The sequence below is a fragment of the Pleurodeles waltl genome, chromosome 4_2, assembly GCF_031143425.1.
Source record: "Pleurodeles waltl isolate 20211129_DDA chromosome 4_2, aPleWal1.hap1.20221129, whole genome shotgun sequence".
Lineage (NCBI taxonomy): Eukaryota > Metazoa > Chordata > Amphibia > Caudata > Salamandridae > Pleurodeles > Pleurodeles waltl.
Window position 1 is genome coordinate 346,833,645 of NC_090443.1, and position 481,894 is coordinate 347,315,538.

Sequence of the window (481,894 nt, forward strand, 5' to 3'; positions counted from 1 at the left end):
CTGAAAGCCCTGCAGAGAAGACGGAGACACCAACTGCTTTGGCCCCAGCTCTACCGGCCTGTCTCCCCACTTCAAGAAAAACTGCAACAGCGACGCGTTCCACAGGGTCCAGCAACCTCTGAAGCCTCAGAGGACTACCCTGCATCTAAAAGGACCAAGAACTCCTGAGGACAGCGGCTCTGCTCCAAAGAAGAAACATCTTTGCAACAAAGAAGCAACTTTTAAAGAACACACGTTTCCCGCCAGAAGCGTGAGAATTTTCACTCTGTACCCGACGCCCCCGGTTCGACTTGCAGAGAACCAACACTACAGGGAGGACTCCCCGGCAACTACGACCCTGTGAGTAGCCAGAGTTGACCCCCTTGTGCCCCCCCAGCGACGCCTGCAAAGGGAATCCAGAGGCTCCCCCTGACCGCGACTGCCTGCTTCAAAGAACCCGATGCCTGGTAAAGACACTGCACCCGCAGCCCCTAGGACCTGAAGAATCCGACCTCCAGTGCAGAAGCGACCCCAAGGTGGCCCTCTCCCTTGCCCAGGTGGTGGCTTCCCGGAGGAGCCCCCCTTGCCTGTCTGCTTCGCTGAAAAGACCCCTGGGTCTCCCATTGAATCCTATTACAAACCCGATGCCTGTTTGCACTCTGCACCCGGCCGCCCCCGTGCCGCTGAGGGTGTACTTTTTGGGCTGACTTGTGTCCCCCATGGTGCCCTACAAAACCCCCCGGTCTTCCCTCCGAAGACTGGGGTACTTACCTGCTGGCAGACAGGAACCGGAGCACCCCCTTCTCCATTGAAGCCTATGTGTTTTGGGCACCACTTTGACCTCTGCACCTGACCGGCCCTGAGCTGCTGGTGTGGTAACTTTGGGGTTGCTCTGAACCCCCAACGGTGGGCTACCTTGGACCCAACTTTGAACCCTGTAGGTGGTTTACTTACCTGCAAAACTAACAAACACTTACCTCCCCCAGGAACTGTTGAAAATTGCAGTGTGTCCAGTTTTAAAATAGCTTATTGCCATTTGTGTAAAAACTCTATATGCTATTTTGCTAATTCAAAGTTCCTAAAGTTCCTAAGTGAAATACCTTTCATTTAAAGTATTGTTTGTAAATCGTGATCCTGTGGTTCTTAAAATAAACTAAGAAAATATATTTTTCTATATAAAAACCTATTGGCCTGGAATTGTCTTTGAGTGTGTGTTCCCCATTTATTGCCTGTGTGTGTACAACAAATGCTTAACACTACCCTCTGATAAGCCTACTGCTCGACCACACTACCACAAAATAGAGCATTAGAATGATCTCTTGTTGCCACTATCTTACCTCTAAGGGGAACCCTTGGACTCTGTGCATGCTATTTCTTACTTTGAAATAGTACATACAGAGCCAACTTCCTACATTCATGAATTCAAAAATATAAATATGTATAGATACATAGAGGACCTTTTTGGTCAGGTCTTTTCTGCCATTGGTCTGTCTAAGTGGAATTTACACTCTGCTTTCATCCATGACAGCTTACTGCATGGGATAATGTTTCAGTCCTCATCAGTGTATGTCTCGCTTCCCCTTTTAACGATGGCATTTTCTGACATGTGCACATCTGCCTGAAAATGAGTGTGCTTCAAGTTTAGTTGGCTAGCATTTTAGTTTTTAATTTTCTCCTTTTAAAGTTCTCCTTTTATTTCTTTGCTTCTCATCTATTTCTTTTAATTTTTCTTTTAAATATACTACAACTCTTATTGCAGTGTTAACAGGCTGCATGTTTGCCACTCATTTAATCTGCAGTGTATAGCATCCCACATGACAACTTCCTCTAGACCAGGAGATCATTATGGAATGCTCTTGTCCAAAATGTAGCATTGGTTTAATATTACAAAATGATGATAGACTATATACAATACCTCTGCAAAATCAACATCCACTTCAATGTTTAATTTTGGTACTGAAAGCATATGCCTGCCATGTTTTTTTCCAACTGTAATCTTTTAATTTATGTTGTACATGTTGTTGAGGTTTTATGGTGAATTACGGTTATGTCAAAGGGTGCATGAAAGAATGAGTGAGTGGATGAATGAACGAATGCATAACTGCAAACATTAGTGAGAGAATTTATTTATGATGACTTATTGAGTGCCTAAACTCCTTGAGTGTCAATGATTGCTCTATAAGTGGATGGTCACTTGGGCTACTATAAGTACTTTTGTTTCGGATTGCAAATAGCATCCCTTACAGAGGATGCCCTTAGATCACAATGTTTTAATCCTTTCGAAGTTGGTGAGTTACCACTATTAATATGATCTTATGGAACGGCCAATTTTTTTGATTAAATCTTCTGGCGTATCAGTCACCTAGGAAGGAAGGCACCTTGGCAACAGAACATGGAACACCCTTATGACAACAATCGCCATCTCCTCAGTAACGCCCCAGCATTCTTTCCATTTCTGTTCCTGAGTTAAATTTCATGGGATACCGTGATTCTCTCTATAGTAAGGATCAGAAGGAGAGGTTTTGATCGGCTCCAGTTTACATTGTTCGGCTGCGACTAAAAGATTTAGATGGCTTGGTTTGAAATCAAAGCTTCACGGGTTTGAAAGCCAGCGTGATCGTCGGAACCGAAACCGCTCCTTCCTAGCGCTCAGGTAAAGAAAAAACAAACTGGGCGGAAAGCTTCGTTTCTCGAGGATGTATATTACACTCATGGACCTCATTTAGGGGTCCCCATCGGTAGCAGCTGCGACCCCTGACTTGCCCCTGGCGACCTCTGGCACTGCCTGTGCGACTCCTCTCCTCAGAGGTGGCATATTCAGTGCCAGACACACCAATCTCATCCTTATGGACGTTGGTTGGGGTACCACTTTCCTTGTTTTCTGTCAATTTTTATTACACTAATATTGAATTAGATTCTATTATTTACTATTAGTGTAATAAAGAATGGATTACAACTTGCTGAAATATGACTTCCCTGGCAGCAGAGATAAGTAAAAAAATATTTGTTTTGTGCATGCTTGCGGGTGAGAATGTGTTTATGTTACAGTATCTATAGTTTTGAATGTGTGTGTATGTGTAACCATGCACCTGTGAGTGGAAGTAAAGGTAAAACGATGTGTGATGTCACTTCCGCTATCCGTGTCATTTTGGTGAATTGACCTTCTTGATTACATCACGCATGTAACTCTCCTTGGCTGTTAATAGGTTAGAAATTAGAAACTGGTAGCAAAACTGACAAACATCACAAAATCCATCAATACGCATGTTTGAAATTGTGTTGGCTTTTAAATGCCATAAAAAACAAACAGGTCATGTGCTGTTTTCAGGCAGCTCCATGCTTACTGGAAAGGTATTCATTGGAAGGATAATTTACAACATGGGGTCATTCAGTGACCCACTCCGGCCTTGGTGGCTGAGAAACGATATTTGCGCCCGTTTTACCACTAACGCCCATTACAAGCTGAGTGTCTACAGCCATCCCTCTCCTTCTTGTACATGGTCTTACCACCAACAAAATGTAAAAGAAATAGTGTCAATATGCACCCAATGGGCACACAAATCGCTTCCAAGTGTTACTTGACCTTTGTGTTATAATCAACGTGTTACGTTCATGCCAAAACACACTGGGGACCACATTATGGATACGGCAGGTTTAGGTGTCTGCCAGGATCTTGACCATAAAAATTCTTTAGTAATACATTGTAAGGAAATGCCTCCTAGGCATGGTTACCGCCTGACTTTTTGCCTTTGCTGATGCCAAGTTATGATTTGAAAGTGTGCTGAGGCCTGCTAACCAGGCCCCAGCACCAGTGTTCTTTCCCTAACCTGTACCTTTGTTTCCACAATTGGCACACCCTGGCATCCAGGTAAGTCCCTTGTAACTGGTACCCCTGGTACCAAGGGCCCTGATGCCAGGGAAGGTCTCTAAGGGCTGCAGCATGTTTATGCCACACTGGAGACCCCTCACTCAGCACAGACACACTGCTTGCCAGCTTGTGTGTGCTGGTGGGGAGAAAATGACTAAGTCGACATGGCACTCCCCTCAGAGTGCCATGCCAACCTCACACCCTATGGCATAGATAAATTACCCCTCTAGCAGGCCTTACAGCCCCAAGGCAGGGTGCACTATACCATAGGTGAGGGCATAGGTGCATGAGTACTATGCCCCTACAGTGTCTAAGCAAAACCTTAGACATTGTAAGTGCAGGGTAGCCATAAGAGTATATGGTCTGGGAGTCTGTCATGCACGAACTCCAAAGCACCATAACGGCTACACTGAAAACTGGGAAGTTTGGTATCAAACTTCTCAGCACAATAAATGCACACTGATGCCAGTGTACATTTTATTGTGATATACACCCCAGAGGGCATCTTAGAGATGCCCCCTGAAACCATACCCCACTTCCAGTGTGGGCTGACTAGTTTTAGCAGCCTGCCACACACCAGACATGTTGCTGGGCACAAGGGGAGAGTGCCTTTGTCACTCTGTGGCTAGTAACAAAGCCTGTACTGGGTGGAGGTGCTTCTCACCTCCCCCTGCAGGAACTGTAACACCTGGCGGTGAGCCTCAAAGGCTCACCCCCTTTGTTACAGCACCCCAAGGCACTCCAGCTAGTGGAGTTGCCCGCCCCCTCTGGCCACGGCCCCACTTTTGGCGGCAAGGCCGGAGGAGATAATGAGAAAAACAAGGAGGAGTCACTGGCCAGTCAGGACAGCCCCTAAGGTGTCCTGAGCTGAGGTGACTCAGACTTTTAGAAATCCTCCATCTTGCAGATGGAGGATTCCCCCAATAGGATTAGGGATGTGCCCCCCTCCCCACAGGGAGGAAGCACAAAGAGGGTGTAGCCACCCTCAGGGCTAGTAGCCATTGGCTACTAACCCCCAGACCTAAACACACCCCTAAATCGAGTATTTAGGGGCTCCCAGAACCTAGGTAACTAGATTCCTGCAACCTAAGACGAAGAAGGACTGCTGACCTGAAAGCCCTGCAGAGAAGACGGAGACACCAACTGCTTTGGCCCCAGCTCTACCGGCCTGTCTCCCCACTTCAAGAAAAACTGCAACAGCGACGCGTTCCACAGGGTCCAGCAACTTCTGAAGACTACCCTGCATCTAAAAGGACCAAGAACTCCAGAGGACAGCGGCTCTGCTCCAAAGAAGAAACATCTTTGCAACAAAGAAGCAACTTTTAAAGAACACACGTTTCCCGCCAGAAGCGTGAGAATTTTCACTCTGCACCCGACGCCCCCGGTTCGACTTGCAGAGAACCAACACTACAGGGAGGACTCCCCGGCAACTACGACCCTGTGAGTAGCCAGAGTTGACCCCCTTGTGCCCCCCCAGCGACGCCTGCAGAGGGAAACCAAAAACTCCCCCTGACCGCGATTGCCTGCTTCAAAGAACCCGACGCCTGGTAAAGACACTGCACCCGCAGCCCCTAGGACCTGAAGAATCCGACCTCCAGTGCAGAAGCGACCCCCAGGTGGCCCTCTCCCTTGCCCAGATGGTGGCTTCACGGAGGAGCCCCCCCTTGCCTGTCTGCTTCGCTGAAAAGACCCCTGGGTCTCCCATTGAATCCTATTACAAACCCGATGCCTGTTTGCACTCTGCACCCGGCCGCCCCCGTGCCGCTGAGGGTGTACTTTTTGGGCTGACTTGTGTCCCCCACGGTGCCCTACAAAACCCCCCGGTCTGCCTTCCGAAGACGGGGGTACTTACCTGCTGGCAGACAGGAACCGGGGCACCCCTTCTCCATTGAAGCCTATGTGTTTTGGGCACCACTTTGACCTCTGCACCTGACCGGCCCTGAGCTGCTGGTGTGGTAACTTTGGGGTTGCTCTGAATCCCCAACGGTGGGCTACCTTGGACCTAACTTTGAACCCTGTAGGTGGTTTACTTACCTGCAAAACTAACAAACACTTACCTCCCCCAGGAACTGTTGAAAATTGCACTGTGTCCAGTTTTAAAATAGCTTATTGCCATTTGTGTGAAAACTGTATATGCTATTTTGCTAATTCAAAGTTCCTAAAGTTCCTAAGTGAAATGCCTTTCATTTAAAGTATTGTTTGTAAATCTTGAACCTGTGGTTCTTAAAATAAACTAAGAAAAGTTATTTTTCTATATAAAAACATATTGGCCTGGAATTGTCTTTGAGTGTGTGTTCCTCATTTATTGCCTGTGTGTGTACAACAAATGCTTAACACTACCCTCTGATAAGCCTACTGCTCGACCACACTACCACAAAATAGAGCATTATAATTATCTATTTTTGCCACTATCTTACCTCTAAGGGGAACCCTTGGACTGCTGTGCATGCTATTTCTTACTTTGAAATAGTACATACAGAGCCAACTTCCTACATTGGCGGATCAGTGGTGGGGTACAAGACTTTGCATTTGCTGGACTACTCAGCCAATACCTGATCACACGACTAAATTTCAAAAATTGTCATTAGAAACTGATTTTAGAAATTTGAGCTATTTTTCTAAATTTTTAAAAGTCCTGCTACGGCCTTGTGTTAGTCCCTGTTAGCATTTCTTTTAGAGTTTAAAAGTTTTGTAAAAGTTTGAATTAAGTTCTAGAGATAGTTTTAGATTCTTAAAAAGTATTCCAACTTTTAGAAACATAGGGGGTCATTCCAACCTCGGCGGTAAAAGGCGCTTACCGCAGTGCAGAAGACCGCCACAACACCACCGCGGCCGCGGTAAACCACCACAGTCATTCTGACCCACAACAGGCTAACCTCCAAAATACCGACATCCACAAAAGTCCGCCACACCAAAGGTCAGCGAGAAACTGGCGATGACCAAACCTCCACCGTCACGCCAACAGAAAAACGCCCATGCCATTATGACCCACGAATCCACGCGGCGGTCTTTCAACCGCGGTATTCCATTGGCGGTACACACCGCTGCGCTCAAAATACACACACACTTACAAAACACAACCACATTGGACAATTCAAAATACACACACCTGACACACATACACACACCACTCCCACACACTCAATACAACATAAAACACACACCCACATCACCCACAAACCTCCACTCCTAGAGATTCGTGAACACCCACCGAGAAAAGACATCTGAGCACCCAGACGCCCAATTCACAGTCACCCAGAAATATTTTCACGCACTTCACACAACACAACAATACACATCACCACACTTAGCACCACACAATCCACCCTACACATCACCCACACCACCCCATGGCACCGCAAAGACACCCCAGGTTCTCTGATGATGAACTCAGGGTCATGGTGGAGGAAATTGTACGAGTAGAGCCACAGCTGTTCGGGACACAGGTGCAGCACACCACCATTGCCAGGAAGATGGAGCTATGGAGCAGAATAGTCGACACGGTCAACGCTGTGGGACAGCACCCAAGAAATAGGGACGACATCAGGAAGAGGTGGAACGACCTACGGGGGAAGTCCATGGTATCCAGGCACAACATCGCGGTGCAGAAAACTGGCGGCGGACCCCCTCCTCCTCCCCCAGAATTTACAACATGGGAGGAGCAGGTCTTGAACATCCTGCATCCTGAGGGCCTCGCAGGAGTAGGCGGAGGAATGGACTCTGGTAAGTCAAATCTTCACTACTTCTTCCCCCACCCCACCTGCATGCCAACTCATACCCCCACCCTCACCCCCACCTCCATCACACCTACTCCTTGCAAATGTCTCACCATCACAACCCACCCATCCCAACACCTAGCCCTGCATGCGTCCACAAAGCATGGACACCCATCACCAAAGCATGCCCACTGCACATACACATACAACCCCCCCCCCAAACCACCATCACAACAGCCCACACACAGGAATGCCAGCACTGGGGTACACGGGCACCCACCCATTGCATGCTATGGCACACACAGAACCAATAACCATACTTTTATACCCCTGCAGGACCCGAACGCCAGCTCACCGCGCAGGAGGGTCCACAAATGTCCACTCCACCCCCAGAAGAGGCCCACAGTGATGACAGCAGCTCTGTCTCCCTGGATCTAGATGACCAGCCCGGTCCATCGGGGACCTCAGGACAGTCGGTTCCCCTCAGACAGCCACAGCCCATAGCAGACCTTCCCCCCTCTGGGAACACCAGCACAGCACCCACCCAGCGGGCCCATACCTCTGTCCCCAGGACACGTCAATCAGCGGTGTGTCCACCACTACAGGGAACCCAGGCTAACCCAACACCCCAACAACAACAGGGACCTGGGGGCAGTGGCAGTGGGCACACGGTCCAGGGGACAGAGGCACAGGGAAACAGGGGAACTCGGAGGGCTGCTGTGCGACAGGAGGGGGACAGGCCCAGGGAACCCACTCTCCACGAGGCCCTCTCCTCCATCATGGGAGCCTACCACCACTCCCAGGAGACGATGGCCACGGTCCTGGCCAGGTTTTAGGAGATCCAGCTTCTGCAGGAGCAACAGTATATGGGGTTCAGGGAGGAACTAAGAAACATCAGTTCCGCCATGGGTACCATCGTAGTGGCCCTGAATCAGGTAGTCACCACATTGCGGGACACTGTGGCACCTCAAAGGGCCCCTGACACTAGCATGGACCAAGAACTGCCTACCACCTCCGCCGGCGCTAGTGGACAGGAGGCCCCGACACAACACCAACAGGCCACCAGAACCCCACCCCCTGCAGAAGGAGAACCACCCCGCAAGCGGGCCCTGAGATCCAGGAAGAAGACAGAGTAAGATGTCAAGACCCCCGCCAGCAAAGGATACCGCCCTGATTGTAATCCCACTGTCCCACAATGTCACCCTGTCCAACCTTAAACTGCCCCTGCTCCACTTTCCACAGGCATTTGGACAATGCACCTGTGATGCTGACAGTTTGGACTCTGCCATGGACAATCCTCCACCATCACCCCTCACCGATTTTCAACCACCCATCCAATTTAGAGCACTTGAATAAACACACTTATTGCACAAAACAATCTGTAGTCTGGCTGTGATTTTGAACAAATGTATTAGACATGACCGTGCCAAAATGTTATTTCACATTGTGATGCCAACAAACCGCTGTCACACAGCTGTAGTCCATGGGGAAACAATGCAGATGTCACGCAGTGGGGCCCACAGCTCTGAAAACGGAAGGGAAAGTCACAACACAGTTACCATACACTGGGGGAAAAAGTCAGACAGTAGAGCGGTAGGAGTCTTTAAGTAAATGTAATATGCCGGTGTCTACTCTTACCTTTGTGTCATTGAAAATACTGCTGTATTACTGTGTTCCTGTTCTCTATGTCGTCCTCTTCGGCTTCCTCCTCTTCACTCTCCACAGGCTCCACAGCTGCTACAACACCACCATCTGGACCATCCTCCTGCAGAAAAGGCACCTGGCGTCGCAAAGCCAGGTTGTGAAGCATACAGCAGGCCACGATGATCTGGCACACCTTCTTTGGTGAGTACATTAGGGATCCACCTGTCATATGGAGGCACCTGAACCTGGCCTTCAGGAGGCCAAAGGTTCGCTCTATCACCCTCCTAGTCCGCCCATGGGCCTCATTGTACCGTTCCTCTGCCCTTGTCCTGTGATTCCTCACTGGGGTCAGTAGCCAGGACAGGTTGGGGTAACCAGAGTCACCAATTAGCCACACCCGGTGCCTCTGGAGTAGACCCATCACGTAAGGGATGCTGCTATTCCGCATGATGTACGCGTCATGCACTGACCCAGGGAACTTGGCATTAACATGGGAGATGTACTGGTCAGCCAAACACACCATCTGTACATTCATGGAATGATAACTCTTCCTGTTCCTGTACACCTGTTCACTCCTGTTGGGGGGGACCAGAGCAACATGTGTCCCATCAATGGCACCAATGATGTTGGGAATATGTCCAAGGGCACAGAAATCAGCCTTCACTGTAGCCAAATCCCCCACCTCAGGGAAGACGATGTAGCTCCACATGTGTTTGAGCAGGGCAGACAACACTCTGGACAACACCTTGGAAAACATGGGCTGGGACATCCCTGATAACATGGCCACTGTTGTTTGAAATGACCCACTTGCAAAGAAATGGAGTACTGACAGCACCTGCACAAGAGGGGCGATCCCTGTGGGTTGGCGGATAGGTGACATCAGGTCTGGCTCCAGCTGGGCACACAGTTCCTGTATAGTGGCTCGATCAAGCCTGTATGTCAGTATGAGATGTCGTTCCTCCATTGTCGACAGGTCTACCAGCGGTCTGTACACGGGAAGATTCCTACATCTCCTCGCATGTCCCAGCGGACGGTGCCTATGAAGGACAACAGCGACCACAGAGTCAAACAACCCACAGGTACGTTCCCACAGCTTGCACATTTCAAGATTCCCAGATGCATTGAAAGGTTTGTATGAGTGTAGATGCAAGGCCTAGGTATGTGTGACGCAGTAGATTTTTAGCCATGTGGGCCCTTGAAATGGCGACTGCCTGACCTGTGAAGTGTGACAATGGGATGTGAGGTCAATGCGCTGGCGTGGCACTCCGTGGCGGTAGGCGGTCGAAGACCGCGGCGCAAAGCCGCATTGGTTAACATTGAACCCTATGGGTTTCTGGAGCCAATGACGATGTGCGCCGGCAGTCGCGGTACGCACCGCCGCGGGCGTGACCGTCATTTTCTATCAGCTTAATCACTTGATACCTGATCATCCACAGGAGAGGACCTACACTGCAAGTGCTGCTGTGACCTCGGTCTGGAAGAGAGAATGGCTCATGCGACTGGGGAAAGGGCCCCTGCCTTCACTTCCGAAGAATTGGAGAAACTCGTGGAAGGGGTCCTCCCCCAGTATGCGCTACTCTACGGTCCTCCAGACCAACAGGTAAGTACACTGGGACCATGCTTTGTGGGCAATGCCTGTGTTGAGTCGGGTGGATGAAAGATGGTGGGGAGGGGAGCGATTGAGGCATGCATCAAACGACAGATGAGAGCATGTGCCACATGGCAAGGGTGGGGATGGGGGGCCACTCACATCGAGCTTGCAGAAGGTGCTGATTTGTTTTCTCTCCCTGTACATGTCACATAGGTCAGCGCCCACCAGAAAGTCGCTATTTGGCGTGCCATCGCCAAGGACGTCCGGACCCTGGGGGTCCCCAACAGACGTGGCACCCACTGCCGGAAGAGGTCGGAGGACATCCGCCACTGGAGCAGGAAGACGGCGGAGGCTCAGCTGAGGATGGCCTCCCAACGTAGGAGGGGTGCCAGTCGTACTTTGACCCCCCTGATGTCCCGGATCCTGGCGGTGGCCTACACCGATTTGGATGGGCGCGTGAGGACATCACAGCAGACACAAGGGGGTGAGTACAAACACATTCTGCTGACTTTGCGCGCAGTGGAGGCGCCTGGGTGGGGGAGGAGGGCTGTGGGTATCCCTAGGCTAGGGCGATTTCTGTAGGCTAGGCCCCTCCGTAAGGCATGGCCCTGTGCCCCCGCCCCCCACCTCTGTAGAGTGGCAATGACAGGTATCCATGGCCCTGTGTCATCTATGTGTGCAGTTGACGTCCATAGGCTTGTAGGCCATGTCCCACTGATTGAGTAGTGGACCCCAAGTGCGCGGCGTAGTGCAGGGGGCTTCTGTGTCTGTCGTCTCCGCCAACGGTGTTGCCTATGCATGCACTCAACATGTCTTTATTTCTCCCCCCCCCTTTTTTGTGGTCTTCCTGTTCATGTGTACATTAGCATCATCAGGCGGAGGAGAAGTGGCATGGGAGCACGAGGGAGCTGCATCCCACATGGCCCTGGAGGGCCATGCAACGGACTCTGAGTACACCAGTGGGACGGAGGGCGAGGGGAGCTCAACAGCGGGGACTCGTGCTGATGTCAGTGACAGCGACTCGTCCTCTGAAGGGAGCTCCCTTGTGGTGGCGGCAACATCCATGCCCCCCGCAACTACAGGTACAGCCGCCACCCAGCGCACCAGCACCGCCCTCCCAGCAGCCCCTCAGCCTTTGCCCCGTGCCCGCTCACCCAGGAAGGTGGGCATCTCCTTCGCCCCAGGCACCTCAGGCCCTGCCCCTGTCACCCCTGCTGCCCTCAGTGAGGAGGTCATTGACCTCCTGAGGACCATCATTGTTGGGCAGTCTACCCTTTTGAATGCCATCCAGGGTGTAGAAAGGGAGGTGCACCTGAGTAATGCATACCTGGAGGGCATTCATTCGGGTCAGGCTGCCCATCAGCGATCGTTCAACGCTCTGGCCTCAGCACTGACGGCAGCCATTGTCCCTGTCTCTAGCCTCCCCCCTCCAACTTCCTCCACCCAGACCCAATCCCCTGTACCCCTGCCTATCCCAGACACACCATCAGACCAGCCTGCACACACCTCAACACCCAAGGGAAGCTCATCCAGACATAAGCACCACACATCACACAAGCATTCACACAAGCAACACCCACATGCAGACATACCAACAGCCACTGCCTCCTCTGTGTCCCCCTCCTCCTCGTCTCCCTCCTCCCTCCCTGTGACGTCTCCACTCACACTTGCATGCACAACATATTCAGCCACTACGTCCATCACCAGCACATCCACCAGAACACTCCGCACACGTGCAGTCACCACCCCCACTACCATTTACACGTCCCCTGTGTCCTCTCCCAGTGTGTCTGTCACCCCCTCTTCCAAACCACACAAACGCAGGCAGTCACCCACCCAACAGCCATCCACCTCACGACAGCCTCCAGCCCAAGCACCTGCACCCAAAGACACCAGACTTAAGACTCCTACAACCACCTCCTCTTCCTCCACTCCCATACCCTCTACACCTACCCGTCACTCTCTTTCCAAATTGCTTTTCCTTGCCAACCTTAACCTCTTTCCAACAACTCCCCCACCCCATCCATCTCATAAGACTCCAATCAGCACCTCAGCCACCACCAAACCAGGACCAATCAAGAGTATTGTCCAAGGACTGTGGAGTCCCCCACCCTCAAGGGCAGCTAGTTCTACTAGGAGCCAAGGCACGGCCAGCCCACCCCCTGAAAAGCAACCAAAGATTGCCAGTGCCCGGCGTGAAAGGCCAAAGACACCAGGGACCAAATTCCCTACCCTGGCTCCGGCTGGAAGTGGGGTGCCACCTGGCACACCGCCAAAGGTGGGAAAGGGCCACAGACGACCAGGGAAGGGTGGGAAGGGCAGCACGGCCGACAAGTCCGGCAGCAGTCCAGCTGGCCAGAAGGGCCCCACCAGCCCCATCCCAGGTGTGCAGGAGGACACCCAGAGGCCCGGTACTGCAGCCCAGGAGGGCCCCGCAAGCCACCAGTCAGATGGGCAGGAAGGCCCCGCCAGCCACATGTCAGGTGGCGAGTGACATCCATGCCATGGCCGGATCCGCTGACCTGGACACTCATCTCAAGCACCGCTGAACTGGGCCCTTTCTCTCAAGCACCGCTGAACAGGGCACCGCCGTCTCAAGCACCGCTGAACAGGGCACCGCCGTCTCAAGCACCGCTGAACAGGGCACCGCCGTCTCAAGCACCGCTGAACTGGGCCCTTCATCTCAAGCACCGCTGAACAGGGCCCTTCATCTCAAGCACCGCTGAACAGGGCACCGCCGTCTCAAGCACCGCTGAACAGGGCCCTTCATCTCAAGCACCGCTGAACAGGGCACCGCCGTCTCAAGCACCGCTGAACTGGGCCCTTCATCTCAAGCACCGCTGAACTGGGCCCTTCATCTCAAGCACCGCTGAACAGGGCACCGCCGTCTCATGCACCGCTGAACTGGGCCCTTCATCTCAAGCACCGCTGAACAGGGCCCTTCATCTCAAGCACCGCTGAACAGGGCACCGCCGTCTCAAGCACTGCTGAACTGGGCCCTTCATCTCAAGCACCGCTGAACAGGGCACCACCGTCTCAAGCACCGCTGAACAGGGCACTGCCGTCTCAAGCACCGCTGAACTGGGCCCTTCATCTCAAGCACCGCTGAACAGGGCACCACCGCCGTCTCAAACACTGCTGAACTGGGCACCGCCGTCTCAAGCACCGCTGAACAGGGCACCGCCGTCTCAAGCACCGCTGAACAGGGCACCGCGTCTCAAGCACCGCTGAACTGGGCCCTTCATCTCAAGCACTGCTGAACAGGGCACCGCCGTCTCAAGCACCGCTGAACTGGGCCCTTCATCTCAAGCACCGCTGAACTGGGCCCTTCATCTCAAGCACCACTGAACTGGGCCCTTCATCCCAAGCACTGCTGAACAGGGCACCGCCGTCTCAAGCACCGCTGAACTGGGCACCGCCGTCTCAAGCACCGCTGAACAGGGCCCTTCATCTCAAGCACTGCTGAACAGGGCACCGCTGTCTCAAGCACCGCTGAACTGGGCCCTTCATCTCAAGCACCGCTGAACTGGGCCCTTCATCTCAAGCACCGCTGAACAGGGCCCTTCATCTCAAGCACCGCTGAACAGGGCACCGCCGTCTCAAGCACTGCTGAACTGGGCCCTTCATCTCAAGCACCGCTGAACAGGGTACCGCCGTCTCAAGCACCGCTGAACAGGGCACCGCCGTCTCAAGCACCGCTGAACTGGGCCCTTCATCTCAAGCACCGCTGAACAGGGCACCACCGCCGTCTCAAACACTGCTGAACTGGGCACCGCCGTCTCAAGCACCGCTGAACAGGGCACCGCCGTCTCAAGCACCGCTGAACAGGGCACCGCCGTCTCAAGCACCGCTGAACTGGGCCCTTCATCTCAAGCACCGCTGAACAGGGCACCGCCGTCTCAAGCACCGCTGAACTGGGCCCTTCATCTCAAGCACCGCTGAACTGGGCCCTTCATCTCAAGCACCACTGAACTGGGCCCTTCATCTCAAGCACTGCTGAACAGGGCACCGCCGTCTCAAGCACCGCTGAACTGGGCACCGCCGTCTCAAGCACCGCTGAACAGGGCCCTTCATCTCAAGCACCGCTGAACAGGGCACCGCTGTCTCAAGCACCGCTGAACTGGGCCCTTCATCTCAAGCACCGCTGAACTGGGCCCTTCATCTCAAGCACCGCTGAACAGGGCACCGCCGTCTCAAGCACCGCTGGCCCATTGGCAGAAGGGGCAGGCCCTCATCTATGTCGGGCAGGGCTGCACGAAGCACTCTGGGCACCAGTATCCCTCCACGACCAGTGGAGACATGCATCGACTTGAGAGACTGTGGCTTTGCACTCCCCAGTGGGCAAACCACCCACTGTATGGACTTGAGAGACTGTGGCTTTGCACTCCCCAGGATGGCACAGTGGGCAAACCACCCACTGTATGGACTTGAGAGACTGTGGCTTTGCACTCCCCAGGATGGCACAGTGGCCGTGGAGGCCCCTCGTGGATCTGGCGTCGTGTACTCATGTGGCTGAGGTGCCCCCCCTTCTCTTCCCCCTGAGGTGCCTGTAGTTTTGCTATCTGATGCCCCTGCAGTGTTCTTTCCGTTGGTGTCAGGTATCCTGTGTGGGCTTTGCCCATGTAATTTGGGCCCAGTGGTCCACGGACAATGCCTCAGACTTTTCAATTTTTTGTATATAATAGTTTTAAATGTGTGATATTTTTATAATCTAATAATACAATATATTCGACTGTTTATGATCATTTCCTTTTGTCTTTGCATTCTTCCGGGGGATTTGGGGGTTGTAACTGTGATGTATTGCTATGCATTGATGTGTGTGTTGTAGTGGGTGAGGGTGGGGGTGGGTGTGTCACGTATGTGTGTGCCCGTAATATTTTCTCCTCCCCCTCCCCTGTGTCGTAGGTGCAGTACTCACCGTTGTCTTCTGCGCCGGCGTTCGTGCTCCTGGTAGAGGAGCAGGAATACAATAGCTGGGAGGATGTGTAGTTCGGGTTCCATGCTGTCCAGATTCCTCGTGGGGTGTATGGAGGTGAGTGTTTTCCGTTCGAAATGTCTGTTTCCGCCGTGTTTTTATCGGCGAGGCTACCGCCCCGGAAAAGGTGGCGGATTGGTGGGTTGTGATAGGGTGGGCGGTACATTGTCTCCCGTCTGTCTGTTGGCGGTGACCGCCGCGCTGTTTGTTTGTCCCGCCGTGGCGGTCGGAGTGTTAAAGTGACGGTCTCTGTTGGCAGTTTCCGCCAGGGTCAGAATTCCATTTTTTTAACCGCCAGCCTGTTGGCGGGTTAGCCGCCGCTTTAACACCGACCGCCGAGGTTGGAATGACCACCATAATGTCTAATGCAGAAGAGATAGTGATGGAACTCAACCTCACCCCTTATCTGCATCTTAGGATGTCAGAGTTAAGGTCTCTCTGCAAAATCAAAAAGATTAAAACTGGTTCAAACCCTACCAAAGTACAGCTCCAGGAGCTTTTGGCAGAGTTTGCTAAAAACAACCCCTCTGATGATACCTTCCCAGAGGGGGAAAGCTAGTGATGTGGAGTAATTCCTACCCCCACTCCTAGTTAGGGAGAGCAGGGTTTCTCCAACCCTGTCTCCACAAGTGATAGTCAGAGATGCTGCTTCTCTCACAGGAGAGTCCAGCAACTCTGGAAGCATTGAGGGCAGCCTCAATGAAGAGGACCTCCTGCTAGCCAGGATGGCCAAAAGATTGGCTTTGGAGATACAGCTCCTAGCCATAGAAAGGGAAAGACAAGAGATGGGTTTTGGTCCCATCAATGGTGGCAGCAACATAAATAGGGTCAGAGATTCTCCTGACATGTTGAAAATCCCAAAAGGGGTTGTAACTAAATATGAAGATGGTGATGACATCACCAAATGGTTCACAGCTTTTGAGAGGGCTTGTGCAACCAGAAAAGTAAACAGATCTCACTGGGGTGCTCTCCTTTGGGAAATGTTCACTGGAAAGTGTAGGGATCGACTCCTCACACTCTCTGGAAAAGATGCAGAATCCTATGACCTCATGAAGGCTACCCTGATTGAGGGCTTTGGATTCTCAACTGAGGAGTATAGAATTAGGTTCAGGGGGGCTCAAAAATCCTCGAGCCAGACCTGGGTTGATTTTGTAGACTACTCAGTAAAAACACTGGATGGTTGGATTCAAGGCAGTGGTGTAAATGATTATGATGGGCTGTACAATTTATTTGTGAAAGAAAACCTGTTAAGTAATTGTTTCAATGATAAACTGCATCAGCATCTGGTAGACCTAGGACCAAGTTCTCCCCAAGAATTGGGAAAGAAGGCGAACCATTGGGTCAAGACTAGGGTGACCAAGACTTCCACAGGGGGTGACCAAAAGAAAGGGGTCACAAAGACTCCCCAGGGGAAGAGTGTTGAGACATCCAAGGGAAAAAGTAAAGAGTCTTCTATAGGGCTCCAAAAACCTGCTCAGGAGGGAGGGTCCAGAGCCTCTTCACAATCCAATTTTGGGTACAAGGGTAAAAACCTTGATCCCAAAAAGGCCTGGTGTCGTAGCTGTAATCAGCAAGGACACCAAACTGGAGACAAGGCCTGTCCCAAGAAAGGTTCCACTTCTAACTCCACTCCAGCTAACACTGGAATGGCCAGTCTCCAAGTGGGATCAACAGTGTGCCCAGAGCAAATCAGGGTTCAGACTGAAGCTACATTAGTCTCTGAGGGTGGGGTGGATTTAGCCACACTGGCTGCCTGGCCCCCTAATATGCAAAAATACAGGCAGCAACTCTTAATTAATGGGACAAGTGTAGAAGGCCTGAGGGATACAGGAGCCAGTGTTACCATGGTGACAGAGAAACTGGTTTCCCTTGGTCAATACCTGGCTGGACAAATTTATCCAGTCACCAACGCTGACAATCAGACTAAAGTACATCCCATGGCTATGGTAACTTTAGAGTGGGGAGGGGTCAATGGCCTGAAACAGGTGGTGGTCTCCTCAAATATCCCTGTAGACTGTTTGCTTGGAAATGACCTGGAGTCCTCAGCATGGGCTGAGGTAGAACTCAAAACCCATGCAGCCATGCTGGGTATCCCTCAACTGGTGTGTGTCAAGACAAGGGCACAGTGCAAGGCTCAGGGTGAAAAAGTGGTGTTGGAGCCTGGAAAAAGGGCCCAACCCTCCAAGAGAAAAGGAAAGAAGACTGGGGAACCAGCTTCAACACAACAAGAGAAAGAGAACCTCTCTTCCCAGGAAGAAGTTCTGCCCTCTGAGGGAACTGAGCCCATGGAGTTAGAACCTTATCAGGTTGAGCTCCTAGGCCCAGGGGGACCCTCAAGGGAACAGTTGTGTAAGGGGCAAGAAACATGTCCCTCTCTTGAAGGCCTTAGGCAGCAAGCTGCTGAAGAGTCCAAAGGAAACATAACAGGAACACATAGAGTCTATTGGGAAGATGGACTCCTTTACACTGAGGCAAGAGATCCCACACCTGATGTCACTAGGAGAGTGGTAGTGCCTCAGGAGTTTAGGGAGTTCATTCTGTCCTTACCTCATGATATTCCTCTTGCTGGGCATTTGGGACATACCAAGACTTGGGAGAGATTAGTCAACCATTTCTATTGGCCCAACATGTCCCAGAAGGTAAAGGAGTTTTGTGTCTCCTGTGCCACCTGTCAAGCCAGTGGTAAGACAGGTGGACACCCAAAGCCCCCCCTCATTCCACTTCCAGTGGTGGGGGTCCCCTTTGAAAGAGTGGGTGTGGACATAGTGGTCCACTTGAGCCTACCACAGCCTCAGGGAACCAATACATACTAGTAGTAGTGGATCATGCTACTAGATACGCTGAAGCAATTCCCCTTAGGTCGACTACTGGCCCTGCAGTAGCCAAAGCACTCATTGGTATTTTTACCAGAGTAGGATTTCCTAAGGAGGTGGTGTCTGACAGAGGTACCAACTTCATGTCAGCATACCTGAAGCATATGTGGAATGAGTGTGGGGTGACTTACAAATTCACCACACCATACCATCCACAAACCAATGGTCTTGTAGAAAGATTTAACAAGACATTGAAAGGCATGATCATGGGGCTCCCTGAAAAACTCAAAAGGAGATGGGATGTCCTCTTGCCATGTCTGCTTTTTGCCTACAGAGAGGTGCCTCAGAAGGGAGTAGGGTTTTCCCCCTTCGAACTTCTGTTTGGCCATCCTGTAAGGGGGACCACTAGCTCTTGTAAAAGAAGGCTGGGAGAGACCTCTTCATGAGCCTAAGCAGGATATAGTGGACAATGTACTAGGCCTACGTTCAAGGATGGCAGAGTACATGGAAAAGGCACGTAAAAACCTTGAGGCCAGCCAACAACTCCAGAAGATGTGATATGACCAAAAGGCTGCTATGGTTGAGTTTTAGCCAGGGCAGAAAGTCTGGGTTCTGGAGCCTGTGGCTCCCAGGGCACTTCAGGACAGATGGAGTGGCCCTTACCCAGTGCTAGAGAGGAAGAGTCAGGTCACCTACCTGGTAGACCTAGGCACTAGCAGGACCCCCAAAAGGGTGATCCATGTGAACCGCCTCAAACTCTTCCATGACAGGGCAGATGTGAATCTGTTGATGGTAACAGATGAGGACCAGGAAGCTGAGAGTGAACCTCTCCCTGATCTCCTCTCCACAGACCCAAAAGATGGCTCAGTTGATGGAGTGATCTATTCAGACGCCCTCTGTGGCCAAAAGCAATCTGACTGTAGGAAGGTCCTGCAACAGTTTGCTGAGCTCTTTTCCCTAACCCCTGGTCAGACACACCTGTGTACCCATGATGTGGACACAGGAGACAGCATGCCTGTCAAAAACGAAATTTTCAGACAGTCTGACCAAGTTAAGGAAAGCATCAAGGTGGAAGTCCACAAGATGCTAGAATTGGGAGTCATTGAGCACTCTGACAGCCCCTGGGCTAGCCCAGTGGTCTTAGTCCCCAAACCTCACACCAAAGATGGAAAGAGAGAGATGAGGTTCTGTGTGGACTACAGAGGACTCATTTCTGTCACCAAGACAGATGCTCATCCCATTCCAAGGGCAGATGAATTGATTGATAAACTAGGTGCTGCCAAATACTTAAGTACCTTTGACTTGACAGCAGGGTACTGGCAAATCAAAATGGCACCAGGAGCAAAAGAAAAGACAGCATTCTCCACACCTGATGGGCAATATCAGTTCACTGTGATGCCCTTTGGTTTAAAGAATGCCCCTGCCACCTTCCAAAGGTTGGTGAATCAAGTCCTTGCTGGCTTGGAGTCCTTTAGTGCAGCTTATCTTGACGATATTGCTGTCTTTAGCTCCAACTGGCAGGATCACCTGGTCCATCTGAAGAAGGTTTTGAAGGCCCTGCAAGCGGCAGGCCTCTCTATCAAGGCATCCAAATGCCAGATAGGGCAGGGAACTGTGGTTTACTTGGGACACCTTGTAGGTGGAGGCCAAGTTCAGCCACTCCAGACCAAGATCTAGACTATTCTGGACTGGGCAGCTCCAAAAACCCAGACTCAAGTCAGGGCATTCCTTGGCTTGACTGGGTACTACAGGAGGTTTGTGAAGGGATATGGATCCATAGTGACACCCCTCACAGAACTTACCTCCAAGAAAATGTCCAAGAAGGTAAACTGGACTGTAGAATGCCAACAGGCCTTTGACACCCTGAAACAAGCAATGTGCACAGCACCAGTTCTCAAAGCTCCAGATTACTCCAAGCAGTTCATTGTGCAGACTGATGCCTCTGAACATGGGATAGGGGCAGTTTTGTCCCAAACAAATGATGATGGCCTTGACCAGCCTGGTGCTTTCATTAGCAGGAAGTTACTCCCCAGGGAGCAGCGTTGGAGTGCCATTGAGAGGGAGGCCTTTGCTGTGGTTTAGTCCCTGAAGAAGCTGAGACCATATCTCTTTGGTACTCACTTTGTAGTTCAGACTAACTACAGACCTCTCATATGGCTAATGCAAATGAAAGGTGAAAATCCAAAACTGTTGAGGTGGTCCATCTCCCTCCAGGGAATGGACTTTATAGTGGAACACAGACCTGGGACTGCCCATGCCAATGCAGATGGCCTTTCCAGGTTCTTCCACTTAGAAAATGAAGACTCTCTTGGGAAAGGTTAGTCTCATCCTCTTTCGTTTGGGGGGGGTGGGGGGTTGTGTAAGGAAATGCCTCCTTGGCATGGTTACCCCCTGAATCTTTGCCTTTGCTGATGCCAAGTTATGATTTGAAAGTGTGCTGAGGCCTGCTAACCAGGCCCCAGCACCAGTGTTCTTTCCCTAACCTGTACCTTTGTTTCCACAATTGGCACACCCTGGCATCCAGGTAAGTCCCTTGTAACTGGTACCCCTGGTACCAAGGGCCCTGATGCCAGGGAAGGTCTCTAAGGGCTGCAGCATGTCTTATGCCACCCTGGAGACCCCTCACTCAGCACAGACACACTGCTTGCCAGCTTGTGTGTGCTGGTGGGGAGAAAATGACTAAGTCGACATGGCACACCCCTCAGAGTGCCATGATAACCTCACACTGCCTATGGCATAGATAAGTCACCCCTCTAGCAGGCCTTACAGCCCCAAGGCAGGGTGCACTATACCATAGGTGAGGGCATAGGTGCATGAGCACTATGCCCCTACAGTGTCTAAGCAAAACCTTACCCATTGTAAGTGCAGGGTAGCCATAAGAGTATATGGTCTGGGAGTCTGTCATGCACGAAATCCACAGCAGCATAATGGCTACACTGAAAACTGGGAAGTTTGGTATCAAACTTCTCAGCACAATAAATGCACACTGATGCCAGTGTACATTTTATTTATGAAATACACCCCAAAGGGCATCTTAGAGATGCCCCCTGAAACCAAACCCGACTTCCAGTGTGGGCTGACTAGTTTTAGCAGCCTGCCACACACCAGACATGGTGCTGGCCACATGGGGAGAGTGCCTTTGTCACTCTGTGGCTAGTAACAAAGCCTGTACTGGGTGGAGGTGCTTCTCACCTCCCCCTGCAGGAACTGTAACACCTGGCGGTGAGCCTCAAAGGCTCACTCCCTTTGTTACAGCACCCCAGGGCACTCCAGCTAGTGGAGTTACCCACCCCCTCCGGCCACGGCCCCACTTTTGGCGGCAAGGCCGGAGGAGATAATGAGAAAAACAAGGAGGAGTCACTGGCCAGTCAGGACTTCCCCTAAGGTGTCCTGAGCTGAGGTGACTCTGACTTTTAGAAATCCTCCATCTTGCAGATGGAGGATTCCCCCAATAGGACTAGGGATGTGCCCCCTTCCCCTCAGGGAGGAGGCACAAAGAGGGTGTAGACACACTCAGGGCTAGTAGCCATTGGCTATTAACCACCCAGACCTAAACACACCCCTACACCGAATATTTGGGGGTCCCAGAACCTAAGTAACTAGATTCCTGCAACCTAAGACGAAGAAGGACTGCTAACCTGAAAGCCCTGCAGAGAAGACGGAGACACCAACTGCTTTGGCCCCAGCTCTACCGGCCTGTCTCCCCACTTCAAGAAAAACTGCAACAGCGACGCGTTCCACAGGGTCCAGCAACCTCTGAAGCCTCAGAGGACTACCCTGCATCTAAAAGGACCAAGAACTCCTGAGGACAGCGGCTCTGCTCCAAAGAAGAAACATCTTTGCAACAAAGAAGCAACTTTTAAAGAACACACGTTTCCCGCCAGAAGCGTGAGAATTTTCACTCTGCACCCGACGCCCCCGGTTCGACTTGCAGAGAACCAACACTACAGGGAGGACTCCCCGGCAACTACGACCCTGTGAGTAGCCAGAGTTGACCCCCTTGTGCCCCCCCAGCGACGCCTGCAGAGGGAATCCAGAGGCTCCCCCTGACCGCGATTGCCTGCTTCAAAGAACCCGATGCCTGGTAAAGACACTGCACCCGCAGCCCCTAGGACCTGAAGAATCCGACCTCCAGTGCAGAAGCGACCCCCAGGTGGCCCTCTCCCTTGCCCAGGTGGTGGCTTCCCGGAGGAGCCCCCCCTTGCCTGTCTGCTTCGCTGAAAAGACCCCTGGGTCTCCCATTGAATCCTATTACAAACCCGACGCCTGTTTGCACTCTGCACCCGGCCGCCCCCGTGCCGCTGAGGGTGTACTTTTTGGGCTGACTTGTGTCCCCCACGGTGCCCTACAAAACCCCCCGGTCTTCCCTCCGAAGACTGGGGTACTTACCTGCTGGCAGACAGGAACCGGAGCACCCCCTTCTCCATTGAAGCCTATGTGTTTTGGGCACCACTTTGACCTCTGCACCTGACCGGCCCTGAGCTGCTGGTGTGGTAACTTTGGGGTTGCTCTGAACCCCCAACGGTGGGCTACCTTGGACCCAACTTTGAACCCTGTAGGTGGTTTACTTACCTGCAAAACTAACAAACACTTACCTCCCCCAGGAACTGTTGAAAATTGCAGTGTGTCCAGTTTTAAAATAGCTTATTGCCATTTGTGTAAAAACTCTATATGCTATTTTGCTAATTCAAAGTTCCTAAAGTTCCTAAGTGAAATACCTTTCATTTAAAGTATTGTTTGTAAATCGTGATCCTGTGGTTCTTAAAATAAACTAAGAAAATATATTTTTCTATATAAAAACCTATTGGCCTGGAATTGTCTTTGAGTGTGTGTTCCCCATTTATTGCCTGTGTGTGTACAACAAATGCTTAACACTACCCTCTGATAAGCCTACTGCTCGACCACACTACCACAAAATAGAGCATTAGAATGATCTCTTGTTGCCACTATCTTACCTCTAAGGGGAACCCTTGGACTCTGTGCATGCTATTTCTTACTTTGAAATAGTACATACAGAGCCAACTTCCTACATTCATGAATTCAAAAATATAAATATGTATAGATACATAGAGGACCTTTTTGGTCAGGTCTTTTCTGCCATTGGTCTGTCTAAGTGGAATTTACACTCTGCTTTCATCCATGACAGCTTACTGCATGGGATAATGTTTCAGTCCTCATCAGTGTATGTCTCGCTTCCCCTTTTAACGATGGCATTTTCTGACATGTGCACATCTGCCTGAAAATGAGTGTGCTTCAAGTTTAGTTGGCTAGCATTTTAGTTTTTAATTTTCTCCTTTTAAAGTTCTCCTTTTATTTCTTTGCTTCTCATCTATTTCTTTTAATTTTTCTTTTAAATATACTACAACTCTTATTGCAGTGTTAACAGGCTGCATGTTTGCCACTCATTTAATCTGCAGTGTATAGCATCCCACATGACAACTTCCTCTAGACCAGGAGATCATTATGGAATGCTCTTGTCCAAAATGTAGCATTGGTTTAATATTACAAAATGATGATAGACTATATACAATACCTCTGCAAAATCAACATCCACTTCAATGTTTAATTTTGGTACTGAAAGCATATGCCTGCCATGTTTTTTTCCAACTGTAATCTTTTAATTTATGTTGTACATGTTGTTGAGTTTTTATGTTTTATTACGATTATGTCAAAGGGTGCATGAAAGAATGAGTGAGTGGATGAATGAACGAATGCATAACCTCAAACATTAGTGAGAGAATTTATTTATGATGACTTATTGAGTGCCTAAACTCATTGAGTGTCAATGATTGCTCTATAAGTGGATGGTCACTTGGGCTACTATAAGTACTTTTGTTTCGGATTGCAAATAGCATCCCTTACAGAGGATGCCCTTAGATCACAATGTTTTAATCCTTTCGAAGTTGTTGAGTTACCACTATTAATATGATCTTATGGAACGGCCAATTTTTTTGATTAAATCTTCTGGCGTATCAGTCACCTAGGAAGGAAGGCACCTTGGCAACAGAACATGGAACACCCTTATGACAACAATCGCCATCTCCTCAGTAACGCCCCAGCATTCTTTCCATTTCTGTTCCTGAGTTAAATTTCATGGGATACCGTGATTCTCTCTATAGTAAGGATCAGAAGGAGAGGTTTTGATCGGCTCCAGTTTACATTGTTCGGCTGTGACTAAAAGATTTAGATGGCTTGGTTTGAAATCAAAGCTTCACGGGTTTGAAAGCCAGCGTGATCGTCGGAACCGAAACCGCTCCTTCCTAGCGCTCAGGTAAAGAAAAAACAAACTGGGCGGAAAGCTTCGTTTCTCGAGGATGTATATTACACTCATGGACCTCATTTAGGGGTCCCCATGGGTAGCAGCTGCGACCCCTGACTTGCCCCTGGCGACCTCTGGCACTGCCTGTGCGACTCCTCTCCTCAGAGGTGGCATATTCAGTGCCAGACACACCAATCTCATCCTTATGGACGTTGGTTGGGGTACCACTTTCCTTGTTTTTTGTCAATTTTTATTACACTAATATTGAATAATAATCTATTATTTACTATTAGTGTAATAAAGAATGGATTACAACTAACTGGAATATGACTTTCCTGGCAGCAGAGATAAGTAAAAAAATATTTTAAGTATATGTTGTGTGCGTGCTTGCGGGTGAGAATGTGTTTATGTTACAGTATCTATAGTTTTGAATGTGTGTGTATGTGTAACCATGCACCTGTGAGTGGAAGTAAAGGTAAAATGATGTGCTATGTAACTTCCGCTACCCGTGTCATTTTGGTGAATTGACCTTCTTGATTACATCACGCATGTAGCTCTCTTTGGCTGTTAATAGGTTAGAAATTAGAAACTGGTACCAAATCTGACAAACATCACAAAATCCATCAATACGCATGTTTGAAATTGCGTTGGCGTTTAAATGCCATAAAAAACAAACAGGTAATGTGCTGTTTTCAGGCAGCTCCGTGCTTACTGGAAATGCATTCCTTGGAAGGATAATTTACAACATGGGGTCATTCAGTGCCCTGTCCCACTCTGGCGTTAGTGGCTGAGAAACGATATTTGCGCCCGTTTTACCACTAACCAGTGGCGGCCCGTCCTTTAGGGCGGAGGGGCCACGCCCCCCCACCCCATGAAGAGTGTCTGTCAGGCTGAACAAAGGTCAGCCTGACAGACACACTTCATGTTCAGGTCAGGCAGCCAGGACTGAGCCATGCACGATTTGCGCAGACTCCTGGCTTCCTGAGCTGAACTTTGCTGGGCTGAGGAGATCACAACCCCTATGGGCGTGACCTCCTAGGCCCAGCAAAGGTGCCTCAAGGCCCTCCCCTGGGTGACGAGGAAAGCGTCACCCATTGACACTCTCCCTGGGCGCTTCAGGTTTAAGCCCAAAAGTACCCAGGGCGAGTGTCAATCAGTGACACTTCGTCACAGAGTGGGGTGGGGTCAGCAGTCTCACTGACCCCATCCCACTCTGTGAGGAGGCTGGGACTGCTGCCTTCCCTCATGAGGGAAGGCAGCAGTCTCAACCCTCCTGGGACCTGGAGGCTAAAGGTAAGTGTGTGTGTGTATGTATGTGTGTTATGTTTTACATTGAATGTTTGGTGCGCACGTGCATGTTTGAGTGTTATGAGTGTTGTTAATGGATGTGCGTGCGTGTGTGTGTGTGAAAGAATGAATGTGTGTGATCTTGTAAAATGAATGTTTGGTGCGTGCGTGCATGTTTGAATGGAGTGAGTGTTGTTAATGGATGTGAGTGCGTGCGTGCGTGTGTGTGTGAAAGAATGAATGTGTGTGAATTTGTAAAATGAATGTTTGGTGCGTGCGTGCATGTTTGAATGGAATGAGTGTTGTTAATGGATGAGCGTGCGTGCGTGCGTCTCTGTGTGTGAAAGAATGAGTCTGTGTGTGTGTGTGTGTTTGTGTGTGTGCCCTTCCCGCCCCCCTCCCAAAGCTGCCGGCCGCCACTGCCACTAACGCCCATTACAAGCTGAGTGTGTATAGCCATCCCCCTCCTTCTTGTACATGATCTTACCACCAACAAAATGTAAAAGAAATAGTGTCAATATGCACCCAATGGGCACACAAATCGCTTCCAAGTGTTACTTGACCTTTGCGTTACGTTCATGCCAAAACACACTGGGAACAACATTATGGATATGGCAGGTTTAGGTGTCTGCCAGGATCTTGTACATAATAATTCTTTAGTAATACATGCATTCAAAAATATAAATATACTTCCCTATAGATACATAGAGGACCTTTTTGGTCAGGTCTTTTCTGCCATTGGTCTGTCTAAGTGGAATTTACACTCTGCTTTCATCCATGACAGCTTACTGCATGGGATAATGTTTCAGTCCTCATCAGTGTATGCCTCGCTTCCCCTTTTAACGATGGCATTTTCTGACATGTGCACATCTGCCTGAAAATGAGTGTGCTTCAGTTTCAGGTTTAGTTGGCTAGCCTTTTAGTTTTGAATTTTCTCCTTTTAAAGTTCTCCTTTTATTTCTTTGCTTCTTATCTCTTTATTTTAAATGTTCTTTTAAATATACTACAACTCTAATCGCAGTGTTAACAGGCTGCATGTTTGCCACTCATTTAATCTGCAATGTATAGCATCCCACATGACAACTTCCTCTAGACCAGGAGATCATTATGGAATGCTCTTGTCCAAAATGTAGCATTAGTTTAATATTACAAAATGATGATAGACTATATACAATACCTCTGCAAAATCAACATCCACTTCAATGTTTAATTTTGGTACTGAAAGCATATGTCTGCCATGTTTTTTTCCAACTGTAATCTTTTAATTTATGTTGTACATGTTATTGAGTTTTTATGTTTTATTAGGGTTATGTCAAAGGGTGCATGAAAGAATGAGTGAGTGGATGAATGAACGAATGCATAACCTCAAACATTAGTGAGAGAATTTATTTATGATGACTTATTGAGTACCTAAACTCATTGAGTGTCAATGATTGCTCTATAAGTGCATGGTCACTTGGGCTACTATAAGTACTTTAGTTTCGGTTTGCAAATAACAACCCGTACAGAGGATGCACTTAGATCACAATGTTTTAATCCTTTTGAAGTTGGTGAGTTACCACTATTAATATGATCTTATGGAACGGCCAATTTTTTTGATTAAATCTTCTGGCGTATCAGTCACCTAGGAAGGAAGGCACCTTGGCAACAGAACATGGAACACCCTTATGACAACAATCACCATCTCTTCAGTAACGCCCCAGCATTCTTTCCATTTCTGTTCCTGAGTTATATTTCATGGGATACCGTGATTCTCTCTATAGTAAGGATCAGAAGGAGAGGTTTTGATCGGCTCCAATTGACATTGTTCGGCTGCGACTAAAAGATTTAGATGGCTTGATTTGAAATCAAAGCTTCACGGGTTTGAAAGCCAGCGTGATTGTCGGAACCGAAACCGCTCCTTCCTAGCGCTCAGGTAAAGAAAAAACAAACTGGGCGGAAAGCTTCGTTTCTCGAGGATGTATATTACACTCATGGACCTCATTTAGGGGTCCCCATCGGTAGCAGCTGCGACCCCTGACTTGACCCTGGCGACCTCTGGCACTGCCTGTGCGACTCCTCTCCTCAGAGGTGGCATATTCAGTGCCAGACACACCAATCTCATCCTTATGGACGTTGGTTGGGGTACCACTTTCCTTGTTTTCTGTCAATTTTTATTACACTAATATTGAATTAAATTCTATTATTTACTATTAGTGTAATAAAGAATGGATTACAACTAGCTGGAATATGACTTCCCTGGCAGCAGAGATAAGTAAACAAATATTTTGAATATATGTTGTGTGCGTGCTTGCGGGTGAGAATGTGTTTATGTTACAGTATCTATAGTTTTGAATGTGTGTGTATGTGTAACCATGCACCTGTGAGTGGAAGTAAAGGTAAAATGATGTGTGATGTCACTTCCACTACCCGTGTCATTTTGGTGAATTGACCTTCTTGATTACATCACGCATGTAGCTCTCCTTGGCTGTTAATAGGTTAGAAATTAGAAACTGGTACCAGAACTGACAAACATCACAAAATCCATCAATACGCATGTTTGAAATTGTGTTGGCCTTTAAATGCATTAGAAAACAAACAGTGTTTTCAGGCAGCTCAGTGCTTACTGGAAAGGCATTCATTGGAAGGATAATTTACAACATGGGGTCATTCAGTGCCCTGTCCCACTCCGGCGTTATTGGCTGAAAAACGATATTTGCGCCCGTTTTACCACTAACTCCCATTACAAGCTGAGTGTGTATAGCATAGGTACTCGCAAACATTTTCCCGGGGGCCACAGAACACTGTCTGTGGCATGCCCGAGGGCCGAACTGGTGCCAGTAGGCCGAGAGTAGGAGGGTGATGGAAGGTGGGCACAAGGGGAGAGGGCGCAAAATAAGGTAAAACGCTCATGCATTTAAACACTCTTTTGAAGTTTTCTAACAGTTTGTCATGTTCTTACATGTCTAGTGAAAGCGGTAGCAGCTGCGACCCCTGACTTGCCCTGGCGACCTCTGGCACTGCCTGTGCGACTCCTCTCCTCAGAGGTGGCATATTCAGTGCCAGACACACCAATCTCATCCTTATGGACGTTGGTTGGGGTACCACTTTCCTTGTTTTCTGTCAATTTTTATTGCAATAATATTGAATAATATTCTATTATTTACTATTAGTGTAATAAAGAATGGATTACAACTAACTGGAATATGACTTCCCTGGCAGCAGAAATAAGTAAAAAAATATTTTAAATATATGTTGTGTGCGTGCTTGCGGGTGAGAATGTGTTTATGTTACAGTATCTATAGTTTTGAATGTGTGTGTATGTGTAACCATGCACCTGTGAGTGGAAGTAAAGGTAAAATGATGTGTGATGTCACTTCCGCTACCCGTGTCATTTTGGTGAATTGACCTTCTTGATTACATCACGCATGTAGCTCTCCTTGGCTGTTAATAGGTTAGAAATTAGAAACTGGTACCAAAACTGACAAACATCACAAAATCCATCAATACGCATGTTTGAAATTGTGCTGGCCTTTAAATGCCATAGAAAACAAACAGGTCATGTGCTGTTTTCAGGCATCTCAGTGCTTACTGGAAAGGCATTCATTGGAAGGATAATTTACAACATGGGGTCATTCAGTGCCCTGTCCCACTCCGGCGTTAGTGGCTGAGAAACGATATTTGCGCCCGTTTTACCACTAACGCCCATTACAAGCTGAGTGTGTATAGCATGGGTACTCGCAAACATTTCCCCGGGGGCCACAGAACACTGTCTGTGGCATGCCCGAGGGTCGCACTGGTGCCAGTAGGCCGAGAGTAGGAGGTTGATGGAAGGTGGGCACAAGGGGAGAGGGCGCAAAGTAAGGTAAAACGCTCATGCATTTAAACACTCTTTTGAAGTTTGCTAACAGTTTGTCATGTTCTTACATGTCTAGTGAAAGATATCTTTAAAACTAAATTTGTTCCTAAAGATTAGTTGTCTAGGCCTCTTAGATAAAGTATAAATAAAGTATGCCCATTTCACAGCTTTCTGATTTTTTCTGCATTGTCAAGTGAACAGCAGCCCAGTGCTGTTGTTCACGAGGGGGCCGCAATTAAAGGTCAGGAGGGCCGCATGCGGCCCCCGGGCCGTACTTTGAGTATCCCTGATGTATAGCCATCCCTCTCCTTCTTGTACATGATCTTACCACCAACAAAATGTAAAAGAAATAGTGTCAATATGCACCCAATGGGCACACAAATCGCTTCCAAGTGTTACTTGACCTTTACGTTATAATCAACGTGTTACGTTCATGCCAAAACACACTGGGGACCACTTTATGGATACGGCCGACAGTTCCATTCTCTGCAGTGGTGCACATTGAAGCCTGTGGGCAGGGCCGGTGCTGGGCAAGGGCAGGTGGCACCTGCTCTCAGCATTGGGGGCTCGCACCAGTGCACCACGGTCTGAAAGACAAGGTCCAAGGGGGGCCTTCAAGTTTATGAATTCTTTTTATCAGATTCCCCTGCTAGCCTCTCTCAATGGGCCTAATGGCTGCATCTGCATGGTAACAACGATTAATCAAGTACTTAAAGTGCCTTTAGGTGTGAAATGAGGCCTGACCCTATGTGACTGAAACATAGAGTGTACTACAGAGCTCACAAAAAAGAATCTGTAGTACATGGTTGGAGTGTTGAGGGTGGAATTGAAATTCAGAGGAATTCTATGGGTGGCAGTTGGTCAAGGGTGGCTTGTGAGACAGCGATGAACTGGAGCCACTCGTTTCCTGACATGTAGTTATCCTCCATATAAACACAATTTGTAGAAGTCTTAACAGTACCAGCACTTAATTTATGTCTTGCTTAACAATGGCAACGAGGATGTGATGGAGCGGTGTCCAACACCTCTTGGAGGAGGTACCAGTTCAGCTTCAGAGGTTCGTAGTGGTTACTGTTGCGGTGCCTGTCGGTATCGACTAGTGTCCGGCTCCACCTCAATTTTGAGTTGGTGCAGTGTTTCCACATGCTAGTGTGCATGTCCATGCACCACCAGGGTTATCGGCAGCCCGCAGGCCTTCACTATGCATCAGGCAGTGAAGTGTGATACCTTACTATAGTGTATATCTCAAATGTTCAAAGTCATGTGTGTCATATTCTATGTGTTGTAAAATTCTATATTACATCTGTACCATTCCATCTTGTAACCATGGTACTTAGAATTCCAGGTTCTCTTTGCCTGGAGTCCTGTGAGCCACCTGGCATCGTTCTGCTCGTGGGCTCATTTGTGTCTGTATATTTAAATATGGTAATAAAAACCATATTCCTTTACTTTTGATCTTCATGGCATTTTCCTGTTTCTGGAGACACACCACAACGTGGGACTCACTTAGGGGCTGATTATGAGTCTGCCAGACTTGCAGTGGCGGTCGGTCCGCCGCGGCTATGGCGGTCCAACCGTCACATTATGAGGTTGACAGACAGACCCACCAACCTTCTGCCGTCCCCACCAGGATCTAAAATCCTCGTGTGCTGACAGTGGTCCTGGTTGTAATCAGCCAGGGTGGCGCTGAACTCAGTGCCACCCTGCTGATTACAACCTTGTTCTCCGCCACCTTTCATGGCGGTTCACCACCATGAAAAGGCTGACAGAGAACAAGTGTAGGGGGCCACATTGGGGCTATGGCATGGGCAGTGAAGGCCCCCCCCCCCTTCCCCAGCACCCTCAAAAAATGCACTGTCTGCTCTACTTTGCGTGCTGCAGCATTGCCGCCAGCTCAATTATGAGCTGGGAACAATGCTGTCACATCTTTCCCACTAGGCTGACCGGCAGAAACCTGGTTTCTGCTGGTAAGCCCAGTGGAAAAGTTGTAATGTGGCCGATGGGGAAACTGCCAGCACCACGGTGGTCTCCTCGATGGTAGTTTGGCGGATGGATGTTTCCTTCTGCCAAACTCCTAATGACCACCTAAGTCAGGAACCCTTTAATTGATGCCAGCCCCATGCTAACTGTTGACATAAGACCGTACATCTATGAGGAAATGATTTTGGTGAGGTCGTACAACACTGTGTTAGTCTGATAACAGCCTTCTAGGGAGTCCCCTTCTATTTGGAGTGGGGTAAAAAGGTCAACACCTTTCCCAATTGGTTGTTAACTGGAAGTAATAGAAAGGATTTGCTATTTGCAATAAGCTTCCCTTGTTCTTGTGGTATGAAAATATGTACACAAACAAAGTTATCTGTTGAACTATTTGTTGCATCTGAATTGTCTAACTATTTATTCACACAAGTGCACCCTTTTTGTATACATGGGTCTACATAACACATGGTTACCAGAAAACCACTTTTGTCCAGCCTCATACTGTTCTGTTTGTCCAAAAATGTTTTGTTTGCATATTCAATTAGCTTTTGAAAATTGTTGATATATATGTTGAATTCGTGTTTGAATATCTAACCATCTACTTGGATTATCATCAAATATTAGTGGATTGTTTTGAGAATCCTCTTGACTTTTGTCGGAGGGTTCTAGACAAAGTGATTCCCAAGTACCTTTGTACATATGAGATATATCATTATCCATGTAGTGTGGGCATATCGGGTTGTCTTTGTGATTGTTTAGTGTGTACCTTACTCCAGCAGCCACACTCCTTCAGGATTGCTGGTGCATCCTGCAGTTTTCCCGATGTAGTCATATAACGTGTGATGCATCACGTTGTGAGCAGCCATTTGCCTTGAACTGTAACAGTGTTGGGGTGGATATTTTGGTTTGGGAAGTTATTCCAGTGCTGTCACCGCAAGAGTCGGAATTTCTAGGAATTTATGGCAATGTAATTCTGTGATTGGCACACCATGACTATTGTTCTGCTGGTCATTGGTTCTTCGGTGATGGACACATCTTAACAGAAACGTTTTGCTAGTCAGTGGATCTCTGGTGGCGGTCCCACATTAAGGAAAATTGTCAAGTGAATGGCAGTTGCTAATTGGGGTTCCAATTTCCATTAATGCACACACTACTACTTTCAATACATCATTTAATTTAGTACTATTAAACAAATGCACAAGAGGTGCAGAAGGAAAATCAATGTGGTTATGGAAAGGTTTAAGTTGTATTCCAGAGAACAGAAAGAGGGGGAAACAATTGACCAATTTGTGGCAGCTTTAAGATGATTAGCCGTGACTTGTCGTATGATCAAGTTGTAAGAGCTCAGATACTAATGAAATCTAAATCTAAAAAAATCCAGGAGAAATTATGGTCATGGGGTGAAATGATATTAAAAGTGGCGGTCGATGTTTCATAAAGTATTGAGGTTTCCGAAAAATGCATACAAGTTGCAAGGAAAGAGAATGAGACCTCAGGGGCCATTAATGTAGTGGTGGCCAGTGCAAAGGATGGGAAGGACAAAGCGTTTTGAATTAAGGAAAACTAGTGTCAATATCAAAGGGTTGTTATGTCATATATGTGGATCAAATGTCCTTTTAGCCCATTCTAAACAGTGTCAAGCTTTAAGCAAAATATGTAGTACCTGCAAGAAGATGGGACATTTCTGCAGAGTATGCAAGAGTACAGCAAGGAAGGTTATTTATATTGCTGAGAATGTAGTGGAAGAGGAGTTGAGAATACATGGGATGGTTTTACATGTGCGGGATGAATTTGCATGCAGTAACAAAGCACCAGTGAGTTTGCCTAGCTGTAATTTATGCATTGATGGCATTCAAGTGGAAGCCATGGTGAATACATGTGCTTTGTACACCATAATGAGCAACAATAAATTTGACAGGTTGTGACCGGCGAGGGAGTTACATAAATCTGATGTGAGTCTGGGCAGTTATACCAGTCATAGAATTCCTATGGTGGGGTTTGTTTGAACGGACCTGCAATTTAAGTCTAGGAAACGTTATGGCACAGTGTATGTTGCTGACAAAGGTGCAGTAATTTTGGGTTGGCCACATATTATGGAACTGGGTATTAAATTAGATCCACGGTTAAATCCACCAGTGTATATGGTGCATGAAACAATGCATTCTGGACAAGCAGCAAATTCGACAGATTTGGAGTATGAAGAATTAAAAAAATACTTTTCTGATGTATTTTGTGGAACCTTGGGTAATCGTAAGAGTTTAAGCATAAAATCATTCTTCATGAAAATGTAATTTCAGTAAGACAAAAATTGAGGAATGCACCATTGAATTATAGACAGAAATTAATGGAAATGCTTTCTGATTTGTGTGATAAAGACATAATAGAACCCTTTGAAAGCTCGGATTGTATTTCTCCAGTCGTGATTTCACTTAAGCTTAATGAGGATCTGAAACTATGGTGGTCATTACGAGTTTGGCGGTCCTAGGACCGCCATGTTTGCAGCAACGGCGGTAGCACTGCAACGGCCTGGCAGTGAAGATCGCCAAAGTACGACCATGGCGGTGTTCCAAACAGAACACAGCCAAACTACCGTCAGTACCGCCAGTGTGGTCAGGCCGTAGCGGACGGCGGTAGGCACCTTCAGACTGGTGGGGACCATGTTTCCGCCAGACACATTACGAGGCTGCACACAGCCAAGGTTTCCACCGCCGCCGCACCGCCACCAAAACCCTGGCAGAAACGAACTCAACAAAAGGAGACACTTGCCTTCAGGAGCACTGACATATTCGGAGCCACCATGGAATCAGAACTCGAAGTCCTCCCACTGCTCCTACTCGCACTACGACTCCGGAACCAGCAATGACAAAGACAAAAACCGTAAGTACACCCACCTAGCACACACTGGAGGGAAAACCATTAGAACACACGCACACACAACACACACAGCAGGGACGGTCAGCAACGGCCACACACAGACGCAACCACACACCCATACCAACACACACAGCTACATTCACACATGCACACACAAACCACACACACGCACACCAAAAATACACACAACGTGATCAATACACATGTGCCAATCACCCCACACACACACATCACTGCCACTGGCTAACACACACAAACACAACACCACTGAGTCACACAACGACATCACAACCGCAACTACACAAATGCTTTGGCAAGCCATTGCAGTGCACACCTACACATGACAACACATAATGACAACAACATGGAATGACAACTCACAACCAATCAATACCATCACACACCCATACAACGTACCAAAAGTCACACCACGCCCACACAACATATTTGAAATATCCATCACCACACACACAACAACCACACAATGGCACACAACACCACCCCAACACATTGCACCACGAACAATACACAATAGAGCTACACACATGCATGTAACTACACAATCATATCCCACACACAATACACACCCATCACAACGGGACTGATGGCAGGGCCTCACACACACATGCAAGCCATGCACAACAGCACGCACAACCAACACACACACATGTCACACACATACAAACTAAGGACCACAAACACAAATCCTACATGGAGAAAGAAAGGTAGGACAAGTAGTGTTCGATCAATGCCAACATCTTGCTGGCACAGATGTATTAAGTTGTGAAAATAAATAAATAAATAATAACCCTGTACATTAAAAGGCCATAGGCCAGTCCAATGGCAGAGGTGCCAAAGGCACATTAGGCACCTCACTGGGCCCCAACTTGACTCCTTGCTGCTAAATGACCTCCACAGGATAGGGATATCCAGGGGGCAGGCAGGCACCTCAGTGGTGAGGGAGGGGGGTTGGGCTTGGGAGGGAGGTCCTTGGGTTTGTGTTTGGACTTGGGAGGGAGGTCCTTGGGTTTGGGCAGAAGTCCTTGGGTCTGAGCTCGGGAGGGGGGTCCTTGGCTTTAGGGGGGGTCGACTTTTTGGCAGGGAGAGGGGCATGGGCACCTTCAAGGGAGGCGGGGGAGGACTTGGAGGTGGAAGGGCTGGACTTGGGGAGGGATACAGAGTGCTTCAGGGTCTCACGGGGTGGGAGAGGGGTAGGGAACAGGGAAAAGCCATAGGGGAAATGTTTCTTTGGCACACAGGGGTGGTCATGGCAAAAAGATTTGGGAGAGGAGGGACAGCGAGTGATGGTACAATGTGTCTTTGTGGGTATCTTGGGTGCAGGTACATGCGTAGAATGCTTGTGTGTGCTGGGTATCTGTTGGGTGGGTGAGTGCGGGCGTTTAGGTATCTTGGGAGGAGGGGGGAAAAGGTGCTGGGAGATGCCATGCAGGATGGGTGACTGTCTGCAGGTATGGTACTTGTGCTGCATGTGGGGGTGTTGGTGTTTGTGGTGATTGCGAATGTGGTGACTGGGGTGGATATCTGATGGTCTGATCTTGTGGTGGCTGTGGGTAAGATGTGACTGGTGGCTGGATCTGCAAATAATGATGTGCTGCCTGCATGACTGTCTGGTGTACTGTCTGTGAAGGAGGGGTGGTGGGGGAGTCTGTGCAGGGAGTGGATGTTGTTGGTCTGAAGGTTGGGTGTTATCTGTGTGCATGCCGGTGGTGGGTCTTGTTGTGATTGTGTTTGTCAGTGCCAACTGTGTCTGATGAGGTGGAAGCATGCCTGTGTGAATGTGTGCTCTGGATGGGTGTGGGGAGAGGGGTCTGAGAGGTAGGTGGAGGGGAGTCCGTAGACAAAGGGACACTGGCTGCCCTCAGTAAGGAGGCTAGAGCCTAAAAGGTTCTCTGGAGGCCATCCAGGGCACAGTGAATGCCTTTCAAGAATGCATTGCTCTGCTTGACCTGAGCTGCCAGTTCCTGGATGGCATTCACAATGGTGGACTGACAAACAGAGATGGACCTCAGGAGGTCAATAGCCTCCTTACTGAGGGCAGCAGGGCTGACTGGGGCAGAGGAGCCTGTGGTGAAGGAGATGCCCACCCTCCTGGGTGAGCAGGCACGGGCAACTGGGTGGGGAGCTACAGGGAGGACGGTGCTAGAAAGGGGGGTGGCGGACAATGATGGTGCTGGGGTGGTCCCAGATGGGTTCGGTACCACCAGAGAGTGTCCACCGAAGGAGGATTCCGAAGATGAGCTGGTAGATCCGGTCTCCTCCGTGGCACTCCCCTTGCCCTCCATCTCACTGGGCCCCTCGGCCTCACTGCTACCAGCTTCCTAGGTCCCATGTGCTGATGCTTTCCCACTTGCCTGTGCCCCTTCTCCTTCACCTGATGATGCTGATGCATACAAAGAGAGAGAAAGAGAGGGAGGGAGAGAGAGAAAGGTAGGGTGGAAAAGGGTCAAAACACATCTCCCAGAGACACATATGAACATTTGCATCTCTTACATGACATATCATGGCTAGTCAATTGCATATGGCAATACACATAACCAACATCATGTCATTACATGACACTACTACCCAAACCTGTATGCTAACACCTACAACAATACCTAAGTAAGAATGTACTACTAGAGTCATCCCCATGATGCCAACCAAATGCATTTTAGCTGGCACATCATGCTCTAGATGCTTTATCTATAGTATGGCTGAAAACAAATCTCTCCTCTCCATTCACCTTTCACCCAATGGATGGACAACTGACAGAACACAACACTTTTGGCCTCTACAGTTACAACACCTGATTACTCCATGTCCACTGTAACATGTCAATTACACTGTAGAAAACTCCACTCACAGACTACGCAGCATCTAGCTGTCATATTACCCGCCTGCCCTCTCAGTAGAGGGATGGCAAAACGGATTACTACTTGGATCCTGCCAATACAAGTCACACACTCAAGCAATTCAAATCTGAGGTGTACCATGTGAAACTGTGGCACACCCATTTGATCAGTCAGACCTTATGACATAGTCAGAGCAGCTGACCCCCAAAACATACATCAGTACTCAGCATACTGCTCACTGCATCAACCATGGGTCATGTACCACATATCACACATCCACTGAGTGGAGTATGACAACATATGTACCCCTGGATCACAGATACCACATCATGGACCAATTCAAATGCCACCACACATGCACGAACAGTAGTTGGACAATGCACCATGACAACTACAGCCACACACAAACACCAATCGACAAATGGCAAACCCTGTAACAGAGCCCAGACAAAAGACATCTTAGAGGGGAATAATGTGCTTTCATGTGGCACACATGGACAAATAACACGGCTTGTACTACAACTACACATCCCACTACCACATAAGCCTGCCGGAGGAGCCTGAATTGGAAATGATCATCACATGAACACGCAATGAGTCATGCCATACCAATACCACTCCAATTGTGACACTATCTATTGCCCAAGCCAAGCTGTAATAGTCCTAGGACATCGGATGTGCACCCAATTTAACATATTGACATAGGCAGTGACTCTGCATTGCAGCATAGGAATTGCTAGGACTTTGTCATACATGAGAAGAACACACAATGTTGAAAAATCAGGGACCCCCAGGGCACTTACCACATCTACTACCATCCCATTGTTGAAAGACCAAATCCCCACAATAACAGCTCCAAGGACTGCATTATCTGTGCAATCTGCCCTCATAAAATATCATTTATCAGTATCCCATGGTTGTTTCCCTACACATACCCTACACTCTGTAGATTACCTATATATGCATAGCTAGCTATCAGGGCAATACTCCTGTTCCATTGAGGCCTTTCATGTGGTGGAACTGTAATGGCAGCCCCACAATCAGTCTATGCCAGCTACGGTACAAGATGTACATTGTCTCAGCAATTATAGGAGAGTAACACAGTAGCACATACAGGATGGCCACACAGATGGGATCGGACTTACACCTCAGATACACTAATGCAGATGGATGGAGCTGGTCGTACACAATGCTTAGGGTGATCCAAACACTCACAACCATTGTATGGCCAGGATGGAGTCACACATGTGGCCATGTCGTTGGTGCATCTAAAAATTACAGACATGGAGAGGAAAGGAAATGGGAAATGTACATCCACTGACAGCATAGTATGGTCACACATCTACAAAAGATACTCTGCCAGGGTGACTGATACCCATTTCCCATTGTCGATGATACTCTGCCAGGGTGACTGATACCAATTTCCTATTGTCGATGTGTATTGTAGTTTTGACCGCAATCACATTTTCCCAGCAGTAAGCCACCCAATCCCATTTCAGGCCTGTCAAGTCTGAGGATACTGTCAGTACTCACTCCTGTGGCTGCTGTGATGCCCTCAAATACCCATCGACCTCAGTGTAGGCCACCGCCAAAATGCAGGCCATTAGGGCGGTCAGGGTCCGACGGGCCCCCCTCCCTCGTTGGGAGGACATCCCTAGCTGGGCCTCTGCAGTCTTCTGGGCCCAGCGTCTCAGGTCCTCCCACCACTTTCTGCAATGGGTGCTCTGCCGGCTATGGACCCCCAGGGTCTGAACTTGCTTGTGGATCCCCTTCTTCTAATGGGCACTGACCTGGATGGGTGATAGAGACAGAAGGAGAAAGTAATGAAGACTGGCAACACATCAATAGCAGTGAACTACACACATCAGACAAACCCACTGCCCATACAAATCCATCATAACGGTTCACACGCCTTATCTCCATGCCCCCTGCATGCATGTACTCCCTGGACGGTATGCCTACGCCTTTCACCCTGACACACACCCCTATCACACAGGATAATGGCATTGGGCTCACCTGCTCCTCTGGTGCCCCAGACAGCTGTCCATACAGGAGTAGGATTCCTTCCACCTGCTTCTCAAGCTCTTCTTCGGTAAAGGCTGGGGCCCTATCACCTGCAGGATGTGGCATGATGGCTCCCAGTGACAGTACGCATCAGCTCACGTCATGGAGGTCTTGTTTGCAGCAGTGTCAGGAGTCAAGTGAGCTAGGTGGCAGAAAATGGCGGTCACGGCCACCACGTTCATGACTGTCACCGCTGGTGGTGATTATCATTGGCCCCAGTTCCCCATTGGCAGCAATGTAGACGAATGAGAATTTGCACAGCAGTTGTGACCGCCTACCGCCATGATGGCATACGCCGGCTTACTTAGGTCACTTCCATCTGTCCAGAGCAAGCAGGCCAGGAAGCTTCAATTTTATGAACAGTTAATGGCTTGTTGCAGAAAATTAAGTGTGTCATGGTAGTTATATACCCAGAATGCTGAGCAGGCCTATGTTCTGCCATCATAGTTAGGCTCATACATGTGACATTCATGATACAGGGCTATTATATGGGCGGATGTCACATAAAGGGCATGCCCAGCTACTCTGTGCCTCATGGGCAGTGTAACCATATAGGTCATTGGCATTAGTACATACATGGTCCGTGCAGGTCCCATCTGTGCGCACAACATGGAACATTACACGTGTATTGTGTGCCACTAACTATTGTACAGGGCCAACAATGGGCAGCATCGATGGTTAAAATAGGGCTTCTGCATGCCCAATATAGTATGTGTCAATTGTTCAGGCATGTCTACAGTGTTAGGTGTGTGCCACAAGAAAATGTTCAGATTACATGTGTGGAGTGTTTATCACATTGTACATTTTCTCCTCTCTATCCTAGATACCCTGACATGGGGAGATGGAGAAATGCACCAGTGTACCGTCCACTAGTCAACCTTGCTACCCTGGAAGAGAGGCACATCATTAAGGCCTATCGTCTGAATCATCTGACCATCATGGATCTATGTATCCAGTTGGAGCCAGATCTATTGCCTGCCATCCCTATGCCATCCCTCCCACAGTACAAGTCCTGTCAGTGCTACACTTTCTTGCCACATGGTCCTTTCAGGTTACAGTGGGCTTGGCAGCAGTGATGTCACAGACCATGCTGAGTCTTGTGTTGAAGGATGTACTGTGTGCTTTTCGGAAGCACCTATATAGCTATATCAGGTTCCCTAAACTGCGGATTTGTCCACTGTGAAGGCAGACTTCTATGAAATTGGACACATCCCTCATGTGATAGGGGCTATTGATGGCACCCACATTGCTTTGGTCGCTCCCAGTCCAAATGAACAAGTGTATAGGAACAGGAAAAACTAACACTCCATCAATGTTCAGGTGGTGTGTCTGGCGGACCAGTACATTTCCAAAGTGACAGCCAAGTTTCCAGGATTGGTCCATGACTCCTACATTCTGAGGAACAGCAATGTCCCACACATGATGGCAAACTACATACATTGGTATGTGTGCATTTGGATGTGTGTCTTTGTTGTGGCACCTGTCATCACAATCTTCCCTGTGGTTGCACTGGCACTCTAACAGGTCCAACCTTTATTCACACAGGTGACCCAGGCTATCCTAACCTTACCTGGCTGTTAACACCAGTGAGGTACCCTGCCACGGATGGGGAACTCTGTTTCAATGTGCCCACGGCAGGAGGAGGTGTGTAATAGAAAGGACATTTGGTCTACTGAAGGCAAGATTCATGTGTCTGCACGTCTCTGGAGGTGCCCTCCTCTACACTCCACAAAAGGTATGCCAGATCATAGTTGCCTGCTGCATGCTCCACATTCTAGCCCTGAAATGTCAGATCCCATTACTGGCTGATTATGAGGAGGCAGCTGGACCAGTGGCTGGTGATGATGACATGCAAAGTGATGAGGAGGCAGATGACGATGGTGCAGCTGACTCTAGGACTTAGCTGATCAATCAGTACTTCCAGTGACATACAGGTATGTTGTGTGTGCTGCAGCAGGTGTTATGTTTGCACTTTGATTGATGACAATGTGCCTCCTGACCAGGTACATCAGCAGAGATGCTCAGTGTGTACCTAGCCCTATGTGTGGGTTGTGGTAGGAGACAGATTGCATTTCAGGAGCAGTGTTACTGGTCTCAACTCTGACATGTATTCTCAATGCAGATTGCTAGGTTAACATCTCCTATGGACAGGCCTGTAGTGTGCTATGTGTCCTGCAATCTCCTACACAGATGTAATTCCAGCAATTAACTTTAGACAGTGAATCTTTCCCTCTCCTACCTGTTGCGTGAGCCATTTATGTACATTAGCCTTTGCTAACAGTTAAAAGTGTATAGTTTAACCAATTACAGCTGTCAGCCATAGAGTATTAGTCATTTATTTCCTGAGATTGTTGATGTAGAAGTGTCATCTGTTGTGTTTTGTTTCCTTGCCAATACACACTGGGCATGACAACAATGAACTGCATATGTGCTTTGTGTGCCACCATGCCTAACATCCTGATGTGTGTCCCTTTCTTGGTCTTTTTGCAGGCTGGATAAATGGATCTACTCTGGTGTGTGGCTGGACTAGTGACTCCCTTACAACTGAATTTTGGGACTTGTCTGATGTACTGTGTCCCCTGGAGAGGATACCTCCCTCTACTGTCCATTTCACTGGCTGTTGGTTAAGGGGATGTCTGGATGGAAGACCACGTTTGCAGTGGGGTTCCTCAGCTACAGACAGATAGGTACCAGAGGCCTGTGGTTCCCCTGGCAGTGCTTCCATTCCACTGGCTGCCGCAGATGTGGATGTTTCAGTAGGCATGTGGCTAGTGGAAGGGGCTTGCTGGTGGGTGGAGGAAGCACGCAGGATGGTGGTGAGGTCCCTGAGCACCCCGGAAATGGAGGCCATGGTGGCATTGTGGGCCTGTCACTACTTCATAACCTCCCGGTGGTATTCCGTCTGCAGCCTTTGGTTTTCCCCCAAGATGGTGAGAATTTGGCCCATCTTGTCCTGAGATTGCTGGTATGCTCCCAGGACGTGGGAGGTGGCCTCCTGGTCGGTTGACTCCCTTGGCTGCCCCGTCCTCTGGCCCACAGGTGCCCTCCCATGCCCCCCTGCTACCCTCTGCCTGTGCCCCTGGCACGGTGTGCCAACTCACTGTGTCACCAGGACCTTTATAGTCATGGGTGTGAGGGGTCAACTCTAGTCCCTGTACTGTGGGGCACACTATTGATTGTATAGTCCTTGGGACACAGGTTTTGGGACGAGATGTAGGCTGTGCTGTTGATGTCACAGGGTGAGGCTGGGAGTGGTGGGCTGACCAGGTATCCCTGATGTGTCAGGTAAGTCATCAATGTCCAGACATCCAGAAGTGTTGTCCTCAATGGGGACTTCATCCTGGGGAGGACTTGCTGTCTCTGGCATCCTCTCCATGTTGCAGTGGCAGGGGCACCTGTGGATGGAGTGGAAGAGGGTTACGTGGTGAAGGTGTGATTGATTGTCTCTTTGTCTGATGCATAGAGTGGCTTGACTTCATTCCCAGTTATGGCAATGACAGATGCAGCCCTTCAGACATTGTTTGTGGGTATGGATTGTGACATAGGTACCATATTCCTTCGAGGGCTGAGGAATGTGGATTCCATTGCTGTCATTGTAATGTAGTGGTCCTCAGTCGAAGCATCCAGTTGGTGTAGAAGGTACAATAGTTATACATGCAGGAGTTGCACTGTGAAGTGGCCATAGCAGGTTTTGACGTGGATGGGCTGGTGCATTGTGGGTGTTGTAGTGATTGTTATTGGCAGTGCTATCCGTGCACTTGGCAGGGACTGTGTGGGCATTGTGGCTGGGTGGTGGTGTGGTATGCAGGGGAGGGACATTAGGTGATTGAGTGGGAGGTGGAGTGGAAGAGAGGGTGACTTGGGGAGTGAGAGGGTGGTGGGGAAGCATGCTGGACAGGAGTACTTAGTGTTAGGAGAGTAATAGTTACTTGCCAGAGTTCAGTCCTCTGGGTAATCCAGTCAGGCCCTAAGGATGCATGGTGTCAAAGACCTTCTCCTCCCACATTACGAACTCTGGGGGAGGAGGTGGGTGCTCACCACCAGTCTTCACCATGGCAATTTGCTGCTTGGATGCCATGGAATAGACCTTCTCCGGTAGGTCGTTCCACCTCTTCCGGATGTCCTTCCTTGTGCGTGGATGTTGCCCACTGAGTTGACCCTGTCGACAATATCCTGCTACAGCTAAATTTTCTGGCTATGGAGGTTTGTTAGAACTGTGCTCCAAACAGATGTATCTCTACCCTGACGATTTCATCGACCATGACCCTCAACTCATCGTCTGTGAAGGGTGGGTGCTTTTGACGGGACATGGTGGTTGTGTTGTGGGTGGTGGTGTGTGTTGTGTGCAAGGGTGCAATGTAGGGTGCTTGGTGGGGTGGGGGTACTTGGTTGTGTGCGCTGGTTGGATGTGGTGTTTGCGTGCAGTAACGATGTGTGTATTGTGTTGTTGGTGCAATTGTGTGGTGTGTGCTGAGTTTTGACTGTGATAGTGCCTAAGGTGTACAAGTGCAGAGCCTTCAGTTTGTGTGCTCCTCGCTGTCTGATTGTGGGTTGTCTGGTTGTGTGTTATATAGTGCAGTGAGCAGGTGTGTGTGGTGTGTGTATGTGTCTCAGGTGTGGGTATTCGTACTGGCCAATGTGGTGGTGTGTTCTGGCTGAGGTGGGTTTCTGTCTGTGGCGGTTCGCACCGCTCATGGTTTTCCCTCGTGCAAGAACCACTGTGCTGATTTGTGGGTCGTAATCTGGAGGGTGCAACACCAATGCAGGGCTTAACATAATCGTGTGTCCCGAAATTTCAACTATGATTTTATCCACTGAATTCCAATACCTACTAATCGCTGGGCAAGAGACAAACATGTTCATCATTGGCCTGCAACAGACTGCATCGTTTACACTGTGGGGTTGGTGACTGTGCAATTTTTGTGATCCTCTGAGGAGTCCAGTACAATCTAATAATGGTGAAGAAATGATTGCCCCTTAGATTAGCCGGTTTAACCGTGGAGTACAGCAGTTGTAGAGATGTTCATCTTAGCTGTGGGAGCTCTGATTCCTGCACCATTCCTTCCCATACCAAACCTGGTACAGCTAAGGTTTTGTCCTCTGTATCCAAGAATTTCCAGTTCATAATGATACCGCCTTGCTTAAAGTGCATGGTTCCTGCATAAGCAATTCCACTTCCCAGTCTCTCCCGAAACCTTGCCTGGCGCTTCCAAACCAAGACGAGAGCTGCAAATATTTGAATCTAGATAGAAGCATCTCAATTTTTCCCTCCAGTTCTTACCATGTTAGTAAGCCTTGCTCTGCAGTTAGGACCCCCCAACTTGTGAACCTGGCCCTCCTCAAAGGAAGACTCAACCAGTCCAGTAGGCACTCCGGGGTACCCGGAGAATCACTTACAGGTGAAAAACTTACTTGAATAACCAATGCCTAGGGACTTCCTGACTTTATACCACAGACTCAGGGCTGCTTTTAGGGCTTTCTGATGGATATTTTTAAAGAACTTTGGTGCCCCAAATTTATACAGAAAGCCTGAGGCTCCGACCCCTGAGGTAATTTCAGAGAGGATCTCCCCCCTACACTGAACCACCAGGAACCCCCAGCATCACAGATGTACAGATTATCAGATCGTTGGCATAAAGCGCGACCTTCAACTTTAGTTGATTTATGGTGAAGGGGATTACGTGCTGGTCTTTTCTAAGGAGCTGGTCAAATGGTTCGATATAGACATCGAACAAAAGAGGGATTAGGGGGCACCCCTGCCTCGTGCCACAGGAGATCCTAAAGCTCTGCTTTAACAAACTATTAAACGAAATTCTGGCTGTGTAATTAACATACAACTTTTGTAAGTTTGAAATAAAACATGAGTTAAAACCTAATACCGCCAACACCTCCCACAGACAAACCCCACAAACCCTGCCAAAAGCCTTGACAGCATCTATTGTGGTGACTGCCAGAGGGGTCGATCGATTAGTAGCGATATCAATACAGCCAATTAGCTGCTGCATGTCATTCAGGAACAAACCCCTTCTGGTCCTGGCCGATTAACTGGGGTACAATTTTAGCCACTCTACTAGCCGAGATGCTGGTAAAAAACGTATAATTGGCATTTAAAAGGGATATTGGCCGGTAGGAATCCACCTTCTTAGGGTCTGTAGCCGGTTTCAGTAACAGTACTAACGTGGCTTCCTTCCACGACTGCAAGGTCTGGCCATTCTTGAGATACATTTTATTAAACAATTTGTATAATTTCGGCACTATCACTTCCGGAAGCTTCTTATACAATTCTGAGGGAATAGGATCTGGCCCTGCAGCCTTACCATTCTTGGCACCACTCAGGTGCTCCCAGATTTTGGTGTCAATGATCCATGCGGCAATTGCCTCTCTCCCCATCTCTGTGAGGCCCGGGAGATCCCTGTCGCTCAACCACTTACTGAGATTTCCTCATTCAGACAGACCTTCTCTGTATATAATGCTGAAAACATGGCGACCAGATGCTCCTGTATCTCTTCCGCCTTCCTAGTATTAATAATTAACTCCTTGATGTTGTTACTGGATCTCTCTGATCTTGCTTTCTAGGTCAGAAGTGTCCCAGATCTATCCCCATACCCAAAAGATTTATACTCTTGGCTAACCATTTCTCCCGGCACTTTCTTTCCAGAAATAAGTTTAAAATTCAACTGAGCCTCATCTAGTTTCTTCTGATCCATTGCCCTATTCTGGGGAAGGCTTTGCCTTTGCAACGTTGCTTCCAATGTCCTGATTTCTTGTTCCATGGCTATCCAGTCCACCTTTTCTAGTATATTCTTTAAACAGACCAGGCTACGCACCACCCCGCATATGAAGGCTTTAAAAGTATTCCAAACTATAGCGGGGAGGTGGACCCTGAATTACTCTTAAAAAAGTCCCTGCTCACCTTTTCCAGGTTCTTAACATTTTCTTCACCTAGCAGGATGGAACAATTAACTATCCATATTACATTCTGCCTGCATCCAGGGCATTGGAAGGTCATACTCAAAGCCAAATGATCACATATAATTCTGGGGAGATCCCTTGGATCCTGTCTGTTATATTATTGTCCACAGAGAAATTATCCAACCAATAAAAATAGCCATATTTCTTACAGTGGAACATATAACCCCTGCTGCTGCCTTCTTATAATGCCATATGTCCACCATTCCCAAATCCTGTAGCATACTCTTTAATGCTTGCCTGGTCCTAGACATGTTAACACAATCTCTCCTGGTAGAAATATCCAGGATGGGTTCTATCAGAGTGTTAACATCACCCCCCAGAATCACTGATATGGGGGATTCTATCAGATACCATTCCAGGGTAGAGAGATAAGAGGAGTAATCTCCATTTGGGCCATAAACCCCTGTGCAAATGAATTCATAGTCTTGGCATCTCAAATCTCCAACCACCCATCTACTAATACTATCAGTTTTTGAGGATAGAATCTCCACCCCCCACTCCTTTCCTCACCAGGATAGCGACCCCCTTGCATAATTCCACCTGATCCAAGACTGCCTAGCTCTCGATCCACCTACATTTAGGGCATATAATTCTACTGTCCATCGCTTTTAGGTGATCTCCTGCAAGATCATTACCTGAGCCCGACTCTCCTCAAGATACCACAGTACCAACCTTTGCCTCCTCTTTAAATTAAGACCATTGCCGTTCCACGTTAGGAAACGTATCTTTTACCTAACGCTGTTTAATACTAAAGTGTTTTGGCCCTTCTCCCTATTTTGTGAGTGTGTATATGTGAGAAACAAAAGACGCTAAGCAACAGCAATAACAGCTTGAAGATCCTGAGAACTATTTTTTTGTTTTTTTTCCCCTTTGCTCCCCAACCAGTAATCCTTTCCTGTCCCCCATTAAGGAACACTCCCACTGCTAATTGGCATTGCTAATGCCAGTAGGCCACTCCATAGGAGAGACTTATGTGCACAAACTCAACTCTACAACCCGCTGTGTATAGTGCCCCTCCCAACTGCCGCACTACCCCTGCACTTCTCACCCAAGAAGAGTGCTCCTGAGCACCCTAAAAAAAGGAATTAGAGAAAAGAGCCTCAAGGATTAGTGTGCTTCTTAATTGAGCCTATTAATTCATTCACTACCTCCGGAGCCCGATAGTTGTACACCTTATTGTTCCACATAATTGCCAACATCACTGGCCATTTTTATTGCGCCTTTGGCCCTAGTTTCTGTAGCTCATCCATCCACCTGCCCAGCTCCCACTACCAATGGACAGTAGCCTTAGAAACATCTGACCTCATGGAGAATGAGTACCCTTTGACCGTAAAGGGGCGGTTCTTCAGAGCAACACCAAGGATAGCTTCTTTTACAGCATAAGAAAGGAAATTTAATAAGATCTTCTTGGGTTTTAGGTGATTTGTGTTCCTTTTAAAGGGGTCCTGGTGCACTCTATGGATCGCATGTTATAAATTAATATCTGACCTCTCCTTAAGGACTGTGTCCCGAAGTAACGATACGATGAAAGCCTTAATATCGGCTCCTTCCTCCATCTCTGTGATGTTCAAAATCCTAAGGTTATTCCTCCTGGCATGGTTCTTGGCCCTTTCCAGACCCTCTTTCAGATCTTGATTCTGTCTGGGCAGCTGGGTAATTCCACTTCAATTCCTCCAGTAAGAGGCCTGGTTTCCAGACTGATTAGCCTCTGAGATCTCAAGCCTCGATTTAATCTCAGCCCTCAAAGTTCTGTAATATGGCGAAAGTGAGCCTTCAGAGGTCACTGCCCCCTATGGTCTACTGGTCTCTTCCCCCGGAGTCCAGGGTGACGGTGTTCCAATGCTGAGGGGCCGGGATCTGATTGTTCCACTTGTTCTGAACCTTCTGTGAGAGCCAGTACCTCAAACCTGTTCATAGTGGGTACCTATGGAGCATGCTAGATAGTGGGGGAGTAGGAACATGGTGGCCGCGCACTAGACAGTCACGGGCTGTGGGTCCCTGGAGGAGGGACAGTTTAAAGCATTGTGGGGATCATCCCTCCTGCCACTGCACTGTACCTCTGCGAGTACCTGGGGTAATATGCCTCTCAGGTAAATTGGGTTTGTGGCCTCTTATCCGCTGTTGCTGTTGATGTTGGGCACCCTGTGCCCTTTTTCCGCTGGCAACTGCTGTCATAGCGACCCAGTGGAAATATGCGGCCCAGGAAATGCAGAGCAGCATATTTCCACTGATCCTCTCCTGAGTTCCTAAGGGAAGGGTTAGCACAAGTTTATCAAGGCAAGCTGGGCACTGGAGCAGAGGAGCAGTGATGAGGACGAGGGAACCCGCATTTGCTTGGAACGTCGTTCAGGGTGCAGGCATGAGCAGTTCCAGTGGTGTACACTGGTCTACGGGGGTGTCGAGGAGAGGAGAAGAGTTATTGGACAGAGCGGCGAGGAATCTGTTTCAACAAGCATTGCTGGACAGGAGGTTTGCCCCCAGCACGTCTCAATATCTATGGAAGAGTCAAAATAAGCCAGGAGGTAAATCAAGGTACGCACTCAAGTACATGCTTGAAACAAGTCGGTGGTAAGTCCAGATTTAGATTTGGCCCACGTAGCTTTGGGGAGTGCAGGAAATTGTGGAGGTTCCTTTACAGAGAGTAGCTTTCGGATGAGCAGAAAGTGAAGCCTGTGAACCCCCTTACGCAGGCCAATAAACTATTGAGCGGTAGGGGTCGGAAGAGCACCACAGCCCAGTGTAAAGTTCAGAGTAAGGTAACCCCCTCTCTGAATTAATGTTTTATAGTGATTGCTGCAGCAGCATCTAACGCACGATCAGAGGGGGGCCCTGAGGAGGTTTTGGAAGGTCGAACAGAAGAGGGCCTGACCCACCCCCACCTACAAGAGGGCGTTCCTTTACATAATAAAGAGCCATCTGTGGGGCAGAGGTTCTGGAAATGGCCACAAATATAATTTTGGGAAGCATCAAGTTGAATACCTGGTTTAAAATTGGCACTGATCACAAACCATTAGTAAACATTTTAAAACCAGGTGGTGGGGAAAGTCTGATGCCAAGAATGGTGCGGTTGGCATCTAAGTGGCAAATGTATCATTATGAAATTGCGTATTTTCCAGGAAGGGAAAACAATGCAGCTGATGGGTTGTCACACCTACAGTTGGATGTTAAGAATTAATCTGAATGTGGTGAGTATGAATGTGAAGTGGTTTTCACATATGATGATGTATTTTTAGGTAAGAGTATGGGATGTGATCTGGGTATGGGGATGAACTGTCTGAAAATGTTATGGATGCAGGAAAGAGAGAAGGATATGGAATTGCAAGGGAAGAGTAGTGCATTTTGGAAGGTGAAGGATGACGGTGTGCCTGATGGTGAAGTGAATGTATCGTCTGAGAAGGCCATAGAAGGACAGAATTTCCAATTACCCCAAAGTGCAAGAGAGAAGAAATTGCTAGTTCATCTTGATGATTTTATGGTTGGATGAATTCTTGCGGCAGAAGAGTAAATGCTTATCACTATAATGTTATCACTGTTAATATTGAATTTTGTAGTATGTAATTCATTTCTTCTTTTATATAGGGTGGATTGCATGGCCATCATTTGTTGCATTCTAGTTATTGTTTTTGTTATTGTTGTGGGGGGATTTTGTGTGTGGTGCAGGTTGGAATGTGGAGTCGGCATGCAGTGGAATCCTATGGGTGGCAGTTGGTCAAGGGCAGCTTTTTAGATGACTGTGAGCTGGTGCTGCTCCTTTCCTGTAATGTACTTATTCTTCAAATAAATACAATTTGTGGACGACTTACCAGTACCAGCACTTCATTTATGATTCGCTTAACAGAATAATATTGCATCACAATGCCCACTGCTCACCGAAGATGAAGGGAATGGGAGAAAAGCAGAGAATGGCAGGGAAAGGTGAATTAAAAGGAAAAGACTAACAGCGGAAGACGATACGAGAGGAGAGAGCGAATAGGTGAGAGTACAGCAGTGAGAGAAGGGGTCTCGCAGAGGATCAGAATCAGTAGCAAAGAGTAAGTTGCTGGAGGAAAGGGAGGCGGTGAAGGAGGAAAGGTGGATGTATGGGCAAAATCAGTAGGAAGAGGCTGGGAGATAAATGAGGTGAAGAGCATTGCATGCAAAAGAAAGAGATGTAGGAGCGGCATAATCCATGCAAAAAGGTACGGGGATTAGGGAGATTGGTGGTGTTGAAGGGGGGAGGTGTATGCAAAGGAGGAGAAGAAGAGAATGTTGTGAAGATCTGCGCATGGGGGGGGGCGAGGTGGATGTTATTATGACAGAACCTGTGAGAAGAAATTAAAAGTAGAGAAGAGATAAAAACATGAAGAGTAAAACATGGAGGGAAGAGGTAGATGTAAAGGATGCAGAGCCAGAAAAGAAATGTTGAGGCTAGTTGGAAAGATAAAAGGTAAAATGTAGTGCATGGATGGTAGAGGTAGAGATAAGATAAGAGAGGCAGAATCATCAGGAGAACTTAAGTTGCGGGAAAAAGGAGAGGTGAGAGGTGGATGTAAGAGGACAGGACCATGGACAGAAGGTAAGAGGCTGGGGGAGAGAGTCAGGGAGAAAGTAGTTGTTAGAGGAGCAGAACGAGTGAGAGAACATTAGAGGATGGGAAGAGATGAGCGGTGAAGAGTGCAGCTGAGATATGTTAGAGGAGCAGAATCACTGAGGAAAGTGAGAGCAGGGGTAGGAATTAATTGAAATATAGAACATGCAAGGGGGAAGTGGATGCAATAGAAGAGAAACAGCGAAAAGATAGGAGGTTAGGGTTGAAAGGGAAAAGGTGGATAAGTGGATGTAGAGGAAACAGATCCGAAAAATAAATTACAAGGAGGAGGAGGAGGGGATGAAAGGAAAAAGGTAGCACATGGATGGGAGATGGTAAGAGAAGCAAAATCAGCAGGGTAGTTTAAATGGAGGGAAGAGAGATGGAATAGTGAGAGGTGGACGTAAAAAGGGCAGAATCATTGAGAACTGTAAGAATCAGGCACAGCAATAAACTGTAGTGTACAGCATGGAGTAGAAACGTAGATAAAAGAGGGTCAGAACCAGTAAGAGAAGGCACGAACCTGGAGGTGAGGGGAGAGATAGATGTAAGAGGGACAGAATACACGAGATAAAGTCAGAATGTGGGGGGAAGATGAGAGCAAAAAAATATAAGATGTTTCTGGAGGATGAAAAAGGAGAGGTGAATGTAAATTGAGTAAAATCAAGAAAGATTTATGAGTCTGGGGGAGAGATGAAAGGGTAGAGGGTAGCATATGAATAAGAGACATCGATGTAAGAGAGGCAGAACCAGCAATAGAGCATATGCAGAGTGCGAAGAGAAGCAATGGTGAGAGGTGGATGGAAAAGCGCAGAAACACCAAAAGATGATTAGAGACTGGGGGAGTGAGAAGGGGGAGGGGAGAGGTGAAGAGGTGAAAATTACATGGGTAGAACTAGCAAGAGAAAGTTAAAGGCTTAGTGAGAGATGAGTAGATCAGAGAGGTAGAACAGGTTGATGTAAGAGGAGCAAGACCAGCAATAAAAGGTGAGAGGCTGGGTGGGCAGAGCAGAAGAGAAGAGTGGAACATGGGAAAGAAGAATGCAGGGAGGCATAACCAAATAGAGAAAGCAAGAGGCTGCAATTTTACAAAACATCCTGGAGCCCAAATATCCTGTAAACATATTTAGGCCTAGTAGAATGATGGCAATGCACCTGCCCCAGTGTGCCTAGCAGTGCATCATTGTCACTAATTGTCCAATCAACTAGAACTATACAGGCCACGCTCCAAGTGACACTGTCTCAAATCATGAACTGTTCTGGAAACAAGTGGTGAACATCGAAATAATTAGATGAGTTTTGGAGAGACGAATGCCTACCTTTCTTACCTATTTTTGATTAATTTGGTGCATTTCCACCGAATAGAGATTTAAATTCATTTACTTATTTTAGTAAGGTAATTAATTATATGTATAACCATGTCACTAATATCCACACTCTGTAAGTGGCTTCTTGCAAGATGGCTTCTGCACTGCAACACCAAATATGGTCAATTGATGTCCCTGCCTGTGATGTCAGTTTCTGTGGAGTTACATTGTATGCAAATTATTGGGGCTTTGCATGTTCCCATTCTGATCATTGGCCCCACAAATCCTAGAGCTGGCCCAGCCTGTGTGCATGGCTCAGATTGGGAAAATGTGTCGTATCACTGCAAATGCCCTGTTCCTAGTGCAGGTGCAAACTCACGTTTGAACTAGAATAGAGCATGATTGCGAGTCAGTACAACTTTTTTGAAGCCACCAGTCTGTATTTCAGTTTGTAGGTGGCAACTGTCCTAACTTTAAAAGAAGACAGAGATCCCCCCTGCATGTACACATAATGCACCTCCTGACATCCTCTTTATATCTGCCTTAGCATCTGTTATATGGCGCAAAGGCAAACGATGTCCTTATTTACATGGGACCATTTTACTTGAAAATAAAGGAAGGCCTCCCTGAGAATGCACTGGTGCACATGTTGTGCTGGGGTGTATTTTATTACATAAAGGTACTCTCAAGCATTAGCGACCCCTCATGTAACACCTTAGTGCCCTTGTGGCATAAAAGCGAACAAATTCAACTGTTGCTCCCCTGAGGCACATTGTGTAATATGGCTCCTGATGTTCAAATTAGTAAAGGACCTTTATCTTAAAGTATGTAAACGTATGCTAGCCTTTACCTAGGATAGCACTCCTCAATGTTACCTCAGGATTTTGTTCCTCACTCTGAATGGCACCTAAATGTTAGTAATTTAGGGCCCAATTTAGAGTTTGGAGGACTGGTTATTCTGTCACAACAGCTACTGAGCACTCTCTCTGCCAAACTGAAGGTCTGTCCACCTCATTTAGAATAAGGCCACCTTCAGTATATCGACGTGTAGTCTTTGCCACCTACATACACCTCCAACGGCCCACCATGGTAAGAGACAATGAAGGTTTTGCCATCTGCTTGCCCACCTCATTTAGAGTGGGCAGATAAATGGTAAGTTTTCACTGTCCCTCACCGCCAGGTAAAACCCGGCAGTAAGGGGCTGTGAAAACTGCAGAATGACCTAACACCATGAGAGAAAACTCCCATGGTAACAGGGTAATTGCGTTTTTATCGTCAAAACAAAATCACACTTCAGAATTTTGTTTTAGGACATTAAAAAAAGTATTGAAAGTTTACCATACAGCACGGTCATGTTGATGGAGCTGTCCATCAAATTTTCAATGGATTGACAGGAACTGCAGTGACAGCAGTTCCTGGGAATGCAAGAGATGTCCATTGGCTCTGCGGGTATGTCTAACTTTGGCAGATGGAGTACCCTAGCCTCATGTTGAAGGTGCAAACTTTGTCTACCAAACTCTAATTCAGGCCCTTAATCATCTGAAAATGCAAAAGTGGATAAACAGAAATATAGCTTATTTTCAAGTATCTTATGATTATATGCTTTGAAAAATGTTGTGATCACCTTTCAGCAACATAAAATGTTTATAGTTGCATTTTTATCTACCATTATGTGGGCCTGGCTTCACTGATGACACCTGTTTAAAAAGGGGCCTCTAGTGTTCAGTGGTTTGCACCCTGTCCAAGTAGGGACCCTTTCTGTAGTCAAGGTAAGGGAGTCACACAGCTAAGATAACCCCTGCTCACCCCCTTGGTAGCTTGGCTCTAGCAGTCAGGCTTATCTCAGTGGCAATGTAAAAGTATTTGTATACACACACACACACAGTAAGTAACACTGTGAAAACACCACAAAAGTAGTCCAACCAGTTCAGAAAAATGGTCAATATTTTTTTGAGTAAAACAAGACCAAAGCAACAAACATCCAGCATACACAAGTAAAGACACACATTTTTAAAGATTAAATCTCAGTAAGGTGCTAAGTAGCGCAATAGCTCCAACTGGGGCTATCATGGCGTCTTGACGGAGTCGCTCCCAACAATTCGACTTTACTGAATCCCATGGACTACAAGTACAGTACCTTGGAAAACGACGAGGAAACAAAGACCTTGCATGTAGTTGGGCAGTGAGGCATCGCTGGAGCAGGTGCGGCGTCAGTTCCTTACTGCTACCAGGGAGGTGAGGCGTTGGTTCTTTACTACTAGGCAGGGGAGGTGAGGCATTGATTCCTCACGGTTGCAGGGGAGATGATGCAGAGTCGGTTGCAAGGCGTTGGTTCCTTACGACAAGGAGGGGACGATGAATCCAGCAGGCCGAGACGCAAAGCGTCGACTTTGCGGTGTCCCGATCACACCACAGGGCCACAGGTGCTGCAGCGGAGTTAGGTGTCACTGACGTCAGTGGCATGTCACTCAGGGCTCACACTGTGGTGGGACTTCAGAGGCACTGCAGCGGCGTTGGGTCTGTGTGGCAGGACAATGCACTTAGCGGGGTCCATGGCTCCGGTGCAGGGGTCCATGGCTCCAGTGCGGAGTTGGAGAGCGACGCTTGTTCTGAAGTTGCACTGGAGTCGAAGTGCTTAGTTTCTTTTTGGTTGTACCAGAGCTCACTTCCAAGGGCCCAGGAACTGGATTTGGCACCACTTGGCAAGTCACGACTCTCAGCAAGAGATCCCAGGTGCTTGCTGGCAGGTAAAGTCTTTGATGTCCCAGAGACTTCTTAACAGGAGGCAAGCTCAGCCCAACCCCTTGGAGAACCTTTCGAAGCAGGGTGTAGAAAGCAAAGTCCACTCCTTTCACTCACAGGACAGGAGCAGCAAGCTGCAGGCCAGCACAGTAAAGCAACAGGCACAGTTGCAGTCCCTCCTACACCATCCAACTCTTCTTCCTGGCAGAATGTCCTCAGTCCAGAAGGATTCTAACTATGTGGTGTCAGAAGTCCAGTACATATGCCCATTTTTGTCTCGGAAGTAGGCAAAGTTCAAAGAGAAGTCTTTGTAGTACACAAGACCCTGCCATTCCCTGCCCTGGCCCCAGACACACTCCAAGGGGTTGGAGACTGCTTTGTGTGAGGACAGACACAGCCCTATTCAGGTGCAAGTGTCAGCTCCTCCCACCACTGTAGCTCAGGAAAACCCATCAGTCTGGTGATGGCCCATGAGGATATGCAGGGCACACCTCAGCTCCCTCTGTGTGACTGTTGACAGTGAATGCATAAACAGCCCAATTGTCAACCTGACCCAGATGTGTATACAGCAGTGAGTCAGAGGCACATAATGGTTAAGCATGAAAATGCCCACTTTCTAAAAATTGCATTTTCAAGCTTATAATTCAAAAACCAACTTCACAAAAAGATGTAGTTTTAAATTTAGAGTTCAGAGACCCCAAACTAATCCCAATCTGCTCCCAATAGGAAATTACATTTAAAAGATATTTCCAGGCAATCCTCATGTTACACTATAGGAGAGATAGGCCTTAAAATAGTGAAAAACAAACTTAGCAGTATTTAACTATCAGGCATGTGAAACACACCAGTACATGTCCCAACTTTTAAATACACTGCACTCTGCCCATAGGACTACCTTGGCCCCACTTTAGGAGTGACTTACATGCAGTAAAAGGAGATGTTTGGGTTTGGCATATGGGTGCGGTGCACTTACCACATCGAACTGGCAGTTCAAAACTGCACCCACAGACACTGCAGTGGCAGGTCTGAGATATTTACAGGGCTACTCATGGGGGCACAACTAGTGCTGCAGGCCCACTGGTAGCATTTGGTTTGCAGGCCCTGGGCATACATCATGCACTTTACTAGGGACTTACTAGGAAATCAAATATGTCAATCATGGAGAAACCAATCACCCGTACAATTTACACAGAGAGCACTTGCACTTTAGGACTGGTCAGCAGTGGTAAAGTGCCCGAGTCCTAAAGCCAGCAAAAACGAAGTTCAGCACAGGATCAAAAACAGGAGGTCAGAAGATAAAAAATTCATGATAACCCTGCAAAAAGGGCCATTTACAACAACACCACAATCATGTTCCATGCAGTCTGTCACACACACAGTCTCAGTCAGAAAGAGTGTGAGAGGACGGTTCTGAATATCTGGAACACCCTGATTTTTTGCTTTTTGACCACCTGTTTTTTTACCTTTTACTGTGAGGTAGCCTCCAAGTCAGGGACTTCCCCATAGTAAACTCATGGTAAAATGGACTGCGTGTTTGACCGCCAGTGCCGCCTTGCTAAGGAAAGGCTGCTCTGGCACAGCAAGAGTATGAGGCCTGAGGCTGATTACACAGGATCATGTGTGCACACACTTGTGCACCCATGTAAGGGCTGCACGGGGAGGGTTCCTGGCATGCGCAGCCCGAGAAATACGCTTAGGGAGCCTGGTGCAGAAGGAACTATGCAGAGTAGGTGGTGACTTGGAGTAGGCCTCATGAGATGGGTGTGCACAGAGGAAGGATAGTCAGTGTGCTTACTGTATTTTTAGTGTAGGGACACTCCAGTACATGTCAACATCAGTGTGTTTACTGTCTTTTCACTCTAGAGACACTACATTCCATGTCAATGGGAAAGAGTGGCATAGGGCATCACTCAGGTCCCCTAGGGCCTACAGAGACCAGAGTCACACCAATGTACACTGTAACCTGTATGAAAAGAATGATGCAGTAGGTTACAAAAGAATAGTTGTACAACTTATGGGTCATCCAGGAATGTCATCTTTCTCTGACCAGCTCAGGATAGCGTCAATTCCTGTTCTATCCAGCTGCCTGAGCAGGGCCTTGCATCAATTAGCCAGCTGTCAGCCCCTGCCAGGAAATGGGCGGAGGAGCCGGGAAAGGAATGTTAGGAAGGAAGAGCTGAGTTTCAGACCACATGTCGCCCTAGCTCCTGGAAGGTGCCATTTTGAGCTATCCCAGAAGACTGTGCAGGAAGGAGGGGATAGGGGCAAGGAAATGATGTGGAACGTCTGAATTGATCAGAGATGCAGGCCTGCTGGACACTTCCACCCCCACTTAAAAGGTCCTGCACAGGGGAGAGCTCTCTCTCTCTTGGCTGTGCTTCACTGCTGGACACTGAGACTGCACACAGGCATAATGGACAACTGGAAAGAAGAACCCCCTGACTGCCCCTGGGTCAGGGACTCTGTCCCTGAAGGACTTAAGGCCCAGTGAGGCGCAGGCCAGGGCCAGGTAAGCTTGCCCCCTTACTACCCCTGAGAACTAGTTGGGGGAAAGGCTGGGCTAGAGCAAGGGGAGCGTGCTGTCCAGAAGAAAAGAGGACCCCCCCCAGAAGGAAGGCTGGTGCAGGGAGTCAGTGGGACTGGCTCCCTATAATCTGGGAGCCTTCTAAGGAGAGTGCTCCTGGTGACAAGGGCTCGTCACCAGGAGTGAAACGACATGAGAATCATCACAATTGGCCCTCGGGCCTGAGATATCTCCAGGAGAAGGTCTGTGACCTTTGACTTATGCCTGAGCAAGCGGCGAGGCGTGTGGGGCTCTGCTGTTGCTCCAGCCCATGCCCCTGGGGTAGCCCAGGACACGGGGGCTGCCCCCAAAACAGTAAAGCCTGGGGCTGCCGTCACAACCCCTGTGAAGAGTAACTAGGAGGGCCCCGCCCCCCATCCCGGGGCCCACAGCGAAGAAAGGTGGGGAGCGCTGTTGCACCCCAGTGAAGATGGCGGAAGGGGGCCCCGGACCACATCCCAGGAGCCCCGCCAAGAAGACTAGTTGGGGTACGGGGTTGTATCCCCTGTGAAGATGGCTGCTGGCTGAGGGAGTGCTGGTGGCCGAAGATCAAGCCAGGGAGCGCCGTCGCACCACCCTGTGAAAAATTGAGCCAGGGCCCCATGAGGAAGCTGAAGGAAGGGAGCGCCATCTCACTCGCCGGAATGACAAGGAGTAGCCCCAGACCCCATCCCGGGGCCCCAATGTGGCAAAGGAGGTGGGGGAAGTGCCATTGCACTTCCCCAGGTGGGCCTGACGGCCGCTGCAGTAGCACATGTCTGCCCGCAGGAGCGGGCACACACCAAAGGAAAGGCCGGCTCCCTCTGCAGCACCTTGAGGTGCTGACCATGCGTGGGAGCCGGCGGGAGCGGCCGAGGGTGGGCTTCCCGAGCTGCTCCCTAAAAGCACTCACCTGACGGGGGTGTCCGGGTGGGACTGTACATCCCCCCCAACCATGAGGGCAGTCGGGGTGGGCGCCCCGCGCTGGCCTCCACCAAGGAGGCAGCATGACAGGTGTATCCGGATGGCACTGGACACCACCCGAACCACAAGGGCAGCCGGAGATAGCCTCCCCGCGCTGCCCTCCAACGATACCAGCATTCGGGGGTGCCCAGATGGTACCGGACACCCCCCAAACCAAGCGGAACGCAGCGGCATGAGGGCGCATGAAAGGTAGCAGAGCGTCTCTCCCTGGCACAGCAGGACAGACACTCATAGATATGCATGTGTCCCACAAGGCCCTGCAAGGCCCAAAGTCATTCTGAGCTGAGTGCTCAGCTATTAGTGGCCCCAGGAGAATTGGGTCACCACCAATCAAGAGCCCATGGCCAGGGGGAGCTGCAGGAAAAGCGCAGCGTCCCCCCACCGCAACGTTTGTGTCCCCACCCTAGGTTGGGTGGGACAAAGGACTCATAACCCCTCAGGGATGCCAACATACTGCCAAGCACAAGCCTCTTAGAACTTTTTTCTTAGTTGGTTGGCCTGCACTCTTTAGGGGTGTAGGACGGTATTACACCAGGTTGATCAAGGGTATGATGTTGCACCAGGTTCATCCAGGGTAATCAAGAAGTAATCTAACAATAATCTAAAAGTAATACAAAAGTAGTCTTCACTTTTTAAAATATTTAAACCTGTCCCTATATGTTTCTGGTGATGCTGATTTGCGCAATGAGACGGATAACCACTCTCTTGCACAGTAGATGTGCTTATCTGCCAGATTTTGGTGTTCTCACTCTACATTACAGGCAAATGTTGCATTAGGATACCAGGGATTGTGTTGCCTTGTGGGTTGTTGGATTATTTTTATCCTAGGGGGAGACATGAGAGATTACACAATGTCATCCAATGGTAATTCCATCAATTTGTGTAGATTTGTAAATTGCTGCATAGTACTGAGTAGTGTGTGTGTGTGTAATAAATGTACCTTTACTTTATCAAAATAAAAAGCACAGACTGGACAATCATTTATTGAGTATCATGCTTGTGTGCTCGTGAACGGGGATTACTATCCCACCCCACCTCCTTTCAGTAAGCCTTGGACTGCTCTGCAACGCTATCATATGTGGGTCAAGCGCTACAATGGGGTGTTTGGTTCCCAGTGGTGGTCGTGTGTGGACTCATTACTTGTGCAGGCCACACAACTAATGACCCATCTTCCAACACAGAGGGTCTCAAACACCCAAAGTCACATATGCAATTTGATACAAGCTGAGATTCTTAGACAGGCAAAGAATCTCACAAATACAGAAAGTCTGACACAGATAGAAAAGCTTTGCTTACAACTTCTTGCATATATGCAGTGCTAAACATTTGCTTGATTACAATACATGTCTGTTTGATGAGGACCTATAATTTTCAAACCTAGGTTCTTTTACTACACTATTGCATTTTCGGAGTTATAGTGCTCGTTTAGTTCAATAGATCCCATAGAGTTATTGCACATGTTCAAAAGGCTTCTGTCTCTTATGTTCTCAGATGTAAAACTCCATGTTATGAATATATTACTTTCAACATGAGGAAGGAATCCAGGATCTCATGTGGACTTTAACTTTGAGGGCCTCAAGAATATCCTATTCTAAAACTCTCTGATGAACCCATTTATGGTCCACCTTAAAAAAAAAAGAGTGCCATAATTCTCATTCAGTCCCTAAAATCTCGGAAGGGACTCACTAGCAAAGTCCTTCCCTGGTTCTCCCCCTATCCACCTATCCACCCATCCAACCTAAGCCAGTTCATTCACATGGATACCTTACCTACAGGTCCCAAAAATTCCCTATTACTGGTGGTCTCTCACAGGGAGTCATCTTGTTCCCCTTCATCTTCAACCTTTACATTCACCCCCGATGGGTTCTATTTACTAACAACAGCATTAAAATTCACCATTATGCAAATGACAGACAACTTTAATTGAAAGCCTCTTCTGCTTCAGGTACCTAATGCCTCAAACACAGCCTGCACCTCATTTAGATTTTGATGTCTGCAAAGAAATGCCTCTTTTTGCATGTTCACCCCATATGTTTGACTGGTGCTGCTGGTTTTACGACTCCGAGAGTGCACTCAGGCCTGCTAACCAGACCTCAGTGCCAGTGGTTTACAAAATATGTCGAACTGGCTATCCTCAATTGACAAGTAGTGACTAACTTATAAGTCTGTATTATATGGTACCCAGGGTACCAAGGGCATGTAAGACAGAATATGCAGCAGAGTTGCAACACTGATTGTGCAACCCTGTGTGTGACAATGTACAAAATGGCTTCAGCCTGCCACTGCAGACTGGAAGAGCAGTATTCACACTGCTAGTTCGAATTTGCCTTTCAAACTAATTGCAAAGCTACCACTTCCCTTAACCATATATGTAAATGTCCCCTAAAGAAGGCCTGCGGAGGCCTAATGCAGGGAGCAATATATTGTTAAGTAGGACATGTATTTTTAGATATATGCCTTAGCAGCAACACTTCTAAATTGCCATTTTGGCTGTGGAAAAGTTAGCAGCTCCAATGGCTAATGCAGGGTTGCCGGCTGGCAACACAGCCAGGCTAACTTCTGATTGGGACTACCTAAATGGGTACTGTAAAGTATCAAATGAATTGTGGCATCAAACTCGACCCAATGCCCAAGTCAAATTTAATGTAAATATTAAAGTAATGCAACTTTTAGAAAGTTGCCACTCTGTGACCCAGCTGGTCCAGTAGCCTCACAGGGGCACTGGCCCTCAGACTGCTTTCTGCCCACCTGACAAGTCATGTGAATGACTCTCAGGCTTAGGAACAATAACAGCCTGCTTCAGGGCGGGGTGTTACCTCCCCTTCTTAGGAAGCCACTTAGAGTGTTAGCCTAAAAGGCGAGCTTCAAAGGGGATGCTGCCTTTGGTGTGGCAAATGCCAATCCCACTCCTGAGAGGCTTCCCTTTGTTCAGGTAGATGGGCTTGTGATAGCGACAGAGAGGGGAAACCAGTGCCCAAACAGGTTTTCCCATAGTCATGTAGCCCACATGTAGCCACACCTCTAGTTTGGGCTACCAAGCTCCTAACAGTCGAGGAAGAGTGCCAGCATCTTGGGAGTGGGCAGAATAGTGCACTCTGCAATTGTTAGATGTCCCACATTGCTGGAAAGTCATCAACAAGAGGGAGGGGATCTGGCAGCCCATTGGCACCTCAGGGCACTTTTCTGGGATAAATATTGCACCCCTGGCACCCTGGACTACAAATCACATTGGAACTGGAACAAGCAGTAACGAAGGAATGCTCCACTGACCGCTGAACCACTCAAAGAGAGGATGCACCGTGTGCTGGACTGCACCTTGGGCTACCGAAGTTAAGACTGTGCCTGCGGCTCCTGCCTCAGGGAAAAGTCATGCCCCAGATGAAAGCTTTGACTCCAAAGGTCAGTTGGCTGACCCCCTGCAATCAACTCCTGGGACAAAAGAGATGAAATAGCTCGAACTGGCGAGTAAGTAGCCATCTCAGAAGAATCATCACTGACCCCTCCTCAGTGCCCCAAGAGAACGATCTACAATGGTCAAAAGGTACACCTAATTCAGTTGGACCCAGGAGTGTCATCAGAGTCCAGATTGGTTACCAAAGAGGGACACAAGCCTCAAAAAAAGGATTTTGCTGTGAACGCTGTGTTCGGAGACCGATAGCCCAGCTGCAGCTGACTTTGACCTGTTTCGAAGAGGATTTTGTGGGATGCCAAACTCTGTGGCCAAAGTTGCCCCACATCACTCTGAGGACTGAGAAATCACCACAAAGGCACCCCCACTGACCACACAGCAACCAGAGCATCTTGGAGAATCTTTTCATCCTAAATTTCAGCATCAGGACCACTCAATTAAAGTTTGCGGTGGTTTTGATGTCAAGTTTAGAACTGGACTGGAAAACGCTCTGGTGGTGAGGTAACTGTCCAAATCTACACCACTGGCCCCTCATACCTCCATCCTGCCAGATTTGGTCACCCAAGCTGGGCCAGAGTATCCAAACTAATTATCTACAAACTTATCAAAAGTTTACAAACTTTAAATTGACCACTGTTTGTTTGCGGTTGAATAAAAAAATTATAAATCTTTAAAAATCTATATCTCTGGAACCCTTCAGTGCATTTTGCTCATCCTGAACTCTGAAAATTCATAAATATATAATCTATTTTATAAACTGGTGTTGTGTTTCTTTCGTGTTGTGCTGGTTTCTTATTTCATTGTTTGGTACTGTTAAATGCTTCTTCTAAGTTCCTTCGTGCAAGCTTTGCTGCTCGAGAGCCATAGCTACCCGGGGTTGAGCTTAAGGTTGTTCAAATGAGACTGACTAGACCCAAGACAGTTTTTGTGAGTTTATTCCAATGTAAACTGCACAGCCATACTATATATTGCACCCAAATCCTCACAAAGTCCAATACTTCCTTCAGGCTCATTCGAGCAAAACATAATTCCTGCTATATTTCAAGAACCACAAGTAGAAATCATTACGAACTTGGCTCAACGAAATTAACCTACACATATACAAACCCCAACTTTCATGCTAAGTCAAGTCATTTGGATTCATCCGGGACACTGCCTTTCCCTCATGGAACACATCATGAAGAAAACCAAGACATCTGGTAGCAGCTCTCTCTACTGAACAAAGTGAAACTGTTCATCCCAGAAAGAAGCTACAGTACTGGTACTCAAGCCTCATTCTCTTGCATATGGATAGATACAATGTCCTGTTCCATATCCTCCCAAACTCCACATTGGCCTCTCTTAAGGACACGTCACATGCTGAAGTATGCCTCACCAAGGACTTGAAGAAATTTGACCATATCACTTCCACATCAACAGAAACCCATTGGCTTACTTTCTGCCTTCACCATCTTAAAAAACAGCTGTGTCATTTTCAAAGCCATTATGACCAGCTCCGGTGCCTACTTGGTTGACAAAGTCAGCATCTCTGGTGGCTATACGAACTCCTGCAGTCAGGACACCATCAGACTGTAGGTGAAGAATTACAAAAAAGCTCAGACAAGGCAGAGGCCCCTCTCCATCTATGCACCCAGGATCTGAAACAACATCCCTGTATCTATTAGTACCACCCCAAACCTACTACTATGCATGAAAGAGCTCAAGACATACATCTTTGAAGAATGGTACATGACAACAGTCCATTTCCAATCTCAGAAACCAGCCACTCCCATTCACTTGTAAAATACATCTTTGCATTTCAGCTTGTACTCTAATCCTTTGCCTTTCAGTTAGGTTTGTGTTATACAAATACCACATACATGCATACATACATACATACAAAATGAGCCCTCTGTCAACTCTGTGATGAGTCATCTTGGAATTAATTTGTGATTATGATTAAGGGCATCATTATTAGTTTGGTGGGCCTGCTGCAATATATATGAATTCTCTGCTGGTTCAGCTCTTCATCAAAACTGCTTCCAGACACGAGGCAGGAACAGCTACAAGCAAGGAAAACAATACTGGCTAGCTCTCTATGCCTTGGCTGCTGCACTGTGGGCCAGTTGGTATTTTGTTTTGTGTTAAAGACAACCTTCCAAAGTGAGTGTTTGTATTTGAAAAAGAAATACGCAATGTCCTTGGCGCACTTGGGGTTTACGTCAAGGCCATGAGGAAGATTGTTTGTTTTTGTTTTCTTGGGAGCCTGGACAGGAAAAACAATGTTAGGTATGACATCAGAAGGGCTGCCCTAAATCCTTCTAATGCCATTCTTACCAGCAGTACTTCTGCAGCCTGTGAGTGAAGGCCCATTCATTTGCGAGGCCCATTAATGCCATCCTCTGCACGAGGCCCAAAGTACAAATTAGCTTTAAAACAACTGTAGGTTTCAAAAGGCTCATTTTTAGGGTCAATCTGTTGTAAACTCTCTATGGGCTTGTAACCACGTCAATGTCACGCCCATCACTTTGGTTGGTTCGTGGGCTTGCCTTTTACAATTTGCTTCATTCCATTTGTGAAAGGCATGCATAAGTCATACCTTTTCCAGTGTTTAGCCTGCCTCAAGTGCACCGGCCAACTACTGAAAACATACGAGGCTCTATGTTTTCCGTATGGTTTCTGGACTACTTTTTCTCTTTGTTTCGTAGGTAGTGCGATCTGGCTGGGCAGAAGTCTAACGCTTTGCATGACATCAATCCTGTTACATGGATAATTGCACTTTTGCAGATAAGTTTCACTGCAAGCAAACTTCTGTTTCCTTTTGTGTGTTTGCTTCGCGGCTGTCGGCTCGCTTATGTGAAACTGTTTATTGTTTCATTTTCAGTTTGTGGCAAGAAAAGTCAGGTTAGGAGTTTACAACGCTAATAGCTCTAACTCGAGCAACCGGGAGACCCATTGCAAAGCAAATGCTTGTTATTCCTCCGGTCTTGACTTTGAATCATGTAGGTATTTTAATTTTTAGTGTGCCACAAGCATACAGTACAAGCCCTTCTCCAAAATGCTCATTGAGTCATCAAAGTGATTAGTAAATATACTGAAAATACATGGTCTATTTAGAGAGCTGTAGAAAGAATAACTATTAGAAATCTTCAGCAAGCATGTGCTTTCAGACTGGTGCCAGTAACAGGGTATTTTAGGTATGTGCGGGACAGAGGTGAGAACCCGTTTACAAATCTGGGCAAACGCCGACTGTCCACTCTCCTACTTTTCAGTAATTATCTTGGACTGTGGAAGTGCCACTTGCTGTTGCATTTTGCTATAACTGTGATATATGCAATAGAAAAATGTATTAACTCTGTTTATTCTGATTTCCACCTCCTGGCCCTTCCCTCTACGCTCTGCATATGTCTTTTGCTCCCTCTAAGCTTTGACCTCTATTGGTTGGGCCGACTGTTGACTCCTTGGACCTCTCTCCAAACCTCCCTTATTACACAGAGTACTTCTTTCACTATGATCTGGCACCATCTCCAACCTGCCCCGCTCTCTGACCCATACGACCCACCTTCTACTTCTCAACCTCTTCCCCACGGCCCAGGTATCAAGGTAAAAGACAGTGGCCCAGATTTAAGAGGGCATAGTGCCTCCTTGCACCACGTGAGCGTACTTTTTTGTGACACTCATGTGGTCCAATGAGACCAAATCCACCACGTCATATTTACAAAGTGGCGCATTGCATACATTCTGCTCCTTTGTAACCCCTTGCGCCACGTTATGCCTGCACCAGGCACAATGAATGCAAGGGTGGCATTCCCCCATTAGGGGGACCGCAAAAATGGCACAGTGTAATCTCAGGGATTTCACTGCACCATTTTTAGCAGATATTATTAACGCCTGCACAGAGCAGGCGTTAAAAAGGGGCATACCATTGTTTTCCATGGGCCCATATGTACTCTGCAGGATTAGCGCCAAATTTTTGGCACTAAACTTGCACAGTACATCAATAGTGTCAAAAATGGTGACGCTATTGCCCCTACTCTGTGCCATGGTACACTGTATATTAAAAATGGCGCACACATAATGGCACATAGGGGGCGATATGGGGTGCAAGAAAAGTGGTGCTGCATTGGATGCAGTGCCACTTTTCTTAAATTCAGGCCAATGATTTTAAGGAACTCTTACAATGGTGTATTCACTGTTAGGCAGATCTGCTCCCCTCTCCCATTTTCCACTATCCCTCCTCATTACCTAAATGCTTCTTTTTTCCTACCTTTACAAGGGCTCAATCACTTCTTTTTGGGTGAAGATGTCTTTTTTTGTTTAATACTTTGATTAAGCTTTTGAAACAAATTAACACAACTTTTGCACCTTCGTAGACCCATAATAAACATCATTGGCCCACCTGTGGGTCGCACCTCTGCCTTTGGTGGACCCTTAGACTCTCATTCTGAGTAATGCAGTTTTCCAGTTAATGCATATTATCCTCAAATCATCAAGGTAAAATCAACCAATCTGATTTAGAGTGAGCAGATCAATATAGTCCTTACAATTTTACTGCATGCAATTTTGCCACATTTAGGGCCTCATGTACAAAGATACCATATAGGAAATTGGAAATTGAACTACTAGAGAATTGCAATTGGCTATTCAGAATGTAATACATTGGATTCAGTAAAATTGGTTGCAATTTGTGCACTGACTTTTACCAAACGTATTGGTACTTTAAAAAACTGAACTATTTAGAAATAGGTGGATTGTCAAAATATTGAAGTGTAGTGGATCTCAAGTCAATCTTCCGCAATCATCAATAATTCTTTAACTACAGAAATCTTTCCCGAAGACTTTAAAAGACATACATACACCCATTATTAAAGGAAAATAAGCATAGACCCACATGACCCAAACAACTACAGACTGATTATAAATGGCCCTTTACTGGGCAAACCAATAGAAAGAGCAGCATTCACCAAGATGCCAAATTCATTGAAGATAACTCTATACTTTCCAACTTCAAAACACGATTCCATCCAAGAAGAAGCAAGCAATCTGCCCTCATTGCTTTCTGGGATGACCTTAAAAACATAGTAGAGCAGAACAGGGTCACTGCACTGCTTTTCTTGGACCTTGCAGCTGCCTTGAACACAGTTGATCATGGTACTCTAATCCAAAGACTCTAAAGAGTCAGCATAAAGGGGTCTGCTCTTGAATACATTAAATCCTACCTTCTAAACAGAACAAAGTTAATCCATACTTCCCTTCTTTCCCATCCAAACCGTTCTTCACAATATCAGTGGTCCCTCAAGTCTCTTTCATCTCACCCATACTTTTCAACCTCTACATGAAGTCATTACAGGAGATGATCAATGAATTTCAACTCACATATATAACTACGCAGATGACACACAAATACTTCTTATACTGGAAAGCCCCAAAGATATTGGAAACTCAAAAACCTTCAGTTGTCTCAGAGCTGTTAATCAGTGGCTTGCATGGTGCCATCTCAAACGGAATGCGTCCAAAATGAAATACTCGTATGTGGCAATTGGAAAAATTATGACTCTGTGCTTGGCCTGACAACCTGAGAGCACCTCTTAAAGTATCCAAGGAAGTAAGAAACCTTGGAATTACCATGGACTCTAAGCTGTCAATGAATTCCAAAGTGGATAAGTTAGCAAGATCAAGCTTCATTACTATGAACACTCTGCAACACATCTTCCCCAACCTAGGATTCCCAAACAAGGTCCAAGCTACTATCTCTCTTGTACTGTCTAAACTAGATTTCGCCAATGGCCTCTGCCATGGATCATCTTTATCAACTATGGAAAAAACTACAACAAATTCAGAAATCTGCTGCCAGACTACTCCTACATGTAAAGCCATAATCCCACATCTCCCCTGCCTTTAGGGCCCTCCCTTGGTTACCGGTTGCCAGAAGATCCACCTGCAAGCTGCTTTGTATCACAATGCATGGAACAGGACCACTTTTCATCAGGGATACAATCATTAAATCAATACAACAAAGGAACCTCTGCTCCAGATTTGGACCGTGCCTCAAAACCCCAGCACACAAGAAGAAATAATGGGTGGTACATCTTTCTCAGTTCAAGCAGCCAAACTATAGAATTCACTACCCCAAACATAAGATCCACAGATAACTATGTTATCTTTGTTATCTTCAGAAGACTACTCAAGAGTGGGCATCAGAGCTGCCGTCCATGAGGGATGCAAGGGCCTGCTCCAGGGAAGCATTGTGCAGCGGTGGTTCCGAAGGTGATGTGTCAAACCCAAGATGCTGGATGCAGCAGCAATGCAAGTCTTCTCGCTGGGTCCATTCCATGCAGCAGCGGCAATGTGTCAGTTTTGCTGGAGGGTGAGCCATTCAGCCAAGGAGATGCATCGGACCTGCTCTGGGATGCTCCACTCAGCATACCTGTTAACAAGGTAGGCACACAGATGGCAGAGTCCAGGTTGGTTGGAAGTCTTTTGTGTCCCCGAGACTTTAGATCAGGAGGCCAGCCAACTAGCCCTTGGAGTCACTCTGGGTTCTGGGTTGAAAAGATGCAGGTCCAGTCTTTCTTACTCCCAGGCAAGAGAGGCGCAGGCAACAGGTCAGTGCAGCAAAGCAATGTCATACAAATAGGCAGCACTGAAGTTCTCTAATCCAGCTAGGACCTCGTTGACCAATGTCTGGAAGGTGGCAGGCATTCTTCACCCCAAAGAGCATTACCCAGAACTGGAGGTGTCCTTCTGGGGTAGAGAATGCAGACCTGTCTTTGGCCCCCTCTGTCAAGGCAATCTGCCAGTACCCAGACGTTCAATCAAACGTGCTGAGGAACTTGGCAGCTCCTAGGCAATCTATGAGCTCATCAGCTCTGGGGATGGGATGTGCATCAGTCTTGGTGACTGCACTGCATGGTAGTTCACACAGAACCTACGTTCTGGAGTGACTCCTAAAGGAGCAGCCTTGGGGACAACACCACTGCTGAACCAAGGGCTCTTTGAGGGCTCAATAACCCCTAGTTCCAGCATCTTGGAGGCCTCCTCTTTAATGCTGGCTCTCATGTTATCAGACAACCTGTACATTTTACTCTTCACAGGCATGCTGTCCCTAGTATCAAATCATGGGTATACCATGTAGTGAGTCCTGAGGTAGGGGAGAATAAAGAGACAAACTTCCGAACAACTAGCAGCAGTCTCTCTGTTGGGGCCAGTGTAGGGGGGAGGCTGACACTCTCCACTGACCCATACTGTTCCTTGGAAGAAAGGAGGTCGGGAGCGGTTACCTCTCCTCTTCTACCCCATCATCCGTTACTAGGAGCACGTTCTACTGACACCTCTTAAAGTGGAGTTTGAGGTGATTAACATGTGAGACCCTCAAAGGGTTCCTAGGGGTTTTGAGGTCCACTAGGTAGGTTACATCACTCTTTCATTCCTTCACTTAATAAGGCCTAGACCAGCGATCTTGCAGGGCTCTGGGTTACACAGGCTCCATCATCCACACTTTTTGACCAGGCTGAAACTCGACCAGAGAGGCATTCTGGTCATACCTTCGCTTCATGTCCTCCTGGCTGGCTTCTAGATTCTCTTGCGCTAGCTTCCAGAAGCACCCTGTCTGGCTACGGAGTGCCAGCATGTAGCTGACCACATCCTCGGGGGCACTCTAGAGTGAGAGGTCCTCTCACAAGGTACCTGGAAAAAAGTTCAAAGGGGCTGAAGCCAAACACCTTCTGTGGTACTTCCCTGTAGGCAAATAAAATGCATGGCAGGAGGACATCCCACTTCTTCCTCGTGGGATCTGACAGACCAATTATCATGCCTTTTAGGGTCCTGTTGAACCTTTCAACAAGCTCATTGGTTTGAGGGTTTTAAGGAGTATCAAGTTTGTAGGTTGACCCACACTCCTTCTGAATGGCCTTCATGTATCCTGACATGAAGTTGGTACCCTGGCCTGCAATCACCCCTTTGGGTAATTCCACATGAGTAAAGACCCCCATCAGTGCCTGGCAATTGTGGGAGCAGTGACTGTCCTCATGGGGATAGCCTCCAAGTACCGAGTGGCACAGCCCACCATGACCAGGTAAACCTGTTGCCCATGGCTGTCTTGGGGTCCAGATGCCCAATAATGGCAATGCCCACCTTTTCAAAGGGGCAGCCAATGACAGAAAAAGGTTGCAGGGAGCCTTGTGTTTACCTCCTGACTTTCTTCAGGCCTGCCAGGTGGGATGGGCCCTGCATGTGTTGGGACCACCAACACACGGGTTGTACCAGACTTAGAAACCTTAAGCTCGCTATACAGGAGATCATTCTCTCAGTAAGTCAGTTGATCACCTGAGGTGTCACCAGCTGCCTGGGCCTTGGTCTGCTGCTGTAGGCCCACAAGAGTAGGTCATTCCCTCTGTGCCTTGCAGAACTCCTCCATGGTGGGACCCCCTCCTTCTGCCAGTTGGTCAGCTCTGGTAGGTTCCCCAGGTCAGCAACATACTCCCCTGTAGGCTCCAGTAAGTCCCCTTCAAGGTCAGGTTCAAAAGTGGTTTTCCTGTGCCCCTTGTCATTCCTCTTCTTGGAAGGTACCTGGGTCATTATTCCAGGCTCCAGATCCTTCTGACTACCCTCTCGGGCTGCCATGGACTGTGTGGTCAGGCACACCCACTCAGGAAACACTAACATGTCCAGGTGGGACCTGAACTCCCCCTCCTTTCAGATGGTGTGCTCCAGGTTGTTTGCCAAGCAGACAATCCACAAACATGGACAGACTCACAGCTACCCTCAAGAAACCTGAGACCCCTTCCATTCAAAGGGAACCAGAGCCACTGGATAGTGACTCCCATGGCTGTCTGCTGCAACAGCTTGGTGGAATACATTAGGGACTATCTGCTGTGAGGTCCCCAGATTACATTTTACGTTTGTCATGCTGGCTCCAGTGCCTCTTAGTGCCTCTACCCTCTGCCCATTGATGGTGACAAATTGCCTGTATTTCCTAGTGTTACTAGGCATATGAGTTATCTGCACCACCTCTCTGTCACCCAGGGATACTAGGGTAACCTCTACTGTGTCCCCAATACTATATGTAACAATCTCCTCCCCAAGAGCTACACTAGCTAGCCCCAGTGACTGCCCACCAGTGGGGGACTGTGCCCACTTGGGGCACTTAGCATCCCCCTTGAAGTGCCCTTCCTATTGACACTCATAGCACTTGGGAGTGCCTTCCCTGAAGACTTACTGTCATTTTCCTCTTTTCAGTTGTGGAAAGGGAGTTCTGATACTTAGAACTTGTTTAAGGCTCTTTAGAGAACACCTTGTTTTCATGTTTGTTCCACCTCTCCTTCTTCTGATGGGGACCGTGCCCATCCTTGTGGTGATCCCCCCAAATACCTTCTTATAGACCCTGGTGCTCACCCAGCGGTCTGCCTCCTTAGTAAGCTTCCTGGGGTCAGAGAGCTTACTGTTAATCAGGTGTTGGCGCAGATCTACAAAACAAAGACTGAGCATGTTCTCTTTTGCAATCAATTTGTACAGCCCCTGATAATCCTTAACTTCACTGTCCTTCACCCAGCCATCCAATGCATTGCAAAAGGAATCCACACAATCCACCCAGGTATGTTGGGTCAGCTTCTGACTGTCCCTAAACTTCTGTCTGTACTTTTCCGGGGTTATACCATGCTTCCTGACAAGGACTTCCTTCTTGGGGGATACCTCATTGTGTCCTCCTTCTCTAGGGCCAGTAGGGTGTCCTTCCCCTTGCTAGGGATATGCCTCCACAGACTAGCCCCCCAAGGTCCCTCAGGGACCTTGTGAATCTGTAGTGCAATCTCTTAGCCTCAAACTAATTGTCAATGTTGTCTCCTGCAACAAAGTCTGGCACCAGACATTTAGGGATATGGACCCTCTTGTCTCCAGAGGGCACTGTAGAAATGCTGCTGACCATCACTGCTGGACTCTGCCTGTCTAACCTTGATGTCCAGTTCCTTGAGGTTCCTCTCATGAGCCAAACAATCCAAGGTTCTTTTTGCCTCCATAACCAGTTTCTTTTTCTTCGTGGCCAGCCTCCTTTCCTCCATTTTGAGCTTAGCCGTCTCCAACATGTAATCCTTCTCCACATTCCTCTCCGCCAGCTCCTCGGAGGACAGGATGCAGGAGGACACATTGGTCCCTGTACATGAAGGGATCCTCAGTCCTGGGAGCATGTTACCCCTCCTCAGTAGGTTGCAGTCCAAGGCTCTCCTGTGGGTCCTGCTCTGATACCCCCTCACCCTCCTCATACTTCCAGTCATCTGTTGTGAATAGCAGTTGATGGGCCTCTGTCCATGCTCTCAAAGCTTTCTGGAGCTCCACCTTCTTGGTGCTCCTTTTGGCGAGCAGTCTCTTCTCCTTGCAAAACTCCTTGAGCTGAGACACAGTGCAGCTCTCAGGGGGACAAGCTCAAATTCCATCTTTGAAGGTGAGGTCACAGACACAAACAATCCGGTAGAGGAAAAATGACTTGAATTGGCCTAAGATCTGGGATGGTAGTGTACACCAAATCAGTGAATGGCACTGCACAAACACAAGCCATATTCCACCGCTGCCACCAATGCCAATAATGTGAGAAACTAGGTTGTTGGCTGACTGGGGTGTGAGCCCTGGTCAAGCAGCAAACATATTTTTTGTCAGGGTAAGGCACAAGCAAACCCCAAATTAACCTGTGTTCACTATCTGGTAGCTTGACACAGAGCAGTCAGACTTAACTTGAAGGCAGTGTGTAAAGTTTTTGTGCAACACTTCAAACAGTAAAACAGAGAAAACACCAAATGAAAAGGATCCCACACTGGGTAAGAAAAATAGAGCTGAAATTAACAAATTAACAACAAGACCAAAATGACAAACATTCAATCAGTAGAACTTGAGTCATGAATTGTTAAAGAATAAAATGTAGTGTAGCGCTTTTTAAAAAAAAGGCAAATCGGGTATGTCTGGTTGTGCCAGACTGGGGCAAAGTCAAACGTTTAGGCCAACCGTGTTGTAGCGTGGACCGGCCAGAGGGACCCAGTTAGGCCCACTTAACAAAGTACCTTAATCCTGGCTGCGGAGCATTTCATTGGTCCTAGTCACAGATGTGGTGTGCATCCGATGTGATGCATTGCTTACGATTTGCAGCAGGGCTGCAGTGTAAGGTCATGTTGCAGCAATGTCAAGGATCCCATTGACTCGCTTGCGATGCGAAGACCGCTGTCGGGATGTGTTGCGCAGCTGAAGCAATGCGTCAGTTCGATGAGCGGTGAAGCTGCGATGCGGAGCTTTGGCATCGTCGTCAAGGCTGCCGTTAACGAGGAATGCAAGGACCTGCTCGGGGGAAATGATCATGCAGCAGCAGTTCCGAAAGCAATACATTGCACCCAAGATGAGGGATGCGATGGCGATGTGAGTCTTCCGAGCCAGGACCAATCCACGCAGCAGCATCAGTGAGTCAGTTCTGCTTGAGGGTGCGCCGTTCAGCAGAGGAGATGCATTGGTTCTGCTCAGGGATGTGCTGTTCACCAGGATGCATTGGTTCCAGAGGCAAGCACCTTAGGCCCACTTTCAAGGGTAAAGGACTGAGGTGGCACCTGTTGAAAGGATAGACTCACAGATGGAAGAGTAAAGGTGCAGAAGCAGGGTGGTTGGAAGTTTTTTGTGTCCCTAAGACTTCAGACCAGGAGGCCAGCCGGGTGAAAGAGATACAGATCCAGGTGAGAGGGCAGCAGGCAACAGGTTGGCACAGCAAAGCATGCATCCAGCGGAGTGCAGTCCAGCAGAGTGGCAGTCCTTCAGGAGCACAGCAGTACCTCTTCCCGGCAGAGTATCCACAGGTCCCAAAGTGTACTGAAGTAGTGGTGTCTGAGGTCCAGTTTCTATACCCAGTGGTGCCTTTGATGTGAGAGAGATTTCAAAGACATGCCATTGAAGTGCACAGACATTCTCCCCTCCCTGCCCTGGATCCAGACTAACTACAGGGGGTATGCGGCCCTTTTTTATTTAGACAGGACACAGCCTATTGATGTGTAAGTGAGGATGTGTCCAGCTCCTTCCTCCCATTCTATCCAGGATGGCCCATCAACCCACACTTAAGCTTCCATTGTATGCAGCTGTCTTGGAGGAATACACAAAGCCCAACTGCCAACTACTCCCAGTCTTGTGACCAGAGACAGGTTGTAGGCACCGAATGGCTAAGGCAAGAAAATGACAACTTTCTGAAAGTGACATTTTCAGAACTGAAATTTAAAATCCGAATGTAAAGAGGTTGTCTCTTCCCGTTTGGAAATTAACCTTATAAAGTGTAATAAGGTAATTCCAGTGTTAACCCTCTGAAAGAGATAGGCCTTCCAATGGTGAAAAACGAATTTAAGAGTTTTTCACCACCAGGACATGTAAAACCCAAAAGTGCATGTCCTACATTTTTTTAATATATTGCACCCTGCCCTCGGGCTGTACAGGGTCTACCTTTGGCTGACTTATAGGTTTTAAGATGAATGTTTGGGCCTGACAGAAGGTTTATTTTGCCAGGGTGAAATAGCAGCTTCAAACTGCACTCACACGCTCTGAAATTACAGGCCTGAGACATGTCTAAAGGGGTACTTAAGTGGGTGGCACAATCAGTGCTGAAGGCCCGCTAGTAACATTTAATGTACATATGGGCACATGTAGTGAACTTTACTGGGGATTTATCAGAAAATTAAATATGCCAAATGGGTATATGCCAATGTTGCCATGTTTTAGGGAAAAAGCACAAGCAACTTAGCAGTGGTTAGCAACGGTAAAGTGTACAGATTCCTAAGGCCAGCAAAACAAAGTCAGCAACAACAGGAGGTCTGAAGGCAAAACGTTGGGGGGAACCACACCAATGATGCCAGGTCTAATAACAAATCTACAACATATGCCTGTGTTTGTAACTATGTATAATTTGATTATATATATATTTATTTAAATATGTGGTTTTCTTTTGACAAATCTATGTACTACTTATGGTTTAAAAATATATAGCTATTCTTGTAGCTCTGCCTAACAAATGTATATACAGTACCTATGATTAAGCTATGTATATTTTATTTTATACTTAACATGTACATATAGGTCACTGCATAGTTTGAATGTAAGTATTTGTTTTAAATGCGTTTGGATCTCTGCTTTATTTCATTTTATCTATCACAATAAATGATACATTATATAACTTATTTGATTATATACTTATAATTACTATATACTTAAGGGTCTCTGATTTGTTTTTTATTTTATCCATCACAATGTGCAAATATGATCATGACAATTGTATCTATAAGTGCTTCACTAATGAAATATTGAGAAAATATGAAATCAATATAAATAGATATATATATAAACAAATTAAAAAATAAAGCAATAACAAAAAATTACAAAACATATACATACATAAACTAGCTTTACTTACAGCAGCACTTGAAAGTCCGAGTTTCTAACTATTTATCCATTCATGTGCATATAGGTCTTTATAATTTTATACTTTGAATTTATTTCTTATTTTCCATATACATGTATACCTTTCTTTGTAGTTATTTATCCATATATTTATCAGTTTACTCCTACTGTACAATATATATAACATGTATAGTAAATATAATAAATAACAAATTTCAACTCTCTCCAATTCACTACTCTGTGTCTTATCCCATACCTCTTTTAATATATCCTCTACCTCAGCTCTGACTTTTCTCAAACCTCATTGTACTACTATGATCTTTGTAATATCCCTTTCTAGACTCTCCCCCATCTATTACTTCTTTGACGCATCCCAAACATGATTTTACTACTATGATCTCCCGAATAACATTTTCCAGACACTTTACTGCTCTGTCCCTCATTTGACTCATCGTAATCCTCACTTTGCTACTATGATCTCCCACATAACGCTTTCTAGACTCTTCCTTCCTCTGTTCCTCCTTTATCCTATTCAATCCAACTAGCAGGCTCACATGTCCACTGCTCGAAACAACAACTTAGATTTCCCTATACTAATCCACCACTAATTCACTTTAGATTCTCATTGAAAATCGCTTTAATACCTTGTGGAGGGGTAAGTGCTTTAGAAAAACAATTAAAGTTACAATAACAATTACAATAATATGGATGAAGTAGGTCGAAAATTGTAGCCTACTATGACTAACCCAACTCAGAGAGATGGTGGCCTGCTGTGGTCAGCAAAGTACCATGTCCGTGATTGCCTTAGAATACAGCAATTTTTAAAAAAAGTATCCCATGCAAAAGATTTTCAGGAATAGACAGTGTTACCATTTGTGAATAGCTTGCCAACTCCTTTGAGTTGGTGGTAAAATATGAATATTTGCAACTAAGTTTCAGTCGCAAAACATTAATGCATAAGGAATCAGTATTTCAAAGTGACACCCTTAACACACCCCCTTCTGCATACCGATCCGGTATGGTTTCCTAAACTCATTAAATGACTTGGAAACCCTTTTCCAAATCGAAAAGTAGGTTTAGTACATTTAGAAAAGTGTTTTAGTGGTTGCAAGCCCTCACGTTTGCTGTACCTAAGGGTTTGCAACCATTAAAACACTTTGTGCATGTGGCCATTGGTTTTAACATATGCATTTTTACCATGTGCTAAATACTCAAGCAATAAAACCAAGCAATTAGATCAAAATCCCGAAAAGCCTCCTCTGCCCAAAGTCAATGGGTAAGTGAAGGGAATTAACTAATCTACAGCCAAATCACAATCGTAAAGGTATAAACTCCATTACCTGCAAATGACATCATAAATAAATGGCCTGGAACTGGAAAAAATAAATAAAAACATGTATCTTTTTAATACACCATCAAGCAACAACAATGTCACAAAGGCCACAATAATGAACAGTGGGGCACCACAATGGACGGGTGGGATCACCTAACCACAGAGGTCTATAGATGAAGCCCTTGTAAACACTCAAAATCCTTGCAAATACGAACATGGGCACAGAGGTTAATGGGTAATTCCATGTGATTTAATACATTTCAATCCAATGGCATTCTGCTGGAGGAAAAGAACCTGGCTACCCAGTACCATGGGAAACTACAAGTCTCTAGACAGCGAGAAGAGCTAGAATTTCCAGGACCAGATGCTGGGCCAAATGTGTAATCTGGCGAACGGCCTGTTTCTCCACCAGGACAAAGGAAAAAATTACTCCATCGCCTAGGTGGAGGTATCGTCCGCCAGAATTAGAAATGATCGCCAAGTAGGCAGTCATTTCTTAAAACATTTTCAGAAAAGTTAGCACTCTGCTGGGAGCCGGATCACCACCTGGACAGTTCCTGGAAGTAATTCATGGATGGGTGATAGTTGTAGCACATAAACAGCTACATTTGATATTCACACATGAGGAATGGAGTAACTGGGGCTTGCATGCCTTCCATCGGTCTGTTGGAAGACAAAGTGATTTAGGCATGCCAAATGATTCATACCACTGTCCAATCTTGGAGGAATGTGGGAATGTCCCCAGGCTGCAGCTGTGTGAAGATCTCACTCTCAGGACGCTTTGGCTACAACAGGAGAGGTGGTGGATGTGGTGATGGTGGGTGTGGAAAAGTCTATTAAGTCAGTCAGAACATCCAGTTGGCTGTGCACTTGAGGGTCGCTCTTCCCCATCAATTTGATTTGCTGCAGATTGCTCGTTTTACCTACAGAGGGATGTGGTGATTAATGTGTGGTTTATGGAAGCACATTCCCCTCATTTTAACAACAACCTAACAATATGCATCTAAAATGCTCAACAAAAATAGTGTTCCAGTAAACCCCGGGTGTTTCTACTAGTCTATTCTAAATTGCTCAGTCAGAAGGAGGACTACCGAGGGGTCAAACTGTATGGTTCTATACCGCTTCACCATTAAAAATCTTCCAGATAATAGCTGGAGGTATTCTTCTGGTGCAACACTTCTACTGTGGATCAATTTCCACTGGACTGAACTGAACTGGATGTAAAATCATGCAAAAAGATTAATCAAGGAATATTTTTCCATTACGAAGCCACCTGGAATCAGCCAGTTAGTTGTATGTCACATGTACAGGACGAGCCACTAATATTTCGGGAAAGTACAGATACCATGATGCTGCTCGGAGGTGCCTCTATCCTGAACACCTCCAGGACCCTGACCACATCCAAGAGGTCCAAAATCAACATATCGCTCTCCTGCCAGGGTAAGAGTGTGAGTTGTGGTTGGGAGCCAACACCTACTGCCACGAGGTCCCAGTGGTACTTCCTGATGATCCCACATACATATCTGCTCGAGCCACCCAAACTCTTTCTTTTTATCCATTTCAACAAAGTGTTTACTTTGTCCATAATGGACCACTATAGCTTGGTCCTGGCCTTTCGTGTTGTCTTGGCCATGAGGAGGCCAAACATCATTTCCCCTCCCCCACACAACCTTATGTCTTTCTCTGTAGGTCTTTAGGGCAGAATCCAATCAGTGGGAGTGTCTTACAGTGTCACTGATTGTAAGTCTGTGCTTTGATAGATTTCCAAGTGTCAAAGCACAGTTGCTCACAGTGTGTGTGTGTGTGTGTGTGTGTGTAGCGAACATGTCTTACTTTCCACACCACCACCTCTCCTAGGTCGTTCAATAGGCTCATATTGCTCTTGTTCATACTCGGACACTGTGCCTCCCAGTAGGTTGCTCCCCTGCTGCTCCAGAGGATACCTTGTACAGGACTGGTCAATTTCTGTATAACACATAAGTCTGGGCATTCGGACCAGACCTCAAATCAACACCCTACCAAGCAAGCACACAAATTAGGATAGCTTTCTTACCCATCTACATGAAGATCAAAATTATGGTGGTATACACATACATGACCCTCTCATTTCATGCTAAAGAGCGGACATTAGATTGCCCCTCTTAATGCTCAATGCAGAGCCTACTCTAAAAAATCAGCAATGCGCTACACATGGAGTAGCCACTTACTTGAAATTTGTAGGTAAAATCAAAATTGATACTAGCTCGCTTACGCCTCTCTGCTTCACTACATGCCTTAGCACACAAGTTTGGCACCATACATTTGGGGCACCAATCCAGAGCTTGTGCATGGCATCCAAATGCTTCCCACGTACTAAGAAAATTACACTCTATCTATCTTTCTATCACCTATGCACAACAAATAGCATAGTCCATTACCCAATCACCTGAAAGCACTTCAGGACATGATCAGAGGCATGCAGCACTATACAATGCAATGCAATGCAGCCTAGTAAACAAAAGTACTCGACAGGAAATGTGTTATTGTGACATTTATATTGTGCATCCTAAGAACTTTTCAACTCCCTGGCAAACCAGTTTGAGGAAAGTGTGCAGTATTGGTGTCTTTCCTAGGCTTCATCTTCGCCTTGTGTTCTTGTCCTCCCATCATAACTGAAAAAATGTGGCTCCACCTTATGTTTCTTCTCAAAACTTTCACTGAATAAATTTAATGCCTTTTCTAGGGTCGTCCCTGATGTAAGTATCTTCTCCGGGGTCCATGTTCACCTGAAGTCTTCAAAGATGTAGTTCTCTCCACCTCTACAGCCATGATAGTAGCTATCATCAAGAACTCATTCATAATATTAATTCATAATAATCATTCATAACTCATTCATAATAAGTATTTTCTCTCAGGCCCTCAAAGGCGTACATATCAAATCACAGACATTTCACATGTGAAAGGATCTTGGCTAAAATGACGCAAAAAGCCCATGTCAAGCACTCAAGTCATCTACCCCCCACAAAACACAGTATTCTGTCATTGCAGCCTTGGACGACCGCAAAATAGCTATAGCTGAAGAGAATTCTAATGTCTTCAAGTTTGAACTCTGCAGATTTCAAAAGTGGGCATCAGCCAACGCTTCTGGATCAAATGGGTATGCAATTGAAGATCATGGAAAGATTACCCTACTTTCTCTTGGGCAGAGTACAGATAATCTTCCAGATGCCATACTGGTCCATCCCTAATCACATTTACTGATGTGTACTTCAGAACTTAGTAATTACTTCTCCTCCACTAACCACTTAACTCAACTTTAATCCTACCCAGTATTATGTGTTATAGCTACATGAACAACCCACAAATTAGTGAGCATACAATTCTGTATGCTTTGGACTTAATTGTAAAATGAACGAGTATCAACCAACTCTAACTAAATGCTGCCAAAACAGAAATCCTAACCGCTAGATATTTATCATTGGCCCAGCCCACACTACAGTGGCCCATAAAATTCAGAATGCCTCATAATTCTGAACAAGTGTCTGGAATCTGAATATTAACCGGGACGGGATGCTTACGTTTTGCTGAACCCCTTGTCAGCTCAGTACTCAAATCCCAATTTTACATACTCATTCTTTTCAGATTTATCATCAATTTTATGGGATTCCCACAACTACTACAAGTTGTCTTTGCACTTGTACTAACACGAATTAACTATGAAATATGTCTCTACATAGCAGTTCTAGCTTTCCTCCTCCACAGATGTGAACAAATTCTGAGCTCTGCTGCAAGGTTCTTTTTTCATCTGTAGCCTTGGTACCATTTAAAAGCCCTTCACTGGCTCCTAGTAGCCAGCCCTGTCTCCTTTACCACACTCTAAATTGCTCACAGGATCTTCATAGTTAGCAGATCGCTCCTCCTCTGGCAGAAAAACATTGTACAGACCAATGAGATGCCTCAACTCGATCTTTTAAATGGATTTCCTTGCAAATCCAAATAACACATGGTCTGTGCCTGCTTCTTGAGTCAAAATCAGCACTGCTTAACATTGTGCAATTTTGCTAACGAAACCTTCAAGAGATGAATCCCAACTCAAGCCCACAAACCCTTTTTGAACTTTCAGAAGCAAGAGCTGGACATCAGTGACCTTGAAATGACAGGACTCAGGGAGATCGTGGCCCAGAACTATGAGGAACGGAATTCTGGGCACATCTGAGTCATTCAGCCTGGACTGCATAAAGCTGCATGAGTGCTTCCTTAACTGTTTCCCCCATCGGCGTTATCCTTGCTTTATGTGCCTGTTGAATTAAGTTATCTCATTTGGCCATTATATCATCTTCAGAATTAGGTCTCCTGCATGCAAATGCCTATGAAGGTATGTATAAAGGCGCAAAATATATCTCTTTCATTCTTCCTCATAACTTGAGGACACTCGGACCTCGCATGCTTGCAATGCCCAGCTTCCAAAATTATCACAAATGCCCAGAGTGATGCAAGGCCACACGAGTGGCAGATATGCACTATGTGCATCTAAAGTTGGAAAAACGCCCACAGAGTGAACACTGTAAATGCACATGTGCAGCAAACACTCACACAAAGGCAATGTGAACAATAAATTACAGATGGTCACTTTTGTCGCATACAATGTCATGTCTCAATCAGGTGTCCACCGCTCCAGGATAACCGTAATAGCACCCTAAATCATAAATGGTATATCACATACTATAAGCATCTATAACACGTGTACCATTATACTATAGTCAAAATATATACTATACAGTCTTGGGTCAAGGGCCTGGTCCTCAAGTCTTCCAACCAATTAAGTCCATGAACTCCGCTGAGATATTTCTAAAATGATTCTTTATTGACATTTTCAGAATCAGTATGTCCAAAACATAATCAACGCCTTCGTTCCGCAGGGTGGGACTTCTTCAGGGCTTGCTTATTTCAACGCTTATATCTGATTCTTGGTGTTTAGCACTCATAGGGGGTCATTCTGACCCTGGCGGCCGGTGGCCGCCAGGGCCACCGACCACGGGAGCACCGCCAACAGGCTGGCGGTGCTCCCACGAGCATTCTGACCGCGGCGGTTCAGCCGCGGTCAGAAGCGGCAAGTCGGCGGGCTCCCGCCGACTTTCCGCTGCTCGGGGAATCCTTCATGGCGGCGGAGCGCGCTCCGCCGCCATGAGGATTCTGACAGCCCCTACCGCCATCCTGTTCATGGCGGGAAACCCGCCATGAACAGGATGGCGGTAGGGGGTGCCGCGGGGCCCCTGGGGGCCCCTGCCGTGCCCATGCCAATGGCATGGGCACGGCAGGGGCCCCCGTAAGAGGGCCCCTACAAGTATTTCACTGTCTGCTTGGCAGACAGTGAAATACACGACGGGTGCAAATGCACCCGTCGCACCTTCCCACTCCGCCGGCTCGATTACGAGCCGGCATCCTCGTGGGAAGGTCGTTTTCCCCTGGGCTGGCGGGCGGCCTTTTGGCGGCCGCCCGCCAGCCCAGGGGAAAACTTGAAATACCCGCCGCGGTCTTTTGACCGCGGCGCGGTATTTTGGGGGCGGAATTCTGGCGGGCGGCCTCCGCCGCCCGCCAGAATCAGAATCACCCCCATAATGTCCTTCAATTACCTGTCTGTATGTAAAATAATTCCGATAATGTCCATATACTGCCTTTAATCACATTCATAAGTATCCTTTTTTATCAAACGGAAGAGTTGTTGTGGGCACATTGATACCAAATTCTGCAACACTGTGTGATATTGGTTTGCATAGTGTACTAAGCTGGATGGGGAAATGTCACCAATTTCAGGACGTCCTTTAAGTCACTCCTTTTCACCATGACATTTGGAAACATAACTTGTGCCAGCAGGAGTGATTGGCTAATTTACATTAGTCTCATTATACAGACGTCTAAGGCTGGTCTACTTCTTTCCACCTGAGCCATGGACCTCTTCATATCAAAGGCTTTGATATCTGCCTTAGCACTTTAGTGGACTGTTAAACTGCAGTGTAGATTGGATTCTCCCAATTCTATACATTTCTTCCAACCTACCAACTAGTGCTCTAACTGGGGTGGATGCTAGAACTTAAGAAAAGCCCTAGTAAATAAATATCGGCAGCATCGTGTCATACCGGATAGTACGTTGTTGTATGGAGCAGTAATGTGGACTCTGGAGGTCACTTCTTCCAATTCTCTGTAAAACCGCCTGTCAGGCTACCTTTAAAAAAGATCTCAAGATCCTTCTTTTTGAAAGATACATTTGATAAGACTATGATCTCCAACACTGCCGAAAGACTCCTAGGTTGATTTTTCTTTCTTTCTTTTATTTCACATTTTTTATGTCAATGGTGGCTGATTGCCTGGATCTTGTCTCTTCTACAGCGCTGTCATGTCTTCAAGCTACATTTGTGCTGTACAAAATTCGCAAAAATAAATTTAAAAATCTGCCACGCGGAGCATCTTTATGTCATGCTGGGCAGTACGGTGTCATAATGGGCAACAGTATTTCATAAAGGGAAAAACTATAGCATTTTGGGTGATACTGCCATATTACATTTTTCTCATCTCTGTTTGAAACCTCCTTACTAAATTACACTGAAGTTGTGTTTTTAGTCATTTATAGCATCCTAAAACATTCCCTTACCGACATTGGACTGGCCTTTTGGGCACTCAGGCACTGCCAGACGTTCTGGCTTGAAAGGGCCAGTGTGTGGGTCACTTTATTTTGGCCCAGTCAGTACCCATTGGGCAGCGGACCAGACATATGGCCCAGACACCAGCCCTTTCAAGCCAGCCCATCTGGCAGTTCTAGTGTTGTAGAGTGCCCGACAGGTCAGACCAGAGCTGTCCTTACCACAACTAATATTCTAAGGCCCATATATATAGATTTTGCCGCAAAACTGCGCTAACGCAGTTTTGCAGCAAAATCCATAGTCTCTGCTAGCACCATTCCATTGCGCCAGCCAGGCATCATATTTATGGAATGGTGCACGGTGGCGCAAAGGACAGGCTAGCGTCTAAAGAAAAGACGCTAGCCGGGGGGATGGCCGGAGTGGAAAAGGCATTAGTGGGTCAGAAATGACACTAGTCCAGTTAGCGGCAATAGATATGCCGATAACCAGCCTAGCGTCATTTTCTGACGCACTACCACCCACAAATGACTCCTGTCTTAATAAAGACAGGAGTCATGCCCACCACCCCAATGGCCAGTCCAGGGGACCAGTGTTCCCTGGGCAAAGCCATAATACCCAGTGCCAGGCAGCGGGCCCCATGTAAGAGGCCCCAATGGCACAGAAAAATATACTTACCTATACTTAGCCAATATGTTGTCCCCATCCTATGGCGTCCCTGTGGTATGGGTAGGGGTGTTCCTGGGGCTTGGGGTGGGCATCTGTGGGCCCATTCCATGGTATTTAGCCATGGAAATGGGTCCACAGGTCCCCTACTGCCTGGTCAGACCAAGGCGTTAAATAATGGCACTAAGCAGGCTTAGCACCATTATTTGGGTCCGCCTACTCCGTGCTCGTCATTTTTGCATCAGAGTATAAATAAGGCGGTAAGGGGTTAGCATGATATTGTGGATGGAAAATCCTACCTTGCATCTAATTAGCACAAGATAGTTTGCCGCATCCATAATATGACGCTAACTCCTATATTTTGATGCTAAATGAGTCTAGTGTCAAAATATAAATATGGAGTTAAGTTGGCCATGTTTTAGCGTCAAAATAAATGACGCCAAAACGGCACAAACCAAGTACAAATATGCTCCTAATTGTCCATCGTGCTTTTTTCCTTCCTGTTCTGTTTCTCCTTTCTGTCCTTTGTTCCATTTTGATGTTAAAATCTGAAAACAGGAGCATTCTGGAAAACAAATAAGGACATTCTAATTAAATTAGGAAGTGTGTGAAGTACTGGACTCAATGTGATTTAAAATTAACTCGTTTCTACTTTGCATCTGAAAAGGCCCTGTAGGAGCAATTTGTAATTTCATCCTTCTTTCTGCCCACGCGTCCACGCATCCACGCAGTCAAACCCAAACTCACCAGCCAGGCACCCTCTAACTGAGCCATACAACCGCCATCAAACACAAGTAGCAGTAATCAAACACTTCCACCTATTGAAAAACCTGGTCTAGTACTGCCTTTGTCAGAATAGCTCTGTCTAGTGTGTCTGTGCTCTTAAAAGGCTGAGGCAACGCAAACAAATACCATGGCTATAAGGGCCCGTGTACAAATGCTGATCTTATTAGAGAAAATTATTCACTTAACCAATTTTACTTCCGCTTGGCTTTTTGCACCCTGAACACACGCAGGGGACCGATAACACATGTACCGAGCAGACACTTGAATAAATGTGAATACTGCACAACAGACAGACAATCCTTCCTGTTGACAAGGGCTGAGCCCAGGAGCTGGTGCACTATTTTTGCTGTTGCATATTTTACAGGCAGAGCTTCTTGGATTCGTAACTCCTATCAGGTTCTACAAAACAAAGTCACAATATTGTTTGGTTCTGTTCCTCTGCAAAAATAAATAAAAATGGTTGCCACCTTGGGAGATACTGATGCTTTGGAGAGACACAGGGCCCAATTTAGAGTTGAGTCGTGATAGAAAATTGTTCAGTTTCTGGAGGAAATGTTAAGATCTGAGGAGAACCCACCAGAGTAGTTTCATCTACCATAGATATTAAAGAGGGAAGGATTGTGAGGAGTCTCGCCTTTATTTATTTACACCAAATATTAAAGGTTTTTCCTTTACTACCCAACTCCAAGAAAGCCCCTAAAGGACAATCTATAGTGGGTGCAAGAGCCTCCTGCGAAGGGTTGAGCACTTAGTGATGCTGGTGACCTTAATGGGTAATGACTGCAGTAATGAAGCAGAGTTGTAGAGGAAATCCGGAAATGACTTAGTAGGGATTACCGCTTAGGATAAGCAATTTCTTCATTATTGCTCTTCGCTTTTGTTTAGGCATAGCTTTCTGGATTTCTCGACATGCAGCTTTGGAATAAATCTACTCAGGTTTGAGAGGAGGGTGAGGTGGAGCATGGCATGGCCTCTGTGAGGGTTGAGAGGTTACATTTGATGACTGTCTATATATCAATATCGGGTGCTGCAGATTGGCACTGCCACAACGATCGGCGGCTCCTCCGCTATGGCGGAGGAGCGTCGTCACCCCCCTTCGCCCCCCCCCCATGCCAGCAGCTGCACATTGAAAAATAAAACGATAATAAACAATGTTTCCTATCGTTTTATTGTTCAAAGGGTGGGGCCGTGGTGGATAACAGGGTGGGGAAGTGGTGGGCACTCCACTCAGTGCACATGTATGTTTGACCATCTGTCTCAGGACGGCCAAACACACATGTGCACTAAGCTCTCTCCAACCCGAGCTGTGCTGCTGGGTTGGAGACAGCAGGCACCGGCTCCCAGTCTGCAAAGCCAGGGTGCTCAGACCAATCCAAATGCTGCTCTCAAGTTACCAGCAGCATGAGAGCAGCATTAGGATTGGCCGCAGGGCAGGCTGGGAGCCTGTGCATGCAGTGAGTGGAGCCAGAAGAATGGCACAGTGGCGGCGATGTGGCAGTTCAGGTAAAGTTTTTTTTTTAATTTCTAATTTTGTTGTCTTTGTTTTGTGCCCCTCCCCCCGCCACTTTGCCCCGACAGGATCCGCACCTGTCCACAACAGCAGGCACTGCTTTGCTAACAGTTACGTTTGTAGTCTACTTTACCAACCCATCTTCTTTAAGCTGGCAAACCTGTACTGACCAGCACCAAAAGAATTTGAGAAGAGGCCCCTGATTAATGGAATGATACATCAGACAAGCTAATTACATTTTAGGTGCAAACTCCTATTTACAACTTAAGTGGGATTCCAAGTCGGGCATTATTTGCGCACGCACAAATTGCACATGTGCTTTTTATGCATGTAAAATGATGTACTTGTGCCTTTTTTGTGCAAGGTAATGGCAGGCAAAGACTGGCGAAAATACTGTTGGCAAATAGTGTGAGATTCAAATTTGCGCACCCGGGACTATTTGCCAGAGTGCACAAATCCGAATTCCACAAAAAATGGAAATTTCATGCAAATTGTCAAAAAGATTATTAGCTGGTTTTATATCTTGCACGTTTGTGACCAAATAGCATGTACTACATAATGGGCATGGAGTACACGAGGGCATAGAGTACAGGAGCAGTTACCATATGGCAAATGGGGGCTGATTTGGAGTCCTGTTTAAGGCACAAAATCAATACCAATGAAGGTCTATATTGGTATAACTACCTGTCCTCCTCCCTAAGTGGACAGAGTCTACAACATTAACAGTCCCATGCTACAGGCAAGTGTGATATTAAATTACATGATCTGTAACTACAATGTTCATATCTCATTTCTATTATTCCAAACATGTGCTCTATGGCAGGCTGGGAGACATGCTTTATTTTGTCACACTTGTGGTAGCACGATAAGTGCTGCAGTCCATGAGGGACACTTCAACTTAGAGGCCCAGGGTACCCCTGGGACAACCAACTGGGTGTAGGCCAATTAAACAAACATTTTGGGTCAGAACACATGCACTGAGTCCTGGTCAACAGGGCCCACTACATCACCGAGTCAATACACCAGTATCTAATGTCAAAAAATTGGGAAAATTGAGGAGATGAACCTGCAAAAAGCCATTCCTGCTGCATGGGGTGATCAAAAAGCACCCAGCGCACCAATAGTGTGATTGTGTAATCCAGTCAGTAGGTTCACATGGAACACCCTCCTGGGTGCATTTCTGGCACCTGTGTCCACCAAATACAACTTCGGAAAATACCTAGTCGGGTTCTACACCACTTATGCTCCAAAGTCCTATGACAAATAGACTTCAAGAGTCAACACTCCCTCACCTTCCTTGTATTCAGTTAGTGTTGCTTTCTAGTCATGCCATTACGTCTTCAGCTTTTGGCTAGTCTACTTTGTCTGAATTATATATTGCAACATTGACTTAATGAGGCTAATCACGTAGGGCGGGATTTAGGTCTTAGCGGTGGGAATACTCTATCACAATTGTGACAGATACACCTTCCGCCTTATTTCGATCTCCATAGGATATCATGGGATCGTAATAAGGTGGACAGAATATCTGTCACATTTGTGATGGAGTATTCCCCTCCTCCAAGACCTAAATCAGGCCCATAGTCTACTACATCCTTTATAGGTGACACTGTAGCTTCTTCCCAACCTTCTTTAATCAAAGAAAGTGGTACTGATATTGGCTGTCAAAACAGAAGCTCAAAGGGAATGAACGCTACTCCCATGTGTGGAATTTCCCGGTCAGCAAATGAGGCATGGCAGGAAAAGATCGCACTTTCTCCTGAGGTCCTCTGATATAGTTTCCATTACGATCTTAGGAGTTGTGTTAAACCTCTCAACTAACTCACTGGTTTGTGGATGGTATGCCATGGAAAAATATTGTACATAACACAAACTTTCTCCCACATATCCCTCATTTAGGAGGATATAAAGTGGGTCCCACGGTCGCAAATTAATGTCTTTGGGAATTTAACTCTATAAAACATCCCTTTGAGAGTCCTGGCTACCACCATTGCATTTTTACTCCTCAGGGGTACCGGCTCAGGGTACCTGGTAGTCAGATCCACCACAACCTAGATAGACTTGTTTCCTGATGCTAAGGGTGGGTCAAATGGACCAACAATGTATATTCCCACCCACTCAAATATAACACCCACAACCGGTTGACTTACCTCCTGATTACCACTAATCCGGCAAATAGAACAGGTCCTACAGAATCTCTCTATCTCTCTCTATGTCTGTCTCTGTGCATCCCGGGCCAGAAGAACATAGGATCTTGCTAATGCTCAAGTTTCCTGCCAAAGGCACTTTGTGAGACAGCAACAACAGGACATTCCTGTGGACCAGCCGAACCACCAGCCTATTGCTCCTTGCCCAGGGTTTACTTGTTCACTTTACAATAGTCCATCCTCCCAGCCTACACTGTGTCTTCCATCCACTCACTTGCTCACTTGCTTTAGAACTTCTTTCTGAAGTCCCACAAGCATAGGGAACTCAACTTATGGCTTGCAGAATTTCTCCTGGGCACCCCCAGCTGCTAACAACTACAACTCTGCCAGTGACCCCGACTTCAGCACATGGTCCGTTTAGAGTATCTCCACTTCCTAACTCTCCAGAGCAGGGACAGTTGATGCTATGTCCATTATCTTCTTTGAGCCTGTCCTGATTGGCTACCTATATTATCCTATTCTCTGCAAATCAAAAATGAACCCAGAGTCTGAGACTGACATGCTCCATGTTCTCTGGTCAACACAGCTCATTTTGGAGAAGCCATTTAGACCTCTGCTCATGGTACTAAACAAGGGGCAATCAAATGATTGCCTAAGAGATATACAGGTTCTTGATTCTCTCTCACCTATACATCAACCATAACCAACTTGCCATTGATTTCCACTTTGTCCGGGACAATCGGATACTCCATGTCCTCTCCACTGGCTACTAAACCTATTCCATTGGCACCAGGAAGACTTCTCCCAGGGTAGCGGCACATCCTTTCAACAACAGTTCTATGAGCTCCTGTATTCATCATGAGAGGAACCTCCCTCCCATTGATACTAGCCTCTAGCATAAAACCCACTGTGTTCGGGTGAATGTGCTTCAGAACATTTGAGCCCCTCTTCCAAATGTCCATAGCAACTAGGAATGTGTATTTGGGCCCTACTGGGCACCTTTCGAAATGAGTCGAAACACTAGTTATAATGGGTGCATCTGGTAAAGGGTATTTCATCGGAAAGTCTCTCATAATGCCCCTTCTTGTGACACTTAAAACAAGTTATCACTTTGGGTTTGGAAAAACCTTCCTGTTCCCCATTTTCTCTCCTGTTCCTAACTGGGAACCCAATTCCCCTTCGGTTTCTGTCCTCCTTTGGAACCTTTAGTATTGCCCTGTCCCTTAACCTCCATTCTGCAGAGTCTCTCTCTCCCTCTAGCTTAGAACCATGCTGCTCCACCCTTGGTTCACCATCTTTGTGAACTACTTATTAGCCAACACTGCAAGCTTCTCTGGATCTCTTTCAGATCTGACAGATACTTCCCAAGTGACACAGATCACTCCTGCATGAGTAACCCTCTAAACATAACTGGTCCTGGGCATGACAATTCTTGGCCTCCATCTCTCTCACCCACTCATTTCAATCATGCATTACTCTGTGAACCTATGCCTCAAACTGCTATCTTTGAACCTTTGAATGTACTGAACTAACTCCAGCTCACACATTCTAATCAGAGCTTATTCTACTCTCCTATGCACAATTTATTCAGCAACAGACATCCTTCCAATGACTGAAGTCCTTTCACAAAGCCAATGGCTTATGACAGTTGCTGCCTACAACATATCTTTCAAAGCCTGTTTCCTACAAGCACGAACAATTCCAAAACATCTTGTCCTTCCACATGCATGTGCATAAGATCTTCTGAAACCTTTGCAAGAACTCCTGAAGTGGAATTGCTTTTCCCAGATGTAGCTGCCTCTGCTGACTGAGGTTGCCTTTACCTAACATTAAACTCACTCTCCATTTCTCTCTCCTTTTTCTTTTAGTTCCTTTCTGTGGTGTCTTGGGTTATTAACCCATACTGATGTAATCCCATGTTCCTCAATATAATGTATGAGTGTTTTCCTCTGAATGGAATGCGGGAACAGTTGGAGGTTTCCTCTGGGTGCTTTTACATGTATCCAGTTATATGCTCCAATCAATAAATCTTCAAAGAAAAAGACTATGGTTCAAGAACTCTCCTTTACACTTTCACTTTTCCTTTCTTTTTCACTGTTCCTTAAGCTTCCCCTTTCTCTTCTCATGGTCCCATTCTCTCTCTCTCTCTCTCTCCTCTTTCCCTCTTGTTCCTGGCAAGTTAATCTCCACTTCTCCCTCTCAGATTCACTGACCTTCTTCTCTTCCTCAGCCTTAGCTTTCTCGAGAGTCACTTGCAAGTTCAGAGCCTCTGCTAGACTTACCCCTCCCAAAGGAGTAACTCATGGAGTTGGTGACAATGGTACCCTAGACATCTGTGGCAGTGACTGTCACAAGGAATTACTGGAAAGCACATTTTGGGACACAGCCTTGTATACCTAGAGGACAATTGAGCTAAGGGATAATAGGGCATAGTTCTAAAGCACTACCTCCCTGGGTTCCATGGTACCCTCCATGGAATGCATCTCAGTTTATTCCCTCAACTCCAGGCTATTTAATTGCCTTCTCACTTAACTTACAAGGACCTCCTTCACATTTATTCTGGAACCCCTCCAACCTCGATCTATGCACAGATCTTTCAACTGATCTAAGGGCATGGTGTCATGACTTGCTCCCTTCAATCTTGTATCTGACGTGCAGGTCTCAAAGCATAAAGGCTGGACCTATGGCTCTGTTGTTGCAAGTTGGAACTGAACTTTGCAGGATCTCACACCACGTGTCACCAATTGTGAGACAGTTTGGTGAGCCATGGGGCAGGCAGAGGCTTCTGGGCCACAGCCATAGTAATGTGTTCATTTGCCTCTACTGTCTTGGGGTCCATCCAACTATGGTTCTGTAAAACTGGGCCCAGTACAACCCCTTAAGCAATTGCCTCCCAGATGTAACAATGGTGATCAGTCACATGTTTCTCAGAAGTATGTTTGTGGATACAACAAGCTCAAAATACAACAAACACGCAGCTGTGCAACACCATGATTACCCAGCCCACTGCTTCTCTTTAGAAAAGAAAGGCACTTTATTGCATTGAAACACAATGCTATATGGAGTAAAAGAGTATTAGAGACCTGCTAGATGTGTCTAAAGCTAATAGGCTTAGGAAACCTGGCCCCTAACTTTACCCACCTTCTACTTCTTCTCATATGCTGGGAGCCCAGGGGCATAGAAAGTAGTCTAGTTGCAGCACTAGCCCTACTGCATCTATGAGTCTCTGGTTAGGCTATGTTAGCAGTTCAGTTCAGTCTCTCACCTGTCTCTCGGTGGCAATAGGACTCGGGCTGGTCTCCCACTCACGGTCTGTGCTCACTGGAAGTATGCTGGCTGCTACTGAGACATGAGGCTGCCCCATTTGGATCAGGTGGGTGCAAGCCACACTGAGATGTAATGGAGGTACTAGCAGCTGTCTTTAGATGGGACCGTCTTCCAGACTTGACAGCCTCACCAACAGGTTGTCCTCAGAGTTGCAACGACATACTTCTTCCAAATTGGTGAGTCTTAATGCCTGTCCCAGGGACCTCCCTGTGAAATGGTAAAGAGGCAGTCCTCTTCACAGACTTAGGACCCCGGGGGGGGGGGTTACATGGAAGCATCAAGGTGAGGTGGGCAATGATGGCCAATATCATGGTTACGCCAACAACAGCCAATTGCGGCACATGAACAGGTGCCACAGGACAGAATCAATTCCTTCTTCAGAAAAGCAGGCTTTTTAGACAAGCTTCATGGCCATGACAGTGGGGATGATCTCAGGATCCTCTCAGACATGCTTCTGCAGTACTGCAGTTGTCCCTCAGAATTGATACCCAGCTCCAAGTTGGGAGAATGTCAGTCATGCTCTTTTGTGAGTCTCTGGTGGATGGAAACCAGCACTAGGGCCAAATGGTTCTGTCCACATCAGCAGTCAGCCCCTCCTGAAGGGTTAGCTCACCCCCCCTTCTCTAGCAGTACTCTCCAGGAGTTTCAGAACCAGACAGGCTGTTCCTGCAGGCCAGACTCCAAGTGATATCCCCTCACCTTTGGGACTGGCTGTCAGGCAGAAATCAGCTTTTGTTGAACAGTCGTCCTCTGGGTACTCTGTAGAGCATCCACTCTGTGGTCAGACAGAACTTCAAATTAGACCGACAAATGGTTCTGCAGCCCCCACACTTCTACTGATAAAGCAAACAGTAGATATTTATTCTCAGTCTCCACCTTGAGACCGATTTGGGCTTGTTTTTCTTTCATATGTTCTTCTCAGGCTGGCTTTCAGAATCAGCCTTTGCCTTGAGTGATGCTGTTCACAGCATTGTCATCTCATGTCAACCTACCCACAACAGAGGCTCAAAGATGTGTGAGTAGTTTGTACCTGGCTATCACAACCACATGTGACAGTGATCAGGAAGAGACCCAAAAGGTAGACCCTCCTTAAAAGACCCTTAACACCCTGAAAACAGGAGCTACAGAGTCACCCTCTGTCCCAACACATTATTTCACACATTTCAATATAACATTCCTAAAACATTTTAAAATCATTGGATGCTTATTTGTCTTTTCCTTCAGCCCTAAGGACTCTTTCACTCCCTAGTGCTTTGAATCAGCCTTGGGATAATGTAGATAGTTAATAAGCAAGTAATGATATCATGTGCAACACTTAGGACCTGATTTAGAACTCAGCAGATGTGTTATTCCTTCACAACGGTGACCAATATCCCGTCCGCCGAAATCTAAATTCCATTCCATCCTATGGTATTTAGATTTCGGCAGAAGGGATATCCATCACCGTTGTGATGGAGTAACCCATCCGTCGATTTCTGAATCAGTGGGAAACACCCGGAACAACGACTCCGAAACCACGAAGTCGTGAAAAACGAAAGCGAAACAACAGTTTCGTTTTCTACGACTTCCTGGTTTTGGTACCTTAACCACGCATGTCGGAACAACTTACATGCATGTTTAAGGTACAGAAGAAGGGAGTTGGAGTCGAGGTGAAGGAGGAGGTAAGTTGGGCTGGGACTGGGGCTGTTTTTGGGGGAGGTGGGTGGGGGTGGTGAGGGGCTTGGGGTGTTTAGGTTTTAGGGGTTGGGGTGGGGACTCGGGGTATTTTTAGTTTTTGGGGTGGGGTGAGGGGCTGGGGTGATTAGGGTTTAGGGGGGGCACGGTTTAGGTTTAAGGAGTGGGTTGAGGATTGGGGTTTTAGGTTTTAGGGGTGGGTGGGGACTAGGGGTATTTTTAGTTTTTGGGGTGGGGTGGGGGGCTGGGGGTGATTAGGGTTGGGGGGAGGAGGGAAGCATGCTGGAACTGTGCATGCTTATCGCTAATGCCTTTACCAGGAACGCGTTTACAATGGTAAAATCGTTGTAAACGCATTCGTGGTAAAGGCATTAGTGGTTAGAACGAGGTCGTTGTTCCGACCTCGTTGTTGAGCCACGGGTGCATGAAGCACCCGTGGTTCCGACATATCACCGAATCAGCCCCTAAGACTAGTACACTGTCAAAGCACGATTCACATTGACACTAGGAAACTGACAAAGAGACTTAAAATATGCCCTAAGGCACCAACACTTTCACTGGGACACTGAAATACCAATATTCATATAGCGCGACACTTGCTAATGGGCACTGTCATTAGGACACAGGCACAGGGAAAGCAACACTGACACAAGGACACTGGCATAGAGGACAAAGAAATAGGAGCACCAATCTTGACATGGAAATAGGGCTATGAGAATGCTGAGATAGGTCACAAACAACATGACTAGAACACTGGTATTGGGCAGTTTCCCTGGAACACTTACACAGGAACGCTAGGACGAAAGGCTTTTGATTGTTAGGCCTACAAAATAGGCAGAATGGTGCGAGGTATTTAGCCGACGTGGTAAATACTATTACTCTGGGTTAAGGTATTAACCATGTGTGATAAATACTTATATTACAGGTTTTTAACTTGCAAATAAGGCACATGTAGAATCAGAATTCGGCAGGCTTCAACTTTCCAGAATCTTTCAGGGGAAAACTGTGTGGGAGTTATCACACTTTTAAATTCGATCCCTGAGCAGATAAGCGTTTACACAGGGATCAGAGTTTACCTGCATTTGTAATGACGCCTAAAACTGACAATTGGGCACAAAATCAGAACAGTGACATACATGTATATACTGACACTGGGACACTGACTGGGGGACAGAACATTAGTGTACTGACATGGGATATTGATAGAGGGCACTGACACAAGAACACAAACACTAAAACGCTTGCATAAAGGGAACCAACAATGTCATGGGGGTAGTGGCACTGGAACGATGATATGGGCCACGAGCATTGACACTAAGACACTGATACAGGATCGCCAATTTCTCCCTACACTGACACAGCAGAACCAGCAATCACACAGCAACACTCATATATGAGCACTGCCATTGGGACACTTCCACTGAGACACCAATACGTGGAATCTTACAAATGGACACCAACACTGACATGGGTACACCAACTTGGGGACAATGATACTGGCATGCTGAAAGAGGGTGCACCTATTGATGCTAAGACAACGGTATGGGGAACCCAGATGGGCAAATTGACACAGAGACACTAAGATACTGATGGTTGGACACAACACTAGGACATTGACACACACAGGCACAGAAACACAAGGGCACAACTCTGGGGTATTGACAGGTGGGTATTGACAGGGGTCACTGACACTGGGATACTGGCACAAGGCACTGACATTATGACACACACATATGGAAAGGACATAAAGGGCTACCAGCATAGAAACTTTCACTGGGACGCTAACATGGGCATTGGGCATGCAACACAGCCAAGGGTTAATTCCAGAGAAAGTGCCTGAGTACACACACTGGGACAAGATTACAGTGGCACAAAGACACTGAAAATAAAATGGGGGCATTTACTTTTGTATGATTAGATTGCAAATGAACAATCACACAGACAAACTGACATGACATAGGGACATTAACACTGGGACATGGGTAGATAGGCAGCTAGGGACAGTGACATGGAGAGTGGACCTCTGGTGTGGGAACCACAAAGAGGGACACTGACACATATGCACTGACACTGGTCTGGTCTCAGTGTCTCAGGAACACTGACATGTCAACACAACTAATATAGAGACACTAACACAAGGGCACTAGCATGAGGACACTGACACAAGAGCATCATCAAGGAGGCTCTGACACTGGGTTGCTGGCACTAGGACATTAACACTGACACAAGAAAATTTCTGGGGAGAGGGAAGAGACTCTCAACACTTGCACATGAACATTTATAGAGGGGACAGTGAAACAGGGAGAGTGAAATTAGGAAACTGACAAAACATCACTGATACACTGACAAAGGAACACAAGGATATCTATACCGACACTGGAAGTAGACTAGAAGGACTGACAAAAGGAAATCCATTGCTGCCACTAGGACACAGCCACAGATACCATGAGACAAATACACTGGGACATTTAAGCTAACATGGGAACACTGATATTGGAATAGTGAAAGAAAATAGGGTATTAATTGGGGAGAATTTGAATCCTTCTCAAGTAATAAGTCCAAGATCTTGTCAGGTCTAGCACAAAATCAGTAAATAAACCTGGGCTCAACCCCAAGGTAGTTATGGGCCATGACACAGAACAGAAAGGATTACCTTAAGAAAAAGCGTGTAAAGTATTTAGCAGCCCCAAAATGGTGATAAAGTAAAAACATAACATAGTAAAACATTCCACAACCAATTTTCAAAATTAAAGAAAGTTATAACTAGAAAAATGACACAAAAATGTATCAAATCCAACAGAGGGAATCAGAAATATGAATTTCTAATGTTTTAGGGCAAAACGTGCCAAGAAAATGAAAGCATTGGTCGCAGTTGACCACATCCTAGGTGTGATTTCAGTCTGACCGCAATGGAGCAGAGGGCAGATACACAAAGAGAGTCGTCCCAGTCAAAGATTTTACCTTCTGACGTAGGGCTGGATTTAGAGTTTGGTAGATCGAGTTCACTCCATTGTGACAACAGACGATAAAAGCTCTGCTATCCCAAGGGACTTCCTTTTGCCAAATTTAGAGCTGTTTGCTGGCCCTGTGGAAAACTCTGTACATTGACAAAGCTGCCTTCATGACGGTTCCTGTCAATGCATAAAAAGTTTGACAGATGGTCCCATCAGCCATGATGGCAGCTTTCAAACTTTTCAAAAGTGTTTTGCTTTTTCAAAAACAGACTCCCAAAGTGGAAGTTTCTTTTCGTAAAATACAAAAAATGAATGATGCTCATACCTTGGGACTATTCTCCCGGGAAGAAGGGGGTGTTATTGTGTTTTTTCCTGTCCCTTTTCACCAGGATTTTCCTGGTGGGGCAGGACAGGACAGGAAAAACACCTTTATACCATACACTCTGAATGGGGAGGACTGTTTAAAGTCCTCACTCTGACAGCCCTTAATCCATCGGGCCAGCAGAGGAAATATTCTATTGACTGAGCTGATGTGAACTTGGTCAACAGAATACTTATGGTGTGCCTGACTCTAAATGAGGTGGCAGGACCATCAGTTTAGCAGATAGGTTATTCCATTGCTTCTATGACAGAGGACTGCAAATTGTAAATCAGGTTCTTAGTCTCTGACATGGAAGTCAAAGTCCTCAAATGGAGCAAGATCGACTTGAAGTGGAAGACCCATTGGCCGAGGTCTGGTGAAGCTAGTGGTTTATGTGAGCAAAGCTCCAAGAGAGAAAATTCTAATTTGACGCCCACCAAAGTCAGTCAGATACTTTTAATGTGTTTGCTTAGTCATGATTTCTACCTTTAGACTTACTCTTTTTTTTAGGAGCTAAAAATCCTCCAGCAGAGCATGTCTGAAGCCTTATCCACCAAGGTCCTCTTGAAATTGAATACCTTTGCCACTGAAGCTCCGGAGGTCTTGGAAATCCCAGTATTGTCAAAGCCCCAACTTTTTAGACTTCTGGAGCAGTTCCTCTTGACCACTTCTAAGGCTTCCAAGTCTTCAGAGACAGTATGTAGGGGCCAGGACCTACTTCAGCAGATGGCACAAGGAGGGCCCAGGAAAGGTTCACTTGTCCCATACCTTCAGGAAAAAGCCCCTGGTAGCTAGGTGAGTCCCTGTTGTCCCTGTAGCCACTCAGGAGGTCAGGCAACTGATCCTTGGAGTCCACTTCTCAGCCCTGGTACAAGAGGGATCAGGTCCAGCCTTTCAGGTCTCCATGCAAGTTACAGACAGTAAATTCACCCTGGTCTGTTCTTCCGCGGGTTCAGATGTTTTTTGATGTGTTGGGTGTGAGGTTCCACCAATGAAGGATTCACTAGCCAGTGAGTTGGGGGTCATTCCTCAATATTCCTTAACCGATGGGCACAAGGTTCTCATAGGCCACCTCTCCTTCATTCGAAGCGCAGCCTATTTAACTCACTGCAAACTATCCAATCGTGCACTATCCATATGGAAATCTAACATGACAGAACCCTTTGCCCCCGGAGGAGGCTAGTGACCCAATCACAGGTGTGTTTAGGGAACTATGCAGTGCGTCCTGCTCCTCATCCAAACCAAACAGGTTCTTGGACCAGCTTCCCATCACACTAGCATGGTATCAGGATAGCTATGCTCATCCCTGGAGTCAAAAGCTCTCTGCTCTTCCTGAAAGATGATGAGCCACATTCTTCACCCCAGACCTTCCTGCCAAAAAGGCCTAAGCCATTGTTTCTTCTCTTGAGGCATTTTCCCACCTCATTAAGGGGAAAACACTGACAACAGACAGTTGTGGGCAGGTTAATGCTAACTTTCTGAAGGGTCCTGCAGGCAAAGACTAAGGGGGTCATTCTAAGTTTGGCGGGCGGCGGTCGCCGCCCGCCAAACTTACGCCGCCAAATGACGGCTCCGCGGTCTAAAGACCGCGGGGGCTATTCAGACTTTCCTGCTGGGCCGGCGGGCGCCCGCCAAGAGAGCGCCCGCCGGCCCAGCGGGAAAGGCCCTGCAACACGGAAGCCGTCTCCGAATGGAGCCAGCGGTGTTGCAGGGGTGCGACGGGTGCAGTTGCACCCGTCGCGATTTTCACTGTCTGTTATGCAGACAGTGAAAATCATGCTGGGGCCCTGTTAGGGGGCCCCTGCACTGCCCATGCAGTGGCATGGGCAGTGCAGGGTCCCCCAGGGGCCCCAGGACACCCGTTCCCGCCATCCTGTTTCTGGCGGTGAAAACCGCCAGAAACAGGCTGGCGGGAAGGGGGTCGGAATCCCCATGGCGGCGCTGCTTGCAGCGCCGCCATGGAGGATTCTCCCAGCCGGGGCTAATCCGTCGGGAAACCGCCGGCCCGGCTGGGCGACCGCGGCTACCACATGAAGCACCGCCAGCCTGTTGGCGGTGCTTCCGTGGACAGCCACCCTGGCGGTCTATGACCGCCAGGGTTGGAATGAGGGCCTAAGTCCCTGATTTAGATTTCGGCAGATGAAATACTCCGTCACAAATGTGACAGATGTCCCATCCACCGTATTACCATCTCCATAGGCTATAATGGGATTGTAATACATCAGACGGGATATCTGCCTTGTTTATGACTGAGTATTCCTCTACGCCAAGATCTAGATCAGCCTCTAACTTTTAATAGTTACCTTTCCTGTATATTTATTTAAAATCCTATTTCTCCATTGAATAGGATTTTAAATCATATTTGAATCAGAAGTTTAATAATTTCTGTAGGTTATCCCAAACTAAGGTTAGCAAAATAGTTTTTTAATTACACTTTTGTTTTCCTCATAGGATCAGCCGCAGCGCAGCCCTTTACAGTGAAAATAGTTTTTGAGGGCTAATCACTTAGGAACATGCCAGCATGAAAATCTTACATGTACCACTTTTAAATATTAGGTACACTACCTTCTTGCCTAAAAGGCATTCTTAGGGGTGACATATTTAATATTTATAAGTAGGCTTTCTTTCTGTCAAAATGTTTTATTTGATTGGTTTGCCTGATGGTTTAAAAGCTGCAATAGTCAGGCTACACATATAGGCCTGCAGCTAGGTTTTAGCTTGGCAGCCTACTGGATGGCTAACTGAGTGCTCCATGGATATATAGGCCCTCATTACAACCCTGGCAGTTGGTGCAAAAGTGGTGGTAATCCCGCCAACATGCTGGTGGTAATTACCTCCAAATTATGACCATGGCAGAAAGATCTCAGATAGAAAGCCACTTTACCACACCGACCGCCAGGGCAAAAACAACAGGCACCACAGTGGTAGCCACCTACAGCCAGGCAGAAGTCAATGTTCCACCCACCGTATTATGATATGCCAATCCACCACGTTTTCTGGGGCGGTACCAACAACATCAATAGCCTGGCGGAAGCAGAACTCAGAAGTGAAAGGACTCACCATTGGAGACACTGGGAACAACCACGCCGCCATGGAGCCTGAGCTGCATGTCTTCCCCATGCTCCTCTATGTGCTGCCCCACCACGAACACCAACGACGGCGAAGACGACGACTGTGAGTACAGCTACCTAGCACACAAGGGAGGGAGGTGAAAAAAGAGAGTGACACACACGCACAATACACACACACCCCCAACACCATACACACAACCAGATGGACAAGAAAACAAGTTATTCCCCCTAAATCGGCTGAATAATACAAGGACAAAATGAATGTACTAACGTGAGCGTAATAATATCAACACAGTATACAAATAACTTAGCCAATGTTACAGATATTTACAATTGTACAGTTTAAGGGACACTGCCCCGACCTCAGTTTGCATGGCCCACATGGCCACAGGCCAAAGTCCAAGGCCCCACTTGTCACCTGCATCAACACGGAGAGAACACTGCAGGGGCAACAGCTGGAAAATAGGCAAGCACCTCAGGGGGATGGGGGATGGGGAGGCACCTCAGCCGGGAGATGGAACAACACCACAGGTTCTGGAGGGGGCAACATGCCCTGTGCTTGATCCTGGGGAGTGCAAGGCCGCAGTCTCTCAAGTGCATGATTTTCCCACATGCTCTGGAGGAGGCAACATGCCCTGTGCTTGATCCTGGGGAGTGCAAGGCCGCAGTCTCTCAAGTGGGTGATTTGCCCACATGCTCTGGAGGGGGCAACATGCCCTGTGCTTAATCCTGGGGAGTGCAAGGCCACAGTCTCCCAAGTGGGTGTCTTACCCACTGGTTCTGGAGGGGGCATTGTGCCCTGTGCTCTTGATCCTGGGGAGGCTGGGGTTGGTGGGTGTCTTACCCACTGGTTCTGGAAGGGGCATCGTGCCATGTGCTCTTGATCCTATTGAGGATGGGGTTGGTGGGTGTCTTACCCACTGGTTCTGGAGGGGGGTTGTGCCCTGTGTTCTTGATCCTGGGGAGGCTGGGGTTGGTGGGTGTCTTACCCACTGGTTCTGGAGGGGGCATCGTGCCCTGTGCTCTTGATCCTGGTGAGGCTTGGATTGATGGGTGTCTCACCCACTGGTTCTGGTGGGGGCATCGTGCCCTGTGCTCTTGATCCTGAGAAGTGCAAGGTCGCAGTCTCTCAGGATGGGTGTCATACCCACAGGACTTGCAGGGGGCAGGCCACACAGCAACCCATGGAGGCAGGACTATGTACCATCCACCAACAGTGACGGCTGCTCAGTGGTGGAAGTGCTACTGCTGCAACCGCTGGTGGGGAGAAGCTCCAGCCGATCCCCTGCAGCCTCGGATGGCTGCCCACTGGTGGTGGTTGTGCTGCTGCTGCTGGTGGGGGCAAGCTCCAGACCATCCCCTGCAGCCTTGGATGGCTGCCCACTGGTGGTGGTGGTGCTGGTGCTGCTGATGCTGGTGGGTGGAAGCTCCAGCCCACAGCCTTGGATGGCTGCACAACCATGGTTGGCCCCAGGCCCCTTTCCCTTCCTGCCTGCTGGTGCTGGTTCCTTGCTCTTCCTGGCAGCAGCTGGGGCTGGCTCCTTGCTCTTCCTGGCAGCAGCTGGGGCAGGCTCCTTGCTCTTCCTGGTATCAGCTGGGGCTGGCTCCTTCATCTTCCAGACAGCGGCTGGGGCAGGCTCCTTACCCTTGAGGCTGCATGGTGCAGGCTCCTTCACCCTCAGGACATGTGCCCTGGATCCTTTCCCACCACGAGTGGATGTGGTGACTGCTGGGCCCGTGGACTGCGTGACTGAGGTGCTTGGCTGGGTTTTTTCCACCCTGGTCAGACATGCAGGATGGGGGGAGGGGTTGGGAAGAGGTCAATGGTGGATAGGAAAAGCTTTTTGGGGACTTTGGGGTGGGCAGAGGGAGACGGTTTTGGAGTGGAGGAACAGCGGGTGGTTTTAGGAGGTTTCTGTCTGCTGATTTTGGGTGCAGGTGCATGGGCTGGATGCTGTTGTGAGGTGGATGGCAGTTGGGTGTCTGAGTGCTGGCGTTTGTGTACCTTAGGAGGGAGGGACAGACACAGTGGGGGAGGACACAGGGGACGTATGCATGGCTTTTGTGGAGGTGTCTGCCAGCCAGTGAGGTGTGTGTTCTGCTAGGTGTGGTGGTGATGCTGGTAGTGGATGAGGATGTAGTGCATGCAGGTGTGAGTGTAGACGGAGCTGGGAAGGAGGTGGAGGAGGAGGAGGAGGGGAAGACAGTGGAATTGGGTATGTTGGTATGTCTGCATCTGGATTGTGTTTGTGTGAGTGCCTGTGGGATGATGTGTGGTGCTTGTGTTTGCCTGTGCAACTCTTGTGTGTTACAAGAGATAGATAGGGCTCCAAAATACCTGGGGGTTGAAAAGAAAGTATGTAACTCACCATGGATTTACTACATCCTTTTGTCATTCTCATATTCTCACACAATTTTAAAAACAAATCATTTATTAAAACTTTAGGCGAGGTATTTATCTAATCGGGATTGCGATTCAGGCACGCCCAGCTGGGAACAGACCCTTTTGACTTATGAAAACCCTTGGGATCTACAATGCGTTATCCAAAGACGTTATCTAAAGAGAAGCAATGCTGAATTACTCACATTGTGAAACTGCCCTCAGACTTGATCCAAAGTGAGAAACCCATAAAAGAATTTGGTATAATCTTGTATATAAGTAGTTCCCAATTCAGTATGACAAATTTCTGTAGGGGTGCTATGTGAAACGCCCAATAATCTTTGTAAGAAAATATTCTCAGCCTTTTGCAAATTAGTTATATCTGAGTATCCCTAGAGACCTGCATCATGCGTTACCATAGGTATGCAATTACTCTTATATAGTGAGAGAATTTCCCTCATAGGACTTACACCAAGTTTAGCTATTAACAGAAGAAGGGCCTCTATTGCTCTGTTAAATTATTGCCATCTAACATTGCAAAAATGTCCAAAGATATCCCTAAATATGCGAAAGTTTGGACACTCCCTACCGCTGTGCCACTAATGTTATGGTGATGACATTTTGCAGTTTTAGGCCCACACACAATGGTAAAGGATTTGGCAAGATTGTTTTTTAAATCCAACTTAGCCAAGAAAGGGTTGAAAGCATCTAATAATTTCTGCAGCCCATCAGCTGTCCTAGCAATCAGCACTGCATCATCTGCATACAGCAGGACTGGTAAAGGGCATGGCCCAAGCTGCGTCATATCTTGTCGTCCTTCCATCAGAAAACCCTCCAGCTCATTTATACCAACGGTAAATAAAAACCAAGACAATCCTTCACAAATTCCACTGTTAAATCTTAGATGATCTGCTGCATTATTCATTGGGTCCATGTTGCACCTTAGTTGTTTCATCCAGGTGCATCTGTCGCTGCAAATTGACAATGGGCTCCCCCAGCCTTATTGATGACACAATGGACCAGAGTTTTGATCTCCTGAGGTAAGCAAAAGTGGAACATAGGTCCATAAATGCGAGTTAGGTCAATCTATTCTTTGTTATTGTATATTTGCTAATCCATAATAATTTGGGACGGTAAGCCAGTATACTATTGTAACCCACACTACCACTGAGCACTTTTTGTTCACAGAGTGCCACCTTTTATTTGTGTGTGCATAGAATAACATGACTTGCATTGGATTTGAGATGTTTGGCGTTTTTATTATCTCTCTACAGGGCGACCTTTTGCACTAGACTAGCCTGAAGTGCAGTTTATTTGAGTAAGTGAGCGGAGACTAGTAGACTGACAATTCAAGACGTATTGAGGTCTGTGTATGTAGCAAAGGAGAAGTGTCGAGTGTTTTGGTCCTGATGAAGCAGCGTTGGATCCATATGGACCCTTGAGATGTGAAACATGTTGACCCATCCAAACGGGGTGTAAGGTAGTTTCCTCCCCCCTTCTTTACCTTGATTGAGAGACTGAATGAGCATTATCTCTACTTTCACTCTCCTTTTGTTTTTAAATTTGGCCAAGACCCTTCCTTGATCAAATACATTTATGGTGATTTGCTAGGTTTTGAGCCAATTATATCCCTCTTTTTTTGCTCTCCTATCTTTATTGTGCCTGTAGGTTGGCATCGTCCTTTATACCTCTTACCACAGCACAGAGAAATTGGGAAAAGATCTCCGGCAAAGAGCCCCCTTTACGGGGTGCCCGTCAGCCATTGCAATGCCGGTCTGACGAGGAGCATGCCCGATGATGAAGCATGACATCCAATTAGATGTGCGAGGGTATTTGCTTCTAGCAAGAGGGTTGCCCTGTGATGTTCTTCATTTCCTTTTTCTTTTTGGAACAGTGAATCTTTTTTTTGTGAGAGCTATCAAACCAGACCATAAAAAGGATGTTCACATCCCCACCATTTTGCTGTGCTAGGAGGAGTCATTTTTACCTTTTCAGGTCGACCAGTCAATCACAGTACCCTACTGTGTAGATCCTGGGATGAATTACACACCTTTTTTCACAGCTATACAATGATGATTCCTGGCTGGGTGAAGTTAGAAAGCAAATGCAAATTAGCCTCAAGGAGTTTCAGGCAGAGAAAAGATAATACAGTATTAGAACTTGGGGTCATATGTGGATACCATGGAATTTGTAATTCCATGTGAATCGCAATTAGGAAATCGTAATTTCAAATGTATGAAACTCCATTGAGTTTCTTTTGTGATTCCCAATGGGTTGTAAATAGACCTACCTCATGAATATTAATGAGGTAGGTCGCAATTTGCGACCCATTTGGAATTGCAAAAATCACAGGGATGGTGACCTGCTGTGGTCAGCAGACCACCATGTCTGTGATTGCTTTTAAATAAAGCAATCTTCTTTTTTTAACGCAGCTCGTTTTCCTTAATCCCCTGGGTGCCGTGGACGAGCTGGTCTTGCCCTCCGCCACGGTCGCCGTGTGCCGAGGATGAGACTAGCTAATCCTGCAACAGGCCCACACCCCCCCCAGTGAGGGATGAAAGGGGAATCGCTTCCCCTTCCACCCCCGTCACCCTCCCAGTGACTTCTGATGACGTCAGCGCGCAATCGCGCGCTGACCTCATCAGAGGTCAACTCCCATCATGCTGGAAGCTCATCTTCCAGCGGGATCGGAAGAGAAATATAAAGCATTTCTCTTCTGACCGGGAGGTGGGGGCAGGCAGAGGCATGAAAGAAAAGGAAAGGCCTTTCCTTTCATGTCTCTGTAAGCATTTCTGCAGCCTGATCGTGAAGAGATCGTGCTGCAGAAATGCCCACTACGCACCAGGGATTTAGTTTTTTTAATATTTATGAATAAGGGGAGAGGCCCCTTGGGCAAGGGTCACTCTCTAGGGGGGCAATTTTTTAAAGGCCTTTTCTGCCCCCCTAGGGGCAGATCGGCCACTGTAATTAGGCCGATCTGCCCCAGGGGGGAGCAGAAACCATCAAGCCAGGGATTGTTTACTTTTCTTTTTTTACAGGAAGGGCATGACCCATTAGGCAAGGGTCGCTCCCCTGTGGAGCACATTATTTTTAGGCCATTTCTGTCCCCCTTGGGGGCAGATCGGCCTATTTTAATTAGGCCAATCTGCCCCAAGGGAGGCGGAAACCACTAGACACCAGGGATTTTGTTTTTTTACTATTTCACTAAAGAGGAGCGACCCCTTAGGCAAGGGTCACTCCCCTGGGGGGGCAATTATTTTTTAGGCCATTTCTGCCAAATGAATGGGGACAAAGTTGCAATTACCCCTGATTCGATCCCCGGAGGGGCAGAAAAACAAGTAGATGCCAGGGAATTAAAAAAAGAAATAGTGGTGTGGTAGTTACCAACCAGTATGGGCATGGTTATGCCCCCACCCCAACTGAAGGGGGTAGCAGTCACTCAGCTCTCCTGCGCAGACTAAAACATCTTATCCCACTACAAGCAAGACGACATTTGATTATTTTTGGTTTTGGTTTTACATTTGGGCCACGAGAGCTTGTCTAACTCTCAAAATCGTCCCACTTGGAATGGTGAGGGCTGCACCTTTTGGACTTTGGGACGCTGCCATGTAGAAAAATCTACGAGACCTAGACACTTCTGAAAGCTAAACATCTGGGTGAGTCCAGGGTGGTGTGCTTCACATGCATCCTGCACTATTTTTTTACCCACAATGCCCTGCAAAGCTCCAACTTTGCTGGAAATCACACATTTTTCCCACATTTTTGTGATGGAATCTTCTGGAATCTGCAGGAATACACAAACTTCCTACCACCCAGCACTGACGAATCTATACCGATAAACATTCTGCCCCACTTGTCAGCCTAAAAATGTTTTTTTCCAAATTGCCCTTTTGGACCAGCTTTGGTTCCCCCTCATTTTCAACATGTTTTTTGGCTCTTCCCTGTCACAGGCACTTGGCCCACCCACACAAGTGAGATATCAATTTTACTGGGAGACTGAGTGGAACGTTGGGTGGTAGGACATTTGCTCCGGTGTGGTGATCCCACACAGAAATGTGGGAAATATGTGATTTTTTAGCTACATTTGAAGTTTGCTAAGGATTCTAGGTAAAAAAAAAACTGGGGGATCCACGCAAGTCACATCTCCCTGGACTCCCTCAGGTGTCTAGTTTTCAGAAATGTTTGGGTTTGGTAGGTTTCCCTCTATGACTGCTGAGCCCAGGACCAAAAATGCAGGTGCCCCCGCAAAAACAGGTAGTTCTGAATAATTGATCATTTTGATGTGTTCACATAGTGTTTTGGGGCATTTCCTGTCACGGCCACTAGGCCTACCCACACAAGTGAGGTACTATTTTTTTGGGGAGACTTGGAGGTGGAAGGAAATGTGTGGCTCCACTCAGATTCCAGAACTTTCTGTCACCGAAATGTGTGGAAAAAGTGTTTTTTTGCCACATTTTGAGGTTTGCAAAGGATTACAGAACCTGGTGAGAGCCCCACAAGTCACCCCATCTTGGATTCCCCTAGGTGTCCACGTTTCACAAATGCACAGGTTTGGTAGGTTTCCCTAGGTGCCGGCTGAGCTAGAAATCAAAATCGACAGCTAGACACTTTCCAAAAAAACACGTCAGTTTTCAATGTAAAAATGTGATGTGTCCATGTTGCATGTCGCAGGCATTTGGCCTACCCACGCAAGTGAGGTACCATTTGTATCGGGAGACTTGGGGGAACACAGAGTAGCAGATCGAGTGTTATTGCCCCTTGTCCTTCTCACATTTTTTGCTTCCAAATGTAAGACAGTGTGTAAAAAAGACGTCTATTTGAGAAATGCCCTGTAATTCACATGCTACTATGGGCACCCCGGAATTCAGAGATGTGCAAGTAACCACTGCTTCTCAACACCTTGTCTTGTGCCCATTTTGGAAATACAAAGGTTTCCTTGATACCTATTTTTCACTCTTTGTATTTTACCACATGAATTGCTGTATACCAGGTATACAATGAAAACCCATTGCAAGGTGCAGCTCCTTTATTGGCTTTGGGTACCTAGGGTTCTTGATGACCCTAGAAGACCAATATATCCCTGCAACCAGAAGAGTCCAGCAGATGTAACAGTATATTACTTTTGAAAATCTGACATCACAGGAAATAGTTACAGAGTAAGACGTGGAGAAAAATGTTTTTATTTTCACCTCAAGTTCAATATTTTTTTTAATTTAGCTGTTATTTTCTGTAGGAAAACCTTGTAGGATCTACAAAAATTACCCCTTGCTGAATTCAGAATTTTGTCAGAAATGTTTAGCTTTCCAGGATCCAGCACTGGTTTCATACCCATTTCTGTCACTAACTGGAAGGAGGCTAATAGCACAAAAAATAGTAAAAATGGGGTATGTCCCAGTAAAATGCCAAAATTGTGTTAAAAAATGTGATTTTCTGATTCAAGTCTGCCTGTTCCTAAAAGCTGGGAAGATGGTGATTTTAGCACCACAAATCCTTTGTTGATGCCATTTTCAAGGGAAAAAACCACAAGCCGCCTTCTGCGGCCCTTTTTCCCCATTGTTTTTTTTTTTTAAATGAATGTTTGCTGTCCTTGGCTAATTTCTTGGTCTCCTCCAGTGGAACCCACAAACTCTGGGTACCTCTAGAATCCCTAGGATGTTGGAAAAAAGGATGCAAATTTGGCGTGGGTAGCTTATGTGGACAAAAAGTTATGAGGGCCTAAGCGCGAACTGCCCCAAATAGCCAAAAAAAGGCCTGGTACCTGAGGGGGAAAAGGCCTGGCAGCGAAGGGGTTAAAGGAAAACCGGCGGGGTTTAATAAGAAAATAAGAAAAAAATGAAACATTTAAGTATCATTTTTTAAGAGTAGGCAATGGTCCACTAGACCACTGCCAGCTTTAAAAAAAATATTTTCCTAACCATTCTCAAAGGGGAAGGGGTCTCTTGGGGACCTCTTCCTATTTGAAAATGGGTTGCCACCAACTTTTCATTGGCAGTAAATTGCAAATGTTTTGTTACTGCATTTTTGTCGCAAAGCATTCATACATCCCTTTCCAATTCAGTATTAAGAAGGGACGCCCTCAACATGCCCCTTCCTAATACCGAATCGCAAAGCCAAATTTAGATTCGGTAACAATTACTGAATCACAATTTGGTCTTTGTACATCCTAAGTTGCATTTTTCCAGTCGCAAACGGACAATTCTGAGAATGGGCCCGTTTGCAACTGGAAAAGAGCTTCTCACAGGGGCAACTAATGTGTACACCAGTTTTCTATTTAAGACAGCTAGGTCTGCCAGAGTGAAAAATCAGTTTTGAGTGCTAGTCAGTGTAAGGACATGCTAACATTAAATTTCTTCAAGTCCTATTTTTAAATGCCATCCACCCTGACTTGTGGGCTACAAGAGCTACATGGTGGTTTGTTGTTGATATTCAAAAGGGAGGTTTGACCTATCCAAAGAGTTTATTTAGATAAGTTGAATTACAGTTTTTATACTGCTACAGTCAGGCTACAATGGTAAGCCTGGCCCCATATTTGCACTGCCACTGCACTAGATGGCACTATAGGTGCTGTAATCCACCAGTGACATTCAACTTACAGGTCCTGGATATACGTTGTACCATATACTAGGGAGTTATGTGCAGGTTCAATATACCAATTAGGAGTATGGTAATTCAACCATGTTAAAAAAGGGAGCACAAGCACTTTAATACTGGTTAACAGGGCTACAGTGCACAGAGTTCTAAAGCCAACAAAAATATAGGGTCCAGCTAAAGGTAAAAAATCCAGAGCGACCATGCAGAAAAGGCAGATTTTCTACACACGTTATTTACTTATCTGCATATAACCACACAACTAATAAAGATTTTATGTACCAAATGACATTATGTAGTTCATCTTCTAAAGAGCTAAAATTCTCCATCACACACAAACAGAAATACTATGACACTAACAGCTCTTCTTTACAAGAACCATGGGCCAGATGTATCAAACAGTTTTGCCCATTCTGTGTCTATGGGAAAACTTGTTCATACATATGGCCCCACATCTTTATTGGCTCTCACCATGGCAGATGACTTAAACCCCTAATTTTAAAACCCATACTACATTTGTTTGAAATGTATAGTTGTTCCATCAAATATCATATTAGGAAGCTTCCCCTTTTTGTTATTTCACATTAATTCAGAGACCCTAGTTAGCCTTGAGAGACCCTTAGCTTGCCTTCATCGATCCAACAGCCATCTTTTGCTTGCCCTCAGAAGAAACCAATTTACCCACAGTAATTTGCGAATTGGCTTCAGACACCTTCACCTAACGCTCAGATCCATTCTGCATGCTCTCAAGGTCACTGAAACCTCTATCCTGACCCTTTCAATTACCCTCTGTATGGATTTGGTTGTACTATATGATAAGACTGTGAGGCCTTATCGTACAGTACACTCGCAAATACAGTCTTGGTTCCAGTCAGGCATGTTTACTTAACCTCAAGCTCAACCCTGAGGAGCTGTGGCTGCAAGCTGTAAGGCTTAGCAAAGGAACAATGAGTAAAGCATTTAACTGCACCAAACAACAAAATAAGAAAATCACACAACACGAAAGAGATAAGACACCAATTTATAAAAATAGATTATATTGCTATGAATTTTTAGAAACCTTAAGCATCAAAATCCACTGGAAACAGACTTTAGAAGCAATAAATAACTTTTGTATCAACTGTAAACAAGCATTGGCCAACAAAAAGTTTGGAAACGTTTGAAAAGTTTGAAATAGTAGTGGGGCAGAGCTTGCCTTTCCTGAAGATGGCCACCTTCTAGACGAGCTCCTTCGGCCACATCCACAATCCTAAATGATCCTCTGCCCAACTACACTAATGGAGTGGCTGATGACATTGCCCTGCCTGTTGTGAACCTGGTGTGATTCATCCATCTAAATATTTTGCTCAGCGGCTGCACCTGTAGCTCCTTCGGCTGTATCCACATTCCTAAATGATCATCTGGCCAACTACACTAATGGAGCTGCTGATGACGTTGCCCTGCCTGTTGTGAACCTGGTGGGATCCATCCAGCGGAACATTTTGCTCTGCGGCGGCACCTGTGGCTGTGAAGCCCCCCAGGCAGCCAGCCTCATGGATGAGTCAGGGCACGGGTCGTGAGGCCTAGTGCTGGGTTTTCTGTCCTGTGTGGGCCATACCTGAATACCTTCATTGTCATCCGTGCCTGGGAGGAAGGTATTGTATCCCTGGACGCCCGTGCTAGCCCCCGAGTGGGAGATGTCTGGCTTGACCACTGGAATTCGCCTGAGAAAAGCATCGGCAGAGACCTGGACTTGCACAGCTGGTCAGAGGCCTTGCGAGGGACTAAAGTACATGCCAGCAGCATGAACCAGCTTGGCTGCTGTGGCGCGCCCCCTGCCACTGGAGAGTAGTTCGGTGAGAAGCATCTGTGGAGGACCCCAGGGCGCGAAATTAGCGAAACTGTATAAGCCTCAACTGGACTGCCGCAATTTTTGCTGTGGCCTTGTGGTGTCAAGACTGGCCTGGCTGGTAAGAGCACTGACTGCCTTGGAGAGCAACATAGAGTGTGAGAAGGCTGCAAGGGGCTTGAGCATCTGGTTGTTGCACCCCCCTGCCCAGCCTCTGTTTACCGTGACTGCTGGCTGTGGTCCCCGATCAGGCCTTGCCCTCCACTACATGGTGCACTGGGGCACGTAGCCTTGCTGAGATCCCTGAGACTACTTCTGCCCAACCAGGACTAACTGCAGACTGGACACTCTTTCACTGGTATGTGACCTGGCCATATCCTGTGCCCCTAGGACCTGTGCATAAACGCAGTGCACACTCTGGCTTCTAACATTTGACTGGGCTGTCCACTCCTCTATGCACCCTGCCGCTCCCAGTGGGACAAGTGCCTGGGGCACCCTGGACACTGTGACATCACTGGGCCTCGGGCTCCTACACTGGACACTGTGACATCACTATGCCCCGGGGCATGCTCAGGCCTCTAGTTTGTGGACTGAGGACATGGTTGCTGGATTTACCAATTAGTGGTAATTGCTGGCCTCTCTGTGGTGAGAGCTTGCGGCGACAGAAGGCGGGCGGCATAGAGAATTTGGTTATAACGACATCCTGCGCAGCTACCCGGCTGCATGTATGTTCGGCATATGACCTAAACTGGCCTCATTGCTACGCTGGGTGGTGCGTTGTAGTGTCCATCCTTAGGGGGCACTCTGGGACCATAGCTGCGACCATCTGCTGCCCTACCACCTGGCCCTGTGTCCTGGGATATACCTTCTGGCCTCACCCTTTGCTTTGTGGACCTGGATTTGGGAGCAGACTCACTTACTTGCTCATTGTCGCTGCTCCGCTGTGCAGGTTGCCGTGCAGCGCCTCCTGTGGTACCATTACTCTGTATTGGGTTGGGTTCATCTTGTCGGCACGTACATTCTGCTTAGGCCGCACTGTATTAAACTGCGATGGGTGAGACAGTCAGATCACAGCCCAAGCTGCTTTTCGATCTGCGGAAGTCTCCCCAGCCACGGGAGGAGAACGTGGCTGTGCTCGAGATGGGCACAGAGACCTCAGAATCTGGGAAGAATGGAGAATTGCACCAAATCCTGACTGCCATGCAGCTGTTGCGAGCCACTCTCCTGGGGCGATGATAATCCCCGAATCCCAATCAGAACTGACAGGGCAGCAATAAAGGACACACTGCAACTCTAGGAGTTTCCAAGGGGAAGAGGTACTGGGATGAGAGAGAGAAAGAGACAAATACCAGTACTTCTGCGTATTCGGATTTCTCTACTCCGGGCACTGCTGGGCTCAAAGATATCTGGATTCTGGTTCTGAATTCAGGATACTGACAATCAGGATTATTCAGATACAAGGGTCTTTAAAACAGGAAAAACTAAATAGATCTTTGGCATTAACTAACGTCAAATCAACATACCAATAATTCACACTAGAAACATTCCATAGTGTGATTGAAGAATTACACAGGAATTGTCATGAACTGGAATTATCATATGCAAAGGTTTCCACTGAGAGAAAATAACTGGGTTAATCACAACAAAACTACTTAAAATTCTTCAGTAGTTCAAGAGTCTCATATGCAATGGCAAACAGATTATAGTTCTCAATTGTCCCAAAGTTTTTTAGAACACCAACACCAGATTCTGATTGAGAAACATGGATTGAAACCAAAACAACTATGAGTACAAGATCCAGGAAGGTGCAGCTATTACAAGAAACACAACTTTTCACTAATGTCTTTTACGTCACAAGATTGATCTGAATATTATTGTTGGCTTAAGATAAATTGGATTAATCAGCGCTGATCAAAATTCCAAAATAATCAGAAAAACTTGTGTTTTTTAGGATGACTCGTGTTTTTTTGCCAGCCCAAGAAAGTGTGATGCAAGAGATGAACTGCAAGCTGCCCGTCTTTTACAAGTACTATGGTATCTGTGGAGAAGATTGGGAATACTAGGTTGGAACCCAGGAAGCGTGTTACTGCGAGGAGAAGCCTGTTGTATGAAATTATGGATGCTGCTGTGAAGAGAAGACTGCCACTGTGTAGGGAAGGCTGCTGAAGACTGGAGACAGGCAAGCATTGTTTCCAAGTTAAATTAGGCTGAGCAGGATTTAGTCTGAAATGCCGGCTTTTATAGCCAGCCTGAACCAGGTGCAAGGAAACACATGGGGAATTTCTTAGTCATTATGTAATTGAACATTTTCTCAACTGTCTTTTTTCCATTAGGAGGATCAATTAAAGAACCGGTAGTTGTTGACAGTTGGCATGTGGTTCCTGGAATACTTGGGTGAGGCCCAGGTGGTTGTTGACAGTTGACATGTGCCTACTTAATTACCTGGGTGAGGTGTTCAGAAGTTATCTTGACAACTAGCATTGATCTAGATCTGCTTTAAACATTGTCATCATGTTAATAACTGAGTTGCCAAGTTGCACAAGGTTTCAAAGGCATCATACGATTCAAACTGGTACTGTGATGAAAAGGAAATAACATTTCTGATATCAATCATAAGGGGGCAGGAAGGCATGACTAAGGCATGACTACCTCTGCTCACAGCTGGGATCATTACAGGAGCTTAGCCTTACCAAAATTGATAGCAAGGTAGATGCTAGATAGATGCTCTCTCCTATCACATGGACAAGATGTAGGAGCGCATCAACAAACATGCCAAGAGCTTAGACATGGTGGAGCGACGGGTATCCGAGACGGAGGATGAGCAAGTCTCATCCTTGGAGACACAGAAACAACTAGATAAGACACTTACCACACTTCAGGCCAAAGTCAAAGACTTAGAGGCTCGCTCCCGTTGCAACAATCTGTGCACAGATTCCACCAGTGTTGGATATATGGAAACCATCAATGTTGGAAATATGTAAAACTTTGTGGAAAAACTTCTTATCGACCTGTTGGGAAGAGAGAAGTTCTCAGATATCTTCGTAGTGAAGTGGGTTCATCACTCCTTGGCGCTTCGACTGGTTCTGGGGGCCAGGTCCCACCCAAATTTTGCAAGACTACGCAACTACTGTGACTATGATGCAGCACTCCGCCGATCCCGGGAATTGCAGACACTCAGATAAGAGGGCACTTAGCTATCTATTTTCCATGATTTTACACAGGAGGTTCAAGATGCAGAGTCAGTTTCTATCAGCGAAATGTAAGCTGCAAGAATTAAAAATGGACTATGATATGCTTTACCGAGCTCACCTGTACGTCACTGTTGATGGGAAGTACAAAATTTTCAATGATCTGAGACTCCTGCAGCAACTCCTCAAAAAATGTGAAGCAGCAGGTGACCGCATGCGCTTGTCGAGGTAGGAGGAAGACAGGCCAGGTGCCTCTCAGGATATAGAGTGGGTGTGACTAATGTTAATTTAGTTTCTCATTTCACCTGCCTAAAAACCTGTACCCTATCTACTCCTCCCCAGCCTCTCATCCCTCTCCCACCCCTCTCTCACTCCTACTTTGCCTCTTCTTTGTGTAATGTTGATATAGTACGATTTGCTATAGCACAGGAATGATATAACTTGCTGTTCTGGTGCTGAGGATGGGAGGTTCTGGATGAGATGCAGCGGATGTCATAGATGCAGGTCAACTGAGGTCTAGTGTGACTGCTCCCCTGTGAACAGGGTGTGGATCCTGGGTACAGGTTACCTCTACGCTGTGGTGAGGTCTATGTTGTGCCCCCCATGAGCAGACGTGTGGGGATCTAGGCTGTCTGAGACAGATGCAAGGAGGATGGGCACCCACTTTACCTGTGATGCAGCCCCTGTGTCTTCCTGAGGCCTGGGTGCTCGGTGGGTATTTTCTGCCCCCTTGTGTGTACCACATTGTTCAACTAGGGATTTATTTTTGGGGGTTGTGGATTGGCCAAAGGTAGTTGAAGTACAACTCAGCCAATTGTTGAGAAGCAAGGCGTAGGGAGGATTGGATTATATGCAACTACTTAAAGTACTCTGGTGGGTGCTGATAGGGTTGCATGGCTTGCAGTATGTTTGGCTTCTGTATTTAGAACAGAGAGGCCATGGTGACAGTATGGCAAGTGCTGTACAGGCCTCAGGTCGCCCTCCCCAATTGAACTTCCTCACATGGAATGCACAGGGGTTAAATGACACCAGTAAAATTTATAAAGTGATACTGCACCTACCACGTCACAAAATAGATGTGGCCTTCTTGCAGGAAACACATCTGACCCCGGGTAGCAGTCTTCTCACGCAAAGGCATATGAGCGGCACCTGCTACGCTTGGGTTTCAACTCACACGCACATGGGGTTTTAATATGGGTTTGGCACAACTCTGGTATTAAGCTACAAGACATCACCATTGACCTCGGGGTCGATTTGTGGTAACGTGTGGCCACAAGGGCCACCTTGCCTTGCTTTAGGTGTGAATTTATTGTCGTAACTATGATGATCCACAGTCTTATTATGTGCTGCGCACTAGGCTCGCTCACCATGGGGATGTTCCTCAGCTGTGGGGCGGCGCCTTCAATTGTGTCTTATCTCTGGATCTGGATCACTCTCACGTACCTCCCCGCTTTCATCAACCAATGCAGACGATTAGATGTCTGCCTAGATTGCTCCCTATGGGCCAAGGGTACACTCACTATTCCACCCTTCACAATATACACAAACTCATGGATTATTGGCTCCTGGCTCGTAGCCTGATGACTCATGTCCGGCGCTGCAAACATCTACCACAAACATACTCTGATCACCCTCTAGTTTTCTTTGCGCTGGATCTAGATGGTTTGTGTCCTCCGATCTTTTCCTGGTGGTTCCCACAGTATTATCTATTGGACTCTGTATTCCGTGAAGAGCTTGCACATGTGATAGATGACTACTTTCAAGTTAATCTGTGGTCCGTGGACAAATTAGCCACCATCTTGGAGGCTTTCAAAGCATATATACACGGAGTTACCTTCTCAAAACACGCCGGGTTAATGCATTTGATTAGGGGTCGCTTGACAAAGCTGGAGACAGAAAGTGAGGGCTTAGAACTCACCCCTGGTGAGACAGTAGAGGAGAAACTGCTGGGTGAAATAAGAGCACATTTAGGGGGTCATTTTGACCTCAGCGGTCTTTTTCCAAGACCGCCGAGGGACCGCTGTGCGGAAGACCGCCAGTGCTGGCGGTTTGCCGCTCGGCCTATTATGACCGTTGGCAGCTCTCCGTCCTTTTACGGACGGAGAGCCACCAACAGCCATTCTGGCGGGCGGCGGGGAAGTGGAGGTTGCTCCAACTCCACCGCCACGCCAACTGAACCCCGCCCAGCGAATCATGTCCTGTGATTCGGCGTGGTGGTGTTCTGTTGGCGGTGTGGTGTCGGCGGAGCAGCCCCCATGGCTCCCGTCCCCTCCCGGAGGATCATCGGACCAGGTAAGTCAATTGTCCGTGAGGGGAGGGGGTGGGGGGGTGTTGTGTGTTGTGTGTGCGCATGGGGGTGTGCCTGTGTGTATGTAGAGGGGGTGTGTGAGTGCGTGTATGCTTGCGGGGTGTTGTGTGTTTGTGAATGAGTGCGTGTATGTCTGTAGGTATGTATGTATGGATGTGTGCGTGTATGTTTGTATGTGGATTTGCGTGTCTGACTGTGTGTGTGGATGTTTGCATGTATGTCGGTGTGTGTATGTGTGTTGGTGGTGCCTGCGTGCGTGTCGTGTGTGTATGAGTGATGTTATGTTGGGGGTCGGGGTGGGGAGGGGGTCCTGCCACCTTTGGGGGATGGCAGGGGTGGTGGGGGGGTAGGGGAGGGAGTCGGGTGGGGGAGACCCCTATCAGTGCCAGGGAAGGAATTCCCTGGCACTGATAGTGCTTACCGCCATGGATTTCATATCGGTTACAAACCCCATGAAATCCATGGCGGTCAGCCGGGTCCAAATACCACCGGCGGTATAATGACGCCCGCCAGGCTGGAGACCCTGGTCTCCGCGCTGGCGGGCGGAACAGAGAACCGGCGGATGACCATTGCGGTAACCGCCATCGTCATAATACAAAAAAAAAGACCGCCAGCCTGTTGGGCGTCTTACCGCCGCTTCTCCGCCTTCCGCCAGGGTCATAATGACCCCCTTAGTCTAATACACTGAATTTGATCAGAGTAAGGTTGCACACCTGGGCAAATATGTGACAGCGCAGGCTTATGGGGAAGGCGAACGGCCAAGCACTACACTCATAACCCTTACCCGCCCTAATCCCGAGGATGGCATGGTGCTGTCTATCCAAGACGAATGGGGCATGCCTCTGCACGCAGCCAACCACATGTCTGCCCGGTTCCATTGCTATTATTCTGATCTTTATGCCTCCCGGATTCCCCATGATGAGCAAGCCACAGCAGATTATATTTCCCACATTGCTAAGAAATGGCTGACGGTAGCACATAGAGAATATCTTCTAGCACCACTCTAACCTTCGGAGATCATGGTGGCACTGAAAGATAAGCCAAAGGGGAAGGCACCGGGAATGGACAGGCTGACAATGGCCTTTTACAAAGCTTGCCAGGCAAGCTTGTGCCACACTTGGTCACCGTTTTTGAGGAGATGGTACAGGATGGCTGCATGCCTCCCGTGATGCACGAGGCACTGCTAGTGACTCTATTCAGCCCAGGTAAATCTGCTAGACCATGCTCGTTTTGTAGGCCATTATCGATATTAAACAATGACATCAACATTTTTGGAAAAGTACTCGTCAATCACCTTACACCTTTGCTCCCAGCAGTGGTTGGACCGGAACAGGCTGGCTTCATACTTGGTTGATCGATTATATATAACCTCTGCACCCTCTTTGGCACAATCTCCTGTGTAGCCCCAGATATGAGCACCACGGTGATTTTTTTAGATGCAGAGAAAGCCCTATTGGTGTTGTGCCGTATGGGACAATTTTTTTTTATTGTTTCAGGTTCTGTACTCTGAGCCTAATGCATGTGTCTGCATCAAGCGTATAGTGCCGGATCCCATATCTATCACTAGAGGAATGCACGAGGGATGGCCTCTGCCCCCACTCTTGTATGCATTTGTAGTTGAGCCATTGGCTGGCACCCCTCGCGAATACCTTGCTCATCGGGCTATCCGATTCTCACATTACAATTTAATTGTGTCAGCCTATACGGACTAAATGCTTCCATATGTCTGAGATCTGGAGCTTAATCTCTCCCCTGTCCTCAGAGAGGTTGTCCTCTTCGGGGGACGCTCAAGGTTACGAATTAATTGGGATAAATCCCTCATATTCCTGTTAACTGCTGCCACGATCCCAGTGCCATTGGAGCAACAAAACAAAATTGGTGAGATATCTAGGCATGCAGGTGCACACGGAACCCTGGGTGGTGTTGCGTGAGAATTATGGAAAGGTAGTGCAATGCCTTACTGAGGCAATTGACCACTGGATTCGATTGCCTCTCTCCTTCTGCAGCAGGGTCGCTATTGTGAAGATGGTAGTGCTACCCTGCTTTCTATTCCTATTTGATTATATCCCTGTCCTGCTACCCGGTGCAATTTTCCAGACTCTGCGGACAGTGTTGGTGCGCCTGGCATGGGCTGACAAACAGCCACGGGTGTGATGGGACACACTTATGCTGTCCTATGCAGCGAGGAAATTGAATGTACCGATCAGTAATTGTACTGTTGCGCTGCACAATGCATGTTCGCCCATTTCTGGCTACATGGTCCAGCATATCTTCCTCACCTTTGGGTAGAGCGGGATGCTGTGCTCCCATTGACTTTGCTTCAATTTTTGTGCAGCTGGGCTACGTGCAATTACCACGCAATGGACCTTACTGGTACTGCCCCTGATTACCACTGGAATGGTGCACTTGGTTCCCCTTTGGGACATTAGAGGGCTGTGGTGTCGGTGCTTCGGAGGCCTGACTTGCGATGCATGGGCAAATTCTTTGTAGATGGCTCCCTCTGTTACTGGGCCCAGGTGTGCGCTCAATGTAATGCACCCACTGTCCTTGCGCAGTTCCACTAAAAATAGGGCACAACATGTGTTGTGGGCTGTCCTTGGTGAGTCGCTGGCGGAGCCCTCGGAGTCACCTACTCTAATGTACTTGCTATATGCATTATCACAGAAGGCCCATCAGTCCGGTGTCTCTAAGGCTCCTACAGATTAGCAAGAAGACTTAGATATGTCATAACTGACAAAGGAATGGTATTATTAGTGTGGCACCTCCGTCCCGAGCTGTGTGACCAAGTCCAGCAGGACAGAGATCTAAGGGGCCAGAAAGGATACTTTGGTCAGTTACCTGGCCACTAGTGCGTTTTTAAAGCAAGAGCAAAACTTTACAGGACGACCGCTATAGACATCAACGTAGTGGTCCTGATGCTGAGGGATGCAGGCAAAAAGATGCTCAAAGGCTGCTCTGGTTGTGGTGCGGTCGATGGGGGTGTCTTTGTGAGTGTTCCTTGGTCCACGGGTGAGGTGGGGTGAACTTGGCCACAGAAGTTGGAGTCCCTCAACGTCCTCTACGTTGCAGTAGCAGGCCAACTGATGCTGGGCTACTGGTCTGTCTGCGTCATGGTTGGGGCAAAATCCTTTGGTGGGGGGCTTGTGTCCCTTGGGTACGACGAATCTGGTTCTGGATAGCACTCTCAGGTTCAACAGACATGGGTGTAGTTTTGGCTATCTCAGAATGTCCTCTCGGGTTGCATGGCGACTGGTAACCGCAAAACATCTGCTGTGACTATCAACCTGCCGGTTTGGGCTCTTTCAGCTCTTGTGTCCCTGGAACTGGTTCCAGGGGATCAGCCGACTGATCCGCAGAGTCAAGCTGCTGGATGTCAGGAATCAACTATTCCCAGAGCCAAGAGCCAAAGGCACAGTACAAACTTTGCTTGCTTAAAGTGCAGCAGGTTCAGTCCTCCTGAGCATGCAGCCTCTCTGGGCAGTCCATTTTCCATCCTTTCTCCAATTCCAGTCTGATCTGTCAGCCAGGGTACCATAGGTGCCATATATATCACAGGAAAAGTGCCTTGAGGGGACCACGGTGTCACTAGCTAATGGGCTACTGGGCCCCTCCTATCTAGTGACGAAGTTCCTGTGCTTCAGCGGTTGCCAGGTGCTTGGTAGTCCACTTTAGAGGTGTGGCTACCTGAGGGATACACACCCATCATAAAACTGGTTTGGGGGTGAGTTTCTCCTCTCTGGCCCTATCTCCATGCTGTCTACAGGAACAAAAGGCTTTCTGCACAGGGTTGTTGGGCCAGACAAATCAATATGAAAACGTTGCTGTTAAGACATATAGGAAAATATGTCTTAGTTAACAAAATACAGTTCCCTACCAAAGGACTCTATAGGCCTCCTTAGGGGAGACATATATAATGTTAAGGGATAGGGTGGCTTTGGCATTGGTTTAAATGGCAAAGTTGAACTGACAGTGAAAACAGTCTCCTTCCAGTCTGCTGTGGCAGGCTGGGAGCCATTTTGTTCTTTGTCACACAAAGGGTGGCACAAACAATGCTGCAGCCCTGTATGGAAACTCTGCCTTACATGCCCTGGGTACTACATACTAGGGACTTATAAGTAATTCAGGCCTTGCCAACTGGGTTTATCAAATTCAACATGTTATTTGTATAGGGCTAAAACATCAGCACTGAGGTCTGGTTAGGAGGCCTGCTTGCACTCTCAGAGTCGAAAAACCAGCAGCAGCAGTCCAAAAATGTTGGAATGAACATGCAAAAAGAAGCATTTCCTTCTATGCCCCCCTCCAAATGAAAGGTGGTGAACAACCTAGCCTTTATCCTAATGGTTCTCATAATCTAAGTAGAAGAACCTGGAAAGGCCATCTGCATTGGTATGGTAAGTCCCAGGTCTATGTTCGACTGTAAAGTCCATGCCACATAGGAAAATGGACCACTTCAACAGTTTGAGATTCTCTCCTTTCATCTGCATCAACCACCTGAGAGGTCTGTCGTTAGTTTGAACTTTGAAATGAGTCCCAAACATGTAGTGTGTTAGCTTCTTAGGGGACCAAACCACAGCAAATGCTTCCCTCTCAATGCCACTCAATTGCTGCTCTCTGGGGAGGAGTCCCATATTAATAAAGGCAACTGGTTGATGTTGACTGTGGTCTTTCAGCTGTGACAGAACTGCCCCAATCCCATGTTCTGAAACATCAGTTTGGACAACACACTCTTTATTAAAATCAGGTGCGTTTAGGACAGGTGTTGATCACATAGCTTCCTTTAGGGTATCAAATGCCTTTTGACAGGAGTCAGTCCATATGACTTTCCTTAGCAGCTTTTTAGAGGTTAACTCTGTTAAATGTGCCACTATGGTACCATAACCTTTCACAAACCTCCTTTAGTACCCAGCAAGGCTAAAAAAGGCTCTGATTTCAGTCTAAGTGTTAGGAGTTTCCCAGGCCAGATTTGTCTGGACCTTGGACTGGAGAGGTTTACATGGCCTCCACCAACTCGGTGGCCCAGGTACCCTATAGACCCTTGCCCTATCTGACACTTAATTGCCTTGATAGTTATCCCTGCCCATAGAAGGCCTTGAATCACTTCCTTGAAGTGGACCGGGTGATCCTCCGGATGGAACTAAGGACGGCAGTATGATTTAGATATGCTGCACTGAAACTTTCCAGACCGGAGAATACTCTATTCACCAACCCTTTGGAAGATGGCAGGTGCATTTTTCAATCCATAGGGCATCACCTTGAAATGAAAGTGGCCTTTGGGTGTTGAAAAGGCAGACCTCTCCTTGGCTTCTCGTATGAGGGCTATCTGCCAATAATCTGAAATCAGGCCAGAGGTACTCAGATATTTTGCAGCCCCCAACCTGTCTATGAGCTCATCATCTCTTTGTAATGGGTGAGCATCATTCTTGGTGACTGCATTCAGTCCTCTATAGTCCACTTAAAACCCTAGCTCAGGTTTCCCTCCTTTGGGATTGGCGCTGGCCACCAGACCACTTGGCTGGCCCAAGGACTATTGGAGGGCTCAATCACCCCTAACTCTAGCATCTTTACAACCTCTGCTTTAATGCTAGCCTTGACTTGGTCTGACAATCTGTAAACTTGCTTTTGACAGGTAAACTGTCACCTGTGTCCACATCATGGGTACACATGTTGTCAAACCTGGAGTCAAGAAAAACAGCCAACAAACTGCCTAAGCAAGTTGAGACAGTCCTCCTGCTTCTGTGGATTCCTCACCTGTTGAATACTTCCATTGTGCCAGCATCCGACGGAAATCTTCTTCCTAGCTTCTGCACGTCGACGAGGACGTAACAATTGCACACGCGACGCCGTCTGACGTCATACAGGCAATAAGAGGCCCTCGCCGACGTCAGTTCCCTTTTTTCCGTGCCATTCGAACGATGGTTATCTTCGAGGGAGCTACTGTTACTACTCAACTTAGTTACAGTTATTTTTGCTGTTTTCTCTTTGAGACAGTTTACAATGTTGCAAAGAAAGTCTGGATTCAAGTCCTGCAACGAGTGCAGTGGCAAAATGTCGGTTACGGACCCACATTCTGACTGTTTGTGGTGTCTTAGTTCTGACCACGACGTTGACAAATGTGACTCTTGTCAACGGATGAATTCAAAGGCCTTAAAGGAGCGTGAGGCCAAGATCTTTTTGGCGAAGTCAAAGAAAAAGGAGAAAAGACATCACGCAAGTCGTCTTCACCGAAGTCGCATCGGCGTCATCGGGACTCCCGGCGTCGTCGAGAATCTCGACGCCGGTCGAGTAGGGAGAGATCGCGATCGAGGTCACCTTCGACTCGACGTCGGAAGACTTGGGAAGTTAGTCCCACCATCTCTCCCTAACCGCAGATGCCGTTAGCATCTCGGACATCCCCGACTTCGCCGACGTCACCTGTGAATCCTCCTTCAGTGTTCGAGGTTCCTCGGCGTCAAGAGTTTTCTCCGGCTTTGCAGACGTCGGGACAGGTGTCGATGTCGCCTTCAACCCAGGCTCCTCCGTACCCGGCTTTCCCGGCCCCTGGAGCCGATAGTTCCGCATTCTTGAATGCAATGTTCTCCATCTTTCAACAGATGGCTCCAGGTGGTGGACCGGCTGGTCCTTCGGGCCCTTTGGCCTTCAATATGGGTGCTCCGCCTCCGTTACAACCGGCACCCTTTATGCCCTTTCTTCCCTTGGGAAATGTGGGCTCGGCGCCGACGACGGCGCCTATGGTGTCAGTATCTCAGCCAGCGACGCCGAGTAGACCTGTGTTTCCGGCGCCAGAACAGTCTTCTGTCCGCCCTTCTCCTCGTTCGGCGCCGAAGAAATCCATGGCGCCGTTGGATCCGGCGTCTGATGGATCCGAGGAGCGGCGTCAAGCTTCGACTTCTGCTGAAGCCATGTCGACGCCGAGGATAGAGGAGAGATTACATTTGAGGAGGCTTGCTCTTCGCCTCCTTGAGGAACAAGAATATCAGAGACAGACATTGGAGGAAGGGGAGATTGAGGAATCTCGAGAGGATCTCCATGGCTTGGACACGGCTAGTGGTCTGGACACCTCTCCAGAATGGGACTTGTCATCACCTGGAGAGTATACGAAGGAGGCTGCAACATTTCATTCAGTCATCAGAAAGGCAACTGACTTTTTAGACCTCCCTTTGCCGGTGTCTGAGCCTAAGCCAAACATTTTAACGGAAGTGTTGCATCCTGCCTCAACAACTGCAGAGCCACTTCTGCCTTTTAATGAGGCTTTGTTGGATCCCATCATGGAAATCTGGAAGAAGCCAGTGTCATCTTCGGCGGTGAATAGATCTGTGGCTCGAAGATATTGAGTGGCTCCTGCTGACCCAGGCTTCCTCTCCAGGCACCCAACTCCTGAAAGCCTAGTGGTTCAGGCTTCATGCTCAGCCCGGTCTGCCCCAGGATCGTTTCCAGCTGTGCCCTCAGATAGAGACTCTAAGAAAATGGACATTTCATCAAAGAAGGCTTTTTTGTCATGTAGCATGGCTTTGAAATCCACTAATGCTACCTGTATTTTAGGGAGATACATTTACGCCCTGATGGACGAAATAAAGTCGACTCATGCTGAGGTGCCCCAAGAAATAATGAGCCTAGTTTCTGATGCTCAAGCAGCGGCAACCCAAGTTATTCAATCTGGGTTAGATACGACTGACTCTGTTGCCAGGGCTATGGGTACTGTTGTAGCTACAAGGAGGCAAGCCTGGCTTCGTAGCTCTGGATTCTCTTCTGATGTACAGTCGACTCTCTTGGACCTTCCTTTCGATGGCGATAGACTTTTCGGTTCCAAGGCTGACTCAGCTCTAGAGAGGTTCAAGGAGAGTAGGGCCACTGCCAAGTCTTTAGGCTTGCAAGCCTCTTCTTCTGCTTCCTCCAGACTTTTTAGGAGGTTTCGAAGATTTGGTCGTGGTTCCTCCTCCTCCTCCTTTCGAGGGAGATTCCAGCATCAACCCGCCTCTGCTCTCTCCCATAGATCTTACAGAGGGAGGGGTAGGGTCCGGACCAGAGGAGCCACCCAGCAGCACTCTGCCTCTTCCTCTTCCTCTGGAGGGGTGCAGCATGGGAAGCAGCCTTAGACTTCCACCAATTCCTTCTCACTCCACTCCTGCAGGGGGGAGGTTATTGAACTTTCTCCACAAGTGGGAGGTTATAACATCAGACTCCTGGGTCACCAGCATTGAGGGGAAAGGCTATGCCCTTCCCTTTCGGGAGTTTCCGCCCCCCCATCCCGCCCCGCCCTTCCTACTGTTCAAAAGAGCATCTCCTGTTGCTAGAACAGGAGGTTCAAGTCCTCCTTTCAAAGGGTGCGGTGGAGTTGGTTCCAGAGCAGGAGAGGGGTCAGGGTTGTTACTCAAGATACTTCCTGATCCCCAAGAAGGATGGTCAGTTGAGGCCAATCCTGGACCTGAGGATCTTGAATTGGTTCCTCAAACAGGAGAAGTTCAAGATGCTGACCCTAGCTCAGGTGCTTTTAGCGCTGAACAATGGAGATTGGATGGTGTCTGTCGACTTGCAGGATGCTTACTTTCATATCCCGACACTCAAGTCGCACAGGAAGTATCTCCGGTTTGTGGTGGGGTCGCAGCACTATCAGTTTGCAGTCCTCCCGTTTGGTCTTACTTCATCACCTTGAGTCTTCACAAAGGTGATGTCGGTGGTTGCGGCAGAGCTCAGAAGGAACGGGATAGCAGTATTTCCTTACCTGGATGACTGGTTGATCAAAGCCAAGTCTCCGGAGCTCGTGTTGCATCACCTACAGTCGACAACCCAGTTGTTGTTCGACCTGGGTTTTTCAGTGAATGTGCCCAAATCTCACCTAGAGCCCTCTCAGCGCCTTCTGTTCATAGGGGCAGTTCTGGATACAACATTGAATCGAGCCTTTCCTCCGCCTCAGCGGATCCAGGACATTCAGGCATTGGTTCCAATGTTTCGAAGTGGAGCGGTGGTTCCAGTCCTCAGGGTCCTACGTCTGCTCGGTCTGTTCGCTTCTTGCATTCTGTTGGTCACTCATGCTAGCTGGCACATGAGGGCTCTTCAGTGGTGCCTCTGGAAGCAGTGGTCTCAACACAAAGGGGATCTCGAAGGATCGGTAAAGATCTCCGGAGACGCTGCTGCGGATTTAAAATGGTGGATTGCGGACGGCAATCTTTCCCAAGGAAGGCCGTTCTCGCAACCTCCGCCGGTGACCACAGTAATAACGGATGCTTCCACTCTAGGGTGGGGAGCTCATCTGGGGGTCCTGGAGATTAAAGGTCTTTGGTCTCCAGTAGAACAGATGTTTCATATAAATCTGTTGGAGTTGCGGGCTGTACGTCTTGCACTCAAGGCCTTCCTCCCATCCCTTTGCGGTCAGTCAGTTCAGGTCCTGACGGACAATACTACCGCGATGTGGTATATAAACAAAAGGGAGGTGTGGGGTCGTATCTTCTCTGTAGAGAAGCTCTTCGGCTTTGGTCCTGGGCAAAGGACCATCAGATTTGATTGGTAGCAAATCATCTGGCCGGAGTCTTGAACGTGTGTGCGGACAGTCTCAGTCGTCATTTCTCGACCGATCACGAGTGGCGTCTCCATCCGGATCAAGTCCGTCTAATCTTCCAGATGTGGGGGTTTCCTCGGATAGATCTGTTTGCCACCCGGGAGAACTCGCACTGCCCGTTATTCTGCATCCTCCAGTATCCGGTACAAGGAGCGTTGGGGGACGCGTTTCAGATGACCTGGTGCGACCAGTTGCTTTGCGCGTTTCCCCCCATACCCTTGATTCCTCGAGTTTTGAGGAAAATTCGCCAAGACCGGGCCCAAGTCATCTTAATAGCTCCGGATTGGCCAAGGAGGGTATGGTACACAGACCTTCTCCAACTCTCGATATGCCCTCCGCTCCGTCTCCCTCTCAGGGCAGACCTCCTCTCGCAGTCGCAGGGGCAGGTTTTACACCCCTACCTTCAGAGCCTGCACCTTCATGCCTGGAGATTGAACGGGGCAACCTGAGTTCCTTTTATCTCCCGCCTGACGTAGTGGATGTTATTCTATCGGCCAGGCGACACTCCACTAAATCTATCTACGCTAATAGGTGGGCTAAATTTGTGAACTGTGTGGAGAGAGGCAAATTGATCCCTTACGTGCCCACTTATCGGATATCTTGTCTTTTGCTTTGTCTCTGGCACAGAGGGGTTGTGCAGTGGCTACAGTCAAGGGATATTTATCCAAACTGTCAGCCTTTCTATGTCTTCCAGACCAGCCTTCTCTATTCAAATCCCCTATAGTACTTAGATTTTTAAAAGGTCTCATTAACAAATTTCCTCCTACTCCTTTCATTATGCCTCAGTGGGATCTAAACCTAGTCTTGTCTGTTCTTATGGGTTCACCGTTTGACCCTATGCATTCTTGCCCTTTAAGGTTATTAGTCCTAAAGACTGTTTTCCTTGTTGCAATTACTTCCGCAAGAAGAGTGAGTGAGCTGCAGGCTCTATCTGTTGGTGTTGAGGACCAAGGCTGTTTTCCTACCGAAGGTTGTTTCACCCTTTCATATGGCCCAAACGATTACTCTTTCCTCGTTTTATCCTCCGCGTTATCCTTCGAAAGAAGAAGAAAGACTACACCGCTTAGACCCGAGGAGAGCGCTAAGCTTTTATGTGGACAGAACAAAGGATTTCAGGTTGGAGGATCAGCTGTTCATCAGGTACGTGGGAAAGTTGAGAGGAAGGGCAGTCCACAAGAGAACACTCTCCAGGTGGGTCATTCTTTGCATTAAAATGTGTTACTCTTTAGCAAAGAAGGAACCCCCTGATGGTATAAGAGCTCATTCCACCAGAGCTAAGTCGGCCTCTTCGGCCTTGGCTAGGGGTGTTCCTGTGGTCGACATCTGCAAGGCCGCAACTTGGTCATCCCTCCACACTTTTGCGAAGCATTACTGCTTGGATTCTGAGGTTAGGAGGGATGGCTATTTTGCACGGTCAGTGCTGCAGGATTTCTTGGTTTGACCATTCAGGCACCCTCCGAGTGCGGTACTGCTTTGGGACTCTATTCAATAGGGGAGGAATCCACAGGTAGTTGTATCCATCAGAAAAACGAGTTACTTACCTTCGGTAACGACTTTTCTGGTGGATAAATTAGCTACCTGTGGATTCCTCACGGTCCCACCCGCCTCCCCGTTGCCTGTCTGGTCTAACCAAGTTGTTCTTGGGTGTGCTCCTCTTGGTACTTGGGGCTTGTACATATACTGTATATATTTATTTATTTAAAAAAAAAAAAGAGGATCTTGAATTTTTGGAATGATGTGTTTATCTTCGATATTATTAAATATTGTTATTTGATTGTTTGTCTCAATGGCCTATTAGTCTCAGGCACGTAAAAAATGTTGGTACTGACGTCGGCACGTCGGCGAGGACCTCTTATTGCCTGTATGACGTCAGAAGGCGTCGCGTGGGCAATTGTGACGTCCTCGTCGACGTGCAGAAGCTAGGAAGAAGATTTCCGTCGGATGCTGGTGCAATGGGAGTATTCAATAGGTGAGGAATCCACAGGTAGCTAATGTATCCACCAGAAAAGTAGTTACCGAAGGTAAGTAACTCATTCTTCTGGTCTGCCAAAGAGAGAGATTGCTACTCCATCCAATTAACTATCTTTCACATTGGTTAGCATCAGTTCGGAAAGAAGTTTACTTTCTTTCTCTTCTCCACCATCTGTCACCATGAGCCTCTGTCATGATGCAACTTGAGACTCTTTACATGTATCAGCCTATGAGGGTCCTTGGAGTACTTAAGGCCATCATTTATGTGACAGTCCCCTTCTTTTCCAAGCTAGGTTAAGGCCCAGTCCATTTCTCTTGCAGTGCTCTGAATGATACAGGCTCTACCACCCAAACCAATTGCCCAGGTTCAGAAGTGACACCATCGGCAGCCCGAGAATATCCATTTTGCCCAATACCGAGCACTGACTTATCATGGTCCTCGACTAATTCATTTAACTCATGTCATGCCACTTCGCAAGCAATAGTGACTACTGGATTTTCACTACGCAATTTGATTTCTCGAAAAGTTGGAGCCTTGAAAAAGTCAATCTTGATGAAACACGTGTCGGCTGTTTTTTCCGAACATCAAAAATTGTACTGGCTATTTGACATCATGCCCATTTCTGCCTAACTGGAACAAGTGATGTGTCTTCCAAGATACCGTAGAGGAATAAAGTGAAATCTCTACATACTTGTGATGTGCCGTGGTTTCTTCTCTTCTTACACAATTGCCCAGGTTGTTACTCAATAATAGAAGCCTTTTGGTCATACCAGTACTTGACAAGCTCCTGGGTGGCCTCCAAGCTCTTGTTCACCTTTTTCATATACTGGAGCGAAGCCCCAGTACATAATCTAGGATGACTTGTTTGGGTTCTTTGGAAGGTTTCTCCCAACCTCTCACCAAACTTAAAGGAGCACTGGCAGGGTGTCCAACGAGCATAAGGCTGAAGTCTACACCCTGTAGGAGGCTGGCCCTCTAGGTAGTGTGCAAAGCTAGGCACACTGTGCAGGGGGTTCAGGCAACCACACGTTGGCTTACAGGGGTGAAAACTAGATCGCCTAATGCTCTAATTTTTAAGGTAGGTTGGTCAAGCAGTTAGGTCAGTCTTGGAGAAATGCAAAGCATTTGTTGTACTCACAGCATTAACCTTTCAATTCATATACTCAAAGGAATAACTTGAGAACAATTTATAAAATTACTTCAGATTGTTATGCAATTTTTAAGACCATGATTATCAACATTGGCTAAGTACTTTTTGAGATATTAATTTTTGAAGTTTAATAGAAATAGTCTTATGTGCGTAATTACGCACCATAGGAATCAATAGAACATCACCTTTAAAAATGCATATAAAATCGTACAGTTGGTTTACCAAGTTTTTCTTTTGCAAGCTAGTCGAGGTCCTCGGTGGGCACACTGTGCCAGATGGAGAAGTTTGGGCGCCTCCCCGTTCCGGCGGGAGCAGCGATAAAATGTCTCTGGAGCTGGTGCAGGGCCACTGCAGTGGGTCACTTGGAAAAGCACTCCACAGGTAAGTTTAAAGATGGTTCCTTGGGGTCCCCTTGGAGTGTTGAGGTTGCAAGGGAGGGGTCCCTTAGGGCACAGCATGTTCTTTGGTGCAGACCCAGGACGGCCGGGTACAGAGCGAATTGATGAGCCAGGAGCTGGGTGCAAGGGTACCCTCAGAAGTAGGAGGTAAGTTGGTTCAAGGGTCATTTGCAGGAGAACAGAGGCACTCTGGCGGAAGGTCCAGGGTGTTCCTGAAGTCCCTCAACTGGGGCTTCCTTCTGGTCCTTTTTCAGCCCTTGGCGGTCTGGTTCTCTTGGTGTCTGATGTTAGCTGACCAATACCCAGGGTATTGGTATGGTTTCACCACTGGAGGGTGCAGTGCCACCAAACTTGGCACACTTGCAGAGTTTGTCCTTGCAGTCGTCGGTGTGACCCTCACTGGCTTACTGGTTTCTTGCAGTTGTAAAGTGGTACCTCCACGCTGGAGGGATATCTATGGCAATTTTCGAAGCCTGGAGGTTCTCTGGAATTCTTTAGTGTTTTTATAGTTGTCCAGCAGCTCCTCAGTGGCAATTGTCAGGTGCTGGGTGAAGCAGGCAGGGTTTGGCACTTTTTCTTCATTGCAGAAGGTCCACAGTTCTTGTGCCTTGGATCGTCTTGGTTCTGGTCTAGGGATGCCCACTAAATACTGTATTTAGTGGGCGATTTAGAGGGCACCTGCTCTCTTAGGGTGGTTGCACCCACTAAAGTGACCACTTCCAGTGGGAAGGGTCACTTCCCTATCCCTGATTGGCTATTTTCCTTCCATCCAAGATGGAGGAACATGAAATGGAATGCCCACCTCACAGGCAACGACATAGGGGCGGTGCAGACCAGGTGGGGCCACTCCTCCTACCCTTTGTGGAGTTTCCCCCCTTAGCTCCCACCAAAAGTGGGGGTTTGCAAAGGGGGTGAGCATCTGCTGCTAGCAGCCGGCCTGGGAGTCGAGTTTCAAAGGCGGTAAGCCCTTTGAAGCTCGCAGCCCGGGCAGTGCACATTCCTGAGGAAGGGGTGTTAGCACCTCCACCCAGGAAGGGCTTTGTTCTACAAACCAGAGGGACGGATCACTCCTCCAAAGTGTGTAGATTGGGTGTCTGGAGGTGGCAGACTGGATAGGACCAGTCAGCAACCATGGCAATGTAGTTAGCTTTGCAGGGGGCACTTCTAAGGTGACCCCTTGGTACATATGGGGATAAATCCAATACTGGGACCAGCTTGGATTTATCATTCTGTGTTGTTCGATACCAAACAACCCAGGGTTTAGAGTGGCCAGCATGTAGCTGGGAAACTCATATTGACCAGTGTCCAGCACATGTATTAAAATGGCTGCTGTGCTCACTATGTCCCAGGTTTGGCAAGGATACAGTGAGGGCATATTGCTCATGCAGCTATACCCTCACATGTAATACGGTGCATCCTGCCTTAGAGCTGGAAGGCCTGCCAGAGGGGTGTCTTATCCATAGTGTATGCAGTGTATGGTGGACAGAGCACACAGGCAGTGTGCCATATTGAGTTTGTGTTTTAGGCTTGCACCAGGACACCCAGCCTGCAATGAGTGGCACAATCAGTGCTGCTGCCCTTAGGGGCCTACCCTTAGTACCCCTTGCCCTGGGGACCTAAGTACCTTTTACTAGGGACTTATAGTGGTAGCTAAAGGTGCATCCAATTGTGCCAATACATCACAATATCAGGGGCCCTGGGCACTACAATTTTTAGGCTACGTCATACATCAGGCAAAAAGTGGGGGCGTGCCATTTCAAAAAGAGGCCTTTTCTCACACTCCCTTCTAAGGAATCTCCCAGTGGGCAAACAACAGGCATGGGAGAGGAACATCCCATCTTCTCCTGAGTTTCTCCGGTAAACGCATGATCATGCCTTTCATGGCCTGTTAAACCTTTCAACAAGGCCATTTCCTTCTGGATGAAAATGGGTAGTGAACTTATAAGTCACCCCACACTCATCCCACATTGCTTTCAAGGCAGACATAACGTTTGTGCCCCTAGCTAAAATTACCTCCCTAGGTAAACTCACTCTAGTAAAAATACTAAGTAGGGGTCTATCTACTGTAGGGGCAGTAATTGTCTTAAGAGGGGTGGATTCTAGGTATCTAGTGACATGGTACACTACCACCAGGCTAAACATATGCCCTGAGGCTGTAGGTGGGTCTAGGAGACTAACAACGGCAATCCTCTCCCACACAAAGGGAACCCACACCACTGGTAGTGGCATAAGGGGAGCCTTTGGTTTGCTACCTGCCTTGGCACTGGCCTTTGCAGGTCACACAGGAGTGACAGAACTCCTTTACTTTTTACGACATCTGGGGCCAAAAGAAATGCTTGACTAACCTGACCCAGGTTTTGGTGTACGCCAGATGTCCAGCCAAGGGGATGTCATGGGCTAGGTTAAGGAGGAATTCTCTGTACTGTTGGGAGACCACCACTCTCCTGGTTGCCCCTGGTTTGAGGTCCCTTGCCCTACTGTACAGGATTTCCTCCCCCCAGTACAACTTATGGGTACCACTGATATATCCTTCCTCCTGTCTGACAGCTAACTGGCTCAGTCCCTCAAAAGGGGGACAAGTCTTCTGTCCCTGGCTCAAGTCCTCTCTGGAAGGACCATGTCTCTCAAGGCAGCACCCTCTTCTTCAGAGACCAGGCACTCCCCCTGAGGTTTGGGCTCCATTTGGTTCTGCTGACTTTTTGCAGAACCCTTCCCAGGCCTCCTGTCCTTCCTCTTGTTTCTTGGAGCTTGGTCCACTGTTTCAGGATCCACAGTCCCTTTACTTTCCCTTTAGACCTTCTGTGTTCTATTGGAGACACAACTCACTCGGGGAGACCCAGCATTGCTGCAGGAGTCCACCTCTCCACCTCTGCCTGGGCAGAAGTTTCAAGGTTGTTACCCAACGGACAGTCCACTTGGATGGCAGGAGGACACAGCTACTTCCTCAGGGCCAGTAACCCCTCCCCACTCAAATTCTACCACAGCTATGGGATGTGAATTTGTAACACTGTCAGAGTTGACTACTCGTCAGGTAGGATCTGGCTTGAGGAAACCAGCTTAGCCATAACCATGGTTATGCTGGCACCTGTATCCCTCAAGGTCTGAACTCCCTCCCCATTTATTTTTTGCCACTACCTTTACTTTACTATAATAGCAGGCCAGTAGGACAAAGGTTCAAGTTCTTCATCACCCAGGGAAACTGATATGACTTCAGTATACTCCTTACAATCTCCAGGGACAACTTCCTCTCCAGTCCCTGCACTGGGAATCCCTTTGGAGTGTCACCAGTTTGTGACTTTTTGGTGCATGCAGAATCACCCCTCTTGTGTCCTAGCTGTCTACTGTCAAAGCACAGCTCAGCCTTTGAAGGGTCAAAATTATTTCCCTGACACCCTTCAACTTTAATTGGTATGTGGCTCTGTGCTACACCCTTTGGTCTTCTTTTGGTGACCCTTTGGTCTTTTCTGCCTTTTTAAACTTTTCCCCATCTTTCCCCTGCTCTCTAGGGCTAGATAAATTGGAATCTATCAGATGCGGGTGCAACTTCTCTGAGGAACAGTTGGCAGAAATGTGTTCTTTAACCACTAAATTGTACAAGTCCTCATAGGTATCAACCTTGTTACCTTTAATCCAACTATCCCGTGACTTCAGAGAGGCATCTACAAGATCAACCAATGTCTGTGTTGCTCCTTTTTGTGGGCACCTAAACCTCTGTCTATACTCTTCAGTGATTAGACTAAAGAGCTCAGTGAATGTGCCTTTGATTTGAGTGTAAGATTCTGCCACCTCATCCTCTAGTGTCAGCAATCTATCTCTCCCTATAGTTGGAATAAGCTCCCACAGTAAGGACCCCAGTGTTGTGCACCCACCCTTCTCATCCTACGAGCTCTCTCATAGGATGTCAGCCATTTGTCTATGTCATCCCCCTCAGTGTATTTAGGAATAATTCCCCTGGGCAACCTGGGATCATAGGCACCCACATCAGTTACCTCTGTCCCTCTGTTGCTGCAATCATTCCCCTGGGGTTTCATCCCCAGCTTGAACCTTCTCTCTTCCAGGGCCAATCTTTTCTCTTCTAGGGTTAGTTTCCTTCCCTGTAGCCCCAGAAGGCTAAGCTGGGCCTCTAGGGCCTTAGACCTCCTCACAGATATGAAGCTCCTTTCATTCCCAGACAGGGAGTCATGTCTTGAACGAATTGTGGCAATCACACTCTTTTCTGTTCCCTCTCTGTGAATGGGTCATTTTTGTCATCCTCATTCCCACTGTCAGGGATTACCTCATCCCCCAGCAGGGCCTGTACTTTCCTTGCCTCCTCCCAGGCTTTGAGGGATTTCTCCAAGCCAGCCTTTTTGGCTGAGATTCCTGGGAGAATTTTCCTTTCTTTGCACAAAGTCCTCGGCTCATTGATTTTCAATGTAGGCAAGGTGGCTAAGTGGATTCCTTTGCCCTCCATCCTTGAAGACTTTTAGAAGCAAGAAACCTTTTTGTAACTCTTTTAACATTTCTTCGTAGAAGCAGGTGCCATTAGAAATATCAGCAAAAAGAACAGATGATTGACGGAATGCTGAACAATGCAAGCATTCACCCCAGTCACAAAGATCTGGGTCTAATCCATTGTTTCTTTTGCGCCCCACACCACACCAGTTTGGACCCAGCCATATGCAAATCAGTCTTGACTCTGCTCCCCATGGTAACAGTCCAGCCTGAACTGCAAGGCCACATCCTTCCTGGACCCGAAACAAGCATCCTGGGACCGGTTGCGAGGTATCACCCCTCATCAGCCAGGCTGGCTTGAATCTAGTGGCACAGTAAGCACGGGACCCACGAATGGGCATACCCTTCCCACTTAGGGCGACAAAAGCAAAAAGAACAGATGATGGACGGAATGCTGAAAAATGCAACATTCACCCCCAGTAACAAACACCTGGGTTTAATCCATTGTTTTTTTGCCCAACATGCCACCCCAGTTGGGGCCATATCATACGCAAATCAGTCTTGACCCTGCTCCTCATGGGAACAGTCCAGCCTGAACTGCCAGTTCAGGTCCTCCCTGGACCTGAAATAAGCATCCTGGGACCAGTTTCAGGGTATCACCCCTCATCAGCTAAGCTAGATTGAATCCAGGGGGCGCAGTGAGCACGGGACCCTCGTCTAGGCATACCCTTGCCAGTTAGGGCAACAAAAGCAAAAAAGAACAGATGATGGATGGAATGCTGAACAATGAAAACATTCACCCCCAGTCACAAAGATCTGGGTTTAATCCATCATTTTTCTGCCCACCATGCCATCCCATTCGAGACACAAACATGTGCAAATCAGTCTTGACCCTGCTCCCCATGGGAACAGTCCAGCCCGAACTGCTAGGCCAGGTCCTCCCTGGAGCCGAAACAAGCATCCTGGGACCAGTTTTGGGGTATCACCCCTCATCAGCCAGGCTAGCTTGAATCCAGTGGTGCAGTGAGCACGGGACCCACATCTGGGCATACCCTTTCCACTTAAGGAGACAAAAGCAAAAAGAACAGATGATGACCGAATGCTGACCAATGCAAACATTCACTCCAAGTCACAAAGATCTGGGTTTAAGCCATTGTTCTTTTGCCCACCACGCCACCCCAGTTTCGACCCAGTCATATGCAAATCACTCTTGACCCTGCTCCCCATGGAACCAATCCAGCCCCAAATATCAGAACTTGGCCAAACATTTACTTCTCGACTTGGCAAAAAACAACCTTTCAGTCAATTACCAACTTATTGTTTGTTTGAAACAGCTAAACACAAGTTCTGGATCCCACCGCTAGGCACCAATGTGAGGATATGGGTGTACTATATGATATGCCTGTGAGGCCTTATTGTGCAGTACACTCGCAAATATCTTGGGTCCACTATGTTTACTTAACATCAAGCTCAACCCTGGGTAGCTGTGGTTGGGAGCAGAAAGGCTTAGCAAAGAAACAATGTGTAACGCATTTACCAGCACTAAACCAAGAAATAGGACACCAATTTATCAAAATAGATTATATATTTTTTAATTTTTAGAGACCTTAAGTATCAAAGACCACCAGAGGGTTCCGGAGATACATAGGGGGTCATTCTGACCCTGGCGGTCACCGACCGCCAGGGCCAACGACCGCAGAAGCACCGCCAACACGCTGGCGGTGCTTCCTGGGCCATTCTGACCGCGGCGGTAAAGCCGCGGTCAGAAAAGTGGAACCGGCGGTTTCCCGCCGGTTTTCCCCTGGCCCAGGGAATCTGCCATGGCGGCGCTGCCCTTCCGCCATCCCGTTCCTGGCAGTTTCTACCGCCAGGAACAGGATGGCGGGAACGGGTGTTGTGGGGCCCCTGGGGGCCCCTGCACTGCATATGCCACTGGCATGGGCAGTGCAGGGGCCCCCTAACAGGGCCCCATAATGATTTTCAGTGTCTGCTTTCCAGACACTGAAAATCGCGACGGGTGCCACTGCACCCGTCGCACCCCAGCAACTCCGCCGGCTCCATTCGGAGCCGGCTTCATCGTTGCTGGGTCTTTCCCGCTGGGCCGGCGGGCGGCCTTTTGGCGGTCGCCCGCCGGCCCAGCGGGAAAGTCAGAATGACCGCCGCGTCATTTGACCGCGGTGCGGTCTTTTGGCGGGCGGCACCCGCCGCCCGCCGGGGTCGGAATGACCCCCATACTGTCTTTAAAAGCAATAAATAACCTTTATATCAAATGCATAAAAGCATTGGGCAACAAAAAGTTTGGAAACTTCTGAAAAGTTTGAAACAGTTAGTTCTGCAACTCTGGCCCGAGTTGGGCTTGCTATTTTGATCACTGCATGTGTCACGTAGTGCTGTATGGTTCTCCTAGATTATGATCATGTCAAATGTAAACCTGTTTTTTATACCAGCATGTTCTTTGCACTTCTTCAGATACTGTCAGAACATTATGTGCTGTCTAGTTGTTTCACAAAATGAAAATAACATTTTTTTTAAATGTAAACAATTAGTGTGGCAACTCTGGCCTTAGCTGGGTGACCAGGTCTGGCAGGACAGAGATCTAGGGGGCCAGAAAAGATACTTTGGACAGTTACCTGGCCACAAGAGTGCTTTTAAAGCAATTTCCAAACTTTACAGGACGACTGCTACAGACATCAACCGAGTGGTCCACAGAGCCACAAAGCCACAGCCAGAGAGGTTGAGGTCTCTTGAAGTCCTCTATGTGCAGTAGGAGGCAAGACGATGCTGGGTTATAAATCAATAAATCCATTTTTGTAAAGCACGGTTACTCACCCATGAGGTTCTCAAGATGGGGGGAGAGGCCCCTCGTCTAGAGGCTACTAGTCAGTCTGCACCGCAGTTGGGGCAAAGTCCTTTGGTGGGTGCTAGTGCCCCTTGGGTACAATGAATCTGTTCCTGGATAGCACTCCTGGGTCCGGCAGTGATGCGTGCAGGCTTTGGCTATCTCAAATTTGTCCTCTTGGGTGTCCAGTGACTGGTAGCAGCAAAACTTCTGTTGTGGTTTTCTGGATACCAACCTTTTGGTTTGGGCTCTTTCAGATCGTGTCCCTGAAGCTGGTTCCAGGAGATCAGCCGACTGATCCTTTAAGTCACTGCTATTGTTGGATGTCTGGAATCAACTTTTCCCTGAGCCAAGAGCTGTGGCACAGTCATAACCTTGGTAGCCCAAAGTGCACCAGGTACAGTCCTCCCGAGCTTGCAGCCTCTCTTTGTGCAGGTCCAAGGGCAGCTGGACAGTCTTTCTTCAGTCCTCCCTCCAATTCCAGTGTGATCTGACAGTCAGGGTGCCAGGGGTGCCATATTTATCCCACAAACGTGCCTTGAGGGGCAATGTAGTCACTAGCAAATGGACTATTTGGTCCCCTCCTACCTAGGGACGACATTCCTGTGATATGTGGCATCTGGCTATCCAAGAATGCCACATTCTTGCCCCTTCAGTGATAGCATGACCCTTCCTTGATCGTCAAGAGCGTGGTAGCCCACCGTAGAGGTGTGGCTACCTGAGAGCTAAATGCCCATGGTAAAACTGGTTTGGGGCAAGCTTCCCCTCTCTGGCCCTGACTCTATGTTGTTTACAGGAACAAAAGACATCCTGCTCAGATGTGTTGGGCCAGGGGCCAATCTAATGCGGCTTCTCCTTTGAAGCTTGTTTCTGGGCTAAATTCTTGAGTGGCAGTCCAGGTAGAGGGGGGTGACACCTCGCTGCTGTGGCACTATTTATGTTCTTAAGCCTCGGAGCCGTTCATACATCTCCCCAGGCGATCAGAAGGCTGTCTGTGTGTGTGTGGTTTTGTGAAACTACTGGACTAGCAGCGCACACAGTGGCAACTTTCTAAAAAGTAACCTACCTTTAATAGATATTAACTTCAACCTGACCATCAGGTCGCATTTAATATCACGATTAATTTGATACCTTACATGACCCAGTTAGGTAGTCACATTCAGAAAATAGCTGGGTTAGGGTGTCACCCAGCAAAACTGTGCCAAGGGGGCTACTAACTCTACCCACAGCAAAATTACAATTTGGAAGGGTTGCTGTTAACACATTAAAAAAAATATATACCTTACTTAACAAAATATAGCTGCCTGCCATAGGAATCTATAAGCCTTCCTTAGGGGTAACATATATAATGTTAAGGGATAGTGTGGCTTTGCCATTGGTTCACATGGCAATGTTGAACTGGCAGTGAAAACACTTTCCTTCCAGTCGGCAGTGGCAGGTTTGGAGCCATTTTGTCCTTTGTCACAAGAAGGGTGGTACAAACAGTGATGCAGCCGTGAGTGGACACTCTGTCTTACATGCTGGGGGTACCAAATACTAGGAACTTATAAGTAAATTAGGCCTTGCCAATTTGGTATATCCAATTTGTCATGTAATATGTATAGGGTTAAAACACTGGCACTGAGGTCTGGTTAGCAGGCCTCAGCGCACTTCCAGAGTCGAAAAACCAGCGGCATCAGTCCAAAAATGGAGGTGGGTTAGCACGTCTGACCTTATCTGGTTTCTTATCTTTAATTTATAAGGGGACGCGTTAGAGGTTCGAAGGACCTTTTGACTGCACTTGAAGTAGTTCCCACCATAAGTCTCAAATTACAGTACAAATCATCAACAATATCAATAATCTTCGGAGTCAATAATCTCATGCACCATGACCGCTTTGGCCATGAATAACCACATCTTTATGTAAAGTTAGAATGTTTATTTCCCTATTTTAAAAATGCTAATACCACTTAAATTAATCTCAACACAAACTGATAAATATACAAGAACAGCACTGGTTGACCAAACCTTCTAAAGAATCTCAATTTAATTAGAGAATTGATCATTAAACATTCTAGAGTTACAGTACAAATCTTCAGCAAGAATAACTGTGCAATAGAAATAGCATACATCTAGGTTCAGCAACTGAGCAACGTCAATTATTTATTAATAGTAACTTATTAACATTTCAGGATTTCCTTAACTAACCTTCTGATTAGAATAGCATGTTTGGGCTTCATGCAAAGCAATTTAGTCAACATAAATTTGGAAAACATCTAGCTAGGGCTCTATCAAAATAGCGGTTGGTACTTAGAAACAAAAGACAAAATTACAACAAGAACAATAGCATTTTGTTATACCTCTCCTCAGTATGGATCAGCAAGCTGCGATTATCTTCGTCAGTTGGACATCATTTCGGTCAGCATCCGCAACAGACCATGAAAGGGGATGGTTCAGAAAAGGGGACTCTAAGCTATCCGAACCATTAGAAAACAATGTCTAAGGGATCAGCATTCAGCATCAGAAGTTTAAGCAATAAAGTTAAAGACAGAACTTAAGTCATCAGGAACCGTTCAGCTCCCAAGCAGAATAGAATGAGCACGTAAATGAGAATGATCGAAAATGGTCGCTTCTACTCTGTGTAGTCAGGCTAAGTTAAAATCATCTAGAGGACTTCCCACGTTGCCATTGGTCAAAAAATCGTACGTTTACAATTAGTCCAATCAAATTAGAAATTGAAATCTAAAATATAACTAAACTGTCTTTCACATGTCGATGATTGGCTCCTCTTCGCCTGTTCCCATCACCAGGCTCGTCAGGTAACATTTTTTGTATCCATCTGTACTCCAGTCAGTGCATCCATTGTTAGCTCCTGGGAACATTGCTGTCTCACACATCAAACTATACAAAGGTTTTTCTACTAACACAAGACATTCTAGCGAGCAGGTCTCATGAGAAAGTTAAAGACATCTGCTAACGTTTGGTCAACTCAGCGAAAAACAATACACGTATTCATTTCTTCAAGCAAACATTTCTAACAGCATTATCTGAACAGTGCAGCTTAACCTGAGGCTGTGCAAACTAGCCCCAAAACCTCGCTAACTTAAGGCCTATAATTAATAAAGCAAATACATAATGCAAATTCATTAGTAAAGCACATTACTACATTTTCTTAATAAAGCATTTCAATTAACATTAATATGCATTTAATAAGGACACTTTGTGATTAATGACGGTCACTCAAGTGGGCACATTTTCCAAGTCGCACATTATTTTCTATATTAAGTCGAATTCTATGCAGATTCATAATTCAAACTACATGAACATTTATTAGTAAAAATTCAATGTTCACAATCCCTCCTCTGATGACTAAATATGTCATCACACTTGCATCTACCCACACAAAGTTTTGCTCCCCTAGAATTTTTCCTCTTTATATTTCTTCTTTCCCTTTTCAAGTTTTCCCTGAACAATTTCTCCATTTTAATTTCTTCCTCCTCTGATCATTTTTCAATTTCTTTAATTTAATCACATGATACAATTTACAAATTCCCCTTGCTCCAATCATGCACATCACAATAATCAATATCACTTGTATTATCTTCAATAATAACCCCTTTCCCTGGGTTGCCAAGCCAATTTCCAACGGAAGCAAATCCTTTGCCAACATTTTCCCAAACTCCTGGTTCTTTCAGCTCTTTCAAATCAGCACTATCATCAGTGAAATTGTTAACAAGGCTCCTAATTTCATAACTATTGTTAGGTATATATGAGCAACAATGTTGCAAATTCAGCATTTTACAAACTTCGCCCTCCTTTGCTAAAAGCATGTCTAATGCAAGGCGATTCTGAAGAGTCATAGATCTAATGCAGCCACTTCTGGATCCATCAGGATCATGGCTCCTAAGAAATTTGTCAGCATGTTATCCACAATAGTAGACAACTGAAGGAATTCTTGCTCCAAATATGTCTCCAACTATGCCAGAATATGATTCTCGCTTTTGCATAACATGATGTAATTCAGTTATTTTAGCCAATTTACTCAGGTTCTCGAGTTGATAAATCTTTGGGAAAACTATCCCTAAGTAACATGTTCCATACCATCCTCTTGGAAGACTGTAATATGCATTTGGCCCACAGATGTAATAAACTCCTGGAATTGCTGGGTCTTGTCCATTCAACATTAACATCCATTTACTCTGAAACAAAAACACATGTCTACGTTCACTCGTTCTCTCAAACAACGTACCAGTTCGAGATTTAAGCCTATATACACAAAGCTTCGCTGAGTGCTAAGCCTCTAAAGCTAACCTCCCTTGTGTCTTTATGTTGCTAAATGCATGATCGTTTCTAAAAGTCCTTTTCTCTAAGCCCTTTTCTAATTTCTCCTTTAATGCCTTTCTTCTATCATCTGTCTGATGTAAGACGCTTTTTTCTATGGGTGTAAGCAGGCATGTCAGATTATTTCTATGTGTGTAAGCTGTGCCAAAAGTCGATGTAGGTTCAAAGAACCCGCTCACAAATTCTATGGTGTTTTCCTTAGCTACTCTATTCAGGTGGTTAATTATAAGGACAAACTAAAACACCACATCATGATTCAAGTAGAAGTACTGAATGTACTCCTGGTTATAAAATCTTGTTAGTAACAGGCTACAACTTATTCCATAAGTAAGGGGCAAACTATGGTAAGTAACTCCTTCCACCACCGATAAAGGAATCTGTGTGCAGACATAACAATCTCTCGCATCCATCGCCTCAACATACTCATGCAGCATGCGATAGAAAACATTAGAAGAAAGTTCCCCTTGGGAACTATCTACGTGTAAATATTACTCGTCTATCCTAAACCTATCTGCTCCTGTGAGTGCAGTAGTTGTCTCTAAACCTGAGGTATGGTTGGCCACATTCTTATCAAGAAGAGTCATGCTCACAATTAACACAATATAATACATACAATCACCAAACCAATACCCATATATTTACAGCACCTACTTTTCCTACCCTGTTGGTTGAGGTCACTCATGATCTGTAAAGAATCAGAAAGTAGAAGAGAAAAATTATAACTATGCAGCAAAAATCAAAAACAAGACCTTCAATCTTCTTTAGCAGTTATTTATAACTTGCAGTCTTTCTTACAGGACCCTTTGTCAAAAATAGGTAGCTTGTCCAAATCGGTTTAGCAGCTTCTCAAATCAGGTTATCAAAAAGTATTTTCCTGTTACTTTCAACAGTCTCTCTCATGCACTTTTCTTAGATTTACAGTTTTGCCAAATTCAGTTCCTTTATTTTCTTCAAGTGCCAAAATATTGACCAGGAATGTCTTGATCGAAACAAAAAGACAAAAATTCACTCTGTCATTCACTTGTCGTTGTATACGCCCATTCAGGACCTACGTACTTTTGACTTGCAATTCTCTTTCTTTTCAACCTTTGATCTCCATTTAACTCTCCATCACTCAAATCTTGTCTTCTTGTTGTATCTACTTCTTCCTCAATTGTTGTCACTGTAAGTGCTTATTTTCTCTTTGCTTGTGACTTCAGCCACTTATCTCCTCTCAGCGGACCTTTAGTCAATGTTCTTTTCAGTGTCGGACTTGTAATTTCTCTTTTTTCTGCATGATTTTCTCTTGACATACTTGTGACTGGTTCAGGAGTAGTCAGATCTCTTTGGCTTTGATCCACCTCAACTCCTTCCCTTTCTGGATCTGTTGTTTGCTCTGTTTGTCTTTCAAGACCGTTTGCTTCTGGGAGAGCCCTCCTCTGTAAGACTCTCCTGCTATGTCAGTTGTGGTTGGTTCACTGTCACTCTCCTGTCAGTCTTCTCCTTCATCTCTCACAGGAGTGTTTGTACTGGCTTCAGTTTGCTCATATTCATTCTTTGTTTTTCCTCTCCCCTCTCCAATTCTGGAGTTGGTCTGGACGTTGTTGGTACTCTCAACAACTCTTCTTCATTGTCTAACGGACACAGTACTTTCCGAGTATGGTTGGCATGGGTCCAGTTCGGAACTCCAGTGCACTTCACAGCTGTAAAAGTCATTAGCACTACTTTGTAAGGACCTTACCCCGAGGCTCCAAATACATCTTCCTCACGTGCTTTCTGATCACAACCCAATTCCCGCTCTCATGTTGCGGCTTTGATCCCAAGACGGTTGTAGTTTGGTGGCTTACACCTAATGAGAGAAAGAGCAAACCACATCAGCCAGACCTTTGCAGTATTACAAACACCATATCATCTGTCATGTTCACAAGAGCATTGGCAGGAACCGCTGGAAACCTCTTTGCTCTGCCCATGAGGATCCCACACGGTGACAGTCCTGTCTTCCTGTCGGGTGTGTTTCTCATTGTCATCAGAACTAACGGCAGTACGTTGGGCCATTTCAGACTCGTGGACGCACACATTTTCGCCATTCTTGAATTCAGGGTATCAACTACAATGCAACTTCTTCTCAATGTTTAAAGCTGAACATAGTAATTTAATTACTTCATTGTTGAAGTGACTTCCTCTACCTGATTCTAAAGAGACGGGAAACCCAAAACGTGGTATCAGTTCCCTAAGCAGTAACTTTGCTACTGTGAGACTGTCATTTCTTTGTGTAGGGTATGCTTCAATCCAATCACTAAAGATACAGTCAATCACCAATACATATTTCAGTCTTCCACATACAGGCATCTCAATGAAATCCACCTGCATTCGGCTAAATGGATCTCCTGCTTTTCCAATATGGCTCAAATTGACCACTGTCCCTTCACCTACATTCATCTGTTGACAGATGGCGCAACTATGGCAAACTGCTTCGGCAACCTATCTAAACGTTGGATTGAACCAAAATTGCTTGAATGTTCGAACAATGGCATCCCTCCCAACATGTGCTTGAACATGATAATATCTAGCCAGTTGTGTCAACAGGCTATTAGGCAGGACCACGTGTCCCTCTCCGGAAACCCAGACATCATCTTCACATTGAACACATTTTAACTTTACCCAGTTCCTTTTCTCATCTTTGTCAACATTATCCTGCAAAGCTTTCAATTCTTCCAAGGTATCTATAACATGCAATGTATAATTTGGGCACATTTCATCTTCAGGTAACAATTCCCACTTATCTTTGAATGATATACAGTTCAATGCGCAAAGCCTTGAGACTTGATCCGCATATCCATTTCCCATTGACACAAAATCTTGTGATTTCAGGGGTGCACTGCATTTCACCACAGCAATCTTTTCAGGCATTTGAGTAGCTTGTAACAACTCATGGATTCTCTCACCATTTCTGACCTGTGAACCAGAAGAGGTCAGGAAACCTCTCTGTGACCACAGCTTGCCAAAATCATGGATTTCCAAATCCATACTGGCTATTTGTATAGGTGGTATCTTTAAGCTGTGCAGAAGCATGGCATGCTCTAGTGAGGACTACCAGTTCTGCCACTTGCGCAGAATACACTCCTCGAAGCCAGGATGCTTCAAGTATACCAGAAATTGAGCACACAGCATATCCTGCTCCCGACGTTCCCATGTTGTCTCTGAAACAGGAACCATCAACAAAAATAATCAGGTCATTTTCTTCCAATTGAGTATCTCTAATATCGGGTCTCAGTTTTGTGCACAAATCAGTTACTTCGAAACAGTCATGTTCAACTTCTCTCAATTTGTCAACTTCAATGTTCTCTTTTGGGAGTAAGGTTGCTGGGTTAAGCACTGAACACCTTTTGAGTGACACATTAGGGGACCCCAGGATGACTGTTTCATAACGCGTCAGCCTGTCGTTTGTTAAGTGCCGAGTCTTGGTTCTGGTGAGTAAAATTTCAGAGTGAGGGACCATGCCAGCTAAAGGATGCCCTATCACAATGCTCTCACTTTGAGTGAGGCTCAGTCCAACCGCAGACAGCCTGGTAAAGCTCCTGCAACTGGGTCCAAAGTAGCTGAAAAATATGCTACTGGGTGGTTTACGCCACCATGGACTTGAGTCAAGACAGACATAGAACATGCATCACGCTCAGGACAAAACAACATGAAGGCTTTTGTGTAGTCAAGCATTCCCAAAGCTGGGGCTTTGCATAGACTTTCTCTCAGCTCAGTAAATCCTTTCATACAGGCTTGGTCTAACCCTAAGGGATCAGTGACTTCTTTGTGAGTCAGCTAATGCAATGGCTTTGAAATGACAGAAAAGTTGGGAATCCACTGATGACAATAGCTCGCCATTCCCAAAAACATTCTGACATCTCTCTGTGTTGCTGGGGGATTCATCTGCAATATGGCTGTGACCCTTACTCTGGAGATTTTCCTAATTCTCTTCTCAATCAGGTGACCCAAATATTTCACGTCTTTCTGACAGTACTGTAATTTTGTTGGGGACACTTTGGCCCTCATCATAGGCGGTAAATCCTGCTTACCGCCACGCTGACGGCCGCCAACATACCACCGCGGTGGTGGATAACCGTTCAGCATATTACAACACACATACACCAAACCGACGGAATACAGCCACATACACAAATACGCCAGCCCAAAGGTCAGTGCTAAAGTGGCGGTCCCAACACCCATACTGTTGCGCCAACCGAACAATGCTTACCACATCGTGACCCACGAATCACCACAGCGGACATTCATTGGCGGTTAACCATTGGCGGTACACACAGCCTTACTCAGAATGGACACCCAAATGCTGAACTACACAACATTGGCCAATTCAAACAACACACACCTGACATCCATACACACACCACACACACCCACTCACACCACCATAAAACACTCACCCACATTACCCACAACCCTTTACGAATACAAATCATTGCCATCAGACAGACATCAAGACCACTGCGAAAAATACACACACACCCATACATCCCTCACGTACTCCACTACGCACACCCAATCACACCACTTAACACCCACACACTCACACACATCACACAACACCCATGGCCCCACAAAGGCACCCCCATTTCACAGATGAGGAGTTGTGGGTCATGGTGGAGGAAATAGTCCGGGTAGAGCCACAGCTGTTTGCAGCACAGGTACAGCAGATATCCATTGCAAGGAAGATGGAGCTATGGCAGAGAATCGTGGACAGGGTGAACGCCATGGGACAGCATCCAAGAACAAGGGACGACATCACGAAGAGGTGGAATGGCCTATGGGGGAAGGTACGTTCCGTGGCAGCAAGGCACCTGCTCGACATACAGAGGACTGGCGGTGGACCCCCACCTCCTCCCCCACAGCTCACAGCATGGGAGGAGCAAGTCTTGGCATTACTGCATCCTGAGGGACTTACTGGAGTAACCAGAGGACTGGACACTGGTGAGTCAACATTTAACACTTATCACCCCCATACCTGTATGCCATCTCACACGCTCACCCTCACTCCCATCACTCCACTCCATCCCACACACTGCACCTACCCAGATGACTAACCCCAATGCTAAGCCCTGCATGCCATACCAATGCATGGACAGCCCTTCCAGCCCTGCATGGACACCCGTCACCAAAGCATGCACAGCATAGGGGAACTAACAGTCCCACAACACATCACCATACACAATCAAAGGTGGCAGGGCAAAAGCAACCATAGAGGGGAAGATAGGGATGTACAACATGTCACAGGCATGAAGCATAATACATCACTTACATCCCCACAGGTGCCCCAGCCCATCTCAGTAGAAAGGAGACCAGTTCCCCAACAGAAGAAGCCCATAGTGATGACAGTAACTCTGGACTCCAGGATCTGGATCAAGAACCTGGCCCATCAGGGACCACTGGTCAGTCGGTCACCCCAACCCACACACAGTCCACCACAGAGCCTCCCCCATCAGTATCCAACACCACAGCACCCACCCAGCATCCCCACACCTCTGTCCCCAGGACACATCAATCAGCAGTGTGCCCACATGTACAGGGACCCCAGTCCACACCTCATACCCAAGACAATCAGGGACCTGGGGTCAGTGGCAGTGGGCACACCGTTCAGGGGACAGGGACACATGGCAACAGGGACACTGGGAGGACCGCCGTGTGCCAGGGGAGGACAGGCCCAGGGGACAGACTCTGCAGGAGGCACTCACCAATGTCCTGGGTGCCTACCAACAATCCCAGGACACGATGGGCCAGATCCTGAACAACATGCAGGAGAACAAGCGGCTGCAAGAGGAACACCATCAGGAGATCAGGGATGACTTGCAGCCCCTCAACACCACCATGATCTCCATAGCAGGGGTCCTGGTAGACATGGCCAACATCATGAGGGGATAGACTGCACAGCAACGGGCCCGACCACTAGCCAGTCTATTGACCAGCCCTCCATTTCCACTGCAGCTAGTGGACAGGAGGCCCCACCACAGGACCCACAGGCCACCAGCACCCCTCCCCCTGCAGAAGGTGAACCACCCTGCACACATCCCCTGTCAACCAGACAGAAGCCAGACACTTGCCAAGACCAAGACCACCGCCAGGAAATGAGACTCTCCTGATTGTCCCCCTTGTTTCCCACCCTGTCACCTTGTCCACTTTGAACTGACATTGCTCCCCTTCCTATGGCCCCTTGGACACTGGACCTGTGCTACAAACTGACTGGAACAATACCCTGGACTTTCCTCCACCATCACCCCATTCCATTGCACTTTACCCTCAATTATATAGCACTACAATAAACACCCTTGAACACAATTTAAGTAACACTGTTTATGTGTCTTAAATGTGCATTTGTGGGAACAGTCACATTGAGTGCAAATGATCTGAACACTGTGATAGCTAACAAATAATGACCTGGAACAGTCTGTAGTGATCACATCTGGACAGTGTTGTCATATCACCAATGTCTGGAAAATGAGAAGCCATAGGTGACAGTAAGTTGAGATGCAAAGGAAGTAAATGCAATCATGCCACAGGCACACAGATAAATCAATAGTCAGAGTAATGGTAAGTTCCACTGTCTCACCTGTTTGTCATTGGAAGTATTGTCAAATAACTGATGTTCTGTTGTCCTCATCCTCTGCCTCCTCACTGTCCTCAGAGTTCACTGCTGCCACAGTGTGATCTCCAGCCCCCTCCTCCTGCAGAAAAGGCACATTTCGTCTGAGGGCCAGGTTGTGCAACATGCAGCATGCCACTACTATCTGGCAGACCTTTCCGGGTGAGTAGCACAGGGATCCACCTGTCAGATGGAGGCACATAAACCTGGCCTTCAGGAGGCCGAAGGTCCACTCGATTATTCTTCTGGTTCACCCATGTGCCTCATTATAACGGTCCTCAGCCTCTGTCCTGGCATTCCTCACAGGGGACAGCAACCACGATAGGTTTGGGTAGCCAGAGTCACCTGCAAGTATTGAGGGACAACATTTAGCCTTACACAATCCTATGGGGAAAACACCTGAAGGCATACATTGACATACAGTGGGTGGGGGATCTGGCTCACCTATTAGCCACACCCTGTACCTCTGTAGTTGGGCCATCACATTTGGGGTGCTGCTATTCCTCAGGACAAAGACATCATACACCAACCCAGGATACTTGGCAGTGACGTGAGAGAAGTACTGGTCCGCCAGGCAAACCATTTGTACAGTCAGTGGAAACTCTTACAATTCCTGAACACCTGTTCATTCTGGCAGGGGGACTAACGCAATATGTGTACGTCAATCGCACAAATTATATTGGGGATATGGCCCATTACATAGAATCCTGCCTTTACAGTGGCTAAATCTTCCACGTGGGGGAAAGCAATGTAGCTGCACATGTGTTTCACCAGGGCAAACAAGACCCTTGCCAGCACAATAGAAAACATTGGCTGTGACATTCCAGCTGCCAAGCCCACTGTCACTTGGAAAGAACCAATTTCCAGGAAATTGAGCACTTATAGCACTTGCACAAGAGGGGGGATCCCAGTGGGATGACAGATAGCTGATATCAGGTCAGGCTCCAATTGGACACACAGCTCTGTGATTTTGGCCCTGTCCAGTCTATAGGTGAGTATAATGTGTCTGTCCTCCAGTGTAGCCAAGTCCACAAGGGGTCTGTACAAGGGGGTTCGTCTTCTCCTCCCGTTCATCCACAGCAGTAGGTATCTAAGGGTCACAAGAGTGAGCAGGATGTCACAATCTGAACAATGGACCCACAACATCAGTGTACATGTTGCATTTATGTGATGGGACAGTGGGAATGACAGGTATGTGCAAATTTAGGCAGTGACGCAGTAAAGGTTAATCTGATGGTTGTCCATCACCTAGACATGGCGACTGCCTGTCCTGTATGTAGGGACAGGTGAAAGTGAGGTAACTCCGCCGACATTAGGCGTCGTGGCGGAAGGCAGTCTTGCACTATCGTGGAATTCCTTATTGGATAATATGGGGCTCTATGGAGTACAGTGGCCAATGGGGATCTGCGCCGGCGGTGACAGTGTACACCACGACGGACGTGACCGCCATTTTCTATCTCAATCCTCACTTGTTTCCTGACCTTCAACAGGAGAACACCTACACTGCGTGTGCTACTGTGACCCGTGTCTGGAACCTACCATGGCCCGTGTGACTGGGGAAAGGGCCCCTGCCTTCACTGTGGAGGAGTTAGAGTGATTGGTGGATAGGGTCCTACCCCAGTACGGACTGCTGTATGGGCCTCCAGACCAACAGGTGAGTACACCTTGGGCAAGATGCATGTTGGAAGGATGCATGGAGATATGTGTGGAAGCATTGTGTCATGGGGAGTGATGTAATGTGGTGGTGTACATGGTGTGCGCCGGCTGATGTGTGTGCCAATGGTGAAGGAAACTGGATTGGTGGACCATATGTGTGACAGGCTGGATTGTATGTGTAATGGTTTCCTCCCGTCTGTATCGCATCTACAGGTCAGCGCCCAACAAAAGAAGGGATCATGGCGTGCCATCGCCAAGGACATGCGGACACTGGGGGTCTATGGAAGGCAGAGCACCCACTGTCGGAAACGGTGGGAGAACCTGAGATGCTGGGCATGGAAGACTGCGGAGGCCCAGCTGGGGATGGCCTCCCAATGAGGAAGGGGTGCCCGTCGGAACCTGACCCCCCTGATGGCCTTCCTACTGGCAGTGGCCTACCCAGAGCTGGATGGGTGCTTGTGGGCATCACAGCAGCCACAAGGGAGGGGGTGAGTACAGTCAGCATTACTACAATAATTGGTAGGTGGCATGGAATCCAGGTGGTGGGTGTCAGTTAGTGGGTGCCCCTTAATGCCCAGCCAGACATTGCAGCGTGATCAAGCTCCAGGGTAATGGTTCAAAGGGAAAAGAAGGTAACCTAGCTAGGTTGCACTCCATGTCAGACAGGGCTTAGTGGGTCCCAAAAGGCATGCAGTTGGCGGTGTTTGGCCCTCGTCTTGCTGTGGCATCTAGCCAAATCAATGGCAGTGCAATGCATAGTGCTCAATCCTGATCCCTGTGTGTGACAGTGCTGTGTATGCCAACAGTGGTGTTAGTGCAGTAATTGACCCTGTGTTCTCTTTCTCTCTCCCCCCTTTATCTTCTGTCATCCTGTCCATGTGTGCATTAGCATCATCTGGCGTAGGAGCAGGGGCACCAGCGACAGAGGGAGCTGCATCCCATAGGACCCAGGAGGCAGAGTCCACCGACGTCAAGGGAACCAGTGGGACAGAGGGTGAGGGAATCACCACGGCGGAAACAGGAGGTGACAACACAGACTCAGATACCTCCTCCGATGAAAGGTCCCTGGTGGTAGCGGACACCTTTGTGACCACCCCAGCTGCAGGTACAGCCGCCACCCTTGTGCCAGCACCGCCCTCCCAGTAGCCCCTCAGCGAGTTGCCTGTGCCCGCTCACCCAGGAGAGTGGGCATCTCCTTTGCCCCAGGCACCTCAGGCCCTGCCCCAGTGAGCACTGCTGCCCTGAGTGAGGAGGCTATTGACCTCCTGAGATCCATCTCTGTAGGGCAGTCAACCATTGTGAATGCCATCCAGGGGCTGGTATCCCAGATGCAGCAATGCAGTACATACCTGGATGGCATCCACAGTGGATTGGCGGCCCAACTGAGATCGATTCAGGCTCTGGCCTCCTCTGTAATGGTAGCCATTGTCCCTGTCCCTACTGTCCCCCTTCCAACTACCACTTCCCAGGCCCAGTCTCTTAAACCCCAACCCATCCCATGCACACATACAGACGAGCATGCACCCAAGACAACACACGAGTAGCACAGTCAAACACTGGCACCACACTTCAACATACAAGCACTCACGCCACCACCAGACAGTTGCAGACACAACCAGATCCACTGCCTCCACTGTCTCCTCCTCCACCTCCACCTCCCTCACAGTCATGTCCACACTCACACCTGCATGCACTGCTCCAACAGCCACCACCAGCATCACGACACCAAGCAGCTCTCACACGTCACTAGCAGACACCTCCACAGCATCCATGCATACGTCCCCTGTGTCCTCTCCAACCCTGTCTGTCCCCCCTTCTAAAGCTCACAAATGCAAGCACTCAGACACCCAACAGCCATCCACCTCACATCAGCACACTCCCCATGCACCTGCAGCCAAGTCCAGCAGATGTACTCTTCCAACAACCACTCTCTCAACCTCCACTCCCACCCCTCCTCCCTCTTCCCACCCCACCGTCCCTAAAAAGCTTTTCCTTGCCCAACTTGACCGCTTTCCTCTCCTTCCCTCCAAGTCCTGCCCATAAGAGCAGGGTCCCAACTACCCAGCCCAGCACCTCAGTAAAACAGTCCACGCGGACAGTGGAGGCACCTTCTAGTCGTGGAGGCAAGACAGTGATGGTTCTCACTCCACCAGCCAGGAAGGGTAAGGATCCAACAGCCACTGTCATGGAGGGGAAGATGCCCTCGACTGTTGCCATGAAGGGGAAGGAGGCTCCACCTCCTGCCATGAAGGGGAAGGAGGCCGCACCCCTCTCCATGAAGGGGAAGAAGCCCTCAACTCCTGCCATGAAGGGGAAGAAGCCCTCGACTCCTGCCATGAAGGGGAAGAAGCCCTCGACTCCGGCCATGAAGGGGAAGGAACCCGCACCTCCTGCCATGAAGGTGAAGAAGCCCTCAACGTCTGCCATGAAGGGGAAGAAGCCCTCGACTCCAGCAGAGGCTGGTAGGATGACACCACCACTAGTCACAGAGTCCTCACCTCCAGCTGAGTCAGTGCAGCCCACTCCTACTGCAGAGGCTGCACCTCCACCCAGCAGAGACTGGCAGTATGACACCACTACCACCACCACCACCACCACCAGTGGTCACGGAGCCCTCACCTCCAGCTGAGGCAGTGCAGCCCACTCCTCATGCAGAGTCTACACCTTCACCCGCTGAGACAGTGCAGCCTTCACCTCCAGCAGAGGCTGCCCAGGTGGCACCTTCACCTGTTGACATAGTGCAGCCCTCACACCCAGATGAGACAGTGCACCCCTCACCTCCAGCAGAGGGCATGTAGGCTACCCTCCTGCGACAGCTGTACAAGGAGCCCCCTCCAGAACCAGTGTGAAAGTCACCCACCTGAGAGACTGTGGTCTCGCACTCCCCAGCACAGGCTTCTTCTTGCCATGAAGGGGAAGAAGCCCTCAACTCCAGCCATGAATGGGAAAGAACCTGCACCTCCTGTCATGAAGGTGAAGAAGCCCTCAACGTCTGCCATGAAGGGGAAGAAGCCCTCGACTCCAGCAGAGGGTGGCAGGATGACACCACCACTGGTCACGGAGCCCTCACCTCCAGCTGAGGTACTGCAGCCCACTCCTACTGCAGAGGCTGCACCTCCACCCGCTGAGACAGTGCAGCCCTCACCTCCAGCAAAGACTGGCAGTATGACACCACCACCACCATTGGTCACAGAGCCCGCACTTCCCAGCACATAGAAATGGGCATGGAGCCCCCTCCAGAACCAGTGGGAAAGTCACCCACCTGAGAGACTGAGCCTCGCACTCCCCAGCACTGAGAAATGGGCATGGAGCCCCCTCTAGAAGCAGTGGGCAAGTCACCCACTCCAGACACTGTGGCCCTGCACTCCCCAGCACAGAGGAAATGGGCATGGAGCCCCCTCCAGAATCAGTGGTAAAGTTCCTGATTTTGGCTGAGGTGCCCCCCATCCCCCATTCCCCTGAGGTGCCTATCCACTAACAAAATGATGCCCCTGCAGAGTTCTGTGCAGTTGATGTCAGGAGACAAGTTGGGCATTGGACTGTGTCCTGTGGCCATGTGGGCCCTTTGTACTTTGGACTGGGCACTGGCCCTTTGTGGACAATTGTACATATCATGTTCATGTAGTGGCTTTTCCCTTGCTAAATACATTTTCAGTACTTCCGAAATCTGGTCCATGTTTTATTGTGCCATGTGTCGTGTGCGATTTGTTTACGTGTGCAGCTGGTTGTGTGTATGGTGTGTGTGTCTGGTGTATGTTGTGTGTGTGTGTGTCACTCTTGTTTTCCTCCCTCCCTCCCTTGTGTGCTAGGCGGCTGTACTCACCGTTGTTGTCTTTGTCGGCGTTGGTGTACCAGGTGGAGCATGGTGTAGAAAAGCATCGGGAAGACTTGCAGTGCCGGTTCCATAGCAGCGGCGGAGTCTTCTGTGTACTTGTTGGTGAGTCTTTCGTTTTTTGTGTTCTGTTTCACCCAGGCTTTTGATGGTGTTGGCACCGCCCCGGAAATCCTGGTGGTTTCCTGTGTCATAATATGGTGGGCGGTACTTTGTCTTCCGCCTGGCTGTTGATTGCGACCGCCGTGGTGCGTTGTGTTAACGCCCTGGCGGATGGGGTGGTACATTGGCTGTCTATGGGAGTTCTCACCGTGATGGTCATATTTGGCGGTAATTACTGCCGGGTTGTTGGCGGTATTTCCGCCACTTTATCACTCGCCGCCAATGCAATTGTCAAAGTAACATTTTTTGTATCCATATGCACTCCAGTCAGTGCATCCATTGTTAACTCCTGGGAACATTGCTGACTCACGCATCAAACTATATAAAGTTTCTTCTACTAGCACAAGACATTCTAGCAAGCAGTTCTCATGAGAAAGTTAAAGACATCTGCTAATGTTTGGTCAACTCAGTGAAAAACAATAAACGTATTAGTTTCTTCAAGCATACATTTCTCACTGCATTATCTGAACAGTGCACCTTAACGTGAGGCTGTGCAAACTAGGCCCAAAACCTTGCTAACTTAAGGTCTATAATTAATAAAGCAAATACATAATGCAAATTCATTAGTATAACACATTACTACATTTTCTTAGTGAAGCATTTCAATTAACATTAATATGCATTAAATAAGTACACTTCATGATTAATTGCGGCCACTCAAGTGGGCACATTTTCCAAGTTGTACATTATTTTCTATATTAAGTCAAATTCTATGCAGATTTAACATTCAAAATGGATGAATATTTATTAGTAAAAATTCAGCGGTTCACAGAGGTGAAGACGCAAAAAAAGACATTTCCTTGCTTTCTTGAAAAACCGTGATAGGAGACTATAGACCTTCAGAAGCCAAAGAAGTCCCTCAAATTTACTTACATTGCCTTTATGTTACCTCAGCCATGACTCACAAGGTCCCTCATAGTGCCCATGAATTCTCTCCAGCTTTCATACACCTGTAGCCAACCCTAGAGCACCATATATAAGCCATCATACACTCCCAGCCAGCCCTCAAGTAACCCTCAGCTAAACTTCTGACAACTCCGCCATACCTAGGTCAACTCTTATAAATCCTCAACTTTCCTCAAACACATAAGGTGACCTGCGAAGGCCTTCAGTCAGTGTTTAGACACTCGGCCCTAGCAAATTTCAGCTGACCACCAAAAAACCCAGGTGGCACCCCTCTGATATCTGAAAGATCCGCTTGCTGGTTGCCAGCTGTACCTTTGACATTCTTTGCTCTCTGGCAGTCCTCAGATAATCCCAACTAGTCCTCATAAACCATTAAACATTGTCACACTCTTAAATCCCCTCATGGGTGTAAAAGTACTCTAAGAGGCATTTGGCACCCTTAGGACTGCTTCAGAAGGCCTCTACTGGCACCCTCTCCTAGATCTTATACACCCTCATCTTCTGTGGGTTGAGAACTCTCAGTATCACTTTGTAAACCCCCATAAATCAATCAGACCCTTTATGGGCTTTTAGTGCACAACTGCTGTATTTTCATTTAACGTCACATATCCACATATGGTCTGTTTTTAAACGATTTTGCCTGCATTGTTCGTACGTTTCCAAAATTAACGTCCTGTTCTTTCATTAAATAAAACTGAAAATATCCTAATTCGTAAGTGGATTCAAGAACGATAGCAGAAATTTGCGTTAACATCATCTGTGCTGGAGAAGGTACTCAGGGCCCGATGTAGCAAAATTCTGGATTGTGACTTGCAAATTTTGAGTCAGAATCAGACAGACACCATCAGCGACTTGCAAGGGGGTCGCAAAGGCCCACCTCATTAATATTAATGAGGTGGGTCGCAATTTGCGACCCCCTTGCGAGTGGCGGCACTCACAGGGATGGTGGCCTGCAGGAGACAGCAGACCACCATGTCTGTGACTGCTTTTAAATAAAGCAGTTTTTTTTTTTTTTTGTAATGCAGCCTGTTTTCCTTAAAGGAAAACGAGTTGCATTACAAAACGAAAAAATGAAACGTTTTCGTTTCATTTTTTCAGAGCAGGTAGTGGTCGACCCCTTCCCTTTTGCGAATGGGTTACCACCAGTGTGACACTGGTGGTAACTGCGATTGCTTTCACAAAGCAATACAGCATCGAGCTGCGAGTTGATAACCAGGTTACTGACTCGCAAAACGGGAATTGGGCATCGCTATGTGCTTTTTGCACGTGCAAAATCTTTGGTACATTTGGCCCTAAATAACGGTTCTACAACACTAATAACTCAACCCTCCATAAACCGTTCAACAGACTGTAAGTGCTATATAAATGCTACTACAACTAATGTAAAAAATACAGGAGACTCCTCTTAATCCCAGAAAAGAAGCAGAGCTTCGCTTGACCGAGGAAACGTCTGGGTGCGGGCTGTTGTGGTGTTTCGAGATTTGTGCCCGCCCACAATTTCACAAACAGCCACCTCTCTTTGGAGCAGCCAATGAGCAGGTGCAGCGAGTAACACTGCTCACCTACTCCCCTCATCGCCCCGCCTCCCCCAGCAGCGCTCTACGGGCTGGGGCGTGGCTACAGCGCGCGCTCCCAGGGGCTGGAATTTGTGTTTTCAGTGCGTGGAGGACCACGTGGGTCGCAGGCGCGCGCTGGTTGCCTTCTGCCTGCACGTGCGCGCGGGACTCGGTGAGCGGCGGCGCGCACGGGCTGAGCGACGGGCAGAGCGTGCGGTCCGAGTGCGAGAGGCGGCGGTGTTAGACGGTCCCAACGAGCGTGTGAAGCAGGGTCCGGACGGGGCGGCACCGGGGTAGGCGAGGCATGCTGCGCGGCAGAGCCGCTTCTCCGGTAAGTGGAGGCGCCGGAGTTGTTGGATAAACACTGATTTGTCTAGAAGCGGGCGGGTGAGGCTAGTGCAGTGTCCACACGGCTTCCCCTACCGAGACCTGTTGCACGATAACGTTTCTTGAATGAATGCTCTGTGGCCTCGCTGCGGGGTGTACCTGGTGCGGGCTGTCTATGCTGGCGTAATCCGAGTTTTCCTGAGCGTTAAATTGGTACCGGGCGTTGAGGGCAGCGCAGCCTTCAACAGATTTGGTTGTGCGCCTCCAGAGGTGGGGTACAACAGCATTGCATCTGTCTGCGAGCACAGGACGGAGGAGCCACCGTTGACTGTGGATGGCAGCGGCTCGATTGTCCCTATCGGCTGGTGGTGTTCTTCCTTCAGCTGGATTCTGGTGTCCAGTGTGTGTATGTGGTGAGGCTCACCCTTTAAGTGGTGAGTTTCCTACAAGGTTGTGGCGGTGTTTCTCGAGTGATGGTGCTGTTAATGCAGAGCCCTCGCAGACTGAGGGCTGTCCCTTGCGGTGTGTGCTGGAGTGTGTTAAGGGAAGGGGTGCTGCAGTAAATGTAGGGGGTTGCTGGAGTCTCCATTGCAACGGGTGGTGATTTCTCATGGGTGCCGGGGACATCCCGAAGTGTTGTAGACTGTTTATGGCTTGTCTCGTGCGTTTTTTTTCTCACTCTGGTCGGTGGAGGGTCGGTTCATGACTTGTACCTGGTGTTTTTTGTTTTTAAAAAGTCCATGGTAATTGTGAAACGATTGAGCCGCATGGCGAAGGCTCATGGATTATTGAATTGCTTTTGTGGATGGAAGGGCACTGGTGTCGTCGTGAATTGCTGATTAATTACAGAATGGGTCTGCGCCTCTTCTCTCTGGTGGTGCTGTATGTGTCCGATTACAGCCCCTTTGCTGTCCAGAGCCACCCCCAGTCTGTCAACCGGTCGGGCCCCTTCGCAGTTATCTCCAAAACTATGACTGCATAATACTAGAGTGTCTTCGGTATGCTGGTGTCCGTAGTAAACTGAAAAGTGCCAATGTCATGAACAGGTGTGTCAGATAGTGCCTCTTAATATTTAATTTGCAGTTTTATATAGCGGGAACTGGACCGAAAGGTACTGGGGAGCTTTACACGAGTACCAGTTACCACGATCAGATTCACTTTTTTTTTTTTTTTTTTTTTTAGAAACGGGGATTTTAAGTGATTTGCCCATAATTACAGGATGTTGAGCCGACCCTCGTCGGCTCAACATCTGGTAGCCACTGGTGGCCGCACTCGCCCCTTTATCATGACGCCTTATGGACCCAGGCCCGCTGTCAGATGGGTATGGTTTGAACCCTGGGTACTGAGTGGCAAACGTAATTGCATTCCCCATAAAATCCATCTACCTCTCTTCTCGGGTGCCCGCCTCTAATCGATCACTCCCCCCCGACATTCAACTACAGTACCCTATGGGCCCCCTGCTATCGTCCCTTGATCATTTGCGTCATTTGATTGCTGTCTGTCCTTCCCCTCTTATCTGATCTCCCCCCATGCTCTTCTCCCGGGGCCATGCTGCGGATTGTATGTTAATGCCCCGCAGGACGGCTCGAGCCGCCTCTTCTCACACCCTGGCAGCTGAAAGGGCCTGAGGAATGCCAGATATTCAGAGCCAGTGGCTCCACCCCTACGCCCCCAGACTCCCCCGACTGATCCCAGCCTCCTCCCTTTCTCCCAGCCCCCAGGGGGGCAGGCTGTGCTGCTGACCTCGCGCGGCGCCTGAAATGGGTGCTATGTGCAGTGGCTGCAATACTTCACCGCAGGGAGTTGGGAAATGAGGAAATAGCTGCGTTTAGTTTGTTAAAAAAATAAATAAAAAAAAAACAGCCGGCCCTATTGTGATCCCGGGTCAACCACGCTCGCAATTTTGGTCCAGTTCCTTCTATGCATCCATCTTTTTAAAAAAAAAATTAATGCTTTTCTATTTGTTATTGTGACGTGGTGCACAGAACTCTTCACTATCAGGAGCGATTGGCTGGTGTCTTACCCATGACTACATTTTCTAAAGTGTTTTCGGAAAAGAGCTGTTAAAAACCTCCAGGAAGCGCAGTGGTGAAACCTAGCAGGTGTTTGCATCTCTGAATAAAGCTTAACACCGAGTACTTCTAGAAAGGCACTGTATACCCGTCGGCGGCACTGATGTGGAAGCTACAGTCTGGCATCTGAGGTGTGTGATTGTTGGTGATGTGGGTTTCATTCGTGTTTATCGGAGATGATGATTCTATTTGATTGAGTAAAACTCTTACATTCAACATATTGGGCGGCTGGAACTTGGGGCTGTGGCTTTGGGTTCTGAGCTGTGTGCGGAACAGAATAAGCAGAACGCGCAAGCTCCAAAAAAGGGAATCACTGCAAAGGAGCTAAAATACCAAAGCAAAATAAACATAAGGTTGTTCGCAGACCTGAATGAAACTTAGCCACAGGTAATTACAATTTCCAATGAACCGTATTTTACAATGTACTACTCCAGACAGAGGCTGGCCGTGCACAAATATACTAGTCAAAACAGCCCTGCATGAACTGCCAGACCAAGTTCCCTCCATATATGTACCAGCAACCCCAGACCGGTGAGGCATTTTGGGCCTCCTCGGTGGGGTTTAGCTTGAACCCCGTGGCACACCGAGCGCGTGCCCCGCTTCTGGTTAAACCAATCGCACTTATGGTGTTTCATATAGAACATCGAAAAAGCATTCCTCTCAGCTACTAGTAATTTACTCGTTCACATTACATTACATCGTTGTTTGTTCGCTATGCCACTCCAGACAGAGATCAGCCATCTGCAAATCAGATTTGGTCGTGCTGTAAAGGGAATAGCGAAGCTTTAAGTGCCAGGTCTCGTGTCGTCTAGACGGGGACACAAGTAGTTCCAGAAACCTGGTTATATGTTCAAGTGTTTCTATTTACTCTCCTGTGCATGTAATGTGGTTGTGAAGGTGGTGTAGCTCTAGCTTGACCTGTTGTAAGCCCCACTCTCTAGGTTCTGAGAGTCCCTCAGCCTGACCACCAGTTCTGTGCTTTAGTGGCACTGTGTGTATGTACAGCATGGGGCAATCTGTTGAGTAACTTGCTGTACTATCTCGCCAATTTGTGCTCCTTTCAGCTGCACATGACCGCTAAACCCAGTACGAAACGTTTCTTTTATTTACAGAGGAGTAATAATGTGTTGTAACTTTCTTACGACTAATATGTTTGCCCTGAAACTAAACACACGTCCCCTCGAAAGGTTACTGTCTTGCCCAGTGCTATGTCGCTTTATATATCAAAATTACACCCCAAAACAAACCATGCCTAATGTTAACATGTGCCTTTGCTTTAATAATGAAGCCGTTGTATTCTTCTCATTATAAAGGCATATGTTGGACGTGCCAACATGTGGTGTGTAGGATATCTTAAAGGACATGCAGCCCTGAAAGGTCTTTGGTGCTTTATCGAATTAGCTGTACAGCGTCTCAAGATATATTGTTGGAATGGCTTCACATATCTGCTAAATGCAGAGGTCAGTCCTCTTGTTACTAGGACTTGTATGGTCATTCAGATAGTTTTACGCATGTTACAATTAGGCTTGCTTGCCTGGATGAACATGCCTCCCTAAGTACTGGGCTCCCCTGGGGATAATCAAATCTTATACCTAAGAAAAACAGTTGTAAGGAGGCTTAGACTTGTGTTTACCTGAAAGAAACGTTTCATTTTGTGAAAGGAGCAGGCAGTCTAAACTGACTTGGGAATTTCCAGCACAAAGATGGTATGACAGAGTGTGTGAAATTATGCATTAGACTGATAAATGTCGAACTTGGAGGAGGCTACCCAACTAGTTTTCTTTTCTTTGTGTTAGAAAGATCATTATAATCTTTGCCAATTTATAGTATCGAATATCTGAATGTGTTTGGTGTCTAAGATGTAAGTTTACAACTAACGGGATAAGCAGCCTTGTAAACAGAATAACTTTATGGAACCACCTAAAGTGTGCCCTAAATTGCCTGTGATTGACCTCTTAACCATTAACATGCTGTATTAGCTGTTTTTCTCCTGGGGGTGTGGGGGGCAGGGGATCTGTCCAGGTTCCCAGAATCGAGAGTGCTGGTTTCTGAAGAGAAAACTGTTTAGATGGGCTTTTGAAAAAATGTATGCAGAAACAAATAAAAAGAAGGTATGCCAGATTTTGATGCCGCGGTCTAGAATACCCCAAAATACGCATCAATTATGACCAAGAGTATACGATTGGTCGGTATTCAGCTAATTCCGGACACCTGGAACCATATGCTCAGCTTACCCAATTGGTAATTGTAGCGCACTATGCCCATATTTCAAAACTGTAGTTTGCATCATTTTCAGGGCTACTTTATTTATGAATGTCATCAGTTTGAACGGTTTGTTTTCCTTCAACTGGACTATTAGCCGACTTTTCACTAAACCTCTGTTATGATAAAGATGGGAGTGGGCTTGCCAGGGCTGCATGTCTGGCATACCATTGACAGTTATCTTGTTTTTCCCATTGGATTTTTTTCTGTAACTTCAAAATCGTATTATATTATAGAGATTCACAAAGCTGGCGTTGTTATTCACGCAAGTGCCCTATTAACAGTGTCCTAACTTTTGCACACAAAAAAAACTTTTCTTCTTCCTCTCTTCTGTTGATGTTACTCACCCAAACAGTGTAAATGTTATTGTATACATTTTTATGTGGTGCATTTTTCCAATTATTTGAATGCCTTAGCAGCGACATTCGTCATTGTACCACCGTGTCCTGGTTTGTACAATTCTATTCCATCCATCGTGTTGCCGCGCATGGCTGTGTATGTAGATATTACTTGGGGCTATCGTTCTCTACAGTTACTTGAATTTCGGTAACGCTTTTCAGGCAGCCTTTAGTCAGTTACTTATATCTTTAACAATGTCTATTGATTGATATTAACTGCTTTATCAGAGTGGCGACTGCTGGTTGTGTGTCTTTGTATGGGCAATATTGTGTTTATTAATTCAGGCTACTTGTACTAAGCACATAACACAAATAGCTTAGTGCTCGCAGTCTAAACGACCTGGGGACACGATGCAAATAGTGCAGAATTTACAGTCAGTTTACAGTCTCTGATCACATGAAACCTCAGTGCAATGTTTACAGTCTCGGACAACCCTAAGCACAGCCGGTAAATGGTGCAATGTTTAATCTGTCTCCGAGCCCTAAAAACATGATTCGAAACGTGCAATGTTTACAATCTGGGGTAATCGCATAATACAACCAGTGCGATGCTTACTGTCCCTGACCGACAGCGATAAGCTCATGATACAAATAGTGCAGTGGTTCAGTCTGGGTTTCAGCCAGACCTAAACTCATGATACAAATAGTGCAGTGGTACAGTCTGGGTTTCAGCCAGACCTAAACACATGATACAAATAGTGTAGTGGTACAGTCTGGGTTTCAGCCAGCCCTAAGCACATGATACAGATAGTGCTGTGGTACAGTCTGGGTTTCAGCCAGCCCTAAGCACATGATACAAATAGTGCTGTGGTACAGTCTGGGTTTGTCAGCCCTAAGCACATGATACAGATAGTGCTGTGGTACAGTCTGGGTTTCAGCCAGCCCTAAGCACATGATACAAATAGTGCTGTGGTACAGTCTGGGTTTGTCAGCCCTAAGCACATGATATGGACAGTGCTATGTTTACAGTCTGGGTGTCCGTCAGCGCTAAGCACATAATACGAACAGTGCTGTTTACAGTCTAGGAGTCTGACACTCCTAAACACATGATAGAAACAGTGCTGTGTTTACAGCCCGGATGTAAGTCAGCCATTAGTAAATGACGCAAACATTGCTGTGTTTACTGTCTGGGTGTCACAGTCCTGACTGAGCACATGATACGAACAGTGCAGTGTTTACAGCCTGGGTGTCTGACAGTCCTAACCAAATGATACGAACATTGGGGTGTTTACAGCCTGGGTGTCTGACGGTCCTAACCACATGATACGAACAGTGCGGTGTTTACAGCCTGGGTGTCTGACGGTCCTAACCACATGATACGAACCGTGCGGTGTTCACACTGTGTTTGGCATCCCTAAGCACAAGTCAAACATTAGTGTAGAGTCACTGCTTCTCTTTTTAAGGAGCCTTGTTGTTGGAATGCTGCTGTGGAGGAATGCTCTCTCGCAGTAGCGCTACCACCTCTCCTGTGTCGACAGTTTGATGTTTCGTGTGCACTGAAATTCGCCTCAATTTTCGTCCATACTAAGGAACGTGTCACCGTGCTTAATAAAGTGAGCGCTCGCGCTTCTTGCATTCTGATAACCACATCCTCCTGTTACTCGGTGTTGATTCGGAAACATCATACACAGAGCATTTCCGCTCCAAAGCCCACGCGTATTCTGCAGTTGCAATACTTAGCCAGCGTTTCCATTTAAAAGAGTCAGTGTATTTTGATGAATATTGGAGTCTGTAGATGGCAGCTGCAGCCGTGCTATTACACAGACTGGCAAGTCAATAACGTCTTCTGGGAAGACATTTTACCTTTTTCCTTGATCTGCAGTGCAAGAGCAGGATGAATGGAAAAGGGAACAGAAAGTTGAGATTCAATTATGCTTTTTAAAGTGTCTTGATTAGAAAGATTGGATGCATCTGACTTTGACAGCGCGCAGTTTTTTTTTTTGTTACACTATACAGGGCTAATACAAATGGCATTGGACCTACCCCAAAATCGGCTGAGAGTTCACCCCCATACTAATAGGGATCTGTTTTCCCAGACAAGGGGGCAGTTCAGGAACACTGCAGGGGGGTAGTCGGTAATGTACCGGTATTTCATATTGGCCACAGGGCAGCAGCTGATAAACAGGACAGAGAGGAGCCCGCTGCTTTGAAAACAGACTCACTGAATCGCGTATTTATTTTTGAAAGATCTAATATATATGATGAAAATAAGTGAGATTTTAGCAAACCGTCATAAGGTAGAGTACGTTTTTTTTCTGTCCTGTGGTGCTCTTCACCCTTAATGGGACGGACAAAGTGTTTGTCAGTAACGTCTGCTGGTTGGTGGCGCTAGCTGGGTAGTTTACACACGCAGGCTGGTTTTTGCTTGGTTATTTACTGATCCACTGACAGAAGCTGAAAGTCCTAGTCATTGGGTGTAACCTATGGACTGAGGTCACTCGGACTTACGGCGTAGCCTTAAGTTGAATGACCTGGACTAGTTAATATACTGCTCGCTAGCTGGTAAATGGTAATCATTCCGTTATTAAACTAAGATTTACAGCGTTATGCCGCTCTTCGTGTGAACTTCCGCAATTATCAAAACGAGAATTTCATTTAACAGGTTCCGGAGGATTCGATATTTTCCTGATTAACTCTGTCAAATGTTCTAGAGTTAACATGCCACTAATTGGTGGTTTCTGCCAGCTTCCCGTTGAGCATGGACTTTAGAGTGCCTTTTGGCATCCCAAGGCTTGACTTGTTGACGGGCGCCCTTCCAGGCATTGCAAACCTCTGTTTGGGCGCTTGATTTCCGCCCACCGCTGCGTGTCATCTATTTGCTTTACCCATTCCAAGGCTGTTGTCTTTCTGCTCCTGCTTAGATGGGTTATGATTTCTCCGCAGTTGTGAGCACCCACCAAAGGCCATTTTAACCACAATTAGCCCTTTAAGCCAATGGTGAGGCTCGGCCTTTCACTCCACTGGGCCTCTAACCCAGCTGTTAACGGGGTCTGGACATTAGTTTTATGGTCTGGACTTAAGCAGCATCTTTTATTTTTAATACAACCGTGTATACTATACATATTTTAAAGAGTTTTACCCAACTCTCTTCATCCATTGTTATACTCCACTTTCATTCGCATGTTGCTTCTGCCGACAACACCGTGGTGCACATGGTCAACTCGCTTCAGGCATTTGCTTACTTGACTAGTGGCATTCTGTTCTTGCACAATATGCACGTCGCCACAGCAAATACTTTCCTTCCTTTCCAGGGTCTACTTGCATGCTTTTACATAAATTGTGTATGTATATATGATGAATGTGTGTTTGTCTGGATTTTTGTGCCAGGTTTTTAGTTAACCATGGGTTGGATACCTGCCACTTCTGCACATTAGGTGCTCCCAGATAAACTACTGATTATTCTTCATAACTTTGCAACGAGATTCGTTAAACGTTCCGGAGAATGGGATTCTCTACCCCCCAACCCTTGCTAGAAACTTTGTAGATTGTTGGTGGCAGGGCTTGCCTTCTGGAACAACATTTAGCTAACATGTTGTTTCTTGTGGCCCTGCAAAGAACAAGAGCTGCACGATTTTGAGGAGTTGGAGCTGGGACATGCAGAGAGTATTGGGTTTAGAGGGGAGCTGAATGCTGTTCGCAACATTCAGTAACAACGGTCTGCTTGCCGGGTGGTGTAGGATAAGGCAACAGTTTTCAGTTTAACGATGTGCTTGTTTTTGTTTTAGAACTCCGTCGTCTGCTCTGCCAATGGACCTAGGTGGCTTTGAATGGTAACCCCAAGGCCCTCCGGAGCACGGTAGCAGCTGGGATGTTGCGGCAGAACGGTGGAGGTAACAAGCGTGTTTTGGGGTTAGCCCGGTTTTCTACCTCAAATTTCTTCACCATCTCAAATTCCACAAGCTGGGGAATGGGTCGCAGCACGAAGAGCAACTCCTTGAGCAGCATCAGCTCCAGCTCTGACTGTTACGACAGCCCCGTAGTTGATCCGGAGTACATCATGCTGCTGGTCAACGACGCCAGGAAGTTATCGGATGTGCTTCTCTACCTGAAGGAGGCCTTCCTCTCTGAAGGTGAGCCTGCTACGGACGTGCATGTCATCCTTAATATTATGCCATCAGTGTCCCCATGTACGCACCAAGGGTTGGTTGTGGTCCGATTTCAAAACGTTTATGTTCTTATGTTGTCTCACATACCAGGAGTGGGCGTTACATGTCTGTAAAATAACCATGAGAATCATTGCTTTTTATTTTGTTCTAACTGTGAAGGACGTTAATAGTTTTGTTTGGCTGAGTCATTCCTCAGTCTTATTGATTATGCTGAATGTGCAGTGATCTGCTCCGTCCCGAGAATCATTTCTCTGCACTCATTCTTTGTAGAAATGTCTAAGAACATTGTTCATTGTGTGGGTACCCTTTTTAAAAAAAAAAAAAAAAAAAAAAAGAGGTCATCCTACATTGCTGTATTTATGGTGCAGGTTGAAAAATCAGCTGGTGAGTGACCTACGTGGACTAATGCATACGCTAGAGTTACCGTTTTGCAACATGAGATCCACAGGTTCAGTTCCTTGTGGGTGCACATCGGCTCTTTGTCGTCTACTGACAAGAAAATGCAGCATTGTTTTATGTGGGGACTTTAACACCGTTAATAATGATGGGTTTAGACTTGTGCGTTAAAGTGCTGTGTAGGCACCCTGTTGCTATTGCTTCACGAAACCATAATTTTCTGTCTGAGCTCTTGACTGATTGAAGTCAGGCAGTGGTCATTCCGACTATTTCCTCTTTCGTAACTCCCTTATCAGTGCTAAGCACCCCCTACTTTGTGCTCACTGCCTTGTGAAAAGCCACTCCCAGTGAGTAATAATTAGGCTGCCCTGCTGGGCAACTTTTTGTTGCAAATCTATTATGCTTAGTGAGTTGGTTATGGTAGGAGAAATTTGTTCTTACCTCTTTGAACTCTGTATTCAATGGTGCAGTGCTCAGTGATTTTTATCTGGCAATCACCTTCATGCAGTCATCACCTCGGTACCAAGCTCTTAGTCTTTTCTTGGCACTGAAGAAATGGTATACTGTCCAGTTTTGCTCATGACTTATGTTGTCTCACACTCATCCTTATCCAACTACTCACCAAAGGGAAACTGTCTAAATGAGGACAAAGGTACCACCATGATCACCATGTACACTAACTAAACTCTTCTCGCATAGGTCACATTGAAATGTAACATGTATCTTATTGTGCTTCTGCTCATCATAAGGGATATTAAGCTCTATGTACAAACAATTAGAAGACAATACAGATTCAATATTATGCCCGGGGTCTGGATCTGGCTTTTAACGCCTTTGACTGGACCTCCAATCCCTTCAACATGATGCTGCGGCTACCTCATCTGCTGACTGGTGTATCAGTGTAGGAAGGTGGCTTTATTCTAGCATGGTTACCCACATTTTTGGCCTCTTTGTTAGTGTGTTTTTACTGTCTCACTGGTATCTTGCTAGTCAGGACCCCAGTGCTCATAGTTTGTGGCCTATACGTCAGTGTGTTTTACTGAGTTGTCAGTATGCGTGACTGTGTCACTGGAGTTCTCTTAACCAGAACTCAAGTGCTTAGGCTCTCTCTGTTTTCCAAATTTGTCACTATAGTCCAGTGACTCCATATTCCAATCCAATCCAGTTCCTAGTATATGGTACCTAGGTACCCACGGCATTGGGGTTCTAGGAGATCCTTATGTGCTGCAGCATTACTTTAGTCACCCATAAGGAGCTCATACAAACACTCCTTCAGGAATGCCACCGCAGCCTGAGTGAAATAGTGTACACACTATTTCACAGTCATTTTCACTGCACCAGGTAACTTATAAGTCACCTATATGTCTAACCTTCAGTGTCTGAAGGATAGGTGCAAAGTTACTGTGTGTGAGGGCACCCTTGCACTAGCAGAGGTGCCCCCACGATGTCCAGGACCAATTTCCTGGACTTCATGAGTGCGTGGACAACATTATGAGGTGCACTACATATATGTCAACACATAGATGTAGCTTCACAATGGTAACTCCGAATATGGCCTTGTGAGGTGTCTAAAATTGAGAAATTGTACCCCCAATCTAATTCTGGTATTGGGGGGCCAATTCCACACACCATGTGGGCTCCACCATGAACCCCCATTACTGCCAAACCAGCTCTCTGAGGTTTCCACTGCAGCTCCAGCTGCTGCCACCTCACAGACAGGTATCTGCCCTCTTGGGGATTGAGCAGCTCAATCCCAGAAAGGCAGAACAATGCATTTCCTTTAGGAGAGGGGTGTTATACCCTCGCCCACTGGAAATAGGTGTTCCAGGCATGGGAGGGGTATCCTCCCAGAGCATCCGGAAATGCATTGAAGGGTACAAACAGTGCCCTCCTTGCATAATCCAGTGTACACCGGTTCAGGGACCCCCAGTCCCTGCTGTGGTGCGAACTTGGACAAAGGAAAGGGGAGCGACCACTCTCCTGTCTATCACCACCCCAAGGGTGGTGCACAGAGCTCCTCCAGAGTGTCTCTGGTGTTGGCCATCTTGGATTCCAATGTGTGGGGGCCCTCTGGGAGCATCTGAGTGGTCAGTGCCAGCAGGTGACATCAGAGACCCCTCCTGATAGGTGCGTACCTGGTTAGGTAGCCAGTCCACCTCTCAGGGCTATTTAGGGTCGCTCCTTTGGGTGTTTCCTCAGATTCTCGCAAGACTCCACCAGGACTCCTCTTCATCCTCTGCTTCAGCTTCTGACCATCACATCAATCGCAGACTCCAGGAACGCTGTAACTGCCGCTAAGTATCCAGGAAGGCTACTGTGACCCTGCAACTTCAGCTCCAGCCAGCAACTGCAACAGTTCCCAGGTTGTGCACCCTCTGAGGACTGCCTGTCTTCATTCTGCATCAGAAGGCCCGAAGGAATCTCCTGTGGAGTGAGAGTCACTTCCCTACTTCAGCAGGCACCTCTCTGCAACGACGACCGGTACTCTTGGACTCCTGTCCTGTTGACGAGCGTGATCCCTGGAACACAGGTGGTGGACCAAAGTCATCCTGACTGTCCAAATTTGGTGGAGGTTAGGGCTTGCCTCCCTGTGCCAGACAGTACCCCTGTGCACCGCATGTTCTGCAGCTCCTTGGGCTTCTGTGCACTTCTTCCAGAAATCCTTTGTGCACAGTGTAGCCCAGGTCCCCAGCACTCTATCCTGCGACGCTCAGCTCCCTGAGTTTTTGTCCGGCAGTGTGGGATCCCTTTGTGTAGTGCTGCGACGACCGCATTCTTAAACTCAATTTGTCCCCGTGTTCTGGGACTCCTGTGGGTGCTGCGTGGTCTTCTGATGGCTCTCTAAAGTGCTGAGAGCCCCCTCTGAGTTGAGGCACCCAGGTCCCTCTTGGGCCCAGGTAGTGCCTTTTCTTGCCAACCGCAACATTTGCGTGAGCCAAGGCTTGTTGGCGGAATCCAACGATGAAAACCAGCCTGCATCCAACGACTCGACGTGGAACATCTCTTGCACCAAGCAGGAACCAGCAGCTGTCTTCTTTGGTACATTTCTGCCTTTTTCTTCTAACTGAAGAATCCACTTTTGCACCTTCATCCAGGTAAGTAGGGGCTCCTGTTCTTCCTGGGCTCTTCATCGACTTTTGGACTTGGTCTCCTTTCTCCAAAGGTCTTCTGGTCTAGGCATCCATTGTTGGTGTCTTGCTTTGTTTTTGCATAATCCTTTACTACAACTCCTAGTGTGTTCTGAGGAAACTTGCTGTACTTTATTCCTGTTTTCTTGGGCTCTGGCGTGGGGTAATTTACTTACCTTTGGTGTTTTCCTACACTCCCAGCGCACCTCTAAATACTACACTTGCCTAAGGGGGAAACCTACATTCGCATTCCACTATTTTAATATATGGTTTGTGTGCCCCTAGGCCCATTGCAACCTATTGTGTTTTTCACTGTTTGCACTATTCTAAGACTGTTTGCTTACCTGATTTTGGTTACTTGTGTATATATTGTGTATAGTACTTACCTCCAGAAAGGGTATTGCTTTTAAGATATTTTTGTCCTTGTGTCACTAAAAGAAAGTACCTTTATTTTTTGTAACGCTGAGTATTGTCTTTCTTGTGTATCAGTACTGTGTGACTATAGTGGTATTGCAAGAGCTTTGCATGTCTCCTAGTTCAGCCTTGGCTGCTCTGCTACAGCTACCTCTAGACAGCCTAAGCTGCTAGACACTGCCTACATTTCACTAAGGTGGATCACTGGACCTGGTAAGGTGTAAGTACCTCTGGTACCCACTACAAACCAGGCCAGCTTCTCACAATCAGGCACTCCTTTCAGAACAGCGTTACAAGAAGGAGGTTAGAAGGGGATCTGGGAAGGTGACCAGGTTTAGGATTTCGGGGTGTGGAGGTACAAGTGAATTGGGCCGATAAGAATATTTAGCTGGAAGCGGTGAGAGCAAGAAGGCAGGTTTTTATATGCACAGCAAGAGTTGAGAGTAGTAAGCAAGAGGGGGCTGTGTATGCCTGGAATTCTTTCTGCTCCAGCACCACTCATCACAAGTGCAGAGAAAATAAAAGGCTATTTAAGGAGCATACAGAAAGTAAATTTGGATGCAGTTTTGTCCTAGCCATTCCTGCCTACGGATAAACGTTTAACACAGACAATGTGATCTCTGCCCTTCGCTTCGTTTTTGTTGTCAGCCATGATTCTGCATACTCGTAATCTAGGAGAATCTTAACCTAAGTAAGATTCTTACTGGTGCGTTGGAAACCCTCTGAGTTACTGTCATATTATTTCCAGTACTGTTGAATTTTATGTAAGCTCACATTTAATTTTCTTTTATATAAGCTCATATTTCAATCCACAGATGAAAATGTTTTGTTGACAATTTGAAATTGATTTCATATACAATCGGCGGCTTTCCATGCTTGCTTTGCACTGCTACAAGTTTGTGTTTCTTTTGGGCAAGGGACCAAATTTTATTAAACAACTACCAATGACTACACTCGATTCCCAGCTATGTAGCATACTAAAGCCAGTCAAACCAATTTCCTCATGCTAACTCTGAAGCATATCAGTTAGCACTGTACAGAAAAACTGCATGTCTCTGACAGCCCCATGGTTGTACAGGTCTGATCGTCCGTCACCCTGCGTGGAACCCAGCAAGGCAGTCCCCAAGAGGTTCAGTGCAGGACGACCCAGTGGGGACCAAAACACAGGCTACTTATTGATGAGCTGTGGTACCGATCCTAGTCCTCTCTGCTGCTGTGTTCCCTTGTCCTTGGACCTGAGGAGCCGGGGCCCACAGAATAGGCATGTCATGCTGGATTTTCCGAACTATTAAAAGAAATGTAATCCTGGACTGCCGTTATGTTTTCTCCCACTGTTGTATTGCTCCAAAACTGGCGTCAGGGAAAACTGTCCAGTCTGACACATTCTACCACAGGGCTCCTCCCTTGCCTTCACTGAAACCATTGCACAGGTTTGAACAGTGGAAGAGAGGGAAACCCTCAAACAAAAGCACATTTGTTAATCATTTTTTTTTAGACTGGGGTGGCCGTTTAACAGGCGGCCCTTGCTGGGCCCTGTGAAAAATAGCTGGGGAAATTGGGGCGAGGACGGGGGGGAGCAGTACACAAGGGTTAGAGCATGACAGCACTTGCACTCTCGTATAGTACTGAAATTAAAAGTTTCCTGAATGTCAGCAGTAGAAGAATACAAGTCATCCATTCGGAACGATGGTAAAGAAGCTTTGTTCCATGACAGGGACAAAGCTCAAGAAGAGGAAGAAAATCCATTGAATAAGACACAAGCAAATCTGATAGACAAAACGTCAACAAATGGTAAGTAATGGGCTCGCCCTAAGCCCTCTGCAAGTGTGTCAGCATTGTCCACAATAGGTCTCTGACCACTGCCAACTGAGATGTATGCAGTCGAGACCTACACGCAGTCAGCCTAGAAACCTTAGATGTCCTCTAGAAGAAAGTTATTGTATGCTATATGTATGGTGATTAAATACGATGTTGTATTGTCATGTATTTTACATACTTATCTTCAGCAATTTATCTGTATTATTCTGATACTGAGTGGCCCTGTTGCTGCAATGAATCACTCCACCTGTTTTGTGTAGCTCTGCTTGGGCTACCTTCATAGTGGCTGCGGTTACACCCGCACGAGGTGCCACCTGTGAAGTTCACCTTCTCAATGCTCGCACCCAACAGTGAATCATACCTGGAGCTCTGCCAGAAACCCTTGGCCCCGGGCGAGGAAGTGACTGTCTACAAAAGAATGGTACCACGTGGCCCCTTCGCAGCTGTGCACTTGCTACCGATGACTGTTAACCTCGAAATTCTATTTTACCATGGCTGTGGCGCCCTTTCATACTTGATATTGGTATCTGGGTCGTCTCAGTAGGATGAAAGGTTGGGCCTGTCCCGCATGAGTGTAAACCTGCGATCGGCTGTTTTTGCACAGACTTTCAAAACTAGTCCATATGTCCCAGCATACAATCTACTATACGTGCAAAAGATCGTCAAGAACATTTGGTTTGTGGTGCGAGATATGTAAATTGTGTATTGCGTGACCGCATCAATGGATATACAACGTTACTGTACCTGTCCCCTCTGTGGCTTCCTATGGAAATAAAGTAAAATCTCCTCGCTGGAAGTTTGTCGCCACAAGACGGTATTTATTGTGCATAATAATACAAGATAAAAAAATGCAAGTGGCCAGTACCTTTCAAGCAAACATTACCTTATAGCAAAGTTCTATTTAACTGCGATAGACCCTATTCAGAATATCATTTATGTCTGTGTTCAGCTTACAAAAGCATGGCTTGATTTGCCAGTGCAGGTTCCTCATCAAATTCGAGCCTGCACTCTGAATCCATTTATCCATGTGTAATACTATTCTGAGAATGTGTACTATAATATATAGATAACTCATACTCCAGGGGCAGAGTATGAGCGTTCTGCGGAGGGATACTCTGGAAATATTATGAACTCCCACCAGCACAACGCTTGTGGGTACTCTTAAAGCGTTTACTCATCACACCCTGCAAACTGACAGATATATGCTCCAGTTAGGGGCAAGGGTAAATACATTTACAAGGTAGGAATCGGAAGGGACCACCCTTGAGACTGGTGGGGGTGGAGGGGAAGGTGTTTATGTATGGAGGTGCAGATGGTGCACATTTCCCTGTAGAAGAGCAGCCACATGACTCCAGTAATTTCCCTATTCACAATTTTTTTACTGTGTGAAATTAATATTGTATTTGTGTACTATAATTGCATTTATTTATATAATGCTTATTACTCCTGATGAGGCATTGAAGCGCTTTACTGCGAGTAGCACGCTACTCCAGTACCCAAGGTTAGTGTTTAGTCAGGTGGTATTTTTGGTTATTTGTATAATAATGCTTTCCTAGACAATGATATGTCTAAATAGGCCTCAGAGTGCTTTCTATGTGGTTATGTAAGTAGCTTCTCTGTTTCTTGCGCTTGGATAGTGGTATATTGTACATAGTGGGAAGTATTTTAAGCTTTTATGTGAGGTTCGGTGCTTGCTCCAATTATCTTGTGGCGAACTTGGGGCTGTGCCGATTCAGAGAAATGTAGGAGAGGGATATATATATATATATATATATATATATATTTTTTTTTTTATTTTTTTCATTTGAAGTACATGAAAAACCCTGTGCATGGTCGCTATGTGGGATTTGCAGTAGTTTCGTAGGAGAACTCTTGGAAACCTTTTGCAAACTTCAGTTTCATAAATCAAGGACCTATATTTTGTCCTCTTTTCTTTAATTTAAAGTGCAACCTCCTTGGGCATAGGCCCGTTCCATTACACAAGGCAGGTTTTTCTCCACCGGCCTGAATGGTAACCAAGGCTTAGTGTTTGATATATTTTCTAAAGTCCTAGGGGATATCAACGGACTTAATTTGTGCGAGATTTGCTGCCGTTGGTATTTTCAAGGTCAAAGATTTTTTACTGAGTTCCTACATCCATTCTTCAAAATTCTGTTCCAAGCTTCATCTGTAAAACATTCGTCTTGTGAGAAATTAACTGAAAAGAACATTCCTATGTCATTTTTTTAAACTACAATAGAGTTATTTGAATGTTCTGATATACTTGCTCTGATTCTAATCACTAGTGACTGTTGTATGTCTCCTCCTCCTCTGTCCTCCCTAATTACTTTCAGGAAAGCTACCAGAGCAGCACTTATAAGAATGATTTTCTCCTGTCTGTGACTAATATCACAAAAGACATGAGAAGCAGTGTTTGTAATCTTACATTTTCTCATTTCCAGTTCCCACCCCAGTTCCTTCTTATCTTGCGGTCATCCGATAGCCCCCTCCACGCTTCATCAGGTGTTGGTTGTGTCTGCTCAGTGTTGTTCATGGGACTGCTTTCACTGTCACTCTAGGTGTTGGTTCATCTTCGCCTTCTGATGCTACCTTTTAGTGTCTACCAGGCAAGATGGCGCAACCCAACAAGCGCAACAGGTTGTATGTTGAAAAAAATGCAGCCTTAAGGAGATGGGTGCACATAATGTGCAACAAATCTGCCCACAGCCTTGCTGAATAAACAGCAACTTAATAAACAGAAAGCATATCTGATTAAACCACACCCAGCCTTAAACCAATCATGAAACTCTAGTTTAACCTTACCTTTCAGCGGCAGACATCACCCATATACCCCAGTCTATTCCTGTTCCACGCCCATCCCCTTATCAGCCTCCTTTATTCTAAATCTGAATACTTCCATCTGAAATTAATCACCCACCTCCATCTTGTACTCCGAGCTGGTCTGTCTGATCAGTAGTAGAGGCCAGTGCCAGAGTAGCCTAGTGCTCACCAAAGCTTCCATACAGAAAAAAACACACCCAGAGGGAGTTTTCCTGTCCCACGGCCTGTCATGCCCCCCAACTTGGCACCTTACCACTTCTTCAAATCTAATAAATCAAGTTTCACCTCCATAAATGAGAGATACACTCTATATGCCTGGAAACATTGGTTTACCTCGAAGTGGAACTCGCTATGCTCAGTCCTTGCAATGCCTTCATCCCTGCAACAATCCCCCATTTCCCTGTTTACTTCGTGGCAGGTCTCAGCAGCAGACTTCATGGCCTTATGCCCCACTCCCTTTGTAAACAGCTCGGTCAATACCACTATCATAACTGGCATTAACAATTCAAATCCCGTATGCCTGCCTCATTTTTTTTTTCAATAACCAGTGCCCCCGTAACTGAGCACGATAGTTCTTGCATAAATTAATTTAGATGTCTGCACTATTCCTACCCTTTAAACAACTCTGTCAAAGTCTGAAGTGGCTAGCTCCAGGGCATAACCCCCTCCGCACTCCCAATGAACCTGTACATTTGTTTCAGAAAACCCCAACCTTGTCCGGAGGGTGCGTTGCTCTGAATGCCTGGCTGCCCAGTTGGCAAGAGTGACTACAAATGCACACCTTAAAGTCATCTACTGTGCCAGGAAAACAATCTGAAACAAAAAAGCGATCACAAATTGTTATATAAAGTTATTTAAACTAGAACTCCCATTCCGGATGTATTGTTTGAATGTCATGTCCCAAGGCTCCCCAACTGATACCTCTCTGCCACTATAGTGGAATTCTTCCTCCAGCAGACCCACATCTGCCAGTCCGTACAAAACCCTCTAACTCTAGACACTAGAGAATAGGATTCGATTTGCAGGGACAAAACACGGAGCTTCATGCCTTGGCCACAACCAGCGCAACGAGCAGATTACACAACCTTACAAGTCTATAACTGAACCACTCTCCCTCTGGTCCATTTTAGACCTATTAAACCAGACCTAAAGAAACCTTTCTTTGTCTGCATTATTCTCTTTAAACACCCCTATCCCCCTAGAGCAGTGAATAAACCAGAACCTAGGTGGCTAGTGTTCCATTTCAGGGAAATCCAGGTCTGGCACTTCCGGCTGGACTGTTCCCATTGAAGCAAGGTCAAGACTGATTTGCATAGGACTGGGTCCAAACAAGGTGGCCCGGTGTGCAAAATAACGATGTACTGAGATGCGGCCCATCATTTATTGTGTACTTCAGTGATTAAACCAGTTACCGCAAAAAAACAAAAAAAAAAGGGCAAATTAGTTTAATTGATATTTGTATATGCAAAAGTATGTTAACCTTTCTGATAGAACGGGCAGATAATAATTAAATTCCAAACAGAATGCAGGCTTTAAGAGAAGTCCATTTACTCTAGATCACTAGTTTTCCCTTTGGGCTATTGCGCACATTACTACTGAACAGATGGGGAACTTGTATTTCTACTTTGTAGACTTAAGTGCAGCATCTGATTTCGTTGTCAATGAGACTTCGTAGCAGGAATTGAAATTAATGAGTATAGAGTGCTTTATTAAATTCAGATTGGCCACAGGTTGAAATTGATTTTCATGGTAGTCTAGCACTTGGAAATTTGGTCAGGAATTGCTTCAGTTATCTCAGTGTTTTAGCAACCAGTTTGTTGGCACTTTGTTTAGCTGATTACAGAGGAAACATTTTGAAACCAAATTATTTTCCTTGAGCATTGCTGATGTGCATGTCCCTTATTTATTGTATGAGAACGATTGTGTTCTTGTTAACACTTCAATCGGATTTGAAAATTGACTACTTTTGACAACTGTTGTACACACAATTTAACTATTAATTTTGATAAAACCAACATTTTAGTATTTAATAAAAAAAAAAGCAATTTTCCTGGTTTTTAAAATTGAAACCAGTACAACACGTGGAGCGTTACAAATATTTAGGATTGATTTTCCACAAATCTTTGAAGTGTTCCTTTCATTTTGATCAGGTATTGGAGCGAGCTCAGACCACATTATGAATTTTGCGAAATTCAGTTTATACTTTGGTCGACTAATCCATTAATTTTAGCGTTTAAGAGCAAAGGTCCACCCCAAGCTTTATATGGGGCAGAACTTTTCGCTTTGGATCATAGTCTATTGGGATTCTCTGGAGTGCCCTAAGCAACCAAGAGTACTTTATATCAGAAATTATCCCTTTTATTTTCATTCCCAACATCAAAATGAAAACAGAATTATAAGAAATACATATTATAATAAACGTAAAAAAATGCTTGCTATCCCAATTTATTAGACTGTTATTTGCTTCTGTTATCGGTTTTAAAGATTGTTGTTTTTGTTAAGTATTGTAAAATGGCTTTGGATTCTGCCTTAATTGGCTAACCATCTTCCTTTAGCACTTTTCTCTGAAGGACTGCATGGTGTATTTCAGCTGAGCTCATATTTTCAGCCAACTTCCTTATATGAGAAATCTTCCGCCCAAACAAACCTTAAAAAACCTACTGTGCCTCTTTAGCCCTCACATAATGACAGCCAATCTAAAACCACTGTCAAACTAACTGGAGTACAAGCCTTTTCCTTTTGCTCCCTGGAGGTCCCTATGTCTACTTGCTTGCGGCCGCCGAACACCCTCATTTCAAACCTTGTGTTATTAACCTGAAAAAAGCATTGCTTAATGGAATGTTGTACTCCACGCTTTGCACCCTCCTCGTTGATTCTGCAGTATTTATTATACAATCCTTTATTCAATGGCCAACATGTTCCCCTCTGTGTGAAGCTGTCTTCTCAAACTTAGGTGGGCTGGTACAACGGCAAACCACAAGCGGCATAGGCGGCAGGGAAGCAGGCATTTGGAGAGGAAGAAGCACGCGGTGGAGAGAGCTAGAAAACACATGCACTCTAATAGAGTGCTTAATGAAAAAAAAAAAATCCTTAAAAGTGAGCAGTGGAAGGATACAAGTCATCCAATCAAAAAATAAAAAGATAGCAAAGCAGCTAGGCTCCAAGGATGTGGATGGTGTCTGAACAAACACAAAAGGAGGAAGGACAACAGTCTAGAAGAAGCAAACAGAGTGCAAAGGAAGCCTACTAATGGAAGCAGTAGGCGGGCTTTATTCCCACTTAAGTTTGTGGATTACCTTAAAAAAACGGTCTTTCTCACCCAGACAGCTCAAAGCTATTTAGTAGGCAAGCAAGGTCCTTAAAAAGCCTCAATTGCAAGGAGAGACTGAAAAGAAAGCCTTACCTGCTGACGGACATACTGGCAGTCAAAGTAGAAAGGCTTTTTCAGTGCTTCCTTAAGCCCTGTGAAGTTGTTGCAACAGTTGGTAAGTGGGTTCTGTTGGAGTAGGCAGACCCTTGTACAAGCCTTTCAGAAATGTTATGACAAGTAGTTGTCCGCTATTGGTGGGGGCGAGTCCAGAAGTATACTGCATGGACTCTCTATTTGTCCTCAATGGAATATTCCCAGATGGAGCTCTTGTTTATGTCCAGTTGGAGAGAAGCCTATATTTATGTAGAATATGGAGGACTGCTGTTGCTGCTGGAAGATCTTATCTTTGCGGGTCGCCCATTGTGAAAGAATTGCATTTCAAAAAGCTTGGGCAGGTCACTGCTGACGTTAAAGGGTATTGGAGTTGATTGTGGCATTACTGTAAGTGGGCATCAGTGTACTGGGGCTGTTTTGCCCATTTAAGCATTACTTGAAGCTAATGTTTAGAGGTGTCCGCTCGGTACCTACTGCGTAATCTGAAAAAAGACTGCTGGTTGTGTAGAAAGGTGTTGAGTTACTTCCAGCATTTTGTTGACTTGTATGTGTCGTCCCTTTCTGTCAGGTGTGGAGTGAGAGCGATGTTGATTGGATAGTAATTATTTAGGTAGTTGAGTTGTTTCTTTTTTGAGCTGCCTATGCTTGCTTGCTGTCTTTTAGAAACTACTGAGAGATTCGAGGAAGCGATATGTTGCTTCACCACATTGACTGGGCTTGGTGTAGGCTGCTAATTCGGATGGAGCTTTTGTATATTTTGCTATTGGGACATTATTTACTGAGCTGCTTTTAATATTAGCTAGGTTAACAACCATGACTGGCGTGACATAGGATTCGGAGCAGTGGGTTTTGGATTTGCTATGAAGCTTTGTTTCCTGCCCTTTCAGTATTTAAGTGAAGGATACAGATCTGCTAATGTTTAAGTGTGAGCAATGTTGTAACCAAATGCCGATGTGAGGGTTTGGGAACATGAATCTGATTTACCCCTGATCTCAGAATATTGGGAAAGCACTAATTAAGAATTTAGTAATTTAACGTATTGTAATGTTCTTTTTCCTGTTTTGAATGCCACATAGCAAGTCATTCCTTAAGAGCATGTTCACCCCTTGGTGTATCTTGTTGCTGAATAACAGATGATTACTATTACCTCAGAAGTAGGTGTTTTCTTTAACTCAGGAAAATCATAGGGCTGATAAAAAAAAAAAAAGAAAAGAAAGCAAAAATAAATAAAAAAACGCAGATCCTTGGTGTAGAGGCATTCAGCTGAGCAGTCAGGCCTGGCTTTTGGTCCTTGTTAGTTCGTTCATTTTAGCTAATTTCCTTTTTAAACACTTTTGTTCTAATGTTTGATCTTCTTTCATGGAGACAATTTGTGTATTTCACTATTTGCTGTTCACAATCTGCTCACTTTTCTGTTCAGTGTTTTTATTTTCTGTGGGTAGCTACCAAATGTTTTTTAGTACTGGACTAAGCAACTTGGTGTGTGGTGCTCGCGTGAGAGTTGCTTTTTTGGCACACTGAAATGTCTTTGAGTAAGTGATGGTGCGCAGAGACGGAGTTTATTGGGGAGGAGGTAGGGTGCAGGTTTTGTTGATGAGTTTATTATTCCTGGAGACTGGATGCTGCTTCAAGTATGGACTTGCACTGTTCCGGTTGTAGTAGTGGGGCACAAGATTGAAATGAAATGTCTCAAGTGTAAAACATAGGTATGGTTAGTTTGGCAGTGTTTTGGGTGACATTACATTGTCCATGTCAAAAATTAAGTTTTATATTTGCTACTCTGTTTCTGATATATGGATTGCAATTTCCCAGTATTATGACATATTTGCTTTTTATAAGTCAGCAGTAAATTACTACAATTTTGAGTTTTAGTCGTCTCCTAATCTATCTATATCAGTCCAAGAGATTCATAAATAGAAGATGAGGCACGCCTCTTTAGACTCCACCAATCTATCACTGCTTTCCTCCCCTAATAATTGCCTGTGTGCATTAGATGTGTACTAAAAGACTAGTGCTTTAGCATTGGGAGGCGGGTTGATGTACTAGGCTGCTCTAGAATCCTTCACATTCCTGGGAATGAGGCGGATAATAAGTATTTTATTACGTTTGTCTCTTCATTTGTCTAAATAGAATTGATCCTTCGTAAAATGCAGGACGAAGGCTACACGGTGCTTGCTTAGCAGATAAAATGTAAATTACTCATTTATTCAGAACGATTATTTAAACATCTAAGATTTAATGGGGAAACGAAATCTGAGACGGCGGCTCTCCATTGTAATACGATCTAATGGAGTATATCAGTTGTGAGACCTAATTATCAGAAAGCCGTTCCTCCCATTTTTGCATCTTGAATTTTATTGTAAATAGATTTCTCTGTTGAGCATATTTGTCTGACATGGCCAGCGGACAAATTTTGAGTGCCTTATATCCACTCATTCTTTGTAAGGTTTTGTGCATCAGACAAAGAATGTTAAGTCTAATGTGGTTTTGTGTTATAAAAAACAATGTTGTGAAATATGGCGTTTTTGAGGAGGCCTGGGACCTCCTTGTCCATGCCCCACCCTGCAGTTTATGGTTAAAATGAAGTAGGATCCCTGCCTGTATTGGGGTTGGCTTGAGTTGACTAGAGCACGAACCACTATTTGCCAGTCACCTAGAGGTTAAAGTGAAAGATCTTCAGCGAAACAATAGCTGTAAGAAAACTGACCTAGCAGTCCTTTCATATTTGCTGTGTCTTTACCTTCACATTTCTCTGGGGCTGAACTAGTCGACTAAAGTAATTTTTATCAGAGGTTGTCTACCCCACCAAAAAGACACAAAAAAAAAAGCTTCGAGGCTATCGTCCATGTCCACCCATAATGGACATTGGTGTTACAGCATCTCCAAAGACAAGGTGGTTATCCTTGGAAACCCACTCGCTACAAGGCTTTCCAGCTCACTGTGAAATCTGCTCTTTTGGGTGATTGTATGAAAAGAGAAGACATTGTATGACACACTGTGGCGCTATGTGAGTTGGTATGTCTGCTCTTGTGCTCTCACAATGCAAACCTGGTCTGCTGATGCCCATGCTGTAACTAGTGTGTGTGCAGTTGAGTGCTTACTGATGCCTATGTCTTATCTGCTCTATACTATTGAAGCAATAGAAAACATTTTAACTGTACAAAAGTCTATACAATTCTGCTTATAATCTTTATTTGGCTATACCAAAAGTAAGCCACAAAAGTGCATGATAAAATACAATAGAACATGAATCAATAAGCTCATAAAAAGATTGGAAATTTAAATTTAAAATCTATAAAATAGATAAAATACAATTGGTACTTTAAACAAATTTTAGAGTGCAGTAACACTTTTCCTGACATGAATTGCTTTTAGGATATAATTTGCCACCCTGTAGCATACATTCGGAGGGGTCTAAGGCTAACGAGTTCCGGTGCTTCCTGATAAGTTCTTATATTAAGTACATTAAAAAGTTGTTTAAGATACCTGATTTTAAGATGTTCAAAGAATGTACAGAATAGGACAAAATGCAAAGTGCTTTGTTTGCACAAGGGTATCTATCTGACTCTAAGGGCATTGCCTAGTTTGAGGAAATACAACTAGGTGATGCGCAATACCCAGTCTTAGTCTGATTAACACAAACCTGTGCTGCATGTTGGGGACTATGGAAAGATAAGCAAACCTACTTGCCTCCAATGAGTAAGACAAGTAAAGACCAACAGTGGTTTTAGTAGATTGTTAGCTTCCTAGTGTCCTCCTTAAATATCATAAAAGTGTCCTTGATACATTTTTTGGATAATGACAGCACGTCCTCTGGATTATGTTGTATAGTTCTGTTAAAAACAGATTTAAAGGAGGAGTCAATGAAAGCTATCAAGGGTATACACATGGCATTGTCCAGTTTCATACTGTTTAATATAAGATCTTTAGTAAAACCAGTGGCTTCCTTAGACCATAAGCTATGCCATAAAAGCAGGGTTCTCACCTGTAGCACATTTTCAAAATATTGTATGCCCGTTTCTTGATGCTTGCTCCAATTAGAGGCTGAGGTGGGTAGACATAACATGTGTTTTAGGAAACAATTCTCTAATTGTAAGGGAGCGCTTTTGGTGTAACCCCGGTACCGTATGCAACTGTGGAAACAACTCTAGCCCTGTAAATGTCCAGCAGGGTGCCTATGGAGCGATTCCCTAGTTTACTAGCAAATCTGAATGTAGCACCTGAATTTCTTCTAAGTTTGTTCCTACCTGAACAAACCAACTGGCCCCACTTTCCATTTCTAGAAAATAATATCCCCAAATAGTTAAAGCATTTGACAGTACTAATCTCCATATTCTGAATGTAAAAACTTCTGCATTCCTTTACCTTCTTGCCACAGGCCATAGTAAATATTTTGGATTTATTGATTATCATACTCTTAGATGACATAAACTGCTCAAATCCACACATTACCTTCTGGAGCCCCATAGGGGTTCTGGAGATCAGGACAACATCGTCTGCATAAATTAGGGCAGGCACAGGATGTCCAGCCACATACGGGTGGGATCGGCCTGTAGACCCTGCAAATGTTTATCTATCGCATTAATGTATAGAGAGGACAAAAACGGGGCAAGGACGCAACCTATCTTGAGAGGTGGTGCATTCTCCAAGTTGGCCGTAACGGACTTTGCATGTCAGATTTCTATCCAGGAGAGCCAAGTAATTGATGATATACCTGGGGGTGCCTATCTCAATTAGAGTAGGCCATAGGAGAGCATGTTCTACTGGGTCAAAAGCACTACTGAGGTCTGCAAAGCATAGATATAGTTTTTTTAAGCCTTGGTATACTTTCTTCTAGGTTGACTCATTGCTCTATGGTTCCTAGACCTTTCCTAAAACCATACTGTACCAGTGATAAGATGTTATTTTCTACGACCCAGTCGTTTAATCTTTCTAATATAATTCTACTAAATGTTTTTTCACAGAAGAGTCCAGCAGAGAAATTGGTTGATAGTTTTTTTTGGTTGGCCTTATCTCCCTTCTTATATATTGGTATAATAATGGATGTGTACCATGTCAGTGGGATGTCGCCAGATAAGGCCAAATTGAATATTCTAGTCAAAATTGGTACCCCAAAAAAGATGTTCTGTTTAAAGACATCCACTGGAACACCATCCGGTCCTGGGGCCTTACCTTCAGCACCAGCTAAGATAGCAGAGTAAACCTCATCTGTAATGATCTCTAAAAAGATAGGTTGACCCAGCTCGATCTGCCCGATTATATCAACCGCCCCAGTCCCTTCCTTAAAAACCTCTGAATTATGAGCCACCCATGTTACACAGTTTACGCTTGATCCCAGATCTGATGGCTTCCATTCTGAAAGGAAGGGGGCATTAATGGTTTCTCAAAACAGGTTGCTATTATTAGTCTTTGTCGCCAGGGCTAGTTTGGATCATGCCTCTTCCCTTAGTTCCTTTTTCCTTTGTTCCTGTGTCTTATATTTTATTAGAAGGGACTTAATTACTATTGGGTCTCCAGGAGATGTTTGCATGGCTAGTTTAAGATCCCTCCTAGCTTTTTTGCAGGCCTGGTCCAAATCACCCCTTTTTATGCAGTGGTTGTCTGTTGTGGGCTGTAGGGTCAGAAGCCCCTGCATATAGATAGTGATTGTACCAGAACATAGGTACCTCAATATGCTACTGTAGGCAGTAACCAATTTCACGCAGGCAGCCACATATAACATCCTGCAGAATATCAGCAGGCTCAATGTCTTCCCATTTCCTTCTCACCCCTGTGGTTCTATGTGCCCGATTCAGGGTAGTATAAAACACATCCCTTGGCCCCCAGAAGGACGTAGAGAGGATAATCGGACCATGATCACTAAGAAGGGTCAGCTCAGTATAGGGTGTGTTGCAGCCATTTAGTGCAAAGGATGACAAAATAATGTGGTCTATAATGGAGGATGAGTGGGGCCTGTGTGGGTTGGAATTATTTAATCGGAAACTCCATACTTACGTCCCATAAGCGTTAAGTCAAAAGTGGACAGCATCAAATTAAGGGCCTCTCCGTACTCATTGTGGCAAAAATGGTCAAATCCTGTCCCATCGGGGTGGTAAGTCCACGGTACTGAGGGGAGGTGCGGGTGCAAGGCTGGATATAAAAATCCCCAGCCCAAATAATGGTGGGATTGGAGCTGATTGGGTATAGAAACCTATTTAGGCTTTGATTCAGGGGGTGGGCAACCCTACATTGGGTGGTGTTAAATATGTTATAGCAGTTAATTATGACCATATCTACCTTATTCTTGTACTTAAGCCACAGCAATTGGAAATGGGTGGCCTCCATAGAGGTCTCTTTAACCACTACTGGAAGTTTATTGGAAATAAGCACCAGGAGCCCCCCCCTTGGCCCTCCCAGATGCTGATGGTGTAGCTGGCAGCAAGTGTGAGGTAAATCCATGCACATAGGCAGGTGAGGTACACTAGGATTCTTGGATGCAAACCACATCTAGCTTACTGATTAATGAACCCCACTCTTCAGTCTCTGTTTTGCCATGGAGGCCCTGCACATTCCATGTAGCAAAATAGTGGCGCCCAATGGTGTTATCGATAGGCTCCTGGTTCAGTGATTCTTCCCTACCATAGCTTACTCAATTTAGAGCTACTTCAATTGGTTCCCCATTATGTGTTGTATTCCCAATGCCCATATCATCCTTGCCCTGCTGGATTAATAATAGCCTGTTAGGGCTTGCATCCATCTTATGTTTGGTTGTTTCCTCTGCCCACCACCCGTCCTCTCGCAGGCTACAGACCCCCTTGTAAAACACAGTCATTATGTCTGATATTTATTGCTTATTATTAACTGGGTGGTAGAGTATGCATTATTGATGGGATTTGGGCCTGGGTATGCCAATATAGACCGTGGTGGCATACAGGGCACAGATCTACGTCCTGACTGGCCCGGTTGCAAATGTCTATACAATACTGGGGAGCTTCTATCTTGGGGGCGAAAGGAGGCTCTGCACAGGATATCCCTCACCATCCAGGGGTTTCTGAAATTAATAATTATACAATTTCCCCCCCCCCCCCCCATGATCTTTCCCCACCAACCCTACTCTCCGGGTTAGAATTATCTGGTGGGCATCATTCCTTGAGAAAAGATTGTTCTGCGCAAGCCAGTTCTTCAGGTCACCCAGTTGCTCACTGTGATCCGACCGTAGAGGGGGGGGGACTTGGTCATGATAATAACATAGGGGCAAGCCTCAGGCGGTAGATTAACAATAGACAGTTCTTCTCTTATGTGTAGGCGGGCGGAGACATTTTTTTGGGGATCCGAGGAAAAGTGTCCTGGAGCTGCAGGGTTTGGTATCTGATGTGGGTCATCTGGAGCGGTGCCCGGTGGTCTCCTCTTAGAGGGTATGTGCCGCCCACTAGTATTATGAATATTTTGGGCCACCCTTGGTTGCCTAGGATGGTCTGTATTTAGGGCCTCCCTTACTTGCCCTTGTGTAGGGGCCCCAGGCTTAGTGCTCAATACAGTTCTTTGCAGATCTGAGGTATCTGTGCCCAGTGATACATGTGAATGACCTGTCACATGAGGAGTAGTATTCTCTACCTTAGGGTTAAGGGACAACATTGGCAAGGGGAGTTTCTGGCATATTTCCTGAATTTTTCCCACCTCCTCTTCCAATTTATCCAGTTTTGTATAGATAGGTTTAAGCAGATTATCGAGGAGTGTGAGATCTTTCCAGTTAGTAGATACCATATTTTCCACCCATGGTAGGGCCCAGGTTACTATCAGCCCCCCTTCTGCATTGCTTTTTCTTTTTATAAGGGGTGACTGACTTTGAGGTGTGCTTTCTTTACTTGTGGGTGTCATTGGCTCTATCTGGGAACCTCCATTCGTCAGATGCACTGTGTCAGATGAGAGGTGAATAACTGGTGTATATTCATGTGGTGCTAAAGTTCCCCCTATCCCATCTCCCAATCCAGCTGTCCCCAGGGAGAAGCGTCTTTCTGCGAGATCAATTTCCTTTGAGATGACCCCTACCGCTCTAACTAAGAAGGAGTCAGACGTTGTGCGGCCGAGTTCTGTATCTACCTTCTGTCCCCCCCCCCCATCCTCTTGCCCATAATTAGGTTATAGATTTACCGCCTCCTTTAGTACTTGTGTGCTCTCTATGCCTTGTTACCCAAAAGCCTAAATCTGTGGTATTGAATCTGTCTACTAGTTGTAGGTCTATTCTTACCCCACTATATGCTAGATAACAGAATTTTAAAAGATCAAAAAATATGTATAAATATACTACATAAGGGGGGAAAGTATGTATTAAAAAAAAGAGTGGGCCCAACCCAGCCTCTGTCAGCCGCTGACTAGCGTAGACTGTTAGCCCGAGTTCCAACTAAGGTGCCTTAGGCGCATTGTGGGAGGCCTCCTCCCTCAGATTCTGCTGGGAGATATGGTTCAGCGGGAGCACAAGTCCCAATTAAGGCGCCTTTGGTGCGTTGGAGTGTTGTGAACGTCCTTCCCCCCCTCAGGTTCTGCTGGGAGGTGTGGTTCAGCCCAACCTTTTGCCCAGTGTCCAAGTGCAGAGTGATACCATTCCAGTATTGTTTGTGTGCATGTGCAGAATAGTACCAACACCTTCATACAGCAGTCATACAGCTCGTCCACTTCTGAATAAACATTTTGTTTGCAGTGATATTTCAGTGTACCGAGCTAAATTCTTCTTCGAGCAACCCCCGGAACCAGGGGTTTAGCTTTAAGGGAGGATGTGGGGGTGTTACCCCTGCCCCAGTCCCCCCAAAAATGTATTTGTCTGGTAAATAGATGGATACACCTCCTTTCATTTGGGTATGGTGAGGTGTCTGTTGAAGTTCATCAGGAATATTTCCTTATTCACAGTCTCCTCTGTTTTGAAAGCCTCTAAAAATTGTAGTTATTTTACAAAATATTGTGTTTTCTCTCACTTACACGTATAACTCCTTACAATCCACATTTGTCTCCCTTTCCACCGCCCCTTAAGCCCCCCTCATGCCTTTCTTGCCCTATAATGTATTTTAACATTATATCCCAGCGAGACTGTTAGGCAACCTGGCCCCCCTCCCCAAAAAGAAAAACTTACTGACCCATCTCAGCTCCTGCCTCTGTTTTGTTTTTCTGCGGTCAGTGTCTGAAAACAATGAAGTTTGATTGCAGAGTGGTTTCATTCAAGGCTACGCCCGTCATCAGCATTGGGAGGTCGGCTGTTTCATTTTTATCACAGCATTCCAACACAGCTCCCTTTCCCGAGCTGGCTGACAATGAGTTATTGCTCCACAAACAACCAAGTCATTCATTTGGCATGGTTTTTTGTAGGGCTCGTTTTCGGGTCTCATCCACTGCAAAATAGTATGTTTGTAAATACTTCTGTGATAACAAAAGAAGCAAAACATAACCTTTCCTGCATGCAATTAAGTAAAGCAAGGGCTGGTCTTCGTTGCCCTTTCGTATATTTATGATCCACCTGCATCAACCTCACTGGGCTTCTTGGGGCCAAGGCAGACTGCCCTAGCTATCCGATTTGAGAAGAGGTGCTGACAATGATTAGAGGTCTCATGAGTCTGGTAGGGTGGGGGTGACTGAACAGCAGTGTGAACATTTTTTACTGAGGTATGTCTGTATACCTGCCAACTCACTGGGTGACACCGTGTCTCGCAATAGCCGATATTACATGGTAATTCGATACCCCGGGCTCATTGTTACCAGACTCGGCGATTTCCCACACAAGTGGACTGCATTCTTCTGATTTGTGTGGGGAAAAAGCACCACTGGTGGCCGCGGAGTCATTGGTTGGGTTAAAGGTAACATACACTTTCAACGCCTGCTGCCCTTCTTATCGAGGCACACAGCGCCAGAAAGAGTCTGGGTGGGCCCCTGTCTTAGTGTACGGGTGATAACTGAGTGCCACCAATGAGTGCGAATAGTGCTTAGGAATACACTTGCTAGTTCTTTTTTGCACATGTTGAAACCTCACATGTCCTGAGTCAGACCAAAAGATGTGCTTCCTCCCCATGTTCACCCGTCCCCAGCATAGTGCGCAGCCTGCCTCTAGTCAATCAGAGGCTGATCGGAAAAGCATGCACCAGTGTGTTGTGCTCTGCAGGAGGCCTCACTTATTGACAGCAGTAAGTGATTTATAAATTACTTTAACCCCTTGGCTGCCAAGCCCTTTCTCTCTCTTGTGCCAAGTCCTTTTTTGGCTATTTGGGGTAGTTTACACTTCGGCCCCCATAGCCTTTTGCCCACATAAGCTATCCTTGCCAAATGTGCATCATCCCTTTTTGCCAACATCCTGGGGATTCTTAAGGAACCAGGGTTTGTGCATTCCTCTGGAGGGAACTGAGAAGTTAGACCAAAACACAGCTAACAGTTTTTGGGGTAAATATGGGAAATAAGTGCTACAGGAAGAAAGCATCTAACCCCCCCCCCCCCCCCCCCCCTCCCCACCCCTTCCATTAATGGCATCAACAAAGGGTTTGCAGTGCTGAAATCACTACATCCCAGCTTTCAGGAACAGGCAGACTTGAATTAGAAAGCCACATTTTTCAACAGTTTTTGGCATTTTACTTGGACATAGCCAATTATTTCTATTTTTCAACCACCTTCCAGTTAGTGGTAGAAATAGGTGTGAAACTAATAGTGGATCCCAGAAAGGTCTACACTTCTGAAAAGTTGACAAATTTCTGAATTCAGCAAGGGGTTAGTTGTGTAGATCATACAAGATTTCCCTATAGAAAGTAACAGTTGAAATAAGAACATATTGACACTGAGTTGAAAAAAAACAGCTATTTGTGTCTACGTTTTCACCTGTAACGTCTTCTAAGTTTTGGCAGATTTTCAAAAGCAAAATACCATTGTGCCTGCTGGACCCTTTTGATTGCGGGGATATATAGAGCTTACAGGTTCACGAAGAACCCTATACTCCCTAAGCTGCACCTTGCAGTGGTTTTTCATTGTATACCAGACATACAGACCTAGAGCAATTAATTTACTAAAATAGTAAATGTATTTCCAAATTTGGCACAAGATATGGTGTTTAGAAACAGTGGTTATTGGCACATCTTTGAATTTGGGGGTCCCCCTACTAGCATGTGAATTACAGGGCATTTCTTAGTGACTTCTTTCTTACACAGTGTCCTACATTTGGAAGGTTCAAATGCAGACAAAGACAATTGTTCTGCTATTCTGTGTTCCCCCAAGTCTCCTGATAAAAATGGTACCACACTTGTGTGGGTAGGCCCTGTGCCCGCCATAGGAAAAGCCCCAAAACACAATGTGGACACATCACATTTTTCCACTGAAAACGGACAGTTGTTTGCAAAGTGTCTAACTGTGGATTTTGGGCCCTAGGACACCTGGCACAGAGGGAAACCTAGCAAACCTGTACATTTTGAAAACTAGAAGCTTAGGGGAATTGAGGATTGGGTGACTTGTGGGGCTCTCGCCACGTTCTGTCACCTAGAATCCTTTGCAGTCCTCAATTTGTCTAAAAACACATTTTCCTCACAATTCTGCGATAAAGTTCCGGAATCTGAGGGGAGCCGCAAACATCCTTCTACCAAGCATTCCCTCAAGTCTTCCAATAAAATTGATACCCCGCTTGTGTGGGTAGGCCTTGTGCCCGTGATAGGAAAAGGCCCAAAATGCAATGTGGACACGTCACATTTTTCCACTAAAAACAGACTTTTTTTTTTTTACAAAGTGACTAACTGGATTTTAGGCTCTATCTTAGCTGGCACCTGAGGAAACCTAGCAAATCTGTAAATTTTTTTAAAATTAGACACCCAGAGGAACCAGATTGGGGTGACCTGTTGGGCTCTCACCAGGTTCTGTCACCGGGAATCCTTTGCAAACCTCAGTTTGTCTAATTTTCCTTACATTTCTGTGATGGAAAGTTCTGGAAGTTAAAAGGAGCCACAAAATACCTTCTACCCGGCATTCCCCAAAGTCTCCCGATAAAAAATGGTACCTCACTTGTGTGGGTAGACCTACTGTCTGTGAAAAGGAAACCGCCCAAAACGCATGTATGCAGCACATTTTTCCAGTTTGGGTAACTGGACCCTACCTCAGCCAGCACCTACAGAAACCTAACCTACCTGTCCATTTTTTTTATTTTATTTCTTTTTAAACTAGACACCTCGGGGAATCCAGGAAGGTGGGATTTGCATGGATCCTATTAGGTTCTCTTATACACAGTGACCTGCAAACCTCACACTTATCCTGAAGTCACTCATTTTCTTTATATTTCTGTGATGGAAACTTCTGACTCTGCAGGTATCCACAAAATTCCTACCACCCAGCATTACCACACCTGTGCCACTAAAAACTCTGCCCCACCGGTGTGGCTGGGCCTAGTGCCGCAACAGGAAAGGATCAACCCAAGGACAATGGGAGCGCTTGCGTGGAGTCATCTATTGAACTCCGTTGAATCTCTTCCTGTCACTGGCACTAGGCCCAGCCACACAAGCGGGGCAGAGTTTTTAACGGCACAGTTGGGGCAATGCTGGGTGATAAGAATTTTGTGGATTCGTGCAGATTCCAGAAGTAAAATGACCCGAAGTCTAATCTTCACCACTGTGTAGTTAGGCCAGAGCTTCCTTAGGAAGAGCATTTTTTGTTTCGCTAATAAGTTTGGCGCCAAGTGAGGAAGTTTCAGGGTGGTCCCTTGAGAGGGCCAGGGAAAAGGGGTTACAAAACGTTTTCCAATGTTAATTCCTAAAGGGAAAATTTGGGAAGCAATAAGGAAGAAAACAGCTGAACGAAATTACATTAGATTTAGCAGAAAGTTATAACTTTACTTAAAGTGGGCTTTTCGTTATTTGGTGAAAGTCTGTTCAGCCCTTTTTAAGAAGTTCATGTTTAAAGAGGTATTTGGGTGGGCTATCAAGCAGTGTACATTTTAGTGCTATCTGGACTTTTAGTCCCATGGTACTGAAAATGTATAGTAATAAGGGCTCCTGACTGGCCAAAATAGTATTTTCTTCTGTCAATTGATCTGTTTGACGGACTTCCACTTGGAGAAAAACATGTGGCTGCTATTACAGGAGATGAGGGCTCAGACTTTGTGTCCTGATGTAGTATTTAAAAAACACATAAAAGGGGTCAGGGTAGAGACACCCTGCCCACAGCACTCCGTGAAGGATGAAGGGGGGGGGGGGGGGAATAGGCCAAAAGCAATATGTATTGCAGTACCCCAGCGAGGCCCTCCGGTGAGGTATTGTAGTACTCATGTGGGAGCTGTAATGTGGGACCTTGCATGTTTCACTCATTGAAGTTTGCACTCTCTTGCAGTACCATGAAGGTGAGGCTTGGTCATTGTACCCTGGCCCTGTACCCAACCCAATACCATGTACGGGCAAAGGCCCTGCGTGGTGAGGGTTTGGGCACACAGCCTGGTTAGAGGCCAGATCCTGTTGGCAATCCAGCACTGTGCACTCCCAAAACATGTGCTCAGCAGGGGAGTTGAGCAAATCTAAATTACGAGAAGATCATTGAACAAAAACAAAAGTTACAGATGGGTGTGGTAATATGATCTTACCTTGCATTAAAAAAACAAACCTCAAATTCAGTGGGAAAAAAAAGATAAGTGACGTTATAGTCAGGTATTGAAATAATACAAAAACTGTTTGAAAACGAAAAAAAACTGAAATTCACCAATTGTAGTTCACTGAGCTGCATAAAACATGCACCCTTGCCATGCAGTGCTTTTGATCTCACATATTACATCATACATGATGTGTTAAATGGCGTCACTGATGACATCTCAAATGAAAGAGAAGGGGCAGAAATTGACTTGACCCTAGAGCAGCTGAGCATTTATTTTTGATTCAACAAAAAGTCCTATGAACAAAGATATTTAGGTTGTTAGTCAATCAAGCCCCCTCCTATTTTTTCTTTATACCTGCAGAAAAATATTGTGTACAAAATATGTAAGTCTGGATGGTTTTGTATTCGGATCTTTTGTACAGGTGCAGTTATAAGTTAAGTTGCCTCCCTTTTTTCTCTTAGACTTAAGAAGATTTGCTTTACGTTTGTCCCCAAATCTGTTTTGGTTACCTTTTTAGGTCTCTCCTACAGACCGCTTTTAGCTGTTTTTGTTGAAAGACCTTTTGTGGCGAATAACAAAACATGCTGTAGTCTTTGGCCCAACCTGTTGCTTACCGTTGGTTGACTTTCTTATTACTTTTTTTTGCTTGCTCCTAAATCTGTCTTTCATCCCCTTCTTGTGCCTTTCCCTGTACTGGAGCATATATATATTTTTTTTTAATCATTTGTTTGATTGGATGACTCGTATCCTTCCACTGCTAGAATTCGGAACTACTTTTTTTTAAAATGTTTTTTCTTCTTTTTTTTTTAAATAAGCACTCCTTGAGATCACATTTCTCTCTCTCTCCCTCATATGCTGCTTCCACCCATTCTTTCTCTCTCTCTCGCTCGTTCAGAGTTGCTCTGCCCCTCCCCGTGCTGCTCCATTGGTCTTCCTCTCACCCCCACCATGGCTATTTTTAACGTATTCTCACTCACCTCCCTGTCTACTCACTTTTACTCCTTCTCCCATGTTAACTCCTCTAAGAAGTGCTTCTCTCTAGCTCTCTGCCCCGCCGTCATGTTCTTCTTGTTTGTTTTTTTCCGGTTTTTGGGGGGGGTAATCTGCAGCTGCCATTTGTTGGACTTGATATGTTTGGCATTCACAATCTTGGAAATGTACTTACAAAACATAAATAACACAATGGCAGCAGTGTCATGACGTGTGTTTGTCACAGTGCATCTTCACACAATGCTGCTTTCGGGTCATGGCGCATACGTGTGGATGCTTGCTGAGTTGTCATTCTTTTTTTCTTTTTTTGTTTAGTTTTTTTTGTCCTATTTTCCACCGCCTCAGCAAAAAGCATTGGCCAGGCCACTAGGCTGAAAAGACCAGTCCTATTATGTTTGCCAATGCTTGTTTCTTCATGAAGTCTGAGTGGTTGTTTGATGAGCATAATCCTCAAATTTTTCTTTCAAGTTTTTTTTATTTTAACCTTGGTCTTCATCCTTGTTATATCAGATTGATTAAATGATGGTGTCCAGTGGATGAATAACCAATTTTAACCTCTTTTTCTTTTGTGTGTATTGGTGTTGACTTTAAGCATCATAATCTGTATAGTCGAACCTACCAGTCACTATCATAAGAGTCCGGCTGAGAGCCCCCACATCGGGGTGCCCACTAGGCATTGCAGTGCCGGCTTGGTGAGGAGCATTTCCCGATGATGATGCTAGTCATCCAATGTGATGCGTGAGGGTTCTAGCTCCTGAGATCACGGGTCTCCTGGTTTGATGATAATTTTTATTGGAACAGTGTACCTTTATTTAATTACTATTGAAGGGAGATTGTACACTGGACCATCAATACTCCCCGTCCCTCCCCCCCTTGTTGATTTAGTGTTGTCAAAGTGTATCAGTTGACCACATGACCATCCTACGGTGGCTCCAACAATTGCTTTCTGAGACAGTCAGAATTTTGCTAGCTCCATATTCCCTTTGTGATTGGTAATTGATTCACTTACGATTGAAATGTTAAGGTATCCAGTTCGAGCAGGCAGTGGTCAGTGAGAGTAGTAATTCTGGTTTTAAGTCGATGGGCACCTTCAGGTTGCCAACTCCTTTGGATTGCCAGTTTCACATGTTTTGTACAATAAATGGTTTGGCACTGAACTTGCTTCACTAGCAGCGTGTTGGTATTTGCCCGAGCAGCAATGACTGCCTGCAACAACAGCACAGAATGAAAGAAATCTTAAAAATCAAGGCATTCCCCAACCTGATAGCCACAGGGACAAACCTGATAGCCACAGAGACCACCGTCCACCCATCCCAGGAACTCTGCGATACCCTTTCAGACTACTTCCACAGCAAGATTACTACCATATGCTACCATTTCGACCCCCAACCCTCCACCTCCAGCCTAGACATCTCTCAAGCAGTGGAATACCACCCACACAATAAACTCCTAGTTCCCGATCACCACACAGACCCCCGTAGCCATTGTTTAATCCTTCCACTCCAGGGCACACACTGACACCTGCCCGCGCCGGCTTTTCAATCTCTGAGCCAACACTATTTCCACAGAACTAACCTGCATCCTCAACACCTCTATCCACGGCAACCTTCCTGGGCGAATGGAAGCATGCAGAGGTCAGACCCTTCCTAAAGAAACCCTCTGCTGACTGCAGTAACTGTAGAAACTACAGACCAATCCCCCTGCTTCCCTACCAAAGTGCTCAAAAACACCATCAACCAACAGCTCATGGACTATCTTGAACAAAACCACCTTCTCGACACCTCGCAATCAGGATTCTGATACAACCACAGCACGTAGACCACACTATTCCCTGCCAAGGATGACATCAGGACCCTCCTTGACCGAGGGGAGTCAGCAGCTCTTACTCTTCCGGACCTCTCTGCAGCATTCGATACAGTCTCCCACCACACTCTCCTCCACAGACTGCACAACATAGGCATTCAACAAAATGCCCTTAAGGGGGTTGCCTCTTTCCTCTAAAGCTGCATGCAGAGCATCTGCCTTCCTCCCTTCACTTCTGCACTCAAGAACTTCACCTGTGGTGTACCCCAAGGATTCTCCCTCAGCCTCACCCTGTTCAACATCTACATGACCCCCTTGCAGATATTGTCAGATCCTACGGACTCAATATGATCTCCTACGCCGACGACACTCAACTAATCCTCTTGCTCACTGAAGACCTCCCCCCCCCCCCCCCCACAATGCCAAAGCCAACTTCCGCAACACCACGACAAATGTAGCAACATGGATGAAAAAACGCTGCTTCAAATTAAACACCGACAAAACTGAGGTCCTGATCTTCACCAAGAACACCTCCGTATGGGACCACAGCTGATGGCCAGCAGAACTTGGACCAACAGCCTCTCCATCAGACCACGCATGAAACCTCTGCATCATCCTCGACTGCCAACTATCTGTGAATTGATAAGTAAACTCAGGTGCCTCCTCTTGCTTCTACATCCTCTGTATGCTCCGCTGAATCTTCAGATGGATCCCTACTGACACTAGAAAGCCTGTCAAGCACGCCTTGGTCACATACCACCTCCACTATGACAATGCTCTCTAAGCTGGGGTCCTCCCAACTACTCAAAAGACGCCAGACTCCTCGTCAACCTCCCCAAGTGTTCAAGCATTACCTAACACCTCAGAAGCCTCCACTGACTCCCTGTCTGGAAGAGACAAAATCCTCATACTTGCATGCAAGGCTCTCCACAACCTATGGCCGTTTTTCACAACCTAGGGCTGTTCTTTAACCAATATCGACTGAGCTTCTACATCCCAGCAAGACAACTGTGCTCCTCTTCGTTCAACCTCGCACACATCCCCGCAGCCACAGCGGAGGCCACTCCTCCTACACAGTAGCCAAGTCCTAGAACAGCCCGCCTCTCCAGCTCCCTCCCTGGCAGACTTCAGAAGTAGACTAAAGATGTGGCTTTTCGATGGAGATACAGCACCCTCAGCACCCAGATACCCTTAGGGGTGATAGTGCTGCACTATACAAATGCTATGATAATTTGATTGATTGACCCCTCCAGTGTTGCTTTGTTTGAAACCTGTTTCTATCATTGTCTGGTCTTTTCAGACTAATGTTCACGTTATAATTGTAGCAGGTCAATGATTCACTCGGCATGAACTCCCTCTGGTGCTCATAGGTATTATTTTATCTTCACTTGCCACCTATATGAACTGGAACATGTTTATTAAAAAAAAATATATATATATTTATAGATGCAAACCAAACGCATTTCCTAAAGCCTTACACTTACCCAATAATGATTTCACTGTTGTTAGAACACGGACGCTATTCTGACCTTGGTCCGCATAGATATAATAAAACGTTTAAAATTGATGCTTTCCCATTGTTGAGCCTGTTTGTCTGAACATCTCCAGTTACACGTGGAACGTTTTTCTTGCATTTAGTATGATTCTTGTCTGAGCAGAGATTCGGCTGGAAGCATATGTTTGAAATGTGAATAAAAAGACGTACACAAAAAAGTTGATGCTCCTTGCACTAACTTCGACTGTGTATGGTGCCTGGTAACAGGATTCATTTAGCCATTTCCATAGAGAGTAATTCAAGAATCCTGTCTGGATTCCTAAGAATTTCTCTGGGTTAATAGAAAATAAATAATACGCCCTTTATGATTTCTCAGGCTTCTCTTCAGAAAAATGTTACCAGGATGCTTGGCTGCTCTCTCCAGCCTTCTTCAGCTGCAAGCCAACCTTAATATGAGACCCGGTTACTACACGCCTAGAACCTCTGAACCTGTTCTGCGTAGTCTACATCTTTTAACGCACCTCATTTCACCAGAAGGCCAAGAATATCAGAAGTGGTGTAGAGCAGCACACTTAGCTGCGCAATGGACTTCTATTTGGAGGAAGATGGCAAAGGGTGATAGTCTGAACGACTTGAAGCAGGCAGGCGGCAAGTGAGTAGGGAAGGGGGCAAGTGTTAGAGTAAGAAGTGGATACGGCTCACAACATGGAGTGTTCCAGCCAGAAGATGTGCTGGAAGTGATTTGTGTGCAAGTCCCACCAAATTGTATATTTCAGAACTTGTAACACTTTTTGGAAGTGTTGTAGTCTGCACCTATAGTACACTTAACTCTTTAAAAAAATTGTCTTCTCCCAGTTTTTTATTTTTTTATTTGTGAATGACCGTGACTGAATAAGTAAGTAGTGACATGCCGTACACTGTAAAAAGTAGTCCATTCGAAATATGTCAGTAGTATTTGTTAGTTTTGCGCATGTTTGTTATCGTATTGTTTCTGAATGACTGGTATTTTTGCTTGAAGGCCCATCCCTTTCACACGCATGACGCTAGTGAATGTGGTTTGGACAGATGTCAGAATTTTGATAATTGTATCATTGTTTGGGCTCAGCTCTATTTCTTCTACATACTGTGACTTCCTACCGGATTTAACAAATGTGCATGTCTTTTGGCTAAGTAGGGTCCGAACATGCATGTGGCGTGGATGTTCTCTGTGGATGTACTCTCTCTGTGTTCTTGGAGTATACATTTAATGGGACCTTGTCCTATTTGCGCATCGTTTTTAGATAACTCGGGACACTAAAGAAGTGTTTAATTCTGTGGTTTGTGTGGAACACTATGCATTTTGGTGTCTAAGTTTTGACCTCCTTGTTATTCTAGATGCCCTACCCAGATAAAAGTTGTTGGAAATGGGTTTAAAGCGGATTAAACGCTCAAATCCTTTGACAATGTTCATCAATCTTCACATTTACATTGAAACGGGCAATTTAAAAAATGTGGTGGTCATTAGTCAAAGATTTTAAAAGTTGTAGGGAAAATTGATTTGATTACAGAGTTTGAGGCATTAGAGATCATACTCTTGGCTTACTCCTGGAATTCACACAAGTCACTCTTCTATATCAAAATATTTCTGAATCGGACCAGTGACTTTTTAGTTCGACTATGGGAAAAGTGAATGTGCAGTACTTTTATCTTGGGTCGGCTGTGACAAACATGCTCGAACCACCGTATTTCGGTTTTTGTTTGGTTTAAACATGTTATTTGGTTTTTCGATTCAGTTTATGGTGATTATCTGATTGGGTGGCAGGGCTGGAGTCTTGGAAGTGTAGGTGTGGGAAGTGGTGCGCTGATAATGGCCGTGCTCGCTATAGCTAACATTTTAATGTTTGCAGGGGATGCCATGTACACAGGACTCCTCTTCAGAGAGCAAAGATGTCCAGGATGGGGCAGTTGTTAAAGTATGTAATTACAAATCAAGGGAGTTCACTGGCCTGTTCTTGGTTCAGGATTGTGGTGGTTCCCAGTCAAGCTATCATAGTAACACTTGCTTCTAGAAGAGATTCAGTTTTAGTTTTTGTGTAGTGAAGCAGTGCTGGCCGCCTGACATTTGAAGGGGTGTTCCGGGTGTACTGAATGCCTATCTCAAAATGGTATTGCTTGATCTTTCCCGTTCTTTATATTCTTGATTTCACTTTTGCCTATTGTGGCTTCGGGAGCTGTGTGGGCCTTTGTAGATACTTGGTTATTCAGCCAAGTTGGGGGGTGGGGGACACTATTCGTTTCTGCCTTATAAGTGATGTATCAGATCATGCTGTGATGTCGGCCTTTCAGTACAATCTTTGTATACCTTGTAACTCTAAGCATGATGTGGGCTTCCTTTATTTATTTTTTTGTTTTAGTTCTTTTGAGCTTGCATGATAGTCGTCAATCGAATGGAGATGTTATGTTTACAATTGTAGAGTCCACACGGTCATTAATATTAAATTATATTGTTGGTAGTGTGTGGTGCCATCTGTGCCGCTTGAGTGTTTCTGTCACAGACCAGCATTTACGTTGCTATCTTGAGAAATACGAAAATCTTACTTTGCAAGCACTTCGATCTACACTTAGTCCATCGCAAAGTTCTGAAAATTGTGTTTTTTGATGACTAATCCGTTTGAAGAAGTTTTCGCTTGGAAAATTGTTAACTTGCCGTAGGTTTACAGTTAATCAGTGGGCCCATGCCACACAACTGCACAACCTGGACGTGATTTATAATCCGATTTACACATAAGCATTGGCTGTTGTGAATTTTGCTGATGAGCTCAGCCAGGGATTTGCTCATTACCGGAGCCGGCGCTTTTACGTGTTGATGCGCTGTTGTCTGCCGACCGGTCCAGGTAATCCACTGCAAAGCTCTCCACTTGCCCTTGAATTGACCTTCACAGAGACCACTGCCAATTGGTGGAGCTCTGTTCTGAGTTGTCTGGGGTGGGTGCTAGTGCGCGGGAACTCCCCCCCCCCCCCCCCCCCCCCGGCCATTCTTTCCAGTGTTGCGAACATGCAATCTCTACTTTTCCTGAGCTTTCTTAGTTTTCCTCAGTACCATGTTAACTTCTTTAAGCATTTTTATTTACAGTATAATCATTTGTCTATAAATTTGTCCGCGATTTGTGGAGTCTAACTTCATTGGCTTTTATTGATGAACGTTTGGTCGAATTTGCAGATTTAAAAACAAAAATATCGAGCATTATCTGTGTGTTCCGCAAAAATAACAATTTTATGGAAGTGCCCAAAGGGGAAGGCAGGCCAGGCCGACTGTTACATGTTTTCTGTAGTTGTGTCAGACAGGAGCATAAGTTGTTCTTGCACCTTAGGTAGACTTAATATATGGGAACAACCAATATGTTGGTTGTTAGTTTTCAGCATTCTGTTTGTTGTTGTTATTATTATATTACATAATTAGGATAATATAGGACTAAAGATTTTCATCATACTATGGTTATCGGAATATACAAGTTTAACATTTCCATTTCGATATCGTCCCTTGCGAAAACTGTATTACATGAATAGATAAATTGAGCAGTGCTTAATTTGAAAAAATAATAATAAATGCTGGGGGCCAATTTATTTCTCTCAGGCTTGCGGCTGGCTCTGTCGAATGTAGAGGGTGCAGGACAACGAAGCTGCAAAGTTTGGATTCAAACTCCCGCCTAATTCATCCACCACCTGCCTTTATCTAACCTCTCGGATTCTTTTCGATCCTCCTTTTTTCATTGTCGGAGTTTTCCCTTATTTCTCTGACGCCTACGTTTCCCCCGTCTGTGTTTTTCTCTGCATGTCTGGGTCAAAATGTGGCGAGGAAAAAGAATTGTCAGTCTCCCAAAAACCCAAGCTGGTGGGTCCAAACTGCAACCACTGGCTCAAATTAAGCACTGTTTTGGAGATGTACTTGCCTTCTATGTTGTTTGGAATAGCGAGACCGGTTTTGAAAGTATTCCTTCCGTTCAAAATGTGGTATGTATTTCAGCTTTCTTTCCTCCGTCAGTCGACGGCGCAGTATGGCCGCGAATTGTTAGTCAGTGTGCTCCGGCGCGGGCTTTTCGAGCCGATGAACCGTGGTGTTTTGCCAGGATGGAATTCGCTTTGTCAGTTTTTTTCGTATTCGCCCAAGTTGCCCTTCACTGGGATGTGATCTTAACATTGGTATGTGGTAAGACACGCAGTCTGCGGATGTTAAAATTGTGAATTCAAATGCCAAACAATACATTTTCACCACTTTGCCAGTTATTGTCTTTTGATATTGTTGTACGAGCGCAAATCTGTTAGCTGATTGCAATGTTTCCCGGCATTGCACAATGTCCTTCCGAACTCTGCAAAAATAAAACCCGCATGGAAAGCCCGCCCCTTTCTTTGTATGCCCTCTGAGTTGACAGGAGTATGTTTTCGATTGAAATGTGCGGCTGCTGGCTTGTTTCACCTGCTCCAAGCGTGCTGTTTTGACTTAGCTGGTTCTCGTTTTAATGCGGCCAGCCTGCTGAGAAGGCACGTTGGTCCGGGCAGTGTTTGCTTCTCGTGGCTCCTTCCCTTCCCCCAGCCGCATACCCCACATTCCTGCAGAACAAAAGTTCCCTTGTTGCTATAGTGTCTAAGATCAACAGGCGCACTAGGTGTGTTCGCGCTCGTCCATGTACGTGTATGTTGGTGTTCTAAGTGTGCAAGACAAACCTTTCACAGGATTTTGCCTGCTTTGAGTTACTGTTTGGAACAAAAATTCATCATGCGGATTCGTTTTTTTTTTTTTTTTTTTTTTTTTTTAATCTATTGAGTTTCACAGAAACCGTTTGATGGTATGCATGCTGTTGTATGATAAATTCATTGAAAAAACAAAGGTCAAAGTAATGTTACTCTTCTGTGACAATTTTAGTGATAATGTAACGTTTTAAACTTAATACTAAAATTCACTAGTTATAGTTACTCAGGTTCTATAACTCATACCCTAAGGTAATTATGACTTGTGCCCCAGGCATGCACAGGTTGTCATCAGTGATGTAGCTTCAAATGTTGTAATGATGTTGTCAATGTCCTAAAACAACATGAATGATGTAATATCTGGGGTGGTTAGCAGTGCATAGCAAGGGAGTGAGTTACACTTGCCTTAGGGAACAAGTGGCAGTAATATAACTGGTGAATTTCATTTTTTTTTTTTTTTTGGGAGGGGGGTGTGAAACCTTATGTTGTCACTGAAATGTTAACCAAACTATACCATTTACTTTAATCTTTCATTTTTTTCAGTGTATATCTAGCTGTTTTTTTTAACATGAAGTAACATTTTATTATCATATGTATAGTTATTCCCCCATGCTAACAGCCTTTGGCTGTTCCTGGTGTCAAGTTGGTTGCAGTCTAAACACACGCACACTCTTTAAATAACACCAACATGTTCGAGTCTTTCTTTAAACATTTTTCAGCAACTAAATGCATTCATAATAACCACAAGAGGGCTTTGTTCCCGGACTAAAGAGCACAGTGCTCCAGCTAGGAGGGCTTTAAAAAATAAATGTAAGCTCTCCTCAGGTCATGGATATGACCCAGGAGACTTACCGTTTTTTTTTCTTTCTTTTTTTGCAATATTGTTTTTTTTTATTCAAATATTGCTGGGGCTGCTGCTCTCCCTCAGCCCCCCAAAACATAAAACATGGTTGTGCCCCTACCTATTATTAATTTTGGTCTCCTGGTGCCCATCCCGGCCACTTTTTTTTTTTTCTTCTTTTTTTCCCTCCTTTTAATAATTATGTTGTGTTGGTGTCTCAGTGACTGAGTGGGTGAATGAGAGGGTGTCACTTGCTGTATGTGAGTGGCTGTATCAATGACTTAATGGTGAGTGTGTGGGTGTGTCAGTGGCTGTCCAGGTCTGCAAGTGGGTACATGATTTGTATGAGTGGGTGCGTGAGTGGCTGTTAGGACCCATGAGTGGGTGTGTGAGTAGTTGTATAGCTATTTGAATTGGTGCGGTAATGGTCATAAGCGTTGCTTTCCAGGGGGGATGGGCGCAAGTTATAGTTGGCTCAAGTAACTATAACTGGTGAATTTCACTGGATTTGTCTGATTAAAATGTGAGCCTAACTATAACGTCCCTGTAACCTTTTGGGTTTTTCAGAGAATTACTAGGGACTTCTTTATTTGTTTTCCTAACTATAATGTCCATGCAACCTTTGTTTTCCTTTTTTTTGTTTGGTTTGGTTTTTTTTCAGTGAATTTCAAAGGTTTTTTAAAATTGTACTTCCTAAATATAATGTCCCTGTAACCTTGGTGTTTTTTTTTTCCCAATTAATTTCTTTTTTTTAATTCCATTTCCTAAATGTAACCTCTAATAATTGGCAGTGAGTGTCTGAGTGTGCATAATTATCTCATTAGGTCTGAGTCTGTGTGTGAGTGTTTGAGAGACTGTGGGTGTGAGAGAGTGTCTGTGGATGTCCAAGTAAATGTGTGAGTCACTTGGCCAGAAAGGAAAGTCACGTGCCCTTTTATCAACAAGAGTCCACAGTTTTTCAGAAAATATCAACTCAAATAGTTTTCTCTCTCCTTGGGTATATGTTCAGTACGTATTACAATACATCTGTCTAGCAGACTGAGTAAATGTCTCCACCAGCCTCTGAGATAACATGAATTCTGTATGCATAATTAAGTGAATGTAAGGTAAAGGAAGGGGCGCAGAGTCTTGAGACCCATGGATGGGTAGGAGGTGTTAAAAGCCCTATTCCTCTAGAATGGTGGGATAGATGCAGAAAATGACACCCATGTTTGGATAGTTATAAATGACACCCATGTTTGGATGGTTATTGTAGGTTTGTTGATACAATGAATGCAACCTCTTAGGGAAGGTGCTAGTGTTTCCCCTGGACAGGCTAGGCAGGTCTAGTGTTAAAAAGGGCCTAAAGAGATCATAATGGTAATGTTGCCTATTTTTATACTGTGTGTGTGTGTGTGTGTCTGTGTGGGTCTGTGGGTCTGTGAGTGTATGAGTGTCTATGTGGGTCTGTGAGTGGTTGTGAGTGTCTGGATCTGGGACTGGGTGTGAGTGTATGAGTGGGAATGAGAATTTGAGTATGTGAGTGGGTGAAAGTGATTGGGTCTGTGAGTGTGTGTGTGCGTGTGTCTGACTGTCTGACTGGATCTGTGAGTAGGTGTGTGAGTGTATGAGTGTCTGGGAGATTCAACTGGGTCTATGAGTGGGTGCATGAGTCTGTGTGAGTGGATCTGTGAATGAATGTGAGTGACTAGATCTGTGGGTGTATGAGTGTGGCTGAATGGGTGCATGAATGGCTGTGTGGGTGCATAAATGGCTGAGTAGGTGTGAGTGTCTGGATTTGAGTGGGGTGCTTGAGAGTCTGAGTGGGTGTGATGAGATTCTTAGAGGGTGAGTGTGTGCATGAGTGTGAGTGGGTGCGTGAGTGGATCTGTGAATGGGTGTGTCTCTGACTAGATGAGTGAGTGGGTGCAAGTGGGTCTGAGTGGGTGCAAGTGCCTGACTGGATCTGAGTGGGATGCTTGAGTGTATGAGTTTGTGTGGGTGTGTGAGATTCTTAGAGGGTCTATGAGTGGGTGCATGAGTGGGTCTCTGACTGTGCATGAATGTCTGAGTGGGTCTGAGTTGGTGCGTGAGCCCGAGTGGGTCTTGGAGCGGGTGCATGATTGAGTGGGTTTCTGAGTGTGTGTGTCTGAGTGGGTGTATGAGGGTGTATAGGGGTCTCAATGGGTGTGTGATCGTCCGAGTGGAAGCCTGAGTGTCTCATTGGGTCTGTGAGTGGGTACAGGAGTGTCTGAGTGGATCTGTGACTGTGTGTATGAAGGTCTGTGAATGGGTACGTGAGTGAGTGCCTCTGAGTATGTGCATGCCTGTTCGAATGGATGGGTGAGTGTGCTGTTGTGTTGTTTTTTTTCCCCTGATCTTAGCAAATTTGCTGCAACAATACATTGGCCCACGCTGGGCATTGCAGGGAAATCACAAATATCCACATCCTGGGGGTAAAAATATAATATAAACCTTCCCATTTTTAAAACGTATAACCTGCCACAATATCGGTTTCTCATTTTATTTGTGGGGTCAGAGTATCTCCACCCTGACCCGTAATCCCACCGTCCCCTTTTTTTTCCATCTCATTTCAGCTCCAGAGACCATTCCCTGTTTTAGAAAATGGCGGCTGCAACTTTCAGATCAGGTTGCGGCCAGCCAATGAGGGCATTCCTGTGGCTTGTGGGGTCGAGAATACATTGTGAATATATTTAGGAAGTATTCATGCCTCCGGATATCTATATTTTGTTTTCTTTTAATATCTGAAAAACCACTGAACGGATTTACACCAGACAATAAGGATTCTTTCTGGACCAATAGCTACCTTTCTGCCAAATTGAATGTAATTCTCACCAGCTGTTAGGGGTGTAGTCGTGTTCAAAATCCCTACTGGAATTATAATAGGAAACACAATTTTTTTTGACCCCCTTTTTCTCTGCCCTCGCTTGACTGATCACCTCGAAACTTCCAAGAACAACAAGACTTTGCTGGACACTTTAAAAAAACAAAAAAAACTTTGTATAGATTCGTCAAACAGGCCAAAGATAAAGGCAAGTCAAAAAAAGCTTTTTCTATGGACACTAGGTCCTAATTATTACTAACTGCTGGCGGATGCCACTAGGAAATAAATAGAGATGGATATCAGATTTGCAGTGTCTTGTTTGTTACAGTTGATTGTGAGGCAGGACCATAACTTTCGCGAGGCAAAACCTAATTTGCCCATCTGTTCGTTCAGCAATGGTTATAAATAGCATATTGCACCCAGTGTTCTGCGTATATAGTTGGTCATGTGTAGTTGTTTTTTTTTTTTTTTTTTTTAAACCAGGGTGGCAAAAGGATAAACGTGTAGTTGTTAAAATCACATTACATATACTCTTCAGTATATCCTGATTAATATGTCTTGTTTGCCTGTGTGAAGTAATTGCAACATGCAGTCTCTGAGGCATTAGATTGTTTCTCAGGTCAGCTTTGCAGTATTTTGCAAACTGTATGGAATTTGATCTTTGCACGCTAATAATCTGTGAATATGCAATTATTAGGATAGTGTTGTGAAAATCATTTGCTACTGTCCCAAAACTATATTGAGTTGGTGTCCACATATAGTTTTAAAGCAGTGTGTTTTTTAGCTACTATAGAACAATGCAAAGTTCAAACCCATGTTTACAGTGACGTAACCTTATGTTAAACCATCAAATATAGGAATATAGCTGCTGAGGGAATTATCGAGAGGCGTAAAGGATCACATTTATACCAGTTGTCTATAAAACATTCCGTTCGACAATCAGATGGATCAGAAAACATATTTCAAATGCCTGACACATGTATTGTAACAAAATAAATTTAAAAAAATGAACCTATATTTTACCTATTTATCTCGCGAAATGTGACACTCAGAAACTGATACTCAGTAAAAAAATTAATCGAATGAATGCAGCACGATAAATCATTGAGAAATCAACTAAATTGCTGAGACGGTAGAAAAATGAAGCCCTGTCTTTTAGGGTTAAATGTTCAACAAATGTGTCTTAAGTGTTTTACATAAGAAAGAAAGTAGGCAAGTGTGTTTTCTTTGAAATAATTGTCACTGTTCATACAGATATCTTGATTTCCAGAAACTGTGGGAGGTATCCTGGTTATGGGACCCTGCAGCTCCGTTTCTAGGTTAAAATGTATCCCGTTGTGCAATTTTGTGCCCTGCGTGTACGTATTTAAAGTTGATGACCCTCCGATTGCGGGACTATGATAGCAACGCCAATATCTTCACATAATTGGAAGTTCCCCGAGTTAGTATCAAATGTCTAATTCTGCCAATCAAGCGTTACAAAATATGCCTAAATTGGAATGTTTTGATGTGTACGGTACCTACTGCTGCCCTAGAATTTCCTGTCTAGGGATTCATTGCGGCTTCAGTCCCCTTGCACATTTTTCACTAGTATTTTTACATTTAACATCCCTTCACAGAAACCTGTAATTACTTGTAATTAACTTAACAGACTTCAGTGTTGTGCTTAGTGCAGTAGTAGTCGTTGTTTGGGTATTGAAAGAGTTGATTCATTGTCACACCAGTTTTGAAGAGGCAGCCACTTCTCCTGGTGTAACAGAAATACCTCGGCTTTTCTGGTTCTGTATTTTCTAATTATAAAGGATAATAAAAACTTGAACGTTGCATATCCTGTGACTTGACTTCTGAACTTTGTTCGGATCTCCTGTTCATTGCATGCTACTAAAGGTTGCTGAGCTCTGTGCCTGTTTATTGACGTGGCTTCCCTGAGATTATATTTCATAAGCAAATGAATTTAATGTAGGATATAAATACTGCTGAAGGTTATCTCAATACGAAGGATTCACGTCTAAAATTCCACACTTAATTCATGAGGGAGATTTGTATGGTAGCCACAGGATACTCTTCATCTTTGCATTTATTGCTCCAGGATAGCAGTTGCAGAGCAACTGGTTAGGTTTCGGTTGCATAGTCTTTTGTATTACCAAAAAAAACTTTAAAGGGGCTTAGAACCAACCCCCATCCTTAACATTCATAGGCTTCCTGGTTACTTGTGTTTTCTAGCTTCTCAGTGTAGTAAATATCTCTGTGCTGCATCTTTGCATAGAGCAACAGTGGTAGTCTTGTAAGAGAATGTTGCCTCGAGCTGGTTTGTGTTTTCCTTTCTGGTTATATTCCCCGAAATAGAGTTCTAGGTGATACTTCAAGTTCCCTAGCAGTTTCAAAATCCTTTCTGGGGCCTAGTGAGGTTCTTTGGGCTTTCAGGTCATCATAAGCCTGGATGTACCCCCTTTTTTTTTTCTTCATTTTTTTTTTTCATTATTTTTTTACGGCATGGCTGAATCTCTGCAGGCAATGAATTGTATGGCTCGTAAAAAGGAAAATATCCTCTTGCCCATATAGTTTATGTAGATTTAGAACACAAAACCAGATTAAATAACAAAGCTAATACCTCTCCGAATTATAGTGCTTTGTGTTATTGGCAGCTTACTAGTAATGTCCCAATGTTTTTGTGTCAAGTTTGACAAAAAGTAAAAAAGTTTTGCACAAAGCAGTTTAGAACAACGTATTGCACGTTCGAGTACCCCAGTTCTATACACTTTAAGCAGTTATATTTGTGAGCTGGAAACTGCAGCTCCCTCCGTACCTCGCCCTCTTCTAGGTGTTAAATACACGAATACGGGACATAGACCTTGGCACAAAGTGGCCTTTGTTGCTCCTGCCTTGAAAAACAGTCTGACCTGTTAACATTAGTTATAAACAACTTCTGGCGAGTTTCTAAGAAATGCGGTTAACGTAATGTTTCTCTTATCAAATCATGTGGAAAAGTAAAGGGCAAAAGAGGGTTTTCTGAATTCTGGAGATAGCACTGCACCGTACAGTCAGGGATATGTGCTGTATTCATTAACTTGAGGTTTTGGTTTAGGTAAGGTTTAAAAATAAACCCTTTCACCAGACTTTGCCACGTGCCCTTTGATGACGTGCTGGTAGACTGGACAGCCAATAACTAGACTAGGCCTTCTGGTATTACAGCTGAGCTCACATAGATGCTGATTTTTAATTCACTGGCTTCTGACATTGCTGGAAGTCGGTTTAGGCGTTTATGTTGATTGTAGTTGGCGCAGTGGAGATGGCCATCTAGTTTAGTTGAACTTTGGAAGTAAACCACCCTTTTATAAGATTTTTGGAGGAACCCAGTATCCCTCTACTGTGTGTCGGATAGGTTAATATTCTTGACGGTTCCAAGACTTGTGCAGTTTTGTAGCCACAGGAATGGCCTTTTACCAGCGGTTCCCCTGTTCAATAATGGACATGGGTACCAATTGGTCCTCCTTTCTAATTGCAGCAGAGAGAACCGAGGCTCTGACACAAAGATCCGTCTCTGAACTCCGGTATGAAAAGAATGGCAGGCATTGCTGCTCACCTGTGTAAATTTGCTTCAATACCCAGTTGAAAGTTGGCTGCTTTAGCAAAGGGCTTTCCTCTACTTTGGGACACGAATCGGTTTTTGATGTATTATGAGCTAGAAACCTTTTTTTTTTTTGTTTTATTAAAATCCGCTGATAATGCAGGACATGATGATGGATTATGTGGCAAATGCAGCAAATCCATAAGTATGTGAAATTTAGTGGCCGCATAGTCGTATAATTCCAGTGACCCTACCTTACACTAACAGCTGAAAGCTCCCACCAGAATTAACCTTGGTTAGTATACCTGTCCATCAAGACTTATTTCTAGTCCCAGGGGTTATGTGCTTTCAGGATTACCTTTTGCATTGTGGTGTGGAAGCTTTACTCATAAGCTATTGTGACAAGTTATGCACCATCCATATTATTCTGCCATTGAATAAAAATCATATGTTGCTATCAAGGACCGGAACAGAACGATCGGGCATAAATGCTTCACCAGAAATAGGTTGTCTTTTGAGGTTATTCCTAATGAGTTTACCTAGGCAGTCGATATATTTTCTTTCCACGATGGTCACAACTTGTATATCCTAGTCAAGGAAATCTTTACTCCAGCATTTAATTTGTAAATAAACAAGTCAATGTGCCCAAACATCTTCTGGGGAGTAGACAGACGACACTGCTGGATGCCGAGTTTGCCGAATACCAAAGCTGCCCAGTTTTGTTCCAATCTCACTTTTCTTTCTTCCACCACCCTAAGATTGCCATCTCTTAATTTAGCTCTTGCAGATTGTTTCATCGTTGCTGTCTTCCTTTGCGACTGTTTTTGTCTATCTTTATCTTCCTCCTTTTTTCTTCTGTTTATGCCTTTGTTTTGCTCTGGGTCAAAATCTCATTCCCTAAAACGAGTGATTGTGCTCACCACCACAGGCACAATTTAAACACACCATATCTCCAAAGACATAGAGAAAATTTAACTTCCGTGACCACTACGAGGCAAATGACAATATCAGTGGAATAAAAAAGATTCCCTAATTTTTGTACTTTAAAGCATAGCTGCAGTGAACTGTTACGGCTTTCTGTATGCTGGAGAAGATATTGGAACAAATATTTAAAAAAAAAAAATAATAAATCGGCAATTTCCCTCAGCTGATGCGTGAAGCTAAAGATTTCCAGTATATCTTCCTTAGATTTTTTGGTTTTTTTAGTGGTACAAGCTATATTTTTCAATATATGAAGTTACAGCTCTTACCATCAAACCAACTAAGTTTAACGATTTTAATTATATTTTTTATGCTGTTACAGTAGATAGAACAGTGCGTAAAGTTACTACCCTATTTAGGTTTTCTGTGCCCATGTGTAAATCTGGGGTTTGACAGTGCTTTGGGTCTACCCCTTTCAACTTTTGGCTTTTCTTACCAGCTTTTTTCCAACCACTGGCTTGAGACTGAGAGATTGAGTGGTTTCATTGAGTTGCACAAGGGGCTATTTTACAGCTACAGGCCTCCTCATTGGCTCCTCTTAGCTAGTTCACACACTTACCATCTTGTGGTCGCTCGTGATTGCTTTCTCCCACCCCTCCGTCTCCGCTGTGTCTTTGCTCAATTATTTCCAATGTGCACCTACAGGGGTTGGATCCTTATGAGGTGTGCAGTGTGCCACCAATGCACATACAAACAAATACAATTGCCACATCTGCTCTCTTTTGTAAACTGCTTGAGATGGTGATCTACTATGAAATAGGGAACTGCATGTGAATAATTCACAAATGCCAACACTCTTTGTCCTTGCCAGAGATCAAGCAAAATGTTATAAAATGCACATTATACTGATGTATTTATATTCACTGGATGAGCAAGGAGACGGGAAGAAGAAACCGTCCTTACCTGTTATCATTCAGTAGGAAGCATAAATTAGTGTAAAAACCAAGTCCTCATGATGTGGACAACTAGTCAAATGGCATCACATTATTGTTAACCTCATCTCAATGTTCTGTTGAGCCAGAGTCCAGAAATAAAGCATCTATTGTCCAAATAAAATCTAGAGTACAGTTTAATTGCTTGGACCCTGCATTGACATGCCGACACATTTCAAACCGACCTTTTTTGTGGTTCCATCGGGCAGGAGTTTTGATGTCATGTTTGTGTGTAAATTGATAATTCAGAAAATAAGTAAGAACCTGTTTCTATAGTGCCCAGTTCCGTAGACTTTTTCTCAGGAGCCCATTCACTTTAAATGAAATTTGGATATGCAGAAGGTCACAAGGACTACCAATTCCCATTAACACGGAGCCATTAATTTGTGACACAATTACCATTGTTCCCATATCGAAGAGCACACTTCAAATGTGAGAACCTGATTAATTATCCCCATCACGTGTACTCAAGGTCTCGCACTTGGCTGGCTATTACAGGTTTGAATTATGCTTCCTTCTGACTGTTAAATTGAAAATCAATAACACATTCTCTCACAGAATTGACCACGGGTGGCGGCTGCTCTTCCTATTTCTCGTTCAGTGAAAGTAAATGTCAGTGTAATGTGTACTTTAGAATGTATTTGTGCAGATCACTGACATTGAGAAAGACTGTTGTTGTGATTTATTCGCGTTCATGTCCCGAATTCATAGTAGGTGAATGTCTCAAACTGTTTAGAAAGTAGCACATGTGGCAAATATTCTTGTTTGTGTATTCGTTATTCATCTCTCGCCTTATTGTGTTCCTGCCTGCTCTCTCATTTTTCCTTGCGTCATTCATTTTTTCTGAACCAGCGTTTTGTTTTCTTACTTCCCACCCTCCCCATCTCTTACCCCTCCCTGTGTGTTGCTTCTTGTTCCTCCTGTGTGCATATCCCTCTTGAAGGACTTCATCGGTGCTGGCAAAACGGTAGTCCGTCTGTAATGAAGGCTCCCTTGCTTTGATTACGGCCTACTTTTTCTTTCTATGTTTAATGAAGATCGAGTGGCAAAGGAGCCTTCATTATATTCCTTTCATTTCCTTGACATAGAAGTAAACGATGGGCTATAGTGAAGGCTCTTATTATCTGGCCTTCATATAGTAACAACAACATGAATGAAATAAAGCTAGGGAGCTTTCAGTGTAGTAAGATTTTCGATTTGTTTGTGTAGCTTTAATGCGCTAACACTGTTTCCTTGCATTAGCACATTATATCCAGACCCTGCTGGTTTTTCTGTTGCTTCTTTTACATATGTTACAAGCACATATTAAGATGGTAGGCTTGACTGTGTCGTGGCAGTGTGGGGTGCCTGCTGAAATTGCCGGGGTTCTTTTCTTTTTTTCTGTCTCCGTGATGGGTGTAAAGCAGCATATGCAGACGCCCTGTTGTGGAAACTCGCAGAAAGTGGCTAGCGCCGCACTTGCTTTGTATGTGAACGACCATCTCCTCCCCCCCCCCCCCCCCCCCCTCCCCCCGAGGCAGTGCTTCTCGTCCCGGTACACCAGTGTATTTATTTGCATACAATAAATGTCATGTTTCCTCTAAGGTGTTGCTGTGACATCACATTAACTAGCCTTTTTTGTAGTCCTACAATATAATTTGCCAAAATGTAGGAATCAGATGGTGTAAACTTGGCTATGGACTCATTATACAACTATTTTGCTGGCTAATTCCCATTTACGTAGGTAGCATTATCGCGGATCGCAGGCTAGATAAACTTGCAGGCTTAGATGGGATAAAGTGGAATTGACTGAGTTACAAGACTTTTTCCTGCCACTAAATCATCCTGACAGTATGAAGGATATTATCTGCTCATGGTGCCACCATTACCACTATCACTATTAGCGTAGAATTTCTGGCCAAGGACAAATCTACGACTCGGTGAGTGGGTAGTCCAGCCTCACCCCTCGGTTTTATGTTTGTGGCTCTGAGTCTCATTGAAGAACGTAAACCGAAATATATTTTTGTTGTACTTCTGTGGTATTTAATATTTTCTGTACTTAGTTTTTGTATGTACTGTGAGAGAGTCGTTTGTCAAACCCTTGAATGAAAGTATTATTAGAGAGCCATGAAGTCAGACTTGGAATTATGCAAAAAAGTGATGGTTGGAATGTTTGAAGTAATCCTAGCCACTGGTAATTACTCTGGGCCGCATTCCAGTCCATCGTTATTTTAAACACCATGCCACCTCAGTTTGGACCCATCTGTATGCGAATCAGTCTTGTCCAGAACACTCCAGCCTGAACTGCTAAACTAGGTCCCTCTGAATCAGAACACAAGCTAGGTAAGACTGGTTTCACCCTTATTAGAGCTCGTCAGTCGGTATAGATTGGGTTTAGTGGCACACTGTTTTGTATACTTCATGAAGTGGAACTTTAGCACCAGTTGCATGGCAGGGTAGGTCAAGTACTTCTGTAATGGTCTTTCATTCCCAGAGAGCATTGTTTGGCCTACAAGACCTTGTCGGTGACAGTTGACTTTGGTCCTTTCTTGTGTGTTTAGTATTTTCCCCTTTCCCGTCTGTCTTTTTGTGGCCCTTTTCTTAGTAAAAATGTTTAGTTCTGCTTCTCTACACATAATGAGACTCCCTGCGTCCAGATTACTGTGTGGCTTTTCTTGAGTTAAAATTTATGGTTGATTTCTGCAGCAGTTCATTGAATCCTAATGGAGTGAGTACAAAGTATTTAAAAAAAAAAAAAAAGCCTTAGCAACCTGACACACCGTGACAGTGATTTTGTGTGGCAAGCGTGCTAATACGTTAGATTGAAAAACACGAAGTGTCTGTGAGCAGACTAGGTGACTGCGAGCAGAACACATGGTAATCAGTTTCTACTATCAAGGCTCTGTTTATGTGCGACTGAAGTTATTTAGTAATTTGGGAATCTTATAAGCCTGCATAAGTAACTCAATCAGTCAGGAGAACTTTTCTTTCAAAACTTAAGTTGTTTATCACTTATTTGTTTCAACATCTAGCTTTTTCCCAAAAAGCATGGTATGTCTCAGTTTTATCCAAAATCCTGCCTCCCTTATTAAATGTTCTGTCATTGGTGGCTGTAGAAGGCTGGGTGGGAAGGGGTGGACAGCGGTGCTGTACCACTTCAGTCATTACACCTCATACCCAATGATCTTCATTGTGTTGTCCATACGGAGCCTGCTTAACTTAAAAGATCCCATGAAGAAAAAAAAATAACATGGTTGAATGTAACGGGGTTTGCGCTGCAGCAGTTACCAAACCAGCATGTTCTTTTGTCCTTTCTTTAACCATGTATCCCCCCATTGTTTCTCTTTCCGGTGTGGACGTTATTGTAACGCTCCATTTTAAGTGTTTGCCTTTAAAAAGCATACAAATAAAAGACCTGCAACAATACATTCTACATATGTACGATTCTGCACAGTATTAATCAGTAAAAAATAAGTAACGCTTAATGAAGATCTCTTGATTATAATTTATATAGTCGCTGCTTCCCTCTGTAAACTTGTATCAAACTGTGATAATTCGAGAAATGTTTTCAACTGCTACTAGATAACTTTATTGCTGCAGACAGGATTTAAGCTGCTCCTTTGACGACCAGCATGTAACAACGGATATATACATTCCATCTACAGTTCGTATGTCCCCTAACACAAAAAATAGGCGTGGTATGGTTTCTATCTCAGTATTGTACAATGTACACACTACTTGTTCGACTATATACCCCTTTTATACATAAACAAGGATGTATTTCGAAGGGAAACGCGTATTTTACGTGCATCTCCTATGCTTTCAAAGATTTGCATTATTAGTATAAAAGGCATTCGTTTTCTGAAAACCCAACATACGTCTGTCTGCTAGCAGTGACTTTTTACTGGTAACCTGTTTTCCTTTTTTGGGAGGTGTGAATCTTAGAGTGATTCCTCCAAACTGTCATTTTAACCACGACTTTCTCCCTGAAATGCTTTAGTGTTTATTCTGTCCCAACTAACACTGTCATACGTGACTCTCTAGTGAAAACCAACAAAAAATCTTCCTCACATTCTTTATTTCCGGCTCTAACTTAGGGGTGGTACTTAAACCCCTTCCCTACAGGGAGCTAATATTACATTATGTACAGAGCACTTCTACTAGAATTAACTGACCTAGTGTTAAAACATTGGAGACCAATTATTTTCCAGGTTTGTCAAATCATTTTGTACATCCTAGAACCGTGCATGTTCACTAAAGATCATCACAGGGTGTACTTTTGTCGTAAAGTCTTTTCAGTCCTTAGTCAAGATGCTGATGCCATGCTTGTAGTGGAAACTTTGAGTGGCACTATATACACTGCCCATGTCAGTAGTTTTAAAGCAAAGTACGTATACAACCTGACTCTAGTTGGTTCCCGCCACAATTACTAGTAGGCGCAAGGCCTGAATTTATATGTGAGATATGTACCCATATTAACATTTAAAAAAACTAGCTCTTATAGTAAGCATGCAGTGTGTTTATGCAGCGTGAAGCCAAACTCATCTAAGACCCCATGTCATCTGTGTAATAGAGAGCACAAATCATAGCGCCTGCCAATTTTGGGAAGGTTAGTCCTTAATTTACCTAACTTCCGATGAAAATCAATAATAATAATTGCGAGCAAAATGGCTGCTCTAAGACACCCTGCCTAACTCCTGTCTCACGTGTTATCCGGGATAACTGCTGCATCGGTCTATTGACTCTCACCTGTGCCCAGGTGTCATATTACATGTCACAAAGAATATTAGGAACACCTTAATGAGTCATATTTGAGCCATCTTTTCGCAAAGCCCTGGCTGCTCAACAGTTTCAGGTGCTCTGGAGAAGTCTACAAACGCACTTTGCAGTGGCAGTGCACCAGTCATTATCACATGTTGTGCCATGGTGAGTAATGTAACTGCATTGTACATTGTAGGCATCCCATTCTAAATCCTGTCTGAGTGGGTGGCAAAATTGTACTTTTATCAACTCCTTTCATCAGGTCTTCCCAAACTTCAGCGAACATTTTTGCACAGGGAAATGGCTTGAAATAAGCCTATAATTGCCCAGTTGCTTCCTATCACACTTATTGTAGACTGGCACTAGGTAAGCACCTTTTCACAATCCTGGTATCACTCTATGTAAGATGATTGTTGGAAATACTCTGCAAAATACTGATGCCCACCAGTCAGGATGTCGAAGATTTCTAGCATTTGATAAATGCATCAATTTATAATACTATCCCAGAAGATAGTGATCCCTGTGCTTCAGCAACTCCACCTGGGCCACTGTCACTCGTTCAGATACTTTTGTCTACCCATAAATCCTTCCTTCTAAACTGGACTGATATTTAGGTCTGGCTTGATAAGACAGCTTTTTAGTAGGTACATTGTTACCACTTCATTAAAATGCACATGGAGTGGGCTTTGGCTGCATATAGATGGTGTATGAGAGTCTCGTCTCATGCTATTAGTTGTTGTATCATTCCTCCTTCCAGGAAATGCTTCCATTGAAAGGCACCAGGATTGATTTTAGATCTCAAAAATAAATATCATGTTTGTTACGTTAAGTTTTTTCCATCTCTTCCACGCATTCTGTACAGAAAGCAGTTATTTGTTGTTGCTTTTCCCTCAGGCACAGACAAAGCTAATGGGAAAAACTGTAATGTGATAAACTGCGTTTGTGTGTGTGTGTAGCTGATGCACAGGCACGTTAACGCCAGGCCTGTAGACTTTCCCAGTGCTTGTTTTGGGTCCTAGTTCCCATTGGAGGTTCTAGCGTAGCTATGTGACTAGTATGACTAATTTGAAATAGGTTGTAAATGTTAATCATCTTGTGCTGATTCAGATTCTCACGTGATAGTCTAATCATTTCTAGATATCATATATTTGGTGGTTCTAAACAGCCCTTCAAACGGACATTGAATGCGGAGTCACCTTTGCAGGAGACATGCCTCTTTACAGTAAATGTAGCGAGAGCAGTAAGGTCTCTCACGCTACTCCTGTGCACACTGGTACTTGTTCTTTGTTTTCTGCGGGCCTCACACTATGTTCCGTTTTTAGGTCTAGTTGGAGAGTGCAGCTTATGAGTGGCAGAGCCCGATCAAGAAGGATGAACGTACAGAAAGATTTCGGGAATTACATGGTGGAGCAGTGTGAAATTATGTAGTCAGAAGGGACCACTGTAGCTTATCTTGTATACATACAATAGCTCCAGTGGGAGGTGAGAGTTTGTGTGTGTGTGCCTTTCTGTACAAACTTTTTGAGAATCTAATGTCTAATGGAAGACAGGTTGTAGAGCGAGCATGCATGGCCACAGGTCTCGCCTTGAGCACCTATTGCCAATGGTTTTTAATGATGTTATATAGCATCCCTGAAGAAGAAGGGCACCTGACTAAGGAACACTAATAAAACAAGATGTGGCTGCCTGCGTTATTTTGTGGGCACACGCACTTCACATGTTCACTTACTTCACACCTGCACCCACAAAGTGATGCAGGCTCTTACTTTTGTTTACCAATTATGAGTTAGACCAGTAAATAAAAAGAAAAAAAAACTTTAAAAAAAGCACAGTGGGGTAAGCAACATCCCAGCCCGCAAGTGGGGGAAAGCAACTGAGGGCACAAGTGGGGGGCAGAAATCGCAACATGGAGCTTTGGAGAGGAAAGCACACAGGAACAAAGAGCAGTGTGAAGCTGTGGTAGGAAACCAACGGACAAGAGAAAGCAGCGTGGTGCTGGGGGGGAGCAACACGCAGATGAGCAAGCAACATAGGGGACCAACCACATGAGTGCATCATGGAGGGGATGAAGGAACAGCACATATGCAAGAATGAGTAACACTGAGTCCGGAAGGGGGAACAGAAGCACATTAGGAACACTGCTGGAAAACACATGCACTCTGTTGGAGTGCTTAAGACAAAAAGACTGGTTCCCTGAAAGTGAACAGTGTAAAGGCAAAAGTAAATTGACAACGCTCTGAGGGAAGGGCCGACACTAGATGGACAAGGAAAGCCACTGATTGAGAAGCAGGCAAATGGGAGTGACAGTAAAACCAACCAGAGTTAGCAATGGGGGGCTGCAAGCCCTTCTGTTATTAAAAAGCCCACAATGTCTTTCAGAACAAGATATCTGTGCTGTCTGGTAGCAAGCAACCAAGAACACGTGGGTTTGATTTTTATTAGCTGATCTGCTGGTGCTTTTTTTTTTTGCATTCTTAGTCTTGAATCTTCGGATTCCATTCTTCCTTCTTGATATGAATCAGCTGGTATAGGGTAGGCGGAGTGCGGAGATGGGGGTGATCACTGCAGCCCAGCACCATAGATCTTTATCCCGAAAGGCAATCAGCAGAGCCATTAGGGTAGTTCTTGCAGTTGTGAAGGTATTTTACACTGACTGCTGGCTGGAACTCTTTAGGATTAGAGCTCAGACTCCTTAGCACTTGACAACTTATTTAGACCAGGCGCCCTTTTAAGGTCTTCGGTGCCACGCCGTGGCAGGAGTCCCCTTAATTTAAAATGTGGTACTCTGTCATAGAAGGTTACCTAACGCACCGGCCTCGAGAGTCGTTGCAGACTGAGGGTGAATAAAGGGTCCGAAGGGCGGTTCCTTTTCATAACCCCAAATTTAATTTATCAGACCTTACAGACCAACACTATACTACCAGAATTTAATATAGTAACTATCTGTGCAAGTCTAAATTTCAAAGTAACTAATAGCAATTCATGGTAGTCTTTTAAAACATACGAATGGCACAAACAATTGATCACATCTAATACACTTTATTTTTTTGCATACGTGACAACCGGGTAAAAAGGGAGGGTTAAATAAACCTTTATATACAACTACATTCATGCCACATGCTGCTTTCCGAACATTTGAACCTTATTTTTTTGGGGGGGTGGAGAGGGGCTATACACTGCTACGTAATCGCTATGCAGATATTAAGTGACTGGTAATAGAACAGTTCATTAAATCCCACTATTAACGTTTTGCATTTCCAGCTGCAGCCTTAACGACTTGTACACATGACAAGTAGAGTAGCTCTTGTTTGTTTTTGAAGGTAGGTAAATATTGTTACCCTTGTCTCACACACAAGTAGTGTATTAGGTGAGGAACAGCCTGGCTTTCAGCTGTGCATTTACAGCATAGCGTAAGTACAGGTCTGTGGGTAATGTGCTTGCTGTAGCTACCCAGGGGACAAATCTGCTGCGCACACATTTGAGTCCGTAGGGACAAACTTTCACAAGGAGGTTGATTAAACGTTTACTGCCGAGTCGGGACAATGCAGCAACACTTTACAGGCCTTTACAGCTGCAAGTCTCAGTAGTAACACAAAGTAGTTACTACTCAACGTCAGGCGGTCTGCATGTGCGCCTCCTCTGCTAGTGCAGTGTCCGTTCTCACCGTCTGAAGACGCTGTCTGCACTGGCCTGCTTACCATATTAACGTGTAACCACAATGCATTGTCTCTACTTGTATTCAGATGTATACTAGATCTGATGCCAAGTTGGGCAGCCGTTCATTGGCCTACTCTTAAGTGATGCTGATCTTCTTGGGCAATCCATCCACTGTACCCTTTGCTAAAACTGTCGCACTTTAGTTGCTTGTTCTAAGGGAGATTTATTATTAACTTTCTATGTAATGTTTGTGCTCTTGCTGATAGTTTATTAACATATTCTGTCTCGCCTGCAGCACTGACTTCATTCTGTGGTCTTACAAAGGCCTACGTTTTCAGATTTAGAAACGGAAGTCCTGTAATAGTTTGTGCCAGTTTTGCTTGCCCTTTAGGTACGATTTACATGTAGAGTTTCATCTTTTACTCCTTGTCCTTTTTTCCTGCGTGGTTAGACTTGGTAGATATCTATAATAAAACAGGCATTTGCGAATTTTTATTTGACCCGTTGCTCCCAAGGATGCTGGTGTATTTTTAACTTAGTCATAAAACGATTACCCACCCCTGTAAACGAGTGTTTATGCAGCATATCAGGGCATCGAGTAGAGAGAGGATTTAAACAAGTTTATGACCTAGTTTACTTGTCATTTGGGAAATCCCAAGGTATATACATCCAAGGACATGGGGCAATAAACTCGTGTTGGAGGTTATAAACTGTGTTTGAATATGTTGTGTGTGAAACATTTGACCACTATTTATTTTAACTTTAACTCTTAAAGTAACTATTGACAGTTGATGCTTTGGTTAGATACAAAATCTGTGGTAAATCTATGAAAGGCCTGAAACGCTAAAAATAAGATTTAAATACATAATGCAAGATTTAATTTCACTTTAGTAGACTGCTTGATTTACTCTTGATGTAATACTTGATTTGCGCCTTTTATTGTTAAATATACAATTTTTAATTCATAGATACTGAATGGAGGAGTAGCATTATAAAGACTCGTCTATAAGCAGGGCCACTGAAATTATATGGCAGAGGTGACCCAAATTATGAGGCAGGATTGGACAAATTATGCGGCAAGTAAATGCTGATTGTGCATCAAAATGCAGCACATTTTTGGATTGTATTACTTCATTATTTTGTCATTTTTACACCTGGTAATAGTATTTGGAAGTAGTTTACCTCATTAGTAAAAATGTAACTCCCAAATACAGTATAAGCAACTTAAAAAAGACCAGTCAATTTTTGTAAAAAACGTTCTGATGCGCAGGAGTCCAAGTCACTATATTTTTTTGTAACTTTTGATCTGCTTGAGCAAAACAAACTTTTTTTGGCTCTAATCTGCACATTATGCAGCAGATGATGAATTGCGTGGCAAATACATAATTATGCGAAAATTGCTGCTGCTGCTGCAGAATGGCATAATTCCAGTGGCCCTGCCTGTAAGCTGCCTCCAAGTCTATTGATGAGAATTATCCAAGTCTCATTTATTTGGTTAGTACTATTGTTCAGCCTGTTTCCGAGCATGCCAGTTTTTCTGCAGATAATAAGCTAAATCAGTTGGCCTAGAATCACATAGTTAGGTCAAAGGGAGGGGCCAGTGATGAAATCTCTTGTTCAGTGGTGAATTTGTAGACTGAGAGACATCTCCTCTACAGTCAGTGACCAATCGTGTCATAGCTGCCTACTAGTACAACCAATATTTTTTGTTGAACAGAAACTGCTTTGGGCAGAAAGCCAATTGATGAAGCATGTTTACGGTAAAGCAAGCTTTTTGCTCTAATTGTTTGGGTGACTTTCACATGCCCAAGTTTTACAGTGATCCAGATTCTGTCCTGATCCAAGTTCATGCTTTTTGACTTTCTTAAAATCCAAAGATAAGCGCGTTCCACAAGGCAAGTGATCTTTTGGTGAAGTTTTGCTTGACCCGTGCTGCGATTCAGCATTTAAGGTTGTTGAGTTTCACTCTTCTCTACTGGTGGGTTGTGATTATATTTTCCCCCTCCTCCTCTGTTTACCTAGATGCTCACATATTTGGTAGATTGAAGAATTGTACATATATACTGTCATCTCTGTGCATTGCTCTTCAATGGCTGCCTACAGTGGCTCAAGATCTCCTTGCCTGCAGTCAATGAGAAGTCCAGAACATTACCGACAGGGCTGACAAAGTCTAAAAATATTCCAAGGCCATAAAAATTTCGAAAATGTACTATACAGATGCGGCAAACATACAATTTTTGACTATGTGCATCCTTGAGCCAAGAAACCAGTACTGCTGTTTTGAGACATGCTTGTCGTACCTTGTATTTGTATAATGCCCCATTCGTCTGGTTTGTAAGTTTTCTAGTAAGTCACTAGTATAAAAGTAGCGTTTCATAAAACTGGACTAATAGCCTGTTTCAATTTTGTGCTTGCAAATCTGTCCCTTTTCTTCCTAGCATTCCCATTTTGATCTTAGTGTGTTTGTCATTGTCGAAGTTCTGGGAGATGCTCGCTTGCTTAATCAATGGGTCGATTACGGTCACAAACTAAGTTCTAGAAGATGAGGAAGTCAATCTGAAAAAATGTGTTGGATATTTTCAAGCGCTCCTTCCTTTAGGATATTGGAGCACTAGGTGGTTAATAAAGTTGCTAATTAAGGTGAGTAGAAGACGATTAAGTAGACGTATTAATTTATCAATGAAAGTAGAATAGCAGCAACAGTCAGATCATTATATTATTGATTACCTTCGGTCTTTTCACAGTAGTTTTGTTTTTCAAAATCTGTCATTTACGTAGTAAACCAAGCGTTAAGCATACAATTGTGCTGTGATTCCACGTAGGGAACCTCAATGCAAAGGCATCTTTCCAGGGATCCTTGAGAGATGAATATACACACCTGAAATCAAAATTCTGGATAAACTAGAACAATTAAATGTTAAAGCGGTTAGTGTCTTCTTGGCTGATAGATGAGTCAGACTTCTCTTGTTAGGGGAATAAGGGCTGGGCATGCCGAGACAAGCGTCTCTATTTTGGGGTGGATGTTAAGCCAGAGTTCTGCAATCCTGGAGTATTGCCAATGATGTAAGAAGACGCCAATCTACAAACGTTAATAATCAGGTATCCAGTTGCGTTTCTCTTCCGCCCTGTCTCTACTCTTACTAAAAGGCGCCGTGTGAGCCCAGGCCTGTTAGTGGTCGTGGGTGATCACTGCGAATCTTCGCCCTCAGACACTGGAATTTGGAGCTCCTGATCCTACATAGTTATTTAGTGGCCGGGTGGGCTCATTGACTCCGATGACAGGCTCCGCTATCAAGGATCTAATTATCGTTTTGGTTCACTTGCAAGCGGCTTGAACACGTTATATGAAACATTTTCTTAATTTTTCATAGACCGGTATTTCTGGGGCCGTTTCTGCAGTAGTCTCACTGAAACTTGATGCTTTGGTACATGGAAGGCAATTCATTGTATGGCTGGTTGACGACTTGTGTGCTAATACGTATTGATGACATCTACAAGAACCACCGAAGCCCTATACCTCTCTTTGTGAACATTAACTAAGCACTTAATTCTGCCTTTGTGCGGGCTGTGGCTAGATGGAGTCCCCGAAGGCGAAGCCTCATCGTTCAGCTAAGGATACCTCAGATGATAAAGCTGCATATTTCTGTAATTGCCGATGGAAGTTAAAAAAGGCAAAACAATTAGCTTTTAAATAGTCCAGATTAGTAATATTTTTACAAAAATGTGAAGCCACACCGAGTTGTATTTTATACAGTACATCTGTTGTGTAGAAGCCTTGAACTGTTTTATTGTCAGCCAGTGGTTCCCATCCTTTTGACTTGTATGGACCCCCACTTTATCCTCACTGGAACCTGGGGACCCTCATTGAATCATTATTAAAATCTAGGGACCACCGATTGAGTCGTCATTGGCAGCCAGAGGCTCCGGCCTAAATACTGTTGATGATTTGGACTGCAAAACAATACACAAAAAATACAGAAACAAGCGTTCATCAAATACATGCTGAGATGATGATAATATGTTTGTTTGATTTGCAAACAAATACAAAAATTAAAATTGATTTTAATAGGAAGGTTAGAGCCTTTCTAAATTCAGTTGAAGACACACATTATCCATAATATACTCTGTTTGATGCACCTACACTGGTCCAACAAATCAATCTGAGGATACTGATTTAATCTTCAGCTTCCAATTTCAAATTCCTTGACATTTAGAGTACTTTTTAAACAGCAAAGCCATAGAGTTTGGAGTTGAGCACAGGTTTACCTAGTACAAAAGATTATTTTTGACTTGGTGTGAAAGTGGTGAACTTCTAATTGCACTCTGCAGTATCAGTCCACAGAATGTCACTTTGAGCAGCTGTGTGCATCATTTGTAATTCATTTTTTATGAAATTATGAATGGCCATGTGTGGGCAGTGTGTGGGCAGGATTACATTTTATTACTTATCTGGTTTATGTTAATTATAAAATATTGGTGTTTGAGTGCACCAGAATTGTCATTGACAAACTAAACCTGTGATGGCACTTTAAACTGTTTACATTTCATAACCTTTTCTTTAATGTAGATGGCCATTTTAATCTTTTGTTTAAATCATGCCTGAAGCTAAAATATGCCATAGAAGTGACTCCTTTGTGTGATTTTTAACTCCAAATATTTGAGTGCTGAGGCCTGTGAGGACATTGTTTATGTATTCCAAAGATTCAAATGCATGGCTGAGCACTTCTAGGTTCTATGGGAATGGAATCTCAAGGCTAATAAAATACAAAAGTTAAAGGAATGCGGCATACAGCATATTGAAATTGGGTGATGAAAAGAAGCTTTGTGGACGGTTTTTCTTCCTAGCATGCTGAGGAATTGAGCTAATCTATGAATATAGATGTAAGTTCTGCTGAAGCCGCAGGGGGATATCCATCTCCAGTCTGCCAGTGTTTGCACAATTTTGAGATTTTTTTTTAGCTTTAATAGATTTATATTAACTCATGTTCTGTAGAAAAGTTCTTGCCCTTCAACTGAGCCAACCTTTATTTTATTCATATTTTGCGTTTTTAAAGGTATTAATTGATCTGGAAAAAGTGTGACTGCGTTACTTTTTCAGAATCTGAAGGCTAAGTAAGGATCTGGTTTCCTGCCATGGTCATGGTAAGGACATCGGTAGTAGGAAGGGCCAGGATCCTGCACTCTCCTTCTCATCCATCTGTGCACCTCCTTTTTGCAAGAATATTTGAAGGTGCAATAGAAGACCTCCCCATTGATGGTGAACACTTCCTGACCCTGTTTATGGACTCGTCCGTACAGCATTGCCTGATATGTTTGATGCTGCAGAAGATTTAGGCCCTGTGCATGCTCCCTTAAAACACAAAGCGCTTCTGCCTGCTCAGATTTAGGGCGTTTATGACTAGACAGGCGTTTCAGTTAGAGTAGTCTTTTCTTCAGCCTCCACAAATAGGGATTTCGAAGACAAATAAAGCCTTGTCGAATGTGAAGAGGTTATCCTCCTGAGTACAGAATGAGGAATGTTGAAGAGAGCATCCATGTTGCTGGAGATCGTTTTAAATACTTAATTGGTGGACACTTGCTGCCAGCAACACTGGATTATGTCCCGTTTGTGCTGCCAGCATCATCAACACTGGATTATGTCCCATTTGTGCTGCCAGCATCATTAACACTGGATTATGTCCCGTTTGTGCTGCCAGCAACATTGGATTATGTCCTGTTTGTGCTGCCAGCATCATCAACACTGGATTATGTCCCGTTTGTGCTGCCAGCAACACTGGATTATGTCCCAGCATCATCAACACTGGATTATGTCCCGTTTGTGCTGCCAGCAAGGCTGGATTATGTCCTGTTTGAGCTGCCAGCATCATCAACACTGGATTATGTCCCGTTTGTGCTGCCAGCAACATTGGATTATGTCCCGTTTGTGCTGCTAGCATCATCAACACTGGATTATGTCCCGTTTGTGCTTCCAGCAACACTGGATTATGTCCCGTTTGTGCTTCCAGCATCATCACTGGATTATGTCCCGTTTGTGCTGCCAACATCATCACTGGATTATGTCCCGTTTGTGCTGCCAACATCATCACTGGATTATGTTCCGTTTGTGCTGCCAACATCATCAACACTGGATTATGTCCCGTTTGTGCTGCCAGCAACACTGGATTATGTCCGTTTGTGCCAGATGCCGTCTCCACATGTACCAAGACTGTGTATCAGAGCTTACTTTGTAGATGCCAAAACCACATAGCCACAATAGATCATACTTTCTGGCTCACTGTGCCTTTCACCTGTTATGTGTTGTTGTTAAAAGGGGTAGCTTTCTTCTTGAATAATTTCAGACAATCCCCATCCTTGCAGAGAGGTTCAAACTGCGTCCCGTGCCGCATGTTCAGAATTCTCAACATCCCGAAGACCAGCTTTGTCAAGTATTTCTTCATGATGCCAATTCGTACCCTTTTACTTTGAAGCCCACCACCACCACCATCTGATTGCAGTGAAGGAACCACTGCTCTACAAGTCATTTCTATCTGCATGAGTGAACTGGGTGGTTCCCAAAGATTGTTCATGTAGGTTTTCTTAACATACAGGAGTGCGTTTCCACCGATAGTCATGTCAGAACAACTGCCCGATATTCAATGATGGGCAGAGAGCTAAAAGTGGCCCTGGAAGACGTATTCACATCAGGCAGCTAGTGTACTGAGAGAGTTTGACCATCTCATAGAGAATTTTAAAGGGTGGTGTGCGGAAATGATATAAATTGCTGCAATAAAACTGTGCTACCAGAGCTACTGGTATGTTAGATAGATGAAAATCTTTCCATCCGCCTACATCTTAAAGCAGTCCCTGGTGCTTGGTCTGCCAGGTGTTTTTCCTCTGTGTTCTGTATGGCCAATGCATCCCTCCCTAAAGGAATGCCCTTACAGAGGAGATTGGAGTTGTATATTTCTCTTGATACTCTGATAAAGTAAGGATTCTCAGTGAAACGCTTAGTCATTTTATGCACTATCTTTAAGGAGCCAGTTCACGCGAGCAGTCTAGGTTACCATGTAGCGAACGGCCTTTTACCCTCTTAAGAGCTTTCCTTTTGTCATCAACGCAGTGTTCCACTAATTTCGACAAGGCACTGGCATCGTAGTCCTACATACTTATATGAGTTTGCGTTTCTTGCTGTGCCTCTGGCAGACACCAGCTCTGCCACTCTGATCACTGGCGTTAATGTAGTAATCACTTGTACAAAACTATCCCGATTTTTCCTGTGGCACTCCCAGCAATCCATTTGGTGGAAAGAGCATCTAAATTGATTGGTGGGGTCATTTTCAACCCCTTCCCGTTGAGATTTCGATCACCCCAGCCTTTCAGAATTCAGAAGCAAGGCTCGGTGTTGACAGGTGTCAAACTTTGTGGTTGGAAAATTAATTTTCTCAATATCTTCTGACACTATTCAAATGTACCTATATTGGGGTATATAAACACTATACACATGGCTTATTTAACTTTTTCAACATCTGATGGTAATACGTGGTCTCTGGCTTAAACGTGTATTGTATTTCTTTAGCATACTTCTATAGCATCTCACAATCCTTATGAGAACTTGAAGTGCCTACTGATGGTCAAGTAATAGGCTTCCCCATTTGTTTGCGTCCTTGGTAGAGTGTGAATTTATAAATTGGCACGTTTGGAGGGGTGCTGTAAATCTTTTTTAGGTGCATTTTTCTACACTTAAGCATCGAATGAAGCAGAAAATTGATGTGAAATGGGCAAATTTGCATATACATATCTTAATGTACGTAAGAAGCTAATCCTTATGCTTGGCAGGATACGTCTTTGCAGTAATGACGCATGAGGTTTAAGAGTGGCCAAACACCCTGATGCTCAAAGGATTCAAAGGGGCGATCAAACACCCCAGTACTCAAAGCGTTTAGGCCAGGCTTCTCTAACAAGTAGCTCGTGAGCTACTGGTAGCTCTCCATCTACCTGTAATTAGCTGTCCTATGTGCAGCTCAGCCTGCTCAATTAGCTTTTCAAATAATATATGCGTACTAAAGTTGAAAAGTGTATTTTTGGTATAAAAATGTGTTCATTTTCAGACCCCATGATTAGCAATATAGACTTAAAGCTGATATCTGCATTAAAAATCATGCAGCATTGTGAGACTTATTACTGATATTAATACCTTGGTGCCGGGGCGCATTGCACCTGTGGCTGGTATGTATTACTATTGTAGATCAATTCCAAATTGACTAAGGCTTTTTTCCATCACTGCTGTCAATCCTGCATTGAGGTGATCACAGCTGGTAATCTTGCATATGGTGGCCACCAATGTAAACTTGTCTGATGTGTACAACATTAATAATATTAGTGTCTCTAGATGATCATTGAACGCAAGTAGATGCTGAGGAGTGGGAAAGTTGGAGACCCTTGGTTTAGACACTTCAGTCTTGTTTTTCAGTCTGACTTGTAACTCTCCTCTCTGTTGGAGTTCACCTTGGAAGCAAGACCCCAGCTTCTACAATTGACTTTGAACATTAAGGTTTGTAATGTTTTCTCCTTTCCTGGAAGTCCTATTTTCCTCTTAAGAAAAGCTGACACGCAATGTGCATTTTGACAGGATGTCTGGTCCCAAGAGGGCAAGCTTTTTTTTTTCTCCTCCAGAGGCAAGCCACTACCTCGTTTCGAGGCCTTCTGAATAAAGAGACACCCTGAGATGAGGCTAAAGTTCGCTGGTAGCCGTCCCCTGCCCCCATGTACATGGCTGACTTTGGCTGTCTCTAAGCAATATCTAGTAGTTCTCCTTCAGGTCTCTATTTTATTAGGTGCAGGGAGTGGAAGAAGGTCTTCACGCCTGTGATGCAAAAAAAGGGCACCCGTGGCCAAGCCAGATCACCTGGTGAGACAGCTTGACAGGGAAAGAAGCATCTAAATCAGTGATACTCAAAGTAGCCCCATGGGCCGGCCCTGGTCAACAGCAGCAGTGGGCTGCTGTTTAGTCGCCTCAGCACTAACATTAAAAAGATGGGCAAGTAAACAGGCAAACACTTAGTTAATGATTAATTGCAGTTAAAGAAAGGAAGTAACTAGTGTGTCCTGCACCGCTTACGCTTAGGAAAATCTTCATTTTTAAGTACATCTTGCAGCAAATGTGCTAAAATATGATTGTCTTTCAAAATTCAAAAAGTGCATTTCGTTAACAGGCAGAACCGTTTCACCTTAGTAAATCAGGTTGTGTTAGTGCATTGAGAAGTATTGTTTTTTTAAAGTGATAGTTTTCAAACATTAATTTCGAAACATTCATGCTTCTCCTCCACCCTGACTACAATGGCAGTAGTGAACTAAGAGGCAAGTCAGTTATGTGCGCCCTTTGGGTGGCCGAGGTGCCCATTATACATGAACACTACAATAGTTTAATAAATCAAACACAGGAGAAGGTTTTTTACATCAGGAAGCTGTGTGTTTCAAGGCCCTCTTATATGATAATGAAGAAACAGGAGGGAAAGTGAAACAAAATTGCCTATGATCACACAATTTGGTCAGTTGTGGAAGCAAGAATGTATATGATCCCAGGTTTCCGGCCCCGCCCCACCGCCACCACCACGCAGTCCTCTGTCACACCACAGCCCAAGGTCCCTGGAAAAGTATTTGCGAGTTCCCATGATCTGTATGGTCCATCATGGCCCTTGGCTTTCAGAAATTGATATTATACTGACATTCAGGCTTTTAAGGTTTTGCGGCTGGGTGCAGTGCTCAATATGTGTACCCTTTCAAAAGCATTTCTCAAAATTGACGGCGCATTTGGAAATGCCATGTTTCCGTTTTCATTGTATTTCTGTTGTGAGAGCGAAATTGCTGTATACCTAAGAGTTTGTTTAGAGCAGTGGTTCCCAACCTTTTGATTTCTGTGGACCCCCCACTTTAACATTAATGGAACCCAGGGACCCCCACTGAATTATCATGGGAATCCGGGGACCCCCGCCTGAGTCATTACTGGAAGCTGGGGACCTAATTTGTCAATATTTGTTAATATTTTTTAATTTTCTAGGCTCTCGCGGACCTCCAGGGGTCCCCGGACCCCAGGTTGGGAACCACTGGTCTAGAGCCACCCGATCTTGCACCTTTCCTTAAAATTAAAGAATGCTTCATTCGTTGCTGTTTGGTATATATCCACAGCGCTACAAAAAGCAGCATGGGCGCTTGGATAATTGAAGGCTGTCTAGCAAGCCAAAAATGTTTTATTCCTTCATCCACATTCCCTTATTTCTAAACTGGGACCTCACAAACTGCATACATCACCGGCACCAACCACATTTCCATGCCTTTCATGTTCAGGAATGATTGACCCGCCTCAAATTACTCCTTGACAGCCATTATTTTAATTAAAACCAGGTCGAGCGACTCCCGTTGACTATTTGATCGGACGATGGTAATCTCCTCGGGTGCAGGGTAGTTTTCTGTTAGAAGCGTGCCGGTTCATTTTTGATCACCACTGGGTAAAACACATTACTTTCCCAACATGACTCGCTCTACTTTTTAACCTTCTGCACCACAGTTATTATGTGCATTTCTTTGTAACTCCCGAAACGCCTTGGTTTGTGTGCGTTTTATTTTCTCTTTTAAGAGTGAAGCGATGAAAGCTGCACGCTCAAACCTCCATGTACCTAAAACAAGAACTGCCGAGTACAGACTCCGTTCGGAAACCCACAAAGGAAAACAAAAGACGATGTCAACTCTGGTGCAAGATAGCGCGTTTTGCTGAGATGGACTGAGGCTTGGTGTTGAAATTGTATTATTTGCACACGAGAACAGGCGGGGGTCGGGTTGCAAATTAGATCTGTGGTAGTTGTTTACAAGGTTTTCTGTGCTACGCCGCATACGAAAAGGAACTTGATAGGACACTTTATTTGCTACTCCTACAGCTTCTCTTCCCAGAGGCCTCCTCAGAAGATTCGAAGCGGAAGAAGAAACTATTCTAACAGACCTTGACAGAAACCCTAAAACAGAGAAAGATACAATAAACTGTGCAAGGCTACGGAGTTCCGAATTTCATTTTTTTTTTTACTGTCATTAGGTTCCACCTCAAGCTTTTGCATACAATTTATGATGTCTCGGATTGGCTATTTTACTTGTTTTCATGTATGAAAAAGGATGATGCATTAGCATTTTTGGGGGTGAGGGAGACCGGAATGCTTGTGTTAAAACTTTCTGATGTGTTAACAGACAACTAGCCGCCTGAAACTAATTTTGCATCGAGACTTGACATTTCTATGCTGCCCTTTCTCTACTAATTACTCTCCCATTTGGTGAGTTTCCATAGAAAATGATTCCTTCATCCAGTATTACTAGGTAAATTAATTAATGTCAAACTTTGACCCTAAATCTACACATCGCTTGTTCCTCTGACAGAACTCTCCATCCACATTAAAGAGACGGTCCAGTGTAGAGGGGGAAACAGCTGAATTACCCCAGTCCTGTATCTCAAACAGTCGCCAACAGTGGGCTTTCTCAAATATTGCTTCAGTGTCCGCTATGGTTTCGAAATGTATGAGCCTTCATACACTGGATGCCCCTTCAAGTGCTTTACATCAGCTGCTAGTAGGTTGTGCAGGGTTAAGGCTAATCACTGCAGCTCCAGGCTAGATACTTCCACGGCCTCCAACTCGGGCCCAGGACAATAAGAATGTAGTTAGTGGGGCATGATGTCACCTACTGAGCAGGGGTCCCCATAACCTAAAGCTTCAGTATCCACCACTGTACTTGTTATGTGTTTGTGTAAGTGTTTAACCCTGCTGCAGCATATAATTGTGGTGTTTGAGAGAAACATGTACTACACAACCCTTGTGGTACTTGTTCTGTTTGTATCCACACAGAGAGTATCTAGCATTATTGCCCCTTTTATTTTTGTCTTATTGTGGCAAGATAAATCCTTTCTTACTGCAAGACGTTGTAATTCTTAATGATTGTTTACTTGAGTACGAATGTTGGAATTGTATTCACTTTTGCAATGAAGTTGACAGGCTACATACAAGCTTTCATTTTAGATTAATCCACATGAACAACTAGAAAGTTGTAGTTGAGATAGTGCAGCTTGGCCCTTGACTTGTCTTTGTTGTTTCAACTAACTCCAGTTTTAATGCCACATTTTGGATAAGGTATGCTGTGGGAAAAGTCAGATTTGATTTTTTTTTTTTTTTTTTTTTTTGGCTACTATATTTTTTGAAACTGAATCTTTTCAAACTGAATGGCTTTGAAATAGTTGGCTGATACCTGTTCTGTCACTGTCAGATAGTAAAGTAAACGACTTCACACGGAAATGAATTAACTCTAACCAGTATTCACACAAACTACCGTTATGTTTTGGGCTACATATAAGTCTGCTGGAGATTGGTTTCATAGGCAGATGCTTCAGAACCTATGAAATAGATCACCTAGTCTTGGATTCGGAATTGATGAGCACTTCCTTGGCCAGTTGTGTTGGAGAATAGTCTTGGTCTAAAGCCTCCTTCTCAATTGGTGCAAATTTGGATGTTAGCCTCTGTTTTGTGTATGAAGCAGAGCCATCCACTGCTGAGAGCGTGGGAGCTAATTTTGCTGTAATTGAGGCACAGTATGGCAGTAACATTTGCCGCCTAGTGGCTGAGCCACTAGAGATGGAGACTAAATGCGTGGTATGCGATGGACAGCACAAGAGGCACAGAAATTACACCATAACCACCATTTTATTTCACCATCTCTTCCTTTCACATATAAAAAGTGGGTGCATGCTTGAAAAACTTCCTAAGGGTATGTTCTTGGGGGCAGGGATATATTTTATGCACAGGTGCCAAGCTGCCCTAGGCTGTTGGTGACATCTTAAGTTGTGGCTTCTAATCAAACAGCACATTGACTTTGGGACTTCTCTGCTTTGTAGAAACCTGAAAATTGTGATATTCTTTAAATAATGGCCCCATCTATTTATGTGCAAGGCAAGTGGATTTTTCTTGCAACAAATGGTTGGAAATCTATTCTCTGCCTTAACCGACCCCTGTTGAAATTGTACACGTAACAAGTTAGGATGGTAGAAAGAAGCAAATTGGCTGGCCTTTTTTTTTTTTTTTTTTCTCCCCATTTTGTTTGACATTTTTATTGCCGTTTTCAGGCATCGAAACATAACTCCTTTACCTGATCGTCTCTATGATGACAAAAAAGACATTCATAAGATGGAAAAAAAACGCCTTCAGACAAGAAAACTGGTGTATTGCCTGGTACATAGTTATGAGAAGTTCCACAATGCTTCAGGTGCAAATTGTCTGGACTTGATTTACTTGGGGAGAAGTCTCATTTCCCAGCACATTCAAGCAATGTTTTCAGTTTGCTTGGCGAAGGGGAAGGCTACGGATAAAGTGGATTTAAGATTTTAAAAAATAAATACAAAAATTGACCTGGACTTCATGTCTTACACAGTATTTAGTGTTCTCTGACTCCCTTGCTCGGTTTTAAGTTGCGGCTACAGACATCTTTAAGTGTTCAATACCTTAATGTCATCAAGTTAAAAAAAACAAACAAACAAAAAAAAAAAAAAAACGAAGAATAAGAAAGTACAGTGGAAAAGAGGGATTTAGGCAGCCCCCTTTCAGCTTCTGGCTTTTCTGTGTTTTTCATAGTTTCACATTGTGAAAGGCTGTCCATCAAGGCTAAGGCATATTGTGAATGTGTACACTACAAACAATTTGTGTTCCTAGTAGGTGTTAATGAGGAGTCACGAAGACCTTTTATCTATTCAGTTTTCCAAAGTTTTACTGTGGAATAAATTTGATTTTGAAGCATGAATCATTTACTGGATTCACATGCTGTGCATTATTCCACCATCTAGTGGTTAGGTCCGGAATGTTCTTGTTGGTCCTTATTTATTTTTATTTAAATAAAAAAAAAAAAAAAAGATTTTGTTGGGCATCGTCTGTAGTGATTTGGTGCTTTGTCTATTCCCCCTATTATGTCAGACATACACACCAAGGCAGCCTCTGTCTAGAAGCATCGAATTGTCAAGGAAAGAGAGGAAAAATATTCACATTGAAGGACATCTGGAGAGAAATCCAAAAACACTGAATATCATGCCCTAACTCTGAAAAGTAGGTAACCACTTGGGAGGGCAACCACGTCGTTGAAGAATGCATTAACTGGGAACCAGACTCGATGAGGGAAATGGAAAACACTCTCTTTAGGTTCTGTCCCTAGTGTCACCACAAATTTGCCCAGAAGAACCACCATCAAGTCTGGCATTATGGTCCCTGGGGAAGCAGAGGTTGCAAAGGTTGCAAAGCGTGTGCAGAATTCCTCTCGAAGAGATTGAGTACTGGAGACATGCTGAGACAGGCACACTGTGCCACCATATGGGCACAGAAGAAGGTGGAACACATCTTTAAAGAATTTAAGGCATCCCCTGTGGAATTTCGAATGCCCTCAAAGCCCTCAGGAGAACAAAGTGGAGAGGAACATGAGGAGGTCTAGCTAGACCAACTGACCACACCAGAGCCACAGGAAAATAACAAAAATTTTCTTTGAGGACAAAGAGCTCAATGACAACTAGAGGCTGTTCCCAGACATTGAAAATGTTGACAAGTGGCAAGACATCAACACTGACTTGCCAGAAGAGAGGATCGACTCCTTCCCTTGGAGGCCACCCCCTCAAGATGGGGTTTCTGGTTGGTCAGGGGAGGCACCTCAGTCAGGTAGAGTAACCACCACTCTAGTCGGGGCAGAGGAGTTAAATGGCTAAGGTAACCCCTACTCACTCCCTTGGCACGAGCAGTCAGGCTTATCCCAGAGGAAATATGTAAAGCGTTTGTCCAACACTCACAACCCAGTGACACAGTTAATACACCACAACAAACTATATAAAAGTAAACTGTACTGCACATACCACATCATGGACTGTAGGCCAAAATAACATAAATCAGTAATACCTCTGCCAAGCCAGCAGTCGCCAGACCATCATTATGAACGCAAGAATCAGGAGAAACATTTCCATAATGCATATGTCATAAAACATTACACACCCGTCCCAATGCATTACAATGCAAATCCTGAAAAGGTACTTGTTTCCCTCAGAGAGTAAAAAGAGTATATAGGTAAAGTCGGGTCATGACAGGCAGCGGTTGGGGTGGGAAGAGAAAACACATGAATTACCACATCATCTCCATACATGAATAATCACCATGGCCTTCCCCTTTCACCAGTAGTACCACATAAATACTGGGCGCCTGCACCTCTACTACATGTTCGGTAGTACTGTGAGCTCCACCCATAGGCTATAGGAGCCCCTGCACACATACTCCAGTGAATATGGCATTCTGCCCCTCTACTTATACTCAGAAATTCCTTTTGTTGCGGGCTAACTTAAAAAGAGCCCTTTCAACCCAGCCCTGTCTCCAGAGATTAGTAGGTGGTAATCAGTCCATTTTGTGAGGGCAGGACCCAGCCTATTCACATGTAAGGTGTGAACGACCCTCCCTCCCCCTAGCCTAGGAAAGACTATCAGTATGCAGATACATCTTCTGTTACACCCATCCCCTCCTGTTTGATGACTGTCTGGAAGGTATGCACCGATTGGAACTGTCACTGCCTCAGACGTGGATTGGAGTCAGACTGCAAAGCACTAGAGTTATAAGCACAGATAAATGCCCACTTTCTAAAAGCAGCATTTCTAAAATGGTAATAAAAAATCCACCTAGACCAAGAAGCAGGATTTCTCATTACCATTCCAAACATACTAAGCGTCCTCGAGCTACTCCTCAGAGATCAGAAATTTCCACTTAGACATATGTCAGGGCATTTGCAACGCAATCCTATGAGAGGAGCAGCATTCACAGTAGTGAGAAACTAAATAAGGCTTTTGTCACTACTAGGACATGTAGTGCATGAAGACATACCTTAGGGGTGATTTAGGTGTAGCAAAAAGGGAGTTTAGGCTTTGGCAAGTAGTTTGACTTGCCAAGTCAGTGCGGCAGTAAATTGCACACGCAGCCCCTGCAGTGGCAGGCCTAAGACTTGTTTGAAAGGCTACTTCTGTGGGTGCTGCAATCTGCGCTGCAGGCCCACTGGTAGCATTTAATTTCCAGGCCCTGGGTATATGGTATTCCATTTCACAAGGGACTTACAGGTAAATTAAATAAGCCAAACCGGTGTAAGTCAATTATACCAAGTTTCATGGAAGAGCACACGTGCACTTTAGCACTTATTAGCAGTGATAAAGTGCCCAGAGTCCTAACGCCAACAAAAAGAGGGTCAGAAAAATAGGAGGAGAAAGGAAAAAAAGTTTGGGGATAACCCTGCGAAAAGGGCTATTTCTAACACTCACCAACACTGGGAAGAAAAGGGTGAGCTAATGAAACGCCTCCTAGAACAGTTCCAAAGGCGGGCAGCTGCACTACTCAAAGAGGGAAAGACCACCGCCAATGTATGCCTGATGTCTGCCCTCAACACCACAGACCTAGCCAGCAGGCAGATGGTCATGGGCACAACCCTGGCTACAGGTGACTGAATTTAGGAGCGAGATGCAGGCAAGCGTCATAAACACCCCTTTTTTCGAAGAGCACCTGTTCGGTATAGCAGTGGATGACACACTGCAGCTGTTAAAAAAGGATAACAGCACTGACAAGGCAATGGGAGCATTGCAGTTTTGAGGCCACCCATGGAGAGAGGAACGACCCATGAGGAGACCAGCTAAAAGGGAGAACGTCCAGAGCACAGTGTTGCAGGCACCCTCCAATCACAGAGCAACAACAGCCAGCGACTCAGCAGTGGCAGCCACAGACTGCCACGAAAAGGCTGGTGCTGTGTAGAGTGAGAAAACACTTCGCCATAGAAGCTAGCTCTGCAAACAAGTGTTTCTGCTTACCAGCTGCTCCACCACAGACCACCAGTGGGGGGGGGGGGGGGGGGGGGGGGGGAATATTGGCCTTTCTTCTAGTGTGGGGGAAGATCACAGCAGGCTAATGGATCATGAACTTTGTGCAACAAGGGTACTGCATGTACTTATAAAGACACTTTCATGGGTCAAACCAAAAAAAAGACCACACTTGAGGGAGGGAGAGGCTCTGCCTACAATGCGAGGTGTAGGGCCTCGTTTAAAAAAAAAAAAAAAAAAGTAATAGAGTGCCATAACTGAAATCAATCAAGGAAACTTCTTGCATACTTTCTCATCCCAAAATCATAAAAGTTGCTAAGACCAATTCTGAACCTTCGTTTCTTAAATAAGTTTAGTAAGACGCAAAAATTCAAAATGTGCATGTTGCAAGAGGTCCTCCCATAGCTGCAAGAAAGACTACAACGCAACCATAGACTTTTAAGGATGCCTACCTACACAACCCATGAACCACAAACGCAAGAGATACCCGTGTGTCGTCGATCATGACCAATAAAAAAATGAGTGCTCAGTTTCGGAACCAAGTCAAGGCTCAAGGTATTCACAAAATGCCTAGCTGTAGTGGCTACCTAACTACCTAAGAAGGAAGGGTATCCACAAGTTTCTATATCTGGATGACTGGCTAGTAAAATAAATTGTCTTTTCCTAATGCATGAACATCATAAGAACAGTCATGGACACGCGCCACATGCTCTGTTTCACAGTCAACCTCTGAAAATAATCCATGAGGCTGGAAATGAAGAAGACCTTCCTAGGAGCAAGGACGAACACAGTGCAGACAAAAGTATTCCCTGCCATCAAGAGAATTCAGGCAGAACAAGCTCACCGCTACTCAGTGGGCCAGTCTCGGACTGTGGGGGGGGGGGGAAGATGAGCATGATGGCCTCATGCGTTCTCCTTATACCACATGACACTTGCAAGATTGGAACCAGAAGCAATGGTCACAGGCAAAGGAGAGTTTAGGGGGTGGAGGCGGGGGGGAGGGGGGTAAAGGCGTGGTAACACAGGAAGTGCAGAAACAGATGAAATGGTGGAATGTGTCCAACATAACAGTGGGAAGACCTTTCATACCACCATTTCCAGCTGTTATGATCACCATGGACGCATTCCACATGGTCTGTAGAGCCCTTGCAGGAAATGAAAATCAGAGGGTGATGGAAACCCGACGAGCTGATCCAACACATACATATCCTGGAACTAAAAACTGTCTCTCTGGCCATAAAGGCCTTTCAGACACAGGTCTGAGGCCAGACATTGCAAATACAGACATTGTTCTACTTAAACATGAAAAGAGGGGCAAAGACTTGTGCTGGCCAAACTAGCCCAGGAAAAATGGGCATGGGCTTTTCAGAGGAAAAAAAACTTCATAACAACACAACTGCAGAGAGTGGAAAACGAAGAGCCTGATAGACTTAAGCAATCAAGCATCTGTAGGAGAACTAAACAAGCAGGTGCTCCAGGAACTCTTCATGCCTAGGGCACCCTAGAGCTGGATCTGTTCACAACAACAGAAAACACAAGATTCCAAGACTTTGCATCGCAGCACTGCTTCCAGTAGAACGCTCTGTAGATAGACTGGCCAGGGAAGTTTGAATAGGCCTTTGCACTGATTCCCCCACATCCCTTTATTTGTAAGCAAGAGCAAACAGACACAAATGACAATCCTGATTGTCCCACAGTGGGGTAGACAGATGTGGTTCTCAGGCCTGGTGGAGGTGGTACAAGAAAGTATGAGAAGGCTACCAGAAAAACACAACCTCGGCATGCAAGGGGGATGAGTCAACCATTGCAAGTAAGCACCTTTAAGCTGGTGGCCTTGCTCCTGAGGAGGTAGGCTTTGGTCACTTGAACCTCCTAAATTGATTCATGGACATCTTAAAAGAAGCTAGAATCCCAAGTACAAGAAGGTGCTACTCATCTAAAGGGCAGAGATGCATCCTGTGGTGCAGAGAAGAGGATCATGATTAGAACAGAGTATACCACAGTGGTCAAATACCTCATGCATCTGCTAGAAACCAATCTAACATATGACTCACTAAATGTACACTTGACAGCAATAATGGATTACATGAGAGGACACCTTGTAAGGACACCAGTGATTAAACGGTTACTTGAAGGAGAAAAGAAAATAGATCAACCCCAGATCAGCACCAACACCAATGTGGAACTTTAACCTGGTCCTAACATAGTTAATCGAGGAACTTTTTCAACCTCACAAGACAGAACTGCTACCCCTGACCTTAAAGACCTCCATTCTAATTGTGATTGCTTTGCTGCGCGGGGTGACCGATGGACATACACGAGGCCAAAGTAGTCATGCAGAGTAACCCACACTTCCTTCCAAGGTCATATCACAGTTCCGCATCAACCAAACAGTCCATCTCCCGGAGTTTTTCCAGCAACCAAAAACGCTAGTGGAAAGAGCCTTTCATATGCTGGATGTACTCAGAGGAGTGATGTACTACCTGCAAAAGTGATCAAAAAGGGAAACTAGTTCTTGATATCTTTTGCAGACTCCAGCAAAGGATCACCAGTGACAAAGGGCACTATTGCAAGATGGATCGCACAAACTCTCCAGTGATGCTAAAAAGAAACAGGCGCACATCTCAAAACGGGCCTATAGCGCATTCCATATGGTCTACGGCACTCTTGAGGGAACTAAAAGTCAGATGGCTATGGAAACCTGATGAGGAAAAAGTTAAAAAGGCCACCTTAGCGTTCCTTGCAAATGTGCCAGTGAGCAACATATGCAGCAGTCACATGGTCATCTGTCAACATCTTCAGTGACCAAAGATAGCGCTACAAAATCAATGCACAGTGTATGAATCTAGAAAAAAGTTAATGCTGCAAAACAAAATGAGTGCTTACCAGTAGGAGTAGTTCTGCAGCCTGAAGAATTCTGTGGATTCACATTCGACCCTCCACCTTCTCTGAAAATGAGGTAATACATGGAGGGTTACATACTGCAACACCTTAGGACATTTAGAAGCCAACAAAGACTAGAAGGGGCCACCAAAGGGGAGGGGGGGGTGTGGGGGGGGGGGTAGAATATTAAGATGGTGACCACACACAGTGGTTTCTAGGATGCACTTCTGATGTCATAAGAGGACGGACATTGCACCAAATGGCTACAGACGATACCCAACAACAACAAAAAAGAGAAAAGAGGACTAATAAGAAGATTCCCATCCTCCAAATAGGCCGAATGATGGTGGACGTAAATGCAGAAAATTTCTCAAGCTGCATAACTACTCCTACTGTTAAGTAACCATTTATTTACAGGTAATATTAAATGTAATTAGTATTTTCTGTAGGCACACAGGTAGACCTAACCAGGCCACTAAACAGAGGACTAATAGGTTGCTGTCAAAATGAGGTGGGGTTGGGCGGGGGTAAATGGTACAGGAGGGTAAATAGGCACACGAAAAGGAAAGGAAAAGAGAGGACTGGAGAGACAACAGGTTAGGGGAACAAAGAATAAGATAAATCAATTAAATCTATGTAGATGCCTCATTTGTCATTCAGTAGTGTCCATGGAGGGCAGGTAGTTAGTCAACAGCACAAAGAGAAAAACCTATTGGTACCATCAGTAAGATGCAAAAGTTAAGCGGATGGTTAATGGAGTACAAAAGAACCAGAAAAAGTCAACAAGTTGTTACTATCTCTAGAACTTGTAGCAAAAAGGCTGCAACTCTTAGTGAGTGTTTAATAGGATGGGGCATTAAGGAGGCTAGTAGATGAGGGGACAAGTGCAGCAAGTATGAAACAAAATGGCGTATCAGTTAGAGGTATGCCACTAGTTGCAGATGCATCACGGTATGGCGCCTGCAATTGACAGCCAACCCATGTTTTTCGATATATTTATTTTGCTCACTTGTCAAACTTCTAATTGATGATTTTGTTTTTGGATAGGTCTGCTGTTTGGATGCCTTAGCCTGCCATACAGAGACAGTCCTATTCCATAATCACTCATGCATGTTCTTTTGATTTCCAACATTTAATCCTATTTATATTTACATGCTTGAATCATTCTTTCCCTGTCAGGCTGGGAATCCCTGTTATATTAAAATAGCAGTGTAAAACACATATAGTATACAGTATAACATGTAAAAAGACCGTAGGCCTAAAACAACAATGTATGTTTAGTAACACATCCGCATCATTTAAAAGAACCCAAACTTCAGCCAATGAGGTGGAAGTCTAAGCATTCCTACTTCCATTACAGACCACCATATCTTCAGATTTTTACCGCACCTCGTGTGAGACAGCCTGGTGTCAGAGATCTGGTCTAACATTTCATCAAACCTTAAATTGTATCTGTTTTGATCTGTCCTGGATCTGAACCAGCCCTATTTTCATTTACTGTATTGTGAGTTGTTTTTAGGGAAGATTGTCACAATCTCTGGACAAGAAAATCCTTAGATCTGACAAGCAACTGTCACCAATCATGGCTGACAAGGAGAAGAGATCTCTTTTTAAAACCTGTTTGTCTTGTGGCAGCAAAAAGATTTACACTGATGACCCACATTTCCAGTGTTTTTATTCTAAGTAAGCAGAATGTAAGATTTGTAAGTCTTTTTCCACTAAGACTATTAAGGATAGAGAGAGGAGGTTGGCGTTATTCCTCCTAATAAAGAGAATATTCATCTTTCTAATGGAGATGCCCCCTCTTCAAAGGAGGATTCTGTGATAAGTGCCCCTCCAAGTGCTTCTACCAAAGCAGGGACAAGAAGAGACATTTGAAGTTTCCTGAGCTTGATTTAGTTTGTACAGCGCTTGCAGCCACCTCTTCTGCTGATAAATCAGTCTAAGCACTGCAGAGGCTTAGCCATACCGAAGAAGAAGAAGAAGAAGAAATGTCCAAAGGACATTTCGGCTTCGACTAGACTGCCAACCTCAAGGACTTTAACTTTGTCGTCGACGACTAAGATAACGCCCTTGACATAGATGCTGCTGTTCACGAAGACACCACATTCGACGGCGACGATTCAGTTGACGTCTAAAATCTTACCAACAGCGATGATTGTCTTGTTGACGGTGACCAAACCTGCTGTTGACATTGAACCTACCATCAACGTCAAAGATATTCAGTGATGACTATTCTGTCGACAATGACCAAACCACTGAAGACGAAACATGTGCTGTTGCATTGAAGACCATGCTGTCGACGACTGAGGTCCTAGTCGATGTCGATGACCGTACTGTCGTCTGCATCACCAATGGGACCCTCACAGTCAATGAAAGACCTCGAGAGATGTTTTTTCGCTTTTAACTGTGCTGAATGTACCTCCAGTGCCATTTTTGCAACCAGAGCAAGAAGAGGTTAGTCATTGTCTCGCTGACAGACGACAGCCCGACTCAATTGGGTGTAAGATATGTTCCTGATTTTGAATAGGATGCATAGAATATAAGTCTGGAAGTGCTCAAATGGATTTCAGACAGAAACCACCTTCTTATCGTGGAGAACCAGAGCTGGTACAAGTGCCAATGGCGTTTTTATCTCCTTTGCAACAAATGATGGCAATTTTTTAAACTAAATTATTACCACAGCCAACTAACACTCCTAACATGGTTACCTTCTACTCCCATTCTTCCCCCTTATCAACCGGCTCCTTTACCACCTTTGACACCTAGGCAGCCATCACCGCTTCCTCTTCCACTAATGCCAAGTGGGTCGATCCATGATGAAGACATGGATAATGCTTATTGTTATGATACTTACTCTGATTTGGAAGGAGAAATACCACCAGATGATGTGAGGGGTAAGAGAGTGGCAGGATTGTATTGTTCCGGGCGGGATGGAAGGTCTGGCTCCACAAGACGCTACAAATGGCATTTGTACATTCATTCCCTCATTAAAAGAGCAGCCTAGGAATCTAACTTATAATGGCTTCTGTGAATCAAACGTGTTCTCTTTATGATTTTACAGAGCAACCACGAAAATATGTAAAGTCTATACCTATTCTGGATTATTTGGTTGGAAGGACTGAAGCTTATGAAGACATCTGCTACAGCTTAAGCTGTATTACCTCGCCTGGAAAATAAATATAAAGCTTCGAATTTGGCTCCTGCATGCCTCTTACTGGTCATACCAAACCTGATTCTGTAATTGCGTCAGCGGCCCAAAGAAGAACAAACGCTCCAATAATGCAGCCATCTACTATGCCAGACAAGGACAGCAAGTGTATTGATGATCTAGGTCGAAGAATTTTGTCTGCCAGCAACATCAACAAGGACAGCTAATGTCCTGGTGTTTCTAGGCCGTTATGATTGTCAGATGTGGCATAAAATAGCAACATTATTGGACCGTATGTTTTAGGACAAGTGAGAAACCTGGAGAGCTATTCTAAAGGAAGGGGAACTGGCCTCTTCCTTCGTTATTGATGCAGTAATGGATGCTTCAAACAAATGTTTTCAACAGATGGCAGAAGGTGATGTACTAAGGAGGCAGGGCTGGTTAAAATCTACAGCTTTTCATACAGAGTTACAGTCCAAGGTCTTGGGCATGCCTTTTGACAGCCAAGCTCTTTTTGGAGGACATGCAGATGAGGCTTTACAGGGCCTTAAGCCAGATACTGATACTGCATTGGGGCTCTTGCAGTATCACAGATTTGTAGTCTGTAATCTTCATGGCTCATAGACATCAAAAGAATTCAGAGGATGATATAATCAGTAGGGAGGTCAGAGACAATCTTATTATCCTCAGTGACAGTCTAATTATGATCAAGGATACTCCTTCAAAAGAAACCAAAGACCAGTTTATGGAAGAGCTTCAGGAAGGAAGAATGGTTCATCACAAGCAAGAACCAGTGACAATCAGAAAAGAGCTTGATTCTTGGCTCTCTCCCCCTCTTCTGTCTGCAAAAGTAGTGGTGGGGGGGCTGGCAAGTTTCCTTTTTGCTCCTGCTCACCCCCACCCTTCCATCTGGTCTGCAAAAGTGTGGGGGGTGCTGGCAATTTCCCTTTTTGCTCCTGCATGGAATGACATAACTTCAGACAAATGGATGAGGCAAATTGTCCAGTCAGGTCATACTTTGGCGTTCATCTGGAGATCCCCAGTTTGTCCGCCAAGGAAGGAACATCATCTTCATCTGAAGGAGTTACAGATGGATAGTCTCCTGTTTCTCTTCAAAGGAGTAATGGAGATTGTTACCAAGCCTCAAAGGAATCAAGGCTTCTATTCTAGGTTTTTCCTTATCAGGAAGAAAACGGGCCAGTGGAGACCAATTATGGATCTGAGAGAGCTGAACAAGTTTCTAAAAAAAGTAATTTTGAATGCTCATTCTACGGGAAGTCCCATTGATGCAGGAAGGGGATTTTTTGACCTGCCTCTTTCTTCGGGATCCATACTTCCATATTCCCATTAATCAAACACAGGAAGCGTCTTCGATTCTCAGTAGCTGGTCAGCACTATCAGTTCAAGGCATTATCCTTTGGGATGAGATTTGCTCCAGGGATATTCACCAAGTGCCTTGCACCAGTTGCTGCTTTTCTCAGTGGAAAGGTCACCAGGCGCTCCCATATTTGGATCACTGGTTAATCAAGGCATCTTCCAGAGAAGCAGCCTTGGCGTCCATAAAGGGTTGTATCAATCTATTCCACAGGTTGGGTCTTACTTCAAATAGAAAAAAATCATCATTATATCCCCAAACAAGGATCCAGGGTCTGGGACAAAATAACAGGCACTGAGTTGGGGAAAGCCTTTGCATCAGCCGAAAGAGGGGCAGTGTTGCAGGTAATGTCAAGATCTATAGCTGGAAAGCAAACAATCACAGTGAAGCACTGCAAGTTTGCTAGAACCTATGGCGTCATGTTTAGGCATCATTCCGTTCTGCAGACTTTGGATGAGACCTGGATCTGCAGTGGAAGCAAGTAGAAGGCTTATGGGAAAATACGGTCCATATCATAAGGCGCTTGAAGCAAGCTTTAATGGGGGGTGGAGGATGTCTGCAAACCTAAGCACAGGTCTTTTTCTCATATCCTAAAAGAATGGTTGTTATTGATTACAGATGCATTCATGGATTGATGGGGGCTCATCTCTAAAAACTTTCAACCGGGCTTTTTGGTCAGAGGCAAAACAGATGCTACACATCAATATGTTGGAGCTTTGCAGCATAAGGCTAGGCTTACAGACGTTTCTCCCCAGGTTGGTAGATCAACTGTTTCTAATCAAACAGACAGCACAATATCTTTGTTCTGTATAGCCAAACAAGGAAGAGCACAATCCTTGATCCTTTTAGAAGAAGCACAGCTCTTGTGGAACTGGGCCCTTTCTCACAGGATAGACATTGTTCTGGCAGCCTGGCATATGTTCCACAGCAATCGGGCGGATGCACTCAGCTGGCTAATGTCCGATTGTGACAAGTGGTAAAATTGGAACAGAAGTAGGTGAATTACACCTTCAGCCAGTGGGGCCACCTACCCCCTCATTCAATCTATTTGCTAATCCGTACAACAAGAAATTCCCTTGCTTCGCAAGCAGATTCTGGCTCCCAGGGACAACGGGCAACGCTCTTTTGATAAGCTGGTCCAAGATGTTTGCCTACACCTTTCCACCTTTTCCCCTGATCCCCAGGGTGTTGAAAAAATCGAGGATGGACTATTGCAATCTGATCCTCATTTCTCTGATGTTGCCGCACCAGCACTGGTACAGTGAACCACTGCAGTTGGCAGCACATCCAGCCATTCCTTTGAAGTTGCGTCCTATGGTATTGTCCAAACATCAAGGAACAATCCTTCACCACAACCCCAAATCACTCAATTTAACCAAATGGTACCTGACCACCTGGAGTTTGATCAACTGGATTGTTCGTAAGAGTGTAAGCAAATCTTGGCACAGGATTGTGCTCCAGCAACAAATAAGGCATACAGTGCTTAGTGGAAGCGGTTCTGTGTCTGGTGCAAGAATAATAGTCCTAATTTGCTTCAAATTAACCCATCTCAGATCCTGCCGTATCTGCTAAGTTTGGCCAAGAGTGGTCTTAAATATTTTTAATTGAGGGTTCAACTGGCTGCAGTCTTTAGATTTAGGAGGACTGACCATTCGTCAACTACTCTGTTTTCCCAAAGGGTCGTTAAGCAGTTTACAAAGGGGCTCTTCAGAGCTTTTCAACCCTCTTCGACATCTTCCAGTTCCATGGGAGCTTAACACCGTCTTTAGTCAGCTAATGTTAACTCCTTTTGAGCCAATACAGAGAGCAGACTTGAAGTTTATTTCATGGGAAAACAGCTGTCCTCCTGGCTCTAACGACTGCCAGGAGAGTGTGAGAGATTCAGAAAGTCACCATCGGGGAGCCATTCCTCCACTTCACTGAGGACAAGGTTAAACTTCGAACTAACACCAAGTTTATTCCTAAAGTGCCTACTAACTTCCATTTGAATGAGCTTGCCATTCTTAGATCTTTCCTTTCTTATCCATCATCTCATGCAGAAGGATTATTGCATTTTTTAATAGTTTTGTAGATTACTCTGATTCTGTATGGACAAGACAAAGGGCATATGCACGTTGGACCAGTTGTTTTTGTCATTTGCTCAACCACAAAAAGATCAATCCCTGTCAAAGCAGGGTTTAGCCCGCTGACTCTCGGCCTGCATTACTTTCTGCCATGACAGAATTAAGCGTTCTCTCCAGGGAAGAGTGAGGGCGTATTCCACTTGGGACGTGACTTCAGCTGCAGCACTCTGTGATGGGGTTTCTTTAAGAGACATCTGCTGTGCAGCCACTTTGAGAAGCAGGCATATGTTCACAAAGCATTACTGTCTAGACATGGACGCAGAGGCCGACACAGCTGTGGGACAGGCAGTCCTGAAAAAACTTTTTTTTACTAAAGGTAAGCCTGCTTCCTGCTTTGTTTGTGTACTGCTTGGTATTCTGATTCAAGCATCTGAATATATGAGATCCAGTTCTCCAAATTGGTATCTTTCATTTATTGACATGCAACCGCCCTCCTCCCAGGATAAAGGCTTGTATTCAATTCTCACACTTGTGCTTTGAAATTTGAAGATATGTTGGCCTCTAGGGGGAGTAGTAATGTTCTGGCTTCCACCTCATTGGCTGAAGTTTGGGTTCTTTCAAATGAGGTGGCTGTGCTGCTAAACATACTGTGTTTTAGGCCTATGATCTTTTTACATTCTATACAGTATATTATATGTGTTTTACACTGTATACTCCTATTTTAATATGCTGGGGATTCCTAGCCTGATGATGGGGGAATGATTGATTCAAGCATGTGCATATTTAAAAGATACCAATGTTGGAGGATTGGAGTTTACAGGTTAGTAACTCATTTCTTGTTCTTTGCTAGCATAACGCACTGAATGTTTGGCTTTTTTTTGGGTCACAGCCATGTGCTTTCTTAAAGATGCAACTAAAATACCTCTGTCAAAAATATATACTTTGCGATGCTTTGCTGGGTGTGCCTTTTGAGGACCACTTATAGCACATAATTCATTTTTTCATAACTCTTATTTGATAGAACAATTAGTTCACATAATGCAGCCTGTTCAGCTTAGAACACTACTTCCAGCTTTCATGTTGTAGTTCAAAAGTTTTTTTTTTACTATGCAATTTCCTTTTTTATGGCAGCCTGGGATAAACACACAGATGCCCAGTTGTTACCAAACAATTCCCCCAACGAAATGCCAGATAGACCTATCACTATTGGTTTTACAAGTGCGTGTTCCATTTGGCTGTGTGGAGAGATATTCTCCATTTCTCTGTGTGCAGAGCCAGAAGAAATAACACTTGCTGGCAATATTGTCAGTGTTGTACTTGTGCTGTGTGTTCAAGTTCAAAGGGAACTGCACTTCTGTTATCAGTGCTGTCTCCTCTACTCTACCTATGTAATGTGATGGCACAGGTACTTCTACTGCTTACGCTTGGTTGGTGAAGGTGGCATTGTTGCTTACTGTATTGTGTGTAGAGGAAAGATTGTCCTTTTCCTACCTGTGCCTGTTACGTGTGCACACGATTACACTGGTGCTTGTGTATGTGCTTGTAAGGTTGCACTCCTACAGCCATAGTTGTATTTTGCTGTGTATGATTGAATGTTATGCAGGATTAAATAATTAGTGTGCTTTACAAATTTATGTTGAGAAGCCTATATGTGTAATTTTTTTCAGGGATCTAATGCCGGATATAGAGGTCAAGGTAATCTTCTTTAGCCCAGAACAGGGTGACATAATTGGAGTACTCATCCATAATTTAATTCAGGGTAAAGTAATCAGAGCACTGTGTGCTAATCTAATTCAGAATAATGCAAGCCACACAATTGCCTCCTGTACTGCGGTGCCACATAAAGTAACTTTATAAATGTTTGTAGTATTGAGTAATTTAAATGTAAAAACAACTTACAGTATTCCGACAGATGTCTTGTAATTTGATACTGAGAAAAGTAAAATAAATGTTTATAATGCAACTTAGCATTGAGGTCGTACAGGCACTAAAAGTCTCCACTCTGAAAATGGGATATCTATACTTCGTAACCTCCTTGCTATCCAAACAACCTTATTTAAAGCAATTGCAGGGCAGATTGGACACAAGTAGATTTGACTGTATCACACAATTAGTTATCGAACTTTGATGATGTCCCCTCCCCAAGACAGCCACAGCTCCTCCATTAGGGCAGAGGAAATCACAGCAAAGGTGAAAATAAAAGACTGGAAACACTGCGGACCGAAGGAGGTGAGGCAGTGGGTAAGTAAAAGTAAACATTTTATTTTTAATTATATGACCCACTGACAGGCAATGTAAGAAAATCACATTGCTGTCAACCTAAGTTCCAGACCTGTTGGGCGTTGTTCTTTATAAACACTGTTTGTAATGAGCCATGATTCAGAGCTTTGGCGTAGACTCTAAAGGCATTCCTGATTTCCCACAGTGCCTGTCAGTGGGTCAAAATAATTAATTTTCTTGCCCCTTCACTTATGGATGTCACCAGCTGCTACTGGTTTCATATCTGTGCCACTGGTTTCAGATCTGTCTGCATCATTTCCAGTGCCCTGAAATACACCTGATAAACTACAGAAAGCAAACTAATATTCTGGGGCATTCCTAAGGCACCTTGCAAAACTAACTTTGTTTTTTACCAGGAAATGAATTGCTGCAATAAAGCCTCCATTTGACCTTGTTGCTTTCTGGGATTTGCTCCGAAAAGTTGAAATGACACCCCTGTAATTATCACATATGACCCATCATTCAAATCTTTCAGAGACCAACTGGAAAGTCACCGTCCCCAGAAACTGAGAACCTCATCCTGGTGTACTCTGCACAGATGAGCACAATTACAGTAAATGTACTCTTCATTTGCTTATGCTCATCTTTAGACTAACAGTATGTGCTGTATATTAACCTGAATTGACAGTCAATAGGTCTTGCCTTTGAGACCTAATGGCTTTGCCAGTTGCTGCTGACAGTGCTGTACGAAGCTTGAATGCTGTGCAATATGTTCCAAAAACATGTATTAACAAGGTGCAGTGGCAGTTGGATTATTCCAGTGACACATCCATGCATCAGAATACAAATGCCTGTCTGTGGAATGGCACGGGTACATCTGTCTTAATTTTTTTTAGTGTGGGCAGTGCTTAATTTCAGACAGTGGTTGACCGTAGGGGTCCACCAGAACTCATTTTTGGGGGCCAGCACTCATTTTTCTTCAAACATTACACAAGAGCAAAAAGGAGAAAAGGGCACACAGCTGAAAGAAGGAGCAACAGGAACAAGCATTTGCAATGCAATGGGTCTCACATTTCCTCGAGTTGAAGCTATTAGCATTGTAAACTCCTAACCGGACTTTACTTGCCACATAAACTGAAATTGAAAAGTAAAACAGTTTCACATAAGTGAGCTGACTGCTGCCATGAGCGCAAAGCAGACACACACAAGGAAACAGAAGTTCGCTCGCAGTCTAACGTCTCAGCAAAAGTGGAATTATCCATGTAACCGGCAAAAGTGCAATTGTCCATGTAACAGAATCAATGTCATGCAAAACGCTCGACTACTTCCCAGCGAGATCGCACTGCGTAGGAAATAAATATGAAAAGTAGTCCAGAAACCATATGGAAAACATGGAGCCTCATATGTTTTCAGTAGTTGGCCGGTGCTCTCTAGGAGGGCTAATCACCCTAAAAGGCATGAGGTGTGCACGCCTTTCACTAATGAAATCAAACGAATTTTAAAAGGCAAGTCCACAAACCAATAAATGTGATGGGCATGAAATGGGTGTGTTTTAAAGCCCACAGAGAGATTACACCAGGGACAGAGCGCTTTTCTCTCGACCCTAACAAAGGAAAAACTGTCAGAAAGGGAGGAAACCGGTACCTGCCAGAGTGAGATAAAGGGGCAGGGAGTATCCGTTAGTCATTTAACACAACATGAGGTGGGCTCCAGAATATGCAGCCCTGGTATTTGGCACGTTGGTGGCGGCTGTAGGCTTCTGAACAGAGCCTATGCTTCAGGGGAGGGACAAACACAAGATTGACAAGGCAAGCCATTGAATAAGAAGGAAACGAATCACAATAAAGCCAACCAGTAGCAAGCAATGGGCTGGCTCTTAACCCACTGGATGTTTTTGCTAAGCAGACTATGTCTTTTCAACCAGGTGGCAAAGACAGTGTTGTATGGTAGACTCGACCTAAAAATCTGTTATGGATTCTCCCTTATTCTTCCATCATTACTATTTTCTACAGTTCCAAAATGGGTTATTCATGATGCCTTTTTCCTTAGTACGAGTGTAAATTTAATGTTGTGTTTTTTCTGTTATCCATTGGTTAACTAAAGCACTCTGTCTATGGATCATGTCCAGCCCATACAAGAATCTAAAAGAATCCAAAATAAATAAGAGTACTCTCCATCCTTTATGTAGCCCAGACAAACCAAGTGGACATCTACATTCTGGCACAGGTAAAGTAATAAGAGCAGCGTGCTTCTGTGATTTAATACAATACATAGTATTAGGATTATTCTGTTATCTAACACAGGGTATAATAATTTGTCTAATTTCCTTCTGCAATTTGATGGGGGACATTGGAGTCATAATTACCTACAAAGATGTAAGAGTAAAGATTTTGGGGAAAACGTCTTTAGTCAAATGTGGGGTGATATCAAAGCACTCTAGTTCTGTAATTAAACGCTAGGTAAGTTGTTCTGCAGTTTAAACTAAGCCAACCAATCACTTTTGTTATTCTAATATGATCAGTCACACTATATAATTTAATATAACATATTCAATGAAAGTAATTGCAACAAGCAGCCACATTCATGGAGAAGTAATTAAGACTACTTATTCTGTAATAGTAGAAAGTATTCAGAGTAATCTTCAGTAATCAGATGTGGGGGTAATATAATCAAGTGATCTCCTGAAATCAAATGCAGGACAAATGAATCAGAATGAAGTTTCTCTTCTATAATGCAGGATAGGTTATTTAGAGCAGCCACTTTCTGTTGCTTAAATTGGGTAAAACAATAAAAATTAGATTTAATCCAATGCAGGATAAGGTACTGTACTTCAACATGAGTAAACTCATTTTATCTCTGCATGTGGACACAATCCTAATTGTTACTTCTGTCATCTACTGCATGGCAAAGTAAATATGATCTTCTGTGATGTAATGTAAAGACAAGTAATTTGAAAGCTCTACCTGTAATCTTAATCCTTGCACAGTTGAACAATCAAAATACCCTTAAAAGATATTGATGATATAGATGTGTTAATTACCATTTTATAAATATGGTGCTGTGTCGTCTTTAGCTTAGGGCAATGCCAAAACTCGTGCTATATCACCCAGGTCTTTCTGACTTCTGAGGCATGGTATTTTTGCATCCTAACTTTTACCAGTGTAATGAGGATGTAGCATCTTGTACAGCAGTAACATGTTGGAGTATGTAGGATGATTTGGATAACATAATGATCTAATACTATTCCAGTATTGTTAGGGTAATTGGTTCTTTATGTATTTCGTTCAGTAAGATACATAGGGGGCTTTTAAGGTGAATACCTTCTGTAAATTAGATGTATTTTTAATTCTTCATAACCCTATCAAAAAGCTGATGAAACTCAAGTAAAGTGGAGATGTACGGAACACATCAGTGTGTTGGAAGCATGTAGGTTGGAGGTAGATGACTAGCATATATCGTGGTCCTTCCTTGTTTAAATGGTTTCTTGAAGGAGATTTTAAGCCATGTTAGAGGGCTGGTAGGATACCCAGTATGGCTTGATACTGCAGCAATCTTGCTTGGTACATGACCAGTTGAAATTGCTTTACCAACAATACATGAATTGGTGAGTACATTGCTAAGTCTGCTTGGAGAAATTGAGATGTGATTTAAATGATACAGGGAGTTATTATGAAACAATAAGGTGTCCATCTAGCTGATTACCCATGGGGAAGTCAGGGCTTGAATCAGTCACTAGGCTGTCCAGAATCCCCTAGATCATTGAAACTAACCTGTTATGAAGGCTACCGGTCTTGCTAATTGGGCTATGGACTAAGAACTCAAATAAGCAAAGGTTATACGAGTATTTCGAGTGTGCTTGGCTATGACACTCTGTCTATTCAAAGGGGTAATTGTGGGCCGGGGTAAGGTATTCCAGTTGAAATGTAATGAATGTTGTAACATGTTTGTGACTGAAAATACCAATAAATGTTTAAACAGTATGCCATAAATGTAGTTATAGAATTCTTCAGAAGAGACCGTAATTGGAATATGCATACATTTATATACAAAGAACATAGGAATACGCATGTTGATTGAGATATCCTTTGTAATTAAGGATAACTTCAGATACTGCAAATAGTGCGGACAAAAGCTTTGTTAAAAAATGCCAACATAAATCAGTTTGTTGGCAACATTTATTCATTTGAGGGCATGATTTGTTGTGTGTGTGTGTATGTGTGTGTATATATATATATATATATATATATATATTTAACATTGTGTTGCATTGTTGGCATAAGAATCCACGACTAGAGAACCCTTAAAGGTGAAAGTAGATAACCCTGCCTGGTGAGACCTCCTAAAGTGATGGGTAATGTTAGATCATTTATAGTTAAACTCTTACCAGTTCTAGAATATTGACACTACGTGTGAAGGATCTGAATTAGCGTACAGACTAAACAAAACCCTCAACGCCCCTTTTTAAAATTCATTGGTAATTTTACTCTACTGTTTAGCGTCTGATTGACAAATGAAACCTTCAGTCCAAGCAATGAAACCATACCTTTTATTAATTTCAATAAAATAATTCTTAGTAAAATGAATTAATCAGGAGAAGAATAGGTGATGATCTCTGAGTTAATGTTGATGTTAGTATTTTTTTTAAAGTTTCAGAAGAGCAATTGGATAAGAATGTTGTTGTAAACCCCCCCCCCCCCCCCCCCCCCCCCCCCCCCCCTCCTTCCTCCCTCCCTTACAAGAAACATTCTGAGGTTCAGCAAGTGAATTCCTTTTTGGCGGGAGCCAGATTCTTCAGCATCCCCAAATACAGCTTTTAGTAAGGAACAGATGTCAGACTGCTAACAGCTGGCTATTCGGAATGCTGGGCCGGGAGACATACCAGGCCTTAGTAAAGCAATATTTTCTACTTGTATTGTGGGAGCAGATAGATCAAATTATTCCTTTGTGTTTGGGGAAATCATGGTTCTGGTATGGAGCGTAACTTATTTCTCTCTTTTTGCACGTTGCATGTAGCTTATATTTTAGCCTAATAACATGTAAATAATGCCACATTTTCATCTGTGTGCGGTTACGAAGTGCCCCATCTTAAAGATGACGAGTGGTTTTCTCTCTTTTTGAAGCGCTGTGTAGGTAGATTGAGAATTCTCTCCATTATTAATATTCACTCTTATAGCATGAAAGTTAATACAGTTTCCTGTGACTTTTCCCATCAGAACGGTGCATGTTGTATATTCTTCAGTCACTTTAATCGACAGTTGGTCATGACAGGGTGACAATGTTGCTTTTAAAAACTAGCCGGTAGTAAGCAACTCTTTGCACACATCGCCCAATGCTCCCTGTTGACTTGTGACTTAAGCACATTATATCACCAGCTTTGTTTCCCTCAATACATTTTCCACTACCTATTGCAAAATACCATAATTTGTCAGAATTGGGAACAGTGTTTATGTAAAAAGAAAAAAAAAATATATGGTGCCCTAAGCTTTCTCACCTGCCAGGGGTTAAAGTCAAAATGTGATATAAACCGTAGAATACAATTTCCAGAAATGTGTAAAATCTATAGGTGCATGATCTATCCAAGCCAACATATCACAGATTCAAACAACGGAATATAAGTGCCCATTATTAAAAAAATTAAAAAGAATCTGCGCTGGCTGAGGTACATTAATAATCGCAATGTTTTATTGTTGTAAACTCATCGCCCCTGGCCTCCTCCTGTTCCTCTCGCTGCTACTCCTGATCTCTGCAACTCCTAGCCTAGAGGCGGGTTTCCATATGTACCGCCTCTGGCACAAAATATACTCCAACCCTGCCTAAATGATTCCTCTGCCCAGTTCAGTCAGTTCTACCACATGCTTGCATTGCTACCTGGGGTTCGTACAAGAGTGTGGTATATCACTTGACTGCCAGCCTAGCTTAGCTGCTTACTTTGCTGTAACTGTTTGTGTTGGTGAGGAAAGCGTACACTGCCCTGCCTGTGCTATAATTTGTGTCGTGCATTGCAGACACAGACGCGGTACCTGCTCTGTGTGTGCAGTGCAGGATACCTGATCCCTGTCTCGGTGAAGCTTTAAGCCTTGGCTGTACAAAACTCCTACTGTCGGTGCTTGTTTTTTTTAGAAATGTACCTACTGTAGAAATAATTGCAGTTGTAACATAGTTTTGCTATCCACTTGAAGAGTTACCGCTTACCTTGCTGCTAATTCCAGGGCCTTAAGCTGTTTTTGGCCTGACTTCCCTGATGCGTTCGTGGCATTCTGTTTTGATAGTGAGGTCACTTGGAGAGAACTATACAAGGAAAAAAATAATCTTGAACGTTACCATTTCTTAGATGCTCCCCATGTTCCCCGTACCCGCCACCACCACCCTCCTGCAGTGCTTTACTTGTACAATCCTATTGTATGAGCAAAGAAGCATTAACGTGAAGGGCTAGCATGATTCAGAGCCTCCTCTAAGGCAGGATGTTTTCACTCTTGGTACAGTTTCCGGCGTTTTTCCAGTAAGTTTTCCAGCATCTACCTGCTGTGACCACCTAATTCCGAAAGTAATGATGCGCCTCGCCAAGAGAAGTGCTGCATGTGAACTAATGCCACTAGTGGAGTAGTTTGTCCTAGTTGTGCTTTTTTGTGTAGTTTTTAAAGTACATACATATTGACCCAGAAACTGTAGTCTTCTGAAAATGACAGTTCCTATTGTGTTTTGGCGTTTGGGGCACATAGTTGCGCTTCTCACTTTCCAGGACACTCTTTATGCTTGCAAGTATGAATTGTATCATTGAGTAAGGCTTGGCAGCAAACCCTGTTGGCACTGGTCGTCGTGATTATGAAGCTTTTGTATCCTGTTTGCATGAGAAAACGCTGTGGGTGTGAAGACGCTGTTGCCAATGCATTTTTTTCCATTGATGAAGGTTATTCATTAAAAAATGGAAATTTGTCAAATTGTGTATGCCTAGGCATGAATGTCTCCCACCCCATCAAAAATCTTTAAGAAATTTTCTTTTAGTATCTCATTAAGAGGAAAGGGATGCATGTTTGTGTTACGCTTTGAATGTCTGTGAATCCGTGTGCCTTTCATCGAATCGTTTGTGCCCATACAGAGGCAACGAATTTAAGGTTGGCTGTGATTGCTTTGATCATTGTTTTTCACACCTAAAAGAAGCATACACATAGTCTTTAAGAGGTGTGTAGCTTGCAAAGTCTATTTAATTTAAATCAACTACTGCTTACGATTGTAATGGGGTACTTGTTCTCATGACATCAGAAAACCCAGTGACTTGTTCATCAAAATGTGTGTAGTTTTACAGACTCTTGACAGTTGTCAATAGCTATGCTTAAATGAGAGCTTAATCATTCACAATTTCAAAATTAAAATCTTACTTGAAAAGATTTCGGTTGCGGGTGAACCCTTCTTTGTTAGGGCCTAGCATCATCTCCTTGCGCAGTGTCCTCATCTAGGCACATGGAGAGAAGTGTAGTTGCCATTGTCCAATAGCTTCTTTTAAGGGAGTGGCTTGAGAACATATTTACTGAATTAGGATCTACAACTTTCCAGCTACATTAATACTGACTTTCAGGCTTGTATTTTTACCTAATTTTTGATAATTATTAACAGTATGTTTTCTGCTGACGTCTCTGACTGGTATGCAAAATCAGTTGTTCGGTATTAAAAAAATTGAATACGTTCAAGATCATAGCAGCTGATCTCTAAGAGTCCATGTTGGACAATTTTTGTTTCCAATATCTGCCGCCTTGGATGAAGGATTCAGCTAACCCAGTTGGGCAGTTCATTTTCTAGCTGTCCCAACCTTCAGGAGCCTATTTAGAGGTGACTGCTGCACCCATCTTAGGTTTCAGAAATTTGTATTGGATCCTGGATATACTCTTTGTTTAGGTATTTATTAGATGCTCCATTTTTAATGGACTTTGACTTTACTTTTATGTGAGGGACAAAGGTTGGCAGTTGGCCTAGGATACATTTTTCTTTCGCTGCTGTCTCTTCCTATTTCTGTCCCAGCCAGTTTGGGTGAGTATTTCAGCCTTCCTGGTAGCGCATTTTAGGTATGTGAATGTACTGCCCTTCAAACAAGCCGGATTGTGCCTACACCCCAATGCCACCAGCTGTGCTGTCTTTCTCCAGCTTCGCTAGAAAACCATTGTTACACGCAAGTAAGATAAGAAAAAAGCATGTACACCAGTTAAAATCTCTGTGCTGTACAGTGTATTACTTTTCATTGATCAGAGAGAGTTTATGCTCTATTTCTATAGTACACAATATCATAGAATGCAAAAATGTTAGTGTCACTAAAAAGATCATTTATCTTGCAATGTTCTCCTCTGCTAAATTCTTTCCCATTGGTCTTCTCTGAAAAAGTCTCACAAGTCCATATTATTTGGCCAGAGCAATGCCCTATAATCCTTAATCTGCAATGAAATATCTTCTGAAAATAGCCAGCCTCTGAGATGAAAGAGGTTGTCTCACTGTGACCTGGCTAGATGGGCATTCTAATCATGTACTAGACAGACTACTGCCTTACAATTATTCCATCATACATTTTTACTGCCTCATCAATATAGGTGGAAGAGAAGCTATCCTCTGTGAGAGACAGCATACTCTGAAGTTACTGACTGTGCAGAGTTTCTTGCCTAGTGAATCTCTTACCTTTGACTTTATAATATGCTCAACCAAAATAAATGTCTTGCTTGTCTATCGGTCTCCTCAAGCTAGAGTAAAACACACTGCCATTCTTTTAGATGACATCAGCAATGTTACTATCAACTGCAAACTTCAGTCCTTGGGCATTTTAACTTCTGGTAAGAGCAAAAAAAGTCTTAACGTCTTTAACCGTTAACTATTAAACAGAGGCCTGCCAATAAAATAGGGCATCTTTTAGATGTCCTGTTTAGGTTGCCCTCTATAAGCAGCAGAAACAAATCCGGCATTCCAGATGGTATGGGGGGTTCCTTTTTTCTTAAGTGCCAATCTCAAAGAATGAGCATTAAGACCACCATATTTGAAAGAAATTGGCAAACTTAATCCTCTCAGAAGCCAGTAATTTGGCACCCTATTGTTTTCAGCCTCAATCAATTGGAACCTGAGTGATATTGAGCAGGCTCTTCTATTTTTTTTGTCAAGATACAACACATTGCTTGATAACCTGTTGTCAGAAATCTTTAAATCTTGCCATAGCTAGGCTAGTTACCCTAAAACTAGAGCTCCTCTGGGGTGTAAGACGATGGGAAACAACGTTTATTCAGGCTGCGAGACAGATGTATGCAGCCTCTCATTCAGATTACAAAAAGCAGATTCATGTATCCAGGCGTGCTATTACATGTAAGTACTAGAAGAATCCAACAAGACAAATAAGTGTTCCCAGTGTTACTTGCGCATTTCTGCTACCCACACAAGCACATTATCACCTCTGGCTTTTTTGTTCTCAAACGTCTAAAACAATTAGACTTCATGTAAATACAAAAGTAAACAAGGTGCTTAAATCCACACAAGTCAAACTCTCCTTACTGAGGGCTGTTAGCACCTCTACTAGTTTCAGAGAAATAACTACCTGCGAGATAGAAGACATGGCTGCCAGCATCAAATGCTCAGGGCTGCCATCAGATACACAAAACTTTGTTTCTGTTTTTGTCTTTTAACCAAAGCACAGTTCCTGGCATTTCTGTGTCGAATAGCAGTTCACATGTGGCCTTCATCCATGTACGCTGAAATTAAAGGATCTGACTTTGGCAGAAATTAGACAATGAGGGGTTATAGTTTGGCTGAGAAGAGCATGAGGCTTTGGGGCACTGCAGTTTTTTCTGCTCTTTCTCGTGGTTCTAAAGGATACTTATAACTGCAGATTCCTTACCTTGTGAATTTCCCCAGGCTCCAGATTCAATACAGAAAATTTAAAAACCGAGCTTCTGCGCACTGTTGGGTATCACGGTGTTACTCCGAGTATATTCGCTGTTATCAGTTTCTTTCGAGAAGTTTTATGCTCCAAAGAGACGAAGCCCGTCTGCAAATTGAGTGAACCCGTTTGCAGATTCTTAGATATAGATCTTTTTAAATGGAAGCGGCAATGCCACAGAAGGGAGAGGTGGGAGGGTGGCGAGGAATCTGTGGTTAGAGTTTCTATCAGAAACAGTGTTAAGGAAACGTTTTCAGAGATGGATACTTCTAACTTCAGATTTTTAACCTAGTGTATAGATTACCAGAGTTTTACACTTCCACTCCCCCAAGGTGGTGTTTCTGTGGAATAGCTCAAAAGTCAGTCCTAACTACCCAAGTGGGCAAGATGCCCATCTCAACGGAACTGACTATGGAGGCAGTATTTTGTGAACATGTGCACTAATGTCTGCGTAGCTGCCTGAAAATTATCCAGGACAGACACTGTTCTGTGGATTGCAGAATCGCAAAGGAAACTGTCTAACCAGTAAATGGTACGCAACTATTTGACAATTCATTTGCTCTAACACGAGGTGTTTTGCCATCTGGAAAACGTTAATCTGGATTTTTCTTTTATCTGTGTTCCATACATGCTTTTCGTACACGTAACTTACTCAAGTGGTAGACCTTCAGTAAAGTGAGACAGTGCAGCTTTGGTTTGTTTCTCTTGAACTTTTGTCCTGGTTACAAATCTGAAGAAAAGGGCCTTACCTAATCTCTAAACCAAATGCAATCTTTCATTTTAATATCCCTAGGGATGGTGTAACCAAATATAACACAATCTATATTATATTCATCCCAACATAAAAAACATTTACTTGAAATGACAAAAGCATTTCTTACTCTTCTGTAAAATGTATAAAAGCAAATTTTACATTTTTGCTGTTTGTTTTGGTGCAATATCAACTGCGCGCTAACACTGGCCTCCGAAAATACCTTCTCCAATTAGATCTGCTCAGCTTACCTGTGTTTTGTATTTTCTTTGGCTTTAGTCAATTTACTTCCAAGTAACCTACGTCTTTGGGGTTTCTGTAAAATGTAGAACCTCGCTCCTTAGCATGTCGTGAGTGAAATTCATTGCTAGAGTCTGGCAGAGTGAGGACGTTGTGCTGAATGCGGAGCTGCCAGTAGCAGGCTCTTCTCCGTGAGCTTTGCGGGCCCATTGTCTTTTCTTTGGCAGACACTTCAAAAATACACATTCCATCATGAATAGGAGAGAATTAGTGTTCAAAGGGACCTAGCCGAGCGTTTAACAAAGGTTTGCATTAACGTTGCCAAACAGTGGCAGAGCAAATCTACTTTTAATACATACTGAGAAGGTTGTAACAAACGTTTGAACTATACAGGGAGTGCAGAATTATTAGGCAAATGAGTATTTTGACCACATCATCCTCTTTATGCATGTTGTCTTACTCCAAGCTGTATAGGCTCGAAAGCCTACTACCAATTAAGCATATTAGGTGATGTGCATCTCTGTAATGAGAAGGGGTGTGGTCTAATGACATCAACACCCTATATCAGGTGTGCATAATTATTAGGCAACTTCCTTTCCTTTGGCAAAATGGGTCAAAAGAAGGACTTGACAGGCTCAGAAAAGTCAAAAATAGTGAGATATCTTGCAGAGGGATGCAGCACTCTTAAAATTGCAAAGCTTCTGAAGCGTGATCATCGAACAATCAAGCGTTTCATTCAAAATAGTCAACAGGGTCGCAAGAAGCGTGTGGAAAAACCAAGGCGCAAAATAACTGCCCATGAACTGAGAAAAGTCAAGCGTGCAGCTGCCACGATGCCACTTGCCACCAGTTTGGCCATATTTCAGAGCTGCAACATCACTGGAGTGCCCAAAAGCACAAGGTGTGCAATACTCAGAGACATGGCCAAGGTAAGAAAGGCTGAAAGACGACCACCACTGAACAATACACACAAGCTGAAACGTCAAGACTGGGCCAAGAAATATCTCAAGACTGATTTTTCTAAGGTTTTATGGACTGATGAAATGAGAGTGAGTCTTGATGGGCCAGATGGATGGGCCCGTGGCTGGATTGGTAAAGGGCAGAGAGCTCCAGTCCGACTCAGACGCCAGCAAGGTGGAGGTGGAGTACTGGTTTGGGCTGGTATCATCAAAGATGAGCCTGTGGGGCCTTTTCGGGTTGAGGATGGAGTCAAGCTCAACTCCCAGTCCTACTGCCAGTTCCTGGAAGACACCTTCTTCAAGCAGTGGTACAGGAAGAAGTCTGCATCCTTCAAGAAAAACATGATTTTCATGCAGGACAATGCTCCATCACACGCGTCCAAGTACTCCACAGCGTGGCTGGCAAGAAAGGGTATAAAAGAAGGAAATCTAATGACATGGCCTCCTTGTTCACCTGATCTGAACCCCATTGAGAACCTGTGGTCCATCATCAAATGTGAGATTTACAAGGAGGGAAAACAGTACACCTCTCTGAACAGTGTCTGGGAGGCTGTGGTTGCTGCTGCACGCAATGTTGATGGTGAACAGATCAAAACACTGACAGAATCCATGGATGGCAGGCTTTTGAGTGTCCTTGCAAAGAAAGGTGGCTATATTGGTCACTGATTTGTTTTTGTTTTGTTTTTGAATGTCAAAAATGTATATTTGTGAATGTTGAGATGTTATATTGGTTTCACTGGTAATAATAAATAATTGAAATGGGTATATATTTGTTTTTTGTTAAGTTGCCTAATAATTATGCACAGTAATAGTCACCTGCACACACAGATATCCCCCTAACATAGCTAAAACTAAAAACAAACTAAAAACTACTTCCAAAAATATTCAGCTTTGATATTAATGAGTTTTTTGGATTCATTGAGAACATGGTTGTTGTTCAATAATAAAATTAATCCTCAAAAATACAACTTGCCTAATAATTCTGCACTCCCTGTATATTTTTTTTGTAACCTTTTGTGACGGAGCTATAAAGTGTTCTCCCCCGGTTTGGAAGCAAAATGTGATCAGTTTACATGACTGTTGAGAGGTTAACAAATGTTAGATGTATTAATGTGTAGTGCCTTTAACAACTAAATACTGCAGTTGAAATTTCTTTAAGTCATTAGTCAAAGAGAATTTAAATATTCTTGGATACACCCCAGATCCATTATTAACAAGTGCGAGTGGAGAGACTTTGTAGACCGCATCAAAACAAAGGCCAAAACTATGTGCACATGAGCCAGACCCACTCTGTGCAACCTCCTTATTTTTGTTGTTGTCTCCAAATAAGAATGCATTGAAGTGTTGCATGTTTTTTGTTCGTGCGTCTACCTAAGACCCTAAAGGAAAAGAAAGCAATTTAAGTGAATGCCCACCTATACTTCAGTCATTTGTCCTTTTCAGCTCGCAACAGTTTCTCAACTCTTTTTGGTTCCGACAGACTCTCAAAAGTATCTTATTTTCTGTAAACTTGTTTTAAGATTGGCCAGTCTCCATGAAGTCACTTCAGAGAAAGACTTTATTCGGTATGAAATAATTCAACCATTAAGACAAATAAACAACAATACATAAGCCGAAATAGCAATAAAACAATATATAAAAAATATCCATCAAATAAAAACAGATAAAACCTCATAAAAAAATTAAAATAAAAGAAATTCTTTAAAAAACTCTACATTGTTACACCAAGTAACAGCTCCCTTCAAGAACGATCCCAACCCCTTCACACCAATGCATCTGAAGCCATTTGCAGCCACATAAAAGCAGGGCGATATTGCACAAAACCCTTGGGCCTCAACAAAGGTAATAAACGAGTTCTAAAAGGTGCATAAAAAACACAAAATAATGTAAAATGGAGCAAGGTCTGCAGGTAGACCCCGTCACAGGGGCAAGGTCTAATAGATTTTTCACCATACTGGCCTAACCGGAAACATAGATTACTTCTAATAATCCCCAAACAAAATCGAGTAATGAGACCTTTCCTTCACATCATTTATTGCTAAAAGATAACGCTCAGGGCCTGCTCCCATTTTAACATAATAAAATCTCTGACCTATTTTTAACCCCCCCCCCCGCAAGACTTCCCCCTCCCTTTTGGCCCCCTGAATTCTCAAAAAATTATCCTTAACCCAATTTTTATCACGGCTAGTCAGACCCTCAGGAATATCAAACAAATCCGGCTGTCTCAAATAATGGTCCGTCTTTCTTATAGACGTCAGCCAGGGAATATTCTTTACATTATCACAGGCCAAACAATCCCTTAAAATCTCCCTATTAAAAGTGGCATGTTCATTACTCCAAATAGAGATCCATAACAAAAGGGGAGCCAGCTGAATGGTGTCTTGAACAAACTTGAGATCTAGTTCCAAATGAAGGCAAAAACCAGAAGTGTTTTGGCCAACTCCCTATAGCCTTCTACAGAAACGATTTTCTTTTACAATAGGGGCTCGGGTATCCACATACACCCAAAGTGCTGCACCATACAACAGGACAGGGAGACATTTCCGCCTGTAGATTTCAAGCAAAGGCTTAATAGGTTTACTTCCTACTCTTACAGCAAAATAAAATGTAGCACCAACTGTGGCATGGAAAAGTATGTCCCTTCTGGCAATACAGGGTTTCCAAGAACCTTTATCGTCAAAAATGAAGGTTAAATATGGGAAGTCATGAACCCTGATAATAATTTGATCTTCAGTCCTTAGCTCCCCCAACCTACTCAAGGGTCTGCCACATACCATAAAATGTGATTTATTATAATTAATCTCTAGGCTCAAGACTGACATGAAGGAGGCAAACTACTTCACGGAGACCATTCATAGTGCGGGCCATAAGGACCGCATCATCCGCACACGTCAACACAGGGACAGGAATACCATTCACCTTAGGGACATCCCTGCAGTGTTCCATCAGAAAATCCGACAATCCATTTGTATATAAAAGGAACAGAGTGGGAGCCAAAACACACCCCTGGCGAACGCCCCTTGTGAGCTTAAAAGCCTCTGAGTATTCCCCATTTATCCCCACCCTCACATTTGCAACCGTTCCTGAGTAGACATACCGGAGCAACTCTACAATATTAGGATCCATCCCTAACAGATTTAGCCTCTCCCACAGTATAGACCGATTTACCTTGTCAAAGGCACAGCTAAGGTCCATAAAGGCAAGGTAGAGGGTGCCCTTCCTAGCTTGCGTATATTTCCCAATCATCATCAATAGGTTAAGGCACTGTCTTTGTGTGCCAAGACCTTCCCTAAATCCATACTGGTCCTGGCTTAGAATTTCATTTTCTATAATCCAGGTCTCAATACGCCTTAAGATGATCCGTCCCAGAATCTTCGCAGAAGAATCAAGGAGGGAGATGGGGCGATAAGACTTAGGATCATTCCGATCACCCTTTTTGAATACTGGGATAATACAGGCCAATCTCCAGGAGGCAGGAATACCCACAGTAACTGCCGCATTAAGAACATTTAAAAGAATAGGTGTCTATAGCTGGGGACAGGATTTATACAAATCCATAGGGATCGAATCCGGACCCGGGGCTTTAATACTAGCACTACCCTGGATTGCATCAATAACCTCCTGGAGTGAAAACCTGATCGCTAGATTGGGAGCCATATCATACTCATTATCCCGGTTATTTCTTAGGGGGATTCCCTCAAAAATTCTACAGAAGTAGTTTACCCAGGCCTCTGGGGCAATGTTGCAGCCCAGGCCCTCAGATGTTTCTGTTCCAAAAGAACCTCTATTTACCACCTTCCTAAACAAACCAGGATCCTTCAGGACTGTGGCACGCTCCAGCTCTTCCCAAGCTTTTTCTTTGTTTTATCTTACTCTCCCTCAAAGCCCTTTTGTACTTAATCCTTGCTTCTTTCACAAGAACCCTATCTCTGGGATATTTCTTGAGGGCCGTATTTGTTTGCCATAGCATAGTAACAGGCCCTAGCATAGTAACAGGCCTTATCAAACCACCCTCATCTGCGCCTACTGGGACGGCTGCCTATTAAAAATAAACAATCTCTTACTGCTATATTTACTACAGTTATTGCATCCATAACTTCCTTAGGACTAGGAGTCTCTATCGGAAGTATTTCCATGAACAAATGTAGGTTGTCTCCACCACCCTTTCTACAACTTGTTAAGAATCTACCGGTTTCCAACCAAGTCACCTGCCCTGATCTCTTATCTCCACTGATGCGGGCCCACCCCGTCCTGATATACATAAAGCCCCTGGGAGTTTAAAGCAAACTGTAAGGGGATAATGATCACTAATGCACGCTCCTAACACCTCTCCTCCAATCATCAGATCTTTCAGAAGTGGAGACACAAAAATGTAATCAATTGTGGTGCCAGACCCTCTACCCACATAAGTTGGGAGTTGATAAGTATCTACTACTTCCATGTCACAGAAATTCTGAAGACCCATCTTCCTAAGTTCCTTAATCAGAACTCTGCCTCTAGAATCCTGAACACCATCCGAGTAATCCTCAGTCACACTTGAAGGGATTTACCACTGTACTAAGACGTCCGAACTTTGTATTAAAATCTCCTGACACAATGGCACAGAATTCTAGCCCCACCTCCGCCATTCTACACTTCAATACCTGAAGAACGGAGAAGAGGGCCCCAATTTGACACCCCACATCCAAACAGCATTGTAAAATTGTACCAACAGAACATTAAAATTGTTAGGAAAAATTACCCATACTGGCAGTATACCCTGGTGGTTACAGTTAATTTGGAATGCACCCACTATCCTAGAAAAGCGGATTAGGGTAACCAGGCCACCTTTCGAGCGGCCTCCAAGGGACTGCACAGCCGGGACTGCAAATCTATCATACCCATCCCACGCAGCCAACCCATCCGACCAGGTTTCCTGGAGCATAATAATATCGTAATTAGCCAGACACCTAACCCAAGCCTGGTCAGATAACTTGGCGTCATACCCCGCAATATTCCATGAAATAAGACTGCACTGTGGAATCACCCCCTCCTGCACGATCAGAGTCTTGGTGCATTGTCAGTCCACCCCTTCCAAGTCTAGATTTCTATTATCAGCTCTCCTGCTGGTTGTCCGCAGGGCATTCTGACATGGGGGGGAATTCCTGCAAAGTTCAAGAGAAAACTCAGCACCCAGTTGCATATGATTATAAAAATAACCCAGGGGGGGCCATACCGATTGTTCCTACTCTTTGAAAAGCAGGGCTGTAAGTAGAGAGAAGCCGTTGTGCCGATTCAGGATATCTAACATTTATAATAATACAATCTTCATTCCCTTTCTTTTTTTGGGCCCGACCCAATCAATTCTTCTAGCAAACAAAATGTCCTTGAAATCCTTACATGAAAAATCGCAATTTTTGCTCAGCCAATAGCCAGTCTTATTTATTTATTGGGCCGTAGACTCATTAAACCCAGGGGCCAGAGCAGGGACATTCGTCAACACCACCACATAAGGGGCACAAGCCGGGGGGAGATCCAAACAGACCAACGAAGACCTTTCTTTCGGCGGGTTCTGATTATACTTCCTATCCAACTGTTGGCAGATCTCCCCCCCAACCGCCACAGATTCATAATCAGGTTGCCTGCTACTGTTAGATCTAATTACAGCCCTCCCGCCCATTGATAGGGCAGTAGATGAATCCGGTGCAATCTCAGCACAAGCACCTTGGGCCCCAGAAAGTGCAGGATTATCTAATTGCTGTGGCATTTTCCCCAATGGCCCCAAGGTCCCAGCAGCTTCCTCCTGCAAGATCGTCTCCTCACTTGGGTGGAATCGACAGCTCGAGGCCAAACGTCCACCCATACATTGGCTCCCTTGGCTTCCTTGCTCACATAGCAGAGAAACAGCTTTTTCTATAGCAAATAATTTTGCCACAACAGGGGTCAAAATACCCTCAATCATTTCCTTAAATTTTAACAATAGATTGGTTACATCGCAACCCATAGGCTGGCAAAGTTCAGGGCCACTGTTCATCCCCTTAGGGAGTTCCAAAAGAGATGTTTTCATTTTGGGCACTGTTTTCTTTAGTACCTTTTTCTTCTTTCGGGGAGGGCTGCACTTGTTCAAGGGGCAAGCCGGGGGAGAGGACAACAAGAGCCTTTTACTTCTTCTCGAAGGCCCTGGACCACCAGAACCCTCTAATGTCTCAACATGGACGAGCTCAGCAGCAACACGTTGGTCTCCCCCAAGATAGGCCACCCCGTCATCCAAGCCCTCCGGGGGATCACTAACTACTGGGACATGACACCAGTCCTCCATCTCCATGGATAGCCTCCTCTCCGCCAGATCAATTTCCTTAGTCACAACCCTAACAGCTCTAGTGAGGGAGGAGTCCAGTGTGGTGTTTACGCTACCCTGCCTACCACCACCACTCATAGCGCCAGTTAACTGACCCCTTTTCCTGCCCATTATGCAAATAGTGACACCTCACTCATGAAGAGCAACAAAAGTCGCAGCTAAAAATATAAAAAAAACACTATTTAAAACACAGTCTCTCCCACAATGGATCTCCAGGTGCTGGCAATATTGAGTGATAACCACAGACTCACCATCCACAGAAAGATGAAAGGGGGGTGGCCCAGCTTCTGACGGGCGCAAGACGGGCCCGCCTTGGCCCGGGCTTTGCCCCGGCGCATCCCGCGCAGCGGGAGGGAGCAACGCGCTATATGCACTTGCGAGGTCTGGCTCCGCCCCCTGGTCCAGCAACCACGGCGCCCCCCCAAGGTCCAGGGCAAGTCTCCAAACGTCACATGAGGTCACTTATAATTTGGCATAGTTAAATTGTGAATTAACTTCCTTTATTAAGAGTTTCTAAACCAAGGAAGATTTCCCTGCATATTCTTTCCAAATGTCAGCGCTTTTACCCGGACATTCCCTTCCATGGCACAATCCAAACTAAAGCCAAACAGATTCTGACAAACCACTCTGTTACGACCAGTATTTACTGTGTTCGTTAAGTGGCATTTCAAAGTTGGTCATCAGTGTAACATCCTTTTTTCATTACATTGCATAATGGCGTATATCCTTTCTTTCTTCTAAGAATTATCATTATCAAAATATATGACCCCTCCCGCTCTTGCAGCTCAGTGTGAAATAAATACCTGATTATATTTTAAAGTCTGGCATTAGTGAAGATGTTTTGATTTTACAAAAATATATACACCTGTAGCTTCTGATACAAAGGAACTCACTTTATGTTCTTCTCCATCAGTGCTGCTGATTGGGCAAGGGCTAAGGCTGTGATCAGCAGGGATCTGATGTCTACTCATCCCTGGCATTAGTGAAGATGTTTTGATTTTACAAAAATATATACACCTGTAGCTTCTGATACAAAGGAACTCACTTTATGTTCTTCTCCATCAGTGCTGCTGATTGGGCAAGGTCTAAGGCTGTGATCAGCAGGGATCTGATATGTCTACTCATTGTCAAGCTCCCAGCTGTCTTTTTTTGGTACCAAAAGATCTAATTGGGCTAAAGTTGAATTTTGCCCACTTTTCTCCGGCTGCTGGGAACTTTTCCTCTGGTCATTACTGCAGCCCCTAATTCCTTAGGACAGGATTCTAGGCACCTAGTGTCTCTCCAGACATCTCTCCTGTAAGGTCCAGTCCTCCTGACAGCTGGGATGTCTTGGAGGCAGGAGTCGTCCTCTGTTTTGTGTCCCTGAAGCAGGCAAACAGTAAGCTAACCACTTGATCGTTTGTATTCTGGTGGCACCCAGGTACTGGAACTCTGTCATCTCTTTTACAGAGTGAGTTGGAGTGTTCTTCCAGGATAGCCTTTTTCAGATGGAGTTTTCCCTGGTCAAGGAACGGTCTGGGAAAGTGGTGGTTAGAGTGCAAGATTTATCCTGTGCACCAGCCAGCGAGTTTTGCCACCTAATTCAGACTATATTCTTGCAGTCCCCAACCTCTTTTTGCAGCATTTCTGAATGTACATTTTTGCTTTTCTAGATTGATTTCTATAATACTGTTGTCAAATTGTTTTTCTAAAATGTCTTTAGGTAACTCAAAGAGCAGCAACTGGGATATCTTTGCTTTGTACTTATGCTCAATGTAGATGCAGTAGGAAGTATCCTTTTAGTACAAATTTAAGCAAGTGCTTTTAACTTACAATGAATGTAACAAATCAGTTAGAGTTCCCAAAATGTGTTTTGATTGTACACCACTACAAAGTCAGTTTGTGCTACTGTTGTTGGCTGATGTTTTCCAACAGCTATGCATAGGTTTTAAAGCATAAGTGTTGAGCCTTCATCTTCAGACCAAATTGAAAGCTTGTCATTTGTTTTCCGAGCTTGTTGAATATTTGCAGCTTGCATATGAGGGAAGCCTGAGACACAGGCTGCTGTATGTGTCTCATACAGCATCCTGTATGAGACACAAATATAAACTATTACCAGTTTTAACCACACTGCCACATGACTAGGAAATGGATGCACAGGGAAGATTCTGCCAAGGATTTTTAGGTCTTGGAAGACGCTCACAAGAGTTTGCATAATTTCTTTTTTCAATGCTTTATAAAGCCCAGGCCTAGATTTAGGTTTCAGCGGAGTGCTCCAAAGTGGGAGTTGCTTCTCGTTTGAGGGGACACTAAGAAATTGATTTTGCCTAAAATAATAATTTTGATCAAGTGAAGAGGAAGGGCTAAGTAGACAGAGCCAACTTCCAATGGAAATTTGCCCAGTGGGCTTAATAAACCAAGTCATTAGAACCCTCACCCCGGACCGCAAAAGCCTAATTAAAGCATAATTCTTAGAGTGCTCTGTCCCAAAACCACAAAAGCAGGCTGGTACTCGTTTTCTTAAAACGCCACCAGTAATGACTCAGATAACATGACCAAGTATTGAGCCATCACCTACCTGCTATTATTTCCAAGCAAAATGTTAGAAAGAGAAATGGCGAAGCACTTGCATTACTGTGTAACAAAGTTTCGTTTCACATGGCCACACTTCCGGGATCGTTCCTACGAGAGGCCACACGGGTTAAAAACCGAGACGGAATATTACTTGTTTGGATGAGGACCAGCAGTGTGTTCCAATGTTCCCTGACCCAGCTGTAAACTGAAAAAAATTAATGATGGGGTGAAGGTCTCACAGAGAGAATTTCATTTTGTATCCGACCCTCCTTTCTGAGTCGTAGCCAGTGACTGAGAATTAGGTCTGAGCCTCTTTGACGAAGTTCCCTACGAAAGTTCTTGAGTAACGAAGGTTTACTTAACAATCTACACTTGTTTGGGAAAGATTCAAGAAGGCTGGGCCAGAGTTATAGAATGCCTTAGTTTGTTCACAACTGAATGCAAAAATGTTAATTTAAATGGATCTATGAGTGAAATGCTTGTTTTAGTGGAGCTGACCAGAAGTTCATCCCCTTTGAATAACCACAGAATCTGATGTCCACCTTATTTATAGCCATGAATGCAAGGCATCTGTGAGTTCTGTTAAATGCTGACCTGTTGAATCCCAAAACAAGGCTGTTGTTCGGGATGTCCCAATGCAGTTATCTCTGCTCCGATCTATCCTCATCTCCACACATCCTGCCTGCGGGGCTGATGGGATTTCTGGTGATTGCATGCTGTACTACTTCAGTTTTACATACCAGACTTACAAAATATTGAAGGAAAAGCTCTTTTGAAGAAATGCTTGGTGTCTATGTAAAGGCTTATTCTCTCCCCCCCTCCCCCCACATCCCCCCCCTCCCAACCTAGCCACCCTTCTAGTCTACATCCCAGCCATTGTCTCTGTAATAGCCACATAGCATTGTATTATTTGCATCTTATAATTCTCCATTGGAAACTTGGTTATATATGTTCAAAAGATTAAAACATAGAGACTGATCTCTAGAAGTTCAGTGGTCAGCATTTTTAAATGTTCTTGACCCAGCCTAGGTGGCAGAGCCTAATGGTTGGCACTTAAGAAAACATTTAAATTGAGTTCTTCAGACTTTCATTTGATTAAAGAGTAGACTTTGTTGTAGTGAGCACGGAAAGCTGGCAAGGTGCCCTATATCCTGTTAAGTTGGACTCCTTTCACTTGCCAGTGTCTTAACATTTACTCTGAACCAATACGTATAGCATTCTAAAGTAACTGCAGTGTGGCAGGTGATGCTTTTGGGGAAAAAAAAGAAATAAAAAATCCACATGAACTAATACATTTTTAAACCGATTCAAAGTCAGACAGTTGTTTTCTAGGCAACATTTCCTCTCAGTATCTCCTCCGTGCAAGAGGAATGATGAAGATACACATCTCCTTCAAACTAGAGGCATGAAGATGCGGATCATGTCTTGTGGTGGCTTTAAAAAAAGATGTGCATTAGACCACAGGAGGAGTCATGGATGCATAAAGTTGAGACGTTTGGCATAGACACAAAGAAAAGACCCTCCTTTCCCAGCGTCTGGCCTGTAGAAACATCAAGATGTACCTCTTTAAGAGTGAAGAATGGAAGTGTGAAGAAGACTATACATTTCCCAGCGCGGCATGAACAAGAAGTACATGCCTCAGCATGGGGTAAAGGGATTTTTCACTAGCCATGCCAACAGTTAAAGTGGTTTAACACAAACTTTCTGTGCCTGCCCTAGAACAAGTTCAGGAAGGCAATTAAAAAAGAGATCTCTATCTAGCCTTAAAATTTCTTACAAATGCCCAGGTTGCCACTTCTGATTATCACTTGTGCTTTTAGTTGTGTGAAAAGTTGTATATTAACGCTCTTTCTAAGACACCCCCGCATGGTTTCTGGGTCAGGAGGTGCGAGTGAATGTTAGCAGTACGTACATTCAGCTCCTTCTCCCAGATTTAGGAAGCCGATAGCAACCTACCCTTGGACTCCACCCTGCTTGACCCGTGGAAATAGGAAACATACACCACTTAGATGTCTTCTCACTGGCCCCTGCCCAAAAAAGTGAATAATTTGATCTGTCTCTTGCTCAGATTGTGATGTAGAATTTGGATGGTATGCTTGAAACGGTTGGTCATTTTCTTTTACCAAACCTTATCAGATAATTCTGTTAATTAATTAAATACTTAAATGTGGCTGATGTGTTTTTCTTTTCTTGCAGAGTATCAGGATAGTTTACACCAAGTGGCTCACGAACGTCTGGGAGAGCTCCTCCGTGTTTTGAAAGCTGTGATAAGCAAACACCAGACTCTCAATTCAGTTGATATTCTTGGCGCTGCGGGAACAGTTATAGCCAAGGTCAAAGGTAGGTGATTTTCTTAAAAAATAAAGATGGGTTATTGATGTGACATTAACACTCAGATTAAAGAAATTTCCCTGATCTCCAGTGCAGGGTGAAGGGAAGCATCCCGCGAGAGAGTCCTTTATATCGTCTGGCTTGACAGCTCAACTGTCATCAGACAATTGTGAGTATCGCCAGTAGAGTGGCTTTGGCTCCGCCCATATGTTAGTACCCAGGAGTATCTGTGTTGATTGGGAAGATGGTGTATGCTTCCACAAAATTGTCCTTACCTTTACACAGCTCCGATCATGTTGTTAATTTATCCAGCTGCCAGAGCGTCTAGGGTCACGCACATGTTATTACAATGCTTTTAAGAGTGTCTCAGCTAACTAGACTATGGCGTTTCCCTCGAGCAGCAGCACAGATGGTAGGAGGACAGTCACCGCACATGTTTTTTTAGGTCGGGCTTGACAGTGCCTTCATAAGCTTCACCTATTGGCAGTGCCAGCGGTGGTTGTAAGGGGAAGGCTTCCAGTTGTAGACATCCCAGACCAGTGGTCTCCAAAGTTACCAGTGAGGAAAACTTCATGGCTTGCACGATGGGCTGTGGTAATTACATTTACGGACAGAGTTAATTAAAACAGCAGATTGCTTGGTAAATTGTGGCATGGATAGTTATTTAAGGATAATTCTTGTGCAGTATTGAAAATGTAATTGCTGATGAAATATTATCGATTGCCTATTATTACACATGAACATTGTGTTTTTAAGCGCATTAGAAAATGTCACACTTAAAATTGCACCAGCATATATTTGTTGTTCAAATGCAAAAATACCACCTCCTAGGAAGGCAGAAGGTCCTTTAAATGTCCTTATCCAAGAATCCGCTTTCTTCTCAAGCTGTTAATCTTAACCAGCCGTCGGTCTTTCTCATGAGTTATTAGCAACATATAACAATATCCGTATTAAATTCCATAAATTATACTATTTTCACAAATCTATTGCATTCCCATTGTTTCACAATTCCATGTAATTTGTGATGCCCTTTTTTTGATTTGTCGTAATTGGTGGTTCCACAGGCTTCGACTCCACCCACCCTCAGTTTACCAGGATTATTAACTTTGTGAGTTAGTTAGTTTTTTTTTTTCTCTGTTTAAGTCGAGTGCACAAGCGCTTTGACCTGTTGTAAGTATTGTGGGCTTTTAAGCATGCCCACCTCACTCCCATCACTTTCAGTCGTTCCTGGGCTTCCCTTTCAAAAATCACTGGACTTCATTGGTAAATGCTTTGTTTGCCCATTCTTGAGTTTGTTTTTGTCATGCTTTACAGACTATCACTGTTACATGAATTATTGCACAATTGCCGATCTACTTCAACATGAGAAACATTTTTCTCTTTTGTCTCTTCCCTTTGTGCTGCTTGGCAGCACTGGCTCTCACAGCACAAACAGGCACAACAGTGTGAACTCGATTTGCAGTATTGGAGCGCTGGTCACATTGTTCACAATTACCTAATCAGTCATTTCTTGTGGCTCTCCCATAAAAAACACTTGAAATTGGGAAATGCTTTACATAAAACAGAAATCCTCAAAGCGAAAGCGGCTCTCCCGGGACTGAGGGAGAGCCGATACTACACTATTTATTGCACTAGAGAAATTCGTCCCATAATGCTTTGCAGGCATTCTTTTACATAACATTTTCGATGATAACTCAGCCTGTGGTGGTCCTAGGACAACAGGACTACTACTAAGACGGTCAGCATGATGCACTCTTTCTGTCTAGGTCATCTCTGGGTTCCCCACTAGGTTAGTGGGGAGGCCAATATAATAGCCCCTCCCACCAAGTGTCTTTTTTAACACTTTTGGCTGGAACTTTTGTTTTTACAACTGGGAATAGCTTGTTTTTAAGGGCCTTATTTGTAATATCATTGCTATGGACCTGCTACCCTTGAAAATGTATAATCCACTATGCTCTCTAGGGGCTAAATATATGGCTACACTGCATTATTTATTGCCATTTTCTTTTTGTGTGAGTATGCCCTCTAGGGGATAACTATATAGTTACATGGCCCTGTTTTTTATAAATGCACTTTTAATTGTGGTGTCCTCTAAGGGCTGTTCTAAGCATTACAGTCATATCAACATACGAAAATATTTGTGGCACGGAAGCTTGCTCCATAATGATTTGCAGGGCATTACTTTTACAAACAATTTTTGCTCATAACTCTGCCGTTGGTGGTCCTAGAACGATGGAACCACCCTCAAAACATTCACCACATCGTGCTCTTTCTGTCTACATTATCTCTGGTCCCCACACTCTTAGTGGGGACTCCAAAATAATAACCCCTGCACCATTCATTTTCTTTTTAAGCTCTTTCATGGCTGGAACGTTTTGTTTTACAGCTGGGAAAAGTTTGTTTTATGGGCCTTGTTTCTAATATCATTGTAAAAGGCCTGATAGCCTTGAAATACGCCCTGTAGGGGCTACATATATGGTTACACTACATTACTTCCTCTTATTCTTTTTTCATGTGGTTATGCTTTCTAAGGGCTGACTGTATGGTTACATGACCCTGTTTCTTCAAAATGCTATTTTTTATTGTGATGTCCTCTAAGGGCTGTCCTGAGCATTGCAGTCAACATACCATAATATTTGTGGCACAAAAACGTGCCCCATATGCTTTGCAGGGCCTTACATTTACAAACATTTTTGCTCATAACTCAGTCTGTGGTGGTCCTAGGGCAATCGGAATACCTTCAGAACGCTCTTTCTGTGTATATCTCTGGGTCCCACACTAGGTTAGTGGGGCCCCCAACACAATAACCCCTTCCACCATTCAGTGTCTTTTAAGCTTTCTCATGACTCTAACTTTTGTTTTATAGCTGGGAGACGTTTTTTGTTTTAAAGGCCTTGTTTGTAATTTCATTGCAGTAGACCTGCTAGCCCTAAAAGCGCCCTCGAGGGACTAAGTATATGGTTACATACTGCATTACTTTCTCCTGTTTTTTTATGGGTTTATGCCCTCTAAGGGCTAACAATATGGTTAGTTGACCATGTTTCTTACAAATTATATTTTTGTTTTGGTGCCCTCTAGGGGCTGTTTTAAGCATTAGTCTAATGCCAAATGTTTATTTCTGTTAAAGGTATATATGATAATTATGTATGTTTTAATAACCCCAGTTATGACCATGATTCAGGTAGTCTTAACATCCTTATTACACTTATGACTGTTTGAACACTCTTGATCTGTTTGGGCGACCCCTCTAGTTTATTATTCCTCTGTGGCTGTCTTGTATCTTTTTGGGGGGAATTGTGTTAGCCAGCCAGCAACTCTGATGGTGGGGTGGTGAAAGTGGTATTACTATTGGAATTAGCATGGAATATTTAAATTAGGGTGCTAAATGACTACAATTTCATTTTTTGCTGCAGATGGGGAAGAAGGTAAATGGAGGTTCTTTACAGGGGCACTGGAATTATATGGCAGGAAAAGACGAAATTATGAGGCAGGGTTGACCAATTTATGTGCAAGAAAGTCCACTTATGAATTTACAATGCCCATAGCTCTAACTCAAGCAAATGCAAGACCTAGTGCATTATAATTGCTTGTTCTATTAAGTGTTCTGTACTACTGACATAACTTTTCCCAGCTTTAAAACAAAAGTTGTAGCCATGAGAAAGCTTATAGTACACATAATATTGGGAGGGGTTATTATTTTGGGGCCCCCACTAACCTAGTGTGGGGACTCAGAAATTAGGTAGACAGTGTTTTAAAGGTGGTCTCATTGTCCTAGGACCACCACTGGCGTTATGATCAAAAATGTTTTGTAAACGAAATCCCATGCAAAGCATTATGGAACTAGGTTTCCTGCCATAAATATTATAGTAGGTTGATGGCAATGCTCAGAACAGCCTTTAGAGGTCACCACAGTAAAAATATAATTTGGAAGAAACATGGTCATGCAACCATACAGTCAGCCCTCAGAGAGCATAACCACATGAAAAAAGAATGGGAAAAAGTAATGCAGTGTAGCCATATATTTAGCCCCCAGAGGGTAGAGTGCATTACTCATTTTCAAGGCCGGCAGGACTATAGCGATATTACAAACAAAGCCCATAAAACATACCTTCTCCCAGCTATAAAAACAAAGGTTCTAGCCATGAGAACTTAAAAGGTAATGAATGGTGGTAGGGGTTATTCTATTGGAGCCCCCACTGACAGTTTGGGGACCTACAGATGATGTAGACAGAGTTTTGAAGGTGGTCCCATTGTCCTAGGACCACCACAGGCTGAGCTATGAGCAAAAATGCTTTGTAAAAGTAATGCCCCGCAAAGCATTATGGCTGAATATTTTAATAAGTTGATATGACTAGTGCTTATAACAGCCCCCAAAGGACACCACAATGAAAATAGCATTTGTAAGAAACATTGTCATGTAACTATATAGTTAGCCCCAAGAGGACATAACCACATGAAAAGAAAATGATAATAAGTATTGCAGTGTAATCGTATATTTAGCTCCTAGAGGGCATAGTGCATTACATATATTCAAGGATCGCAGGCATATAGAAATAATAGTACAAATTAGGCCCTTAAAATACAAGCTATTCCCAGCTGTTAAAAGTTCTATCCATGATAGAGCTTATTCAGACACTGAATGGTGGGAGGGGTTATTTTGGGGTCCCCACTAACCTAGTGTGGGGACCCAAAAATGATAGACAGAAAGAGAACATTGTTGTGAACCTTTTTTTGGTGGCCCCATTGTCCTAGGACCACCACAGGCTAAGTTATGGGCAAAAATGTTTTGTAAAAGTAATGCCCTGCAAAGCATTATGGGACGAGTTTCCTGAGTGCAGTGAATATTGTAGTATCGGCTCTCCCGCTGTGCTGGGAGACCTGCTTTCGCTTTGAGGATTTCTGATTTACATAAAGCAGTTACCAATTTCAAGTGTTTTAATGGAAGAGTCACAAGAAATTACTCTGATTAGTTAACTGTGAACAATGTGATCAGCGCTCCAATAGCACTGATCAAGTTTACGCTGTTGTGCCTGTTAGCACTGTGTGACATGCCCGCCATGCAGCGCAAAAGGGAGAGACAAAAAAAAAAGTTTGCCCACGCGGAAGTATATCGGCAATCATGCAATAATCAGGTAATGGGGGAAGTCTGCAAGGTGTGACAAAAACAGCCTCAAGCCACAAACTTAAAGCATTTACTAATGACATCAAGTGATTTTTAAAAGGCAAACCCACGACCGAGTGAGTGATTGTCATGACATGGGTGCGATTAAAAGCCCACAATATTTACAACCGGTCAAAGCACGTGCACGCTCGACCTAAAAAACGAGCCCTTGATGTTACCCAGTCTGAACTGTTTTGTTGCAATCCAAAGATCTGCTCTTGCCCCATCTAGTTCAGCGGGTGATTGTGTCAGTCATAGAAGATGGATTCTTGGATGCATTGCAGATTCCTGTATGCAATGCTCTAGTAAAGAGATGTTGGGCACTTCAGGTGCTTTTCAGAATTACTCCAGTTAGAGTCAGGAAATCTACATCTTTCTGCAGTTAGTGTGTTTAATATATCACTTCAACTGTTTTAAATTTGAGATTTTCTTAAACTGGTAAATGTCCATTTATTTTACATTCTTAATATGCACTTTCTTCCTCTCCCTTCTCTTCCCCCCCATCTCTTTTCCTTGTGTGCCGTACCTGGTAGGGCTTAAAATCAGATTGTCCACCCTGCCTTAATGTTTTGTTTGCATGCTTAGAAAATAGAAGGAAGGATGGTTCAGTTTGAAAATACTAACTTTGGTTTCTTTTGGCGATAGAAACTTACTCTTAAATTTTTAAGCATGATAGTTTTGTTAGACATGACATTTTATGACAGATTCTCTAAAAAATGAAGAAGGACATACTTGGAAGGCATTTAACAATATACAGAAAAGTATTTTCTTCATGTCCACTATAGTTGATTTCCATTTCTTGATTATATCAAATCTTGGTCACCTGTTCATAAGAGCTAGGTTCTGGATAAGCCTTCATGGAGTGCTATATTTCAGCCTGCTCAAGATGAATGCTTTAATTAAGGTTCCTCTGTCTTTAAGCACGAAGAAAGGTCGATTTTGTGCAGCTGAGAAGGTCCTTTGATTACCAGGTTGGTTTTAGGTGGAAATCATATAGACTCTGGAATTACTGTTAGTTTGGAGTATTTGACAACTTATGCGTGGCTTCTAACCTTAGGTTTTGAGCCACAAGAACTGGTTGTGGTTGTTGATGGGCAGCTTTCCTCAAAGGAGGTTGTAAGCTTTTCTGAGTACTAGGAACATTTCTTGCCTGCGCTGTTGACGGGACGCATAGGGATGTGATATCTTCGTGGATGGGATGACCTCCATGTGTGTTGTTGACTGAGACTGATCGAGGTTTTAACTAAGTACATTTGAAATGTGAAGTTGTTGGTGCTTTTAACGTCTGATAGGTGACTGTGTACTTTAAACAGTCGAGGGAGGCCAAGCATTTTTGTCTCTCCGAATCAAATTAGGATTTCTCTGAGCTATATTCTCCCAGTTGGATGTTTTTGCAGTCGAGGACAAAGAAGAACTTTGTTGTAAGGAAGCATTGCGGGCAGTCAGGTGCAATACAAAGATGGTAGTCGGCATATACTCAATAATACAGAGCATAGAATCAACGTCCGATGAAAACACCATCCAGGGGTGGACTCTAAATTTACAGCCACCAGCAATAAAACAAGCCTCAGTAATCCCTTTGTGAGTGTATAGGGTCATACCTTATTGCCTCAAACTGTATGCTCCAAGCCAGGTTTCAATGCACATATGAATGTAAATCATGGCAGCACAATCAAAAAACACAGAATAGTTGCACGTCCTTTGATGTCTGGGGTCGTATTACCCACCCTTATTGGGTTGTACCCAAGCTCTAAGTTCTTCCATTTGAGGATGCAGCTTTCTCCTTTTTAAAGAGAGTCCTTACTTCCAGTTGCAACAGTTTATCTTGATGGGAATTGGACAGTTCAGGTATCTAGGGCACCAAAGCCTTTCCGAAGTTCTAATAGAGCATTCTGTGACGGTCCATTTCTGTGGTTATGATGCTTCAGTTTTGATGACTACTTGAATCTCCAGATGACTTGCCTCATGAGTCACCTCCGGGGTCAGACTGGATTGGCAATTGAAACACCTCTTACGGGCTGGCAAGTGGCACCATGGCTCCATCTCAAATCTAATGCCTCCTAAGATCTAACTTGACGTCACAGATTTTTATATGGCGTCATCCAAGTTGCCTTGTGAAATTTCTCTTGCAATATTGTGTTTGCAGTGCCTTTAGAAAAAGTGTTCTTGGGTTTGTTGGGCTTTTTGTCTGGGGGAGAAGATAGTTTCTTTGGAAGTATCCAGGAGTGATCCTGATGGAGACGTAGGTTTGACTGTAATGTGGAATTAGTGTTGCCATTTTGTTAGACATTACTGTCTGCCCTGGGCTTGGAGGAACAGACACTTTGATTCTGTATTGTGAGGATTTTTAGTTGATTTTTCTCCTCACACCAGCTCCGACAGGAATGCTGCTTTGGTATTGACTCAGATTAGGAATCTGTAGACCGAAATATCCATGGAAAGAATAAGTTACTTTAGTAATAATCTTTGTGGTGTATTCTCTTGCCTACCTACAGATTACTTACTGATCCACCCTCCTTGGCATGTTCTAGTTCATTTTATGCACTGCTTTTCTGTCAATTTTGTAAGTCTTGTGTTTGATTCGATAGTTGTGGGAACGGATGTCAGAGCACCGGGGTGGCATCATATATGGTCTGTGATGTCACACTTTTGGAGGCACTGGAGTCTAGCTGGGTCTAAGGTACCACTTAGCTGTGCAGGATAGATATTTCAGTTTCTCAGTCTGGCTCTTTAGGAGATTTATGAGGTGAGGGGATCTGCAGGTAGATGTAGCATCCACCAGTAGGTAGGAAACTTATTATTTTGGTGGCTTCTGTCTTCCCTTCTGATCTTGTGACTCCAAGAGTGTATTCAGGTGCTCTCATTCTCCACTGTGTAGTCCTGTAGGGCCTTTTGGGTGGAGCTCAACATAGTCCCTCCCTACCCATTGGATAACTTTGTTTGTTCCAATAGGCTGTGAGGGGTGCACGGGGTGAGAGGAAGTTGCACAAATCTGACATGACTCAGTGCTACCTCCCAACGGATGAATCCCCTCCTAGGTGGGATTTGATGCTTTAATTAGCAAGTCTGACCACCTCAACCATTAGCATTCCATTTGATGTACGGGACGGACTGATTGTTCTTGTTAGGTATTCCGTCACAGTGCAGAATGTCTTGATCTCCCAAAGAAAGTAATGAGCTACTTTTTGTGAGCTCTCAATTTTTAGAGTCAAGCCTGCAAGTGCATGCACTATACTGCACATGCACTAGAATTAAAGTTGTGTACAATAGAGGGCTTAGAGCCCACCTGTTGCTTACCATTTGTTGGCTTGTGTGTCATTCTTCTTTATGGCTTCGTAACTTGTCACTGCAGGCCAGGCATTATTTCTGTTCCTCTGTGGAGCAGTGACCAAGCACTGACTGGTTCACCTTAATCAGTGCCTGTCCGCTGCCCATGCCGTCAGTGAGGTACTATTTTGTTCTTTTTAACTTGTAGTGCTCTGCAAAACAAAAGGCTTGTGATTGGTAAAAACGTGCCCAGCAGGACAAACAACATTGCAAAAGTTTTTTTTTTTTTTTTTTTTTTTTTTTTTTTAGCAAGTGATATTTTTTCATTTTGCATTCATGTTTACTTTTGTTTTTTCTCGTAGGCGCTGATCTCAAAAGATGACAATTATCTTGTTATAAATATTGCAAATCAACATTGTTTCTTTATTAATTGTAGTTTCTGAAATGATACTTCAACACATAATTGTGCAGTGCACCCCAATCCACCCCTCTAAAATCCGCCCCACTACGATCCAACCCACTTCACCCCTGCCCATACTACTCCAGTCTTCCCAACCCACCCTATCTAATTTGCCACACTCCAATCCAGAACAGTCTGCACCACTCCAAATCAATCTGCCCTGCTCCAGTCCAAAATGATCTGCCCTCTCCAATCTGCCCCACTCTAGTCCAGAGCAAGCTGCACAACTCCAATACAATATGTCCCACTCCAATCTGCCCCAATCCAAAATAACCTGCCCATCTGCAATCCTAAACAATCTGCCCCACTCCAACCGACTTCACTCAAATCTGCCCCCACTTTAATCCAAAAAAATCTGCCCCACTCCAATCTGCACCACTTCAGTCTACCCACTCCAATCCAGAACAATCCACCCCACTCAAATCCAATCCTCCACCCCAATCTAATGCACCCCACTCACATCCAGTCCACCCCACTCCAATCTACCACAATCCATTCCACCCTATTACAATCTGCCCCACTCAGTCCAAAACAGTCTTCCCCACTCCAGTCTGCCCCACTCAAATCCAACAAAATCTGTCACACTGCAATCCGCCCACTCCAGTCCAGAGCAACCTGCCCTTACTTCAGTCTGCCCCACACCAATCCAAAACAATCTGCCCCACTCCTTCCAAAACAATCTACCTCACTCCATTTCACCCCACTCCAATCAAATCCACCTCCCCCAATCCAATTCACCCTTATCAATCCCAATTCACCCTACTCCATTCCAATTCAGCCCACTCCAGACCACCTCACCCCAATCCAATCCACCCTACCCTTTCCAAGTCCAATCCACCTAACTCCAGACTGATTCACCCCACTTGAATCCAACCCACTGTAATCCAAATCACCCCCATTCCAATCCACCCACTCAATCCACCCCACTCCAATCAAGTCCACCCCACCTAACTCCAGTCCACCTACACCACTCCAATCCATCCCCCTACAATACAACCACTTTAGCCACCCGACTGAAGTCCAGTCCACATGAATCCACTGTATGCCAGTCCAATCCACCCCACTCCAATCAATCCTCCCCACATCAATCCAATCCTCCCCACACCAATCCACCCCACTCCAATGCAGTCCCCACTCCAGTTCAATCCACCCCACTCAATCCAATTGTCCCCACTCAATCGTCCCCACTTAATCCACTCCTCCCCACTTAATCCACTCCTCCCCACTTAATCCACTCCTCCCCACTTAATCCAGTCCACCCCACCAAATCTGATCCAACCCACCAAATCTGATCCACCCCACTCAATCTTATCCACCCCACTCAATCTTATCCACCCCACTAAAGTCCAGCCCTCCCCATGCCACGCCAATCCAATCCACCTCACGTCAGTGCAATCCATCCCATTCCAACCAACCCCAATCCACCTCACCCAATTTCAGTACTCTGCCTCACTCAAATCAACCCACTCTACCCCACCACCCCATCCCAGTTCAGTCCGCCGCACTCCAATCCAGTCCACGCCAATCCAGTACACTCCAATCCACCCCACTACAATACACCCCACCCTAATCCAATACACCTCATCCCAGTTCAGTCCACCCCACTCCAGTGCATCCACCCCACCCCAATCCACCTCAACTAAATGCAGCTCAATGCATTCCACCTCCATTCACTCCACTCCATCTCTCCCCACTCCAGTCCACTCCCAATCCTATCCACCCCTCTCCAATCCAGTCCACCCCACTGCAATCCATCCAACTGCAGCCCACCGCACCACACACCAATCCAGTCCTCCCCACCCGATTTCAGTCCAATCCACCCCACACACTCTAATCCATCCCACTCTTCCTCAGTCCGCTTGCTCTGTCCCAATCCTATCCACGCCACCTCACCCCATTCCAGTTCAGTCCACCCTATTCCAATATCCTATCCACCCCATCCCAATCCACGGGAAAACGCCTTAGTGCTGTCTGAGCCACGCATGCCGTTTCCCTGCAAGCTAAACCACGCTTGCCTGAACCACGCACTGGCGTGGTGTCTGCCTTAACCACGCATGTGCCTTAAAGCATGTGCTTGGGTAAGGCGGAGAACGTGGTCTAGCTTTTCCAGGAGCAGAAAGAGTAAGCAACTTGAGAGGTAAGTGGAGTTGGGGAGCATAGTTTTTAGGGGTGTGGGCAGTTTTAGGGCTTAGGGTGGGGGGGGAGTTTTTTTGGGGGGGTTTTTAACATAAAGGGGGAAGTTGCGTTACTTTTTTTTTTTAGGGAGGTGGCAGGTTTTTTTTGGGTTGGGACAGGGTTTGGGGGTAATTTTGAGGGGTGTGGCAGTTTTAGGGCTCAAGGCGGTGGAGGGGTAGGTCGGGGTTATTTTATTTTCTTCACAGGGAAGTGTCATGTTACTTTTTTTTAGGCAGGTGTCAGGTTTTTAGCGGCTGAGACTGGGTTTGGGGGGTACTTTTGAGGGGTGGGGCAGTTTTACAGCACAGGGCAGGGGAAGGTTGGGGTATTTTGGCAGGGTGATCTGGTTAGTTTTTTTGGTATGGGGAGGGTTTAAGGGCTCGGGGGATTGGGGTAGTTATGAGGGCTGGGGCAGGGTTTTATGGCTCAGGGTGGGGGGGGTTGGGGTAGTTGTCAGGATTGGGGTAGGGTTTTAGGGTTCAGGGCTGGGGTAGGGCGCAGTTTGCATGGCTGGGGACAGTTTGTAGGGCTTGCGGCAGGTGGGCTGGGGTCGGGGTAGTTTTAAGTAGTGGGCAAGGTTTTAGGTGTTAAGAGGGGAGTCTGAGTAGTTTCAGGGGCAGAGTGCGATCCATTTTAGGGCTCAGGGCTGGGGGAGGGAGGTGAGGGACAGTTTTAAGGGCTGGGATGGGGTGTTAGGGCCAAGGGCAGGGGTGGGGGGGGGGATTTACCTTGCATCTTCCTTTGCCATACATGCTTCTACAACAGAATTTGTTGTAAAGGCGTGCGTGGTAAAGATCTTGTTGTTCTGGCATGCGTGCTTTGGGCATGCGTGCTTCCATCATACAACCCACTCCAGTCCACTCCACACCACCCTAATCCACCACACCCATTCTAGTTGTCCACCACACTCCAGACCACCCCACTCCAAACCACCCCATTCCAATCCAGTACACTACAATCCAAACCACAGCAATCCACCCCATCCCAGTTCAGTCCACCCCACTACAATCCATCCTCCCCAATTCGCCCCAAGCTGAATACAGTCCATCACACCTCAATGCAATCCATCCCAATCCACTCCAACACACCCCACCCCACTCCACCCCAGTCTATCCCACTGCAGCCCACCACACACATCCCAATCCACCCCACCTAATTTCAGTCCACTCCAGTCCACCCCACTCACTCCAATCCACCTGGACTCTATCCCAATTCTATCCACCCCATCCTATTCCAGTTCATTCTACCCTACACCAGTCCAATCCATCCAGTCCACACCAGTCCAATTCACCCTTTCCAGTCAAGTGAATCCAGTCCACCCACCCAATCCAGTCCACCCCAGTCCAGTCCAATATAATATAATCCAATCCACCCCACCCCTGTCACTCCAATTCAAAGCACCCGGTCCAATCCAGTCTAATCCAGTCCACCCCACTCTTCTCTGATTCAATCCACCCCACTACCTCAATCCACTCCAACCCATTCCACTTTACTACACTCTCTACACTTAACTCTTCTCCCATCAACAACACTCTACTCCCCCACTCCATTCTCATTCTCCACGCTACAAACTTTTAGCCAGGCTGAACAGGAGCCAGTCTGGTATACTACATGGCAAAACACATTGCCAAAGACAATAGGTCATGTATAGGCGAGGCCTATTGGTTTTTCCAATGCTTGCTTGTTAATGCCACAGAACAATACCAAACCACCTACGTTGGTGGGCAGTAGCAACTCATCGGAAGCTCTGCAGCCAGTGCAGATACTTTGATAACGACACGTTTTATTATCTGTGTCACGGTTTCACTCTTATTGACTATGCTGTCAGTGGCTGCCTTGCTTATTCTTATCAGAGGTGACCGTTGCAGAACTTAAGTTTAGCAGTTTACTTTTGTATTTATCTTATTAAATCGGTAAGTAATACGTGTACGCCACCACAGCATGTTGGTATACTTTTAAAGCTTTAATTGAATTTGCCAATTTTGGTCTTGGCGATGTTAGTACAGTTGTGCACACTCGTCCAACACAAAAAGGTATGTAGATTTTTAGAAAATGAAGAGGGGAATGGAATGTCCGATGAGCATGGGTAGAAAAATGCGCGTATAGATAGAACATTCCATTTCCGTGTTTTGGAGATGCGGGCGCGCTGATTGTTGTGCGTTGCCATTGTGTGCACTCAGGATGTCCTGGGGAAAGAGCGTGTGTGTGTTTAAGTTCAGAACATCATCGCTCCAGGAACTGAGCTCGAGAGAGGCTACGGACTGAATGTAGCAGGATTTGCTTCTTGTTCATAATTCACTTTTGGAAATAGAAGATACTTTTTTGCCTTAATGTTTTTACGCAAATTCTGAAAGAGTCGTAGTCAAATGAGTGGACATCGTTCCTTGCGTGTAATTTTTTGAAGGGCTCGCGCATTCAACCTCTGAAAAGCGCTTTCCCGCCAGCCACAGGAAAATCCTCGTCCAGACAGCCGCTTTGTTTTAGGGCGAGGTCGCCTTTTTAGAAATCCAAGGATTCCAGTAGGACGTTGTCTGTTTTATCAGAGAATCGAAGGGTGAGTTGTTGAAACTGTGTTTTCAATCATTTTCCATCATCTGTATTTTTCTTTCATATAAACCAGTTCTACGTGGTGTATTCTTATTTCTAATCTTGTATACAACTATACCTCCGCGATTCGAGTACAGGTTGATTACTTCTTCCCCTCCCTCTCATTTGGAATACAATGTTTTATTTTGTGTGCCTTTATCAACTGCCATTGAACTTACTTCTCTATTAAAAGCCTCTTTCTTCATACTCAGTTCTTGGTTTCTTCCAAATATGTAAAGTCTTGCTTAGTGTCTTGTTTCAGGGTTTCATATGTTAGGTCAAAGGTTCGTGATTCTTGTCTACGCGTCTTTGATAGTCTTTCTTGTACATTAATATGGAGAAACTACACTGATCTGTTGAAGTTATACCTGAAAGTACATTTTATGATGTAGACACAATAGAAGACATGTTCAGCGTTTGCTTTGGGTTCCAGAAGTGAATCCGTTTTTTTTTTCTTCCAGTTACAGGGTGCTAATAGATTTGTAAACATAATGCACTTTATTCCCTTTTGCACGTTTGGAAAATTATAATGAAAGTAACAAAGAAGCTCAGAGAAGCGGATGTGGAAACCCCTGCTCCAAAAGCTCTGTTTGCCTTTATGGATTCACAGAATGAGTTTGTGGTTTTGCTCTTCAAACCTTTCCTTCGTTCCTCAGCGGAAGCTTTAAGAGGCAACAGATTAGTGCGCTACTGCTTCAGGGTTTTGTTTTGCCAATTAGTATTTTCTGCCCAGCAGGAAGTTGATGCTGACTGAGATTACAGACCTCTCAGGCCCTTTGCAAGTCTTGCATAGAAAGAGGTCCCCTGTTTCAGAATTCTTGGTTTAGCAGTGCGGTTCTGAACCTCACCTTTGAGTTTGATTGCGTCAAAATAAAATGCAGGGAGTAAAGTAAATATTGTAAGTGATGAAATGAAGCAAGAAGAGTGTACTAGTGTGTGTTAAATTTGTGTATTTGGCCAGTGTGTGTGTTAATTCTTTTTTGGTGTGGTTTAAATTTTTCTTAGTTCGTAGTCTACCAGAAAGACACCTTGGGGACATTAAAAAAACTGACATAGGAATGCAATCTGTGTCGCTTGCCATTGGCTTTGTGGTTAATAACTCACATTTTCTTGCTTTCCATTTGATGGCTTTATTTGCTTTAGGTTGTCCAGCTTGAGTTCATACATTCCCTTGCCCAAACCCTTTTAGCAGTATCCAGTGGAGAAGTGTGGCTCAGTGGTTAGAGCGGCAGACCCTGATGAAGAAATCTGGCCCAGGACCAGGGTTCAATTCCCGCCTCGGCGGGTCTTGGGCTCAATTTCCTCGGACCTGATAATTCTCGCATCAGTGCCTAATCTAATTCATGGGTCCCTCTCTGTAACTCTGGGCAATAGCTTGCTTAATCTCCACAACGGCCCCAACAGCGCTGGGATGCCTTGCTTCACCTTGGAGGCTGCCCAGGAGTGGGCACCTCACAGGGAAAAGCCAGGAGGGGTTCCACAGTGGTATGCGTACAGCGCCTTGAGACCCTAACGGGTGAGTAGTGCGCTATACAAGTACGAAGTTTATAGTATCCTTCGGAGTGCTTTCATTCTGTAGATAGGCCTGTAAATCTTCTTCTTATCACCTCACATTTGCTGTGCATTCAAAGAAGGAGGTCAAATGTCAGATGCTGTCTTCCAAGGGCACTTTTTTACTTTTCTTTCTCTCTTAAAATTGAAAGGATTTGTGACAATCTTGCTGGGTATTGGTGGTAGGAACACTTTTTTTTGTAGCACACTATAACATTTAAGTAATCTCTGTAAATATTTCAGATTACTTCAGAATTAGGCACACAAATGAAGCACATTTTTTTTATTTCTGAAGCGTGTTGGAAAAAAATGCTTTAGCATGGCCATAACAAATCATTACACTCAGTGATTCAATTTCCACACATTTTCGTCTGTGCACGTATAGTTTTATTAGTAAAACTGTAAGTCTGTGCAAATGAAATGGTCATTTCAATTGAAAATGTGATGTCTGTAATGGCAGTATGCTTTCACGCAATTAATATTCTACGCTAATATATTCTACTCTGCACCACTCCACACAACTCCACTCTGCACTTGCTACGCCACTCCAGTCTACCATGTACCATCGTATGCCACTGCACTCTAGCCCATACCAAACTACTCTGCCCAGCTCCACTCTGTGCCACTGTCCTATTTGCCACTGCAACACTGCACTATATGCCACTGCACTTAATGCCAATACACTGTATGCCAGTGCACTTTACTCTTTAACACTCCACTCTATGCCCCTGCCCTCCACGCCAATCCACTCCGCTTTACTCTGCACCACTGCACCCTGTGCCACTGCACTGTACTCCACTTTGTCATTACCCTTGTTGCCACTCTATACAACTTCACTCTACCCTCCACCACTCTACCCAGCTTAACTCTGAAACAATCTACTCTATACCACTGCACTCTACTCCACTCTTTGCTACTGCAGCCTGATTGAGACTTCTAGTGGCAGATTCCTTTCCGTAGAATTTCCCCTTTGGCACCTGTCTCCATACAGAGATTTTTCTTCAATCATTAGCCCTGCATGCCGTCATGTGGTGTTGGTCGACTCTGCATCCATTGCTGGCATCATGGTCACCGGATATGACGTCGCATATAGGTGCCACCCTGGTGCGCTGACGTGAGTTCTTTTCACGACAGCCTATGCGCAGATTCGAAGAGAGCTACCTCTTCAGTGGCTTTTTGAATGGCCTTTTGACTTATTATTGAAGCTTTTGACTTCTTGGTGCATTGAGGATATCATCATGGAAGAGCGGTTTCAAGCCCTGTGACCAGATGATGTCCATGACGGATCCGCACCTCATGTGTCTGTGGTGTTTGGAGCACGACCTGATTTCATGCTCTGAGTGCGGGCCATGAACCCGAAGGCTTTGAGGGAGTGGTCCCTAAAGCTACTCGTGGTCAGGCGCTCCGCATTGCTCCCGGTTGCAAGGAACGTCCCGAGACAGCTCGCGGAGCACTTACCATTATACATCGTCCCAGTCAAAATTTTTGGGACACTCGGGTAAGCATAAAAAGTCAAAAAGCACAAGCGTTCTTTGACTTCACCCTGTCTGTCAGATTATACAATGCAGGAGAAGGAGCATCTGCGTTCTAGACCACTGTCCTCTGAGCATACTTATGGGTCAGCTCTGCACTTCTCGGAGTTTAAGAGCCAGAGCGCCCCCCTCCCCCCCCAAATGATATTCTATGAGGCCATGTGCCTCATCTTTGGACAGTCTGCCCCTGTTGGAAGGCTTTTGGGCCCCACAGGGTCGGCAGGGGCCCCATTGGGTTCCATGCTTGCAGCTTTGGCCTCCGCTTTGGAGGGTGGCGGAGTAACCCTTTTCACCATTTTTGTTTGTGGTGTTTGGTCAGTTTGAAATTCCAGTCTTCTCTTTCTCCTAATAGGGGGAAGGGTGCTTATCTTTCCTGTCCCCTGCTGTATAAAAATACGTTTCTGCGTATGGTCTACATCGGTGGATTGCGGGTCTTCCTCAAACCTACAGACCCTATTTTCATAACTTCGCAGCTGCCACCAGATTCTGTTGTTGTAGGAGCAGCTAGGAAAAGGGCCAACTCCCACACATCTGGGGACGCACCACCCCCAGATAAGGAAAGCCGCAAGTTCGATGCAGCTGGAAAGAGAGTCGCAGCACAAGCTGCAAACCAGTGGTGCATCGCTAACTCACAGGCACTTCTTGCGCGCTATGACAGAGCCCATTGGGATGAGATGCAACACCTCATTGAACATCTACCCAAAGACCTACAAAAGAGGGCAAAGCAAGTGGTTGAAGAAGGACAGAACATTTCAAACAACCAGATACGCTCCTCCATGGACGCAGCAGACACAGCTGCAAGAACAATAAATACATCTGTGACCATCAGAAGGCATGCATGGCTACGAACGTCTGGGTTTAAACCAGAGATTCAGCAGGCAGTTCTCAATATGCCATTCAACGAAAAAGAACTGTTCGGTCCAGAAGTGGACACGGCGATTGAAAAACTTAAAAAGGACACGGACACTGCTAAAGCCATGGGCGCACTCTACTCCCCGCAGAGCAGAGGAAATTACAGCACCTTCCGCAAAACACCCTTTAGAGGGGGGTTTCGGGGTCAGGCCACACAAGCCAGCACCTCACAGGCAACACCATCCAGTTACCAGGGACAGTACAGGGGAGGCTTTCGGGGCCAATATAGAGGAGGGCAATTCCCTAGGAATAGGAAAATTTCAAAGCCCCAAAACCCCTACAACTAAGCAGTGACTCACATGTCACTCACCCCCTCCACACAACACCAGTGGGGGGAAGAATAGGTCATTATTACAAAGCATGGGAGGAAATCACTACAGACACTTGGGTTCTAGCAATTATCCAAAATGGTTATTGCATAGAATTTCTACAATTCCCTCCAAACATACCACCAAGAGCACAAAATTTATCAAAACATCATTCCGAGCTCCTGGAGATAGAAGTTCAAGCACTATTGCAAAAGAACGCAATCGAGTTAGTACCAAACACACAAATAAACACAGGAGTTTATTCACTGTACTTCTTAATACCAAAGAAGGACAAAACGCTAAGACCAATCCTAGACCTAAGAATACTAAACACATACATCAAATCAGACCACTTTCACATGGTCACACTACAAGAAGTGTTACCATTGCTGAAACTACACGACTACATGACAACATTAGACCTCAAAGACGCGTATTTCCATATACCAATACATCCATCGCACAGGAAATACCTAAGGTTTGTATTCAACGGAATACACTACCAATTCAAGGTACTGCCTTTCGGTTTAACAACCGCACCAGGAGTCTTTACCAAATGTCTAGCAGTAGTCGCTGCACACATCAGAAGGCAGCAAATACATGTATTCCCGTATCTAGACGACTGGCTAATCAAGACCCATTCGTTAATAACGTGCTCACACCACACAAATCAAATCAAATCATACAAACCCTCTACAAACTAGGGTTCACAGTCAACTTCGCAAAATCCAACATTCTGCCACGCAAGGTACAACAATACCTAGGAGCCATAATAAACACAACAATAGGAGTAGCCACTCCAAGTCCACAAAGAATTCAAAATTTCAACAACATCATACAACGCATGTATCCAACACAAAAGATACAAGCAAAGATGATATTACAACTCCTAGGCATGATGTCTTCATGCATAGCCATTGTCCCAAACGCAAGACTGCACATGAGGCCCTTACAACAGTGCCTAGCATCACAGTGGTCACAAGCACAGGGTCACCTTACAGATCTGGTGTTAATAGACCGCCAAACTTACCTCTCGCTTCTATGGTGGAACGATATAAATTTAAACAAAGGGCGGCCTTTCCCAGACCCAGTGCCACAATACGTAATAACAACAGATGCTTCCATGACAGGGTGGGGAGCACACCTCGATCAACACAGCATACAAGGACAATGGAACGTACATCAAACAAAACTGCATATAAATCACCTAGAACTACTAGCAGTTTTTCAAGCACTAAAGGCTTTTCAACCAATAATAGTTCACAAATACATTCTTGTCAAAACAGACAACATGACAACAATGTATTATCTAAACAAACAAGGGGGGACGCACTCAACGCAATTGAGCCTGCTGGCACAAAAGATATGGCGTTGGGCAATTCACAACCAAATTCGCCTAATAGCACAATTTATCCCAGGAATTCAGAATCAACTCGCAGACAATCTCTCTCGAGATCACCAACAGGTCCACGAATGGGAAATTCACCCCCAAATTCTGAACACTTACTTCACGCTCTGGGGAACACCTCAAATAGACTTGTTTGCGACAAAAGAGAACGCAAAATGCCAAAACTTCGCATCCAGATACCCACACAGGCAGTCCCACGGAAATGCCCTATGGATCAACTGGTCAGGGATATTTGCCTACGCTTTTCCTCCTCTCCCTCTCCTTCCTTATCTGGTAAACAAACTCAGTCAAAACAAACTCAAACTCATATTAATAGCACCAACTTGGGCAAGGCAACCATGGTACACAACGCTGCTAGACCTATCAGTAGTACACCACATCAAACTGCCCAACAGGCCGGATCTGTTAACACAACACAACCAAACAATCAGACACCCAGATCCAGCATCGCTGAATCTAGCAATCTGGCTCCTGAAATCCTAGAATTCGGACACTTACAACTTACCCAAGAATGTATGGCAGTCATAAAGCAAGCCAGAAGGCCATCCACCAGGCACTGATATGCCAGTAAATGGAAGAGGTTTGTTTGCTACTGCCATATTAATCAAATCCAACCAATACACCCAACCCCAAAACATGTAGTGGGTTACTTGCTTCACTTACAAAAATCTAACCTAGCTTTCTCTTCCATTAAAATACACCTTGCAGCAATATCTGCATACCTGCAGCCTACCTATTCAACTTCCCTATATAGGATACCAGTCATTAAAGCATTCATGGAGGGCCTTAAAAGAATTATTCCACCAAGAACACCACCTGTTCCTTCATGGAACCTAAATGTTGTCTTAACTAGACTTATGGGTCCACCTTTTGAACCCATGCACTCCTGCGAAATACAGTTCCTAACATGGAAGGTTGCATTTCTCATCGCCATTACCTCTCTAAGAAGAGTAAGCGAGATTCAGGCGTTTACAATACAAGAACCTTTTATACAACTACACAAAAATAAGGTCGTCCTAAGGACTAATCCTAAATTTCTACCAAAAGTAATTTCACCGTTCCATCTAAATCAAACAGTGGAACTTCCAGTGTTCTTCCCACAGCCAGATTCCGTAGCTGAGAGGGCACTACATACTTTAGATGTCAAAAGAGCATTAATGTATTACATTGACAGAACAAAGAGCATCCGGAAAACTAAACAGCTATTTATTGCATTCCAAAAACCTCATGCAGGAAACCCAATATCAAAACAAGGTATAGCCAGATGGATAGTTAAATGCATCCAAATCTGCTACCTTAAAGCTAAACGACAACTGCCCATTACACCAAGGGCACACTCAACCAGAGAGAAAGGTGCTACCATGGCCTTTCTAGGAAACATCCCAATGCAAGAAATATGTAAGGCAGCCACATGGTCTACGCCTCACACATTCACCAAGCACTACTGTGTAGACGTGTTATCCGCACAACAAGCCACAGTAGGTCAAGCCGTATTAAGAACATTGTTTCAGATTACTCCCACTCCTACAGGCTGAGCCACCGCTTTGGGGAGATAACTGCTTACTAGTCTATGCAAAACCTGCGTATCTACAGCGACAGATGCCATCGAACTGAAAATGTCACTTACCCAGTGTACATCTGTTCGTGGCATCAGTCGCTGTAGATTCGCATGTGCCCACCCGCCTCCCCGGGAGCCTGTAGCAGTTCGGAAGGTACCTTCAACTATTTGTATATATATTATTTTAACCTTAAATAGGTACATACTTAGTCACTCCATTGCATGGCCACTATTACTACAATACAACTCCTACCTCACCCTCTGCGGGGAAAAACAATTGAAGATGGAGTCGACGCCCATGCGCAATGGAGACAAAAGGAGGAATCACTCGGTCCCGTGACTCGAAAGACTTCTTCGAAGAAAAACAACTTGTAACACTCCGACCCAACACCAGATGGCGAGCTATGCAAAACATGCGAATCTACAGCGACTGATGCCACGAACAGATGTACACTGGGTAAGTGACATTTTCATTATTCAGAGTCCTAGGCATCCTCGTCCCAGTCCTGGATTCCCTCCTTCCCTCCCTGAGAGAATGAGGACAATGAAAACAAGCATTTGTAATGTAATTGATCTCGCGTTTGCTTGTACTAGCACTATTAGCATTATAAACTCCTGACCGGACTTTTCTTGCTACATAAATTGAAAATGAGAAGTAAAACAGTTGACATAAGCGAGCTCATTCAAAGCACAGTGGACTCCATGAGCATGAAGAAGAAATACAAAAGGAAAAAGAATTTCGATTGCAGTCAAATGTATGACAAAAGTGCAATTAGCCATGTAACAGTGTGGATGTCCAAGGCGGTAACCAAACGGCCCAAAGGAGAGACAAACGTAAAGCATTTATGAATGATCAAGAATTTTTGCAGGGCAAGCCCATGAACGAGTGATAGTGATGGGCGTGGTTAAAAGCCTAAATAGATAACACTTTGCAAAAGCAGCACTTGTGCGCTGCGATGCTCAACCTAAAAATATGTTTTTGCTGGTTACAACAGTAAGTGACATTATTTTAACCACAACGTTTGGTAATGACTGGTTCAATTCATGGGCAGCCATATTTTTGGGGCATAATTTGTTTATTTTAGCTTTGGGTGAAGTCTGTGTTTTTGACACAAAGTGCTCCATGGTTAGGACTTGAGACGAGGAAAACTATGACTCAAATAATGAAGATTACCGATAAGTAAATGATTATTACCACAGATGAAGCACTGGTAAGTACGTATGCACCAGCTGTACAGTTACAATACTTTTCTCTTAAATATGGCTGAGGCCTACAACCAGTGTCTACACATTAAAGTCTTTCCCACTCCACAGATTTATTGTGTTATATATATACATTTTGTAAATAATCATTACATGCCGGTTTTGTTTGTTTGCATTCGGGAATGTTGTTTGAGTTTACAGCAGGGCATGTGGATGAGATTTGTATATAAAATGGCAGTCTAAACAGACAAACTATTTATACACCAGCATGCAGTCTGTTTTGCAGTGTTTGCTGTTGATGATAATTATTGGAAAATCACAGGTTATATATTTTTATGCAAATCCGCCACTGTTTAGGCCCAATTTGTGTAAGACATCACACATGTTAATTAATTATCTTTTTGCTGTATTTAGTTGGTACTACAGTTTGTGAACGGGCTTACGTGGAGGATTTGGAAGGGTGCTTCATCAATGAAATGGGATTCCATCCTTTCGGATGAACCTTTTTCACATGATAAACCAATCTAACATGAGTAATTTGATTTGGTGCTAAGCACCTTACTACTGGCTGTTAGATCTCTGACTGGAGCGACAGGGAGAGGAGGAGACAGTGCCTTCATTAAGCAGGAGTTCTCGGTGTGGAAGGGAGATGTGCACAAACAGATTGGGTCACCGAGGAGTCTACCTTATATTTTTCCGATAATTCTAGGCGCAGCTATATCTTCACTTTTATTATATTCCGTATCGCAGGCTGTGTCACGCATCTGAATGTACTATTCCATTCTCCCTGTAGACCCTTCTTTTTTGATTCTGTCATCTTATTTAAAGGAAACTCCAGGTGAAAGCACCCAACAGGAACTGCACAAGTGAACGCCTTTTAACACACACCTAGCTCCTTCGCTAAAGGTATTTGCTTATTCTTTGCATACTTTCTTAACATTCTGCTCAAATATATGAATTTCCTGCAGAGTTGTACTCTTCATACATATTTGAGTTTACATTCTAGTGACTTCAGGGTGGCAAATCTGTAACCCTTAGAATGGAAAACTATTACTATCAGCTCACTTCTCCCGTGATCGCCCTTTCATGGGTACCAAATAAGGCGAATCCTGGTGTTGTCTGGTAATTACATTTGTCGCTTTCATACTTATGTGAACATAATTATTTAACCCATGATTACTTCGCAAGAGAGGGCAAAAACCTGGTCACTGAAGGACCTTGGCATATGACGGTACTGGGATATGACAAAAGGCGACAGAGAACTAAATGTGGTTGTCAAGGTCCTGTGTTCAGATGGGTAGACTGTAGTGAACGACCACTGTAATTGCATTCCAAGGACTTTTATTGCTGCTGACATAGTCTTGTTGTTAAGATGGGATGTTGGGAACAGATTACATTCCTCTACCAGAGTAGTAGTAACCAGTTGATTAATCTTTTTTTTAGGGTCGCTGTTGTAGTTAGAAAAGGGCTTGGAGCCCGCCCGGTGCTTACCATTTGTCGGCTTGTATGGCACTCTTCTTTACAGGCTTGTAATTGGTCGCTGCTGGCATAACATTTCAGTTCCTGTCCGTTGAGTAGGGATCAAGCATTGGTTAATGAAACTTAATCATTATTGTCCGCTGCTCCCGGTGTGATTGAGGTACTACTTTTATTTTAACTTCCAGTGCCCAGCAAACAGAAGGCATGTGACTGGCAAAACGTGCTCAGCACGACAAACAAAATGTATTTTCTGTAGTTAACCGTTTGTTTTATTTTACAAAGTCTTCTTTTCTCACTTTGCATTTGTGTTTTGTTTTGGCTTGTGTGCGCCGTTCTCAAAAGGTGACTTGTGTTCTAAATATTACAAAGCTACATTGTTTATGTGAAATTTTCGAAATTATGCTTTGACACATAATCATGCAGTGTACCACCCAGTCCAACAAACTCCAATCCAGTGCCCCCACTCCAATCCAAACCACTCTCTCCAGTCCACTCCAATTCACGCCAATTTGCCAAATCCACCCCACTCCTATCTGCCTCGCTCATTCCAAAATAGTCTACTCACTACATTCCAAAATAGCCTGACCCACTCCAATCCAAAGCAATCTTCCCCACTCCAATCCAAAGCAATCTTCCCCACTCCAATCCAAAGCAATCTTCCCCACTCCAATCCAAAGCAATCTTCCCCACTCCAATCCAATCTGCCCCACACCAATCAAAAACAATATGCCCCACTCCAATCCAAAACAATCTGCCTCACTCCAATCCAAAACAGTCTAATCACTACAATCCAAAATAATCTGCCCCACTACAATCTGTCCCAGTACCATCTAAACAATCTGCCTTGCTCCAATCTAAAACAATCTGCCCCACTTCAATCCAAAACAATCTGCCCACTCCAGTCTGTCCCACTCTAATCCAAAACAGTCAGCCCAACCTAAAAATAAAAAAGTCCCATTCCACTCTGCCTTGCTGCAAACCAAAACAATCTTTCTCACTTCAATCCAAAATAATCTGCCATACCCCAGTGTTAGACCTGGCAGCTTTTTGGCATGCCTCCCCTGCCTTTTTGCCTTCTGACCTAAAGTGTTTATGGTATGCTGGGCTCTGTGCACTTAACCTCTGCGTATTAGTGCTAAAGTGCAAGCGCTCCCTATATAAATTGTACTGTTGATTGTCACATCCATGATTGGCATATTTGATTTACTGGTAAGTTCCTAATAAAGTACACTAGAGGTGCCCAGGGCCTGTAAATCAAATGCTACCAGTGAGCCTGCAGCACATTGTGTCACCCACATAAGTAGCCAGGTCTCATACCTGCCACTGCAGTGTCTGTGTGCAGCTTTAAAACTGCCAATTCGACCTGGCAAGTGCACCCACTTGCCAGGCCTAAACCTTCCCTTTTACTACATGTAAGGCACCCTTAAGGTAGGCCCTATGCAGCTCCATGGGTAGGGTACAGTGTATGTTAAAGGTGGGACATGTACTGATGTGTGTTACATGTCCTAACAGTGAAATACTTATAAATGCAGTCTTAGCTGTTGCAAGGTCTATCTCTCTGATATGTTAACATGGTGGGCTGCCTTTAAATAACTTTAACGTTCTGATTCCCTTTGAGAGCAGATAGAAATGTCGAGTTTGGGGTCTATGAACTCACAATTTAAAAACACATCTTCTAGTGAAGTTGGTTTTTAGATTTAGTTTGAAAATGCCACTTTTAGGAAGTAGGCATTTTCTTGCTTAAATCTTGCTGTGACTCTGCCGGTTTGTGGATTCCCTGTCCGGGTCAGTTTGACAGTTGGGCTGTTTACACCTCTCCTCTAGACAGCGACACAAAGGGAGCTAGGGTGTAGACTGCATATCCTGATGAGCCACCTGTGCTAGAGTGGAGGAAGGAGTGCTCACTTATACCTGAAAGGACTGTGCCTCCCCTCACACAATGCAGTCTCCAACCCCCTGGTGTGTGTCTGGGGCCTGGCCTGGACAAGGAAGGATCTTGCAAACAACTGAGACTTTTCTTGGACGTTTTCCAACATCAAAGGCAGAAAGGGGTATTAGTATTGGACCCAAAACCCCTGGCTTTTAGAATCTTTCTGAATCAAGAAGAACCTCTGCCAAGGAGAAGAGTTGGAGGAGTACTGCCCCTTTGCTATGTGTACTCTGCTGGGTTGGCCTGCAGTTGCTGCTTCTGCCTTAAAAGTGAGCAAAGGATGAACTTTGCTGTGTATCCTGCTTGAGAAAGTTCTCCAAGGGCTTGGAGTAGAGCTTGCCTCCTGTTGGAAGTCTCGGGGATATTAAAGACTTCAGTTTCATCCTCATACAGCACTGGGAGCTATGTGCTTTGTGCTGTTCACGAAGAAAAACTACGACGCCGTCAACGACACTGCTGGCCTGCACCGTGACCTGCCGATGCCGCACTGAGTTGCACTGCCCCGCTTTTTGCACTACAACCCTGGTCTCACCGATGCTGCCATCTGACGCCGCCACTGAGCCTCTGCTTGCACTGTGAACTGTGGGCCCCGCACTCCAGCATCGCTTTGCTCACACAACGGCCTGAGCATCCCCAACGGCGACTCTCCTGCCGACATCGGCGCACTGCCTGCACTGTGGCCGGTGGACACCGCTTGTGAGGTACATGAAGCACCGTCCATCCTGCAACGCAGCCCTGGCCCACCAATGGCAGCACCATAGATTCCAGTGTCATCACCAGGCATCCCTGCCTGCACGGCAACCCGTGGACACCGCATGGAGCCGTCCCGCACAGCCAACTTGGGCATACAGAGGACAGATCTTCAGCAATTACGATACTGCCTGCACAGTGACCTGGTGACACTGCACGTCGCACCACCCCACTTCAAACCGCAGACCTCGTCTCACCGACAACAGCCGTCGTCGTCACCGAGCCAATGCCTGCACCATGATCTGTAAGCACCACACGTCACATTGTCCCGCTTCGCATCACGGCTCTGATGCCATACACGCCAGCACTCCTGACTTCATCAGCCCGGAGTTCGATCCGTAACCCATGTGACTTCAAGGGCCCGACAACCCCTACTTAGACTCTGGAACCAACACCACTATACCACTTTCCAGGTCTCATCGCAAGGATCACAACACCCTGCAATTCCAAAGGTACTGTTTGTGGGCCTTCCTGACACCGTAGCTGGCCTGTGACGCCGCAGCCAGCCTGAACTGTTGGTTTTGTTGATCACGATGCTTTGATAGTCCCAGGTGCAGCTATTGACTTCAAACCACCACAGTCCACCCCACAGTAATCCTGTCCACTCTAATACACCCCAATTGCATGCAAGATGCTGTTGTAATTAGAAAAGAGCTCACAGGCTGCGCTATGCTTACCTTTTGTTGGGTTGTGTGCCGTTTTCTTTACAGCCTCGTAATTGGTGACAGCTGGCATATAATTCCCATTCCTGTCCATGGAGCAGGGACCAAGCATTGATTCAACGTAATCAGTGTCATCCATTGCGCCCAACATGAGTGAGGTACTATTTTGTTCTTTTTAACTTCTAGTGTCCAGCAAAGAGAGAGCGCATGACTGACAGAAGCGTGATCAGCAGGATAAACAAAATTCCAAAGTTAGATTTTCAATAGTTAACTTTTTGTTTTATTTTGCCAATTCTTTTTTTTTTTTTCTCACTTAGTGCTCATGTTTTGCTTTTGCTCCTAGGCATTGTTCTCAAATGATGACTATTATCTTGTTCTAAATATTATAAAGCAACATTGTTTTTTTCTTATGTGTAATTTTTGAAACAACGCTTTAACACATAATCGTACACTCCAATCCACCCTACTCCAGTCCAAACCACCCACCCAGTGCACTCCAATTCATCACACTCCAATCCTCCAAACCCCCCCCACTCCGATCTGCCACACTCAAATCCACACCATTCCTCCCTACACCAGTCCTAAACAATTTGACCCACATCAATCCAAAGCAATCTGCCTTATTCCTATCTATAATTATCTGACCCACTATGAACTGCCCCACTCCAACCCAAAACAATCTGCCCCACTACACTCCAGTCTGCCACACTCGATCCGATCCACTCCACCTCACTCCATTCCAATCCACTTCACTCCATCCCAATCCACCTCACTCCACTCCCCTCAGCCCACCAACCTCCAATGTGCCCCACGTCAGTATTATGCCCTACTCCAATACAGCAATCTGCCCCTCCCCAATCTACAACATTCTATCCCACTCCAATCCAAAAAATCTTCCCCACTCCAAAACAATCTATCCCTCTCCTCACGTCACCTCAATCCACCCCACTCTGAACTGCCTCACTCAATCCAAAACAAACTGTCCCACTCCAGTCAAACAATCTGGCCTACTCCAATCCAAAACAGTTGGCCCTAGTACAATCCAAAACAATCTTCCCCACTCCAGTTTGTCTCGCTACAATCCAAAAAATCTGCCACAACACAATCCAAAACAAATAACTCCACTCCAATATGCCCCACTCCGGTCTAAAGCAATCAGACCCACTCCAGGCCAAAACAATCAGACCACCTTCATTGTCCAAAACAATCAGCCCACCTTCCAGTCTGCCCCACTCAGTTCCATAGTAATCTGCCCACCTTCCAGTCTGCCCCACTCAGTTCCATAGTAATCTGCCCTCCTACCAGTCTGCCCCACTCAGTTCCATAGTAATCTGCCCCATTCTAATCTGCCCCACTCAGTTCCAAAGTAATTTGCCCCACTCAGTTCCAAAGTAATTTGCCCCACTCAGTTCCAAAGTAATTTGCCCCACTCAGTTCCAAAGTAATTTGCCCCACTCAGTTCCAAAGTAATTTGCCCCACTCAGTTCCAAAGTAATTTGCCCCACTCAGTTCCAAAGTAATTTGCCCCACTCAGTTCCAAAGTAATTTGCCCCACTCAGTTCCAAAGTAATTTGCCCCACTCAGTTCCAAAGTAATTTGCCCCACTCAGTTCCAAAGTAATTTGCCCCACTCAGTTCCAAAGTAATTTGCCCCACTCAGTTCCAAAGTAATTTGCCCCACTCAGTTCCAAAGTAATTTGCCCCACTCAGTTCCAAAGTAATTTGCCCCACTCAGTTCCAAAGTAATTTGCCCCACTCAGTTCCATAGTAATTTGCCCCACTCAGTTCCATAGTAATTTGCCCCACTCAGTTCCATAGTAATTTGCCCCACTCAGTTCCATAGTAATTTGCCCCACTCAGTTCCATAGTAATTTGCCCAGTTCCAGCCTGCCCCACTCACTCAATTCCATAGTAATATGCCCCGTTCCAGCCTGCCCCACTCACTCAATTCCATAGTAATATGCCCCGTTCCAGCCTGCCCCACTCACTCAATTCCATAGTAATATGCCCCGTTCCAGCCTGCCCCACTCACTCAATTCCATAGTAATATGCCCCGTTCCAGCCTGCCCCACTCACTCAATTCCATAGTAATATGCCCCGTTCCAGCCTGCCCCACTCACTCAATTCCATAGTAATATGCCCCGTTCCAGCCTGCCCCACTCTAAGATAATGCAATCTGCCCCAAACTAAAATCCAAGACAATCTGCCCCACTCCAATCTGGCCCCCTCTAATCCAAGACAATCTGCTCTACTCCAACAAAAAATCTGCTGCATTCCAAATCAATATGCCCCACTGCAAACAAAAGAAATCTGTCCTACTCCAATATGTCCCACTTCAGTCCAAAACAATATGCCACACTTTAATCCAAAACGATTTGCCACACTTTAATCCAAAACGATTTGCCACACTTTAATCCAAAACAATTTGCCACACTCCAATCTGCCCGGCTCTAGTCCAGTGCCGTCTGCCCGGCTCTAGTCCAGTGCTGTTTGCCCGGCGGCAAGCCAGCACCGCCTGCCCCAGTTCACACCGCCACAGTGCAGTCCATCTCACCCCACTCCATCCCAGTTCACCCTATATCTCAATTCACCCCACTCCAATCCATCACAATTCAGCCCAGTCCAATCCACCGCAATCAGTCTGGTCCACCACAGTCCAACACTCCAGTCCAATTTAACACTGTGAAACCCACCCACTCCAGTCATACCGTCGCCACTCCAATTCAGTCCATCACACTCCAATCCAACTCACGCCAATCCAACCTATCCCACCCCAATTCAGTTAAATGCAGTCTGCCTCACTCCAGTACACCACCTCACTCCAGTCCAATCCACTTTAAACCACTGCAGTCACATCCAGTTCACATTAACCCACCCTAATCCAATCCTATCCACCCACACCACCTTAATCCATCCTGTCCAATCCAATTGATCCCACTCCACATAAATCCAATCCACCGCACTCCACACCAATCTAATCCTCCCCACTCCAGTCCATCCAACTCTAGTCGAGTCCACCCATTCCAATTTACCTCACTCCAATACACCCCACCTCAGTGAAAATCCACCCCACTACAATACACACCACGTCAGTGCAATCCACACCAATCCAACACACCCGATCCTCCACCCCGCTCCAGTTCACCCCACCTGAATTCAATCCAGTCAGCCCCACTCCAAACCACCCACTCCACTCTAGTCCAATCTACCCACCCAGTTCAGTCCACACCACTCCAGTCAATCCACTCCACCACATCCACTCCACTCCACCACACTCCAGTCCATCCACTCCACCCTCCCCCAGTCCAATCCACCCCACTTCAGTCCTCTATAATCCATCCACTTCAGTACATTCTAATCCACCCACTCCCAATTTGCCCGACTCAAAATCACTCCACCCCACCCCACCGTAGTCCTATCACATCAGTCTAATCCAATCACCCCACTCCAATCCATCCACCCTAATCCAATCACCCACTCCAATCCATCCACCCTAATCCAGTCGACCCACACCAGTCCACCCTAATCTAATCACCCTATTCCAATCCACCCCACTCTATTCAATCCACCCCACTCCACCCTATTCCATACCAGAACACTGCCACTAAACCATTGAACTCTTATCCACTCACCTCTGACACTCTACTCCCCCACTCCTGACATTAATTTTTAGCCAGGCTGAACACCCGCCACACTGATGCACAACATGGCAAAAACACATTGCCAAAGCCAGTAGTTCTCTTATAGGTGAGACCTTTTGATTTTGCAATGCTTGTTTCTTTGACCTTTTTTTTTATTTGTTACTATAGATTCACTTAGATTTAGATGTTGTAGAGTCCCTGAGGTAAAGGGAATGTTTTTTTTGAGCCAATGGATACTGCTTTTAGTTTGAGGATGTTGGGAAGACATCCATCCAGCCTGGAAGAGGCGCTAAAGACACGGAATGAGAGCAAATTCAGTGGTGGGCCAATTTATTTCTAAACTTCTACTGGGCACGTGTCATGTGGTGGTTTGCTTTTTACTGGAAGGATATTGATTTGGGATTTTAAGAGGGGCTGAGAGTAGAGTTGACAGTGATGTGGGCAGGTGTTTTTACTGGTAGGCTGGTAGGTAGTCTTGCAGATGGGGACAAATAGGATTTCATGGTCAAGACCTTGGTTTGTGGTAACTGTTGTTAAAGGATCTTTGAGTAGGGTCCTGGTGTGGTGTGAAGGAAGTTTAATGAACTACTTCAATGCCAAAAATTATTTTCCAGGTAAGGGAGAAGTTTTCTTCCAAACCAGGAGATTGGGATGGAGATAGATAAGGTAAATTTGGTCCAGTGAATCTGTTGGCGAGGGAATGGCCTGTAACTGTGGTTAAGGGCAGGGCTTTAGGTTACTGCAGAGTGTTCGCAACACTGACAGTGGGTGGACAGTTCTTCATCGGAGGCCATTGAGGTCCTTTTTTACGCTAGTAATGTCATCTTTAGATGATATATTTTGCTGTTATTTATATGCATTAACAATTTTATGGATGTCAGAAAAAATGCTTTGTAACTAGGAATCTGTGCAGATGATTAACAGTAATTTAATAGTTAAGAGAAAATATGGTTAACTGATGATTGAGTATTCATCAAGTTGCACTGCATAGGATGTTCCAGTGTAGAGTGGATTTTTTCCAGGACGTGATGTACACAGTAAATGTACAGGAAGACCAAGCCAACCTCTAGGCAGATCCATTTGAATTTGCTTTAAGACTGCTTGCAGAGTGAGAAAATAAATGGTGTTGGAACAGAATTTGTGAAGTTGAGCAAAGTGTGTAGAGCACCCTGACTGGAAATTAAAATCAGCCCTGGCACAAATGTTCAGTTCAAACTAAGCTCAAACGGCAGGAGGCTGCAACTAAAATTGAGTATAGCTGCCTGGTTGGGTCTTTTCAGCCCAGCCATCTATGAAAAGCAGCCCACTGACAAAACCCCAGTGTCAGAATGGCAAGGCTGACCATGAACGGGAGCCCCGAATAGACGTGCATAGTGACTGCACAGGTGTCAGTTGTGCTTGAGGAAACTTTACTTGCACTAGTAGTTGTCTCCATAGTGGACCACACCTGAAATAGACTCCCAAAACATATATCAATAAAGTACCCATAACCTGCAAGATATACTACATCTCTGCATGCTTCACTCTGGTTCTCACAAAATCCCAGAATGTTTTGAAAGCTCAAATTCCAGAGAAAACCCAGCACTAGAAGGCCATAGATATGGCAGATATTTATTTTTCAAATGCCAGTACACAGTGTTTTTAAAATATAAAGTCACTAACATTCTTTGGTTTTACCTATCCATAAATATCTAGCAGCAACTAAATAGCAAGCAATAATAACAAAACCCAGACAATTCAAATTCCCTTTGTCATTATTAAATAAAAACATCAGTCAACGTTCAGTAGTGTTGTACGATAAACATACTCTGTATGATTCAGTAATATGTGAGGCTGCCTTAAGCAGCAATAACTTGAAGTAAATGTTTCCTGTAGGAGTTGAGTCTCGCACCACAAGGAGGAATTTTGGCCACTCATTTAAAAATTGTTTACGCTCTGTGAAATTGAGGGCATTCATTAATGTCTCTTTGGGTCCCACCACAGCATTGTGATAGCATAGAGAGCTGAACTTAAACTTGGCTATTAAACTGATTTATTTTCTTCACAGACAGTCAGTCATAGATCTACTGGTTGTTTGGAGCATTGTTCTCTTGAATGGTCCACCTTTGGTTAAGCTTCATCTCTTGGACTGGCAGTCACATCTATTCATTGGTATTGTGCTCGTATAAAGACATATCAGTAGTAGACCTCATGATTTTGAGGTATTGATGTCCTGTGTCTGCAAAGCAGGCCCAAATGGTCACCTCTCCCCTATCATTCATATCTGTTTGTATGAGGTTTTTGTAGTGATATGAAATGTTTTCTCTTTGCCAAACGTTGTCCATTACAGTCCAACAACTTACTTTAGTCTTCGGTTTCAATAGGACATTGTTGCAGAAGTCCTGTGGTTCGTTCTGATGATGATTCATACACCGAAGTCATGCTGCAGTATTATTTGGGGAGAGAGTTTTTTTTTTTTTCCAGATATCCTTCTTACTTATTTGGTCTTTTCCTAATGGTAGAATTATAAACTCTTAATTATTACCCACTGTTGGATACTTCTAGCTGAAGATTCTTCACCTTGAGAATGACCTAGGTGCCAGACTTGTATCAGATATTTTTCTCAGCATTGCTCCCCCATCCCAACAGGTGGCATCGTGCTCCTCCTTGTCGACTTTGTCTCGACCCAGAAGTGACACCGGAGCCAAATATATGTGCCACCCCTGCACTCCGACTTCAGTTCCTTTTTTCTGCACCTTCAGACACTGATCCAAAACTCTCTTGCTTGACTTTTTCTTGTGTTTGACAAATCTTTCTTCAAAATTTTCCTTAAGTGCAAAGGGCCTTGTCCCCTCTGAAGACTACGGGGTTTAAACCTTGTAGGAATTCTCGCAAGCAAATGTCTGTGGCAGACCCCATTGAGGTATGTCTCTGGGGCCTATGGTCTTTTCGTGGTGCGAAATCCTGCGAGAACTCTGCCCAGAAAGAATCTCAAAGTGAATTGGATCTGCAAAGCTCGGTTTGCTAAGCACCGTCAAAAGGGCGCAGAAAGGCTGGTCCTGGTTGAAGTCAAGGAACAGACCCATTCCCTTTTTTATGCTATTCCCTAGATAGATCCTCTTTGCAGGTAAGTCCAAGTGAAAAAGAAACATAAGTCAAAGAATGACTCCATCATCCCATCACTCTAGACCAGTGAAGTCACTAGGACTTCAAGGTGCCTCCCTGTCTCCTACTGAGAAACTGATTCCAAGACTCAGCCCAATACAGCCTGAATTTCTGGGTTAATTGGTGAAGATGCAAGGAGTAGAAGTTTCCAAGGAAGCAATGTTGCGCATCCTTACAGCTCCCTCTGGTGTGCCTTTGGGCCCCATGGATCTAAGAAGGCCTCTAGCTGGATTACAGTTGGCAGATCGGTCCTTAACCACGCCTACGCCTCTTGACTCAATTGCAGGGTCTCCCCCCACCCCCAACTCCACCCCCTGACTGCAGAGCAGACATCCAACCGAACTTTAAATCAAGCACCATGATCCATTCAGGTTCCAAGCGTTTTAATGCTGATGCTGAAGGAAGAACCCTTTGTCATAACAGATTATAAGACAAACCCTACATGACCTTGACCACGATCTCACCCTCCAACCTTTGACACAGACTGCCCTATCTCATTCTAACTCTGCAAGAACATTGCCACTACCTACGACGATTCACATTCCTTTTGCCTCATAGTTTGAACACAGTCAACATGGTGAAGCTGGACATGACTGAAATGATGTGTTCCATTATTATGAGGACCGGTTTTACATGGATCTTCAGGAGGTCAGTGGGTAGACTCCCTACTTTGCCCTTACACTGAAGAATCTGCTTCTTTTGTAGTTGTGATCAGACACACAACTCCCATCTATTGAAGTTAAGACTAATGTCCTGATGACGTTTCTTCAAACTTGGCAGGCTTCCTCAGAACTGCTTATCCCTTTCAATGAAGACCTAGTAGACACACTAATGGGCAAGTGAGCCAAACTTGCTCTTGCCCACCAATAAATAGACAAGAAGCCAAAAGAGACAGACCTGCCTCTGGTAATCCTTTCCTCATGCAACTCTTTACTCCTTAAAGTTTAGTGGTCCAGGGATGCACAAATGTATTAAACCCTAACTCCTTCCAGCGCCTCCAGATAGGGAATTCAAACATATGGCAGTATTTGGGAAGAGGGTGTATTCCTCGGCCTGCCTTGTCCTTTGCTCAGTCAACGGCAGCGGCCGCCTGTGTTGATATTCGCATGCATTATGGAATATGGTCAGCAAGATCAGTCTCTGATGAATACAATGCCAACCTTGCACAGATCATTCAAGATAGTCAGGACGCAGTGAAATAAGTCATCCACTGTGGGCTGACACCGGCTGTTTGGACAGGGCAGTCTGATGCTTCTGGGCCATGTTTGGTTGAGAAACACAGGCTTCTTGAGTGACGTTCAGGATCACTCGTGGACGTGTAAATTTATGGCATGTCTCTTCAGAGATAAGTCAGGCTTAGCTGTGGGGTGCTTCAGGGAACGTTGGGCCACAGCATGCTTCCTTGACCGTTCTGTGCCTGTATGCCAGCATCCCAATAGTTTCACCCCTTTGGGGGCTTTGAAAAGGCAGTTGGTCTAAAGACAATGCCAAGGCCCACCTCTACATCTGAGGATGCTCCCCCACCACTCTTTTTGGGTCTGGTTTCGGAGATCAGACTGATAATATCCAGGCTCTCATGGGTAACCCACTGATCATTTTCATATCCCTTCTGCCAACATCAGCCAATAGCTTTAATTTCCCTTCAGTGGCATATGGCCATCTCATTGGAGGCTTGATAAGTTATTACCTCCTCTGACAGGTTGGTGCTCCCCGTAGTCAAGCAAGGATGTGCCCTTCCATTCTTCTCCGATCTGCCACATATTTCACCTACAGTAGAGCGTCTGTCAGAAGACCATTTGTCTGTTTTACAGTAGGACATTCAAGCTCTTTTGGACAAAGGAGCCACCGAGTGGGTCCCGGCATTTGAAATAGGGACTCAATGTTACTCCCATTACTTCTTAGTGCAGAAGGACAAAGAACTTTGTCCTATTTTACATTTTCTCAATCATAATTTCTTCCTGAAAAAGGACACATTTTTTATGCTCACTTTGCGCAAATCCTCTCTACTCTGGATCATTAGATGGTGGTACTGGACCTTCTGAGTGCCTATTTTCACATTGTCACCCTGAAGTCCCACATGCATTACCTGCGGTTCAAGGTGAGGAGAGAGCATTTTCTTTTTTCTGTTCCCCTTTTCAGCCTTACTGGTTTTTACAAAAATAATGGCAGTGGTGGCAGCACATTTCCGGAGGTTAAGAAAAGCTCAATGCCTGGCTATTGAAGGCACTCGCCACAGTCAGTCACAGTCCATTTCCAGATGAAAGCAAACCTCCTAACATCTTTAAGATTCTCAATCAGCATGCCAAAGTCACATCTGACTTCTGTGCACAAGCTCCTATTCATCTGAGCAGTCCTCAATATGGTGCAGTTTTGAGCTTCCTCTCCAGTTCGTTTTGTCCAGGTCATTCAAGCTCTGAGCCAGATGTTTGAGCCTCTGTCCTGGGTCTCGGTGGGAGTGGTTCTGAAACTTCTTGGTCTCCTGCATCCTGCTTGTCGACTGTGCCAGACGACAAGTGGGTGCTGTAGTGCGATTGAATGTCTTCATGGGTTCGACACCTAAGGAACTAGTAAGATTTTATCCAGGTTTTAGAGGAGACTGCAAAAGACTTTGTGGTGGCTGCACATCTACATTTGGACCAGTGGCAAACCCTTCTACCCCTCCCAGAACTGATGACAAATCAGACGATTTACTGTTAGATTGGGAAGATCATCTGAAAGAGGTGGATATCTGAGCACTCCTGTGACCAGCAGAGACAGTCCTCCACATCAGTCTGTTTTAGTTGCAGGCTATTTGCTTGGCGTTAAAGGCCTATCTACCTTTTATCAAAGGGAGGCTGGTCAAGATCATTGATGCCTAGCAGGTCACAAATGGCAGCTTACAACCTGAGTTGGAGCAGGGTGTCTTCCAGCAATGGGGAGAACCATGGTTCAATATAGTCGCTACTACTAAGCAACTCTTTTGCATGCTTGAGTTCCCAAAACCACTTTCTGAGATGTGCATTCCAACCACAATGGCACTTGGTACTTCTGTACACCTTCCGGCCTGTGCTTATCCTGCCCACAGTTTTGAAGATGAGGAACGACTGGATCCAATTCATCCTAGTACCGCCGAATTGGGCCAGGAGAATGTAGTACCTGGAATGCCTGAGCATCTGTCCTCCAATGAAGCTGCCTCTTCGGGAGGATTGTCTGCTGCAGCAGCAGAGCAGGGTCTTATACCCGGGCCTGCATAATTTACACTTTTATGCATGGAGATTGAGGTGACGTGACTGTTTTTGGCCTTCCTCCTGAAGTAGTGGAAGTCATTCTAGAAGCCAGTAGTCATTTCACATAAACGTTGTTGGATGCTGAGTTAGATTTGTTAGCTGGTATATTTCGTGCCAGACACATCCAGGCAAAGTTGCTGAATGTTTTGCTTTTTGTGTTGTCTCAAACACAGCAAGGCCTTGCAGTGGGCACTGTTAAAGGTTGTCAGGACTTTTTGCGTTTACCAGACCAATTGTCCTTATTTAAGGAAAGACCCATATCTTTTCACCCAGGCCGTGCTGCAGTGGGACATAAATTTGTCTTCACTTTTTTATGTGTACCTCATTGAGCTGATATGCAGCTGTTTGCATCTACTAACTCTCACAACAGTCTTCCTCATAGCGATAACTTTAACTCATTCCATGAGTGAGCTTCAGACTGACTGATTATCCACTGTACACCACCTTTTTCCCTGAACAAACTGGCGGCGTTGGAGTTTGTGATACCTTTTCATGTGGGACAACCTATCACCTTCTTTGCTCCAACTCACCCTTTGAAAGAGAAATTTCTTTATTTGGTCCCCAAACAAGCTTTGAGTTTTAAAAATTGATCGTGCCAAGGGCTATTGGGTGGACGATCAGCTCTATAAGGGGGTTCTATGGCACAAAGTAAGGCAAATCGATCGAAGTGGACCATATTGGTAGTCCTCTGTATTAAAATCTGCTATTCATTGGCCTAAGAAGCAGCCTCCAGAAGGTCTGAGTGCTCAGTCCACCAGAGCCAAACCTACTACCACTTGGTTGGCATGCAGAGTACCTGTCTTGGGTATCTGTCAGGCAGCTACATGGGCGTCAGTGCACAGGTTCACAATGCACTATTGCCTCTGCAATCTGCTTTGTTGGGATGAGCATTTTGCCTATTCAGTACTTCAGGACTTTTTCTACAGCCCTACCACCTTTGAAAGGTTCTGCTTTGGTATCTATTTAAAAAGTGAGTACTTTCGGATAGAAGTATCCATCAGAAGAGCAAGTTACTCATCTTCGGTAATGCTTTTTCTGGTGGAAACTGTAATCCTGGATTCTTCACCACCCTCCAATCTTCCTATTCTGTGGAATGATCTAATTTCCCATCTTAAAAAAGGTTCTAATTTACAAATCCTTCAAATTTGCTGTTGGGCTTTGCGCCTGAGGGCGTGGACTACGTTATGAAAGCAACTTGCGCAGGGCCAGCTTTAGGGGGGTGCGACCAGTGTGACCACCCTGCTTGGAGCAGGATTCTGAGGGTCAGCACTGACTTTGTTTGGGAGGGGAGGGGGCGAGGGTTTGTTTAGACATAAGTTTGATATAAAAGCACCTGCTACGGAGTTCCTTGTGTCCAGCTTTCAGGCAGCAATGAAAATGTCAACATAATTTGGGATTAATGTGCCTGCTGGAGAGGAGGAGTGGAGTTTTCTCTAGTGGCAGTATTGACCCGCCATCATTTTGGCTGCGTGGTAGTGAGGATGTCCGAGGAGGTCATGAGGGGAGCTCCAAAACAAATTGTCGCACTGGGTGCCACCAACTCTAAAAACGGCCCTGAATTCATGCAGGCAAGCGTGGGTAGTGCTTAAATGTGACTTCTCTCCTCACTGCTTTCTGATTTTATGAATCCAGTTTGGTTCCTCGAGATATTAATTTGAGAAGGCTGCAGTAAGAATATCCACCCGAAAGAGTGTTACAGAAGGCAAGTAGCTTCTTCGTCTCAACGTTTTCTTGACTCCTTATTTTCTGGATTTTCTTCTTCCTCTTGAGTTTACTTCTCCCCGGAGCATAGCTCTTACCATTCTTGTGATTGGACGACTTGTATCCTTACACTGCTTACATTCAGTGAACCGCTGTCACCCCTGTGTACGTCTCCAGGCCTAGACACCCCTCCCTCCCCCAAAATCCCAGCCCTTCACACACTCCATGTTGGTCCCCCACCTTGTCTGTTGCTAATCCCGTCTCTGCTTGCCTGGTTCATTTTTTTTATTTGATGTTTTAATTTTTATTTTGTAATACACACCTTTCTCCCACCTGGAGCCTCTCTTGCTTCACCAGTTAAATAAACTATAAGATGTTTTTCCTTTTTGACAAAGCTGTTAAACATAGGCAACACGCAATGGCAAAACAAAACGGTCACCTAACCTTGTTCAAAGGTGATGAGACCTTTTTTCTTTACCAGTACTTTTTCAGCCTGTCAGTTGCTTTGAGTTTTGGTTGGATTGTTGCCTTATTTTTTTATACCAGAAGGACACCAGGATATTTTCGGTTAGGTCTATAGACTTCGAAGATTGAACATTGTTTTAGAAACCGTTAATGACCTATGAAGATGACTGATAAAGCCTTCCTTTACCTGACAGCATTCCACTAGACTGTCCAGGCTAAAGACCGCGCAAGGTCTTTAATTCCTAAGGCAAGTGTAGTGGAGAAAAGATGACTTTATTGGGGGTTATGTAGCATCTCGTACGTCATTACATTTATAATGCATATGTTTATTATGTTACTGGTTTGGCTATCATTTCTAGTCCACTGCTGATTTGAGGCAGCAGCAAACAAATGACTTCCAAAAGTAGGATGTTAGTAATTGTCTAAGCATATTCCATAACTGGTCCTCCTTATCATGGATGATAGGATGTGAGTCCTCATATGTTTACATTTATGCGGTTTCGTTTGTCATGGTAACATAGATTTGTAGAGGCCTGTACTGCCATATCCACATGGCCTCACGGAGCTTTCTGCTACTATCTCGTGCATATCTCGAGGATTTCGTTACAAGCTGGGGTCTGTTCTCCGTTTGAGTACTATCAGTAAAGTCGGCGTGGATAATAAATTCAGTGTGTGTGTGTGTGTGTGTCTAGTGTGGTCCTGGAGGTCTTTACCAATTAAGGAGCATGCTATTCGAAGGGCATATGCATTGTCCGGCTTGAGTTATGTTTATCGAGAAACAAATTATGGTTTTGATTGTTGATTGTTTGAGTTGGGGCTGTGGTGACCTCGGTGATAGTAATAGCCATCTATATGGCTATGTATGTGCAGTGTTTTATCGATGCATAGTAGTCTGTCGTGTGCTTTGTCGAATGTTGTTCATTAGTGTGCTAAAATTGCTCTAATTGTATGTTACATTCACAAAGCTCTTCACACCCGGTGCATCTCCAGAGGTGTGTATTTTGTTTATTTTCATGTGTAACTGTTGTAAACGTGCTGATACCTAACTATTTGGACTATCGGCACTCCGTTGGCCGAGAGTGGACTAAGTACAGGAAGTGCAGAATTATTAGGCAAATGAGTATTTTGACCACATCATCCTCTTTATGCATGTTGTCTTACTCCAAGCTGTATAGGCTCGAAAGCCTACTACCAATTAAGCATATTAGGTGATGTGCATCTCTGTAATGAGAAGGGGTGTGGTCTAATGACATCAACACCCTATATCAGGTGTGCATAATTATTAGGCAACTTCCTTTCCTTTGGCAAAATGGGTCAAAAGAAGGACTTGACAGGCTCAGAAAAGTAAAAAATAGTGAGATATCTTGCAGAGGGATGCAGCACTCTTAAAATTGCAAAGCTTCTGAAGCGTGATCATCGAACAATCAAGCGTTTCATTCAAAATAGTCAACAGGGTCGCAAGAAGCGTGTGGAAAAACCAAGGCGCAAAATAACTGCCCATGAACTGAGAAAAGTCAAGCGTGCAGCTGCCACGATGCCACTTGCCACCAGTTTGGCCATATTTCAGAGCTGCAACATCACTGGAGTGCCCAAAAGCACAAGGTGTGCAATACTCAGAGACATGGCCAAGGTAAGAAAGGCTGAAAGACGACCACCACTGAACAAGACACACAAGCTGAAACGTCAAGACTGGGCCAAGAAATATCTCAAGACTGATTTTTCGAAGGTTTTATGGACTGATGAAATGAGAGTGAGTCTTGATGGGCCAGATGGATGGGCCCGTGGCTGGATTGGTAAAGGGCAGAGAGCTCCAGTCCGACTCAGACGCCAGCAAGGTGGAGGTGGAGTACTGGTTTGGGCTGGTATCATCAAAGATGAGCTTGTGGGTCCTTTTCGGGTTGAGGATGGAGTCAAGCTCAACTCCCAGTCCTACTGCCAGTTCCTGGAAGACACCTTCTTCAAGCAGTGGTACAGGAAGAAGTCTGCATCCTTCAAGAAAAACATGATTTTCATGCAGGACAATGCTCCATCACACGCGTCCAAGTACTCCACAGCGTGGCTGGCAAGAAAGGGTATAAAAGAAGGAAATCTAATGACATGGCCTCCTTGTTCACCTGATCTGAACCCCATTGAGAACCTGTGGTCCATCATCAAATGTGAGATTTACAAGGAGGGAAAACAGTACACCTCTCTGAACAGTGTCTGGGAGGCTGTGGTTGCTGCTGCACGCAATGTTGATGGTGAACAGATCAAAACACTGACAGAATCCATGGATGGCAGGCTTTTGAGTGTCCTTGCAAAGAAAGGTGGCTATATTGGTCACTGATTTGTTTTTGTTTTGTTTTTGAATGTCAGAAATGTATATTTGTGAATGTTGAGATGTTATTGGTTTCACTGGTAATAATAAATAATTGAAATGGGTATATATTTTTTTTTGTTAAGTTGCCTAATAATTATGCACAGTAATAGTCACCTGCACACACAGATATCCCCCTAACATAGCTAAAACTAAAAACAAACTAAAAACTACTTCCAAAAATATTCAGCTTTGATATTAATGAGTTTTTTGGGTTCATTGAGAACATGGTTGTTCAATAATAAAATTAATCCTCAAAAATACAACTTGCCTAATAATTCTGCACTCCCTGTATATTCTCTGGTGTGGTATAATAGCTGCTTATTGTACAAGGGAGGGGAGTGTAACCCACCTTAATGCTTCCATTCTCTGTGGTGTCTTATGTTGGTGCATGATAGGCCAGTGATGGAGGTGCACCTCCGGGGACTGACACCTTTTTCACAGGCCAGCTCCTGTGATGTGCACAGTATCACAGGTTGAGATTTGTGGTTATCCCTGTACCTCGTTGCAGTCTGAAGATTGCGAGACCCTTTCCTTTATTTTTATTCTGGGAATCCCAAGGAGAGAGCTAAACAAGTGGAGGTAGACTAAAAGCCATCACATTTGAGTATATTTCGTTACCTAAGCATTCTTTAAACCATAAAGTAAAATGCAACCTCAGACGAAGGGGCCTCATCTCATCACTGTCACACGAAACAGTTGATCATTTTTAAAGTAAATAAATGATCCAGGAGTCACTTTATTCTTTCCTTTTGGTTATTCAAGTACGCGCTTCATCTTCTCTTTTCCCTCTTGCAGCAGTGAACTTCAAAGAAATTAATGAAGAAAACAAGAGGGAGAACTTCAGCGAAGTATTTTCTTCTATCGACCTACTAGCGTTCACCTTTGGTAGCGTGTAAGTATGAGGCTAATTCTTTGGATTCCTCCCAGTGATTTAAAGGTGGTAAACCTGTAGCGAAATTTTAATTTGTAACTCATTTGATTAAAAAAAATAGTAAAAATGCGTGTATAATGTCTCTGTTGCCCTTTCTAGAGTGCAAGTGTTTTTTTTTTAAATGGTTGCTACCGGTGAAACCAGTTTGAACGAAGGTTTGAGTTTAAAGCGGAAGCCCCAGTCCCCGCTAGTTTCTAATTTTATCTTTACTCCTGTTGAGGTTACATGTGTAGAGAATGCCAGACCATACCTCACTAGCACTCAGTGTCCTGTTTGTTCTTTTACTGGCAGAGTTTCAGACTTCCTTATGGGAGATGTAGACAATGGATCCTCGCTGGGATTTCCTGTGTCTCGCAGAAGTCGGGTAGGTTTTGTTTTACTTGTCTGTTTTCTGGGTCATGAATCTGCGAAACACTTGCTTAGTCAAATGACAGGTGTGCTTTTGTTTCCTACCCCCTTGTCTTGTGAATTCTCAAAACTGTATAGTGTGTTAATTCACAAGGATGCCATGGGCTTTGTCATGCATTTTTATTTTATTTTTGTAATTGCATTTCTGTTCGGTTTAATACATAAAAACATCTCTTACTGGGCTTTAAATAATGTCGGAATACTTTGTCTCGAAATCCTTGTTTAATTGAATTGGCTGACCAATACATTAAAGTGGACCATTTAGTGCTTTTTTCGACTTCTTGTCGGCATGGGGAGGGAGCATTGGTTGTACATTTTTACCTAGTAAACTTGAATAATTTATTTCAGTGTTTAATATTTTTTGTGACTATGTTGATATTTAAAAAATATATATATATTTATTTCTGGCTTTTTTTGGCCTTTTCCTATCACGGTGTACCATCACCTAAGAGTTGTTATGGGCAGACAGAAATTAAAAGTTAAATAATTGACACTGCTCACCATTTTTGTGATTTACTAACTGTAATGTTATTTAATTTGAGCTCTCCACATCAATGGTTAACATTGACATGTGGTCCACAATTTGTACTTTGAACTGAAAAGTATGTTCCATTTAAAATAATTTAGAAACAAGACTACCAACACAGATAATTGATGGGGAAAGACATGGACTATGTGGGGAATATATATATATTTTTTAAATATAACTTGAATGATAAAATGTAAGTTTCATATTATGGTAGGTACCGAGTAATGCTAAAGAGGATGAGGCTTTGCAAAATGGACTGGTACATCTGGCTTGCTATTATAAGTGCTGAAGGGCTGAGGTCAAATGTACTAAACACGCTGGTATTTCATTGTTACCAAAGGGCCCTTTAAACTTTACCGAGTGCAGTTCTTTAGTTCTTCTTCTTCAGTGGACTTTGAGCCAATCAATCCATTACCGTTGGTTGGCTTCTTTGTTATTCTTTTGCTTGCTTCTTAGTCATAAACGTCCGTAGACTTTCCTTTCGCTTGTTTGTCCCTTCCCTGAAGCATGATTGCATTACTAGTGTCCTTCCAGTGTTCATTTCATTTTACTAGCACTTTGTTTAAGCACTCTACAAGAGAGTGTTTTTCTGCTGTCTCCCCTCTGTGTTCCTTTCTCGCCCTCTCCCTCAGTTGTCATTCGTTCTTCCTCCCTGCCGACCTTCCCTTCCTGTTTTTGCTTCCCCACCATTCCCTTGTCCATTCACTACCCCAAATCCACCCACCTTCCGTTATCAATTTACTTCCCCACTCCTCTTGCTTATCCTCCATTGCCTGTTTACCCATCATCTCCGCCCTGTCCTCCATTGTCCATGTTCTTCTGCAGCCCCTTCTGCCTACCCTCCTTGTCTGTGTGCTACTGCAGAGCTTCCCCACCCACCCTTTATTGTCCACTTGCTTCTCCAGCCCTTCCTGTCTAACCCGCTCCCCTCAGCCCCTCTGACCATACTCTGTTGTCTGCTTGCTTCCCCATCCCCTCCCACCCACTGTCCGTTTGCCGCCACCCACCCTGCATTGTCCACCTGCTTCCCCATTGTCTCATGTGTCCCCCCAGCATCCTTCTTTATGCGACCTCCTTCCCCCACAGTAGCACTGTACCCCAATCTTTTCTCCCATTTTTTTTTAATTAAAAGAAAGCATTAGCACAGTCCACATCAGCATTTTTTAAAAGAAATGTTTAGCCAGGGTGCACAGTTTCCGTGCTGTTGTACACAGCATGGCTAAAAATCGTTGCCAAATCCATTAACTCTCAAAGGTGACACCCATTGGCTTTTCTGTGTCTTGATCGAGTTGTTTGCATCCAAGATACAATGGTGCAAAGTTTCTATTTGAGTGACTTCATTTCCTTTTCATGTAGGTTGTTTGCTGTATTACTCGTGTTAAAAAAAATAAATAAAAAAATAAAAAAGACATGTAAGAATGTAAATGTTAATACACTTGAGTAGAAGGGAGAAATAGTAGAAAATATGGTATGACCAAAAGGACAGTTGGAGCCTGTTTATGAAGAAATCCACAGACCTCCCTTCCAAGCCAACCCCGTCCTCCTTAGTACAGGTTTGATGTGTATGTACTCTTCAGCAGAAGGTGTTTTCTGTTTAAAAAGTTGAATTAGTGTCCTCAAAACTTTCAAAATTATCTCAATACCTCAAATCTTTCTCAAGTGAAATGTGTTAAAAAAGGGGTCCTCTAACTTAGGTTGAGGAAGACTGTTTCCATGCCATATTTTCCAGACATCCGCCATGTAAAGTAGCCCCATTAATTTGTGCATACATTTGTTCAATGTGGCTATCATAAACATCTGACTTGGACTTGCCCCCCTAGCGCTAAGTTGCTAATTTGTTTCAGAACAAGGGTTCCTCTGATATATAAAGAGTGAACATTGATCTGTACCTATGTGAAATATTCAAAATGCCTCTAGCTGCTTTGTACTGTTAAATAAAACAATTCCAGTATTATATAACAATGTGACAGTCACCACTGTGTAGTTATAGTTAGACTTTCCATAGGAACAATGTTTTTTGTTTCGCTAATGTCTCTGGTGGTGTTTGAATTTTCAAGGATCTTTCCAAAACAAAAGTTCATCTACCTCTGTTCCTTACAGGAATGTTCCGGGGTGATATGTCAAGTGGGGGTCCTAGGAAAAAAGGGAACTCTAAAATGCTTCTTCTCATGCAGTTTCCACAGGGGATTTCAGACAATACAGACAAACTGGCTGATAGGAATTGAACCACATTTGGCTGAAAGCTATATATTTACCCGGAAAGTGCACCTTTTCTGATTTGGTGTAAATCTGTTAAGCTGTTTTTGAGAGATTAGGTTCAGATAATAGAGATATTAGGGCAGATGGGTTCCAAATGTACTTTGGCCACTTCGAAATGGGACTAGTTAATCCTGATTGGTTGGTTATAAGCCGAGCAATATGTTGTGGTAGCTATTATAGGACTCAGGAGCATGGTTCGTGCCTTGAAAATGAATACAAAAATTATGTAAGGGGCCAGAGTGAACACACATTGAGCCCAAAGGTAAAAGTAACTGGCAACTACATTGACCCCCATATTGTGGCAGCCTTCACAGGACTGTAGTGTATGGTCCCAATTTAAATGCATTGTAGTTGAAGCCTGTGTTTGAGGGTCACAAAAAGGAGTACATATAACGGGTGATAACAGATTTTATTCACAATATAAATCATTTGTTGATGGTACCATACTCGTTTTAGGAATTGTGGTGTGTTCTAATGTGATTTTACCCTGTGTAGAATGATGATCCTCTTCTGGGAGTTTCTGAACCATGTTTGAGAGAAGACTGGTTTCTCTCATGATTTTCTCATAAAAGTGATGGAAGGGGCTCCAAACACTAAAAGGAGAGCATATTTTAAGTCTGACCTAAGGAGTAAAACATGTACTTCAAACAGCAGGATCCTTTCAATTTATTTCCTTGTGTTCTACTGTAGCCCCCTCCGTGTTCTCATGTGCAAATAGAGCACTAACATTCTTATTTATGGCAAAAATGTGGCACACCTGAAGCCATCTTGATTGAATCAACGCTGGAAAGCAAAGAATTTTCTATACAGGATCTTGCAGTAATTGAAGAAATGAGGGTGCTTGATCACAAAAAAATTCTCCCAAGATGACTGCCCTAGAAAAAAAAAAGTTCAAAGTAGCCCACGTATCACCCAAATGTAGTCCAAATATAGCTCTAGGATACAAATGTGCACAATGCGAGTGACGTGCAAAAAAATAATCAAGTGTTAAATTGGCTAAAAAAAAATCATACAAATAGCAACTAGCTTAAAAGCCCTTTGTTGCTATTAGAGAACTCCGAAAATGCTGAACTTTCCAGAGCGCTAACCCTAATTTCTGACGGGGAAAAACCCTCCTTTTGTTACTTTCTAAAGAAAATGCTTTCTGTTTTCTTTTAGTTTTTTTTAAAACACATTTTATTGCATTAACGTATCTTAACAGTCATATTGCATAGTGTCACAGTTAAATAATGATGTAGTAAATTACAACCAGGATACATCGTATGTTGTACATTAACTGTCTACAGAGATTTTAAGGAAGTGTATTATGCTTGCACTCTTACCAACTTCATCCTAACTCCCCCCTCACAACTTTAAACTGCAAAGTGCTTCACCCTTAAAATAGTAATAGTAGTCGCTAGATTAACCATCCAGTCCCAAGACGTATGCAGTTAAATAGACCATGGTGTCAGTCAGCTTTCTGTGTACTATATTACATAGCCGGTTATGGAGGTGATGTAGAATTGATTTTGCCCAAGCCAGGTGTTTCACATGCATTCATTGAATGTTGGTGGAGGAGATAGTTGGGGGAGGGAGCGAGAGGTTAAGGAGTCCTGCGTGTGAGTAAAGGTAAGGGCATGCTGGAGGTCTAGTGTTCATCTACACTATGAACCATTGTTCGCCCCTTAAATCTTTTTAATAGCATATTCCAATCCAATGCAATAAGTGTTTAGCACAGCCCTCTGTCTTCTTCCTTGTGCAGGGCACCACTCTCTGCCAATCCCCATCCCGCCACCTTCTCCCTCCAGTGAATCACTTTCCATCATCTTGTTATTAAGGGCTTGGACAGCAGCGCAGTGTTGGATCAGTAAAATGTGTTGGTACCTTGGCGGCCTTCTGGGGCTGAGGGTAAAGACCTAGGATACATGAATCGGGGGTCTGCCAATATGAATTTCCCTTTAGATCTGTCAGAGACTGGCCGATCTCTGCCCAGTACTCAGCCAAGGCTGGACAGTAGACAAAGCATATGCAGCAAATATGCCTCCACCCTGACACAGCAGGGGCAATCTGCTGCAGTGCCAGGAAACATTTTACTTAGATGGTGTGGATTAAGATATGCTCTGTGAAGGATAGAGAACTGAATGAATTTGAATCTAGAGTTAGCAGACACGTTTTAGGGGACATTAATAGAAAGGTCCATTCTTTGTCAGAAATACTGCAAGATAAATCTGCCTCCCATTTGGCAAGCAGAGGCTCAAGGGAGATCCCTGTGTGTGTTCTGATTCCATGGTATAGACATCTTAAGTGACTACCATGGCCCATAGTGCGCAGCGTCTTAAGGAGTTCATATGTGTTCGGTTCTTTCCCATCGTGTGCCCAGTACTGCCGTACATAATGTAAGATGCTAGCATGTATTAGAAATGGGAATCCATGGGTATTTATAAAATCAGAGTGCGACCTTAGTGGCCCGTCTGTGAATAGTGCAGTAAGTGTCATTGTCTCAGATTGTTCCCGTGCTTCTAATCCCTGTGCTGTTAACGTGGCAGGAGCAAATGGTAGGCCCCACAGTGGTATATTCAGGGCATATAAGGTAGGACTGTGGGTATATTTTAGAGCTTGTTGCCAATATTGCAGTGCCACACGCAGGAGTAGTGCTGAGGCACAGGGGTCCGTGGCCTGAGACATAATCTGTGTAATTGTCCATTATGGACATAGGCAATTGTGATACTTTTGGTTTTAGTTTTGCTTCCATCAAGCTGCCTTTAGGTGTGGCACAACATTGGCACACTATTGTTGTAAATGCAAATTTGTTAATGCTTTAATTTATTAAGACACTGTGGGGAGAGAGGAGCAGTAGCATACACTGTGACAGAAGAGAGCTGGGGGAGCAGTTCAGGGCCAGCACCACTGACCATACAGAGCAGATGAGAAGGGGCAGTGGCTCAATAGCAGACAATGAAGGACAGGTGAGGAGGGGGGCAGGGGCAGCAAGTCAACCATGCAGGACAGGCAAAAGAGGCTGTGGCACCACAGCTAACCATGGAGGGAAGAGGATTGGCAGCACAATGGACCATGGAGGACAAGGAGGGATGGGGTCCGGTCACACTGACAGTTATGGGGCAGTGGCCGGGGCAGGAAGCTAAATATAATTGGCAGGCGTAGTGATAGTACTATAGACCACACTGGGCAGGCAGGTCGTCGGTTGTAGTTCAAGGGAGTGCAGGAGGGAAGGGGTGGGACACGCACATAACACCCGAGGGCACGGGCCACAAACCGACCACGCAGGACAGGTGGGAGGGGTAGTGGAAGCACAGCGGGCCATGAACAGCAGGAGGGTGGGGACAGGGGCATGCAAGTGGACACTTGAGGGCAGCGGGAGGGATGCAAGTGCAGCTAGCAAACAACTGAGGCAGGCTGGAGGGGCAGTGGCAATACTACAGACTTGAAGAGTAGCAGGGTGGGGGCAGGGGCCCACTAGTGGACCATTGAGGGCAGAAGCACACTAGTGGATCATTGAGGGCAGAAGGGATTGGGGCGGGGGAAGGGGAGCAGGGGCATGGGCAACAAGCTGCCCATGTTGTGGCAGAACCAGGGTTATGCAGGATAATTGGAAGGGGGAGTTTCAGCATAGTGAACCATGAAGGGCAGGAGGTTGGGGCAGTGGCAACTGGAGGAGGTGGGCGCATACTCGTACAATGATGGGCAGGGATAAGGAGACAGAGTAGCATGTTGGCCAACTGGGCAGGCCTGGGGGGCGGTGGGGTGGCAACTTAATTGTGGTGTGAGGGGCCAACAGTAAGGGGGTCCAGAGGCAGGAGCAGGAAGTTGATCATGAAGAGTACACGGGGCGGGCATTAAAATCACCACACACACACAAGAGCAATAGATCCAAAGGCCAAACAGGAGGGCTAATGGCAGCTCAAGGGACCACATTCAGCGGCCCAAACCAGGGATGAATGGACACCACTGAGCACATAGGAGCAGCGTGTACTCCCTTGATAAATGTATGACTACAGGGACACTCCTTCCGCTGCACCCTGAGGAGCATGGTGGTTGCACTTACGCTTTTGTGCCACCAGAGCTAGAGAAAAATAAGGTGCAACGTGTTTTGTCTATGCAAGGTAATGCAGACCCTTATGGTGGTCACTCAAAAAGGGAACCATCCTTTAAACCCGACCCACAGGTGAGTGACTGCGGACCCTGCATGCAATAGTTTTTTTGAATGGTCACCTACTACAGATTGACACCACTCAACTTGATGTCTAGGTCGGGGTCTTTTTTGTTGTTGTTTTTTTTCATTCCTATGAAAGCCCAGGACTATGATATGGCTGCAATAAACGGCTGAAATATTTTGACTCTGTGAATAGGGTCATAGGACCATAACTCCAGATAAAGACTTCTCTAACCTTCTGTTTTTAAGCATACCCTCTTTCCCAAATAATAAAGGCATATCCTGTGTTTAGTGAGGTACTTTTATCTTATACCCCTGGCAAGACGATTCAAAGTGCTGCCCATATTCGGGTGTAGCCCACCTTGGCTTCAGGAAGCATGCTGCTACTAGAGTGGGTGTGGGTCTTATAAAGAAAAGCCATTTTTTTCTTTACTGATAAGAATACCCAGGCTAAGAGCTTGATTGGTGTGTTCAGTTAAGGGTCTGCATTACCTTGCATAGACAAAACACGTTGCACCTTATTTTTCTCTAGCTCTGGTGGCACAAAAGCGTAAGTGCAAGCAGTTTGTGAATGCAAGTGGCGTCATGCTTACAAACCAGATGATTGGTCCCAATTCAGAGAGGCACAGAAACTGCACCACAAGCAAATCAAGAAGACAAAACACTTTATTTTACTGATCAAATTGAGGAGGCTTGATATGATTCCCCAAACCATCTTTAAAATCTCAGAAGTCTTCTTACAACCGAAAGCTCTCTCAAGAGATATTCCTTCTTCTCAGAGCCAATGTGACAATACCTCTGCTTTTTGTTTGAGAATAAGATTCAGACTATACAACAGGGATCCACCCCGTCTCCACTACTGACCTGTCTGCCGCATCTGGTCCTAATAACACCCCACACATCAGGTTCACTACGTTGCAGGAAACCTCCCTCCTCCAATCATGTCAAGCTATCCTTGCATGTAAATCTTCCTATCGACATGACCCCTGCCCGCCCTGTATACTTTATGCTGCTATAGACTTTGTCAATCCAGTGTTTAACCAGATTCTTAATCTACCCCTTGCCTAAGCAGCAGTCCCCCCCCACCCCCAACCAAAAAACTTAGTTGTAAAACTTCTTAAAAAAAAATTAAAAAAGCTTGTACCAGGCCCTACCCCTGTAACAAACCTCGGACCAATTGCCCTACTTCGAGTCCTAACAAAAGTTCTTTAAAATACTAGTAAATCATCAACTTATCACATTCCTTGTAAATTGTAATGCTCGTCACTTTTGACAGTCCGTTTTAGACCCAAGCATTACACAGAGTCAGCCCTATTAGAGGTTTCTGAAACTATAAGAATGACTCTGGATTCAGGGAATAATGTAGTGTTGATGCTGTGGGATGTTTCCACAGCATTTAACACAATTTCCCCCCACCAAATCCTTCAGTGAATTGCAAGCATTGGCAATTCGAAGAAAGCTTTAGGTTGGATTAAATCTTTTCCGACTGAGAGGACATAGTCACCCTGGGACAGTTCTCCTCTACCGAAAGACCAGTTACCATAGGAGTACCACAGGGATCTCCCTTAGTCCCGCCCTCTTTAAAACTCTATGTGGCTCTCCTCATTGGTTTGATCACTTCATATAGAATTGAGACCACTTCATATGATGATACACAGTTAATCATTCCCCTAGACAAAAAAAAATCATGGACCTCCTAATTGAATTTCCAAACTTTCTTCCCGATATTATCTGCATCAAATGCAACACCGATAAAACTGAAATCTTACTTTTTGGCAATGCTGATTTATTCTTCCCTGCTCAGTGGTGGCCCAATTCAGTATCCCCTCCGCTGGCCACCCTTAGAAGTTGCGAAAAATCTCAGAGTAAAATTTTTCTCTTTTCTTTTTATCCACAAGCTCTGGCAGTGGTAGGCATGCGTTTTAACCTAATCAGGTCCCTTCAGAAATTCTTTAAATTCCTCATTTTGCTGCTGGGAAGACCGATTCATTTGCTTTAATCACTTCAAGATTAGATGATTACACTAGCGTTTTCTCAGGATGCTCCAAACGAATAATACTCAAGCTCCATATGGTACAAATGGTACAGCAAGACTGGTGCTGTACCTCCCCGAACGGAGCTCTGCCTCAGCAGCTCTGAAGAAACTGCATTGGCTTCCCATCCATAAAAAGAATTCGGTTTAAGCTCTTACTACCAGTCTTCAAAGCTCTTAACTCAGGATCAAAATATATTACCTCCTGGTTTTGCCATACAAGATGGATAGATTGTTGGGATCCTCTGATGCCAATCTCTTAAGACCCCCATTTTACAGACATAAAACTCGGGGAGGAAGATCCTTCATGATGCTAGGGGCGAAACCCTAGAACATGCAACCTACTGCCTACCTCTCAAAAAAATTAAAGACCTTAAAATTAGGCTTTCTCTTGCTGTGGATGCATTTTGCCTGTCCCTCATCTAATCTGGTTATCATCCCCATTTCTTATCTGTAAATGGTCACATAGGGAACCTTGTCATTTCCCATCAAAGCGCCAGGATGCTCTATTCAGAGTGACATTGTGCTATATAAGTACAACATTCATTTATTCATTCATTCAGCTGTACTCCTGCACGACATGGGCGATCTATTAGAGTCATGCATGACTGCTCAATTAGTTCCACATGTCCTGTCTGCGTAAGCTTCCTAGAGTCAGATGGCAGAACAAAGTGCCGGATACTGAAGTCCTTTTCAGAGCCAGTCTGCTGTTAGTTCATACACTGCTGATGAAAGACCAAATGGGCTGGGCATGGAGTCAGAATGTCAGATGAGCACATCACCACTCAGGGAAAGCACTTCAATGAAGGACAAAAGAAGCGGTCCATGGACACGATAAAGGCCTCCCTGAAGTCCCTTGATCAATGCCGTCTCCTGGGAAAAACCTGCACTGAAACATTCAGCATGGAGTAGCCTCATTCCCAATAGCTGGCAAGGCGCACTATTGAGGCTCAAAGAAAGCGCGAGCTGCGCAACTCCAGAACCCGCACATCGCAACAGTGTTATCACATCTTTGCCCGCCATGTGACAAGTTGTTCTATGCCTGAATTAGACTCATTTTTGGACGTAAAGAAGAAAAACCACGGCACATCCAAAGCGGTTATAATGTTCCAGTTTATTCCTCGTGATGTCTTTAGATGAAACAATAATCTGTGGCCCAAGGTAACATATTGGAGCCAGAGTCAAGAGATGACAACAGAAATCCTTTTCAAATGAACATCAGCCCAAATAGACAACAGCCGACACGTGTTTCGTCTGGGTAGACTTTATCAAGGCTGTGGATATACACAAGGAAATAGAGTATCAACTACTGGAAAACAATTTAAATGAGAAAAGAAGTGTTTGTGACCAATGAAGAAAACAATTATTTGAATTAAATTAAAAGTAGGGAAGCCCGATTGTTAGCCAAATTTTTGGACGTAGAGCCCAGTCAGCAATTGAGATATTTAGGTCTTAACACCGATGGATGAACGTGAATACGTGAGGTCATGAAGCAGTCCATGGTCGCGATGCAAGTTATCGTTAGCCTACTGAACTATAGCTGGCGAATTTCAGTGTATGTTTTTATTATTTGTTTTTTTGTAAGCGTTTTTTTTTTTAACTCGTTTCAACATCTAACTGCAACGTTACTATAATCTTTGTTTTTTTTTCAGTGATAGTGAATATGTGTGAATAAAATCAGTGTATTGAGCGCAACTGCATTGCAGTTGGCAGTAGTTTAAATATTTCAGAAGACATACGTTCAGACTGTTTAAAAAAATAAGTCTTGGCATCTACATGAATTCAAATTCAAGTTAAGTTTCATATGGTCCTGTTTTATTAAATATCAAAAGAAGTTAGCATAGTTAATAAAAACAGCAACAGTTGAGTTTCTTTGCATAGTGTGTATGGGACTTTAGGTTAAATATAGCATTTTGTAAAATCACCAAGAACATGTATTCAAGACATCCCAGCACTCTAAGCTACGTTTAATTAGAAGCCCCCTTAACTGGTCTCACTGATATGAACGAGTCATCAGCTGCAGGGGATGACTTGTTCTCATATAGTGCAGCTTCAAAATCACTTGACTCACCCAAACTCCTTAATTGGAGGAGATTCATCATCATAACATTTTAGTAAAAAAATGTGCCTGCCTCGCTCCGGATAATTCAGATCTCTCTGCGAGCCTTGTATCTCAGCAGAGTCCCCTATGTAATCTGAGGGCATATATATTCCAGGTTCGTTGTTGACTCCCTGAAATGATTATAATCGAGTCTCAGAGGGATATCCGCACTGGAGTATTACTAAAAAGAAATTCCTTATGCGCACTATTCATCTGTTATTTTAAGGTTACTTTGGTAATGTCTGCTTTCATGTGAGCAAAGTATGTTTCTAGCGATGGCTTACTTCAGTTGGTAATGACAATATACTAGCTGCTATTTCCCTTTATCCTGGTTGTTTGCTGGTTCCCCCTCATGGTTGCCGAAGAGCACTGATGGACATTCCAGCTGCCTGCGTAGAGGAAAAGAGGAAAAATAATGGCATGTCAAGTTTTATTTAAAAGACCTTCCTGGTGCCGCACCACATCTCACCCACAATCCCCAAAAATAGTCATTTGTTCCATCAAACGTTGGACTTTTGTCCCACTGCTCTTATGATATGTAAAAACACATAATTTACTGTAATTGAGAATTTTATGCTTCTCATCCCCCTAGCCTTTCCCTGAGCTTACAATTGAAGCAAAAACATTCAGCACTGCAGATGGTTAACTGCCGAAAGCCTCTGGCGTGGTGATGAAAAAATCCATGGCACGAAGGGAATCTTAGGAGCCTCTTTTCTTCTTTGTGGCCTATCAGAACAGCGAAAAAGCTCAGAAGTAACGAGTTGTGACAATGGCACATATAGTTATGTCAAAGTTATGTTTCAAGCTGACAAACCATCCATGCTAACCATAGCCACAAGTGCTTGAGAAACATGGTACTTTGGGTCCAATGCTGATAAACGAGTGGGCTCAATACTGTGCTGCATTTTGTCCTCGGTAGCCTTGACCCTCTGTCAACTAGGTGTTTAAAGTTGGGAAACAGCATGTTTAGACCCGGTTGTTGCATCCACATGCTTTGTGTGTATCCTGCGAGGTTGTTGTCCAGGTGCCTTTACCGTGATTGCTGGTTAATACTATCTCTTCTTGTAACTGTAGAGATCGTAAACTGATGCATTAAAAGTGCCATAAATGTTTAGCCTTATATATATATATATATATATATATATATATATATATATATATATATATATATATATATATATATATATATATATATATATATACATACATACATACATACATACATTTTGGTCCTGAATTGAATTACTTGGAAAGAGACATTTGATGCATACAGTCCTGTGCCAAACGCATGCAGCAACAAAGGATGGTTTCTCTTGTAGTGCACCAGTTACTTTATTGTAGTTCAGGCAGCCTTCACAGAAATTAGCGTCTGATTAGGATGAGTGGCGGGTGCGACAACGAGATTGAGAGGAGGAGAGAAGAGGTGCTTTGACGTGGTTCTATCTATAGGAAGAGACCTGTTGTGGCCAGAGGAGAAGACCCTTATGTTGTCCTTTTTGAAGGGTGGGGACTCTTAGGAAGATCCAGAGCTTCAACAATTTTCTCCTAAAACATAATCTGACTTCTGATTTAAAAGTTCATTTAGAGATAAATGACAGTGAACCTAAATCTTTACCTACCTGGCTATCAGATCTGGTGGGTCTACTGTAGTGGACCATGATAAGTTTGCATGTTAGGTATGCAAGATCCTAGTATGTAGTCCCTTGCATATGAAGCAGTGTTTCTATTGGGATTGTAAGAGTGAGCGATACATTCACCAGTTGCCTGAGGTCAGGGAGACTGTATTTTGTACTACATTCAGTAGGTGGGCAGCCTGCCTGTAGGAAGTTGGCTCTGTATGTGCTATTTCAAAGTAAGGAATAGCATGCACAGAGTCCAAGGGTTCCCCTTAGAGGTAAAATAGTGGTAAAAATAGATAATACCAATGCTCTATTTTGTGGTAGTGTGGTCGAGCAGTAGGCTTATCCAAGGAGTAGTGTTAAGCATTTGTTGTACATACACATAGACAATAAATGAGGTACACACACTCAGAGACAAATCCAGCCAATAGGTTTTGTTATAGAAAAATATCTTGTCTTAGTTTATTTTAAGAACCACAGGTTCAAATTTAACATGTAATATCTTGTTTGAAAGGTTTTGCAGGTAAGTACATTAGGAACTTTGAATCATTTCAATTGCATGTATACTTTTCAAGTTATTGACAAATAGCTACTTTAAAAGTGGACACTTAGTGCAATTTTCACAGTTCCTGGGGGAGGTAAGTTTTTGTTAGTTTTACCAGGTAAGTAAGACACTTACAGGGTTCAGTTCTTGGTCCAAAGTAGCCCACCGTTGGGGGTTCAGAGCAACCCCAAAGTTACCACACCAGCAGCTCAGGGCCGGTCAGGTGCAGAGTTCAAAGTGGTGCCCAAAACACATAGGCTTCAATGGAGAAGGGGGTGCCCCGGTTCCAGTCTGCCAGCAGGTAAGTACCCGCGTCTTCGGAGGGCAGACCAGGGGGGTTTTGTAGGGCACCGGGGGGGACACAAGCCCACACAGGAATTTCACCCTCAGCGGCGCGGGGGCAGCCGGGTGCAGTGTTAGAACAAGCGTCGGGTTTGTAGTGTTAGTCTATGGGAGATCTAGGGATCTCTTCAGCGCTGCAGGCAGGCAAGGGGGGGGTTCCTCGGGGAAACCTCCACTTGGGCAAGGGAGAGGGACTCCTGGGGGTCACTTCTCCAGTGAAAGTCCGGTCCTTCAGGTCCTGGGGGCTGCGGGTGCAGGGTCTCTCCCAGGCGTCGGGTTTTGGATTCAAGGAGTCGCGGTCAGGGGAAGCCTCGGGATTCCCTCTGCAGGCGGCGCTGTGGGGGCTCAGGGGGGACAGGTTTTGGTACTCACAGTATCAGAGTAGTCCTGGGGTCCCTCCTGAGGTGTTGGATCTCCACCAGCCGAGTCGGGGTCGCCGGGTGCAGTGTTGCAACTCTCACGCTTCTTGCGGGGAGCTTGCAGGGTTCTTTCAAGGCTGCTGGAAACAAAGTTGCAGCCTTTCTTGGAGCAGGTCCGCTGTCCTCGGGAGTTTCTTGTCTTTTCGAAGCAGGGGCAGTCCTCAGAGGATGTCGAGGTCGCTGGTCCCTTTGGAAGGCGTCGCTGGAGCAGGATCTTTGGAAGGCAGGAGACAGGCCGGTGAGTTTCTGGAGCCAAGGCAGTTGTCGTCTTCTGGTCTTCCTCTGCAGGGGTTTTCAGCTAGGCAGTCCTTCTTCTTGTAGTTGCAGGAATCTAATTTTCTAGGGTTCAGGGTAGCCCTTAAATACTAAATTTAAGGGCGTGTTTAGGTCTGGGGGGTTAGTAGCCAATGGCTACTAGCCCTGAGGGTGGGTACACCCTCTTTGTGCCTCCTCCCAAGGGGAGGGGGTCACAATCCTAACCCTATTGGGGGAATCCTCCATCTGCAAGATGGAGGATTTCTAAAAGTCCGAGTCACCTCAGCTCAGGACACCTTAGGGGCTGTCCTGACTGGCCAGTGACTCCTCCTTGTTGCTTTCTTTGTTCCCTCCAGCCTTGCCGCCAAAAGTGGGGGCCGTGGCCGGAGGGGGCGGGCAACTCCACTAAGCTGGAGTGCCCTGCTGGGCTGTGACAAAGGGGTGAGCCTTTGAGGCTCACCGCCAGGTGTTACAGCTCCTGCCTGGGGGAGGTGTTAGCATCTCCACCCAGTGCAGGCTTTGTTACTGGCCTCAGAGTGACAAAGGCACTCTCCCCATGGGGCCAGCAACATGTCTCTAGTGTGGCAGGCTGCTGGAACTAGTCAGCCTACACAGACAGTCGGTTAAGTTTCAGGGGGCACCTCTAAGGTGCCCTCTGGGGTGTATTTTACAATAAAATGTACACTGGCATCAGTGTGCATTTATTGTGCTGAGAAGTTTGATACCAAACTTCCCAGTTTTCAGTGTAGCCATTATGGTGCTGTGGAGTTTTTGTTTGACAGACTCCCAGACCATATACTCTTATGGCTACCCTGCACTTACAATGTCTAAGGTTTTGTTTAGACACTGTAGGGGTACCATGCTCATGCACTGGTACCCTCACCTATGGTATAGTGCACCCTGCCTTAGGGCTGTAAGGCCTGCTAGAGGGGTGACTGACCTATACTTGCATAGGCAGTGAGAGGCTGGCATGGCACCCTGAGGGGAGTGCCATGTCGACTTACTCGTTTTGTTCTCACTAGCACACACAAGCTGGCAAGCAGTGTGTCTGTGCTGAGTGAGAGGTCTCCAGGGTGGCATAAGACATGCTGCAGCCCTTAGAGACCTTCCTTGGCATCAGGGCCCTTGGTACTAGAAGTACCAGTTACAAGGGACTTATCTGGATGCCAGGGTCTGCCAATTGTGGATACAAAAGTACAGGTTAGGGAAAGAACACTGGTGCTGGGGCCTGGTTAGCGGGGCCTCAGCACACTTTCAATTGTAAACATAGCATCAGCAAAGGCAAAAAGTCAGGGGGCAACCATGCCAAGGAGGCATTTCCTTACACAACCCCCCCCCCCCCCCAAACGAAAGAGGATGAGACTAACCTTTCCCAAGAGAGTCTTCATTTTCTAAGTGGAAGAACCTGGAAAGGCCATCTGCATTGGCATGGGCAGTCCCAGGTCTGTGTTCCACTATAAAGTCCATTCCCTGTAGGGAGATGGACCACCTCAACAGTTTAGGATTTTCACCTTTCATTTGCATCAGCCATTTGAGAGGTCTGTGGTCAGTTTGAACTAGGAAGTGAGTCCCAAAGAGGTATGGTCTCAGCTTCTTCAGGGACCAAACCACAGCAAAGGCCTCCCTCTCAATGGCACTCCAACGCTGCTCCCTGGGGAGTAACCTCCTGCTAATGAAAGCAACAGGCTGGTCAAGGCCATCATCATTTGTTTGGGACAAAACTGCCCCTATCCCATGTTCAGAGGCATCTGTCTGCACAATGAACTGCTTAGAATAATCTGAAGCTTTTAGAACTGGTGCTGAGCACATTGCTTGTTTCAGGGTGTCAAAGGCCTGTTGGCATTCCACAGTCCAGTTCACTTTCTTGGGCATTTTCTTGGAGGTGAGTTCAGTGAGGGCTGTCACAATGGATCCATATCCCTTCACAAACCTCCTGTAATACCCAGTCAAGCCAAGGAATGCCCTGACTTGAGTCTGGGTTTTTGGAGCTACCCAGTCCAGAATAGTCTGGATCTTGGGTTGGAGTGGCTGAACTTGGCCTCCACCTACAAGGTGGCCCAAGTAAACCACAGTTCCCTGCCCTATCTGGCATTTGGATGCCTTGATAGAGAGGCCTGCAGATTGCAGAGCCTTCAAAACCTTCTTCAGGTGGACCAGGTGATCCTGCCAGGTGGAGCTAAAGACAGCAATATCATCAAGATAAGCTGTGCTAAAGGACTCCAAGCCAGCAAGGACTTGATTCACCAACCTTTGGAAGGTGGCAGGGGCATTCTTTAAACCAAAGGGCATAACAGTAAACTGATAATGCCCATCAGGTGTGGAGAATGCTGTTTTCTCTTTTGCTCCAGGTGCCATTTTTATTTGCCAGTACCCTGCTGTCAAGTCAAAGGTACTTAAGAATTTGGCAGCACCTAATTTATCTATGAGCTCATCAGCTCTAGGAATTGGATGAGCATCTGTCTTGGTGACAGAATTGAGCCCTCTGTAGTCCACACAAAACCTCATCTCTTTCTTTCCATCTTTGGTGTGAGGTTTGGGGACTAAGGCCACTGGGCTAGCCCAGGGGCTGTCAGAGCGCTCTATTACTCCCAATTCCAGCATCTTGTGGACTTCCACCTTGATGCTTTCCTTAACATGGTCAGACTGTCTAAAGATTTTGTTTTTGACAGGCATGCTGTCTCCTGTGTCCACATCATGGGTACACAGGTGTGTCTGACCAGGGGTTAAGGAGAAGAGTTCAGGAAACTGTTGTAGGACTCTCCTACAATCAGCTTGCTGTTGGCCAGAGAGGGTGTCTGAGTAGATCACTCCATCTACTGAGCCATCTTTTGGGTCTGATGACAGAAGATCAGGGAGAGGTTCACTCTCTGCCTCCTGATCCTCATCTGTTACCATCAACAGATTCACATCAGCCCTGTCATGGAAGAGTTTCAGGCGGTTCACATGGATCACCCTCTTGGGGCTCCTGCTTGTGCCCAGGTCCACCAGGTAGGTGACCTGACTCTTCCTCTCTAGCACTGGGTAAGGGCCACTCCATTTGTCCTGGAGTGCCCTGGGAGCCACAGGCTCCAGAACCCAGACTTTCTGCCCTGGTTGGAACTCAACCAGTGCAGCCTTTTGGTCATACCAAAACTTCTGGAGCTGTTGGCTGGCCTCAAGGTTTTTGGTTGCCTTTTCCATGTACTCTGCCATTCTAGAGCGAAGGCCAAGTACATAGTCCACTATGTCTTGTTTAGGCTCATGAAGAGGTCTCTCCCAGCCTTCTTTAACAAGAGCAAGTGGTCCCCTTACAGGATGACCAAACAGAAGTTCAAAGGGTGAGAATCCTACTCCCTTCTGTGGCACCTCTCTGTAAGCGAAAAGCAGACATGGCAAGAGGACATCCCATCTCCTTTTGAGTTTTTCTGGGAGCCCCATGATCATGCCCTTTAATGTCTTGTTGAATCTCTCAACTAAGCCATTAGTTTGTGGATGGTATGGTGTAGTGAATTTGTAAGTCACTCCACACTCATTCCACATGTGTTTTAGGTATGCTGACATGAAGTTGGTACCTCTGTCAGACACCACCTCCTTAGGGAAACCCACTCTGGTAAAGATACCAATGAGGGCCTTGGCTACTGCAGGGGCAGTAGTCGACCTAAGGGGAATAGCTTCAGGATACCTAGTAGCATGATCCACTACTACTAGGATGTACATATTTCCTGAGGCTGTGGGAGGTTCCAGTGGACCAACTATGTCCACACCCACTCTTTCAAAGGGGACCCCCACCACTGGAAGTGGAATGAGGGGGGCCTTTGGGTGCCCACCTGTCTTACCACTGGATTGACAGGTGGGGCAGGAGAGGCAAAACTCCTTAACCTTCTGGGACATATTGGGCCAGTAGAAGTGGTTGACTAACCTCTCCCACGTCTTGGTTTGTCCCAAATGCCCAGCAAGGGGAATATCATGGGCTAAGGTCAGAATAAACTCTCTGAACGACTGAGGCACTACCACTCTCCTAGTGGCACCAGGTTTGGGGTCTCTGGCCTCAGTGTACAGGAGTCCATCTTCCCAATAGACCCTATGTGTTCCATTTTTCTTGCCCTTGGACTCTTCAGCAGCTTGCTGCCTAAGGCCTTCAAGAGAGGGACAGGTTTCTTGTCCCTTACACAGCTCCTCCCTTGAGGGTCCCCCTGGGCCCAAGAGCTCAACCTGATAAGGTTCAAGCTCCAAAGGCTCAGTTCCCTCAGAGGGCAGAACTTCTTCCTGAGAAGAGAGGTTCTCTTTTTCTGACTGTGTTGCAGTTGGTTTCCCAACTGACTTTCCTTTTCTCTTGGTAGGCTGGGCCATTTTTCCAGACTCCAGCTCTACTTTTTCACCCTGTGCCTTGCATTGTGCTCTTGTTTTTACACACACCAGTTCAGGGATACCCAGCATGGCTGCATGGGTTTTTAGTTCTACCTCAGCCCATGCTGAGGACTCCAGGTCATTTCCAAGCAGACAGTCTACTGGGATGTTTGAGGAGACCACCACCTGTTTCAGGCCATTGACCCCTCCCCATTCTAAAGTTACCATTGCCATGGGATGTGCTTTAGTTTGATTGTCAGCATTGGTGACTGTATAAGTTTTTCCAGTCAGGTATTGGCCAGGGGAAACCAGTTTCTCTGTCACCATGGTGACACTGGCACCTGTATCCCTCAGGCCCTCTACACTTGTCCCATTAATAAAGAGCTGCTGCCTGTATTTTTGCATGTTAGGGGGCCAGGCAGCTAGTGTGGCTAAATCCACCCCACCCTCAGAGACTAGAGTAGCTTCAGTGTGGACCCTGATTTGCTCTGGGCACACTGTTGATCCCACTTGGAGACTAGCCATTCCAGTGTTACCTGGATTGGAGTTTGGAGTGGAACTTTTCTTGGGACAGGCCTTGTCTCCAGTTTGGTGTCCAGACTGACTACAGTTTCGACACCAGGCCTTTTTGGGATCAAAGTTTTTACCCTTGTACCCAGGATTGTTTTGTGAAGAGGCTCTGGGCCCACCCTCCTGTGCAGGTTTTTGGGGGCCTTTAGAAGACTCTTGACTATTTTTATTTTTGGCTGTCTCACCACCTTTCCCCTGGGGAGGTTTTGTGACCCCTTTCTTTTGGTCACCCCCTGTGGAAGTTTTGGACACCCTAGTCTTGACCCAATGGTCCGCCTTCTTTCCCAATTCTTGGGGAGAAATTGGTCCTAGGTCTACCAGATGCTGATGCAGTTTATCATTGAAACAATTACTTAATAGGTGTTCTTTCACAAATAAATTGTACAGCCCATCATAATTACTTACACCACTGCCTTGAATCCAACCATCTAGTGTTTTTACTGAGTAGTCTACAAAGTCAACCCAGGTCTGGCTCGAGGATTTTTGAGCCCCCCTGAATCTAATCCTATACTCCTCAGTGGAGAATCCAAAGCCCTCAATCAGGGTACCCTTCATGAGGTCATAAGATTCTGCATCTTGTCCAGAGAGTGTGAGGAGTCTATCCCTACACTTTCCTGTGAACATTTCCCAAAGGAGAGCACCCCAGTGAGATCTGTTCACTTTTCTGGTTACACAAGCCCTCTCAAAAGCTGTGAACCATTTGGTGATGTCATCACCATCTTCATATTTAGTTACAATCCCTTTAGGGATTTTCAACATGTCAGGAGAATCTCTGACCCTATTTATGTTGCTGCCACCATTGATGGGTCCTAGGCCCATCTCTTGTCTTTCCCTCTCTATGGCTAGGATCTGTCTTTCCAAAGCCAATCTTTTGGCCATCCTGGCTAACTGGATGTCCTCTTCACTGGAGTTATCCTCAGTGATTTCAGAGGTGTTGGTCTCTCCTGTGAGGGAACCAGCATCTCTGACTATTATTTTTGGAGTCAGGGTTTGAGAGACCCTGTTCTCCCTAGATAGGACTGGTAGGGGGGAATTTTCCTCCAAGTCACTATCCTCTTCCTCTGAGTTGCCACCCTCAGAGGGGTTGGCCTTTTCAAACTCTGCCAAAAGCTCCTGGAGCTGTATTTTGGTAGGTTTGGGGCCCATTGTTATTTTCTTTATTTTACAGAGTGACCTTAGCTCCCTCATCTTAAGATGGAGGTAAGGTGTGGTGTCGAGTTCCACCACAGTCACATCTGTGCTAGACATTTTGCTTCTAAAAGTTGGAATACTTTTTAAGAATCTACAACTGGTTCTAGAATCTAATTCAAACTTTTACAAACTTTTAAACTCTAAAAGAAATGCTAAACAGGATCTAACACAAGGCCCTAGCAGGTCTTTTAAGAATTTAGAAAACTTTTCAAATTGCAAAAATCAATTTCTAATGACAATTTTGGAATTTGTCGTGTGATCAGGTATTGGCTGAGTAGTCCAGCAAATGCAAAGTCTTGTACCCCACCGCTGATCCACCAATGTAGGAAGTTGGCTCTGTATGTGCTATTTCAAAGTAAGGAATAGCATGCACAGAGTCCAAGGGTTCCCCTTAGAGGTAAAATAGTGGTAAAAATAGATAATACCAATGCTCTATTTTGTGGTAGTGTGGTCGAGCAGTAGGCTTATCCAAGGAGTAGTGTTAAGCATTTGTTGTACATACACATAGACAATAAATGAGGTACACACACTCAGAGACAAATCCAGCCAATAGGTTTTGTTATAGAAAAATATCTTGTCTTAGTTTATTTTAAGAACCACAGGTTCAAATTTAACATGTAATATCTTGTTTGAAAGGTATTGCAGGTAAGTACATTAGGAACTTTGAATCATTTCAATTGCATGTATACTTTTCAAGTTATTGACAAATAGCTACTTTAAAAGTGGACACTTAGTGCAATTTTCACAGTTCCTGGGGGAGGTAAGTTTTTGTTAGTTTTACCAGGTAAGTAAGACACTTACAGGGTTCAGTTCTTGGTCCAAAGTAGCCCACCGTTGGGGGTTCAGAGCAACCCCAAAGTTACCACACCAGCAGCTCAGGGCCGGTCAGGTGCAGAGTTCAAAGTGGTGCCCAAAACACATAGGCTTCAATGGAGAAGGGGGTGCCCCGGTTCCAGTCTGCCAGCAGGTAAGTACCCGCGTCTTCGGAGGGCAGACCAGGGGGGTTTTGTAGGGCACCGGGGGGGACACAAGCCCACACAGGAATTTCACCCTCAGCGGCGCGGGGGCAGCCGGGTGCAGTGTTAGAACAAGCGTCGGGTTTGTAGTGTTAGTCTATGGGAGATCTAGGGATCTCTTCAGCGCTGCAGGCAGGCAAGGGGGGGGTTCCTCGGGGAAACCTCCACTTGGGCAAGGGAGAGGGACTCCTGGGGGTCACTTCTCCAGTGAAAGTCCGGTCCTTCAGGTCCTGGGGGCTGCGGGTGCAGGGTCTCTCCCAGGCGTCGGGTTTTGGATTCAAGGAGTCGCGGTCAGGGGAAGCCTCGGGATTCCCTCTGCAGGCGGCGCTGTGGGGGCTCAGGGGGGACAGGTTTTGGTACTCACAGTATCAGAGTAGTCCTGGGGTCCCTCCTGAGGTGTTGGATCTCCACCAGCCGAGTCGGGGTCGCCGGGTGCAGTGTTGCAACTCTCACGCTTCTTGCGGGGAGCTTGCAGGGTTCTTTCAAGGCTGCTGGAAACAAAGTTGCAGCCTTTCTTGGAGCAGGTCCGCTGTCCTCGGGAGTTTCTTGTCTTTTCGAAGCAGGGGCAGTCCTCAGAGGATGTCGAGGTCGCTGGTCCCTTTGGAAGGCGTCGCTGGAGCAGGATCTTTGGAAGGCAGGAGACAGGCCGGTGAGTTTCTGGAGCCAAGGCAGTTGTCGTCTTCTGGTCTTCCTCTGCAGGGGTTTTCAGCTAGGCAGTCCTTCTTCTTGTAGTTGCAGGAATCTAATTTTCTAGGGTTCAGGGTAGCCCTTAAATACTAAATTTAAGGGCGTGTTTAGGTCTGGGGGGTTAGTAGCCAATGGCTACTAGCCCTGAGGGTGGGTACACCCTCTTTGTGCCTCCTCCCAAGGGGAGGGGGTCACAATCCTAACCCTATTGGGGGAATCCTCCATCTGCAAGATGGAGGATTTCTAAAAGTCCGAGTCACCTCAGCTCAGGACACCTTAGGGGCTGTCCTGACTGGCCAGTGACTCCTCCTTGTTGCTTTCTTTGTTCCCTCCAGCCTTGCCGCCAAAAGTGGGGGCCGTGGCCGGAGGGGGCGGGCAACTCCACTAAGCTGGAGTGCCCTGCTGGGCTGTGACAAAGGGGTGAGCCTTTGAGGCTCACCGCCAGGTGTTACAGCTCCTGCCTGGGGGAGGTGTTAGCATCTCCACCCAGTGCAGGCTTTGTTACTGGCCTCAGAGTGACAAAGGCACTCTCCCCATGGGGCCAGCAACATGTCTCTAGTGTGGCAGGCTGCTGGAACTAGTCAGCCTACACAGACAGTCGGTTAAGTTTCAGGGGGCACCTCTAAGGTGCCCTCTGGGGTGTATTTTACAATAAAATGTACACTGGCATCAGTGTGCATTTATTGTGCTGAGAAGTTTGATACCAAACTTCCCAGTTTTCAGTGTAGCCATTATGGTGCTGTGGAGTTTTTGTTTGACAGACTCCCAGACCATATACTCTTATGGCTACCCTGCACTTACAATGTCTAAGGTTTTGTTTAGACACTGTAGGGGTACCATGCTCATGCACTGGTACCCTCACCTATGGTATAGTGCACCCTGCCTTAGGGCTGTAAGGCCTGCTAGAGGGGTGACTGACCTATACTTGCATAGGCAGTGAGAGGCTGGCATGGCACCCTGAGGGGAGTGCCATGTCGACTTACTCGTTTTGTTCTCACTAGCACACACAAGCTGGCAAGCAGTGTGTCTGTGCTGAGTGAGAGGTCTCCAGGGTGGCATAAGACATGCTGCAGCCCTTAGAGACCTTCCTTGGCATCAGGGCCCTTGGTACTAGAAGTACCAGTTACAAGGGACTTATCTGGATGCCAGGGTCTGCCAATTGTGGATACAAAAGTAAAGGTTAGGGAAAGAACACTGGTGCTGGGGCCTGGTTAGCGGGCCTCAGCACACTTTCAATTGTAAACATAGCATCAGCAAAGGCAAAAAGTCAGGGGGCAACCATGCCAAGGAGGCATTTCCTTACACAACCCCCCCCCCCCAAACGAAAGAGGATGAGACTAACCTTTCCCAAGAGAGTCTTCATTTTCTAAGTGGAAGAACCTGGAAAGGCCATCTGCATTGGCATGGGCAGTCCCAGGTCTGTGTTCCACTATAAAGTCCATTCCCTGTAGGGAGATGGACCACCTCAACAGTTTAGGATTTTCACCTTTCATTTGCATCAGCCATTTGAGAGGTCTGTGGTCAGTTTGAACTAGGAAGTGAGTCCCAAAGAGGTATGGTCTCAGCTTCTTCAGGGACCAAACCACAGCAAAGGCCTCCCTCTCAATGGCACTCCAACGCTGCTCCCTGGGGAGTAACCTCCTGCTAATGAAAGCAACAGGCTGGTCAAGGCCATCATCATTTGTTTGGGACAAAACTGCCCCTATCCCATGTTCAGAGGCATCTGTCTGCACAATGAACTGCTTAGAATAATCTGGAGCTTTTAGAACTGGTGCTGAGCACATTGCTTGTTTCAGGGTGTCAAAGGCCTGTTGGCATTCCACAGTCCAGTTCACTTTCTTGGGCATTTTCTTGGAGGTGAGTTCAGTGAGGGCTGTCACAATGGATCCATATCCCTTCACAAACCTCCTGTAATACCCAGTCAAGCCAAGGAATGCCCTGACTTGAGTCTGGGTTTTTGGAGCTACCCAGTCCAGAATAGTCTGGATCTTGGGTTGGAGTGGCTGAACTTGGCCTCCACCTACAAGGTGGCCCAAGTAAACCACAGTTCCCTGCCCTATCTGGCATTTGGATGCCTTGATAGAGAGGCCTGCAGATTGCAGAGCCTTCAAAACCTTCTTCAGGTGGACCAGGTGATCCTGCCAGGTGGAGCTAAAGACCGCAATATCATCAAGATAAGCTGTGCTAAAGGACTCCAAGCCAGCAAGGACTTGATTCACCAACCTTTGGAAGGTGGCAGGGGCATTCTTTAAACCAAAGGGCATAACAGTAAACTGATAATGCCCATCAGGTGTGGAGAATGCTGTTTTCTCTTTTGCTCCAGGTGCCATTTTTATTTGCCAGTACCCTGCTGTCAAGTCAAAGGTACTTAAGAATTTGGCAGCACCTAATTTATCTATGAGCTCATCAGCTCTAGGAATTGGATGAGCATCTGTCTTGGTGACAGAATTGAGCCCTCTGTAGTCCACACAAAACCTCATCTCTTTCTTTCCATCTTTGGTGTGAGGTTTGGGGACTAAGGCCACTGGGCTAGCCCAGGGGCTGTCAGAGCGCTCTATTACTCCCAATTCCAGCATCTTGTGGACTTCCACCTTGATGCTTTCCTTAACATGGTCAGACTGTCTAAAGATTTTGTTTTTGACAGGCATGCTGTCTCCTGTGTCCACATCATGGGTACACAGGTGTGTCTGACCAGGGGTTAAGGAGAAGAGTTCAGGAAACTGTTGTAGGACTCTCCTACAATCAGCTTGCTGTTGGCCAGAGAGGGTGTCTGAGTAGATCACTCCATCTACTGAGCCATCTTTTGGGTCTGATGACAGAAGATCAGGGAGAGGTTCACTCTCTGCCTCCTGATCCTCATCTGTTACCATCAACAGATTCACATCAGCCCTGTCATGGAAGAGTTTCAGGCGGTTCACATGGATCACCCTCTTGGGGCTCCTGCTTGTGCCCAGGTCCACCAGGTAGGTGACCTGACTCTTCCTCTCTAGCACTGGGTAAGGGCCACTCCATTTGTCCTGGAGTGCCCTGGGAGCCACAGGCTCCAGAACCCAGACTTTCTGCCCTGGTTGGAACTCAACCAGTGCAGCCTTTTGGTCATACCAAAACTTCTGGAGCTGTTGGCTGGCCTCAAGGTTTTTGGTTGCCTTTTCCATGTACTCTGCCATTCTAGAGCGAAGGCCAAGTACATAGTCCACTATGTCTTGTTTAGGCTCATGAAGAGGTCTCTCCCAGCCTTCTTTAACAAGAGCAAGTGGTCCCCTTACAGGATGACCAAACAGAAGTTCAAAGGGTGAGAATCCTACTCCCTTCTGTGGCACCTCTCTGTAAGCGAAAAGCAGACATGGCAAGAGGACATCCCATCTCCTTTTGAGTTTTTCTGGGAGCCCCATGATCATGCCCTTTAATGTCTTGTTGAATCTCTCAACTAAGCCATTAGTTTGTGGATGGTATGGTGTAGTGAATTTGTAAGTCACTCCACACTCATTCCACATGTGTTTTAGGTATGCTGACATGAAGTTGGTACCTCTGTCAGACACCACCTCCTTAGGGAAACCCACTCTGGTAAAGATACCAATGAGGGCCTTGGCTACTGCAGGGGCAGTAGTCGACCTAAGGGGAATAGCTTCAGGATACCTAGTAGCATGATCCACTACTACTAGGATGTACATATTTCCTGAGGCTGTGGGAGGTTCCAGTGGAGCAACTATGTCCACACCCACTCTTTCAAAGGGGACCCCCACCACTGGAAGTGGAATGAGGGGGGCCTTTGGGTGCCCACCTGTCTTACCACTGGATTGACAGGTGGGGCAGGAGAGGCAAAACTCCTTAACCTTCTGGGACATATTGGGCCAGTAGAAGTGGTTGACTAACCTCTCCCACGTCTTGGTTTGTCCCAAATGCCCAGCAAGGGGAATATCATGGGCTAAGGTCAGAATAAACTCTCTGAACGACTGAGGCACTACCACTCTCCTAGTGGCACCAGGTTTGGGGTCTCTGGCCTCAGTGTACAGGAGTCCATCTTCCCAATAGACCCTATGTGTTCCATTTTTCTTGCCCTTGGACTCTTCAGCAGCTTGCTGCCTAAGGCCTTCAAGAGAGGGACAGGTTTCTTGTCCCTTACACAGCTCCTCCCTTGAGGGTCCCCCTGGGCCCAAGAGCTCAACCTGATAAGGTTCAAGCTCCAAAGGCTCAGTTCCCTCAGAGGGCAGAACTTCTTCCTGAGAAGAGAGGTTCTCTTTTTCTGACTGTGTTGCAGTTGGTTTCCCAACTGACTTTCCTTTTCTCTTGGTAGGCTGGGCCATTTTTCCAGACTCCAGCTCTACTTTTTCACCCTGTGCCTTGCATTGTGCTCTTGTTTTTACACACACCAGTTCAGGGATACCCAGCATGGCTGCATGGGTTTTTAGTTCTACCTCAGCCCATGCTGAGGACTCCAGGTCATTTCCAAGCAGACAGTCTACTGGGATGTTTGAGGAGACCACCACCTGTTTCAGGCCATTGACCCCTCCCCATTCTAAAGTTACCATTGCCATGGGATGTGCTTTAGTTTGATTGTCAGCATTGGTGACTGTATAAGTTTTTCCAGTCAGGTATTGGCCAGGGGAAACCAGTTTCTCTGTCACCATGGTGACACTGGCACCTGTATCCCTCAGGCCCTCTACACTTGTCCCATTAATAAAGAGCTGCTGCCTGTATTTTTGCATGTTAGGGGGCCAGGCAGCTAGTGTGGCTAAATCCACCCCACCCTCAGAGACTAGAGTAGCTTCAGTGTGGACCCTGATTTGCTCTGGGCACACTGTTGATCCCACTTGGAGACTAGCCATTCCAGTGTTACCTGGATTGGAGTTTGGAGTGGAACTTTTCTTGGGACAGGCCTTGTCTCCAGTTTGGTGTCCAGACTGACTACAGTTTCGACACCAGGCCTTTTTGGGATCAAAGTTTTTACCCTTGTACCCAGGATTGTTTTGTGAAGAGGCTCTGGGCCCACCCTCCTGTGCAGGTTTTTGGGGGCCTTTAGAAGACTCTTGACTATTTTTATTTTTGGCTGTCTCACCACCTTTCCCCTGGGGAGGTTTTGTGACCCCTTTCTTTTGGTCACCCCCTGTGGAAGTTTTGGACACCCTAGTCTTGACCCAATGGTCCGCCTTCTTTCCCAATTCTTGGGGAGAAATTGGTCCTAGGTCTACCAGATGCTGATGCAGTTTATCATTGAAACAATTACTTAATAGGTGTTCTTTCACAAATAAATTGTACAGCCCATCATAATTACTTACACCACTGCCTTGAATCCAACCATCTAGTGTTTTTACTGAGTAGTCTACAAAGTCAACCCAGGTCTGGCTCGAGGATTTTTGAGCCCCCCTGAATCTAATCCTATACTCCTCAGTGGAGAATCCAAAGCCCTCAATCAGGGTACCCTTCATGAGGTCATAAGATTCTGCATCTTGTCCAGAGAGTGTGAGGAGTCTATCCCTACACTTTCCTGTGAACATTTCCCAAAGGAGAGCACCCCAGTGAGATCTGTTCACTTTTCTGGTTACACAAGCCCTCTCAAAAGCTGTGAACCATTTGGTGATGTCATCACCATCTTCATATTTAGTTACAATCCCTTTAGGGATTTTCAACATGTCAGGAGAATCTCTGACCCTATTTATGTTGCTGCCACCATTGATGGGTCCTAGGCCCATCTCTTGTCTTTCCCTCTCTATGGCTAGGATCTGTCTTTCCAAAGCCAATCTTTTGGCCATCCTGGCTAACTGGATGTCCTCTTCACTGGAGTTATCCTCAGTGATTTCAGAGGTGTTGGTCTCTCCTGTGAGGGAACCAGCATCTCTGACTATTATTTTTGGAGTCAGGGTTTGAGAGACCCTGTTCTCCCTAGATAGGACTGGTAGGGGGGAATTTTCCTCCAAGTCACTATCCTCTTCCTCTGAGTTGCCACCCTCAGAGGGGTTGGCCTTTTCAAACTCTGCCAAAAGCTCCTGGAGCTGTATTTTGGTAGGTTTGGGGCCCATTGTTATTTTCTTTATTTTACAGAGTGACCTTAGCTCCCTCATCTTAAGATGGAGGTAAGGTGTGGTGTCGAGTTCCACCACAGTCACATCTGTGCTAGACATTTTGCTTCTAAAAGTTGGAATACTTTTTAAGAATCTACAACTGGTTCTAGAATCTAATTCAAACTTTTACAAACTTTTAAACTCTAAAAGAAATGCTAAACAGGATCTAACACAAGGCCCTAGCAGGTCTTTTAAGAATTTAGAAAACTTTTCAAATTGCAAAAATCAATTTCTAATGACAATTTTGGAATTTGTCGTGTGATCAGGTATTGGCTGAGTAGTCCAGCAAATGCAAAGTCTTGTACCCCACCGCTGATCCACCAATGTAGGAAGTTGGCTCTGTATGTGCTATTTCAAAGTAAGGAATAGCATGCACAGAGTCCAAGGGTTCCCCTTAGAGGTAAAATAGTGGTAAAAATAGATAATACCAATGCTCTATTTTGTGGTAGTGTGGTCGAGCAGTAGGCTTATCCAAGGAGTAGTGTTAAGCATTTGTTGTACATACACATAGACAATAAATGAGGTACACACACTCAGAGACAAATCCAGCCAATAGGTTTTGTTATAGAAAAATATCTTGTCTTAGTTTATTTTAAGAACCACAGGTTCAAATTTAACATGTAATATCTTGTTTGAAAGGTATTGCAGGTAAGTACATTAGGAACTTTGAATCATTTCAATTGCATGTATACTTTTCAAGTTATTGACAAATAGCTACTTTAAAAGTGGACACTTAGTGCAATTTTCACAGTTCCTGGGGGAGGTAAGTTTTTGTTAGTTTTACCAGGTAAGTAAGACACTTACAGGGTTCAGTTCTTGGTCCAAAGTAGCCCACCGTTGGGGGTTCAGAGCAACCCCAAAGTTACCACACCAGCAGCTCAGGGCCGGTCAGGTGCAGAGTTCAAAGTGGTGCCCAAAACACATAGGCTTCAATGGAGAAGGGGGTGCCCCGGTTCCAGTCTGCCAGCAGGTAAGTACCCGCGTCTTCGGAGGGCAGACCAGGGGGGTTTTGTAGGGCACCGGGGGGGACACAAGCCCACACAGGAATTTCACCCTCAGCGGCGTGGGGGCAGCCGGGTGCAGTGTTAGAACAAGCGTCGGGTTTGTAGTGTTAGTCTATGAGAGATCTAGGGATCTCTTCAGCGCTGCAGGCAGGCAAGGGGGGGGGTTCCTCGGGGAAACCTCCACTTGGGCAAGGGAGAGGGACTCCTGGGGGTCACTTCTCCAGTGAAAGTCCGGTCCTTCAGGTCCTGGGGGCTGCGGGTGCAGGGTCTCTCCCAGGCGTCGGGTTTTGGATTCAAGGAGTCGCGGTCAGGGGAAGCCTCGGGATTCCCTCTGCAGGCGGCGCTGTGGGGGCTCAGGGGGGACAGGTTTTGGTACTCACAGTATCAGAGTAGTCCTGGGGTCCCTCCTGAGGTGTTGGATCTCCACCAGCCGAGTCGGGGTCGCCGGGTGCAGTGTTGCAAGTCTCACGCTTCTTGCGGGGAGCTTGCAGGGTTCTTTCAAGGCTGCTGGAAACAAAGTTGCAGCCTTTCTTGGAGCAGGTCCGCTGTCCTCGGGAGTTTCTTGTCTTTTCGAAGCAGGGGCAGTCCTCAGAGGATGTCGAGGTCGCTGGTCCCTTTGGAAGGCGTCGCTGGAGCAGGATCTTTGGAAGGCAGGAGACAGGCCGGTGAGTTTCTGGAGCCAAGGCAGTTGTCGTCTTCTGGTCTTCCTCTGCAGGGGTTTTCAGCTAGGCAGTCCTTCTTCTTGTAGTTGCAGGAATCTAATTTTCTAGGGTTCAGGGTAGCCCTTAAATACTAAATTTAAGGGCGTGTTTAGGTCTGGGGGGTTAGTAGCCAATGGCTACTAGCCCTGAGGGTGGGTACACCCTCTTTGTGCCTCCTCCCAAGGGGAGGGGGTCACAATCCTAACCCTATTGGGGGAATCCTCCATCTGCAAGATGGAGGATTTCTAAAAGTCAGAGTCACCTCAGCTCAGGACACCTTAGGGGCTGTCCTGACTGGCCAGTGACTCCTCCTTGTTGCTTTCTTTGTTCCCTCCAGCCTTGCTGCCAAAAGTGGGGGCCGTGGCCGGAGGGGGCGGGCAACTCCACTAAGCTGGAGTGCCCTGCTGGGCTGTGACAAAGGGGTGAGCCTTTGAGGCTCACCGCCAGGTAGTACAGCTCCTGCCTGGGGGAGGTGTTAGCATCTCCACCCAGTGCAGGCTTTGTTACTGGCCTCAGAGTGACAAAGGCACTCTCCCCATGGGGCCAGCAACATGTCTCTAGTGTGGCAGGCTGCTGGAACTAGTCAGCCTACACAGACAGTCGGTTAAGTTTCAGGGGGCACCTCTAAGGTGCCCTCTGGGGTGTATTTTACAATAAAATGTACACTGGCATCAGTGTGCATTTATTGTGCTGAGAAGTTTGATACCAAACTTCCCAGTTTTCAGTGTAGCCATTATGGTGCTGTGGAGTTCGTGTTTGACAAACTCCCAGACCATATACTCTTATGGCTACCCTGCACTTACAATGTCTAAGGTTTTGTTTAGACACTGTAGGGGTACCATGCTCATGCACTGGTACCCTCACCTATGGTATAGTGCACCCTGCCTTAGGGCTGTAAGGCCTGCTAGAGGGGTGACTGACCTATACTTGCATAGGCAGTGAGAGGCTGGCATGGCACCCTGAGGGGAGTGCCATGTCGACTTACTCGTTTTGTTCTCACTAGCACACACAAGCTGGCAAGCAGTGTGTCTGTGCTGAGTGAGAGGTCTCCAGGGTGGCATAAGACATGCTGCAGCCCTTAGAGACCTTCCTTGGCATCAGGGCCCTTGGTACTAGAAGTACCAGTTACAAGGGACTTATCTGGATGCCAGGGTCTGCCAATTGTGGATACAAAAGTACAGGTTAGGGAAAGAACACTGGTGCTGGGGCCTGGTTAGCAGGCCTCAGCACACTTTCAATTGTAAACATAGCATCAGCAAAGGCAAAAAGTCAGGGGGCAACCATGCCAAGGAGGCATTTCCTTACACTGCCTTGATATGGTCCAGGATGAGGGAGTGATGGTGTGCTAGCTTGGAGAGAATAAATGCGTCTATGGATGAAAACTGCAAACATTCCGAAGTTAAAGGTTACGCCATGAGTTATGTTTGATTGGCAGCAAAGTTGACTTGTGCGCCATTGTAAAACTCAGTATATTTTCACACCAACCGGGCTGACGTTTTGTTTCCTACCTGTTAGCTCAACTAACTTAACCAGAGACTAAATGTTGGGACCTTATGGATAGAGTTGTGCAAGGCACATTAGAAGAATATATATGTATTTATGTCTAGTTTTTAATGTTTGTACTTTAAATTGATATTTACACCACTGTCTTTGAATGTTTTATTTTTTATTACTTAAGTGCAGCACACGTACCATAAACTATCTTTAACAGGACAATATAGAGCAAACGACATCGAAAATAAGATGGCCTACAGAATACAAAATAATACAATGTACATCCAAACTGTTAGAAAGGACGTGTTGATACAAACCCTGTCAGTGGGCTAAACATAGATTGCACAGTTTTCATAATTGTCTTTTGGAGTGATGTTGAAATTATCTTGAACGAATGTTAAAAAAAAAAAAAAGCCCTTTTAATAATAATGCCTCACTGAGCCCAATTGGACAAAAGCAGATGTTGGGCCACTACTTGGTATTACAGTGGCAAAAAACAGATTGTTAGGAACCGAACGACTCCCTATTAGATTGGATACTGAGACTTTATTTACGGTCATTGGCAGCCTCGCACAGATCGAGAAAGTGATGTTCAAATTGAAAAGACCCGATCTCAATTCTTTGAATTGTATGGTGGTTAAGTACTTTTTTGTATACTAATACCGAGGTCTGTTGATGTAAACAGTCTTCTCAGAGAGAGACTGTGTGTGGTGTCTGTCTTTGTATAGGTTATTAGATCTTTGTAATCTCTAAATTTAAATGTGGATGTTAATCTCAATTATAATTCCAGTCCTTTACTTGGTGTTGACTGCATCATAGTAAGGTTTATGTCTAAACTGTTCACATTTAGCAAGTTAACTGTAACAGCTCACGGGAGTCTTATCTCCTTTACAAAACACATTTTAAAGAGGGCAGAAAGTCACACAGTGGCAGCTAAGTTTTAAAATTACATTTAAAACATGAAAGTGAGACTTTTACCTTACTCTGTGACTTTGCCGTCCAGAATTTGTAAGTGTGTGCTCCCCCTCCCCCAAATACCCCCTTTTAGGTTATTGTCACTAAAGACGATCTGAAACGCACAGTGGCCATCGTTTTTCGGACAAACTGAACTGCAGGCTTGTGAAGCATATTGGAGAGGGACTCTGGGCCAGAAGATCTCAATAATTTCCGCTTTAACGTCCACACAGTCCACTTACTTTATTGGCTGCCTGTTAGCCTAACCAATTTTTAAAGGAGAAAGCCATATGTCCCTTTTAGGTCTGACTTGACAGTTCCGCCGCAGGTATATTTTTTCCAGTGTTTTAAAATATATATATATATAGAGAGTGATCTTTGACTCTACCCAAAGGGGTATATATTTCAGGTCATGCTATTGGCTATTTGGTGCATCATTCTGCCCCCTGTGTCTTTTTTACATGAGTGACTGTTTTACATCTCAAACGTGCACTATATGTTTGTTTACAGAAAACCGTCTTTTTATTTTTGTTTGTTTTAATCAGGTCTTGGGATGCAAACCAGCCCTGTTGGCTTTTCCAATTCTTCTTTATATTGCAAAGATAATCCTGTTCTAAAATGGCTTAGAAGAAGGAAATAATTGAACGATTTCATGTTATTGCATAGTTGATATATACCTTGCTATATTAACTGCATTCTCGTACTGCGTTTTTTCCTTGCAGTCCTTTGAAAACATCTCTGTGGAGGAATCCTCAGGATCCATACATGAAAGGGATGAGACTCCAGGTACATTATGACCACGATTATTTTGGTGTCCGATTACTTGTTTCCCAAATTAAAGGTACATTCAGCTTGAAAGAATGAGTTCTTTTGTGGCATGCAGGCTAAATTTTACTCACTTTCAGGTAAAGCACTCTGTAAATATTCCCCAGTTGACGGACAGTATGAGCACATGTACTGTTCACTTTGATATCGGCCGCAAGTAGCAGCCACTTTTTCAGAAATAAAATAATAAAAGAAAAACAGCAGTGGAACAGATGGACTGCAACGTGCAGAGGTGCACCTAATATCCAGTCCTAGTGACTACTGAGTTATTGTATGCTGTATATTTTTTCATACTCGGTGGAGCAACGCAAGCAGCAGACGGGAGGCCGAGGGGACGTGACGATGTAGCTCTTACAGCTCTGAATTCAAGTAAACTATGTATATCTTTCTAAGGAACGTACATTCATATTTTCTGTTAATGAGAGCCGTATCCGGACTGCACGCGCTGCCCAAGAAGCAGTTTAAAATTTTAAGATTAGAAACCCCCTTTAGACCTATTTAGTGTCAAGTTTCAGTGAAGAAACTGAACGCTAGATGTTCTCGGTGAAGTTCGGCCTTTCCCCAAGTTTCTCTTCTTCCTTCATTATATCCCGTTCTGTATTTAGGACATCTTCGAGCGGAAGAGGTTGATAACATGCTCCTGAGAAACGACAGTGGGATTGAAGCTGCTCTGTCTTACGCCAAAGCATGGTCGAAGTACACCAAGGATGTGTTGGCCTGGGTGGAAAAAAGGCTGAGCTTGGGTGAGTAGCTCTGTGTGGCAACTAATTGGCTTTGACAAGGGCTAATTCCACCAGGCTTGCTTTACAGACCGTTGGTAACGAGATTTCTAAAGAGGTGGCCATTTCATCTTATTAACTGAAGCAAATTCATGTTTGGGAGATGAAAAGGTCTGATCTTTGTAGTATATGCTTTCAAATCATTAATGTCTTGAGAACTGAAGTTAAGCTAGTGTTTGTTACATGTTTGTTCTTACCATGATTTTCTTCTCTTTTTTTTGTTCTATAGAGTTGGATTGTGCCAAAAACTTTGCAAAAATGGCAGAGGCTGCCAAAGTTATTGTGGGGCCACAGGTGAGTGTGCTTGTGCAGAGTTTTATGAAATTGAACTTTACTACAAGTTTTAGATTTGGCTAGTGCATTCCTTAATCAGAATGGAAACTTTAACTTTTATGTGAATGTTTTACGTCGAGAGTATCCTGCCATCTGCTTCATTTTTGAACTTTCTCAACTTGAACTTTCGTATGCCTTAAAACCATTTTTTATTTAATTAAGGCATTTACTTCTGCTACTCGTGTGCTTCTGGCACCGTACAAATTCTTGTTTTTCGAGCAATGAAGTAATACTGAACTCAGTTTAAAATGCTACAGCAAGGCCAATGTGCATGATCTATTTGTATGTTTTGATTTCAAGGAGTACATGCCCTTTCAGTCTTTATTCACCTCGGCTTTTGAAAATGACGTGGAAAACAGCCAACTTTTGTTGCAAACCACAGCAGCTCTGCAAAGCAACAAATTCATGCAGGTAAGCAAGCTCTCAGCTGTGTATTATGCTCTCTCGTGGTTGACTTGTTTGCTTCAAAACAATCTTGAATGACCTGCCCCCTCCCAAAAAAAGACAATTTCCATTTCTATTTGCAGCCTGTCCAAGGAAGAAGGAGTGAATTAGATAAACTAAGAAAAGAAATCAAAGATCTCTGGCAACGGGAGCTCAAAAAAATGGTGTGTAAGGCAATTTCGATTAAGGGGAAAATGGACCATTTGGAGCATTTTACAAAGAATAATCAGTGATGTACACTTTGTAAAAAAAAAAAAAAAAAAAAAAAAATCCTGAGTTTTTTTTCTTGCATGTAATTGACTATGACCAGTATCTCTCTCAGTGCTTTGAAGAGCGAATACATTTATTTCCCTCCAGCAAGAGCTCGAGGTTGCGCTAAGGAAAGCCAAGCAGTTAAGCATCCAACGCCAGGACGAACACGACAAGGCAAGGTCCAGCACCATTCGTGCAGAGGAGGAGCAGTTAAGCTCAAGTGCAGGACTTGTGAAAGAATCCAGCAAACAGCTGGAGAAAAGAAGACGTCTGGAAGAGGAGGCTTTACAAAAGGTGAGCAAAGCTGAGACTTTTTTTATGCCCAGGACCACCGCCTCCCCAGGGCTTTTTCTTACAAAGAAGGGTGACCACACGGACCCCCTCCTGGGGCTGTATGAAGCCACGTGGACTACCACCTCCTGGGGCCAATAAAAAATTATTACAAGGGGCCACATGCTCTGGGGACCGAAGGAAGCCAACTCCTCTGGCTGGCCCCGGGGACCACCACCTCCTTGGGGCCAGCCCATGTAAAAGAGAGGAGGGGGCTGCGCGGCACCCCTTCTTGAGCCATTAATGGCCCTGGGGATCGCAACCACCCAGGTCCGGCTCCTGCTATTTTCCAAGGTGCCCACTATTGGGAGATACCCTTTTGCTGTGACAACCCTCCACCACCACCACCACCACCACCACCACCACCACCACCAAGCAAAAGCTAACACTCAGCTTCCAGCAAGAGGGAGGTGTCACAATGCTCCCTCTTGCTGGAAGAGGAATAAAGAGATGAAAGTATTGCTCCTGCATGCAGGGAGCTGCATTCCCAGCAGCCCCCTGCATGCAGGAGCAATGCCGGCTTCGGTAGGAGGTGGGGAGCCGGCAGGGACTGCAGGGAACATGAGGCTCCCCCTCCAACCCCACCCCCACATGGTCCTGGAGATTAAAAAAAAAAAAAAAAGTGCCCTCTTCTTGGGTTAATATGCATGGCATGGTTCATTATGGAACAAAGCACATTTAACAGGAATTAAACCTTGTGCCCTAAGGTAACTAAAACTTGCACACTCGCCATTTACTGGTATTTACATCACTAACACCAGTTATGACATTTTGTACGACATCATCGATATCACTGCAATATTTGCAATAAAATTGATGAGAACTTGATGGCAGAGACAGAAGTTATAGTTACCCTGGGTACGAGTTATAGTTACTTGAGATAACCATTACTGCTGAATTTCTCTGGTTTTGTGCAAGTAAATTCAGAACCTAACTATAACGTCCCTGTAAACTTTGGTTTCTTAAGTGAATATATACATATATTTATTTATTTTATTCCTTCTGTGGTCCAGGTGTTACAGTTCATTGATTCTTGACAAAGCCCAACCACTGTGAATTTCATCCTGTACTAGCTTGCCAGTCTATGGCTTTCTCAGGGCTCACTGTTGAATCCTACTTAGATCTCCTTTGAGTTATTCATAGTATAACTGCATAGAGATGTGGTCTGTGCAGTCGGGTTGTAATTGCATTCAGATTTTTTTCTTTTAATTAGAATTACCAAATTATGTTCATATTTTATTACAGTGATCAATTATATAGTTATCAGAGGGCAGACATAAAATATTCAGACCATATTACTCTTTGGTTGCTATTCTTAGTGTTTTGTTTACCTGAGCAGAGTCACCTATTTATTTCCCCTTCCACCTCTTGCTATGTGCGCACATTTGTACTATTACAAACATCAGATGACCTAAAGGGTGACCAGCTCACTCCAGTCCTGGGCTTTTGTCAACCAAATAGTTGCTTTTAGTCTTAATGGTTCAAACCAAGGCTACAGTACCCAGCATGCATGTCACCACAGGGCTATGTCGTATTGCTTTTTTCTAACTTTTAGCCATTCTACACAGAAGCCACACTGCTCTACAAAATGGCTGAAAGAAATCGCCAAAGCTAATAGCTCTCTCTTTTGCCTGCTTGAGTTCAGGTTTTTGTGTCGTGAACTCTGGGTGTGCCGTCATTTTTGAGGGGAAACACATACTTCTGCCTGGGTTACTTGTTAAAAAGGGTGTCATCCACTGAAGATATGTTGGTGTGCGAATCCCCAGTTTTCCAACTCTCCATCAAAATCTGCAATTTGACACTAAATGTGGCTCTACCTTCAATTTACCGTTATACACCCACTGCATTGGATTACATAAGGAAGTAGGGCACACCTTCTCCATTCATTTGTGCCCTTTTTTTCGTTTGTTTTCTTTTGTTTTTGCAAAAAACAGATAACGGACAGAATGCAGAACAAATCAAACATTCACCCCCAGCCACAGCTCTGGGTTTAATTAATCAGTTTTTTTGCTTGCCATCCCAGTTTCAACCAGCCATATCGTTGATGGATTAAACCCAGATCTGTGACTGGGGGTGAATGTTTGAATTGTTCTGCATTCCGTCCAGCATCTGTTTTTGCATTTTTTGCCCCAAGTGGGAAGGGTATGCCCAGATGTGGGTCCCGTGCTTGCCATGCCACCAGATTCAAGCTAGCCTAGCTGATGAAGGGTGATATCCTGAAATCGTTCCTAGGATGCTTGTTTCTGGTCCAGGGAGGACCTGGCTTGGCAGTTCGGGCTGGACTGTTCCCATGAGGAACAGGGTCAAGACTGATTTGCATATAGCTGGGTCCAAACTCGGGTGGTGAGAAAAAAAACAATGGATTAAACCCAGATCTTTGTGACTGGGGGTGAATGTTTGCATTGTTCAGCATTCCGTCCATCATCTGTTCTTTTTGCACTTTTTTTTTTGCAAACTAAGAGCATCCCTCAGAGTTTAGATGAGGGATGGGTTCTCAAGTTCAGTATAGATCTTAATAAGTCCTGCACATCGCTCTGCCATCTGGTGCATGCCATATTCCTGTAGCCCTAACCCCAGGGAGCGGGTGTCAAAAGCACTCATACTGGCAGTTGTCTTCTAAATTCTTGGAGTGCTTCCTGCGCCTGACCATTTTCAGGCTCAGTGTAGTGCTTGTTCTGTAGGGCATTCTCTGCAGCAACCTTACGTGTTGTGCCTCTTGCTTTTTGTGCACAATGCACTAGATGTTTATTCTCATTCCATCGTCGTGTTGCCCAGTCATGATGAGGAACTTTTTTATGAAAGCTGTCTTCCCTTTGGCTGAATGCTTTCGAATGTTCGATCGTGAGGCAGTGGGGTTGGAACACTGGAGTATAGAAGTTAGTCACTGTAAATATTCTCTTAATCCTAGAATGTCTATCTCCTATCAGCTATCATGGAATGTTGTTTGGTGTGTTCGGAGTTATACCCATTTGCCCGACTGTCCAAATTTAAAACATTCTGCTTCATGCAGTGCAAACATACTATAGTCCTTTATTACAACAGTGTTAAGTACTGGGTTTATCCCTGAATAAATTGTTATGTCTGAGTGAAGTCAACTCATCCACTCTGAAGTATGAAGCTAATCTAAAATCTGGTTTTTGTTTTTCACAAATATGCCTTCCTTTTCATTGCACCTTCTCAAACCAACATCTGCTTATTAGGAGTTGTATATAAAACAGACCTGTATACCCTACCATTTTGTGTATCTGTTTCAGATAACAGCCTGGGACAAACTGAATGTATAACATTGCCAGAAGTTGTGTAGTTCTTCTATGAACAAAAAATGTTATTTTATTGTTTGCTTTTTTGCAGGCTGAAGAGGCCAATGAAAATTATAAAACCCTTGTCTCAGAGGTTGAAGAAAAGAGGAACGATATGGAGAACTTCAAAAGTGAAGCTTTAACACAGCTTCGAGAACTGATTTATCAATGTGACCTAACTCTTAAAGCTGTAAGATTTTTTGTTTTAAATATCTGAACACCAAAGTGTAAAACTATTGAGCAAATCTGAATTTATAGAAATTAAATATAGATCAAAAGGAGTGCAGCGTGAAGCTTGGAAAATAGGTGATGTGGAGGTGATTATTGGACTGATGTAAGCGATCTATTTCAATGTAAAACGTAAGCTATGGTTATACTCCACAAACGAAAAAATTCACCTGTCCCCAAAACGCACTTTACATGACCTCAGACAACGCCGTATGCTAACAGATATTGCACCATGGATTGACATCACATAATGACAGTACTAGTAATATTACTGGGACTTTATATAGGGCATAGTTGGGTGTACTGTGATCATATCCTCTATGTACCGCACACAGTGTATGGCCTTTTGCTACCCACTGTGTGTGTTTCAACCGAGCCCCCTATAAACTGTATACAGAGGAACATAGGGGGTCATCTTTATACAAGATATCTAGGTATTTACCTTTTGCAAAGTTGTGAACTTGCTTTCTACATAGTTGTATAGCACCCTGGGCAATATACTCTACATGAGGCACACAAAGCTTAGTCTCTGGTTTCACCCTGTGCATGCTGCATAATTTGCAAGAAGATAAAACTCCTGTCTTTCCAGGAGACCCATGTAGTGACCACCATCTCCATCCAAGCTCTTCTCAGAAAGATCTGGTCTTGGGGTGACTCTCAAAAAATATGGATGTTATCTGCTGCGGACGTAAATACACTACTCAACCATAATCACTAGGCTATGTCCCATACAATTAGAGTGCATGCCCAACCATCCCAGTCTTGCACTACTCACCATCACCACTGCCCTCATTCTGTCAAATTCTAAGTAGCCAACTAAGACAGACTCAGTGATCCATCCTTCGGGTCCAAAAATTCAGTTCCATCAAATTGGGTAATCTAAACAGCTCTGTTATTTACAGCTGCTAGCATGCAACACTATTTTAAAAAACAAATTGCTATGCAACACACACTCAATAAAGTTAAGTTTCATTAGACCACATCTGTTCTGCCCCCATGGTCCCGCAAGCATACATATGAGCTTTAATTTCATTGATCGAACTAATGGGTAGTAAGAGGAGGGATGACGAGTCCATACTGCTACTCTCAGTCAAGCAAGCGTACATCAGTCATCACTTTCTGAGGAAGACCCTCAAATTTGTCTTTGCGGACTACTAAAATAATCCCCACTCCGCACCATGTCCCTCCTCATAAATTAATTCAAATCTGCAGCAGAACATATTTCATGATGACTTTCACTTTTGCTTTGCAAGACCATCATCACAACAGAAGGGAACCAGAGAACTGCGAGTACCCAGCAGCTGAGTGCACACCTCTCCCAGCCATAGACTCAATTGCTCAGACATGCTTATAATGAATAGCATACAAGACCCACTATTCTTACTTGCCCATGTTAATGGAAAGGCATGCAACAAAACAATCTTATTCATGGGGATAACCCAAAGCCTGCTGATGAAACATTGTGATATATTGTATACAGATCACGAGGAAGGAATGCACAAGACCAGCCGTAATACAGTCTTAGAAAAATGTTCAGGTTTTCATCAAATGCTGTAGTCTTTTGATGACATTTTGTTCATGTTGCTACATGAGATTTTTGTGCCAAGTATAAGTATTATTTAACAGATTTCATTTCCTGGCTTTTGTAGGTTTGCTTATAGCCACACAAGATTTCAGAGCATTGTTTTTAGGTCTGGCGTTAGCCTTTACCTTTTGATGCTACTGAACAAATATATAGATATTCAGCTGTCCTTTAGTCTTCCATTGGCCAGCTTCACTGGGAGTGACAACATTATGCTTTCACAAAGAGCACCTCCATGCAAAGTTGTTAGCTTTGATAAAAACTGCTGTGGCAAATTATGCTTTCTGAGGCCTATATCTTTTTTTTCTTTCTTTTTTTCTTTCCTCTAAGCCAATGTTTATTTGTTCACATTTGCAAAGGCCCGGCAGCTGCTTAAAAGTAAAGTTTTATAAAAATTAAAAAAAATTATAAAACAAATCATTGTGAAAACCAAAAGGCTGGCAGGCAGTACCCAAATTATTGGCTGTGTCAATGCTTGTTTGCTGTTGTACACATTTCTGCTGTTTTATGTTCAGGAGATGTCGTCGTCTAAGGGCTTTCCTCACATAGACATCAGCAGTGAAGTTTCTTTGATTATTGATAAACTTTGAATAATTATTCACTTTATATCTCAGTTTTCAATTTTCCTGCTTGATATTTTTAGGTCTTGCCTGAGACAGCGCATGTATTGTCACTTGCAATATCTTTTGTTAAGTTAAAGGGGCTTAGATTCATTCCATTAATTGCCATTAGTTAGCTTCATCGTTCCTCTTATTAGCTGGCTTCTGACTGGTTAGCTCATGACTTTTTCACTTTCTCATCATACATTTCTCCTGTGTGTGGAGGATGGACCTATTGCTGACTAGGTTAATATTTGATTAGTGTCCTTCTGCAGATTTGAAGTGCTTTTTTTTAGGGTTGAGCCTGCGATAGCATGCACTAGCACATGGTCTTGCTTGAGAGAGACTATTGGTTACAAAAAAGGGCTTGGAGCCTGCCCGTTGCTTACCATTTGTTGTCATGCGTGGCACTCTTAACAGCTCATAATGTTTCACTGCAGGCCAAGCATTCCATTCCTTTCTGTGGAGCAAGGACCAAGCACTGGTTGGTTCAACTTAATTAGTACCCATCAGCTGCTCCAAACGTGATTGAGGTGCTTACTGTTTTATTCTTTTTAGGTCGCAGCCTACAGATATCTTGGGGTCTTTAAGAAAGTTGACCTAAGAATGCATTCCACTTGTTGATTACAATTGGTTTTGTGGTTTGTAACTCTCTTTGTGGCTTTCCACAAACTCGCTTTCTGTTAACAGCCCTTTAAATCTTGATCTTATCTCGTCACATTTGGTGTGCATTCAAAGACTGAGGTCAAATGTCAGGTGCTGTCTTGAGGGTGCTTGTTTACTTTTCTTTCTCTGGCTTCAAAGTAAGAGGATTTGTGTGAGAATCTTCCTGAATACTGAGGTCAGGAACGAGTTTTTTCCTAGCACAAACAACATTTAAATCTGTCTCTCCAACAAGTCTATCACAAGCTATTAGTAGGTCCCAGACACCTATAAAGTAGCTTGGTGGCCCTGAGTTCATTTTTCAATAAGCACATGGTCACATTTACCTTTTAAAGTTAGGTCTGTGTTTATTTTGCATTATTATTATCAAGTTGCAGATAGCAGGGCCTGATAATGAGCAGTGCTCGGGCATATTTAAGACCCAGACTGCAACTGTGTCACGGAGGTGAAAAACCGATATATTTAACTCTTAAATGAAAGTCCTTGTCAACTCAATATGAAAAGTTACCCTAATGATTGAGTTAATTCTACATTTGAATTTTCTGCCATTTGAAATTGTCACATTCACAAACAGCTGGCAACTTGCTCCCAGTGGCCAGTAGACATTGTGCCATATGTGGGAAACATTTTAAAGTGCAGAAGAAATGTTCCATATTTTTTACATTTTTGCGGAATATTTTCCTGAAATTTTAATTTCTCCCATTTTAAAAAAAAGAAAATGGCTGTATGTTTGTGTTGTACATTTAACGGTGCCACATATGATGAAAGGTATATCCTGTGCCACAAGTACATACAACACAGGCTCTGTCACCCATAGATGCATCCCCCAAAGACCACGCTCTCACTGATACACATGGCATCCCTCTCATAGTCTAAAGTATTTTGTTTAAACCATATTAACTGTCTCTATGGACATTATGCTTAAAGTCAATGAAGTTGGCCGTAGGACTGTTGCTTACGTTTTTTGGCCTTCACTAGCTTACTATGATTTAAGCAGATCAGAAGTAGCTTGCTACAGAAGAGGTTGGAGACCACTGATTTAAACGAACTGTATAAGTATTTCAGAATTATGAACGCACAAATGAAACACATTTTGTTATTTCTCAAGTGTGATAGAAACAAATACTTTAATATGATCAAAACGAATCATTAAATAAGGTGATGCAATTTCCACTCATTCATCTATGCCCTGTATAGTTTTATTAGTAAAACTGTATGTCTGTGCAAATGTAATGATCATTTCAATTGAAAATGTGTTGTCTGTAATGGCAGACTCCACTCTGCATCACTCCACACCATTCCACTCTACCCTGCAGCACTCCACTTAACACCACTTTATGCCACTGTACTAAGTACCACTCCAGTCTAGGCCACACCAATCTACTCTGCACAACTCCATTGTATGCCACTGCACTCTATGCCAGTACACTCTACGCCAGTACACTTTACTCTGTAACACTCATCTTTGTGCCCAATGATATCTATGCCAATCCACAGTACTCCACTCTAATCTTCTCTGCACCACAGCACTTTATGCCACTGCTCTCTACACCAGCTCATGCTATGCCTCTACTCTGCCACTCTACAAAACTGCGTTCTACCCTGCACCCCTTCACTCTTCGCAACTTCACTCTACTCCACTACACTCTACCCCACTCTGTTCCACTCCTCCCACTCACTCTTTGCCACTGCACTCTAAATGCAGTCTACACCATTGCTCTGAGCTCTACATCACTGTACTCTATGCCACTCCACATCACTGCACTCTGACACTCTACTCTGTAATACTGTACTCTCTACGCCACTACTCCACTGTATGACACTGCTCTGTGCCACTCAGTTGTACCCCGCGCCACTGTCCTCTACTCCACTCAACTCCACTCTACTATGCACCACTGCATTCTGCGCGCTGCATTGTAGGCCACTGAGTTTAATGCCACTGTACTCTACGGCACTATAATCTGTAAAACCCTACGTCAGTGCACTCTACACCAGTCCACACTACTCTATGCCACTCCACACCGTCACTCCAGATTATGACACTGTATGCCATTCTTCACCATTCTACTCTACAACACTTCATGCCACTCTCTTCTATGCTTCTAACCCTAAGCCATGCTGAACAGCAGCTATGTAACAACATGGCTAAAAAGCATTGGCAAACCAATAGCTTTTGCAAAAGCGAGACCTGTTGGTGTTGCCAATGCTTGTTAATGTCTAGTTACAGAAGGCTTGTGACTGACAACAACGTGCCCAGTAGGACAAACAAAATTGCAAAGTTTTATTTTCTGTAGTTGTCTTTTATTTTTTAAGTTTTTTTTCTCACTTTGCTTATTCGTTTGTTCTCTTTTTGGGTATGGGAGCTGTTCTCAAAAGATGACGCTGTTGTTTTTTAAAATATTTGCGAGCAACATTGTTTCTTTCTTGTGTGTAATTTCTGAAATAACACATAATCGTTCAGTACATCCCCAATCCACTCTAATCCAGTCCACCCTCCACACAGTCCGGTCCTTCCCCACTGTAGTCCACCCCACCTCACCCCACCCCACACCAATCCACCCCATTCATTCCAAATCTATCCAACCCACTCCAGTCTAAATCAAACCCACTCCAATCCAAGCCACTCTACTCCAATCCACCCCAAACCAATCCTTCCAATCCACCCACTCTGATACAGCCTAATCAAATCCAGCCCAATCCACCCCACTCAAACCTGCCTCACCTCAATCCAGTCCACCCGACTCTAGTCCACCTCATCCTTTCCCCACCCACCATAGTCCAGTCCACCCCTCTCCAATCTAATCTGCCCCCTCTAGTCCACCCACTCCAATTTGCCCACTCCAGTCCAATGCACCAACCCCATTCCTATCCAATCCACCACACTCCAATCCACCTCAGTTCACCCCACTCGAATCCACCCCACTCGAAGCCAATACACTCCACTCTAACCCACTCCAATCTACCCCACTCCAATCCATTGCTCCCCACTCCAATCCATTCTACCCAACACATCCCAATCCAATCCACCCCACCCTATTCCAGTCCATCCTCCCCACTCCATTCCAACCACTCCAATCCACCCTATCACACACCAATCCACCTTAATCCACTCCTTTCAACCCACCTCACTTCACACCAGTCCTGTTCACCACATTCTGATCCACCCTCTTCAAACGATCCACCTTACTCCTGCCCACCTCACTTCAGTACAGTCCACCCCACCACAATCCACCCCAATCCAGTCCAGTTCACCCATTTCCAATCCTCCCCAATCCAAAAATTCCAGTCCACCCCATCCACAAAATCTACACCAATCCATTTCACCTCACCCCAGTCCAATCCGTCCAGATCAATCCTCCCCACTCCAGTTTAGTCCACCCAATCTGCCCCATCCCTACCCAGTCCACTCCAGTCTAATCCACACCACTCCATTCCAATCCACCCCTTCCATTCCTCCCCACCCAATCCACCACTTACAATCCTCCCCACTCATTCCAATCCACCTCAACCAATCCATCCATCCACCCAGTCCACCCCTCTACAATGCAATCCACAGATTCCAGTCCACCTCTCTCCATCCAATCCACTCTAGGCCACCATTCGCAAGTACAATCCACCCTACTCCAGTCCAATCCACCCTACTCCAGTCCAATCCACCCTACTCCAGTCCAATCCACCCCACTCCACTCCAATCCAGTCCACATCTCTCCAGTCCACCCCACTCCAATCTACCCCATCGCTCTCCAATCCATCCCTCTCTAGTTCAGTCCATTCCACCCCACTCCAGTCCAATCAATCCCTCCCACTCCAATCCGCTCCATTCCAGTTCACTCTAATTCACCTCACTCAACCCAACTCCAATGGACTCCACTCCAAACTCACCCACCCACCCCAATCTAAATCACCCTACCCAAATCTAATATACCTCATCCTACTCCAACCTACCCAATCTAATCCACCCCACTCGAAGCCACCCAGCTCCACTCCACTAAACCTCACTCCAAGCTGCCCCACTCCATTCAACCCCACTCTACCCCACTTAAATCCACCCCACTCTACACCAATCTAATCTACCACAGTCCAATCCCCCCATTCTGCCGCAGTCCAGTCCCCCCTACTCAGCGGCAATCCACTCCAACCCACTACGTCAACCCACTCCACCCCACTCTGCCACTGAAGTCTACTCCTCCCTACAGCACTGTACTCCCTCTCCTCCACTCTACGACTCTGTTCTTCCTTTACTCCCTACTTCAATCTATGCCACCCTACTCCCACTCCAATCTGACACTCCACACTACTTTTAGCTATGCTGAACAGTAGCCTCCTTGGTATACAATATGGCAAAAACACATTGCCATCGCCAATAGCACTTGCATAGGTGAGACCTATGGCTGTGCCAATGCTTGTTCTTCCTTGTTTTTTCGGTTTGGTTTCTCATTATTTCTTGGCCATTGCTGCTTGCCTCCCTTCTAACTCCCGTCATTTGCTCCCCCTACCGTAGTTGTTTACATCCACTTACATCATTGTTGCTCGTCTCTCCTTCATCCCCCCCCTCCTCTCATTGTTCCGTGCCCCCTGCCTCCTGCCAGAAAAAAAGTGCTATAACTCAACCAGCACTGGCCGCCTCATGGCACTCGTGGTTTCACGTCCTACCCTCTCTCATTGTTGTCGCTATCACACGTTCAACACTGCAAGCAATATAGAGCTGCCGCATTGTTGTACAACATAGCTAAAATACATTGACAGTGCCAATAGCTCTTGCATAGGCAATGCCTATTGGCTTTGTCAAGTGCTTGTTGTAAAATGTTCCTTTTGTCGGTTATGTATAAACCAGCAGAGGGTTAGATATTTTCTGAAGCTCTGCTTATCTGTGATTGTGCCAAATGTTATCTTATTAAATTTCAAGTAGATATTTGGCTATCTATTAATCTCTTCTAATAAGTTTAAATGTCATTCCTATAACCAGTGTTTAACTTAACTAGGTTTCGTTTTATACCTGTTTATTAAATAAATAAGCAGATGAAAGGGAGCAATTGACAGCGTTTCTAATAACCCTACTTTATATGTCGGATTTTTTTTTATTTTATTTAAAAACTGCAGTTTTGTGCCGTAAGCCTCCAGTTAAATGTCTTTGAGACGATCTTTAAAAAGATTTGCGAGTGAGGAAAATGGTTTGTGAATCTGGTCTGTATGGATAAGTGTTACTATGTCTTGCATAGGACTAATCCCCTTAACGAGGAAGTGTTAATGTCATTTTCATGAAGGCAGTTTCTCTCTTCATAAAGCTGATTATTTGAGTGATATTATAAACCCATGTAGTCGTAAGTACCAACAGTATAATTTTGAGAGTCTCTACGGATTTTTAAAAAATAAACTACTTGGCATATAAACTATGTACCTAGACGTGAATAGTGCTGGATTATGGAGCCTTTTGAGGATTTATACCCAACTTTTCCTCTATTGCATAAAAAGCAGAGGAATCTGACTTTCTGTACCTGTGAGTCAAAGGGTAGATCTTGCAAGAAAATGACACCCAGACATTTGTCCCTCGTGACTTTGTATGGCATAATATGCATGGTATCTCCCAGGGCCTCCTCTACCAGGTGATGTTGTCATCTCTCTGTAAGAAGACCTCGGTTTTCTTGCTTTTCAGTTTCAGGAAGTCTGATGCTATCCAGCCCTGAATGCTAGTAAGACACTGTCGCCCCATACCATTCAAGCACTGATCGCGCTTTTAACCAGATCTGTGTCTCCTCAGCATTACAGTGCATTGGAACTGAACTGCTGTACAGGGAGTGCAGAATTATTAGGCAAGTTGTATTTTTGAGGATTAATTTTATTATTGAACAACAACTATGTTCTCAATGAACCCAAAAAACTCATTAATATCAAAGCTGAATATTTTTTGAAGTAGTTTTTAGTTTGTTTTTAGTTTTAGCTATGTTAGGGGGATATCTGTGTGTGCAGGTGACTATTACTGTGCATAATTATTAGGCAACTTAACAAAAAACAAATATATACCCATTTCAATTATTTATTACCAGTGAAACCAATATAACATCTCAACATTCACAAATATACATTTCTGACATTCAAAAACAAAACAAAAACAAATCAGTGACCAATATAGCCACCTTTCTTTGCAAGGACTCTCAAAAGCCTGCCATCCATGGATTCTGTCAGTGTTTTGATCTGTTCACCATCAACATTGCGTGCAGCAGCAACCACAGCCTCCCAGACACTGTTCAGAGAGGTGTACTGTTTTCCCTCCTTGTAAATCTCACATTTGATGATGGACCACAGGTTCTCAATGGGGTTCAGATCAGGTGAACAAGGAGGCCATGTCATTAGATTTCCTTCTTTTATACCCTTTCTTGCCAGCCACGCTGTGGATTACTTGGACGCGTGTGATGGAGCATTGTCCTGCATGATAATCATGTTTTTCTTGAAGGATGCAGACTTCTTCCTGTACCACTGCTTGAAGAAGGTGTCTTCCAGGAACTGGCAGTAGGACTGGGAGTTGAGCTTGACTCCATCCTCAACCCGAAAAGGCCCCACAAGCTCACCTTTGATGATACCAGCCCAAACCAGTACTCCACCTCCACCTTGCTGGCGTCTGAGTCGGACTGGAGCTCTCTGCCCTTTACCAATCCAGCCACGGGCCCATCCATCTGGCCCATCAAGACTCACTCTCATTTCATCAGTCCATAAACCCTTAGAAAAATCAGTCTTGAGATATTTCTTGGCCCAGTCTTGACGTTTCAGCTTGTGTGTCTTGTTCAGTGGTGGTCGTCTTTCAGCCTTTCTTACCTTGGCCATGTCTCTGAGTATTGCACACCTTGTGCTTTTGGGCACTCCAGTGATGTTGCAGCTCTGAAATATGGCCAAACTGGTGGCAAGTGGCATCGTAGCAGCTGCACGCTTGACTTTTCTCAGTTCATGGGCAGTTATTTTGTGCCTTGGTTTTTCCACACGCTTCTTGCGACCCTGTTGACTATTTTGAATGAAACGCTTGATTGTTCGATGATCACGCTTCAGAAGCTTTGCAATTGTAAGAGTGCTGCATCCCTCTGCAAGATATCTCACTATTTTTGATTTTTCTGAGCCTGTCAAGTCCTTCTTTTGACCCATTTTGCCAAAGGAAAGGAAGTTGCCTAATAATTATGCACACCTGATATAGGGTGTTGATGTCATTAGACCACACCCCTTCTCATTACAGAGATGCACATCACCTAATATGCTTAATTGGTAGTAGGCTTTCGAGCCTATACAGCTTGGAGTAAGACAACATGCATAAAGAGGATGATGTGGTCAAAATACTCATTTGCCTAATAATTCTGCACTCCCTGTATAAGATTCCTGGAGGCTGAACATGAAAATTGAATGATTGAACTCACCCAGCCTCGAAGAACACTGCAGATAATATCTGGTAGAGTGAAAAGAGATGAGAGTAACAGACTGCCCTTATGCTGACGAAAGATATAAACTTTTCTGGCTCTTGACTCATTAAGCCGATAGCAGCTACAACATAATGATTTTAAGCGGGTTTTGACAGTGAACTAAAATTGAGGGCTCAATATTATTGCAAATAATTCTTCCTACCCACTTGTATTGATGAACATATTTTTCAAAACCTAGCTGCAATTAATCTGTCCAGAAGTTTTTTTATTTTTTTATTAATGTTGCACTTTTTTTTTTTCTACTGTTTCTTTAATCTTACAGTATAACCTAGAAGCTGCTGATAACTTGGAAACATTCCCTTACTTTCGTTTATGTTCCTTTAATCACAGGCAACAGTAAACCTCTTTCAGATGCAGCATGCCCAAGTGGTGTCGCTTCCAGTTAATTTCCAGGCTCTGTGCGAGAGTGCCAAGCTCTATGAACCAGGGCAGCAGTATTCAGAGTTTGTTAAAAGCTTGCCAAAGGAAGACAGCCCAATGGAATCGGGAATTTTTGAAAGTCAGAGCTCCCAAATTGGAGGGTAAAGTGTCTTTTGGCTTTAAATGTACATAATGAGCCCACACACATATATACTGTTTGTTTGCATTCTTATCCATTTGTTTCTACCATGTGATTGGTCAGAACAATCCATACAGGCAGCTATCACTAAGGGGTTAGGGATTTGCACCCTGAAAACACAACATACAATGATCCAAGCATTTACTACATTTTAATGATTTTGTTGTTGCTACTCAGGTATGGCCTCACTTTGTAAACTGTTGAATATTTTATCATACATGCTCCTTTATTGTGACCTTCAAATAAGAGTGGCAAAGCCATCCCCACATGACCATGGTGGTTTGCTCAAATGACTGTTATTTAGGATCATTGAATTGTTTTCAGGGTACATCTCCCTACACCCTGAGTGATAGGCTGATAAGGACTGTTCTGTCAGCAATCACTGCATACTACCTATGCTGTAGATTAAAAATAAATATATGACAGGTGTGTGCTTGAATTCATGTCAGCCACAGGAAATTACTTGAGCTGCATTGTAATCCATTGTGTTTTATTTTTGCCCATTATGCTCATCAGATAGTGACCAGCCAAATGTATATCAGACTTAGTCCTGTTCCAATTGCAACAGTCCATTCAAACAGCCAAACCAGATCCCCTTTAGATGGAAACACAAGGCGCCACTGACTTATTTCAGCTTTGTTGGGGCATCATCAACAAGCTGCAGCTTGAGTCATACTGCCCATTGAGCTCAGGACTTGTTGGGACACACCTGTCACATTTATGGTGATGGGAATGGCCAGGGGAGACCTACTGCTGGTTGCCCTAACTTCCACACTTCTAAACCTGCTGTAGAGGTGACTTTCCTCTGATTACGATCATTGCTTTGAGAAGACATTCTTGGTTCCGGGTCTCAAGATTGAGAGATATAAAGTTAATCCCTTAGGTTTATGTATTAGAATTATTTATAGAATGGAGGTGTGGCTTTTGTTCTGTAAGATACTTTGACTTTACAACTAAGGTGAGGTCAAAAATGTTTACAAAAATAAACTTGAAACTAGATGTCACAAGTCAACTAGTTATACTATACAGGGTCAAGTATAGACATAGTTTTATTTCTAGAGGGTAAGCATGAACAGTTCAGTGGTTCCATGCCCTCCCTCTAGGGATTATGTTGGAATAAAAAGTGTACTCAAGCTTTGCAGGGATCAGTCTTCCGAGCAGGGTATAAAATGACTCCACATTGTCCTACAGGGGATTTGCTTCCTGCACAGTGTGCTTTAAAAAACACTTGCCAGAGCTTACAAAACTTCCCTGAAGTGTGTGACTTTCAGAACCCCTTAAGATTTGCCCAAAAGTTCCAGGTTGAGGAGTGACCTATTCATTCACCCTTGACTTTGTGGTCTTATTACAAGACTCCAGATTTCGGTAAAGCTGTCCAGTCCATGTGCTAATGTAATGGGTGATTAAAGGTTTCAATGCTATTTACACATCCTAACACAGAGTAATACAAATATAGCTATGCATTGTCTTGTGACTTGGGGATAAATGACCTTTATTGGTTTCACTGATCAGTGTGATACCTGAAGTAACATATGAAATGAAAAGAGAAATTTGTAATTGTTTGTGAGGTGAAGTAGTTTTTTGTACAGTGCAGTTCTACCAGTGACCTGCCCCCTTAGAAATACGTTATTGTGGGCGCATGTCTGCATTTGTGGGTTTGACCACAAGCTCGTCCTTGGAGCTGTCCAAAGAGAGACCATGCCCAGTATGGTAAGAATAGGTTGTGTTGAATTAGTGGAGTTTTCCTACAGGGCCGGGAGTGCTCATAGCAACCTGCTTGTGAATAGGTTTTAGGGTTTATCACAGGAATATACAAGTTCTTTACCCTCTGCCTAACTTGTGTAGTTAGTTTACAGTTCACTCATCAACTTGTTGTCTTTTTAAACCTCTTACTGTACGAGGTACAACTTTACTTTCCTGTGTCTTAAAGGAGTGTTTGTTAGGAGGTGTATGGGGCTGATTTCATTGCTATAGTTTTTAAATTAGTTCTAATGTAATGCTGATTGGATGGTGATTTGTGTAATCCCGAAGGAAGGATTTTCATTTGTTGTCTATGTGGGTGTTATGGTTTTCTCTCTCTCTCCCATGTTCCCTTATCTTATGCCTCTGTTTTATCATCATGGGACTCCTTTTTCAAGAACAGGTGGGGTTCCTAAAATACTCTTGAGTGTTTCTACAGCACACCAATTACCAGTTTTCCTGGCCTCCTGGTGCAATGTGTTCTTGTGGGCAGAATCCGGTCTGCAATTGTGGGTTTACATAGATAATTTTTTTTCCATGTGGAGGCAGGGTGGTATTTCTGATGGTTGATATTATTGAAATGCTGCCAATGCTGTCATATGGAATCTCATAAATTCTGGTTCTGAAGCAAAGGTGTCTTTAAGACTTCTTCCAGTTGGTCTGAACTCTCCTGTATGTTATTTCTTATTGCAATAGCAGAGTTCATCTCACCAGGATAGTTGGGTATCAGGTTTGATAAGGTTAACTCTTTTAGTACATATTAATGTCAGGTTATATGAATTTGTAATGTTCAGTCTTCTGATTGCGATGTTAAGTACCTCAACACAAGATTCCTGACTTTAGACCCATCATTTGGGATATTTGTCTAGTTTCTTATTCCTGCACTTGAGGACAAGGGGTTCGACATTTAACCCATACAAGTTTCTTTCTGCCAGTTTTTGCTTCATAAGTTGTATGCTTGGTTTCTGGATTTAAGTATATCATCCCACTGTGATGATCATTAAAAATTGTCCCATCCAGGTTGTGAATGCTACAGACAATAACCAAATGGTAGGGTCATTGGTAAGTGATATATTCAGACTATGATTGCATAGGTCACCTCATTAGAACGATTGCCCTGTACTTGTTTATTGATTCAAGGAACATAGAGAATTATTTGGGCTCCGTGTATCCAGTTGCAGAATTACTGACACAATAATAATCTATTTAAGAGTAACCCAAATATGATACATATGGGATGTGGAGAAGTATTCCACTATGATCTAGATGTAGGAATACAGTGAGCACTAAGAATGTTTTGGTTTGTTAAACACCTAAGTATTTTAGAGCTTAATCTTGTCTTTGTTTGTTAGAAGTCTTCCCTTGAAAAGGCCAATGAATAGTGCTTATTCATCCCATGGAAACGTATCTCAGAATTCTGGAGATTTCCCCAACCAGTCCTTGGAAGATAATGGGAGCCCTCTTTACCATCGGTCCCAAAAGATTGGGCAGAAGAGATCTTGCAGCAGTACTGATATTCAAGGTACTACGGTTAATCCTATTTCAGTCCGTTCATGTCTAGATTTTAATTTTACCGTTATTGTATACTAGTTGACTAGGTTCATGGTTTCGAATATCAGCCTGTGGTACACAAACACTTCTTTCCTGTACAGGGTTAATTTTTTACGGTTCTGATAACTAATTTTTTTCTGGAGGAGGTGTAAGAGCATATTTATTCTAATGTTTCATGCTAGTACTACAGGCTCCTGTATGTCCATACAAAGTAAATAGGATTCCCAGCAGATGCCATCCACAGCTGTGAATCAAAATGTCTTTTGAAATCATTGTTTGGTGTTAATCAAATCGGGAACAGTGACTGTTCAGTTTCTTGTATTTTCTGTATGTGAGCCTCTTGCAGCTTTCCTAAGTGGTTACGAGGTGCTTGACACACACCAACTAAAGTGACAGTGGAATGTCATGTAATTGTAAATTGCATTTAGATAAAGCTTACTACCCCCTGATGTGGCATGTGCATTAGTTGTTAGGTTTGGGCTCTTGATTTCTTGTGTGTTTAGTACAGTGTAGAGTAGTGATACAATGAAGGGAATGATTTTGAAAGGGGAAGTAGTTGTTTTTGTAAGTAGTGGTCGTATGTGCCAGTTAGTTGGGAGACAGCTTAAAAGTAGAGCAACGTTTGAGAGGGATGTTTGGGAGTTCGTAGCACTCGGAAAAGTTTGGAATTAGTCTCAAAGAGGAGGGATGGGATAAAGGTTGAAGGGTGTCTTAGGCAGTGTACCCTGCCACCGACCCCAGAGTGGTGTCCCACAGGACCCTCAGCGCATTGCTGTTCAGGTATCTAGACTTCAGGCCTGTAGAGCAAAGAGGGACTCTCTATTGTCGGTACAGTGGCTGTTCCTGGTCGCTTGCGCTTCAGGGTGTCTGCACTGAAGAGTCTCAGGATTTGTCCCGAGGAGATCACTCCACTCCAGCATAGACGTGGTGGTATTTTGTGGCAGCCCATGGGTACAAGCACTATGGTTGCTGTATGGGGGGGGTCCCTCATTGGCAAAGTCGCACTCCCCAAACACCACACCACTCAAGGTGGGGCCCTCCTTGAGATCCTGGGGTTGCTCCTGTGAGAATTGGGCTCTCCGGGACACTCAAGTATTAGGCTCCTACGAAAGGGGTCCTGGTGTTAATACTGGCTCACGGAGGGCTTTGTGCACCCCTTCCCCCTTTTAAATAAATGAGTCCCTCGAAGAAAGGGTCCCTTATTTTTAAATAAATGGGAGGCCACAATTTTTAAAAATGTATTTTGCAGTGGATCCACTGCAATGTGTGTGTGGAGATGGATTATATATGTGTATGAGTGTATGTGTTCGATAGCATGTGTAGCTGCAGATACACATGCTATGCATATCAATTCCGACATCTGGTGATGGGCTCGGAGTGTTACAAGTTGTTTTTCTTCGAAGAAGTACTTTAGACTCACGGGATCGAGTGACTCCTCCTCTCGGTTCCATTGCACATGGTCATCGACTCCATTGTTAGATTGTTTTATTTCCACCGTCGGGTTCGAACGTGTTTTCTCTCGCTCCGAGATTTCGATTTGGAAAACTCTTGGGGGGGGGGGGGGGGGAAACAAACAAAAAATTATTTTAATCGGTATTGTATTGAAACAGCAGTACCGCCAGAAAACAACTTTGTTCGCTCTTCGGAGCGCGCGTGCCCAACTTGGACCTACTCGGGCCGACTGCGTGGAGAGCCTCATGCATCGGACTCCATTCCGATTCTGCCCTCGGTGCCATGCTAAGTACCCATACACAGACCAACATCTGGTTTGCAACCTCTGCCTTTCTCCATACCATCGGGAGGAAAACTGCGAGGCCTGTTGATCGTTCCGATCTAAAAAGACTCTGAGACCGAAGAGCAAGATGGTGTCGAAGAGCAGAGAACATTTCAACGTTACAGCAGAGGAACAAATGCAAACAGCAGTCTCTAGCCAAGACACAGAGTTGAAGCAGGAATTCGAGGAAGACAGACCCATCACAGTCGGCCAGCATGTGAGTACGTCTGCCCCTGCACCCCCACACAAGAAACAGAAGGCCTTGGGTACACCACTGCAAGAAGACCATGGTTTGGGCCGAAAAAATATTGTCGGTGACAGACCCTCGGGTTGGGTACCGAAAAAGGCCACGCATTCGACTTTGGAGTTGACAAAGACTATTAAAAGCTCCATTTCAGACTCCAGCACAAAACAACAATTTTCAGAGTCGAAAATTAGAAAAACTGTTTCGGAGCTGAGACCTTCATCATTTTCGATACCGAAAAACCATCAAACTTTGGAACCGAAAAAGGCAGGTTATGCAGAAGAACAAGGACTTTCCAAAAGACTGCCAGAAAGCCATAAAACCTCTGAGGAAGAGACAGAAATTGAACTAATCCTTCAAATTATGGATGAGAGACAGTCAAGGACACACATCCACAAAGAAACAGGGAGAATCATCACAGCACCACCTTTAAAAACAAAGAGAAAGCTGACATTTCAGGAGGAATTGGACACTGCACAGCCCCCAGTTAAAGTGCCAAAACAAAAAGAGAAGGCAGCACCTCCTCAGTCTTCTCCTCCTCATTCTCCGCACCTGCCTACCTCTCCTCACACAAATCCTACACCAATGCATTCTCCAACGCATTCTTTTGATTCACAACAAGACACTGTTAATCCATGGGACGTTTACGACCCTGATCTCATCCCAAGCAACGACCCAGGCACCTACCCCTCTAAACCATCTCCACCTGAAGATAATATAGTATATAATCAGATTATAGCCAGGGCTGTGGCCTATCATGGGGTTACAATGCACACAGAACCACTAGAGGAATACTTTTGTTTAATACATTATCATCAACTCATTCTAGGTACCAATGCCTCCCAGTGCTGCCAGGCATTGTAAAGCACGCAGACCAAATTTCTAATGAGCCTGTGAAATCAAGAATAGTAACGCCTAGAATAAAGGAAAAGTATAAACCTGCACCTTCTGTCCCTGATTACATCACCCATAAGGTGCCACCCGATTCAGTAGTGGCTAATGCTGCAAGAAAAAGGGCAAATAGCCAGTCCTCTGGAGATGCACCCCTCCTGATAAGGAAAGCAGAAAATTTGATGCTGCAGGAAAGAGAGTTGCGTTCCAAGCAGTGAACCAGTGGAGAATAGCTAATTCCCAAGCACTACTAGCTCGTTACGATAGAGCCCATTGGGATGAGATGCAGGATATCATACAGCAACTCCCAAAAGAGCACCAGAAGAGGGCCCAACAGGTAGGGCAAGCTATTGGTAACAACCAAATAAGGTCTGCCCTTGATGCAGCTGATACAGCTGCAAGGAGTGTGAACACAGCAGTTACTATTCGTAGACATGCATGGCTGCGCTCCTCTGTTTTTAAACCAGAAATACAGCAGGCTGTTTTAAACAACATCTTTTTGGGCCAGAGGTAGACACAACAATAGAAAAACTACGAAAAGACTCAGACACAGCCAATGGCAATGGGTGCATTCTATTCTACACCATATAGAGGGTCATTTCGTAAGCCTCTGTTTCGAGGAGGTTTCAGACCACAACCCTCAGAGGCATCAACTTCCCAAACAAAACCAACTTATCAAACCCAGTACCAGTGAGGTGGGTTTAGAGGCACATAGAGGACAATACTCTAGAAATAGTGGTAAATTCCAAACCTCTAAACAGCCTGCAACACAACCAAAACAGTGACGTCCCTCACTCCCTTCCACTCCACAAATCTCCTGTGGGTGGAAGATTACAGCAGTTCTACAGACATTGGCAAAATATCACCACAGACTACTGGGTGTTATCAATTATCCGCAATGGCAATTGTCTAGAATAGATAAACATTCCTCCAAATATTCCACCAAGGTGTCACAGGTTAACCCCAGAACATACAGTTCTGTTACAAGAGGTTCAATCTCTACTACTCAAACAAGCAATAGAGTTAGTTTCACAGTCTCAACTAGGAACAGGAGTTTATTCACTTTACTTTCTAATTCCCAAAAAAGATGGCACCCTCAGGCCAATATTAGGATGTACAAATTTAGTGGCCTGAGGTCTATCAGAACATTTCCACATGGTTACTCTGCAAGATGTTATCCCACTGCTACAAAAACAATTCCTTGACAGCCTTAGACCTCAAGGATGCTTATTTCCACATACCCATCCATCTAGCTCACAGAAAATACCTCAGATTTGGGATACAAGGAAAACACTACCAATTTAAAGTGTTACCTTTCGGCATAACAACAGCTCCAAGGGTATTCACAAAGTGCTTAGCAGTAGTAACAGCCTACCTAAGAAGACAACATATCCATGTCTTTCCATATCTAGACGGTTGGCTAATAAAATAAGAAGTCATACACAATGCCAAAATCATACATGTTACGTGATGGAAACCCTGCACACCCTAGGTTTTTCTAGAAACTACCAAAAGTCCCACCTTCAACCAGCACAAGTACAACCGCATTTAGGTGCTATCCTAAAACTAGCTCTAGCATATTCCACTTATACAACCAAACTTAACAATACACTGTAGGATTTGTCATGAAAATTCTAGGAATGATGGCATCTTGCATTGCAGTAGTTCCACATGCAAGATTAAACATGAGGATGCCTTGCATAACAATGGTCACAAGCACACGGTCAACTTCAAGATCGAGTGTTGATAGACCGCCAGACACCTATGTCCCTTCAGTGGTGGAATCGCAGCAGTTTAATCAAAGGGCGGTCGTTTCAAGATCCTGTGCCTCAAACCATAATTACAACAGATGCATCAATGATTGGCTGGGGATCTCACCTAAACAATCACAATATTCAAGGGCAATGGGATGTCAAACAGAAGTAGCTACACATAAACCATTTAGAGTTATTAGCCGTGTTTCTTGCCCTCAAAGCCTTTCAACCTCTTCTGAGACCGAAGAATGTTCTTATAAACACAGACAACATGACAACCATGTATTAATCTCAACAAACAGGGAGGGACACATTCATCTCAACTGTCCCTTCTGGCCCCAAAAATTTGGAAATGGGCAATTCACAATCAAATTCATCTATTAGCACAGTACATTCCACGGATAGACAATCAGTTGGCAGATGACCTCAGAAATCACCAACAAACACACGAATGAGAGATTCATCCTCAAGTACTTCAAAAGTATTTTCAAAAGTGGGGAACACCAAACATAGTTCTATTCCCAAAAAGGGAAAACACAAAATGCCAGAACTTAGCATCCAGACACCCACATCCCCTATCCAAAGGCGATGCTCTATGGATCAATTGGTCGGGGATATTCGCTTATGCTTTTCCCCATCTCCCACTCCTTCCATTTCTGGTCAACAAGTTATGTCAAACTTCACTCAACATGATACTCATAGCACCAACATGGGCACGTCAGCCATGGTACACAACACTACTACATCTGTCTGTAGTACCACAATCCAAACTCCCGTGCAGCCAGATCTGTTAACACAAAACAAAGGTCAAATCAGACATCCAGACCTCAATGCTTTCAATCTAGATATTTGGCTCCTGAAGTGATAGAATTTGGATATTTAAAACTCCCATCAGAATATATGGAAGTTATTAAACAAGCACAAAAACCCACAACGAGACAGTGCTACGCAAACAAATGGAAAAGATTTGTCTTTTATTGTCAATCTAAAAACTTAAATCCTCTTACAGCATCAATACAAGACGTTGTATACTATTTACTTAATTTTCAAAAATCAAATTTAGCATTTTCCTCAATAAAAATACCTCACTGCAATATCTCCATATTTACAAACTATTCAACATAGCTCTTTATTTAGAGTTCCTGTCATTAAAGCTTTCATGGAAGGCTTAAAACGCATCATTCCACCAAGAACACCACCAGTTACATCTTGGAATCTAAATATAGTGCTTACAAGACTTGTGGGACTACCTTTTGAACCCATGCATTCTTGCCAAATTCAATTTCTAACATGGAAAGTTGCCTTCCTGGTGGCAATTATTTCTTTAAGAAGAGTAAGTGAAATACAAGCTTTTACTCTTGAGGAATCTTTCTTCCAAGTACACAAACACAAAGTTGTACTAAGAACAAATCCAAAATTCCTACCAAATGTAGTCTCGCCATTTCATATCAATCAAACAGTAGAACTGGCAGTCTTCTTCCCATAGCCAGATTCTGTGGCAGAAAGAGCTCTACATACATTAGACCTCGAAAGAGCTCTAATGTACTACATAGACAGAACTAAACAATTTAGGAAAACAAATTTTTTTTTGTCACTTTTCAACAACCACATTCAGGCAATCCTATATCAAAACAGGGTTTAACAAGATGGATTGTAAGGTGCATACAAAAATGCTATACCAAAGCAAAAACACAACTTGTAATCGCCCCTAAAGCCCATTCCACACGAAAGAAAATTGCAACAATAGCTTTTTTATGAAATATACCAATGGCTGAAATATGTAAAGCAGCTACATGGTCAGCACCTCATACATTTACTAAACACTACTGTGTGGATGTATTATCACAACAACAAGCCACAGCAGGACAAGCTGTTCTGAGAACATTATTTCAAACAACTTCAACTCCTACAGGCTAGCCACTGCTATTTTGTGAGGACAAACTGCTTTGTAGTCTATGCATAGCATGTGTATTTGCAGCTACACATGGCAGCGAACGGAAAATGTCACTTACCCAGTGTACATCTGTTCGTGGCATGTTGTGCTGCAGATTCACATGCACCCTCCCTCCTCCCCGGAAGCCTGTAGTTGTTTAATGCATTTATACATATGTATATACATTTACATGTGCATCTCTTTTTTTCACTTATATACTTTATCACTCCTTCCTTTACCCTCTGTGGGAAAACAATCTAACAATGGAGTCGATGACCATGCGCAATGGAACCGAGAGGAGTCACCGCTCGATCCCATGACTCTAAAAGACTTCTTTGAAAACAACTTGTAACACTCCGAGCCCAACACTAGATGTCAGAATCGATATGCATAGAATGTGAATCTGCAGCACAACATGCCACGAACAGATGTACACTGACTAAGTGACATTTTCCATATAATATATATATATATATATATATAGCCTTGGAGGATCTAATGGGGCAGGGATCCTTGTTGTGGTGACAGCCAATTCGATCTCAGTTTGAGATCTGTCAGCTTGGGAGATCCTTTGCGGTGTGAAATGTCTATTTTTTTCAGTCTTAATTTCTCATGAACTAGTGAACAGGCCTACACCAAATAACAAAACATGTTTTCTTGACCAAGATCTAGCTTTCTGCCAAATTAGGTCTAAAGCTGTTTAACGGTTGTAGCTGTGCCTAAGTTTCCAATGGAAAAATGAATGGGGAAACAGCGTTTTGGGAACCCCCTCTTTCCCCAGCCTCCTTTCCTTTTTCATAGCCTCCCCTAAATGAATCACCCCAAAACGTTCAAGGAAGGAAGGAGCTGAGGTGAAGATTTATTTTTTGCTTAAAGGTTCGACACTTCTTAGCAAACAAAAAATGCATTTCCTGCGTAAACGTGGTCCTAACGTGGTCCTAACTATAACATATATATATATATATGTTCGATGGCATGTGTAGCTGCAGATACACATGCTGTGCATATCCCGCTATCTAGTGTTGGGCTCGGAGTGTTACAAGTTGTTTTTCTTCGAAGAAGTCTTTTCGGCTCCATTGCGCATGGGCGTCGACTCCATCTTAGATTGTTTTCTTTCCGCCATCGGGTTCGGACGTGTTCCTCTTCGCTCCGTGTTTCGGTTCGGAAAGTTAGTTAAAATCTCGGAAAATTCGACGGTATTGTTTGCGTTCGGTATGGGGTTAGTTAACGCAGATCGACACCGAATTTTGAAGAGCTCCGGTGGCCCTTCGGGGTTTCGATTCCCCGGCGGGGTCTGGTCGGCCCGACCACGTGCGTCTTCAAGGCTAATGGAACGGACCCCATTTCGCTTCTGCCCCGAATGCCACAACAAGTATCCTTACACAGATCAGCATCTGGTCTGTAATTTGTGTTTGTCTCCCCAACACAAAGAGGATACCTGCGAGGCCTGTCGAGCGTTTCGGTCGAGGAAAACGCTAAGAGACCGGAGAGCAAGAAGACTTCAAATGGCGTCGGCAGGATACCAAGCCCTGGAGGAAGAAGAAACCTTCTCCATCGCATATTCGGACGAGGCCGAAACCGAACAGACGCCGAAAACCGTGAGTAAAACACCCCTGGCCAAAACTCACGAAAAATACATTAAAGCCCAGGGGACGCCACCGCCGGCAGGCCATGGCTTAACCCGAAAATTAGGTGACCGGCCATCGGCACCGAAAAAGGGCACGCAGGTGTCGAAGTCATCCAACTCCGGTCGAGATACCGGCACAGAACAGGCTCGACACCGAGACACCGGGTCAGAGCAATCTCGACCTCGAGAAACCGGCACCAAAAAAGATCGGCACTGAGATATCGGAACACCGAAAGCCAAAAAAGTGTCTTCGGAGCCGAAAAAGACGGTTGAAAAAGGTTCGATACCGAAACATCCGGCTTCGGAGCCGAAATTAAGTTCCTACACTGAGGAGCAGGGACTGTCCTCGCAAATGCAAGGACACAAATTTGGGCAGGAGCTAAAAGCAGGGGAGCCAGATTACACACAGAGAAGGCTCCACATTCAAAAAGAGACAGGGAAAATCAGAACTCTCCCTCCAATCCGAATGAAAAGGAAACTTGCTTTCCAAGAGAAAGACAAACAGCCACAGGCAAAGGTGGCAAGACAAGTAACTCCGCCACCATTACCACATCGCTCACCACAACCATCACCAATGGCCACTCCACCAATGATGCAGTCCCCAACGCATACAGGGATGAGCCAAGATGATCCTGACGCATGGGATCTTTATGACGCGCCTGTATCAGATAACTGTCCCGACTGCTACCCAGCGAGACCATCACCACCTGAGGACAGTACTGCTTACACACAGGTGGTGTCCAGAGCAGCCACATTTCACAATGTCACCCTGCACGCAGAACCAATTGAAGATGACTTTTTGTTTAATACTCTGTTGTCCACACATAGTCAGTACCAGAGTCTTCCTATGTTACCGGGAATGTTGAAACACTCCAAACAAGTATTTCAAGAGCCTGTGAAAGGCAGGGCCATCACTCCAAGAGTGGAGAAAAAGTACAAACCACCACCAACAGACCCTGTGTACATCACGCAGCAATGGATGCAGCAGACACAGCTGCAAGAACTGTAAATACAGCGGTCACCATATGGAGACATGCATGGCTACGCACCTCAGGATTCAAGCCAGAAATTCAACAGGCGGTGCTGAATATGCCTTTTAACGGACAGCAGTTGTTTGGGCCGGAAGTGAAAACTGCTATCGAGAAACTTAAAAAGGACACAGATACGGCTAAGGCCATGGGCGCACTCTACTCCCCACAGGGCAGAGGCACATTTCGAAAAACACAGTTTAGAGGGGGGTTTCGGGGACAGAGCACAGAACCCTCAACCTCACAAACAAGGCCCACATACCAGAGCCAGTATCAGAGGGGAAGTTTTCGGGGACAATACAGAGGGGGACAGTTCCCTAAAACTAGAGGAAAGTTCCAAAGTCCCAAGACCCCGCAAAATAAACAGTGACTTCGGTGTCACAAATCCCCAACACATAACACCAGTGGGGGGGAGACTAACAAATGTTTACCAAAACTGGGAGGAAATAACAGACACGTGGGTCCTAGCCATTATCCAACATGGTTATTGCATAGAATTCCTACAATTCCCTCCAAATGTGCCACCGAAAACACACAACATGTCCAAACAACACATGGATCTATTACAGCTGGAGGTCCAAGCGTTGTTGCAAAAAGATGCAATAGAACTAGTACCAAATCATCAGAAAGGAACGGGTGTTTACTCCCTGTACTTTCTCATACCCCAAAAAGACAAAACTCTAAGACCCATCTTAGATCTCAGAACCTTAAATCTTTACATCAAATCAGATCACTTTCACATGGTGACACTGTAAGACGTGATCCCATTGCTCAAACAACAAGACTACATGACAACATTAGACCTCAAGGATGCGTATTTCCATATACCCATACATCCTTCCCACAGAAAATACTTAAGGCTTGTAATCCAAGGGGTACATTACCAGTTCAAAGTGTTGCCATTCGGAATAACAACAGCGCCAAGAGTTTTTACAAAATGCCTTGCTGTAGTGGCAGCCCATATCCGAAGACAGCAAATACATGTGTTCCCGTATCTAGACGATTGGTTAATCAAAACCAATACGCAAGAACGGTGTTCACAACACACAAAGTACGTTATAGAAACCCTTCACAAGCTAGGGTTCTCACTCAACTACAAAAATCACACCTACAGCCGTGTCAAATACAACAGTACTTAGGAGCAACAATCAACACAAACAAGGGATTGCCACTCCAAGACCACAAAGGGTACAGGCATTCCAAAACGTAATACAGGCCATGCACCCAAACCAAAGGTTTTAGGTAAAATTAGAAATGAAACTACTAGGCATGATGTCCTCATGCATAGCCATTGTCCCAAACGCAAGATTACACATGCGGACCCTACTACAGTGCCTAGCATCACAATGGTCACAAGGGTCAACTTCAAGATCTAGTGTTGATAGACCGCCAAACATACACCTCGCTTCGGTGGTGGAATACTATAAATTTAAACAAAGGGCGGCCTTTCCAAGACCCAGTGCCTCAATAGGTAATCACAACGGATGCTTCCATGGTAGGGTGGGGAGCACACCTCAACCAACACAGCATCCAAGGACAATGGGACACTCAGCAGAGACAGCTTCATATAAATCACTTAGAACTGCTAGCAGTATTTCTAGCGTTGAAAGCATTTCAACCACTAATAACCCACACACACATTCTTGTCAAAACAGACAACATGACAACAATGTATTATCTGAACAAACAGGGAGGGACACACTCGACACAATTGTCTCTTAGCTCAAAAGATATGGCATTGGGCGATTTACAACCACATTCGCCTAATAGCGCAGTTCATACCAGGAATTCAAAATCAGTTAGCCGACAATCTCTCTCGGGATCACCAACATATCCACGAATGGGAAATTCATCCCCAAATACTAAAAACTTAGTTCCAAAGATGGGGAACACCGCAAATAGACCTATTTGCAGCAAAAGAAAACGCAAAATGACAAAACTTTGCGTCCAGGTACCCACATCCTCACTCCAAGGGCAATGCGTTATGGATGAGTTGGTCAGGGATAATTGCATACGCTTTTCCCCCTCTCCCACTCCTTCCGTATCTAGTAAACAAATTGAGTCAAAACAAACTCATACTCATACTGATAGCACCAACTTGGGCACGACAACCTTGGTACACAACACTACTAGACCTGTCAGTAGTACCTCATATCAAACTGCCAAACAGACCAGATCTGTTAACTCAACACAAACAACAGATCAGACACCCGAATCCAGCATCGCTCAATCTAGCAATTTGGCTCCTGAGATCTTTAGACCTTACACAAGAATGTATGGAGGTCATTAAACAAGCTAGGAAACCTACTACAAGACATTGTTACGCAAATAAATGGAAAAGATTTGTTTATTACTGCCATAATAATCATATTCAACCATTACATGCTTCTGCAAAAAACATTGTAAGCTACTTATTGCACTTCCAAAAATCAAAACTAGCATTTTCTTCTATCAAAATACATCTCACAGCAATATCTGCCTATCTGCAGATTACACATTCAACATCACTCTTTAGAATCCCAGTCTTCAAAGCATTTATGGAGGGTTTAAAAAGAATCATACCCCCAAGAACACCACCAGTTCCCTCGTGGAACCTCAATATTGTATTAACACGACTCATGGGTCCACCATTTGAACCCATGCACTCTTGTGAGATGCAATACTTAACCTGGAAAGTAGCCTTCCTAATAGCTATCACATCTCTTAGAGCAAGTGAAATACAAGCATTCACTATACAAGAACCCTTTATACAAATACATAAACATAAAGTGGTTCTCCGTACAAATCCAAAGTTCTTACCAAAAGTTATATCACCGTTCCACCTAAACCAAACAGTGGAACTCCCAGTCTTTTTTCCACAACCAGACTCAGTAGCCGAAAGAGCCTTACATACGTTAGACATCAAAAGAGCACTAATGTATTACATTGATAGAACAAAACAATTTCGCAAGACAAAACAATTGTTTGTAGCCTTCCAAAAACCTCATGCAGGAAATCCAATATCCAAACAAGGCATTGCCAGATGGATAGTGAAATGTATTCAGACCTGCTATATTAAAGCAAAAAGAGATCTGCCTATTACGCCAAAGGCACACTCCACTAGGAAGAAAGGCGCCACAATGGCCTTTCTAGGAAATATACCTATGACAGAAATCTGTAAGGCAGCCACATGGTCTACGCCTCATACATTCACAAAACATTACTGTGTAGATGTGTTAACAACACAACAAGCCACAGTAGGACAGGCTGTATTAGAACATTATTTCAGACAACCTCAACTCCTACAGGCTAAGCCACCGCTTTTGGGGAGATAACTGCTTAGTAGTCTATGCACAGCATGTGTATCTGCAGCTACACATGCCATCAAACGGAAAATGTCACCCAGTGTACATCTGTTCGTGGCATGAGACGCTGCAGATTCACATGTGCCCTCCCGCCTCCCCGGGAGCCTGTAGCCGTTATAAGTTGATGAAACCTGTATATTTGTAAATATATACTATTTTTATACACATTATGTATATACATACTCACTTCATTGCATGGACACTTTGACTATATACACAACTCCTACCTCACCCTCTGCGGGGAAAACAATCTAAGATGGAGTCGACGCCCATGCGCAATGGAGCCGAAAGGGAGGAGTCCCTCGGTCTCGTGACTCGAAGACTTCTTCGAAGAAAAACAACTTGTAACACTCAGAGCCCAACACTAGATGGCAGGATAATGCACAGCATGTGAATCTGCAGCGTCTCAGGCCACAAACAGATGTACACTGGGTAAGTGACATTTTCCATATTTTGATAGAGAAATAAATATATCCATCTATAGATGGATAGAAATGAGTGGAAGTCGCCACTGTGTAGTTACAGTTAGGACTACATTCTATAGGAAATGGTTTGCTAATTTTGGTGCTGTTTCATGAATCGTCACAGCACTTTCCAAAAATGTGCTTTTTTTTTTGTTGCTTTTTTTCGACCCTCAGCTCCATCCTGGAAATTTTTGGGGTGTTACATCGAGCAGGGGCTGAGAAAAGGGGGTGTGGGTCCCAAAATGTAATTTCCTCATACAGTTTCTATAGGGATTTTTGGAAAGGGCTACCGCCAAAACGGTTAAAGCTGATCTTGGTCCAGAAAATGGACTTTTTATGATTCAATGTAAGTATGTTCAGTAGTTTTTGAGAAATAAAGGTTCAAGAACTGTTTATATCTGGACGGTTGGGTTTGCAAGATGCCTGCGAGAGTCCTGCAGTAGTGCAAATTAAAAAAAATAAAGCCATCTGATTGGTCATGGTCCGCATGTCCTGAAAAAAAAAAAAGTTTAAGGCCCCCACATACATATATAAATGCACAACATAAAGCCGGGAGCCCTGGCTAATAAATTAGGTTCCCTTCCTTTACCTGGGCTTTGAGTGTGTTCTTGGGATTGGGGTTTGTACCTGGTCTCTTAATCCTTAAGCAGCTTTTGTTAGTTTGGCTGAATGTGATTGGTTGTGTAAAGTGAAGGAAGTTGAGTTCTGTGTTAATACATTGGTTTGACAAAGATCATTATTCTTCATGAATTTGGAAAATCTTCTCAGTGCCATGAATTTTGGAAGATTGTTGCAGAGAAGGATTTATAAATGTACCTTATTTTGATATTTTAAGCAGTAAGAGGACCACCCCCTTTCCGTTCCTGGTCAGTGGGTAACCAAATTAGTGGGATGTGCAGTGATTCTGAAAGTGCTGGGGGAAGCAGTGAATCACGCTCTATGGATTCTCCATCTGCCAGTCCAGGTACATACGTCAAATAATGCTTATATTGCAAGAGCTTTCTGTTTTGTAGAACTGATTGTTTGTTTGACTTCCTGTAATCCTAATGATATGCTGTCCACTTCAAGATATCTTTGTATTGTTTTTATTGACTCTCCGTTTACATTCTTTCAGCTGTGTCCTCTTCCCTTTTTGCTTCCTACTGACTTGTTCCTCTGACCGCTACACTGACCGAATTAGCTGTGAACTTTATGCTCCCTAAGGCATGGACATGTCCTGTGTGCACACCAGACTTTTTTTTTTTTTGCTGCAGGAGGTCTTGTGTAGCATGAAACATTTAACTATTCCCAGTAATAGAAGAGGCTACCCACACTCTTGTTTATTTAAAACCAAGTCTAGAAAGTTCTTTTTGCCCAGTCACAAGTTCATTGTCTTGAACCTGGTAGGTCCTTGAGTGTACCTTTTCTCTGTGTTTTGAGATCTAAGATTCTTTAGTTTATGCCAACAGGGCATTTTGCATGGATACAACTAGATTTATTGAAAGTCAGTTAATGGAATGTCTAGTTTGTTTCTTTTAATTGAGCTGAAGCCATCCAGCCTAAGGCAACCATCAACCTGTTAAATTCAAACAAAGGCTTCCCACCCCTACGGTAAGCAGAGGCTGCCTTGCTCAGAAGATGCTTTCCTATCTAGAATGTCTTAGGAGAGTGCTGTTTTTTCTAATTGTCTTCTAGTACTTCTGAGTTGATAATCTGGGTCTCTATGATGAGCATATAGTAGCAGTGCTATGGAATAATGAAATGTTGCTAGTGCAGAGGTGCTTTTTTCATCTAACATCTTTCATATTGCCTTTTGTCTAGATCAGTTAGTGGTGTTATGGTGCTAACTTTAAACCCTGACATTATATGAGGTTATTTGTACTACACAGTCCAATACGTATAACCTTTTCATCCTGGATATTCTGAATTGTCGCTTGAAACCCCTTGAAAACGCCCATCTTGCACAGCTGACATTTGATGAATAAAGTGGCTGGGTAAACTTCAAGCAAGCAGTGTGATGTCTAACATGCAGCTAATATTTAAGTAATTCAGTGTGCCCACCTTGTGTCAGTATCGGTCAATAAATGCCCTGCATCTAATAGAGACTTCTAGTTGCAGATGTCTCACTTTAGAACTTTCCCCAGGCGTCCGACCTGATGTGGAGATTTTTCTTTAAACAATACCCTTGCACGCCATCAGGTGGCATCGGTCGACTCCACCTGCATCGTTAAGTGTTGTGATTGCCGTAACAATGTCTTGTATAGGCCCACCCTGGCGTGCTGTCTTTTCTTTTCTTTCCGCACCAGCCTACATGCAGATGTAGAGAGACCTATCCTCAGTCGTTTGACTGACTTCGACCATTTTGTCGTGTTATTGAAACTTTTGGGTGTGTCTAGGATGTCACAGAAGACCGGGCTTAAGCCGGGTGACTCCTGTCACCGCATGATGTTGGTGACTGATCCGCACCTCGTATGTTTGTGGTGCCTGGAAAGCGACCATGACCCAAAGTCGTGCTCTGAGCGCTGGGCCATGAACCCAAAGGCTTTGAGGGAGCTGTCCTTAAAGCGCATGGCAGCCTGGCACTCAACTCCGCGTCGCTCCTAGTCTTGATCTAGAGGGAGGTCATGAGACTGCTTGCGGAGCCACCACCACTCTTCTTCGTCCCATTCGAAGTCCTTGGGACATGCGGGTCACAAGAAGAATAAGTAGAAGAAGAGCAAACATTATTCAACTTTGCCCTATTGCTCTCAGCCTCAGTCTTCAGAGCCTGTTTCGGGGCCAACTCCATGCCTCCCAGAGTTTCTGGGAGCCGGAGCGACCTCTGCCCAACTTAAGGAATTCTATGAGGCCTTGCGCCTCATATTTGTGACAACACCTTTGCAATGCCCAGTGGGCTTGGAGGGCCCCCCCTCCCCCCTCGAGATCCAGTGTCAAATCTATGCAGATGCCGGTCATGCCAACGCGACCTCCCACGGGGCCAGCAAAGACATCCAACGCTTCCAACGTCAGTCGGGCCCACGATTAACGTTGAGCCCATACTTATGCTGACTCCTGGCTGGAGGCAGACTGATGCCGCTCAACGGCAAGTAAATCTTTGATGGGGCCTGCATTCCCCAGGTTGGACCCCGGCCCTTATTGTTATAGGTACAGATACAGGGAAAGTGTGGAGGGGTTGCTGGAATCTTTAGAATTCCAGCTGGAAGACCCTGAAATGGACTGGGCACCGGAATTGGGCAAAGCTAGTGGTCTGGATACCTCTCCTGACTCTAGCAAGCTTTATCCCTCTACCGTTGCTACGGTGGAGAAAGCATTGTGTTCTATAGTGGTGAGAAGGGCGGCCGAGGTCCATGGTCTTGAGCTACCTTCTGTGGCAGTCAGGACTAATCTCCTTAGTTAGGGGCTTTAGCCTAAGGCTTCCACCTCTGAATCCCTCTAATATTTTAATGAGGCCCTCACTGATGTCTTTCTGAGTGCTTGGTCCAAACCCAGCACAGGGGCTCCTGTGAACAGGACGATCGCCCGCCGCCATTGCCTGCACCGAACAGCCTTAAATTTCTTACCCAACATCCTACGCCCGAGAGCCTTGTCATCCAGTTTTCTTCTTCGGGTGCATTCCCACCCGCACCCCGGATAGGGAATCAAAGAGACTGGATCAACTTTGGAAGAAAATGTTCTACTCCTCCAGTTTGGCATTGCAGCCTGTGAATACGGCATGCCTTTTGGGCTGCTATTCTCATACGCTCTGAGATACGGCCACGCAGGTACTGACGCAGGTTCCGGAGGAGACCCATGCTATACTCTTCCAAGCTGTTGCTGACCGGAAAGATGCAGCCAAGTTCACTATATGTTGTAGGCTGGACACTACAGACTCATTGAGCAGATTGGATGAGTCAACGGTGGCCTTACCGTGCAAACTTTTCGGGGGATGTCTCAACAGTCACTCATCGACATGCCCTTTGATGGTACCCGTCTCTTTGGAGACAAAGCAGACTCCTGGGCTATGGCTCGGTCCCTTGGCCTCGCAGCTGCTCCTTGCCCCTGTCCTCTTTTTGCCCCTTTCATGGCTACGGAAGGGGCGCCTAACTGCGTCCATTCCCATCCAGCCACGCATGCTGCAAGCCTCTGCAGCTTTCAACCCGCCTGAAGTCTGCAATGTAACCTTGGCAGCCAGGCGTCTCTCCACCAACATGGTATACACCTGTCTTTGGAACAAATTTGTGGCATGGTGTACCAACAAATCTGTTGATCCCCTTTCTGCACCTCTGTCTGAGGTTTTACTGTTCAACCTCTCTTGCCCAGCAGGGCTCTACTTTAGGCGCCCTTAAAGGCTACCTGTCTGCCTGCTCTGCCTTTCTTAGACTGCCAGATCAACCACTTTTGTTCAAATCTCCTATCATTGGGAGGTTTCTTAAGGGACTGATTAACATGTTCCCACCTAACCCGTTCATAATGCCGCAGTCGGATTTGACCTAGATACTTACATACTATGTGTGCTTCTTTTGAGCCACTACAATAATTGTCCCTTGCGGCTCTCACTTTAAAGACAGCCTTTTTTATTGCTATCAACTCTGCTTGCAGAGTTAGCGAGCTCCAAGTTCTTTCTTCAAAGCCACCATTTCTGTCTGTCCATCCTGACAAAGTGGTGCTTCGTTGGAGGGCCTCAAACCTCCCTTAAAGTGGTCACGACCTTTCATGTAGGTCAATCCATCACATTTCCTACTTTTTACGCACCCCACATCCTTTTGATGAAGAGGTGAGACTCCACCACCTGGATCCAAAAAGAGCACTGGCGTTCTACCTCCGTTGTATCAAAGACTTCCAGGTGGACAATCAACTTTTTATTGGTTATGTGGCTGTGAAGAAAGGGTGGGCGGTGCACAAGCGGACCATCTCTCAATGGGTTGTTTTCTGCATTACGATGTGCTATGTTTTGGCAAAAAAGCAACCCCCTCAGGGTTTGTGTGCTCATTCTGCCAGAGCAACTGCTGCAACCACTGCGTTGACATGCGGAGTTCCAGTCCTGGACATCTGCCAGGCATCAATGTGGGTGTCCTTGCAAATGTTCACAAAGCACTTCTGCCTGGACAGTCAGGTCCGTAGAGATGGCTACTTTGGCTGTTTGATCCTGCAGGTCTTTTTAGTCTGATCTTGGTTCGCAGCCCATCTCCGAGGATGGTATTGCTTGGGTATTCATTCTAAGGTAAGGAATCTGCAACTAGAAGTCTCTACCAGATGAACAAGTTACTTATGTAGGAAAGTGCCACTGTTGGCATGGTTACCCCTCCACTTTGCCTGATATTGAAGCCAACTTTGAAAGTGTGCGGGATCCTGCTAACCAGGCTCCAGCACCAGTGGTCTTCCCCAAAATCTGTACCTTTGTTTTTACAATCGGCACACCCATGGTACCTTGTTAAATCCCTTGTAAAAGGTACCCATGGTACCAAGGACCCTGTGGCCATGGAAGGTCCCCAAGGGCTGCAGCATGTATTATGCCCCCCTGGGGTACCCTTCACTAAGCACACGCACACTGCATTTGCAGCATTTGTGTGCTGGTGGGAAGAAAAAGGCAAAGTCTACATGGCACCCCTGTCAGGGTGCCATGCCCACAAACCACTGCCTGTGGCATAGGTAAGTCACCCCTCTAGCAGGCCTTACAGCCCTAAGGCAGGGTACACTATACCTCAGGTGAGGGCATAGCTACATGAGCAATATGCCCCTACAGTGTCTAAGTCAATTCTTAGACATTTTAAGTGCAGTGTAGCTATACGGAGTAGATGGTCTGGGAGTTTGTCATTACGAACTCCACAGCACCATAATGGCTTCACTGAATACTAGGAAGTTTGTTATCAAACTTCTCAGCACAATAAACCCACACTGATGACAGTGTGGGATTTATTGAAAAATGCACACAGAGCGCATTTTAGAGGTGCCCCCTATATGTTAGCCCAACTGCTATTGTAAAACTGATCGGTCTGTGCCAGCCTGTCACTTTCAGACAAGTTTCTGACCATATGGGGTGAGTGCCTTTGTGCACTCTGTGGTCAGAATCGAAGCCTGTCCTGGGTGGAGGTGCTTTCCTCCCCCCCACCTCATCTTAACCCTTGCTTCAGTTTAATTAAACCCTCCATCTTGGTTTGGAGGAGAGCGACCAATAAGGTTAGGATTGTGTCTCCCTCACCAAAGGGAGTGGACACAAGAAGGGTGTAGCAAGTCTCAGGGATAGTAGCCATTGGCTACTGCCCTCTGACCCATGTAATGCCCCTAAATCCAGGATTTAAGGGCTCCCCTGAACCCTAGTCTGCAGAGTCCTGGCGACCTGACAAGAAAGGACTGCAAAGCTGAACCCCCAACAGAGAAGAAGGAAGATGCAAACTGACTTAGCCCCAGCCCTACCGGGGTGTCTCCTGCTTCAAAAAACCTGCAACACATCCTGCGGGACCAGCGACCTCTGCCAAGCTCCAGAGGACTGCCCTGCACCCCTTGAGGACCAAGAACTCTGGAGGACAGCGGCCCTGTCCAAAAAGAAACTACACCAAAGGACTCCAGAGCCTCCCCGAATCAGAGTTCCTGACCAGTCTGAATCCGACAGCCACGGCCCGTGTCCAGGTGGCCACGCCAGTTAGAGAGGATCCCCCAGCAATTCCAAGCAAGTGCCCACACAGGGTTGACATCTCCTGCCCCTCACAACGACACCTGCAGTGTTAATCCAGAGCACCCCCTCCCCCCCCCCCCCCGCCCCCCCCCCCCCCCCCCCCCCCGACCGTGAAAGCTCTGGGTGAAGATATCCAACACCCAGAGGTACACACTGCACCCGCAGCCCCCAGGCCTTGGTGAACTCGACCACTGGTGTAGCAGTGTTCAGCATGCGGCCCTCTTAGTCCAGCCTGTGGTTTTCCCGAACCAACCCCCTGGACCCAGCCTGCAGCATAGCATCTAAGTGATCCCCAGGGTCCCCTCATAGATAAGCATTGGGAGCCCAATGCTCTTTTTGCATCCAGCACCCGGCCGCCGCTGTGCCACTGAGGGTGTGTGTTTGGTGCCTACCTGGAATTCTAATGATATAATTGCCAATATTTCAAAAACTGTACAATTTACCAATTTCAAACAAAGTACTGTTGATATATGTGCGAAATACAAATCTATTGAAGTAGTTACCTGCAACTTGAATCTTATGGTTCTAGAAATAAATTAAGAAAATGTTTGCTATATAAAAACCATTGGTGTGGAGTTAAGTCATTGAGTGTTTGTTTCTTCTGTTGTCTGTGAGTGTGTGTACAAAAAATGCTTTGCACTACCCTCTGATAACCTAACTGCTCGACCACACTAACACAAAAGAGCATTAGTATTATCTGCTTTAGCCTCTGTTAAGCCTCTGGGAACCCCCTGGACTCTGTGCACAATATCTCATTTTGATATAGTATATACAGAGCCAGCTTCCTACAACTCACCTTCGGTAATGAATTATCTGGTGGAGACCTATTCTAGTTGCAGGTTCCTTACCGACCTACCCATCATCCTCCCTGCTTGCGAACTGATTACTAGGGACAATGACTCCCTATTCAGAGCCCTAGTTTTGGCGCACAAATATCGGTGTTCTTCACAGCTCCTCATTACTGGCATGGAAAGTCATGAAAAGGAACTAACATCAGCAAGCTGGGGTGTGGTGCCTCTATATGACTGCAACGTCATCATTGCGATCACAATGCCAGTGACTCACAAGGAGTCGACCGACACCACCTGACAGTTCACAAGGATACTGCTTGATGAAAAATCTCCGTATCCAGTCCGACACCTGGGGGAAATTCTAAGGTAAGGAATCTGCAACTAGAATGTCACTACCAGATAATTGATTTTCAAATGTAAGTAACTTGTTCATCTGCAACATGGGTATGCTAGTTCTCCCATAGCTAGTTTCCATATTTGCCAGCATTGGTTTTAGATCCACATGTCACACAAAAATGACGTGTCAGGGCATTATTTATCTAACTCACTCAGTTTTTTGCAATTTAAATAAAAAACACCCCCTAACAAACATTTGTAGTGTAGTGCTAGTAGGTGGCAGGCTTGCTGTGTCTCACCATGCAAGACAGCAGACATATAAGAATGAATGTGTGTATTGAGGCTTGTGTTACAATTGCAAGCAGTTGTTGAACTTGCTTAACTGAATGCAAGGGTTTATGGCTTTTTATGAAGACATTTTAATACGTCTGTAAGAATTGGGTTAAAAAAAATTTAAAACTTTTTTACTCTTCTCATTTAGGAGATTTTAAGCGGCGACTACCACGAACCCCATCTACAGGCACTATGTCATCTGCAGATGATTTAGATGAAAGAGAGCCACCATCTCCTTCCGATAATGGTATACCTGAGGCTTCAAACATGTCTATTTAATTACACATCAGCATCTATATCTATACATAATCCTCTAAGGCAAGGTTATATTTGAAGCCATGTTTGTGTACTTTATTGCTGCCGTTTTGAGAGGCTGCAGACTGGATCCGGAAGTTTTCATTGCAGTACTCCTGCATGCCTCTAGGAGACATTGTGCAGCACCGCATTGGCTTTGTTCTGCCCCGGAAGTTATCGATCAGAGCCGCATGTAAGCACTATCCCTGTGCATCAACGCCAGTTTCTTTATTTTCGCTCCCATCGCCCAGGAGGTGAAGAAGGCGACATATGGGTTTATAGGCAAAGATTACCTTTTCATTCAAGATTTTCCATGTAGTAAATATGTGGTATTTATAAGAGTTCACTCTAGGATCAATTACAATATATATATATTATAGTCCGCTCCTGTGTTGCTTGTCTGCTTTCCATTCCTGAAAGCATCAAATAGACTAAAATAAGCGGTCAGTCGCTTACTTCAGCAGCTTAATTCAATAGGGAGCGTCCTTCCAGCTGTGATATCGTGTAATCTGTCTCTTTACCAATTCTTCATCAAATCCTGTAAATAGGGCATCTCTTGTGTGTATTGGTCACTGCGTTTACAATTCTGTGTTTCGCGTTAGATCACTCTGGCAGCATCCAACAGTCTTACATGACCGGGCGTTCTTGCATGTGTGTTTTGCCACATTCGCAAGCCTGATTAAATCACTCGGGCAGCACCTGGACCCATCCTGAGGATGCCGGTGTAGAAAGGAATGAAAGGCCAAAAACCTGTGTCTTCATGTGAGTAATGGGCAAAGGGAGCCTTATACATCCAACTCCAAACAAGCAAAGATGGTGGCCATCTTGAAATCGGCATGTACTCAATAAACCTGCCTTAAAGCGACTAACAAAAATGTATCTTGCCTGCTTTTGGCCAAATACTCTGCCCTGGAGAAAGCAGCTATAATAGACCCGTTCTTCGTATCTGCATTAGTTTGTTAAAAATCAGAACCGGAATGAAGAAATAGAGGACATGGAAGTGGCGGCCATCTTAAGTTGGGAAAGTAGATAAATGTAATAAGGCCAGTCTTCCTTTTAGTGTCTGAAAAATCCACCATATGGACAGAAAAAGAGACAAATATATATTACAAAACAGATATTTTATCAAAACAGGCTATTTCTGATCAAAGGGAGATCTTAGTATTCCACCACTCACATTGTGTTCTATTGCAAACTGCCCTTCATGTTGCTTATCTAATTAACATCCATGGACCAAGCTCTTCTTTAAAGACTTCAAGGAATAAAGTACAAAGCATACAATACAGAAAATATTCCTGCTGAAATGTAAAGCTTCTTACCTGTAGGTGTAGTTTTGCAGGTTGAAGAATTTACTGGATTCATAAGTGGCCCACCCACTTCTGCAAAAAAGATGGGGGGAGGAAGCATTAAAAAAAAAAAAAGAAATCTGAAAGTCGTGACCAAAGGTGAGAACTTCTGAAGGAAGCAGGACATCACAGGGGACAACTCCTACCAACAAACAAAATTCAAAAAGAGAAGGACTAAAAGTAGTGGAGAATTGCATAGCCAACCACTAAAAGACTGAATAATGCACAGCATGTGAATCCAGAAAGCTCTTCAAGCTGCAAAGCTACACCTACAGGTAGGAAACTTTTACATTCTGTCTGCCCTGGATCAAGGGGGGCTGTATGGGGACCTCTGACCTGCAAGACACCTATTTTCGAACACCCGTCCTACATTCCCACAGATATCAACCAGTGTTTTAAGTTGGGCCAAAGGCATTTTCAGCTTGCTCTGCTCTACTTCGGCCTCACCAGTACCTGCTGGGCGGTCACAAAAGTGTTTGTGGTTGTCGACTTTTATCTTTGGAGGTTAGGGGTACCCATTTCTCCTTACTTTAGTGGCTGGCTGGTAATGGCAGGCTTGCCACAGTAAGTTGATACCACATCCAGATGACAGGGTTCTTGATCAACAAGCTGAAGTAACATATGACTTCTTCAGAGCAGCTTCCTTTTCTAGTACCTGTGTTGACGCAATGCAGTTCACAGCCTTTCCTCCTTAACAGCGACTCTGGGACATTGACTTTTGCTGTGATCTCAACATTGCAACCTCAGTCCTGGACCTCAGTGAGAGAAGATCTGAGGCTTCTTAGCCTACTAGCCTCCTGCATTCTGCTTGTCTATGCAGGGTGATATATGCAGGTTGTGGAATGGAATCTGAGGTCTCAGTGAAAACAGCACCAGGAAACCCATTGGATGCCATCTTGATTTCTGAGGAGACTGCATGAGATCTGAAATGGTAGCTGCTCGACCACAGTTGCACTAGTGGCAGAACCCTCTCCCTTCCCCACCCAGAGCTGACTGTGGTGATGGATGCCTCACTGCAGGTTTAGACAAATCTGGGGGAAGACCATATTAGAGGACTCTGGTCTCCATAGGAATCCTGGCTCCAGGTCAACCTGTTGGTGTTGAGGACCATTCATTTGACGTGGGAGGCATTCCTCTTTTTATCCTGGGGAAACTGGTGTGGGTTCACACACAGAACACTACTGCCATGTACTCCTGCAAAAGCAGGCTGGAATGTGACCTGTGCCAAAAGGCTTTGCGCTGCCTCTGCTGGTGTTTGGAGAATCGGGCATCTCCTTGACATGAACCACTTGGCAGGATCTTTGAACATAAAGGCGGAGAAGCTCATCCGGCAGCACCTGGTGAATTTCCAAATTGTGACTACATCCTGAGATGAAACCGAGCATCTTCTGATAGTAGAGGGGACCCGGGCTGGATCTTTCAGCCACCATCAAATGTGCAGTGTCAAAACGTTTGTGCTTTGGAGTTTCTGCACAAACTCTTGCTAGGAAATGTGTTTTGGCTGGAGGGTAACACAGTACTCCTGTATGCCTTTCCACCTCTGCCTCTTCTGACCTGAGGTCTGGAGATCAGAAATGACAGGGCCTAAGCCATCCTAGTGGCTCTTGATTGGGCCGGGAAAGTGTACTCAGAACTTCTGGGCATGAACATCTATTCGCTGATCAGGCTGCTACCTCTGGAGAATCTTCTGCTGTAGCATCTGGACAACTTTCTGTGCCGAAACCTGCACCATCTACACCACCATGGTTGGAGAATGATGGACTGCACTTGACTTCCTTCAGCCTAACACTTGAGGTTATGGATGTCATCCTTGCTGCCAGGAGCCTGTCTACAAAGTTCATTTATGGCAGGCACTGGAACTAGTTTGTGGCCATGTGTACAGTCTGCAAGACCAGAGCCCTAACAAGCACTACAAGCCAAACCTTTGGATATTTTGTTAGTTTTCTTTTTTTTTTTCTTTGACCCCACAAGTTTTTGCAGTGGGCACTATAATATGTTGGTTTTGTTTGGCCTTTTTGCATTTGTTGGGCCAACTGCTTTCGTTGTCACCTGTTGTGATGTGGTTTATTAAAGGTTTGGCATACATGTTCCCTCTTGTCATTTTTGTGATGGCAAAGTGGAACTAGAACTTCGTCTTGTTGATCCTTCTTTGTACTCTTGGAGCGGATACACAGCTGCTCATTGCATCTTCCGACCTTATAAGACTGTCTTCTTCAGTGTGATCACTTCAACTCGTTCTGTGAGTGAACGCCAGGCTCTAGCAGTACATCTACCCTGCACCACCCTATTTTCCCAGACAAGCTGCTGCTGAGGACTCAGGTAGCCTTCATGCTGAAAATTGTGACTCCTTTCTTCGCTGGGCAGTCCCTCACTCTACAGCATTCTTTGCCCCACTTCAACCTTCATAAGAGGAGGCAAGGCTCCATTGGTTGGTCTCAAATAATTTTTTATCGTACCAAGGATTATTTGGTGGATGATCAGCTTTTTGTGGGATTCTCTGGAGCGAAGAAAGGAAAATCTGTGCAGAATTAAGATCTGCTGCGGACTGGCCAAAAGGCAGCCTCCTGTAGGTCTTAGGGCTTTTTCCATCAGGTTGAAGGTCTCTACTACTGAGTTGGGTATGTGGCGTGCCTGTCCTTGACATCTCTCAGGCTACAGTGTGGCAGTTGGTGCACACTCCTTTGACAATCAGGTCAGAAGGGCTTGGCATTTTGCCTGTTTTGTCGTGCAAGATTTTCTGGTCTGAGACCAATTCAGAAAACATATGGCTTCAGTATCTATTCTGAAGCTCAGGAATCTGCAGTAAGAAGTATCCATTAGAAAAACAAGTTGCTTATCTTCCATAATGCGCTTTCTGGTGGACACACTATCTACCCACAGATTTCTTACTGCCCTCAGATCTCCCCGTTCTGTGGATATCTAAATAGGTCCCAAATTAGAGGTCTGAAAAATTGTACTGATCTTTTTTTTTTGTGCTCTGTGTCCAAGGGCGCAGATAGTCAGACAGGAAACTGACATCGGCATTCAGAGGTGGCGCATATATGCTGCTCTTTTCCATCACTTTGGAGGCAGAACAAAGCCAACGTGCCGCCGCACTGCACTACCTAGTGGCACTTAGGAGCACTGCTGTAAAACAAAAATATGGATCTAGTCTGGCGCCTGGGTTGAATATTCTAAAGGTGAAGAATGTGTGGCTACAGTATAAACAGAAAGAGCATTACTGAAGGTAAGTGACTTGTTCTTAAGTGCCTTGTTATAGATCATTCTGGACAATGCATACCAATTAAGAATGTAAGCCTATTCATGCTTTACACTTTGTAGTGTTTGTAAGTATTGTATTGAATTTTTTTTTGTTTCTGCTACAATAACCAGTTCATGGGTATATGAGTGAAATTGTGTAATATGTTGCATTTTATCTAGGCCCCCTGATACTTCTAGTCGGTTTATTCCTCTCTCTCAATATCCCCATAACAAGAAATGGAATCAAATTATTATAAAGTGTATATCAATTTAATCTGTGTTTAATCCTCGCATTTCAGGATAAACAGCTGTAAATTAAATAAGGCTTGAACAAGTGCATCTAGTCTGTTTGCCCAGGACTTAATTCATGTTTAAATTTAGGAAAACTGTTATTTTTGTTTTCAAGGTTTAAATGATCTTGTCTCTGAAATGGCAAATTCTCCCGGACCATTTAGGAACACTGTTTTGTCTAAGGCTGCTCAAACTCACAAGCTTCGAAAGCTAAGAGCTCCATCCAAGTGTAGAGAATGTGACAGTTTGGTGGTGTTCCATGGAGCAGAGTGTGAAGAGGTATGAAGTCCTATACTTGTACTAATGATTCCTTCTTTTGTAATCACTTTCCCTTTTTTTCTGCTTTCTTTCATGCTGCCCAGCATCTCACACACTTGAGATCACTTGATAAATGATTAAGCTAAGACAGAAATTCTAGAAATATACAGCATGTTCTGAATAGTGTAGTACATTGATGTTCTTCCAGAGCTCCTCCCAGCCCCACCCTTCAGTGCCCATTCCACCCAATCCTCTCCCACTCATGTACAACCCAGCACCCATCTGAAATGACTTCAAAGCACTACAATTTGTAAAATTGTAAAAATTACAAAAAAATGTTTTTAATTCTGAAATACCACCCTTTTCACATACAGTAATTTGAAATTGTAGCTAAACACCAGTAACAGCAACTTTGCTGGATGGCTAGATAACTTCAAGACATCTTACAGTATCCGAAAACATCCTTTATCTATCTAAGCAAAGCTTTTTCTGAACAGGAAGATGCCAATCCAAAGAAAGGCTACAATAATCATCTGCAAAGATGGGCATTAAAGTATATTAGCTTTGGCTACTCAGTTTATCCTCCAGCAGTGATCCAATCTGGTTATTCCCTTTTTTTAAAAATACTGTTAGGGATATATGGAGATCCTAGTCTTCAAAAATCCTGCATGTTAAATTTTCCAATATTTTATCCGTCCCTTATGTTTCTGTACTTAAGATACATTACATCTTATCACCAAGCATAGGATAATACTGAGATATCCAAAATCTGTTTTGGAAGCTGTGCTATCGCAAGATATATTCAGTCTTCATCAGGACACCCAACCAACTGTTAGGCAATTTATTTGTGAAATAAATTCACAAATCTTGAAAGATTGTATAATACTAAAACAAACCATTCTTAATGACCCCTTCCCCGTCCCTCCAGTAATTTCTTAAACCATAAAGGTGACTGAATATTCTAACATGAATGCTTAACAGACAAAAACGTTTTTATTGGAGGAGTTAAGAGTCTGCAGTAAAAGAGTACTATTTTGTGAAAATGCCTTCTTTAAAACACAAAAAAAAACTACTTGATCGATCTTTTTTGAACAAATATTTTATGTAAAATCATAATTTGTCATCCAATAAAATGCACTCTTACGTAAATAAAGTTACAAAACATTAATTTGAGTATAGGTTGGTCTGTTTTTCTCCTAATGAAGTTCAAATCATATCTAGTAATGTAGGATATGTGCCTTCATGATAATAAATGGTACTTCGGCGTCACCCAATTAGGTAAGTTAAAAGTATTAAACTAAGGTGCAAAAATATTTGTTTGAGTCTTATGTGGCTGTAGATACACATGCTGTGCATACTCCTGCCATCTAGTGTTGGCCCCTGATGTGTGCAAGTTCTTTTTCTTCGAAGTAGTCTTTTCGAGCCATGAGGTAGTTAAATTCCAACTCTTGCTGGTAATGCAGCTCCATTAAGTTTTCTTTCCACTGTCTAGTTCGGACATTTACTCCAGTGCACCGGATCAACACTTTTGCAGTGCTGTTTTTTGGTTCACACGGTTTCCTTCTCTCTGTTTTGTATTGTATTTTGATTGCATCTCCCTAACTCTCCATCTCGTATCGACATCTAGTTACTTCACTCTAGTGGGGTCAGGGATGTTTGTCGCCCCTCCTGGGCCTCATCTTTCAAGGTCGTTGCGTTGTCGCATCTCTCCACCAGGCCTCGACGGTGGTAGAACTAACACCATTCCAATATGGTCTTTGCAGCTACTTGAAATATCCTCTACAGAACAAGCTTTCGGACCACCACTGACTTCGGATCCTGGTCAGCACCGACTAATCAGTTTGGACTCTTCACCTAGCTCTGGCTCGGTGCCGAAGAATTCTTTGAGACTGGACACTTTGGCACTGGCAACTCTGACACCACACTGACCCTTGGCTCCAACTAGGAACTCTGCAACAAAACCACCTCTGGATACAGGTTTTTGCATTAATCACCTAGAGCGACGCTGGCACAATCTATCCTATTCTCCACAAACTGCAGGAGGAGATCGACAAAAGGCAGAAACATCTGGTCATCCACTCCCATAAAGGACAAATCCTTGCCTCCTCTTCGAGGCCTACTATTTCACCCTCAAAACAGCTACCCTTTGAGCAAGCCTTGGACTTTCAGATTCCACTTAAGTGGTGCAAGAAAGTGGATAAGGCTTCTAGCCCCTTACACCATGCACAATCATCCCCTCACCCTCTTCATCAGCATTCACCTTCCCTGCCTGTTTCTCCAGGGATCCTCCTTGATATCACACCTTAGGGGTTTCCTCACACCGACAGAGGTGGGCATGGGGAGGGGGAAGACATGTTTAACACCTCTGTGCAGGGTGACCCATGAGATTCCTATGACGCAGATCCACCAGAGGACACAGACACAGACCCTGACCTGTACACTGCCGGTCCTCCCCTTCGCATGATTTTGTGTCCTACCTGGAGCTCATTGTTAGGGCCACCTTATTTCATAAGGTGAAACCCCTCTCCCTCACTCAGCACGCTACTAAGTACCTCCGTTGCTTAAAGGCCTTCTACGCCTCAGACCTGACCTCTTCAAGGATCTCACCTGAGTCAGGGTCAGAACACCTAGGGTGGATACAAAATATAAATCCTCCCCTACTGGCCCCATTTACATGCGTGGCCAGCTCCTGCCAGACTCTCTGGTGCTACTGCTGCTCGTAAGTGAGCCAGCTCCCAGGCCAGCTGGGATGCCATGCCACCGGAGAAGGAGAGCAAGTGCATAGATGCGGGCAAAATGGTGGCTGCACAATCTGCCAACCAATGGCGTATCACAAGTTCTACTGGCCTTCTTACAAGATATAATCGTGCCCACAGGGACGAGATGGAGGAGCTCCACCTATACCTTCTAGAGGAGCCCAGAAAGAGGGACCATGAAATAGTCTCTGAGGGCTAGATATTGAACACCTTTATTCTCTGTGTCGTAGATGCCGCAGACACCGCTGCCAGGTGGGTCAATTCCAGTGTCCCTCTACGCAGACATGCCTGACTTCGTATTTTCAGCTTCAAGCCAGAGGTTCAGCAGAACCTGTTGAACATGAACATTCCTTTTAATGGCCAGCATCCCTTTGACACAAAGGGGACTAAATGTTAAGTCAAGAAAGAGACGTCTAAGGCGATGGGTGCACTGCAGACATCTCCTCCCTGTGGTTCCTTTTGCTGCATACCCTAATGTGGAGGCTAGAAGACCTTTTTCACCCAAAGCTTCCATGCCCTACCAGCCCACCCCAGGACAGCAATCCTCTCCCAGGGTTTGGGTTACTTTAGAGGGTCCTACAGAGGCAACAGCTCTAGAGGCGAATGTAAAGATGCCCCCTTCCCCCAATAGGAGCCGCAATACCACCCAACCCTTACACCTCCCCCAAACACCACTGAAGCAGACTGTCACTTCAGATCAGTAGGTGCTGGATACTATCCAACATAGTTATTGTCTTGAACTCACTCCCTCTTCTCCCACCATTCCACATTGGAAACACGCACCCCAGAACACCAAGACTTCTCAGAGAGGAGGTCAAAGTGCTCCTTCTCAAAGGGCTCATAGAACCTGTCTTCTACCAAGAGCAGGGCAAGGTAGTGTACTCACTGTACCTCCTAATACCCAAAAAGGACTGGCACCTCAGACCCAGTCTGGACCTCAAGCCGCTAAACAAATGCATCCTTTCAGAGTACTTCAATGTGGTCACTATCCAGGATTTCATTGTGCTTCTCCATCAAGATGACTTCATGACGCGACCTGAAGGACGCCTGTTTCCACATACTAGTACATCCGCTCATCGCCGGTATCTCAGGTTTGTGGTCAGTGGGAAACATTACCCAATGAAAGGGCTCCCTTTCAGGGTTACTGTGCACCTCAGGTGTTTACCAAGCGCTTCCTGGTAGTGGCTGCAGACAGGGCTTCTATTTTGCTGACCTCAGCAAGATACAGCAACAACTCCACAAGTGGAAACTGCACCCGCAAGTCCTCGTGCGCTACTTCCAGAGATGGGGTTTGTAGAAAGCTGGCCTGGTGTGTGGTGAACACCTATGGTGTTATCACCCTATACCAGGTCCAGGTAGCCCCTATTAGTGAGCTGTAGTCCGTGTCTAGGAAGCCAGGCTCTCCAGAGGTAGCTGTGGATGGGCAGGCAAGGCTTATCTAAGAGACATGCAAAGCTCATGGGATACCGCTTAGTCACACAGCACTTACACACATGAAAAAATCAGTGTTACAAAAATAAAGGTACTTTATTTTAGTGAAACAAATACTAAAATACTATGTAGGCAGTACTCTATTAGCAGTGAGTAAACACACTGTCATATATACCTTAGTAATCAGGAATAGGCATAGAAAGCCATAGAAAACTGTGAAATATCAGTAAATAGAGGCCCTGGGGGGCAGGGGTGTGGGGGGGGAACCAAACCACATACTAATAAAATGCAATGCGTAAGTCAGACCCCCACCCAGTTAAGTGGAATCTGTAGAGGGGAGCTGGAGGAACTAGGAACCCAAAAAGGTAAGTACCAGAGTGCCCCACCAGCGACCAGGAGAGAAGAGATAAGTACCTGTTTTTTTCTAAACCAACAGAATAAATTTGTGAAAGGATTGTGCAAGATCCAGGCAATACTGCAAGAAACAGAAGATGGATTAAGACAGAAGAGGACCTGCAAATAAAGGGAGCCCAGTCCAGTTCCAGTTGGAGTGTCCAATTGGGGCATGAGCCACTACCCACCCTTCTGGAGGTGCAGGGCCAGGTTGACAGTGAGGACCAGGAACCTGCTATGCAGAGGAAGAGTTCCAAAAGCATTGCAATCGATGTCCCACGTCAGAAGAAGAGTTGCAGTCGGTCAGTGGTGTGGAAAAACCGCCAACAAGCCTTGGCAAGTTGCAGAGCTGCTGTGGACCAGAAAGGTCTGAGTGGACTCAACCCTAGGAGGGCAGACCCATGTGACCCCCAGCAGTCAGGAGAACCAGAAGTCATGGATGCAGCCCCCACAGGCAACTTTCTGGCAGCAGGAATAGGAGTTGCAGTGAGGCCCACTCAGCACACCTGGGAAGGAGTCCCACGTCACTGGAGCAGCAGGCAGGAGACAATGCGTTGCAGGGAAGAGTACTGGAGGCCGGGGCTACACGGATCCTGACGATCCCTTGGAAGTAGAGCCAACATGCCTTGGTAACTGCAAAAGTCTCTGTGCACAGGGGTACCATCCTGCCAGGAGATGCAGAGACTCACCACCTCCAAAGTTGGACAGCTTATAGAGGGGACCACTCAATACCACCACCTGTGTTGAAGGATCAACGCAGAGTTGCAGGAGAGAGGATGTTTTACACTTCTCACTAGAATGTTTTAAGTGTTAGCTTAGACTTTAAATGAAAGCGGAGCAACCTGAAAAATCTGGCCATATTCCTTGGTTTTTTATATTAGATGGCTTCAGTTTGTAGGCATACCTTAAGGGTCTTCGCTCCGTAAATTGCTCATTTATTTATTTTATCCTGCCATTTAGGAAGACACAAACAACTTTTTGTTGCTGTCCCTTAACCCCATAATGGGAAGGCTCTTTCCAATTCAGGAATTACCAGATGAATTGTTAGATGCATCCAAACATAATTTGCTAAAGCTAAAAGGATCCTGGCCCCTCCACTCAGACAAAGGCGCATCTATGGTCGTCCTGAGGAACATTCCAATAGCTGAGAAATGCAGAGTGGCTACTTGGTCCACACCGCACAGTTCCACAAAACATTGTGTGGATGTGCTAGCCCGCCAACAAGCAAAGTGTACGGAGCATTGTCTGACCAATATTAAAGTCTGTTGCCACACTCTCACAGGATAGCCATCACTTTTTGGAAGGACTGCTTTACTGTCTGTGCACAGCTTGTGTATCTTCAGACACGCATGCCTCAACCAGAAAATGTTACCTGTAAGCATCTGTTTGTGGCATGTAGTGATGTAGATTTATATGTGCCCACCCTCCTCCTCAGACGCCTATGGCCGTTGCAATGTCTTACTCTCTTTTCCCTCTTTTCGCAGACATGTCTCTATAAATCACTTCACATTCCATCCTCACCCACCATGGAGCCGATGACATGTGCATTACCACACTAACTTGTAACTCGAAAGACTTCTTTGAAGAAAAACAACTTGCACACATCTGGGCCCAACACTAGATGGCAGGGGTATGCACAGCATATAAATCTACAGCACTACATGCCACAAACAGATGCTTACATTATAAGTAAGATTTTCCTTTTCTTACAAGTCCGAAGCACTCAAATGACTACACTTAATATTTGGTCACCCCACTCCTTAATATGTTATTCAGGAATACTCCTTCAAAGAACAGAATGAGTATACATACCCTGAGCAATTACAATTACTGTTGCTTAATTCCGAGTGAGTTTTCTTACTCCATTCATACATTCAGAAACAAAATCAACCAAATATACTCAGTATTCAAATCTAGTCAGGTTGTACTCGCACAAATGTCTCAGAAATGTTAGAGGCCCTCTGGGAATCTGCCTGTTATTTTCGAGTGTTTCTTGGAGTTGAAGTCTGCTTGAAGTATAACCTGGAACACTTTCTTATTCAATTGCCTAATCTCAATATTATTTATTGCTTCAATTTCTCATTCAGATGAATCTAAGTTGAAATTAGTCTAGGATCACTAGAGATTCAAGCCTTTCATTCAGTTTCAAAGGAAGATTTTCTTTTGCTAACACAAATGTTTACACTGTTGCTCAAACTTATATGCAGATAAGTGTCAATGTAATGTAAAATGCTGAAATTGTTCAATATAGAACTGTCACAAGTACACATTTTTATCTTGGTACAAACAGGTTAACTGGATCACACCAATTTTAGTTTTTGCCTTCCTACACGGTATTATACTTTATTCCTTAATTTACATCTTTATTTCCTGCCTCTTGATGCAGTGTTCCCTTGCTTGCCACAAGAAATGCCTGGAAACATTAGCAATTCAGTGTGGACACAAAAAACTCCACGGAAGGCTTCATCTGTTTGGTGTGGATTTTGCTCAAGCTGCAAGAAATGCCCCAGATGGCATTCCTGCCATAATCAAGAAGTGTACTCATGAAATAGAAAGCAGAGCCTTGAACGTAAAGGTATATTAGTTTTGTACAATTGATTTACATGATTCATGGTTTATTTGGCTGCTTATGGCTTGTAATTTTATTTAGACTGAAGTTGCTAAAGTAGCTGACACTGTGGTCTCTTTCTACGCTTCACCTTTGATTGAAGGGTATCTATCGGGTAAATGGAGCTAAATCAAGAGTTGAGAAGCTATGTCAAGCCTTTGAAAATGGAAATGACTTGGTGGAGCTGTCGGAACTTTATGCACATGACATAAGCAACGTACTCAAGCTTTATCTTCGTCAGGTATATTCATTTTAATGTAAAGGTTTTTAATCTTTAAAGACTAGTGAAACTGGGAAAATAGGATAATTTCACACAAATTTGCAAGCACAGTTCTTGACTTTAAAACATGGGGCTAAGCTTTTAGCTTTCTGTTTGCTGGGGCAAGGTGAAAAATATGTTTAAAAAAATGTCAATGTGTCGCATGTGGGCATATGTTGTTCTTGGGAAATGTGTTCACTGGGAAAAACCTTTTTCAAGTTCGTCACCCGTACCTGGTAACACATGCACATGCATGGGCATTCGTTTTGAAAACAAGTTTTCCACAAAAACAATCCTGGATAGCACCATTGTGTATGCATGTATGTGTTGTGTGATGCCTAAGCTTAGGCGTACTGTTCGTAATGTACAAGAGGCCATTTTTTGTTTGTTAGAACTATAGTTTGCCATTCTAAGATAGCCAAAGGCCATTTTCAAACAGTAAACTCAATTAAAAAAAAGTCAAGCACAACATAAACATTTTATTTTTAATAAAAATAGAAAGTGGGGAAATCAAATACAACAGAAGAGCAGGGAGGGCCCGCAGAACAACAAAGAACTGAAAAGGGGGACAAAAAGCAACAAAACCAAAGAGGGGTGAGATAGCCATTGAGAAGTGGGAGGGAAGCACCATCAAAAATGTAAAACAAGCACGCACTCGAGGCAAGAGAGGGTTTAAAACTCATTTCGTGGAGTGCTAAAAGAAAGTAGTAATTCTCGGATTGTTAGCAGTGGTAGGGGCATACCTCCTCCAATCAGAAACAAAGAAGGTGAAGTATAGCCATCAAAGTAAGAGGCAAGGAAGTTACGTTGATATGAAAGCTAACCAGCGATAACCAATGGGCTCACCAAAAGCCCACTAAGTATTTGTGGGCCTCCAACAAAGCAAGTAGGGATGTCTGAAGATTAGACCTAAACATTTAATAAACAAATTCACAATCTAGAATATAAAATAAGATGAGAGAGGAGTACTACAGGAAAGAATAAGAAATGAATAAAAGGATAATGGGTTCCGATATAAATTGTTTCTCAAATTGTTTCATTGACACCATCATCATAATTTTGATGGGGAGATAATTACACATTGACTAGCTGTGTCCAAAACTGATATATATATTTTTTCAGAGGGAAATCCATAAACTCCACGAGTTTTACGCTTCTCACTCGAATGTTTTAAGTGTTAGCTTAGTCTTTAAATGAAAGCGGAGCGACCTGAAAAATCTGGCCATATTCCTTTGTTTTTGATATTAGATGGCTTCAGTTTGTAGGCATACCTTAAGAGTCTTTGCTCCGTAAATTGCTCATTTATTTATTTTACCCTTCCATATGTATGGCTTTAGACCATCAATAAAACAGGGCTAAAAGGAAAGCATAGCAGTTGTTGTAACACACAAGTTGTGTTACTGTGCTTTATATGTCAGTTGTGGAAACATTAAGATTGTGGTGCACGCAGGTAACAGAAAAGGATTACCCATCCATTACGGACCAAATAGTATAAACTCTTTTTAACTTGTCAAAACATGAGAGGAGGGTTTCCTGGCATAAAGGACATGTCAGGTGAGGTTTCAGGGACCTATGGGCTGTGGATAGAATGGAGTACCTTATGAGTCTGGTATAAAATGTGTAAAATAGAAATTATACAGCTTTTGATGTTTCTGTCTTGGCACTTTACATATCGCCCATCCATTCTAGAGCCTTTCCATACCTAGTCTGCCCTTCATCCCACTCTCTCTGCGCCCACCTTTCTCCTTCTGTTTCCCTTCATTCAGTATTCGCACCTCTTTCTTTCACCATTCAGGATGTCTCCTCCTGCTCCTTCAGTCTCCAAATGCCAATCTCCCTCTCCTCCGTGTTTCTTGTGTGAGTGCCTCATAAGAGCTTCAACTTGTGGAAAACAGTAGTTATTGGCAAGGTTAAAATCTATATGATACGCCAGACCCGTTTCAATTTTCAGTTCCAAGTGTGTTAATTTATTTGCAGCAATCCACATTTGCAGGTACATAATGGTTTTTGATTCACATAATAGTCCTTTTAGAGCTTTCCAAGTAACTAACTGAGCTGGCACATGTGGCAGCAAAAGTGTGTTATGGCATACAGTGTATCTAATCTTGTACAAAGCCTTGCTTTTTATACTCGCCATTACAAGAAGATGAGCGTAAATTTTGATTAAATAGGCACGATGGGTAGTCGAAATTTGGAAGGGAGAGATACTTGTTAGGCATCTACGTATTTATTGTTACAATTGTTTGTGTTCAATTTAGCTTCCAGAGCCTCTCATTTTATTTCGCCTCTACAATGAATTCATTGGGCTTGCTAAAGAAAGCCAACATGTTAATGATGAAATGGACCCAAAGCAGACCAGTCCTACTTCAAAGAAAAATCTGTCGATATGTGTTGAGCTAAGTAGGATCCTTGTAAAACTAAGAGACCTTCTCAAGCAGCTGCCGGAGCCAAGCTATAAAACTCTGCAGTACCTAATAGGGCACCTACACAGGTAAGGAGTGCGCCTTTTAATTATCTTCTAAAGGGTATGCAACCATCTCTCAATGGATACTTTTTTGAACATATATTGTTATAAATTTTGTCTGGAAAATTTATATAATAGACGCTGTCCTTGCACTGCTACACACTTTGCACATATTTGTAACAGACTTTGTTTCACCGTAGGTTTCACCTAATGGCAAAAAAAGTTTTATTTTACCCAAATCCATTAATCCAAAGTAAAATTAGGATTATCCTAATGCCGTTCGCGTATTCTGCTGTAGATAGACTGGCTCTGCAGACTCTTGTCATCTAATGTTGGATGTAACCGATTGCAAGATGTTTTTCTTCAACGAGTGAGTGGGCTGCAAGATACATTGAGCCCCGCCTGTCCAACCCACAATGCACCAATACAGAGTATTTGCTTCGGATTGTTCTTTTTTTTCTGCTGTCGAGTTAAGAGGTTGTAGGACCAACATCTTCTCAGGGACTTTCGGTCACACTCCAGAAGAGGGGGTTGGCTCACTCACCCCTGCTGTCAACTCTAGCCCAAAAGACTTAGCTATTCGTAATTACATTATTCTCCTAGTGGAGCATCTGCTGGAGGTGGGCAACCACTTTGTGATCCAGCTAAGCAGAATCCAAGCTCCACTAAGACTAGATCTACTGACTCTCCATCAGAGCCAGCTCAAGCACTCAGACCGCTGATTGAAACAGTTAAGCACCTGCAAAATTAGTTTTATTATCTGAAATGTTCAGAGAAATGTATGCAAATCCTGTATGAGGTATTTAAACATACTAAGCGTGCTTGCTATACAGCAGAGTGCAAACGATGTGTGCATTATGAAGCATCAGTGCAAGACATCTGTTGTCTTTTACATCTGCAGAAAATGGGGTGGGCACACATCTCCATTTGCCTCCACTTAGCTGAAGTTGCAACCTACAAGCAGATCTTTTGCCTTTAAAATACCTCTAGTGAAGTGATCATGGAGAGCCCAGAAAGAGTGATATCTTCAAGAACTTCAGCTCCAACCTGGCATTTGAACCTAATCCAGAGAAGACAGATGGGTCACCTTTTCGAGCCACAACATTCTTGTGACACAGTTCTTATCCTAGAAGTTAGCCTTCCTTGTTACCTCAAAAGAGTCAGTCGTTTGTAAGCACGAAGTGTGGAGGACTCTCATTTTGTTACCTAAAGATAGATTGACTTTTAGAACCAACCCAAAATGTATTCCAAAACTCAGGTCTCCCATTCATGTAAGCCAGACAGTTGAGTTGCCTCTTTTTTCCCTTTCCCAGAGATTGTGACAGAAAGGGATTTGCATACATGTAATATCGAGAGCACTGGTGTACTACATAGAACTAAATCTATACGTAGGACAAACTGTCGGTTCTGCAAAACCTCATGCAGCAATCCTAATTCTACGTGCTGTATTGCCAGATGGATTTTGTAAAAACGGCTATGCTAAGGCCAAGCATACATTACATATAATGCCTTGAGCACATTCCACTAGAAAAAAGGCTGCGATTTTGACCTTTTAGAACATGTAGAGCTGATACCTGGCCAACACCACACACATTCTTCAAACTCTACCATGTTGATATTCAAGCCCACTGAGAGTCTTTATCTAGCCTAACAGTTTTTAAAACTGTTTTAAACACCAGCATCATTCGCTCGCTGGCTATCACTTAGGGGAGGCACTGCCTTTACAGTCTTATGCAGACCATGCTTTTCTACATAGACATGCTGTGAACGGAAATTGTTACTCTAACCATCTGTTCTTAGCTTGTAGTGCTGTAAATTCACATGCACCCGCCCCCACTTCCCCTGGAAGCAAGACATGTTTTCCACTTTCTGTCCCTTAACAGTGCACAGTATGCATATTCAGACTAAAGTCAATACTCCAACAATACATATGTGCTGGGTGAAAAAGTCTGAGGTGCCAAACTTCTTCAGAATAAAACAGCTGGCAAATATCCGCACCCAGCATTAGATGGCAGGAGTATTAGAGCTTGTAAACTTACATCACTACAAGGTAAAACCAGATGGTTACAGGGTAAGTAATATTTCATTTACTACCATTAGTTCCACTTGAGGTGGTGGAAAATCTACTACTAAGTAGATATTACAGTGCTACAAAAAGAGTGAGGGCAAGATTTTCTATTGGTGGTAGTCAGACTTTTTGATGAAAGAAGCATGTGGAATCTCCTATTTTAAGTTTTCCTTTGGCATCATGGTATAAAAGAGATTTCCCACTTTTGACTTTCCTAGAACGGATTTCACCCAACTGTTTGACTTTCCCATGCCTCCTCTACCTCCATAAATCACAAAGCCTCTCTGTGAATTTGAAAGCTGCCCTAGCTCTTCGGACTGGCTTTTCCGAAGCCTATTAACTTGATCTCTGCGAAGAGACTGATTCTGAAATGTTGACTGGTTGGCAGTCGGGCTGCCAAAAATGCAGCGCTAATACGCTGCCTGTTCATTAATTCAAATTAGTCTCTTCATAGACCATTCTGATAGACTACAGCGCAGCCAGTCAGAAGAGTTGGGTCAGTCCTCAGTTTCCAGGATTGCTTCGCTTTCATATAAATGCAACATTTCCTGTGGGGGATGGACTGGATAGAAAAATACCTAGTTTACCAATGTGACCGTTCTATGACTGCAGGTCTTCACTTACTACTTTTCCATTGGTTCGTCCTGAAAATGGTAATCCTGCATCTATAATTCAGGGATTAAAAATGGACTTTCACCACACTCTAGTTGTTTTTTGAGTGACCTTTAGCTGTAATGGTCATCCCATTGATATTTCCAGCTTACAAATCTACCTGTGCTGTTAAAACCCCACAAATTGTTTGGAGTAGGTGTACATAGTGTGAAAATACCTCAAACACTTGCATATTTTCGAAAGGCTGTATTGGTCCCTATTGTATGCCGTGTGTGACCTTTGGCTGGGTGTTTCAACTCTTGAGATAGAGGAACTCTAATTCTTCAGCCATATGCAGTGGGTTCGGGGGTTGCAGTGCCTGCCTAGGCAGTCGGCAGGGATTCTGGAGGCATGAGGACTGAGTGTTGAGTGTTGAGTGTGGCCGAAGGTCACACGTTTTAACCAGTACCTACTTCACATGGAGCACTAGATGTGTGGAGCAGGGTGTAGTGGTACCGAGACCTGGTGTTTGCATGCTCCCACTGGATAGTCTCGAATAAACCAAAGTGTAACAAGGCAAAAGAAAGCATTGTAAAAACAAGAAATAAACTACATATTGCAGTAAAACCTCAGTACATTTGACTATATGATGTCAACATAAAAGTGACTCCAACTTGGAAAGTATGATTAGCTATATTACCGTAACTGCTTATGACATCACAAATATTGTCACAGATAACGTCAAAGATTTCATTTCAACTCTGTCGCTTCCAGGCCTTTTCCCCCTCAGGTGCCAAGCCTTTTTTTGGCTGTTTGGGGCAGTTCGCATTTAGGCCCTCATAACTTTTTGTCCACATAAGCTACCCACGCAAAATTTGCATCCTTTTTTTCCAACATCCTAGAGATTCTAGAGGTACCCAGACTTTGTGGGTTCCTCTGAAGGAGACCAAGAAATTAGCCAAAATACAGCAAAAATTTCGTTTTAAAAAATAAATAAATGGGGGGGGGGGGGGGGCTGCAGAAGAAGGCTTGAGTTTTATTCCCCCTGAAAATGACATCAACAAATGGTTTGCGGTGCTAAAATCACCATCTTCCCAGCTTTCAGGAAAAGGCAGACTTGAATCCGAAAACCCCCATTTTTCAACACAATTTTGCCGTTTTACTGGGACATAACCCATTTTTACTATTTTTTGTGCTTTCAGCCTCCTTCCAGTTAGTGACAGAAATGGGTGTGAAACCAATGCTCGATCCCAGTAAGCTAAACATTTCTGAAAAGTAGACAACATTCTGAATTCAGCAAGGGGTAATTTGTTTAGATCCTACAAGGCTTTCCTACAGAAAATAACAGCTGAAATAAAACAAATATTGAAATTGAGGTAAAAAAACAGCCATTCTTCTCCACATCTTACTCTGTAACTTTTTCCTATGATGTCAGATTTTTGAAAGCAATATACCATTACGTCTGGTTGCGGGGATATTTAGGGCTTGTAGGTTCAACAAGAATCTTAAGTACCCAGAGCCAATAAATGAGCTGCACCTTGCAATGGGTTTTCATTCCATACTGGGTATACAGCAATTCATTTGCTGAACTATAAAGAGTGAAAAATAGGTATCAAGAAAACATTTGTATTTCCAAAATGGGCACAAGATAAGGTGTTGAGAAGCAGTGGTTATTTGCACATCTCTGAATTCCAGGGTGCCTACACTATGCCTAGTTAGCTGGAAGTGCAGAGAGAGGTCTTTGGAGAAGCCCTCCATCCAGGCTTCCTGTTCCCAGATCCTGAAAGACTTCATCTGTTAGAAACTTCTAGTTGCAGATTCCGTACCTTAGAGTTTTCCCCAGGCGTCGGACTGAATCCGGAGATCGGTTGACTCTGCGTGCTGTGGCGGCCGTGCTGATATCGCGGTCGTACATAGGCGCCACCACAGCGCTCTGACGTCAGTTCTTTTCATTCCACAACAGCCTACGCAATTGTAGGAAAGTACCCTTTTTCTTGGCATCGTTACCCCCATTTTCTGCCTGTTGTCAGTCTCTTTGGCTATGTTCACTCGGATCCTGTTAACCAGGACCCCAGTGAATATGATCTCTCTCATCTAACTTGGTAACTTGTACAATTTTTCTTCCCACGTTTGGCATACTCGTACCCCCATGTAAGTCCCTAGTATATGGTACATAGGTACCCAGGGCATTGGGGTACCAGGGGATCCCTATGGGTTGCAGCATGTATTATGCCACCCACAGGGAGCCCATGCGAAGTGTTCTGCAGGCCTTCCATTACAGCCTTCATGAAAAAGTGCATGCACCCTTTCACTACCAGGTCACTGCACCAGGTCACTGTAAGTCACCTTGATAGCAGGCCCTCCTAGCCCTAAGGGCAGGGTGGAAGTACCTGTGTGTGAGGGCACCCCTGCACTAGCAGAGTTGCCCCCATGTAATCCAGCACCATTTTCCTGGACTTTGTGAGTGTGGGGATGCCATTTTATGCGTCTACTGTGTATAGTTCACTACCTATATCCAGCCACATAATTGTAACTCTGAACCCTGGGCATGTTTGGTATCAAACCCCAGTACTGTTGCAGGTATTGGAAGTATGATTCCATGCACTCTGGGGGCTCCTTACAGGACCCCCAGCATTCCTATCCCCAGTCTTACATGGTTTTATGGGCAGCCCAAGCTGCTGCCACCCATCAGATAGGCTTCTGCCCTCCAGGTGCTTGATCTGATCAAGCCCAGGAAGGCAGAACAAAGGATTTCCTTTGGAAGCGGGTGCTAACACCCTCTCCCTTTGGAAATAGATAGGAGTAGCCGCCCCAAACCACTGGTATGCTTTGAAGGGCACATTTGGTGCTCTCTGGGCATAAACAAGTCCACACCGTTTCGGGGACCCCCAGACCCTGCTCTGGTGCAAAACTGGACAATGGGAAGGGGAGTGACCTCTCCCCTGTCCATCACCATCCCAGGGGTGGTGCTCAGAGCTCTTCCAGAGGGTGCCTGGGTTCTGCCATCTTGTTTCCAAGGTTGGCAGGGACCTCTGGGAGCATCTGAGTGGCCAGCCCAGGCAGGTGACGTCAGAGACCTGATACATGCTTACCTGGCTAGGTGACGAATCCACCTTTCAGGGTTACTTTGGATCTCTCACTTGGGTGGGTCCTTGGATTCGGCCTGCAAGATTCCAACAGGATTCCTCTGCAACCTTCACTTCAACTTCTAGCCTCCGTAACGGCAACTGGACCCTCCAGAACACGACAATCTGCCTCCAAAAATAACTTTTCTGCAACATTGTTTGCAGGGCTCCTGCCAGCAACTGCAACATTTCCACCGGCTATGCATCCACTGAGGGAGGCGTGTCTTCAGTCTGCACTATAAGAAAGACAGAATCTCCCTTGGAGTAAAGGAGTTACTCCGCTGTATCGGCAGGTACCTTTTGCAACGATGGCTGGCAGCATAGATCTCCCCTCATCTTGAGCTGTGTGGATCCAGCATCACGGGTGGTGGTTCTCTCTGCCAGCTGTCAAACTTTGGTGGAGGTAAGCCCTTGCCTTCCCACGCAGGACAGTACCCCGGTGCACTGCGTCTCTTGCAGCTGCCAAGGCTTGTTTGCATCTCCATCAAGGGATCTTCAGGTGACGTGTAGCGCCAGTCCCCAGCACCCCTTCCTGCGATGCACAGCCCCCTGTGTGGTTTTCCTGCAGTGTGGGATCTCTTTCTGTAATGCTGCGTAGTTTCCTTCTGTGTCCCCGTCCTGTGGGACTCCTGTGGGTGCTGCCTCCGCTCCTGTGGGTCCTCTGTGTCTGAGGGTCCCCTGTGACTCCTCCTCCTAAGTTGAGTCCTCATGGGCCTTGCTGGTCGCCGGCAGAACCCCTTTTCCACTAACTTTGAATTTGCCTTTGCGAAGGCTTATTGGTGGAATTCCTGCACCGACACCCGTCTGCAATCTTCACTCCAGCGTGGACATCTTCTGCATCCATCAGGAACTCTTCTCCAGCTCCAGGGCTACAGTTATGACCTGTTCTTCCTCAGCGTCAACCAGCTCCTGCAAGTACAGCTGAGGGGTAGTAGCCCCTACGCCTCCTGGACTTCATTGACACTCTTGGACTTGGTCCCCTCTCTCCCTAGGTGATCTTCTTAAGGAATCCACCGCTGGTTTCTTGCAGTCTTTTCTGGGTGTCTTCTTTTCTTCTTTTCCTTCCTTTTGGGTGGTATGGGGGAATTCCAGTGATTTACTCATGCTTTCGTGGTTGCTAAGGGGTACTGTTAATTTACGTCTGTGGTTTTCTGGTACTCCCAGCTCCCCTCTACACATTCCACTTACCTAGGTGGGGGTCCTGTGTTCGCATTCCATTTTTTTAGTATATGGTTTGGACATCCCCTAGGGTCACTATTGTCTATTTGCATTTGCACTGTTTTTCTATCACTTTCTGTGCCTATTGCGGATAACTAGTGTACGCATTTAGTGTGTTTACTTACCTCCTATTGGAGGGTTGCCTCTCTAATACTTTGTGGTAGTGTCACTAAAATAAAGTACCTTTATTTTTGTACAACTGAGTGTTTTTCTTTCATGTGTGTAAGTGCTGTGTGACTACAGTGGTTTTGCGTGAGCTTTGCATGTTTCCTAGATAAGCCTTGGCTGGTCATCCACAGCTACTTCTAGAGAGCCTGGCTTCTAGACACTGCCTACATTTCACTAAGAGGTGATACCTGGACCTGGGATAAGGTGTAAGTACCTTGGGTACCCACCACAGACCAGGCCAGCTTCCTACAGTGCAGATCGAGAGCAAGCTACCCTTAGTCTTTTTTCTTTATTTTTTCTTTTATTTTTTATACTAACTTCGACCATTTTGTTGATATTTTAACTTGTTGGTGCGTCGGATATCGCAGAAGACCGGTTTTAAACCATCTGACCCCTGTCACCGAATGATGTCGGTGATGGGTCCGCACCTCGTGTGCTTGTGGTGCTTGGAGCGGGGCCACAACTCAAAGTTGTACTCTGAGTACTGGGCTATGAACCCGAAGGCTTTGAGGGAGCAGTCCCTGAAACTCATGGTGGCCTGGCGCTTGACTCTGCATCGCTCCCCCATCTCGTTCGAGAGGAAGGTCGCAAGACCGCTCGTGGAGACACCACCACTCTTCATCGTCCCACTCTAATTTCTCGGGACACAAGAAAAAGAAGTTGAAGGCCAAACGTTCATCGACTTTGCTCCGTCGTTCGACTAATGCAACATGGGAAGAGCGTTGACGCTCTAGGCCTCCGTCCGTGGAGCCTACTTCTGGGTTAGGTCTGTGCCTCCCTGAATTTCTGGGAGCTGAAGCAATCCCTGCACAGTCGACCCCAACCCTGTAGTGCCTTTTTTGCCGTGTGGAGTCAGAAGTGGGGTCCCTCAAGTTCTTTGCTGGCATCTTTGACCCCAGCCACTGAGGACCCCTCCAGATCTGTTTTTGGATCCGTGCCGATGCTGGCTGTTCCAACGCGACCCTCCCTGGAGCCGGTAAAGACATCAACGCTCCTGACATCCGTTTGCCCCACAATCGTCGTCGACCCAATCCTTATTCCCGACTCCTCAGAGCTGTAACGGCATCACTGGATGCCGGATCACTCTTCGATGGGGTCCACTCACCCCAGGTTGGATCCTGACCCTCTTTACTATGGGTATGGGTGAAGGTTTAGAGGGGGCGCTGGACCCTCTAGAATGAATACCGGCTAGACAGTCTTGATTTGGACTTGCCTCAGAAATTGAGCAAGGCTAGTGATCTGGATACTTCTCCAGATGCTGGCATGCTTTCTCCCTCTACTGTGGCTATGAAGGAGGGACCATCATATTTCAGTAGGGTGGCTGAGGTCCTCTGCTGCAAGCGTCCTTCTGTGATGATCAGGACTAACCTCCAGCCTGAAGTTCTCCAGCCTGGGGCTTCCAACTCAGAACCCCTTTTACCTTTTCAATGAAGCCCTCATGGATGTCCTACTGGGTACTTGGTCCAGTCCATCACAGGGGCTCCTGTGAGTAAGACAAGTGCCACCACCATTGACCTGTACCGAATGACCCCAAATTCCTGTCCCAAAACCCTCCGCCTGAGAGCTTTGTCATCCAGGCTTCTTCCTCATCTGACACATTCCAATCCTCTCCTGGATCGAGAATCAAAAGGACTGGATCAGCTTGGAAAGATGTTTTCTTCCTCCAGTCTGGCATTGATGTCTGTGAACACTGCATGCCTCTTGAGCCGCTGCACCTATTCCTTACGGAATATGGTTGCACAGGTGTTGCCGCTGGTCCCGGAGGAGGTCTGGGCCATCATCTCTGAAGCTGTTTCTGATGGGAGGGATGCAGCCTGATTCGTGATACGTTGTGGGCTGGACGCGACCGACTCTGGGCAGATAGGTTGCATCAACGGTAGCCTTACGCTTGGTTGAGGATGTCTGGCTTTTCGGGGGCGGGGGAGGGTAGCGATGTCCAACAGTCTCTTATGGACATCCTTCGATGGCACCAGTCTCTTCGGAGACAAAGCGGACTCACAGCTCAAGCGTTTCAAGGAGTCCCGGGCTACGCAACAGCCCCTCGCCAAGCACAGTCTGCTTTTCGCCCCTTTCTTGCTCACGGAAGGTGCTCCCTCCTGCATAGTTTCCCCGCCAGCCACTGAGCCCTGCATGCTGCACAGCCTCTGCGTGGTCACGGATGTTAAATCCCAAGGGCTTGTGGGTCAGGGAGCCAGAGGTCTAACCAATCTACTCTTGCTGCAGCCTTCAAACCCTCCCCGTCAGTCGCAACATCCCGGACCAGTTGGAGGCAGGATCCACCATCATCTACCCCACTGGGAATCCATCACGACAGACAAGTGGGTTTTGCAAATAGTCTAAAGTAGATACTCCCTCCCCTTCAACACTACACCTCCGACAGTGCCACCATCTTACAACCGCTTATTGGAGGATCATTTAACATTTCTCTGCAAAGAAGTCGTGGCTCTTTTGGCCAAGGGAGCCATAGAAGAGGGTCCATGTGCCAGAAGGAGGGCATGGTTTTTATTCCCGCTAATTTCTGTTGCCCAAGAAGGACAAGGCCCTTTGCCCTATCCTATATCTCTGGGCCCTCAATCTCTTCCTCAGGAAGGAGAAGTTCAAAATGCTCACCCTAGCTCTGGACCCTGGAGACTGGATGGTTGTGTTGGACTTGCAGGACACCTACTTCCACATACCCGTCCTGCCTGCCAACAGATGTTACTTGCGATTCGTGGTAGGTCACAAGCACTTTCAATTTATCGTGTTCCCCTCCAGCCTTACCAGCGCCCCTCAGTTCACAAAAGTGATGGCAGTGGTCGCAGCTCAACTGCACTGCTGCATTCACAGTGGTTCACTATAAACGTGCCAAAGTCACCCCTGACTCCCTCAGACGCTCCCCTTCATCAAAGCTGTTCTTGACACAGTGCAGTTTCGGGCTTATTCTCCCGAAATGCTTGTCCAGGATATTCAGGCTATGATACCAATGTTTCAGCCTCTATCCTGGATTTCGGTGAGAATGAGTGTGAGGCTGCTGGAGGCCTCATGGTCTCCTGCATGTTGCCAGTGACACATGCCAGATGACATATGGAGGCTCTGCAATGGGATCTGAAGTTTCAGTGGGCGCAGCATCAGGGGAATCTCTCCGACAAGGTCCAGATCTCGGAGTGAACTGCGCAATATCTGCAGTGGTGGCTTTCGAATTAGGATTGGATCAGTGGCAGATCCCTCTCCCTCCCCCAGCTAGATCTCACTGGAATGACAGGTGTGTCACTTCTATGATGGGGAGGCCACATAGAAGAGGTGGCGATCAGAGGTCTCTGGTCTCCGGTGGAATCTGGACTCCTCATCAGTCTTTTGGAGCTCCAAAAAATCAGACTTGCATTGAAAGCATTCCTTCCCTCTCTCAAAGAGAAATTGGTGCAGGTGTTCACGGGCAACACCACTGTCATGTGGTACTGCAACAAGCAGGGCGGAGTCGGGTCGTGGACCCTTAGTCAAGAGGCTCTGTGCCTCTGGACATGGCTGGAACATCAGGGCATAACCCTGATATTTCAACATCTGGCAGGCTCGCTGAACACCAGAGCAGACAAACTCAGTCGTTGGTGCATAATCGATCACAAATGGCATCTCCATCCGAAGGTGACGCAAGGTCTCTTTCAGCAGTGAGGAGAGCCTTGGTTAAATCTATTCAAAATTGTTAAAGACCTGGCCACTCTTCCTTTGCTGAATCAGGCCCCTATGTCTCAAGACTTCTGTGATGGTATGGCTTGTTTTTTCAAAAATAAGATTCTTGATCTATACTCTTCCTTTGATCTCTCACTCACTTCAGATTGTGATTTCTTACCCGCTTCAGTCCCCCTGCCCACTTTAGAGGGCTCAGTCAGGCAAAAATTGTCAGATTTTCCAATAATTTCTCCCGAAGAAACCAAGGAGCTACTTCTGAGAATTAAATTGGGGTCTCCACTAAATCTTTTGCTGCAAAAATGTTCCATTTTGCCACTGAGCCCTTTGCAGACTTTTTACAAAATATCTTCAGGCTTATTCTCCAATCAGACAGGTTTCCTACTGCCTGGAAATGTTCTTCTCATGCCCCACTTTTGAAAATACTCAATGTTGATTTGATTGATTTTGAGAACTATCATCCTATTTGTCTGCTCCCATTTCCCGCAAAGGTCTTGGAAACATTTTAAAATCAGAAGCTAGTTGATTTTATTGAATTACAGCGAGCTTTGGATCCCTCTCAAAATGGTTTTAGATCTGGCCACAACACAGAAACTGCTCTTGTAGCAGTAACTGATAACATCCAACGCCACATTGATTGGGGGTGCAGCCCTTCTTCACCTACTCGATTTGTCTGCTGCATTTGACACGGCGTGGCCTGCTCGAATGAGTCAGCGGTTTGAAGAGATTGGTATAGATGGCCGCGCTCTTGGTCGCTTAGCGTCCTGTCTAGCTGATAGAGCCCAGGTGTCAATTGTGGGGATTTCAAGGCTGAAGCCTTCAGTCTTCTGTGTGGTGTCCCCCAAAGCTCCATGTTGAGTCACTCTTTTTAATATTTGTGGCACCATTGGCTGCCCTTGTCTGGTTCTTTGGCTTTAACGTTCAGTCATGTGGACAGTACGCAGATCATTGTGACAATTTCCAACAATCTTACCTCTGTCACCCAGCCCTTTAGGCAGTGTATATCATGCATTGAGAAATGGATGAGAAACCATGCGCTCAAATTAAATGTCGGAGGGACAGATGCTGGTTTTGGGGTCCAGAAATCAATATGGTCTGATATCTGGTGGTGCGTGGAGTGTGGTTCTCTTCCCACTCCTGTGGAGTCTGCCCGAAATTAGATGTTTTAGTTGATAACTCCCTGAGCTTCAATAATCAAACTGGTTTTACATCGGATACCTGTTTGTGTATAATCAGAATACTGAGGAAGATTTTCCCTTCCATCCCCAATGATTTACAACAAACGGTTGTTATTGCTCTTATTACCTCCCATTTAGATTATTGTAATTCCCTCTATCTTAATATGGGTAAGAGAGGTATCAATAAGCTGTAAGTGACACAAAACACGCTGCTCGGCTTATTCTGAACATTCTCAGGCAGAGGCCTCTATTAGGTAGGGTCTGAAGTCCCTTCACTGGCTCCCCATTAAAAAGAGAATTGTCTTTCAGACCTTGTCTGGTTCATAAAGCCCTTTACCGTAATAACACTGCACGGCTTAATGCAATGTTTCACTGGTATGTGCCTACAAGGTCTCTTAGATCCTCTTCCCACAGACTGGCAACTGGCCCTAGATTTCGCAGAGCCAGATGTGGAGGAAGGGCTTTTTCTGTGGCAGCTGCTAAGCAATGGAACTCCCTGAAGCTCAGTATGGCAGAGAAGGAAACTTTTTCTATTTAAAAAAAAAAAAAAAAAAACAGCTGAAAACTTGGCTCGTTACCCAAAATGGTTTTGAATGAATTGACATTTTTCCACCTTGTGCATTTTTCTGCTAGCGCCTTGCTACCTTTTGGGTTATGTGTGTTCTATAAGTGCTGTTGACATAAAATCTGTTCGCCTCAGCAGAGATTACCCAATGTCAACTGTTTTGCACGTTGTAGTTTCCAAAGTGGCACTCGCTTGGTAACACGTTTTGTCTTGAGTGCAACTCATGCCTCATTTCCCCCAATTCCACTTCTGCCCAGAGTTCTGAAGAAGATCAAGAATGACCGTGCCCAAGTAATCCTTATGGGGCCAGACTGGGCAAGAAGAGTCTGGTATCATGAGCATAGCCATGTATCCTCTGATCGGACTGCCCCTTCAGGAGGATCTTTGGTCTCAGCAGCAGGAGACGGTTCTTCGCCCAAACTGAATAGTTCTCCACCCAAACATTCCCATTCTCCACCTTCTTGCATGGAGATTGAGCGGCAACATTTGACAGCTTTCGACCTTCCTATGCAAGTCTGTAATGTTATCTTGGCAGTCAGGCGTCCCTCCACCAAAACAGTATACACCAGTTGTCGGCACAAACTTGCGGAATGTTGTACCAACTTGTCTATTGATCCTTTTTCTGCACCTGTCTCTGAGGTTCTATTGTTCATTCTCTCTCTTGCCCAGCAGGGCTCTGCTTTGGGCACCCTTAAAGGCTACCTGTAAGAAGCTGGCCTGGGGTGTGGTGGGTAGCCAAGGTACTTGCACCTTCTACCAGGTCCAGGTATCCCCTCTTAGTGAAGTGTAGGCAGTGTCTAGAAGCCAGGCTCTCTAGAGGTAGCTGTGGATGAGCAGCCAAAGGCTTATCTAGGAGACATGCAAAGCTCATGCAAAACCACAGTAGTTTTAGCACAGATTATCTCAAATCACTAGACAGATGACCCACCCTTAGGAGATAAGTAATACACTAAATATATACACTAACAATCAGAAATAGGCATAGAAAAGGTTAGAAACAGTTCAAACAATAATAACCAATAGTGACCCTAGGGGGAGCACAAACCATATACTAAACAAATGGAATGCAAACAAGGTACCCCCACCTAGGTAAGTTAAATGTGTAGAGAGGAGCTGTGGGTATTAGAAAACCACAAAGGTAAGTACCAAAGTACCCCCCAGGCATCAGGAATGCAGGAGTAAAAACACTGGATTTTCCCCCAAACCACCGAAAAGAAGAAAAAGAAGACACCCAGAGAAGACTGCAAGAAAACCAGCGGCGGATTCCTGAAGAAAGAAAATCTGTGGAGAGAGGGGACAGAGTTCGAGTCCCAGTGGAGTCCAGGAGGAGTAGGAAGTACTACCCACCCAGCTGTGGATGCAGGAGTTGGTCAATGTTTCTGAAGAACAGGTCAGCACTGCAGCCCAGGAGCCGGTGGAGAGTTCCAGATGGATGCAGAAGATGTCCCACTCTGGAAGGAAGATTGCAGCTAGGTGTCGGTGTAGGATTTCAACCAACAAACCTGGGCAAAGGCAAACTCCCGGTTAGTGGAAAAGAGGTGCTGCAGGGGGCCAACAGGGCCCAGAAGGACTCAGCCCAGGAGGGGGAGTCACAGGGGAGCCTCAGCATCGCAGAGAGCCCACAGAAGCAGAGGCAGCACCTACAGAAGTCCCACAGGAAGGGGACACAGAAGTCACTAAAGAAGCCCACGCAGCACTACAAAAGTGGATCCCATGCTGCTGGAGAACGACGCAGGAGACTGGGATTTGCAGGAAGGAGTGCTGGATACTAGAACTGCACGTCGCCTGAAGATCCCCTGGAGGAGATGCAAACAAGTCTTGGCAGCTGCAAGAGACGCTTTGTACAGGAGTGCTGTCCTGCATGGGAAGGCAAAGGCTTACCTCCACCAAAGTTGGACAGCTGGCAGAGAGGACCAAGAGGACTACTCCAGACCACCACCAGTGATGCAGGATCCACACAGCTCAGCAGGAGAGGGGATCCATGCAGTCTGTCGTCGCTTGTTGTACGTGTCTGCGGTTGCAGAGAAGTGACTCCTTCACTCCAAGGGAGATTCCTCCTTCTTGTGAAGGATGAAGAGTTGCAGTCTTCTGAGGATGCACGGCGAGGAAACTTTTGCAAAGCTGGCTGGAACTCTGGATACAATACTGCAGAAAGAGTCTTCCTTGTGGATCTGCAGCTTGTAGGTTCCTGGAGGGTCTAGTCGTGGTTCCGGAGACCAGAAGTAGAAGTAAAGGTTGCAGAGGAGTCCTGCTGGAATCTTGCAAGCCGAATCTGAGGACCCACCCAAGAGAGAGAGACTCTAATTAGCTTTGAAAGGGGGAATGGTCTCCTAACCAGGTAAGCACCTACCAGGAGGGGGGCTCTGACGTCACCTGCCTAGGCTGGCCTCTCAGATGCTCCCAGATGTCCCTTGCGGCTCTTCGCACTAAAAACTGCTTTTCTGCTCAGGGTGAGTGAGCTTCAAGCTCTTTCGTCGAAGCCACCTTTTTTCATCTGTCCATGGCCTCCTCCCTTCCCAAGGGTGTTAAGCCTTTTCTTGTAGGCCAGTCCATCGCTTTGCCTACTTTTTATCCACCCTCGCATTCCTCTCGTAGAGCAAAAAAGAGCATTGGCGTTCTACCTCAGTCATACCAAAGATTTTGGGTGGACAATCAACTCTTTGTAGGATATGTGGGTGCGAAGAAAGGGCGGGCAGTGCAGAAGTGAACAGTCTCACTATGGGTGGTGCTCTGTATCAAAATGTGCTACACTTTGGCAAAGAAGCCACACCCTGAGGGCTTGTGTGCTCACTTCACCAGAGCAACTGCTGGAACCACAGCGTTAGCATGCGGAGTTCCTGTCCTGGACATCTGCAGCAATGTGGGCATCTCTGCACATGTTCACAAAACATTATTGCCTGGACAGTCCAGGTCCGTAGAGACGGCTACTTTGGTTGTTCGGTCGTGCAGGACTTTCTAGTATGATCTTGGTTCGCAGCCCACCGCTGAGGATGGTATTGCTTGGGTATCTATTCTAAGGTAAGGAGTCTGCAACTAGAAGTCTCTATCAGATGAACAAGCACCTTCGGTAACGATTTATCTGGAAGAGACCTATTGTAGTTGCAGATTCGTTACCGATTGCTCATTCTCCCTGCACTGAGAGCTGATTTCCAGGGACAGGGATTCCCTTTTTCAGGGCCCTAGTTCTGGCACACCATTCTCTGTGTTCTTCATGGATCTGTGCTACTGGCGTGAAAAGTCATGAAAAGAAACTGAGGTCAGTGCGCCAGGGTGGCGCCTATATACGACGACATAACGGCGACCACAACGCCAATGACGCACGTGGAGTCGACTGACACCCCCTGACGACACGCAAGAGTACTGCTTGAAGAAAATTCTCTGGATCCAGTCAAACACCTGTGGGAAATTCTAAGATAGGGAATCTGCAACTAGAATATGTTTCTACCAGATAGTTTGTTACCAAAAGTAAGTAACTTGTTCACCTGGTAAACAGTGTAGTTCCATATACATTCTTTTTAAGGACCTAGCGATGTCACTGATGACCATTTAGCTGGAAGTGCGGAGGGCAGTCTTTAGATAAGCCCTCCCTCCAGTCTTCCTGTTCTCAGGCCCTGAAAGGCTTAACCTTCATCAACTCCATGAGCTCGGTCCACCTACCCCCAAAGCCCGAGAGACCGCCCTTAACTGGGCAAAGGAGGCTTAGGGCTTGGCCATCCATAGGTAGTCCATCACTACCTCTAAAACCTGCAAGAAAAAGCATTTAACTAGTCCCAGCAGCACGCTGTGGCCTTTGTCTAACTATGACTTATACCCGGTACCCCACCCCAGTGGGTATTGGACAGAATGTAGTCTCCCAACCCAAGTGCCTGCTGGTCACAGGATGTGGCCTTGATCATGCCTTAACCTTAGTAACCCTTTGCCCATGACCAAATGGTAGAGTATTTAGCTATGCCCAGTCATGATGAACACCTGGTGTGGGCTTCATGCATGCACTGCATGCAGCCTCATGCCTATCATTTACTGGCCAGAGCATGCAGACTTGGTCCATCCCCCGACTGTGGTCAGGTGGTAGTGGCCACATGGTGTGGCCTTTGGCTGGCACTCCTCTGCACCCCAAGGTCTCCTACACTGTTTTTGCATTTTTTTTCTCCCATACCAATTATTGCAGATCGTAATTTAAATGCAAAATGTAACTCTTTGGTGTTCTTAGTTAATTTGAATGGAGAAACCAGAATAGACAAATTTTGCTTTTGGAAGGTTTGCTTCCGATCAGAAGGCCAAAATTATATGTTGGTCTCTGTTTTGATAGTTATTTTTTTAAATTCTTTTCTGTATTTCTCAGTTTACATTTTTTATCTTTTTGGTTTATATCCTTATTTATTTTCGGTTGATGAAAAAAAATTCTGTTCTAAATTTCCATTTTTATTTACATGAGCGTAAACGGTTACTTTTAAAATGTGGTTTTCTTGTAATTAGTTGCAATATACAATAAAACAATACTCGCCTGAATACACTGTAATGCTAGCACATGTGTACGTTTGCCAGTGTTTAAGCTAAGTTAGGACGTAATTTAAAAAATATATATATTTATTTATTTATTATTTTTTTGGGGAGACACATGACAGTCTGTGTACTCAACTAGTAGTCTGGCGGTCGTGTTTGAAAACATGGAAAGATACTCAAAAGAAGTTCCATTTTCTGGAATTTTTCCTATTTCAAAATCATAAAACTATAAAGAAAAAAAGATTGTTTATCATCTGTGTTTAAACAAAAAATTACAGATGGAAAATTGATCCTTCGATTTAAGAAGTCCAAGAAAGGATAATTATGTGGCTGTACTCAGTACTAGTTTGTACTTCTGCCAATCGTTACTGAGTTCAGGCTTACCTCTCTACTGAAAATAGGATGGACTGCACAGAAATTTTCATGGGGTTCTGGATGTATGAGTCCAGAGAGCTACATTCATTAAGTTTGCTTGAAAAGAAGACATTCTCCAAGGATTTATCAACCCCCTCCATTAAATATAGCCATTTATACTGTGGGTGAAGTGGCTGTAATTTCTGTCCATTAATACCTCACCCCTTTTTTTCCAACTAGACCCCAACCCTTCGTAACCGCCCCAGGGACATTTTATTTTTAGAATGTGCTGCTGTAGATCATATGCCTTGTACACGCTCACCAAATATTGTTTGACGCTGATGTTTACAAGTCTGAGATATCCTGCAGCTCCTCCCTGAAGCCCACAGTGCAAAATGACAGACTCCACCTCCAGATATTTCTTTCCACCATTGTATTTGGATGTTTGTATTGAGCTCTGTGATAGCCTAGCTACAACCAGAACCCGTTCACCTCCAGAAACCAGATTTCTAACTGGCTTCTCTTCACTCAGTGGTTCAAATTCTTAATCCGGAGGAATTTTGACCGTGAATCAGGTCAAATGAGAATGAGACTGGGTTTCCGGGTAATGGTGAACACTAACTTCCAAATTTGTCTCACAGGCTTTCTAAGTTCCAGTGGTTGGACCATCATATAATGTGCAACCTCTGTTTACCTTAAGACCCCAAGTAATCCAGTTGCTTGATTTGCATGACTTTCAAAAACACAATGCAAAACAGGAAAAATGACTATTCATTATAGAATGATGTGCCAAGACCTGTCTGAACTGACGCCAGTCTTTGAGCATGAAAACCTTGACCAACGTTACTCAGAGTAGGGAAGGTCCTACTGTTTTGCTAGGGAAGATGGAGGGGGGTCCATATACCCTTTCCAGGACTTCACTGCCGAGGAAGGAGGACATCCTGAGGGCAGAAAGAACAATCTGAGGTGCGCATGGACCCAAGCCCCATTCTCAAGGGAGTTGAGCATAGAGTCTCAAGCGACCACAAGAGAGGTTTAGACACTAGGTGTTTGCCATTGCCACCAATCAGCTCGTTGGTGAGAATCTCTGTTCTGGAGAAGCCTTATTCCAAAGGATCTGAGCCTCGATTTGACACAACACCAGCAAATCCCTGATCTCCAGGCCAACACTGTCAGATCCAAAATCGGTGCTGAAATAGATGCTGAAAACACCTTTGACCTCTGACGACCACCATGTGAGCTCCCCAGGCTGCTGGGTGTTAAACTGAGGAAACTATATATACCTCTAACATTAAGGAAAATACTAGCCAGTCTTCCACCAGTGAAAGAAGCCTGACTTACTCTTCAGGAGGCCATAGAAAGGTGGATACAATGCTAGAGAAGATTTTAAAAAATAAAGATTATCTAAGGCCAGAGCACTTTGATGCTATCTGCTAAGCGTGAGTTTTGGCTTCAAAAGATGAGCGAGAGTGCAAAGACTGCAACTCCATCATAGCAGTCAGGTTAACAAGAGAACCAATCCTACTAAGAGTCAAAAACAAAAGTCCTTTCCACTGGGAAAAAAAGGTATAATTTCTTGCTAAAATTATGACCTCACGCCAAGTGTGATGTAATTCATAATGTGCTTTTTGCTGTCACAGAAAGCAAGAATCCCTGCAAAACCTAAAATGTGGGATGCTGCTTTTATGTAGCTCCCAAAAATGTGTCCTCCCACCCAACATAACCTGCACCAAATTTGAAACGAGATTATCATTGTTGAGAAATGAGTGCAATTAAATATGCACATTAGTCAAATGGCAGTTATTAGCAAAAACTTGTTGTTCCTATGCATTAAGAATCTGAATCATGTACTCTGAATTCCAATTTGTGACTGCTTATATATTATCAACCAATCATAACCCTTAAGAACATTCTCTATAGTAAATCTATGCACTAATAACTTGCCCCTTTGCACTAATAGTGACCTTAGTGGTAACATATCAGCACATAAGGCATTTCCCTATATCCCTGCATGTTTGCACCTTAGATTCCGTGGTAATCAATGCTGGAATGTTCCTGGTGTGGCCTGGACACAAGTTCTTGTCTTTGGCCCAGCCATGCACTAAGCATCCCTGCTTAAGAGCATTTTTGGTCCATGGCTTTTGGCCATTTCTGGAAGCTTCTAAATGTAGGGTCTGAATTCCCAACAGGCCTTCCTCCAATCAACTCTGCTTAAACAGTCTTCTGGATAGGGTCTTTAATTGAGTTCAGCAGGTTCTGATGGAGGGCTGTCAACAGGTATATGTCAAGTCCTCTCACTCCCAAATATCCTTATAGAAATTATTTGTAAATGGAGGTCTTCGTTACCATTTCATCATACCAAAGTAACCACAGTGGATACTTGTAGAAACAAACCTGTATTTCAAACCTACCAGGAAACGAATATGAATGTTTGTAGCTTCTTGAGATGTCATTGATGGCATTGATTGTGGTATCAGTGATGTAATTTATTGAATGATAGTTTGTCTGAATTACAGTCAACAAAAATACATATGTTTACAGACATTATTGCCCTTGAAAGCCTGCTGTACCACGTTCAACATCTGGGTGTTTCTTCAGCTCATACATATAGAAACTGTTTTTTTTTCCTTCATCATTCAAAACATATTTAAAACATCAATTATTTATGGTGTTAGCAGTATCTTTGATGTCAGTGAAATGAGATTTCTGATGCACCAGTTAAGTTATAGTTGTAGTCTGTGATGTGATCTCTAACATTGTGTGAAAGTTGTGGATCCAGTGCATGGTAATATGGTTGTGAAGCCCAGAAAAGGCTGGTGAATGTTTGTGGTTTTTTGTTTGTATTGCTACCATTACCACTCTTCAGATGTCTAAAACGTACTTTTACCATTATTTTGTGATCTGAATAAACAACCATTACTTATTAGCTTTTTCTGACCTGGGCGAAGGCTCTGCATAGTGCCACAGATCCTGTATGGCATGGGCAAAGCATGCTCTGGACCTGTGGCCACACTATGCACCCAGTCACCCTCTGCTGAGCTTGTGGGTTTGTTTGGTACTCCTTGATCTCTGGTCCACCTTCACGTATAGCCCATTGAGCTATTGATGCATCCTGTGGTCCAATCCTGTATCCTGTCCACCTACCCCCAGAGCTCGGAGCACAATCCCTTTAGGCGTTTCCAGTGAGACCTGTCTCACTGCCTGTAACCCTGTCTCGAAATCCCGCTGGACACAGCTTTTAACAATGCCAAGTGGACTCTGGGAGCAGGGCATGCGTTTTAGCCATGTCTTGCGTGCCGGCTTCCAGAAACCTGAGGGGACAGCCTTCAGCACTGCAGCCAGACTCACTGCCCCAAAACACACCAAAATGTAATCGTATGTTGACTGGTCGGTGACTTTACCGTGGAAGTTTCTCTTTTGTTTTAGCACTCTGAAGTGATCCAGTAATTAATTCTGTGCAGGCTTTTTTCTTTAATGTGACTTGAAGCCATGTGGAGAGAAACCCCTTTGTGTCCCACTTCCCCTCAGTCTCCTGCATTTTTAGGACTGGATAAAGACTGGTTTCGTTGGCTACAGAACTCACGTAATCACTAAAACGAGCTTTAAGAAGCAGTATTGAGGACATTTTTGGCTCCATTTATGTGTTTTAGTTCTACCCAGACATTTGATGTGTAAAGAGTTGTTCTACGTATGAAGTAACTTACTTATAAATGATAAACATTGTTAGCCCAGACCCGTGTTAAATGCAGTATGAGGGGGGGCCTTGCGAGATGTAACCCTGACAAATAGTGTAGGAATTAGTTTCTCGTTGTTAGCGCTGACAAATCAAACAGGGAAGTGCTTTGACATTATAAACTCTGACAAATACAGTATAAAATATATTTTATTTCTACATACTTGTTGACCTGAATCTATAGTGCAGGTTGTGAGAGGTGCTCTGACAGTCATACTGGGTGCAGAGTCAGAGGTGCAGCAGGACTTTGAAACCAGCTGAGTTTGGCAGCTCAGCCTGCCTCATTATCTCCGCTAGCTGCTTTCCAAGCCGTCCTCAGTCACTCGTCACAGTTTCCTTTTGTGTTTTTTGCTTATTTGAATACAGAAGTTTTTTTCTGCTGCCATCCTCTTGCGTGGAATAAAACTGTGGTAGTTGCTGTTGGTGAATTCAGTGGATTGCACACACACACTCAGTCTCTCCTCCAAGAAGCAGCAAATCACTGGTGATTCTGAGGCAGGAGTGCACCAATTAGGAGGCAGGGTTTTCTTGCAACTGTGAAAGTTTTGTGTCCGCGCAAAGTATAAAGCTGAAGTCGGCATAATACTAACTTAATTTTCATTGGCTTTTTTTTTTTTTTGAGGATGGTTAGATTGTTTTTAAAACTTCAGTTAGTAATTGAATATAATAATCACCAGAAAGTCGAATTGTTTTTGCACCATTTGAGGGGAATGCACGTTTTCAGCCCTTTTGGTCCCCTCCACTTCTTCCCGTTGTTTTCCTTTCCTTTAGTTCAATGTATTTAATCCCTTACATTTAGCTAAATCCAGACTGAGTGCATTGTTTTATTTTATTTAAACGTGAGTCTCTGCATGCTTATAAAAAGCGTTGAAATCTATGGGTCCCATTGTGTGAAGTTTAAAACAAAAAGCTGTTTAGAAAGCACCTTTTATACCATTGTGATAATCAGCTTTTCATATTTTCTTGTCAGAGTTACAGAACAAGTAGAAGAAAATAAAATGTCAGCCAGCAACCTTGGCATCATTTTCGGTCCAACACTTATACGACCACGGCAGACGGATGCTACCATTTCTCTCTCTTCCCTCGTGGACTACCCTTATCAGGCTCGCATGGTGGAACTCCTCATAACGCACTATGACAAAGTCTTTGATGTGTCTGTCACTCCTTCCTCTCAACCAGAAGCCAACTACCTAGAGGACATTTCTTTCACTGCCACATCACATGGTCTTCAGGAGGTCAGCAGTCCAGAGTCACTTCCTACTGGCACAGATGTGAGTGGTATTTATGAGCCTTCTGTTCAAATGAACTAGTTGTCTGTGCCATTTTCCACTGTCATTAAAACATTTTCGAATACATGTTTTTTTTCACCCTCTGCAGTGCATGCTCGTTGATAGAAGCGAAAGTGAAGTTTCAGAGCTGCCCTTGTTTGAGAGTGTAGCTAAAGAAAGAAATGCAGATGAGAAGTTGGATGACATTGATGGGCTTGGTGAGTGGCTGAGTTCCTTTAACTTCTGCTTATGACATTGGAAATTAGCGCTGCATTCGGTCTGTATTTCAGGGATGGGATAATTCTGCAGGTTATTGTTTTGACCATTCCTTTAATGTTGTTTAATCCAAGTTACATTTCTAATTATTGAAATCAGTTAGATTTTCAGGGCTGCCACCACAATTTGACAGACATTCATTCACAAACATTACTTTTCCCACTTTTGCTATCATTTCTTGTTCGTCTTTGTTTAGTGCATATATTCTGCATGTCCTGTCTCGTTTTTTCAGTATTGGTCTAAGGATAAGGACCATGCAGAAGAAAGATTGTATATCAGAAAGAGCAATCTAGACAGTAACCCAAAAAGGTTTTTGCCATTGCATTAAGTAAAGGCTCTATTTTTCATATGCCTGCAAACCAATTGGGACCATCGCCTATGCCTGCACCTTCCTCATCTAAAATGAATAGGCTTCTAGCGCAAGACCAGGTGCCTCGGTAGATCACCTGCCTCTTAAAATACAACGATTTTCTCTGAGCCTTTGGCACAGTTTAATTGAGGAAAAAAAAAGCCTTGAACATTTTCAGTGCCCTTTCTTTTTTCACTTCTCCCACCTTGTGAGACACTTTGCAGCCTGTGATTCTGTATCTGGATGACTTCTGGCATGCAGGTCATACATCTATAGCACCACTTTTAGAATTCATGTTGAATGCTATGCTCCATTGAAACTCTGATTTACCCAGCAAAAGCCCCAGCACCCTGGTTCACTCAAGAGACTATCGAAAATAAATATACCATATAAAAGCAAGAAAATAAATGGAGAAGACCAAAATTCCTGGATGACCTCACCCTACTCGAAACACTCTGCTGTAACCACAGGTTCCTCTTTATCACCAGCAAAGTGTCTTTCTACAAGATAGAGATGTCAACGAGGCAACAACCAGAAATAAACCTCTCTTCAAAGAAGGCTGTCAAAAAATGCATTGGTTTTCTCCCAGAACCCACACCGCTTGACTTGACAAATGCAACACCATCAACATCTAAGTAGATAGTCAAAATCAGATCCAAGATCTTTACTACTTCTTGAGCCCCTCACTTCCAGCCATCCCCTATCGCCTCACCACCAAATGGGCCTCCTTAAATCTAGTCTCTCACAAGGCTTTCTCCAATATACTGATCTCGCTCAAGACAACTGGTTGTGAGGATGCTCTTTATTTCCCATCAACAAATCGTTCTAAGGATAAGCTTGCACACTCCTTTTCCACATTGTCAAAGCCTTCCTAAGCCGAGGAAGATTCCCAGATACCCTTAAGAGTGGGCCGATCGTCTCCTGCTACGGAAACCATTGTTTGACCCAGCTGACCTCTCCAACCTCATCCCTATACCGGTCACCACCCACCTATCACGGTACATCAGTAAGAATAGTCCTCTGCATGGACACCACTAGGGACGCAGACCATGCTTCAAAACTGAAACCGCCATACTTCAAGAGGCTGTCCTTTCTGACCCGAAAAGTCCCGCCTTCTGGACCTCCTTGACCTCTCTGCAGCTTTAGACAAAGTTGGCAATCGGTCTATGACAAACAGCATGAAAACATGCATGGAATTTTCATGCTCTATCTTGAAATTGTTCACATCCTACTTCACCTAATGGTGCTAGCTGATGCTGATAGGTTGCACAAATCACACTACCCTCCTTCTGCAAAGTACCCCAGGTCTCCATCATTTCACCCATCATCTTTAAGCTCTAGATGAAATATTTTGGAGCCATCCTTGCAGACAGCAGCATTATGATCTATCAGTACACAAATTATATCCTACTCTACCTTAAGCATCTTCTCAGCAAGCAACAGACTCAAATCCTTCCTAAAGCAGAATCAACTACTACCCTGCAGATAAACTCCACCAGTACCGAGTTACTCCTATTTGCCAGCAGCACCACACACTAGATCTGATTTCCAACTCCAGAAGAAAGCCTGGCCCTCCAACTTAAACCTGACAAACTTCTCCCACTTACGCTTGTGCTGACAGACCATGCCAAATATCTAGGAATCATCCTTGATGTAAAACTCTCATTCAGTTAACACATTGCAACGAAGACCAGGACAGCTGAAGCACTTTGTTTCTGAAGATAACTTCAGAGCAGTAGTACAATCTTTAATCCTCTCCCAGCTGAATGGAGAAATTCCCTCCACAGCTGTCTCCCCGATACCATCCCTGCATGGTACGCTGTAGGCAGCGGCATGGCTCATCAAAGGCTCTATAAAATATTCAGCCAAATCACCCCCACTTTAAAACATCTATTCTGACTCCCACTTCCAGTGTGGATCATTTTCAAGAAAAGCTGCATCACTTATAAAGCCCTCAACAAGACCCCAGCTGACATGGAAACCAAACATTCATGTCTAGGGGACAAAGCCGCACTGGAGACAAAACATTGTAAATGCAACCATTCTCTGTTCTTGCTCCTGGAACAGCATTTCTGTCGACATCAGATTAGCACCAACATTCCTGCAATTCTGAAAATGAGCACTAACCTTAACCCTGCAGTCAACCCTTGACCTTTCCCCAAATAATATCTTACCCATAGGTCATGCCCCTTGTCCACCGCCTCATTGCTCTTGAGCTAGGTTGGCACTGTACAAAAACCAACAAATGTCTACAAACATCTACTGAGATGGTTTGTCTGGGAGGTTCAGAAAGACAGACCGCTAAATATCCTTTAACAGTGGTGAGTACCAAGTCCTACTGGTCAAGAGAAATGGCAAGGTGCAGAATCTCAGAAAGACCAAATGCTTAGGAGATCGATCCCTTGGACTCACACCAAGAAACACATTTGAACCAAGGGTCGTAAAATAATTTTTGTAACTGGTTCTCTGCAGTAAAGATGAGATCTGCCATTTGCAGTAGTATAAAAAAATGGAATTGATTGGCACTTTGGTATCTTCACAAGTGCGGCATCCGAGGAGTTGGTTGTATTATCCTGCTACAATAGCAGGTCAACTTTGTGTGGGAGAGGAAAGAGGGGACCAAATACAGAATTTCAGCAATGTGTGTGCACCAAATCCTTAATCCAGTCTTGGTTGATTTGAAGCCGATGTGCTTGACCCTCCCTCTCCTTCTGCAGGACCTTAAAAAGAAATTAAGTCTGTAGATATATGCAGAGTACCACATGTGATTGACCATTTGAACCTGAAGGCGTCGCCTAGGAAACCATTCAGATGGAAGGGTATGGCACAAAACCGAAGACACTTCCTGTTCAGGCCTATGGCAAAACGATCCAAGCATTGTCACTCCAATCTGGAAAAGATAATGTCCATCACTCCGGGAGAAAGTTCCCACAGGGAAACCTCTAGGGAGATGCAACATACTACATCTGCTCTCACATTGACATTGCCCACTTGGTGGGCAGCCACTGGGAAAATGCCCCATTACACAACTCTCCATCACAAGCATAATTGCCCCCAGAACAGGGGCCAGTGTCCCCACACTGACTTGTCTTTTAATATGATGGGCAGTGGTTCTGTTTCCTGACAGGGTCTAAATGATGTTCCCCAAGACATGGGGGGAAAAGGCCGTTGGGGCAAGGCTTACTGCCCGCTAGACCAGCACATTCATTTGCCTTAAGCCAAAGGGCCTGTCCTGTTTCCCACAAATCATCACCACGGGCCCAACAAAGAGGCATTTTCTGACAACAGTGGCCTCTAACTTGATACATACAGTATGAATGTCCAGGAGGACAGAGTGGGATATCACGCCTTGAAAGTTCCCTGATGCTGGAGCCACTATCAATCACTATTGATGGGCTCTTTCTATACACCATAAAAATTAATATCTTATCTCTCCTTTCTCTTGAACTACTGATTTGCCCCAAAACTATACTTTCTTACGACGTTAAAGCATATAAAAATTGACGACTTAATGAGAAGATTGTGTCCTGTGCACTGGATTTCAGGAGATATGATCAGGATAGATTGAAAAATGAAAAACAAACTGTTCCATGCAAAACCAAACAATAGGTAACACGAGTGCATACCATGTAAAATTACGAAACAGATTGTTACAGATACCTCATTATTCCGAAAGCCCAATGTTGCTTTGGAGGTTCTTTATACTGTCACTGCCGTTTTAGTTAGTACCTGCTATTGTCTCATGTAGCACCCAGTGTGGTGGAGAAAGGTAGGGACTCGTAGCTTATTAAAGAGAGATTATAGGTAGTTGAAATGTATCTGTTGAAAAAGTTTTGTCTGTTAGAATTTGGCATCATTGAGAAATTAACTAATGCAAGGACCAGTGCTCTTATTTGTAGTTGCCTCTTTGCTGGTTGAAACCATAACCATCATGAAGGATTTTGTTAAAGGTATGATGGATTATGGTTGATACTGTTCATAACTAGGACATCACTCCTGTCAGTGATGCCATCACCAGTGGTGCAAGACAAGTGTGACTGATTCAGGCTTAGCTCCATGCGGAGCTGAGGCAGTGAATAGACCGATAACTACATATGGAACTATCTGTTTGTGACATGTGTAGCTGTAGATGCACGTGCTGTGCAGACTCCATCCATCTGTTCCTTGCCGGATGAGTTACAATCGCAAGTTTGGATTTTCCTACTGTGTACTCCCTTCTACTCCACAGGTCGAACACTTTCGTTGACACCCCACTCTCCTCATTGACCTCCGCTCTGACCCAGGAGAATGGTTTAAAGATGGAAAGGGGTCCATTCCATTTTTACCCCAAGTGTCAAAGTACCCAAGGACAGACCTCCATGTAGTCTGTTACCTCTGCTTGTCTTCAGACCATTGAGAGTACTCCTGTGAAGCCTATCTTGCGTTCCATAGTAAAAAGACTCTTTAGAACAGACAAGCTTGTTGCATTGTCTCAGCCTCTCTGGCCTACCGATAGCAGGTGGACACCCCCTGACCGACCTTTTTGGGGGCAGAGACACTGTGGGTGACCAGCAGCAGGAGACCGCTGGCGGTAAAGTCGAGGGGCTGTCGTCAGCTGAGAGTTCTGGCTACATCGTGGAAGAGAAAGAGAACCTGTTGTCACAAGTACAGTCCAAGGTGGTTGCAGTGAGTACCAGCACCTAACTCAAGGTTCCTTGTAACAGTTTACCTCCTCAGGAGATCGGACCCTCGAAAAAGTACACATGAGGCCTCTGGGTCACCACTGCAGCAAGACTGTGGTTGGCACCGAGTGGAGAGTTTGGACACAATGCGGGCCCATACTTTGGCGCCAAAGTCTGCCTCCTAGTGTCGCCCAGCGACCTCGGTACCTGCACTGGGCCTGGCCCCAAGAATGGACCAGAGAACTGTTTTGGAGATTAAGACAACTGTTTGAGTCGAAGCTGCTAGACACAAAAGCAAATGTTGGACTCTCATTGGTTCCTGCCTAAGCCTCAGAGAAGCCTGAAGACCCGACTCCTCCGAGAAGGAGATTATCTTTAGAGGAGACGCTAAACCAGCCTTAGGAGCAGACACCCCAGAAGCATTAACACCATAACAAGGCCACCTCACCTCTGCCATTGCCTCCTCCCCTTGCGCCTCCCTCCTCTCACCTTTCTCTGTACCTGCGTCGTGCACAACTAAGCACTGCTCTCTTACCAACTGTGGACCCTATGACAAGTTTATCTCTGGGATCTCCTTCAGGGGTGTAAAAAAAATTCCATGGTCTCTCTAAGACCTGTATAACCGCTCTTACGAGACACAACCACATGAGGACCCCTGGGATGATCACTACACAGAACCCCCAGCTGATACAGAATCGGATCTTTATCAGCTAAGCCATCACACTCCCCACCCACAGTTGTCACCAGTTCATATCATGAAGTGCTCCAACATGCAGCCACCTTCCACAAGGTGGAAATGCACAAAGAACCTGAGGCGGTAGTCCTCCTCATGGACCCCCTGTCCTCCACATATAGGTCAATGCAGTATTGTCATATGCTGAAGGTCATGCCCCAATCCACACATAACTTCTTAAAGGAGCAATTAAAGGCACTTGGTGTCTCCCCCAGGGTGAAAAATGTAAAGTCTCTCCCTCTGATTTCCCTTTCCACACGCTGTCTCTCCTCAGAACATCAGTGCCTCCTCCAAGAGGAGATGCTCGCATTACCCGGCAAAGAGGCTAGAGAAATTGTGCCACCTCAACACTAAGGCAAAGGGGTTTACTCTTTGTACTGCCTCATCCCTAAAAAAAATGGGTCCTTACGTAGGTCCTTAAGGGGCATCCTTCACCTCATGGCACTCAACAAGTACGTACTATCAAACATTTTCACATGGTGACAATCCAAGATGTCATTCCACTACTACAGCAAGGCTACTTCATGTGCGCTTTCGACCTTAGTGATGCTTGTTTCCACATCCCTATCCTCCCTGCACATCAAAGGTTCCTCCGGTTTGTGGTAAGTGATCAGCATTATCAGTTCAATGTGCTACCATCTGATGTACCAGCTCCCAGGGTGAAGCAGCGGCATCCATTTCTTCCCTTATTTTTTATGATTGGCTAATCAAGAGCACCACTACACATCAGCAATGCCTGGTGCACATTCAGGTCACCATATAGCTCTTGCACAGCCTAAGGTTCACCATCAGTGCAACCAAATCCCATTTCTGACCCCTACAGATGCAGCTTTTTCTACTGTCCAAACTAGATTCCAGAGTAGGGAAAGCATTGCCCAGAAAGAGTGCAAGCATTCCAGATGATGAGACTTCTTTTTCAGCCAGATCACCAGATTACAGTCAGGGCTATCATGCGTCTTCCAGGCATGATGGCCTCCTACATAGCAATACTTCCACATGCCAGGTTACACATAAATCTGTTACAGGAGTGCCTGGTGACACAGTGGTCACAGACTGGTGGGACAGGGGAGGATCTAGTGTTGATTTTGGATAATGCTCCTTGCTGTATGCAGTGGTGGAGTGTCAGCAATCTGCTACAGGAACAGCCTTTTCTGGACCCAGTTCCCCAGGGTGACCATCACCACTGATATATCACTGACTGGTTGGGAAGCTCACTTGGAAGACATAGCCATACAAGGGTTGTGGACACCCGATCAACTGGATCTCCAGATCAATCAACTAAAGTTACTAGCCATACAGTTAGCACTCAGGGCCTTCTTCCCACTCATCCAACACAAGGTAGTTCTGGTCCGGACAGACAACAGAACTGCCATGTTTTACCTCCAGAAACAGGGTGGCGCACTCTCCCTTCAGTTGTCAGCCCGAGCCCAGGGCCTTTGGCTTTGGGTGATTCATCGCACAAATCAACTTCTCATGAAACTCATACCTGGTGTAGATAACGACTGCAGACCTGCTATGCAGGATGCATAAACAAGTTCACAAGTGAGAACTTTCAAGAAAAACAACTTGCACATGTCTGAGCCCAACACTAGATGGCAGGGGTATGCACAGCATGTGACTCTACAGCATTACATGCCACAAAAAGATGCTTACAAGGTAAGTAAAATGTTTCTTGCTGTTTAACTTCTTTTATTTATTCTGCCAAATCCCACTTGGTTTTCCAGTCTACTATTATGCTCAGTTATGTTTTACATTCAGAAGATAGTTGTTGGTCACTTAAAAAGGCTTGCATGTGTTTATACTTGTTGCCTGTTAATGGCAGGAGAGTATTGCGCTTGGTGCCTATCATTGGGGGTTGTAATTTGGAGGTGAAAGCATAAATCCAGGCTTCAGGATTCTGCCTGTATATAGCTATTACAAGTGGCATCCTCATTGATACCAATAAGATGTGAAAGCAATGGAACCAGTAAGTACCATCTGACAGTGGTGGATCCCACTAGCTTACTTGCATGAACTGCTCCAGATGTAGCCCTCACGTCTGGTGGATCTTTTGCACACTTGCTAGAACTTCATCAGAATTTAGAAATGGTTTGGCTCTTTTTTTTTATTTGTTTCATATTTGCTCTTGCTGGGAATCCACTTTGGAGAGCTTTGCAAGAGAGAAGTGACCAACAAAAATGGCTCTCCTCATGTCCTTCCACCGTTCACCTGTTAGACTGCTCTTGTAGGCTTGTAAGATAGCAACAACCCTACATAGTGACTCAGCCTTTTGTCCATTATATGTGATATATCTCATAGCAATATTACCATATCCACAGTAATGATATACCACAACGTCGTAACTATATATGTATAACTATACCTATATTTGCCTGTCAGTGTTAGTAGAGATATTTTTAAGAATATTAACAGCCTGATTACAATTTTGTCAGTCGGACGAGCCGACTGCTAAAATCACAGGGATGAGTTGGCAGTCAACCTGGCTGCCTCACCCCGCCGTATTACGATGTTCCCACCGTTCAGCCCAGCAGGAATAGTGCTACGGTATTGTTCTAAGCTCTCTTAAGGGAGCCAAGGCTAATACCATAGCACACCAGCACCCTGAGAATGTTCACTGGCTGCAAAACAGACAGTGCGCATCCCTGGGGTACTGGCTGGTGGGCCCCTGCAAAGCCCATGCCATGGACGGTGCAGGAGCCCTTTCATTGCAGGGTCTGTGCCATTGAAAGGCTGGCGGAAAGGGGATTCTTGCTCAGTACTGCAGTGCTGAACTCTGCACCGCCGTGCCTGAGCACAAGTCAGACTGCCATCAGTCTGTCAGGAACCATGTGCCTGGTGGAGACAGCGGTCTAACAGCCAGGGTTGTAATGTGGCAGTCGGACCGCAGCGGTCTGACCGCAGCGGTATGACCGCAACCGCAAGACCACCAGCCTCCTAATGAGGCCCTAATTATATGCTTATCTCACAAGGTGGTAGGTCTGTGTAGTGGCTTCAGTATTGCAGGTAGACATTAACAACCTCGAAATGTCACTGAACCATCCATTATGGCTAAGGTTAAAACAATTGTTTTCATAATGCAAAATGTATACACTCTTGAAGGATAATGGGCATTTGGTAAGGCAACTATTGTCATTTTTGGGTGGAAAAATTCTGAAAACCATGTTTCACCACAACCAGCTCCATGGCTTGTACGTTTGCGCTAGTATTCACAGAAAGCTTTAACTCAATACTGTTAACTCCTGGAAAGAACAGGTCCTGTAAATCAGTAGCTTATTGTTTTAATTTAATTCACTGTATCTGTTCTTAAGAATTGTTTTTTCTTGTTCTTTTTTAGGGACTGGTGAGAACAAATCTTTGGATAAAGATAATGAAGCCTCTTCCCAGGCTACTGATGATGCATGGAAACTTAGCAATTCAGTGCCCATAAAATCATATCGCCACATGACTAAAGTCCAGATGAGACCACCAAGGACAAAACCATGTGTCCGCCCCGTGAGTCTCCCTGTAGATCGAATACTTGCTTCATCTGTACTAACCGAGAACAGTTCGAGGATCGTCGGTGCTCTAAATGAAAACCAAATCAGCAAAAGTGTGGTTATTGAAGAAGTTATGGAAGTAAAGCCTGTCGCTGCTGTAAATGCATACAAAAGACTTTCTTCTTATGATTCCCAGACGTCTTGGGGCAAGCAGTACAGACAGTACGATCTGACCCAGAGGACAGCAATGATAGTGACCAACGTACCCCAAGAGAACCAAGCTCATGAAAACCTACACGCCTGTGTTGTCGCTTCTTCGTACAATGCAGGCAACAATCAAAGAAGCGCTGTGCTTCCCCAGCTGCCATATGCTGTACCTGGTAGGATAGTCAAGATGAATACGGAAGGAGTACCCGGAGACTCAAACCTACTTTCTGCTATCAGGGCTCCGAGAACTTTGCAACCTCCACCTGGGACATTTTACAAACCACCTTCCTATAGCAAGGCCAATCAGAATGACGATTCTACCAAAACCAGTGCAGCAACCAATTTCACTGCAGCACTCACCCAGAATAATAACAGTACTTTGAAATCTGTTGAAGACACTGACTCCCAATCACCCACACAACTCACAAACTTTAAAAGAAACAGCTCGGTGGATGACGTTCACCAGGCAGAAGTAAAGCCAGCTCCAAGACTCAGGCCAAAGCGAATACAGGAACTGGAACACAGAGAAGCTCACTTTGTGTAGCATAGCATCATATATGTAAAGTTTTTATTTGACGCGGTCACTTTTCCCTGTTTCCTCGAGGGACTCTTTTTTTGTGCCATATTGTAATTGTTCTCCTACAGTGTTTTTTTTTTTTTTTTTTTTTTTAACTGGTAAACGTGAAGGACAAAAATTACAGTTCAGGTTTGTTTTTAGTTTTACGTATGAGGGTGTATTTATTTGCATTCCCCAAGAGCTCCGAAGTGAAGGAAAGGTGCTCTTGTTAAGGAAGGACATTTCATGCAGGGGAACGATTAGTGCTTATTTATAGAAAGAAAACAGTGTTCGTTTTTGCAACACGTGAACAAACTTTTTTCAAGCTCTTCAATGGGTTAATAAATAGTAATACCAGTTGGCAAAGCAAACAGCCAAGCTTCAGCTTTGCTGTGAAAAAATGTTCAGTTTCTCCTATCCGTGCAATTGTCTGTGGATCACAATAGGTTAAACAGAGGTCAGAGTGACAAAGTTTTGTATTTTATATATAATTATATATATGTAGCTGTATATTTTAATGCCAGTATGTTTTTCATCTGTTGTCTGTTTTATATGTTGTCACTTTAATATTATTTGTACGCCGAAGATGCACTTACTGAGCTGTACTTTTTTTAATACCAGGAAATAACTTATCACTTTTTTTTACTTCAGCATGCCAAAAGTATAGTTTTGCCAGTGACAGAAAACTCCTTAGGGACTTCAGTTGCCACATTTTAGTACTAGTAGCAGTGGTGCTATAACCAGATGTGTAACTCACATGTTTAATTCAGTCTTTATTGGGTTTAAGTTGATTTAAACCATAAAAGAGCACATTATAAAACACATACCCAAAATGAATTTGATTCAGAATATAAAGCTCATTTGACGACTGCACTAAAACGTATTAAAATAAAAATTGAGAGCTAATAGAGTATGTCTTATCAGGAATCTACAAGTAAAATAGCTTTCCTTTCACATATTACTTATATATTGTATATGACAGTTTTACATAGTAAAATGTCATGTAATGTAAGCAAGAACTTTAAAGCATCCCGGTAATCATACAGCTTGTCCCCAATAAATAATGGTTTTAAAAACACTTCCTAAGTACGGTGTAGAATTTACAGAAAAGCACCAAGTTGAATGTTAACTGGATTGATTTATCACACATGCAAAGACATCCTTCCGATGCCCAGCGTCCCATTACCGGCAATGCAACTAAATGGTGCGCTATACCCAAATGGAAACGTTTAAGAGCATATCTATGGTATGCACTAGTAACCATTGCTGTATATGGTTGAGTCCCTACATTAGTAGGGAAGGACATGTAACTCCCAGCAGTAACTGTATTATGATCTCCCTGGTTCTTTCCTGGTCACTCATAGCATTAATAAGCTCCATAAAATCCGTTTTTGAAAACTTAGTTATAAAATCTGAGAATTTCCAAAAGTATTCACTTGAGTCATAAATGTTGTTTAACACAATTTCATGTTTAGTCCATATTGAATGCCATGATATCGGGGGCTTAGGGTACGTTATGTTCAGTATGTAGGGAGACTAAGTTATTTGTGGACTTCTGTCTCATTAATTGATTGAGACAGCTAAGACTCGCCTCAAAAATGTGTTCTTTTGCCTCTAGAGCAGTAAATGTCTTATTCCAAGGGCCCAAACTTCTGCCTGGTATAGCGCAACTGATGAAGTACTATAAATTGTCAGCATTCTTTAATAGGTTTAGCGCCTAGTTTGGTGACACAACTTATTATCCCCTCCGTAGTTCTCATGTTATTACTTCGTACTCACATGTTCATTCTGTCTGTTTTTATTTCTTCATTCCTGGTGTAGTGGATCAGGAATGCCATACATGAACCTGAATTAAGATAACATTTGAAGAAGGGGGTGACCAAAACATAAACTTCTAGTATGTGCATCAGATCTTTTCACGTTGTTTGAATCGTTTTTATGTGTAAACAGTACACGTGTTAAACAGATATATAAATGTGTGCATTTATTTCACAAACTTGATGGCTCTTGCAAAGATTTTGTTTTCCTTTCTTAACTTATTAAAACGCAGACTATGGCCCTTCATAGATTTTAATGTTAGCCCAGCTGTCACTCAAGCCTCAGTTTAAAGTGAAATTAATTGCGCAAAAATGCACAAATATGTATTACAGTGAACTGGATTTGCTTTTCATATTAAAAAGTATTTTATTATAGCCAAGGTCCGTGCTCTTGATTGTGATAGAATTCATTGTATCGTGGAGGGCTTGGAAAATTTCTTATCAAATACTTGTTACAATTCTAGTTTGTATGAATAGCAGCTTTTCGGTGATGTATTCATTTACTGGTGTATACAGAACAGGGAGTATGAGAGGGCATATAATTGAGACCAGGTGTGCCAGCATTTCCATTACTGATCCAATACTGTTTCATGTCTTCATTCTGTAGTTTAGACCTCAAATGGTGTTACCTTCTCATCACACTACTTCTTGCAGGTCGAAATGGCTTATAGAGAGAAGTAATGGAAATGTTGAAGCCCACATGGATTTCGCTTATAAAGCATTATATGAAATGTGATTACTGGTTGAGGGGAGTGAAACTGTGCTGAAGCAGCAACCACAGTCCTTGTCAGGGTGAAACACAGCAAACCCCAAATTAACATGTGCTCAAACCTCTACTATCTTGGCACAGAGCAAGCACTCAGGCTTAACTTAGAGGCAATGTGGAAAGAATTTATGCAGCACTTCAAAACAGTAATAAAGTGAAAACACAAGAAAAACCCCACAACAAATTAGAAAAACAAAGTAAATTTTAATAAACACATCAAGACCATGGATGTCTGCTCGCATTGGACTGGGACAAAGTCACAAGTTTATGCCCACCACCATGGACCACTGGCCGGCTTCAGGGACTCAGGCCTGATCAAGAGTACCTTAAATCGTGGTTAAGGAGAGTTGAGGTTCTGCGTTCAGGATGAGTCATGTAGCTGAGGCGGTCCGTCGGTTCTAAAGAGCTGTGATGCGAAGACCTGCATCATCGTTGAGGATCTTGTTGACCAGGCACTTGCGATGTGAAGTCTGGTGTTGACGATGTGGCACGCAGTTGGGTCTAAAGAGCTGCAATGCAAGAAGCTTTGTCGTTGAAGCTTCCGTCAAGAGATTTGCGATGTAAGGATGTGCGTGGGTTAAGCTTCACACAGCTGCAATTCCTTTTCGGGCTGCAAGATTGATGTGGAGTCCTTGCATGGGGAGAACCCTAGAGCAGAGGCGGTGTGTTGGTTCTGCTCGGGATTCCATCACGCAGCAGAGGTTATGCATCTGTTCTGCTGGATCTACAGATGGACTGGCACAGTACCTTCAGGCCCACTTCCAAGGGTTCTGGACTGGGGTAGCACAAATTGGCAGGGTAGGATTCACAGATAGTAGAGTCCAGTTTCCAGTTGCTGAGTTTAAGGTGGTTGCAGCTTCTGTCTCTGAGGCTCCAATCAGGAGGCCAGCCAACAAGCTCTTTGGATCACTCTGGGGTTCTGGGTTCAACAGATGCAGGTCTAGTCTTTCGCACCCTAGACAAGAGAGTAGCAGGTAAGCACAGCAGGGGAGCAGTTCTTCATAGCAGCAGTCCAGCAGAGTGGCAGTCCTTTCAGCAGCACAGCAGTCCTTCCTGGCAGAGTATCCACATGTCCAGAAGTGTACTGAAGAGTTGGTGTCTGGAGACAATATGTATACCTCAGCCTTCCTTTGAAGTGGGAAAAGCTTCTAGAGGTTTCCATTTGAAGTCCACAGGCACTCTGCCTTGCCTGTCCTAGCTCCAGACTAACTATAGGGGGAATGCAGCCCTTTGTGTGTAGGCAGGACACACCCTATTCAATTGTAAGTAGGGCTGTGCCCAGCTCTGCCCTCTCATCCTGCCAGTGATGACCTATCCAGGTATAGCTAAGCTCTCTATTGTGTGTGGCTATCTATGAGGAATGCACACAGCCCTACTGCCAACTACACCCACTCGTGACCCAGTGACTGGCCTCAGGCACTAAATGACTAAGACAGGAAATTGCCAACTTTCTAAAAGTGGCGTTTTCAAAATTGTAATTCAAAACCCAACTTCACCATGAAAGAGGATTGTTCATTACAATCCCAAATACACCAATCATGAATTGCTTACCTGCTCTCATTTGGAAATGATCACTTATTAGATGTTATGTTAACCTATGAGAGAGGTAGGCCTTGCCGTAGTGAAAAACGATTTTTAAAGTTTTTCACCACCAGGACATGTAAAACTAAAACAAACATGTCCCACTTTTTTAATACACTGCGCCCTGTCTTCTGGGCTGTTGAGACCCTCCCTTAGGGGTGACCTACATGTAGTAAGTATTTGCAATGCAGTAGGCCTCGCATTTACTTGAGTTAGAGCTATTGGCATTGTAAATGCATAACTGGACTTTTTTACCACATTAATTGGTCATCCCTGCCACATACTTTTGTCATGTCTGCCACATAATTCTACTGGCTCTGCATAGAACTAAAGGGCTAGTAGGCCTACTGAAATATTTTTTTAAACAAGGCCCTTATAACACAAACTACTCCCAGGTGCGAAACATATTTACTTGGTACAGGTCACATTTGCCCGCAGGGCAATGAATTAATAATTGCCCACGATTTTTCACAGACTTGAGGAGAGCCATCTCATGTGATATTAATGATCCCCAGTCTTGAACTGAAATATTAGTTATAAAATATTGACCATTGTACAGCATAATCAACTGTAAGCTCTTCTCGAGGTTCGTTTTATACATACGCATTCACAGCTCAAGTTTCACAGTCTCAAAACGGGTGTAGTTCGTCTAGTCAAGATTCTGCTTTATATTTGCAGCTTGATTCAAGTTATAAAAATAAAACTACAAGTCTCAGAATGCAAAGCAGAAACATAAACTGAGCGAATCACGCATCGAACTAGGGAGCTGGACAACGCTATGAATGCTACTTCAAGGGCTGGTTTCCAGCTTGTATCTTGTTATAAAAATAAAACTACGAGTCCCAGAATGTAAAGCAGAAACATAAACCTAAGGAGCAAATCGCTGTTTTGAACTAGAGAGCTGGACAACTCTACGAATACTACTCGAAGGGCTGGATTCCAACTTTACGATTTTACATTTTGAATGCCCTCTTGAATAGTACTGTGTCATAGTAAGAACAGCAGAGCCAAGATTCCAGCACCTTACCTGACTGTTTTCATCACGGACTGCAGCTACTGCTCATCAGCTGGGGTTGGCTGCCTACACAGGGTTTGGAAGCCGCCGCAGTGCACAAATTTCAAAGGTATTTATTAAGAAGTTCAGTAAAGTTGTAATATTGCGCTCAAATAACTCATTATTCCTGGATGCCCAAAAAAACAACTTCAAAGCAGAAAATAGCTTTAAAGCGCTATGCAGTAACACGGCTGCTGCATATAAATGTTAAAGCACTAAATACTGAGGCGACGTAATTTTAAAGCTATATTGTGCCTATATATTTCATGTCTAGCCACTCCCGGCCCCTTCAGCTCACTGTTAGAGCCTTTTTTCCATTTGTGACATTTTTCTGTTTAGAGTGAATCTAATGTAAAAATGTCAAAGTAACTCTAGTGATTAATGTTCTTTCTGGAGAGAGAACATACTTTTGTCTTGTGGAAGCTTAGTTATCATAAGGTAGTGCAGAGGGTTAATGTTCCTGCTGCAAAGACCGTATGCTAGGCAAATCACAAAGTGCATATAATGTAGTAATGTCATAACTCTGGGGATCAGTGTTTTTTCTGGAGAGAGAGCATACCTTTGTCTTGTGGAAGCTTTGAGTCATTATAAGGTACCACAGAGGGTTAATATGCCTGCTGCAAAGAACTTGTACTAAGCAGATCAGAGAGCATATAATGCAAACATTTCAAAATAACTCTGGCGAATAATGTTCTTTCTAGAGAGAGAACAGCTTTTGTATTTCCGCCTCTGGGTCAAATCTCAACCATGAAGTCACTCAAGGTCTCTATCTGTCCAGGTGACCCTTTGTATTGTCCTCGCTCCCTACCCCCTGCTTCCGATTCTACAGAAACGTCATTTCCCACATAGGACACAATGCCACCTGCCTACAGCTTGCCCAGGCATGTCGGGCTACTGTGCTTTTAACATACCTCTGGGCCTGGAAAGAAAATGCTTTTTGATGTGCCTGGAAGCACTAGGACAAAAAAAAAAAAAGACATAAATGTTTACCATGCATTATCCGACAAGGTAATCGGGTAACTACAGATCACAATAATAAAAGCCAAAAGCAAAAATGAAATTACTTATTAGGTAGCAGTGTAAACAATGTGAGCAGCGCTCCAATACCGCCGATTGAGTTTGAGCTCTGCGCGCCATGGGAGCCACAGAGTGCAGGCAAAAGAAAAAAGTAGTTTGCCCACACTGAAGTGTATCAGCAATCGTGCAGTAATCCATGTAACAGGATCAGTTTGCAAGGTGTAACAAAACCGCCCCAAAGCAGGACAAGCTTGAAGCATTTACCAATGACATCAAGTGATTTCTGAAAGGCAGGCCCATAAGCGAATGAAAGTGACGGGTGTGAGGTGAGCATGGTTAAAAGCCCAGAAAACTTACAATCGGTCAAAGCGCTTGCGCACTCGACCTAAAAAAGAAGATTTAAGCCTGGCAAAAGGTTTATGTTGCTAGGTCGAAATGGCAGTTTAAAACTGCACACACAAGCTGCAATGTCAGACCAGAGACATGGTTAAAGGGCTACCTAAGTGGGTGGTGCAACAAGTGCTGCAGACCCACTAGTAGCGTTTAATTTACAGGCCCTGGACATGGGTAGTGCTAGTTTACTAGGGACTTTCAAGTAAATTAAATGTGCCAATTGGATGTAAGCCTATTCTACCATTTTTTAAGGTGAAAGCGGAAACGCTTTAGTGTTGGTTAGCATTTAAGTGTGCATAGTTCTACAGCCAGCAAAAACAAAGTCAGAAAAACAGGAGGATGAAAAGCAAAAAGTTAAGGGAAAATTACACCAAGGGTTCCCTGGTCTATAACCATCAAGTGCAAAAACACAACATTGCACCTTTTGGATTTACTATTATGTAATGGCATTTCAAAGCAAGTTGAGCACAAAGTAATTTTCTTGTTGTGCACAGTGTTAATGTGTGCATTGTGCTTGTTGTAGTGTTAGATTTTCCACACATACAAGTGAAAAAATGCCAAGGTCAAAGCAACATTTCATGTGGAATGTCCCGTACCCGCCTTTGTGCAGGTAACTGACAATGATAGGGTACGTTCCATTTTACAATAACAAGCTATCTCAACCTTCGGATGCGAGGTTGAACTTTTGTGGGGTGCTCCCAGCAGCTTCGATCAGTGAAACATGTCTCGTCTTATGTACTTCTGCTTTTGTGGCTCACCGCCTTGCTGCTATTCTACCACGTAGCATCCAAACAGACAGCAGGGCAAGAATACAGATGGGCAAAGCCATTTCTTGGAATCCCAAGTTGGTTTTATGAATAACCGCTGCACCAAAGTAACGGTGCTCCTCCCTTAATCCCATGGCAGCCTGAGAGTCTAAAGGCAAGTGAAATTGTGATTTCTTTGGGTCATTTACGTTGCTCAAGATGGTTACTTCAAAATAACCGCACATACTTCTCAATATGTACCCACAAAGGAAAGCATTTGCCTCTGTGAGTGTGGTTAGTTTAAAGCTCCGCAACACAAAAGGATGATTGACGGAGTGTTGAAACTTTTTAAACACTCGCCCCCCGCCACAGATCTGGGTTTAATCCATCATTCCTTTGCTCACCATGCCACCCCAGTTTGGACCCAGCAATATACAAATCAGTCTTGACCCTGTTCCCAATGGGAACAGTCCAGCCCGAACTGCCAGGCCAGGTCCTCCCTGGACTGGAAACAAGCATCCTGGGACCAGTTTCAGGGTATCACCCTTCATAAGCCAGGCTAGCTTGAATCGAGTGGCACAGTAAGCATAGTTTAAAGTTCCTTCAAGAAAGAGGACCTATTACAAAACTAAGATTAAAGTATGCTTACTTGTGTAACTGTAACACGAAAAGATGACCACGAAACAGAATCCAAAGAACAAAAGTGTCCTTTGCGCTTTCGTGGCACATGTATGTTATCCCTCATGAAAACAATGGGTGCATTGAAAACCGAGGCACAGGTGCTAATTTGAAAAATGTGCAACATTAACAAATTATTCACACCACAGCAGACAGTTTCCTCTGTCAATTATGTTCATACATTTGATCATTCAACTACTTTCGGCACCATGCTCATAACCATTAAAAGGACAACCACAATTAATCAGTTGTCACCACTTTACATGCCCCCCCATTGGTCAAAGAGGTTTGGATCTATGTCAAACTTTCAGAATAACCAGTGGCTACGTAAACGTTTTTTTCATTGTATGAAAATGTATTGTGTGTGGTTAACCTGGAAACCTGACCTACCTGGGCCTAAGCTGGACCTGCCTGGACTTAATCAATTTGAATGCCTTCATCTTTGAATCAAGGTTCATCTTTGCTTACCTGGTCGGTGGTTTGGTGTTTTGGCAAGTGTTTGTTTTAGGCTCGTGGTCCCCTGATCTATTGTCTTCCTTCCTGCCCTGGACCCACAAAGTGCCTCTTAGCAGCCATACATACATCCTGTCTAATGGTGTCTGATCTGCATTTGGGCACCTCTTGCAGGTTGTTCTGGCTTCAGGATACTTCCTTCCTCTCCCGCCTCAATATTGGCAGTGGGCAGCTCCAGATGATCAAGTGGAGAATTAGAATGGGTGGGTTAAACACTAGTGATGTCATCAGCAAGGAACTGTCTGAGGCTGGCTGCAAGGTAAGATGCGTTACCACGTAGGTAGCTGTGTCAGTGTGAGCTTCCACAGCTGTCGAATGTGCCTTTCCAGCCTCACCAACCTCACCTTCCTAACGTTATACAGCTAACTGAAATGTGTGGTTCTGAATAGTTACTGGTAGAAAACAGGGATCTAGAAGATTTTTTTTTACAGAAGAATGAAGACGAAGTGGTAGGACTTAGTGTTAGCTAAGGGAAAGATCGTCAGGCATTTCGGGGTAGAATCAGAAGGGGACTGGGGCACACAGTGCTGCACGCGTCCCCGGCTGACCTCGTTTTATGATGGTGCAGATCTTATTCTCAGCCTGAGAGTCCAAGTCTTAGATTGTTCTCTCTCCTGTTAATCCTGCACCTTTTACCAGCCCTACGGGCAGAATGCTGTTTGACAACTACAGCGCCTGCACTAGCAGCCGATATGAAGCACCTTTCCTCCTCCCCCCCTCCCCCCCCCCCCCCCAGTACTCAATCAATTCTTAAATATTTGTAGCTTGCAGGGGGTTCCCCAAACTTAATCATGGAGTGGTAAGCAAAGAGTGTGATGTACAGGTTTGCGGATTGCTTACTCAAACTGGTGTGACTTGTAGGTTGAAGTTAATTGATTCATGATTTAGAGAAAAGCATGAAGGTTATTGATTTTCTGAATTCTAGATAATTACTGATGATCCTTATTCTATTTTGAAGCATGATCCCCAGTTCTCATCTCTGTACGGAGAATGAGCTCCCCCAAATGCACGGTTTTTGAAAAGGGGAGTTAAGCCATTCTTGAGCTGTGGCTTGTTTTTTGCCTATTGTTTGAGTTTGAAGTTTAAGACTGGTCCACCCGGTGGGCAGTGCACAGGACTTTGAAGGAGATTCTCCTCACTTCTGGTTAGCAGTGTAAGGCAGGTATCTAAAATTGTAGTTAGGGCTACTTGTGCTCATTGAAAAGCCCCAGAGCTACAAATATTATTAGAGCTGTAATAGTTACCACATCAAACACAGGATGAGATTGCAAAAATATTGGAGATGAGGATTACGATGTGCTTCATTAGTGCAAACATTTGTTTCCGAATCCCAAGGCTAGTGGAATCAGCCACTCCCTAGTGAGCATCTCCGAACTGGTCTAGAGCTATTGTGTAGTGGTTGCTTCTCTACCACTTCTCAGGCGGAAATCATATTGTGTTCTCTCGTTGATTTCATGCATAAGCCCAAAAATGTCTTTAAAACTCACCTACCTTATGAACCTCCCACATATAGGTTATACTAAATCAAAACCTACTTCTATTCATTGTACTATACACTCTGAAAGCAAATCCATGGCCAGTGCAACTAAAGTTATTCACTCACTCACTTTTTTTTTTTTTGTAAACAGATTTTATTGAAAGATTTACCGTTGGTACAGTCCAGCCCCATCTGCGATTGAGAGCGGACATCATTGTGTATTCAGTAGAAATAACATCACCCAAACACATACAAATCGTGATTCCCAGTGCCTCCCCCAGCTCTGTTCCCTTGAGTCATATACACAATACTTGAATGAACGGCATCATCAAGGGGTCACCGTATAACTCTTCAGAGTGACTAAAGTGAAGTATATACATAGTGCAGGGCGCAGGCTGTCTCCCCACACCTAGGCCCAGGTCCCTCATGCTATATGCCCCAACCCAGCTAGTGAGTCGAAGCCAGAGACGGGCCTGCTGGGGACTCTTGGGACTGCATCTCTGGTTCTTTCAAATATTCTACCAGTGCCTCCCAGGCCCGCGCTACAGCTAAAGGGTGCAACCCCTTCAGTGCTTCCCCGAGCAGTGTTGTGCCTTCATGGTTAGCCCATTTCTCAAGTTCTTTGTTGCATGTTGCTATGTGGGGACCCCCAGCGCCTTTCAGTGGTGTGGGAGTTCTTTCTTTGCCAGGACGAATGCCAGGTCCTGAAACTTGCTGGTGACTTTTGTCTTGGAAGTGTGGGGGAACCAACCCAGGAGACAGTGCCCCAACGTGCATGAGACCTTCCTATCAGTAACTTCTGCCACAGCTCTCGTGACCTCCTCCCAATAAGTCTTCGGGTATGTGCAAACCCAGAAAATATCTCTAACCTCTGCACCCACTTCCCCAAGGCATGGACAGGTCATTCCAAGTGTGTGAATTGTTTTTATATGTCCTGGGGTGAGGTAGGCTCTGTGTAAAATGAAGTAGTTAATTAGTTTAAATTGAGCATGGCAGGATAGTTTTGGGACTCTACCCAGGATATTTGTCCAGTCTTTGGCTACTACTCCCATTTCGCTTTCAGGGTGTCTAATGGCTGAAGCATATCTCCACAAATTGCCTTGTATCAGTCAATCAATCAGAGTTTGTAAACTACTCACAAGTAAGGGTCGCAAGGCGATAAGGGGGTTTGTCCTCTGAGCTTCAGTTGCAGAGGCAGGTTTTAAGTTCCTTCCTGAACTGGGGTAGCGATGATGACTGCCTGAGGTGCAGGGGCAGGTGTGTTCCAGCTTTTTGCTGCAAGGTAGGCAAAGGATCTCCCGCATGTAGAGGGACGCAAATGCTTTTATCGCAACCGCAGAGTGCTACTAACTGGCCAGTAGCATGGGTCTGTCATTCTGTTAGGCCAATCTTCCAGTGCTCACTGAATGCTGCCGTAACTGCCCCATGGAGTAAGGAATGACCCTGGGGTAGGTCGAACTCTGCACAGAAGTCTTCCGTTGGCAGGAGCTTGCCCGTCCTGAATAAGTCACCCACCTTCATCGCTCCTGCCTCTAGCCAATCCGTTAGCCCATCTCAGCTACTCCTGCAAGGCAGCGCTTTCAGTATTGTCAGGGGGAATTCAGGAGAGTACGGGGGTGTGTGTCTTCATTTTCTGCAAACAAACCCAACAGTGGCGCATAACTCCAAATTCCTGTGTCCCCCTCTTCAGTGTGACTTCTCTCCAGTAGAACGCCGACAGCCGCTGTAACATAGGGGTAAAAACCCCTGCAGGCTTGTTTTGGGTTTGCCGACTTGTCAGCCACTGTATGTATCACTGTAGCTGTGCGGCTAAATAATAAGATTAGAACTCAGGCACCGCCAGGCCACCAGCATCTGATGGACATTGCAAATTAGCATGGGTGGCCGTCCTCTGGCCCAGTCCCCATAGGAATGTCCTGGACAAAGTATCCAGGTCTTTGCTATTTTTTTTTCTCTTTGCTGCCATTCTTGATTCCTAGGGCAATCTTCAATCTCGGGAGAGCTACCCGTCTTGAGTAGGGCAACTTGACCCACTACTTACAGCTGGAGCGTCCGCCAAATATCAGAGCAGGACTTAAGCGATCTAATCACTTGGCCCACATTTCTGTCGAGCATGTCCTGCTTGTCATAGTAGATTTTTGTGCCCAGGTATAAGCTCAGAGGTTCCCACTGCAGCTCACCCAGAGCAGCAGGGGGAAGTGTTATTGGCATACAAGGGGAAAAGTCAGGATTTTTGCCAGTTAACCTGCAGGCCTGACGGGGATATGAACACCACCATTATTTTCTTGACTTCTACTAAGACCGAGGTCATGTTTCGGAGGAAAAGCACCAGTTGATCCACAAATAGAGCAATGTGGTGATGCGTCATGCCGGTTTGTAGCCCTGTAGAAAGTTGGCTCTGTATGCACTATTTCAAAGTAAGGAATAGTATGCAGAGTCCAAGGGTTCCCCTTACATGTAAGATAGTGGCAAAAAGAGATAATTCTAATGCTCTATTTTGTGGTAGTGTGGTCGAGCAGTAGGCTTATCAAAGGAGTAGTGTTAAGCATTTGTTGTACATACACAAGCAATAAATGAGGAACACACACTCAAGCAATAAATGAGGAACACACACTCAGACAATTCCAGGCCAATAGGTTTTGGTATAGAAAAATATATTTTCTTAGTTTATTTTAGGAACCACAGGTTCAAGATTTACAAGTAATACTTCAAATGAAAGGTATTTCAGGTAGGTACTTTAGGAACTTTGAATTAGCAAAATAGCATATACAGTTTTCACATAAATGACATATAGCTATTTTAAAACTAGACACTTTTTCAACTCCTCCTGTGGGAGGTAAGTGTTTGTTAGTTTTTGCAGGTAAGTAAACCACCTACAGGGCTCAAGTTTGGGTCCAAGGTAGCGCACCGTTGGGGGTTCAGATCAACCCCAAAGTTACCACACCAGCAGCTCAGGGCCGGTCAGGTGCAGAGGTCAAAGTGGTGCCCAAAACGCATAGGCTTCAATGGAGAAGGGGGTGCCCCGGTTCCAGTCTGCCAGCAGGTAAGTACCCGCGTCTTCGGAGGGCAGACCAGGGGGGTTTTGTAGGGCACAAGGGGGGACCCAAGTCCACACAAAAAGTACACCCTCAGCGGCACGGGGGCCGCCGGGTGCAGTGCGCAAACAAGCGTCGGGTTTTCAATAGAAAGCAATGGGAGACTAAGGGGTCTCTTCAGCGATGCAGGCAAGGGGGGGGGGGCTCCTCGGGTTAGCCACCACATGGGCAAGGGCGAGGGCCATCTGGGGGTCGCTCCTGCACTGGAGGTCGGATCCTTCAGGTCCTGAGGGCTGCGGATGCAGTGCCTTTACCAGGTGTCGGGTCTTTTGAAGCAGGCAGTCGCGGTCAGGGGGAGCCTCTGGATTCCCTCTGCAGGTGTCGCTGTGGGGGCTCAGGGGGGTCAACTCTGGCTACTCAGTCTCGCAGTCGCCGGGGAGTCCTCCCTGAAGTGATTGTTCTCCACAAGTCGAGCCGGGGGCGGCGGGTGCAGAGTGCCAAGTCTCACGCTTCCGGCGGGAAACGCGTGTTGTTTCAAAGTTGCTTCTTTGTTGCAAAGTTGCAGTCTTTGGTGAACAGAGCCGCTGTCCTCGGGAGTTCTTGGTCCTTCTAGATGCAGGGCAGTCCTCTGAGGCTTCAGAGGTCGCTGGTCCCTGTGGAAAGCGTCGCTGGAGCAGTGTCTTTAGAAGTGGGGAGACAGGCCGGTAGAGCTGGGGCCAAAGCAGTTGGTGTCTCCGTCTTCCCTGCAGGGTTTTTCAGCTCAGCAGTCCTCTTCTTCTTAGGTTGCAGGAATCTATCTTGCTGTGTTCTGGGAGCCCCTAAATACTCGATTTAGGGGTGTGTTTAGGTCTGGGGGGTTAGTAGCCAATGGCTACTAGCCCTGAGGGTGGCTACACCCTCTTTGTGCCTCCTCCCTGAGGGGAGGGGGGCACATCCCTAATCCTATTGGGGGGAATCCTCCATCTGCAAGATGGAGGATTTCTAAAAGTCAGTCACCTCAGCTTAGGACACCTTAGGGGCTGTCCTGACTGGCCAGTGACTCCTCCTTGTTTTTCTCATTATCTCCTCCGGCCTTGCCGCCAAAAGTGGGGCCGTGGACGGAGGGGGCGGGCAACTCCACTAGCTGGAGTGCCCTGGGGTGCTGTAACAAAGGGGCTGAGCCTTTGAGGCTCACCGCCAGGTGTTACAGTTCCTGCAGGGGGAGGTGTGAAGCACCTCCACCCAGTACAGGCTTTGTTACTAGCCAGAGTGACAAAGGCACTCTCCCCATGTGGCAGCCAGCAACATGTCTGGTGTGTGGCAGGCTGCTAAAACTAGTCGGCCTACACGGATAGTCGGTTAAGGTTTCAGGAGGCACCTCTAAGGTGCCCTCTGGGGTGTATGTTACAATAAAATGCACACTGGCATCAGTGTGCATTTATTGTGCTGAGAAGCTTGATACCAAACTTCACAGTTTTCAGTGTAGCCATTATGGTGCTGTGGAGTTCGTGCATGACAGACTCCCAGACCATATACTCTTATGGCTACCCTGCACTTACAATGTCTAAGGTTTTGCTTAGACACTGTAGGGGCATAGTACTCATGCACCTATGCCCTCACCTATGGTATTGTGCACCCTGCCTTAGGGCTGTAAGGCCTGCTAGAGGGGTGACTTACCTATACCTGTAGGCAGTGTGAGGTTGGCATGGCACCCTGAGGGGAGTGCCATGTCGACTTAGTCGTTTTATCCCCACTAGCACACACAAGCTGGCAAGCAGTGTGTCTGTGCTGAGTGAGGGGTCCCCAGGGTGGCATAAGATATGCTGCAGCCCTTAGAGACCTTCCCTGGCATCAGGGCCCTTGGTACCAGGGGTACCAGTTACAAGGGACTTACCTGGATGCCAGGGTGTGCCAATTGTGGAAACAAAAGTACAGGTTAGGGAAAGAACACTGGTGCTGGGGCCTGGTTAGCAGGCCTCAGCACACTTTCAAATCAAAACTTAGCATTAGCAAAGGCAAAAAGTCAGGGGGTAACCATGCCAAGGAGGCATTTCCTTACAAGCCCCCAAAATCTGATCCCTTTCCTAGCCAGGGCAAACAGCAGGGGAGGCAGCAAGCAGCCCTGCCTCGCTCCCCTACCCAAATTGTGACTCTCCGAGATGATCTGTGCTGTGCAAAACTGGCTGTGAAATTGGTATATATCAGCTTGACTCAGGCCAAGAAACCCCCACCCAGGCCCATCTGAAGAATTTCCTATTAGAAAAGTTCCCCTTCCCGGCTACCAAAAGTCATTTCAATGTCTATTGCAAAGGCCACTGCTTCTGTCTTGTCATAGGTGATGTCTTCCATGATTGCTAGAAGCTGACAAATGTTGAGAGCAATATTGCAGCCAGGGATAGACACTGCCTTGTCTGAGTGTACCAGATGGGTCATATGTGTCAGGAGCCTGGTGGCCAATATCCTTCTGAGGATCTTGCACTCTGGTTTAGCATCGAGAGGGGCCTATAGACCTTGCAGTCATGTTTTGTCTTTCCAGGTTTCAGTAAGGGCACCACCAGTGCCTCCAATGTGGAGGTCAGCAGAGCTTCCACCTCCTTTGCTGCCAGATGAAGGCTTACCAGTTTGGGGGCAAGTTCGGTGGTATATGTTGCCTAAAACTTTCGGAAGCCCGTCAGTTCTCAAAGTCTGGCCGTGAGCCATTCCTTTGATTGTTCCTCTTATCTCTTGAATAGGTATGTCCCCACCCAGTCTCTCTCTCTCCGTCTCTTCCATTGTGAGGGACTTGAGGGGTAGAGGTGACAGAAATGTGCGAGACGACTCTGTAATGCGGACTGATACTTTTGTAAAGCCCGGTCTAATAGCTCATGAAGTAGTCCTTAATCTGCCACATCTATAGAGGCAGCAACCATTGTCAGCATGTAGTTCCACTATTACTGAGCTTCTTTTGGATGGGTTAGCTGGCTAGGCTTCCAAGTGGGAACGTGTGCTCGCGGTCTGTCCCATTTTAGGTGGAGTAATATCTGGTTATGATCTGAGATCATATGGGCCAAATATTCCACTTCGTGGACCAGGTCATGGGCTTCTGCTTTACAAAGGAAGGTGTCTAGCTGAAGGTGGAGTTCATGAAGACATGAAAAAAAAAAAGAGTAGTCCTGTGTTTGTGGGTGCATTCGGCACTAGGAGTCTATAAGGTCTCATTGTGTCTGCTACTCAGCAAAGTGGTCCTGAACACCAGCGAGTCACGCAGCGTGGGTGGGAGCAATCCATCTGAAGGTCTGCCTCACAATTGAAGTCCCCTGCTAAAATGGAGGTATGGACCAGGTGCGAGGCTAGTAGACCCGACAGTCCGAGCAGGAAGGGTCCCTCATCTATGTTAGGGGAGTATATGTTAATCAGCATTACATCTTGGCCATCCGGGCGGCCCTTAACCGCCACGTACCTCCCTTCTGGGTCTAGAAAATCTCCCGTGTGCTGAAAGGGGACCACTGCCTTGATCCAAATCAGGGTTCCTCGTGCACAGATGGAGTAAGTGGTGTAGTATTCCTGCCCTGTCCAGTGTCTATGCAGCGCAGCCCCCTCTTTAGTAGTGAGATGTGTTCTTGCAACATTGCTACTTGAATCTCCTGTCTGAGGTACGAGAAGACCTTTTAGCGTTTCGTTACTGTATGCATCTCCCTCACGTTCCTGGAGAGGAATTTATAATCCAACACAGTTCTTGTCATAACGGTATCTTCTCTTCTCTGTTTCCCCCTCCCCCAGCTCCACCCTTGGTATTGGCGACCCTGCGTTCAATGTCAACTCAGCAGGGGGTATACTACTCGGGTGCCCCTTAACAAAAAAAAAAAAACCATATGTTCCAACTCTCACTCCCCAGGATAAGCGGGTGAGAACCGCCCCCCCTAGGCTAACTTAACCATGCGCGCAGGATTATCCATAGGTGGATCTATACTTCCAAACTATTAATAAGGGTCGTAGTAACAGCATGGCTCCCACGCAGCTTCCCCCCCACCTCCTGAAATTAACACAATAGTGGCCCTCAAGTGGCCCAATGTAGTTTGATTTACATTCCAGGCCCCCAGTACTAGTCTTACAGATGCACCAGTTTGCTTTTGCATGTCATCTTGACTAATGATCTCATTGAGGTGCCCGGTGTCACCACTAGGAGAGTACCATTCGAGTCCCCAGGGGCACTGGAAGCAGGGTCTGAGTCTGAATCTCCTGCATCATCATCGTCTAGCAGAGGCAAAGGGCTCATGTCCATGCTACTCATTTATGTGACCACCTCCATCACCTTTCTGTGTCCATGTTGAGCCTCTTCCCTAGAAGGGGCCGACACTCTGACTTTGGAAGGGGTTTGTCATGAGTGGGCTTCACGTCTTCGATTTCCTCATGGTCCTCAGCCAGGGCTCGCTGGATGGTTGTGGTTTAGCCAGCTCCAGACCTCGTCAGGAGTCTGGAAGAAATGTCTCATCTGCCACCACCACTTAAAGGCAAGACGGGAACATCATTGCATGTTGTATTCCCAGTTCTCAAAGTTGTACCTTGATGTCCTTGAAGGTGGCCTGCTGCCTCTGAACCTCCTGAGACAAATCGAGGAAGATCTGGATTGCGCTGCTTTCTTTGATAAGGTCACCCTTCTTCCTCGCTTGACTGGGAATGTGCTTGGTCTTTATAATGGAGAAGTTGAACCACCACTTGGTGCAGAGGAGCTCCCGGTGCTGTGCCGGTACTCTGCGCCCTTTCAAGTGTGAAAAATGGGGAGAGCCTACAGGTTGCTATCTCCACGTGGAACGATTGTTCGAGGTAGGCCGCCATATTTCTCCCCTCCACATGTTTTGGGAGTCCGACTGATCACACGTATGTTATTGCGGTGGATCTATTTTCTGTGTCTTCCGTCCTCTTTTCCAGGACGTGTACATTTGATTCTGTGATAGTGAGTCTATTGGTCGCCTCATCCAGGCCCGGAGTCATGTCCTTTTGATCCGTTTTGTTTGTGGTGGCTGTCCGTCAAGTGACGGTGATTGTCTTGTAGCATGCCGACATCCATTGCCAGTGAGTCTACCTTGTCCTTGAGCATCTTCTGGGAGGCCTTGTTGGCTTGCAACACATCACTAAGTGTGGAATCGCCATTGGCTTTAGGGGTAGTGGATTGATTCTCTTATTTGGGAGATGTCCTCCCGCCCCACCACCCTGGATCTGGTCCTTCTTGTAAGCAGTTCTCCCCAAGGTGTGAGGGATGGAGGGGGTTCATGGCAGTGAGGTTCCTAGTCCGTGACCACTGGAGTGGTGGAGAACACAGTGTCCCTTGTGAGCCCTCTCTGCAGTTCCCTGGCCACGCTGGGCTGCTCTTTCTGTGTTGGTGTGTATTTACTCCTGTTGCGCCAGGTCTGGCTTTAGATTGGGGAGGGCCCTTCACGCCCTAGCCTCCGGACCCCTTGCCTTTAGGCTGGACCCAGCATGGAGCATGCCATGAGACTTAGGCTGGCTGCCCCCAGTTTGTCCATCTGGGAGTGGGGTGGGGGAATTCCACCTCTCAGAGCTCCCCTGCCGTCATTGGCCTGTATCTGTGGGGTCATCTCTGGGCTTTTCGGCCCCCTACCCCCTGCCCATGGTCAATCAGTTTGTGGGGCAGGGGTGTTTCTCATGAGTGCTTTTAGTAGTTTTGCAGCAGGGTCTCAGGGCTCCCACTGGAGTGAGAGAGCCCACAGTGGCCCGGCAGCTGATGATATTAGTTGCTTGTAGCTATCAGCAGCTTGTGAAGAACAGTCACATAGACATGCCTTCAATAATGTAGACAAACTTTAAGTGCACTCAATGCACAGCTTGGGAAAGCAGCGGCCTGTAAGTGTGAGATTGAGACACACTCACACTAGACAAGCTTCTCAGGTTGCCAAAGTTCCATGTGTCCCAGGCTGCCAATTGCGGCCCAATCTCTCATCTGGGAATCCCAACGGCAGCAGGGGAGGAGGCAAGAATTTAAAGTCAATGCCACTTCTCTCCTCTATTGATGAGCGGGGGCTCCAGTAGTAGCAGTAGTAATGCAGTGGCATGTGGGTCTGCAGTGGCGAGCCCCATGGACGCAGTGTGTCGCTCACCAGTTTGTGTCAGGTGCTCGCTCCCTTATAAGGCAGATTTACTCCTGGCCCTGGCAGCTGTCTCCCAGGTCTCAGTTGTGAGGGGGTTGACACAGTCTCCGCCCATTGCCCTCAGGCACTGTCGCACTGGAACTTTTCACTTTAGGTCAGCCACCAGAGCCTACCATATGTGCTACCTCTGGTGGCTCAGCAGCTCCTGTCTGCCATCTTGGGTGGTCTCTGCATCAATGTCCGCAGGTTTTCTCCACCAATTGGGGATGAAGCCGCTGGCAGGTGTGGGGTGGCCTCAGCCACCTTCACTTGTGGCCCCCTTAGGCTTGTGGGGCAGGATGGAGCCGGATGGGGGTTGCAGACTGAAGCTCCATGCCGTTGTGCCTACTTCATTGGCTTTGAGCCATGCCCCCTTCACTCACTTACCAGGAGTTTGAAGTGCTTTGGAAATGCTTTCGTATAATACAATATATTGAGCATGTTTTTGATACAGCGTACCAAGAACAAGGCATACCCCATATCCAGGGTTGATGAACTACTGCCAAAGTATGGCTTGCCACAGATCATCAATGTTCTCATTCAGCGTGCTCATAGGTGAAGTTGGCTGACCTCGTTTGAGTCTGATTTTACTTGCCTCTTGAAACTTAAGTACCAGGCTATGCCGTATCGCATGAGGAATTCCCCTGGGACATTTCAGAGGCTGATGAACCAGGTGAAGAATTTGAATAATTTGCTCTAGCTTACCTGACAATATAGCCTTATTGAGCCTGGAGTTTGTCTCTCCTGCAGCATCTCATGGATGTGCTATGCCCATGGATGACTGACCAGGACTACGTGGCTATTTGGACAGGCAAGGCAACCTTTTCAGAGTGAAGTGTCTTCTAGATTCATGTTGTGCATAACTCCACCACCTAGTTGTTTGCGTTCAGAAGCTTCATTGTCAAAAACGTTTTGCTGGGGTTCAGTGGCTGTCAACATAGGTGGAGCTCTGGGTATGGCGCTCACCATAAGTCCAAAAAGCCCCAAACATGACCCCCCCTGTAGGAAAATGCCTCCCTGTTGCAGTTACCCCCCACTTTTTGCCTGATATTGATGCTGACTTGACTGAGAAGTGTGCTGGGACCCTGCTAACCAGGCCCCAGCATCAGTGTTCTTTCACTTAAAATGTACCATTGTTTCCACAATTGACACACCCCTGGCACACAGATAAGTCTCTTGTAAAAGGTACCAATGGTACCAAGGGCCCTGTGACCAGGGAAGGTCCCTAAGGGCTGCAGCATATGTTGTGCCACCCTAAGGGACCCCTCGCCTAACACATGCACACTGCCATTGTAGATTGTATGTTGGTGGGGAGAAAAAGGCAAAGTCGACATGGCATCCCCCTCAGGATGCCATGCCCACAAAATACTGCCTGTGGCATAGATAAGTCACCCCTCTAGAAGGCCTTACAGCCCTAAGGCAGGGTGCACAATACCACAGGTGAGGGCATAGCTGCATGAGTAATATGCCACTACAGTGTCTAAGTCTATTCTTAGACATTGTAAGTACAGTGTGGCCATATTAAGTATATGGTCTGGGAGTTTGTCAAAACGAACTCCACAGCTCCATAATGGCTACACTGAATACTGGGAAGTTTGGTATCAAACTTCTCAGAATAATAAACCCACACTGATGCCAGTGTTGGATTTATTTAAAAATGCACAAAGAGGGCATCTTAGAGATGCTCCCTGTATTTTACCCAATCCTTCAGTGCAGGACTGACTGGTCTGTGCCAGCCTGCTGCTGAGAGACGAGTTTCTGACCTCCTGGGGAGAGTGCCTTTGTGCCCTCCGAGGCCAGAAACAAAGTCTGTTCTGGGTAGGGGTGGTTGACATCTCCCCCTGCAGGAATTGTAACACCTAGCAGTGAGCCTCAAAGGCTCAGGCTTCATGTTACAATGCCCCAGGGGCACTCCAGCTAGTGGAGATGTCCGCCCCCTGGACACAGCCCCCACTTTTGGTGGCAAGTCCAGGGGAGATAATGAGAAAAACAAGGAGGAGTTACCCACCAGTCAGGACAGCCCCTAAGGTGTCCTGAGGTGAACCCTGCCTTTAGAAATCCTCCATCTTGATTTTTGGAGGATTCCCCCAATAGGGATGTGCCCCCTCCCCTCAGGGAGGAGGCACCAAGAGGGTGTAGCCACCCTCCAGGACAGTATCCATTGGCTACTGCCCTCCCAGACCTAAACACACCCCTAAATTTAGTATTTAGGGGCACCCAAGAACCCAGGAAATCAGATGCCTGCAACCTGAACTACAAAGAAGGACTACTGACCTACAAGCCTGCAGAGACGACGGACGACGACAACTGCTTTGGCCCAAGCCCTACCGGCCTGTCTCCTGAGTCCAAAACCTGCAACCAGTGACGCATCCATCAGGGACTAGCAACCTCTGAAGCCTCAGAAGACTGCCCTGACCCCCAGGACCAAGAAACTCCCATGAGCAGTGGCTCTGCTCAGCAACCTTTCTTCAACTTTAAAGACCTCACACTTCCTGCTGGAAACGCAAGACTTCACACTCTGCACCTGACGCCCCCGGCTCGAGATCCAGAGAACCAACACCACAGGGAGGACTCCCCAGCGACTGCAACCCCGTGAGTAGCCCGAGATGACCCCCCACCCCCCGGATCCCTGCAGTGACGCCTGCAGAGAGAATCCAGAGGCGCCCCCCCTGACCGCGACTGCCTGTAACAAGGGACCCGACGCCTGGACCAATCACTGCACCCGCAGCCCCCAGGACCTAAAGGAACTGAACCTCAGTGCAGGAGTGACCCCAGGCGACCCTCTACCTAGCCCAGGTGATGGCTGGCTTGAGAAGCACCCCCTGTTCCTGCCTGCACCGCTAGAGTGACCCCCGGGTCCCTCCATCGTTTTCTATCTGAAACCCGACGCCTGCTTTGCACACTGTACCCGGCCGTCCCTGTGTCGCTGAGGGTGTGTTTTGTGTGCCTACTTGTGTCCCCCCCCAGTGCTCTACAAACTCCCCCTGGTCTGCCCCCGATGACGCGGGTACTTACCTGCTGGCAGACTGGAACCGGAGCACCCCTGTTCCCCATAGGCACCTATGTGTTTTGGGCACCTCTTTGACCTCTGCACCTGACCGGCCCTAAGCTGCTGGTGTGGTAACTTTGGAGTTGCCCTGAACCCCCAACGGTGGGCTGCCTATGCCTAGGAACTGAGACTTGTAAGTGTCTTACTTACCTCACAATCTAACCAATACTTACCTCCCCCAGGAAATGTTGATTTTTGCACTGTGTCCACTTTTAAAATAGCTTATTGTCATTTTAACAAAAACTGTATATGTTATTGCTCTAATTCAAAGTTCCTAACTTACTGGTGTGGAGTACCTTGCATGTTATGTATTTACTTCAAATCTTGAACTTGAGGTTCTAAAAATAAACTAAGACAAGATATTTTTCCATATAAAAACTATTGGCCTGGAGTAAAGTCTTTGAGTGTGTGTTCCTCATTTATTGTCTGTGTGTGTACAAAAAAATGCTTAACACTACCCTCTGATAAGCTTACTGCTCTGCCACACAATAGAGCATTAGAATCATCTAATTTTGCCACTATCTTACCTCTAAGGGGAACCCTTGGACTCTGTGCACACTATTTCTTACTTTGAAATAGTATATTCAGAGCCAACTTCCTACACACCCCATTTTAGATTTTTTTTTTCTCGACTACCCCCTTCATTGAGGGGGAATCTGGGTTGCATGTGAATCTAGAAGTTCTTCAAGCTGCAAAATCTTAAATGCAGGTAAGTAGCTGGTTTATTTTGCAGCACAAATTGTCTTTTAGATGCACATGCTGTGCATTGATTAAACAACAGTATTATTCACCATGTGGAAAGGGGTTTATACGTTATAATAAGCTTTTTAGAATGGATTATCCCACCGTCATTTTTTTTTTTAGAACTCGTATCAACACACAAATTCTTTGTGATTGTGTGCTTTGATCACTATGTGGCTATTTTGCATATATCTTGTAAAGAACCGTAGGCCAAGAAAGCGAGTGTCGCTCCTTTCTTCCTAGCAGAAGGATTTCTTGGATTTGCCTGTCACTGTTTATTGGCTAAGATACAGAATTGTTCAATTGTTTGTACTATCCAGCCTGCGATATTGTTCTTTATAACTGCTGTGCCCAGCGCTTAAGTGGAGTGTGCCAGGAAAAACTGTGCAGACCTTCTGACGTATTTCTTTTCTCAAATATAATCTTTCTTCTCATATCTATTGTGTGAAAGACACTTTCTGAAGTGGTGGTTTGATTTTGAAAGAAAGCTGATAATAATATGGTTTGGTTAATGTGAACCTGTGATACTACTTTCAGTAGGAACTTTGGGTTTGTTATCATAATGACCATCTTTGTAAATAGTTATGAAAGGTTCCTATATGGTGAATGCTTGTAATGTTCTTCCTTTTCTGAGAGATGGGATTGCTGAAAAGAATGCTGTTTTTAGAGCTAAAATCTTATGTGAAGCCTTGTGCATGGGTTCAAAGTGTGGCCTCATGAGCCATTGCTAGTACTGAGGTTAAATTCCACTGAAGTGTTGGAAAAGTATGCGAGTGGAAAAGCCTTTAGTTCTTTCCATAAATCCCTTGATTAACTGGATAGTGAAGATCTGTTTTGTGTTTGAACCTCTGCAGATATTGCAGCATACGTTAAAATGTACTCTTAATGATGCATACGCTAGTCAGCAGTCCACTTGATGCTTGTGTTATTTAACTGTCACGGTCTCCTTAGTTAGGTGCGAGAGTAGCTTTTCTGATGGATACTTCTATATGCAGATTCCTCACATGTAGTATAATGCCAGGCATCAGAATGGATCTGAAAACTTAAAAGCTGTCATGTCGCCGGTACTGGGTGCTGGCTCCTTATTGATGTTGTAAGTGGCATCAAATGATATCACCAAAGCCATGTAGCGCCCACAACGATGAACAACCTTGGTTACCTTCTTTCTGCGCCTTTGATGCGGATCTGGAGCTTGCTCTCTCCTGAGTCATGAGTTTTCCTCATAAAAATGTATTCTAAATGCAGTGCTTTGTTGCCTCAAACATTTAGGCTTCAAGTCTCGTACAAATTATGAGGAATGGATGTCCATCACTGGCCCACACTCTGTATGTTTGTGTATGGGATCGGACGATTATTCCCGTTCCTGGGAATCGTGCCTTAGTATGCATCTGATGGCCTTCATGAAAAGGAGGCAAAGTTGTTCACTGGCCGGGCCCTTGATGATGTGGAGTTGTCCATGGTCAATACCCCGTTCCTGGTCTTCTTACTCCCATTCCTCAGGAACTAAGAAGAAAAAGCATAGGAAGCACAATAAACACTTTGGAAGGGGTAAGTCTCCCATACAATCCTGGAATCCCACATGATCTTCATCCTTGGATCCGTGTTAGTAGCAGTGAAGCCATCTGACCCTGCTCTGGGCCGCTCCGTGCCTGTACCTAGCCTGTGAGCAATTTGTCTAGCACCAACACCTTTCTTTCTGACTCCACCAGCTTCATTCATGCTGCGTCGGTCCACCCAAGCACTGCAGTCGATATCTTCTTTTCCCGAGTTCCCAGCACTGAGAACAGACCCATCTTTGTTCTTTAACTTTGGCATTTCTGCCAGGGCATCGCAGCCTTCAGGTACACCACCTGGACCAGGAGCACCAGTCTCCCATGTTCATGCCAATGGTGCCATATGGCGCAGGACCTGTTGCATCAGTGCCAGCGCCGGCCTTCACACCATTGGTGCCATGGCTGAAGCCACCAATGCCGCTACCTCTGCCGGCGCCGCACCCATGTTCACCACCTACAGAGCCGCCTTAAAAAAGGTCCAGGGGAGAAGCCTAAAGGCTTATTGAAGATTATAAAATAAGAATACACTATCTCTTTGGTACAGGCTCTAACCCCTTGGACCTATACCTTCATGATGATGGGGATGAGAACTCTTATGATAGCCCCTGACTGTCCTCTATCGGTGATCTTGATACTTCGCTGGAGATAGTAATGGAATTTCCTGCCAGATCCCCTACCCCAAGAGGTTTGGTCATTCCACTCTAATAAACAAAGCGGCTGTAGTTTTGGATCTACAAATGCCCTTGGTGAACATTAAAATGAATGTTCTAGTGCCATCAAGCCCCTTATTGGAGCCCTTAATGCCCTACAATTTGGTTTGGTGGACCTGTCTTACCAGCCTGGGAGAAGGACATTCAGTAAATAAACTAGTGGGCAGGCGCTATTGCCCCATTCCTGGTGACCCATCATTTCTCCCTTCTCACCCTTCTCCAGAAGGCCTGGTAATTCAGGCATCCTGCTCCTCGAGGCAGACTCCTGGAACATTTCATTAAGTTCCTTCAGGTAAAGAATCTAAAAGGTTAGATGCATGGAGGAAGAACATATTTTCATCTGGCATCCTCACCCTGATGTCGGAAAATACTAACTGGCTTTTAGTACACTATGTACACTCTCTGTGGGACATGACTCCTCATGTCCCTGAAGATATAGACACATTTTCAGAAGGCCCTGAATGATTAACAGAATGCTTCTAGGAGTATCATGAGGTGTAGTTTAGATTTGCATTCTCAATCAAGTGCCACACCTCAGGACCTGGGACTTTCCCTTCATCTACTTTGGGAAAAAGCAGATTCTGCCCTAGAAAGATTTAAAACCCACAAGGCAACTGTCAGCTCTTTGGGTGTTCAACAGCCCTGGCCCCAAGGAGACTACAGGCACTTTTGTTGTTTTCAGGGATTCACCAGGAGTTTCTCCTTTCGGCAGAGGAAACCCTTTCAGACTCCATCACAACAGCCATTGGTCCCCCAGTACAGGGGTAGAGGCAGAGGTAAAGGGGCTTGGATCCCTTTAGTAAGACTGCTCTGTAGGAAGTTGGCCTGGTGTGTGGTGAGCACTTACAGTATTATCGCCTTATACCAGGTACAGGTATCCACTATTAGTGAAGTGTAGGCAGTGGCTAGGAATCCAGGGCTCTCTAGAAGTATCTGCAGATGAGGAGCCAAGACTTATCTAGGAGACATGCAAAGCTTATGCAATACCACTACAGTCACACAGCACTTACACACAACAAAGGACCACACAGTGTTACAAAAATAAAGGTACTTTATTATAGTAACCCACATCCTAAAATACTTTATAGGCAATACTCCAACTCGAGGTAAGTAAACACACTATTATATACACATTAGCAATCAGAAAATAGCATAGAAAGCAAAAGGCATTGGTAAAAGCAATATCAAACAGTGAGGGCCCTAGGGGACGGCCAAACCATATACTAAAAAGAATGGAATGTGAACAGCAGTCCCCCACCCAAGGATGTGGAATCAGGAGAAAGGAGTTGAAGGAACTATGAACCCTAAAAGGTAAGTACCAGGGTGCCCCCCTGCGACCAGGAGAGGTAAGTACCTGTTTTTCCCAAAACCCAACCGGAGGACTTTGGAAGATGACTGTGGAAGACCCAGAAAAGACTGGAAGAACCCAAAGGTGGATCCTGACAGAAGAGGACCTGCAAAGGAAGAGGACCAAGTGCCTTTCGAGATGGAGTGTCTTGCTCTGGCAGGAGCCACTACCCACTCTTCTGTGGATGCAGGACCAGGTCGACGGTGAACGAAGAAGGTCAGCAGTGCAGCACAGGAGCAGAAGACGAGTTCCAGGAGTGATGCAAGTGATGTCCCATGTCGGCTGTTGTGATGCAGTTAGTCAGTGGAGCTGGAAAACCACCAAGAAGCCTCGGCAAATGCAAGAGTCGGAGAAGGTGGTTTTGCAAGGTTGAAGAGGACCAGCGAGGTCCAGGGGACTTCACCCAAGGACGGGAGTCAGGAGTGACCCTCAGCAGCTGGGAGAGTCACAAGAAGGAGGCAGGCCCCACAGGTGACCTACGAGCAGCAGGCCCAGGCGTCGCACTGAGGCCCACTCAGCACACCTGAAGAAGTGTCCCACGTCGCTGGAGCAGCAGGCAGGAGAGTGCTTTGCAGGAAGAAGTGCTGGGGGCTAGGGCTACACGACGGCTGACTATCCCTTGGAGGAGTAACAAACAAGCCTTGGTTGCTGCAAGAGTCGCGGTGCACGGGGTACTGTCCTGCAAAGAAAGGCAAGGGCTTGCTGTCTCCCAAGTTCGACAGCTTGTAGAGAGGACCAAGGAAACTGCTCCAGACCACCAGCTGTGATGCAGGGTCCACGCAGGTTGTCCGGAGGAGAGCAGATCCATGCAGCTGGTGGTTGTTGCAGTTGGTGCCTGCAGATGCAGGGGAGTGACTCCTTTACTCCAAGGGAGATTCCTTCTTAGTTTTTGTGCAGGCTGAAGACTCTGTGCCCTCAAAGGATGGACAGCCAGGTAAATGTTGCATTTGCTGGAAGGCGCCAGAGAAGCAATCTTGCAGACCGGAGTCATTGCTGTAGTTGCAGGTTGTTGGTTCCTGGAGGGTCCAGTTGCAGTCCCAGTGGCCGGAAGATGAAGTAAACTATTCCTGCTGGAATCCTGCACATTGAATCTGAGGACCCACTCAAGAGGAAGACCCTAAATAGCCCAGGAAGGGGTTTTGGTCACTTAGTAGGGTGACAACCTTTCAGGAGGGGGCTGTGACGTCACCTGCCTGACCTGGCCACTCAGATGCTCCCAGGGGCCTCTGCCCACCTTGGATTCAAGATGGCAGAATCAAGTGGCCAACTGGAGGAGCTCTGGGCACCATCTATGGGGTGGTGATGGACAGGGGAGTAGTCACTCCCCTTTCCATTTTCCAGTTTTGCACCAGAGCATGCACCAAGGGTTCCTGGACTGGTGGAAACCGGTTTATGCAAGGAGGGCACCAAATGTGACCTTCAACGCATACAGGTGGCTTGGGAAGGTTACCCCTCTCAAGCCATGTAACACCTGTTTCCAAGGGAGAGGGTGTTGCCTCCCTCTTCCCAAAGGAAATCCTTTGTTCTGCCTTCCTGGGCTTGAGCTGTTCAAGCAGCAGGAGGGCAGAAACCTGTCTGAGGGGTGGCAGCAGCTTGGGCTGCCCGGAAAACCCCAGAAGGCTGGTAAGAGTGATGCTTGGGGTCCTCTAACGAGCCCCCAGAGTGCATGGAATCATACTTCCAACACTGGGAACAGTATTTGGGTATGATTCCAACATGGTTGATACCAAACATGCCCAGGTTCGGAGTTACCATTATGTAGCTTGACACAGATAGAGACCTTTGTCCAGTACAAGGTTAAAATGGTTTCCCCGCACTTACGACATCCAGGGTAATGGAGGTCGAGGAACAAAGGGATCTGCGCCCTGCCCTCTAGGCTAGGAGGGCCTACCATAGGGGTGACTTACTGTGACCTGTAGTGAAAGGGTGCATGCATTTGTTCACGCAGGCTGCAATGTCAGGCCTGCAGAAACGTTTTACATGGATGGCACAATACATGCTGCAGCTCATGGGAAACCCCTGGTGCCCCAGTGCCCTGTGTACGTAAGCACCATATATTAGGGACTTACATGAGGGCACCAGTATGCCTATTGTGGGGTGTGCAAAGTCCTAAGCAACCAAATGTAGAGAGAGAGAGAGCGCACAATCACTGGAGTCCTGGTTAGCAGGATCCCAGAGAAAACAGTCAAAACACACTGACAGGCAGAAAATGGGGGTAACCATGCCAAAAAGAGGGTACTTTCCTACATGCTACTTCTCTTCTACCCAACCCCAGGAGAGCAATCCTAGTACTCTTCCCCAACCTTTTGAGGGAGGGGAAGTGTCTTCGTTTCTGCCGATCTGGAAGGCCATTATTTTGGACTGTGGGTGTCTCAAATAGTGAAAAGAGGCTACATCCTTCTCTTCTCCTACTTCAGGCTTCACCCCTCATCCCACCCTGCCTTCCTTCCCTACCCTCCTCATCCCACCTATGCCATCCTTTAGCAAGAGGTGACAGCACTCCTGCAGAAAGGAGCAGTGGAGTTCGTGTAAGAGCCCGAAAAGGGGCAAGGATGTTACTGTTATTTCCTGGTGCCCAAGAAGGGTGGCGGTCTGTGTCTGATCTTGGATGTTGAATGTCTTACTCAAAAAGAAGTTCAAGATGCTGACCCTAGCCCAGGCATTGCTGGCTTTGAGCAGGAAATTGAATAGTGGTGTCACTCGACCTGCAAATTTTCATATCCCATCCTACTGTCCCATCAGAAATATTTGGCATTTGTGGTTGGCTCTGCATATTACCAGTTTGCAGTACTTACCTTGGCTTAATATTAACAACTCAAGTCTTTACCAAGGTCTTTCCTCCACCTCAGAGGATTGCCAACATCCCATCCTTTCAACAAGGTTCAAGGGATCTGGTTCTAAGATTCCTAGGTCTGCTAGCTTCATGCATTTTTCCAAATTGTGCACGCCTGTTGGCACATAAGACCCTGCAGTGGTGCTTCTGAAGGCAGTGACTGCAGTACGGGGAAGAATTTGTTGGACTCCATCGTAATTTCACCAGGGCTTGGTGGGGGAACAAGGTGAAACTCAGCTGTAGGATGGCCTTCACTCCTCCCCAATTTTGTTGGAACATCAGGCGATTCAGCTCACGTTCAAGGCGCTTCACCCCTCCATCCAAGGTCGGTTTGCCCAGATTTTTATGGAAAATGTGTAGTAATGTGGTATTTCAACAAACAAGGGGGAGTAGGGTATCACCACCTTTGTCTGGGGCAACAAGACTGGTTGTGGGCACACTGGCAAAGGATTTGATTAACCGCCAGTCACATAGAGGGTTCTCTTAATGTCAGAGCTGGCGTTATTGATAACAAGTGATGTCTTCTACTGAAGGTATTCCAGGACATCTTCACCCAATGTAGCATCTTCACGTGGACAGTTTCCCTTCTCAGAAAACACTCTGTGCTAGCAGTTCTGTGCCCTCTTTTATCCATTGAAGGGATCCCTGGGCACTCATTTAAGTTGAGGTAGAACAGCTGCATTTTGTGTTTCTCCCATACCCTTGATTCCTCAGGTTCTGAGGATCTGCAAGGACCAGGTCCAAGTTAGTCTAATTGCCTCAGATTGGCCAAGGGGCAGGGGTATGCAGACCTTCGGTGCTTCTCTATATATCCTCCTTCGCAAGCTGCCATTCACACTGGACCTCCTCTCCCAGTCGGAGGGGATGGTGCTGCACCCCTGTCTCCAAGGACTCCACCTACATGCCTGGAGATTGAGCTGGGACATCTAAGTTCCTTTAAGCTCCCACAAGTGGTGGTTGACGACCTTCTTTCAGCACATCCTCCTTCTACAAAATCAGCTTACTCTGGCAGACGGTCCAAATTTGTTACATGATGTGCAGACAATTATGTGGACCCTTTGCAAGCCAAGCTATCTTGGGATCTGCAATTTGCACTTGCCTCTGCACAGAAGGGCTGTAGGATTGGTACTGTTACTAGTCTTCTGTCTGCCAGACCGAGCTTTCCTTTACAAATCCCCTATTGTGATGTGTTTTCTGAAGGGGTTGATAAATATGTATCCTCCAATCCCCTTTTTTGTGCCCCAGTGGGACCTTAATTTTGTTTTAACTTTTCTGATGAGCCTCTACATAGTTGTCCTACAAGAATGTTGACCTTGAAAACAGTTTTTCAAGCAGTGATAACTTCAGCCAGACTGGTGATTGAGTTGCTGGATCTTAGTTTGTCTACCTTTTACATGTTTTTACCCTGAGAAGTTGGTGTTGAGAACAATCCCTTCTTTCCTGCCGTAGGTACTGACTCTCTTCCATCTGAGTCAGTCCATCACCCTTCTGACCTTACACCCTCCACCCCATCCCACAAAGGAGGAGAGTAGTTGCATAGGTTGGATACTACGCAGAGTGCACTACCTGGAGTGCACAAAGGACACACGCCTGGATGACCAGCCCTTTATTGGGTACTGTGGTATCAATTAAGCAAAGCAGCGCAGAAAAGGGCCCTTTCTAGCTCTATCATTCTCTGCAGTAAGACCTGCAATGCATTGACCAAGAAAGAGCCTCCAAAAGAGATGAGGGCAAATTCTAACAGGGCCAAAGCTACCACTTTTATCCATCCAAGAGGAGTTACAGTTGCAGAGGTATGCAAGCAGCTATGTCATTGTGTCTGCAGTCACTTGCTTAGCATTACTGTCTGGATTCTCAGGTGCATAAACAGTGATTTTGCCAGATAAGTCTTACAGGATTTCCTAGAATAACCACCCATCAACCCTCCTCCTAGGTGAGTAGGGCTATGGAATCTGTTCTACAGGGGAGGAATCTACAGGTAGAAGTATCCATCAGAAGAAAGTTACTTACCTGCTATAATAATCTTTCTGTTGGATACTCTGTCTTCCTGCAGATTCCTCACCGACTCACCCACCTCCCATTTGAAGGATAGTTATACGGAAAGGTTAATAAGATCCCTCATGTGCATATATTTGGACTAGTACCACTCTGTTGATGTAAGTCTGTCTGCTGCCTTGAAGGCTGAGAGAAAAAGAATGGATGGAAACTTTTGTTGTGCTGGGGTCAGCATGATATGGCTGCGGTAACATCATTTGATGCCCCATCCACCATCAGTATGGAGCCAGCACGCCCTACCGGCAATGTGAGAGCTTTGGAATTTCTGGATCCAGTCTAAACCATGGGATTGTGCTAGAGGTGAGGAATCTGCAGATAAATAGAGAATCCACCAGAAAGATCATTACCACAGATAAGTAACGTTTCCTTTCCTCTCACACCATATAAGGTACCTCTTCCACTTCAAAGCGTAGCACTTCCTAGCGACCGGTCTGCATACTTCTTAAATGTTCTCAAGTGTTTTCTCAGGCATGTCTATGTGTTTGAACCCTATTTCATGAGCCAGGCCATTATTTGGAGTTCCCCTGTTTTCAGGTGGAAATCTTCCCCACCGTTGTGTGTGTCCTTGTCTATTGGACTTTTTCCAGCATTCCCTTGAGCTCTCTGTACTGAGTAAGAAAACCATGGTTGACGTGGTCACTAGGTTTAGAGTCATCTTGGGTGTTTCGAACATTTGAATCACCAGAGGGAATCAGAAGTATAGGAATTAAGGCATCGGGAATCCTCCTGTATCTGCTTATTGACAGTTCATTCCCTAGTGGTCATTGCTGAAATTGCTGGATGTCAAGGACTGGCACTTTGCATTTTCTGCTGCTGTGAACAGGTTTAGGTTTGGTGTCTCCCACTGCTGTTTTAGTTCCCACTAATGGGAAATATTTTCTCGTGCTGAGCTAGTCTGTGTTTTTCCACTCCTGGTAGATAATCTACTAATGGCTTTGTGTGTCTTGCTATTGGACACTTGCAGACGGCCTGAGCTAGTCTAGACAGTGGAAATTAAACTTCACTCATTCTTGTTCAGGTAAAACATGGCTGTTGTGTTGTCTCTGAAATGTTCTACTCTTTCCCCATGAATCTGCCTCTGGAATACTTTTAAGGCTAGCATAACAGTTTTTGGGTCCAGATAGCTGATACGTCTGGTAGTCTCCTGATTGGACCATGGCCTTCTTACTGTCAGTTGTCCCATGCGTCCCGTCATCCCACCTGTGAGCCATCTGTTATGATGGCCTATGAAAGGCTTTCCTTTCATGTTTTCTCTGGTCCACCACTTTAATTCTTTGCTGACCTTCTTTGTGACAAACACTGGATCCTCTTATTTTCCTTTCATGTGTGACCACTGACTAACCTTTTTATTTTTTAAGGGGGCTCATATTTAACTTAGTGTCTGGGATCAATTGAATACACAAGTCATCATACTCATTAGCTTTGTCACTGTTCTCAAAGTTGGAGATCGAGACTTGTGGTAAAAGCAAGCTTGTACTCGCCTCAGAGTTGGGAATTTTTTTGCTTTTATGGTATCTGGCTCTGCCCCAGAAACACATTTCGCGTTTCTGGAAAAGGTGAGAATGTTTTCAGATGTACTAAAAAAAAAAAGAAAATGTTAAAGAAGGTGGTGTAAGGAAATGCCCCTTTTTTGCAGGATCATCCCCAAGTTTTTTGCCTGGAGCTGCTGATTTTCAGACTCTGAAGGTGCACCGAGCAGGCTGCCAAACAGGGACTTAGTGCCAGTGCTCTGGCCCTTAAAAAGGTATAGATCTTATTGTTTCACCCACAATTGGCAAATGTAACTCCCAGCCCATCATTGTTCGCTGGCAGAGCAGTTTTTATATTGCACACTGCTAACTCAACTTTGCTATTTAAATTAATGGCAAAACTATTGTGTGATCCTAGGCAAATATTTCTATTTCATCAACTCAACTTTTTCTTCATTATCAAACGAGAGAACCTTCAAATATGTGAGTTCAGCATGTCTGATGTATAAAAACTTTTGTTTTATAGACTAAACTGTTAATATATATAATAAAAATTGAGCTCACATTTAGGGTACATTTGACTGTTAATATATATATCATTTTTATTATATATAACACATAATAAAAAAATATGCATATATAACATATACCTATAATTAAATATATATGATAAAAATTGAGCTCTCATATAGGGTACATTTGACTGTTGTCTTGTGGTTCGCTAATAGCATAGGTCTGCACATATCTGAACAAATCCCAAGTACATAAACATACTAAATTTCTAGAATTCCATTATTTACTTCGAACAATATCCCTTTATATTCTGGGTGTAGGTATCGAACAAAAGTGGATTCAGTGGTGCTGGAACAATTTCCAGAGTGGTGGTGCTGTCATCAATGATACATCATTGAAGTCATAGGGATTGTGAAAAATTCAAGCGCCACACAAAGAAAAAGTATAGCAAATGAGCCACCCCATTTCAATGTAATAGTAAGGATGTGCTTTGTAGCATAGTGCATTTTGGAGCACATTGTCACAAATATATTACTAAAACATGGTATGGTAGCACATTCTCATATACAAGAAGCACTTTTTTAATTGAAATTGCAAACAAATTTGCACTGCCATTCAATTTTACTGATTAAAAATATATATTGCACAATTGATAATGTGTGAAGATAGAGCTTTGGCAAATATTGATCATTTGCACATCACCAAGTTCTGATTTGTTTTCATCTATTAAAATCTTGTTTCCATCATACTTCAGAATTAAAGTGGTTTCACAACTACTGGAATATTTTTATAGTTCACTATGAAAGTGTGGTAAAACAAAAAGACATACTATAGCATTTCATTTCACACAGCATGGTTCTTGGTTCACTTCACATTTCTTTTTTTCTTACTGCAAAATTAGAGGATTTTGTAAATATGATCTCTAGGATAAAATAATGAGCAATTTATAGGAAGACATAAGCTGGCATCTGATGCACATCAGACCTAACAAGGTTTAAAGGCATCTTTATTGTTCATTCACTGTCTAAATTAAGAGAGCAATTGTTTTTTTTGTCAGCTGAAGTCTATTGCCAGACCAGGCCAGTAGTCCATAAAAATAGCTCTCCCTGATGAAGTCTGACTTGCCATAGTGAGTAGATTTCTTGAGGCCTGAGTTTGGTCGCCCAGCACAGAAGTTGCTGTAAGTTAAAGGGAAACACTGGGATTGCTGAAACTGGAGACCAGTAGCACCTGGTTTTTGACTGGACTTCACAGGATATTGACCACGAGGCCAATGTCGCCCTCCCCATGTTCATAGGCTGAGGGGGTGACCACAGGAGGGCTCCCACCACTAGCTTAGCATCTTCAGCATCCTGTATCCTTTGCATCAGGAGCACTCCATTGAGTCCTATGGTGGCTTGTCCATAGATCATGGAACTGGGCTGGCGACAGCTTTGACTGCGGGGTAACTGTTCAACTGGACCTTACTAGTTCCTATGACTGGCTCCCTCACGGAACTTGTTGCCACAAGAGTGCCCTTTTAGCCATTTTTCAAGTTACATGTTGTGGCTAACCCTAAAAGTGAGTCGCAATAGATTACAATGATTTAGTGCGCTTTAAAAGTTCATATCTCCTGAACACTCTGGTGAATTTTTGTCATTGAGGTGTCTATTTAAAAATACACCTTTTTTCTTTTTAGAAATTGGTGTCAGATTTTTATTGTGTTGCATTTTCTTCTTATTCAACTGTTTTGGCGTTTTTTGTGTGTTTTACTAGTGTTCCTTTGATAACACCTGTCTGCTTTGAGGCACAGTTACCCAGAACTAAGCTAAGGTTTTACAAAGGAACTTGACTGGACCTGGTATGGAATTATGCATTTATTATAAAGTGAGATTACAGTCATATGATGTAATAAACCAATTTCCTCACGGGGACAACCATTTTCAGGCTGCTGTTGTATTGATTGTACTGTTTCTTACCAGTTAATAATATAGAGGAATACTTATGAATAGACTGAATTTCCGAAGTGTGCTGCAACCACTGCCAGTTTTGGCAAACACACTTGGTGCAGACTGTAATCGAAATGACAACACTTTGAACTGATAATGCATTCCTTCCAACACAATCCTGAGGAAGCCTAGGTGCAGAAGATAAATGAGGATGTGGAAGTAGGCATCTTTTAAATCAACAGTTACCACATAATATTTTTCTTCCAGTAGAGATGCACTGATGACCACTTATGAACCTTTAAGTGCTAGGGCTTGTAAGATATGTAGTTGTTGCTACTACTTGACTGGAATGTTTGATTCAAAGCACTAACCAAAGGCCACAGATCACCCTGGCTAAAGTATTGGACCTTCAATAATTGTTTTCACCATTCTAGCTTACTACAGACCAAAAGACATTCTGACACGGTGGGCTCCACAAAACCTCAGATAGCTTAAAACAAAGATGCCCAGGTAAGTGGATAAAATGGCTCAGCCTGTCACATCTTTGAAGCTTTAAAGAAAGCTTTGCTTTGTTACAATCTACTGAGTTGACAACCCCAGATACATAGCAAACCTTTTTCATTTAAATGAACACCTTGAAATTTGAAGCAGGAAACTCTTGAGGTGGCCCGCTGCTCTTCAGGGTCTCCGAGGAGGGCATAGCAGGGGCCAAGATTGCTCTGGTAGACGGCCTCTCACTTATTTCAAAGAGGGTCCTGAGTAGAGACCACAGTGGCTGGAGACCCGACCTCTGCTCATCCTGCTCTAGTGTGGCAAAGAGATCTTCAGTCAGTCGTCCTGTTTCTGTCCTTTTGTAAGTGTGTGAACTGTCTGGATAAATGAGGGATGACTGTGATGCAAGAAATAATACAAAGGTGTCCTGACCCTCATTGTGACTCTATGAAGGGCAGGGGTTCACTCATAATGGAAATGTGTGCACTTGTAAGGGGATCTAGTTTGTCACCTGGATATTCTTTATTATGTATATAGGTGGTACAGAATTAGGGATTCCAGTCATGTTGGAAGTGCACAAGTTCTGGGTGACAGAAAATAGGATTCAAGGAAATGCATAAGCAGTCAGAATCGCAAGTATTAATTCTGGTTCGTCACATTCTATAATTTTCCAGCTCATTTGTGGCATGACCGAGAGAAGCCAGCCATACACAAATCAATCTTAACTCGGCCCAAAAGGAGCAGTACAGTCTCAGCTGTGAAGCCCACGCCCTCTCTCAATAGAAATGCAAGCAACCCCAGACTTGGGGGAGACTTTTTCAGCTTGAGTTTGATTTTTGTATGGTTGATCTCTCTCTGTAACAACATAAAGTAGTCAACAAACAATGGATAGTAGTTTAGAATGATCGAATCATTCTCATTCATCACCTTTCCACTGCTTTGGTGAGTTACCTGAGATGGCATGAATATGCCCGAAAGAGAATTCTGAGCTCACTTTGCCACCGGTACTCAAGCTCCATCATCCTCAGGAAGCTCAATACGATGGAAATACCATGTGTTCTTGTTCAGAGGGGATGTGGTCCAGCAGTTCAGGGTGGGATGTCCAACGAAGACTGATCCTCATATAGTCCGTTCCTGTCTTCAACGGGACATAAGAGTTCAAATCTGGATTAGAATTCACTGTGGTTAATTACCAGTGGGTCAAGTTGATTTGCATATATATTTGTATTTTTAATCATAATTGCGTTTTTAGTAGTCACTGTTGAGAATGGCCGGTAATACCCTCCACAGTGTTTTGACAGCTGAGGCTAGGTTCCACCTAACCCGTATTTTGCCAAGTGAGCCTTTTCTCGCCTAGTCAATGCTGATACCAACTCTGAACCAATCATTCTTGGAGCTAAAAGCTGGGGATGATGTAAGGGGGAGGGGGGGTCTGCAGAGGCCCCATCTTTTTCCTGTGATTCCACTCCATTAGTTAAGAATGCTGATCTGCTGTGTGCTGCTTGTGACTAAGTCAACACTGCGCCCAGTTTGGCAGCATGCATCTGTGAGCTAACCTTGTGTGTAGGTAACCTTAAAGCCATAACGAAGGTTAGCGCTCCGGTAATATTTGATGATGCAAACAAATATGCCCTGCATTTGCAAGTGACCTCTTTCTCCCAGAGTCCTGGGAGACCAATTGCACTGCTAATTTCTTTGCTATACCTGCCACTTGTCAGTGAAAATGCTCAACTGCTGCTTAAGTCCTGCTTGTGAGGAACGCTTATACTGTTGATGTCTGACGTTTGGAAGGGAAACAATGCTGCCTGTGCTTACTTGTCCTTTTACTGAAGGAAGCTTCCACTCCTACTCTCCATGCTTTCCAGTTTGTGAGTGAAATTTGCACTGCTACTCTGCCACAATAGGTTTTATATCAGAGATGTTTACATTGTTATTGTACCTATCCCATTTTTCAGGAAAGCTTGGTACTGCTGTACCTGTTCCAATACCTTTGAAGGGTCCCAATGCCGATTGCATATGGCTCCTCAGGTGTGGTTGAGGCCTCCAAGTCTTCCTATGGCTGCCCGGTGCGTCATGTAACTAGCCGTCAACGCCTAGTGCAGCACACAAAGGAGTCCATGGTTGGAAAGCTGTCAAGTTGAATTAATAGACAAATGTGAAACATCTGGAAGGATGGAAAAAGGCCATGGTCCCAACATTGACCAAAGATACAGACCACAGATCTCGGGCCAACAGTAGGAAGTGTTGTTAGTGGATCTATAAAAGGCAGTACAGCAGACACAAATAGAATTGTCCTGTTTCCTGCACACTAGATACTTTACCTGCAAATTCAGCTTAGCAGGTGGGGGAAAACCTTTTGCGAGGACACTTCGCTAATTGTGTAGATTAACTTCTCATCTCCATAGGTGTCCCTCCAGACTCCCACCACGGTGAAAAGAGAATTGAGCTCTTAGACACTGACCACCCAGGCTCTTGAGCTTAGGTGAAGTTTATGGGCCGGGCAATTTCTAGCAACCCTCATAGCGGTGAAAGGCTACTTTCCCATCAGTTAAGTAGCACGAGTGCATTGGAGACAGCATACAGTGTAGTGATCAGTAGGAGTGAACAGGTCCTTTTTACCTGTGTCACTGGAGTGAGGCATACAGGCTCATTCATTATAGGTTTGCTGTTGAGTGCTTAGCTCGTCCTTGGTTTGGTCTGTATTGCTGCACAATGCATGTGTGATGTACATGTGCTGGGTGTACGAGTGCTTGTGAATAGTACAACAGAGTGATAATGCAGAACTGTGCAGTGTGTTTGTTATACACGTGCTGGGTTTATGTGTGCCTGTGAATTGTACTATACATGGAAGACTTTAGGTTAAATTTGGGAGAAACATGAGGAGAGGAGGTAGAAGAATAGCCACAGTTGGATTTGTGTATTGCCACATTCCTGTAGACTGGATGGGACACACTGGAGGAAGTGAGTGCCGGGCCCTAAAGTTCACTTCAAAGGGTGCTCTTTGATTGAGAAAGAGGTCACAAGGAATGATCCTGAGCACATCCCAGCAAGGAGATGTGGCAGATAAGAGAATTATAAAGACCAGAATTGAGGCTCTGGGGTACCTTTTTCATACACATATTGTGGGTGACATTCCAGTGTGAACCTCTAGTCACTTCCACTGCCTGTGCTCTAGGGCTATTAGAATTGGAGTCCTTCTTGCTGTGACAGAATGCTTTCAGGAGGAAGAGGGATGAGAGGAGTGGGTACTTCAAAAGAAATCAGACCCCCAAAATAACCTTCAAAGACACAAATTCTAAATCACCCAGGGAAACCAGGACCACCTGTCCATGAGCCTTTGAGCCCTAGCACTTGCTTGCCAAGGCAAGTGTGCCCTGTGAGGAAGAGTAGAGCATTGGAGGGAGCGAGGCCCTGTGGGGAATCCTGGAGAGTGGAACCCCATAGCTAGGTATGAAAAGACAGCTGCTGCATTGATTAAATAGTTTCCCATGTTCCGGGGTAGTTTGGGAGACTCATATGCCAGCGAAGGGTAGCCATGAAGTGAGCTTTGATCGTTACTGCAACAAATGGACCATCACCTGTGCACCAGGTGGTGCCACTGTGAAAATCACTGCTTTACAGGGTGGACTGTAGGCTGTATGTGGTGATAAGCTGGTGACACCTTATGCCAAGTGGGGCCACTGTGTCAATAGGGTCCGAGCCCATGTGCAGTGTAGGGGCAGTGACCCCGCTTGTGAGAGGGAGCCACCAGGATCAAGCAAGCAGCGTGACCTGGTTGAGATTGTCATCGGAGGAGAAAAGCATAAGGAAATAAACACTATTGCTAACTTGAGAGGAGTGGAACTCAGGGAGCTGCCTATGAAACATTAGAGCCCAACCTCAGGAGATTATGTGTATTGTTTATGAATTGTATTTTACCTTGTAATTATAGATAAATACTTCTTTCATCACAAAAGCTAGTATTTGATTGGACAATCCTATTTTGATGTTCTGCGTATTCTGAGTTGTGAGCCTGTGTCTACTCTTGGCCCGGTTGATCAGGATCAATAGTAGGTCAGGCTTGGGACATCAGCATTAAAAGGCTTCAACCCCCGTGGTTGGCCCATGTAGCCCTTGCATGCCCAGTGACCCACTGTACGGGGTTCTGATAATATCAAGAAGGTATTCTATCAAAATACTTGATAAAAATATTGATCCACAAAAATATCATGAAAGTAATTATATATAGGTAAGCATAGGTTCATCAAAGTAGACAGAAGTTGCATTAAATATACTAATTTCATATTTACCTGTATATAAATATCTTCATGATATTCTGTGATATTTTGTTACTATAAAGGTTACAATATACCTCCTTGAAGTGCATCTTGCACTGATGCATTTGCTCCTTCATAATTTCATGTTCCATTCATGAGCTGGGAATAGGCACGACAGATGGAGGAAAAAGAAAATTTACCTTGATGACAACACCAGCATACCAATTTTAAATAACTGGTTATGCAACACTTGCCATAGTGTTTTACAGTTGGGTTCTAGAAAGGGACGTGGTGTGGAACTTTAGTTATGTGTATTTGTAAAGCTCACTGTCACTGTAGGATGCTTAATTGAAAAGCCAGGTCTTCAGATTCTTTGTAAATTCAAAAAGAGTAGGAGGCTCTCTCGAAGCAGAAAGTCGATCCACCGTCTAGGAGTGATGTAAGCGAACCCTTGTCCTCTTTATCTAGTTCTGAGTGTACGTCGGATGTGTGCCAGTAGGAGTCCTGTGGAGCAGAGGCATCTGGGTGGTTGGCGGAAGGAGATGCTGTTCAGTAGGTGGGGCCTGAGTTGATTAGAGTAGGGGGATACATATAATGTATATATGTATATATTTAAAAGGGATTTGAATTGAGTGTGTTTGTGTATCAGGAACCAGTGTAGTTTCTTGTGGTGAGAGTTCTGGGTGGTTTGCTTGGTGTTTCCAGAGTGTCCTATAGCTCAACTTTCTTGTGACTAGGGTATAAGTTATAGTTTTTCTAGTGCTGTTTGGGAGCCATTTGAAGATCTGTCTCAGCATCTTCAGGTTGTATGATCAGGATACAGTGACAGCATTGACTTGTCCTGTCATATCACCATTTGGAGTCCCATTGTAAGGTGTTCTCGCTGAAAATATCTCCTTCTGTCTTGTTGGTGTTGCGCTTCAGACAGTTGGTTTTTATCCAGCTACCAACTTCGGTCATGCAGATCGTGAACTCGTTTCTTGTATTGGGAGTCTTGTCTGAGAGGGAGAGTAAGAGTTGTCTGTCATCTGAGTAGGAGAGGATGTTGATGTCATATGTGTGGATGCCATTGGCCAGTGGGGTAATGTATGAGTTGAAGAGGGTGGGGTTGAGTCCTGAATCTTGGGGCACTCCGCAGATTAGTTTGCGGCTTCTGAGGAGTATGGTGCAAGGCTGACAGTTTGCGTTCTATCCATTAAGAGCAGATCCAGCAGTGTGTGTGTCCTTGGATGCAAATCTCATACAGATGCCTGATGAGGATGGAGTGTGAGACTATGTCAAATGCTGCAGAGAGGTACAGGAGAATAAGGGCTGCTCTCTCTCCTCGGTCAAGAATCCTATGGATGCCATGAGTGCTGTGTCTGTACTGTGGTTGGGCCTGAATCTGGATTGCATGGCATTGCGTAGCTGGTCATGGCTAAGGTGGTCAGTGAGTTGAGGAAAGTTTTAAGTTTGCTGTGCCATCAATGAGAAGCCAAGACGTCTTTTATGGAGTGGGCTCAAGGACCGTTGCTGCTTGTATAGCAAACAGCACCCCCAGTTAGAGCTGAATCAGAAGAGGCAGGTCTTTGTGGTGAAGAACGAAGCAGGGGTTGTGGTGGCAGAAGCTGCTAGCGGAGTTTGATTCGGCCTGATACCAGAGTTGCAGCAACACAACTTCCTTAATAATGCACAATGGAGGAGGGATTATGTATGCACAATGGAGGAGGAGTGAGTCCTGCAGCTGTGACACTGCACTGTGCGGTATGAAGAATCCTGGAAGGGCAGGCAGGCAGTCTATTCGAGCCACCTTCTTCTAGGGCGGAGTAATGCAAACACCACTGTCCTTAGCAGACATAATAAAAAAGGGAAGACAAGAGCAAGGAAAGGATCACTGGATCATTTTAATGGATCCTCAGCAACACAACCTCTCCAGCAGCCCTCCAGCAGAATCATAGGATCCAACAAAGAGGTCCAATAGAGCAGGGGTAGGGATGGCTTTAACCCCTTTGCTTGGGTGCTAGGTGTTGTGATCTTCCCCACCACTCAGTACGTTGGTGGGCCTCTGAGGGATAAAGATGCTTAAAAGGAGCAGGGGAGGGATTGCTTGAGCCACCACCCATGGTGATGCAACTTCCCTGGGGATATTTTGGTGGAGGTAACTGTCTGTAGGTAGCTCAAGGGCAGCAGTGGATGGACTACCAGAACCTCCACTAATTCCTATTGGTTCTATTTGATAGTGGGGCAATTATAGCACAGGGGTTGGGTCTGGGGCAACTCATCAGGCATGCACCACCACCAGCAATGGGCAGTGGGAATCTTTGCTAACTTTCACAACTGTCACAAAGGGTGTGTGGGCATACCAAGGCAAGTGGCTTCGCCAGCACACAAATGACGTGGGGGTAGGGCATCAAGCCCCCTACCAAGCTGGGGTCTTGGACACTGGGCCAGCTTGCAGACCCAGGCACACGCAGTGATCAGGGCAGGCCAGTCAAGTACAGTAATGGGTCCCTTGCAAACCAAGATGTAGGGCAATGGTCAAGGTCACAAGCTCCTACCACGTAATTGAATCAGTTTTCCACTGCACAGTGAAGGGTGAATTGGGGTCCCCAGACAAGGTATAGACACAACTAGCAGCACAATACAAGGTGTTAACCCCCTCATGGCTTGGGGAGGCCATTTGTTGGTGGTCAAAGATAGCTTCAGAAATTTGGCATTACTGGAGCGCGTCCATGGGGGACAGGGACCTGACTGGTAGCGAGAGCGGGCAACAGGTCCGGCAAGTATGATTCCCATATTAGTAATCAAGAGGATACAGCATAAAGCATTCATAGACATATTTTCACTACTGGAGATACAGAAGGCAGGCTTGGACCTGCTGTTACAAAACAAGAAGGATGAGGGAAAAAGGTAAAAGAAGAGGGTCTTAAAGGAGAAGAACTTAGATAATTGTCACAATGCTTTCTGGTTGCTCACATCCACACTTGTGGAAAACTTCCCATTCAAAGTACCAGTACTTTAACTGTACAGGGCAAAGATACACGTCTTAAATAAAGTTGAAGGGGTACATGGCTAAGTCAAGATCAAGAAGGCTTTATACTTAATATGCAGACATGCCCAGTGATGGAATGGGAACATAAGGACATAATCTGCTAGATATATAAGACAATGGCATCATGGGAGGGTGTCTCAAAACCTGTAAAGTCACAGCAGATAAATATGGAAGGGCAACAAAACCCAATCCTTATGTGTGTGACCAAATAGTCGATGACTCCCTTAGAATCCTCGACTCCGACAGCTCCTCCCTGTGAGAAGGTAGCCTCTTTCTAGCCTTGTTACCCCCACTTTTGGCCTGTTTGTGAGTGTATGTCAGGGTGTTTGTCACTGTTTTCACTGTCTCACTGGGATCCTGATAGCCAGGCCTCAGTGCTCATAGTGAAAACACCATGTTTTCAGTATGGTTGTTATGTGTCACTGGGATCCTGCTGGTCAGGACCCCAGTGCTCATAGGTTTGTGGCCTATATGTATGTGTCACTGGGACCCTGTCACACAGGGCCCCAGTGCTCATAGGGGTGCATGTGTATGTTCCCTGTGTGGTGCCTAACTGTCTCACTGAGGCTCTGCTAACCAGAACCTCAGTGGTTATGCTCTCTCATTACTTCCAAATTGTCACTAACAGGCTAGTGACCATTTTTACCAATTTACATTGGCTTACTGAAACACCCTTATAATTCCCTAGTATATGGTACTGAGGTACCCAGGGTATTGGGGTTCCAGGAGATCCCTATGGGCTGCAGCATTTCTTTTGCCACCCATAGGGAGCTCTGACAATTCTTACACAGGCCTGCCACTGCAGCCTGAGTGAAATAACGTCCACGTTATTTCACAGCCATTTTACACTGCACTTAAGTAACTTATAAGTCACCTATATGTCTAACCTTTACCTGGTAAAGGTTGGGTGCAAAGTTACTTAGTGTGTGGGCACCCTGGCACTAGCCAAGGTGCCCCCACATTGTTCAGAGCCAATTCACTGAACTTTGTGAGCGCGGGGACACCATTACACGCGTGCACTACATATAGGTCACTACCTATATGTAGCTTCACCATGGTAACTCCGAATATGGCCATGTAACATGTCTATGATCATGGAATTGCCCCCTCTATGCCATCCTGGCATAGTTGGCACAATCCCATGATCCCAGTGGTCTGTAGCACAGACCCTGGTACTGCCAAACTGCCCTTCCTGGGGTTTCACTGCAGCTGCTGCTGCTGCCAACCCCTCAGACAGGCATCTGCCCTCCTGGGGTCCAGCCAGGCCTGGCCCAGGATGGCAGAACAAAGAACTTCCTCTGAGAGAGGGTGTGACACCCTCTCCCTTTGGAAAATGGTGTGAAGGCAGGGGAGGAGTAGCCTCCCCCAGCCTCTGGAAATGCTTTGTTGGGCACCGAGGTGCCCAATTCTGCATAAGCCAGTCTACACCGGTTCAGGGACCCCTTAGCCCCTGCTCTGGCGCGAAACTGGACAAAGGAAAGGGGAGTGACCATTCCTCTGACCTGCACCTCCCCTGGGAGGTGTCCAGAGCTCCTCCAGTGTGCTCCAGACCTCTGCCATCTTGGAAACAGAGGTGCTGCTGGCACACTGGACTGCTCTGAGTGGCCAGTGCCACCAGGTGACGTCAGAGACTCCTGCTGATAGGCTCCTTCAGGTGTTAGTAGCCTTTCCTCTCTCCTAGGTAGCCAAACCCTCTTTTCTGGGTATTTAGGGTCTCTGTCTCTGGGGAAACTGTAGATAACGAATGCATGAGCTCAGCCGAGTTCCTCTGCATCTCCCTCTTCACCTTCTGATAAGGAATCGACCGCTGACCGCGCTGGAAGCCTGCAAACCTGCAACATAGTAGCAAAGACGAATACTGCAACTCTGTAACGCTGATCCTGCCGCCTTCTCGACTGTTTTCCTGCTTGTGCATGCTGTGGGGGTAGTCTGCCTCCTCTCTGCACCAGAAGCTCCGAAGAAATCTCCCGTGGGTCGACGGAATCTTCCCCCTGCAACCGCAGGCACCAAAAAGCTGCATTACCGGTCCCTTGGGTCTCCTCTCAGCACGACGAGCGAGGTCCCTCGAATCCAGCGACGCTGTCCAAGTGACCCCCACAGTCCAGTGACTCTTCAGCCCAAGTTTGGTGGAGGTAGGTCCTTGCCTCACCTCGCTGGGCTGCATTGCTGGGAACCGCGACTTTGCAGCTACTCCGGCCCCTGTGCACTTCCGGCGGAAATCCTTTGTGCACAGCCAAGCCTGGGTCCACGGCACTCTAACCTGCATTGCACGACTTTCTAAGTTGGTCTCCGGCGACGTGGGACTCCTTTGTGCAACTTCGGCGAGCACCGTTTCACGCATCCTCGTAGTGCCTGTTTCTGGCACTTCTCCGGGTGCTACCTGCTTCAGTGAGGGCTCTTTGTCTTGCTCGACGTCCCCTCTCTCTGCAGGTCCAATTTGCGACCTCCTGGTCCCTCCTGGGCCCCAGCAGCGTCCAAAAACGCCAAACGCACGATTTGCGTGTAGCAAGGCTTGTTGGCGTCCATCCGGCGGGAAAACACTTCTGCACGACTCTCCAAGGCGTGGAGGATCCATCCTCCAAAGGGGAAGTCTCTAGCCCTTGTCGTTCCTGCAGTATTCACAGTTCTTCAGCCTAGTAAGAGCTTCTTTGCACCAACCGCGGGCATTTCTTGGGCATCTTCCCATCTCCGAGCTGCTTGTGACTTTTGGACTTGGTCCCCTTGTTCCACAGGTACCCTCAGTCAGGAATCCATCGTTGTTGCATTGCTGATTTGTGTTTTCCTTGCATTTTCCCTCTAACACGACTATTTTGTCCTTAGGGGAACTTTGGTGCACTTTGCACTCACTTTTCAGGGTCTTGGGGAGGGTTATTTTTCTAACTCTCACTATTGTCTAATAGTCCCAGCGACCCTCTACAAGGTCACATAGGTTTGGGGTCCATTCGTGGTTCGCATTCCACTTCTGGAGTATATGGTTTGTGTTGCCCCTATCCCTATGTTTCCCCATTGCATCCTATTGTAACTATACATTGTTTGCACTGTTTTCTAAGACTATACTGCATATTTTTGTTATTGTGTATATATATCTTGTGTATATTTCCTATCCTCTCACTGAGGGTACACTCTAAGATACTTTGGCATATTGTCATAAAAATAAAGTACCTTTATTTTTAGTATAACTGTGTATTGTGTTTTCTTATGATATTGTGCATATGACACTAAGTGGTACTGTAGTAGCTTCACACGTCTCCTAGTTCAGCCTAAGCTGCTCTGCTAAGCTACCATTATCTATCAGCCTAAGCTGCTAGACACCCTATACACTAATAAGGGATAACTGGGCCTGGTGCAAGGTGCAAGTACCCCTTGGTACTCACTACAAGCCAGTCCAGCCTCCTACGTTGGTTGTGCAGCGGTGGGATAAGTGCTTGAGACTACTTACCACTCTTGTCATTGTACTTTTCATAAGAGAAAAATATACAAAACAAGGTCAGTGTATATACACATAGCCAAAAAGTTTTGCATTTCCTCTTTTTACTCTTTTCTAAGTGCTGAAAAGTACTTCTAAACTTTCAAAAAAGTTCTTAAAAGTTTAAAAAGTTTTTTCTGTCTTTCCAAAAAGTTCTGAAAACTTTTTTCTCTTTTTCTATCACTTTAACTCTCTCAAAAAAATGTCTGGCACAGGAAAAAATGTTGAACTGTCCAAACTTGCATATGATCACCTTAGCTGGAAAGGAGCAAGGAGTCTCTGCATAGAGAGAGGTTTGAGTGTAGGGAAGAATCCTTCTTTAGAACTGTTAATTAATATGCTTAGAGTACAGGATAAGGCCATAAGTGCCCAATCTGTAGAAAAAGTAGCTAATGGTTCTCAATCTGATCCAGGGACTCCCCCAGGAAAAGGTTCAGGAAAGAAACTTCTCAACCTGCCCATTACTAGACAGTCTAGCATAGTTGGTACAGAGGTTGAATCACACCATACTAATGGTGTGCTCTCACATTATACTGGTAGCCAAGCTGTTAGGGTGCCCTCTGTAAGGGACAGGTCTCCTTCTGTTCATTCCCATCATACCTCTGTATCTAGAAATGACCCTCCCACCCACCCTGATGACAGATTGTTAGAAAGGGAGCTCAATATATTGAGAGTGGAACAAACCAGACGGAAGCTCAAGAAGCAACAGCTGGATTTGGATAGACAGTCTTTAGAAGTAGAGAGGGAAAGACAGAAGTTGGGTTTAGAAACCCATGGTGGCAGCAGCAGTATTCCCCATAGTCATCCTGCAAAAGAGCATGATTCCAGGAATCTGCACAAGATAGTTCCCCCTTATAAGGAGGGGGATGACATTAACAAGTGGTTTGCTGCACTTGAGAGGGCCTGTGCTGTACAGGATGTCCCTCAAAAGCAGTGGGCTGCTATCCTATGGCTATCATTTAGTGGAAAAGGTAGGGATAGGCTCCTTACTGTGAAAGAAAATGATGCTAATAATTTCCAAGTTCTTAAGAATGCACTCCTGGATGGTTATGGCTTAACCACTGAACAGTACAGGATAATGTTCAGAGAGACCAAAAAGGAGTCTTCACAAGACTGGGTTGATTTCATTGACCAGGCAGTGAAGGCCTTGGAGGGGTGGTTACATGGCAGTAAAGTTACTGATTATGAAAGCCTGTATAACACAATCCTGAGAGAGCATATACTTAATAATTGTGTGTCTGATTTGTTGCACCAGTACCTGGTAGACTCTGATCTGACCTCTCCCCAAGAATTGGGAAAGAAGGCAGACAAATGGGTCAGAACAAGGGTGAACAGAAAAGTTCATACAGGGGGTGACAAAGATGGCAATAAGAAGAAAGATGGTGAAAAATCTCAAGATAAGCATGGGGATAAGGGTAAAACCAAAGATCCCACTTCAAATCTTAAACACTCTTCAGAGGGTGGGGATAAAACAAATTCTTCCTCTTCTTCCCAACCTGCACACATTAAAAAGCCTTGGTGCTTTGTGTGTAAAAATAGAGGCCATAGGCCAGGGGATAAGTCCTGTCCAGGTAAACCCCCTGAGCCTACCACCACTAATACATCAAGCTCTAGTGCCCCTAGCAGTAG

The 481,894-nt window shown here is 45.1% G+C and overlaps 1 protein-coding gene across 4 annotated transcripts; it reads left to right on the top strand.

The window, feature by feature from the left end:
* Positions 1–155,848: 155,848 nt before the first annotated feature.
* Positions 155,849–435,832, top strand: ARHGAP29 (Rho GTPase activating protein 29). 4 transcript variants are annotated; one of them, XM_069231416.1, is made up of 23 exons: positions 155,849–156,112; positions 164,566–164,910; positions 268,575–268,718; positions 311,022–311,118; positions 311,449–311,521; positions 344,540–344,603; positions 345,248–345,385; positions 345,651–345,715; positions 346,055–346,165; positions 346,282–346,362; positions 346,556–346,744; positions 350,132–350,269; positions 360,942–361,132; positions 364,263–364,432; positions 378,359–378,484; positions 385,760–385,858; positions 390,898–391,061; positions 398,007–398,195; positions 398,332–398,469; positions 400,746–400,978; positions 423,085–423,385; positions 423,492–423,600; positions 432,736–435,832. In XM_069231416.1, exons 2-23 carry the CDS (start codon positions 164,649–164,651, stop codon positions 433,626–433,628), a joined length of 3,975 nt encoding a protein of 1,324 aa, XP_069087517.1. In that variant the 5' UTR covers positions 155,849–156,112; positions 164,566–164,648; the 3' UTR covers positions 433,629–435,832. The 4 variants fall into 4 exon arrangements, with proteins under 4 accessions (XP_069087517.1, XP_069087516.1, XP_069087518.1 ...); XM_069231415.1 differs by having other exon boundaries at positions 155,956–156,112; positions 378,356–378,484; XM_069231417.1 differs by having other exon boundaries at positions 155,973–156,112; positions 364,266–364,432; positions 378,356–378,484.
* The last annotated feature ends 46,062 nt before the right edge of the window (positions 435,833–481,894 follow it).

What these genes read in the sequence shown, in the direction of transcription:
- ARHGAP29 (XM_069231415.1), top strand. Translation starts at nt 164,649, where the DNA reads ATGTTGCGGCAGAACGGTGGAGGTAACAAGCGTGTTTTGGGGTTAGCC. An exon ending in GGAGGCCTTCCTCTCTGAAG is followed by an intron (nt 164,911 to 268,574) that starts GTGAGCCTGCTA and finishes CTTTTCTTGCAG; the next exon opens with AGTATCAGGATAGTTTACAC. An exon ending in AAAGCAACAAATTCATGCAG is followed by an intron (nt 346,166 to 346,281) that starts GTAAGCAAGCTC and finishes TTCTATTTGCAG; the next exon opens with CCTGTCCAAGGAAGAAGGAG.